Source organism: Mastigoproctus giganteus, chromosome 5, assembly GCF_048544385.1.
Source record: "Mastigoproctus giganteus isolate SK-2022 chromosome 5, ASM4854438v1, whole genome shotgun sequence".
NCBI lineage: Eukaryota > Metazoa > Arthropoda > Arachnida > Uropygi > Thelyphonidae > Mastigoproctus > Mastigoproctus giganteus.
This window is the reverse complement of record NC_143579.1, coordinates 77,875,594-78,452,309: the sequence shown is the minus strand read 5'-3', so window position 1 is coordinate 78,452,309 and position 576,716 is coordinate 77,875,594. Positions and strand designations below refer to the sequence as shown.

General features: G+C 36.3%; 2 protein-coding genes across 2 annotated transcripts; both read left to right on the top strand.

Annotated features, from left to right (window-relative positions):
• Positions 1 to 1,229: 1,229 nt before the first annotated feature.
• LOC150085512 (transforming growth factor-beta-induced protein ig-h3-like) lies at positions 1,230 to 72,433 on the top strand. The gene is made up of 12 exons (XM_090374085.1): positions 1,230 to 1,309; positions 4,342 to 4,473; positions 12,434 to 12,538; positions 17,123 to 17,187; positions 29,045 to 29,370; positions 36,327 to 36,618; positions 39,916 to 40,125; positions 42,532 to 42,669; positions 46,141 to 46,313; positions 52,818 to 52,954; positions 63,521 to 63,683; positions 72,036 to 72,433. Exons 2-12 carry the CDS (start codon positions 4,385 to 4,387, stop codon positions 72,255 to 72,257), a joined length of 1,920 nt encoding a protein of 639 aa, XP_090230211.1. The 5' UTR covers positions 1,230 to 1,309; positions 4,342 to 4,384; the 3' UTR covers positions 72,258 to 72,433.
• A 23,632-nt stretch (positions 72,434 to 96,065) lies between these two features.
• LOC150085511 (protein argonaute-2-like) lies at positions 96,066 to 540,853 on the top strand. Its single transcript, XM_090373305.1, has 19 exons — positions 96,066 to 96,185; positions 166,388 to 166,691; positions 211,911 to 212,028; positions 273,252 to 273,433; positions 281,846 to 281,982; positions 307,006 to 307,228; positions 333,287 to 333,370; positions 343,886 to 343,949; positions 348,921 to 348,992; positions 361,735 to 361,782; positions 367,788 to 367,910; positions 385,197 to 385,330; positions 403,348 to 403,532; positions 418,318 to 418,477; positions 424,573 to 424,663; positions 454,838 to 455,032; positions 466,514 to 466,750; positions 496,162 to 496,361; positions 540,482 to 540,853. The coding sequence occupies exons 1-19, from the start codon at positions 96,167 to 96,169 to the stop codon at positions 540,588 to 540,590; spliced, it is 2,685 nt and encodes an 894-aa protein (XP_090229431.1). The 5' UTR covers positions 96,066 to 96,166; the 3' UTR covers positions 540,591 to 540,853.
• Positions 540,854 to 576,716: the final 35,863 nt, after the last annotated feature.

Genomic DNA, 576,716 nt, shown 5'->3' with positions numbered 1-576,716 from the left:
ACGAAGTTTATTGTTCTCAAACATTTTCGGTAATTATATATGGCACGTGGGAAAATATGATTCCAACATTAAAAGAAATCACTAACATGTCATCAGAACTAACTGTGGGTAGACCAATTCGAATAGTTCGCATATTTTCGAATAGTCTAGACAAAAATTCAGATCACATCTCTCTTCGACATTCTCCGTAGACATTTTTGCAACACACAGTACAAGAATACCTCATCTCACTTAAAATATACAATATTTTAGAGACTCATAAGAACAGAATGAAAATATAAACGTGAGTATTCAAGATACTCATGTTTATATTCTCGTGAAATCTCGGCTTGCATTACTGTAAGCTGAGTTTTCACGAGAGAAAACTTTCAAGGATTTAGTGTAGACAGAATTCTAAATATCAACAAACACTCAACCACGCCATAAATAAATTTCAGTATACGGTAGAAACTACAAATATGATATATTTCAAAAGCTGGCAAGTCACTAAATGTCCTAAAAATAATAAAAGCACTTCAGGTTTGTGTTTTGACACCGAATATTGCTAAACGATTGCGGACCGAAGCTTTTTAACAACTGTAAATTAAATCTGCTTCAATATTAAAATATTTTTGTTCATGTTAAAAAAAGCGTGCAGCCATTGAAATTACAAAAAGAATTCAAATTTTCTTGGCAACCCCATTAAAGAAAGCCGCATTAATTAATTAATTAATTTTTTTATTAGTATTTCAGAAGACCTGCGGTAGAAATGGTTTTTTTCCCTTTTTTGGACCGATTTTATGCAATTACACCACTCACTCATTCTGAATTCTACCACACCTTCAATGTTAATAAAATCCATAATAGGAAAATATTCCGATAAACTTCATGACCATAAAAGGTGAGCAATGTTGAGAACCTCACAATTAAGTGTAGAGCACCAATACTAGATTTCTTCAAAATTCCTAATTAAGGATACAATCAGAGAAAAATCATTACAATTAAATACTTGACTATATATAAAATTACATCCAAACTTTACACTCGAAATTATCAAGAAAAAGGAAAGTTTATGTTTAAGTATGGCCGTAAAGTTCTCAAGAAAAATCTTCTATTCGAACCATTAACGTTAATTACTTTATTCAGTCCAAGGACGTTTTCGATGCATATTAGCATCAGAGTAAGTTCTAGCTGTCTGGAAGAAACAGTCAAAAACTGACCTAACCTTCACCCTGGAATTCCGCCCACATGATGACTGCTTAGCATCGGCGAAGTAAAATGACACGTGTGAGTTCAATTTGTCGCAGTCCTTCGGTTGACAAGCACTTCGGTGAGTATTAACTGTTTCGTTTTCCGATTCAAGACCATATTTTCGAAAGCGTATTCAACCAACCTTGGAGGAAATTCTAATTTGCACATTATATAAGCACAAATTAACAAATAGAACCATTTATATTAATGTCATTTTTGTGAAGTTTTGCACATTTCCTTGATTGTTTCGCCTTTAGAAACATAACCGGTAATTTATTTGGAATGCGAACTATAAGAGAAAGCATCACTTTGTAAATGTGCCTTACATTCATTTTTGAACTAAAGAAACTAAAAAAACCAGCAGAATTAATAGAAAAGTTGCTGCATGTACTTAACAGAACAGCATTCATTGGTGAAGTAAATAAATCAACAATTAAGATTCTTAATTTACATCCACGGCCTTGTTTGAAATGGAAACCTGGAGCGACCAAATCCAAGTGTATTTTCTCAGGAATGGCAAAATGAACTAGTTCGATCAAAGAGAAGAGGACAAAATTCATAGTATATTACTGGAACTATTTCATCTACTGAGGAGCAACATTTTCTTGTTTTCATCCAGGCACATAAAGGTCTTGGCATGGTTCCAGTTTACATCACACATTAAAAGAAGTTATTAGCATTAATACAGATCTTTCGACTCTCAGTCAGAATTTAAGTTAATTAAGATTATTGTCGAAGAGAGGAAAACTATAGTGACCATTCATGCTATTGTCCTCTTATATAAGTTTGAGTTTGGAATTATTTCTGCCGCTAGATGTGGTTAAGGGAAGAGAATGCAGCATCCTCAAAATGGAAAGGAATAAGAAAGAAAGGTTAGCCCCTCCATAAGCTCATTTCAATTAGTAGTTAGTGGCCAGAATTGATGTTAAGTTATTACGAGTACAGAATAAACAGACTATGCATATATTAAATTCAACGCAAATCAGTGGTTAATATTTAATGGCATTAGATGTTTTGTAAGGTAGAAGGATTTAAAGGCTTCTGGTTTTAGAGATTTTTAGGAATTTTGAGGATAACCGCCAGGTCTTTATGTTTGAGAACAGCATGAATTAATTGTGAGCTCTTTGAACTGAGTAGTATCCATTGAGTTCTTTTGTAAATGTTTCTAGACATATTTTTTGTTAATTAAATTAAACTTACTATGTTTAGATAAGTGGTACGCACATTTGGTATTAGTAGTGGCTAGTGATACAAGGAAGAAAGCTTGTATAGTATCAGCAAAAAAGGCAAAAAATACCCACGTCATCTCTCCATTTCCCTTTAATAATTTATCTAATTTTTCCTTAAATTTATTCAAACTACCCACTTCTACAACACCAGAAGTAAGTTTATTTCAACAACTAATTACTCTCTGACTGAAATCAAATTAGCATCTACCCTGTATGTGTATTGCTGAGAAAGAGCAAGGATGCCATCAGCATTTAGTTTACTCAATCCATTTAAAGCCTTAAACACTTCAATCATGTCTCCTGGCAGGTTCTAGATGCCTGCGAGGAGACCTGATTGCAAGGGATACTACAAGTATCATTTTCAGTTTAGAAACTTCCCTTGAACTTTTCTCTTCTATGTTTTCAAATAAAATATCATTTCTATATTTGCATGATGTGAAGGAATTTGGAAACACACACAAAGCTTCAAGACTTCTGGGTATTGTGCTGTTTTAATCACGTATTTTAAAGAATGGTTAGCAGCGTTAAGAAAATGGGTGGGAAAAACTAAGTAGTGACTTGTTTTAATTCTTCATTGAAATAAAAAAAAGAGAGACTGGTTTTGAAAAACCTGCGGTCGGGGCTGTGTTATCGTGGAAGCCACTGTATCCAAGAGGTGGCTCTCAAAGACAGAAAAATAGTTGTTTTTCACATCGCTTCTCGCATTTCGCTTTTCACATTGCTTCTCGGCCGTTTAGCTAAGATCAAAGTGTAGCGTACCCTTTTCATGAAAAGAGTCGGTATTTGCCTGTTACTGTCCAAGTAATGAGATGGCTGAACCTGGTTCTGCTTAAAGTGGCAAAACTAAAAGTACATAACGCCAGGTCCGATATCGAAGATGTCCAAGAATCTGGGGGCTCGATTGGTAGGTTCGATGTAGTTGTTAAAGAGCAAATAAAATGTTCGAGCCATTACGCCCTTATAGTTGTGAAATGCGTGACTTGCTTGCACCGTTTGTCACAAAGGAAAGACAGGTGTACAAACTTAAATTTTATACTCGAATCCATTTGCCAACCCACCGAATACACGAAGCTAGAATGTATTTATTCTGATCAATCAGGTGAATAAACTAAACTGAAACGAAACATCACAAAATCCAATAGAAATCAAATCTGGAAATAATTTTATATAGTGAAATGTCGTTTTTCGATATTTTGTAACAGTATAAGTTGCTTTTAAATTACACACAGGTAAAATAAACAGTAAATACTTCGTTTTCAAAATCACTTTTTCTAACAAGTTTCATTTTATTAAACAGTCCTTGAAGTGAATTATCAAAAGCAACTACCTACATTATGTAGGTAAATAAATAAAAAATAAAAAAAGTCATATAAACGTGTCCCGTTCTGAAAATTTGTGGAGTTAATGTACTTTTGTAATAAAAAGAAAGAACTAAGGAGTTTTAAACGGCAAAAAAAAAAAAAATAAAAAAAATAAAATAATAATAAATAAATAAAAATAAGCGTAGATGTCCCTAGCAAAACATGTATTTGCACTAGGTGCGTGTCTGCTTATACGTATTTATTTTTTAATTTTTTACCTGGAACCTTCCGTTTAACATGCGGAAGGTCCCAGGTTCGATCCCTGGCAGACACAGAACTTTTTTGGAATTCATATTTTACTTATATATATGACATCGCTTAATTAACATGAAATACATTGCGTTATATCCCTTAAATCAGAACTTTTTAAGGGAACTGGTTGTTAAGATTTTGGTAACTCATCACTTGGAAGATCAAAATAAATTCATAGGAGTATACTGTAAACTGCTCGGTCTACAATTTTTTTTTTCGATCTGTTGTTCAGATTATCTAATACTATTGCTTTGAACTGTACGTTACAGAAACTGAAAACTGGTCTCAAGAAAGAAGTCTTTAACGGAATCAATGAAGCACTTAGGAAGTAGTATTTTATTTGTCGCCTTCTTCCAGCTACTGGACTGCAAGTGGTGGCAGGAGCTATCCAGAAAACAAGGGTAAGTAGATTTTAAGTAAATTAACAATCTAAAATAACAATGATATTTCTAGTAAAAGCCTTAGCTGCAGTAATTTTGCACTGTCAAGATTTTAATTAACTTTTCAGACACTATTTATTCCAGATGTTTACTTTTTTTAATTGATGCCAAATCTGTCTTAACTCAACACCGCTTTACATAATTTTTAAAATCTCTTGAACTGTGAGACCCTCCTTTGCCCCTAGACTAGTTAGGGGGGCTGGCTAATTCAAGAGGAGCATGTTTAAAAAGTAAATGAATAGTTTGGTTATGTTTAAAAGTTTATTTATAGTTTGATGAGTTTAAAAAGGAATTGGATAACCACTTTTTTGGCGATGGAAAAAAGTTTTTGTTTTAGCAGATGTAGAAAAAGTCCTCTTCAATACATCATTTAGCCATTCTGCTACGTTTTCCACGGAATCTTTAAAACATATGTTCAGTGGAACATAAGTCGAAAACCCCTGCTTATCTTCGATGTTGTTATTCGTGGTGAAAATACCACTACGTTGCATGCTCCGTCACTCAAAATGGAACTAGCTGTGAGAAGTTAGTGAGCCCAATACATATTTGTTCAACTTAGTTAAATTTAAACAATATCAAAAAAATTTTTCGCCAGGTGGTGTTTATTTAGTATGCGTGTGTGTGGTAAGGGTGTTTAATGGCTCACAAGCTGCTGTAGCTATAGTGCACCTATTCATAGGAATGTTAAAAATAATAATTAATATGAATTCAGCTCAGAAACTATTTATATTCGATCATAAATTCTAATTTATTTCAAAAAACAGTGAAGTTCATTTTAATATTTGCCTCCACTCCAATGATATGATTCAATGTCATCGATTCTCGGAGATTAGCCAGAGAAAGAAATATTGAAGTTCGATGTTGTTGATAATGTCACAGTCAATCAAAATATGTTTGACTGTTAGATGTTCCGAGCAGTGTGAACATTGAGGAGGATCATCGCCTGCGAGTAGATGAAGATGAGTATGGCCTATTCTAATCCGTGCGAGTACCATTTTTTTCTCTCCGAACTGTCTGAATGCTTGAGTGCCAAAATTCTGGATCTTGTTTCAATAGGAAGAGTTTATTATTTGTTGGTTTATGCCATAGTTCTGTCCACTGTGCATGGTATGCTGTTTGAATTATGATATTATAAACAGAAGCTGGAATAAAGACAGAGGTTAAGTCTAAAGTTGATGGATTTTTAGCAGAAATATCAGCCAATTCATTCCCTTTAATGCCTGAATGTGCTGGAATCCACAAAAGTTCACTCGTGTGTTAATCCAGCAAAAGTTCCTCGTTGGTGGTTATGTTGCTCCAAGGAATAGCCGTTGTTATCAACCACAAACTACTGCATCGAACTACATACTTACGAGTACAACCCTTATGCTCCTAGTAACAGGCCATAAGGAAAACCTCTCTCACAACAATCAGGTGCAGAAGCGCCCAAGACCAGGACATAACTAGATATTTTCGCACCCAGGAAAAAATAATAAATATGCATCCCCTTCACAATCACAGAATACTTCTAGCTATAGTTTTGTATGGGCTGTTACGTTCCTGAGATAAACTTCCGTTTGCTTTACTCCTGATGTGGCACTGCCTAAGATCAACGTGATTAATCTAAGATAATTTCTTCAGTAGCGAATATTTGAAATTACTTTTAGATAATTCAAAAAAAAATTAAGGTGTATGAGTAAGTATTAAAACTCACCTCATGAATCCGTATGGTTTAATATAATGCAAGGCGAGAAATTGAAAAATAACGGGATTAAAAACGAAATTAAAAAGCAAAATTAGAAACCAACATCCCCCTTTCTAAAACAGGATGCCAGCTTTTCAGAAAGATGTTAGTTTTGGGAAGACTTGCTAATAGAACCTCGAAAATGATAGCCCTGGTGACCGGTACCATAGTGAAACCGAATTGAGTCAAAGTACTTCCGATACAATAGGCATTCACAACTTGGTAAATTGATAAATAAACATAATAAACTTCTTTATTGCTGCTAAGTACGGCACAAGTACTAGAAACAATAGTTCTCATCACGGCGACATGGCCAGGAGTTTTATATTAAGGAATGATACATGTAATTAAATCGGTAAAATTAAGTTACATGGGATATTATGAGTTACACAAAAATAAAACACGTAAATTGAAAATATAACAGGAACAGAACTGAACATCGTAACACAATTTGGAAGAATTTATCCCAGTTCAACAGATTCGACTCACTCGAGGAGAATGCGACAGAATTTGTAGTCGTTAACCATTTTCTGCAGGTTAATTCCAAGACTCGTTCCAGGCACTCCCCTGAATTTTTTAGAGTGCCTGGGCAGGTAGGAAACGATTACACAGTTTCAGCCAGTTGTATTTGAGGATTAGTGTGGGGTCTGACCTCAAGGATGGCAGAGGATTGTGCTATTGACAGATATCCCAGATGTTTGGGGCGTTTATCACTCCTGTGTACATTTTTACTGTAGTCATTAAACGCCTGCTGTCAATTAACTTAGGAAGCCTAAGTACATTTTTCTGCTCAGCCGTGTCAGTTGTTCTCAATTGAGGGGGTTGGGGATGCTTATTTGTGGCCCATTTGAGGGTCCAGTATTCACACGCGAACACCGGTTTTTGAAGTGAGGGCGACGAAGATGCCCAAATTTCAGCAGCGTATAAAATAACCGGATAAACAGTGGCTTGAAGATATCTGGTAGTGGTTGCGGCATCGTTGGAATGAAGTAAGTGTTGCTTCGCTCTCCAGCGTAGGGTATTCAGTCGCTTCCGGAGGTATTCTGTATGCACATCGAATCTCAGCTTCGGATCAAAATTGACACCGAGGTCCTTATAGCAGGTAACCACTGGGATGAGAGTGCCAGAAACTGATGGTTGAATAACCGTTGGTTGCTGTTTCAATGAGTAAATCATTATTGCAGATTTTGAAGGGTTAAGGTTTAACCCAAACATCTTCAAGTAAGTTGCAAGAGCGGTCAAGTTCTCAGTGATTGAAGACGTAATTGCCTTTGGGTTTGCAGATGGTGGGATTAAGGTAAGGAACTTTATATCATCAGCGTATATTAGAGCACCATCACGGGGACACATGAACGGAATTAGAATGGCTGAGAAAAGGAGGCCAGACAGGACGCCACCTCGTGGGACTCCTGCATTGGTTTTCCTTGTAAAGTGGGTCTTCTTCATTGTGAGGTGGACACTTTTATTCCTCAATAAAGCGGTGAAGAAAGCTAGTAGATCTCCATTTATCCTGAAGAAGAATTGCGGAAGGCTGAGAAGGGCTGTGATGATGTCTAAGCTGTCAAAAGCAGCTTCAATATCGGCGTACACAATAGCTAATTCGGATTTATTTTCGAAGGTCTGAAGAATTGATGTCTGTGCCGCCATGAGGATTGTTATGGTGGATCTATTTGCGACTGCAAAGTGGAACTGTTTCGGTTTCTGTGGCATCAGCTGTTTGTTTAATGCTGGAAGGAGTACCTTTTCAACGAGGTTGAGAAGGGTGGAAGAAGTTGAGATTGGTCTGATATCTTTTGGGCTTGTTGGCGCTTGAACCTTAGACAGTGGACTCAGAGTATTCATTCCACTGAGCAGGGAAAACTCGTGTGGAAAGAACCGAATTGTAGATTGAGAGCAATGCATCCAGGATGTAGGAGCGGGGCTAAGGCACTTAATTATGAAATGAGGTATTTTATCTCGGCCTGCTGTACTAGATGGAAGCAGGGAGTTTAGGCATTTATCAGTTGCTGTCTTGTGATGGAGATGATGGAGAGGTCATCAGTAGGAGCAAATTGATAGTATTGGAGAGGAATTTTTGCAGAAGCGGAATTGGCTTTGAATCTTGAAATGTAGTCCATCCAGTTATCTATATCAAGATTGGGATTAATGACACTGTGTCTGGATGAGTATGGCGCTTTTCCTTTAGACAAGGTGGCATCGGTGTATCTCTTTATGGCAGATGCCTTGAGTCGGTTGAAAACAGCTCTTGCTCTGGAATACAGGATCCGATCTTGGGTTGTGCCAGAGATTTTCCATTGCCTGTTAATGTATACTGCTTGTTGTGGAAACTGTGGGCTAAATCTTTGGTTCACCAAGCTCTACTCCTTGGAGAAGTACGTACGGTTTTGGCTGACGCATAGAGGGTGACTGCATTTATCCTTCTTGTGATTAAGTCAACTGCGAGGATTGGGTCACATCCATCAAGTACATGCCATGGAATACACTGTGCCTAAATCTCTTGATCCCAAAATGTGCCTCGAGGCACTTTTTGGGATCAAGAAAAATCGGAGAAAAAATGATTTTATTTTCCACCGTATTATGGCAATTGAAGCTGGGCATAGGCAGTACAAAAAGTAATGCAATTGGGTCGTGATCTGATTTGAAGGACGTTTCTGGTGGAATGTCGACTCTGCAAATGCCAGGACATAGAATCAGGTCGAGACGATTAGTGCCTCTCGTTGGCTCCTCATTGATAATCGTAAACTTTAATGGACAGAGTTTGTTCATTAGTCGTTGAAGGAGAGGGGCCAGATGCGGTGGAAGGTTAAAATCGTCACAGAGAATGTGAGTTGCAAAGGGGTTGCAAACTTACTCATTTGAGTTGCAAACTTACTCATTATCCAGCCAGTAGCATCGTCAATTGTTGCAATATCTGAAACTTGGGGGGGGGGGGATGTAGATTGCCGCTAAATCGATTAAACGGGCATTAAACTTCACAGTCACGAGTATTGCTTTATAAAATAAGGAGTTGCTAGATGAGACGTGCACAAATTTCAGGTTGGAATCTTTGACGAAGATGGCAACATCGCCGCCTCTGGATTGAGATCTTAATGTGAAAAACGATTAATATCCAGCGGCCGGAGCACAGGCTATTGACTCCTGGTCAGGTTCGACCCATGTTTCTGATAGACAAATTACATCCACGCTGTTGAAGATTTCAGAGACTCCGGACATTTTGGTAGAAAATTCTAAGGGTGAGTTGAAAGGGAATTTTTTGAAGTGCTGATCTTCATCGTTTGATACCCTATATACAAAGCAGTGCAAATGATAGTGTGCCGGAGGCGATACATCCGGTCCCAAACACAAAAGGGAGGCCCGAAAACGTTTATTAAATTATAATAAAAGAAAGGGGTCCCAAAAGTAACCATACACCCGAGCCCTCAGATACCGTTGCACGGTTCTGCTTGGATGCTAAAACGTAAACTATTGTATCTTAGTGTTTATTAAAAAATTAACCTAATTTATGCATGAAGATAAAGTTAATATGATATTGGTCACAAAAAAAAATGGTTTTAGATGACACTTTATCTTTTATAGAAATTAAATAGTTTAACTACTTAGCTTAAAAGGAGTGGTATGCATATTGAATTGCTGAATTGGTGGAAGCACAGACAGTATAGCATTTGATAATTCCTAATGTCGTTCGTGATGAGTTTTATTTCTTACTTCTTTTAAAATATATGGCAGATTTACTAATTTAATTTTATCTGCAGTAGTACGAACACACTGAATTTCATGAGCTACTTCTTTGCAACTTATTCAAGGTATAATAAAACTTAATTTAGACAATAAAAAAGTGTTGCTTTCAGGGTAACACCAATTATTTCTTTGACTAATTCATTAATTACGATTTGTGTTTTGTAACTTTAAATTTTCGAATATTCAAATCGATTTTAATTCATATAATTAAAAATCGAACTATGTTACTAAAAGTATTGGGACAAATAAGGTATAGTTTACAGAAAATGTTGACTAGGCAAACATTATAGACAGAGCGATAGCATAGAGATAAAAATAAAACTGCAGAAAGTCAGAATTCAGTGAATTTGAATGTGCGATGGATTTCAGTTTCCCAATATTCTTCCAAACACCTCCATCTGAAGTTTAAAGGCAAAAGTAATAAATTGCGCTGCACAGTTTTCAAACGTTAACAGTTAGGTTCAGATAGTATTTAAATAGCTATCTTAAAACATTGTAAGTGGAAAACAATTGTCCATACTAAAGCTGAATATCGATCAGAGAGGCAGCGTATTTTCTCCCAAAAAACAGGCAGCCCGACAGGTTATTGAGTTTATTCAGACAGGTTAAACAGGTTATTGAGTTTTCATGAGATGGGGCCCCATTTCATGAAACTGAATAACTCGGCCAAGTTGTGAAAAAAAGCTCATAAATGCTTCTTCCGTTGCGACAGGAAGTATTTTTTGGCTTCAGATAGAAGTAGCAGCAGCAGCAACGGATACAATGGTGTCCCCCTTGTAAGAGGAGGTGAAAAGAGCGGAAAATTTCGATACACGCTGTTTGCATCAGATGGAGGAGTTCGATGTGTTGTCCACTGCGATTTTGATCAAGTTAATGTTAACAGTCCGATGGTCTGGGTCGGTCTGCTTTTTGTGTCGTGGTGTAGGACAGCTTCAGAAGGAGCGCTAATATGACATCCTAATGCAAGTTTATAGCGCAGGAACTTACGTTTTTCAACAGGTCAATGCTCCATCAAAGTTCGAAGTGTCACAACTTTTGTGAAGAAAATATGACGATGGAATTATCCACTAAGCGCCATGGCCTGATCCCAGACCCGTCGAGAGGGGATGGGGTACCATACTCCATTTAGAACTCTATCAATTCTTAATTACTTAAATTAAATTAAATTCATTTTTAATAATTATTAAAAAATTATAGAAACTTAAAATGATAAAAAAATAAATGTTTTTATTTTATTACTTTTATCTTCTTGATTTATTGTATATTAGAATTGACTTGTTGCTTTTTAAGCCTGATATTTACATGTAGACATAAACTCACACACATATATATAAAATCAAGGAGGATTCATTATGCATTTTGCATCTGAATCAGCGTTATCTCTCAACGTCCCAGTTCGAAAATAAAATTACTGTGGAACGAAATGGAAAGATGCAAAAAAAGTCTGTTCATTTAAAACGGTTCTCTTGGAAGACGACAGAAATATTTCTGTATTGGAGGAAGACAGAAATATTTCTGTATTGGAGGAAGACAGAAATATTTCTGCTGACACTTGTCAAAAAGTGGGGGTGAGTGTTCCACGTGTGCTGTATTTCAGGCTAAAGACGTATAAAAAAGGCCATACCATACCATACGCTTTATTAAAATGTGATCTGTAAACTACTGTTACCTCTTGGTGTTTCAGTACGTTTGACAGTGTAGTGTAGCTCTCCTGTACAGATTTAACACATTCGTTTCGTCTAGTTTAATGTCATGATAAAGATAGGCCTGGAGTGACCTGCACAGCTCCTACTCTTCTAACGATAGCTTTGGTAGAGCCGGTTTCGCAATAATTTAACATAAACTACACCTGCATGAGCTATTTTACCTCCATCGGGGAAAGCGGGTACTGACTATTGCGTTTGCTGACTCGGTCTCTGCCTTATACTCCATTAACAATTACATGTTCCTATTTATTACACCACTGATTCAGGATGTGTTGGGCAACACCAATACATGTAAATTGTTATACGTAGTTTGCAAATGTGAACAGTTGGGGCTCAGATAATTGGCTATCTTAAAAAGGTTAAGGAAAACATTTTGTCCTCGGATTATCTAATCCGAGGACAATAATTAAGGAAAAAAACAATCTTGAAAAGCAGTACACAAATCCTAAATGCCTATCTATTTTCTAGTTACTTGCAAAAATTCACGAGCTAAATTTCAAATTCCGAGTTGGGGAAATATAAAAACCACTTGGTTTCCGGCACATGATTATACATCTTATCCGGTATCTGTTTTCCTATCGTGAAAGGTATGGCCACAATCAGGAAGCACTGTTCTAATTTAACTTGTTTGTTCAATTTCCTTTTCCAACACACACATACAAATTAACTTAAACTTGCACAATAAAACGAAATGAAAATAGAAATGAGTAGGTTTGAAGTTAAGTTTTTATTAATTATTTATTTCATGGACAAGCCCCAAAGTATGCGTTCAAGAACAAGTTGTAGGAAGAGGCGCTGGATCAGGAAATCGCTATTTTTCTACTCCATGGTCCGGAGGAAGTATTTGTGGAGAAGAAACGTAAGCTACAAATACAATATTACTTAATAATAATAATTAGAATATGCAAATTAATAATTAAGAATTTAATCCCGATATCTGCCTCGCTGTCTTATTATTCTTTTGTCTTACTGTTTTATTTTTGTATTTTATTTAAATTCATTTGTTATATACACAAGCAGAAATTAGGAATGATAGGTTGAAATTGGTATGAAAATGATTGGTTGCTGCGTTCATTGTATAGATTGCCAGCCTATAAGTAAAAGGAAAGAAAAATAATAAAATATGAAGTAGTTTGAAATCCCAAAGAAAGTAAAAATTTAAATCATATTATGGATAAAACACAGCAAATAAATTAACCATGAAGCAGGTTTCTTAAACCCAAGTGCTGGAAAAAATTAATAAAGTTAAGAAAATAATAAAAAATAATACTACTAATAATAATAAGGGATGGATTATCACAGTAAAAACCATCAGGAGAGCACACTGATAATTTAGTATGTACGAAAAGCTATCTCTCCGATGGGTTTTCATAGTTGTGGGTCCCTCACAATGTTTGCTGTGATAATCCATCCTTTATGGTTTGCCCTCGTGGATGACACAGTTGATATAATCACCGTTCCATCCACACGAGGCAGAAAAGTTCGAATCCCGTCAATGATGCGAGGAATTTTTTATGAGCTATTGCCACAACCTGTCTGTTAGTCGGTCTCAGGTAAAGGTTGCCTATTTTTTCTCACGGACACGCGGGTTTCGTCCAGCAAACAGGCAAATCGACCACAGAATACACGCAATTTACAGATACAATATACTGACGCCTTAACATCCCATTCAACTATTTATCTTCCTGGTTAATTTATTTGCTGTGTTTTATCCATAATATGATTTAGATTTTCGATCTCTTTGAGCTCTTCAACCACTTGATATTTCATTATTCTTCTTTCCTTTTACTTATAGGCTTGCAATTTGTATAATGACGCAGCAATCCACTATTTTCATATCTATTTTAGCTTGTCATTCCTAATTTGTATATTTTTCCAATGCTGCTTTGCGTTTGAAGATGTAGTCTCATAATCCAGTTCTACGTGCATCAAGATTTAATTGCATCTGTTACAACAGTTACTCCCTTTAAATTGGTTTCTTCTTATCATTCATTTTACATTTCTTAGTATACGTAATTTTTATTATTATTGTTTTCTTTATTTTTATTAATTTTTTTTCCAGCACTAGTTTTTCTTTGTAAAATTGTGTAGCCAAGATTCTTAATATCACCATACATAAAATGATGGTGGATTCTTTGGGATTCAATGCCATTGTCATTAACTCAAAATACCTTATTCTTCACAGTAACGTTCCTTACGGATTATTTTGGGGTAAATGCTATTTAAAATTTTCGTTAATAATACAGTATTACCACTGTTTATTCTGCTCCTCTCTCTCAATACGTTATCTTACTGTTTCTTGACGATGTTAAGATGTTCTCCAGCATCAGCTGGATGGCAATATTTAACTCATCCTTGATGACTAGTAAATGAAGGAATTATTATTCGCGGTCAACTAAGTGTGGGAGATTGACGTTGATGCTTATAATCCTATATCCACATACAGGTACCTACTATGACAACAAACAAACTGAAAGGTATCAATAATTACTCGAATGTAATGTTTCGTGGATTCCATGAGCGCCGCACTTTGTCTTCAGATCATATCTTGGATCATCCTTCATCAGTTACAACTAAATGTGCTAAAGACATCGGTTGCTCCATTAACCGAAAAATAAATACATGTATTGCTAAATCATCTTCACAAGAGACCTAGTACTCTTAAATAATTTATAAACTTTAAAAGTGATGAGACATATATTCAAGAATTGATTCATTAAAGGACAGGTATCAAGTTAGATAGCTGTTTCTCGACAGATATCAACCAGAACGTAACATAAGGTGTTACGTTCACCAGGAAAGGAAAATTTGACACATACGCTGTATTCACAAAGTCATCAACCAGCGATCTGAAACTCTCGGATTCATAAAACGTAATACAGCAGGCTCTTTAAAATCCAGCACCTCTTTAAAATTGAGAAGCACATTTCAATATATATTGAGCAAGAACGAGTGAACTTTTACATTTGTACATATTTAAAAGATAGTGTCGTCGTTAAAAGTGTAAATATCAGTTAAATTTCTTAAATGCAAACAAAGTCACAGCAAATGTTCTCGTGTACTGTCGTAATATATTATTATTTGTCAACTTTAAATGCATACCTAATACAGCATAAAAGCTTATATCAATGAATGTGCATCAGAGAAAAAAAAATACTTTCTCACTGGAGGATAATAAAAATGGCTATTTTTCTTAAGGAATAATTATAACGAGGTACAAGCAGTCTTATTACACTTGACATTTTGATTTTAATAAAATAAGTAGAGTAAGTCGCTGTGGAGAAGTAAGTCGCTGTTTATGGAAGAGATTATTTGTAGATGTAATCAAGCACACATTTTTCCAGCTGTACCCACAATGAGCATTTTCTATTTCGCTCTTGGCTGTTGTAGAATGACATCAAATTGGTTAGTAGTTTGCACAAGCGCTGGGAGACCAGCCATAAAGCTGTGATTTGCAAGAGCAGATCGCATTAAGTTATGAAGTTTACTGAATAAGCGATAGAACTAAAAGAGAGAAATATCACCAGAGTGTCTTAATATTTTCAGACTGTAAAATAACGATTTAAAAAAAATGGACTGGGTTTAAGGGGCTGGATTTTAATTAATTCCGAATTGTAAAGTATCGGAATTCACAGAATTTCCTCCGTATGCGTTCTCTTGTAGAACTTCACATTTAACCACGATGCTGACCCGCATTCTAGATGAACTGACTTAAGTCCATTTAGGTCAGTTTGTTGGCCATTACTAAATAAATCACAGATTCGTACATTGTTTTCGATATTTAATCAACCGTCAGCCTGCAGATTTATTTGTGATATGTTAATCTGTTAATTTTTCTCTTTCTCACTCTTCGAATTACAGTTCAACGTTTATTATATTCTCTCCATAAATATGAGATTTGTCACCCATGTCGATCGCCTGCGTCTCCAGCCCCTTAAACGAGATCTGAACATTTCATGAGAATGAAAGAGTCTGATTAAGCATGGGTAAGACATTTAGCCAAGAAATATCTTTTAGATTTCATAAGAATAGTTAGCAGTCGGTAATCTAAAATAAAAACAAACAAAAATAATAATAATACACTAAAATGTGCCTGGAAGAAGCAGGGTTGCCGGGTCTTCTGGTTTTAACCGGATATACAAAATTTTCAATTTTGATTTTACAAAAAAAATTTTAATTTTTTAATTTTTTTTAAATTTAAAAACATTAAACTCCTACTATTTAGGTAGAATTGTATTCATTAATTTTTATAATATTCTCAAAAAGCCAGAATAATAAACATTTCAAATGTTTCAATGAAATTCCAATTTATATGGACAATTGAACATAAGTTTCTGGGTTGAACCTGTAAGAAGTAACCCGGTTTTTTTTTGGTTTTTTTTATATATATATTTCGCAATTGATACGAAGGCATTTTCTGTAAAAAAATTTTTTTTAAAGTTACGCAATCAAATTTAAATTATTATAAGTTGTGGAATATTATTTTAAGTAACTCTTTAAGTAACTCTTCAGTTTAGTTTTAAATTAGTATCTCTTACTATAACTTACCACTTTCGGTGAGTTTTTATTATTATTTTATTTTATTATTATTTTTATTACTTTATTTTTTTTCTTGTTGTACTAAACATCCAACAAGTCTGTTTAGTTTGAAGTAATTAACGCGAATGGGCGAAACCGGAAGTTGCGGATAAACGAAACTGGATGCTGCGGATATGAGAAAACAATAGCTGTCCGGTGTTTCTGAGGTCACCAGGCAACCTAGATGGAGGAATTTTACATTTAGTTAAAGTTGTGCAATTATAAACTCCGTTTCCCAATGCAAAACGATGAGAGGCTTTTTGTACAAAATCCTCTCATATTTAAAATAATTTCTTTTCGTTATTATCGAATTTTGACTTTGTAATTATCAATCCTTCAACATTACTAATAATAGTCTGTCGAAGAATTTCTAGTAAGTAATAAAATATACAAACCATCAGGACTCGCTCACTGCACCTCCTTGTTTCCCAAGCTCTTAAAACGGCACAAAACTTATGAAATTAATTATAATATTTCATATTAAAAGTCTCATATAAATCTCACTTAGGGCTACTAAGTTTTTCATTTCTTACTCTGCACAAACTTTAGTTAAAAATAGCTGATACAGTCCGTCTTTCTCTTTTATCGCAACTTATACAAAAAACTACTCAGAGATAAGATTACGATGCATTGTACACGCTGGAAAGTACTTAAGATATGAAAAGACGCAAAAACCACATGTACACCGGTGTGTGTGTGTGTGGTATACTAGAAATAAAAAGGCATTCAGAATAGCAACATTATTGTTTATTTATTTTTTTTAAATAATTATTTAAAATTAATTCACCTGAACGGGGTGCAATTATGAAATTTCGAATAAAAATCACTGTTTTACTGAATATTTTTATCTTTTAATATTTTTCAGGATTGTGAGATTTGCATGTTGTGAAGGATACCAAAAGATTCGAGGGGAAGCAGGATGTCCTTTAGGTAAAATAGTTAAATATTACATCAATTCACTGCAGAGCAACCAAATAAGAAATAATTATGTATTTGAAAGACTGGTTTTTTTATTTATGTTTTTATTTTACTTATTTATTTTCCCCAATGAACGTTATTGCACAGTAGAGACAATCCTGCGAAACTAAATATGGATGAATGACAAAAAATGGAAGTGGGAGATATTTCACCTGCTAAATAATTATCACAAATGATACTTTCAAAGAAAGTCAAAATATGGAGTAAATCTTAGCTCGAAATGTAGAAGAGAATAATGAAGTAAACTAATTATTTCCTAAAAGAATATTACATACAATTTAATACAGTTAGATTAAAATGAAGTTGTTGAAGTAGGGTTTAAGGCGCATCAGCGACTTAGAGCATGTTATGGACAAAGAAATAACAACTGTCGGATTTTTGTTCATCTAATTTTATGAAATTTTGGAGGGCTCAACAAATCTTTCTGAAATATGAACATATAAAATTTCACTAAACTCCATCCACTGGGAGTCGAGTTATTACACGAGGATGGAAAAAAACAAACAATAATTGTCGGATTTCTATTAGTCAAATTTTAATGAGATTTGTAATGGCTCGATAAATCGTTTTGAAAGGCCAAAATATAAGTTTCATGAAAATACTTTAATGGTAATCAAATTATTACATGCAGACGGACAGACAGACGAACATGGTGAAGACAAAAGGTACATTATACATATGTTAATGTAGTTAAAAGCATTAAATTAGGACAGTGGTATACAAATTAAAGCAATTAAAATAATTTTTAACAATTAAATATAAAGAAGTAATTTTTTACGTTCCAAACACTCATTTTTAATCATTGTCTGTGTAAACTTCTTAGTAAAAAAAAAAAAAAAAAAGAAAGAAACTGATTGCACTGTTTAATCAAATAAATATCCACCAATATAAATACCCTAATACCGATAATGGCAGTAAACTCGAAGTAGGTTCGCAGCTCGAGATCAGGGTCAATGCGAATCGCGGTATATTTTTATAAAGGAGCCTCCGCCTTTTTTCTTAGTCTTGTTCCTTTATCAACTAACAAATGAAATACGTAATGCAAACCTTAGCCGTGACAATAAATATTATGGAAGGCCAAGTGCAGCTGCACCGGTTGCACATGACAACACCAGCTCTTGTCACATATATGAGCATTAATTTGGAAGTCGTAGCACGAAAGTTTGCGCACCATTGACTTGGTTATAGCAACTACTCAGTTATTTTATACTGTTTGAAAGCAACTGAAGGTGTCTGTCAACGAATGACATCGTGGCTGTTGCAATACTTTAATATTGTGTAAAACTTAAATTATCGAGTTTGAAAATAATTTTTTCTTTTTCTTTTTTTTGTCATCATCATCGCCAAGATATTTTCTAGAAAGTTATAAAGCGTTGGATCGGATGAATAGATTTATGCTTCTCAGTGAATGCGTAGATGAAGTCAGCAGGGGTCGGGGTTTTTATACTACGCATGCGCAGATAAAATTGGCCAGACAGCGGTACTGTTTCGTTCCAGCAGAGCGGACACCTTATCGCTACATCGGCACTGGGTTGTTGCCTACGATATTGCAGTTCAAAGGCGTTGATTTGCTATTTGATTCGAACCCCGCTGCAGAACAGGACCCTGTTCAAGAATTACTTGCGGGACCCTGGGATCCTGCGCAAAACTTATGCGGGGTGTTTTTGTAATAGTGATTTTTTTTATTTTTCAAATTTTATTGTAACTAAGAAATAATTTTATATAATACTGTACAAAATTTTTAAATACGAATAATATTTAATAAATTAATCAGAAATATTGTTTCGACCATTCGACAGAACCGGTTGAACATGCTCGTGCGGCACTGCCCCGCTGTGATTATGGAGTTTAGCAAATTCCTCTTCCGACAAGCTAATGAGTTTGGAGCTTTAAAAGTTTGCCGCTGCAAAAACTAAAATAAAAATGCGATTAAAAGTAAGCTTATTCCAAGCTTACAGTAGATATAATGGGCACTTTATCAAAACTTCTAGAATATATGTTTGTACACAACTAGTGATTGAGTTCTGCAACTACAAAGGTGTATCGTATATCATTCGAATGGATGTGAAAAGAAGTTGTTTATGATGCGGCCAAAATTAAATAAATTAATTTTTAATCGCGTAATTAAGCAATTGAACGTAATGTATGAATTTGACCCGCGGAAGCTGTGCAATCACCTAGAGTGCATGGGGAACAAGAGTTCGTTTGAACCATGGCCCAAGAACACGTGACTACCAAATATGGTTAATTATTGCATCCTTGACAAAATTACAAAATCCTTTGATTTATGCCGGGGTACTTTTTTTTTTTTTTTTTTTTTGGTAGTTGTTGGCGCATAGGCGTCTGTGGCCATAATGCACCTCCCAAGGTTTTTTTGCAGTACTTTGATCCAAGCCCGAGGCGGGAATCGAACTCGCGACCTTTGGGTTGCCAGGCAGGCATTTTACCCACCCGGCTAGCCCGGTCATGCCGGGGTACAAGCAGAACTTTTTTTTTGCCAGCTTTTTCTCATTTTAGCCACTTAACGCATTTTGGCATTACAGTAGTCAGTAGATCATAATGAGTCTTTTAACCAGTATATTGTCTGTAAATTGCGTGTGTTCTGTGGTCGATTTTCTATTTACTGGACGAAAAACCCGAGGGCTTGTTGTTGTTAAAATTACTGCCCAAATTTTAACCGATGCTTTGTTGACACAGCTAATTTACTGGGTCCTCAATATCTTAGTGAAATTCTAAAGTGCACAGTGGGTGCCAGAGGCGCTTTCACTGTATGAACAAGACTTATATAGCTACCCCTTAATCCCTTACAAACTGCATAAAAGTACAGGTTTAATTCCGCGAATATTGACCAAGTATTCCGCGAAATGTTCCGTCAAGATTGATACTTAATCCACATTTCGATATTTTGATGCACTCTAAATCAAAAAGAAAATATTCCCAAAAAGTGCACGCGCTTCGAGTGACCGTGGTTCAATCTCCATGACTACTAAATACGGCAGAATAGTCTTGTAGTCTCTCCATCTTGTGAACTGCTCTGGCCTTATGCAGTTGTAACGGAGTATAAATAGAAAATTGATCTATTTATATATGTATTTTATATTTATACTAAAAACAAATTATCGTGATGAAATTAATTTGAATTATTTTGTTTTTCTTCATGAAGACAAAGCTTTTTTCTTTTCTTTTCTTTTGGAGGAAGGGGCATTGAATGAGCAAAACAAAGTAGGTATTGATTTGCTTTTGTCTCCGCCAATTTCTTATCCATACCAGTATTCCATTACTCTTATTCAGCAATCGGCCATATTATGTACCTCTGTTGATTATAAAAGGGCAAGCACTCAACAAATAAATTGAATGCGAGGACAGAATTTCCTAGCTTTAACAATTTAAATGAATTTGTGTCAACAAAGGACATAATGAGGTTGTTCATAATGAATGAATTAAGTGTGAATAAGACTAATTAAAGAGTCTCCACCTTGTAAAGGTAAGAACAGAAGCAGAACCTATCCTGATTAGGCCTAAGTATATTTAAAACGTTTAATGTCCTTAGGCCTAATCAGAAACGTCGCCAATTAAATAGTTTTATTATTATTATTATTATCTGTTTATTTCCATAAGGAAACCACCCCGGGACGGCAAAGTGCCAGGAGGCTGCTAAGTACATATCAGGGTACGAGATACTACGTGCAGTGGGTTACCTATACTGAACACGTAGTCTCGTCCCGAAATATTATATACACATTTTATGTTTAATATATACAGTATTTACACATTAATCATTCTGTACAAACATTCTACAATTCATATATTTACAATTCACTAATAATTCCATATATAACTTACATATTTACATAACTGTTACAGAAGGTATATTTTTCCAGTCAACAAATTATTATTGTTCTTAAAGCAGAAAGTTTCTCTTTTACTCTAAATTCTTTGGTACTTTGCAGCCGATTCATATTTCGGTAAGTCTGTACGAATTCTGGAAGATCTCTTTCCGGTATGTTGCATCCTCACACAGTTTTTCGGCATCTATGTGTAATGAGTTAAATATTTTCGCTGCATTTGATGAGAAGAATCTTTGCAGGCTACTAAGATTGTTCAGGACTGAACGCAATGGATTATTTACTTCTCCGCAACGTCTAGCAGTGGCACGCGGTTTGACTAGAATATTATCCAGGACTGGAGCATCCACTCTGCCTGTGAGCATTTCTGCGAGAGTGTGTATGTTCCTGTTAATTGTCCGCTGCATCCAGGGTGTGATGGGTTTGAGTAGAGAATGGCCCTTGAGATAGTAAAAGGGTGGCCGGCAACTCTGTTAAGCCATCACAAGAACCAGTACTCGATCCCAAGGACGGACTTATAATGTGAATCTGGAGCTGAAGACCAGATTTGCGAGCCATACATTGCAATTGGCAGGACACACATTAAAATGTACTTGGTCGCTAGCTGAGGATCCCTAATTCCTACCAGTTCTTGTCTAGTAGCCCATAAAGCAGCGAATATTTTTGTCTTCATATGGGCGAAGTGTTGAGCAAAGGTGAGTCTGTCATCCCACTTAAGACCCAGGTCCAGGTGAGAGTGCACTTTTTCCACACTAGACCCGTTCACAGTGATCGAGATGTCATTTTTATTCTGCTTGTAAGTTATGGTCATTTGGGCAAACTTCTGTGCATTAATACGGAGCCCGATGCAATCAAGGTAGCTCTCAAATTCTCGGATTGTGCTATTTGCCATCTGGCAAATACCTTCTGCTGATTCATAGTCTTTGGAAGTGATGAAGAATTTTACATCGTCAGCATATGTTATAAAATTGTAGTACCGTGCAAGAAACGGCTCCAGGGCGGCCGCGAAGAAGGTAGCCGAAAGAACTCCCCCTTGTGGCACTCCTTGTGAGATGGTAAAGAAAGATTGTAGCTTTTGGTGCTTAACAGTAAGTTTTCTATGTTCTAGCAGGCTGGTTATTATAGTTAACAAATTTCCTCTTACATTAAAATAATTCCTTAAAAGCGCAATGAGCGCTGGAATTGAGACGTTGTCGTAGGCTGCGGAGATATCCAAAAAAAATAATATCAATTTGCTTTTTCTCATTTAGTGCTTTCTGCACGCGAAAAAGGGTTTCCAGTAAGTTTGTTATTGTTGATCTACCCGAAATAACTGAGTGCAAATGTGGTGGTCTATGGCTGAAGCAGTGTTGATTGATGGCGGAAAGCAGTGCTTTTTCGAATACTTTCTGTAGGGTGCAACTAACAGAAATTGGTCTGTAATCCTTAGCCAATTTTGGGTGTTTAATCTTTGGTATTGGGGTTACAATGTAATTTTTCCAAGCTTGCGGGAAAGCTCCTGACCTGATGATTTCCTGATAGATGTGCAGTAATAGATCTATTATAAATGGGCTACTTATTTTAAGGATGAACATTGGAAATTTGTCTGGTCCAACAGTGGCCTTATTGGGCAGATCGTTGATTGCTTTCATTACGCTCTCTTTGGTGATTTGTATTTCACTCAAAGGAGGTCTTGTTGGTTCCTCTCTTGCCGAATAGTTTCGCTTGTTTAAATCTTTCAGGAATTCCAAAATTTTGTTACCATTATCAGTGTTCTCAATTTGATTCAGTCCATGCAGGTTACTAAAAGTGTTATTAGCCCATTCCATGAAAATTCATTCGGTCATATTCTCTGTGCTATTTCTATTGCTAGTAATTATTTTTGCTCGTTTTAGTTTGTTATGAATAACACTGCAGTGTGCCTGTCCTTTTGCTTTGATAAAACGTGCTCTTTCCTTCTTATAACGAATGTGATCGAAGGGATGACCCGTTCTTTGCCATTTTCTATACAGTTTTTGCTTCCTCAGGAAACTTGCTTTCAGTTGTGGATTAAACCATTCTTTTGTTCTCTCAGATATTTTGATTTCTTTTGCTGCTCCTTCCAATGCTGTTTGGTATAGCTTTTTAGTGATCATTTCTAAAGCTTCGTCTACTGGCTTTTCTTGCAGGTCATTCCAGTTGTAACTAGTCAGGTGACTGAGAATGACCTCTGCATTAATATACTTCACGGAGAAAAGATACTTACTTTGCTTTTCCCAGTTCGTGTGGTTACCCTGCATGTATTTGTGTATCTTCAGTGCTGCTTCTATTTCAATAGGATTGTGGTCCGACTTAAATTTTATGCAGTTTTGCGCTAGCCTTATGTCTAAGGAACTATGATACAACAGGTCAAGTTGCTGTATTCCCCTTGTCACTGGTGTCGGAAGCTGCGTTAAGTGCAATGCACCTAATGTAGCATCCAGCTCTTTCTTGGCCTCCCTGTGTTTCGGAAGAGGCAAATTAAAATCTCCCGCTATTATTGTGTCGACTGATGGCTTTAGATTTGCAGCAAGCCAAGCATAGAGTTCGTTTCTTGTCTCCTTTGTGTGTGCTCAGGTGGTATATGATGCATAACTGTATTTTCACGTGCTCTTTTGAAAAGGTAACGCAAATACCTTCAAAATTATTTGAATTGGTTGTTCGTTCTCTTATAGGCTGGTATTTTGACAGCAAATTATAACTCCTCCTCCTCGCCTATCTGTTCTTCCGGTTCCCACACATTTGCAGTTTGCTGCCGCAGTTAGCCGATCTAACTGTTTTCCATTTCCCAACCAGGTTTCGATTAGGCAAATGAAATCCAGGTCCTCGTACATCATCGTTTGTAGGGTGTGGAGCTTATTTGAGATGCTCCTCACGTTTTGTGCAAACGGGTGGATGTGATGTTCTGCATCCCCAGCTGGGGGTAGTTTTTTTGATTGCTATTGAGCCCGATTCCTTGCATCATTTTTAACCAGTGGTCTGGCCCATCTGTCTCTGTAGGGCTTGACTAAGGTACCTACTGGCCAGGCGCTTACGTCTTGCAGGCGAGTTGCTTTATCTGGTGGACAAGAGATTATAAAGGAGGAGTAAGCTGGGTGTCGTGTTTTCCCTTGCTTTACTTCCACAGTTATCCCATGTTCGCCCTCACACATGGCTTTAATGTTTCTGGGCTGTGTTGTGGGCCCCAGCCTTGATACAAAAATTTGCTCTGTGGTTGCAACGGAAGTAATGTTGTAGATTTCAGAAAACCGTTTGTTTGTTTCAGATGTGTTACAGGAAGACACGTTAATACTTTCTCTGTGAACTGGATTACGTCGTCGGCCGTCCTCGGCGAGAGTAGGCATGAAATTTTGGGATGGGCGGGTTTTTCTACCCTCAAAAGTGTTATGCTTTTTAGGTAGCATAGTGATGTGCGCATAAGTGAGTGGGTTTGCAGGAACATGATCTGAAGGGGAAGATGTAACTCTGGCCTTCGTACTCTTGGAATACATGCATGCCCCAATCATTTCAGTTGATTCCTGTTGTCCTAATATTTCTGAGACTTCTTTATTTTGGTTTCGACTTTTCCTAGTGGAATGCGTGGAGCCATTTCCTTGTGCTGCCCCTAAAGTTTCACTGGGTTTGGTACTATTGCTTGCGAGGTCCTGCTGCAAACAGACAGTTCGCGGCTGGGCTTGAAATTCACATATTATTTGACTGTCTTGTAGTTTTGCAATTCGTTCTGATATGTTTTCCCCCGAATTCAATTCTTTTCTTGTCTTCTGTTTCTGATTTTCAATGCTTTCTGTCCTCCTGTACAATCCATGCATATCACTTCTACTTTTCTTTGGGTAGCTCTGCCTCGCGTAGCAAGTTTCGTCGGTTACGGGGGCCGCTGAGCCACCTTGTGCAACGAGGACTGATTCAAAGCATCCTAGCTTTTCCTCCAGTCGTTTAAGGGTGTGCAATATTCTACTGTTTTGTTCTTTGAGAAGAAAATTCTCTTCCTGCAGTTCCTGTAGCATTTTATGTACAGGGATGAAATTGCTCGCGAGGTTTTCAGCGTATTCCACAGCCTGCATCGAAAAGGGGCTGATGCAGTTGCAAGGATATCCTTTAATTCCGTACGCGAGACATATTCTTTATGGTTCTCTTCCTGCCTTTCATTCGGGCTATGATTGCTCCTCTGTCTAGCGAAACCCCCTTCAGAGTGCTCGCAATCTTCCGGGTAAATATCGCATCCCAGGGTTTCAAAAATTGATCCTTTAAGATGGCCCAAGGTGCCATCTCCAAGGTCAGTCTGCAAGAGGATTACTCTTGTTGCTTGTTCAAGGTCGTTAACCTGTTCTGCGCAAGAATCTTCACAAATGACATCATTAGATAATTCTTCATTATTTTTCCCTGTTTGTTGCCTACAAGCGTCACATTCAAACTTGCGTTTTCTAGTTTTGTTTAATCTCTTAATATCTACAGAAGTACAATCAGGCTTATTGCAATAGTTTTTGTGACAATTAACGCATTTAATTATGAAGTCATCATTCGTCAGACATATACAGCAAGTAAGCGGCACGGCTGATGTGCTGAAATCTGTCATTCTGAAATGCAAACGGGAGCCGGAATTTCAGTAATTTCGAGGCAGGTAGTCTTTAGTACAACAAGATAGGGCACTTCTACCGTTCGATGACTAGCCTATGAAATATGCAGGTGGAAGTGGGGGAGGTTTAATTCCTAACTTTGTCACCGCTTGACCTTGTTCAGAGCTTAAGTGCCGTATTGCCTTAAGCACAATATTGCTATGTTCCGCTGCACTGGATCACTATAAACCAACCGTTCCTTTCAACTATTACGCGAAGTATGAATGCTTAAAATCAAGATTAGACATATTACCTGTTCAGGATTCCATTAATAGACACTATATCCAGATTCCACTTCTCATAAGCTCTCTGTCAATATGCAGTTCATTTATGATCCTTTCAGGTTAACTATTTGAGTATTTGAGTATTTTTAGGAGCACATAATTCAGTAACTCACTGACCTTCGCCACCTAGCGACAGATTATCATGTGGCAATTTAACTTACTTTATGCAGTGGCGGTAATGGGGGCTATAGCCCCTGTGGTCAAAATGATGTGGTTTTTTTACTGCTATATGATGATTAAAGTTTACTGATTCCTTGAAACACTGCTTTAGTTCCCCTTCCCTTTATAAAATCCTGGGACTATCCTGACTTCATGCAAGTTAAAGTACTATACGATATATACTTTCGGGCTTGTAGAAAGTACCATTTTTTTATATTTATCTTTACTTTAAAATTACATTAATTTTTGTTCTGTTTTTAATAAGATCAAATTCATAAAACGCTTTCATAACGATATACTGTTGGAGAACGCTGCACATTTTAAGTTTTTACTTTTTATATTTTAATGTAGAATTAAGTATTGTAACTTTAAATATCTTCAGAATTTCTCGAAATGTTTTAATGTTTAAAATATTACAAAATTTAGGAAAATAATAATTCATGCTCAGTTTAAAATTTCATTCCAACTGGCCTTCACTAACCGAACCTTGAGTAAGTTCCTATAGTTCAGATATAACCTTTCAGATTGAAAGTCATTTTGTTACTATTTTATCTAAAATAGCTGTTATGAATGATGTGATGAAATATGATAACGATGCGTGTTCTGGCTAAATCAATTAGTACAGTTTTAACGCAAATTATATTTTAGCTGCTTGTATTACTGTCTTTGCTTCTTATGTAATACATTCGTTATGTACAGTATAGGCTGTAAAACCTGTTTAAAAATTACTCGTTGATGCAAATAGCAAATGTAAAAGTTAAATATAAGTTTTATTCTTAATCAATATCTTATCGAACACGATATGTCCACACGCGATTAAAACATCAAACTAATACGTCACCTATACTGAAGAGAACGTAAATACCACGTTGCAATGCTCATTGCAAAGGTCCTTTTATGGTTACTTTCAGCAATGGCTTGGCCATGATTTTGTAGTAGTAAATAGGGCATATATAATGGGATTAAAAAGTTATTTTCTTTACTGTTCGGCCCTGTCTACCTATATGGAATCAGTGTACTACGGGTAGTTATTTAATGACTTCTCCTATTCCTTGTTGACTAGACAAGTGGAGATTGCATGTAATGTATTATGTCTGTAAATTGCGTCCGTTTGTGGGCTGCTTTTATTATTTGCGGAATGGAAAATCCAGAATAAATCTGAGAGGGAAACATTCACTTCTGTCTGAGAACGACTAACTCTAACCAGTGAAAAACACTTCGCAAACTTCCTCCAGTCAACGACGGGAATGGAACACTAACCTTTTCAAACTTGTGGCAAGCAGAGAAGCCACTACTTCAAACTTGATTCTATCTTGTATTCATCACCATCAGCCATTATCAATACACTACAGGATGAAGGCCTCTCCAGCAACTTTCCAGTTACTTCTGTTTTGTGCAATGACCTTCCATTTACTACCCACAAACTCGTGAATTTCATCTGTCCTGGAAGACAACATCTCCGTTGTTGTCTTCCAGGTTTTCTTCTAGCTCCTCTTGGGTACCATTCTGTTATTCTCTTAGTCCATCTGTCATCATGTCTTCGAGCTATGTGTCCTGCCCAAGACCATTTTAGTTCTTTAGTTTTGATAAGAATGTCCTTTACCTGAGTTTGCTGCCTAATGCATGTGTTTCTCTTTTTGTCTAACAGTGTGATCTCCAATATAACTCGTTCTATTCTTCCGCTGTGTCGTTCTCAGCTTCTCTTCCATTCTTTTGGTGAGTGCCCAAGTTTCACTTCCATAAGTCATAGTGGGTAGTATACGTTGGTATTATTATGCTAAAAGAAAAGTTGGCAAATGGGTGACTTTTAAGCAAAGATCGCAAAAATTTATAATTTTCGATAAAAATATCTAGTTATTCCTTTAAAGAATAGTCACAGCATACAAATATGCCATTATAAATTACATAATAAAGCACTGAAATACATCAAATGAATAATATTTGGTATAATAAAATCAAGTTAAAAACCTCCATAAGAATTCTTAACAGGGTTTCTTGAAATTAAGATCATATTAAGTTGATTAATTTTTATGGATGTTCCATTCATAATGATTTAATAATACTGGAGAGAGAGAGAGAGAGAGAGAGAGAGAGAGAGAGAGAGAGAGAGAGAGAGAGAGAGAGAGAGAGAACTGAATCACAGAAGTATCAGTTTACAAATGCAGTGGACGCCGCTTATTGTGATCACTTTGGGACACAGCTTAATTGATAACAGTAGTAACTCATGAAACAAGAATGCTGCTGTTCAGCATTGCTCATTGATGCAGAACGGAAATATTTACATAAAATGGTGGAGTGGACAGAAAGAAAGCATGAAAATCGAGCAACATAAAAAATACTTTAATTTGACTGTCCACTGTTTCTTCGAGAAATTCATCAATAAAAATGAAACTGTCATAATGTTTCCGGAAATCCATATAAAACATTAAAAACAAATAAAGAAAATATTAAAATCAAGAATGAGAAAAGGGTTAATGTTCTTCTGTAAAACAGTCAGATCGGTAGGAGTGCACAATGGGTACCAGAGGCACTTTCCTCTGCTACCCAATGGCACTTTTCTCTGGTAACTTAAAGATACAATACTTTCTTTCACCGAGCAACAATACTGACAACCATACGAACTGTACGAAGCAACAGCTGTAACTAGACACGCAACTTTTCGGAGTTCAACATTGTAATAAGCGGTGTGCACTGTAATTGGTACGTTTTATGTCTGCCATTAAAATACTCTACAGTTGTCTTGCAGGTGTGACTTTTGAAACATTTTCTTAAGTGGGTTGAAAGTATACAGGAAATACATATAAAAAACCTTTTAGAACCAAAAGCGTTTTCTGTTTTATCCACTTCAATCTTATTCATGTTATATGCCGAAAATTCGCTAAACTAAAATTGCCTGCTTTTCATATTTCAGTGAAGCCGCTGGTTAACCTGGCTGAAACGATCGAAGCTGCTGGCGCCAAAGAGTTCGTAGCACAGGCAGAAAAATCCGGTTTACTTCCTCTACTTTCTGAACGTGGGGCCTTTACAGTGTTCGCCCCTCACGACCGAGCCTTCCAGGATTTGGCGTCTGACAGCTACCGACTGCTGAATACTACAACAACGTCGAGAGATCGCCCGCCGGTGCTGCTGTATACTGTTGCCGACAATCGAATGTACTCCGAAAACCTTTACGACAAACAGGAGTTGTCAACTCTCTTCCGGGATGCTTCTCTGCACGTTACTAAGTTCTCTCATGGGGTGAGTGTTCGAGAGTAAGAGTGAGCTAACCAATGAATATGTATTATATTAGTTGGTCGAAAAGCATTCGACACCCAGGATGAAAGATGTTTTCTCAGCATTAGACGCTATATTTTCTAAGTGTAGTAATGTTTTCTATCTATTCAATATACAACCTATGTGATGACTTCAAAAATAAGCCAAGAAAGGAGAATTTGATAAGAATTTTCGGGGGGGGGGAGGAAACTACTTCAAATCAGGTGTTTCTTTTTCTTGTTATTCTTCTGTTAAGATTAATAATATAGAAAACTAATAAGAACAGTATCTGCTGATAAAAATAAATAAATAAACACGTTGTTTCAAGAGTATCTGCAAAAAAAAGTGTCCTATTGCGAATGGGTACAGAACCATGTTGGTTTGAGTTTTAAAATTTGGCTATGTTTTGAATGGAATTCGGCTAGCCGAGGAATACGTTTCAAAGAACAGGGTACAAACGACTGCATAATCGCCAATATGGATTCGTCAGTGTCTATTAACCCCTCAAAATTCATAACATCTTGATGTATGTGTTTCATCTTTAGGCTAATTCAACATAAAACATCGGTGAAATCAGTTGCTGTTGAAACTTCCAAGGGTTCTGATCGTGTTTGGCATAAAAGTCTTCTAAACAAGACCTTCCATCTTACTTTCAATTTTTGGAGTTCGGTTACTAGGTTTTCCTCTGACTGCCATTGTGAGTGATAGTAGATTTATTTATTTAGATGGCTGTGTCTTCTAACTTCTCAACTAATGCTAGTGTTCTCCAAGGTTTTGTTTTTTCTACCGCACTCTTCCTCCTGTGTATTAATTATCCACTTATAAAAATCCTATCCATAGTTTTGCTGATGACAGCACACTGCATTCTACCTTCCACTTTGAGAAACCTTGCACTGAACAAACAGCTTCAACTTTCCGAATATCCACTGTCAATTCCTTAAATATCGATCTCCAGGCAATTCATAAATAAACTCAGCCCTCTGTTCCTCCCACCAAACGTTTGCTGCTCATCTTCAATAACATTCAGCTTTATAGACATGATCAAGACAAATACCTTTATCGGGATTACCCTGACTCCTAATATATCTTGGCATAAGCATGTCATAAATATTGCTTCCTTTGCATCCATCAAAACACAGGATTTTCTTTTTAAATTTTGGTGTTACTCTTCTTCTAAACTCTTAAACTACCTAGAAACCTTCCGTTTGATCAACGATCGCCAGTATGGATTCCGTCAGTGTCGATCCACTGGTGATATTCTGGCTTATGTTACCCATTTATGGACAAATTCAATGGAAAAGTTCAAGGAAACACAAGCAGTTGCTCTTGACATCTCAAAGGCTTTCGATTGTGTTTGGCATAAAGGTCTTCTAAACAAGCTTCCATCTTATGGTTTGCCAACTGTTTTTTGTAATTGGTTATCCAGTTGTCTCTCTGATCGCTCACTGAGGATGATGATAGATGGCTCTCTGTCTTCTAACATCTCCACTAATGCCGGTGTCCCCCAAGGTTCAGTTCTTTCCCCCACTCTTTTCCTCTTGTATATTAATGACCTTCTTCCATTGACTGGAAATCCTATCCATAGTTTTGCTGATGATAGCACATTGAATTCCACTTTCCATTTTGAGAAATCTTGTCCTGCTCAATCAGCTTAAACTTCTCGAAAATCTGCTACCAATTCCTTAAATGCCGATGTCCAGGTAATTCTTTAGAAGGTTAAAGACACCTCAGTTGATTTCAATCCTTCTAAAATTCAGTCTTGTCTTATATCTCGCAAAAAGGATTCTTCTGCTCCTATGCTTATCTTTGGTGACACTCCGATTTCTAGGCAAAATGATATATCTCTTTTGGGGATTACCCTGACTTCTAATCTCTCTTGGCACAAGCACATTACAAATATTGCTTCCTCTGTATCTAAAAAACTTGGTTTTCTCTTTCGCTCTCGGCGTTACTTTTCTTCCAAACAGCTGCTCACTCTGTATAAATCGCAAATCCGCCCTACCATGGAATATTGTTCCCACATCTGGGGCAGTGCCCCCAAAACCTCTCTCAGGCTTCTTGATTCAGTTCAGAAGAGGGCAGTTAGGTTAATTAATGATTCATCTCTAACAGAGTCTCTTCACTCGCTTTCTCATAAATACTCTGCTGCATGCCTTTTCTACAGATACTTCCATGGGCACTGTTCTTCTGAATTGGCTTCTATAATTCCGGCTCTCTCTTTCAAAACAGTCTGAACACATGCCGCCACCAGCCAACATCCATTTACTGTCCAACCTCAAACTCACAGAACCAACTTTTAATTTTCCTCGTTTATTCATTCAACTGCCGTTTTCTGGAACAACCCTCCTTCATACGTATTTCCTGAAAATTACAGTCTACAGAAGTTCAACTCCAATGTCAACAAATATCTTCTTTTGTCTTCTCAACCTCCAACCCAAGCACGGTACTAAGTACTATAGGTTCAATACCTCTCGTGTTTGAGGTTTACATAAAAAAAAAAAAAAAAAAACAACTACCCACGCTGTACAAATGTCAAATCTGTACTACCATAAAATACTGTTCGAACACCTGGGATGCTGCCCACAAAACTCCTCCATGCGCCTAGACTCGAATCAAAAGAGGACAGTCAAAGAATTAAGGACCAGTTCCTCCACTCTCTATCTTATATACATTTAGTTTCCCCTGAATGCCTTTTGTAAAGATGCTTCCATGGGCACTGTTCTTCTGAATTGGCATCGGTGATTCCTCCTTCTCTCTTCCAAACTAGTTTCAACGTACCGTAACCAGTCAACGTCCATTCATTGTCCAACTACAAACTCACAGAATTTTCTCTTCGTCATTTATACTTTCCACTTCTGATTTCTGGAACCACCTTCTTCCATTCCCTGAAAATTGAAATTTATAGAATTTGCCCTCGTGGGTAGCACAATTGGTATAATCACTGATCTCCCTACACCGGGTGGAAAAGACCTGAGTTCGAATCCCGTCATTAACGTTAGAAATTTTTATGGGTCTTTTTCACAACCTGGCTGAGTTGCATGCTTTCTTCTTCCGGAAGAAGAAGAAACCATGCAATTTACAGACATATTATATACGATGCAATATGGCCTAAGTTGCTGATGCGCCTACAAATCCTACAACAACCATCTACAGAAATTCAAGGCTAATGTCAACAAGTATCTTCTGTCTTCTCAGTCTTCAACCCATGCACAGTACTAAAAAAAAAAAAAAAAATTGACACCGACCATTTTGCACGTGAGAAATATAACTCAAGCCCCACCACGACAGAGAGAGATCTGCAGTGGTAACCACAAGCTTAACCAAAGCCACCCAAAATCGATTACATCAGTTATTAGCTTTTAAAGAGAAAAAACGTGTCCAGAACTACCAGACCACCGAGTATGAAGTACGTGAAGTAATAAATGTCATAAACTTTTAATGTATTACTTAATAAGTATATTTTAAGCAATTGATTCTACCAATATAAGTACAGAAAGGAAATCAGTGAAAACAATGCTAATATAATGCCAAAATTTTGCGACCTTTTGGGACATTACGCGTCATGCAATTTGAAGAACTACATTACAATAAGTTCTTATACCCTTCGTGGGTGGCACCTCCGTAGCCAAGAGCAGCAATGCGTAGCCCACGCTTCTTGATTAGACCGGGGTTCGAGCCCATAACCACCAAAAACAGAGGATGCAGAATGACCACCAAAAACAGAGGATGCAGAATGACCACCGCATATCCCCTGAGCAATATGGCCTTAGTTGCTAATGATCCTAAAAACCAAATAACAACAATCTTTCGTGCTTTTTTTTTTTTAATGGGGTTACTATTTAAAAAAAAAAACGTTATCGGGAACATAAAATGTCCAGCCAAATTATCTGACATATTTACATATCTAGGTCCATTCTTAAAACAGTTAGCAAGAATAAATAGAACATACAACACGTACTCTTTTACATATCCAGGCTATCTCTTTAGATTACATTGATGCCAAGGATGCTCTCTTTTGTCTACCATTTCTGTAGTAAGGAAATAAACAAAAAGGGACTCAAGGTCACCACTAGGCTTCTGTCTTCTCACTCACTTCATAGTATGAACAAAGAATGGATAGACTTAGTGAATGTCCCTTAGCCACCTACTGTTTTTCTCCTTACTGCACTGCAATTATAGCTGTAATAACGTTCTGTTACAACTGTAATAGTAGGAAGCAGGACTCCAGTAATGAGACATACTGTACATTCTGTTGCCATTTACAGGAAGTTCGCCGAAATTTGAGTAGTTGTACGGTAGCCGTTGTACCGTATTCAGAAAAACCAACGATTTTATAATTTATAAAAATAGCACCATTTCAGTGATAAGTCTGTTGTACAGTATTTTCGTACTACTCGCATACCATCAGCTAAAGATGACGTTGCCACAAAACCATAAGACAAAATCACCAATATAAAAAGTAGATAGTTACATGTAACTTAAGGCCACTTTGCAATTCCAGACAACATGTTAGAATTTGCAGCTATGTCAGCGTATTCTTGGACATACTGTACATTCTGTTGCCATTTACAGGAAGTTCGCCGAAATTTGAGTAGTTGTACGGTGGCGCTGCTATTCCGCGAATTAAATTATTAGTCTGTGTACTTAGCATTTTATGCTTTACGAACAACTTATCTCCTTATATCTTTACGAAGTGCTTATATTCTTATTTTTCAATCGGGATCAGGTCAAGTGTTATTGTTTTTTCGAACGATGAAGGAATATTGATTTATCGAATCATTACTTTGAATAACATGATTTAAATTCATAGCTACTGCAGTTTGAGTCTGGGAAGCTATTCAGACTACAGTCGCGGTTAATATAATAACTGAATAATTATATGATAACTGAATTATTATCCAGAAAATTGCATAAATATTATTGTCAATATTATCAATTTTATTCTTCAGGCCTAGAAAGGCTAATATTGTATTGTTAGCCAATATTATTATAATACTTTGCAAAAAATATTTTCGTTTGTTTTGATAGTAATTATGACATCCTACAGGTATGAAAATTCTATTACGATCTCGTTCTACGATAGTGTATTCAAAAATTAAAAGTTAGCGATTTCTGGAGTTAGTCCGTATTCTTAAGAGCCATTATATCAAAGTCGTTTATGCTAGAGTGCAGTTGAATGCTAAGGAATCTGTTTCTTCGTTCGAATAAGAGTTTAATATGCTGGATCGATTATTCAAGTCGTTTATAACTGTAATGACCATCTTTTTTGTTTAATTGTACGTATTATTATTTTCTTAGCCATTTAATGACTGCTTTTTTACTTTTTAATGAATATGCACTAAAAGATGAATAGCTAGGAAACCGTTTTTATCTTGTTCACAATACGTTCACTAATAAACTCTTGAAGGAAAGCTTCTTGAATAAGTGGAGTACCGGGATCTGGGTCAAAATGAATAACTAAACTGACTGCTGTCAGTTTAGAACAGAGGCATGCAACCTTTCCACAATGCAAGCCATAACAGGGAATACTGACATCATGGCGGGTCATGTTGAATTGATTATTTGGAGAATTTTCGCTCATCATCTACTCTGGTCATAGTGTGCCGCCATTGTGGATATACACTTTATTAGGACCATGAGCTAACAGCGTGTTGGACCACTGTTTGCTCGAATTACTGCTCCGATACGAAGTTGCATGAAGTCAACAAAGTGTTTATAAGTGACACAACAAATATTGGACTATTCATATAAAAAACACTGTTCTCAATCCCTAGAGGACAGAGCTGACGAACACGCCTCCCCAGTTCATCTCATAGATGCTCAGTTGGATTTAGATTTTAAGATTGGACTGGCCAGGGCAGATACTTGCAACCTTCCTCGTATTTCTCAAACCAAACTTTCACTGATTTGGCAGTGGATAGTTGCATTGTCATCTTGAAGGTATTTCTGATCATAAGATATTTTGTGAAACCACTGAATTCTAACTGCGATTCCTATTTGGTGTGATTTTTTTTTTTTTTTTTTTTTGGCTGATGCTGCATAAGCTCATACACATGCTTTCTTGCATCACATGCCACTACTACTACTACTTTCCTAGTGTATTTTTTGTAGGTTTTTCGTAGGGAAATACATATTACTTGTGATGTTCGGTTATTAAATACCGAGATTATTTGTTTCATCATCAGTCAACAATTATTGATAATCTTGATAATCCTTGATAATCCGCTCCAGTCGTCGACCACCTCGTTCCATCACGTTATATTTTCGGCCACAGTTGCGTGCATCTGTTTGATGTTTTTCCATTCGTTAAAGACTCAAAGGACACTAGTCTTTGAACACTCGACAAGCGTAGTCGCCCTCTTTGCTGTTGCATCTGCCTTAACTCGCACCGACAATTAACCTCTTTGGAAGTTCTCGAGATTCTGGTCGTTCCAGTTGCCGGTGAACTGATTTGGGCAATAGGCGACTCATATGGCTTTATAGCGCTTTCTTGAACACGTCACATTCCGTACGACCTGTTCGATTTGAATATTTTTGCATAGGTTTTTGCATACAGTCTAAGCCTTTACGGTCCTAATAAAGTGGAGAGGCAATGTATTAGTTGGTGTCGGGAAATCAATCCACGAAGTCATATTGAGTGTTTAATTATATTGTTATCATGCGCGGTTCCGTGAGTAATTCAAAATATTGAATACAATACAGTAGTATACAAATAAATGCGGTTAAATATTAAGGTGAATTTGAAAAGACAATATTAATCTGCTTCAAAAATTACTTGAAAAACAGTGAATGTTTTATTATTATTATGTAGAAATTTAATTCTATACATTCTAATTTAAATAAGTTGGTGTTTCCTCTAAAAAGTTTTGATATTCGTTTTAAAGTGAATCTATTTCTCAGAAATATTCGCTTTTTTTTCCCCTTTTTTTTTTAAATTCCAGCTGGTGACTATCAACTGCGTCCCTCTGGTGGCAATGGATTTAGAAGCTACTAATGGACTCGTACACATAACTGAATCAATTCTACTTCCGCCTCAGTATCCTACCATAACCGATATGCTTGTACGACAACCACTGCTCAGTACTCTGGCTACAGCTGTGGTAAGGGCCCAACTTACAGCTGAATTGAGGGATCGAGGTCCACTGACTGTATTTGCTCCAATAGATGAGGCATGGGAAGCTATACCCCAGCCCTTTATGGAGGCACTTATGGAGGACGTGAATTCTCTCAAAGGTAAGTTTAAAAAAATGTCATTCGTCGTAATAATTACTGCATGTTTTACTGTAAAAATTAATAGTATGAAGCGAAGTTGAACCACCTCTTTTCAGTAAATTCCGAAAGTGAAATCACTAACTGACAAAAGTTTCGTTTATTATAGGTCTTGAAATTCGGGAAGAGATTTTTTGCATATCTCTCAATCTTTTTTTTTTTTTTATCAATCTGTCAACATGCCAGATTGATAGGTTGACAAAAGGCATCCTGAAATGTCTAATTTTATTTCGTTTTTGCTTTATTTTATCGCCTCAAGAAATTTATGTAGTTTATATGTAAATATAGACATTTTCATTTTTACATTTATTTTTCCCTTATGTAATTAAAATGTAACTTTTAATTGATTAAATAGAATGACAAATTTTTATAGATATCTAATATTTCTAAGAATATTGAATAATCAACGTTGCAAATATTTTCAATCGTTAATAATAAAGAATGGACAGTTATTTTCAACGGGAATGCATTTAAAAGGGGAAAGATAAATAGGCACAACTTAGATTAAAAAGTTACTACTCTTTGAGAGTTAGCTGTATAAAAAGATCTTTCGCATACCGAATATTTTGAGAAATGCGATAATTAAAACTATATCTCAAAAGCTATGCAGTTTAATCAGAAATCAAAATATTTAATTTCGTTATATTTTTCAAGGCGCTTAATATATACCACGCTCAAGAAAGCATAAAAGAAAACAATAAAGAAATTATACAGGTATAACCCCCCTCTTCTATTATACTCCTTGAAACAGCCAATTTAAACGGAAAACAAAAAATCTACATCCTCATGGGAAATCCAAAAACAACAACAAAAACCTTGCTACTTTATATTAAACCAAAACATCGAAAGTTGACAGGCATCATTAGAGACTTCCTCCCCTGGTAAAAATACCACAATAGTAAGGAAATGCATGAAGTAAACTTGAAAAATCAGGAATGAGGAAGGCGGATACTTGCCTCTTCCATAAGTGGTGCCTATTTTTTGAGTCAAATATTCTACACGTTTATTTGGGTAGGTTCATCGAACCGCACCGGAAATAATATCATTATTAACGAAGGAGAGGCCGACTTGCTCTGGGAACCTAAATATTCAAAGGTTAGAATGTCCGCATTCGTGTGCTGATCAGAATAAGTGTCTCACTTTCTTTGCTGATTTTTGACAAGCCAATGTATTGTCTCTTCGCGCTGTTATTCGGTAACTGCTGATGAAGTCTACGATTTCGCCATGGTCCTAGAAAAGATCCTCAGCACGGTTGTTTCATCTTGGCCTAGATAAACTTTATATATATGCGTCTTCATCAGTAGCGTAGCTACCCTTTTTCGGGCCTGGAGGCAAAGAACATGTTCGGGCCCCTACTTAATTAATGAAAATTGCAAAAAGAGGAGACAGCCAAAGACGCCGGGCCTCTAAAGGGCCCGGAGGCAATTGCCTTGCCTGCCTACATGGTAGCTACACCACTGGTCTTCCCACTTCATATACACCATCTTTACTTACATCACAATCATTTCAATATTTTTATAAAACTTATCGCTTTTGATAGTATAAACTAGAGCTTTGGTGCTCAATACGTTCTACTTTGATTTCAATATTTGTAGAAGAATAAGAGAAAAATCTCTTATTCTTCTACAAAACTTATTGCTTTATAGCAGGAGAAGTGTCCTACCTCTTTCATATAAACTTCATTCTGTCCTATGGACCGAACTCAATAACATGAATGGGACACTGTGAAGACTGAAATGCAAAAATCGGAGGATTATACCCATACAAATGGCTAGTCCTTGCAATATGTGTAATCAGACCTGGCAGATTTAATTCCCATGAGCTGTGCAATTTGACCTATTGCTAAAAGGTACCTGAGAGTTTATCCTTCTTTCAAACTGGTTTTCTCGTACAACTCGGATGATCTGATTAATTCGGCCGAGTTGAGTCATTTAAGAAAATATTATTTAACTGAGTTTAAGATACAGGAGGTACTGCTAGGTAGACAATCAACGCAATCTCTAACAAATGCAAACATACCTGGTGACGATACAACAAATTCTGGAAAACCTTTAACATGACTTATAATTCGTCAGCAATTATTAAATTATTACTATTGAACCAGTTTGTCTCGGCATGGATTCCAGTAACTTCCTGTAAGGTTCTAGTGGTATACTGGTCCATGCACACTAGACAGCGTGTTCTCTTCATATAGAGCGAAGGGCAGCGATGAGCTGGAGCCGCTTCACGCGAACCGGTTGTTAAAAAAATTTATGCAAACAAATGTTATAGCATGATCTCAAAACCGAATAATCTTAATCTTATAAAATGGTGTACAAAAACTTCAAATGCAAAGGAACGCGAAATTTTAGTAGCTAAAGAGCCGTTCATATAACAGAAAAGTTATAAAGGTCAAAAGTTATGTTGCTAAGCGCGTGCGCTTCTTATTTGTCGCAGGCTGCGATAAGCCTTCAAGTTCGTCCTGACGCGAGACAAACTTTACTTTATTATTTTACAAAATGGAGTCGCCAATATTCTTTAAAATGTTGTTTATTGCATTGCGGTGGCGTATGCAGGTATCATTGGGATCATCAGGAAAATAATAGCCTAACTCAACCAGGGACATAACTGCAATACCCAATACATATTAAGCTTGATGCTTGCCGTTGTTCCCCGATTGTGCTGTGGAAGGTCTGTTGATTCATACAATATTGGCAACTCTTCGCTCTTTTCCAATATCAGTTGTTGGTTTTCGGCCACTGTAAAGTGCAACCATTATCAATCCACTGCAGGACGGAAGCCTCCTCAACAATTCATGCTGAGGGAAATGGGGCATAATCTGCCACGCTGGTCCAGTGCGGGTTGGCAGATCGACCGTATTCAGCAGTCAGGGGCTTGAACCCCGGCTTGGAATATATAGCCAGAGTCATGTTTCGTTGTCACATGACGTGTATCATCTATTTACTGAGACCTTGTGGCCTATCTAATAAAGTTAACAATGAGCGCATAATTTTGACTGTGCATGTGAATTTACAGTACAATATAATGACTCAACCATTTAATGTAATCCGTACAATCTAAAAGCCAAGTTCCATAAAAATATCCAAATATAGTATATCCTTTTTTTGGTAACTCCATCTGCCCAACCAAAATTTGGCCATCAACTAAACATATTATCTTCAGGTAATAATAGCAAATATCTCTAATTATTTAATGCTAATTATTACTATTTCCATAACAATAAAATTCTCTAATAAAAAAAAATTCTTTTCATTTCTGTAGCTTTGATCCAATATCATGTGATGGAAGGAGTGTGGTGCAGCTCAGCAACAGCCCAGAGTTCAAAATTAAGGACACTGGAGGGCAGCACTGTTAAGATTTCGTGCAATGCGTCATCAGCATTTCTAAACGACGCTCGGATACTGGAGGGTGATAAACCTACAGGAAACGGATTTGTACACTTGATTGACAAAGTGCTCGTTCCAAATCGAGGTAAGAGTGGAAATACTACAACGCCAGTGGGTCCAATGTTAGCATACTGTGTGTGTGAGTGGGTTTATGGATTTGTCCACATTTCAGCAAGGCTACTTTAACACCTTGCACTTAATTATTAATAAAAAAATAATAATAATAAATATAAATAAAGAATCCTTGCCTATCTCCATGACAAACTTTCCATCTGCGGACAATAATGGTAATAAAATAGTATTTGTTATCAAATTAAATTAAAAAACAGCAAAACTTTTAGTGCTATGATAAATTTCGATCACTTGTCTTAAGCAGTCCCATAGAGAATTATACTAAATTTAATATTTAATTTACAGTTTATATATTTATTTGTTGCTAAGTAGAACATGCAATTAGTTACTTCCCAGGCAACATTCAATCATAAATATGTATATTAGTTTCAAAATACATTAAAGTATCCATTCATATATACAGATTCGTTCTTAATTCATGTACACATTTAGTTGTATAAGAAAATGATTAGTAAAATACGAAATACATACATATAGCAACTTAAGAAGGGAAAAAAAGTAAATATATATAAAAATAAGTATACAATAAAATTGAGTATAGTACAAATTATTGTAGTATTAATACTGAGTTTTCAATTCGTTATTAAATATACCATTATATGCGGCAACATTAAAAGAAATAAAATCCATTAATCAAATAAAAAATTCGTGTATACTACTGTAGTTAGAATTGTCTTAGAGCACGTTGCGGATATATTATCCTGTTCGATTTGTATGTCACTGTAAACAGGCTCATTTAAACCCGTTTTGTACGTGTACTGTCTAATAAAATGAAATATTATTTCTACACAAATGAATTTTATTATGTTCTAATTCGCCAATGAATTCTCAATTTGCAATTTCATTCTACAACTCAAAATTTGAATTACGAATGTAAATTAACTTGAATTAACTGCAAATTTCGGCTAAAGTACATGAGGCAGTATACGAGTATTTTAACGACAGCATGATTTACCCAATTTGCAAAATAGAAACGAGAGATAGAGAAATGAAGGACACTTCCTTAAAATAATACATTTGTTTCTGATTACAATACTATCGTCACTGCACTAAGCATAAAATAGAAAGGAAGCTTTCAAACTCTCACATATCATATTGTTCGCTTATAATATGATCAGTATTGTCTTCTCTTAAAAAATCAGACTCCCATTAATATGTATTTATCGAGGAAAATTGAACAAATGTAATTATTTACAAATTTAATCTACGCGCTGATGTACCACAGACTATCAATAGCATGGCCTTTCAATTTAAACCACACTATCCTCTCAAGTGTATCGAAACACGCCACTTCTCCAAAGATAGTGAACTGTGCCAGACGGACATATGCAGATTATAAGTAGGTATAAGCAAACACTAGAGATACAGTATTAGTAGCGTCCAATATGAGTCGTAGTAAGGAGCTTACGGTGTTCAAAAGGGAAATGGCTGTTGGTTGCAATGTCAGTAATTTTTCGGTAGATGCTACAGTAGAGAACACTGAAACGTTGTGAAATAAAAAGACTGATGCTAATACAATAGTTAAACAACGGTTCCATTGGTCAAGAAATCTCCAAATGTCAACAAGACAGAAGTCAAAGTCGTTTTCACGGAAGTTACAGCTTTCTTCAAGTCCAATCGTTTAGAGTGATGCACTGTTTGTCATTCGTAGACTCTGGAACAATTTAAAGAGGTCCTACAAAACGAATAATTTCGTTGTACTTGTAAAATGGTCAGATCTGACAGTCGATTCTGTCTGAGTTTGGAGAATTAAAATTGTCAAAGAGACATTTGAATTCTCCAAACCCAGGAGAACGCTGTCGAATTGCAGTCACAACAACGAGGTTCGGAAGAGAAGGAGGGGTCATGGTCGTTTGGACTAGAACCGTTGGTTACAGTGCCAAAAACCCTCAATATGGCGTCCTATAATGACATTTTACATGACTTCGCTTACCTACACTCTGCCAGTTCTATGAAACTAGACTTTTCACGTTGCAGCATGATAATTCTTCATCCCATAAAGTCTGTTTGCACTGGTTTTGGAAAATGAAGTGCCACAGAGTTTAGTCGACCCGCAATCTTTATCTGAATCCTCAGAATATCATTAAGATTTGGGAAGGAGCGGTGCAGCTCATTTCGACTTTTGCGATGACAGCTACTTGAAAAGTGAATGTTGACAAATTCCAGCTGGCAGCTATTCTAAACTGGTAGAAGCATGCTAAGAAGGATCAGTCTTATATGTTATTATTAAAGTCATTATTAAAGTTATTATTAAATTTTATTCAACATTACTGGTATCAAAATACTTTTGAGAGGATAGCGTTTGTCAAAATGATTCTTTGCTAATCCTAATTGCATTATTTGTTTTATTCTGATTTAGTGAAGCCATTGTCAGAAGTTGCCGAAAGTCTTGGTCTCACAAATTTCCTTCAGATAGCTGCCACTGGTGGTCTACTTTCCAGCCTTGGCCGCCATGGATCCTATACTGTTTTTGCTCCTTCAGATGAAGCTTTTGATGGTTAGTACTTAATTCAAATCTATCTCATCACTTAATCGTCCGTATGCGTTGGTTGTAAACAACCAACGCATACGGACGAGTTTACTGGGTCATCACGAAACTGCTATTTTTTCATCTTTCATTGAGGGATCTGAACTAAATATTGATTTTCATAAACTTCTTTAGTTACTTCCCTAATACAGTTTAGAATTTATTCTCCTATTACCATTCACTTACCAAAAAAAAATTTATCTTTATTATTGCTCAACATAGATCTAGTTTCTTCAAACACTCGTATATCAGATTATAATACAGTTTTTTCGGAAAAGGATACTCCTATCTTAAAATTCCCTTTTGCACTTGAATAACATTTTCGAACTTAATAATAAGCACTCTTTCATCTGTCGTGTATGAAGAGGGTTGTGTTATTTATGTTATTTCAAAGGCAATCAAATCATAAGGTATTAGTGCAGGAGTTCTTAAACTTTACGAACCAACCTGCAACCCGCTAAAATCATAAATGAGTTAGTACAACCAACGTGAATAAAACTAATGATGTCAATTGGGTTAGAAAGGCAAGAAATAAATATAATGCATACTCTTAATAATTAAATTTTAACCTATATATCAAATAAAACTGTTTCATTGGAAATAAGCAATCAAATTTAAAACATGAAGAGCAATTTAAAAAAGGTTTTCTCTCAAAGGGCAGCTATTGTCCTTTAAGAGAAAAAAAATCTCGCAGAACCAATTCATAACAGGAAATAACCACCGAGCTTAACACATCTCATTAGCACTACTCTTGTATTGTTCACATGAGAGTTTGACGCCTACCAGTTATTTAGAACACCAGAAAACATGGCATTTATAGTGTCCTAGGAGTGATGACACTGATCGCACGCATTCAGTCAGCTCTGCATATGAAAATATGTATGTCCTAAAATACTACTAGATCATACTATTCGTAGCATCCTTGTGTATATTTATAAAAAAATTACCACTGATTTGACGTATGTGTGTTCACACAGACCATGCCATTGGCCTTAACTGAGAGTTCGAAATTTTGGCAACCATTAGAGTATCATTTTATGGTACAACTTCACGAAGGCCCTTAGCTCAAAAAAAAAAATAATAATAATTATAATAAATAAAAAAAAAAAAAAAAAAGAAATAAAGAAAAAAAAAAAGGTCGTATTAGAATTAACTGAAAACAACATTATCCACCCATTTATTTTATGTCATAAACTGCGTGCGTTCTCTGGTCGGTTTGTCTGTTTCTCCAGGACGAAAAACCCGAGTTTCCAGAACTACAAACCTTGCTATCCTCGCCTGAGGCTAAATCAGCTACAGAGTGAAAAAAGCCCATAAGAGTTCGTATCCATAAGATATGATTTTAACCGGGTCTTTTCCGTCCAGTGTTCAGAGGACGGTGATTATAACCACTGTGCTACCAGCGTGGAGAACAGCCCTTAGCTCATGGAGGCCTCAAGAGACAAATGAAAAGTTACATAAAAAAAATTAATTACATTGCAATGAGAACCGAGCTCGTAATGATAAGCCATATTGCAAACACCATTAATATTTTATTCCTGTCACTGGATGGTGCGACTATATTTCACAGTAACTGTTTTCTTAGCTTCTTCACTATAGTTTCAGTTTTTAATTGAAACTGTAGTGAAGAAGCTATGAAAGCAGTTGCTGCGAAATTAAATTTTGGGTGGCAATATTCACACAATGAAAAGAGAGTTGGCTCGTTTAGAATTTGCACTAAGACCATCAGACGTCAGTATAATTTCGTATTTTGTTGTCGGTTCGGTGATCAGCGCGATGAAAAACCCGACTTTACGCGAAAAAAGACCATCTTAATTAACAACAGATGCAGGATTGTCTGGGACCACTTCGCAACTGCTGCTCATCTTTTGCTCAGCGCCTCGCCGAATCCCTTCCACAGCCATACTTGAAGATGGGGAGAAAACGTTTTTGCATTCTGAGGTGAAGTCTCTCGCGGGACTTGGTTGGCCTGTGCACAGTGGTATCGTCACCGTCCTCGCCACATCGGGTGGAAAAGGACCTGCTTCGAATCCCATCGATGACGCGAGGAACTTTAATGGGCCTTTTTCATTTTGTGGCTGAGTTAGGCGTAGATAGCAAGTTCACCCCCCCCAGAAACTGGGGGTTTTTTTCGTCCAGCAAAACAGACAAATCGACCAGAGAACACATGCAATTTACAGATATATATAAGAAATTATGGGGGGCCCTAATTTAATTTAATAGTTTGAGGTACTTAGTCGGCAGCCGATCTCAGGAGAAGGAAACTGGATTTTTCCAGTGATTTATTCAGAATTTTTCAGCAAAATATGCAAACCGGCCTATGAACACACACACATACGATACGATGACAAATACACAAATATGAGCAACAAGCTTGGGTGCCATTAAAAAAAAAAATAAACTTAATAATAATAGTGAGATAATAAATGAAGTCTAACTTCAATTGGCAGTTTTGACTTCTTGCCCGGTATAGGCCTATAATATTTTTCAGGTGAATGAAATTTCATATGTTTATTATAAGCAATAATTAATAGATTACATCGCAAGTACCCTATTAGCAATAAAACTGTCCATTTGAATGAACCCTCCGTGGCAGCTTGGTCAGCACAATAAACTGTAGTCTGGCACTCTTGTGGAGAGATCCGGGTTTGAGTCCCATCGCAGACTGGAGGAATTCCTCAAATCCTCGTTAATTGAAGTTGTGGTTAAACGATCTCAGGCAGACAGAATAAGATTTTTCTCGTGAATTATTCTGGATTTTCAGCCCGCACGAAATGAAAATCAGCCTGTAAATACATACTTCCATAAGCAAAATGCACATATTCAGATACGAGTGACAAACTCCTATACCATTAAAATAATAATGTAAATTTTACCCTACTTAGTTTACTCTTATTTTATAAATATCATTACAGCAACTGCGTTGATGTGCTGTATTTCTTTCCTCTTACGTTTTCTTCAAATTGTTAATCGTGTTATTAATCACTTTGAAAGTCATCTCAATACGTTGATTTACCACTCGTTTTAGTTTATCATTCAACTCTTTTTCTTCTAATCTGATCTAATCCACGTAACTGTTCCAATATGGAAAGATATGTGGACGAAGTCTCACCAATGACTGCAGGAACTTATTTTTGGGGTTTCCCATCCCAGAAAGAAATAAAGAATTTTTAATCACGACAGATGATGTATAATGAACATGGTCGCCTCCGAGGTAAACAATTAAGATTATTTAAAGTTTATTTACCATTATTAAGGCTATTTTAAGGTCATTAGGACCTCAAAAAATAATAATGGTTGTCTTGGACCAAAACAATTAAGCATTCCTTTTTTTAGCCGGTTTTATTTGAATAAAACAATTTTTACATCAGTTTTTTTATTGGTTTTTCATAGCAAACTCATTCAACTGAAAAAGTAACTGTTTTCTTTCTCTTCTTATAGCATTATCAAATGAAACTTGGACCAATCTGATCACAGAGCCGGCATTGGCACGATCCACTGTAAGTCTCCACATGGTTTTGGGCAAACATATGACACCCAGTTTGATTGATGGACAGAAACTCACAGCTTTAAAAGGTCAGCAGTCGCTGTTGAGGATCAGATTTCATCGAAAGGTACTGTAACTGAAGAAGACTATATGCCAAGTTGTGGGAAATGTAATCCAATACCATAGTCTATTCATTGTTTCTATTTACATTACTGCCCCCTGCTCTAATCATATTTTCTGTCCCAGAATAGAAAGTAGTCTCCTTTCTACAGCCTCAAAAGTTAGCATTAGCATTCTGTATTAGCAGTTCAATCATTCGATATTAATTATAGTTTTCGATATTAATTACAGACAATAATTTCATTTATTCACTTTACGCTAAGAAAAATAATTTAATAAACTAATCATGTACACGTGTAAAGCAAACGTTAATAAAAGAAGACATCGTCTTCGATTATCAGTGAAACTAATTAATTCGTTGTGTGAAACTAGTTCATGAAAGTTCACGTTACGCGTGTTATTTATCATTATATATTTTTTTCTTGTCTTCTGGAAATCCGAGTTTTTCGTCTCTCAATAGAAAAATTAATTGTAGAACACAAGCAATTTACCGACACGACATGCTTACATCTCATGGTCTTATCTACCTTGGCGCAAATTCTAAATAACCCAACTCGCAATCTCGGTGGAGTGTGGGTCCCCAGCTGGAGTTTTTAACACTATCATTGTTCGTGGTAGCACAGTGGTATCGTCACCGTCCTCCCCACACCTGGTGGAAACGGCCCCGGTTCGAATCCCGTCGATGACGCGAGGAACTTTAATGGGCTTTTTTCACTCCGTGGCTGAGTTAGTCGGTCTCAGGCGTAGATAGCAAGGTTTTTCACACAGGAACTGGGTTTTTTTTCGTCCAGCAAAACAGACAAATCAACCAGAGAACACAAGCAATTTACAGACACAAATACGGGTTTATGTAATAAATTACGGGTAACCCAAATATAATAATTAAAAAAAAAAAATTCCCATGTAAGGGAAGAAGGGATGTGCTCCCATTTAGCGAGTCCAACAATAAGCAGTTTGTCTAAGTCAGTGGTTCCCAACCTTTTTCTCTTCTCGAATCCCCCTAAGTAATGTTTTCGCAATAAATCCCTTTCCATGGTTAATTTTTTAAACAAAAAAAAAAAAAAAAAAAAAAACTTTTTGAACGTGCTAAATTTATTAAAAACAAAACACCTGTAACGTATAACTAACAACTTCCTAACAAGAGCTGAACTACGATATTGTCATCAGTTTTTAGTTTAGTACAGAGTAGCATTCAATAATGATTCTTGAAATAATTTTAAACAAAAACATTTGCGTAAAACTAATAAGATTCGAAACCCTCTTGAAGAATACAGCCTAGGAGAAAATACAAAGTATAATTGAAGATTATAGACACTGAGATAGCTTTGTGTTAAGAACACCTATCCGGTACCTGGTTGCTCCAATTTTAGCACGCAGCACAACCTGAATACATTGGAGTATAGACTCGACGAGGTCCTAGAATGTGTCCATAGGTATGGCAAACCATGCTGATCACAGTACACTCATAGCTGCCGTACTGGATTCGAGCGAGGCCATGAAGAAGCCTAGAGACAATTGACATCAGATGCTGCTGACGTCATACAGTTTAGCGTTAGAACTAATTCCAAGTTATTGTTTGTGTTTGGGTCGCATGTTTAGTTTGCTTATGATTATTTTTTGGGTAGTAAATGGATGGCCAGTGCTCAAAACAGAAGGAACTGGAAAGGTGCTGGAGAGGCCTTCATCCTGCAGTGGATTGAAAATGGCTGATGATGATGATTATTATTATTTGTAGTCATAGTTACGGAATGTTCTTTTTTAACCGAAATGACCAGCGCCCGAAAACATCCATTGAAGTGTTTTAAGTATTCTATTCTAGTATTCTACTGATATATATAGTTGTTCTATTATTCGGCCTCTGTTTCCAAGAGCAGCACGGCAGTGCATAAAATATTTTTACTTGCAAAATTCATGCATAGTAGTGTTCTACCTTTTATACTTCTTACATCATGTTACCTGCGTGTAGAATATTGCTTTTCGACTTTTCTATTATGAATCAGGGAACGCAATATTGAATATAGAGAAATCCATTTGTAGATAATTCTAATAACCAATGTAAACTAGGGTCATATGAATAATTAATACACTCAACGTTAAGATTCGAAAGAAGATGTACAAATACCATTTTTTTTTTTAAACGCCCAAAGAAAGTTTTTGGTTCGGTTAACAAGGCTTTTAGATTGATAAAAATATTTAAAGCAAGACGGGGGGGAGACGAAGGGGATGAATTAACTAAATGTGTATTATCAGTGAAACCACAAGCAAAGTCTCAAATTAATATTTAGAGTGGCTATTAATGAGTTTGTCTAGCAACAGATTTTTTTTTTTTTTTTTTTTTGTAAATATTTTATTTTGGTTGGTAAATAAAATTGTTGTTTTAAATAAATGTGAAGTTCTTTGGAAACGTATATTTGAGAAAAAAAATTGTTCCAACAGACAAGCCGCACCTTAGAACCCAAGAGCATTTTTTGAAGCAATGAAGTTAGGTGGAATAGTAGTTCTCAGTGCTCAATGAGAGGACAGCTGTTAACCAGAAGAGTTAGTAGCATCCGCATCAGAACTTAAGTAGGTTATAAAAAGAATTATACGGGGTGTCTCAAAAATACACGGCATAACTTCAGGAATGAGTTCCTCATATGTAGACAATAAAAATATTTTATATCAACATAGTTCCGGAAATGCTTTGTTTCCGAGTTTTGAAGGTCTGTCTATGACACTTAACTGTTCACATCACCTTATAGTAATTGTTCAAAATGTCCACCTTCTGCCTGAATACAGGCCTCACATCGACGTCTCATGGACTCGCGAAGACGATGCCAAATTCCTGGCATGTTTCGTATTGTCTCACAACCTGCCACAATTCGATTGCGGAGAGTTTCCACATCAACTACCGGAGTCGAATACACCAATGACTTTAAATGGCCCCACGTAAATCTAGTGGGTTTAAATCAAGAGAGCGTGGAGGCCAGGCAGTTGGTCCACCTCTACCTATCCACCGACCAGGAAACCTTCGATTTAGCTAATTGCGGGCTAGGTGGCTGAAATGTGCGGGAGAGCCATCGTGCATGAAGTGTGCTTGTTGACGAATGATCAGTGGCGTGTCGTCCAAGAAATCAGGCATGTTGTTTTCCAGAAAGTGTGTATGCCTGCCCCGTGAGTTTGTTTGGAAGTATGTGGGGCCCAAATAACTTATCACCAAAAACACACGCCCAGATGTTGAGGCTGAACCGCTGTTGGTGATGTGATGGAAGAATTGCATGTGGGTTTTCCTCAGCCCAAATATGCTGATTATGAAAGTTTTGGATTCCGTCTCGTGTGAACTGCGCTTCATCTGTGAATATCACTAAGGCAGGAAAGTGAGGAGTTGTACCACACTGCTGCAAAACCAATGACAGAACATTACTCGCGCAGGGTAATCTGCTGGTGACAAGACCTGTACCCGTTGCAGATGGTAAGGATACAGTTGATATTCTCGCAACACTCTTCAAATAGTCGAACGTTGAACAGCCAGTTGCATTGCTATTCTGAGTGTGCTGATTCCAGGAGTAGCATGCACAGCATCCAAAATCTCCTCCTCTACTTCAGGAGTCGTAGATCTTGGTCGTCCTCTGTCGGCAGCATGAGGTGTAAAGGTCCCATGTTCACAAAGGCGGCGATGGATACCATCACGCGTTTTCCTGTCTGGACATCTTCATTCTGGGAATCTTTCGTGGTACAAACGACAAGCCTCCAGAGCATTGCCTTCTGCCAAACCGTACATAAAGTGCATATCCGCTTGCTCCTGATGTGAATACATGGTCGGAATGGAAAACCACCAGATTCTGTCAGTACCTTATGATGAAGGAAATCTCCTGCGGGAGATAAGACATTCCGGTTAATAACTCGGGAACCAAGCATTTCCGGAACTAAGTTGATATAAAATGTTTTTATTGTCTACATATGAGGAACTCATTCCTGAAGTTATGCCGTGTATTTTTGAGACACCCCGTATATGCTGTGATTGGCAACAGCAGAATAGCAATCCCAATTAATGAGCCGGCCAAGATTTATCTGCGAATTAGCATAAATTATATTTAAAATAGATATCCAAATAGAACAATTTTGTATAAATAATTATTAGATATTACTATCTAATTGTATTATCGTCAAGTAGAAGTTGTAAAAGGTTCATAATTCAGCTGATGAGCTACCCACACTAATTAACTGAATAAACTTATTCTAACTGAAATTCTAAATAGTAACCAAATAAAATTTATTTCATTATGCATCAAAGGAATCGTAAACGTCGCGATGTACAGCCAGTGGAGGGGTAAATGAAAATGAGAGTATGATTGAACAAAGTAGGGATTAGAAATAGTGCAGAGAGTTGCAACCAAGGGACAATTAAAGGCGAAGCTGGTGAAATGAAATCATTGAAAAGTTCATAACAAATAAGACTGATTAAGGTTCGGTAAGTTTAAATGATAAAGGTGATATAACCATAGCTGAATTTAAATTTGAGGGGCAGGTGATAAGTACAGACAGACTACAATTGCAAGATATGCTATTACACTGGGCGAATTGGCTGGGAAACTAAGAATTATTTGCAAAGAAAAACGATGTTTTAACTAGGGTGGATAAATTAGCTTGGTATATTGGAACAAATGAACAAAAGTCAACCGAAATTTAGCTGAGAATTAATTAACTCCTCTGTATATTATTAAATTAACAAGGGAACATCAAGAAGAATTTCTAAGCGCAAGGTGTCAAAGAAATTTGTTACTGATATCGAATATGTAGAATTATTGTATGGTGAGATTTTAGGATGTGAAGGTCACGAAGCATTGGAAAACTTTAAAATTAAGATTATGATTCTCGAAAACTTTGCACAAGATGTTTATTAATGTTTTGACAGAGTGTTCTTTTTGGCGACGAAATGACTGCAGAGGATTATCAGTCTGATGTCTAACATAGTAGAAAAATAATAATCGTTATCGGGATTCTGCAGAGTAGGGATGTCCACGCTTCGTAAACCTGAGAGTCACTGCAGATAATCTTCAAAGACTTGAGAGCCGCACAAAATAATCTCCAAAGTTAAGAGCCGCATTTTTTTAATCGATAAAGTATACGAATAAAATGAAAATATACTTTTAGATCCGTTCATTTCAAAATTACTATTAGCCTAATAGTTTCATTTCGTTTTAATTGTATTTATCATATTCAGTATAAAGTAAAGGCAACATACGAGAAATTATGAAAAAAATTCATAATAAGAATAATGGTGGCATAGTAGGTTTCTCAGTTCTCCTATCAAAACTAATTTTGCATTTAAATAGAGGTAAAGTGGGCAAATAGTGACCAACAAGCAGGCGCCGAGTGTTTGTTTAATTACAAATAATCCAAGGGGGAACCATATTCGTACGATTCGACCTTATTTCAGACTGCAAAATTTCTAAGCTCTGTCGTGAGTATAGGTATAAATATTGTGTGATTTTAGTATATTTAAGCCTGTAGCACTGTGGAATGCGTACACAAATTTCTTTCAAAAAATTCCAATGGGATTAAAATCATTTGGTTCAGTTGCTATGCGCAAACCTTCGCGGTAGTACAATGGCTACGACTTCTGTTCTTTCACACTTTGTTGTAGTAGTAGTAGGTAGGGTTTTAGGAGCTCTGATTTGCTGTCCCTCCTCAAAACAAAGTTTATATTTCAGCTGATGCAAGCAGGGCCATGAGGTACCAGTAAATTGCGTATGTTTTATGGTCGGTTTGACTGAGAAATGAAAAAACCTAATTTTACAAGGAAAAAAAATAGCCATGCAACCCATAACTGATTAACTGAGCTGCTCTGCGAATAAAAAATACATAAAAGATCCTCCAATCGAGATGAGATTCGAACCCAGCCTTTTTTTCCCCCTACACTTGATGGAAGAACGAATAAGACCACTGTATCACCGCAAGTGCCGTGCAAACAGGTAAAAATGATCACAGAACACAGAATACTTGGAGTTTAAAAACGCTGTTATGTTTATGGACCTGTAGCCGCCACATGGCTTTAACTACCTTGGTGCTTACTTATTGTAAACATCCCAATCCAGATGTTCGCGAGGATTCATTTAATTTCCTGAGGAATAAATTTTTTAAGCCCATATTTCTTTCTGTGCCGCACTTAAAGTTTCGAAAAGTCACATGTGCTCGCGAAAGAAAAAAAAATCCCCTCCTATCGAAAAATTAAAAATTTTAATTAAAAATTTTAATTTTTAAAATCAACAAGTGGAAAGAAATTTCCATTCACGTAAAGAAATCAGGATTTGCAGTATTTTATAAATAAATATATAAACAAAATATTTTGGCGAGCCTATAAATAACCACACCGAAATATTGTGACTAAGGAAAAAGAGACTTTATAATAGTCTCCTTATGGTTAGCGTAATATTCAGTTGTTTTTAATATCTCCTTTATTAAAAACATTATAAATAGAATTTATCAGGATTCTTTCCATAAAGATTTTTTAATTGTTCTTTCATTTTAGAGAATGACAGTGGAAACATCTGTGGTAACTTCATCAGACCACGAAGCAAGAAATGGAGTCCTGCATGAAATCGATAGGGTTATTCTTCCCGCTGCTGAAACTGTAGCTGAGCTCTTGGAGTCTGAAGGAAATTTTAGGTACGTAGTTTCTTATTGAACCTCAAGAGGAGAAGGAATATCATTAAAATGAATCGTAAAAGGTGAGCGAAAAAAAAACAGGGAGGGGAGGCAAGGTCATGATTTCCAGACATAGTTTGTAGAAGTCTCTCTAAAATTACTTTTTTTTTACCAAGGTAATTCGCACATTGAGGGTAACTTATTTATAGTTAAAATTTTGCCAATTGAATAAATGTGTTTCATTTTATTAATTAAACATCTGGAAACAGTATTTCTGTTCAATATTAAAATTTTCTATTGGGTGCGACTTTATAAAGATGGTTTTACTCTTACAAGACTGTTTTGAAATCAAAGAGCGCATGATAATTGCTTTTTAGAACCTGTATCATATAATAAACTGTATCATATAATTATTTTTAGAACCTGTATCATATAATATCAAATAGCTGACCAACGAACATGCACAATTTCTGGACACAATACACTTGGGTGCATGAGGTTATATTCGGGTAAACCGAATAAGATAGTTTTATTGTTTTTTCCTTTTTTTTAGCCAGTGACAAGTGGTGTCACGAAGGACACCACTTGTCACTCGCAAGATACACGAAAGAAATTTCACATCATAAGCACAAGTTTCATTCAAACAGAATTCCGAATGTCAATAAACACTTTTCCACCCCATTAAATAGAGCATAACAGTAAACTCCAGTATTTGGTACCACTTGTCGCCGCGTCGTGGGCGAAGAACGAAGTGATTGTATAGTCGAATTCTGTGATTGGGTGATTACTGTGAATGCGTAATTTTTCTCTGATTGTTTGATTGGATGTAAATTCCCTTCTAATTTTTTGGAGGGAAATGCGGAATTATCATTTGCACGTGTGTTATTCTTGTTTAGTCATCGCCATTGTGCTGGTACTGTTGGATATAGGTGTTATCTTTGAAATTGATGAGAGTAAGTTTGGTACAAGGAAGTACAATAGAGGTCGAAGAGTGAATGGGCAGTGGGTAATTTGTAGGGTTGAATGAGCTACTTCACGGTGTTTTTTCAGGTTATTGAAAATCGGAGTAAAGAAGTCCTCCTAGACATCGTTAAGATTTCCATTTTACCCGATACTACTATAGTATCAGATTGCTGGAAGTCTTACGATTGTCTGGGTGACGAAAGGTTTCAGGACATAGCTGTTAACCACTCGCTTCACTTCAGCGATCCTGAAACTGGTGCAAACGCGAATAGTAAGAGGGTTCGTGGAGTGCTATTGTATGGCAACTGCCATCAAGAAAAATCGACGGTCAGTTCGACCCCTACCTCGCACAGTTTACGTGGTGGCATAGGCATTCTGGCAGCAGTGATATGACGATAACTTTCATCAGTGGAATTTGTGAATTATACCGGCTGGCATGCCAGGATTGATGAGATGAGTTTTCTTTGTATTCAAGTAGTCATTTTTGTTTAGTGAAAAAAAAAAAAAAGGTTATGTTTTTTCCCGACTTCGGGAAGGATTCAAGCAAAAAACCTGTCGTTGGCCAGGACTCATGAGGTGAGTTTTCCTTGTATTGAAGTTATTTTTGTTCAGTGAAAAAAGGTTATGTTTTTACGAAACTTCGAGAGGGATTCAAGCAAAAAGTGCACTTTTGCATTTATATTCACCTTTTTCAATTCCGTATTGCTTTTTTTGTTTTTCTTTAAATAAAGACATCACACGGGAAAGTCACGTGACATCACAATACGTTGCAGCATAAATATGCTGCAACGTATTGTGATGTCACGTGACTTTCCCGTGTCACATGCGGGCGAGGAGGACAGGAGGAAGGGAAGCAGTGACTGGCACATGCCAACTGCCTTCGTCCTATCTTTTCGTCGAACTAGGGAGGTGTACCCAAAATCTGGTGTTTTACCAAAATTGCAATCAGTCTTACTGTTAAATATTTCAAAAACGGTTACGTTACTGATCTTTAAAGAAAACTGAATACACTTCTTACTCAGGTTGTGCCATTTAACGTAACTGCAACAGTGTTTGAGTTTAAAACACTGATCGCATTAACTAATTGCAATATATGTTATGAGAATAACCCCTTCATTATACGAAGAGCTAATCACAAATTGTGTAACTTCTCAACATCAGTTTTGAAATAATAATAACGATAATTATTAGTACGTAACGAAATGTTCCAATTCAAGTGACATTATTTATTTTATTACGATGAAATAACCCTATGAGCTCACACCTTGTGAGTTGTGAAAGGGCGGTTCTAAGAGTGAAGTGGGAAATTACCGGCTATTTAGGCCAACTTCAGTAGCAGGGAAAATCACGGAGATTATGTATGATCAAGGGTGAATTCACATAGATAGAAATGGAATTCTGAATTATACTCAGCATGGTTTTGTAAAGAGAAAATCATGCTTAACTAATCTGGTTAGCAATTTTGACAGGGTCACTCACGAGCTGGATTTAGGGAATAATTTCGACGTTGTTGATTTGGATTTCAGCAAAGCATTTGACTCAGTCCCACATGAGCGGTTACTTTATAAGCTGGAACAGGTTGGAATCACAGGGAAAATCCTTAGATGGATAGCAGGGTTGCTTCAGGGCAGGACGCAGAGGGTTATGATAAATGGTTATTCCTCAGATTTGGTTGATGTAAGAAGTGGAGTTCCCCAAGGATCAGTATTAGGACCATTGTTGTTTATGATTTTCATAAATGACATGGATGAAGGGACAGAGGGCGTGATGTCTAAATTTGCAGATGATGTAAAGATTGGTAGAGTAGTTAATGATTTCTGCCAAGCAGAGCTTCTTCAGAATGACCTAGATAGACTTCAGAGATGGTCCGAAAAATAGCAGCTATGCTTTAATCCGGCACAGTGTAAGGTATTGAACTGGCGAACAGTAACCCCAAAATAACTTATACACTTGGCAGAGTTGAACTAAAGCCGGTAGTGGAGGAAAGGGACTTGGATATTACGATACGGTCAGATATGTAGTTCTCCCAGCATTGTAGACTGGTTGCAAGAAGGGCCCATGGTGTCCTATCGATGATTTATCGAACAATCGCTAGTAGAGATAAAAGGTAAAAAAAAAGGTAAACTGGCCATTATCAACCCATTGCAGGATGGAAGCCTCCTCAACAATTCATGCTGAGGGAAGTAGTAGAGATAAGGACGTCATAGTCCCATTATATAAGGATATTGTTAGACCACACTTGGAATACTGTGTTCAAGTATGGAGACTGCACCTAAAGAAAGACATTGTTCTTCTTGAAGTGTCCAAAGACAGGTAACTCGCCTGGTGAGATCGGCAAAAGAGCGTCCATATGAGGAAAGACTTCGAATTGTGGGTTGCAGAGCTTGGAAACTAGGCACTTTAGAGGAGACTGGGTTGAGGTGTTTAAGACTCTGAGAGGCATAAGCAAAATGGATAAGGACGAAATTTTCACGGTTATAAATGATTCTAGAACTAGGGGCCCATAATTTCAAGTTACGGGGGGAGTTGTTTAGACTGGACTGCAGGAAATTTTATTTTAGCCGGCGAGTTATAAATTACTCGAATAAGTTACCTGCATGGGTAGTAGAGGCTGACAGTGTGAGGAAATTCAAAGGTCAGCTGGATAATTACCTCAGGGAGGAGGGAAATGCATAAGCTGTCCATTTCCTTTTCTCTTATTAATTTTTATTATTTTAATTTTCTTGTTATTATTAATTTGTTTTTATTCTTATTATTTTATGTATTTTTTGTTTTTTTATTTTATTATTATTTTTTTAATGTATTTATTTAATTTTTTGGCTGGTGCAGCATAAGCCATAGACTGCATAAGCAGCTGAGCCCGAAATGTTATTATTATCCTAAAGTAGACGTTTATAGATTATAAGTGAATCAAGTGGGCTGTTTGCTTAAAGATGGAATTTGTTAATTGATTATCGGTGTAAACAATCACTAGTTCTCGGTTTCAAAAGTTGTATTAAAAAGAAAAAGTTGAGCTAATAAATACCTTTTTTTTTTTTTTTTTTCCGCTTTTAGTATAATCATAATGTAGGCCTTCCAATGAAATGTAAACTGTGCCCGTTCCAGAACTACCAATATACGGATCTACCGCTAGAAACACTAACAACACTCTTTGCTAATGTCAAGAAATTAGCATACAGTACTCGTATAATCCTATCGGTACAAGCTCGAGTTGCTAAGACAATCTAAAGGTTAAGATAATATCTGAAACGTAATTGCAACAGTGTTTGAGTTTAAAACACTGATTGCATTAACTTATTGCAATTTATGTTATGAGATAACCCCTTTATTATACGAAGAGCTATTCATTCACAAATTACGTAACTTCTCAACAACAGTTTTGAAATAATTATTATTATTATTACGTAACGAAATACTCCAATTCAAGTGACATTATTTATTTTATTACGATGAAATAACCCTAGGGGCTCACATCTGGTGAGTATGGGCTTGGCACACCCAGGGTCCTGAGCTGGATATCATCATTCCTCTCTCTCTCGGGGTAACTCAGAAATATTTTTTGGCTGGTGCAGCATGTTACAAGGCCTGACGTAGCCCAGTGGTCAGGATCACGAGTGCAATAGCACATGCTCTTTGAGTGGACCGAGATTCAAGCCCGTGACTGCTAAATACGATTAAGTCGTGCCGGAGTATAAACAAGAACGTTTTTAATAACACATCGTAACATTTATTACACCCCCTCCGTCGTTGCATTACTCAAGTTGTGAATGGCCCCTTACTGATATAAGAAGCTGGCAAACGAAGAATAATGTATTTCTTTTTTTTTATTTTACTATTTTATTAAATAATTGCACATAGAAATAATTATCATAAACCAGCATAAATAACTGCTCTGTTTATTTTGCTTTACAGAAAAATCTTAAAAATGAACTAAATAATATTTATTTGAATAAATTTACTCAAACCTACCTTCCTGAACTCACCTTGATAAGTTTGTTTCCCCTTTTTTTCATAGCATTTCTATTTCCTTTGCATGCCATGTATGCCTACATGCACTTACACCATATAAAAGATAAGGCGAGAATAACGCACTACCGAAAGCAAGTCATAATGAGGAAATTAACGAGAAACAGGATGCCTCTATTCCTTTTATTAAACAGGAGGTCACTACCAAGGCTTTCAAAAGGAGCCCGTTTGAAGAAAGCAATAGCTTCCTGCAATCTGTGAGGCACTAGAATCTTTCATAGTGGCCTTTTGTCGAGTCGGAGTGGTTTTATACAGTGCGCTAACAGCTGTAGAATATATTATTCTAATATAACTGATCTCTTCTCAGTAGCTTTTTATTCTGAACCAATCGTATACGAGTAGGGGCTAATAATATCATTACAGGCGCCTCTTCACAGACGCCATGACAAACGTCAATTTTAACTTGTTGGTCATCCCATGCAGTGACCAACTCCCATGATTATATATGCATCGTACAATTCATGTTTTTTTCATATGAAGTATGTATAGTTTATGAATCATGATGACTCGTGATATTTTAGTGTATCATAAGAAGCATGTACACTGAAATTTCAGAACTTATTTAAAACAAAACAGTTAATTCCATTATAACATAATTAACTAAATTCCGAAATATATCGTCTAGAATACTCGATGCAATAATTGCCCGATAATAATACATTTATTGAATGACATCACTTACGACGAAAATAACTTGAATATTTGCATAGCGTTCCATACAAAGCTCATTCTATTATTTTTACGACAATACATTACTGTTATTGATTTTTGTGATTCGCTATGTTCCCGTAAGAGGAAACAAGTACTTTTACTACGAATTATATTTAAAATTTTGTTAGCATATTGTGAGATCATCTATACTTCTCGACAGCATCGTGAGTCAACTTAGCTTCTATGGGAGAGGTGGAGTTCAGCTTTGTTGCTACGTAAGACAGTATAGTTAAAAGAGCTTTTGTATATGTTGAGGTGATTTGGAATAAACAATACCACATTCATAAATATTTGATCGGGTAAAACCTTATATATACCAAATCATACGAAAAGTTTTTGTATACAGCATGAGTAAAAATTATAGAAATGATCGATGCTAATTTTTAACATGGTGACTAGCTAACAAAGTTCTTTGAATCGCAGTGTGTTCAAAGTTTTCACTAAAGGTGCTAAATTATCGCATCAATCGAAAGAAATTATCAGTAACGTTTATTTAAAACTTAGTGTCGATAATCCCACTGATTCTGTTCGTACACCATGCGATTTTTAATCTTGACGTTAAAATATAGATAAGTAGATTGCAGTATGAATGGAGAAATGCTGACTACATCAGATGTAGTAACGATGGAAAAAATGAAATAGGTACTTGTGAAATAAAATGAAATTAAATAAAACTAATAAATATAGTACTTAATGCTATAGATCCAATGATTTTAACTTCGTCATCAAGGGTCAGCAGCCAAAACCAAAGGAAATACAGGAAGAAGCACGGCCTCTGTTTCTGATATGAAATATACGTAGCAAGAGGTAAAAAAGTAGGCTGGTGTATGTGTATTTCATAGCCGACCCGACAGAGACCAAAACGGAAAGGAATAAAAACCAGATCAAATCTAAAATAAAAGTAAAAATTAAGATAAGATTAAATAAAATTAAATTAAATTAAAATAGCAAGCAACACGAGAGGATTTGAAACAAAAGTAATGTAAAATGAAGATGAAAGGATATTGAGAAAGGAGAATTTCTCCATTTATACTCTAATCTACTTATCTATATTCCATTATATTCGTTGAGTATTTCTGCTATTACTAGCAGTGCCTTGTCCATAAACCATCCCAATTTTTTAATTATCATTGTTTTCAAGCCGTTACTATTCATTACAACCACTTGTTATATATATAAATATATATATACTGTATTTATTCGAAAAATCCGATCAAAGAGGTCTGAACTGTCTTCTACCCTTCGCCGCGGAAATAGTCTAACGTGCACATTAATACATTTTGGAACTAGGTAGATAGGATGCTTCCGTAGACCCAACTGACTCAGAATGCTGTCGGGAAGTACCTATTCCTACATACCTATAGGCGTAGCATACGCTTCCTGATCAGACCGGGGTTCGAGCCCGTCACCACCAAATACGGAGGATGCGGAAAGGTCAGGGAATGACCACCGCATATTCCCGGAGCAATATGGCCTTAGTTGCTAATGCTCCTAAAAACCAAATAACAACAATAACATACCAACATACCTATAGGCACTAAGGTATACCTAGTGTATAGGTACTTCGCAACAGAAACGTATAAAAATCCATGCCTATGTACCTATAGGTATAGGTTTTAATACCTATTTTAGAAACTTGAACGAGGCGAGAGACCTCTAGTTTCAAAATTTAGCTCAAATTAGTTTATAACCGTTGTAAAATGAAGGCGAAGTAAATAATAATAATAAATAAATTAGTTAATAACAAATAAAAATAAAATTAATTAATAAAAGATGTAAACTGTCGAATTTTTTGTGGCCGACAAAGACTGGAGACCAAGAATTTGTAGTCTTACTTCTGCTGAAAATATCTAAAGGGTTTATGAGGAAACTGGGAAAAAGTTTCCTCATAAAAATACTTAATATAAAAAATCTTTTGTTGAAAAATTGTAGCATTTAAAATAAATAAATGTTATGTAAATATTTGTCAAATATTCATTGTTATTTCTGTTTTTTTACAGCTTGTGCGGATTTAAAGTTACAATTTTCACAAAGTTGTTCATAGCGAATCATAATGCCCTCTCACAGATTGACAAACGAAGTTCATTATACAAAAGACTAGCTTAGTCTGTGAGAAAATATTTCTTTCAGTTTTGAATCAATATAGGGTGAACGAGTTAATTTGAACTTCAATGATAATTAATACAATGCATAGCTTTGTATAGCAGATATATCTTGTACATGCTCCTCCCTCTTTCCCACATGTCTGGGTTGGGGGAATCAGGGATCAGAATGGACTGGAGTGCTTCGGAACGCCGATCTGGCTCGCTCGCCTACGCATCTGTAAATGTCATGTACATGCTTCATTATTAAAAATAGGATATTTTGTTAAGGGGAGTTTCGTTCCCTAAAATTTTCCGTTTCGAGTACTGGGGATAAAATCTCTCTCTCTCTCTCTCTCTCTCTCTCTCTCTCTCTCTCTCTCTCTTTGAAACTCTTGGTCACCTGAGTCGGTTCATCCACTCCCCTTCCTGAGCCCAAATCACTTCGATCACTTCACCTCCTCCACCACCACCTCACCTTCCATTGCTCCTCTTACTATTTATAGACCACAAGCATAAAACTTTTAATCGCCGTTAAGTGTGCAGTTAAAATAATTGACATTTGCCAGCAGTTTGGTGTGCATAATACGTTTATCACTGACACGCCACTGTTGGGACAAATACATAAAACAAATTATATGACCGATAAAAGTGTTATGCATACCAAATTGCTGGAAAATGACACCAGAAAGGCCGGACAGCTGCTCCAGGATCCCAAGGTCATCGGTTCCCCCCTCCGAAACATAGTGTTATTTATAATGCGGCTCTGGGGGTGTCCCCTAACTCCATGTTTAACTCTGTGATGAATACAAGCACTGTAAAGGCCAGATAGTGTAGGTTAGTGTGTGTGTTCGTGTAGTGTTATTGAGGGTTGTGTTGTTCTGTTGTTCATCCGGCCTCTCAGCCTAGGGGCTTGCGTTTGGACACAAAAACCTCTAGTTTACCGCTAGTGCCACAAGGAGGCGGGCCGGGCAGTAGGGAGTGTGAGCTCTGGCGAGACGAACCCTGAGGTAGCTGAAGCACCCAAAAAAAAAAAAAAGTAAAGTTTGAAAGGGAGTGGTGGGGAGATAGGGAGTGGGATAAAAGAGGTAGAGGAACAGAGGGGGGGCTGTAGTAGAGGCACTCGCCTGGTAGAAGGGGGGCAGTAAGGTACCCCCAGTACAAGATGCCCAATCCTGGTCTAGGGGATGGGAGTTAGGTTCCCCAAGAACATAGTGGCAGAGTGTTCGGGTTGGGGCACCACCGTGGTTCCCCACAACTTCGCCATCGTCTGTGGTGTATATAGAACTCTGCAAATGCCAGAAGTCCGTGTATTGTGCTGTTCTGTGTAAGTGAGTGTTGAGTTATGTTGTTTTTCTGGCTTTCGGCCGCAGGGCCCCTACTGGGACTCTACGTTGCCCTCCACCACCACCACTGGGAGGTAAGCCAGGCAGTCCCATAGTTCTCTGGCCGGTTTTTCCAGGGTCGCCTGAGCTTCCTCACAGAGACCAAAAAAAAGGAGAGTTGACGATAGTTCCCCCGAAAAACGTAATTCCTCTTCTCCAGGCATACTTTTTTGTCCCGGACCATGCTAACTGCGACCGATTTTTTGGATTTCTAAAATATAAGAAGAAGAACTCTTTATTGCATACACAAAATTATATACGTGTATGTATGTATTGCACATATGAATTGCATACGTATGTGCGCCAGGGCCCTAGACCACCTAAATGTGGCATTACACATAGCTTAATTTGCTTGTAATCTTAATGATTGGTATAGGTTTTACTCATACTGCCCTAAATCGTTATTACTCACCCCATCTTAATTTTTGGAACTAAAAAATTATGAAATAGCAGTAAATTTTAAATGGTAATAGTAATAGAGGCATCTGATGCAAGAAAGCAAGCGTATAAACGTATGTAGCATCAATATCATTGATAAATAAAAGAAAACAACAGTATGCCCAATACCGAACCCTGTGGGACTCCACTAATAACATTTGTCCACGAAGATCAGCGTCCATTGATTACCACTCTCTGTCTTCTCCCACTTCACTACCCTTTTATCCATTGTAGCAACTTACCCTTAATACCATTCTGCTCCAATTTGTATAATAGTCTTCCATGTGCAACAGTGTAAAGAGCTTTCCTGAAATCCAAATATATGATATCAAAATTATTTTTTTGCATCCAGTTCCTTTGTAACCACATCATAATATCCATTCAAATTTGTCAGACAAGACTTTCCCTTAACAAACCCATGCTGTGTCTGAATTATTGCTGCAGTCTTGTCTAGATGATCCTGCAATGCATCTTTAACCAGTGACTCCAATTTTACCCGGAACAGAAGTTAAACTAACTGGTCTGTAATTACTCGTGTCACCCTTCGATCCCCCGTTGTGAATCGGGGATACATTTGCACTTCTCTAGTCCGTGGGGACTTTCCCTGAGTTCAAGGATGCTCTCATAATTATGGCTAAGGGTTTGCTTAATTTCCCTTCCGCCTCCTTTAAATAAAGTGGTCTCTTTGAAAGGCTTTGTACCTGGGCCTGTTCAGTTATCGTCACCCACCTAGCAAGGACTGTCTTAACACAGAAGCAATGTAAATTGAGAGGGAGGGACAACATTTTATTTTTTTGCATGCAGACTTAAACTTGATGACACAGTCCTTCCAGCGCTGTTAACTCCTGGAAGGACTGTCTCTTTCATTTTCTTACATTAAGTATCGTAAAACATTAATTGATGATTTACTAGAAAGTAAATTAATGGGATGAAAGCCACAAAGTTTAACTTTTTTCCTTCTTTTTCATTTTATTCAACTAAAGCACGTTCGTAAATGTACTGAATCAGACGAAACCAAATCTTTTGCTCGAATTAGATAACCGAACTTCTAGCTTTACTGTTTTTGCACCTGATAACCAAGCTTTCGAAGGTCTTCCTCCAGGAATGTTGGAGCGGCTAATGGTGGATACCAATCTTATTAGTAAGGTAAGTAAAGAACTATTGTATGTTAAGTCTATAAACCATTAAAGTCATTTTCATAATATTCAGTGAAAATATCAATAATTATTGGAAAGATAAAAAAAAAATCTGATTTATATCAGTAAAAATGATAACTATATTTTTAAAATATACTTTCAATTGAAAAATTCCATCTAATTCACTCATCACGATAATAGATATCCATAATAAATAATAAACAAATTAAAAAAATAAATATATAAATGAATTAAAGTTTAGAATAAAATTCATTTTAAGTCGTTATTAATTGAAATTCGTCTTTTAAATGTTAGGTATTAAGAAAGTAGACACCTAAAAATATGTTTTTATTTCTACAATTGACATGATTTGTTTATTATCCCTGAACCCAACGTACGTTCATTCCTTCTGTGACATATTATTATTCATATTTATTGCAACTGCAGTGCAAATGCCGCATTTATTATATTTTATTCTTTTCTTTACTTTCTTTTTTTTTTTTTTTTTGTATTTTTATCGTTATCGGTTTAATCAGTCTTCAAACTTCAGAGCCTATATTTTTAATGAAAACGATATAATTTCTGAATTAAAATATTTGTTCAGATTTATCCTGTCAATGAATAGTAGATTAAAATTTCAACCCTACCTAACATAGTTTTATACTGGAGCGGGGAAAACAGCGAATTGTATTTCAAACACTGAGAATGATGTAGTGAATGTACTCACGTAACCCTAATAGCCAAACGGATATTACTACTGCATGCTTGCTGGAAACAAAGGTTGCCTTCCTCAGTGTCACTGACCTAATGCCTCAACTACAGGGAGCAGGGACCTTCTGAGCAAAGCGGTGCTACCAAACTACCACTTTCGAGTTATTTCGCTTTCAGTAGTGTACCTATAAAAGCAACCTGAGGCTAGTAAGAGCGTCGCAGCTGGATGAAGAAGACCTAGGTAACTCGTTAATAGATATGTCGGGATTATTTTACGTAAGAAGAGAGCCAACGTATAGCTAGATGCGAAAGACTCATTGGAGGCGTGCTGTGTTGCCACCTTTATAAATGTACTTTTCTTTTATATATATATATATATATATATATATATATTATTTTAAACAGCCACAATAATTAGAAAATCTCCTACAAAGGGGAAAAAAATGTCTGTCTTTGTCTACTTTAATCTCCTAGCAATCGAACTTGATTTCATCTTTCATCCAAAGTAAGGATGAGAACAGTGTTTGGATTCAAAATTTCTATCCTGTGGTGAGAAGGGGTCCATGAAATTCGATCAAAATAATTGTCAGATCACTTGCAGTCGGTATTAATCCGGCATTACTTTTGGACAAGTGGCCTCCTTTTTTGCACAGGAGAAAGTGGAGGCTATGTTTTGATAAAAAATTTTGACTCCCACGATATATTAGTAGATCAAAGATATCTAGTGATCTTTTGATCAGACATTTATCAATCCGTCAGGGCAGCGTTCTGGCCTGTACACCATTTTGGTTCGTTTAATGCATTGGTAATAAGCGTTAACATGTATAAGCGTTAACTGCCTTTTAAGGAAAGGGGTTAAAAGTATCCTGGGCGCCTTTAACCCTTCCCCTCCGGAGCTAGGTAGTGATCCAACGTTTTTTGACTGCGTTTTCATGAAATATGCTTCAAAACGATAAAGTAATTTACCAAAAAGTTCTCTTTTAATCTGAAAAAATGTAATTTTATTTTGAGCTTTTCTGAAAATGATTTATATTTAAAAAACGATGTGAAGGTGTAGGGTAATATATCTCAACCGGTGGGCCACGAACGAATTTAAGACGGGACCTAAAAGTTTTAGGATTGATTAAAATATGCTTAACCAATGATTTTTGTAAAGTAAATGCAAGCCTATAAGCATTTATTTATTTATTTCCATGTTCAAAAGCTGCTTGGTTTACCGCAGAACAGCAGGAACGTAACACGCAAAAGAACGGAAACTTTTTTTTTTTTTTTTTTTTTACATTCAAAATACATTTGTAAATTTTGAATACACTAGTGTGCAAAACTTAAGGACCAACACTATTTCTAAAGGTTACAACCACAAAATCTTTACTTAAGGTACTCTTTACTGATGAGAGTAGATTCAATCTCAGCAGCGATTCTGGACGTCAGCTTATCTGGCGAGAGGTTGGCACACTGTATCACCCCGAAAACATCATTGAAAGGGATCGATAAGTGGTCGAGGTGTTCTCATCTGTGGAGGCGTTATCTTGGATTGGCGTACACAACTCCATATACTGGAAGGCGGTACTCTAACCTGGTGCATGCTACTGTACTGAGGTAATCTTTCCCCATGTGCGTCTGTTCTGAGGTGCCATTGGCCCCGAGTTCGTGTTTATGGATGATAAGGCCACACCCCGAGTTTGTGTTTATGGATGATAACGCTTTTCCCATATCCAGGCCTGCAGCTGTTGATATACTTTTGGAAAGTAAGGACATTGTTCGTATGGATTGGCCTGCCCGTTCAACGATCTAAATCCCATCGAACACATATGGAACCCTCTGGGGAGACGCCTAGCGGCACATCCACATCCACCAGAAAATGTTCATCAGCTGAAGATGGCGCTGACAGAGGAATGGACGATGTTACCGCAAGAACTTATCAACAACATTGTTCTAAGTATGGATAGGCGGTGCAAAGCCTGTATCGACATTAGGGGTGACCATGTCATCTACTGAGGACCATCTCTTCCCTTTGTTCCATCTTTGGCAGTGATGCATCTGTATCATGGCAGCCAATGCTATGTTGCCATTTTTGAATAAAGTCCCTCTGTACCGTTTTGTTTCCGTTGTTATATCGGTGTTGTTCCCTTCATCATTTCTGCACCTCATGAGGTTCCTTTGGTATGCTTTTCCCATATCCAGGCCATTCCTATGAGAAGCTACAGGTGAAAACCTGACTAGTCTTTAAATTTTGCACACCAGTGTATTAACATATCAGAAAATAAAATAAAAAAAATTAAAACAAAGATTAACGTTAGTTCGTAATGATACACCAAAAAAATGGGAGGAAAGGAAAAGGATCGATAAACTGTAATAATGACTTTTGTTGATTTCCAAAAAAAAAAAAAAAAAAAAACTCAATCACTTTATCTGTGTACAGTCTTTTTCCAATCAAAGAGTCAATAACTGTCATTGAAAGTTGAAGAAGGAACTAGGACTATTTTCATTGCTCAGCAGAACTTTCAATTTGGTTAATTGCCAATGAATTATTCTTCAGGATCATTACAGGCTTTTCTGTGGAAATGAAGGTAAAGAATGTATCATTGAAAACACTACAGACATCAAGATGAAAAAAAAAAAAAAAAAGAAAGAAGCGTTTTACAGTTGCATCCACTGGTGTTGCACTACCTCCAGTGGATGCAGGATTTTAACGCACTACCAAGGCGCAGATAGTAGAACATGCCCGGCTGCACGTGCCTTGGAACGGGCATCAGTCAGCAGTTGCTCAGGTGTTGGCTGCTCACATTTTAGTTCCTGTTTACAGAGATTGTGTGTAGTCAACACAAAGACAATTTTCGGAGGTGGACCCAGGCCCTGGAGCCGCTACAAACAGACCACATACATATACATAAATGTCATTTAGTGTGCATACATGTATTTCTTTTACTTTTGAATCTTTGAGAGTTTTGTTGCGTTTTATAATTTTGTAAGAGAAGTTCCATTTTCTGCTGGAGTTTCTTACACAGGTTCAAATGATTGTAAATAGAGAGTGTTTATGTGTTTTTGTATATATGTAAATAAATTAAAAAAAAAAAAAAAGGTTGTTGTAGGGTTTTAGGCGCATCAACAACTTTTGCAATTTTGAGTCGTATATAGTGTGTCCATAAATTGCGTCTGTCCTGTGTTCGATTTGCTGTGTGCTGGACAAAAAAACCGAGTTTCCGGGAGGAAAAACCATGCTGCTCTCTCCTGAGACCGACTACCTTAGCGACATTATGAAAATGGGCCATAAAAATTCCTCATGTATTGACGGGATTCAAACTGAGATCTTTCCACCTGGTGCATGGAGGATGGTGATTATATCAACTGTGCTACCCACAAGGGCTACAATTTTAATACGTAGGGTTTTGGAAAATAAAACAGCACAGCCTTGCAGCAGACTTCCACGAATTTATGAAAAGTTTCGCCTCAAATATATCTGTATTCCTTCAATAAAAAAAAACTTTTTAACTGAATAAATGATATTGAATCTATGGATAAATTCTCAGAACGTTGGAAAGATGCCGTTATCGCGAATGTCGCATTATGTTTGCTTTTGCAAGGCACTATCCGCAAAAACAACGGTCCAATCCTACCATAGAATACAGTCCCAAACCATCACGATGATTCACATTTGGGACAGCGTAGTCCTCTTCAAAAGGTTCCCTGAGTTTATGCTTTCCAATTTCTTATGAAAACATCATATTTTGAGATTCGTCACTCTACAGAATCCGTTTCAACTCCCTCAGAGGTTATTTCCTCCAAGAAGTTTTGGGCAGAGCTTGTCTGTGGAACCTGTATTGAAGCAACATTTTCTGTGTAGGTGATGCACTTTCTTTGATGATGCATGGTGTTGCATGGCTTGTCGCGGGCAGCGGGTCGCAGGATGCAAGGCTTACAACATACTGTAAGAACAAAATTCTTACACTTATCCTAGCGAAGGTTATGTTATAAATATTATAACATAACAAGAAAAAAAATGTATATATTAAATAATATTATGTACATAGGATGATTTCAGCTTAGATTGCGATCGCTCCGTACCATACAGTCAAGTAGGGGAGGATTAACGTAACAACGGGGGGTATCAGGACGGTACACTAGACAATGGGAGCACTGGAACACTAGTACAAAGGGAGCACCGTAAGGCCAGTTCATGGTCGCATAAACAGAAAGTGAGCAGCTCTTTGGAAGAAAAGAACAAGGGAACCGACTCCCCCTTGTGGAGAGGAAGATTTTAAGAACTAAGAGGGTGAAGGAGATCCTGGATGTGGCATACACCTGTGGTAATGGCTAGCCACTATATGAAACAGACCGACTCTTGAGCACTTATTAATTTCCAAGGAGCGGTAGAGAAGAAACAGAGTGGACTAATGGCGGTAAGTGAATCGGGAATGATCACAAGGAAATATATAGAAATTTCTAGACGCCAATAGTTCATCGAAGTTGCTGAAGAAAAAACGTAAACAGGAAGTTACCCCAGGAGAGGGAAGGGCCAAGAAAAACGGAAGAAGTGGGAGAGAGCGAATGAGAATAATGAGATGATGGAGAACGAACGACGATTGGATCAAAATAGAATGAGCGGCTGAAACAAAAAGGAGATGCAAGACAGGAGTGAGGAGTTTTTTTTGGGAGAGTTGTGAGTTTTGGGAGTGTGGAAGTTTGGAGAGTCCCGTGGAGATGCCTGAGTGATGTGCGGCTGGAAAGAAATCCCGAGAAGTGCCGGGAGAATCCCCAGAAAGTAGCAGACAGAGTAATGAGTTGTGGGAGATGCTGTTTAAGAGTTGTTGAAATAGGAAGAAGAGAACCGTTGAAAGATGGAATCACCTATGCTGGAGCTGAGTAAAAAGGATCGAAAAGCCTCACCATAGAACAATAAGGAAGAGCTACATAGCCAGGCTTCCTGATAAAGCAGTAAGAAGAGTCCTGATAATCCTATTATGCTTCCCAGTTTCGTCGAACTGATCAGACGCCCAAAAAGCAGGCCGGAGCAACTTATTTAATAGCCGTAGGGAAAGAAGAGCGAGTTCCTGAACGTAGGAGAATCCCTGTAGATGAGCAGCAGTTACTTTGCCGATGAATAATTCCAGTTGGAGCCTGATGATGCCCTATGCTGTTGATGATGGTCGCCCCTGAACTGAGAAAAGGTAGTGTAAAGAGTGATTCCCTAAGTTAATATGTAAGTACGAGATAATAATTTTAAGCTAGATTTGAGGGGAAGGACTTTAGGAAAATGTCTATTTAGTTGATAGTAGATTTGGTATTGTTTAGTATAAAAGGAAGAAAAGGGTTCATAGATGTATGTACTTCATCTCAAGGATAAGTTAAAGCAAGGAAGATTTTGATACATGTACTTGAGACTGGTATGTTCTAAGTTAAGATGTAAAGGTGTTCTATGTACTTGAAACGTTACAAGATATTAAGATTGAATTATTTTGGAAGGGATAAATTAAAGAAAGATTATAGCGGGGATTTATAAATCTAGGACAATTTCCATAGAGGTGTTAAGCTCACTGCTGTAATTCCAGTAGGGAAGTTTAACTGTTAGAAAGTAAAGTAATATTATGAGATGTAACCTAAACCAGAAGGAGAAAAGGCAGAAAGACACGAAGAGACATAATATATCATTTGCGATTAATTTTACATCTTAACACACATATAATGCCAGTAATTAACATTATACCAATTGATGTTGTATGATACAATTCTTTAATGTATATACTGTGAAATAAACAAATTTGTATATGTTTATCATGTGTAGTATTGAGTCATTCTGAATACTCAGCCAGTCCAGAGGAGACATACACGAACTATTATCCCCCCAGAATAATTAATTCCAATAACCACCCCCCACAATACCACTAATTATGCATTTTTCGAAATAGAATCTAATTTCTGTATCTATTTGTATTTAATTTTTTTTAATATTTAATAATTACATACGAAAATACATCAGCTATTACATAACACCAATAACAATTCGTATTTATATGGTTATAATAATATTGGCAAGTTCTGAAGAAGACAGACAAAACATGAGAAAGCAATTTAGAAAAATCGAATATTATTAAACGGATATTTTGAAAAATTCAATGTGAAATTCTATATTTTGTGACACACTAGTTTTAAACTGAAGGAACACAAACGTAACAGGTTAGTGCATTAACATCATGTTTGCACGTAGTGAATTACCAAAAATGGTAAAATGCCATCGTTTTTATCATATCTCGTATCGTGAATACCTTCACAACGAATTGCCTGATATTGCACTACCTCGAAAAAAGTAACGCTATTGTTACTTATTCTCAGTGGATACCACTTTTCAAGGCTGTTTGGTCTCTCATCGGTGGGTGGGTGGGTAGGTGTTGCAGTAAGTGACAACCCACTTATTCGGCCTTTAGATTCAAGCCTCTCAAAGGCGTGAACCTAAAGACCGAATGCCTCATTTATAGAAATATAAATATTTGTTTACTTGTCATTTATTTTAAATAAAATTAATGATCATGTTTATTTCAAGATGGCGCTTGAGATCACGATACCAAAAAAAAAAAAAAAAATGTAAACTTCATACAAGCACAATAAATAACCTAAGAATTCAATTACAAATCTTGCCATAATAATACTTTTTTTATTATGACAAGTCGGAGCCGCCCTTTGTCAAAAGTTCCGTGTTCCATTTAATCTAATTATAAGATTTCAGTAAGGATCCAGAAACGTCACCTGCTAACATTGTAATGTGGACATTGAACTTGTATTTTATATTTCAATACAACATATTTTAAAAAAAAAGTGTCCTTAATTATATACATTTACTTATATGTATAAATATTTAGTTTATCTTACGGACAGAAACCACATAACGTCACTTTCAAACTTATTAAATCCTTTTAACCATCCTAATTAAAATATGCGAATCGAAAGGACAACTAACGGGATCCTTTAGTACATGCATGATTACATTATGTACCACTGAATCTCGCCATACTGATGAGGATTTGTTGTATTTTTTCGATAAATGATGGTGTGTGATGTAAGTCATAATAATGTCAACTTAACGAGAGATGACAATGTTTTGTCGATGTTGGGCTACTTCTGACAATTAGGGGTATATCAACATCATCTAATCTATCTAGTTTTATTTTGTATACATGCTACCTTCTGGTTTGTTTTTGTCTTCGTTCATTTTCATTAGTTGGCTTAATAGATCTCGCCTCTGAGTATGATTGGACATTGTTATGTTACTATTATATAGTATTTTGAATCCTTCAGACTTTACAGAACCACCATTTTGGAGATGACTATCTCCTCATCGGTGGGTGGGTAGGCAGGCACTGAAAGCTGTTAATGAGTGATGCTAAAGCACTAACTTATACGTTAGCTAGCTATATCTGTCGTAGTTTGAGGTTTATAATCCTGAAAATTATACGACTGTGTATATTTGAGCAAGAGAAGAAAAGGCTTATAATTGCATTGAGGAATGCACCGTAGAACCTTTTTTATATGCAATCGTCGAGTGGATTGGCCACGACCAGATAGTTGCCAGCTAAGGCTGGTGCAGTGATGTTTGTTTTTGCGCCAAAATAACTGGATTTTATTTCATTTATTAATTTTTATTTTATTATTTTTTTAGGCAGCCGAACAACATATTGTGGATGATTTTGTCCTGACGTCGGGTCTTGAACCTCGTTTGTTTTATCAATACCGAACGCGTGGTGATCATCCATTGACCCTCCGATTGGAAGACTCTGGCTCTGTAACAGTGGGAAAACTTGCCGCAATCGTCGAAGCCAATATTATTGCTAAGAATGGGGTAGTGCATCGAATCTCCAGATTTTTGCACATATTAAGTTAAAAAATCTCATCTGAAAATCATCTTATGCATCTTATTATTTAACTAAACAGAGATTCTGTAGACTTGGTTTACTTTACTTTTTAATGGAGTGATTCAAAAAAGGAAAAAGAACGCCTCTTCGTACAAGAAACCAAAAAGAAAAGAAATTTGAATCTAGTAAGTTTAATATAAAACAGCATGCCATATTCATAACTATTAAAAGTAATCTAGTAAACTTCATATAGATCTCACAATATATATGTGTATACGTCTTGTCATGTTATGTTAATTTTCTTCATCATGTGATAATTCATTTCGCTATACGAGTTTTTCTGTTTTCTTCGATGTTCGTTTTATTGTACTATGTAGTATTTCCGTGAAAAATTAAAAAAAAAAAACTTTAAGAAAATATATACTGTTTCTTTAAACCTGTATAGTTTTGTTTTTCTGAAAGTGTATTTTGATTAATGTGCATCAAGAAGTTGTATGGTCCGAAAAATATATATATATACATGGATAATTATAATTCATTCATTAATTCATTAGATAATCACACATTACCACTAATTAAATTTTATGCACGAAAACCACTGTGCAATTTCCTTAAAGGGCATTAAATACATTATAGAAAGACAAAAAATATAAGAAAAATGACATGAATTTTAATGTATTTCATGGGGAAAAAAGATGACAACTGCTCTACAACGTCATCAACTTTTTCCCCTGGCAGACATATCCTGGTCCTGTTCCACCTATCAGGAATAAGGGGGTGATTATTCCATTGTATAAGGCAATGGTCAGGCCACATCTCGAGTACTGTATACAGGCTTCACTTTATGAAGGATATAGATCTGCTGGAATAGGAACATTGAAGGACAACGAGACTGGTGAGGGAAACAGAGGGGTGTTCATACAAAAAAAAGGTTTCAGTTCTGTAAATTGCAGCGTCCGAAGGGAGACTAGGCACCTGTGAGGCGATCTGATTGAGATGTTTATACTTTAAATGGCTTGATTAAACTCAGCGCTGATGTGATTCTTCCTCTTGCTCAAATTATGCGCATGAGGGGACATAAATTCAAATTGAGGTTGCAAAACAGATGTATGGATATTTGCCTTCAAAAAACGGGTTGTTGATTGGTGAAATGGGATTTTTTTTTTTTATGTGAAAACACATAAAACACATTTTTTTTTGGTGGCACATACTATTTTTCGGACTGAAGTAAAATGATTGGTAACGGAAATGACGCAAATGACGTCATTTCCTAAATGACGCTTGACTTGGCACATTATGGCCTCAGCTGCCTGTGCACCATTAAAAACCAAACCAACCAACCTAAATGACGCTAATGATGCTAACACCGACTAACGTTGATTCGGTAGCATAAGTTGCGGGCGTGAGCATTAGATATTAAATAAATAAATAAATTTTCTGTTTATACTCCGGCACGACAACCAAGTCAGTAGAGTTTACAATAAATCGTCAATACAAATATTTATCGTATTTAGTAGTCACGGGCTTGAACTCCGGTCCTTAATTACATCGTTCATGACTTCATCTAGCTGTCCGATTTAAAAAAATTAAACGGTTTTCATATTCGTCAAAGATGTTTACACATGAAATAAAATATCTTTCGTGCGTACAGGGTACACACATGGCGTTTTTTTTTTTTTTTTTTTGGCTGATGCCATACGAGCTTGCTTTCTTGCATCATTTGCCATTAATGCCCACTATTAAAACTAATACAAATACTAATTTCACACTCTTTGTTCTATTTCTTTCTGCAAGAACACACATATTATTATTTTATGTGAGATTTGGATCTCACTCAGCAGCACTCACTAACCCAACTTCCAGGCACTTTAAAAATTCGAATCCCCGCTCTGCCCGCAGCAGTGGTGACATGGCGCTAAAGTGGTTTCGTCACTGTAGACAAGGATGATATTGGAATAATGTACAAATGCATATAATTAAAATTAAATTACCTATAACAATGGAGAAGGAGGAAGATAATAATATAACGAAATGCATTGATGGACGAAGCGTTTTGTATATGGATGGGCAACTTTTAAGTCAGCAGCGAACGTCTTTTCAGCAACATCTATAGATGTGCAAATATACCCCAATTCATAAAGGGGGATCAAAAGGCGACATGAGTAATTTCAGATCTGTTAGATTAACGTCTATTTTAGAAAATAAAGGAATCACTTGTTAAAGAAGTAATGTAGGACCATTTGAACAGGCATGCAATCACAGCATGGATTTGTCAAGAGGCGGTTTCGTCTAACCAGTCTGATAGGTTACATCATAGTATCCTGTACCAGTGACCAAGAAAGTGGATGTAAATAATAATTTTGACATGATATACTTGGATTTCAGGAAGGCTTTTGATACTGTTGCACATGAAACACTGCTATGCAAACTGGAGCAATGTGGCATTAAGCACAAGTTACTGCTATGGATAAAGGGATGGTTACGTAAAAGAAGACAGAGTGGTAATCAATGGGCACTGCTCTTTGTGGACTAATGTTATTAGTGGGGTTCCCCAGGGTTCAGTGCTGGGTCCATTGTTGTTTTCAATATTTATCACTGATGTCGATGGAGGTAAAGTAAAAAAAAAAAGTCAGGCTTAATGTCTAAGTTTGCAAATAATACAAAGGTTGGCAGGGTGGTTCACGACAATCATCAGGGTGAACTCTGCAATAAGTTTAGGAAAATTGGGTTGATGGGCTGAGAAATGGCAGTTGAAGTTTAACATTGGCAAATGCAAGGCACTGCACATGAGTAACGGTAACAACAGAGTAAATTATTAGTGCAGACATGCTGCCAGGACAGCTCATGGTGTTTTGTCAATGATATACAGAAACTTTGCTAGTAGGGATAAGGAGGTGATTATCTCATTGTATAAGGCCATGGTTAGGCCCCATCTTGAGTACTGTATACAGCTCTGGCGGCCTCACTTTAGAAAGGATGTAGAACTGCTGCAGAGAAGTGCAACCAGATTGGCGAAGGGAACAAAAGGGTGCTCTTACCTAAAAAGGCGTCTGCGCGGCTAGGACAGTGGTATTATCACCGTCCCCGCCCACACCGGGTGGAAAAGGCCCGGGTTTGAATCCCGGCAATTCAATGAAGCGAGGAACTTTAGTGGGCTTCTTTTACTCCGTGGCTGAGTTAGTCGGTCTCAGGCGTAGATAGCAAGGTTTCCCCCTCAAAAAATGGGCGTTTTCGTCCAGCAAACCAGACAAATCGACCATAGAACACACGCAATTAACAGACATAAGACACACACACACACAGCACTGCATATGAATTTAAATATAATAGTTTGGGTTTTTAGCTTGTTTTTTTTTTTACCTAAAAAGGCTTCAGTTCTGCAAATTGCAGCGTCTCGAGACGCCTGCGGGGAGATCTGATTGAGGTGTTTAAAGTATTGAGTGGATTGAGTAAGCTGAATGTTACTGGTGTTCTTCCACTTACTGAAGCTATCCACATGAGGGGTTATAAATTCAAGTGAGAAGGATGATTGCAGGATAGATGTAAGGAGGCTTGCTTTCAGTCAGCGGGTGGTTGATTGTTGGAATAGGCTTGCAGCTGTTGTTGTGGAAGTGGATGATTTGAATAAGCTCAAGGAAGAATTAGACAAATTCTTGCAGGGAATTGATGGATGAATTTTTTTGGCTGATGCTATATAAGCTTGCTTTCTTGCATCATTTACCGTTACTACTACTACTAACATATTTCCTAAATATAAATAATCAGTTAAAGTTGGTTTGGACAAAACTCCTTGATAGGAAACAACATGTGCCATCACAACTCCTGTAGTTCTACCTATCAAGGAGTTTTGGGAACAAAAACTGATTTTTGAAAAACTGAACCAAATTTAACTGATTATTTATATTTAGGAAATATGTTAGTAATAGTAGGATGATTTAACAGGATGATAAAGGAAAATGCAAGAAGCCAAATTAAAGATTCTCATGCCTTTAAGATTGTGAACGTGTTTTGTGCTTTTCGTAGGCCCGAAGCAGAGGCGAACTGGGTCAAAAATTCTTACAGGAGAAAACTTGTTGCGGTCTCAAACTAGAGTGTTTATGGCCATATTGTGAGGAAGTGTGTGTGTGTGGGAGGGATTACAAATAACTACAGTAATTATCTACTCTTATGATTTTTTTAATAATCTACTTTCTCATGATTTTTTCAATAATCTACTTTCTCATTATGATTTTTGTGCATTTAGTTTTCATATATTAGTCAACAAATAGATTATATCGGAGATTACAGTGTAATAAATAAAATCACATCGGTCTCCAGGGTTTCCCCGGTAAGTCTCATGGCCAGGTCATATTACTAGCCTTAAGCATTAGTAATACATTGTCTGTTAATATTAAAAATTATTGTGCCACAGAGCAAAACGGAAATAAAATCACAGGTTGCAGTTAAAAATACGTTTAATGTTACGTAAAAATACGTTGATGTTCACAAACAAAAAAGGCGCCTCCGTAGCCAGGTGGGAAGGAGCAGCAGTGTGTAGCACACGCTTCTTGATTAGACCGGGGTTCGAGCCCGTCACCACCAAATACGGAGGATGCGGAAAGGTTAAGGAATGACCACCGCATATCCTGGAGCAATATGGCCTTAGTTGCTAATGCACCTAAAAACCAAAAAACATAAGTTTTTGTTCGAAAAAAACACGAACAAAAAAACATAAGTAAAAATAATACAAGAAAGTAATTCATAGTTTTCGGACTGGAAGGCGTCCTTCATCAGCTGTGACCGTTAATCTAAAATATAGAAATATATAACTCTATGCGCGTGCCATGGCAGTCATATATGGTCACTGCGTGTAAGTAACAATTAGCTGTCAGAAGAGAAAGCTTTTAGTTGTAGCTGTAATGTATGGGAACGTTGTAAATGCCAACGTCTGTCAGTCAAGAGGATGGTCTTCTCAGTAATGGGATGGACACGATCCCCTGTTTCGGTTAAAGGAATCGCTACAGCACGAGATGCGCAGTGACTCCAACCAGGTGCGGCGACGGTAATGGCCGAACCGATCAATCATCATGACATCGCGGCGTGTGTCAATGTCGTGCTGGTTCGACCAGAAGTGCTCAGCCATGGCTCAGTGCTCCACGTCCGCTAAACGGATACTTTTTTCTTGTGCAGAAACACGACTGCTGAGCCTCCTGCCAGTTTCCCCAACGTAGCAGCCAGTGCAGTCACGGCAGGAAATACGGTAGACTAATCCACTCTGCAGCAAGGGGAAACCGATCCCTCCTCTCAAGAGTTAAAACATTGGTTCCCGCCTTGCTGCAGAGTGGATTAGTCTACCGTATTTCCTGCCGTGACTGCACTGTTACATTAACGTATTTTTATGTAACATTAAACGTATTTTTTAACTGCAACCTGTCATTTTCTTTCCGCCTTTGCTCTGTGGCACAATAATTTTTAATATTAATATGAATTCAGAGCACAAAGACCTTTTTGGTTATACATTGCCTGTAAATTGCATGTATTCTATGGTGAATTTTGCTCTAACTCAAATTTAAAATTATTTATTCATCTTTTTTTTCCTCCTTTCCTTTTGTATTGTCTACCATCATTTATATTTCACGCTCAGGGCCAACCCCAAAATTTGGGGTATCCTGTTCAAGAAATTATTGAATCATTTTATGTTATACTGAACAAAAATTTTAAATACGAGTAATATTTAATACATTAATGAACAATAAGGGGGCTACATAATATTATACATAATATGTAGAGGTATGACAGAGTAAGTCAAATCTTTTCTACATAAAAGACACACCTGTCGAAATCCACTTGGCACGCACAGCTCAGTCAATAACATCTTAGACACCATCTTCAAAACCTAGGTAATACCAGGTACCCAAAGGCAGACGCAACTACAAGAAGAAAACGAGACATATAACAACCAACAACTGGGACCACCCTTCATTTGGAGGAGCTCAACACCGCTGCCTCTAAAATCAGAACAAGGAAATCTCCAGACCTAGACCTTCTTGAACCTGAAATCATTAAGAAGACAATAGAATACAAACTAGAACCTGCACTGCGCCTGTTTAACCACTGCCAAGCATGCCAATTCCCGATGGACTGCAAAACAGCAAACGTCAGACTGATCCTCAAAAACCCGACCAAACCACAAGACCAGCCAAATTCCTACAGGCCTATCGCCCTCCTTACTGTGCTTAGCAAGCTATTGGAACACCTCATCCTTCAACGTATTGAAAGCCATTATAACTCAGCCAAACGTCAATCTCCAAACCGATATGGATTCCGCAAAGGCTGCTCCACAGTTGACGCTCTGCAAGCAATCATCACAGCCGCACAAAAAAAAGGATAAAAAAAATCCTTTTTAGTCATCTCCATTGACTTTGCTGGGGCATTTGACTCACTCTGGTGGTCAAGTGTCCTGAGCAGACTCCTCACCACCAACCTTCCAAAGAACCTTTATGACTGCATCCGAAGCTACCTTTCTCAGAGGAAAATCATAGCAAGAACTCCCTACAGCCAGGTCTCGCGACAGGTCCACAGGGGGTGTCCCCAACGCTCTGTCCTGGGGTGAGTATCAAGTCGCCCTAGATGAATTCCTAAACTACGATCTTCAAAACGTACAGTCACAGCCATATGCAGATGATTTGGTACTGACCCTCGCAGAGGACTCTTGACAACAACTAGAAACAATGGCCAACAAAGCCCTCACTACCCTGCGGAATGGGCAAACCATAACTTCCTTCACATCTCATCAAGAAAACTACCTCCTTACTGCTCAAAGGGAACCTAAATATTAGGTTCCCTTTGAGCAGTAAGGAGGTAGTTTACTACCTCCACAAATAAAAATACAGGGAACAACAATAAGAGAGAAAATGAAGCACCTGGGATTGTCCTGGACAGGAACTTGACATTCACTCCCCACTTAAAATACATCCAAACAAAGATCCGACATTACATGGCCATGGTCAATAGAATCGCCCGAAGAGACTGGGGTCTTAAATGCCGCACACTGTCCTTGCTCTATAAGGCTACCTTTATACCAATCATCAGCTATGCCTCCAGCATATGGTACCACAAAGCAATAACGGGACGAAGAGAAAGAAACTTGACACGATACAGCGCTCCATACTGCTGACTATATCCATGGGGTACTGCACGGTCAGCACCCACGCCCAACAAGTGCTGACCGGTGCCCTCCCCCTTTACCTCGAGATTGCCCGGACAGGCCTAATGTATAATCTCATAATAGGCAGAACGGTAACCTGCCTTGCCTATACCACGGACCCAAAAACACCCTCACGTTGGAGAAAAGATGACTTGATATTCACCTAATGCAGACATGGCAGGAGCTCTGGACCAATTCCACCAAGGGAAACATCACTAGGAAATTTATACCCGATGTCGAAAGGACACTGGTTTTTCCCAGGTCTACATGTTATCTTCCTGCTAACGAGACACCGACCCTGTAGGGAGAAACTCTCCTTTCTAGGCATCATTAACAACTCACTATGACGCTGTGGACTCCCTGAAAGCTGGGAGCACCTAATGTACAGATGCGAACTATACGAAGATTTCAGATGCCAACTAATAACAAAAATATATTACCTACCGTTAGACCAGGAAGATCATATCCTGAGTGATGAAAGTCACTATAATGCCTTCAGGATGCCAACGATGAAAGACACTACAAGGCCTACGATCTCTTCGAGAGACGAAACACTTTCCCACACAACTTAGACATAATTCTGACTTCGAATGTCTCTTCAGTAGCAACCGAGGTATACATCCACCCACGACTAAACCAAGCCTGGCAACAAAACTGATAGTACAACCTGGATGCGACCTGTGCACCAGGAACGATGTCTTCATCGGATACGACACTTACCTGATCAGGACTCTGCACCGACCTTGACAACCCGCAGCTCTGCTGCCAGCGCCATCTGGCGATCTGCATCACACTCCCTTGCGTGGTACCTGTAAACCCTCACCCCCCCCAGCCTCACTGACTGATTGGGGTCACCTTCCTTAACATCCCCACCATACTTCTGTCTTTTCCCCCCAATCGTCAGTCTATCTCCCACACATCTAAATTTAAACATGTCAAATTAACCAAGATCACCAGTTTTTTGGCTTTTCCAACTTCTGAGTGCCCCTATGTTTTTTTATTTATTATTTATTTTTTTTAGGCCCTAGCCACTGAAATCTCAGGAAATTAGGTGGCAGGGCCTTCCAGAGTAAAAATTTCAAATTATTGGGTCCCTGGTCTGTCTCCACAGGGCCAAATGTGGGCAACGTTGGTCCCCAGTAGGGGTCCAGCGGCTAAATGGCCAGATGAACAAAAATACACAACATGATACTTATAAAACTCCATACACTTTTAAATTTCTGGCCTTCCCAGCAAACAGGTACACCCAACAATGAAAGCAATGCGGAGATGGGGCAAACCCCTGGTGCCGTTAGACATTAAATACACTTTACACTTCACTTTACTGATCGATATCTAATCGGGAAATGACCTATGTAATTATTTACCTGTGCATTTGCAGTCCGCGGCATTCTCAAGGTCAAATAAATATCACTGTGTAATTATTTACCTGCGTTTACATAGGTCACTTAGGAAAAGACCTGCTTAAAAATTCAGATCTTGGGTACCACTCGTACTTCGACTAAAAGTCAGGAAGAAGGCAGTGATTGGCAAGTGCCACTCACTTTTGGCCCGAACCTTTCCTCCTAGCTTGACATGCCTAGGGCGTTTATCTCCCCACTTGCCATTGTTTTAAAATCGGGAACTCGTTTTCCGATTTTAAAACAGCGGAATGGGAGATACACATCCTACCTAAGCTAAGCATCACCCTCCTCGATGACACAAAACAACCCGCAACAAAACGCATTCAATTCACAACACACAATAACAGAACTCGACCGTACAATCACTCCGTTCTACGACCCTGCGCAGAGACAAGTGGTACCCAAATAATAGATTTTAGCCAAAGGCCTTTTGTTTGAGTTCCATAATGCATGAGGAATATTGTTGCATCTGAAAGAGCAGGACTAAAATATTTAACTGAAATATTTACAAACTACACAAATATTTAAAATATTTACAAAATACTAAACTATTTGCAAATATACTACAAACATACAAAAAACGTTAAAATGGAATAGCAAATGTTAGACAGTGAAGCACGTGCATGAGGTTGTGAACGTTATGAACGTTTTCAATAATTAATTGCATTTGTAGTAACGTAATTGCCTCGCCCTCTTCTCCCATTACCTAGAACAAATATCACTAGGAGGAAAACCTTTTTAAGATATAGATAGATATTGTTTAACAACCATAATCATCTCATAAAAATAGGAACATGAATAATATCGTGTCTAACGTCAGATCGTTTCAAACTAGAAGGGGCGTTTCTAACGGCGCATTGGCACTCACATTTTCTAGTCTCAGTTTCGAGATGGACGTTGTTGTTCAGTTGGATGTATTGCGCATTTATGTATATACAGCAGACTCTCGATTTACCGAGATCGGATTAACCGGGACAAGACAAATTTTGTTTCGTTTTTTATGTCATGGATGTCGAAATTTTTTTTTTTATAGTAAAGAATTTTATTTTTTGTTTAGAAATCGCGAAAATGATCGATAAATGCAAAAGTGTTGTGCTTTCAATTGAACACAAACTTGAAATTTTTCAAAAGTTGAAAACGGTGCATCCATTAAATCTTTAAGGAACCATTATAATGTTGGTAACCAAACCATACGCGACATCGTAAAAAATATAGGGAAGCTATTCGATTTAAAATCGACATCGTAAAGGAATCATCGCAAACGCGACTAGCGCGCGGTTTTTTCGTTTTTTTTTTTTTTTTTTATCTATTGCCATATTTTTTACCTAGGCTGCTGAACATTTTTCGATATTATATTTTTGGATTAACCGGAAAATCGATAATTCCGAATTTTTTTTTTTTTTTTTTTACCATCTGTCCTGGAAAATCGAGAGTCTACTGTAGTTGATTGCGAGTAGAAAGAGAAAACAACGACGGTGGATTCATCCAGCAAATTCAAATAAGTTAAAATCAGAACAGTTTTATATTATGTTTGAAGCACACAGGAAGTATCAACCACATTGATACACTAAAAGCATTTGAAATCAACCAAGCAGAATTGTTGAGCACAATCCACAGTATGAAAAAGGACCTCGCACGAGGCCCAGACGATATCCCTACTGTCTTATGGAAAAAATGTGGAACCACACTTGTAAAGCCATTACTTCACTTAATAAAATTGGTATTTGAGAGTGGAATCTATCCAGCTCAACTGAAAAAGGCCTTTGTTACCACTCTTTACGAAAAAGGAGACCCATCCTCACCCAACAATTACAGACCAGTTTGTCAACTGAATACACTCTCAAAGATAATTGAATCCATTGTAATGAAGCAGCTATTTAACTTTATGAAACTTAATTTGTCAGATTACTCTCACGGTTTTATCAAGGGTCGTTCCACCTGCACATATATGATTTCGTTTGTTTCGAATATATCCCAGGCGCTTGACGAAGGAAAACAAGTCGACTCCATCTTCCTTGATTTAAGCAAAGCCTTCAACAAGGTCGTCCATCAGAGACTAATCAAAAAACTGCATCACTATGGTCTCAGAGGACAGGCACTAAACTTGATTGAAAACTACTTGGAAGGTAGAGAAATGTCCGTGATATTTAAAGGTAAAACCCCATATCCTTTCAAGCCTGAAATTAGTGTCCCACAGGGTTCATCCTTAGGCCCGCTATTATTTCTTATCTACATCAACGACCTGCCAAGCACCCTTGGAGACTACCAAATCAAAATCAACATATTTGCAGACGACATAAAAATCTATAAAGCAATTCGCAGTACCAATGACTGCACCATCCTAAACGAAGCTCTTCAACGAGTTATTCAGTGGCTGAAGGAGAACAAAATGGCAGTCAATGAAAACAAGTGTAAGCTGATGAGCTTTGCTAATGCACACGAGAAAAACAAACTTAATTTTTCTTATTGTATCAACAACAAGGCAATCAAAAAAGTTAGTACAGCCAAAAATTTAGGTATCTTTATTAAAGAATCATTTTCCTTTGATGTCCATGTCTTTAACATTGTGAAGGCAGCTAGCAAAAAACTAGGTTTCCTGAAAAGAATTAACCGAGACTTCAATCAGTTGGCACTTTTCATCTTTCTTTACAAAATCTGTCAGGCCAGCCCTAGAATTTGCCTCACAGGTCTGGTCCCCACATGTTGCTTACCAAAAATTAGAAATTGAAAATATTCAAAAAAGAGCAATCTAGTACGTTTGCTTTAAAAGTGGCCTTGAATACAATGAGAAATCCTACCAAGAGTGGTGTGTATTCTTTGGACTCGAAACGCTGGAAAAAAGAAGAGATAAAGCCCACTTACTCCTTCTTAACCAGCTGTTAAATGGTACCCTGAATTGCCCTCATCTCGTCTCACAAATAAATTTCAACGCACCGACAAGATCGTTAAGAAACCATCCACTGCTGAAACCATCCTATGCGAGAAGAAATTATGGATACTACAACTTCTACAACAGGACTGCAAGATCAATGAACAAAGCAAATATGAAGATATTTGACACCCCCGGACACTTCAAGAGGCAACTGAAATTGCTAACCTCATCCGTTACCTGCCCTTAAAATGGACTCTTCTTGCAAGTTCTAAGACTCTGATTGTGTAATGTGTGTGAAGAAATACCAGTGCTCTGCCTTACTCCTACCTGTTCGCTTAAATAGGACGGATGAGTCCTACTTATTTAGTTTTATTTTATCTGTACATTTCAATTCACTAGTCTTCTTATGTACGTTTACGTTTCTCTTTACTTTGGAAATGTATACTCCAAGCTTCCGCTTTGAAGCTGTGTAATAATGCTTTGTAGCTGCACCCTCAGGCACGTTTGTTTGCTGTTTGTAGCTGTTAATAATAATAATAATAATAATAAGTTTCCCGAGTTTTTATTTTTATTTTACAGAATGTCGACACAGAGTCTTGATGAACTTCTAATAAAAAAATAGCAAAATTTGATACCGTGAATCGGAAATCAATACAAACTATTGTTTCACTGCATATACGTTGGTGCTTACGGACATGATGGTGATGCGAACATTATTATTATTATTATTATTATTATTATTATTAAATATAATGTGCAAGGAAGTCTGAGGCTTATGCTGCACCAGGCAAAAAAAAAAAATTCCCGAGTTACTCTGAGAGAGAGAGAGAGAGAGAGAGAGAGAGAGAGAGAGAGAGAGAGAGAGAGAGAGAGAGAGAGAGAGAGAGAGTCAAAAATAGAAGGGAATCACCAAGAAAGAGAGGAATGGTGATATCTAGCAGCTCAGGATCCTGGGTGTGCCAAGCCCATACTCATCAGATGTGAGCCCTTGGGGATAACATTTTTAAATATTCAAATTTTGGAAGAAGCTTGCTAATGAAACAATTTAATATGAAATTAAATAGAGCTCTTCCTGGTACAAATGAGCCGGTAATGCCATATATTTTTCGAAGTGACGAAGCATTTAGACTGACTCAAAATTTAATGCGACCAATCCCATCAAAAATTTTGAGCGGTGGGCAAAGAATTTTCAATTATAGATTACCTAGAGCAAGGCACTTGAGAATGCACGTTTCGAATACTGAGCAATAAGTTGCGCATTTTTCACTCTCGCATAATACAGAATCCCCATTCTGTATCGACGTAAATAAAAATTACACAACAAAAAATGTTGCATAATTTTGTGAGAAGAAGGGATAGATATTGACATTAGCATTGGAATTATTAGATCCACATTAATGCAAGACAGCATCAAATTTATACAGCATCATCCAAAAAAAAATCCTTCCCATTTCACACATCCACTCGCTCCAAACGTTTGTCCACTTCTTCCATGATTTTATTTAAGCTATCAACTTTCCACAGCGACACATGGAAGTTTGTACCAGTAATCGATTACCCATTGGTTAAAGGCAAATTGTATTCAACAATTCTCTTTCCTCAATTTCAGTTTATGCCCCCTCAGCTTTGTAATTTCCTCTAGGCAAGAGGAAGAATCCCATCAGCATTCAGCCTGCTCAGTCTGAACAGATTGAGCAGGCTGAATGCTGATTGGATTCTTCAAGACCTTATACACCTCAATCAGATCATCGTCTGGAGACTAGGCACCTGCAAGGCGCCTAGTCTCCGGACGATGCAATTTGCGGAACTTAAGCCTTTCTTCGTAAGGGCATCCTTTGTTCTCCTCACGAGGCTTGTTACCCTTCTCTGTACTCGTTCTAGCAACTCTACTTCCTTCCTAAAATGAAGCTTCTAGACCTGTACGCAGTATTCAACGTGTGGCCTGGCCATTACTTTATACAAGGGAGTACTGTAATCACCTACTTATCCCCGCTAGCAAAATTCCCTTATATCATTTACAAAGCACCGTGACCTGCTCGGCCAGCCTGTCTGTACTGCTCAATAAAATTCATATCTAACTGCACAATTACCCCCCCCCCGGTCTCTTTCATTCTCCACTACCCTGAGTGTAACACCACACAGTTGCTATATTTCTCTGGGGTTACATGTAAAGTACTGCATATGCTACCCATATGCAGTATTTTCACTTGTTAATTAAACTTCAGTTGCCACTTCTCAGTCCAACTTTTCTAGATCCTGGTGCAGTAGTATACTGCAATTAACAACCCTGCATACATTTGTGTCATCTGAAATCTTCGACATTAAGCTTGATATACCATCATGAATATCACTGATAAATATACAAAACAACAACAGGCCCAACACAGAACCTTGGAGGAGACCACTAATAACATTAGACCACGAAGAGCAGTGTCCATTGATTACCACTCTCTGTCTTCTTCCACTCAACCAGCCCTTTATCTATTGTAGTAACTTGCTCTTAGTGCCACACTGCTCCAATTTATACAGTAGTATTCCATGTGAAACAATAGCAAAAGCTTTCCAGAAATCCAAGTACAGTAGTATATCATATCAAAATTATTTTTTTGCATTCAGTTCCTTTGTGACCTCGTTATAGTATCCAAACAAATTGATTAGACAAAACTTTTCCTCAACAAACCCATACTGTATCTGAATTATTGCTGAAGTCTTGTCTGGATGATCCTGCAATGCATCTTTAACCAGTGACTCCATTATTTTACCCGGAACAGAAGTTAAACTAATTGGACTGTAATTACTCGCATCTCCCTCTGTGAATTGGGGATATATTTCACATCTCCAGTCCGTGGGGGACCTTCCCTGAGTCCAAGGATGCTCTTGTAATTATGACTAAGGGTTTGCTTAGTTCATTTGCCACCTCCTTTAATATAACTGGATAGAGCTCATCTACCCCAGGTGCCTTTTATAGGTTTAACTTCAACAATTCTTCTCCACTTTGCTGTCAGTTATTACAAAATCATTTAACTCACTGTTAGAGTTTGATAAACTTCTGGCATTCCCCTCCCCGAATAACTCCTCATATATGAATGTAGATGCAAAATACTCACTCAGTTTGGCAGCTATCTGAGGAGAATCATCTACAGCCAAACCATCGATATCAAGTGGACCAATCTGATTCTTCCTTTTAGCGTTTATATAAGTAAAGAAGTATTTGCTGTTTTTATTTGCATCCTTTTCCAAAGATTTCTCATAATCTGCCTTCACTTGTCTAACCTCCTTTGTGACTTGATTACAGACTAGCTTATATCTACCATAGGCTTCTGTATCACCTGATAATTTATGTGTATCCCTTTCATTTTTCTCCCCTGCTACGAGTCTGATTGGTTCATCTGACATCCATTTTTGCCTAAACTTAGAACAGTATTGCTTAGTTAGTATGAAAAGCCTACTAGCTTCCAAGGTTAATTCCTTGAAGGCTTCCCATTTAGAATTTGCTGTTGGTAACATGATCAGTTGGTTCCACTCTATAGAATTTAAAAAATCACTGAGACCACTGTAGTCACCTTTACGAAAACAAAATTCCTTTCGTTTACCCCTTATGGCAATTAAATCTATAAGGAAATCTCACATCAATACATTGTGTTCACTGCCACCTAGCAGTTCCTTTATGAGAAAATTCTTAATGCTTGAATAATCACTGCTGATAATCAGATCAAGAGTATTATTCCCTCTGGTTGACTCTCGAACGTGCTGCTGTAGAAAAGAATTATCCAATAAATCCCCAAAAGTCTTGCTAGTGACCAACCCACAAGTTCCAGTCACTAACTGGAAAGTTATAATCCCCAATTATAAAACATTCTGATTTGCTGGCGAATTCAAATTCTCTGTATAATTGTTCATTGTAGTCATCAGAGCCATTAAGGCCGTTACAAACTCCTACCCTCATTTTTGCTTTCCCAGTGCTTATGACACACCAAACTGATTCAACATTGCACTGTCCACCTATGTCAACTGGATGCACTTCCTTAGATTTTACGTATTTCTTAACAAACAGCACAACCTCTCCTTCCTTTCTATCCTTTCTGTACACATTGTACTCGCCATTTTCCAATTCTGAATTCTTTATATCTGTGTAATACCACGTCGTTGATATCCCAAAAATATTCGCCTTTGATATCTTGACCATTTCATTCCTTTATTAATTACACACAACATACAGTCTCAAGATTATGTACATCAAAGTATATACAAGATATATGTACATATAATTATGTGCTCTGTACATATCATTAAACACTCGTGTGTGTGTGTGTGTGTGTGTGTGTGTGTGTGTGTGTGTGTGTGTGTGTGTGTGTGTGTGTGTGTGTGTGTGTGTGTGTGTGTGTGTGTGTGTGTGTGTGTGTGTGTGTGTGTGTGTGTGTGTGTGTGTGTGTTCTTTAATCAGGATAGCTCTAAGCATAAGCCCAACTCTACCTTGAGAACTTGTTAATATATAGTCTTTACAAAGCAGTCCTGGAAAAGTATGTTGAATTATCTGGGTCTGATTTTACTGTAGCGAAATTTGCGCATGAAATCCTGCACCCACTGGAGGTAGTGCAATACCTGTGACTACCAGCAATCCCACTCCCCGGGTTGCCCATACTAGGGAGCCAGCAGTAAAAAAAAAAAAAAAAAAAAAAAAATATATATATATATATCTGATAATTAAAATAAATATGATATGGAAGGGTGGTTTGGTTCTTCGTTATTTCTGCCTTTGCGATGATTTGTATGACGATTGAAATGCAGCGATTCCATGACCATTATTGGCCTCGTGGTCCTCTGTCGATATGGGGCATGATGGCCAGTCTATCATTTTGATATTTTAGTTTTTTGGTAGTTTCTTTAACCCTTTTTTGGTGATATTTCACGTTTTTTGGAACTGGTACCTTCGAGGGGGGTACCGCTAAATTATTTATAATTGGCATTATTTTAAATTTATTTTTTATTAATTGGGTTTAATGACTTAATTGACTAAATTTTACAGGGGATTATCGACTACCTTTTTGTCCTATTATCTCTACTTTCCCTTCCCTGTTTGTTTATTTTATTTTATATTATTTTGCGTTTCGTTTCGCTCTGCATTATTGCCGTACTACTGGCTGATGTTTTTATTTTAAATATCATATTTATTTTAATTATCAGATATAATTAGGCATCATGTGGAGGATGTGCATTTGCTGCCTCTAATGATAGCTACATAGCCATATTTATTTATTTTTATTACTTTTGCCTAACTTTTACCTCACATAATATATATATATATATATATATATATATATATATATATATATATATATATATATATATATATATTTATATAATAAAACAACAATAATATTCAATAGTCTGGATGGCACAACGATAAACTTCAAAAAATCACAGTTCGACTGAATATTTCCTCATTTGCTGTTCTACATGCACTGGAACCTCCAAACCCAATAAAGGTACTGTCCAGCAAATCTCCAACTATACGCCATGGATAATAGAACCATTAGAGCATCAGACCCGACGCAATGAATCAGGTCCAGCACCCCAGAATCCAGAAGGGATATTCATGATCGCAGCACATAAGACAACTAACCAGAGCACCAGACCCAACACCGTGAATCAGGTCCAGCACTCCAGCTGCTAGCCAGAGGCAGAAACCAATAGTGAAACTCCATGAAGACAATCCAGTCACCAGGTTTGCCTCTGAAAGAAAGGCTCTGAGAACAGTTCTTCTTGCAAAAACAGCAGCTGAAAACTTCTGAAATGAATTAAAACAGTCACGATTTGCAATAATAAATGTACTGTATCAAACGATAAGCCAGGAATATGTGCTATCAAAGTCTGCCTTTGCTATTCATACTCCCGACATAAAAAAATTACATGCATCCAAGTCTCCTGTTCGCCACATGTACAGAAAGGATCTGTCTCCAATCCTCTCTCATATAATTTGGCCCTGAGTGAGCCATGTTCTGTTAACAAAAAAGAAGTATACACAGAAGGTGCAAACCAAGATGCAACGGATTTTGACAATGCATGGTTCACCTGGGGAATATATTTCCTCGTCACTGACCAGCACTTCGAATTCATACAATTTATCTACTATACTTCTAACATAAGTTTACATGCACCCTTAATTACCCTAACATCGCCGATACATTTACTTGTTTCGTGACTCTCAGAATTTCCTGAAATCTCCAGTAACTTGCTTTCTAGGCTAATGCTCATTACAATTGAAACAGTGCAAGAATCACTTCCACCTCTTCCAGCAGCTACTATTAATCTATTTGTACGTGAATCCCCCCAGGCTTCCAGTTTTCCGACCCATCTTACATTGCCTCAATAACATCAGCAAATATTCTTGCACCCTTTCTATTTAAGGGTATCCCGTCCCTGTAGAAGCAATTTCTCTTATTAACAAGCAGAGACCACGCTGCAAAAAATTCTACCCCATGAGCCTTGCACAATCTTTCCAGGGCCGAAGTGATTGACAAGGCTCTCATCATATACTTCCTCCTACTGCGTCTGGGCAAATTTGCAGACATTTGAAATTTAACCTAACTCGTGACTTTTTTTTAACATTGACCTGACTTGTTAAGTATATCTGTAGATCTTCTACACTTAATGTCATTAGTGCCAACGGGTACAACGATATAATCTCTTGTGCCCTTAAAAGATGAGATCTGCTCTTAACTTCATCAACTTTTGCCCCTGACAGACATACCCTGGTCTTATTCCACCTATTCTTTTTGCACAATATATTTCCCGGTTTGCTGTCAATTGAGTCTCCGACAATAACAGTGGGACCAACTGATGATGTTACCAACAGCAAACTCAAAATGGGAAGCATTCAAGGAACTAATCTTGGAGGCTACCAGGTTTTACATACCAACTAAGAAATATTGTTCAAGGTTTAGGCCTAAATGGTTGTCAGATGAACTAATGAGACATATGGCAGAGAAAAAAAATGCATTGGATACATACAAATTAATGGGTGACATGGAAGCCTATGATAGATATAAGTTGGTCTGTAACCAAGTCACAAAGGAGATTAGGCAGGCAAAGGCAGACTACGAAAAATCCTTGGCAAAGGATGCAAAGAAAAACAGAAAAGAGTTCTTTACCTATTTAAACTCAAGAAGGAAAGGGATGAATCAGATTGGTCCACTGGATATTGATGGTTCAACAGTTGAGGATCCTGCTCAGGTGGCTAACAATCTAAACGAGTATTTTGCATCTACATTCACGCATGAGGAGTTATACAGGAAGGAGAATGATGTAGGTAAAGTAAACATTGGCAGTGAGCTGGATGATTTTGTAATAACTGAGAGGAAAGTGGAGGAGAGATTGTTGAGGATAAACATAAAAAAGCACCTGGGGTGGATGGGATCTATCCAGTTATATTAAAGGAGGCAGCAAAGGAAGTAAGCAAACCCCTAGCCATAACTATGAGAGCTTCTTTGGACTCAGGGGAGGTACCCATAGACTGGAGATGTGCAAATGTAACCCAAATTCACAAAGGAGGATCAAAGGCTGACACAAGTAACTATAGACCTGTTAGTTTAACTTCTGTTCCAGGTAAATTAATGGAGGCACTGGTTAAAGAAGCACTGCAGGATCATCTAGACAAGAATTCAGTTATAGCTCAGACGCAGCATGGTTTTGTTAAGGGCAGGTCTTGCCTGACCAATTTGATTGGATACTATGATGTAGTCACAAAAGAACTGGATGCAGGGAATAACTTTGATATTATATATTTGGATCTTAGAAAGGCTTTTGATACTGTTGCACATGGAAGACTGCTGCACAAATTGGAGTAGTGTGGCATTGGAGGCAAATTGCTGCTATGGATAAGGGGATGGTTGAGTGGCAGAAGACAGAGAGTGGTAATCAATGGACACTGCTCAACGTGGACTAATGTTATTAGTGGAGTTCCTCAGGGTTCAGTGTTGGGTCCGTTGTTGTTTTCGGTGTTTATGAATGATATTGATGATGGGATATCAAGTTTAATGTCCAAGTTTGCAGATGATACAAAGGTTGGCAGGGTTGTTAAGGACACTACTGACGCTATGCTGCTGCAACAGGATCTGGAAAGGTTGAACAGATGGGCTGATAGGTGGCAAATGAAGTTTAACATTGACAAATGTAAAGTACTACATATGGGAAACAGTAACCCCAGAGCAACATATCAACTCTGCGGTACTACACTGACAGTGGTGGAGAATGAAAAGGACCTGGGGGTAATTGTGCAGGCAGATATGAAGTTCTCTGAGCAGTGCAGACGAGCTGCAAGAGTAGCTCGTGGTGTCTTGTCAATGATATACAGGAATTTTTCTAGCAGGGATAAGGATGTGATTATTCCCTTGTATAAGGCAATGGTTAGGCCACATCTTGAGTACTGTATACAGGTCTGGAGGCCTCATTTCAAGAAGGATGTCGAGCTGCTGGAACGGGTACAGAGAAGGGCAACAAGATTAGTGAATGGAACAAAGGGTTGCTCTTACGAAGAAAGGCTTAAGTTTTGCAAATTACAGAGTCTGGAGACTAGGCACCGGCGAGGTGATCTGATAGAGGTGTATAAGGCTTTGAATGGTTTGAGCATGCTCAATGCCAATGGGATTCTTCATCTTGCTCAAAATAATCACCTCAGAGGGCATAAATTCAAATTGAGGAAGGACGGATGTCGGATAGATGTGCGGAAATTTGCCTTTGGCCAGCGGGTGGTTGGTTGGTGGAACCGACCTCCGTCACTTGTTGTTGAAGTTGATAGCCTAAACAAATTTAAGGCTCAACTGGACAGGTATTTCGAACGAACGGAGGAGTGACATGGGAGTGGTGTGTGTGTTTTTTTTTTTTTTTTTTTTGGCTGATGCTGAATAATCTTGCTTTCTGTCATCATATGCCTCTACTAATGCTAATGCTAATGCTAACAACTAGATCCTGTGGGACCAGTGCATTCTGCCCCGAAGATTCCTACTTTGTTGCCTGGTGTACAGGAGTGAACTCTGGCGTTGACTTGGGCAGTTGAGAGCTGGATGGATCCCTCCGTTTTAATTCCTTTGGGGGGCATCTACCCGACTCTTCAAACTCTGATAGACGCCCATCAGAAAGCTGAGTTTCTTCACACTCTCTGCATTTAGCACACGCAACGACATCTTCCATGGCTAGATCATGTCCTGTTCCAGAAAGATCTCAAACTTTTCACATTTTTTTAGACTGTGATGCGTTGGGGAATCGCCTCTTCAGTTTTCCCTCGAATCACAGAGCTTCCGTTACTTTGTGTGCGTTCCTTTGTTGCTCTAGTCTGGGGCATGGTTTTCGTTTAAATACAATTTAATTAACAATGAAAAATAATTAGATTTATAAATTTAATTGATAATATTATACTAAGCTAACAGTTTCCTAATAAGTGCAGTTTTACATATTACGCTATCTAGTTTTTTATACCTTACGCTATCAAATTCGAGATATACGTTACACTGTTCCGTATCGATGTAATTTACTACAACGATGGCTGCAATTTTTTCGAACGGTACAAAGTTCTATCGATACTAAGTAATAACCTATAAAATCTCTATCTAAATTCAAAATAAACTTAAGTAGCGTAACTAGGAATATAGAGGTACTTCTAGAAAATAAATTAATATACCAAATACGCAATAAAAGAGCAAAATTTTAAGAAAAACTTCTGTGTTAGGAGGAGCCATAAAATCTTTGCCAGGACGGAGATACTGTCGTTTCCCTTATGTCTTATTGTTTTTGAAGACACATTAACTTGTGAGATTATTATTATTATTATTAGCTATATGGTGCAAGGAAGCCCGAGGCTTATGCTATAGTGGTCAAAAAAAATTTTTTTTCTCAATTTCCCTGAGAGAGAGAGAGAGAGAGAGAGAGAGAGAGAGAGAGAGAGAGAGAGAGAGAGAGAGAGAGAGAGAGAGAGAGAGAGAGAAGTAGGAGGGGAATCACCAAGAAAGAGAAGAATATGATGATATCCAACTCAGGACCCTGGGTGTGCCAAGCCCATACTCACCAGATATGAGTCCCTGGGGTTGGAAGTGGGAATGGAAACGACAGCTGTGGGAGGGCAGTCTTTGAATGCCTCCGACGTCGTCAGCAGGCGGTCAACGGCAGCTAATGCGGCGTTGGAAGCGTCCGTCTAGTTTGCATTCCTTTTCACTCTGCTTCCTGTAAAACCGGTCGTTCGAAGGCGTTTCCAACGCTGCGCTTTAAGCGTCCGTCTAATATCGCCCTAAGACGGCCGTAGGTTCGTTGTTAGAAATGGGATAAAGAGGTAGATCATATCATTATTTAGACCATTCGAGTGCAGGGCTCTGTTCGACAGAACAGTGGATCATGCGTCTGGCCGGCACTGTTCACGCTTTTTGTATATTAATTCCTCTGCTTCGAAAACAAATGTGGCCTTTGCCTGATGAGTTTTCGTAGTTTCCCCAGTTAAAGCAAATATGCAACGTTGTTTATCGTTGGATAATATACGTTGCAAGCTTTTCACAATTCTTCACTAACTTTCAATAGTAATCAGCATTAATCGTCCTTCTACTCCATCATAAAATCAATGAAGATAACACCCTCTGTATGATAGAAGGGTCTCAGAATTCACACATCCTAGTTCCTTGAGAATCTAATTGCTCAGAATCGAGGATATGTTGAGATTTTCACGATACATGCCACATTTCGTGATATTTATTGAATGTTTAATAACAGGCATTCACTTTTGAATATTGTTGCTGTAGGGTTTTAGGAGTATCAGCGTGTAAGGCCATATTGTCCTGTATATACTGTCTGCAAATTGCGTGTGTTCTTTGGTCGATTTTCTGTTTGTTGGGCGTAACCAGTTTTCGGGAGAAAAAACCAAACCATGCTGTCCTCTCCTGAGACGGACTAATTCAGCGATGTTGTGAAAAAGTCCAAAAAATCTCTCACGTCATCAACGGGACTCGAACTCAGGTCTTTTCTACATGTTGTGTGGAGGATAGCGATTCTACCAACTGCGCTATCCACGAGGGCTTTTGATTGTGAAAAACATTTATCGTCATACTGAGCTATAAGGCTGGAAAAATTTTGCTTGTTTATTGTTTTTGTTAAAAAAATTATTAAAACATGCTGCACAAAAGAACTTAGCTCTTTCCTTTCAGCCTTGATGCTACGTATTGATGAAACTAGCCTTGTCTTGCCTACCGGGGCTAATAGTAACCCTTCCTTTCGTCTCATCTTGTTTAGCTGATCATTAAAAAAAATGTAATAGCTGAACCATTAAACCTTTGTGCATAAGTAATTTATAGTACTAATGATAATTCAAGTCGGTAGCGTTTTTATGCAGAGCAGCATAAAGCGCCAGCTGCAATCCACCCATCAAAGGAATCCCCTCGGAATATTTCTGAGCAGTCTACCTTGGGACGATGCCGTATGAGGACTATCTATTAACGGTGTGCTTCTGATCTCAGACAGCCTAAATTTCATCAGATTGATGCATAAAACTTCAGGTCCTGGAACGACTAAATCCACTAAAGAATAGAATGGGAATAAGAATTTATTTTATTCCGCTTGTATATATCTATTCTAACGAAATAATTTATATAGTTAGTATGGAGTGAAATCGAGGGAGGTACTGATTAAATGAGCCTTGTCTTGCCCACCATGGCTAATGATAACCTCCCTCACACTTCGCGGGTTGCTGTATAGGCTGATAGTTTCCTCAAGTCTGGTGAGGTTCTTTGTTTATAGGCCAGCTCTGGCTCCCCATATCGCTGTTCGTATGCATGCATTTAATTAAAGAGTGTCGAACACTTTACTTCCCATTTTTCTTTGAACCAAGTCTTTCCAGTGAAATACCAAGGTGGAAAGATACATTTGAACAATACTTTAGGCGTATTCTTGTGTTGATTATTATTTGTAATATATTATGAAGTAAAATATACTCAGTAAGAAATACAGTTAGGCATTTGACTCAGTAAAAATACTTATTTTAATAAAGTTTGGAAGGTAATTTTTTCTTTATTGCCATGCACTAGGAAGAAGTAAAAAAAAAAAAAAAAAAAACACATTTATTCAGAAAAAGAATTTTCTTTGGATCGCTAGAATTATTGGTGGTCTTATTTGTCTATTTCAGTCGTTTGCGCTGGTAGACTTTAATTTTGTTTTTTTATATACGGTATAATTGATTAAAACACAAAACAGTCTTTATAGTCCATAATAAAATTGAAGTTAAAGTTATAATACTGGTCGTCTGTTGAGCTCTGTTTCATCCATTTGCTTCCCACGGATTTTATTCTCCGCTGTTATTCTTCCATGGAGTTGCACGTGAGTTTTGTTGCTGTTTTCGAGAGTACCACTAGCATCCAATAATGTACACTAACGCCATTTTGACTTTTGTTTGATTCCTGCTGTGGAAATTCCGGTTAAGATCAAGGTTTTGGAGGACCGATTATCATGTACCCAGCAGGCCAACGTATGTATTATTAGTTTCTGTATTTATTATTTCAAATAATTAATATTATTTTGGATGTGGCAGAGTTACTGTCGCCTACGCGATTCTAAATATGTGCGTTATACTGGTTATAGAATTATAATGATTTTAAACGATCCTTTTTTCAATTTACTTTTGCCTGGTTTTATACGTTATCTTTATTGTGCGAATTAATTATTTCAATCTGGTGTACTTCTTGAGTTTCTTAAATGTAAAGCTAACAAGAGTGACGTGCATATATTCGTTAGCTTCAAATGTTTAACTTGTTAAACATTGAAGAATTGTTTGGATCATTCTTAGCGAATCGGAAATTGCTTTTGAAAAAAATGTGGTGCTTCGTATTGTCAGATAACGCCGAATTTGTTTCCAAATTGTAAGTTAATCCAGGTACTCGTTAAGAGAAGCCGCTTAACATATTGTAGGTGGTGCAAAAAGGAAGCATCACATTTTTAAAAAGTAACCCAAATTTGGATAACGAGAATCTGATTTTATTTTTTTCCCTTTTGAAAACACTAGGTGAGAAAGCCAAATTGCCCTACTAATGACAATTTAAATGGCTGATTTTATATATGTACAAAAGTAAATGCATTAAATTGTGAACAGTGTTTGTCTGTACCCGATACTGAATCTCGACCGAATAAAATATTGCACTGACGACCCTAAATAAAATCAGGCATGTTGAGATGTGTATATTTTTTGTTTAAATTGTGTAAACCCCTTTGTAATTTCGAATGGACTCCAATTTTAAGCTTGAAACCTAACCTTCACTTAAATTATATAAATTCTAAATTTGCTATGAATACCCATGTACTGAGATGCTTTTATCAGTGTAAGGTGAAGAGGTGTGTAGTAATGGCCTGTTATGCATATGAAAATCTAAACTGGAGAAAAATGAAAAATAAGGAATATATAATATTAAGATATCCAGATAGTAATAGAGGCATGTGATGCAAGAAAGCAAGCATATATAAGCTTATGTAGCATCAGCAAAAGAAAAGAAAAACACCCAACAAGTTCACATAACCATTTCCTCTAAAAGTTTGTCCAGTTCCTCCTTGAATTTATTTAAGCTTTCAACTTCCACAACAACAGATGGAAGTTTGTTCCAGCAATTAACCACCTGCTGACTAAAGGTAAATTTCTGCTCATCTATTCTGTCTTTCCTCAGTTTGAATTTATGCCCCCTCAGCTATCATAGGTAGCTATATATATATATATATATATATATATATAAATGCTGTTCTTGTGCAAGTTCTGTTGCTTCTGGTAACATAGCAAAATTTAAGTGATAATAACAAAGACAAAAAAAAAAAAAAAAAGTTCTCTTATGTACTCTGGCATGATCAAAAGGTCAGGCAAGTTTACAATTATTTTGACAGTGAATACAATCATAGATCCAGCAGTAGTGTTGTTATCCCATTTTGTAACATGAGTGCTGGCCTACCAGGCTCCAGATTTTAATATCTGAAAAAAAAAGTACAGTAAACTCTTTAAAATCAACACCCTTGGAGGATTAAGAAGTGTTAGATTTTAGAGAGGTATACCTAGTGGTTGAGCAGTTTTGGACAAGAAAATTTATAAATATTATACACAAACTGAGCTTCTTTTCATCTGTAAGCATTTATAATGATTATCTTGTGTTTTCATCTGGTTTTGCAGCGAGCAGGCTTTAAACTACATGGATACTGCAATTGTCTTGATTTTCATAGCAGAATAAACTTTCCTTTGTAACAAATTGCATGGATATTGTGCTACTGTCATCAGATAGTTTTAGCTATATTACAACTTTGAAAACTGATTTAGCATACTACTCGAAACCCAACTCACATCTAACTTCTTTACAACAGTTAGAAAGACTAGAGAGTGTTGTTACTATACACCTGTCTAATCTGGTGTATAATGGCCTCAGCTGCCAATGCGCCATTAAAAACCAAATCATTATCATCCTACTGTCTAATGAGGGATCATTTAATCCTCAAACAGGCTTTCGGAAGTAGTCTGATCAACAAATGGCCAATTAAGCTTTTGGAAATGCCAACTATTTGAATATAGTGCACTGCCAAGGAATCTTGTTGCAAAGGCAAGTTTGCTCTGCTGTGAGAATTAAAACCATTGCATTATTTATCTATGCAAAATCCTGCAAGCATCTTAAAAAAAAAATGTCATGCTTTTTTGCATGAATTTTTAAAGGCAGATGTGATCACGATCATTGATTTAAGTGCTGGATTGCTTTCTTAATATTTCCAGATTTTAAAATGTTAATTTTTTTTTGTAAAATGTGCTGGATTTTGAAGAATTCTAGATTGTAAAGTTTTGGATTTTACTGAGTTTACTGTACAGTAAACCCTCGATTTAACAGACTAATAGTGAAGAGTTGTCCGTTAATGCCGAAAGTCTGTTAAATCGAATGTAACCGTGGAGGGGGGACATTTTTTATTGTTCTTAATGTAAAAAAAATGCTTTAATACAATATACAGTACTGTACAATATAAAATTATGTTGTAATTTGGCTTTTGATTTATGGATATCAGAAACAGTTTGTTTTTTCACACTGTAAATTTCAAAAGCACTTGTTACGAGATGCCTTGTTCTAATTTCTCAATTAGCTCTAATTTCTGTGCCACGTTTAAGTTCACATGCTTTCTTTTAACTCCTTTATCACTTGATGCCATTTTAAATTGTAAGGATTACAAAATTATTTAATAAAGTCACAATTCAGAAATCACAGAAACACTGGATACAACCTGACTGCACGATAGCTTGAGGCAGACTGAGACCGAAACAAAGCGATTCAGTAGACCTGCAGTTTAGTGTCCCAAATCGCATTCAGCTCGCAAGTCACCTCCTGTTCTTATCTGTAATCTGGGAAAACAGCTATTTGAACGCGTTTTCAGAAAGAATAAAAAACAATTTCCTGAATTTGATTATAAAAATAAAAGTAGGTAATTATCAAAACAATAATGGAAATAGGTAATTATTATTAATTTTAAATTAATAATAACACTGAAGTTTTGTATAACCTAAAAAAATAATATGATCGAGATTAATATGTACATTGCTGTATTATTTGTCTGGTCCGTTAAATTTGAGGGTTTACTATATTTGGTTTTCGAATTGTGTTTGGAGTGTACTAATGCCTGACCTTTTACCAGTAGATTATAATGCTTATTAATTTTTTTTCTTCAGTTTTTAATAATAATTGATAATATTAATAATTTTCAATTTTAATAATGTTGTGTTTTTTGACCATTAAAAATATTCATTAGTTTTAATGACAGAAGTTTATTTATGCTTACATTTTCAGAAAAGTGTTGCATGGGAGAGAGAGAGATCATAAAATATAAATATAAAGTGATAATCCGTCAAATTTAAGTTTGAAGGATTATCACTTTTGTGGAGGTATTAATTATACAAAACTTGGACATCACTCCAACACAATAAATTAAGCCAGTATTTATAAAAAGCACTTTGAAATTAATTCTGCCTGTATATTTAATGAATATTAAAAACATTAAATTATTTATATCCCTTCTTTTTTTTTTTTTTTCTTTCAAGTTTCTTATGACATTCACTACATAAAAATTAATTCCGACTGAACTACAAAAATAATTGCAATGTGTTGTTTCCTGTGCCCATACTTTTCTTAAAAATAGATTTTTTTCGTATTGCCACCTGCATTTGTATTGTTACCAAGAAATGTCACTTTCACATTGATGCTTTGAAAGTGACCTTGTTTGGAATCAAGGTCACTTTCATTGACCTTGTATCCAAACTGAAAAGTGTCCCAAATTGTAATGAAGGAGTGGATTCTTTCAATCCAGGCAGAACAGGAGGAGGGAAAGTAATGCTCTTGGTCAAGGTGTGCATGGAATCCCAAGGCAGTCCATTCAGATTATGCGCGTGGCCAGTGCAGTTGTTGAGTCAGTTTGGTGTGACATAAGCACTGGAAAAAGGAAAATGAGAGTAGGCATCACAAATGACTATGATGAGTATAATTAATGACTGCATAATAGAGCAGGCCAATAGATCATAATGTCTTATAATGAGGACTTTAATTTTCTAGATACTGACTGGAAATTGTGGGTTGGTCACTCACACAGTATCAGAAATTTTCTTGATTTATGGATGACTGTTTTCTACAACAGCATGTTAGAGGGGCAATAAGAGAAAGCAGTATCCTTATTCTCATTATCAGCAGTGACTCATCATTCAATAAGAACATTCAGATAAAGGAACCACTAGGTGTCAGTGATCATAATACAGCGGCATCTTGCTTAGTACGGGTTTCACTATAACATGGTTTTCAATTAAGTTCAAGTCAAATTTACTGTACATATTAAAACTCGTGCAATAACCTAGACACGTACTCTACATATATGCTGCATTGTCGTAGCCTAGGTACACATACATATATATGTTGTGGTGCCAATTCTTTTGTCTTACATGGAACACCTCAGGCAGTCAGTGGCAACGTGCATCAGTGTTCAGTATTCTTAATTCCATCCTGATGAGACGACGTGATAGCTTTTCAAACTTCATTTCACAAATTATTTTTTACCCCTTTAAATACAACCGAAAATATATTTGCATCTTGGCTAGAAATCACTGCCAACAACATGTGTTCTGTTTGGCAGCATGTTTTGCCCCATTTGGTAAATTATTTCACTGGTTTTGAATTGCAAGTTCAGACAATTGCTGAAGACATTGTGAAGATCAGAAAAGATTTGGGATTCGAAACTTTGGACACTGCCAATGTACATGATTGCACTGACTCAGATGCAAATGACTTAGATGATGCAACTCTCCTTGAGGCACCTCCGTAGCCAGGTGGGCAGGAGCAGCAGTGCATAGCACACGCTTCTTGATTAGACTGGGGTTCAAGCCCATGCCCACCAAATACAGTTTTTCGGAGGGTTGACATGGCCTGCAAGGCGATTATGAATAGAGATCTGAATGTTGAACGTGTCATCAAGATACGGCAAATTTTACAAGGTGGGATTCAATGCTACAAAGACTTGTACATTGAGAAAAGGAAGAGACAACTTCACCAGACTTCATTATTGAAATACCTAAATAAACAAAGTTTTTTTTTTTTTCTCATCTCTCACAATGTTACCTTTTCATTAATAAAATTTTTGCAATTTTTTTATTACAAATCCTTTTAATTGACTATCAAGTGCCAGTTGTTTATAGATTTATTATAATTTGTTTATAGACTGTTTCTCTGTTAGGCATTCAGTTAAAATCCATTATAATTATACTTCAATCAGCATGGTTTCACATAACATGGAACAGTTTCGGTACCATTTATCAGTGCTATGCTTGGTATTGCTGTATATTGATCTGATATATACTTAAGGATATACAAGCTACTGTCAAGGGTAAGGAGAAGGGATTTGCTTTCATAAAGGTGACTGCAGTGGTCTTAGACAGTTTTAAATAGGACCAACTAATGGTATTACTAAGTGCAAGTAAGTGGGAGGAATTCAGGAAAGTAATCATAAAAGCTACTAAGCTTTTTTTTTTAGCAACTAAGAGTTATAGTGCACAGTGTGGACTGAAGTGGATGTGAAATTAACTGGTGGGTAAGACTAGTGGCAAAGAAACAAAATGCATGGGATGATTATAAATTAGCAGGTTGCTGTTATTTGGTTTTTAAGAGCAGTAGCAGCTAAGGCCATATTGCTCCAGGGATATGCGGTGGTCATTCCCTGACCTTTCTGCATCCTCTGTATTTGGTGGTCACGTGCTTGAACCCCTGTCTAATCAAGAAGCGTGTGCTACGCACTGCTGCTCCTGCTGACCTGGCTATGGAGGTGCCTAAATTAGCAGGGTATGTGGAATCCTGTGGTAAGTACAAACTAGTATGCAGTCGGTCAGTTGTTGTTGTTTGGTTTTTAGGAGCATTAGCAACTAGGCCATATTGCTCCGGGATATGTGGTGGTCATTCCCTAACCTTTCCGCGTCCTCCATATTTGGTGGTGACGGGCTCGAACCCCAGTCAAATCAAGAAGCGTGTGCTACGCACTGCTGCTCCTTCCCACTTGGCTACGGAGGTGCCAGTCGGTCAGTAAGGGGATTAGACAAGCTAAGGCAGAAAATAAGAATCCTTGGCTAAGAATGCAACGAATTCTTATAGCATAAGAATTTGTTGCATTCTTAGCCAAGGATTCTTATTTCACTAGTAGGAAAGGGATGGGCAACATTGGCCCACTAGATATGAATGGCATAACTATTGATGATCCTCTTCAGGTTGCTGACAAACAATATATATTTTGCATCTGCATTCATGCACAAAGTGTTTAGGGCTGGGAACACCAGAAGTACACCAAGTTGCAACTGGGAACTAAATAATTATGTTATAACTTAGAAGAAAGTGGAAGAAAAATTGCTGAAGCTAAAAGTAGATAAGGCACCTATGGCCGTTGGGATCGATCCAGTTATATTAAAAGAAGCAACAAAAGAGGTAAGCAAACTCTTGGCATAATTATGAAAGCATCCTTGGATTCAGGGAAGGTTCCTATAGATTAGAGGTATATGCGAATGTCTCCTATTCACAAAGGGGATCAAAGAACCATGTGAACAGTTTATAAACCTATAAGCTTGATCTTAATTATATTCACAATTATATAATTGTAATAGTGGCTAATCAGATTATTCCTGTCTGATTAATCTGATTAGCTACTGTGATGCAGTAACAAAGGAACTGAATGCAAATAATAATTTTGACATACACTGAGTGATCACTGAATTATGACCACCTACCTACTACTTCGTAGGTCCATCTTTTGCCCTCAGTACAGCAGCTATCTGACGTGGCATTGATTCAACAAGTTGTTGGAAGCGTTCTGGAAGTATGGCCAACCAAGCTATGTGTAATGCAGTCAGCAATGTAGGTATGGAGGTGATTGGTGTATCCAGATGCCTGATATGCCTTTCCATAGTATCCCACAAGTGCTCTATGGGATTGATATCGGGAAAGTTCGGGGGCCAATCGATATGCCGGAAGTCGGAACTGTGTTCCTCAAACTATTCCTGCACAACAAGTGCCCAATGGCTCGGCGCATTGTCATCTTGGAAGACACCATTGCCATTCGGAAAAAAGTGTAACAGTGGGGTGTACACAGTCAGCAAGCAGTTGACGATAGCGGAGACCACTGATACGTTGTTCCGCATGCACCAGGAGTCCAAGTTCCTGCCTGTGAAACATGCTCCACACCATACAACTACCTCCATCGGCCTGCACTTTTGATACCATGTATGATGGATCAAGAGCCTCACGTTGTTGATGCCAAATCCGTACGCAACCAACACACCTTCCAGTCTTCTAACGTCCAACTTGCATGCTCTTTGTACCAGGCAAATCTTTTATGCCGATGAACCTTGGTTAGGAGAGGATTCTATAGGGGTCGTCTGCTGATATAGCCCATGCGTGCAATGCATAGTCATGCCAGATATTGTTCCTGGTTGGACCATGTTGTATTCGATAGTGAACTCTTCAACAGTGCTGCGCCTGTATTAGTCGTCGGACCCTGTGCTCACCTCTAACATCAACCTTTCACTGACCTTTGCAGTTTTGCTGTTGGGTCATTGTTTGACCATTTTGATGCCAGTCCTGGTACACTTTAACTATGGTGGCTCTCGAACACCCCACCAGTTCAGCCATTTGGGAAATCAAGGCACCAGCTCATCGAGCATTCACAATCTGCCCTTTATCAAGGTCCGATAAATCCTTCCTTTTATCCTTCACACTCGGAATTTTACTACCTACTGAACCACTGACACCTTATCTATGCTATATAGGTCGACTAACTGCGCACTCTCATACCTCACGTGTTCAATGGGTTGCATTCAGTTTTCATAGGGATGGTCATAATTCAGTGATCACTCAGTGTATATTTGAATTTCAGTAAAGCTTTTGACACTGTTCCACATAAAAGCCTGCTGTTGCAGCAGTATGGCATCGGGGGTAAGTTACTGCTATGGATAAAGGCATGGTTGAGTAGCAGAAGGCAGGGTGGTTATAAATAGGCACTGTTCTTCTGGGACTAATGTTATTAGTAGAATCACTCGGGATACAGTGCTCGACTCCTTTATTATCAAAAGCCCATATGAAACTGAATATTAACAGAATTGTACTATGCCATAGTTATTTTTAACTCATATATTATTATATTCTCTGTTTATTATTTTATAATTTGTCTGTTGACTGACATTTGACCCCTTTGCATGTATCCTCTTTTTCAAAATGATTGACCCTAGGGGTTAATATCAATTGTGAAACTGGTATAAATCAATCGGTAGGCCGCATCATAAGTACTGCATCCAAATCTGGAAGCCTTATTTTAAGAAAGATGTGAATCTCTTAGGATGAGTGCAGAGAAAAGCAACCACATTAGTAAAGAACACAAAGAATACTCCACAGACTACAAAAGGCTTCAGTTCTGTGAATTGCGCCATTGGAAGCTAGGTACTTGTTAGGAGAACCTGATTGAAGTGTTTAATGCTTTATAAATGGATTGAGTATGCTTAATGATGATGGTATTTTAACTCTTTCTGTGACGATGCATACAAGGAGACATAAACTTAAATTGAAAAAGGATGCTTGCGCGACGATGCATACAAGGAGACTTAAATTGAAAAAGGATGCTTGCAGGATAATGTGCAAAAAATTTGCTTTCATCCAGAGAGTAATTGATTGTTGGAACATGTTGCTATCTGTTATTTTCAATTGTGTAGTTTGAATAACTTTAAGGAAGTATTAGACATCATTTGAGGGGAGTGGACAGATGAGGTAGGATAGCTTTTTTTTTTTTTTTTTTTTTTGCTGATGCTATATAAGTTTGCTTCCTTGCATCATTTGTCAGAATACTAATAATGATGGCGAAGGTAAAGAAAGCCAATGAGAACGATGAAAAACGTTGGATAACTTACGCTGAAAATTAGTTTCCCGATACACGGTACTCTAGTGCTGCTCGCTTAGTAAACAGACGGTAGGTGTTATCAGTCTGGAGCAAAGTCGAGAATGATATATTGATTGACAGATAGGCGTGGCAAACGATGCGCTGATTGGTGCGCGAACACAATACACAATAACATCGGGTTAGTAGCACTCAGAGCACTAATGGTAACTTGCCCTAATGAATGCTTTCCATCAAGGTAAAAAAAGGTCAGGTTACCTCCACTTGAATCCCATGAGAGCTTGAACCCCTCCCGAAGTGGAGGGGGTAACCTAACCTTTTTTCTTTAGAATCACAGTCATATTTAGAAATACATTCATAAAAAAAATAAATTTTTTTATGACTATTTTTATTTTCTTGTTCAATAATATGCCCTAATGGTGAGAAAAGCTCAGGTTACCTCCACTTGAATCCCATGGGAGCTTGAACCCCTCCCGAAGTGGAGGGGGGGGTAACCTAACCTTTTTTTCTTTAGAATCACAGTCATAGAAATTTAGAATCACAGTCAAATACAGTCATAAAAAATTTTTTTTTTATGACTGTATTTGAGAATCATGTGGACTAGCGCATAAATTGTTTATTAACAAAATATTTTTTTTTATTACTGTACTTTTATTTTTAAAGACACTCGTGCGGACACGCGCGTATACATAACATCAATCAACACCTCAACAGCTATTCACTTTATATATATAGAATCTTTCTTTTCTTATATTATTTCCTAACCTACCATTTAAGGTCAGGTTACGAAATATAACAAAAAATAAAGGAACTTTTCCTTTTTTCGTAACTAAATCTAAATCAACAGTATAGCAAAAACACTCATGAACTCCAAAAATCTGCTTTTAATAATGAGAAAAAAACATAATGAAGAATGAACAGAATGATACTTCTATTAATTTAGTTTTCATCAAAAAATCAACTAATGTTTTATTTTCCTTACAAATTTCTTCTATCTTTAAAAGATTCATCGCTACTATTACCTGTTTACCGTTCATTATAAAACTATTATGCCCCATTCTTTACTCATAAATACACATTATAATGCCAACCAATGACTACATAGTAGTTTGTCCTTTGTCGTGCCCACTACCAATCATTTCATCGTTTGCCCCGCCTACCTGTCAATTTCTTGATTTCGGCTCCAGACACCTACCATCTGTTTACCGAGCGAGCAGTGCTAGAGTCCGGTGTCGGGAAACTAATTTTCCACTTTCCGAAATTTTCCGACGTTTCTCGTCGTTCTCGTGTTGGCTTTCTTTACCTTAGCCATAATGATTCTTGCCCTATGGCCTCCTGTATTCTAGGACGGACTCTGATTCCAATTCCAGGATAACAAAATATATGAAAATCAATAGTCTGTAGTTTTGAAAATAAAACTACAGATTGTGGTTTAAAAGTGAAATTCTAATCTTGAATTGAATTGAATTTTATTTGGTGTTCACACTTTCTTCGGAAGAAAAAGAACATAATTGCTGCAAGGCATTTAGTACTCAGCAAAAGTTGTACATTATATTCCAGCTGTTTTGTTACCCTTTCCCCTTCTGTATAAATCTTTTTTAGAACACTCATTATTGTTTGTTCAGATGATTAATTTTGTACATCATTGAGCAGTGGGTTGTTGCTAATACCTGTGCTCTATAAGAGACCGACAGCCAAAACTATTCAAGATGTCTGGAGACACTGCTTTGAAAGATTTGGCAAAGTGGATCCATGAAAAATGAGCATCTTGTGCAAGAAACAAACTGTTTTCAGTAAAGAGTATTTTGGACATTCTCAATCCCAGTGGAAGATCTTGTAGTAGGCATGAGAACAATGGTCACAAGGGGCAGTATCAGTTGTATAGCTTTCCAGAAAGTCATTCTGGGAATTATTATATTCAAAGAACATTGTACAGACACAAAGCTAGACCAGAAGATGAAAATAATTAGCCTATTTATATTAATGAACTTAGTGACAAAGATATGCAGAAAAAGAACGTGCAGCATACATAGGGTGTCCATACGTCCGGTTTTCTGGGATTCGTCCCAGTTTATGTGAAACTGTCCCGGTGTCCCAAAAAATTTTTTCAGGACACTTAAATGTCCCGGTTTCTTATCATAAACAATTTTGCACAACAAAAAAATTAGTAGCAGAGTTTGGAGCGTTGTCTTCAATCATGTCTTCAGTTACAGCCTGTATGTCGCCTGTTCACCGCCAGTTTGTGGCCACCTCACTATAAACTTTATAATAGTCAAAAAAACTTTAATCCATATAATCGAGGAGGTGGTGTCTAGCATTGATTGGCAGGCCTTCATTTCTCGTGTATGCACGTGCGATGTTACATGTTCAGTTTCATTTCACGTGACTTTTAGTTTAAATTCAGTGATTTGGATGTTTGGACGTGTGTTTTCTTCCTTTATTTTCAGTGTACATGGCTCGATCAGTTTATAGATAAAGATAAGCGAGTTTTGGTGTAAGTTTTTTAAATTAGTTTAAGCTGCATAATAAAAAAAAATGCCTAAACGTAAATGTGTTTTCAAAGAGCACTTCCAGAAAGAATGGTGTTTTATAAAAAAAAAAGGGAAGACACAAATGAGGCTGAATGCAGAATGTGCTCATGTTGTCATGGTGGGAAATGTGATATCAAAGATCATGTTAATTCGAAAAAACATGCAATGAAATTTCAAGCAACTGCATCATCATCATCTAAATTGGAACACTTTGTCAAAGAAAATTCAAATGAACATGATAAGGTTGCCATCGCTGAACTTACGATGGTGTATCATTTAATTAAACATCAGTCGTTTAGAAGTGCTGACCGTAAAGGCGCAAGCCTTTTCGGTCAACTTTTTGATGACTCAAAAATCGCACAAAATTTTTCTAGTGCACGAATGAAAACAATTGCACTAATAAAGAATATACCGGCTCCTTATTCACTTAACGAAGTTTTAAAAGATGTCAGTAGTACTGAATTCTTTGGAATTTCTGTCGATGCAAGCAACCATAAATCGGAGAAAGTATTTCCATTGTTATTGCATTATTTCAACGAGAAAAATGGTATACGAGTTAAGCTTCTTAAAATGAATTGATTATCTGATGAGACATCAGAAACTATTGCCAACTACATCCTTACTTCTCTGAAGGAAAATAATATCCCCAAAGATAAGTGTATTGTGTTCGGAGCTGATAATACGAATGTTAATTTTGGAGGGATCAACTGAAAAGGCCAATGCAACATATTTTCTCGACTCCAAAATTTAGTTAATTCCAATATCAAAGATGTCGGATGTATAGCGCACATATTTTATAATTCTGCTCAATCGGGAGCAGGAAGATTAGCCGTTGACATGGAATTGGTAGTTATAAAAATATTTTCTTACTTTCACACTTATACTGTTCGAACGGAACGTTTAAAGGAATTTTGTGCTACCGTTGATATAGAGTATAAAAAATTACTCTCTCACCCTAAAACTCGCTGGTTGTCATTATTTCCTGCATTGAACACATTTTAAAAATTTTCAAAGGTTTAAAATCTTTTTTTTATCCGAGGAAAACCCTCCCATTTTTATTGAGAAAATTTTCAATCATCCTTTGGGAGAAGCATATTTGTGGACTGCCCACAGTTTTCTCATTTTCTTCAATAAATAGATACTAAAAATTGAAAAAGCAAACAACTATTTTAGAGGTTAAAATAATTGTTGACGAAACGATAGAGATGTTAGATAATAGAATATCTGATCAATTTCTGCCATTTGAAGCTAGAAAAATTATTCAGTGTGATATAGAAAACCAAAAAGTTCATAAGTTTAAAAACGAAATCATAGATTTTTATTTGACAGCTAAAAATTATTTAGAAAATTGGTCGAAACCCCTAGAACAATTCCAGTTCTTAAACTGGATGCTAAAGAAAAACATTCTGAAATGGGAGGATATAGCAAATTCTCTGGAATCATTTGAAAAAATTGAAATTATGTTTGATGAAAATTTATTATATGATCAGTTTGGAGTTTTTAAAAAAATTGCCATAAACGAAATAGAAAATAATAAAGACTGGAATACATTGAAGTGTGTGTTGAAAAATAGAATACCTTGAACAAAAGAGCGAGTTTATTAGATTATGTTCATATTTATTTGCAATTCCGGGTCACAATGCCAGCTGCGAACGAATATATTTTTTAATGGAAATGCAATGGACTGATGAGTGTAATAATAGATTAGAGATAAGTACAGTTAATGCAATTATTACCTGTGTTTTTAATTTGAGGGACTTAAACTGCACAGATTTTAAGAATAAAATTAAAAATAACAAAGATCTGTTAAATGCCGTGAAGAGTTCTGCTAAACATTAATAAAAAATAGTTTTCATATTTATTGCATAAATTTTGTTGTTCAAATTTAAGAACTGTATTCTGTTTTTGTTAATTCTACATTTTGAAAATAAAAATGGGAAAAAAAAAAAAAAAGTCTTTTATTAAAAACAAAATTTCGCAAATTTTTATGGGGGGAGGAGGAATTACATCTTTAATTCCTCCTCCTGGGACACTTTAAAAGTGTCCCGGTTTTGTGTTCTTTCGAAATGGACACCCTAAGCATACACCACTTTTCTCAATACCTTTATGGCATTGCCAATACATGGTGATAATTTTTTCAGATAATTGTCTATTTATTACAGTTGAGTGCATTGAAATATTTATTTCTGTAACAAAACCAGATCCTCATTATGAAGAATTAGGGCATAACTCATTGCATGTCAGATTTTGGGCAACAATGTCAACTTTAGTCCATAGTTTCTTGAAGGATCATTCAAAAACACTGTGGACTAGACTTATGTGTTTGTGTTGATAAGCTTAATAGGACTATAAAATGATGATTTATCATTCAGTTTTAACAATTAAATCTTTTTGAGCAGGTGTAGTTTCAGTCTACTATGCTGCTGCTGCTGTTGTGTGTGTGTGTGTATATGTGTGTGTGTGCGCGCGTGTGTGTGTGCATGCATGCATGCGCCTTAATGAAGTGTTTCCAAATAGGGGATAGGAAGGGGACCAGTTCATGTACTCCCACTCTGGAATTATTCAAGTTGCCAAAAGTGTTAAACGATTGTAGAAAGATGTTGTTAAAAAATACTTTTTGAAATGTGAATAACTGAATGTTGTGTAACATCTCACCTAGAATGTTGTAGCACACTTGTAAAGAATATTAAACTGCTTGTATAGATAATCTGAACTATACTTAGTTACTTACTTCATGGCAGTACGATCCTTGTAGAACCTTGTCCTTCTGAACGGTTTTTCTCCAGCTGTCTCTTTCCCTGCCTATTTTTCTCCATTGTCTCACCCTAAGCTGTCGTAGGTCATTCTTTGTCATCCAGCCACCTCCTTTTCAATCTTCCTCTCATTCGCCCCCACACCCCCCCGGTTCCCATTCCATTTCTTTCCTTGGTCATCTGTTTTCCTCCTCCATATTACGTGGCTTGCCCATCTAAGTCTTGAGCTCTTAATCACTCCTACTATATCTGATTCTCCATACAGTTCCTTTAGCTCTTGGTTTGTCCTTATTTTCCGCTCTTCCCTGACTTTTACCAGCCCAAAGATTTTCCTTAATATCTTCCTTTCCCACACATTTAAAGATTATTTATCCTTTTTAAGCACCCATGTTTAACTAGCATAAGTCACAACAGGTCGTACCACTGTTTTGTGTAACACTAATTTCATTCTAGAGAGCAGCCTTGATCGAAAGTGTTGTTTCTGCAGAGAAAATAGCATCTATTACCTGAATTTCTGGGGTGTTACTACTATCATGTTGAATCATAACCCCCAGATATTTAAAGGATTCTGTTCTATTGAAACTATGCTTCGCTGTTTGTCAGATCTGTTGGGTACTTTGTCTCTCCTTCCTACTTGTAATTATAAACTTCATTTTATTTTCATTTACCTTCAATCCAACCCTTTCTGCTTCTTTCTCAGTTCTCAAACTCTTCAAAAGCTGTCCTCAGAATGTGTGGGTTTCTGGAAGTCATCATTACATCATCTGCATAGGCTAAGAGCTGGTAGAGTCTGTTATATATGATCCCATTGGAGGTGGCTGATACTTTCCTCATCACCCTCTCCAATACCAAGTTTAAAAGGACTGGCGATAGTCTTCCTGTCTCGGCCCTCTCCTCACTTCAAAAGACTCAGAGAGATTCCTTTGCACTTGCTTCCTTCCGGTGTGATTTTTGTCAGCCTTACAAGCTTTTTTGGTATGTCCAGGCTTCCCATTGTTTCCAACAGCTACACACTCATTTTTTTTTTTTTTTTTTTTTTTTCTTGTTAGTTGTTGGCGCATCAGCTTCTATGGCCATAATGCACCTCCCAAAGTTTTTGCATTTTACTGTGATCCAAGCTCGAGGTGGAAATCGAACCCACGACCTTTGGGTTGCCAGGCATGCACTTTACCTACCTGGCTAGCCCGGTCGGCACACTATCATATGCCATGCTGATCAATAAAGAGATGGTGCAGATATAAATTATATTCGAAACACTTCTCCAAGATCTGTCTGAAGGTGGAAATATGGTCAACAGTCGACCTCCCTGCACAGAACCCACTTTGATATTCACCAACTATTCCTTCTGCTGGTCTTATATTTTTCTAATCAGAATGAAGGATAAAATCTTATGTTGCACTAAGTATAGCAACCCCTCTGTAGTTTCCACAAATTAGTTTATCTCCCTTCTTGTGGATTGGGATGATTACTGCTGTCTTTCAGTCATTCGGCAGTTCTTCTCCTTCCCACACGTCTGATATAAGTTGATGTAATTTTTGGATCAGTTTCTCACTGCCTGCCTTTATGTGTTCTACTGGGATGTTATCTTCCCCAGGTGCTTTGTTATTTTTAGCCCTTTGGACTGCTTCCCATACCTCTTCTGTTGTTGGGCTCAAGATACTGTTAACGTTGTTTCTTCTTTCTCTTCTACAATTTCTTCTGGGCATACCTGTTCTTTATTAAGTAAGGAATTAAAATGCACCTTCCGAACTTCTGTGATTTGTGCTACTCCCCCCCCCCCCCCCCTGCGCACACACTATTTCTCCTTTTTTATTATAAGGTTAAGGCATGGCTGGAAACCTTGTTTTTTACTTTTCCTACTTCTGTATAGAATTTCCTGATCTGCCCTTTGTCGTATTCTTCTTGCATTTTTCTATTCTTTTATTTTCCCATTGTCTTTTCTTTTGTCTACATACTGACTTTGCTTCAGCTCTCTTCATCCTGTAATTCTCAGTATTTTTTCTAGTTCCTTAGGTGGGCGGGAGCAGCAGCAGCAATGCATAGCACATGCTTCTTGATTAGACCAGGGTTCGAGCCCGTGAGCCACCAAATATGGAGGATGCAGAAAGGTCAGGGAATGACCACCGCATATCCCCGGAGCAATATGGCCTTAGTTGCTAATGCCCCTAAAAACCAAACAACAACATCTAGTTCCTCTCTGTAACATTTTCTACCTGGCTTGGTTTTGTTCTTCCAGGATCATCTCACAGTTCTGATCGAAGCAGTCTTTTCTCACTCTTTTTTTTTTTTTTTTTTTTTTTTGTTCCACTACAAGTGCCTCTTCTGCTGCTATACTCAATGCTTTTTTATTGATTTACTCACCAACTTGTGATTGCTGTTTCTCCATTTGTTCCTCAACTTTCATTCTAAATCTTTCTCTAGTATCATATTTAAGCTTATCTTTTCTTTATTATCTCTCCTTTTCCTCTGTATACCTTTGAGAGCCTATTTTGCAGATGGCACCGTACCAAAAAACGACCCGAGTCACAATCTGCTCCCCTGTAACTCGTCACACCTATTACAACCGTAGCATGACGAGTATTAATGAGGATGTGATCTATCTAATTACATGTGACACCATCAGGTGATATCCAAGTTTCTTTGTGAATATTCTTGTGTGGGAAATTTGTGTTACTAATGCTTAAGCCTTTCCCCATTTTCATTACTGGTTTCATGTAAGCTATTTCTTCCTATAGTTGGTTATGTGCACTTCCTCTCTCCCTACTTTGGCATCAATCTCCAAGGATGTGTTTTAAATCGTGTCTAGGGGCCTCATCTAGTGTTCTCTTCAGTGCTTTGTAGAAGCACTGAAGAGAACACTAGAAGTAGACGGCATCCTTTGCTTCGCCCTCTGCATCTTCTGTTGGAGCACATACACTGATCATGAATGTGTTAAAAAGACCCCTCTAAGCCTTAATGTACATATTTTTTCAATAATTACACTGTAATTCATAATTCATGCTTTAATATCCTTAATTATAAAACCTGCCCCCAGAATGTTGTCTTTGCTTCCACTATTTATTAGGGTGTAGTTTCGGAGGTCTATAATTTCTAAGTTTCCCCATCTTATCTCTTGGAATGTTGCTACACTTATGTTATATCTCTTCAATTATTTCTCCAATTTTCTGGTTGGTACAAACTTCAGACATTCCATGTAGTTACAAAAATCTCTTTAATCCTTTTGGCATGCTTGGGTCGAATTACATTTAAGTGTCTGGCTATTTCCTTGAGGTTTTGTAACAACATTTATTTTCGGGGGTTGAGTTGTTATCCCTACGCCCAACCTGGAGGACCAGGGTATCTCTCTCTTAGTCTGAGTCATCATCTGTAACCTGTCTTGCGTGGTAGGCCCTACTCGTAGACTACAGGCAGTTCTCGCTTTACGAGTTTTTTTCCCCCAAGTATCAACAAAATCAAAAATATGAACGTTAATTGCAAAATTAACGTTAAACATTCGTAAATACCGCATTTCAAACCACGTGCGTAGCCATACAATGCAGTGTACCCTGCTTTATGATATTAATCAGTTCCAGAGATACTATCGTATGGTTCAAATATCGTAATGTGAACCCAATAACACATTGTTTTTTGGTAATTCGTTTCAAGATCTAGGAAGTTGAAATTTTTGCTGTATAATTAAGCAATTTATCTCTAAAATATCATTTTTAAGGTCACAAGTGACCTTAAGGCCATATAAAAGGTTGTGAGCGTGGTTTATAATTGTATTAGTTACCAATTCAAATCATTAAAATGCACTATACTTTCATCGTTATCATATGTTCTGTTATAAGAATAAATTACGCCTTTGTGATATTTTTCTAAAGCACATTTCTGGAGGTCACAACCATAAAACAATAAAAACAATTCGCACTTTTTGATTTATTGGGCTTTTCTGCTACTGCAAGCAATTATAAACGGGTAGTAAACTCTATTTTCTTGCATTTGCGAAAATACTGATAGCTGGAATTGTGTGGTTTTTTACGTTATTATGGTGAAATGTGTTTCCCCTTTACTGAAATCTTCAGTCATATAAAAAACAAAAATAAATTTTCAGAATGTTCTCTTCATTCCTTTTTTTTAAGCTTCATAAACTTGTTACTCTATGCGAATCTTGTTAGTTGCAATTTGTGTAGAAGGCATCCTTTGCTTCGTCCTCTGCATCTTCTGTCGGAGCATGTACATATTTTTTCATTAATTACACTAACTCATAATTCATGCTTTAATGTCCTTAATTATAAAACCTGTCTCCAAAATGTTGTCTTTACTTCCACAATTTATTAGGGTGTAGTCTCTGTCTATAATTGTTTTAACATTTATAGACCGAGAAATAAAACAAAATAAAACTAAAAATAATGTTTAAACAAATAAAACTTTGTTTAAACATAAACTAATTAGCTAACTAATTTCATTGTTGAGAACGTAACCCCTATTTTTAACCTTATGTCTATGGGAAATAAATTCCTGCTTTACGAGTGCGTGGTAGGAACAAATTAACTCAAAGTTGAGAACTACCTGTACTTTTAGCTCACAGGATCATTTGGCCACACAAGCCCCACCACTACGTCAAAGTGGAGATACCTTGGGGGGGGGGGATATGAACTATAGGAACCATTTTATTGATTAGTTTATTGTGTTTTCACACACACACCACCCATAAGTAATACCTTTTTGGCCATAAGACAACAGACACAAATTTTAAATTTATATAATTTATTTAAGCAGACACCGGAAAGCATGTATGCTGCTCTGCTTAATATCCAGACACCTGTATATCTGCAAATAACCTTTATTTACAGGAGTTGTTAGCCCTACGCCCAATCTGGAGGTGTGCTGAAACCACGGAATACACTCCACTAGTTTTTTTGTAAATGCTCTGATATTTTCCACCATTCAGATTTCGAACTAGCGACAAGTTCAGCCTTGTTTTTTGGACAGGCCATCCTCACACGCACACGATCCATTTCACCCGAGAAGGTTTCTGTGGGATGGCCAGTCGAGCTATTTGCTGCTTATACCTTCAGACTAATCCATCACTATGGGCCTTCCCCAACATGCTGGACAATAATACATTACCTACATTGTGCATTGCAATGTAGGTAATGCATTATTGTCCACCATGTCTAGACAGACCTCAGTATTCATGGTTTTGCCCAAAACAACTAATGATCCCAGTCAAAACTTTGAAAAACATCCCTAGACCATCATGCTGTTTCTGCCAAACTTCATTATTGGGATGATACAGTCTGGCAGATAGCCTTCTCTGGGCATGATCAGCAGACCAGTAGATCATATATCGTTATGCATCACTCCAAAGCACAGCTTTCCATTGGGCTATAGTCCAAAAATGGTGGGCATTACATTTAGCTAATGGTCATTTGGTAATAGTTGTGATGATTAGTGGCTTATGGACAGCTGCGCAACTGTGGTAACCCATATCATGCAGCATGCTGTGCACTATATTGGTACTGTCGTGTCCAGATCATCTTATTGAGGGCCTGTGTATTCTGAGTGACGATTCTTTTCAGGATTCTACTATTATGTTCTATCAGTTTCAGAGGTTTTCTGGGTCATTTTGTGACCTCCAGATATGAACCAACATAAGCATCTGTCGAGGTGTGGCATCTATGCCATGTAGAGAAATGCTGTCCCTCTAGGTAATAGAACTCTCATTGACTGGTGCAACACCACAGCTTTTTTGGAGGCATGAAGTGATGGAACCCATGTTCAGTTTCCACAGTTGCTTTTGAATCTCTCCTCCTTCAACTATTCCATTGTGCAGCATGATCAATGTCTTTTGAGGTTATGATGGGCATCATGGTGAAATCCAGTGTTCCTTACATTTAGAGATACAGCTTTAAAATAGTTTTTGCAGGCTGGCTGCTAGATAGTCCACTGGAACAAGCGAGACTTAACTTTTTAGGAGGCATTGCGATCAGCTAGTGTATAATCTTGCTGCCTCTACTTTGCCAGATAATGACCAGAGGGATTCTGAATAGTGTGTATGCTGGGGGGGGGGGCACATTGTCTGTCAAGGTCACACGTGAAGGAGCTGGGTATATTCTTGCTGTGTGTACACCATATATCTAGTGAGTATGGGCTCGGCATACCCAGTGTCTTGAGATGTATATCATTGTTCCCTTTCTTGGTGACTCCTTTCTACTTCTCTCTCCCTCAGAGTAACTCTAGAAATTTTTTTTCGCTGGTGCAGCATAAGCCTTAGACTTGCTTGCACTATATGGCTGCTCATTGTCTGTCAAGGTCACACGTGAAGGAGCTGGGTATATTCTTGCTGTGTGTACACCATATATCTAGTGAGTATGGGCTTGGCATACCCAGTGTCTTGAGATGTATATCATTGTTCCCTTTCTTGGTGACTCCTTTCTACTTCTCTCTCTCTCTCTCTCCCTCAGAGTAACTCTAGAAATTTTTTTTCGCTGGTGCAGCATAAGCCTTAGACTTGCTTGCACTATATGGCTGATGATAATAATAATAATATCCAAAATTTTTCATTACTTTCTATAACATGTCCTCCACCTTTTCTTTACTGTCAAATACATCATGAATAGTCACACTAATAGAATAAACTTGTGTGCGAAAAGATCTAACTCTCCCAAAAACTTCCTTGTTCATTTCACAAATATACTTGGTCTCAGTCCCAGTCTCAAAGATGTCCATTTCCACTTGCAGTCTGTCAGGCCCCACTTACTTTTTTCTTACAGAATTCCCATTAATCGGTTGGTTCAACTACTGGTCATCTCAGTTGGCCTACCTAACTATTTGTTGTACAAATCCTTTAGATTCAAAATTGGTGGTTGTGCATATGTCTGCTCTGATATTCCCTGTTAGAGACTTAGTAATTTGGAATCTCCTCTTTTCAATATTCTCTAGCTTAAACTCTTTCTATCCCTCTTTGTTAAATTCAAGCCTCTATCAATCTCCCAGCTCCACTAATCACATGGAACTCTTTGGCTTCTTCTTTTTGAAGATCCACTCTCTCCAGTTCAGCTTTCCTACATTGAGGTAATTTTCCTTGATCAATTTTAATGTGTACAGCTCCAGCTGGCTTCAATTTTCTAGTCATTACCCAGCTGGTTGAGATGCTGAGGTTTTTGCAATTATTAATGACTGCACAGATTGTTCATATACCTCCTGAGAATACCAGACAAATCTAACCACTTGCCAACACCCTTTATCTTTTTCTCATGAATAAACCTTCCAAGTACACAGTTAGTGCACTTCAGATCACAACTTGTTGATAGTTTGTTCTCCAGTGGAGCCTTTCTGTTGTAGCCCTGTGTTGTTTGGCATTATGAGAATGCAAAAATGGGATCTTCTTTTCTTTTCATCGATTACTGTTTTAAATCCATTTGCTCACATCATGTCAGTGAAATTATTTTTGTGGGGAGAAAATCCTTCATCCCACACTCAACCTTAAATTCTATTCTTTATCTTAAACTTTTTCCAATAAATGTGTTAAGGCTGTTCAAGAAAAGAATGTTGCATACCTTGCATCAGTATTTTTATCAAAATTATCCAGGTTCATTTTCTACCTATAATAAAGCTTGCAACAATTGTAAAGCAGTTATTAATCGCTCTAAACTAGATTTTGAACAGGCTGTGAGTAGAAAACTTATGTTTTGCTCAGATAGTAGTTGAGAATTCTGATCTCTTGTTAAGGCTATTGATGGAAAAATTTGCCCATCTGTACTCCTACCTCTTAAAACCTAATGGTTTTAATGCTACATCAGCTAAAGGTAAAGCCAACCTGCTAACATCCTATTTATCTTTTAACCCTTGTATTGATGATCTTGGTAAACCACATCCTACCATTCCCAGTACATTCCATTCATTGTCTCCTATGGTCTTCCGTTAAAAGGACATCAAAAGAATTTTAACATCCCTTTGAACAGGTGTAATCTCTTGAGATTACTCCTGTTCTGTCTCTCCTTTTTTATATTTTCTTATTGCTTTGGTGTTTTTCCTTCTGCTTGGAAATTTACTCATATCCGGTCACTTCCTAAAAAGGGTGACAAATCCTTTACATCCAATTATTTTCCCATTGCACTTACTTCTACTTTTTTTAAAGTAATGGAGAAATCTGTTAATTGCCAACTCCTAAACTATCTTGAAACCTTCCATCTGATTAATGATTGCCAATATAGATTCCATTAGTGTTGATACACTTGTGATATACTCATCTATGGACGAAAATACTGGAAAAGCTTGGTGAAACTCAAGCAGTTGCTCTTAACATTTCAAAGGCTTTTGATAGTGTTTGGTGTAATGGTCTTCTATATAAGCTTCCATCTTATGGATTGCTGGCTGTTTTGTTTTTTTTTTTGTAATTGGCTATCCAGGTTTCTCTGACTGCTCACTGCGGGTGATGATAGATTGCTCTCTATCTTTTAACTTCTCCAATAATGTTAATGTCCCCATAGGTTCAGTTCTTTATCTCACTCTTTTCCTCTTGTGTATTAATGACCTTTCATTGATTGTAAATCCTATTCATAGTTTTGCCGATGATACCACATTACATTCCACTTTCCAGTTTGAGAAACCTTGCCCTGCACAAACAGCCAGCTTTAACTTATTATTATTTGCACCTGCCAAAAAAAAAAAAAATTGCAAGAGAGAGAGAGAGAGAGAGAGAGCACCAAGAAAGAGAATGATGATGATATCCATCTTAGGGCCCTTGGTGTGCCAAGCCCATACTCACTAGATGTGAACTCCTGGGGTTCTCGAATATCTGCTACCAATTCCTTAATTACTGATGTCCTTGTAATTCTCCAACTGGAGAAAAGGTAACTTAGTTAATTTCAGTCCTTCTAAAACTCAGTCCTGTTTATATCTTGCAAAAAGGATTCTTCTGCTCCTCTTCTTATCTTTGTTGATACTGATGTCTAGACAATATCACATATCTCTATTAGGGATGTCTCTGACTTCTAATCTCTCTTGGCATAAGCACATCACAAATATTGCTTCCTCTGCATCTAAAAAACTGTCCATTTTCTTTTGCTCTCAGTGTTACCTTTCTTCTAAACAGATACTCACTCTGTAAAAATCTCAAATCTGCCCCATCATGGAATATTGTTTTCACATCTGGGGTTGTGACCCCATAACCTCTCTCAGGCTCTAGACTCCATTCAAAAGAGAGCAGTTGGGTTAATTAATGACCCATCTTTTACAAAGTCTCTGTCTCATAGACAGTTCCTGCTGCATTCGTTTTCTGTAGATCTTTCTTTGAGCACTGTTCTTCTGGTTTGGGTTCTATAATTCTCCCCTCCTTCCAAACTGAACATGTATCACAACTAGTAATCATCCTCTTACTGTCCAACTTCAGACTCACAGAATCAGCTTTTATTTTATTATTTTATGCCTTCAACTATCTTCCTTCAAGTATTTCCTGAAAATTAAAATTTGCAGAAATTCCAGTCTAATGTTAACAAGTATCTTTCATCTTCTCAGCCCTCACCTCTCATGTGGTACTAAGTCAGTGGTGCATTATTAAATATAAAATTGACGCAAACCCCGAGGTAGGATGACCAGATTTTTAGAGAAGAAAAATGGAATTTTATAAATTATGTACAGTGAAACTTCCCTTTAACGGACAGCCATGGGGAACAAAAATTTGTCTGTTAGAAAGAAGTGTCCGCTAACAAGAAGTCTGAGGGAGAAAAAAAAAGAAAGAAAGAAAAATCGTTAAAAGTTTAATGTAAAATTAAATGAAAATATATGCAGATTTTGCACAATATTTTTGTAAATAATATACATACAATTGTGCTATGCATATTATGACTTTATCTTAAGAAAAATACATACAGGAATCACTTATTTTCTTCTGCACCTTCTTCCGGCTGATAATTTTGTTTTCAACATTAGTTTGGAGTGAAGAAACCATCGAAAGTCCTTCAGTATCTTCTTTAGTGGCAAAAATCATTTTTAAATGATTGATTTGTATGAGCACTTCTTTTCATCGGTGTTTTGTCATTAATATGTTCTTCGACAGAATGACCTCCTTCCATTTCTTCATCCTCATGAGGAACTTCTTGAAAAATATCGATGATAATGTCGTTGATATCTAGAGCACCATCTTCTGTAGTGAGGTTCGAGTCTATATCCTTGTAGCCAGGGTCACTTGTAGCTGAAGTATCGTACATTATCAATAGATGTTGAAGTTCTTGTTCTTCTTGGTGCTCCACATTGCTGTTCACAACTTCAATTTTTGCATTTGAGAAGCCAGACTTTACAAAACAGTTCACGACAGTTTGTTTTCTAATTGCGTTTACTGAAGAGGAAATCCATTGAATCGCATCTAGGATGCTGATTTTCTTTGAAAGGTCACTCCTCGCACATGTTACATTGTTCATGTTTGCAATGAGATGTCTTAAAACACGTTTTCTGTAGTGAAGTTTAAAATTTTTTATTATCCCTTGATCCAAGGGCTGACACTCTGCAGATGTGTTCGGTGGCAGAAAAACGATTTGAATGTTGGACAATTCAATGTGCGGTGAGATGCAGCATTATCCATGAAAAGAATAATTTTTCTGTTTTGACGAATCATGTTTTGGTTAAAGTGACTTATCCATTCGCTCATGATATCTCATGTCATCCACGCTTTTTTATTAGACTTCCAGTAACATTCAAAAGATTCAACTTTATGCGCTTATGTGGTTTTCCTATAATAAGAGGTTGTTCAAAGTCTCCCAGCATATTTGTACACAATAGTACAGTCAAGCATTCCTTAGAAATTTTTCCGCCCTGGCACTTTTCGTTTTTTAGACTCATTGTTTTTTCAGGAAGAGCTTTAAAAAACAACCCTGTTTCGTCACAGTTGTAAATATCCTTAGCTTCAAAATCACGACATAAATCTTCCAATTTGATGGTCCACTCTGTTAAAACCCCAGTATCAACAGGCTCCACCTTCACCACTTATGGTTTTCCAAGAAATTTTATGCCGAGTTTTGAACTTGTCTAGCCATTCCTCAGAAGCTTTGAACTCATTTACTCCCATAGATTTTGCAACCTCCAAAGCCTTTCCCCTAATAATAGGCCCATTAATGGGAATTTTTTTAGCACATGTGCGACAAAACCACTCATACGTAACATTGTCAATTTGAAGTCCAACAGTTTTCGGGAATGATTTTTGAACCCGATCATTTCTGTGTTGCCAAAATTGTTTGAGCAGTTCATTTTTTTTCTTTAAGATGTCACTTACCTGCGTCTTCCCGATTTTGAATTTTGCAGCGAGATTGCGAACACTATTTTTTTTGCCGATCATATGCATTAATGAGTTCGACTTTATCTTTTAAAGTTAAATGTTTACGAGAAGACATTGTGCACTTCACACGACACTGAACAAAACTGAAAACTCAAACTCAAAAGACGAAAGGCCGACTAAATTCCCCCCCCCCACCTGCACACACTGAATTCATCAGAAGTTTTACACGTGCCTTAAAATTCTTGAAAAAGGGTTTAGAACCGCGACTTAAAACTTGATAAAATTCAGAGAATCGGAAATAGAAAATAAACACACGATTGAGGCAATATGTGGAAGAAAAGTTCCTAGAAAAAGGGCCGTGAGCTCTCCCGCAGTCTGTTATGGGGAGATCAAATTAAGTGCTAATCTAAACGAAACAGTGCAGATTTCCTGTCCGTGTCCGTTACAGAGAATGTCCGCTAGACAGAAGCTGAAAACACGTTAAAACCAATGGAGGTGAGTTGGGGAATTTGAAAATGTCCATTGTAGAGAGAGAGATGTCCGTTAAAGAGAGGTGTCCGTTAGAAGTTTCACTGTAGTAGAAAATTTTATTCGAGTACTAAGAAAGGCATAAAAAAAATTTTCCTTTTTAATTTATTCATTAAAATAATTGTTTATAATATTAATTGAATACAACAAATCAAATTCTTATTCTTCAATTAAGATTACAAAACAGTAAAAAATGAACAATGACAAAATAAAAAAAAACAATGAGAAGAATGAGTCCATATTGTGCCAAATATGGACTGATAATATTTGGTCCATATTTGGCACAATGTTTGAAATTGCTAATCTCATGTCATCTTCTGGATTAAGTCTGTTTTGTTTTTATAGCTGTTAATTTTGAGAAATCAACCTCATATAAATTGATAATGTTCTTGTTTATACTCTGGCACGACCACCAAGTCAGTGGAGTTTACAATAAATCAATCAATACAAACGTTAATCGTATTTAGCAGCCACGGGCTTGAACCCTGGTCCCCTCAAAGAGTGCATGCTACTGCACTCCCACTTCTGACCACTTGGCTATGTTAGGCTGACTACCGAAAGGTAGCAATACTTTTATCACCATTTTAAATAATTCTGGACACGCGTCTTTTTACCAAAATTTTTCACAAGTTGTAGTCTTGAAATGAACACATAATGCTTCGAATATATAATAATGTAGACTGAGAAAATGGATAAAATAAAACAGTTTGAAGTAAAATTTTTCTTTAATAATGTTTCTTTATAAACTTGGACATTAAAATAAAGTAAGATAACAGTAACAAATCACAGTAGCTCTCAGATAGAAGATGAAATTTTTCAGTTGTAAATGTTATTACAAAAATTGTTATTCCATTTACATGTAATGCTTTGTCAGATGATGGGTCGATAAGATCTTCCTTTTGATGAATGGTAATTTCGAGACATTAAGAAATTTCAAAAGCAAAGGGATCATGATTCCAATACAAGTTTTTTTTCTGGAGATTTAAATCATAAGTTTTTCAAATATATTAACAAGGTAACTAAGTTTTCCATGCCATTTTTGATTTGTGAACAATTAAGAAAGGTTCTGATTTTTATCCAATATAAACAATAAAACTTCATGTTTAAGGTCAAAAAGATGTCATAACACTATTACTGGACAACCACCTCACTTTTGTATGTAAAATAAGCAGATTCCATTTCATTACAAAGTATAGTGAAAAGTCTGCCATTTAAGCTTCTACTTTTAATAATTTGATCACACAACTTCATCTTTCAAAACTTTGTGCAGAGCACTTTACATTTCCTTCACTGCTAATGCTTCTTTGTGTATAATGCAATGATTTAAAACTATATTTGGAGCAATTTTCTTTACCTGATGTTGCCAAGTGGTCAGGAGTACGTGCATTAGCACACGCTCTTTGAATACACTGGGGTTCAAGCCTGTTACAGCTAAATACGATTAGCATTTGTATTGATTGATTTATTGTGAACTCCACTAACCTGGTGGTCATGCTGGAGTATAAACAAGAACATATTTAATGCAGCTGCACCATCAGTACAAAGCCGGATGGGTAAAGTGCCTGCTTGGCAACCAAAAGGTCGCAGGTTCGAATCCCACCTTGGGCTTGGATATTATGATGGTGTTGCACTATCCAGTTGGATCTCATGGCCACGATACACGAAGGAATCAGGAAAAAACTGCTTCCTTCGTGTATTGGTCACATCATACAATAAAAAAAATCAGTACAAATCGCAACATAATTGTTCCATGTTAGATTATTTGTTTGAAAGAAAATACAGGCAGTTCCCGGGTTTATGATTTTTTTTTTTTTTTTTTTTTTCAAAGTATCAAGTATCAACAAAATCGAAAATATGAGCAATAATTGCAAAAAAATGAATGTTAAATATTCACAAATACCGCATTTCAAACCACGTACGTAGCTATTCAATACAGTGTACACATCTTTATGATATTAATCTGTTACAGAGATGCTATTGTATCGTGAAAATATCGTAATGTCGAACCCAATAACACATTGTTTTTTGGTAATTCGTTCCACAACCTTGGAAGTTGAAATTTTTGCTATATGACTCTCTAAAAGGTCGTTTTTATAGTGCAAATTATATTAGTTATCATATCAAATCAATAAAATGCACTACGCTTTCATTGTTATCGTATGTTCTCCTATAAGAACTAATTTTGAACGCCTTTGTGACATTTTTCTAAAGCACATTTCTGGAGATCACGACCAAAAAGCAATAAAAACAATTTTCACTTTCCAGTTTATTGGGCTTTTCTGTTATTGCAAGAAATTATATACAGGTAGTAAACTTGATGTTATTGCATTTGCAAAAATACTGATAGCTGGAATTGTGTGGGTTTTTACGTTATTATGGTGAAATATGTTTGCCCTTTACTGAAATTTTCAATCGTATAAAAAACATAAATACATTTTCAGAATCTTTTATTCGTTCTTTTTTTTTTTTTTTTTTTTTTTAAGCTTCGTAAACTTGTTACTCTGCGCAAATCATGTTAGTTGCAATTTGTGCATTCCGTTAAAAAATGCTTATGCAATGCCAATGAAATTTATAAAGAAAATAGAAGATTATCTTGGAAACAAACTCCTCGAAGCATTTCTGAAGAAGACGACTCGTTGTGCAACAAACCAACAAGTGCCGAGCCAATAATAAGTGATCGAGCTTGCGTTTTGTTGATGATGAAGAAAACATTCTTTAAAATTTGTAATTCATAAATGATTTCTTTATTATTATAATTTGCTTGGTTTTACAGGCTACATTATAATTTCTCTGGATAAATCAATCATTGTTTAAACAAATTAATTAGCTAACTAATTTCATTGTTGAGAATGTAACTCCTATTTTTAACATTGTCTATGGGATTTAATTCCTGTTTCACGAGTTTTCGCTTTACAAGCACGCGCTAGGGATGAATTAACCCCGTAAAGTCGAGAACTACCTGTATTTATAAACATCAAAAATCTTCTTGCCCATCGTTCTTCCTTCCAAAGCTTTACAAAATAGAAAATCCCTAGGGTTCCGCCAATAACATTTGGGGGTTCTGCAGTAAAATTAGTTTTTGAGCCCTAATTAATAGTTTAAAATATCTATGAAAACTTTATTTAAATAAAGTTTCAAAAATTATTAATATTCCATAGGGAGAGGGGACCTGCACACAGACTCTGCGCCACTCTCATTTGTGAAAAATGAAATCCGGTCAGTCTAATGGTGGATGAGGATGAATGAATCGAATACTTGCATTCGATTCTCCCACCACTAGTTGAGTCATATCCCCCGACGAAATCATCTGTAGTGAGGTGGGGTACAACGTATGAGCGGGCATACATTCATAGATCGGTGGTGTTTTGCACTGCAATCAATTTGTGATATTTTATGTCCTTTTCAAAAAAAAATAAAGTGGGCATTGTATTAATTAGCATTAGTAGAGGCATATGATGCAAGAAAGCAAGCTTATGCAGCATCAGCCAACAAAAAAAAAAAAAAAAACACTTCCACTTCACCCCTCCATTCGTTCAAAATATCTGTCCAGCTGAGCATTAAATTTATTTAGGCTATCAACTTCCACGACAAGGGATGGAAGTCTGTTCCACCAACCAACTACCCGCTGGCTAAAGACAAATTTCTGCATGTCTATCCTATATCTGTCTTTCCTCAATTTGAATTTATGCCCTCTCAGGTGATTATTCTGAGCAAGAGGAATTTATAATATTATGATTGTGTCTACCCCAAATTAAAATATCATGAATCGTTGCTTGAGAGAAGGAGTTTTTAAAAAAAAGTGTAGCAAGCTGTTCACATGTTTCTAGTGACAAGGAGATTGGTAAAGCCGATACTGACGAAATTACAGATCAAGGCACTAGCATTACTCGTGTAGCAGATGAATCGAGGAAAAGGGAAGTGTTTGTCAATGCTAAACATCGCTATGTCATAAAAGACGTAAATACAGCTTGAGTTATTTATTACTCGGATTCACGACCACAGGAAATCCTGAGGCCCCTGATGTGTTATATATGTTATGCAATAAGATCTTATCAAATAGTTCATTAGCATCAGCTAAATTGTGCAGACATTTTTGAAACGAACCATTCAGAATATAAAAATAAAGATGTTAAATTTTTTTAAAGAAAACTTCTTGAAAAAACTAAACATTTTATGTCGAAAATGTTGTTGGATAACGAAAGGGCAACATGGCTTCCTACAAAGTAAGCTACCGTATAGTGCTTGCAGGTGAAGTGCATACAATTTCTGAAACTCATAAAACAATGCATCAAAGATGTTGTTCAATGTATGTTCGATGAGAAATCCTGTCAACATATTGATAAAATTTCTTTCTCAAATAATGCAGTTTCACGCAGAATTCATGATATGGCTTAGGATATGGAGCAGGAACTTATTTTAAGGTTTCAGTCATGTGATGAGTACTCTTTACAATTACATGAGACAACAGATGTTGAAAACCGATCAATTTTATTAGTTTTCGTCTGTCATTACTACAATAATTCTGGCACCTCCGTAGCCAGGTGGGAAGGAGCAGCAATGCGTAGCACACGCTTCTTGATTAGACCGGGATTCGAGCCCATCACCACCAAATACGAAGGATGCGGAAAGGTCAGGGAATGACCACCGCATATTCCGGAGCAATATGGCTTTAGTTGCTAATGCTCCTAAAAACCAAATAACAAACAACAATAATTCTATTGAAGAAGACATGTTGTGAAACATGTGAAGATGTGAAAATTTACAAACCAATACAACAGGAAAAATTATATTTAAATGTATCGACAATTTTATGTGCCTCCGTAGCCAGTTGGGCAGGAGTAGCAGTGCATAGCACAAGCCTCTTGATTAGACTTGGGTTTGAGCCCGTGACCACCAAATATGGAAGATGTGGAAAGGTCAGGGAATGACCACTGCATATCCCCGGAGCAATACGGCCTTAGTTGCTAATGCTCCTGAAAACCTAATATTAATAACAATATCGACAATTTTATGAAGACTCGTGGAATAAGTTGGGAGGAAATGTGTCGATGTATGTAGCGAGGGTGTGAAGTCAGTGATAGGACCTGTGAAAAGGGCAGTAACATGAATTAAAAATATTACTAAAACGTATGAGTAGTCACTGTGCCCTTCATAGACATGCACTGGTTGCTCAAAATATCCCTTCATCTTTAAAATGTATTTTAGATGAAGCAGGGAAAATTATTAGCTTTGTGAAAACACAACTGTTAAAAACAAGATTATTCCAAATTATATGTGAAGATATGGGCAGCCAACATATATCTTTGCTGGTACAGGCTTCCTTGCACCATATGGCTAATAATAAATTAGATGGCTGTCACTGGGACATAGTTCTTGTCAGATTGTTAGAATTACAGGAAGAGCTCGCCATATTCTTACACAATGACAAATTTCTATTAGCAGATTGCTTTAGAAACGTTTCGTCATTGAGTCAAATTGCTTATCTGGTGGATATATTCACAAAATTTAATGATGTTTCTCTCTCCCTTCAAGGAAAAAATGTAAATATTTTCAACACAAAAGATAAATTATGATCACTAGTATGAAAGTTACAATACTGGACTATGGCTGCTGTTGAAAAAAATAATATGAATCCATTTCCAACTTTAAATGACTTTTTACAGGAATCGAACTGTGAAATTGACAAGGAAATTCAAAAAGAAATTATTTCTCATCTAAAATCAATAACTATGGCATTAAATGAATACTTTCCTCTACTAAAAGATGACAATAACTATTGGGTTTTCGATCCTTTCAATATTAAAAAAAAAACTAGAGGAACTGTCTACTTCAGAATATGAAAATCTCATCGACCTGACATCAAACAGCCAAATGAAAGTTAAAATTAATGAAGTTTCATTAAACGAGTATTGGTGTGACTTAAAAGAAGAATATTCAAATTTATTGAAAAAGGTAATTCGTTGTTTGTTGCCGCTTAGCCACATGTTTGTTTGAAAGTGGATTTTCGCTCTACACTATGACAAAAACAAAATACAGAGGTAAGTTGGATGCCACTCCTAATATTAGAATTCAGCTAGCTGCCCACAATTAAACCAAATTTTGAAAGAATATTGAAAGAAAAGAAGACGTTTAATCCTTCATGTTAATTACCAGCTTGAATTAATAATATTTGCTTTTCCATTATTAATCTGTTTTTTTGTTTTTTTTTTGTATTCTCAATAAAAATTTTTTGATTTGTTGTTTTATTTATTATCAATAAAAATTGTCATGGTTCCAAAATTTTTTTATCAAGGTGAAAAGGGTTCCACGATTAAAATAAGTTGGGAATTTCTGATCTAACTGAATCCACAGATATTTGAAATCATTGAAATTGTGAAATCCAAGAAATCATATGTTTTTGAAGACTTTGCCATTTTATTGAATTAACTGTCATATTATATTGTACTCTAAGTAGCTTTATAGTCGTTATTTTATATTTTAATTTAGCTAGTGATTTTGTAGGTTACTACTTAATATATGTAGAATTGTTGTTTTGTTGGAATCTTGCTGCCATTGTTATAGTATAGAATGAGCAGCAGGAGAATTCAAATTTTTAATTGTGGTAAATAGGCAGCTTTAAAGATCAAATCAATTAGGTCAGTGTTAGTTGGATAATTTTTGTTATATATTATAATTAACTTAACTCCAAATCACTTGTTGGGCATATATCTTTGTGTTTAGCTAAGTATATAAATAATTTAAAATTGTGGTCGTTATGATATAGCATAATATATATTTGGAACTTATTAGCGCAGGGTATAATGTGAAACTAGATATCGTAATACATATTACTGCATTAGGAATATTAGATTAGTGTAGTATTGACAATTAATTAAATTTATTAATCTTATTAATTTTTATTATTAATCAATTGTATTCAAACAAATCATGCCCCAGACTGGAGCAGAAAAGCAATGGGCACAAAGTAGCAGAAGTGCTGTGGCTCAGGGGAGAGCCGAAGGGGAAGATTCTCCAACGCATCACAGCTTAAAAAAATGTGCATCTTGTGAAATGTTTGCGGATATTTCTGGAATAGAACATGATCTAGCCAACGAGGATCTTTGTGCGGTTGTGTGTGCTAATTAGGCACCAACTCTGCATTCTGATAGGTGTTTTTAGAGTTTGAAGAATTGGGTAATTGCCCTCGAAGTTATTCAAAGGGGGACCACCCATCAAGCTCTTAGCTCCCCAACTCAATGCCAGAGCTCACTCTTGTGCATCAGGCAACCCAGCGGCAATCTTCAAGGCAGAATGCACTGGTCTCAAAGGAGCTAGTTATTGTTGGTGACTCTGTTGTCAGAGAGATGGGTAATATATTATGCAAAAAGGATAGGTGGAATAGGATCAGGGTATGTCTGTCAGGGGCAAATGTTGATGATATCGTAGAGGAGATAGCATCTTTTAAGGGCATAAAGGGTGATATTGTTGTATACGTTTGCACTAATGACATTAAGAGTAGAGGATCTGCCAATTTACTTAACAAGTACAGGTCAATATTGAATAAAGGTCTCAAGTTAGAATTAAATTTGAAGGGGTCTGCAATTTTGCCCAGACACGATATGAGGGCATATATGATGAGAGCCCTGTCAATCAATTTGGCCCTGGGAGATTATGCAAGGCTCATGGAGTAGAATTTTTTCAGCGTGGTCTGTGCTTGTTAATTAACAGCAGAAACTGCTTCTACAGGGTTGGGATACACTTGAATAGAAAGGATACAGGAATATTTGCTGATGCTATTGATGCAGTGTTAGGTGGGTTGGAAAACTGCTAGGAGGGATTCACAAACTAAAAGTTGAACTGCAGCCGCAGGCAGATGTGAAAATGATTCTTGCCCTGCAATTAGATTGAGCAGCAGCCTGGAAAGCAAGGTGCTGGGGATTTCAGGGACTAGTGGGAGTTATCATGGAACAAGTAAATATATGGGCTGTGTTAGGGTAAGTAAGAGTAAGAACAGGTGCATGTACACCAGTACTAGCAGTATAGTAAATAAATTTGATGTGCTGGTCAAGACATTATTATTGGCGAATTGGGATATCAGAGACATGGTGTGACAGATATAAGCAGTGCAGAATTGGAATATGGGGAGTATAATGTGTACAGAAAGGATAGACATAATAGGAAGGGAGTAGAGGTTATGCTGTTAGTTAAGTAACACAAAATCTAGGGAAGTGCATCCAGTTGACAAAGATGGGCAGTGCAATGTTGAGTCAGTTTGGTGTGATATAAGCACTGGGACTGTGTTATAGGCCTAATGACTCTGATGAGTACAACAAACAATTGTACAGAGAAATAGTGGCCAATAAATCAATGTTTTATAATGGGGGATTTTAGCTTCCCAGAAATTGACTGGAACTTGTGGGTTTGTCACTTACACACCAGCAAGACCTTTGTGGATTTATTGGATGATTGGTTTTTTTTACAGTGGCACGTTCAAGAGACAACCAGAGGGAGTAATATTCTTGATCTGATTATCAGCAGTGATTATTTGTTCATTAAGAATTTGCAAATAAAGGAACCGCTAGGTGGTAGTGATCAGTGTACTGATGTGGGATTTACTTGAAGTAACTACCATCAGGGGTAAAGGGAAGGGTTTGCACTTTCATAAAGGTGACTACAGAGGTCTCAGACAGCTTATAAATTCTATACAATGAAACCAACTGATGTTACCAACAGCAAATTCTAAATGGGAAGCATTCAAGGATTTAATCTTGGAAGCTACTAGGCTTTTCATACCAACTATAAGAAATACTGTTCATGGTTTATGCCTAAATGGATGTCAGATGAACTGATGAGACTCGTGGCAGAGAAGAAAAATTCGTGGGATGCATATAAATTTTCAGGCGACACAGAAGCTTATGGTAGATATAAGCTAGTCTGTAATAAAGTCACAAAGGAGGTTAGGCAAGCGAAGGCAGATTATGAGAAGCCTTTGGTAAAGGATGTAAAGAAAAACAGCAAACTTCTTTACTTGTGAACTGTAGAAGGAAGGGGATGAATCAGATCGGTCCATTTGATAATGATGATTCGACTATTGATGATCCTGCTTGATCGCTGACAAGCTGTGTGAATATTTTGCATCTATATTCACAGATGAGGAATTCTGTAGGGAAATGGGGGACAGAAGCTTATTAAATTCTAACAGAAAGCGTAATGATTTTGTAATGACTAAGGGCAAAGTGGAGGAGATATTGTTGAAGTTAAATATAAAAAGGCACCTGGGGTAATGGGATCTATCCAGTTATATTAAAGGAGCGGCAAAGGAAGTAAGCAAACTCTTAGCAATGATTATGAAAGCTTATTGGACTCGGGTGAGATCCCTGTGAGCTGGAGATGTGCTAATGTGTCCCCAATTCACAAAAGGGGGGGGATCAAAGGGTGATACAAGTAATTACAGACCTGTTAGTTTAATTTCTGTTCCAGTGAAAATAATAGTCACTAGTTAAAGAACTGTAGGATCATCTAGACAAGACTGCAGTTATAGTTCAGACATTGCATGGGTTTATTCAGGGGAAATCTTGTCTGACAAATTTGATTGGATACTATGATGTGGTCATAAAGGAACTGAGTTCAAAAACTAATTTTGATATCATATTCTTGGATTTTTAGGAAAGCTTTTGATACTGTTGCACGTGGAAAACTACTGTACAAATTGGAGCAGTATGGCATTAAGGGCAAGTTGCTGCTATGGATAAAGGGGTGGTTGAGTGGGAGAAGACAGAGAGTGGTAATTAATGGACACTGCTTTTTGCAGACCGATGTTATTTGTGGAGTCCCCCAGGATTTGTGTTGGGCTCCTTGTTGTTTTCTTTATTTATCAATGATATTGATGAAGGTTGGCAGGGTTTTTAATAACATGACAGTACCTACTGTGCAACAGGATCTAGAAAAGTGGAGCAGATGGGCTGAGAGGTGGCAATTGAAGTTTAACGTTGACAAATCAAAATTCATATGCAGTAACTCAAAAAGTACTGCGTATGAATAACAGTAACCCCAGAATAATGTACCAACTGTGTCGTACTACACTCATGGTAGTGAAGAATGAAAAGGACCTGGGGGGTAATTGTGCAGTCGTATCTGAGCAGTGCAGACTGGTTGCCAGAGCAAGTCATGGGGTGTTGTCAATGATATAAAGGAATTTTGTTAGTAGAGAGAGAGAGAGAAGGAAGTGATTTTTCCTTTGTATAAGGCAATGGTAATGCCATGCCTTGAGTACTGTGTACCAGTCTGGAGGCCTCATATTAGGAAGGATGTAGAGTTGCTAGAATGAGTATAGAGAAGGGAAACAAGATTGGCGAGGGGAACGAAGGGGTGCTCTTACCAAGAAAGTCTTAAATTCCGCAAATTGCAGTTTAGAGACTAGGCACCTGCGAGATGAGCTGATTGAGGTGTATAAGTCCTTGAATGGGTTGACGAGTCTCAATGCTGATTCTTCCTCTTGCTTAGATTACGACCTGAGGGGGCATAAATTCAAATTGAGGAAGGATAGTTGTAGAATAGATGTTTGGTAATTTGCCTTTACCCAGTGGTTAATTGATTGCTGGAACAAACTTAAATCTGTTGTTGTGGAAGGTGATAGCTTAGCCCTCCTATTGTGTTCGAGTCAATATGACCCGATCGCCTTATTTTAATGCCCATAAATCCTATAATTATTTAAATATTTTGTTGCTGCTCAATGACGTTTACTAATTTACTCTAATAACCGTGTATACCTAGATTGACAAAAAAATTTTAGTTAAGTTTTTTTTATAAATGTAATTGTTACACTTATTGTGCTCTGGTCAATATGACCGGACGATCAGTTTTGTTAGAATTTAAGGAACGAGAAGAGAATTATCATAAATGATTGTATTTTATTGGTTTTGTTTTATTTTCATAGAAATGACTTACATTATCACGTTTCTTGAACAAGTTTCAACATGTGCGTGCAGTGAACAACAAGTTGATGCCTGTTGATGCTGGTGGGGGCCTGTTGGTGCCTTCATGCATATATCTGCCAGTGTGCACTTCTGTATCAGTTTCTTGGTAAACATCAAGCTTGGTGCTACTCTAAGAGTCAACAGTAGGAAGAAATTGTTGAAGATGTGTACTAAGAGATCATTGACGGACAGTGAAATTGAGAATCTTTTGTATGCTTCTGATGGTAATGATAGTACTTCTGAAGTAGAGGACCATTCGCCCGAAGCAGAGGTGCATAGTGAATCGGATGATGAAGAAGTGGAACCTACAATTTCATACGAAACTGTTGTGTGGAACTGCAACACACCTAATCAACAAGGAAGATTTTCGTCAAAAAATATTATTACGTTGAATCCTGGACCAACAAGGTACGCTACGTCTAGAATATATGATATAAAATCCTACTGCTTATTTTTTATGCCAAAAATTGTAAGCTTAATTTTGAAGATGTCGAATTTAGAAGGAAAAAGAATTTATGGTGACCAGTTCCAAGAACTAACAATAGTTGAATTAGAACTATATTTTGGCCTATTGCTTTTAGCTGGAGTGCATAAATCTCATGGGGAGGCAACCTCCAGCCTATGGGATGAAAATGTATGCTGTCCTATATTCAGGGCAACGATGTCCCTACAACGATTCCACATAATTTTGCAAATAATTTGCTTTGACGATAAAGGAACTTGATCACAACTTCACCGGACTGATAAATTAGCTGCCATGCAGGACTTATGGGATGATGGGTTGCAATTCTACCTACGGTCTATAATGCTAACGAAAATGTAAGTAGATGAGCAACTTGTACCTTTTAGAGGCCATTGCTCATTTAGGCAGTATATAGCCAACAAGCCAGCCAAATACGTAATCAAGATTTCGACTATATGCGATTCTCTAAACGCTTATGCATATAACATGCAAGTATACCTCGGGGAAAAAAGGCAAAACTCCAGAAAAGAGGCCAAGGTAAAAGAGTTGTGCTAGACCTTACTTATGGTCTTAAAAGGGCGAAACGTAACGTGGGATAATTTTTTTACATCTTATGAACTGGGGCAGATGCTATTGACGATAGTTTCTTATATTCCGAAACGGAATAAAAATGTGACACTCATGAGCACCTTCAACTACCATTCCGGTGTGTGTGATAAAGATCATAAAAAGTTGTTTATGATTTTAGATTACAATAAAACCATAGGTGCTGTAGATACTTTAGACAAGTTGGTTATAACATACACATGCAGACGACAAACTAAAAGATGGCCAATGTCTATCTTTTATAATATCATGGACGTTTCTGCTTACAATGCATAAGTTCTGTGGTGCGATGTAAATCCAACCTGAAATGCAGGCAAACTTACAAAACATCGACTATTTCTTGAAGAACTGGGTAATTCCTTGATCGTCCCTTACTGCAAGAAAGAAAACACCTTCCTAGAAGTATTCCTGCTGCTGAAATGGTAAGAAGGGTACGACCATCAACCAGCACTGCCAAAGCAAGGGAACAGCCACCACAAATAAGCATAAAAGATGTAATTTTTGTCGCTCTTCAAAGGACAACAAAATACGTATTTTGAGAAAATACAATATACTGTTGTAATTGCTCAAAATACGTATGTAAAGCTCATGTATATTACTACTGCCAAGACTAAAAAACTAAATGTATGATATAACTACTGTTTTTCAGATGTACATAACAATTGTTTATCCATTACTGCTGTTCATAAACAAACTTTTGGTCAATAAATGCTACATATATTCTTATTTCTTTTATTATTTAGTAAACACATTACTGCCATATTAATTTAACACCAATAAACAACACCCATAGACACTCGGGTCATATCGACCAGAATACAATAAGTGTAACCAAAATACGAATACAATAGGAGGGTTAAATGAATTCAAGGAAGAACTGGACAAAATTTTAGAGCGAATGGTTGTGTCAAAGTGGAGTTTTTTTTTTTGGCTGATGCTGCAGAAGCTTGCTTTCTTGCATCATATGCCTCTACTAATGCTAACTGTATTGCAGAAATTGGACTTTTTTTCTCTTGGTTGATTTAATAAATTGAATTTTATGTTGTCTGCGATACCTGTAATATGCTGCAAGGCAGTCTCTCTGGATAGGGGATTGGTTTTAACTAATTGCTGTACTTTTCTCCATGCATAATTGAAATTATTTTTATTGCAGCAGGGAGAAAAAGAGATTCAGCAATAGTAAATGTGAAACTTCTAATGATGTTCTTAAAGCTTTACAAGGGACTGCCGTATGTTTCTTCTTGAAAGCTTATCATAATGCATCCGTAATAAACTTTATATTATCTTTTATACATCAGAGCGTCAGTTATCCGGAATAATTTGAAATGCTGATCTTTCTTTTTTTTTTTTACTTTTATTAGTGCTGGTTATAGTGATCACGTTTGCAAATTGAATTTTGATTCTAATAAGCAAAAGATTGAGTTTACTACCTGTTTATAACAGATTGTACAAACAAAAAGCCCAATAAACCTAAAGCTGCAAATTGTTTTTATTGATTTATGGTTGTGACCTCTAGGATTCTATGTGACCTTCAGAAATATGCTTTAAAAAATATCACAGAAACTACTGGGTTTTCTCAGAAACTGTGAATGAATTTGATTAGTTTAGCTCCCAATTCGGTAAGATTTTCAATTTTTTACAGTAAAATATTAAAGAAATGAAAGTGTGTAGTTTTAACATTTTGGCAAAAACCAAAAATTTAGGAAATCTCTCCAAAGAGTTTAATGTGGGGAATTCAACAATTTGCGACATCAAGAAACATTCCAATTCTATAACAGAATTTTTGTTGATTATGGATAGTGAAGGAGGATCTAGCAGGAAAAAGACCTGAAGATGCTGCTTTAGACTGCACTTTATTTGTGGTTTCTTCAGAAGCAAAGTTTAGGTGAACCAGTGTCTGGCTCAAAGTTGTGTGAAAAAACATTGGATTTTAATCAAAAATTAAGAGGTAATGAAGATTTTAAGGCAAGTACAGGTTGACTGAAAAACTTTAAACTGAGACAGTATATGTGAACTAGATACAGTATTCAAGGCGAGAAATTTTCTGCAAATGAATCGCAGTGGTCTCGTTGTAAGTTTGCTTCAGTTATAGCAAATTACAAGAAAGAAAATGTTTATAATGTTGATGAGACAGGCTTATTATGGAAAACATTACTGAGAAAAACCCTGGCCACTAAAAGAGAAATGCCTGCACCAGGTTTTAAGATAAGAAAAGAGTGAGTTAATTGCTGTGTGCAAATGCTACTGGGAGACAAATTGTCTGTGCCTATTATCAGTAAGTCAAAAAAACCCAAGAGCATTTAAAATTTTTTCTGATTTCCCTGTTTTGTATAAAAACCACAAAAAATGCCTAGATGGATCTTTCAGTTTTCCAAAATTGGTTTATAAATTTTTTTATTTAATTAATCTTAATTATTTATTTTAATCGTAAGGTTGATTAAATTTATTTAATCTTACCTTACGTTCAATTATCTGGAAAATTGGGCTATCCGGAAGAGGTCTGACTTCACTTAAAGTGTGACATCAAATGTCATGCTAAGTGAAGCTGTACTTCCTAAATTCCTGTTGGTATTTTCTATTCTTTTTCATTCCTTGATTTGGAATACGATGGCTCTCTACCAGAAATTGGTGGGTGGGTTGCACCTTGGAATAAAATTAATGTCCAAATTTTCACATGGTATATTTATTACCTTATTAGCTCTGAAGTATCTCTAGCAATATTATTGTTGTAACTCCTTGGCAGTTTTGTTTCGATTACCAAGTTGTCCATGGTAAAATATTTTTTTTCTTCTTAAAACGATAATAACAATGAAAAGTGCAATATAAAAAATAGCAGAAGAATGAATAACATATCCAAGTTGACATGGATGTGTTATTACAAATTACAAAGCAGAATAAAGTGTGCGTGCAACAGATATATAACATATTTACTGCTACCGCATATTCACACCTTTGGCTTTCAGCCAATTTGAGAATTTGTGAATCTGTAGGAAGGATGAATTAAGGGCTAAAGGGATTACAAATTCAGCATTTGAGTAGTACATTTCAGTACTACTCGTCAATTGAGTAATACCAAGAAATTGCACTAGTCTTCCGCTTTCTGTGTCCCTAGCCAGTGAGCAAATTAAAGTGTATTCCTGATGCTGACAATAAGTAAGAATGCTTCCTGCATCGCACGTGTAACCACCTTAACAAAATAAAGAGTGGTAGTCGGGTTCGTTTTATCTCAGACTTTGAGTAGTAAGGGTCTCTACACAAAAAATTTTATTTAAAAATTGCCGCTACCCCTTTAATTTATCCCACAACCCCTCTGGGGTTCGCATCCCACAGTTTGCGCACCACTGTACTAAGTGCTATAGGTTGTAATACCTTCCTTGTTTGAGGTTTCCATAAAAAAAAAAAAATGGATATTAATGGTAGAGTATGAATATAGTATTCTATATGTTCATCTTGTTTATCAATACATTTTTGCCATTGTTCTTTCTGACTCACATATGCACTTTGGTAAAAGAAACGATTCTGCTGTTGAAGCCCGCCCTGTTACTGTCTTTTTCAGCTCCTTATCACCCAAATGCTTTCCATGAAGATATCTCTTCATATGTTCAAATAGAAAAAAAATGAGATGAGGCCAGGTCCATTTTATATGTAGGATGAGCAAAACTTCACCCTGATTCTATAATTTTTATCTGAGTGATATGGGGAAGTGTGTGGCCAGTGTTATCGTGGGTAACATCATTTGGTGTCCTTTTTGTTTTATAGTTCTGTTAAGCTTAAGTATTTGGTTTTTTCTTTTCCATCTTAGTCTGACCTTTCTCTAAAAAATCAACCAAAATTGGACTTCCTGTGTCGTGAAACGCTGTGGCCATAATTTTTTGTGATGCACTAGCTGTTCAAGGTTTTTTAGGTGCATTTGCATAGTTTGTCCCCGATATACATAAGAAAGGGAAATATGTTCCAGGACTTCTTACGTAAGTCAGGTTTTGCATTACTTGGGAATGACTAATAAAATATTGCTACTATATCCCTGATATGCTAAAATGACAAAAACCACATATCCTCAGAAGAATGAATAAAAATAGTTATATACTATAACAATTAAATTTTATATGGGAACAGCAGTGAAGTAGTAGTACATTTCACTTATTATCTTAGATGGCACCATGATAATGGTCAAAATGAAATTTTCTGTGAAGAACTCACAGGGCTAAGTTACAAGAGATGCTGTCACACCTTACGACATGTGAATGAAGCACGCACTACACAATGATAGTTTGACTTGAAGTCTTTGAAAATGGTAGGACAGTGTGAATTTAAACTTCACCACAATAGCCTGTATAACAAATATTACATACAAAATGCAAACAAAAGCTTCCACTTAGCTTTCTAACAAAACTGAACTGACTCTACAATTCAAAAAGAAAGGATGTAGAGATGAAAGGCTAGAGTGTAATTCTCCAAAGAAATAGCTGATGGGACACAGTCCATGTGACTTGAATGTTGTGGGGTTTCTCTGAAGTGCTTTGGTGTAGCTCACCCATCTCCAAGATGGCGAATATTTTTTCAGAATTTTAAAAGCAGAAAATGAAATGTTAACTCTAGTTATTTACATAGATTCTAGTTACGCAGCAGTTATTATTCAACATAGTTTATACGGGACGAAAATAAAAACTTATGCTTATTGTACCTTCATTTGACTTCACTCTTAAAAATTACACACAGAAAGTATCTTTACGATTTTACCAAAAAAATTGCGTAAGTTTGAAGTTATGTAAGTCATGGGCTAACTGTATATGAGTGTGTGTGTGTATGTATATGTATATGAGTGTGTGTGTGTGTGTATGTGTGTGTGTGTGTGTGTGTGTGTGTGTATGTATATATATGAATATGCACCTATTATCTTTGCTTTGTCTGTCTGTCTGTCCTCAGGTAACAGATATACTCCAAGTAGACAGATTTTCCTGGAATTTTTTATTTGGGTTTTTTTTAACCCGGCAGTTAAAACATGCACTTTTGTCATGAATTGCAATGTGGCCCTGACAGGTCCCAAAAATTTAAACCTTAAAAAACTATTTGAAAAGCTATTATTTTTATTTTATTATTTTTTTTGATTTGTACTTATATGAATGCCTGATCTTTTAGCAGTAGATTATAATGCTTACTGAGTTTTTTTTTTTTTTATATATATATATAATAATTTAATAGTTTTATATAATGCTCTACTTTTGGCTTCTAAATATTTTCAATTCATTTATGTTGAGAGTGAAATTAGGATTAATTTTCTGTGTAGCACATATACTGTGCTCAAAAATAAAGGTTAGTAACTCATCGGTCAGAAATTCTTCAAGAATGCTTGTAATGCTCTGATTTGTTAAATCTGCGTTGTGAGGTACTTTCATTTGTTACATTTTTTCCATTTAGGAATTGAGCTGGTGTCACTTTTTCTATACTTCTTTGAAGATGTTCAGATGCTGATTTCATTGTTGATCTACCTGCTTCACCATCTTCACTGTTATTTTTGTTAACAATCAACTCCAGCCTAACTGCAACATCTTTAAAAGTGCTTTCTTCAGGAAGTTCATCATTGATGGCTTCCTCATCTGGTCTTGGAGGAATAATTTCAGCCTCTACACATTCGTATGAATCCTCATCCCCATCATCACTCAAGTCCATTAGTGCTTTGGCAACTTCACTAATTGTCAGCAAAGAACATGTCTTAGTAGGGTTCTGCAAACAGAATAATAGCATGTGCTGTACAGGGTGATTCACTACCAGTGCGACAAACTTGCAGGAGGTGTAGGGGGCACAAAGACGAATCGGAATCACATAGCATTGCAGGGTCCGAAATGCCTTCGTCATGCGGTAGAGGACATTGAACGGGAGGTCGCGTGAACAGTGATCCCGCTGGAAGTCAGCATTTGTGAACCGTTTCTGTAGAAGAAACCAAGTAGCAAAAGTCCTCCGGAGTGGATAATCCGCAGGCTCCAATGATTGGACGCATTGTCGACAGTATCCTCCATACTGTGGATTGGGAAATACCCAATCGTTGGCCTATCGCTCGAGTACTCATACTCGGATTGCCTTCTGTAAGACGTAGGACATTCTCCTCATTGTCTGGCATCCTCATCGTTCGCTCTCAGTTCATGGTACCTCTCGTGAAACAACCATTCTCACATAACCTTCTGTGCACATGTGCAAAAATCGTATGATGAGGAGCACGCCTGTGCAGGAAACATTCCTGGTACAACGCAGAGCGGCGTGCCCGTTACAGTCCGCAGTCCATATGCGAACTGCATGTCGGCCAGTTCAACGTTTGAATACTTGTCCATCCTACTGCCTCGGGAACCAGTTCGCAAATGCTGACTTCCACCGGAATCGCTGTTCATGCGACCTCCCATTCAACGTCCTCTACCGCATGACGATGGCATTTCGGACCCTGCAATGCTATGATTCCGATTCGTTTTTGTGCCCCCTACACCTCCTGCAAGTTTGTCGCACTGGTAGTGAATTACCCTGTATATATAGCATAGGCATGAATATAAATTACAATAATCAAAGGGTACACTTTTAGATAAAATTATAACTATCTGGCCATTGTCCCAAAAATGGAAAACAGAATTTCAAACTGCATAATATTAAGGATGATCTCATAATTATGGCCAGAAGTTTGCTTGCCTCCTTTTCTGTCTCCCTTAATATAATTTGATAGATCCCATCCACCCCAGGTGACTTTATGTTTAACTCCAGTAATTTCTCTCCCACTTTCCTCAGTTATCACAAAATCATTTAGCACCCTGATAGAATTTGACAAACTTCTAGATCTCCTTCCCTAAAGAATTCCTCATGTGTGAATGTAGATGCAAAATACCCATTCAGTTTTTCAGCAGCTTGAGTAGGATCATCGACAGTAAACCATTGATATGTAGTGGACTATTGTGATTCATTCCTTTCTTTATAGTGTGTAAGTAAAGAAGTCTGTGCTGTTTTCTTTGCATTCTTTGCTGAAGGTTTCTCATAATCTCTGCCTTAGGTTGCTTAACCTCCTTTGTGACTTCATTGCAGACTAGTTTCTAGCTACTGTAGGCTTCTGTATCACTTAATTTTTAATCATCCAATGCATTTTTCTTGTCTTCCATGAGAATGATGAATTCATCTGGTCAATTTATGTCTAAACCTTGAACAGTATCTATTAATTGGTATAAAAGTGCAGTAGCTTCTACAGTTACTTCTCTGAATGCTTCCCATTTAGAATTTACTATTGGTAAATTAGTTGGTCCCTCTTTAAAGAATTTAAAAGCTGTCTGAGACCACTGTAGTCACATTTATGAAAGCAAAAGCCTTCCCTTTGCCTTTGATGGTATTTACATCTTTAAGTAAATCTTACATAATACACTGTGATAGCTGCTTTCTAGTGTTTCTTTTATCTGGAGATTCCTAATGTATTAAGCAGCACTGCTGATAATCATATCACAAGTATTGCTTTCTCTTGTTGCCGCTCTAATGATATGCCACTGCTGGAAAAAGCAGTCATCCAATAAATCTTCAAAATTCTTGCTTGAAAGGTGATGTCAGTTACAGCTGGGTAATATTCTTCAGAATATTCATTTAACTCTTACTGTTATTGCCTGATTGATGGCCTCTCAATTCTTGGTTTACCCTTTATGGATCCTATCAATTTTTTTTTTACTATCTCAGTAGAGCCCTAATTGGAGACAGTACACAATCTACTCACATAACACTGCTCTTTGTTAAAGTGGAAATGAGTGAAACCCCTGGTGCTGTCAGACAGCTAACACACTTTACACTTATAGATTACGCAAATGTTGGCACTTTTACCGGTCAGTGAAATTTCTCCCTGAATATGATTACATATGAGTGACCAGCCCACAAATTTCAATCAATATCTGATAAGTTAAAACTCCCATTATAAGACATTCTGATTTTCTGGCCCACTCTGTATGGATGTTTATTATCACAGTCATTAGGCCTATAATACCTTCCTACTCTCATTTTTGTTTTTCCTAGTGCTAATGTCATATCAAACTGACTCAACATTGCACTAGCCACCCATGTCAACTTGATGCTGTGACTTAGATTTCAAGTGCTTCCTAACTTCCTTTCCCCCACCCTCTTGTCTTGTGTATTCCTTTTGTACACATTGTTTTCCCCATATTCAAATTCTGTCCGAGTGACTCATGTCTGATATCCTCACAGTGCCCACCTTGGTTGATTTAACCAGTACTTCAGATTCATCAGATGTATTTACTATGTTCACAGTATTATCCTGTACACAAGTATACATGCATCTGTTTTTATTTTGGTCAAGCTAAACAAAACATTGACTTCTTGTAATTCATAATATGTTGAACAGAAAACATGACGTATTGTATAATCATTTAAAGAACATGGTGGGGAAAGATATATATATGTATATATAGGAGGATTTCATTTCCAAATTTATAGAAAAATAGAATTTGAAAGTGGTGTCTGTGAGATGCCACATTGGTGAAAAGCACAATTTTCATGTGTTAGTTCATGATGCAAAACTCACGTTCACAGTTCCTATACAATGAACCAATTATGGTGGATTAAATGTAGAGTCACTAGTCATGCCAAAACTCATAGAGGTATGGGGTCATTTTAACAAATTTAACAAAGATTTCTTGAATTTTAAATTGAAACCAATGAGGGGAAAAAAAATTATCTTGAAAGGTGATGTCGGCTACAGCCGGGTAATATTCTTCAGAATATTCATTTAACTCTTATTGTTGTTGTCTGATTGATGGTCTCTCAATTCTTGGTTCTTCATGGATCCTATCAAATTTTTTTTCCCATCTCAGTTGAACCCTATTTCGAGACAGTATACAATCTACTCACATAACACTGCTCTTTGTTAAAGTGGAGATGGGGAAACCCTTGGTGCTGTCAGACAACTAATACACTATACACTTATAGATTACGGGAACGTTGGCACTTTTACAGGTCAGTGAAATTTCTCCCTGAATCTAATGTGGATCTCACAAACATTGCTAATGGTTGGATGTGATCATTGGTTGCCTTTTGGATGTATGCCATCTGTCCCTAGGGTTTTATGATCTTTCAGTCTCAATTGCTTTTCAGAGCGACTTCCCCCATTGAAACTAGTGGTTTCAATGGTAAAGATTGTTGCAAACTATCTGTTCACCTCGGCTGCCATCTTGTCTAGGTTGTCGATTATACCTCCTATTCATCTTGCATGGGACATATCTAATTTATCCTATGCTTTCATATATTTGAGTAGAATTTCTCTTCTCAAGCTATTTTTCATGCATAGCTTTTGCAAGTCTTACTACGTCAGCGGTTTTCTTATGTATTTTCTTATATGTTTTTCTTAAGAAAAACAAGATGCATGATATTTCAGAGACTGCTGGGAGTCATTGCGGTACAAGTAAACACACGGGTTGTGTTAGGGTAGCTAAGAATAGAAATAGGTGCATGTATACTTGTGTGTACACCAATGCTAGGAGTTCAGTAAATAAATTTGATGAATTTGAGGTATTGCTAAAAACATCAAAGGCAGATATTGTTGGGATATCAGAGACATGGTGTCACACAGATATAAGGAATGCAGAACTGGAATTTGGGAAGTACAACGTCTACAGAAAGGATAGACTGGATAGGAAGGGAGGAGGGGTTATGCTATTAGTTAAGAAATACATAAAATCCAAGGAAGTGAAGCCAGTGGACATCACTGGACAGTGCAGTATCGAGTCAGTTTGGTATGACATAAGCATTGGGAGATCAAAATTGAGAGTAGGAGTGTGCTATAGGCCTAATGACTCTGTTGAGTACAATAAGAAACTGTACAGGGAAATAGTGGGCCAGTAAATCAGAGTGTCTTATAATGGGAGATTTTAATTTCCCAGATATTGACTGGAATTTGGGGGCTGGTCACTCACACAATAGCAAGGCTTTTGTGTGAGTGACCAGCAAATGCAAAATGGGAAGCATTCAAAGAACTTATCTTGGAAGCTACTAGGCTTTGCATACCAACTAAGAAATATTGTTCAAGGTTTAGGCCTAAATGTATGTCAGATGAACTGATGAGGCATATGGCAGAGAAGAAACATGCATGGGATACATACAAATTAACACGTGACACAGAAGCCTATGATAGATACAAGTTGATCTGTAACCAAGTTACAAAGGAGGTTAGGCAGGCAAAGGCAGATTACGAGAAATCTTTGGCAAGGGATGCAAAGAAAAACAGCAAAGAGTTCTTTACTTATGTAAACTCTAGAAGGAAGGGGATGAATCAGATTGGTCCACTTGATATCGATGGGTCAACTGTTGATGATCCTGCTCAGGTAGCTAACAAACTAAATGAATATTTTGCATCGACATTCACACATGAGGAGTTATTTAGCGAGGGGAAAGCCAGAGGTGTATTCAACTCTAGCAGTAAGCTAGAGAATCTTGTAATAACTGAGAGTAAAGTGGAGGAGAAATTGTTGAAGATAAACACAAGAAAGGCACCCGGGGTGGATGGGATCTATCCAGTTATATTAAAGAAGGCAGCACAGGAAGTAAGCAAACCCTTAGCCATAATTATGAGAGCTTCCTTGGACTCAGGGGAGGTATCCACAGACTGGAGATGTGCAAATGTGACCCCAATTCACAAAGGAGGATCAAGTAATTATAGACCTGTGAGTTTAACTTCTGTTCCAGGAAAATTAATGGAGGCACTAGTTAAAGAAGCACTGCAGGATCATTTAGACAAGACTTCAGTTATAGCTCGGACACAGCATGGTTTTGTTAAGGGGAAGTCTTGCCTGACCAATTTGATTGGATGCTATGATGCAGTCACAAAGGAACTGGATGCAGGGAATAACTTTGATATTATATACTTGGATCTTAGAAAGGCTTTTGATACTGTTGCACATGGAAGACTGCTGCACAAATTGGAGCAGTGTGACATTGGAGGCAAATTGCTGCTGTGGATAAAGGGGTGGCTGAGGGGGAGAAGACAGGGAGTGGTAATCAATGGACACTGCTCGTCGTGGACTAATGTTATTAGTGGAGTCCCTCAGGGCTCAGTGTTGGGTCCATTATTGTTTTCTGTATTCATAAATGATATTGATGATGGTATATCAAGCTTAATGTCGAAGTTTGCAGACGATATAAAGGTAGGCAAGGTTGTCAAGGACACTACTGACACTATGCTGCTGCAACAGGATCTGGAAAGGTTGAGCAGATGGGCTGAGAGGTGGCAAATAAAATTTAACATTGACAAATGTAAAGTACTACACATGGGAAACAGCAACCCCAGAGCAACGTATCAACTCTGTGGTACCACACTGACAGTGGTAGAGAATGAAAGGGACCTGGGGGTGGTTGTGCAGGCAGATATGAAGTTCTCTGAGCAGTGCAGACGGGCTGCAAGAGTAGCTCATGGTGTATTGTCAATGATATATAGGAATTTTTCTAGCAGGGATAAGGAGGTGATTATTCCCTTGTATAAGGCAATGGTCAGGCCACACCTAGAGTACTGTATAGAGGTCTGGAGGCCTCATTTCAAGAAGGATGTAGAGCTGCTGGAACGAGTACAGAGAAGGGCAACAAGATTAGTGAATGGAACAAAGGGGTGCTCTTACGAAGAAAGGCTTAAGTTTTGCAAATTACAGTGTCTGGAGACTAGGCACCAGCGAGGTGATCTGATAGAGGTGTATAAAGCCTTGAATGGTTTGAGCATGCTCAATGTTGATGGGATTCTTCCTCTCGCTCAGAATAATCACCTGCGAGGGCATAAATTCAAATTGAGGAAAGACAGATATAGGATAGACATGCAGAAATTTGCCTTTAGCCAGCGGGTGGTTGGTTGGTTGGTGGAACAGACTTCCATCCGTTGTCGTGGAAGTTGATAGCCTGAATAAGTTTAAGGCTCGGCTGGACAGGTATTTTGAACGAACAGAGGGGTGAAGTGGAAGTGGTTTTTTTTTTTTTTTTTTTTATGGCTGATGCTGCATAAGCTTGCTTTCTTGCATCAAATGCCTCTACTAATGCTAATGCTAATATGTAGTTATTGTATGAAGTAGTGTTAGGAGATACATTTTTCTTTTGCTTAATTAAATTCTTCAGCTGTCTTTTCATCCATTTTGGTATCTTTCTTTTGCAGTTCTTCTAGACTGGAGCAAATATATCTGTGGCCTCCAGTATAAATCCTTTAAAAGAATTCCCACATAGCAATAGTATCAAACTGCATTCCGTAGCCGTGTGGTCAGGAGCGGAAGTGCAGTAGCACACGCTCTTTGAGTAGACTGGGGTTCAAGCCCCTGACTGCTGAATACGGTCGATCTGCCAACCTGCACTGGACCACCGTGGCAGATTATGGTCCATTTCCCTCAGTATGAATTGTTTAGGAGGCTTCCATCCTGCAGTGGGTTGATAATGGCTGCACTTTTTTTTTTTTTTTTTTTTTTTCAGTTAATAGAGATCAGGATTACAGCAAGGGGGACTATCTGAACTAAAATATGATAATATTTGGAGCCTTAATGGGAATTAGGTCAAGGATATGGCCCCCCTTCTGCTTTCTGTAACATGTGGAATTAAATAGCAGCCATTTGTATATGCTCCCTAAGATAATGCAAGCTCTTTATTTATTTAACCCAATGGGTTTGTCCCCCTTTAACATGTGGATATTACGGCTTATATTCTCTTATGAATGGTAAAATTAGTTACAGCAAAAGGATTATGATATAGAACGGTGGTTCCCAAACTACTGAGATTTACGGACCCCTTTGAAAATCAAAACAAGTTTGCAGGGATCCCCTTCAAAAAGGAAAACCCAACATGAAGACTGGGTTTTCTGATAAGAAAATTCAAAGTTTAATGTGTGAAACAACTCAACTTTATTCTTATTTTTATACAGATACATAATAATAACTTTATTTATCATCAATTTGCTATACATAGAACAAATAATTTGAAATATGTATACAATTATATGCAATAATCTTATCGAAAATAAGTAATGTTCTGTGATGAATTTTGTTTTGATTCTATCAGTATATTTTTTAAGAAAATAAACACACATTACTTGATACCTTATGAACATTTCGCAGACCCCTGGAACTGGTCCCAGGGTTCCATGGATCCCAGTTTGGGAAAGGCTGGCATAGAATATATTTAATGCAGCTTCTTGTAAATAATTTGCTAATTGTTTGTCAATAGGAAAGCACTGAGTAATATGTGGACATCAGAACATCTTGCGTTACAAGTGCACTTGGTTGTGATGACTACATTCTGGCAATCACCACATGTGAAAATTGAATAGGCCTCTTGTTTCAGTATGATATGAACTGACATACTGCTCTCCTATGAGACATGAGAATGCTACACCATCAATAATCTTAGCTACATCCATATGTTCCATGTTGAATTGGGTTAGAATACTTTGATTCTGCGAGATATTTTGTATTTCCCACATGTTGAGGTTGGTAAAGTTGGTAAGAAAGGTGGATTTGGATATGGTGAAGGCTTCCTAGCAGTCCTGTTGCCCCATTTAATAGACTGGATTTGTAAAGGATTTAATGCAGGTAGAGGTGAAGTCCCGATGGCAGAGGAATAGGGGTTAGGCACTTTGGACATATTGTGCTGCACACCCTCTAGTTCCTTCCTGATGGCCCATATGGCAGCGCCTTGTCTTTGCTAAATAGAAAGAAATTTTTGAAATCATGAAAGCAGAGTAATTTTATATGAATAGATTATAATTCCCCCAGCATTTATTCCCTCTTTCTCTCTGACACTTTTCAGGCTCTGCTCAGTTGAATAATTGCTAGAAATCTGCAGAGATGTTTTTGCTATTTGTGGGTTTTCTTTAAAACCACGTACTAGCCTCTATTTGTTGATCATGTTTGATCTTGATCTGTATTGGTTGAAAATGGTTTGCGTACTAGAGTACACGTGAACAGGTGAAACTTTTACGGCTCCAGCTAATAGAGAAGTTTTTCTTAAATTTTTGACTTAAATTGGAATATTAATTTATTTTATAGAAGTGCTTTATATTCCTAGTAACGATACTTAGTTTAATTTGAACTTAGAGATTTTGTTGGTTATTACTTAGTATCGGTAAGGGTATCTAATCCAGGGGTTGGACAAGTTTGCTGAGCTGACAGGACAGGAGCTGCTAATGCTAAGATTTTAATTATATTTAGTCATTTTATTGACTTAATTGTTATATTAAATTATTTTCTATAAGTAGCTTATAGACCTAGTCAAGCTCCGTAGATTATTTTGAATTTAGAAAATAATCTAAATTCAAATTTAGATTATTTTCTAATTTTAGATTATTTTAGATTATTTCTATTTAGATTAGTGAATTTGAAAGTAATTAATACCTAGTGTCCATAGATTTACCGTTCGTAACTTGCCACCAATATTATACAATAAAATGTATGCCCCGAACTAGATAGTATAAGGTTTAACGGAAAACTAGATAGCGAGTATATTAGTATCAATTAATCAGTAAAATTTACTAATCTTATTATTAAATTTCATTGTCAATTAAATTGTACTTTTTATAACTAAATACATATAACAACCTAGTTATTACAAACGTAACATTATAAATTAATACATATAACTTGACAGAGATATAAGAAAGTCATGCAATGTAACTCGGAGATAATATTCGATACTGAAATACATATATATAGTGTTATAACTGCATTGGGATATAAGTTTAGGGTTATATTTTGTATTGGAATTTTATTTGAAATTGAATAGAAATCATGACTCAGACCAGAGCAGCAAAGCAAAATGCTCAAACTAATGGAAGTGTTATGGTTCAGGGGAAAACTGAGGGGGTAATTTTTCCCCTAAATCACAGCCTTTTGAAATGCACTGCTTGTTTGATGTTTGTGGAGTAATCAGGAATGGGACATGATATTGTCAAGGAGAATATCTTTGTGTGTGCACAATGTAAGTAGTGTGAGGAAATCAGGTGCCAACTCAGCGTTGTTATGGGCCTATATGAGAGCTTGAAGGACAGGGTAGATGCCCTCAAAGGATTTAAATTGAGGGGGCCCATCAAGCTCACAGTTGCCCACATCAATGCCAGAGCTTGCACTTGAACATCATGCAACACAGCAGCAACCCTCAAGGCAGAATGCACTGGTCCCAAAGAAACTAGTTGTTGTCAGTGACTCTATTGTCAGGGAAATGGGGAAGATATTGTGCAAAAAGGATAGGTGGAACAGGACCAGGGTATGTCTGCCAGGGGCAAAGGTTCGTGACGTTGTAGAGCAGATATTATCTTTTAAGGGCACAAAAGGTGATATTGTTGTACATGTTGGCACTAATGATGTTATGAGTAGGAGATCGGCAGAATTACTTAACAAGTACAGGGCAATGTTGAAAAAAGCCGTGAGTTAGGATTGAATTTAAAAGTGTCTGCAATTCTGCCCAGACACGATAGGAGGGAGTATATGATGAGAGAGCCTTGTCAATCAATTTGACCATGGAGAGATTGTGCAAGGCTCAAGGGGTAGAATTTTTCTGAGCCTGGTCTGTGCTTGTTAACAGGAGAGACTGCTTCTACAGGGATGGGATACACTTAAATAGAAAGGGTGCAAGAATATTTGCTGATGTTATCGAGATAGATTTAGGTGGATCGGAAAACTGCTAGCTTGGGGGATACACAGACTAATGGATTAAAGTAACCGCTGGCAGAGGTGAAAGTGATTCTTGCACTGCTTCTATTGGAATGAGCAGCAGCCTGGAAAACAAGATGCACAGTATTTCAGAGACTGCTGGGAGTCATTGCAATACAAGTAAACACATGGGCTGTGTTAGGGTAGCTAAGAATAGAAACAGGTTCACACACGTACACGCATGTATACTTGTGTGTACACCAATGCTAGGAGTTTGGTAAATAAATTTGATGATTCTGAGGTGTTGGTCAAAACTTCAAAGGCAGATATTGTCGGGATAACAGAGATGTGGTGTCACACAGATATACGGAATGCAGAACTGGAATTTGGGGAGTACAATGTGTACAGGGAGGAGGGGTTATACTATTGGTTAAGAAACATAACATCCAAGGAAGTACAGCCAGTCAACATGGCTGGACAGGCAGTGTTGAGTCAGTTTGGTGTGACATAAGCACTCGGAAAGCAAAATTGAGAGTAGGAGTGTGTTGTAGTCCTAATGACTGATGATTATAATAAACAGTTGTACAGAGAAAAGCGAGTGGGCCAGTAAATCAATGTCTTATAATGGGGGATTTTAATTTCCCAGATATTGACTGGAATTTGAGGGTTGGTAACTCATACTAAGCTAGCAAAGCTTTTGTGGATTTATTGGATGATTGTTTTCTACAGCAGCATGTTCGGGAGGCAGCTAGGGAGAATAATACTCTTGATCTGATTATCAGTAGTGATTCTTCATGAATTAAGAATCTGCAGATAAATGAACCTCTAGGTGGCAGTGATCACAGTGTGATGAAGTGGGATTTACTCAAAGAGGTAACTACCATTGGTGATAAAGGGAAGGGTTTTTGCTTTTGTAAAGGTAACTACAGTGGTCTGAGATGGTATTTAAATTCTATACGGTGGGACCAACTGATGATGTTACCCACAGCAAATTCAAAATGGGAAGCATTCAAAGAATTAATCTTGGAAGCTTACTAGGCTTTTCATACCAACTAAGAAATATTCAAGATTTAGGCCTAAATGGATGTCAGATGAACTAATTAGACATGTGGCAGAGAAGGAAAATGCATGGGATACATATAAATTAACAGGTGACACATAAGCGTGTGATAGATATAAGCTGGTCTGTAACCAAGTCACAAAGGAAGTTAGGCAGGCAAAGGCAGATTTAAGAGAAATCTTTGGCAATGGATGCAAAGAAAAACAGCAAAGAGTTCTTTACTTATGTAAACTCTAGAACAGTGCTCCTTAAAGTGGGTGATATCGCCCCCTGGGGGCGTTAGGCACGACAGGGGGCGATAGGCATTTAGTTGCAAAAAAACTTGGTGATCAACTGCACTATTCTCTACAAATTGTTATTACTGCTATAAACAAAATTAAAGCACATTCTTTGAATGATCGTATATTTCGAAAGCTTTGTGATCAAAACAGTGAAGATTTTGAATGATTGCTACTTCACTCTGAGGTTCGGTGGCTGTCAAAAGGCAACTGTCCCAACAGATTTTATGAACTCTTTGATACTGTTGCCGAGTTTTTTGAAGATAGGAACAATGACCTTAGTAATGACCTCAAGGAAATGAAAACTGATTTTGCTTATCTTGCAGATTTATTTACTAGATTCAACTCAATGAACTTACATTTACAAGGACAAAATGTAACTCTTATTAAGGCGAAAACTCAAATTTCAGCATTAATTTCAAAATTAAAGCTTTTTATGCGCAATGTAGGACGACGTGAATTGTATCAATTTCCAAATCTGTTGGAAATAGAGAAAAAAGAAAAAAATAGCTGATTAAACTCTACTAACGTTTTGTAATCATCTAGAAATGTTGCACAGAGATATACAGGAAAGGTTCGAAGATCTCCTTAATTTGAAAATTCCAGATTGGGTTATAAATCCTTTTTTAAATAATGACGATGGTGAACGTTTTGTAGAAGAAGAATTGATTGAGTTACAAAATGAAGTTCAACTGAAGCCAAAATTTAAAAATTCATATCAGGAATTTTGGTTACAAAAGAAAATCCTTGACCATTATCCTGCATTGTGGGGATTTTTGTAAAAAAATTACTTATTTCTTTTCCAACATCGTATCTAGTCGAAATCGGTCTCAGTAGCTGACAAAACAAAGAAATTGTCTGGATGTTGTTAACGTGGCGATTTACGACTTCTACTTGCAGATATTAAACATAATATTGATAAGCTAATAAATCTCCACCAAGCTCATCCATCGCATTAAATATTAAAATATGATTAACTATTTCCATTAATATCATGACTTATTTATGTAATTAACTTTAATTTTTATGACTTGATTTAAATCACTATAACTGATTGTATTTATGTAGTTGTAATTTTTTACGAAGAAGGAATAAAGTGCAGTAAATAGTTTTCTTTATAATTCACACACATACATGCAGGGCTGCATTTACGTTTTTGGAGGCAAACAGACAAATATTCATTTCAGTTATTTAGCTTCACTTTATATTGATGGGCTTAAAAAAAGCCCTGGCGAGGGTTTTTTTAAGGGAGGGCGGTGATCCAAAAAAAGTTTGAGAAGCACTGCTCTAGAAGGAAGGGGAAGAATCAAATTGGTCCACTTGATATCAATGGTTCAAATGTTGACGATCCTGCCTGTGTAGCTGACAAACTGAATGAGTATTTTGCATCTACATTCACACATGAGGAGTTATTCAGAGAGGGAAATGCCAGAGGTGTATTAAACTGTGGCAGTAAGCTAGATAATCTTGTAATACTGAGAGTAAAGTGGAGGAGAAATCGTTGAAGATAAACATAAGAAAGGTACCTGGGTTGAATGGAATCTATCCAGTTTTATTAAAGGAGGCAGCAAAGGAAGTAAGTGAACCATTAGCCATAATTATGAGAGCTTCCTTGGACTCAGGGGAGTTACTCGTGGACTGGAGATATGCAAATGTGACCCCAATCCACAAAGGAGGATCAAAGAGGGAGACAGGTAATTACAGACCTGTTAGTTTAATTTCTGTTCCAGGGAAATTAATGGAGGCACTGGTTAAAGTTCAGGTGGTAGATGACTTTCATCAACCGGTGAAATACCACCACTTTGCTTATTGGAGGCTTGAAGTGGTGAAACCCATGTTTAGTCTCTAGAGCAAAGTTTCCGGCATCCCCCTCCTCTCTCCCCATACTTCTCCTTCAACCCATGCACGGTACTAAGTACTATAGGTTTTGATACCTTTCGTGTTTGGGGTTCTCATAAAAAAAAAAAAAAAAAAAAGCATTGCAGAATCATCTACATAAGGCTTCAGTTATAGCTCGGACACAGCATGGGTTTATTATGGAGAAGTCTTGTCTGACCAATTTGATTGGATACTATGATGTGATCACAAAGGAATTGGTTGCAAAGAATAATTCTGATATCATATATTTGGATCTTGACAGTCTTTTGATACTATTGCACATGGAAGACTGCTGCACAAATTAGAGCAGTGTGGAATTGGAGGCGAATTGCTGCTATGGATAAGAGGAATGGTTGAGTGGGAGAAGTCAGAGAATGGCAATCAATGGACACTGCTCTTCATGGACTAATGTTATTAGTGGAGTCCCCTAGGTTTCAGCATTGTGTCCATTGTTATTTTCTGTATTTATTAATATTGATGATAGTATATCAGGCTTAATGTCCAAGTTTGCAGACAATACGAAGGTCAGCAGGGTTGTTAATGACACTGACAGTACTCTGATGCAACAGGATCTAGAAAAGTTGATCAGGTGAGCTGAGAGGTGGCAACTGAAGTTTAACATTGACAAATGTAAAGTACTGCATATGGGAAGCAGTGACCCAAGAGTAACGTATCAACAGTGGAGTACCACTGTCAGTGTGGTACTACACTGACAGTGGTCGAGAGTGAAAAGGACCTGGGGGTAATTGTGCAGGCAGATATGAAGTTTTCTGAGCAGTGCAGATGATCTATAAGAGCAGCTCATGGTGTCTTGTCAATGATGTACAGGCATTTTCTAGCAGAGATAAGGAGGCGATTATTTTTCATTTGCTTTCCATTGACAAGCTTCCATACTAGACAGACCAAAACTACATAGTTTCTCGTTAAAGAGATCCGTGCCTCGTTAAAAGGATGTATATAAGTCCAAACACTATATAATATCGGTGTAAATACACCATAGTTAGCTCGTAAAAATAAACTGCAATCGTATTGTAAAGGCATTGATTTAATTATATCTCATATTGTGACTACCTTCACAACGAGTTACCTTGTATTGCACTGCCTCAAATAAGTAACACTTCACTAATAGAAAAGACTATTGTTACTTATTCTCAGTGGGCAACACCACCCAAATGGCACTGTTTCAAGGCTTGTTGGCCTATCGTCAGTGGGTGGGCAGATACCCTGATGTTGCAATCATGCCAATCTAGTTGTGAAGTTAATTCCACAATATGAGAGATGCCAACAGGTGTACAGAATAATAATGTAAATGCACAAGGCATAATACGATATGAGCATGAAATAATCTATGGTATCGGTGTAAATACACCATAGTTAGCTCATAAAAATAAACTTCAATCGATTTAATTGTATCGATTGGCATTGTATCTCATGTTGTGTTACACTGATATTATATCGTTATTTCATGCTCTCTTGGCATCTGTCATATTGTGGAATTAACTTCACAACTGGGTTGGCATGACTGAAACACCAGGGTATCTGCCCACCCGCTGATGATAGACCAACAAGCCTTGAAATGGTGTCGTCTGGGTGGTGGAGCCCATTGAGAATAAATACCAATAGTCTTCTCTATTAGTGAGGGGTTGCTTATTCCAGGTAGTGCAATATATGGTAACTCATTGTGAATGTAGTCACAATATGAGATACAATTAAACGATGCCTGTAAAACTATGATTGTAGTTTATTTATTTATATTTTTTTTTTGGAGCTAACTATGGTGTATTTTACACAGATATATAGTTATTTCATGTTCATATCATTATGCCTTGTGCATTTACATTATTATTATAATAATAAGTCCAAAGAGAATGAAACAGGTTTCTGCTTTACAAAAAGGTTCTAGTAACAGATCTGACAGAATGAACCCCAGCGGGTCTGCCACAGGTTTCATTCCACAAACGACTACATCCTTAACATCTGAGTGAATATTCAGAGACAAATCCATAAATTCACACTTGATATTTGGTTTTTTAACCTATAACAAAGGCCTCTATAAGCTACATGAAATTCCAAAGGCAATACACCTGCAAGAACTTGCAGTGCAGAAGTTGAATCAGTACAACAAACTCTTAACATACATAATATTGTACGTTGCATAGAAGTCAACTTCAAACTAAATTTAACAGTTCTGTGAAACCTTGCACCTACAGCATAAGTGGCCATAGGAAGGAATGCGGCATTATAATAGATTCTCATGCTGTCTAGAATGACCCCAATCTGAACGAGAAATTTTTACAGTAGCACCAGTTAATTTTTTTTTTTTTATCTTTGTTTGTTATTTGGTTTTTAGGAGCATTAGCAACTAAGGCCATATTGCTCCGGGGATATGCAGTGGTCATTCCCTGACCTTTCCGCATCCTTCGTATTTGGTGGTCACAGGCTCGAACCCCGGTCTAATCAAGAAGCGTGTGCTACGCACTGCTGCTCCTGCCCACCTGGCTATGGAGGTGCCTTTTATCTTTGTTGTTACATTATTTAAATGAGAAAAAAATTAAGCTTTGAGTATTGTAATCCCAAGTAATTTATTTTCAGAGACAAGTGGAATCCTGTTATTATTAAATTTCACTGAAGAGGGACAGTTGTTGAGGGTTTGAATGTGATCCAACAAATATCATTTTAGTCTTAGATAAACTTATCAATTTATTATCCATAGTCCATTGAAATAAATTTTGTAAAACATCATTAGCACTACTTTCAGTAGCAGATCTAGATGAACCATGAATTAAGATGATAAGATCATAAGCATTGATTTTAGTACCACTGAAACAATGGGAAATCCAATCCTGTAACAGTGTATTCCATATAAGGGGCCTAAGGTAGACCTATGGGGACACCCGTCAGGAAACTTCTGCTAGACACCTGAAATTTAGACTTCACTAAGATATAAGGATTACTGAAATAGCTCATGAACAAGTGGTATAGTTGCTGAGAGCATCCAGCTGATCTAACCGTTCGAGGACACTGCCACCATAAAGAGTCAAAAGTGCCCTCAAAATCAACAAATATAACTAGCGTGTACTTTGATGTTGAATTCTCAATGCTGCAAACAAATTCAACAAATGCATCCTCACAGGACTTTCCTACAGAAACCATATTGATTAGAAGACACCATATTTTCCGACTGAAGAAGATCAGTAATACTTAGGGTTATTAGACACTCTAGTAACTTCCCAAGATTTGGCAAGTGTGATAGGACCTAAAAAATCAGTATTAAATCCTATAAGATCTAGGATTTAATGCTGGTGTTTTAATCAGTTTTAAAAGTGCAACTTTCCACATCAGTAAAGAGACCATCTCGGAGACATTTATTAAACAGCAAAAGCATAACTTGTGAGCACAATTTCAGTAATCACAAAATAAATATTTCCATCCAGGTCTAACCCTGAACATTTCTTAACATTAATCTTTTTAGCAACAGAGGTTAAGTTATCAATGGTAAATTCTTCTGTCTGGAAATTGGTAGTATAAAGCGAATTTGCAACTAGAATATTTGAATGTACAAAAGAAAGTAGTTAGATCATTTGCTGGGAATAGTCTGTCAAGAACGTTGTGGGTTTTAATGGGCTACATTAAAACCTACAATTATCAAAAGTATATGGTGTATACAGACTCTGAGTATATTATAGGCTTTATCAGGAAGCAGGTATGATCCTCATCTTCCTGACCAGTCCCGGACCCCGGTCCAGCAGACACTACATTCTATTTTTGAGTGTTCATTTGACATCCGTCTCTGCTGGATCCCAAGCTACATTGAGGTCAAGGGTAATGAACTGGCCGACGCTGCAGCCAGGTCATTGTAATCCAAGAACAACTGTTGCCTGGAGTCTGCTAGGTGGCAATGATCAGTTAGTTATTGAATTCTGTGCTCCGCTAAAATAACAAAGTTAACCTGAAAGGGATCATATACGAATTACATATTGACAGAGCTTATGATGACTGGAATCCAGATATAGAGTCCAAATTCCAGTCATCAGATTCTATATCCGGATGTAGAGATTATAGGTAATATGTTTGTTAATTTTTAGGCATGCATACTTTTTCAAGTTGTGCAGAAGAATGTAATATAGATATAACGATGACAAACTCTCACTTCGATTTCCGGCTTACCGACTGGTCTTTGTATACAGACTAGTTTACCAGTGACTATAGCGTCATCTATTATGTGCTTTTCCCTGATTCTGCTGTTCCATCTTCATACACTTTCTCACAGCCAGAATTAATGATTGAGTTTTCTGCCGAGTTTTCCATCAGAAACACTGACTGGAATGCTTTTGACTCTTCCATTCTTCTGGACCTTGACGAACAGAAACTTGCTTCTTTTGAAACCTCACGTATTTCTCATCAAGTGAACTATATTCAAAATATTATAATAAAAGCATCGTATAAGTCTTCTAGAAAAAAAGAGCGTTAATTAGAAGACTTGTTCTCTTGGTGGACACAGGAGTTATCCCAGTTAAGAAGGCAAGTTCATCGAGCCCGTAGGTATTACCAAAGGCATAGAGACTGGCCCAAGCCTTGGCTTCAGTCTATGCCTTTCAATCTTGTATAGAAGACCCCCAAGGGGTCTTCTATACGAGATTGTTAGAGGAAAGCCCTTTGATTCTAACATATTTGGCTCAATTGTGGTGGACTCCGTGGAAACACTGAGCTAGCATGATTCAGCAAATCCAACCTTAGATGCTGTTTTTCCATTGGACGATCCTACCTCAGACTGCTGTTCATTCTAAAATCTGATCAGACAATGAATCTTATGTGCCCTCAACAACCACCGTACCTTTTATGTTGGATGAACTGCAGGCTGTCTCTCATAAAGTTAATGTACAGAAGTGCCCAGGACTAGACCTTGTAGAAAACATATTTATTATCAGAGTGGTGAAATTAAAACCTTATGTTCTTCTAAGCTTATTCACCAAATGCCTTCAGGAAGAAACTTTTCTGGAAATTTGGAAGGTCTCTCTTTTTAAGTTGATTAGAAAGCTGGATAAGCCTTCTGGAACGGCTAGATCATACAGGCTGATCGCTCTGCTGGCTAATTTTGGTAAATTGCTAGAGCGACTAATGGCCATTATATTGAATAACCTACTGGTAGAACAGGATTTGCTTTCAAGGAATCACTATGGGTTCTGTCCTGGACATTCCTGGGAGGATGCTCTTGTGGACTTTTTGTCTCTTCGGTTCAAAACTCGGTACATAAATATACCCTGGCTGTGTTCATTGACTTTGAGGGTGCCTTCAACTCCCTTTGGTGGGAGAGCGTCTGCGATCGGCTAGGTGCTCCAACCACGTTTACTTTTAAATCCGTAATTACTTTGCCAATAGAACCATAATAGTCAAGGCTAACCATAGCCAAGTATCGAGATCAGTGGGAGATCTGGAGGGTGCCCTGTGGGCACCCTCCAGATCTCCCACTGATCAGGGCACCCTCCATATTGGGTCCTTTTAAATGGAACAGTGCTGCAGCAGTGGATCTCCAGATATTTTGATAATGTGAAAATAATAGCGTTCACGGACGATCTCACCATCTTGGTCAGTGGTAACTCTAGGGCCACTGTTGTAACTACTTCAAATTTTGTTCTCCAGGATCTCTATGATTGGACTGTTACCAGTAAACTTAAAATCAACTTGTCAAAAACAAAGATGGTCAAGATCAAAGATATTTGTCTCCCCATAGTTAAAGAGAACAAGCTTCTAGGAGTGGTAATTGATTCCAGTCTCAGTTTTATTTCTCACTTGACAAACATCTAAAATACGTAGATTTACTGGTGTAATTTTAGGGTGTCCCGTGTTAATAGGCTCTCTAGAAAATCTTTTAAGGATCTATTACAATGCAGTTTTCCTCCCTCTGGTCAAGTATGCTGCTGGCACGTGGTTTCACAGGGCATGGCTCAATCATTTCAAATCTAAACTCTGCTCCTTCAGAGAACCTTCTTGTGATTGTATAGTTAGGGCATGCAGGACAGTCTTGACGTAAGCTTTCAGGCTACTTATAGAGGATTTTTATACAGATTGGAAAAACAGATTGAGACTGAATTTCTGGAAATAACCATCAACCTTCAAGATGATACTAAAAGAGAAAGAAGGAGACTGTGGAATGAGTTAATTTATATCTGTCAGTCTCGATGGGATACAGCTCCTGTTGGTGCAACAACAAGAAAATTTATACCACACGTTTCATATCTCCTGGATAAATGTATTCGTTTGTGGTTCTGCATGGATATATTCATGTCTTACCTGTTGACAGGACATGAGAATTAATGAACAAGTGTTTGTTTTTTGTATGTCACCAGCTTTTTTTTTTTTTTTTTTTTTTGTATCAGTCACCAGCTTTTTTTTTTTTTTTTTTGTAGCAGCACCACTGCTTTCTTTCTTTTATTTAGTTATTATTTTTTTATTTGTTTTTATTAGCAGCACCACTACCTTTTTTATTTTTTTATTATTATTATTTTTTTAATTTTATTCTTATTATACAGATTTTATTTTCTTCTACTTTATTTATTATTTAATTTTTATTAATTTCTTTTCCATAACCAGCACCATGGGTGGTTTTTTATTTTTTCCCTTCTGGAATGGGCCCCCAAGAGGATCCTGACCTACCTTCTGGCGACACCAAGTGGTCAGAGTCTCTTTTGAGCCAGTACATGGACTGGCCCACATTCCCGTGGTGTGGGCAAGTACTGAGAATCATCTGTCCGTGTGACTGATGCTTCTCGGTAGCCAAGAGGCCAGAACGCACGCACTCACACTCTCTCTCTCTCTCTCTCTCTCTCTCTCTCTCTCTCTCTCTCTCTCTCTCTCTCTCTCTCTCCTGGCACACTATGGCCATAGATGCTGATGTGCCGAATAAATCTCCAATCAACCAACTTCTGGCCCTTTTATAGTGATACTATTCTTCATAGAGATATGAGGTGGAGTTGAACTGATGTTCTAGAAGCTGCCCTTTACATTTATACCTGTCCACATGTTAGTCCTCTATACAAACTATAGAAGCCGACCGGGCTAGCCGGGTGGGTAAAGTGCCTACCTAGCAACCCAAAGGTCGCGGGTTCGATTCCCGCCTCGGGCTTGGATCAAAGTACTGCAAAAACCTTGGGAGGTGCATTATGGCCAAAGAAGCCTATGCGCCAACAACTACCAAAAAAAAAAAAAAAAAAACACAAACTATAGGCATCTATTATGCAGCAGACTACTTTCCCCGGCGCATTATGGCCATGTTGCTTTTGCGCCGTAAAGCCCACACTCAAACAAACTACTTTGCCAGTGGTAACAATCTCCACGTGGGCAGGACACAAACAAGCTGTATCAGGTAAAGCCGGTAATCCCAGGGACTCACATCTGGTGAGTATGGCTTGGCACACCCAGGTTCCTGAACTGGATATCATTATTCTTCTCTTTCTTGGTGATTCCCTTCTCCTTCCGACTCTCTCTCAGAGTAATTCAGAAATTTTTTTTTTTTCTGGCTGGTGCAGCGTAAGCCTCAGGCTTCCTTGCACCATATAGCTAATGATAATAATAATGATCAAACACTGGTAGTCTAGTCTGCACAGGAACTGCAGAAAGGAATCTGCTCTTGCCAGCCTCTATAAAGGAAACTGTCTTGTGCATTCATTCCTGATTGAGGGCAGATGATTCCCCTAGGTGTAAGGAGCGTGACACCTATTTAATCATACGACATATCTTATCCTAGTGTCCACATTATAGTCATGAACGTGTCTTATATTTTGCTGCTTTTAGTTATCTGACTGATCCTTATACACTCAGTCAGATTTTATCCAACAGTAACCATATGTCAGTTGTTTTCACTTATCTAAAATTAAACCTTTTTACTCTTATTTAAAATTCATCTTTAAACCTTTTTTGCCTAAATTTTATTGTTTTATTTCTTGACATAGTGACCTAATTCATTAGGTCACTGAAATCATAACTGTTATCTTTTATGTAACCTGGTTTTGGCACATTATAGGTTTAGCTGCTGATGCACCAGTAAAACTGAAAACAACCAATTAATATTGTTAGTGTTAGACAGTCAGTGCATGCTTTGTGTGTATTGTTATGCAAGACTTGTGAATATAATGTCACTTGTGAAGGGATGCTTATATATGGAGAGAAAAGAGACTTAAAAATGGAATAATGTTGGAGGAGAGAAATAAATATTAAGTTGTTGTTTGTTTGTTATTTGGTTTTTAGGAGCATTAGCCTCTAAGGCCATATTGCTCTCGGGATATGCGGTGGTCATTCCCTGACCTTTTCGCCTCCTCCATATTTGGTGGAACCCCGGTCTAATCAAGAAACGTGTGCTACGCACTGCTGCTCCTGCCTATATTAAGTTGTAATTGAACTGAGCAGCTATCTTTAGGGAATGGAAACCTACAGTTTTATTGAACTTTCTTTAAAGTTATAATTTTTATAATATAATTTTATAGACATAATATAGACCTTGATACTGTATACCAGTCTGGAAGCCTCATTTTAAGAAGGATGTAGAGCTGTTGGAACAAGTACAGAGAAGGGCAACAAGATCAGTGAATGGAACAAACGGTTGCTCTTACGAAGAAAGGCTTAAGTTTTGCAAATTACAGTGTGTGTGTGTGTGGAGACTAGCCACCTGCGAGGTGATCTGATTGAGGTGTATAAAGCCTTGAATGGTTTGAGCATGCTCAATGCTGATGGGATTCTTCCTCTTGCTCAGAATAATCACCTGAGAGAGCATAGATTCAAACTAGGGTGAGACGGTTGTAGGATAGTGTGGAAGTTTACCTTTAGCCAGCGGGTGGTTGATTGCTGGAACAAACTTCCATCTGTCGTTGTAGAAGTTGATAGCTTAAACAGATTCAAGGCAGAACTGGATAAACATTTGGAGCGAGTGGATGGGTGAAATGAGAAGGTCTGGTTTTTTTTGGCTGATGCTATATAAGCTTGCTTTCTTGCATCATTTGCCCTTGCTAATGCTAATTAATTGATAAGGAGGTAAATATATTTACTTTTCATTTCTATTAATCACAGAAAATTTAAAAAAAAAACATTTAATTTAAGAAAAAAAATGAATGATCCTGAAACGTAATGTATTTTGTCCATTAACTAAAACATTTCATTGAACTCTAAATTAGTCTAATGTAATGTGCAAGGAACAATTTCTACCTTTTTTCAGAAAGAGGATAAACAATGTTTTTAGTGTTATATAATTTTTTTAGGCTCAAAAAATGTAAAATAACTGTTCCAAATATTTTATTGAGATTTGCCTGCTACGACTAGGTTACTCTGGTCTGGGGAATGAAAAAAAAAAAAAAAAAAAAAAAAAAATATATATATATATATATACTTTTTTTTTTTTTTTCCATTTCGTGTTAAAATCCATGGTGATTCTTGTAGATTTGATGTTGCTGAATTCAAATATGGCAACCATATTGTTGTAAAACTCACCAATTTTAAGGAAGAAGGGATAAAGTCAAACACTGAGTTTCTAGCAAAAAAGATTTCACATATTTTAAGAAAATGTTACATACAGTACTAAATATTGAACAATGGGTCTATTAACCGTATTCTATTTACAGAAATGTTTATCTGATACCAAAACACCTATGTCGTTTTTTGCCTTTTATAATCGTTCTTTGGTATCTCCCATATGAGATTCCAACAGTAGTGTGCCAACATATATTTGAACTCCATTTTCCATGGTATCTTTTTCCATTTGAGAAATATCTTTATGAAACCTTTCACTATGTTCATCAGAGACTGCTCCCAAGTTTTTGCAAAAAAAAGTCTAAATGGGAATGTAGGAAATGAAGCTTTAACGACATGTTGCATCCCAATCCCTGTATGCTAAAATTAGCTTATCCACAATTTCACTGTAATTTTGCTCAAAAATTACAGTGAAATTTTCCCATTGCTCAAAAAGTTCCTTCAAACATTTTCAGATGTCTTCCAGGCTCTTAATTCTCTAGCATTTAATTTTTTAGTGAATTCCTCATCTTGAAATAGTAGTTTGATTTGAGTACCCACAAAAATTCCCTCTTATCTTGGCCTCACTGATTTGGGGAAACTTTTGCCTCAAACAGGAAAATCCTTCTCCTTTTCTGTCCATCGCTTTCACAAATATTTTCTATCAAACCTAGCTTGATGTGCAATGGAGGTAAATAGATTTTTGACTTATCCACCAAACGAGAATGTGCTACATTTTTCTGGCCTAGTGTAGTTTCTGAATGTTCTGGCTATTTTTTTACCCTGTAGTGGCAATCCATTGCTCTGCTGTCCCACTTATATAAAAATCGGCAGTATTTAGTGTATCCACCTTGCATTTTTTTGCAAAAGAACCTATAGGCTCTTGTACATTTGCTTCATGTGAACTGCATAGGCCAATGGTATGGATACTTATTTCCATTATGGAGTAAAACTGCTTTCAAACTGACCTTGGATGAATCAGGGAAAAGCCTCTGCTGCTTGTGGATGTACTCCAGATATAACTCTTTCGTTAATTCCTGGACATTGTTACAATAAACCAAAGCACCATCCGTGGAGTAATAGGTCATTATGTTTGCTTGTCTCTTCCTATAAAAAGACATGTTTACACCCTTTTCAAGAAGATTCCACTGCTGAAGCCATGATCCTAGTAATTGAGATATGGTTTTGGAGAGGACCAAATGGTTCAATTCTGCCTGAGTGATTAGATGCGACTTTGTAGTATCAAGAGTTGAAAATCTGGATCTGTACTTGTTCCGGTTTGCATCTTTCTTTTACGATCCTGAATCCGAGTCAAGTCCATAAGTTTCTGGTGGCTTTGGCACTGGCATTGTATCAATGTGAGGAACCAACCTTAGAGCAGAAAGTATGTTGAGATACTCTGCTTTATGCTTGGATTTCCCAGAAATATTGGTCATACAAAAGTAACAATTGTTTATGTGGTCTCAAGGTTCCTGGCATTGATTTATGACTATCTCTGAGTCAGCCTGTTATTTTCCTTGAATATGAGCTATAGGAAATCTTTGGAGCCCATACTTTATCTCGATCTCCGACCTTACATCCAAAATAGTTCAGAGACTTTTCTGACAAGTTGTGACAGTGGTTTCTGCTGTGATTTTAATACCACATTCTTCCTCAAATGTAGCAACATCTATCGGGCTTATTTCGGCAAGAACACAACCTATTTCATGTATAGTCGAGGTATGCGCACATAAGAACACAATTAAGAAATTGCAGATTTTTATTTCTAATTTAAACGCAGTTCACGGTTTACATTTATGCACACAACACTTGTTTACAAACACTAATTCACCAAAACACTTAATTTACTTTGTTCACCACTCACTCTCTGAAACATATACATTTTTTGAAATACCCGATGTTTCTAGAGAACTCTGTCAAGTTCTGAAACCTTCCAGAAACATCCTGACCTTTTTCTTCTGCACATAACAATATTCTATAGTATGAATCAGAGCTGTAATACTCAGTACGTTCTACGTTGATATTAATATTTGTAAAATAATAAGAGGAGTTTACATCAATATAGTACGCAGAACACTTCAAGTGTTCTACGTACTATATTGAGGTAAACTCCTTATTATTTTACAAATAACAATATTCTAGAATGTTCCAGAACATTCTTTTGTAGGAAGCTCCCGAATGCTCTAGAAATCTCCTAAATGTTCTATAAAAAAAAAAAAAAAAACCAATTACAGGTCTTGATATTTGGTCATTGATGCTGACCAGTTTGTTATTTGTGTTAAGAGGTTTAATTTTACTAGAATCTGTCAAAATTATTTCAGGGATGAAAGTGATGCTGACCAGTGTTATTTGTGTTATGAGGTTGCATTTTACTATATTCTTCTATATTTAACATTAAAATAAAAACAATATAGAAAACACATGTAATAATATAAGAACTCTCAGAGCTGTTCAACAAAAAAATTAACATAATTTTTCATGAACAACCATAGTGCTTGCTATTCCTAGCTGAGCTGCAGAATTTAACACAAAACTGAGCGGCATCACACAGCAACTGTGCAGTTGAGTCGTGCACACAGTGACCTTGGTGGTCGGTCAAGTTTATGTCTGCTCAGTTTCTCCTATGTAACAATGAATGTGACATGCGTGGAACAGTATGCTGCTCTCAGATTTTGTTTCCCTCTCAAAAAATGTTAAAAGAGGCTAATGGTGAATCTGCTTCCATATAGCATAACTTGCAGGTGGTTTACACTGTTTAAAGATGAATGTGATTCAATCACAAAAATCGGTGGTCCTTGAGCCCCAGCCACTGCTATCACCACAGGAAACATAAACACTGCTTCTATAATCATGAGAGATCATCGTATAACAGTAAGGCAACTGGCAGAGATATTGAAAATATCGGTAGGGAGCATGCACAGTATTTTCCATGACCATTTGCATATGACACGTTTGTGCATGTTGAGTTCCAAGACTACTCACGCCTCAGCAGTAGCAAGTTCACATGGAGGTTTGTCAGGAGCATTCAGTGAATGGTTACTGAAGATGGTGGACTTCTGCACAAGGTGATAATGGTGGATGAGACATGGCTTCATCATATCAACCTAGAGAGTAAGCAACAAAGATGTTTAGAAATTGCATTATTGCTAACGCTGAAAAAAAGCAAAAGTTTTGGCTTCTGCAAAATAGGTTATTTATTTATTTTATTTTATTTTTTTCCTTGACATTCAAAGAATTATTTACCAGCCTGTTGTGCCACCTCATATCATTGTTATGGGACAGTTATTACAAAACTGTAATGCACACTTTTTGGGATCACAAACTGCACGAGGTGGGTGGATGCTGCTGCACAGCAATGTGAGACCTCATTGTTCATACTGTCATCGAATACTTAGTCAGCATTAATGTCAAATGCGTTCCTCATCTGTCCTGCAACCCTGACCTTGCATCCTGTGATTTTTTTTTATTTTATTTATTTCCAAAGTTGAAAGGAGTTGTAAGGAATGTTTCCATTCATCAGAAGTTCTAAAGATATCGGAGGCAATTCTCAAATGCACATCAGAAAATGGCTTCCACCATTTTTGAAGAATAGCAGAAACATTGGGGTAAGTGAATATCATCAAATGGGGACTACTTTGAAAAGGACCATCAAAAATATGGATGATTAATAAAGAATATCATGAAAAAAAAAAACTATGATCATTATTTATTGAACAGCTCTTGTATTTAATAACTAATACAATTCTTATGTCATTTTATGTTATTGATTAGATGTAAATTTATTATAGAAGTTAAATGCAAGTTAAAACACATTTGTAAATTTTATATTTTAGCTCCTGGACCTGTAGGTCCACCAGGTCCTCCAAGAGGTCCTCCTCCTCCCACCATGGCTCCACCTGGCCCTCCCGGTCCTCCACAAACACAACCAGGTCCATCATTAGCTGTAGTACCTCAGTCATCTCAGGCTCAATATCCAGATTTACCTCTATTTATGTGTCCAAGGAGGCCAAATGTGGGTTCTGAAGGAAGACCCATAACACTACGAGCTAATCACTTCGAAATCCGTGTACCTCGAGGCTACCTTCATCATTATGAAGTAACAATCACACCAGATAAATGTCCCAGGAAAGTTAATAGGTATTTATAAATGTTATATTTTGCATTTGATTTCAGATTATTTGTTTGCTGGATGGGTCTTCAACCATGAGTTTTTAAAAATATCTGAACTCTATATAAAATAGAAGAAAATTATGAAATATTAAAAATTTAATTAATTTTGTTACTGGCTGTACAAAAGCTTGAATGTGAATATTTTTAATTGTTATTCAAGTTAAAACAAAACTTTGTTTTATTAATATGTCATAAACATAGATAATTAAAATTCAAACATTCTGGAAATTTGTTAACAGTTCCCCAGTTCTCTAGAAAACTGTTGGCACTTCAGTTTAAAAATGTTATTTTCAGTGGAATTCTTCCATACATTCAGCAGAGATTGCTTCAATGTCACTAGATTTATTTTGATGTTGATGTTTATGTTGATGTTTATTTTGATGAACAACCTCTGTTGATGAACAACCTCTGTTGTTCATCAACAGAGGTTGTTCATCAAAGTAGTCCCCATTTGATGATATTCACTTACCCCAATGTTTCTGCTATTCTTCAAAAACGGTGGAAATTATCATCACACTACTGATTTGGATTCTCCAACTATGAGTTATTAAAAATATCTCAACTGTATATGAAATGGAAAGAAAATTGTGAAATATTAAAATTTTTTTAGTTAGTGGTTGTGATTCAGAAGTTTGAATGAGAATATTTTTAATCGTAATTCAGTACTGATTAAGGCAATTAAAACAACTTTATTTTATTAATATATTATAAACATAGATAACAATTAAAATTCAAATATTTCAGACATTCTGGGAATTTTTTAAAAATTTTTCCAGTTCTCTAGAAAACTGTTGTCACTTCAGTTGAAAAATGATATTTTCAGTGGAGTTCCATGCACTCAACAGAGATTGCTTCAAGGTTACTAAATTTCTGTGAGAAGCAGTGTAAGGCTTACTCTTCAGTATCTCTACACATGGTAGTCAATTGGATTAATATCTGGTGAATACAGAGGTCCTTCTTCAGTGTTGATGAATATTGGCTAATTGTCATCACACTGTTGTGTTGGTAGCCACTTTGAACAGTTGTAGTAATTCATCATTGATACACTTTCCTTTGAATTTCCTAAAAAATGTTTTCACTACATATTGTTTATTTTTTCCACTGAAGTGGTTTATACTGCAGCCTGAAAATATACACAGGGTGGTTATAATTAAAGTCCATCACTTAGGTACCTATAGTTGGCAACCATGAATCATTCGGAGATGAAATTTGATGTACAAATTAGACTGTGTAGAAATCAAAGGCAAAAAAAAAAAAAAAAATCTAATAACTATTGATAACACAGAAATACCTATTGTGATTTGGTTTTGGATGTTCCACATCTGGATCTGGCATGTGCAAAGAATAAAGTCCTGTTTCGGTGACTTCCCATAGTCTTAACCTTTAATTACCATTACTTCATTTTTGTCACAGTGAAGATGAGCAACAAGAATGTGTTTCCAAAAAGGTAGCATATGCTTTAAGAGGCCTGTCCGTTGTTAATTGCTACCCTCCTGACCCCCCATATAAAAATCTGCAAAAGAGAGTCTGTGAGGTGTGATCAAAAAGGAACTGACTACAGTGTTCTCCCCAGGACCTATCAAATGGGTGCACTACCTGGTGAATTTAATTGACTGCTCGGCTAAAATTTAAGCGATTCTTGCGGTACTGTATGGTACTGATCTTGATTAATATTAATTCGAACATACTATGATTGAGGTTAGTGCGATAGGAGCGGGCTCCAAGTCTGGCTGGAATTGTGATTAGACAGCAAAAGATCAGTAGAACTCAACTTTCCGGTATGTAACCTACCTACGTAGTTATAAGACCTCCCATTATTCGACCATCGTGCTGATGTCATGTAGCCATCTCGTAGTTTGACCCTGCGAATCCAGATTACCGAGAATATTGTTGTGTGTTTTGTTGAGCTATTAGATGCCAGTCGGTTGGCAGCGTCAGTATGTTGGTTGAATTCTACGATTCACTGAATCGACTCAGATTCACTTTTATTATTCAAATCTTTCGAACACTTTCTGAATCGACTGTGTATCAACTCGACCACTCTGTAGCCATCTCTACGGCAAGCTGAGTATTATAATTCCGCAAGATAGTACACCACGTTAAATTCTGCAAACTGTTATGTGTCGTTTGTCTTGGTCTCCGTACAGGTGCATAAATATAATAATATATATTGCAATAAAATAAAATAAAATAAGAACCCATAATGAGTAAGAAGTTAAATCAGAAAACAACACTCTTAAGTTTCTTTAAGAAAAATGAAATTGCGAAAACAACAGCAGAACTGGCAATTTCTGACAAGGACATTGCAGAGGCTGCTCTATCTTGTGAAACAGTTTGTTTCAAAATTTGATTATAAAAAAGCTGCAGACAACTGGGCCTCTAAGAAGAAGAAGAGTTAAAATTAAGAGAAGAGAATTAATCTAAAATTAAGAAGAGTTAATCTTGAGTTAAAATCACTATAAGGATTTAAATATTTTTCATTATTTTTTATATCGAATTCTAATAAAAATTTTTTTTTTTAATTTATTATTAAAACATTTTACTTTTTAAATAAAAAGTACCTTATTTGTTAAATTTAGTGTGTTTATGTATATGTGTTGGAATTTTCATTTTTCAGTTAAATATGGCACTAGTCATTAAATTTTTTTTCAAAGTTTGTTGCACAAATTATCATTAAATCAATATAATGTTAAATTATTCAATTGATTTTTGCTCTGGATTGCTTAAGTCAAATTTATAAATAACAGAAAATTTTATAATATTGCGAAGTATTACACTTCCCCACCTGGCTGGCAAAATTTTCTGGGGAGAACACTGGACTACGTATCTTTAAATTATGACATCGCAGCATAGTGACTTATCACGCATTTTGGTGATTATTATAATAATAATTATCATTATTAAAAATTATTATGATAATAATAATCACCAAATGCATCTAGTCAGTGGTGCAAGGGTTAACGATTTTATCTGCAGTCAGTCTGAATTGGTGTGCTGAATAGAAAGCATTTTTGTGTGTTTCATCACATTTTAACATGAGTGAGTTTACACTTGGATGGGATGAATTTGCATCAAATTTTGTTTCAAATTAGAGAAAAGTGCAACAAAAACCCATGAAATGTTAAAATCAGCTTTTGGAGAAGATGCTGGGTACTTAAAGATTTTTCAGTGGTTCACAAAGTTTTAATAGAACTTATCCATCGGAATCAGATGATCCCCATTCTGTTCAATCTTCTTCGAAAAGTGATTCATGTTCATTATATGATCTGGAGTGGTTTGATGTTTAACTATCCACAAAGTTGCTGGTGAGATTGGTATTTCTTGTGGGAAATGTTAATCAGTTTTAAAACACAAGATTTAGGAATGTAATGTGTTAGAGCCAAGTTTGTGCTTTGCATCCTCACTGATCACAGAGAGCGACAAGTTCTCTGTCTTGATTTTTGTCAAATTGCTGTGGCTGATGCACACTTTGTTTCTTCCTGGTGATGAATTGTGAATGTATCACTATTTATTAAATAGTGACTCTGGGTAATTTTTGATTCTGGGTTTTGTTCATGATGAATTTGTCCTGTATGATCAAACATTGAACCAGGATTACTACAAAACAGTTCTACAGCAATTGTGTGATACTGTTTAGAGTAAATAATTTTGAAAAAGAGGGCTTCAGGGAATTGGCATTTGAATTGTGACAGTGCTGTTGCACACTCAGTATTTTCCGTTCAAGAATTTCTTATGAAATTCTTCTAGCACTGTGGTCTCCCATCTGCCATACTTACCCAATTTGGTCCCTTGTATTTTTTTTTTTTTTTGTTCCCCAAGCTTAACGTTACCACGAAAGTTCACAGATTACAATAACTGAAGAATTTTTCAGAAGTTGCAGAAGCATCGGAATCTATGTATATAGTGTTAGAGAAATTTGAATGAAATCTATATGAATAGCTTGTAAGTTTCATCATTTCCCAAATATTATTTCAGTCCTTGAACTTTTTGATCACACCTTGTGTACATCATTATTTCAGATCAGAGTTCAATTTATTGTCTATGTTATATTATTTCAACAAGGCTGACACCTTTTAACTATCAGTTTTGTTTTGGACACAGTTCAACTAAGAGTATTATTAAAAATATTTTATGGTAGTGCTTTTGAACATCAGAGTAAGAATAATCAAATTGTTAGGGGAATCAAAGTGCAAAGAAGTTGTGATATCACATCAAATAATCAGCTTTGTAACTGGAGGTAAGAACTGGGTAAATTTTTAATGAAATATTTAAAAAATATATCATTCAGTGTACACACACACACACACACACACACACACACACACACACACTGTGCTGCCACTTTATTAGGTACACCTACCTAGTATTGTGTTGAGCCTCCTTTAGCCTTCAAAACAGCCTGAATTCATCTAGGCATGGATTGAACAAGATGCCGAAAACATTGTGCAGGAATGGAGTATCATGCAGACATGAGTGTGTCATGCAGTTCCTTGAGATTTGACGGAGGTGTAAGACTGCAGTGAACAGTCCTTCCCAGCTCATCCCAAAGATGTTCAATAGGATTGAGATCTGCAGACTGAGTAGGCCATTGCAGCAAAGAAAAGTAATTGTCATATTCCTGGAACCATTCCATAGTAATTTGGGCTTTGTGCACCGGCGCATTATCCTGCTGGAAGTAACCATCTGACTGAGGATAAACTGTCAACATGAACAGATGCACTTGGTCAGCAACGATGTTTAAGTATGATATGGCATTCAGACATTAATCTATGGGTATCAATAGACCCAACATTTGCCAAGAAAACATTCCCACACCATAACGCTGCCCCCACCACCTTGCACAGTAGTCGTCAGACATGATGGGTCCATGGATTCATGTTTTCGCCAAATTCTGAGCCTTCCGTTAACATGATGCACCAGGAACTTTGACTCGTCAGACCAAGCAACTGTTTTCCAATCCTTGATAGTCCTGTGCTGGTGTTGCTGTGTCCACAGGAGGAGTGCTCTCTTGTTCTTCATTGATAACAAAGGTACTCGATGTGGCCGTCGGCTATTGTAGCCCATTCGCGACAAAGTGCTTCTAGTAGTCCATTGTGATATTTTGTTCTGCGCACCATTGTTGTATTCTGACGTGATGTGCAGCACTGTGGCGACAATTGTAGCCATCCTCCTGACTTCTCATCAACAAGCGATTTTCTTCCACAGGAGTGCCATTGGGAGGATGTTTTCTGTTTGTTGCACCATTCTCGATACACCCTTGAAACAGTGGTGCTTGAAAATTTCAGAGATGCTTTGTCCAGCACGTCTTGCACCTACTACCATACCATGTTTGAAGTCCATTAGATCACTCCTTTTCCCCATTCTTGCTATGGTTTGTATGCTTAAATGATACTAGAAAGGTTGTTCTGCTGCATTTATATCCTCAACTGTGGTCATGTGGCTTATAACATTGTGGGACAAACCATTTATGCGCACAGCAGGGGGTACCCAATAAAGTGGCAGCACTGTGTGTTTAATAGAAATAATAGGTATGGGAGTTGTAATAAGAGGAATATATGAAATAGACCTGGGTAACTACTATGTAGATTAGAAGACACCCAACAACTATAAATAAATAAAAGATAGGAGGTTATGCTGCTGTTTTCTCTCCACACTAAAATGTGGAGAGAAAACAACAGGTTGTGTAATCAACCAAAGGGTTAGATAATATGGAAAGGCAGTCATAAAATAACACAATTCGAACCTGCAACACAAAAAAGTCAAAAATATTATAAGCACTTAGTGCCTCATTATTTACCTCAGATGATTTAAATGATGTTAACAAGGGCCAGCCATCAAAATGCAGCAAAAAGTAAGGCCTCTGTTTCTAATATGAAATATATGTAGCATGTGGTAAAAAAAATACCAGGTTTTTTGTTTATTGCATTCCGAAGCAAAGGTAATTGTAATGCTAACATATATATCATGGCTGACCCAACAGAGGTGGAGAAATGATAGATAATAAGAAATATAGGTAGTAAAAATATATAGATAATAAAAAATTACTAAAAATCATTGAAGGTTGAATTCATGAGATGGAGCAGATGGTCAGGAATCATACTTACTGATTTCATAAGCCGGAGAAGTAGGGATGGTCATTCGGTGTACTGCAGGGAAAGAAAGAGTGCTGCGAGCTTGTTTCAATGACTATATGGAATGTATAAGTGACCTCAGGCATTGGAATGCAGTAAGACATATGGGGTTAACGGAGGGATTAAACACAATGAGACCACTTGTCCCGGGATAGGGGAGAAGGTATAACTTACAAAATAGCATGAAAAAGATGCTGAATTTTGTATGAGGCGAAGTCAGTACGTATAGCAGTAAAATAGCATCTTGATATTGCTCTTGAAACCTAATCGCGCACAAGAAATAAAAGATATGGATTCAGAACAGTAAAAAGGAGTGTGAGGATGAGAAGAATTAGTAGTGCTCGGGTAGTCCGGGGTCGCTAGCCTGTTCCTTGAATGTAATTTCTGGGACTGTGCCTCATGTTTAAGTCAATAATGTTAATAATGGTGGAGGTAGACCATTATATTACCATTTAGGTTTTATTACCATTCGTGATGAAAATATAATGACAATAAAAATAGTGAAAAAATACTCCTATGATAACCAATCAGTAGGCACAGATTTTCCAGACCGTGAGACACCAAAAAGGTTAAAGGGTATTGTCTATTCATTATTTACACAGCCTGGATGTAGAGGATGTCATTATACTAATATATTTGTCATATCTAGGGGTTGGTTAATTATATTTTAAGATTTGGAATGCTTTGTTGAAGTGGTAGTGGATAGTGGCTGTCGGAAACTGATGTTGGACAGTGGCTGTCCAACAGTTTGTTATATAGGGTTATTATGTTATGCTCTATCAGCCAGTTACTGTTACATATGTTAACTATTTATCAGACACAGCATGGGTTTGTTAAGGGCAGGTCTTGTCTGACCAATTTGATTGGATACTATGATGTAGTCACAAAAGAACTGGATGCAGGGAATAACTTTGATATTATATATTTGGATCTTAGAAAGGCTTTTGATACTGTTGCGCATGGAAGACTGCTGCACAAATTGGAGAAGTGTGGCATTCGAGGCAAATTGCTGCTATGGATAAAGGGATGGTTGAGTGGCAGAAGACAGAGAGTGGTAATCAATGGACACTGCTCAACGTGGACTAATGTTATTAGTGGAGTTCCTCAGGGTTCAGTGTTGGGTCCATTGTTGTTTTCTGTATTTATAAATGATATTGATGATGGTGTATCAGGCTTAATGTCCAAGTTTGCAGACGATACAAAGGTTGGCAGGGTTGTTAAGGACACTACTGATACTATTCTGCTGCAACAGGATCTGGAAAGGTTGAGCAGATGGGCTGAGAGGTGGCAAATGAAGTTTAACATTGACAAATGTAAAGTACTACATATGGGAAACAGTAACCCCAGATCAACGTATCAACTCTGTGGTACTACGCTGACAGTGGTAGAGAATGAAAAGGACCTGGGGGTAATTGTGCAGGCAGATATGAAGTTCTCTGAGCAGTGCAGACGAGCTGCAAGAGTAGCTCATGGTGTCTTGTCAATGATATACAGGAATTTTTCTAGCAGGGACAGGGATGTGATTATTCCCTTGTATAAGGCATTGGTCAGGCCACACCTTGAGTACTGTATACAGGTCTGGAGGCCTCATTTCAAGAAGGATGTAGAGCTGCTGGAACGAGTACAGAGAAGGGCAACAAGATTAGTGAATGGAACAAAGGGTTGCTCTTACGAAGAAAGGCTTAAGTTTTGCAAATTACAGAGCCTGGAGACTAGGCATCGCCGAGGTGATCTGATAGAGGTGTACAAGGCTTTGAATGGCTTGAGCATGCTCAATGCCGATGGGATTCTTCCTCTTGCTCAGAATAATCACCTGAGAGGGCATAAATTCAAATTGAGGAAGGACGGATGTCGGATAGATGTGCGGAAATTCGCCTTTAGCCAGCGGGCAGTTGGTTTGTGGAATAGACTTACATCGCTTGTTGTTGAAGTTGATAGCCTAAACAAATTTAAGGCTCAGCTGGACAGGTATTTCGAACGAATTGAGGGGTGAAATGGGAGTAGTGGTTGTTTTTTTTTTTTTTTTTTTTTTTTTTTGGCTGATGCTGAATAAGCTTGCTTTCTTGCATCATATGCCTCTACTAATGCTAATGCTATTCTGATGCATTGTGAAAGAATAACATTTGCATGTACTTTTTTCGAGATATTAGAGTGCCAGTGCGTGAAATTGAAGGAGTCTCTTTTATTGTAGATGTTGATGGATGTTTGTGAGCTATTAATATTCAGATCTAGGTAATTTGCTGTATGGTTGTTGTCATTGGTTTTTTCCAGAGTCAGTTCTGGAGGGTAAATGTTGGCAAACTGTTGTATGAAGTTGGTACTGTTTATTTCCAGTAAGTCGTCAATGTATCTGAACATTGATAGTTCAGTTTGTAATGCAGTTTCAGCTAGTATAGATAAAGGTTAGCCAGGACACAGCTGGCTGGACTACCCATTGATGTACCTTTGGTTTGTAGGTAGATGGTTTTTCCATCAGTAATATAGTTGTTTGCAATGCTGAGGTTGATTAATTTGTTCCAAAATGTTGGTTTGCAGTTTATCATGTGAGTGTAATTGTTGTACAGTTTGTTGAGGACTATTTTTAAGTTTGGTAGGTCTATGCTGGTGAAGAGGTTGTAAAAATCATATGTTGATATGCTGGTGATGTTATTAGCTTTTAATGCTTCTGTTAAGAGCTGGTTGTTATAATTCTGCTATTTGGCAATGTGTTTAGGATGGGTTTCAGAAGTAGTTCTATAATCTTGCCTGGTTTCTGTGCATAGCTATGCTTACATGAGGTGATGAATCTAAATCCTAGAGGATTTTTGTGGAATTTGGGTATAAAATAGATGTATGGTAGGTTATAATTGTTAAAGTTAATTTTAAATTTCTTGCTGAAGTCAATAAGCTTCTTGGTGATACTGTTGTTGATTATAGGTTTGTATGTGTTACTCGAGTTCAGTTCTGTATTTAACGTATGATAATAAAAATGTTTGCAGATAAATGCAAAATTGTTAGGGGTGTTATATATGGTAATTATAAAGTGCTTATGCAGTTCAGCTAGGTGCCTTTTGATAGTGGAGAAATTGTATTTTTTACCTGTGGCAAGTGTGGCACCATGTACAGCTAGAGTTTGATAATTATTGCATAGGTCATTGAGGACTGAGTTTATCCGTATTTGGCAGGCTTATATGGGTGTATTATATTTGTACGATAACATAAAGTAAAAGTTGAGTAAATTGTTGATACAGTTGTTTTTTTTTACCTTAATTTGGTTGATGTGATCAACTTTTAAGGGCACAAAAGGTGATATAGTTGTACACGTTGGCACTAATGATATCAAGAGTAGGAGACCGGCAGAATTACTTAACAAGTACAGGTCACTGTTGAAAAACAGTGACCTGTACTCGTTATGGATCACTGTTTTTCAGTGATCAGTACAGACACGAAAGGAGGGAGTATATGATGAGAGCCTTGTTGATCAATTCGGCCATGGAAAGATTGTGCAAGGCTCAAGGGGTAGAAATTTTTTTAGCTTGGACTGTACTTGTTAACAGGAGAGACTGCTTCTACAGGGATGGGATACCCTTAAATAGAAAGGGTGCAAGAATCTACTGTATTGTGAAAAAAAAATGTATATTAATTAGCAGATTTTACTAATATTTTATTCTCTTTTAATTAGATGATTTCTTTATACAGTTGAGATATTAGTTTATTTTATTTATTATATTTTAGAGTTTGAACCTTTTTTGTATTTGGTGTTTGTGTATTCACTGATAAATCTTTTAACTGAATTAGCTTCAGTGACTGAACTTCCATTTTATAATCTATAAACTGTGCCTGTTATTGCCCATGTACTGTGTTTTGTTTCTTAAATAAAGTTTTTTACTTATTGTATGGTAAAACTGTTTTCTATCTTATTGAGATATTTATCTATAATTTGACTACCTGATTGTACTGCGCCATAGTTTAGTTTGCATAGTTCTGTAGTGTTTATTCCTTTTTTAGAAAATTGGGCACTTTTACTCTATTTAAATATATTATATATTATTATTTATTTCTCCAGATGACATCAACTCAGTTGTCAGTGAATTAATCTTGTAGAGATGAAATCCTTTATTTCACACTCCATCTTAAAATCTTGTCCTTTATCTAAACCTTGGTTTTCAAATAAATGTGCTAAGACTGTTCAAGGTAAGAAAGTTTCATATTGCAATTGGCTTGCATCCAAATTTCCAGGTTTATTTTCTGCCTACACCAAAGCTTGCGACAATTGTAAAGTAGTTATTAATCAGTCCAAACTAGATTTTGAACAGACTAAGAGTAAAAAACTTGCTTCTTGTCCAAACAATAGTCCAGCATTCTGGTCTCTTACCAAATCTATTGGCCAAACATTTGCCCATCTGTACTTACTCCCATCTATGTTAAAACCTGATGGTTTTGTTGTCATCTCAGCCAAAGATAAAGCTGACTTGTCAGCATCCTACCTACTTTTCTTCTAATTCTTGTATTGACAATCTATGTAAACCACCTCCTACCATTCCCAATACATCCACTTAATACTTCCTGTGGTCTTCCATCACAATTTTGTCAGAAGAATTTTATTTTGAACAATCTTGATGCCAAGAAAGCTCCAGGTGCTGGTGGTGTTTCCCCACTCATTCTCAAAACCTGTGATTCTGTGTTGCCTTGTTATACCTTCTTATTCCACTGGTGTATTTCCTTCTGCTTAGAAATTTGCTCATATTCAGCAGTTAGTGTGACAAATCCCTCCCATCCAGTTATTGTCTCATTATACTTCGTTGCTGTGGAGATGGGGAACCCTCCGGTCACTGTACTTTGTTGCTAAAGTAATGGAGATATCCATTAACTGCCAACTCCTAAACCATCTTGAAACCTTCCATTTGATTAATGACTGCCATTGTGGATTTTATCAGTGTCAGTGCATTTGTGATATACCCATCTATGGATGAATTCAATGGAAAAGTTTGAAACTCAAGCAGTTGCTCCTCTCGACATTTCAAAGGCTTTTGATCATGTTATAAAGGACTTCTATATAAGCTTTCATGTTATGGATTGCTGGTAGTTTTCTGTAATTGGACATCCAGTTTTCTCTGACCACTCATTGTAGATGATGGTAGATGGATCTGTTTTCTGATTTCTCAACTAATTCTAGTGTTCCACAATGTTCGGTTCTTTCTCCCACTCTTTTCCTCTTGTATATTAATGACCTTCTTTTATTGACTGGAAACGATGTCCATAATTTTTCTGACAACAGCACATTTCATTCCAGCATATTTTTATGTTTTTTTTTTTTTAAATAAATTTAAAACATTGTAATTAGTGACAAAAGTCACTAATCATGTAGGGAGGTGGTGTCAGAATTTGTAGTTTTGCTTCTGCATAATGGCTTACAATGGAAAACTTTTAACCATTAACCTGTCATGATATGCACAGGATCTGTCAGAAGCTTTGCAAGAAAAATTTTGCATGTTAATTGTTGGTTCAAGATTAATGACTGCCATTGTGGCTGAACTTTGTCTACATTTCTAAATATAATCTGGTTTTACTTGTTGTTTTTGAAGTAATATTTTTATTTTTCGGAGTAATAGCATGAGAGAATCTGATAGGTCCTGCACATAATTTTTGTAACTTTTTGTGCTGAGTAGGCACATGACATCTCACAGGTTCTGCTCATGTTTCATGTTTATATTTTCATTGTGCATCAAATGATTGCCATTATAGTTCAAGGTTACCTATCAGTTACCATCTCTGACTTACAAATATAGCATCATTTCAGTTTGGAATGATGTTTCAAAGCTTTCGAAAGGTAATTGCAGTCTGTCCCCGACATACATAAGAGATGCATTCCAGGACTTCTTACATAAGTCAACTCGGGAATGGCTAATAAAATATTGCTTCTATATCTCTGATATGCCAAAATTACAAAAACCACATAATATCCTCAGAAGAATGAAGAAAAATATTTATATATCACAATTAAAAATTATCTGGGGACAGCATTGAAGTAGTACTGCTTTCACTTATTCTCTTAGGTGACACTATGATAACAGTAAAAATGAAATTTTCTTTAAAGAACTTCACTGGGTTAAGTTACAAGAGATGCTGTCACACCTTATGACTTGTGAATGAAGCACACACTACACCAGCGTTTCTCAAACTGTTCTGCAGAACACTAGTGTTCTGTGAGATGAGAAAAGGTGTTCAGTGAAAAATTGTAATTAATAATTAAAAAAATAATAATTTCTGTGTATTTCTAGCGTACACCACTTTTGTATCATTATAATATTTAACATAATTTTTTTTCGGTTATTGATATCCTGGCATAGGCCGCAGAACACTTTATTTTGGCAGGCTTTGCATAGAGAATATGTGTAGAGTAATGTAATGACACCTATCAAAAGGTAGCAGTGTGGTGATCTAGTATGGCAAATAGGCCATTCATATGCAATTTAGCCTGGAGTACACTGGTCAAAGGAGAGGAGGAAGCGAACTGATATCATAAACTCACTTCCTTTTATAAATTTTTTTTGATAAATATTAGTATTTCGAAATATTATTATTAAAATAAATGACCATGGATTTGTGGTTGAAAAAAGGAACTTTAAAATGAGAAGCAAAGTACTTCTTCTAGTAGTGCAACTGTGTTTGAAGAAAATGAACATAATATTGCCACACTTCAAAGTGAGGACGAACAATTGCAGCGTTTTGTTCCCCATATATCTGAAGTGAAAAAACAGGAATCAACTAATAAAAGACCAAAATAAAAGTATAATGACAGTTATTTGAATTTCGGCTTTACATGTGTTGGAAATAAAGATGCTCCTGATGCACAGTGCACCATATGTAATAAAATATTAGCAATAGTTCTTTGGCTCTCGCTAAACTTGCGTTTCATGAATAGGTTGTGAGATGAAAAGTGTTCCATGACTAAAAAAGTTTGGGAAACGCTGCACTACATGATGATAGTTTGACGCAAAGTCATTGAAAATGGTAGGACAGTGTGAATTTCAGCTTCACCACAATAGCCTAACATGTATAACAAATATTACATACAAAATGCAAACAAAAGCTCCCACTTTGCTTTCTAACAAAACTGAACTGACTCTACAATCCAGAAAGAAAGGAAGGATGTATAGATGAACGGCTATAGTGTTAATTCTCCGAAGAAATAGCCGATGGGACACAGTTGATGTGACTTGAATGTTGTGGGGTTTCTCTGAAGTGCTTTAGTGTAGTTCACCCGTCTCCAAGATGTCGAATATTTTTTCAGAATTTTAAAAGCAGAAAATGAAATGTTAACTCTAGTTATTTACCTAGATTCTAGTTACGCTGCAGGTTATCCAACAGTCTGTATGGGAACGAAAATAAGAACTTATTGTTCCTTCATTTGACTTCACTCTTAAAAATTATACAGAAAGTACACCAATGAGTCAAAACAGGACCACCTACCTAATATGATGTTGGTCCTCCACGTGCACCAAAACAGCTCATACCCAGCAAGGCATGGATGCTACAAGATTTTTAAATGTGTCTTGTGGTATCTGGTACCAGCAGATCCTTTAACTCCTGTAAGGTCCATGGTTGAAATGCTGCAGACCGGAGTTGCTGTTCCAACACAAACCACAGATGCTCGATGGGATTGATGTCTGGGGAATTTGGAGGCTAGGGCAATACCTGGAAGTCTTCCTCATGTTCCACGAACCAGTCACGAACAATTTGTGTGGTGTGGCAGGGCACATCCTGCTGATAGATGGCACCACCAGAGAGGAAGGATGCCTCCGTAGCCAGGTAGGCAGGAGTGACAGTGAATAGCATACGATTCTTGATTAGACCGGGGTTTGAGCCCGTGACCACCAAATACGGAGGATGTGGAAAGGTCAGGGAACGACCACTGCATATCCCCGGAGCAATATGGCCTTAGTTGCCAATGCTCCTAAAAATCAAATAACAAACAAACAGAGGGGAAGACCGTTGCCACGAAATGGTGTACCTGGTCAGCAATTATGTTTATGTAGGTGGTAGATGTCAGAGTGCCCGGCAATGGATGACTGGACTCAGAGTATCCCAGCAGAACATTGCCCAAAGCACGACATCGCTGCCACTGGCTTTTTTTCGTCCCACGGTGCATTCAGGTGCCATCACTTCTCCAGGTAAACGATGCACATGTACCCGGCCATCCACATAGTGCAACAGGAAACATGATTCATTGCACTAGACAACCTTCTTCCAATCACTCAAGGTCCAGTTTCAATGCTTGTGTGCCAATTGTAGATGATGTTGCCAGTGAACCATGGTTAGCATGGGCACTCAGTGTGGCCTGCGGCTGCACAGCCCCATTTTCAGCAGGGTTCAATGTACTGTTTGTTGTGACACATTACTCCCATCACCGGAATTCCAATTACTGGCGAGTTGCACCACAGTTGCCCTTAAAGTTCACCAGGTGCAAACTAATATTTAGTTCAACTACCTCTGGCCCTGATGACAGCAGCACACCGTCGAGGCATTGACAAGATCAATTTCTGAAGATAATCAACCGATAATTCCTGGTTTCAAACAAGAATTATGGCTTCCTGAATGTTCCCGAAGTGTCTTTGGTTTATTTCTGGCAACTGCAGATTCCACACGATGCCAGCAGTTCTCTATAGGATTCAGGTCCGGCCAGGCTCTTTCCTGGCCAGCTAAGAGTTGTAATGGACCGTTCTTCCAATAATTTTTTCACCTGTAACAAATGTAAATACATTACTGTCGAACCTCTAATGCAGAAACGAAGCTAAAGTAACTACAGAAGTACCTACTTACACTTTTCGCCTGATGGCGAGGAGCAGAGTCATCCTGAAAGATGCTTACTTGGCTGATTGACATGGTCTCTAATGGTTGGCAGCAATTTGCCTTACAATATAGCCAGGTATCCATTGGCATTTACGGAACCTTTTATAAATTGCAGGTGGGTGACCTACTCCACAATACGAAATGCACCCCCACATCATTTGGCTGGTAGGGAATTTCACTGTAGACACCATACAGTCTGGATGTTATTGTTCACCCTGTCTGGCACCTCCGTAGCCAGGTGGGCAGGAGCAGCGGTGCATAGCACATGCTTCTTGATTAGACCGGGGTTAGAGCCTGTGACCACCAAACACGGAGGATGCAGAAAGGTCAGGAAATGACCACCGCATATCCCCGGAGCAATATGGCCCTAGTTGCTAATGATCCTAAAAACCAAATAACAACAACATCACCACGTCTACGGAGAATTGTTTGTCTCCCATCAGAGCCATGCAGGTTGGATTTCTTCTCATCCAAGAAAATAACTGACTTACACTGCTTGGGGGTCCATTTGACATGCTCCTTACACCAAATTAACCGGGCCTCTTTCATTTTGTGTGTGGAGGGGCTTCTTAGGAAGACGGGCTACATCTTCATTTTTGAAGAGGCAGTCTTCTGACTGTTACTGCACTTGCTACCACTCCTGTATATTCTTCCCATTCTCTTTTCAGCCCAGATGAAGAAGCTTTATGGTTTTTAAGGCATAAGGCTTCAAAATGTGGTCCTGTTTTCCGTAGAGACTCGTTTGCGTCCGGTTCCTTTTTTCCTATCAACAGAATCAGTATTTTTGGGTTTGGAAAGAAATCTACTCACTGTGACTGATTACAAGACACTATAAGCAATATGACGTGAAGAACATCCTCCCTCACGTAAAACAACAACAACAGCACTCTTTCTTTGTGGCGTCAAATGCAAATAACTCGCCATCCTGACACAAGCAAGGAATGACTACAACCCTTACAGAGCATGCTTATATAGCTGAAAGTAACAGCTGATGCAATATTAAATCATCACCTACGCTTGTCAATCTTATATGATGCAATCTGTAAGAAATATTGCCATATACTTACGTTATTCAGATGACAATTACAGTTTTAAGGGGTGATACTTTCTTTAAACCCTGTGTGTGTAAACAAAGATATGATGAGTGCATGTGTGATTTTGTACATGACAATTTTATCAACTTGAATGGAATTGTTTAATAGTGTTATGTTTATACTTATTATTACAGTTTTCTTTTTTATTTTCAACAGAATTAATAAACATTTCTGCATATTTATGCTTTTATACATAATGTATAACACAGAAATAAGGGTATGAAATTTAAAAATTAAATTTTGCACCCATATCAATTTGACAAAATGGAAATAACTAATACTTTCATGCTTATATTTTCTGTTTGAGGTTTTTTATTTTGAGCTAAACTAATAAAAGTTTTATTTCTTTGCAAATGATGTGTAAAAAAGTGTTTAATTTAAAAATTTTAATTAAAAAAAGTTAGATATAACAATTAATGCCATCTGTTCATGAAATTTCAAGCATTGGTATACTGCAAGCATAATTCTAAAAAACCAAGATGTTTTTCTAGAAATAAAAAACAAAGTTGGGGACCTGTTAGGTCCTGCACACAATTTTTTGTTACTATTCAGAACGTACCTACCGCTGGATTAATTCAAATTTTTTTTTGTTCTATGTTCTGTCCACAACTTTGAAACTGATAGTAAATGGTACTTCACAAATCACTTCCAAAATCAGATTTTTTAAAAAAGTTAGATATAATAATTGTGCCATCTGTTCATGAAATGTCAAGTATTGGTATGCTGCAAGCAGGATTTTAAAAAACCAAGATGTTTTTCTAGAAATAAAAAACAAGGTTGGGAACCTGTTAAGTCCCACACACCATGTTTTGTTACTGTTTGGAATGTGCCTACTGCTGGGTTAATCCAAATTTTTTTTGTTCTATGTTCTGTCCACAACTTAAACTGGTAGTAAAAAAAGGAGGTCATATTAAATAAGGAAGTGATACTTCACGAATCACTTCTGAAATCATAGATTTTTTTTTTAACATCCATAAGGCAGTAACATTTAAAAAAACGTGTTTCCTCTTTTGGTGTTTAAAATAATTTGCTATTGATATTCGAAGTTTATCCTAGGATAAACTTGAGGTAAAATTAGACTGGCATTATATAGCCAGTTGTGACTTTCAAAACGATTTGGCTGGAACTGCTGTGAAATGCATGGTTCAACAGTCCATTACATTGATGTTGGCTGGACAGCTCTTAAGCCAATTAGAAAGCAACTTTTGACTTAAATTATGAAGGGAAGTAAAAAAAAAAAAAAAAACTGAATTGGGCCAGTAGGCAGAAAAGCTGGTCTAAGGAAGATTGGAGAAAAGTTCTTTTCTAGTGAAAGCCATTTTGAGTTGCAGGAATGAGACTTATGCATGTAGTAGTAGTAGTGGCACTTGATGCAAGAAAGCAAGTGTAGGAGCTTATGCAGCATCAGCCAAAAAAAAAAAAAAAAAAAAAATCACACCATACCCTCCAATTGCCTGTCCAGTTCCTCCTTAAATTTATTTAACCTATCAACTTCCACAACGACAGATGGAAGTTTGTTCCAGCAATTAACCACCCGCTGGCTAAAGGAGATCAGATCGAAAAAGTTGATCTGCTAAGCATATGACAGGCTCAAAAAATGTACTGTACAACAAAAGAGAAGATGATTTGTACTGTGATAAAGGTGCGGTTCCATGAAACTGGCAAAAAACACTGATTGATTCTATGCAAAAACAAGTAAAAATGGTTGTAAAGGCCAAAGGAGGTCATTAAATAAGGAAGTGTATTTCTTTATTTTTTTTATTTATTTGAATTATGATATACAGCTAACCCTTGTATAACACGATAGTTTGGTTCCTACAAAATCTCGTGTAATGTGAAACCTTGTTATACTGGATTAAAAACCAGTACAAAAAGGGGAGTTACATTCCAGAAGCTAACAAAAACACACCCCTCTTTTTTTTCTTTTTTTTTTTTTTTTGTAACTATCGGAAACTTAATTTTTATAGTAATAACTTAATATTTTAACTTTATTTTTGTAATAGTAGTAACTTAAATAGTAATAACTGAACAAAAGTCATACCTTACAAACTGTGATACTTATATGTCAGATAATGTATGTTCATTTAATTTTCTTCCTCTTCATCGCTGCTATGCACAATCTCTCCTGCAGCATCTAGATTTCGTGTATCTTCTGCTCTTTAAAAGTCACAAACTGCACACTTCGAAATCACAATTTTTTATGGTCTCAAACAAGCACATGTTCAATCTCCCAACAAAATACAGTGGACCCCCACTTTAAAAGGTATAAAGCACAAATTTAACTTTGTCACCTTACTAATTAACAAAGTTAAATGATACCTGAAAATCGGAAGATTATTTTCAAGTTAGCAAAATAAAAATAAATTTATGCTTACATACATAGCTTAATTAATACATACCAAATAATTGATATATACACTTAAATTTTGCAACAAAAAAAAAAAAAAAAAAAAAACCAGTAAAAATGATAAGCAATTAATAACAAAGAACATGATACGCACAAGTGAGATATGGAGTAATGAGTTTCTGAAATTTTATTTGTTTTTTATATGATTGAATATTTCATGAAAGGGAAAACATTTCACCATAATAACGTGAGACCTGCAGAATTCCAGCTATCGGTACTATAGGAAATGCAAGAACAAGTTTGCTACCCATTTATAATTGATTTCACTAACAGAAAAGACCAGTAAACTGGAAACTGCAAATTGTTTTTATTGTTTTATAGTAGTGACCTCCAGAAATGTGCTTTAAAAAAATATCACGAAGGCGATAGCGACTAGCGAGTCAACAGCAGAGATTCACAAAAAGGAATGGAAATGTTGAAAATTACATCTAACATAATATTAGGGTTTTCTCAACAAAAAAGCTCAAAAATACAGTGTTATGTGTGATTTCCTGCAATTCTCAAACAGTGTTAGAGTGAAATCGTGTTATAAGTACCGTGTTGTGCAGAGATTTCTGCAATTTATCAATCGTGTTAGAGTGAAACCATGTTGTAGAAGTACTGTGTTATATGGGGGTTGCCTGTAAATGTATCTTGAAAAATGTGTTGGAGTAACTTACAAGGATTGGATGCCTATATCCAGACTACACTCATCATAAAAAAAAGGCTTGCTGAACAGGTGGCAAGCCAGATTTTATTAGTACAGACTGGTTCCATTGAAACCATGAGTCATGAATTCTGATTCACAGCCCTGTGGTGAATACTTAGATTGTATAGCTGATTCTTTGAGTAATTAATAATTACTGCAAAGGAATCTATCTCTAAAAGAACTAGGTTATCATATTTCCAAATATATTTGCTGTATATTTCAACTTATTATGAGTATAATCACACTGTTTACATAAAAAAATACACTAGTTATTTAATGCATTATTGATTAATATTTATGAATTACTTAGCTGATTTATTAGTAGCTACCTGTAGCCAGCATGGTATTTTGTCTGACAGTCCACCTTGGTATTTTTTCTGTCTGCTTGTCTTGTGTTTTCCACCTCACCAAAACTCATTGCCTATTTATGATTCTGTTTATTTTTATAATGTTTTCTCCATTTTTATTCTTTATTCGTAGTTACCTGTCAACATACCTAAATGTAAATATACTTGTGGAAGGAATATAAAAATATATTGAAAAATGCAGTGCTGTGACCAGCTGTAGCTGAAAGTACTGTGGTTAGCCCCATAGTATATAGAGCTAAAATAAAAGGTTAAATAAATTTAGAACATAATTGATATATACATTTAAGAATAGTAATCAAGGCATAAACCAATGGTACAGCTTATCTTTCCAAGAACCACAGAATAACAATGGCTTCTTTATTCCTGTAATTGAATCAAAAATATTTCTGAATCTGGCAGTCAAATTAAAAATTGCAGTTTAGCTGAAAATATGCATACAAATAAATGAAATTTTATTTATACTTGTAATTATTAATTTTTAATATTTTTACGTGCAGCCGAATTGAGTGGCAGTAGCTGTGATACTTATGGAATGAAGGAAGAAAGAAAGAAGGAAGAAACATAATTATCGAAAATCACTTGCTGTTCTGAGACAGGCCATGTGTGAGAAATGACAAGAACCAAAATTAATCATATATGAGAAAAGGGTTAAGAGCTTCCTCTAAAATTAATACCCCCTTCATTATTTTTTTTTAATAAGGTTTTGTTATTTCCCTTTTGTTGAGAGGTTTGAATTTTTTCCTACTTGTAACTACAGTAATACCCCGAAGTTACGCGATAGGTGGGTCCGACGAAAATCGCGTAAGTCGGGGTACAACTTTGCATATAAATACATATAAATTTTGCTTAATTGGGACCAAGGACTAACAAAAACACTAGTTTAGAAAAAAAATATTAATAAAATTGCAGTTCTTTATACATATTAATACAAAATATGTATTAAAAAAACAAATGACTTACGTTAAAAAGTTATTTCGATGTCGATGGCTTCATAAAATCTAACAAATTCGTCTGACGACACAGCGCGTTCTTTTTTTCACGCAGAATTTCTTCGTAGCAAGCTAATAATTTTTTTATTCCTTGCTTTGTAGCTATAACGCGTTCTTCGTTGGAGTCTATGTTTTCTAAAATTTTTAAGCCCTTTACAATTGAGCCCTTTTCAATTTTCAACCTGTCAAGTTTGCAATTGTCATGTGCTTTTCGCCGTTGCTTTATTTAGGCCTGTAGCACGTGCAATATCACATGGTCTTTCATTTCGCTCAAAGCGTTTCACAATTTCATATTTTTTTCCTCTATCGACAGAGGCGGACTGGCCATAAGCCTTACCGGGGAAACCCCGTGGGCCAGTGTGATCTTGGCCATAAACCATAGTATGAGGCCACTATAAATTTTCCCGGGTAAGAATTTTTGACCCAGTCCGCCTCTGTTTATCGATAATTGCTTTTCTTTTTCTCTCTGAATCTGCAGTGTCTTCACCAGGACGCTTCCTTTTCACACCTTTTAATTAAGTATTTTACTCATTTTTAGGGAATAAAGCACAATTACAAAACGAGGAGGCACGCTTGATACGCATAAACAAAGCTGCGCGCATGTAGCAACTGAATAAACAACACCATAAAGGCAGAGATACACTATTAACACCTCACATTTCTAGGGGTTACTACCATAAAACAATAAAAATCCAGTTGCGTTTCTGCTAGTGAAATCTGTTATAAACTGGTAGTAAACTCGATCTAATTGCATTTGCGATTATACCGATAGCTGGAATTGTGTTGGTTTTTACGTTATTATGGTGAAATGTGTTTCCCCTTCACTGATATAAAAAACATAAAAGCAACAAAGTTGAATTTTGTTCATCTTTCGCTCTCATTCTCCGCCGTCGCACCGTATATCGATAACATATGAAAAACGACCTTGAAGATAGTGGGCGGCAGCGTTGCCAAACGAAAAAATCAGGAACCGCGTAACTCCGAGTTCGCGTAAGTCGGGGTAGCGTAAGTCGGGGTATTACTGTATTTAGGTTTGTTAGTATATGCTGTGACTTGTCCTTCTGAAAATATGGTGCATTCCTTCATTTTTGTCTACATTATTTCATTCTGGATTTTTTTTTAAAAACTATTAATTGTGCATCATACTCATGGAAATATATGTTAACTTCAGTAATGATAATTGAAGTTTTTTTTTTTTGTTTTGTTAAATTCAAGTTTGGTTAGAGGACTGAGAATATTAATTGCATATGTCCAGCTTTGAGTTACACTAGAGAAAGTAAGCCTTCTACTGAGTGCTCAGTACTTATTTTAAGGTTTTTATACAAATTGTTATACATTATCATATGCAGTTGTTTAGGTTAAAAATCTGTGGTTGTAAATTTAGTGTACGGGGCTCTTGGATACCTGTATATAAATTATTACCAGATAGCCCCCCCCCCCCCATATTGGACTTTGGTGTTTTGTTAAAGCAAAAATTTTGATTGTATCTGGTTTATTTCTTTGTATTTGGCTCATTTTATATGTTATTAATAAATGTTTTCATTGTTATGTTGATTTTCGTTTTCATTTTTCTTTCTGGATACATTCACTATAGTTGTGATTGGTACATCTTCCAAAATTTTTTCTTTTTTTTTTTCTTTTTATCCCTTGGTTTGATAACTTCTTGTTTTATCGTACCTAATGCAATATGAAAAACAGCCAAACATTTAATTCATTTACTCTAACATTATAATTGTAGTGATTTACCAAATTAAAATTATTACAAGTTTATAGGATAAACCTGATATTTGTCCAGAATTAGCAAGCACTGTTTGTAGATATGGCATGGGCTGGAAGAAAAAGACACAGAAAACAACTCTGCATCCCTCTGCCACACAAATAGAACATAATAAATTATGTTCTATTTGTAGTGAATATTTGGTGGAGGGCTGCAGAGTAAGTAGATTCAAGAAAGCTTAAAAGTAACAAAAATTAATCTTCCAAAAAGTTGTAAATTGAAGAAAAATGTGGTAATTTGAATAGCAAATGTAAAGATAAAAAAATAAAATTAAATAGAGGAAATAAGTCATAGACATAGGATAAGAGTAGAATATGTAACCACACGACATGCAGTTATCATATGGGGGAAAGCCAAGAATTGTATATTACCTAGAGATATTAAATAGATATATTTATTTAATAAAGTTGCATTTGTAAGTCAGTTATTTATCACAATGGTTTGTCAATTGTGGAATTTGTAGCTGCAGTTTTTTTTTTCATCACAAATATATCTTTTACTCATCAACTTTAAACTGTTGAAAAAAAAAAAAAAAGGTTATTATTAAAAGTTGATTTTGCTAAGCACATTCAACAGAAAATGTTACAGTATATATTTTTGTAGATTCCTACTAGTTTTTAAAAATATGATTATAATAAAACATAGATTTCTTATGAAGCTGCATTTCAATTTTATTATGTGCAAACTGTGTCTTAACAAAACCAGTTTGTTATGAAGCAGCTCGATTGCTCCAGCCATTTAAGATACCACATAGATCTTTTTGTTTCCACAACTTAATATTAATAACTAGGGCTTGGATGTTGATCTAAAATTTAATGAAAATACTCAACGCTTTGTGGTTCGATGCTGCAGCAGCTGCGACTATCTCTGTTGTTGATAATGAAAATTTTTCTCATGGTGTTGGTGTAACTTGTAATTCCATCTGTTTGTACCTCATATAAACAATTTCAAAAACCAGAATGATATTTATATTCAATTGTTAACAGCGGCCTGCAGTTGTTTTTCTTTATTTTATAAGTCAGAGGTTATTTTATTATTTTTTTAAATGAAAAAACCCAAACACAAAACTGTTAGAACCTATATTATTTGGTACTGTGTATATCTTGTAGTTTGAGATGACAGAAGATATTGGTTGACATTAGACTTCAATTTCTGTAGGTCACAAGAAAACAGAAGTAGCAGGGATAAATGAGGAAGAGTTAGTACTGAGTTTGGAGTGAACAGTGAATGGATGTAGAGTGGTTGTGGCATGTATTCAGACTGGTTTGGAAGAGAGTGGGGAAGTTGAAGATGCCAATTCAGAAGAACAGTGCCATGGAAGTATCCATATAAATTGTGCAGCAGAAAAAATGAACATCTATGGCACAGAGTGGAGAGACATTGTATGAGATGGATCATTAATGTATTTGGCTGTCCTTTGAATGAAGTCTAGAAGCTTCAGAAAGGTTTTGGAAGTATCACCCCAGAGGTGGAAACAATACTCCATGGGTGGGTGGATTTTGAGATTTGTACAGAGCAAGTAGTTGTTTAAAAGAAAAGTAATGCTGAGAGTGAAAAAGAAAACCCAGTGTTTTGGATGCAGAGGAATCTGTGATATCCTTATGCTAAGAAAGATTAGAAGTTGGGTTAATTCCTAGTAGAGATATGTGATCTTGTTTAGAAATCTGAGTTTCATTGAAGATCAGTAGAGGAGTAGGAAACTCCTTTTTGTGAAAAATAAGACAGGACTCAATTCTAGAGGGATTAAAGTTGAGTCCCCCCCCGTACTGAAGAATTGCTTGGAGATTGGAATTTAAGGAATTTGCAGTGAATATTTGAGTTGAGATGTTAATGCAGGGCAGGATGTCTCAACCTAGAAAGTGGAATTTAGTGTGCTATATATCAGGGTTTCAGGTAAGTGGAAGGTCATTAATATAAGGAAGGAAAATAGTGGGAGAAAGAACTGATTCTTAGGAAATACCAGCATTAGTGGAGAAGTTAGAAGATGGGGAGCCATCTAACATCACTTGCAGTGAGTGTTCAGAGAGAAAACTGGAGATTCAGTTGCAAAAAGTGGTTCGAATTCATAAGATGGGAGATTTTTTAGAAAACCTTAATGTAAGCACAATCAAAAGCTGTAGAAATGTCAAGAGCAACTACTTGAGTTTTACCAAACTTTTCTGTCAGATTTGTCCAAAGATGAGTGACATGTCATTATATTCACCAATGGATTGATACTGACAGCATCCATATTGGCAATCATTAATCAGATGTAAGGTTTCAAGAGAGTTGGTAGTTGATGAATTTCTGTATTACTTTAAAAAGAGTGGAGGAAAGTTCAATAGGGCAATAATTGGATGGGAGAGGTTTCTCGCTGCTTTTTAAGGATTGGATGGATATGAGCAAATTTCCAGGCAAAAGGAAAAAGTGTAATAAGAAAGTGTGAAAAGGAGAAATGCCATCACCATCTGGAAATTTTCTTTGTATCAGCACTGTTCAGAATTCTAAGATCCTTCTGTAGGAAAGCCACAGGAGCTATTGAGTGGAGTTCACTAGGTATGGAGGAAGAGGTTTTCCCAGATCATCAGTACAAGAGTTAAAAGAAAAGTAGGATGCTAAGCATTTTAATAATGCTGAGTGTGAAAGAATGTTCAGCTAGGTTAAAAAATGACAGATTTAACTTGGACTCATAACTTTGTGAAGAGGGAAAAGTTTGCAACACTATCTCTTCATGCTGTCAAAATTAGTTTAGCAGAAATTTGAAGACAAAATCCTGAGTAAGGTGATGTTAGTTTGAAAGCATACTGTACTAGTAAACAATCCTGTGTCCTTGTATTTATATAGAATGTATACGTTTGGCAGTGAAATTTAATCTCTAGTGCAATAGGGACTTTAAAAATCCTCCTGCTGTTTCCAAAAAGGTTCTTGTTTTCTTCGGGTTTTTTTTTTTTTTTTTTTTGCAAAAAAAAATATTTTCCTCCTGCTTACAATTACCTGATTTCCAGCCTTTTGGAAGTTGGTCACTGTGATTTCACTTATGTTTGGAACAGTATCACCTAATCCCATTACAACTCATTATTTTAATGAGTTTGGCTTTTTTCAGACATTTCAAATCAATGAAAATCTGCATCATAAGCCTTATAAGTGAACATCAATGCTGAAAAACACATTTTGCTGCTGCTTAAGAACTGTAGGTTTAGCATTTTTAAGTCGTACACTACACACCAGGGGTGGCCAATAAGCCGATCGCGATCGACTGGTAGATCGCGGCTTTAATTTCAGTCGATCATGTCACGACGAATTTTAAATATACAAAAAAAGATTAGTCATAATCTAAATGTTATTATTATGTGCCCCACTGCATACGTTTTTACAAATCCGTTGAACCACGTGACTACTCTTGTTGCCTAGCAGCCACTAGGCTTCTCTTGTGAAAATTCACACAGTTACGCTGTGGAGAGAACAGTGTATGTGTCGAATTCTTATTTTAACTTAATATTAATAACTGGACAGTACTTATACGTTAATTTAATAATTAAACCCTTGATTAAAATGAATACTAAAAAAACAAGTAAAAAGTAATTTTCATCAAGAATGGAACTAGAATACTTTTTTGTAATAATAAAAGAAAAAATGTTTATTTGTAATGCTTCTTTGGCTATACTCAAAGAAGGAAATTTTGAAAGGCACTTCAATGCGCTCCATGGTAAATGCCAATCGAATTTTCCACCTAATAGTGACCTTAGAAAAAATTAAATCTAGATTATTCGCACAACTAAATTTCTTCATGATACCTAATTTATAATCTAAAGCAGTAATTGTAGCATCATTTAAAATGAGTAATTTCTTGCAAAAAAATGCAAACCATTTCTGATGTCAATTCATCAAAGACGCAATTTTAGAAATAATATTATTTTTTTGAAAATTAAGAAAAAAATGAAATTAAAAGTGCTCTTCAAGATTTGCAATTATCTCAAAATACTGTGATGCAACGCATCAAAAAATGAGTAAAAATGCGAGCGAACAATTGCATGCTCATATTGCTCATTGTATATCCTTTTCTTTACAACTGGATGAATCTACAGACATCAGTGATACAGCTAAGGTTGCTCGTATTTATTCGTATGGTTTTTGATGATCAAATCAACAAAAACTAGAGAATTTTTCTCTAGAGAAGAACTGCTGGGTACAGTTTAGTTAAAAGAAAGAACTAGAGGTCTTGATATATTAACGCATTCAAAAATTTTATTGAAAAAATTAAATACCACTAAGCTCGTATCAATAACAGATGGAGCTAAAGCTAATAACGGGGCATCTTAACAGATTCATTGCATTGTCCCAAAAGGATGATGAATTTCCAGATTTTTTCAGTTACCACTATCATCCACCAACAAGTGTTAGCAAGCAAAAGATTAAATACTAAAAGTGTTATGGACATAGCTTTTGAAATCCTGAATTCCATCAGAGGACATTATCTTCAAAGGAGACATTTCAAAATGCAACTCTATGAAAATGAAACATCTGATATTACACACAGATGTGAGGTTGCTGAGTCAGAGTTAAGTTTCTACAGAGATTTCGAAATTTACTGAATGAAATTTAAAAAAAAAATTGTTGATCAAAGGGGAGATGATTATCAGCAGCTACAATATACAAAGTGGTTGTGTGATCTGGCTTTTTTTGGAAGCGTTTACCAGTAGATTAAGTGATCTGAATTTGGAATTACAAGGAAAAAATAAAAATGTAGGTGACATGATTAGTAGTATTTCTGCATATAAATATCAGTTTTTGGCAATGGCTAAGGATCTCAAAGAAAAAAAAATCGATTCGATCATTTTGCAAATATGCAAGATCATTTGCAGAAATACTATTATTATTATTAGCCATATAGTGCAAGGAAGCCTGGGGAGCTTATGCTGCACCAGCCAAAAAAAATTTACCATGTATGTGTGTGTGTGTGTGAGAGAGAGGGGGAAGGAAATCACCAAGAAAGAGAAGAATGATGATATCCAGCTCAGGATCCTGGGTGTACCAAGCCAGATGTGATATCCTGTCTTTGAATTTAATAGTGAGAAATATGTTTCTGAAATTGAGAAAGTTGTGGATGATTTTGAAACCAGGTTCAGTGATTTTAAAACAATTGAAGAAACATTGTTCAATATATTTCTTATCCATTTAATGTCAACTTAGCTACGAAACAAATTGCAAAAAAAATCGCAGAGATTTTTCTCATGGAGAAAATATTACTTGAAAATGATATTATTACATTTCAAAATGATATCTTCCTAAAAGCCAGACCATCAGAAAAAGACTTTTGAAAATATGTTTGCCGAGAGTACCCCAATGTAAAAAAATGCTGTCAACTTTTGAAATTCTTGTTTTGGTTCCACATATCTATGCGAATCGGTCTTCTCATATTTGAAACAAACAAAGACGAAGAATTGCTGTACTCTTACTTGCATACAGAAGATTCTTTACTGTTGGCCTTATCACAGTATATCCCCGATTTTGAAAGCTTGGCAGATGACATGAAGACACAAACTTCACATAAATTAAAAATTTAAATATATGTTAATTTAAAATAAGAATTCTGAATTGTATTTAATTTTAAAATATATAAACAACAATTTTCAATATATGTTGATTAACTTTTTTAACCATGTGCAATGAAATTCTTGAGATGGTAGATTCTGGCACATTTTGAAGAAAAAAAGTAAATTGCATCACAAATTAAGTTGGCCACCCCTGCTCTATGCCATATCGCTTCCATCAAGACCGAATTTTTTGAAGTTATCATAGATATTGCTAGTTTTCTTATCAGCTAGCTACAGTAATGACACTTATCATTTGTAAATCATCAAATTGACTTTTGATTTAGAAGATTTTTCAGTCTTGGTTAAACCATACACACACATGCACGCACGTGTGTGGAGCCATATCTGGAGAACACAGGGTTGAAGGACTTTTGAGAATTTTTTTGGCCAAAACAGCTTTTTGGAGGATACCTTATTTGGCCAAAGAACTCTATACAAGCAGAGGAGGATTCCAAGTTGGTTGAGTTATGAAGTTTCCAGATTACTTGAGCAGAAAAAATGGCATGGAAAAGTTACACAGCAATAAAAAGTACTGAAGCTTATAACAGCTACAAGTTAATCTGTAATAGTGCCATAGAAAAGGTTAGTCTGGCAAAGATTGGGGATAAGGAATTCTTCACATGTGTAAATGCAAAGAGAAGAACAAACCAGATCAGACCCTTATGTAATGGACACGAGATAGTATTAGATACCCCATCTAATGTTGCAGATGAATTCAACAGTTAATTTGCATCAATATTTACAGAAGAAAAACCCTTTATTGTCAATGGGAAATTATGGGAGTGAAGTTGAAAGTATGTGATTTGATAATAATACTGAAATTTCACATGATTATTTAACGAAAAAAGTTTCAAGCCTTTGGGATTGATGGCATATTCCCTATAATTTTAAGGGAGGCGGCAAGTGATTGCATTGAATCATTAAGGCTAATTATGAGAGGACACCTGGACTCAGGAGAGATTCCGTTGGATTGGAAGAGTGCCAATATATTGCCACTTTTTCAGTCCGACATAGAGGGGGTTATAAGTATAATGGGAAATTACTGACTGGTCAGGCTAACTTCAGTAGTAGGGAATATCATGGAGGCAATTGGCAAATCATTGGTGGAATTTGGGATTATTTAGATAGAAATGGAATTCTTAAGAATACTCAGCATGGTTTTGTAAAGGGAAAATCATGTTTAAAAAATCTGGCTAGCTATTTTGACAGGGTCACTCATGAGCTGGACTTAGGTAATAATTTCAAAATTGTTTATTTAGATTTGAGCTCCCACATGAGCAGTTACTTTATAAGCTGGAACAGGTTGGAATTACAGGGAAAATCTTTAGATAGCAAGATGCCTTCAGGAAAGGAGGCAGAAGGTTGTGATAAATGGTTATTCTTCAGATTGGGTTAATGTAAGAAGTGGAGTTCCCCAAGGTTCAGCTTTGGGACCACTATTGTTTTTGATTTTCTTAAATGACATCGAGGATAGAGGGTAATATGTCTAAATTTGCAGATGATGCTGTAGTAGTAGTAATGGAGGCATGTGATGCAAGAAAGCAGACTTATGTAACATCAGCCAAAAAAAAAAAAAAAAAAAAAAAAAAACACCCCAATTTCACAAATCCATTCCCTCTAAAAATTTGTCCAGTTCCTCCATGAATTTATTTAAGCTATCAACTTTCACAACGACAAATGGAAGTTTGTTCCAGCAATTAATCACCCGCTGCTAAAGGCAAATTTCCCCACAACTATTCTACAACCGTCTTTCCTCAATTTAGCTTATGCCCCCCCTCAGTTTTGGGGGCATAAGCTAAAGGAAGAACCTTGTCAGAATTCAGGGTGCTCAAACCATTCAAGGCCTTATATACCTCAATCAGATCACCTCACAGATGCCTAGTCTCCAGTCGCTGCAATTTGTAGGACTTAAGCCTTTCTTGGTTAGAGGACCCCTTCATTCCCCTCACCAATCTTGTTTCTCTTCTCTGTACATGCTCAAGAAACTATATATTCTTCCTAAAATGAGGTCTCCAAACCTGTTCGCAGTACTCAAGGTGGTGTGGCTTGACTATTGCTTTATACAAAGGAATAATCACTTCCTTTTCCCTATTAGCAATATTTCTGTATATCACTGACAATACCCCACCACCTGCTCCAGCAGTCTGTCTGCATTGCTCAGAAAATTCCATATCTATCTGCACAATTACTCCTGGGTCTTTTTCATTTTCTACCACTCTAAGTGTAGTACCACACAGTTGTTACGTTCCTATGAGGTTACTTCTACCCATATATTGCATTTGTCAGTGTTAAACTTCAGTTGCCACTTCTCAGCCCATCTCCCAAATTTTCTAGATCCTGTTGTAGTAGCACACTACCATTACTGTCATTAACAACTCTGCCAACCTTTGTATCACCTGAAAACTTCAGCACTAAGCCTCACATACCTTCATCAGTATCATTGATAAATATACAAAACAACAGTGGGTCCAACACCAAACCCTGTGGGACTCCACTAATAACATTAGTCCACGAAGAGCAGTGTCCATTGATTACCACTCTGTCTTCTCACACTCAACCACCCTTTTATCCATTGTAGCAACTTGCCCCTAATACTTTGCATCTGCTGCAAAGTATCTGCATACTGCTGCAGTTTGTACAGTAATCTTCCATGTGCAACAGTCACATGGAAGATTACTGTACATTGTACTCAAAATACTGTACTCAAAAGCATTGCTGAAATCCAAATATATATGATATCAAATTATATTTTGCATCCAGTTTCTTTGTAACCACATAGTATCCAATAAAATTTGTCAGACAAGACTTTCCCTTAACAAACCCATGCTGTCTGAATTTTTACTGCAGTATTGTCTAGATGATCCTGCAATGCATCTTTAACCAGTGCCTCCATTGTTTTCCCTGCAACAGAAATTAAACTAACTGGTCTGTAATTACTCGTGTCACACTTAGATCCCCCTTTGCTAATTGGAGGATGCATTACCACATATCTCCAGTCCGTGGGGACTTCCTTTGCCGCCTCCTTTAATATAACTGGATAGATCCCATTCACCCCAGGTGCCTTTCTTATGTTTAACTTCAACAGTTTCTCTTCTACTTTGCTGTCAGTTATTACAGAATCATTAAGCACCCTGTTACAGTTTGATAAACTTCTGGCATTTTCCTCCCTTAACTCGTGTGAATGTAGATGCAAAATACTCATTCAGATTATCAGCTACCTGAGCAGGATCATTAACAGTCGAACCATCAATATCAAACTGACCAATCTGATTCATCTCCTTCCTTCTAGAGATTATATAATTAAAGTCCTTGCTGTTTTTCTTAGCATCCTTTGCTAAAGATTTCTTTAATCTGCCTTTGCTTGCCTAGCCTCCTATGTGACTTGATTACAGACTAGCTTATATCTGCCATAGGCTTCTGTGTCACCTTATAATTTATATGCATCCCATGCATTTTTCTTTTCTCTCATTAGTTCATATGACCTAGCACACACAAAGACACCCTCCTTGGCTAGATCATTTAATGTTCCAGAGAGTTCTGCAAATATTTCACAAGTTGCACATTTTTTTAGGCTGTGATGCGTTGGAAAATTGCCCTCCCCATCGGTCCCCCCCCCAAGTCACAGCACTCCTATTACTTTGTGCCTGTTGCTTTGCTGTTTTAGTCTGGGGCATGATATTGAAATTAACAATGAAATAATTAAGATTAATAAATTTAATTAATTATCATTACTACATTATCTAATAGATTCCTAAATGCAGTGATATGTATAATGCTATCTAGTGTTACGTTAGAGCTACCTATTTACCACAATTAAAAATTTGAATTCCCTACTACTCACTCTGTACGAAAATGATGGCTGCAAGATTCGAATGAAACAACGATTTTACGTATATTAAGTGGTAACCTACAAAAACTATCTAAAATAAAAATAACAAGCGTAACTAGAACTATAAAGCTACTTATAAAGTACTATATAATATGACAATTAAGTAAATAAAATAGCAAAACACTGTTCTTTTTTAGAGCTTGTAATTCACAGCTGGAACTTGTAAAGAGAGTCTGTGCCCTTTTCCATAATGTAAAGATTAGTAGCATAGTTAATGATCACTGCCAAGCAGAGCTTCTTCAGAGTGACCTAGATAGACTTCAGGGGAAAGTCAGAAAAGTGGTAGTTATGCTTTAATTCAGCAAAATGCAAGGTCTTGCACCTAGGGAACAGTAACCCCAAAATAACTTATACACTTGAGGGAGTTAAACTAAAGTCAGTAGTGGAAGAAAGGGATTTGGGAGTTAAGATATGCTCGTACATGAAGTGCTCCGAGCATTGTTGATAGGTTGCAAGGTAGGCCCATGGTGTTGTAACATTTTCTAGTAGAGATAAGAATGCCATAATCCCATTATATAAGGCCACACTTGGAATACTGTGTTCAAGTGTGGAGACCGCACCTAAGAAAAAGACATTGAGCTTCTTGTAAGGGTCCAAAGATGGGTAACTTGCCTGGTGAGATTGGCAAAAGGGCATCCATGTGAGGAACAACTTCAGATTTTTGTGTTGCACAGCTTGGAAACAAGGCACCTTAGAGGAAACTTTATTGAGGTGTTTAAGGCTCTGAGAAGCAAAAATAAAATAAATGAGAATGAAATTTTCATGGTTATAAATGATGCAGGAACAAGGGGCCATAAATTCAAGTTGTGTGGGGGGGGAGAAGATGTTTAGACTGGATTGCATGAAGTTTTATTTTAGTCTGTGAGTTATAAATTACTGGAATGAGTTATCTGCCTGGGTGATTGAGGCTGACAATTTAGGGAAATTCCAAGGTCAGCTGGATAGTTACCTGTGGGAGGACGGAGCATATGTTGTCTGTTTTCTTTTATTATTTACTCATCGTTATTTGCATGTTAAAAAATTGAAAGTAACATGCTGCAGTATTCTTGTTGTTTCTCTGTTAACAGCTGCACCATGAACTTTGCAGAACGATGCCTAATTTTTTTTTTTATGTGAACCCCAAACACGAGAGGTATTAGAACCTATAGTACTTAGTACCATGCTTGGGTTGGAGGTTGAGAAGACGAAAGAAGATATTTGTTGACATTGGACTTGAACTTCTGTAGATTGTAATTTTCAGAAAATACGTATGAAGGAAGGTTGTTCCAGAAAACGGCAGTTGAATGAATAAATGAGAAAGATGAAAAGTTGGTTCTGTGGGTTTGAAGTTGGACAGTAAATGGATGTTGGCTGGTAGCGGCACGTGTTTGGACTGTTTTGAAAGAGAGAGCGGGAATTATGGAAGCCAATTCAGAAGAACAGTGCCCATGGAAGTATCTGTAGAAGAGGCATGCAGCAGAAACAGTACATCTATGAGAATGCGAGTGGAAAGACTGTTAGAGATGAATCATTAATTAACCTAACTGCCCTCTTCTGAATGGAATCAAGAAGCCTGAGAGAGGTTTTGGGGGCACCACCCCAGATGTGGGAACAATATTCCATGGCAGGGTGGATTTGCGATTTATACAGAGTGAGCAGCTGTGTGGAAGAAAAGTAACGCCAAGAGCGAAAGAGAAAACCAAGTTTTTTAGATGCAGAGGAAGCAATATTTGTAACGTGCTTGTGCCAAGAGAGATTAGAAGTTAGGGTAATCCCCAAAAGAGATATATCATTTTGCCTAGAAATTGGAGTGTCACTAAAGATAAGCATAGGAACAGAAGAATCCTTTTTGCGAGATATAAGACAAGACTGAGTTTTAGAAGGGTTGAAATCAACTAAGTTGTCTTTGCCCCACTGGAGAATTACCTGAAGATTGGCATTTAAGAAATTGGTAGCAGATTTTCGAGAAGTTGAAGCTGATTGAGCAGGGCAAGGTTTCTCAAAATGGAAAGTGGAATGCAATGTGCTATCATCGGCAAAACTATGGATAGGATTTCCAGTCAATGGAAGAAAGTCATTAGTATACAAGAGGAAAAGAGTGGGGGAAAGAACTGAACCTTGGGGGACACCGGCATTAGTGGAGAAGTTAGAAGACACAAAGCCATCTACCATCACCCTCAGTGAGTGATCAGAGATCGCTCACTGAGGGTGATGTTCAACACTTTCATTGATACACTATTTCACCATAGTTTGCGCTTGATACACTATTTCATCATTTCTTGAAGTTGACTGTCTGAATTGTGGATCACTTTTTACAAGTTCCTTACTCCCTTTGAAATGATGGTGCTGGTTGAAAACTCATGTACTGTCCATTGCAAATGTTTGATTTGTGGTTTTTCTGATTTTAAAACAAAATTTCACACATGTGTGCACTCTTACATTTTGAAATATGATGAAGAGTGAAAACATATCTTTGTTATTGGCTGGCAATAATAGACTTCTGTAAGCCATGATGAGACATATCTAAGGAAGTTATGCAGTGTTACGGTGTGGTCTGTTATCTCAATATTGAAGAACAAGTATAATCTGGATATAGTTTTTGAACAGACGTATTACAGTATATATTAACCCTCCAGCAGGTATATTCCTAAAAGTCACACCCACATGTCTGAATACTCTGATAACATTGAAATGTTTGAATAAAGGCAACCATAATTTAAAATTGGGCACTTCTTAATATATTCATTATCTTGACAGTATAGTGAATGTAAGTAGAAATATATTTTCTAATTATTGATTTAATAAATTTTTTAAATGTTAACATAAAACGGGATTAAAAATATTCTCACAAAGCTAGTAGATGTTTTTATAAACATATAAATGCACACAGAAGTGTGTCTTGTGGAATATCTTTTAAGCATATGTGTATAAGGAAGAATTAGACAAATTATTAGAGGGAATGGACAGAGGTTGATAGTTTTTTCCTTTTTTTTTTTTTTTTTGCTTAACCTATGTAAGCTTGCTTCCTTATGTCATTTATCATCACTGATAATGATAATACCAAAATAACTGATTATATTTTGATTTGTGGGCTGAATCAAAGGTGTACAATGTGATGGCAAATATGCAGTGAAAACATTGGAAATTGACATAACTTTGCTGCTGCTGCTGAGGGATGAATTCTGCAGTTATCAAGTAGGAGCAAGATTTTTGCATCACCTGGTAGCCTGACATCCTTGGCATGTCAGGTTATCAGGTGACCTACCTATGCTACCTAACTAACCTACAGCACAAAGTGATGCGAATCACTAAATTTTATTGAGTGATCCATGCATGTTTCTTAGCTAAATAATTACAGCGAACATTTTAATACCATTGAGAGACTGGCTATTGTGCTATTTCCTGCATAAGAAAACAGGATGAAAAATTTATCAGAAAGCTAAAAGTAGATATTTTTAAAAGCATATAAATTCACATAGAGGTATCTCATGGAATATCTTTTATGAATCTGACAGCAAAAGTATGTCTACATGGTTAATAGATTTACCTGATTAAAAATTATATTAGTTACTTTAGGTTGACTACATGAACACTTGTAGTCATTTCTAAAAGAGCGTAAGTCTGAGCACTGTCACTAGAGACACCACAGCATCCCCTGGTGGTTGACTGCAAAAGTTAATGCAGAGAAGCATTATATTTAAGCTGTTTCAAATATTGAAATGGCTCCTTTTTATTAACTAAACTGTAATATTGGCTTCTTGCAGATTTTTTTTTTTTATAAGAGTTTAATATCCATATAACAAATTACCTTTCCAGTTGGAGGTTTCCTTCTGATCGAAATCTAAACCAGCTTAGCTGCTGGTTTAGATTTGATACATCTATTTGTTGCTTTAAAAATATTAAAACACTTAAACCCACATTATGTGAATTTAAGTGTTTAATATTTTTGTTTTTAAGTGTTTTATTTTTTAAACAAAATTATTTATTTATTTTTATTTTTTAATATTTTTAAATGTTTTATTTTTGCTTAAATTTCCCAGGTTGACTTGGGTGAATGGAAAGCATATTGCAGGCTATTAATTCAGTAGTGCTTCACAGTCATCTGAATATCAAACTGAATGTGATTGTGGTAGGATTTACCATCAATTGTTTTGTTTGGAATTTTGGATAAACAATCTTCAATTTTAACATTAATCCACCTCAGTTAATGCAAACTAAATTGGCAGATTCGCTCATATTTTTCATTCTATGTCACACAATAATTATATATAATAAAATGAATGCAAAGCAATAACTCTACAGTCTTTAAGTTTATCTGTCATGTATTGGGTAGTGAAAATGTATCATTTTAACATGCGATAAATTCACAAGGGACACAAAGTTGGGCATGATTATTGTGACATTTCATATTGCAAAATCCTTCATGAGCTGCCTAGTTATGTTCTTTGAATAAATAACATTTCCCCATTAGAGAAAACTGTTATTTATTCTTCTTCCCCATTAGAGAAGACTGTTATTTATTCTTCTTCCCCATTAGAGAAGACTGTTATTTATTTAAAGTGAAAGGTTGAAAAGATGTTGCATGTGTTTGGAGTGCTGCTAGTCTGACTGTACTGTTTCAGGAATTATTGCATCCTCTTTGATGGGCTTGTAGACAACCTAGAAGCAAAATATTTTCAAATATGAGAAATGTCAAAAGCTGTAAGAAATTAAGCATGTTCATGGCCTTTTAAGGCCTCATAATGCAATAATTTACAAACACTTGGTATCAGTAGTAGCATATGATGCAAAGCTTATAAAGCAACAGCCAAAAAAAAAAAAAAAAAATTCCTTCCCACATCACCTCTCCATACCCTCCAATAATTTGTCTAGTTCTTTCTTGAATTTATTCAAACTACCCACTTCCACAACAACAGATTGAAGTTTGTTCTAAAAATCAACCACCTGCTGGCTGAAGGCAAACCTCTGCACATATTGGGTGGTGCTAAAGCATTATTTTAATATGCAGTAAATCCATAAGGAACACAAAGTTCTCAAAATCCTGCTTCAGTTAATTTCTTACACCTTTTGGCATCTTCATGTTGTGAAATCCTAATGTTCCTTGTGAATTTACTGTGTATTAAAATGGTGCTTTTGCACTACCCAGTTGTGTTCAATAAAATTTTTAATAAAAATTTGTTTAGTAAATTCTTGCAATACAAGGCCTTAAAGGCTGTAAACTGCTTAATTTAACTGGTATAAAACACATAAAGACCACACTATTATAGTAGATACCAGCCTTTCTACAGTATAAGTTCATCAGAATTATAGAAAATTCCACACTGAAATCTTTCCAGAAACAAAGAATTCACAATTGTCAGAAGTTGATAGTAGCTTAGAATAATAATAATAAACAAAGTGACTGACACAATTTGTTTGTAACTGAAACAAACATGCATTAACCTTTCACAAGTGAGTTTTCTAAATGTGCATGTGGGCTCTGGGAAGTTAGTTTCTTAATGGAATTTGGAATATTTGTAAAAATTAAAATTTCATCCAAAAATTATTTTGAATGTTAATTTGTTCTTATTAAGCTGACAGGTGTAACCTCTACCAATTTTCTAAGCTATTTTCATGATGGCATCTATTATAAACCAATCACTTAGAAACACAGTTAAGTGATAGCAGCACTCACTGAAATATTTCAAGACAATTCATATATAAACTAACATGTCATTTGAAATATACTTGAAATGACCTTGAAAACTATGTAAGCATGGTGTTTCAGAGATGTTTTAACAAAATATCAAAAAGTAAATGGTAGAAAAGTTGCATGCGTTTATAGTCCACAGTATTGGAAGGATAAACCATTACTATCTACTACATTACTACAAACCTACCCTCTTGGCATATCAGTAGTGAAAAATGCAGCAATGTTGCCACTTTGACATGACAGCAGAGAGGGATGTGTTTCCACAATTGGGAGCAGCAGCACTGAATCAAAGACAAATAGTGAACAAAGCCATTGTGTTTTATTGTGCTTTTACAGAAATAATTTTCCTTTGTGGCTAGTGAAGTGTTAACCATACTTATGTGTATAGGGAACACTAACCGGGTTTAAACAGTACTTGTGTAGTGTTCTGTTCTGTATGCATGTGTGTTGTTTTGTTGGCCACAAACTGAAAGATTATTTCTGTAAAAGTTCAATAAAACAATGTGACTTGATTAACTATTTGTCTTTCTTTTAGTTTCTTCCCTGCTCTGGAAATGCATCCCTCTTTCACTGTCATTGGTGCCTCATCCTACTGACATGCCAAGAGGGTAGTATTATAATGGTTCATCCTAGGTCAGAGGTCGGTAAAGAGCCTCATGCGGCTTGCAAGCCACATGAGGCTCTTTGTACATGTAACTTTGGCTCTAACTTTTAGCCCATATGAGGCACAATTTGAAATGGAGTTAGAGGTTTTCAAAATCAAGGACATGTAGAATGCAAGACTAAAACTGAGGATTTGGAGAGGCAGAAAGCTGCCCTTGCCATTCTACACAAATGGACGGCGATAGATGACTTGAAAATGCAAGACCAATTTGTGTTCGATGCATGGAGGAGCTTACCGGACATGTACATAAATTTGAAAATATTTGCTTATGGACTTCTCTGAGTGTTTGGTTCGACTATTTCTGCAAGCAAATATTTTCGAACATCACTATTAAAAATAAATCAAAAAACCGTCTGAACAATGCAAGTCTCTCAGCATGTTTAAAGATGAAAATTACGGCATACTTGCCTGATGCTGAGAGACTCGCTCAAGAAGTTCAGCAGCAAAAGTCACATTTATTTGAACCTAATTGGACGTTTACGTTTTTTCAGTATCAAATCTTGCAAAAAGGATTCTTCTGCTCTTGTGCTTATTTTGATGACACGTGATTTTTAGGCAAGATCATATATCTCTATTGGGATTACCCTGACTTCTAATCTCTCTTGGCATAAGCACATTAGAAATATTGCTTCCTCTGCATCTCAAATGCAGTGGAAGCAATGTTACGTTTTTTCAGTATTAATAAATAATATTTGAAAATATTATATACAAAATATATATATTACAAATTATGTAATATCTTTTTTAATAAAGTACCTTCCCACACTTGCATTTCTCAAAAAACTACTCCCCTTTCCCCCCTCCTCGAGTTGAGGTGCGGCTTTTCGGATTCTCTCTCTTTTTTTTTTTAATTAGAACAAAAATGGCTCTACACTCAAAAGGTTACCGACCCCTGTCCTAGGTAATAAATTGCATTATTTCAAATTGGCAACTCATAATTTCAACAACTTTTCCTTTCACTCTTCAGTATTTTATCAAATAATCAACTTTAGGGTAAAGATAGTACATTTTTTATATTAATAATAGTGAATCAGGAAGTATGAAAATTATAGACAATATTTACCTTGGACTTTTAAATATGAACTTCTCAAAACAGTTTGGCAATGAAACAAACATGAAAGGTGCCCAGAAAGGAAAGAAATTTATAATATGTTAGTAACAACTGTTAAGTATAAAAAGGTAACTAACATTAGAGCTTATGAACAGAATGGAAAATAAAATGTCTGTTATATCAAGTTTTTTTTTTTTTTTTATGAAAACCCCAAACACGAGAGGTATTAGAACCTATAGTACTTAGTACCATGCTTGGGTTGGAGGTTGAGAAGATGAAAGAAAATATTTGTTGACATTATACTTGAAGTTCTGTATACTGTAATTTTCAGGAAATACGTATGAAGGAAGGTTGTTCCAGAAAACAGCAGTTGAATGAACAAACGAGGAAAATGAAAAGTTGGTTCTGTGAGTTTGAAGTTGAACAGTAAATGGATATTGGCTGATGGTGGCACGTGTTTGAACTGTTTTGAAAGAGAGGGCGGAAATTATAGAAGCCAATTCAGAAGAACAGTGCCCATGCCCATGGAAGTATCTGTAGAAAAGGCATGCAGCAGAAACAGTATGTCTATAAGACAGCGAGTGGAGAGACTCTGTTAGAGAGGAGTAATTAATTAACCTAAATGCCCTCTTCTGAATGGAATCTAGAAGCCTGAGAGAGGTTTTGGGGGCACCACCCCAGATGTGGGAACAATATTCTGTGGTAGGGCGGATTTGTGATTCGTACAGAGTGAACAGCTGTTTGGAAGAAAAGTAATGCCAAGTTTTCTAGATGCAGAGGAAGCAATATTTGCAATGTGCTTGTGCCAAGAGAGATTAGAAGTCAGGGTAATCCCCAAAAGAGATATATCATTTTGTCTAGAAATCGTAGTGTCACCAAAGATAAGCATAGGAGCAGAAGAATCCTTTTTGTGAGATATAAGACAAGACAGTTTTAGAAGGATTGAAATCAACTAAGTTGTCTTTGTCCTACTGGAGATCTGCATTTAAGGAATTGGTAGCAAATATTCAAGAAGTTGAAGCTGATTGAGCAGGGCAAGGTTTCTCAAAATGGAAAGTGGAATGCAATGTGCTATCATCAGCAAAACTATGGATAAGATTTCCAGTCGATGGAAGAAGGTTATTAATATACAAAAGGTAGTCTTGGGGAAAGAACTGAACTTTGGGGGACACCAGCATTAGTGGAGAAGTTAGAAAAAATTGAGCCATCTACCATCACCCACAGTGAGCGATCAGAGAGAAAACTGGATAAGCAATTACAAAAAACAGTTGGCAAACCATAAGATGGAAGCTTGTTTAGAAGACCATGCCAAACATGATTGAAAGCCTTTAAGATGTCTAGAGCAACTGCTTGTGTTCATGGGTAACATAAGCCAGAATATCACCAGCGGATCGACACTAACGGAATCCATACTGGCAATAGTTAACCAGACGGAAGGTTTTTAGGTAGTTTAAGAGTTGGCTGTTAATTTATTTCTCCGTTACTTTAGAAAGAGTAGAAGTAATTGCAATAGGACAATAATTGGATGGGAGGGATTTGTCACCCTTTTTAGGAACTGGTTGGATATGAGCATATTTCCAAGTAGAAGGAAAAACACCTTTGGAATAAGAAAGCGAAAAAAGGTGGCAAAGAACATGAGTAAGTTCAGGAGCACAGGTTTTGAGAACAAGTGATGAAATACCATCAGGACCTGGAGCTTTCTTTGCATCAAGATTCGTCAAAATCCTTCTGACATCCTTTTGACGCAAGACCACAGGAGGCATTGAATGGAGCGTGTTGGGAATGGTGAGAGGTGTTTTACCAATATCATTAATACATGAGTTTGGAATAAAAATGGGATGCTAGCAGGTCAGCTTTTATCCTTGGCTGAAATGACAACAGAACCATCTGGTTTTGACAGAGATAGGAGCAGAGATGAGCAAAAGTTGCAGGCCAATAGCTTTGGCAAGAGACCAGAATGCTTGGATACCATTAGGGCAAGAAGCAAGTTTTCTACTCTGTCTGTTCAAAATCAAGTTTGGATTGATTAATAACTGCTTTACAATTGTTGCGAGCTTTGGTGTAGGCAGAAAATGAAACTGAAGAATTGGAAACAAGCCAATTATGATATGCAATGTTCTTCTCTTGAACAGCTCTTAGTACATTTATTGGAAAACCAAGGTTTAAATAAAGGACAAGATTTTAAAGTGGATTGTGGAATAAAGGATTCCATTCCTACAAGAATAATTTCACTGACACGATCCAACCAAGGAAAAGAAGAAAAGAAATCTCGCAGGTCATCCCATTTTGCATTCTTGTAATGCCAAACAACACGAGGTTGGGAATAGCCATGAGATAAAGGCTCCATTGGAGAAGAGACAATCACCAAGTTGTGATCTGAAGTGCCTAAAGGATCACTCACTTCGACCGTGTACTTAGAAGGGTTATTTGATAAAAAAAAAAAGATCAAGCTTGTTGGCTGTATGTTAGGATTGCCCGATATCATTGTAGGTAAATGAACAATCTGTGCAAGGTCATTAGTAATTGCAAAAGCCTCAGCATCCCAACCAGCTGGGTCGGTGTGACTAGAAAATGGAAGCCAGTTGGAATTGTGAACATTAAAATCACCAAGGAAAATTACCTTACTGTTAGGAAAGTTGGATTGGAGAAAGTCAAGTTGCAGAGAGGAAGTCAAAGAGCTCCAAGTGATTAGTGGAGTTGGGAGAACGGTAGAGAAAACAGATGAATTTGACACAATGAGGTAGAGAGATTTTAAGCCAGAGAAGATTGAAAAGAGGAGATTCCAAATTACCAAGTCTCTGATAGGGAATATGGGAACGGACATATGCACAAGTACCACCATTGAGGAAAGGAATCATACAGTGAATAATTTGGGCAACTGAGATGAGCAGTATTTGAATCAACCGATAACTGAGATTCTGTCAGAATAAGTACATGAGATTTGGCAGACTGCAATTGGAAATGGACGTCATTGAGATTAGAATTGAGACCACATATTTGTGAAATGAACTAGGAAGTATTTGGGAGGTTTAGATCTTTTCCAGATAAGCTTGCTCTATTAGTTTGACAATTTATGGTGTATTAAATAGTAAGAAAAAGTGGGGGGGGGGTACGTGCTGGATGAAGTAATGAAATTTCTGAATATGGCATACACATGATAAGAATATACCCAGATCCTTGACATAATGTGGCCTCGACAATGCCGTCACCGCATACACACTACTCGGACTCCCTCCAGCCATTATCTGGCAGAGTAGAGCTGGCAAGATTATACACTAGTTGATCCAGAAGCCTCCTAAAGATTACCAATAGGTTCGGTCCAGTGTACTAACTAGCGGCCGGCCTGCGAACGCTGTTTTATAGCTGTACCCTCGAAATGTAAAGAAGATTGGATTTCGCCATGATGTTCATAACCTCAAAAGTCATCAATCATACTGCATGATGGAAGAGGGGGGAAAGGGTTGACCGGAACTTAGTTCTGGAGACTAAACATGGGTTCCACCACTTCAAGCCTCCAATAAGCAGTGGTGGTATTGCACCGGTTGATGAGAGTCATCTACCACGCCCCTCTGGTAACACAGAGGGGTGGCATTCCTCCATGTGGTGTGGGTGCCACACCTCGACCCCTGCTTACTTTGGTTCACAGCTGGGTGGTCACCCACAGTGTGCTTGTGCATGGAGGTTATACCCAGGATTACTAACAGTCCCACCATCAAGAAAGTGGAAGCAGAGGATCTGGCTGTCACAGACCGTCCGGACTTTGGTGATCTGGTGAAGTTGGGCCCAGTTGACTTGAATGTCACCTGAATATCGGTTCCATGAGCGTTTTAGACTCCCAGGTAGCAAGTACAGCTTGTCTGGCATATCTGAGAGAATGTCTGTGACAACCTCAAGGACCAAGTATCTCAGACCACCTCAAAATAAAGACTCGTCGGAACAGAAATTCAAAAAAAGTATGTTCGCCTTTTCATTTATCTTGCAGACCAACTGTATATCTTTATCAGCTGTGTTGTACTGAAGCAGAAATCAGTAAAAGAATGCAAAAGTAATTAAAAAAAAAAATTCACCGTAGAAAACATTGGGAAAAAAAATTAGACTCATTATTAAAAGCACACTTGCATGCCAACTTAGATTTTAAGTAACAGCAATGTAAAAAACTCCTTGGTTCATATAAAACATGAAACAGATGGTTCACCGTGAAATCTTTTACATTTGGTCACAGTATATTAGACCAAATGTAAACCCAGGGTTTCACATCTGGTGAGTATGGGCTTAGCACACCCAGGGTCCTAAGCTGGATATCATCATTCTTCTCTTTCTTGGTGATTCCCTTCTACTTTTGACTCTCGGGATAACTCGGGAATTTTTTTTTTTTTTTTTTTTTTGGCTGGTGCAGCATAATCCTTGGGCTTTCTTGCACCATAAAGCTACTACATAGTGCTACATTAAACCTTAAGCCATCACACCAGTGTTTTTTTGAGGATCACACACTCACTTGGAAAATTTACCCCATTTATAACCTTAAAAATCAGCAAAGAATAATTCAGAATTATTCACTTTTCTGTTGCCACGTTTATTTTCAATCTGATTTGACAAAGCTGTGAAAAATCCATTTTTATATGAAAAACATTTTTAATTTTTTTAAAAATAAAATCCCATCTACAACACCAGACTTTTTTAAAATCACTTTCCTTATTTGGTCATTATCTTCACCATTGAGTGAAATATAAATCAAAAGACATGCTTACCATAACAATTGTATATCAGTCAGACTCTTCAATAACACAAAACCAGAGAGTATAATAAATAACTGGAGATGCTGCCATAAAAATCTAAAGCCAGTGTGCTTCTATAATTGTATTCAAAAAGATGCCATTAATTTTAAATTCTTGTTTTTCAACGCATGCATATAATTACTAAGATTATGCTCAACATGATCCTGCATTTTTCCTGTTTTCACAATAACTAACGGATTTCTGAAAATTTCAGTGGAGAAATCAAAAAGCACTTGTTAAAAGGTATTGGAAGTTTTGGCTGTGAATCTAGAGGCAGAATTTTTCCTCACAATTTCAGAGTAAACCAATCTCTGAAATTGTGAAGTCTTGAATAGCCCTTGCATGGCTGTAGGTTAAGAGAAACTGATGACGTGTAACCTGAAAATAAACTTTAATAATATCAACGTGCATATTATCCATCCACTTTGACGTAATAGTTGAAACCCTGATTCTCGAGAATTTGGCCTCAAAGTGTAACATGTTATCATGAAATTCAAAAAAGTGCACAGACAAGTCGAAATTGCCATTTTATAATCCAGAATGAATATTGTGTATGTGCAAGCCATGAGCAATACAAAAAAAAAAAAAAAAAAATCACCTTTGAATAAGTAAATTGCCAGTTTAAAGAAAAGAGGAAGAGGAAGGATTAAAAAAAAAAAAAAGATGAGGACCATAAAAGGCAAGTAATTACTCTGAATAAAGTGGTAATTAATTAGTAAGAACATTCCCCCTTCATCCCTCCCTTACAAAATGCAGGATAATATCATCAGGTTGTGATGGCAGATGATGACAGAGGTTTGGATTAGGAGACTGGTGAAATTTATAAAGGAAATTATCCAAGAACTTCTTTGAAATTCAGATCCAGAAGTTGAAATTGAATCATATGAAAAATAAATAGATGTAGAAGGTATTAGTGTATTAAAAAAGCAATGACTTTTCTAATGATTTATTTTTTAATCCTGATTTTAATTTTTGATAGTAATTTCACTCAGATCTTGGGAATTTGGGTAAAATAAGAGTAGGTTAATATTTAAAAGCATTGATATATAAAGTTTTCATTTTTATAAAATATCAGAATTTCACAATGACATCTCCTCAGACAGCTCCATCTTCATTAACAAGGGTGGGCTGTCTCCAGTGGAAAGCATACCAGTTATTCCCACATTTTCTATAAATTCACCCTCTAAAGGTTAACTGGTAGCATTTAAATGTTACTTTTGAGTAACATTTAATAATTTTGAAAAATGTGAATGAAACCTGTTATTTTATTTCGTTAGGGAAATTATGGAAACCATGGTACAGTCTTATTCCAAAATCTTTGGGAGTTTAAAACCAGTGTTTGATGGCAGGAAAAATATGTATACAAGAGATGATTTACCAATTGGGAAGGACAAGGTAGGAGTTTTTAAGCTCTCTTTAACTCATTTTGTTTTTTAAATATTTTTTCTTTGTTTTTCCTGACTTTTAATATACAAAATTTAAGGCTTAAATGTTGTTCATAATGAATTTAATTAGTATAGTTTATTGCAATCATTAATCATTTGTGAACATTAAAAATTTTGCAGTTAGTTACTTCTAACTGTTCTTATTAATTTTTTTGGTCTATATGACTATTTGTTTCTTAAAACTACAGTCTTGCATTAAGTTTAATTGACTCTAACATCATAGAATAACATGAGCCTGTTACAGAATGGATAATTTTACAAATATTCTCAAAGTGATAGATAACAAGTATGCTTAGGTGGTAGTAGTAAAATGATACATAGAAGTTTATCTGTTTATCACACAGTGTTAGTAATACGAGGAATGATTATTGCTCTGAGGGATTACAGATTCCACAAGTTAAACCAACCACTGCTTTACAGTTCTAGACCTTGCCACCAGTGATTATTTTCTCTTCAGTAATCTGACAAAACACCTGCATGGGCATCATTTTTTCAAGTGACGACACTCTCCTGGAAGTTATAAATGACTTCAGAAACCAGAACAAAGATTTCTTTTTTTCATTTATTTCCTCTTGCCCTTAAAATGGTGGAAATATGTATTGAACTCAATGGGAATATTCAGGAAGGGGCGGGATGTGTTGTTTTGTTGATTTATTTATTACCAGGGTAGATAATTTTTTGGGTGACCCTAGTAGCTATCCCAACAGGACTGTATCCAAAACCCCACCCAAACATGACTGAATCAAAATGTTGATAACTGCATTTGCACAATTGATGAACTTATACTTTCTAGGGTTTTTCAAGTGTCAAAAACATACCGGAAAAAGTAATTGTATGTCTACCAAGCAAGTGGGACACTTCCTGCACACTCAGTGATGGTTTTAGTGAAAGTCTCTATTTGATTTAATAAACTTTTGGTTATATTACAAATTGTATTACATTTTAATTGGATAATCATGTTTATCATCAACTCAACAAAATCTGTATATTTGTAGCCCTCCCTCATTCATTTGTTTCATCTAAGTATTTATCCAGTTTCTCTGAATTTATGTAATCTGACCAACTCAACAGTTATTTCTCAAACCTTTTTAACCTGTATCCTGCTCTACTCAGACATTGCTGCTAATTGTCACATCCCACACTGACAGTTATACTAGTGTTATACGCATGAATTAATTGTTACCCAACACTTAACAAGTACTAATTTTCAAGTGTCATTATAGCAAAATGTTCTTTAGCAAACAAGTAAGGTGTAGTATTTAGTATTCAGAGCAACAGCCTGGGAGTTTTGGAAATGGTGGTACTCAATGCATTTGGAAATCTGTATTTCTTGTTTTCATATAACAGCTCAGAGAGAACTGTGTTTCAATTTCTCATAAGAATAAAAATATGTATTGCCATGCTAGTGCCTCATATGAAATGTGTATGGGTATCACAGTTTGAAAACCATGCTCTGTAACAGAGATGGGCAACTTTGTGGTCTATCTCAGCTGTTGTTGTGTTTTGGTTTTTAGGAGCATTAGCAACTAAGGCCATATCCGGTGGTCATTCCCTGACCTTTCCGCATCCTCTGTATTTGGTGGCTCACGGGCTCGACCCCCGGTCTAATCAAGAAGCATGTACTACGCACTGCTGCTCCTGCCCACCTGGCTGCAGAGGTGCCTTTATCTCAGCATTTCCCAAACTGTGTTCCATGAAAAATCATAATTAATAATTTAAAAAAAAATAAAATAAATTTTGCAAATTTGTAGAGTACACCACTTTTGTATCATTATAACTTAAAAATTTTTTTTTTCGTTTATTAATATACTGGCATAGACTAATAATTAAATAGACTGTGGAATATAGTCTATTTGATTTTTCATGCAAAAGTCTTGCAAAAAGATTCTTGTAAAAGTTGTGAGTTAGGGTTAAATTTGAAAGTGTCTGCAATTCTGCCCAGACACGATAGGAGGGAGTACATGATGAGAGCCTTGTCAATCAATTCGGCCCTGGAGGGAATGTGCAAGGCTCAAGGGATAGAATTTTTTTCAGCATGGTCTGTGCTCGTTAACAGGAGAGACTGCTTCTACAGGGATGGGATACACTTAAATAGAAAGGGTGCTGATTTGCTGATGCTATCGAGGCAGTGTTAGATGGGTGGGAAAACTGCTAGCTTGGGGGGGGGGGATTCACAGACTAAAAGGTTAAAAGTAGCTGCAGGCAAAGGTGAAGGTGATTCTTGTGCTACTTCTATTAGAATAAGCAGTGGCCTGGAGCGAGGGATACTGGGGGTTTCAGGGACAGATGGCAGCCATCGTGAAACAGTTGGGTATATGGGATGTGTTAGGGTAACTAAGAATAAGAATAGGTGCATGTATACCAATGCTAGAAGTATAGTAAATAAATTTGATGGATTTGAAGTGTTGGTCAAGACATCAAAGGCAGATATTGTTGGGATATCAGAGACGTGGTATCACACAGATATTAGGAATGCAGAATTGGAATGTAGGGAGTACAATGTATACAGAAAGGATAGACAGGATAGGAAGGGAGGTGTTATATTGTTAATTGAGAAAAACATAAAATCAAAAGAAGTGCATCCAGTTGATATAGATGAAAAGTGCTAGTTAGTTAGTTATTTTGGTTTTTTAGGAGCATTAGCAACTAAGGCCATATTGCTCCGGGAATATGCGGTGGTCATTCCCTGACCTTTCCGCATCCTCTGTATTTGGTGGTGACGGGCTCGAACCCCGGTCTAATCAAGAAGCGTGTGCTACACACTGCTGCTCCTTCCCACCTGGCTACGGAGGCACCGATGAAAAGTGCACTGTTGAGTCAGTTTGGTATGACATGAGTACTGCGAAAGCAAAAATAAGAGAAGTGTGTTATAGGCCTAATGACTCAAATGAGAACAATGAACAATTGTACAGAGAAATAGAGTGGATAATCTATTTTTTGTAAATCAGAATGTCTTATAATGGGGGATTTTAACTTCCCAGATATTGACTGGAACTTGTGGTTTGGTCACTCGCACACTAGTAAGACTTTTGTGAGGCGCCTCCGTAGCCAGGTGGAAAGGAGCAGCAGTGTGCAGCACACGCTTTTTGATTTGACCGGGGTTCGAGCCCATCACCACCAAATACGGAGGATGCGGAAAGGTCAGGGAATGACCACTGCATATCCCAGAGCAATATATGGCCTTAGTTGCTAATGCTCCTAAAAAAAAAAAAAAAACCCAAGACTTTTGTGGATTTATTGAATGATTGTTTTCTGCAGCAGCATGTTCGAAAGGCATCCAGAGAGGGTAATACTCTAGATCTGGTTATCAGCAGTGATTATTCGTGTATTAAGAATTTGCAGATAAAGGAACCACTACGTGGTAGTGATCACAGTGTACTGATGTGGGATTTACTTAAAGATATAATTACCATCAGGGGTAAAGGAAAGGGTTTTTGCTTCCGTAAAGGTGAGTACAGTGGTATCAGACAATTTTTAAATTCTGTACAGTGGGATCAATTGATGATGTTACCAACAGCAAATTCTAAGTGGGAAGCATTCAAGGAATTAATTGTGGAAGTTACTGAAAGTTTCATACCTATTAAGAAATATTGTTCAAGGTTTAGGCCTAAATGGTTATCAAATGAACTAATGACACTTGTGGGAGAGAAGAAAAATGCATGGGATGCATATAAATTATCAGACGATACAGAAGCCTATGGCAGATATAAGTTTGTCTGTAATCAAGTCACAAAGGAGGTTAGGCAGGCGAACGCAGATTACCAGAAATCTTTGGCAGAGGATGCTAAGAAAAACAGCAAGGATTTCTTTACTTATATAAACTCTAAAATGAAGGGGATGAATTTGATTGGTCCACTTGATATCAGTGGTTCGACTGTTGATGATCCTGCTCAGATAGCAAACAAGCTGAATGAGTATTTTGCATCTACATTCACACATGAGGAGTTATTAAGGTTTGAAAATGCCAGAAGGTTATCAAATAGTAGCAGGGTGCTTAATGATTTTGTAATAACTGAGAGCAAAGTGGAGGAGAAATTGTTGAAGTTAAACATAAGAAAGACACCCGTGGTGGATGGGATCCATCCAGTTATATTAAAGGAGGTGGCAAAGGAAGTAAGCAAACAGCCATAATTATGAGAGCATCCTTGGACTCAGGGAAGGTCCCCACGGACTGGAGATGTGCAAATGTATCCCCAATTCACAAAGGGGGATCAAGTAATTACAGACAGGTTAGTTTAACTTCTGTTCCGGGTAAAATAATGGTGTCACTGGTCAAAGGTGCATTGCATGATCATCTAGACAAGACTGCAGCAATAATTCAGACACAGCATGGGTTTGTTAAGGGAAAGTCTTCTGACAAATTTGATTGATTATTATGATGTGATTACAAAGGAACTGGATGCAAAAAATAATTTTGATATCATATACTTGGATTTCAGGAAAGCTTTTGACACTTCCGCATGGAAGACTACTGTACAAATTGCTACAATGGATAAAACGATGGTTGAGTGGGAGAAGACAGAGGGTGGTAATCAATGGGTGCTGCTCTTCGTGGACTAATGTTATTAGTGGAGTCCCACAGGGTTCGGTGTTGGGTCCACTGTTGTTTTGTATATTTATCAGTGATATTGATGAAGGTATGTGAGGCTTAGTGCCGAAGTTTGCAGATGATACAAAGGTTGGCAGGATTGTTAAGGACAGTAATGGCAGTGTGCTGCTGCAACAGGATCTAGAAAATTTGGTGAAATGGGCTGAGAAGTGGCAACTGATGTTTAACCTTGACAAATGCAAAGTACTGCATATTGGTAGAAGTAACCCCAGAGAAACGTACCAACTGTGTGGTACTACACTTAAGGTGGTAGAAAATGAAAAAGACCTGGGAGTAATTGTGCAGTTAGATATGAAGTTTTCTGAGCAATGCAGACAGGCTGCCAGGGCAGGTTATGGGGTTTTGTCAAGGAAATATAGGAATTTTGCTATCAGGGAAAAGGAGGTGATTGTCCCTTTGTATAAGGCAATGGTCAGGCCACGGCTTGAGTACTGCGTACAGGTCTGGAGGTCTTATTTTAGGAAGGATGTAGATTTGTCTGAGTGTGTACAGAGAAGGGCAACTAGATTGGTGAGGGGAATGAAGGGATCCTCTTACCAAGAGAGGTTTAAGTTCTGCAAATTGCAGTGGCTGGAGACTGGTCACCTGCTCAGTGATCTGATTGAGGTGTATAAGGCCTTGAATGGGGCCGAATTCGCTGAATTCTAATGGAAATTCTTCCCATCAGAATTCAGAGCACACTGAATTCTGATGGGATTCTTCCACTTGTTCAGATTATGAACATAAGGGGGCATAAATTCAAATTAAGGAAAGACATGTAGAATAGATGTGCGGAAAATTGCCTTTAGCCAGCAAGTGGTTAATTGCTGGAACAAACTTCCATCTGTTGTTGTGGAAGTTGATAGGTTAAATAAATTTAAGTAGGAACTGGACAAACATTTAGAGGGAATGGTTGCATGAAATTTTTTTTTTTTTTTTGGCTGATGCTGCATAAGCTCATACGCTTGTTTTCTTGCATCACATGCCACCACCACCACCACTACTACTACTACACATTTTGGTGGGCTTTTGCATAGAGAAGTATACGTAGATGTAATGACATCTATGCATACTTCTCTATGCGAAAGATCTAATATGCCATTCATATGAGATTTAGCCTGCAGTACGCAGGTTGAAGGAAAGAAGGATGCGAACTGATATAACTAAACTCACTTCCTTGTATATATATATATATATATATATATATATATTTTTTTTTTTTTTTTTTTGATAATTATTAGTATTTCGAAATATTATTATTAAAATTTGTGACCCTGGAGTTTTGAAAAAAGGAACTTTAAAATGAGAAGCAAAGTACTTCTAGTAGTAGTGCAACTGTGGTTGATGAAAACGAACACAATATTATCACACGTCGAAGTGAGGATGAACAATCACAGCCTTTTGTTCCCCAAAAATCTGGAGTTAAAAAACAGGAACCAACTAATAAAAAACCAAAACGAAAGTATGATGACAGTTATTTGAATTTCGGCTTTACATGTGTTGGAAATAAAGATGCTCTTGATGCACAGTGTGTCATATGTAATAAAATATTAACAAACAGTTCTTTGGCTCTCACTAAACTTGTGTTTCGTAAGTGTTCTGTGAATATGGTGTGAGATAAAGTTTTCCACGACTAAAAAAGGTTTAGGAAATTCTGGTCGATCTGGTGTAGCCCATGTGTGAATTCTACGGGGAAAAAAAAAAAAAAAAAACCATTAAACTGAAAAACACATTTCCAAAAAAAAAAGTTTAAAAAACAATATAACTTTCATTTTTGTTATTTTTTTTATTTTAATTTTTGTAAATGGAAAATTAAACTATGAAATACTTGAAATTAAAACACTTTACTTGTGTAAATTTTAGAACCCGTTTATTACTAATAGTCTAACAATCATTCATTTCACGGTTGAGTTTTCTCTGCTTCTTTGGTTATTGTGATCTTGCTGTTACATCATCACATATATGCTAAACTGACAACTGCATTAAATAATAATGGAAATTGAGCTGAATAAGGGATTACAAAACCTTCTGCATACAGTGTTGCCAAATTAAAAGTTCACGATCATCTCTCCTTAGCAGGGAGAGAATATCTCAGTGTTTACCTGAGCAGGATTCCTCAATATATATCTGGAAATACGTTGGATAGGAGGGTTAAATACCTTAAACTGTCATTGTGGTCTTTTGGTATTTTTATAATGGAGTAACAGCAAAATCACAGTCACTGAAGAAGGAAGCAGAGGAGAAAAAATTTGCAAAATTCATGATTGTTAGACTATTAGTAACGAAACAGGCCTACGCGCTCTGGATTCATTGAGGAATTTATTGTAGCTTAAACACAGAGCGTACAGATAAAGCAGAAATATATGAGCTTTCGGCTATATGGTAGCCTTCGTCAGAATTAAAATACATGAATGGCAGTTGGAATGAAGATGTGCACTGCCAGGTGCGTGAGACGCAAGGTTTAATTGTTTGTTGACGTCTGTGGCTGTGACGCATGATGACGTGGCCAGCGCTTGTCCAATGACAGAACTACTGACTCTGTGATCGGGTTGACTTGGTAACCACTGTTCCTGTTTAAGGATTTATCCGAAGATTTTATATTTAATGATTCCAACCAGGTACGCTTTAGGTAATGGTGGGATCTGTCTACCACCACGACATCGCGGTGTGGGTCGATGTCGTGGTGGGTTGTCCAGACATGTTCGGCGATAGCTGAGTGTTCTATATCCGCTAAACGGATCGCTCTTTTGTGCTCCGAGAGACGTTTCTCGAGTCGACGTCCAGTCTCTCCGAAGTAGCAGCTAGTGCAGTCACGGCAAGAGATGCGGTAGACTAAACCGCTCTGCAGAAGGGTGGGGACAGGTGTTTTCACGTTGGAGATGAAAGAACGCAGTTTCCTGCCTGGGAGCTGGATGCACTTTATTCCGTGCGTTCTCAGGATTCTGCCGATCTGTTGTGACAGGTTGGGGTAGTATGGGATGAATGCCCTTGTGGATGGCTCGTCACTGTTGGTGTTGTAGCTGGTCGTCACGATGTCACGTGTCTGTAGATCACACCTGTCGAGGACGTCAATGGGGTAGCCACACCTCGTAAGGTCTACTTTGACCCTAGTGACCTCTTTGCGTCTTTCATTAGCGGAGCTGGAGTGTGTCCAGGCGCGAGTAAGCAAGGTTCGGGCCGTGGAGAGGAGGTGGCCTCGCGCGTGTGCTGACCGGAAGTTGGTAAACTGGCCAGCACACATGGGCTTACGATAAACTGTAGTCCTCAGGTATGTGCCTTCACGTCGGACAAGTGTGTCTAAGTATGGTAAAGAGTTGTTCGACTCCAGCTCAATCGTGAATTTTATGAAGGGCGATAGTGAGTTGAGGTATGATAGAAGTCGCTGACCTGAGTCTCTAGGGATGACCACGAACACATCGTCAACATAGCGACACCAAAAGGCGATGTGATCAGGTGCGTGTGCAAACGCACGTCCCTCTAACTCCTCCATCACGATGTTTGCTGTGACTGAGCTGACCGGGGAACCCATGGCCGTGCCATGTATCTGCTGGTAGACTGAGTCATTAAATATGATCGCACCCCCTGTTAAGCACAGTCTGAGGGCGGTGGAAATGTCATCGGGTGTGAGACCAGTTCTTTCGTTGAGGGTTCTATCATTGTCCAAGAGTTGTTTTGCACAAGAAATGGCAAGTTCCACAGGGATGGAGGTAAAGAGCGATATGACGTCGAACGATGCCATAACTTGATTCTGCGAGATGGATACAGTGCGAATCCTCTTTATGAATTCAACACTGTTGGAAACGGTGTGGGTGGTCTTGCCAACCAGAGGAGAAAGAAGTCTCGAGACAAATTTAGACAGCTCGTAAGTCGGTGATCCACAGCAGGATACAATTGGTCTCAGTGGTGTGTCTTCTTTGTGCACTTTCGGTAGGCCGTAAAACCGTGGGATCTGACATCCGGAAGCACGGAGGTGATTACGGGTTGACTGTGTGATCTTCCCTTGTTTCAGCCAACTGTTGACGAGGATATTCACCTCTGATTCCCATCGTTCTAAAACTCTGTTGGGGTTGATGGTCAGGGGTTTGTATACAGTAGTATCCCGTAAAAGTAGTAGCGCTTTCGCCATGTAATCAGTGTGATCCATTACAACCGTACGGCGGCCTTTGTCTGCCGGTAGAATGACGATGGACGAATCCTGTTTCAATGCCTTGAGGGCAGAGAACTGTGTACGGTTGAGGTTAGAAGAGACGGGGCGAGCACGGTGTAGAACTGCTGCAGTCTTCAAGCGGATTGTGTTGGCTACATCTTCTGGGAGGCGTGATAAGCTGGCTTCCACACCTAAGGCGATGTCGGTGATCGGCGGGTGCTTAGGAAGAACGGCAAACGTCATGCCAAGAGTCAATAAGTTTACTTGGTCCGCAGATAACTGTTTGCTGCTTAGGTTCAATACGAAGTCCGTGGAATTAGTGAGAGGGGTATTACATTGGCTGCGCAATTGACGGGATTCATTAATCAAATTACAAAACTTACGTTTCTGTCGGGTACAATAAAGATCTGATTCTCTGATGGCCTGGTGACATAAAGTGTTGACCACATCGGTGTAAACGGGATCGGGAATCAGAGTCTTAAGGTCGGCTAGTAGGGTTGCCTTGCTCGCTGAAGCACGTTGTATGTCATGATGGAGGCAGCCGATCCATATACGTAGGGTTTTGAGGCCGAAGTTCCGACAGGCACGTCTCATGCGCTCATTAGAAAACGGTTGTTTGTAGCGAAACCCTTTCGGTATAATCTCGTTAGCTTTGCACCTATGCGCAAACCTCAGGTGTTGTCTACTACGGGCTATGAAGATAAAATCTTTCTGTAGTCTCACGACCATGTCGTATGCTGGTTGGCCAAGAATAGTACGAACATAACGAAACAGGCCTACGCGCTCTGGATTCATTGAGGAATTTATTGTAGCTTAAACACAGAGCGTACAGATAAAGCAGAAATATATGAGCTTTCGGCTATATGGTAGCCTTCGTCAGAATTAAAATACAACTGCCATTCATGTATTGAATGAGTTTTAATATGTAATTGGCTATTGAATGAGTTTTAATATGTACAGTAAATTTGACTTAAACTTAATTGAAAACCGTGTTATAGTGAAACCTGTGCTGTTTGAAGCCGTGCTAAGCGAGGTATTGCTGTATGTACATTTCAAGCTTAAATAAAATATAAGAAAATATTATTTCTTTCTTTCATTTCGTTTCTTTCTTTTTTTTTTATAAAAAGAAATAAAAGAAGAAAACCGACATCCCTTTTAAGAGAAATTTACAAAGGCAACTTTTTTTAGAAAACAGGCCTTGAGTGTCGGGCTGCATCACTATATAATTTCTAGTAATGCCTTACAAACTGGTTTAAGTTAAACGTTATTAAAATAAATTGGTATATACATAAATAAATGTTAAAAGCATTTAAAAAAAAATAATATAAATATATATATATATATATATATATATATATATATATATATATACAGGCAACCCCCGTATAACATGGTTAGCGAATTTTTGTAAACCTCGTATATCGGTATTTTCGAGCTTTTGTGCAGGGAAAACCATGCTCTCATGTTTGATGTAATTTTTCAACATTTCCACTCTTTGAATCCCTGCTGTTGACTCGCTAGTCAAAAAAAAAAAAAAAAAATTATTGAGAAACCCCTGTATTTTATTTTGTTGGGAAATCCCCATGTTACGTTCTGTGCTATTGAACTCGTTGTTGTTGAACTTGTGGAAAAATCTTATTTCAAAGTTTTGGATAGCACACAGGCCATTCAGAAGATTTAAGTCATCTTGATGTTGAAGTTACCACAGTTGTACTGTGTAAATACAACTTCTTTCATTCAGCCATTAGATCAGTATCATATCCACCTTTAAAATGCATTACATTATAAAATTGTTACAATGGATTTAGGAAAAAAATTGATTCCCAATCTATTGAAGTAATGGAGCCATGGAAACATTTCTCAGTTGTGGACTGTATCAGAATCATAGCCTTATTGCTGAAATAAGTAACCCCATCAACGTTAAATGTGCGTGGAAAAATGTATGGCCAGAGTCAGTTCATTCAGGGAATGTGGTCGAACCGGCAGAAAACAGAATTGGTACGAAAGTAGAACTTGCTATGTCAGTAGGAGGGGAAGGTTTTGATGATATGATTACTGAAGCCCTCATGGGTAGCACAGTTGATAGAATTGCTCTCCTTCCCACATCGGGTGGAAAAGACCTGAGTTCGAATCCAGTCGATGACAGGAGAAATTTTTATGGGTCTTTTTCACAATGTGGCTGAGTTAGTCGGGCAGTTAGTGGTTTTTTCTCGTCCAGAAAAACAGAAAATCGACTAAACAACACACGTAATTTATAGACAATATACACAGAGTAACTGGTCTTAGTCGCCGATGCTCCTAAAAAAATAAAAATAAATTATTACTAAAGACGGTCAAGAATTACTAGTAGAAAAAGAGGCTGGCAAAGTGGATTTGGTGGAAATGGCATCGGAGGTAAAACCAAATCAATTCAGAGGATTGAAGATGAAAATATTCTAAACTTACAAATTTTATACTAAAAAGCATACAGGAAGGAATAAAGTTAGTCGAGCAATTAGAATCTTATTTTTTGAATGCAGATTCTTGAATGAAAGGAGCCTAAAGTTCAAAAGGAAGCTTCAAAAATGCTTAGTTCTGTACAATGAAATTCACAAAGATTTATCAAGCAAAAGCAAACCTACCCAGATTACTGATTTTTTTAAAGAGAGCAGAAGATGCACAAAATCTAGTATGCACAAAAAAATACACAAAATGGTGTATTTTTGTTAGCTTTTGGAACATAACTACCCGTTTTGTACTTTTTCTTAATCACGTATAACACGGTTTCACACAACAAGACATTTTATAGGAACCCAACTACCGTGTTATACGAGGGTTACCTGTATATATAAAAACCAATAAAATAGAAGCTTTCGGGGTGAGGTGTCCCTTCATCAGCTGCTTGGTGTTGTTCAGTGTACTGAGTATATATTTGCTTAGGGCAAACAACAGAAGACGACTGGGAATGATCGCAGATCACTACTCTGGTGCCGGTAATGCTGTATTATGGAATAAGGAATAATGCTGTATTATGGAATAATGCTGTATTACATAATAAGGAATGCTAGCGCTCATCGCACTGTAATATGGCAGACTCCATAATGTGGTGCATATGCACTCCCCTGTTATGATTCATAGTACTATTACAGCTGACTATATGGAGTGCTTCAAGCCATGAGCACTGGCAGTAATCATGCGAATAGTTGATGGTTTCAATTTCATTTCAGGGATGAAGTTTATGCTGCTCGACCCGATAATGTTCAGCTACAGCAGAGCGTTCAGATTTAGCAGTGCGGAGAGCCACTTCATGCTCTGAAACAATTGGAATGCTCTGCTGTTGTTGAACATTATTGGGCTACATTATGCATCATCTTTGTTTATTACTGACTGCAATTAACATTCTTTGTAATTTAGTTTACTGTGAGGGTTACTTGTGCCATTCTTAACCCAAATACATCTGTGTGGGTAACTCTGATAGTCTTACCCAGAATATAATCCAGCCACATTACATTTGTTACGGTTGGGAAAATATATCAGGAAAGGGAACATGGCCTCTTTTATACTGCAGTAGGTGTTATGATGAGGGTGTATGTAGGTCTGCTTACACCTGCATTATAAATTGCGGAACACTGTGCTGTGTATTTCACAGAGGAAGCTGCACATATGAGAGGTACAGTAGTTCCATTGAATACTACTGATTCAATTACAGAATAATTATTTTGTAAATAGCAAGACTTATCCAAGATTATTTGTAGATTTGCTATTCATCACCTAGCAGAAATGCCAAATATACATATACAGTAAGCGCCAGTTATAGTGATCACGTTTGCAAATTGAATTTTGATTCTAATAATCAAAAATCAACAAATATTATCCAGAGGCTATAAAAATAGAAGATATAAAGCACAAATTTACGCTTTATTACCAAAGGTTTATTAGCAATTAAAAGATACATAAAAATCAGAATATTTTTCCGATTTTTACCTTCCGAACAAAATAAAAATAAATTTATACTTACGTACATAGCTTAATTAATATACATATTAATTAAACATAACACTTTGTAATATGCTTATAATTTAAAATAGTCACTTATTTTAGATTGCTTTAATTTATCACTACAAAGTCTATTTATAGATTTTTCAATATTGTATAACAGTCTATGTTCACGATTACTTGCACCAGTTTCTTCCAACGCTCTCCTCGGGACGGCTATAGCTTCACGAGTTTGCCATTTTGTAACTGGAATTCATTCGGGTTCATCTTTGTTTTCCTCCTCCTTGGCGAAATTATTAGTAACAGACGGCAGTTTCTTCATCTGTTAAAGCTGTAGTAACTTGTAGATCACCATCTATGTCCATCCAATCATTAAACTCCTGTTCACCCATGTCTTCATGCTTTTCAATGTGTTCAGTATCGTGACTTAGTTGCCCATCACAAATAATTAATCCACATTTTTTGAAACAGTTGCTAATGCAGATTTTAAAACTTCCTTCCGGACATTCATTGTCATATGAAGTGCATCTAGAACAGTTATCTGCTTTGCGTTATCAGATGATGTTCCCAAACCTTTATCTATAGACTGGATGATTCTTCGCCTCATATCTGATCTATAAAAGGTCAAAGGTTTTTATTATTCACTGGTTGAGAGGTTGAATCAGTGATGTGGTATTTGAAGGTAGAAAAACTAATTCAATGTTTTTGAAAGTCAACTTTGGATGAGCTGGGCAGTTGTCCAAAACCAATGCAATTGTTTTGTTTTTCTTATCCAATTTCAAATCCCATTTATGAAGATAATCTTCGGATAAAGAAGCTGTCATCCAAGCATTGGTATTATTGGCATAGTCAACAGGCAGCTGTTTTACTCCTTTAAAACAGCTAGGCGATTTACTCTTGCTGATAACTAATGGCTTCATCTTGATTGTTCCCGTCATATTGCATGTTAAAAGAACTGTAATCATGTTCTTGATCTTCTTTCCTGTAGATGCAGGGGAATTTTTAAAAATTATGCAGTGGTCTTGGGTAGCCCTGCAGTACAACCCTGTTTCATCTGTATTAAAAAAGTCTTCAGGATTATAAGTGCTTAACACAGTTTGCCAAGAGGTTTTGTTTTCAACCAGGTGTCAGCTGCAGAACTATCGGAATCCTGTTTTTCTCCGTGAAGTTTTTTGTAAACAATATCATGCCTCTCCGTCCATCTTGTCAGCCATCCGTCCATCGCCTTAAATTCTTCATGTAAGTTTTTCAGCAAAATCATTAGCTTTTTGAAGAAGAATGCTGTGATTGATTGGCACATTAAATGAGCTGGTCTCTTTGAACCAAACGAACAGAGCTTCATCTACTGTTTGGCATTTCCCTTCATGCTTCCTTTTTCTGGTTTCACTAATCATATCAGTGTTTAATGTGTGATGTGATTTTAACAATTTTGATAAAGATGACTGAGGCACTCCTAATTTTACTGCCTCTTCCCTTTGAGACATATTGCCTAAGTTTAATTTATCATACGTTTCTATAATTCGTACCTTATCTTTTACACTCAAATTCACTGTCTCTCTGTTCACTGACTTTTTTTTTTTTTTTTTTTTTTTGGTAGTGAAATTTAACACACAGTAAAAAAAGATAAGCGTCAATCAATAACAAAGTACATGGCACACACAAATTGGAACTAACACGACACATGCAATTGAGATGAAGTTTAGATATAGAAATGATGAGGGGATTTCAGCGAAGGGGAAACACATTTCACCATAATAATGTGAAAACACAGAATTGTCGCTATCAGTATTATCGCAAATGAATGAGTTTACTACCCATTTATTGCACTAACAGAAAAGTCCAGTAAACTAGAAACTGCAAATTGTTTTTATTGTTTTATGGTTGTGACCTTTATAAATGTAACCTCCAGGAATGTGCTTTAGAAAAATATCACTGGCATTCAAAATCGATTCTTATAACCGAAAATGTGATTCTATTAAACAGAAGTGTAGTGCATTTTATTGATTTGGATCAGTTCTTTGAAATTAGATTCTGTTGATTGGCTGATTCTAATAGCCAGTGATCACTATAACCAGCACATACTGTATATAAACCCCTCATTGAAACATTAAATTTTATGTGGAACACTCACAGAGTAAACATCCAACCTGTGAGAGGAAAAATCATCATGTGGATGTTTTAGTTTATTACTAGCTAATGTTAAGAGATTTTTGCACAGTGGCCTTGATAGTCTGATCAAGAACATAATCCAACCACATTACATTCATATTGTGATTTTAAATGTTTCTCACCAACCAATAATAAAATAAAACACGGAAATAATAAAATAAAACATGATCGGGCGCATAGGTTCTGGGACCGCAAGTGGCTCGAGAGTTTGCGGATAAATTCAACAGAGAACATTAATAGAGACAAAGGTTTGCGGATTCATCCCCTCTTTGAGGCTACGATCCTCAGAAGGGATGAACGATTCCGTATGACACGCTCCCAAGCCGCTTCTGGTTCCAGTACATAGGAGAACACGTGGCTATAAACACGTGATTTAGACCGTAAACCTGCTGGTACTTAAGATGCACCGCAGTATAAGGAAGCTACCGCTGAGGAAGAAGGCAGGAGCCTTCGAAAGCTACGGTCGGTTTTATCGCTTTTAACCCGGTATTTTAATGTATTTTATTCGATGTGTGTGTATATATATATATATATATATATTATGTATTTTATCCTTTTTAGTTGTCAAGTTATTTTAAATATATAGTAGTAAACGTAGTTTTCAAAATTCTAGTTTCCGTGTTTTATTTTATTATTGGTTGGTGAGAAACATTTAAAATCATAATATGAATTTACCCAACCCCAGAGGCCTGTTTGGAGAACATTACATTCATTACTGTAGGAAAATGATTTTTGAGATATGGGCTTTCGTGATTATTTCTAGGAATGCATTAGATTTTCCTTTACTTTACTTTTCTTTTCTTCCCCCCTTCTAATGGGGGGAAGAAAAGAAACTCATTGGAAGGGAGGAAAAATGCTTCTAATCTTTCTTTAAAGTCAAAACTTTTAATTATGACTTTATTTTACATAGCTTTTACATTCCTGTTTTGAAAGGGATTTCAGATAGTACCACTATTCAGCCTTTTCAATACTAATATATATAAATATATAATTCATTATATAAACATTATTAAATTATTTAATAATGTTTCTCCAACAGTACTCTATTCTTAATTTTGCATGTTAAATTCTTCCTCTACTGGTTTGCCACGCTACTGGTTTCCTTTCATTTACCTGCGGTTAACCACGGAAAAAAAATGAAGAAAACTTAACACATACTACTCGGTGTCCAATATGATGCTTCCCTTTATTTTTTACAATGTCGCGTATGGTTTGGTCGCCAACATTATAATGGTTCTTTAGAGATTTAATGGATGCACCATTTTCAAACTTTTGAATAATTTAAAGTTTTTGTTTAATTTGAAAGCAACCCACATTTTCGCGATTTCTAAAAAAAAATAAATAAAATAAATAATAATAATAATTACTATAAACAAATATTCCGACATCCCTGACATAAATAACGAAGCAAAATTTGTCCTTTTTCTGTGCGACACACTAAATCAAACTAAACATTTGGTCTCTCTTTTTTTTGTTTTGAGTAGTATGTGTGAAGACAGTGGGGGTTGCAAGATAATAGGTACACTAATCTCCCAATGACGATTTATAATGCCTATTCTTGTTGCTTATTTACAACTTGCAAAATATCTGTTTATACCTATTCCAGTTATTACTTGAATTTTGTGATTTCTGGTTGTTTTTTTTTTTTTTTTTTTTAAATTTGGAGTCTCAAAGTTTCCCAATTAATCCAATCCCGATAAATCGAGAGTCTGCTGTACTTTATTATTACTCTATTTAATGTTGGTAATGTCTTACTGTGTGTTTAATTTATCAATTAAACTTCATTATACGTGTATATATATATATATATATATAAATAAAGTATATTGTATGTAGAAATGTGAAGAAGATTTTAATTTAAACCTGTTGAATATACGGTATACACCGTGAGCTTGACTAAATAGATAAGGAATGTAGCGATATATGGTATGAAAAGAAGAAGAAATAGACAGGAAATTAAAAATAAAGATAAGAAGTGAAAAGGCGACCAAAATAAGATAACATTGTGGTGTCTTTCACAATCTGAGTGTCATCATCAGAGGTCATCCACCGAAATTATTAAAAAGACAGCAATGTTCTTGCTTCTGTTTCCGACATGTTCTATATGCTGTGGTGCACGCGAGCTGTTGCCATGTGTTGAGAACAAAATATTAAAATTATTTAAAATATTTGCGGTAAGAGTAAGGTCTAATAGATTGTGCCAATAAAAGTGGTTACCGCAAAAATTTTAAATAATTTTAATATTTCGTTCTCAATACGTGGCAACAGCTCACGTGCACTGCAGCATACAGAACATGTCGGAAACAAAAGCAAGAACATTGCTGTCTTTTTAATAATTTCGGTGGATGACCTCTGATGATGACACTCAGATTGTGAAAGACACCGCAATGTTATCTTATTTTGGTCGCCTTTTCACTTCTTATCTTTATTTTTAATTTCCTGTCTATTTCTTCTTCTTCTTCTTTTTCATACCATATATCGCTACTACATTCCTTATCCATTTAGTCGAGTTCACAGTGTGTACCGTATTCAATAGGTTTAAATCAAAATCGTCTTCACATTTCTACATACAATATACTTTATACAGTCGATTCCGGTTATTTGGGACACATCGGGACTAGTGCATTTTGGCCCAGTTAAGCGGCTGCCCCAATTATCTGAAGTTTCACGTAAATAGTTACACAATGTTACCCCCCCCCCCACTTTACAATTAGTTCACTGTACAATCAAATCACGTTATCACGAACTCACCATAGTAAAGTACCGTCCACTATACGATGTGTAGTAAGCGCCGGTCATTGTGATCACATTTGTGAATTGAATTTTAATTCTATTAAACAGCGATTCTAATTAGTGATAATAGGAGGAATATTATCCACAGGCTATAAAAGTAAAGATATATTAAGCACAAATTTACCCTTTATTACCTTACCAATTAAAAAATTAAATGATAAGTGAAATTCGGAAGAATATACGTGATAATCGGAATAATTAATACTTACTGTTATATGTACATACTAACTAAACTAGTTGACGTTTCTGTTCACTGACATTTGTGGATGGGGGTTAAAATTTAAAACAGTAAAAAGATAAGCAATCAATAACAAAAAACACAGCACACACAAATTGCAAGTAACACGATATGCGCAAGTGAAAACGGAGTAACAAATTACGAAGCTTTAAAAATTGGAATGAAGAGAAGATTCTGAAAATTTATATTTTTTATATGATTGAAGATTCCATGGAAGTGCAAACACATTTTACCATAATAACCCACAGAATTCCAGCTGTCGGTATTATCGCATATTCAATAAGATCGAGTTTACTATCCGTTTATGATAGATTGCACTAACAGAAAAGCCCAATAAACAGGTGACTGCTAATTGTTTTTATTGTTTTATGGTTGTGACCTCCAGAAATCCGCCCGAACTACGTGGTACGGTCGGAGACAATCGTAGGGTAATCTCCAGTGCTGCGGTCTTCTGCTCCGATTAAACGGCATTTTGTTCCAATTAAGCGAAGTAAACCCTGGTTATTTTCCAAATTGGGTTCCGTTTTTTAAGATTTGTCTCAAATAAACAGCTGCCCCGATTAACCGGTGGCCCAAATAACCAGAATCCACTGTATATATATTTATATATATATATATATACACATTATGGCTGTAGGGTACGTTTTACCAATGCAGCATCCCTGATCCATAAGCTATGTTATCTTCCTTTTCGTACAGTCACATTCCACCCCCGTGATTAATTAGCTTCTTAATACAATTATTCTTTACTATATATGTATAATACAATTTCTTTGCTGAAAGAATGCAGTCTTGAATGGTGATGCGGTTTATTTTTGTTGATCCCTGTTAGTTTACAGTATAAAGCAGAATTTGGATAGGGAAATAAGCTTTGTTTGTGTTTGGTTATGCCAAATGAAAACAACTTGCTAGAGTAGCATGTGTTAAAATATCGACTTTTGACTGTAGATTTAAACTGCAGCAGTTTTAACGGTATTGCTTAGTAAAATATAAAGAAAATAGTAAATGTAATGAAGTTATTGCTCCTTTATGAATTAATCAGGAAACCAAAGTCTATGTAGCCACTACCATGTGATATTGCCCTTATTGACGTTGTTTGTGTGTGAGGTTTTGATTATGTAGCAGAGCATTTCCTTGTTACTTATTTACATGCTATACTGTAGATTTCCTGTAAACAGAGAGTGATTTGTAAGTTTGAGATATGGATATTATAAGATATGGACAGTTTCAAAAATTTATTTTTTAAGTGTATGTAATTTTCCTTTTTAATATTTTCACATCAGCACAGAACAGTATGCTACAACATTTGAAAACCAGCAACCTCAGGACCCAGAGAGTGCTAGTTTTTGGATTTTTCATGATTTATAGGCAATAAAATTAACCAATCAGGAATTGTCAAAATAAATGTGAAAATCTGATAAACAGATAATACATTTTTTTACAATTTGGTCACTGATGTTTTCACCAATTTTTTTACAAGATTAACTTTTTTATTTTCTTAATTTTGTCAGCTGTATCATTTTATTTTCTAATCCTTTGTGCTGTCAGTCAAAATTTGGAAATGAGAAACCCAGGTAAAATGTTACTGAAGTGATTATAAAATTGTTTCTGTGATATTCCACTTAAAAATATATGAAGTAATGAGGAGAAAAAAAAATAAACAAATGCTATACAGGATATTTTCACCATCGCCCCAAGAGAAATTTCATTATTCCATTTGGGAATAAAAGTACAGTAAAGGCATTTATATTTTTATTTTCATGATTCATGCAGAACACTTTGGCAGCTATAGGAAAGTATTCCATGATCACTGAAACATTTTCTAATTGCATTAAAGTAGGAGAAACAGCCATTTTAGAGAAGAAAACACATTTTGATATGTTTTATTTGCACATGGGTCATAATCCCTTGCTTGGTGTTACAAGGTATTAAACAATTTATCCAGAAACTCTGGGATATTAATAGGTCGGTTTTCAGTTTTCTGAACATTATTTATATATATATATGCTGCATGTTCTGTTAGCTAACTATACTCTTGAGTATTGGTAGGAATTGGGTATGAAGCAAGCAGCAATTGGATATGCAGTTCTCTATAGCTCAGTTGCATTTAATACAATACACATTTGCCTATTTGATTACTGGAATATTAATCCTATACAGTGCATAATTACAGAGGCAGGAGTGAAGAGTATAGTCATACTAAACACATGAGAAATATTTGTAGTAATTAAAAAAAAAAAAAAAAAAAAAAAAAAATAGCAAACTTGGTTCTGCAGCAGATGATATGGCCCAGGGATGATATTCTCTTTTGATTGTAATAAAGATTAATAAAAATCATAAAGAATCGTAAATCGATATTAAAAACTGATATCAATTAAGGTTCAAAGAAAATAAATGTATGGGATGGCAACTTCTAACTCATGTTGCTTGTGGAGTTGGTTATCTAGAAGTAAAAGCCAAAACATTGCCCTCCTTTATCAGTAAATTAGTAAAGGTTGTCTTCTTTATCAATCACAATTATTAATGGCCAATGATAGAAGGTACAGAGATAATATGTCATAAACATCAAGAGATTGATGAATGATGAACAGATCAGTAGCATAATATTCATAGCAAACTTTATTATAAGTGGTTTTTACATACAGTAAAAATAAAGTGTTAGTGTAGTTTTGCCAATGTTGTACCATCACAGGTAATTTGTATGCCGATATGATTCAATGAAGTATTTCAACTTCAAATATTAATACATTTACAGCAGAAGCTTTATGATTTAATAAATAAATTTGGTAAAGTGTGAACTTAGTTTGGCAGCCAGTTGACTTTCTATTCTTATTTATTTTTATTTTTTTTTATTAGCAAGCGGCCCCTAGCCAGAAACTGGAAAGTCTATATATGCATAGTATTATACACCTTCATATGATATGCGACTTTCTATTGTCAGTTTCTAAGACCAATGAATTTTTCCTTATAGCCTGGGTCAGTACACATTTGCCTTCAGTGTTCATGGACAGCAAGTTGTCAGCTGTTTACAGAAATATTAAGTAAACTATTATTTAATTTTAACTTAAGTACAGTTGTATTCAGAGAGCCGATTTGTCATTCATATTGCTAATCAAAGAACAAGTTTTTTTTAACACCAGATTGAAAAGAATCACTTTTGCAGGAAGAAAGAGAGATGATTTTAAAAAAAGTCTTTTTGGATAATTCCAGTTTTCAAACAGTCAGATTTTGAAAGTTGTATCTGTATTATTTTTTAATAGTTATATACTAAAAAACACTGACATCGGTTATATAAAAAATACACTGAGTTGGTTTTTCATTAGCAATGCCCACTTGTGTGGGAATGAATCTGACTTCAAACGTGGAATGATTTTGGGGACAGGCAAGATGTGCAGGTGCCATTATCCCGACAACGGCCATTGTGGTTAAGTGCTCCTGTTCTATCTGCCATGAGTCTCCTGTGACTGGCTGTATAGCAGTTGAACAACATGCCAAAGGTCACATATGGGACAGCCAAATGTGTTCAATGTCTGTGGTGAGTATCACGTATCTTGTCTTGTAACACAGTAGCAATGCAGCACAGTGGCTCAGCTAACCAACCAGTACAGTGTAGGAACAGCAAGACCACATGGACTCTGCCCCAGACATTATAGGCTGTGACAGTTGAGGGCAGTCACAGCCTACAATGTTCACTGCTAGTTACAAGTAACTGCTTTGCATGAGCACATCACCAACATGTGGAATCTGTCTCCTGGTTTAATGAGTCATGTTTCCAACTCTATCCTGCTGATGGGTGTATCTGTATTTGGAAAAAGCGACATGAGGCCATTGCACCTGGATGCACTCTTGGTGTTCAGCAAGCTGCAGGTGGTGGTGGTGGTGTTGTGGTTTGGGGACTGTTTTCATGGCATGTCTTGGTTCCTCTGATCACCATTAATCAACAGTTCTTTGGGAATGCCTCTCTTTCTATCATTGCCAATCAGGTACACCATTTTGTGGTGTATCCAGACAACTCCGGCAGCTATTGACGTTGCGGTGCCGCAAGGCCTAGCAGGTTGCGAACTAGGTTTGGGAACATGACAATGAATTCTCTGTCCTCCCAACTCACCCAATTTCAACCATCCACTTGACATTGTGAAATGCATGGATAGCACTACCACAGGACACTTTACAACACCTGTGGAGTCTATATTAGGATGAATATGAGCTGTATTGCAGGCAAAAGGTGGCCACACAAGGTATTAGGTAGGTGGTGCTAATGCAAAGCTAACTTACTGTATAGATCCAGTTAATTTCTTACCAAATTATTTGATTATTTCAAAAAAGGATGCATAGAACATAAGTACACTGTAATAATGTATCAATAGGGGTACAGCACCTTTTTAATTTTTTTCTTTTACATTGTGTACGCATTAAAAAAATTAAAAGAAAATTTAATTTTGCTTTGTAATTCTGATGTTAAACCTGTCCGATGACACACATTATATTGAGGTTTCATTGTATAGTTCTTGCGTAACTCAGCTTTATTGATTTCAAATACAATTTTCACAATTAATTTTTATTAACGTTTAATTAAATACTGCTGATATGGACATGAATGCATTTACCATCTCTTTTGCTGCTCATAATGTAGAGGCTTTTAATTATACTGCACTATCGATTATCTACGATCAGGTGACAGCTTCCTCGTTGATACTGTAAACATTGCTTCTTATTATTCGACCGGTTTTAACTGGCGAGCTTTTAAATAAATTTTGTGTTTGTATTCCAGGACATCCACATGTGGTCAAGCATTTACCCATATTTTGTCGCAACATGCTGATTTGAACATGCAGTGTACATAGCTACTTGCAACTGTCTGCTCAGTGATGGTCACACTACCACTTAAAGGAAAACCATCCAGGTAAATTGCCTAATGAAATCATTGCTCTAGCTGCAGATTTAACAGGTGTTTTAACTTCCACTATTAAAAGAATGAAGGTTGATATACAGGAAAAGGGGATAGTCTTCAACCTCTGGGGAAAATTGGCCATCACGTTGAATTGCACATTTGGTAGCTGCTTCTGAGCTCTGCTAAGCAGACATTTTTATTACTTAAAATTTATTGGATTTTGACATCTTTTTTGTTTCCAGTTTGTAGTGAAGTGATTTGCATTTATCAGATTAAGTAAGTTAAAATTTTTTCTAACTTGGGCAAGGAATTAATGGAAAAACAGTAGTTGAAGTAGGAGAGAAATTCATTGCCACTGTTCTCATTATACCAATATAAGCACAATATAAAAGAATAGCTCTAGTATTATCTTATGTAATTCTATAGGCATTAAATCAATATATTAAGTTAATAAAATAAAGTCTCTAAATTATAAATTTTGAAACTAATGTGTAGCACAGCACAACTTTATAAAATAATACTTAGCATAGTTTTATAGTGTAATACCTACATACTGTTATAGTAACTGGGAATAGGGTTTGTTTGTATTATAGCTATTGTATTTATTCTATTGATAAAAGCGTAGTGTAGATTCCTTTAGTCTTGTTAGGCATGCACGTTTTTTAAACAGTCTTTGGGATTTGAGGAGTGTCTCATTCCCCAGTTTTAAATTCTTTTAGTGCAGCCATTACCAAACTCTATATTTCATATTTTTAACATGTTTTTTTTGGAAGACAATTTTTTGCCACAACTAAAAAGTAAATAACATGAAAATAACAAATATTCTCATTTAATTTTTTTTTTTTTTTTTTTTATTAGTAAAGAATAGTATAATCTTTGAGAATGATTAATATCACATTCTAATCTACGGTATTGATTTGAATATGATTTTATTAACATTGTTAAATACATAACTTTCAGAACAATTGTCTTTTTTTATTATTTTTTTGTAAAATCATCCCATTTTATTTTATAATGAAATTAATTAACACTCTTTCAAAAAAGAATGTATTGTGAAGGACAAGCTGTTAAAAGTTTTTCTTAAGTCGTTTATACAGGCTCGCTCGTTCTCCGTGAGAACACAAAAAGCAGGATAGATAACAGTCAGGTATCATGTAAAGTGGTAAGTGACAGATAGCCAAACCACTTTTAGGCATGGTTTGTCACAACTGGTGTGTTATTGGCTCCTGAAAAATTGCAGGAGTTACAAAATAATGGCTTCTTTCAATGCTACCATGATTAACCAAAACGATGTATTGAGTACCGTATTTCCCCATGTATAAGACGCACCCTTTTCCGAAAAATTTGGGGTCTAAAAACTGTGTGCATCTTATACAGTGGTTGTAGATTTTTTTACTTACATTTCCCACTTTTTTGCGCTCATTGTTTCGCACTTGTTACCGGTATATTAGGTTACGTTTTACCACGTTCTGCCCAGAAATGGCTCAGAAAAGATTTTCGCACAGTGCTGAATTCAAGTTAAAAGTGATCCAGTTTGCAAAAGTGAATGGAAATCGTGCTGCTGAACGTAAGTTTGGTCCTCCTCCAACTGAGAAAACAATCCGAGACTGGCTACGGGAAAAGAAACCCTACTGAAAACGCCACGGCAGAAGAAGGTCATGAGAGGCAAGTCAGCAAAATGGCCTGATTTAGAGAGGGAATTGAAGATATGGATTGAAGAGCAAAGGGCAATTGGAATTCCTGTGTCCACAAAGATGGTTCAATCATGAGGCAAGAAGAACTGCAGATGAAAAAGAAGTTACCGATTTCAAAGGAGGACACAATTGGTGCTTCAGGTTCATGAAACGGAATGGACTAAGCATGCGTACATGCACCAGACTTGCCCAAAAGATGCCTGAAAGCTATGAGCAGAAGGTCTTTGAATCATCGTTTTGTCATTCAACGTCAGAAGACACATCAGTTTGAGTTGGGACAGATTGCAAATATGGATGAAGTCCTCCTTCAATTTGATGTCCCAAGTAACAGAACTGTTGATAAGAAAGGGATGAAAACTGTAACTGTGAAGACAAGTGGACAAAAAGAGCCATTATACAGTTGTTCTAGCTTGTTGTGCCGACGGAACCAAGCTGCCTCCTATGCTGATTTTCAAACGCAAAACAGTGCCAAAAGAAGACATTCCTTGAGGAGTGATTGTCCACATTCATGACATGGGTTGGATGGATCGGGATGGGATGAAGATCTGGTTTGAGAAAGTTTGGAGCAGGAGACCAGGTGGGCTCTTACACGAACCTGCCCTATTGGTGCTTGATCAGTTCAGGGTACACATAACAAAAAACACAAAGAAGATTGCTGCAGAGCAAAAAACAAAACTTGCTGTCATACCTGGAGGCTTGACATCCCAGCACCAACCACTTGATGTCAGCATTAACAAACCCTTCAAAGCTGCCATGAGAGACGAATGGAACCAATGGATGAAGTCTTCTGGGGACAATTGGACACCAGCAGGAAGAGTGAAGAAACCAACTATAGGAGAAGTTTGTGCCTGGGTGAAAATATCCTGGGATAATATCAAGATTGAGATTGTTGTCAAGTCATTTAAGAAGTGTGGCATTTCAAATGTGGAACTGAGGACAAGGCAATATATGAAGATAGTGATTCGTCATCAGACACAGATGAGAACAAGCTAATGGATGGCAGTTTTGACAGTGATGAGGAGTTGTATGAATTTTATGATGAATAAAACTTGAGTTCAATAACTTTATGTAATACATTTTTTTTTTTTTTTTTTTTTTCAAATTTCGGGCCCCAAAATTAAGGTGGTGCGTCTTATACATGGGGAAATACGGTATTTTTGACTGCATAGTGACAGCAGATGGTATTATGTGCCAAAAAAAAAAATAACATAGATTTACTTGAAGGTAGTGAGTTTCTCAACAAATTAGGACTGTTCTGTATTCATTTTTAAACTCCTTATATATTATACTTTTAATCTCTAATTGCATTACTTTATGTGTAATGCAATTAGGGTAACAGTTTTATAGTGCGATACACTATGTACTGCAATAATGTAGTGTTATTATCATTTACATATCTCTTGGAATTACAATGATAGTATAGTTTTTAAATTTAAATAAAATCATGCTTCAAACTAGAGCAGCAAAGCAAAGTGCTCAGAGCATTGAGAATTCTTTGACTCTGGTGGGGGATCTGTTGGAACTACTGGTGTCATTTCCCCTACAGATCTTCTAGTTATAATTTGTATGCTTTAGTTTCAGAAAGTGGAATCATTAGGCAGTTTAATGAAAATTCGATGTTTTTGGGATGAGTATTAGCATTAGTAGAGGCATATGATGCAAGAAAGCAAGCTTATTCAGCATCAGCCAAAAAAAAAAAAAAAAAAAACACAACCACTACTCCCATTTCACCCCTCCGTCCGTTCGTTCGTTCGAAATACCTGTCCAGCTGAGCCTTAAATTTGTTTAGGCTATCAACTTCAACAACAAGTGATGGAAGTCTGTTCCACAAACCAACTGCCCGCTGGCTAAAGGCAAATTTCCGCACATCTATCCGACATCCGTCCTTCCTCAATTTGAATTTATGCCCTCTCAGGTGATTATTCTGAGCAAGAGGAAGAATCCCATCGGCATTGAGCATGCTCAAGCCATTCAAAGCCTTGTACACCTCTATCAGATCACCTCGCCGATGCCTAGTCTCCAGACTGTAATTTGCAAAACTTAAGCCTTTCTTCATAAGAGCAACCCTTTGTTCCATTCACTAATCTGGTTGCCCTTCTCTGTACTCGTTCCAGCAGCTGTACATCCTTCTTGAAATGAGGCTCCAGACCTGTATACAGTACTTAAGGTGTGGCCTGACCAATGCCTTATACAAGGGAATAATCACATCCCTATCCCTGCTAGAAAAATTCCTGTATATCATTGACAAGACACCATGAGCTACTCTTGCAACTCATCTGCACTGCTCAGAGAACTTCATATCTGCCTGCACAATTACCCCCAGGTCCTTTTCATTCTCTACCACTGTCAGCGTAGTACCACTGATACGTTGATCTGGGGTTACTGTTTCCCATATGTAGTACTTTACATTTGTCAATGTTAAACTTCATTTGCCACCTCTCAGCCCATCTGCTCAACCTTTCCAGATCCTGTTGTAGCAGCATAGCATCAGTAGTGTCCTTAACAACCCTGCCAACCTTTGTATCGTCTGCAAACTTGGACATTAAGCTTCATATACCATCATCAGTATCATTTATAAATACAGAAAACAACAATGGACCCAACACTGAACCCTGAGGAACTCCACTAATAACATTAGTCCACGTTGAGCAGTGTCCATTGATTACCACTCTCTGTCTTCTGCCACTCAATCATCCCTTTATCCATAGCAGCAATTTGCCTCCAATGCCGCACTGCTCCAATTTGTGCAGCAGTTTTCCATGCGCAACAGTATCAAAAGCCTTTCTAAGATCCAAATATATAATATCAAAGTTATTCCCTGCATCCAGTTCTTTTGTGACTACATCATAGTATCCAATCAAATTGGTCAGACAAGACCTGCCCTTAACAAAACCATGCTGTGTGTGAGCTATAACTGAATTCTTGTCCAGATGATCCTGCAGTGCTTCTTTTGGCGCCTCCATAGCCAGGTGGGAAGGAGCAGCAGTGCGTAGCACACGCTTCTTTATTAGACCCGGGTTCGAGCCCGTCACCACCAAATATGGAGGATGTGGAAAGGTCAGGGAATGACCACCGCATATCCCCGAGCAATATGGCCTTAGTTGCTAATGCCCCTACAAACAATAACAATATAATAGCAGTGCTTCTTTAACCAGTGCCTCTTTCCTGGAACCGAAGTTAAACTAACAGGCCTATAATTACTTGTGTCAGCCTTTGATCCTCCTTTGCGAATTGGGGTTACATTTGCACACATCCAGTCTATGGGTACCTCCCCTGAGTCCAAAGAAGCTCTCATAATTATGGCTAGCGGTTTGCATACTTCCTTTGCTGCCTCCTTTAATATAACTGGATAGATCCCATCCACCCCGGGTGCCTTTTTTATGTTTAACTTCAACAATTTCTCCTCCACTTTCCTCTCAGTTATTAGAAAATCATCTAGCTCACTGCCAATGTTTACTTCACCTACGACATTCCCCTTCCTGAATAACTCCTCATGTGTGAATGTAGATGCAAAATACTCGTTTAGATTGTTAGCCACCTGAGCAGGATCCTCAACTGTTGAACCATCAACATCCAGTGGACCAATCTGATTCATCTCTTTCCTTCTTGAGTTTAAATAGGTAAAGAACTCTTTTCAGTTTTTCTTTGCATCCTTTGCCAAGGATTTCTCATAATCTGCCTTTGCCTACCTAATCTCCTTTGTGACTTGGTTACAGACCAACTTATATTTATCATAGGCTTCCATGTCACCCATTAATTTGTATGTATCCCATGCATTTTTATTCTCTGCCATATGTCTCATTAGTTCATCTGACAACCATTTAGGCATGAACCTTGAACAATATTTCTTGGTTGGTATATAAAGCCTGGTAGCTTCCAAGATTAGTTCCTTGAATGCTTCCCATTTTGAATTTGCTGTTGGTAACATCATCAGTTGGTCCCACTGTATAGAATTTAAATACTGTCTGAGACCATCATAGTCGCCTTTACGAAAGCAAAAACTCTTCCCTTTACCTCTGATGGTAGTTACCTCCTTGAGTAAATCCCACTTCAGCATACTATGATCACTGCCACCTAGTGGTTCATTTATCTGCAGATTCTTAATGCATGAAGAATCGCTACTGATAATCAGATCAAGAATATTATTCTCTCTAGTTGCCTCCCGAACATGCTGGTGTAGAAAACAATCATCCAATAAATCCACAAAAGCCTTGCTAGTGTGTGAGTGACCAACCCACAAATTCCAATCAATATCTGGGAAATTAAAATCCCCCATTATAAGACTCTCTGATTTACTGGCCCATTCTATTTCCCTGTACAGTATCTTATTATACTCATCAGTCATTAGACCTATAGCATACTCCTACTCTCAATTTTGATTTACCTATGCTTATGTCACACCAAACTGACTCGACACTGCCCTGTCCATAGATGTCCACTGGCTTCACTTCCTTGGATTTTATGTGTTTCTTAACTAATAGCATAACCCCCCTCCCTTCCTATCCTGTCTATCCTTTCTGTAGACGTTGTACTCCCCAAATTCCAGTTCTGCATTCCTTATATCTGTGTGACACCACGTCTCTGATATCCCAATTTATTCATTTTTAAACTCCTTATATATTATACTTTTAATCTCTAATTGCAGTACTTTATGTGTAATGCAATTAGGGTAACAGTTTTATAGTGCGATACACTACGTACTGCAATAATGTAGTGTTATTATCATTTACATATCTCTTGGAATTACAATGATAGTATAGTTTTTAAATTTAAATAAAATCGTGCTTCAAACTAGAGCAGCAAAGCAAAGTGCTCAGAGCATTGAGAATTCTTTGGCTCTGGTGGGGGGATCTGTTGGAACTACTGGTGTCATTTCCCCTACAGATCTTCTAGTTATAATTTGTATGCTTTAGTTTCAGAAAGTGGAATCATTAGGCAGTTTAATGAAAATTTGTTGTTTTTAGGATGAGTACTTGAGAAAGAAGGCTGATGTTTGTAAAGAAATTAACACAGGGAATCTATTTAAGCACTCAGCTACCTAATCTTACAGGAAGTAGGTATTGTTAGGGAAATATATTTTACCCCTGGCAGATACCACGCTGAAAGTAATTCTTTTACTGCTTCTATTGGAATGAGCAGCAGGCTGGAAAGCAAGGTACCAGTGAGTTTGAGGACTGCTGGGAGTCAGGATGGTATAAGTAAATACATAGGCTGTGATAGGGTAACTAAGAGTAAGAACAGGTGCATATATATTTGCATGTATACCAATGCTAACAGCACAGTGAATAATTTTGATGAATTTGAAGTTCTGATCAGGATCAGATGCAGGCATCGTTGGAGATATCAGAGTCATAGTGTCACTCAGATATAAGGAATACAGAATTTGAATATGTGGAGTACAATGTGTTCAGAAAGGACAGACAGGATAGGAGGGGGGGGAAGGATTATTTTCTTAGTTAAGAAGCACATAAAATCTAAGGAAGTGCATCCAATTGACATGGGAGGCCAATGCAATGTTCAGTCAGTTTGGTATGGCATAAGCACCGGAAAAGCAAAAACGAAAGTAGGAGTGTGTTATAGGCCTAATGACTCTGATGAGTACAAAGAACAACTGTACCGAGAAATAGAGTGGACCAGCAAATCAGAATATCTTATAATGGGGATTTTAACTTTTCAGGTATTGACTGGAACTTGTGGGTTGGTCACTCACTTCCTAGCAAGACTATTGTGGATTTATTGGATGAATGTTTTCTGGAGCAGCATGTTCGAGAGGCAACCAGAGGGAGTAATACTCTTGATCTGATTATCAGCAGTGATTATTTATGCATTAAGAATCTGCAGATAAAAGAACCACTAGGTGGCAGTGATCACAGTGTATTGATGTAGCATTTAATTAAAGATGTAACTGCCATCAAGGGTTAAAGGGAAGGGTTTTGCTTTCATAAAGGTGACATAAAGGTGTGGTTTCATATAGTTTGTAAATTCTACACAGTGGGACCACTGATGATGTTACCATCAGCAAACTCTAAATGAGAATCATTCAAGGAATCAATCATAGGAGTTACTAGGCTTTTCATACCAACTGAGAAATACTATTCAGGGTTTAGACCTAATTGGATGTTACGTGAACTAATGAGACTCATGGCAGAGAAGAAAAATGCATGTAAATTATCAGGCAATACATGCATGTAAATTATCAGGCCTGTGGTAGATCTTAACTTTTTAGTGGCAAGTGGATGGATCACATTGATCCACTTGATATTGACAGTTTGGCTGTTGATGATCCTGCTCAGGTTGCTGACAAACTGAATGTGTTTTGCCTATACATTCACACATGAGGAATTCTTTAGGGAAGGGGTTGCCAGAAGCTTATCAAACTCTGACAGGGAACTAAATAATTCTGTAATAATTGAGTAAGGCGGAAGAGAAATGGTTGAAGTTAAACATAAATAAGGCCTCTGGGATGATGGGATCTATCCAGTTATATTAAGGGATGCAGTAAAAGAAATAAGCAAACCCCTAGCCATATTCGTGAGCACATCTTTGAATTCAGGGTAGCTCCCGCAGAGTGTAGATATGTGAATGTGTCTCCAATTCACAAAATGGGATTGAAGGGTGACATGAGTAATTACAGACCTGTTGGCTTAACTTGCTTTCTAGGGAAAGTAATGGAGTCACTGGTTAAAGAAGTAATGCAGGTCTATCTAAACAAGAGTGCAGTTATACTTCAGACAGTATGAGTTTGTTAAGTTTGTTAATCTTGTGTGACCAATTTGCTTGGATATTACAATGTGGTCACAAAGAAACAGGATTCAAAAAATTATTTTGATATCATATACTTGGATTTCAGGAAAGCTTTTGATGCTATTGCATATAAAAGACTGCTATACAAATTGGACCGGCATTAAGGGCAAGTTGGTGCTAAGGATAAAGAGATTGTTGAGTGGGAGAAGACAGAGCAGTAATCAGTAGACACTGCTCTTCATGGACTAATGTTATTAATGGCATTCCCCAGGGTTCGGTGCTGGGCCCTTTGCTGTTTTCTTTATTTATTAATGATACTGATGAAAGTATATCAGGCTGAATGTCCAAATTTGTAGATTGCAATTTGACTTCACAGTTACAATCCGACCCAGTTGTAATTGTGCATTCAGATATGAAATTCTCTGTGCAGTTCAGACAGTCTGCCAGAAGAGCAAGGGTTTTGTCAATGATAGGAATTTTGCTAGCAGGTTGAAGGAAGTGTTCATCTCATTGTACAAAGCAATGGTTGGGCTATATTTTGAGTACTGTATCTGGTGGCCTCATTTTAAGAGGGATGTAAAGCTTTTAGAATGAGTACAGAAGTGTAGTGAGATTGGTGAGGGGAACAATTTGGTGCTATTACCAAGAGAGGCTTCAGTTCTGCAAATTGCAGCATTTGGATACCAGGCACCTGTGAGATGATCTGATTGAGGTGTTTAAGGCTTGAATGGATTGAGCAAGCTCAGTGCTGATGGAATTCTTCCTCTTGCCCAACTACACACAATGTGGAGGCATAAATTCTAATTAAAAAGGATGGTTGCAGAATACATCTGAGGAAGTTTGCATTTTTGTCAGCAGGTTGTTGATGGCCGGAAAAAAACTTCCATCTGTTTGTGGAAGTTGATAGCTTAAATAAATTTAATGAAGTACTAGACAAACTATTTGTGAGATTGGATAGGTGAAATGGGAAAGTTTTTTTTTTTTTTTTGGCTGATGCTGTTATAAGCTTGCTTTCTTGCATCATTTCCCACTACTAAGCTGGAAAAAATGAAGAGTAATAGATTCATGTTTTTATGTTATGTATAAAATGTTTTTTTAAGTTTTCACCAGAATATGCTGCCAGTTTATTAGTTACACCTACCTAGTAGTGTGTTTAGCCTTCAAAACAGCCTGAATTTGTCTAGGCATGGATTGAACAAGATGCTGAAAACGTGCAGGAATCAAGTACCATGCAGACATGAGTGTGTTACACAGTTCCTTGAGATTTGAGGTGTAGACGGAGGTGTAGACCTGCAGCGGTCAGCCCTTTCCAGCTCATCCCAAAGATGTTCAATAGGATTGAGATCCATGGACTGAGCAGGCCACTGCAGCAAATAAAAGTCATTGTCTTGTTCCTGGAACCATTCCATAGTGATTCGGGCTTTGTGCACTGCACATTATCCTGCTGGAAGTAACCATCTGACTGAGGATAAACTGTCAACATGAACGGATGCACTTGGTCAGCAACGATGTTTAGGTACGATGTGGCATTCAGACGTGAATCTGCGGGTATCAATAGACCCAACGTGTGCCAAGAAAACATTCCCCACACCATAACACTGCCTCCACCATTTTGCACAGTAGTTGTCAGACATGACAGGTCCATGAATCCATGGACTTTGACAAAACGAAATGTATAAAGCCTCATCCAAATTTTCATTTTTTGCCTGCTTAATGATAGCTCTATTTCCTAAGCTGTCTTTGGCCACCATTTTTGCACAAAAGTTTTCGATTGCTTTCCCATTTTTTTTTTTTTTTTTTCCCCAGTCGGAAACAGTTTGCTTTGCCACCCCTATACCGAGAGTGATCTTTTTTAAACTTTCCTCCTTATCAATGTGAAAAAGCACATTCAGTTTTTGTTCCATCGACAAGGTAACACACTTTCTTTTTGATGCCATCTTCTGTTATCCCAAAACCACAAAAAAAAAAATAAAAGTAAAAACATGCTAAAGAACTGAGGTAAGGTGTATGCAGGGAGAGTGCTAGCTGCAGCTGTTAACTGAATAGACCAGCACTCGAGATTATCCTATGATTGTCTCCGACCTGGTCAGATTTCTAGAGGTCACAACCATAAAACAATAAAAACAATTAATAGTCCCCTGTTTATTAGGCTTTTCTGTTAGTGGAAGTGCAATTACACTTGCACTAACAGAAAACCCAAAACCACAAACTATAACATAATATAATAGCACACAAAAATGGATAGTAAACACAATCTTACTGAATTTGCGATAATACCAACAGCTGGAATTCTGTGGGTTTTCATGTTATTATGGTGAAATGTGCTTCCCCTTCCATGACATCTTCAATCATATCAAAAACTTAAATTAAGTTTCGTAACTTATTACTCTATTCTCACTTGCGTGTATTGTGTTAGTTTAAATTTGTGTATGCGATGTTCTTTGTTATTGATTTCTTATCTTTTTTACTGTTTTAAATTTTAAACCCCCTCCAAAATGTCAGTGAACAGAAATATATATTTTTTTTTTCGATAGAAGTTTAGAATTTTTCCCCTGACTGAAAATCCAGTCCGGATTAATGGGGTTCTACTGTATATATAGACAAATGTCAATTTTCAGTGTATTGGGTAGGGGTGCTGACCTGTCAATTGTAATTACCATGGAAAAAATTCAGAATGCTGGCAAGGTAAAAAAGATAACCTGAAATTAAATTAGATTAACATAAAAATAATAACAATGATAATGACTTTTCAACCAATTACTGAGACCTGGATATAAATATCAACAGCCTGCAAGTAAAAAAGATAACCTGAAATTAAATTAGATTAACATAAAAATAATAACAATGATAATGACTTTTCAACCAATTACTGAGACCTGGAGGCGCCTCCGTAGCCAGGTGGGAAGGAGCAGCAGTGCGTAGCACACACTTCTTGATTAGACCGGGGTTCGAGCCCGTCACCACCAAATACGGAGGATGCGGAAAGGTCATTCAGGGAATGACCACCGCATATCCCGGAGCAATATGGCCTTAGTTGCTAATGCTCCTAAAAACCAAATAACAACAACAACAACAACTGAGACCTGGATATAAATATCAACAGCCTCACACCACAATCAATGTATATAATAAAAGAGATGCTTTTAGCTTTAATGTAGTCAGTTTTACCCATTGGCACTGTAACATTTCTAAAAAAGTACATGCTAATATAATACTCTCCCAATGCATGAAAATTGCAACAATATGCAATAACAACAGTCTCTTTTCTGACAACATCAAACTATTCCATAATAAATTGCTATGCACTAATTTTCCTGCAGCTTTCCTCTACCATAATTTCAAATAAGCAATAAATATAAAATTCAAAAAATTTGTAAACTACGACTTGGATATAAACAACATATTTGCTGTTTGATTACATATTACTTTCAAGTCTGTACATAATGTATAGTTATACAAAGGGTACTAGGAAAGTTTTGCAATATGACGCAACAATGAATCACAGGAACCTGCTTGTTGCTGCATGTTGAGACATGTTCATACGTGCATAGTAGCCGCCGCGCCAAGTCGATGGGCTCAGTTATTCTTTAGTAGTGAGAGTGTAAAGTGCTTGCGATGGCATCGTGGTCACGAAATGAGATAAGGACAGTTTTGCGGTATAATTTCGTGCGTGGTTTAACTATAGACCAGTGCTTAGAAGAAATGACTCTTGCACTAGATGATGATTGTTCACATCGTACAACGATATTCAGGTGGTATAGAGAATTCCAAAGGGGAAATTTCACTCTGGAGGATTCTGAGAGGCCGGGAAGGCCACGAACGTCAGTTACGGAGGAAAACGTTACTGCTTTGAGGAAAATGCTTGAAGAAAACAGGCGAGTGACGTACCAACAGATAGAGGATACTTTGGGCCTAAATGGACCAGCAATTCGTTCGATTCTGCAAGATCATTTGCACGTGAAGAAACTTTGTTCTCTCTGGGTGCCGCATCAACTGACTGAAAAGCAGATGACACGACGTGTGACTTGGTGCCGGGAGTTGTTAAAAAAGTTTGATAAGGGACAATCTCGGTATGTGAACAACAATGTGACAGGTGACGAGACTTGGCTGTACTATTACAATCTGCCGACCAAGGCTCAAAACAAAGTTTGGGTCTTTGATGGTGACGACACACCCGTAATTGTCAGAAAATCCCGATCTGTAAAGAAGAAAATGATAGCTGTATTTTTCAAATCGAGTGGAATTGTGGAACGTGTCGTTTTGGACACGCAGAAGACAGTCACAGCTAAGTGGTATACTGAACAATGCCTGCCTAAAGTCATTGGATCTATGAAGAACCTGCGGCCAAAGTCAAGAATGGACGCCTGGTACCTCCATCACGATAATGCTCCAGCTCACCGCGCCAAAGCGTGCACCGAATATTTGACCACGCAAGGACTGAAACTTCTCGAGCACCCTCCCTACAGTCCAGACCTTGCTCCCTGCGACTTTGCACTGTTCCCGCATGTGAAAATGAAGCTAAAAGGGAGGCGGTTTTCCAGTGATGAGGACCTTCTACGGGCTTGGGACAACGAGTGTGCTTTACTCCCTAGTGAAACTTGGCAGAACTGGTTTAAAGATTGGTTTCGGAGGATGGAGAGGTGTATTGAACGTAGAGGAAATTACTTTGAAAAAATTAAATAAACAAAGCTGTATTGCAAAACTTTCCTAGTACCTTTTGTATATCCCCTAGCCTCTGTCGTGTCTCATGGTGTAGAAAGCTTGTGCCCACGGAATGGCTATCGGGGGTATTGTGTTTTGTTATGTCCGGCTAACTGTTTTGTTGGCATTATTTTTATTTCAGTTTTCCTTCCTTTTACATTTCCTCAATAACAATACCAGTACTGACTTAAACACATGAGGCATTTGTCCAGGGATCAACTATGGTATGGGTTTACCAACCCCTGAAAACCTGAGCACAACTATATTTCCCCCTTCTTCCAATTGTTTTTTACTGTCCTTAATTACTACAACTTATATCTTGTGCGCGATTAGGCTGGCCAAAAGCAATATCAAGATGCTATTCCTCTGCTATCGTTCCTTTTAATTTCTTAAACAAAGTTTAATGTCTTCTCTACACTACCTCGTTAGTCATTGATTCACCCTTTGCCTCATCTGTTGAATTGCTTACTTCCCCATCACATGGGTACGGTTCATTTTGACGATTTCACACCTTCTCCCCCCCCCACCCCCTCACTCGGGGTTACTTCAACTGATATAAATATGCTGCACAGAGAACTATTGGCTTTATGTAATTTGATTATTTTTCAATTTGTTCATATCTTTTTTGGTCATGGCAGATTTTTTCCCTCCCTGTATTTATTATTATTATTAATCTTTGGGGTTCCGATGTTTATCTGCAGTTACTTTGTTTAAATTTTATACTATATTTTGTCTTTTTGAATTCAAACTTTCAGTCATTTTTCCTTTAACAAGATTTAATTGGCATTATTTTAGCTTTTTAACTCTATTTTATATTTATATACTTAATTTTATTTATATTTGAATTTTATTCCTTTTGGTCTCTGTCGAGTTGGCTATGATGTATACATCATAACAGAAACAGAGACCCTGCTTATTGCGGTGGCTCGTGCGTTTTGGCTGCAGACCCTATGAAGAAGTAGTTAAAGCCCTAGAACCCACTACTTTAGGTACCATCATTATTATCATTATTATTTTATGTTAATCTAATTTAATTTCAGGTTATCTCTTTTACCTTGCCGGCATTCTCAATTTTTTTCATTGGTAATTACAATTGACAAGTCAGCACCCCTACCTAATACACTGAAAATAAACATTTGTCTATATTTCATTATAATTGCTGGGTATCTCTACTATAACTAGTAGTGCCCTTGATCCATAACCCAGTTTAATAATTTAATACTTTTTCTTGCTTGCTTGCTTAGTCGTTTAGTAATGTGATTATACCCTATTATTTTTATCAATATTATACACATATATATATATATATATATATATATAAGTAATGACATTAAAAAATAAAATAGATAAATAAGAAAATAAATAAACATGAATATATATATATACACACACACACACACACACACACACACACAGGCACTCCTCAACTTACATAAGGGTTGCGTTCTGTGGAATTCTTTGTAAGTTGAATTTTACAATAGTCACAATTTGCCTAAAGGCTTATGCAGCACTCGCAACTATGCTTGCTGAATTTGATTGAAGAAAAAAAAGAAATGCTAGATGAACGTGTAAATAGAATTATTTATTCAATTTGTTTTATCTCATGCTTAGGAAAAATTACAAGAGTGTGCAATTACGAAAATTACAAAAAGAGGTAGGGGACAGGCATAATGTCAGTAAGTTTTACCTTTTGAGCATTGTTGCCAGAATCAATGTTTCCAGCTGATAAGTATGCCGCTGCAGAGGTTGAGAGCTGTGGAAATTTAGAAGTTTTTTTTTTTTTTTTACCACATCACAAAATTTCTGTGCTGCCACAGAATTGGCACTGGCTACTTCACTGCATACTTGTGGAAACTTTGTGGAAACTAGTGCGAAGCTTGAACCTATTAAACCACATGTTGCTTGCCATGAACTTGGCTTTGGGTTTGCCGTACTTATCCTTAACATCTTCATAAATGCTTTTGCTTCAATAGTCATTGGACTCGGACCCTTGCTTCTGAATCTGATTTTCCATCCATATTATTAATAGCCTTTTCATCTTCGATATAGCACCTGAATGCTGTTTTGATCACTGTTGATCTTTTAACATGTTCTTTTAAAATAGTATTCACTGTTGAAGCAGAAAGACCTAATTCCTGTGCAATAGATTACAAACTTTGTCATGTTGCGTACTTAATCATTTTCATCTTTCTAAATCAATTTTGTTTCATTTCCTAGCACTGCCACCACTTGAATTTTCCATTGAGCGCCATCATTGTAATAATTAAATAGGAATGAAGAGAAGATTCTGAAAATTTATGTTTTTTATATGATTGAAGATTTCAGTGAAGGGGAACACATTTCACCATAATAACATAAAAACCCACACAATTCCACTTATTGGGATTATTGCAACTGCAATAAGGTTGAGTTTACTATCCATTTATAATAGATTGCACTAACAGAAAACCTCTATAAACCAGAAAGTGCAAATTGTTTTGATTGTTTTATGGTTGTGACCTCCAGAAATATTCTTTAGATAAGTATCAACAAAGGCTTTGTTGAAATTGATTCTTATAATGGAACATATGATAACGATGAAAGGGTAGTGCTCTATTATAAAAGTGGGCTTTTAGAGAGAGAACTTTTTTATTTAGCGAAAAAAATAACTTCCAAATAGAAAGTATTAAATAGAAAATTAACTTCCAATGTCTTGGAACGAATTACAAAAAAATAAATAAAGATCCAATGTGTTATTGGTTTCACAATACCTCCATTTATTCCTACGGGATGGAAAATATGTTTCCACAATTTTTTTAAATTTGCACCATCCAGCAAAAACTTGTGTAAAGTCGAATTTACGGAAGTCGAGTATTACATAAGTCAAGGAGTGCTTGTATATAAATTAAGATAAAACAAATAAAATGCATTTTTATTTTCTTTGTTCTTTTCTTTTTAAGATTTAATAGTTTTAAAAGTTAGTTTTAATTCTGTGAAATCCAAGAATTTTTTAAATAATTAATTTTTTTAATAAAAAAAGATGTATAAAATATGCACATTGAAATTTTATTTAAAAAAAATGAAATATTGGTATTCTCTAAGCAGAGTGCAGCAAAAAAAAAAAATAAATAAAAATACCCCAGAATGTTTTCCAGAAATTAAAAATAAAGTTGTTGTTGTTTGGTTTTAGGAGCATTAGCACTAAAGCCATATTGCTCCGGGGATATGTGGTAGTCATTCCCTGACCTTTCTGCATCCTCCGTATTTGGTGGTCACGGGCTCGAACCCCGGTCTAATCAAGAAGCATGTGCTACGCACTGTTGCACCTGGCCATGGAGGCACCAATAAAGTTGTTTGCCTGTCAGATGACCCATCACTGTTATTGCTGCATTTTGGTGCCATCACATTCTGTATTAAATAGAATGGGTTCAAGAATATTTGCTGATTCTATCAAGGCACTGTTGCATAAATTGGAAAAATTCTAGTGTGGTAAGATTCATAGACTAATAATTTAATGGCAGCTGCAAGCAGAGGTGGAATTAATCCTTGCAGTGCTTCTATTATGAAGCAATCTGGAATACAAGGTATGAGGGTTTTGTAAGAATTACTAAAAACATGGACAAGCACATGTTTATTTACTTGCATTTTACACTAATGCTGTTGTTATTTGGTTTTCAGGAGCATTAGCAACAAAGGCCATATTGCTCCGGGGATATGTGGTGGTCATTCCCTGATCCTCCATATTTGGTGGCTCACGAGCTCTAACCCCGGTCTAATCAAGAATCGTGTGCTACGCACTGTTGCTCCTGGCTACGTAGGTGCCAGACACTAATGCTAAGAGCACAGTAAATGAATTGTATGAATTTGAAGTATTGATTAAGTCATCAAATGGTGATGCCATAAGTATATCAAAAACATGTTGCCACTAACATAGGAGATGAAGAATATGAATATGGTGATACAATGTGTACAGACAGATAGGACAGGAGGAAGAGAAGCTATGCCCTTGGTTAAGAAGCCCATAGGTTCTAAGGCAGTACTCCCAAGAGACATGGGTTGCCACTGTTACTTTAAGTCAGTTTGGTGTGACATAAACATTGATAAAAACAAGATCAGGAGTACATTATGGGCCAAATGATTGTGATGAATATAATACAATACAGACAACAAGAGGAGATATAATCAGAATGTCTTATCATGGAGATTTTTTACTTTTCAAGTATTGACTTGAACTTCTGGGCAAGTCACTTGAACAGTAGCAAAACATTTCTTGATTTATTACACGCATGTTTTCTCTACCAGCATGTTAGAGAAGCAACAGGAGAAAACAAATTGCTCGATCTGATTATTAGCAGTAACTCTTCATGTTGAGTAACCACTAGTTGGCAGTTATTGTAGTGTATTGATGTGGGATTTATTTAAAAAGACAATTGTGTCAAGGGTAAAGAAAAAGGATTTTGGTTTTGTAACAGTGATTACAATGGTCTCAGACAATTTTTAATTAATTTTCTGTGAGATGAACTGATGTTAAATGAAAATGCTAATTGAGAATTGGTCAGGAAGTAATCATAGAAGTTACTCAGCTTTTTGTACCAGCTAAGAGATATTCAAGGTTTAGACGTAAAGTTTAGTGTCAGAGAAAAAGATGCGTGTTGATTATAAATTAAAGTACGAGAAGTCTAGCTAAGAATACAAAAAAAAAAAAAGAAAAGCAACAAATTCCTTGTTTATGTTAACACTTGAAGGAAAGGAATGAACCCCATTGATCCTGTATAAGGTGCTAACAAACTGAATAAACGTTTTGCACACATGGAGAAGCTTTTAGAAAGGAGATACCAAAAGTACACCCAGTTCTAACTGGAAGTTAAATGATATTACAATAACTGAAAAGAAGCTGAAAGGGAAATAGTTTAAACTAAAAGTAAGTAAGCCACGTGGGGCTGTTTGAATCTATCCAGTTATATTAAAAGCAGCAGCAAAATGTCTAAGAAAAAACGTTAGCCATAATTGAGTGCATCCTTGGATTCATGGGTGGTCTCTCTAGCCTGGAGATTGTGCAAATATCTCTCCCATTCGCAAAAGGAGTGCAGGGGGGGGGAGATCACAGGTTAAAGTGAGTCATTACGATCTTTTAAGTTAAATTATGTGCCAGGAAAAATAGTGGAATCAGTGGTTAAAGAAATAATGTAATTATATGACAATCACCTTGGAATTCTTAAGGTAAGCTCTTCTCTGACCAATCTGACAAGCCGCTGTGAGGTGGTCAATAAGGAACTAGATACAAAAAATAATTTTGACATATACAGGAACTTCCCGGCTTACGTAAGGGTTGCGTTCCACGGAATGCTACGTAAGTTGGATTTTATGTAAGTTCGGGAATTTCCCCCATGCTGCTTGTGCAGCACTCACAACTGTGCTCGCTGAATTGATTGAATCAAAAAAGAAATGTTCGATGAACGTGTAAATAGAATTATTTATTATATTTATTCAATTTTTTATCTCATGCAGGAAAAATTACAAAAGCATGCAATTTAAAAAAAAATTAAAAATTATAAAATTACAAAAAAAAAAAAAGAGTGAGGGGAGAGAGGCATAGTAAGTTTTACCTCTCGAGCATCATTGCCAGAATTGACGTCTTCAGCTGATAAGTACACTGCTGCAGAGGTTGAGGGCTGTGGAGATTTAGAAGGGGTCAGCCACTCAACCTTACGAAAAAACATATTAATGGATGACTGGACAGTGGCTTTTTTCTTTTCATCATAGATTTCTTTGTAGCAAGCTAGCATATCATTCACCCCTGTTAACTTTTAAGAATCATTCTCTGTCAGGATCCACTTCTCAAACCTCACCATTGCCGATGCAATTTCACGAAATGCCATTCCATCTGTGGTAATGAAGCATCTCGGCTCTTCATTTGGTTCATCTTGAGCTTCGTCAGCATTTTGTTCTTTCACTATTGCTGCCTGCAAGTCAATAAGTTCTTCGTTAGATAATTCCTTCTCTTCTTCCTCTATTAACTCAACATCTTTGGCATCGACCTCCAACTGAAGTAGCTCTGCAACCTTTACATATTTTCTGTGGGCATATTTTCTTCCATGCACCATTTAAACAACTTTTAGCAATTTCACCGAGGCCTTATTAATGTTTAAGATGGCGTGGTAAATATTGCAAGATTTCCAAAAGTCTCTTAACGTAATTTTCTCATCGTCTACTGCAGACAATGCCAGAGCAAATTTTATGCTTAAGTAGCATGCTTTTAAATTCGAAATAACACCCTGATCCGTAGGTTGGATGAGTGAAGTCATGTTAGGCAGTAGAAATATGGTTCACATTCAAATTGAAATCTAGATGCGTAGGATGTCCAGGAACATTATCTAATAGAAGCAAAATCTTGAAAGGAGCGTCGTGGTCTATGCAATATTTTTCAACCTCGTGAATGAAGCAGCATTTAAACCAATCCTCAAAGAGAGATATTGTTATCATGCTGTATGGTTCGATTGGAAATGCACGGGTAGGGTGGCTTTATCGATGCCCTTAAATGCACGAGGATTTCCAGAATGATACACAAGCAGTGGCATTAATCTGTAATCTCCCACTGCATTAGCCCCAAGCAAGAGTGTGGCCCTATCCTTTGATGTCTTGAAACCTGGCATTGTATTTTCCTCTTTGGCAATGTATGTTCGATCCGGCATTTTTTTTTCTGCAGCTGCAGAATTGGCACTAACGACTTCACCGCATACTTTAACGTTGTGGAAACCAGCACGATGCTTGAACCTATTAAACCACCTGTTGCTTGCCAAGAACTTGGGTTGGGGTTCGCTGTACTTATCCTTAATATCTTTTGAAATACTTGTTGCTTTTGCTTAAATGGTCATTAGACTCAGGGGCACTCGCTTCTGAATCTTATTTTCCATCCATATTATTAACAGCTGTTCCATCTTCGATATAGCACTGAACGCTGTTTTGTGATCACTATTGATCTTAAGTGTGTTGAACCTTTGCCATGTTCTTTTATACGTGCACCGTCCTTTAAAATAGTATTCACTGTTGAAGCAGCAAGACAATTCCTTTGCAATAGATGACAAAGTTTGTCCTCCTTTGTACTTCTTAATCTTTTTAATCAATTTTGTTTTGTTTCCTGGCACTACCACCACTTGCAGCACTTTTCGTTGGTCTCTTTCCCTTCATCATTGTAATACGTAAATAGGAATGAAGAGAAGTTTCTGAAATTCGTTTTTTATATGATTGAAGATTTCAGTGAAGGGGAACACATTTCCCCATAATAGCGTAAAAACCCACACAATTGCAGTTATCAGTATTATCACAAATGCAATAAGATCAAGTTTACTACCTAGATGCACTAACAGAAAAGTCCAATAAATCAGAAAGTGCAAATTGGTTTATGGTCGTGACCTCCAGAAAGTACTTTAGAAAAATATCACAAAGGTGTTCAAAATTGATTCTTATAATGAAACATATGATAATGATGAAAGGGTAGTACAATTTCTATTATAAAAATGACCTTAGAGATAAATAGCCTAGTAATATAGTGAATTTTTAAATTCCAAGGACTTGGAATGAATTACAAGTGGAAAAAGAGAAAAAAAAAAAGAACAATGTGTTATTGGGTTCTCATTATGATATTTTCACAATACTTCCATTTATTCCTGCGGGATGCAAAATACATTTCCACAATATTTTTAAACTTGCACTGGCCGGCAAAAACTTACGTAAAGTTGAATTTCCGTAAGCCGAGTATTATGTCAGTCTGGGAGTTCCCTTACGTAGATTTCAGTAAGCTGTTGATACTGTCCCATTATTATTATTGTTATTATTGGAAGCCTGGGGCTTATGCTGCACCAGCCAAAAAAAAAATTCCCGAGTTACCCTGAGAGAGAGAGAGAGAGAGAGAGAGAGAGAGAGAGAGAGAGAGAGAAGTAGAAAGGAATCACCAAGAAAGAGAAGAATGATGATATCCAGCTCAGGACCCTGGGTGTGCCAAGCCACCGGATGTGAGCCCCTGGGGTTAATGGGAAAGACTGCTGTTCAAATTGGAGCAATGTGGCATCAGGGACAAGTTACTAGTATGTATAAAGGAACAGTCGGGTGGCAGGAGACAGAGCAGTTATAAGAGAGTGATCAATAAGTATTGAAATTATAGGGATTTAAATCTTGGCTGGCAATTTCATCCTTTATATAGCTATTATATTTTCTGGAACTACACATTTTTTCTATCTATGGATAAGATCTTTCCGGTTTCTGCTAAAAGCAAGGAGTTCTACTCCTCGCTTTTAGTAGAAAAATCAGACTTCCAATTCATTAATTACCTTCTCATCACTCTGAAATCTGTGGCCCCATAATGGTTTCTTCATTTTAGGGAAGAGGAAGAAGTCTGAATCACTGAGAGGTCAGGAGAATAAGGTGGATGCTGCTGATTTTCAGAGACACATCTGATTGCAAAGTCTGCTGTGAAAGCAACCTTGTGAATAGGAGCATTGCTGGCTTGGAAGTGGACCCTTTGTCTTGATTCCTGCGTCTCTTCAAACATGATAGCATTTCATAACTTTCCCAGGCAGTTTCTATAGTAGTAGTAGTGGCATGTGATGCAAGAAAGGAAGTGTGAGCTTATGCAGCATCAGCCAAAAAAAAAAAATAATAAATAAATAAATCACGCCATTCCCTCCAAATGCCTGTCCAGTTCCTCCTTAAATTTATTTAACCTATTAACTTTCCCAACGACAGATGGAAGTTCCAGCAATTAACCACCCGCTGGTTAAAGGCAAATTTTCACACATCTATTCTACCTCTGTCTTTTCTTAATTTGAATTTATGCCCACTTAGGTTAGTAATCTGAACAAGTGGAAGGATCCCATCAGAATTTAGCGTGCTCAATCCATTCAAGGCCTTATACACCTCAATCGAGTCTCCAGCCATTGCAATTTGCAGAACTTACGCCTCTCTTGGTAAGAGGATCCCTTCATTCCTCTCACCAATCTTGTTGCCCTTCTCTATACATGCTCAAGCAAATCTACATCCTTCCTAAAATGAGGCCTCCAGACCTGTACACAGTACTCAAGGCATGGCCTGACCATTGCCTTATACAGAGGGACAATCACCTCCTTCCCTGCTAGCAAAATTCCTATATATCATTGACAAAACCCCATGACCTACCCTGGCAACCTGTCTGCATTGCTCAGAAAACCACATCTGACTGCACAATTACTCCCAGGTCTTTTTAATTTTCTACCACCTTAAGTGTAGTACCACACAGTTGGTACGTTTCTCTGGGATTACTTCTACCCATATGCAGTACTTTGCATTTGTCAAGTTTAAACTTCAGTTGCCACTTCTTAGCCCATCTGCCCAAATTATCTAGATCCTGTTGCAGTAGCACACTGCTGTTACTGTCATTAACAACCCTGCCAACCTTTGTATCATCTGCAAACTTCGACACTAAGCCTGATATACCTTCATCAATATCATTGATAAATATACAAAACAACAGAGGACCCAACACCGAACCCTGTGGGACTCCACTAATAACATTAGTCCACAAAGAGCAACACCCATTAATTACCTCCCTCTGTCTTCTCCCACTCAACTATCCTTTTATCCATTGTAGCAACTTACCCTTAATACCATTCTGCTCCAATTTGTACAATAGTCTTACATGCGCAACAGTGTCAAAAGCTTTCCTGAAATCCAAATATATGATATCAAAATTATTTTTAGCATCCAGTTCCTTTGTAACCACATCATCATAGTACTCCCCAGTGATACTATTGCCTTTTCAGCGATAAGCTGTAAGGACTCCCAGAAGACTGGCAACATGATTGATTGATTGGCAGACAGTTGAATCTTGGCTTTTGGGGGGGTGTGGAGATAAAGATGAATGTTCACTTCCGGGGGGTACTTTTGTTTCTGGGTTGTAACCAGCATTCATCCAATTTGATCAAAAATAAAATCTACTTTCACTTTATTAAGCTCCAACAATTATGCGGGACATGCTTTCCTGTAGAGCTCATGCATTATGGTACAAACAGACCCATGGAAAATGTTCACTTCATTTGCCATAAAATTTATAGTCACATGTCTATCTTCAAGGACTAGCTGTTCCACAGTGGCAAGGTCTATGACTGAGATGGGTCTTTCTTTCCTTTGGTCATCATGCATGCTGCTTTGCCCAAACTTGAATTGTCTTTTCCATATTTTCACAGTCTCGTATGATGGGTCAATCCTCCCCATACACAGCTTTCACCTGTTCATGGATTGGTGTTGTTTCTTTGCCTTGCAAATGAAGAAATTTTATAGTGGATTAGACTGGAACTTTCTCCAGCATGCCTTCTCTCATTATATTCATGGCTCTAGTTTAGTAACCAACGAATATAGAAAAACAAATAAATACACATTAATTCAGTAGTGCAAATCAGTATCATCATCATCATCATCAGCCATTGTTAATCCACTGCTAGATGAAGACCTCCATTTTTATCTGTTATTTTCTTAGGCCATCTGTCATCATGTCTCCAGCAACTTTTAAGTACCTTCTGTTTTGTGCAATGGCCCTCCATTTACTACCCACTACCTCTTGAATTTCATCTGTCCATCTCTGTTGTTGTCTTCCAGGTTTTCTTTTAGCTCCTCTTGGTACCAATCTGTTATTTTCTTAGGCCATCTGTCATCATGTCTTCAAGCTATGTATCCTGCCCAAGTCCATTTCAGTTCTTTAGTTTTGATAAGAATGTCCTTTACTTGTGTTTGCTGCCTAATACATGTGTTTCTCTTCTTATCCTTCCTACTATAATTCATTCCATTCTTTGCTGTGTAGTTTTCAGCTTCTCTTCCATTCTTTTGGTGAGCGTCCAAGTTTCACTTTCATAAGTGGGGAGTATATATTGGTTCATTATTTTACGATTGAGACAAATTTGGTAGTCCGAAATCCTTACTAACTTTGCATAACTTTTAAGGTTTTCCTCTAATTCTTTGGCATCATGGCTTATGATCACAATGTCATCTGCAAATTTTAAATGGTTTAGGTACTCTCCATTCACATTGATTCCTTTTTGCAGCCAGTCCAATCTTCTGAAAGTTTCCTCAAGGCCAGCAGTAAATTTGCTACTGTCTTTATATAGTCTAATAAAGGAATTAGCGTTCTCATATATTTACTTCAAAATCATAATGTATGGGGTGTCTATGCCTTGTCTTTCAAGTCCCCGAAACATTGCCTTATGCTGTATGGAGTCAAATGCCCTTTCATAATCCTCAAATGCCCTCTAAAAATCTACAAATACCAGGCATAATGGTGTTTTATATTCATTTGCTTTCTTCATTAGCTGTGATATTATGTGGTGATCCATAGTTCAGAATCCTGTCCTAAAACCAGTTAGCTCTTTTGGTTGATTCTCAACAAGTATTCTTTCTAATCTGTTAGTGATGACCATTGTGAACAACTTGTAGATGTGGACAGCAAGCTAATTGGTCTGTAATTTCGAATTTCTGATTTGTTTCCTTTCTTATGCAGCAAAATTATGATTGCATTATTCCACTCCTTAGGAGTAATGCCTTTCCTATTGTATTTTGTGAAAAGTTTTGCTAGTTTCCATGTCTTGTCATTTCCTCCCAATTTTAATAACTCCACGGTAACTTCATCTTTACCTGGGACTTTTTGATTCTTCATTTTCTTCAATGCAGTTTCTATCTCATCAGGAAGGAAATCGGGTATGTCATATGTGTTACTAACTTGTGATCCATCTTCCCCACTGCTGGCATCATTCCCTCGCTCCATGTATAATTCTCTGTAGTATTCTTCTGCTATTTGAATTATGTCTTCTCTGTCTTTATAAGTACACCATCGCTATTCTTCAGTTTCAGTATCATTTGTCTTTCTGTATTACTGCTCATTTAAGTCCTTTGTTTTCCTTAATGCTTTGTTCAACTTTTCTTGTGTTAAATCTTATGTCCTCTCTGAGTCTCTTTCTAATGGCTTTGCATAACTCAGTATACTCAATTTTCTCCTTGTCAGTGTTTATCTTGCTCTTCATTTGTCGTCTTTGGTTCATCATGACAAGTGTTTCTTGACTAATTTATTCTTCTTTGGATTTCTTTTTACCTATAGGTTTCTTGGGCTTTATCACTTTTAGAAAGTTGAATATTCCTCGTCAATATCTTAAGTTCCAGTACATACTGCTTGCTTTTTCTCGTCTTCTGTTATCTCAAAGACCATATTATTTACTCGAGTCAGTTTTTTCCTTTCTTTTCTTATATCTATGTCAAGTGCTAGGTGATCTAATTGAGGTGTATAAGGTCTTGAATGGTTTGAGCAAACTTAATGCTGTTGGGATTCTTCCTCTTGCTCAGATTACTCACCTGGGGGGGACATAAAATCATGTCCCCCCAGGTGAGTGCAGAAATTTACCTTTAGGTGGTTCATAGTTGGAACAAACTATGAATTAGATGAGCACAAATTTACCTTTAGGTGGTTCATAGTTGGAACAAACTTCCATCTGTTGTAGCGGAGGTCGAAAACTTAAATGAGTTCAAAGCAGAAGTAGACAAGCATTTGGAGTTATGGATGGGTGAAATGGGATTTTTTTTTTTTTTTTTTTTGGTGATGCTATATAAGCTTACTTTCTTGCATCATATGCCTATACTAATGCTAAGTGTGCATCTTACCATTCTGCGATTACTTCCACCATTTACCTTGTTCGGGATGGTAACAGTTCACAATATATCTTCTGTTAGTGAGGATGAAGTCAATTTCATTAGTTATTAATCCATTTGGGATTTTTCACGTCCACTTTCCATTGACCCTTTTCTTGAAAAAAGTATTCATTGCTGACATTCTTTGAGATTCTGCAAATTGCACAGGTCTTGCCTCTTTCATTTCTTTCACCAATTCCAAAATTCCCCATATTTTCCCTTTCTGTGCTATTTTGTCTCTTTTCAACCTTGAAGTCTCTAATGATGTTGTAATGAGTTTTCTGTTCATCTAGAAGTCTCAATTTTGGTGTATATTGCTTTAACCTCTTCATCATCATGGCTCGATGTGGTGCATATATCATTATAACCTTAATTTGTACCTCTTAGAAATCCTGAGTGGTAATTTTGACACCCTTCGTGATGTAATATACATAATATCAAATTCATAACTCATATTTCTAGGGGTGGGTAAATATTTATTGAGTTAGTACATCCCATCTAATATGTATTAATATATGTGATGGACTAATATTTGTGGAGTTCCTCAAGGCTTAATGCTGGGCTGCTTATTGCTTTTAGTATTTTTTAATGATATTGAAAAAGTAGGGTGGCTAATTAATCAGGGTGCAACTTCAACAAGACCTGGATAAATTATATATACAGGCTGAAAAGTGTAAATGAGGTTTAACATTGATAAATAAAAGATATACCATTTGTTGAGTGCACTGCATGTGAAGTTCTCTGTGCAGTACAGATGGGCTGCTGGGACAGCTCATGTGGTTCTGTCAGTAATATACAGCATTTTTGTCAGCAGGGACAAGGAGGGGGCTATCCTATAAGACAATGGCTAGGCTGTATCTTGAGTACTGAATACAGGTCTGGAAGCCTAATTTTTGAAATGGTGTAGAGAATAGCAACAAGATTAGCATTAATAGAGACATGATTCAAGAAAGCATGCTTATAGAGCATCAGTCAAAAAAAAAAAAAATTCCATTTCACACAACCATTCACTCTAAACATTTGTCTAGGTCTTCCTTGAATTTATTTAAGCTATCAACTTCCACAATGATAGATGGAAATTTGTTCCAGCAATCAACCACCTGCTGTCTAAAGCAAATTTCTGAACACCTATTCTACAACTCTCCTTCCTCAGTTTGAAATTATGCCCCCTCAGGTTCGCAATCTGAGCAAGAGGAAGAATCCGATCAGTAGTGAGCCTGCTCAACCCATTCAAGGCCTTGTACACCTCAGTCAGATCACCTTGCAGGTGCCTATTCTCCAGATGCTGCAATTTGCAGAATTTAAGCCTTTCTTGGTAAGAGCACCCTTCATTCCCCTCACCAATCTTGTTGCCCTTCTCTGTACTGATTATAGCAACTCTACATCCTTTCTAAAAAGGTTAATCGGGGATACAGAAGGGTACATTTACCAAGAAAGATTTCAATTCTGCAAATTGTAATGCCTGGAAACTAATCCCCTGCAAGGAGACTTGAAGTATTTAAAGCTTTAAATATATTGAGTAAAGTAAATGCTGATAGTATCCTTATTCTTTCTCAGATAAAGCACATTAGGGGACATAAATTTAAATGAAAAAAAAAAAAAAAAAGGATAGTTGCAGGGCAGATGTACAAAACATGCTTTCAACCAAAGAGTAATTCAAACTTCCATTTGGTGTTATGTAAAATGGGTAGTTTGAATAAATTTAAAGAAGGATTAGACAAATTATTACAGGGATTAACAAATTAACCTTATTTTATTACTTTTTTTTTTTGTCGATGCTGTATAAACTTGCTTTCTTGAATAATTTTGCTATTATTAATACTAATCAATGAATTCACATGTACATTTTGAAAGTCATAGCATGAACAAGTCTGTAGAACTTCAGATTAGGTTTGTGGCAAGCATGTGTCTCCATCCTTGAATCCCATTCAGCATGCACAGAGTTCTCTAGGGAAACATTCAAAGTTTTTAACTACCTTATAGAAGGATCTTATGTGGATTACAAACTGCTGTCATGGGAGTGTTCATTTTGGTATCGCCTGGACTCTTGATTACTCTCAATAACATTATTGCCTTTTGTGTGCATCTCTATCTGTAAATTCACATATAATTGTCTTCTTGTTATACAGCAGTGATTCCGTCATTGCTAAGTCCTTTCTTGCTAATTTTTGCCTGATGCTATGTAATTTTCGTCTGGTCGTAAGACTGGTCGCAGAAAGGAGTCAATGTGAACGGAGAGTATCTAAACCATTTACGATTTGCAGATGACATTGTGGTCATAAGCCACGATCCCAAAGAATTAGAGGAAAATCTTAATCAGTTATGCACAGTTAGTAAGGATTTTGGACTAAAGATGAATATGGCTAAAACAAAAGTAATGATGAACAAGTATGCCACGGAAAGGGAAATAATGATTGAAGGAGCAGTAATTGAAAAGGTGGAGTCATATACTTATCTGGGACAAGTTATTAGCTGTAATAATGATAAATGGCTGGAAGTCAAGAGAAGAATAAATTTTGGATGGATAGCATTCAGGAAATATAGTCACATACTGAAGAGCAATATCCCAGTTTGTCTGAAACGTAAAATAATGAATCAATGTATACTCCCCACCATGACTTATGGAAGTGAAACTTGGGCACTCACCAAAAGAATAGAAGAGAAGCTAAGAACTACACAGCGAAGAATGGAACGAATTATATTGGGAATTAGAATGTTAGATAAGAAGAGAAACACATGGATTAGGCAGCAAACTCAAGTAAAGGACATTCTTATCAAAACTAAAGAACTAAAATGGTCTTGGGCAGGACACATAGCTCGAAGACATGATGACAGATGGACTAAGAAAATAACAGAATGGTACCCAAGAGGAGCTAGAAGAAAACCTGGAAGGCAAAGGCGGAGATGGATAGATGAAATTCATGAGTTTTTGAGTAGTAAATGGATGGCCAGTGCTCAAAACAGAAGGAACTGGAAAGTTGCTGGAGAGGCCTTCATCCTGCAGTGGATTGAAAATGGCTGATGATGATGATGATGTAATTTTCTGCAGCTAGATCTTTGGTATTTGTAAAGGAACTTTTGTACAGCCTCTAAAACTTTGATTATTTCATCTTATGTTTTCTTGGTTATTCTTTTATATTTTGTAATAATAATAATTAGTAATTGCATACAGAATATTTTGGACTGGGATGTTGGAAATCAGCATTTGGGGCTGTGGTAAGGCACAAACACACTTTAACGTGTGAGTAGTGTACATGTGCTAATAAGCAATTTTCATATTGTGCTGTTGAAAAACTAAATAACTCAGTGGGAAAAAACCATACTACCTCTTCCTGAGATCAGTTAACTACAGCCTTGATTCAAGAGGCCTTTAGAAATTTTTTCACTCTGTGAAAGGACTTGGACACAGACCTCTCCAAATGAGTGAAAATGGAAAACCTACTGTACTGTAAATACTGTCTTGCAGGACAGTATTTTGTAATGCTTAATCTTGTCATATTTTGGATTTTGTGTGCCCATAGATATTAATTCTTTTTTTTTTTTTTTTAACCGTATGATGCCTGTTGTGGTAAACTGTTTTAATTTAATATACTGTATTTGTCGTCTTATGATGCTGCAGCATGGAAGATGCACCCTAATTTTGGAATGGTAATTTAAGGAAAAAAAAAAAAAACTTTTGAAAAAAAATTTATTATTAATATGGTGAAAATTTAAAATTCAATAAAAAATAAAAGCCAATAAAGAAAGGTATAGGATTATTACTCTTATTATTTTAGTATTATTCAACTTCAGATTCATCATTATCCTCAGCATCATCATCCTCTTCACTAGTATCACTGTCATTCTCATACAATAAATGATCTTTACTGCCATCCATTGCATTACTTATACCACAATTTCAGTCTTAAAATCATGCCATGACTTCAGCATCCATTCACACACTTATGCTATTGATGGACGTTTCATCCTACCCATAGGCATCGTCGTATCGTGGTTCCCCCTCTATTATCCATTTATTCCATTGCTCCCACATGTTATTCTTGAATGGCATATCGATGCTGACATCCAACTGCTGTAACTGGGAAGTTAAACCACTTGGAATTACCCCCTATTCTGTGTTCATCATTTCGGCCAGTTGTTTGATGTTTTCAGTCCTATTTGTTCTAAACTGATCCCATACTAGTAGTGAACCTGCCATTGATTAGAGCTTAAATGTATAACTGGAATTCACTCGTTACTCCAACAACAGCCTTGCAATTACTGAAAAGTGTACTGACGTATTGTAGTTAACTATCCATTAACTACTATAATATGTTAACTCTTGGTTTTGCACATGTGCTGTATTGCCACTTTCAGCTTCTAAGATGTATGCCGATATTTTCAAGGTATTTATAAGGAAAAAAGTGTCTTATAAACTGACAAATATGGTAATTCCTTTTAGTTTTTCAGGCCAAGTTTTGGAAGAATTTAGTAATTTGTAATTCTTGTAATATGCTCAATAAAATGAAATATCATTAATTGGTTTATTATTGGTTCTAGTTTTTTATAATAAACATCATTATTAGAAATAGTTATTTTTCGTTTGAGGAATGCATCTTTATTTCTTAAACTAAAATTAATTTACATGTGTAATATATAGAATCTTATGTTAGAATATATTCCATAATTTCAGGGATGCTGTGTGGGAGATAACAATATTTAGGTGTTGCATAATACAATGAAATGTATAATGATAGTATAATAATTTCATGTGGGCAAACAAAATATATTCACTATAATGAAATTTTGTTACAGTGAAGCGTAGTAAAAAACATTAAAATTATAAGTTACATATTGCAAAATAAGTATAAGAAACTTATTAAAGCAGTATATCTTTTAATGAAAAATTCAAAAATTAAATTAAAATTTTTTTTTTTTTGCTTCTTATTTTGATTATAACAAAACTTTTATGAATTGAACATGAAATTGCAGTTTTTCCATTTTCAAATTTATAAAACCATAATAAGCATAACTATCAAATGATATGCTGTAAACAATCATACTTCTTCAAAAGATAATGTGTAAGCATAATTCAGTGCTGGCTTTCCATCTACCAGCATGTTTAACTTTATATGTTAATATACACAAACAGCAACTGTCATTTCCAAAATATTCAAGTAAGTTTTAGGAAGGTAGACAGATCAAAAGTCAATAATCTAACAGGCAATTAATGCACAGTTCGTAAATCATTGCAGCAGTGCCAGATGCTGAAAACCAAAGATCAAAAGTGTATGTCAAATTGTTTAAGGAATTTCTTTTTACAAATTTTATTTTTCAGGGTGGGTCTCGATAAATAGTACTATAACAACTGGCAACCTTGCAGATAGGAAAGTGTAGTGGCACCACCTGTCTTGCTCAACCGGAACACACAAATATGCCATTTAGTTTTCTATGAGTCATTGCCTGGTGCAAGTGTGTATTCAGGCTGTGGAGGCCTATATGTGTAAGAAGAGTGTTCTAGCCATGCAGTGTGAGTTGTGCCATGGAAACGACTGCCATTTCCATGTTCCCAACAGAAGGACGATATCAAGGTGGGTGAAACAGTGGCGACAAATGGGTTCAGTCACCAATAAGAAGCATGAGGGGCCCCAAAAGACAGTGCGTATGCCCGGTAATGTCCAACGAGTCTGTAAGACTCTGCAGCCAAGTCCCCAGCGATCGGTTCGCCACCATGCAAGGACACTGCACATGTGTCGCAGTTTCCTGTGTCGGATTGTGAAATTTGATTTAAAATTCCAACTGTATAAATTGCAAGTTGTTCAAGGCCGGTAGATAAAGTGAGCAGGCTTTACATTGGTTTAAATGTACTTCATTTGGGTAATCTCAAGCTCTTCCCTTTACCTCAAGGGTAAAGGTCACTACAATGGGTGGTATCAGACAGTTTTTAAATTCTATGCAGTGGGACAAAGCGATGATGTTACCAACAGCAAATTCTAAATGGGAAGCATTCAGGGAATTAATTGCAGAAGTTACTAGGCTTTTCATACCAACTAAGAAATACTGTTGAAGGCTTTGACCTAAAAGTATCTCAGATAAACTAATGAGACTTGTAGCAGAGAAATAAAATGCATGGGATTTGTATAAATAATCAGGTTCTAATTCCTCTCGTGATTTTATATGAACAGAAGCTTATGGTATATATAAACTAGTCTTCAATCAAGTCACAAAGGAGGTTAGGCAAACTAAGGCAGATTATGAGAATTAAAGAAAGGCAAGGGATGCAACGAAAAACAGCAAAAACTTATAGACTTATATTAACAGCAGAAGGAAGGGATTGAATCACATTGGGCCACTTGATGTTAGTGATAGAACTGTTGGTGACCCTGCTCAAGTGATTGACAAACTGAATAGGTATTTTGCATCTATAATCACACATGAGGAATTCTTTAGGGAAGAGAATGCCAAAAGTTTATCAAACTCTAATGGAGAGTTAATGATTTTGTGATAACTGAGAGGAATGTGGAAGAGAAATTGTTAAAGCTAAACATAAAAAGGCACCTTGGGTGGATGGGATCTATCCAATTATATTAAGGAGGTAAGCAAACTCTTAGCCATAATTACGAGAGCATGATAAAGGTATGGTTGAGTGCAGTGGTGGGCTCGCGAGAGCCCATTGTTATTATTATTATTTTTAATTTGCGAGCCCGTTGTTGAGACGATCATTTATATTTCAAATGAAATTCTAAATGCGCAATTATTGAGTATCCAGAGCCAAAACTATGGTTGGGCGAGCGGGGCCCCCATTTCCAGCATTTTAATAGTGCAGTCGATCGATTATGTATTTTAAAATTGCTTCGTTTTTGATATAATTACAGTCGGACCTCTGTTTAACCAACTTCTTTATAGCGAATTTTTTTTTTTATTCCCCCTTGGTAATTACGTTTATATAGTTTCTGGTGAACGAAGAAAATTTCCATCTAACAAACGGATTAGAAAAGACAATTGTGTATGAATTGTTCTCACCTCTGGCCTTCAGGCAATTTAGGTAATTAGAAAATGAGAATTAAGGGTGAAAGAGATTACCATTTCACAATTTTAGTGGCGTCCGTAAAACCTCTGCAGTCACATACCGAGAAGTCGCACTAATCAATATGCTTTCCATAGCCAGTCAGAGGATTAAGAAGATTCTCTACATGGATTATAGCCTCTGGTCAACCTGTGTTGTGGTTCCCCTTTACTCTGGCAAACGAGCGTATGTTTTTCAGAGAAGTGAGTGATCTTTGCCTTCCACTAAATTTCATCTGTCTATGATTACATGGTCACAGTAGCTGAATATCCGTGTGATTCCAACATTTTTCACTGTAGTCAAAGAACTAGTGAGAGTAGCAACGTAGAGGGGGTAGGATTGAGGCAACTAAGATATTATATAAACTTTACGAAGATGAAATGTACGAAAGATTTTGAAACTTTGTCGAGCATTTTTTAGAACATTTTAAAAAAAGTTCTAAAATATAATGGCATACAGGCAATAATTTAAAAAAAGAAACTATCACCAATCTCCAAAAAACTAGCGCAAATTAAGGATGATTGCTAAAGAACTTGATGTGGAACGAGCAGCTTGTAGCTTGCGGACGGCAATTGTGGGTCGGAGGAATTCCCGCTTTGTGCAAACATTTTGAATCAGAAGTTAAATAATCCAGGATTATTATATGGACTTTTAAATTTTGAATTTCTTAACCATTTAGCACTAATGATCGACATCCTGCAGGGGCTCTCTTACCTTTCAGAAGCTTTGCAGAATCACTATGGTAAAAGCAGATAAGTTAATTATTCAAACTATCAATGCTATTGCTAATTTGAAAAATTCTGAAGGAAATTATGAAGCTAAAATTGAGAGCATGTTGAAGTTGAACGAATTTGAAGGAATCAAAACCAAAAGTAAAAAAAAATTACCTCGTGACACATTATTAGATGCATTGTTTTATAGGATAAGTTATTAATACAACAGGATGATTTTAAATTAAATAAAGAAAATAACGATACTGAAAGAAATTTTAAACATATGCTACCCAAAATCGTGGAATGTGAAAGAACTTTCGTCTCGGTTACAAGACGGTAAAAACCAAATAAGAAATTTAAAAATTTTTCTAATAAAATAGGAAATAAAAATAAATGATTTTAAAGATTTTGTCGAAGACAGTTTTTCTTTAAAATCGAGGGAAATTTCCTTTTCAATTAAAAAAGCCAGAAATATCGTTAAAACCATTGCGATTAGCAGTGCTGAAGCTGAAGCTGAGTGAGCTTTCGGCGTAATGAATAATATTGAGTGAATGAATGAATGAATAAATAATGTTGACAATTAAACACGTTGCAGATTATGATGACCACACATCTAAATGGAAAACCATTGCTTCAATTTGATCCGGATCGTTACGTCAAATCGCTCAGCTATTGAGCAAAGCAGATCGACAACAGATATTATAAAAGAAGTAAATTGTATATGGCAATTTTTAGAATAAATTTTTCTTGAATATTTTTGTGTAATAATTTTTTATGTAAAATTTGTGAAAAAATATTGTGAAATGTTTTGTAATAGTTTTATATTATTTGTGATATGGGAAATATTTCGTGTTATTTTTTATTCGTGATATTAAAATTCTATCATAAAAAAATGTATCCATTATATTTTCCGAGTTGTTAATAAAACAACGAATAAAAAAGTTGTGCATGTGCCGAGCAGGCGCGGTAGATGGTTTATGTGAAACATCCTTTGCATTTCTTTTAGGTATATATTGATTATGAAATAAAAGAGCTTTTGTAATGTAAATATTTTATTGAACATTCGGAAATTTTCATAATTTCTGGAAGACAAGATACGTTGGATTTATAATGACTAAAGTAAGAGATGTATACTTGCAACATATCTAAATATCTCTGGAAAACAGCATAGATTGAAGTACCGATTTGAAGCGACATATGCAGCTGTTAGGGAAATCTAACAATGGAATGTAACGAAAATGGGAGACGAAAAAAGAAATTGTTTACAAATATTTGTATTGTTACTGTCATATGACAAATACTTGTATTGTTACAGTCATATGATAAACAGTTGTATTCTCGCAGTCATATGACAAATACTTTATTGTTGCAATCATACTTACTGCAGTAGTAACTTCAGGAAGTATGATTGTGATGTCATACTATTCAAAAATTCTAAAAAGAACTCCAGACACTATCGTATTGAGGTATCATTGCAAAGGGAGGCGTGACGGCGAGGTTTTTACGTTTTTTTTTTTTTTTTTTTTTTTTTTTTTTTAGTAGACCTTATATACATGCACTTATTTGCATGGTTAAGGGGGATAACAGGCCCATCTGTTCACCCTCCCCTGAACTGCTCCTGACTCGAGATATCATACTGATCAGTCACGAAAAATGCGTCACACGCACTAATTACACTACTAGTAGTGGGAGCGTGGGAAACGTGTCTGGTGGAAACAGCGGATGATGTCACTTCTGTGACCGATCAAAAAAGTTAGCCCATTGTTAAAATATTCACAGCTCACCAGTGGTTGAGTGGGAGAAGACAGAGTGGTCATTAATGGGCTAAAGGATGTAATGGATTAATTATTTTCAATCTATATTCATACATGAGGACTAACGGATTAATTTATGGATTTATTAATTATTAATGGATTAATAAGTAGTCATTAATGCTCTAGGCATCTGCAAGGTGGTCTGATTGAGATGTTTAAGGCTTTGGATGGATTGAGGAAGTTCAATGCTGGTGCCATTCTTTGTGTTGCTCAGACTATAAAGGGGGTGGGGGGCATAAATTCAAATTGAGGAAGATCTGAAGAAAATTTGAGTGGTAGGACAAACTTTCATCTGTTGTTGTGGAAGTGGGTACTTTCAGTAAATTCAAGGAAGAACTAGCAAACTATTGGAGTGGATGGGCAGGTGATGTGAGAAGAGTTTTTTTTTTTTTTTTTTGCTTATTCTGTATAAGCTTGCTTTCTTGCATTATTTTTCTCTACTAAATAATTGTAATAATACTGGTCTGGTTATCCTCTGCGTTGAATTTCTTAGTTTCTCTGTTGTCTCATCAGGTAAGTTCCATGAGTTTTGAATTCATTCAGTTGAACAAAATCTTGAGTTTTTCAGTGATTGTTATAGAACCTAGGAAAACCACCAGTATATTCAGAGCATAATTTCAAGCAGTGTTCATACAGTAGAAGTTTGGTACAGATGATTGCAGTGTTGTCTGCTGTATTCTTGACATTGAAGTATTTCAAAAGTTCCTTTAAAGTGGATTTTTTTCTTCAATCTGTGGTCTCCAAGCATTTATTAAATGTGAGAATGTGATAGTATTGATGGAAATTGCTAAAGTAGATTATGAGAAGGCTTTGGCATATATTATCAGCACATACAGTATATTAACACATATAGTAATAACTGTTGATGATCCTGCTCAGGTTGCTGACAAACTGAATAGTTATTCTGAGTTTACATTCATACATGAGGAATTCTTTAAGGAGAGGGAATGCCAGAAGTTTATCAAACTCTAACAGAGAGCCAAATGATTTTGTGAGAACCGAAAGGAAAGTGGAAGAGAAATTGTTGAAGTTAAACATAAAAAAGGCTCTCTCTCTCTCTCATCATATCGACATCCTTTTGCTGTTCTCACCAGATGAGTCATCCATCTTTGGATCTTTTAAGAAGCTTAATGTCTTTTTTTTTTTTTTTAGATGCAGTCTCCAGACCTGAACACAATATTATGAATGCAGTCTCACCATTCCTTAATTTAAATTTATTGAACCACTTACTCGCAGAAAATTCTACTTTCAGTTTTTTTTATCCACCTTGAGATTGTCAAAAAAACTCTTAGCCTTCTGCTTTATCAAAATGGAATTTTCATTAACTCCCCTAACTTACTGGTCAGAAATTTTAATCATTAAAAATTTCTCCATTTTCAGCAGATCATTTTCTCTGGTTCTCAAATATTTAAATGTATCAGGTATTGGTAATTTTGAAATTTTATATTTTTGTTTATCAGATACTGTTTTTTTTTTTTTTTTTTTTTTTTTTTTTTTTTCACTTTTTTAGGCAGTATTTCGTGTTTAATATCAGCTGCTCAGCTTCAAAAAGTAGTCATTTTTAATTTCATTAGCAAAATGGGACTTGTCTTGACTTTTTAGCTTTCTAATTTGTTTCAGACAGAAGCACCAAGTTTATTGTAGCTGAGCAATTGGAAGTTACATACATGACATGTGATACAGGTGGCATTGTGACAACGGATAAGTGACACATATGAGAATAGGGTGTTAAATAATAAACAAAAGATAGGGAAGTCAATGGGTGTTTTGGACCCACTGTAAATATAAAGCAGTATTTCTATTTCTCTCTTTCATCTTATGAGAAGCAATTGTACATTATAGAATAACAATCCATTATTTTAGCAGGCTGGTTATAATTTTGATTCTGAATTCTGATATAATGTGCATCATTTTTTTGTCATAACCATCACATACCATCATTAAGTATAATAATCCCTCACAGGCAGCACAGTGTTTATGATTGCTGGGTTTGAATTCCATACTGTGGCCATGGAATTCTGTTTTGGTTGAGGTTTGAAGTTTATACCCCTCCCCCCAATGAAAACAGGTTTTTATCCAGCAAAACAGGCAAAATAACTAGAATTCATACAATTTATGGATATGATGCACTGATGCCTTATAGCCTTTGACACACGAGTACAAAAACAAATTAGTAACATTAGCGGCGAAGGTAAAGAAAGCCTGCACGAGAAGCATGCAAAAGTTTGATGAAATTTACCTGTAAAAGTACTTTGCCATAACGGTATTTGTATTGTTGCTTGCTCTGTGAACAGGCTCTGGGTGTTATCGATCAGGAGAAGAAATTGAATCCCATGGGAGATTGAAACCCTCCCGAAGTGGAGGGGTAACCTGACCTTTTTTCTTTAGAATCACTGGTGGACTAGTGGATAAATTGTTTATTAAGGGAAAAAAAAAAAAGGGCAAAGGAAGCTCATACAAGAAGCACAGCAAACGTCAAAAAAGTTTACCAGTGAATCTACGTTACAAACATTTTTTACAACTCCAGAACTTCCAATATGACTCTGTTCATGATTCAATTAGTGATTCTAAAGGAAAAAAGGTCAGGTTATCCCCCTCCACTTCGGGGGGGGTTTCAAGCTCCCGTGGGATTCAACTTCTACTCCAGACCGATAACACCTACCGTCTGTTTACTGAGCGAGCAACAATACAAATACCGTTACGGCAAAGTACTTTTACCGGTAAATTTCATCAAACTTTTGCATGCATCTCTTGCAGGCTTTCTTTACCTTAGCCACATTAGCTATAAGCATATGTTTGTCATTTCCCTATTTAGGACTAACAACAACATTTAGCATAAACTTGAAACATAGCCTTATGTATTTTAAGCACTTTATAATAGTGTTATGGTATAATGGTGTTCCTTCAGCTTAATTTATTTGTATTGAATAACCATGCAATGTCCCTAAAATAATAACTTGACTCTTGCTGTATTTTTGATAAGGTTGAATTGGAAGTAACTCTGCCTGGTGAAGGTAAGGATCGAGTATTCCGAGTGGCCATTAAGTGGATAGCCAAAGTCAGTTTATATGCTTTAGAGGATGCTTTGGAAGGGAAATCACGTATAATTCCTGTGGATGTCATACAAGCCCTTGATGTTGTTATGAGACATCTTCCTAGCATGACGTAAGATTGACTTTTTTTTTTTTTTTTTTTTTTGATTAATTCAATTGAAAGTTCATAATTTTAAAAATATTCAAATTCTGACAATCAAGCTTTATTTAAAATAAATTAGTTATTTGTTGTGTATTTTTATTGAAATATTAGAATTAAGTACCAGTTCTTGTGGCATTCCATTTTGGATAAATTTTGATTTTCTGGAAAATAGTGCCTTATTTAGATTTCATCTATTAAAATTTAACAAAATTTTAAGGAGAGAAAAAGATAATTATATAATGTCACTCAGCTGGGTAAGTTTCCTTTCCGGCATAAATTAATTCTAAATAAATTATATAACTGACTAGAAGAGAATTTTCAGAGGTGAAGAGCTTCAGAGGTTGTGTGACCAATATAAAGAATTCTTTTTCCAGATCTTTCTCCCTACCCATCCATTCGGTTAGTGACTACTAGAGTATTATATGTAACTTTTCCAAACTCACAAAGAGCTTTTATATTTTAATTTTGTCATGTTAATTCCAAGTGTAGACATAAAATTTCACAGTACCTCACAGTTTTGAAGAAGGGAAAAAAATTCAGTAAATGATGTTCATAACATTAGAAAAATACATAATCATTAGATGGAGAGGAGCAGATGACTCATAATTATGGGTAATCTTATATAAGACCTATGCACATTTTAAGATGGTATACCTTTGTGTTTCATTTCAGAGAATATAGGCTTAGAGCCTAAGCCTATATTCTCTGAAATCGTATAATAGTACTGAATTTTTATTATAAAATATTTCATTTCCAGTACCACGTGTTTAGAAGCGATATTGCGTAATAATGTAAAATTATTAAGTACAGTCAGTCCTCGCATAACACGTGTTTACATTACACGAATTCGATCATACACGATTTATAAATAGGGGAACGATATCTTATATAACACGAACCGAATTCGCTTATGCACGATTTGCCTTTGTGTTTACAAGAAATGGCAGTCGAACACGGAATCACCCCAACTGAACGCAACACGGTAGGAATGAAGAGAAGATTCTGAAAATGTATTTGTTTTTTTATATCAGTGAAGGGGAAACACATTTCTCCCGCCATAAGAACGTAAAAACCAACACAATTCCAACTATCGGTATAATCGCAAATGCAATTAGATCGAGTTTACTACCAGTTTATAACAGATTCCACTAGCAGAAACACAACTGGAAATTGTTTTTATTGTTTTATGGTAGTAACCCCTAGAAATGTGCTTTAGTAAAATGTGAGGCGTTAATAGTGTATCTCTGCCTTTATGGTGTTGTTTATTCAGTTGCTACACGTGCACAGCTTTGTTTATGTGTATCAAGCGTGCCTCCTTGTTTTGTAATTGTGCTTTATTCCCTAAAAATGAGTAAAATACTTAAAAGGTGTGAAAAGGAAGCATCCTGGTGAAGAAAAGCAAAAGCGGACTGGGGCAAAAATTCTTACCCGGGAAAATTTACAGTGGCCTCATGATATGGTTTATGGCCAAAATCACACCAGCCCACCAGTGTTTCCCCTGGTAAGGCTTATGGCCAGTCCGCTTCTGTCGATAGAGAAAAAATATGAAATTGTGAAACGCTTTGAGCAAAATGAAAGACTATGTGATATTGCATGTGCTACAGACCTAAATGAGGCAACGCCGAGAATTACAAAGAATGCAGAGAAAATAAAAACAACTTTCATAGCAGGAACAACTCAAAGTGTAATTAAAATCCATTAGATTAACACACAAAGAATTGGAAGAGATGGAACAGCTGTCATCTGTTTGGATAGAAAATCAAACAAAAAAGTTTGCTTACAATAGAAGCAAAAGCAGTAGCAATATTTTATTACGTAATAGTCGTAATAAAATACGTATTACTTAAAATACTTAAGTAATTAAAATGCAGATTCACAGAGATTGCGTATTACGTATTTTATTACGCATAATAATAAATAATCGTAATAAAATACTTACGTATTTTATTACGATTATCTATTGTGTTTGGTAATGTTTTGGTTACAAATGTGTGTTCAATCTCGGGTGATCGGCACCTAACCCTATTTTTCCCATAGGGCCTGTTGTTTATATTGCACGATTTTGCATTGCACGAGGGTTTCTAGGAACACAACTATCGTGCTATACGAGGACTGACTGTACCTGTATGTAACAATGGTCTTTGAGAATGAAAAAAAGTTTAGTATGGAAAACGTATTTATTTAACACCATATACAGCACTGTAAGATAGTAAACTAATTATATAGAATTATGGGAGATATGGTTTCTTTCGTTGGCAATGCTTTACTTCATATTTAATTTAATTTTACTTTATTCTATCTTTGTTTATTATTAGTTATAATGTTTTATAACCCTTTTACCACAGTCCACAAGCTATCTGACTGCTTTGTACGATCGGAAGGTCCATGATATTTGGGTAAAAAATGTCATTTACTACTTTTTTTTTTTTTTTTTTTTGGGGAAAATGTGTATATCAATAGCTTATGAGCAATTATGAGGACACCAATAATGATCAACAAAACATTTATTATTAGCACAAAATTTTACACATTTTTACAAATGAATAAGCATTTCACCTCATTCAAAAAATTTACAAGGTTTCTCTCCTTTTCAAACGAAACACTCTTAATTTAATACTAAAATTGTCCAATCACCACAAAGTTAAATACAGTCACTTTTGATTCAATTCTTTGTCACAATAAATTTCTAAAATTTCAGCAAATGGTGGTAAATACATCTTAAGATCAGTAATTCCTGTTTCATATATTGCTCCTTTCTAACATAATGTCTTAAACATTCTCTTATATTATTTTAAGCTGCAGTGTATCTACGATTCATCATTCTAATAATCTTTATCGCTAATAATAATTTTAATCAACTTAATAATTAAGTTAATGCCCTCCTTTGTACTATTAATTTCTTAACGTAGTTCAACATAAAATTATTCTGAAAAGACATTAGTAGAACTTACATTAATTCTTTTAAGAAGGTCCATTCCTAAATCTACATTCTTCCTTTCCATAAGTTCTTCGTTTTACTCTCAATATGACTCCTACAAATGGTGCTGAAGGACCTGAATTAAGATCACTTTAGCCATGATGATAGGAAATGTTACCTTCATAATGGTTAATTGTTATATTCAATTTTACAATGCATCGGGTGGCTCCTGTAGCACTGCCAGATTCTATAGCTCCAATTTTTACTTTCTATTATCTCACTCATTAAAAAACTTGACTATATTGCACAAAGTAATATAAGAAACTTATGGCCAATAATGACTTGGCACTATATATTTCTGAAGCTTTCTTACTGGGCTCAACTCCCCGTTAGCAGCTGGACTCTTTTGATCCTTTTACGCTCTCCTTTCTCACACACCACTCTCTTTTTCGTGCCAACATTCCATATAATATTCCATGAACCATTTCTCCCTTTCTACATGTCACAATCTGGCCAATCAAATCCCTCTCTATTTCACCTCATTCCTCCTTGCTTCATTTAATTTTTTACATTTATACAGATTTATTTGTCAGCTCCTCGAGCTAAGTATTTCCATTTCTCACTGGAAACACTTCCCAATGCTTTCAACTGCTATTCTTTATGATTCTTTCCGGTTAAGGGTACTCCTTTCTCTGGTGTTTACCTTCTTGACATAGTAGCCAGTTTATAGGCTACCAAATTTTTTGCATCAGCTTTAATTTTGATGGTGCATTGTGGCCTTAGTTGCCAATGCACCATTAAACACCCAACCAACCAACCAACCAACTCCTTTCTCTGGGAAATATAGATCTAAAATTATATCTGGTACTCATTAAGCTACTTATTTTCCACTATCTAAAGTCTGTTCTTATTCTACAATTTGCCCTAATTATTCTGCCATTTTCATTTCAAAAGCTTGTTTCTACGATCTTAATTGTTCCTTAACTGGTTTATCTGAATCTCACTCTCTTAGTCTTTAATAATCTCATTCGTTACAATTTTGACATTGAATAGACGTTGTTCTTTTTGAATTCTGAGAAATGTTTCCTGAAGTCTAGCTAAACTTGTATTACATTCCTTTTCATGTAGATAATCAACTAATCTTATTTTTACCTACAAGATCTTTCCTTTATTTCACTGATAGCAAGTTTCAACTTCTGTAAGACTATGTGTCTCACAAAATGTATGTAATAAAATCCTTAAACATAATATTAATGTGTAGTTATAAATCATAAATTTAATGTGATTTTTGGGCTTGTTTTTTTTGCTGAACTAAGTGTAGCAATATTTGGTTCGACCGAAGACAGACAGAGCCACAAATTTGGTTCTGCATCAAGTTCGTTCCAGTATTACAACTTGAACGAGGTATAAATTGCAAAAGCTGACAGCAGAATTTTCACTAAGAGATGGATATTCTGTTTTTAATCCAAGCCAAAAGGTTATAAGATTTTCAGTCTTGAATAAGTTTTGAAGTTCAAATGCTGTTGATATATCAAAAAGGTTTTCTTTTTCAGTCAGTTTTAGGTGACTCGTCAAATGGATTAGAATCCAGTTCAGATTTTTTGATGTTTGTGGAAAATACTCTCTAAAAGTGACCTGTAGGAAGTTGAGATGCTCTTTAATATATATTTCTTAACAACTTTGTCCAAAGTCAGCTCATTTTCCTTTAAAAAATTGTGTCAAGTGCTAAAACACTCGGTACTGTTATCAATAAGGTCATCCCAAAATTTTAATTTCTTTTATTATGCTTTCCACTTTGTCTTGAACAGTGAAAATTGTTGTATTTTTGCCTTGTAATGATAAATTGAGTTGATTTATCTTTGAATAAACATCTGACAAATAAGCTGAATTTTGAAGCCATATTTGGCATGTTGTGCACCCACTGAGATGAAAAGGATAATCCACAAAAAAGAAGAATTACTTCTTGTCTTAATTCAAATAAACTTTTAATTACTTTGCCATGTGAAAGCTATCTAATATATGTGTGTGTTAAAAGGGTTACATGTTCACTGCCCATTTCTTTACATAAAGAACTGAATAGTCTGGAATTTGTTGGTCTCGATTTTATAAAGTTAACTATTTTGACAGAAACGTCAAACACTTAAGTTGTTGAGACATTCGTCTCAGCGCTAGAGCCATGCTGCAGTGTGTCTACGAGATATCAGCACGTATATTTTTGATGCGAGTAATAAGGCCAGCAGCTTTTCCTGCCATTGATTTTGCTCTATCTGTACAAATTCCACAAAGACCAATTTGTTTTTCTTCAAAATAAGAATTAATTAAATTAAAAATGTCCTCACCTCTTGTACGCTCTGTTAAAGTACGACAAAACAGCATACTTCCTCCACTTTACCTTCATTCAAGTAGCATGCAAATATGATTAAATGGCCAGATTGGAAACATGAGTGGTCTCATATAATTGAAAAGCATAAAATGTACTTTTTTTTACCCTTTCTATAATAATGGATTCAACATCTTCAGTCATATCATGTATTCAGCGAGACACTGTTATTGGAACAGTGTATCATATCCAATTTCATCACTAAATTGTTACCAAATGTACACCTGACAATAGCTTTTGCACATGGGAAAATCAAATTTTTTGCAATAGTATGGGCTTGCCCAGCCTTTGCAATTTCATAGCTTACCAAGTACGATGCCTAAAGTGCTTTTTCACTGTCTTGATTTCCAAATAATATATGCGAATCAATATTAGATGTTTTGATTTCTTGCAATTTTCGCTTAAAAAAAAATTGACTGGCTTTTCTGCATAATTTTCATCTTTTGTTTCTAAATGACGAGACAAGAGGGAAGTTTTCAAACTACTATTGGCAAGCACTTCTTGCAAATGACACATTGCGGGCATGGATAGTCCTTATGTCCAAGAAATGAAAAACCGAATTTAATATAATCTTCACTATATTTCCTCTTTTTACTATTCCTTTTCATATGGATTTTTTGAAGGTCATCTTGGGATGAATTTGAGGGATGATTTTGATTTTCATGATTCTCATTAATTTGTATTTCAACTTCGTGCTTCCAGTCTTCAACCAACAGTCCATAATGAATTTAAAGTTTAAAAATACTATGAATAAACAATATAATACTGCACAACATTCAAATCCAACACTATGTGGTGTGGCGCAGCGACTAGCAGTGTTTACCGGAGTTTGTCGACACACTTGACTGAACGGTGCGATACATATCACACCCAATCCTCCCCCCCCCCCCACACACTGGCTGTCTAATAGAAACCTTTGAAATTAAAGATTCTATATTCATGTTGAAATCAATGCCTAGCATCGACAACCATTGGGCTTAAATTAAAATTCATTTAAGCAAGCAGGGGGATTAACACAATCAGCGCTAACCAATTCCAATATGTTTTTTTTTTTTACGGACACTATTGTCTATTTGTGACTTAGTGGAGGGAGGGGGTTGGGGAGGCACATCACTTTTTCTGTTAATAATGTGTTAATTATGGATGATAATCAGTGATTTTTTTTACGTTTAGCTTAGTAATAGAAATACAGTGTATGATTTCTATTATTTAATTAAATACAATGTGTAGTTTTCAAAATACAGTAGAGCATCAGTTGTCCAGAATAATTGTTAGACCTATTCCAGATAGCCAAATTTTCCAAGTAATCGAATGTACAGTAAAATTAAACAACTTTTGTTGTAATGTATTAAGGTAAAAGAAAAGGACTTTAAATAGCGTGAAAAAAACTAATTTATTTAATTAAAAATATAATAATAATAACTTAAATTTGCACATTTACATATGTATATTCGAATAGGTATTTTACTGCAAATTTTATGTGGAAAACAATTTAAAGTAATTTTTAAATAAGATGTTCAATCGTTTTGTTTTGTTTTGTTTGTTGTGACCATCTTTTTTTGCTGCTAAATATCTCATGTTCCTTAACAATATCAATTTGGTTTTATCACATTCTTCCTGGTTTTCTGCCCATTTCAGTGCCGTTTCTAATGCCATAATAACTTCACTACTTGTTGGCCAGCCCTGAGTGCCAAGCGAATTCGAGGTTAAGCATTCCTATTGCGAATTAAATAGTGATCCTCTCAGAGATAAAAGTTTTTAAGTTACACTGTTCAACAAAAAAATTCTTTGAATTTGTTTTCTTACTTAAAATAGGCAAACTTTACTAATTTTGGGTCGAGAAAAACGAATTTAGAAATTTTTTATTAGCTCTAGTTTTTGAGATACAGTACTTTTGCTATTGGCTAAAAATATAGTAATTTCAGTAGTAGTAAGAGTGAAAAGTAATATTAAAACATAAAAAAACAAGAACACAAGAAAACTGCACAGGAACCGAAGGTACTTTCTCAAAATATGAAGAGGAAAACCACAATTGAATCATAACGATAAAAGTTATGTTGAAACAGAGGAGAAGGATATTTTACATATATATGGAGAAAATAGTTTAATGATTTGCTAAACAAAGAAGCAGATTATCAAATATTTATTATTATTATTCTTGGAAAGAATCAATAATTTCGATATTACTGGGATTAGTATGGTTACTTGTCAACCCACTTTAAAAGTCCCAGAGGTAGTCGTGGCAGCAAATTCTGTCATGTAGTCTGGATTTTGTTTCACCATCATATTGTCTACAATTTTTTACCAACATTAATCTCTACCACTGCACAAAATATCATAATAATGTGAACAGGAGTGTTCACATTATTATGATATTTTGGTAGGAGAAAGCTCAAACTTTAAACATGGTATCTGGATTGCTACATTTTGTTAAGGTCAGCCTCAATTCTGTTCATATTTTTCCTTGTCACCTCATTACTACAGTATAACCATGATCTCTGAAATAGTGACCCGGCTGAGCTGGTCATCTGAACACTGGTATATGTTGCATTATGAACAACTAACTTTCAATGTCTAGCCATAGAGCAGCATTACCAGTAGGAGCTGCCATTGTTCATAAAGACTTATGTTGTCATCATGCAAAGTGTAATGCAGACACCAGATGTGAGTTGGATTTGTTGTTCATTCTGTGTATGGAAGAGGTATAGAGTGTCTCCTACTTCATGTTATTCTGAGTTTTTCATTTTATAAGCATGCAAACTGCCGTGTGAACATGTTTCTCCCTATATGATTACACCTAGACACTATTTACAGTGGGGACTGGATTTGATGCTTGGTTTTCTTCACCCCATGTAACTATGGGTATAAATTAAAATAATAAACCTGAAATGAATTTAATTTGAAGTCTTATATCCAGCTTTGCTGCAACTGAACATGATGGACATATGATCTCTATATTTCGTGAGAATTATTTATCCAAAATCTTTTAATTAAAATCTGATTTGATATCATATTAACATTTCTTAATGTTTTCTTGTTATCACAAGCTCAGATTTTGCTTCTAGCATAAATGATTTTATTTCAGATATACCCCGGTGGGAAGATCATTCTTTTCTTCTCCTGATGGCTATAATCATCCTTTAGGAGGGGGTAGAGAAGTATGGTTTGGATTTCACCAAAGTGTTCGTCCGAGTCAGTGGAAGATGATGTTAAATATTGATGGTGAGTATGTAAAGATTAGAATAGCAACACAGTTTCTTAGACATATTTTGTACTCAACTTTTTGAATAACAGGAGGACAAACATGATTATCAGCAATATACAACTAAATTGTAAGAGTTGGTACTTATGCATATATAAGTTAAAACATATAGGGAATAGTCTGTCCTCCATTTACAGTAGGCTTTTAGAATAATGGCTCCTTCGGGGATTCACAGTGCTGTTATTTAAATTTTTCTGTTATCTAGAATTAAGAATGCAATTTTATTAACTGCACATAAAAAACATAAATATACTGACGACCCAGTGTTGTATTCTTCCATTAATACACTCCTGCTTACACCCATTCCATTTTCTGTTATAATATCAAGTTTGTCACTAAGCTTTATTGTTGTGATGTTGTTCTTCTTTTCTTCTCTGTATGAAGTTTATTAACTTTAGGAGCCATAATGAGAGGTTTTTAATTTAAAATAAATGTAAAACAGTGTTATAATCCATGATATCAGTATAGAATTCACTTTCAAAATGGCAAATTTAACAAATAAAGCAATCATGTGACTTGCCGCTTTTTTTTTTTTTTTTTTTTAACTCAAAGACATCTGTGCTGTATGTAAACATCCGGTCTCGTTGTGCCATTATTTTTACAGTCTACTGTATATCCTTGTTAATTGAATATTGAATTATTTGAAATGCAGTATATTTCAAAGTCACTACCATTCCCTGATGCACTCACAATATAGGGTTATATATTTTTTATTACAGGTAATTTGAAATATATTTGCATTGAAATTCAAAGTCTTTGACTTATGAATAACTTGTCTAATTCAAAAAGACTGCCAAAACCAATTACAGTCAAACATCGTAATGAAGTTGAATGACACTATAACAAAAATTCACTACCATATTCATTTGCAGAATTACTGTGACAGGCGCAGTTTGGCCTTAGTTGCCCTTGTGCCAATAAACTTCCATTTAAACCAACCAACCACTACCATATAGTGTATGTGTTTGTCTCCTTTAAGTTTACATTTCGGTCCACTTCCTCAAGAATTGCATGCAAAATATTAGGACTTTATAAACCATTAAGTTGTGCTATTGGGGTGTACATAAGCCATTTTGTCTACACCCGTTGAAACCAAAATATGCAATTACTAATGATATAAAATACGTGATTTTGTAATGTAGATGCTGTACACCTTGTGGCAATGGGAAAAATTTAACCCAGAAGGGCAGAAATGTTGACGAGAACTTTGGTATATCATTCTACTTATTGAGTGCTTAACTGTAACAAAAATAATATCTAGGTGTAGTCAGATCATATGTTGCTACTAATCATGTAAATACAAATTTTGTAGTCAATTTCGTGTTAAGAGACATGTTGTTAATTGGTTTTTTTTAAGGAGCATTAGCACCTAAGGCCATATTGCTCCGGAGATATGCGGTGGTCATTCCCTGACCTTTCCGCATCCTCCGTATTTGGTGGTCGAGACATGCTGTACTATATAGTCTAAGATGCAAGTTTTGCTTTAACCTCAGTTTGTAGATTATACCCTCCTAGCCTAAGGCTGTCCAGGAGTAGCAATAAACAGATAATAATAATAATAATCTCCCACATTTGCACTGTTAGGTTTCCAAAATTTTTGTTCTCCACTTTCAAAATTTAACTTGCACCATTCTCTTCCCACTCTCATAACATTTGTTTTCTCAATATTTATTCTTATGCATTCTCAGTATTTATTCTTATTGCAAACCTATCACAAGTTTCCTTTAGCCCGTTAGCCATTTTCTGTAATTCTTTCTTAGAATTTGCTACCAGTGGCATATAATCTGTAAATCTGACATTCCCATTAACCTTCTTCACCCCATGCAATTCTCCCTCATCCATATTTCCTCTACCAAATACAGGCAACCCCCATATAACACAGTACTTCTACAACACGGTTTCGTTCTAACACGATTAATAAATTGCTTCAATTCTCGCACAGCACGATACTTGATAACGTGGTTAGAGAATTGCAACAAACCTCACATAACATTGTATTTCCGAGCTTTTGTTTTGTGAATCTCTGCTGTTGGCTCACTAGTCGTTATGCAAAAAAAAAAAAAAAAAAGGGGGAAATCCCCATATTTTATTTTATTGGGAAATCCCCATGTTATGTTCTATGCTACTGAACTTGTGCTTGTTTGAAACCATAAAAATTTTTTGGCAAAGATAAAGAAAGCCTGCACAAGAAGCACACAAAAGTTCGATGAAATTTACCGGTAAAAGTACTTTGCTGTAAAGGCATTTGTATTGTTGCTCGTTCAGTAAACATACAGTGGGTGTTATTGGTCAGGAGTAGAAGTTGAATCCCACCGGAGCTTGAAACCCTCCCGAAGTGGAGAGGGATAACCTGACCTTTTTTCTTTAGAATCACTGGTGGACGAGTGGATAAATTGTTTATTAAGAAAAAGAAAGGGAAAAAAAAAAAAGGCAAAGGAAGCCCACACGAGAAGCATGGCAAACTTCCAAAAGGTTTACCGGTGAAACTACGTTACGAACATTTTTTACGATGCCAGAACTTCCAATATGACTCTGTTCGTGATTCTAAAGAAAAAAGGTCAGGTTACCCCCTCCACTTCGAGAGGGTTTCAAGCTCCCATAGGATTCAACTTCTACTCTAGACCGATAACACCCACCGCCTGTTTACCGAGCGAGCAATAATACAAATGCCGTTACGGCAAAGTACTTTTACCGGTAAATTTCATCGAACTTTTACGTGTATCTCTTGCAGGCTTTCTTTACCTTAGCCAAAATTTTGACTTCGAATCGTGCAGTTCATGACTTTTAAAGTTTTTTTAAGGTTCTCAAGCGTTTAGGGCATAAGCCTCAAGCTATGAAGGAGTCTAGACTATGTATAAATATAGTGCAAATGCATCAGAAATACATAGCTATATCTGAATAAATCAGAATATTGGTAAAACGGCATCGTTTTAAGTTATATCTCATATTGTGAATACCTTCACAACGAGTTGCCATGATATTGCACTACTTCGAATAAGTAACGCTTCACCTAAGGAGAAGACTAATGTTACTTATTCTCAGATGGATACCACCACCCAGACGGCACCGTTTCAGAGCTATTTGGCTCTTCTTCGGTGGGTGGGTAGGTACCCGAGTGATGCAACGATGGCAAAACAGTTATGAAGTATAACTCCACAATATGAGAGATGCTTGATGGTGTATCATGTATTTAGACTCAAGCGTTTAGGGCATAAGCCTCAAGCTATGAAGGAGTCTAGACTATGTATAAATATAGTGCAAATGCATCAGAAATACATAGCTATATCTGAATAAATCAGAATATTGGTAAAACGGCATCGTTTTAAGTTATATCTCATATTGATTTCAGATATAGCTATGTATTTCTGATGCATTTGCACTATATTTATACATAGTTTTTTTAAGGTTATTTTGGTTTTTATTTGATTGTTTATAAATTTTTCTGAGTATGTATTACTAACCTTTGTTCTTAAGAACCGTATTGGAATAATTTCTTTGTTGTGAATTAAATTCCAGCCATAAATTATGCTTAAGGAACTTTGACTTAATTTGAGTAACCGCTGATTTATTAAAAGGATGGTTTCTAAATTGTTTTGTGCCAGCTATGGAAAACTATTTAAAGTGGAAAAATCTAGATTTCAAAGTTTTATTACTATTGGATAATGTGCCAGGCCATCCAAAAGATTTAAGTCATCCAAAATATTGAAGTAATGTTCCTACCACCTAATACAACATCTTTAATTCAGCCATTAGATCAAGGCATTATATCTAACCTTTAAAACTCATAACAATGGATTTTGGAAAACATTGATTCCGAATCTATTGAAGTGAAGGAGGCATGGAAACATTTTTCAATTGTTGACTGTGACAGAATAGCTTTGTTGCTCAAAGAAGTAAATCTGCCAGCATTAAATGCATGTTGGAAAAATGTATAGTCAGAGTGAGTTAATTCAGGAAATATGATCGAACCGGCAGAAAACAGTATTGGTTCAATAGTAGAATTGCTAAGTCGGTAGGAGGAGAAGGTTTTGATGATATGATTACTGAAGACGTTCAAGAATTACTGGTAGAAAAAGAGACCGACAAAGCGGATTTGGTGAAAATAGAAAGGTAAACCAAATCAATTCAGAGGATGATCGCGCAGATGAAATTTCTGTAGTTCCAAATTTTACACTAAAAAGCATATGGGAAGACACAAACTTAGCCGAGCAATGAGAATCTTATTTTTTGAATGCAGATCCTTCAACTGAAAGGGACACAAAGTTCAAAAGGGAGCTTCAAAAATGTTTAGCTCCATACCATGCAATTTACAAATCAAGCAGAGTTTCTGATAGTTATAAAAAAAATTTATTTTTGTTAGCTTTTGGAACGTAACACTCCTTTTTGTACTAGTTCTTAGTCTCATATAACACGGTTTAATAGTACACAAGATTTTGTAGGCACCTAACTACCATGTTATACGAGGGTTACCTGTATATACATACACTATTCTCTTTCTCACATTTTGAGCTGCCCTAAACATTTAGTTGAAATTACTGTGCATGAATTTTTTTTAAAGCAATACCTGATAGTGAGCAATTGTTTTATAACAAATATATCAAGCTTTGAAATGTAAAAGTTAATGAAAATAATTTGAAATATTCATACAAGAATTTCAATTTAAAATGGTAAATCATTTGTAATTTAGAGGCAAAAATGGGAGTCTTTATCTTTTATCTACCACAGTAATGAAGTTAGACATATTTTTTTTAGTCATCATGCAGCAGGCTTTCCAGTTATTGCCCTGAAGCTTTTTTTTTTTGCATCATGTTAAGCTCTCATTATTATTACCCTAATGACAAATTTCTTCACGATTTCACTGTGAAAAAATAGTTGCCAGGTGGCCAGGGGTTTATACAGATGACCCCCGCTTAACACTGATAATTTGTTCCGGAAAAACAGAACGCTAAGTGAATCCGTGCTAAGCAAGCGCCGCGTTCCCATAAGGTAACATATGCATTTGTGAGTTGTGGTAGGTGCTGTAGGATATTTCCTAATCAATAATAAATTGTAGTGAAAAGATGCACAAATATCGGTCAAAATATTTAATATTCAAATATTTGTACATATAAAATATGCTGCATTACATACATATATAATTATGTGGTAACTTCTTATGAATCAAAATTAAACTTAAAATTCCAATTAAAATCATGAATTTAATCATGAAAAATTTGTCAATTTTGGGTTATACTTTGTCCCTCTTCTTGGTGAACTAAAAGGGGTTTGTTTTAATTTTAAATCCTGTGCAGCATTAACCACCCAACAATAAAGTCAACCGATCCTTCGCCACTTTGAAATCTGGCATGTTTTTTTTTTTCTTCTTTCAATATGAAACTTCTTTTAGGCATTAGTTTCCAAAAAAGTCCTGCTTCATCTATGTTAAAAACTTATTGAAAAGTATAACACATAATTACCCCTCTTCAATAATTTTAACAAGTTCTGTTTTGAAAGTTTCTGCTTCTTGATCTTCACTTTTGTCTCTCTCTGGATTTTAAATCTATTCAACCAGCCCTTAATAGTTTTAAATGGTTCCACATTTTTTTTTTTTTTTATGTGAGTTTAGTTCAGACATAGGCTAATCTCTCTCTTTTTATATATATGTATATTTATTTAACTAAACTGAATTCGACATTGAATATTATTTTCAATAAAATTAGTTAGTCTCTCCATTTCAATTCAATAGCCAGCCTAGCCCTAGTTGCTTGCAGTGGAACAGCTGTTTTTCCAGCTGCTAAAATTAATTCTTTATTTTTTATAATTGTTCTTACGGTTAAACTTGCCAGTCCTAAATTATGGCACACATCCGTTTGTCGTTGACTGGAATCGATTCGCTCCAAAACGTCCAATTTAATCTTCAAATTCAGTCTTTTTCTTACATTTGTAGTCTTCATATTGCATCCAGATTTTGTTGCTTTTTCATTCTTATCCGCCATTATTAACTCTTCGAAAATGTAACTGCATTGGTTGCATTGTGATTCAATGTTCGAGTAAATCGTCTATTACACACGATGTCTAGTGCTATACTGAGTGATGACTAGACTTCGGATAAATGCGTGTAATGCAAATATTACAAGTGATATACTTGATCATTTTTTAAAGTGTTGATCTCGGAAATATGTAACAAGTCACTGTATTGCAATTAAATTAGCGTGCGAGAAAATTTCATTGAGCGTGGTAAAATTTCTCAAGTCAGCATGGGAAACATTTAAATGCTGTTTTGCTATTCATTTTCAAGATGTCGACTCCATCAAATGAAACGATTTTGTTAAATATGCCAAAAATGCAGTCTGTAAAAGAGCGTTATTGTGATTTGTGACGGCGTTATAGTCAGATACGGATTATAATATAAGAACAGCATTATAGCGAATCAGCGTAAAGCGAACCATGTTATAACGAGGGCCTGCTGTATTTAAAAGGAGAGCCGACTGGGCTACCCGGGTGGGTAAAGTGCCTGCCTGGTAACCCAAAAGTTACGGGTTCGAATCCTGCCTCAGGCTTGGATCAGAGTAAAAGCAAAGACTTTGGGAGGTGCATTATGGCCACAGAAGCCAATGCACCAACAACTAACAAAAAATAAATAAATAAAAAAAAATAAAAATAAATAAAAGGAGGCAGGATGGGGGAAAAAAGTCAGTTGGGGCAGCCATTGCAGAAACTCTCTTGAAATTGTGATGAGTTGAAAACACTTGAGTTTGCCTTGCTTGTGTGTTAATTTCATATAAAGCAGACTTTCCAAACCGGTTAATATTATAATTGCCTCATTTATGACCATCATTTGTGCAAAACTACACAAGATAAACAATATAATTTTTTTGTAGGTAAACAATCTTCCATTTTTTTTATTTTTCCCTGATCAAATACAAATGAATAAAGTTTTCTGTATTGATGTTGCTTACAAACTGGGAAAACAAAATGCTGTTAGCCTAATGCTTCATCTGAGAAAAACTTCAGTTCTCCCATTACTAATTATTTGTGAGTACAGTAAACCCCCGCTATTCGTGGGGGCTACGTTCCTGAGAAATGCCACGAATACCGAAAACGCGAATACTGAGTTATGGCTCCCATAGTAATAAAGGGGTTCCGTTCCAAAGTATGAAATATATAAGAAAAACTAGTCTAAAACTTGGTCCATGTATGTATTAAAAAGTGCCTTCATAATACGACTGTACGTAGACAGTACATAGTGAAATGCAAGCATATGGCATCGAAATGAAAATAAGAAACAATTTAATATTAAATGTAATATTTATTAGAAATTTCAAACAAATCTTTCAAACCAGCACGTTTGCTAGCTAAAAAACTTATCCCGCCAGTGCTATCACCAGTTTCGCTAAAGTGTTGATAAAGGAGTTTTGCCTTTTCACGAATGATGAGTGAACTTAACGGAATTTTATTTTGAGTTCGGTCTTCTATCCACAGATTTAAAGCCTTTCCCATTTTTTCTAATTTAACTTCGAGTTACAGAGCAAATTTTTGAAGCAATTAGCGCGTTTTCACGGACACTACTAAGGCGTATTGTTTCTTCCGATTTTTTGATTGATCGTACCGTTGACTCATTGATTTTATAATATTTTGCCACTGAGGAGACACTTTCACCATTAGAAATTTTGTCTAAAAACTCAATTTTATTCTCTAATGTTATCACCTTCTTTGATCTTTCCACATTTCCCTTGTTATTCGAAGCCATATTTTTGTACGGGTTAGAAAGAACGTGTCCAAATAAAATCACTTTCTTCCATTAACACACTCGAAAAAGTCTGTTTTACACTGCAAAACGGTAGATTTATCACTTTTGTAAGCATATCAATTTATAAATTGATAAATTTATTCAATTTATAAGCATATAAATTAAAAGCAAACGACGAAACCTTCCATGACAAGCGCATAACACATACTGAACAAGGATCAAGGATTAGCGAGAAACATCCACGCTCGCGATTTTTTTCACCCCTCTCCCCCCATCCACTGAGCTCTGTTTTGAACAGGAAAGAATTTTAGCCACGCTCGTGTTTTTTTATGGCGGAAAATGTACACGCCGCCTTAAAATTCACATTTTGTTAGGTTTTATTTTATGTTAAATCAGCGACCGCGAATAGCAGGGGTTTACTGTATATAATTTTGCTCACAGATATCAAGAAACACTCCTATGACCTTTTAACAGATTCCACTGTCATGAATTAATTACAAAACAAAAATATACTTGTCTTAAGTATAAAATAACTGTATTGTTGTATCTTACTGTGTACACATCTGAGTTCACACTTGGTAAGAATTTTATTATTCTCTGGTGAAATCTCCATTCTAAATATCAACATCCAAGTTGGGGATGTGCAGCTTTGCTGGAGAGACAAAATTATTGGACTTATACACTGAGTGATTACTGAATTATGACCAACCCTATGAAAACTGAATGCGACCCGTTGACCACGTGAGTTACGAAAGTGCGGAGTTAGTCGATCTACGTAGTCTAGATAAGGTGTCAGTGGTTCAGTAGGTAGTAAAATTCCAAGCATGATGAGTAAAAGGAAGGATTTATCGGAATTTGATAAAGGACAGATTGTGGGTGCTCAACGAGCTGGTGCCTTGATTTCCCAAACGGTTGAATTGGTGGGGTGTTCAAGAGCCACCATATTTAAAGTGTACTAGGACTGGCATCAAAATGGTCAAACGACCCGGTGGCAAAACTGAAAAGGTCAGCGAAAGGTTGGTTAGAAGTGAGGCCTCAATCCGATGACTCGTACAGGCGAATGGGTGCAGCACTGTTGAAGAGTTGACTACCCAATAACAACATGTGCCAACCCAGAACAATATCTAGCATGACCATGCGTCGTACGTATGGACTATACCAGCAGACGACTGGTATAGCCCATGGTATAGTCCAACTTGCATGCAAGACGGTAGAAGACTGGAAGAAGGTTTGCTGGTTGGATGAGTCACGTTTACTCCACACCGTGGATGGTCGTGTACGGATTTGGCGTCAACAACATGAGGCTCTTGATCCATCAAGCATGGTATCAAAAGTGAAGGCCAGTGGAGGCGGTTGTATGGTGTGGGGCCTGTTTCACTGGCAGGAACTTGGACCCTGGTCCACGTGGAACAACATATCAGTGGTCTCCGCTGTCATCAACTGCTTGCTGAACATGTACACTCCGCTATGTTACACTTTTTACCGAATGGCGATGGTGTCTTCCAAGATGACAATGCACCGAGCCATCGGGCACTTGTTGTGCAGGAATGATTTGAGGAACACAGTTCTGACTTGCATCATATCGATTGGCCTCTGAACTCTATGGGATTGATTTTGGAGGATATCAATCCCATAGAGCGCTTGTGGAACATTATGGAAAGGCATATCAAGTTTCTGGATACACCAATTACCTGCATTGCTGACCGCGTTACACACAGCTTGGTTGACCATACCTCCCGAACGCTTCCAACATCTTGTTGAATCAATGCCACATTGGATAGCTGCTGTACTGAGGGCAAAAGGAGGACCTACGAAGTAGTAGGTAGGTGGTCATAATTCAGTGATCACTCAGTGTATAGCCTTGGTATCGTGGAATCTTATGACTGTCTAGATGGGCCTACATTACCACACTAGAATGCAATTATACTGCAATCGCAGCATGGATTTGTTAAGGTACAGTCATCTTGTCTAACCAATCACTGGATACTATGATGCAGCGACCAAGGAACTGAATGCAAAAAATAATTTGAATATCATACACTTGGATTTCAGGAAGGCTTTTGATACTGTTACACATAAAAATCTATTATACAGACTAGAGCAATGTGGCATTAAGGTGAAGTTATCACTATGAATAATAGGATGATTGAGTGAAAGAAGACAGAGAGTGATTATCAATGGGCACTGCTCTTTGTGGTCTAATGTTATTATTGGAGTCCTCCAGGGTTCAGTGCTGGGCCCATTGTAGTTCTCAATATTTATTGATGATCAGGCTAAATTTGCAGATGATACAAAGATTGGCAGGGTGGTTAATGACAATAATCAGGGTGAGCTACTGCAAAAAGATGTAAGAAAATTAGATCGATGGGGTGAGAAATGGCAATTGAAGTTTAACATTGACAGAAGCAAGGTACTGCATATGAATAGCAGTAACCCCAGAGTAAATTATAAACTCTGTGGTACTACACTCAGGGTAGTTGAAAATGAAAAATACCTAGAGGTAATTGTGCAGTCAGATATGAAATTCTCTGATCAGTGCAGACAGGCTGCCAGGACAGCTCATGGGATTTTGTGAATAATATACAGAAACTTTGCTAGCAGAGATAAGGAAATGATTATCCCTTTGTACAAGACCATGGTTAGGCCACATGTTGAGTACTGTATACAGGTGTGAAGAACTCACTTTAGGAAAGATGTAGATTTGCTGGAATGAAAGCAGGAAGGGCAATCAGATTGATGAAGGGACCAAAAGAGTACTCTTATGTTCTAGGAAATTAAATCGATGGGTTGAGAAATGGCAGTTGAGCTTTAACATTGACAAATGCTGGGTTCTGCAAATGGGTAGCAGTAATATCAGAGTAAATTATAAACTGCATAGTACTACACTTAGCGTAGTGGGAAATGAAAAATACCTAGAGGTAATGGGGCAGTCAGATATGAAATTCTCTGGACAGTGCAGACAGGCTGCCAGAACAGCTCATGGGATTTTGTCAATGATATACAGAAACTTTGCTAGCAGAGATAAGGAAGTGATTATCCATTTGTACAAGGCTGGCTAAGCTGCATGGCACATTCTTCTTGATTAGACCAGGGTTCGATCCCGTGACCACCAAATACGGAGGATGCGGAAAGGTCAGGGAATGACCACCGCATATCCCCGGAGCAATATGGCCTTAGTTGCTAATGCTCCTAAAAAACCAAATAACAAACAAACAAGCTAGGCTGCATATTGAGTACTGTATACAGGCGTGGAGGCCTCACTTTAGGAAGGATTTAGATCTGCTGAAATGAATTGAGGAATTGAGCAAACAAATTGCAGGGAAGAAATGGGTGCTCTTACCATGAAAGGCTTCAGTTCTGCAAATTGCAGCATCTGCAGGATGATCTAATTGAGTTGTTTAAGGCTTTGAATGGATTGAATAAACTCAATGCTGAGGATATTTTTCCTCTTGCCGAGGCTACACACATAAGGGGAGCATAAATTCAAGTTGAGGAAGGATGGTTGCAGGATAGATATGCAGCAGTTTGCTTTCAACCAGTTGGTGGTTGATTATTGGAATAGACTTCCAACTATCAAACTACCTTAAAACCAACTGTTAAACCACTTTCCAACCACCCACTTCCACAACTGTGGAAGTGGGATCACATATGGTGAGTATGGGCTTGGCACACCCAGGGTCCTGAGCTGGATATCGCCATTCTTCTCTTTCTTGGTGATTCCCATCTCTCTCTCTCAGGGGTGGCGCCTCGGTGTGTAGTGTGTAGCATACACACTACACACCTGCTATGTGTATGCTACACACATAGCAGTGTGTAGCATACGCTTCTTGATTAGACTGGGGTTCGAGCCCGTGACCACCAAATACTGAGGATGTGGAAAGGTTAGGGAATGACCACCGCATATCATCCCTGGAGCAATATGTCCTTAGTTGCTAATGCTCCAAAAAACAACAACAACAACAACTCTCAGGGGTAACTGAGAAAATTTTTTTTTTTTGACTGGTGCAGCAAAAGCCTCAGGCTTCCTTACACCATATGGTTAATTATAATAATAATAAGCTTGCTTTCTTGCATAATTTGCTACTACTAATACTACTTCTACTGGATTTAAAATCTTTAACCTATGCTGTTATGTAATGTGGCTTAGTTGAAATTTTCCTTCTCTGGATGAAATTGCTGACCACTTCCAGTGTTATTAGCTATTTGTTTTATTTAGTAATCCTAACTTTGAAATGCAGTAAAAGCGCCATATTAACTACAGGATGAATCCTAAAATTGAAACAATTTCCTCATGAAGAAATGTAAGTTATTTTACTGTCTCCAGTTTCAAATTCTGTCCTTAGTTACAGAATTATTCATAAACAGTACTACTGCACATTTTAAAATACTGAACAGAAATAATTTTTCACATTACAAAAGTCTTTCGTCTTTGATTTAGTATTAAAATCGGCCTGCATTGCGGAAAATTAAATATTAAGTGGTGGGAGTGTCAAACAAACTTGTAGTCACTTTTGAATCTTTAGTTATGACCACCAAAGTTAGCAGTTGTCTACTGTGACTTCATTTTCTGAACTAATTATATGCATTTAAAAACAGTACAGACAACCCCCATATAACACTGTATTTCTACACACAATTTCACTCTAACACAGTTGATAAATTGTGGAAATCCTCACACAACACGGTACTTATATAACACGCTTTCACTCTAACATGGTTAGAGAATTGCGGCAAACCTCGCATAGAACAAAATTTTGAGCTTTTGTGAAGGTAAAACCCTGCTATTATGTCGAATGTAATTTTTCAACATTTCTGTTCTTTTTTTGTGAATCCCTGCTGTTGACTCACTAGTCGTTATGTAAAAAAATAAAAATATGGGGAAATCTCAGTATTTTATTTTGTTGGGAAATCCCAGTGTTAGGTACTGTGCTGTTGAACTTGTGCTTGTTTGAGACCATAAAAAATTGTGACTTTGAAGTGTGCAGTTTGACTTTTAAGGTTTTTGTAGGGTTATTTTGGTTTTTATTTGATTGTTAATAGATTTTTCTGGGTATGTATTACTAAACTTGATAACCGTATTGGAATAATTTCTTTGTTGTGAATTAAATTCCAGCCCTAAAGTATGCCTAAGTAAAGTAAAAAGGCACTGCTGAAAATAAACTACAGTGAAACTTCTCCTAACGGACATCTCTCTACAACGGACATTTTCAAATTCCCCAACTCACCTCCATTGGTTTTAACGTGTTTGCAGCTTCTGTCTACGTCACCACCAAATACGGAGGATGCGGAAAGGTCATTCAGGGAATGACCACCGCATATCCCGGAGCAATATGGCCTTAGTTGCTAATGCTCCTAAAAACCAAATAACAACAACAGCTTCTGTCTAGCGGACATTCTCGTAACGGACGCGGACAGGCAATCTGCACTGTTTCGTTTAGATTAGCACTTAATTTGATCTCCCCATCACGGACAGCGGGCGAGCTCACTGCCCTTTTTCTAGGAACGTTTCTTCCCCGTATTGGCTCAATCGTGTGTTTATTTTCTATTTCCGATTCTCTGAATTTTGTCAAGGTATACGTCGTGGTTCTAAATCCTTTTTCAAGAATTTTAAGGCACGTGTAAAACTTCTGATGAATTTGGTGTGTGCAGGGAGGGGGGAAATATCGTCGGCCTTTCGTCTTTTCAGTTTCAGTTTTCAGTTTTGTTCAGTGTTGTGTGAAGTGCACAATGTCTTCTTGTAAACATTTAACTTTAAAAGATAGTCGAACTTATTAATGCGTATGATCGGCAAAAAAATAGTGTCTGCAATCTCGCTGTAAAATTCAAAATCAGGAAGACGCTGGTAAGCGACATCCTAAAGGAAAAAAATGATCAGGTTCAAAAATCATTCCCGAAAACTGTTGGACTTCAAATTTGTCGCGCACATGCTAAACAAATTCCCATTAATGGGCCTATTATTAGGGTAAAGGCTTTGGAGGTTGCAAAATCTATGGGAAAAATGAGTTCAAAGCTTCTGTGGGATGGCTAGACAAGTTCAAAACTCTGCATAAAATTTCTTGGAAAACCGTAAGTGGTGAAGGTGGATCTGTTGATACTGGGGTTGTAACAGAGTGGACCGTCAAATTGGAAGATTTATGTCGTGATTTTGAAGCTAAGGATATTTACAACTGTGACGAAACAGGGTTGTTTTTTTAAAGCTCTTCCTGAAAAAACAATGAGTCTAAAAAACGAAAAGTGCCAGAGCGGAAAAATTTCTAAGGAATGCTTGACTGTACTATTATGTACAAATATGCTGGGAGACTTTGAACAACCTCTTGTTATAGGAAACCCACAAAATCCTCATTGTTTCAAGGGCATAAAGTTGTATCTTTTGGATGTTGACTGGAAGTCTAATAAAAAAGCGTGGATGACACGAGATATCACGAGCAAATGGATAAGTCACTTTAACCAAAACATGATTTGTCAAAACAGAAAAATTATTCTTTTCATGGATAATGCTGCATCTCACCCGCACATTGAATTGTCCAACATTCAAATCGTTTTTCTGCCACCAAACACATCTGCAGAGTGTGTCAGCCCTTGGATCAAGGGATAATAAAAAATGTTAAACTTCACTACAGAAAACGTGTTTTAAGACATCTCATTGCAAACATGAACAATGTAACATGTGCGAGTGACCTTGCAAAGAAAATCAGCATCCTAGATATGATTCAGTGGATTTCCTCTTCAGTAAACGCAATTAGAAAACAAACTGTCGTGAACTGTTTTGTAAAGTCTGGCTTCTCAAACACAAAAATTGAAGTTGTGAACAGCAATGTGGAGCACCAAGAAGAACAAGAACTTCAACATCTATTGATAATGTACGATACTTCCACTACAAGTGACCCTGGCTACAAAGATATGGACTCAAACCTCACTACAGAAGATGGTGTTCTAGATATCAACGACATTATCATCAATATTTTTCAAGAAGTTCCTCATGAGGATGAAGAAATGGAAGGAGGTCATTCTGTCGAAAACATTAACGACGAACCACCGATGAAAATAGAAGAAACACTCATACAAATCAATCGTTTAAAAATGTTTTTCGCCGCTGAAGAAGATACTGAAGGGCTTTCGATGGTTTCTTCACTCCAAATAAATGTTGAAAACAAAATTATCAGCCGGAAGAAGGTGCAGAAGAAAATAAGTGATTACTGTATGTATTTTTCTTAAGATAAAGTCATAATGTGCATAGCACAATTGTATGTATATTATTTACAAAAATATTGTGCAAAATCTGTATATAATTTAATTTAATTTTACATTAAACGTTTAATGTTTTTTGTTTCTTTCTTTTTTTTTTTTTCTCCCTCAGACTTCTTGTTAGCGGACACTTCTCTCTAACGGACACATTTTCGTTCCCCATGGCTGTCCGTTAAAGGGAAGTTTCACTGTATTTCTCTAGGATTAAAATTACAAATTTTGGATCGTCTTTAAAAATGAGGAGAGGGTATCATTCAGTGCAAAAAGTTTAAATTTAAATGAAGCAATAATCCTGACCATAAAGAAAAAAAAATTAACAGAAAATTAGAACCGCTGTTGCTGCAGGATCTTTCAATTCCGCAATATGACAGCTTGTGCCCGAAAACCAATAATTGAGAAAATGGAAAAAGCATTCAGTATTTGGATTGATATCAGTAAAAAACTGATCCCATTAGACATCAGTGTAATTAAACAAGAGGCACTAAAAATTTATAACCATTTAAAAGAAAATGTAGAATCTGTTAACCAGGAGTTTGTTGCCAGTAACGGTTGGTGTGAGTGATTTAAAAACTTCTTCTCGTTACATAACAAGAATTCAAGGGGAAAGTGCATCAGCTGATAATGAAGCTGCCAAGAAGCATGCAGAGGAATTTCAAAAAATTATTGAAGAGCATGAATACACACCACATCGAGTTTTTAGTGCCGATGAAAATGCCCAACAGAACATTTATTTCAAAAAGCTGCACCAGGTTTTAAGGCATCAAAAGATCATGTAACGTTATTTATGTGCAGTAATGCATCAGAAGATTACATGATAAAACCTGTGCTAGTTTATAGATCCCTAATCTTCATGCAGTGAAAGATGTAAATAAAAACGTGGTACTGGTATATTGGAAAGCAAATAAAAAAGCTTGGGTAACTGCTGATTTATTTAAAGAATGGTTTCTAAATTGTTTTGTGCTAGCTTTGGAAAACTGTTTGAAGCAGAAAACATCTAGATTTCAAAGTTTTATTACTATTGGTAATGTGCCAGGCCACCCAAAAGATTTAATTCATCCAAATGAAGTAATGTTCCTAGCACCTAATGCAACGTCTTTAATTCATCCATTAGATCAAGGCATTGTATCTACATTTAAAACTCATTACATCAGAAAATCGTTATAATGGATTTTGGGAAAAAATGTATTCCGAATCTACTGAAGTGATAGAAATATTTTTCAATTGTGGATTGTATTGGAATCGCAGCTTTATCGCACAAAGAATTGCCCAACATAAAATGTGCATTGAAAAAATGTATGGGCAGAGTCAGTTCATTCAGGAAACGTGGTCACCGGCAGAAAATGGAATCGGGCAATAGTAGAACTTGCTAAGTCTGTAGGAGAGAAAGGTTTTGATGACACGCTACTGACAATGTTCAAGAATCACTGGTAGAAAAAGAGGCTGGCGAAGTGGATTTTGGTGGGAGGGGGGGTTGAACTCTTGGCATAAGAAACTAAACCAAAAGAACTGCAACGAATTGTGTTTTAAAAACAAAAAGATCGATTCTTCAATTTTTTTTTTTTTTATTTTTTTTTTTGCATCTACTTACACAAAATCGAGGAAATTCATGTGTTGCCTGTCACACTGGAAACAGGAAAAACCAGTGTAAAATATTTCTATTGATAGCTGTGTTATAAACTTCAAAAAGTTGTGTTGAAGGAACTTCGCATGAGCTTTTGTAAAATCAAATAGTTGTAATCCTTTATTGCACGGAAAGTAATCCATTACATTAATGGAGAATGTTTTCTGCTTCAAATGGATGGAAAGTACTTGTCAGTGCTATCTGGAAGTAATATCAACTGGTGTGAAGAAAGTAACAATAGGTGTTTTTTTTCTGAAAAGTCCCTTGCAGTAAAATCAAACAGGAAGTTACCCTTTATGTTACCAAAAGTGATTCTGTAAGGCACAGTCTTATAAATACCTTAATCTCTGAATAAGAATAGCAGGTAGAAATAGAGTAATTTTACAAACTAAGAAAACAACTTTTCAGAAACAGGAAGTGCAGACTTCATAACAGCATTTACATTGGATTGGTGAATTTTTTTGGCTTGTGTGCTAAACCCTTGAAACTTTATGATAACATCAACTGCACACCAAGGAAATATTGAAATATTTTATAACAATACAAATAACATTTTGTGAACAATCCATTAGTCATAGTATTCTTTTGTATTATCAGAAAATATTGTATTTTTTGTAAAAAAATGTTTCAAAAATTATTTATTATTGAAAAAATTACCCCAGAGAACTAACAAAGGGTTTTAATGAAATTTATTCTATGTGAGGGAAAGTATTAAATAATCTTTTGATTGCCACATACATTTAATTCAAATTTGTTGTACACAGTTTCTTATTTTTCAGAATTTTAATTTTCTACTAAATACTAATATTTATTTTAAAAAAGGATAAATTTTATTGTAATTATATTATATTACTTTGCCATGAAAGGGGTCACATACAGTTGAAATATGTAGAAAAAGTATCCCTTATTGATGCACCTGAAGATCGCCCTCCAATTGCTGTCATTTCCATCCCCTCTTCCATCTCACAAAATTATAGCAGAAGAATCCTTTTTGCGAGATATAAGACAAGATTCAGTTTTAGAAGGGTTGAAATCAACTAAGTTGTCTTTGCCCCACTGGAGAATTACCTGAAGATCGGCATTTAAGGAATTGGCAGCAGATTTTCGAGAACTTGAAGCTGATTGAGCTGGACAAGGTTTCTCAAAATGGAAAGTTGAATGCAATGTGCTATCATCGGCAAAACTATGGATAGGATTTTCAGTCAATGGAAGAAGGTCATTGATATACAAGAGGAAAAGAGTGGGGGAAAGAACTGAACCTTGGGGGACACCAGCATTAGTGGAGAAGTTAGAAGACAGAGAGCCATCTACTATCACCCTCAGCGAGCGATCAGAGAGAAAACTGGATAACCAATTACTAAAAACAGTTGGCAAACCATAAGATGGAAGCTTGTTTAGAAGACCTTTATGCCAAACACGATCAAAAGCCTTTGAGATGTCAAGAGCAACTACAGTAATACCCCGAAGTTACGCGATAGGTGGGTCCGACGAAAATCGCGTAAGTCGAATTCGCGTAAGTCGGGGTACAACTTTGCATATAAATACATATAAATTTTGCTTAATTGGGACCAAGGACTAACAAAAACACTAGTTTAGAAGAAAAATATTAATAAAATTGCAGTTCTTTATACATATTAATACAAAATATGTATTAAAAAACAAATGACTTACGTTAAAAAGTTATTTCGATGTCGATGGCTTAATAAAATCTAACAAATTCGTCTGACGACACAGAGACTTCTTTTTTTCACGCAGAATTTCTTCGTAGCAAGATAATAATTTTTTTATTCCTTGCTTTGTAGCTATAACGCGTTCTTCGTTGGAGTCTATGTTTTCTAAAATTTTTAAGCCCTTTTCAATTGAGCCCTTTTCAATTTTCAACCTGTCAAGTTTGCAATTGTCATGTGCTTTTCGCCGTTGCTTCGTTTAGGCCTGTAGCACGTGCAGTATCACATGGTCTTTCATTTCGCTCAAAGCGTTTCACAATTTTATATTTTTTCTCTATCGACAGAGGCGGACTGGCCATAAGCCTTGCCGGCGAAATCCCAGTGGGCCAGTGTGATTTTGGCCATAAACCATAGTATGAGGCCACTATAAATTTTCCCGGGTAAGAATTTTTGACCCAGTCCGCCTCTGTTTATCGATAATTGCTTTTCTTTTTCTCTCTGAATCTGCAGTGTCTTCACCAGGACGCTTCCTTTTCACACCTTTTAATTAAGCATTTTACTCATTTTTAGGGAATAAAGCACAATTACAAAACGAGGAGGCACGCTTGATACGCATAAACAAAGCTGCGTGCATGTAGCAACTGAATAAACAACACCATAAAGGCAGAGATACACTATTAACCCCTCACATTTCTAGGGGTTACTACCATAAAACAATAAAAATCCAGTTGCGTTTCTGCTAGTGAAATCTGTTATAAACTGGTAGTAAACTCGGTCTAATTGCATTTGCGATTTTACCGATAGCTGGAATTGTGTTGGTTTTTACGTTATTATGGTGAAATGTGTTTCTCCTTCACTGATATAAAAAACATAAAAGCAGCAAAGTTGAATTTTGTTCATCTTTCGCTCTCATTCTCCGCCGTCGCACCGGATATCGATAACACATGAAAAACGACCTTGAAGATAGTGGGCGGCAGCGTTGCCAAACGAAAAAATCAAGAACCGCGTAACTCCGAGTTCGCGTAAGTCGGGGTATTACTGTACTTGTGTTTCACCGAACCTTTCCATTGAATTAGTCCATAAATGGGTAACATAAGCCAGAATATCACCAGTGGATCGACACTGACGGAATCCATACTGGCGATCATTGATCAGACGGAAGGTTTCTAGGTAGTTTAAGAGTTGGCAGTTAATTGATTTCTCCATTACTTTAGAAAGAGTAGAAGTAATTGCAATGGGACGATAATTGGATGGGAGGGATTTGTCACCCTTTTTAGGAACTGGCTGGATATGAGCAAATTTCCAAACAGAAGGAAAAACACCTTTGGAATAAGAAAGTGAAAAAAGGCGGCAAAGAATAGGAGTAAGTTCAGGAGCACAGGTTTTGAGAACAAGTGGAGAAATACCATCGGGACCTGGAGCTTTCGTAGCATCAAGATTCGTCAAAATCCTTCTGATATCCTTTTGACGGAAGACTACAGGAGGCATTGAATGGAGCGTGTTAGGAATGGTGGCAAGTGTTTTACCAAGATCATTAATACATGAGCTCGAAGAAAAATGGGATGCTAGCAGGTCAGCTTTATCCTTGGGTGAAGTGACAACAGAACCATCTTGTTTGGACAGAGGTGGGAGCAGAGATGGGCAAAAGTTGCGGCCAATAGCTTTGGCAAGAGACCAGAATGCTCGGCTACCATTATGGCAAGAAGCAACTTTCCTACTCTTAGCCTGTTCAAGCTCTAGTTTGGACTGATTAATAACTGCTTTACAATTGTTGCGAGCTTTGGTGTAGGCAGAAAATGAAACTGAAGAATTAGAAACAAGCCAATTACGATATGCAACATTCTTCTCTTGGACAGCCTTAGCACATTTATTGGAAAACCAAGGTTTAGATAAAGGACGAGATTTTAAAGTGGAGTGTGGGATAAAGGATTCCATTCCTGCAAGAATAATTTCACTGACACGATCTGAGCAAATGTTGATATCAAAGTTTTGAAACAGTAATCAGACCAAGGAAAAGAAGAAAAGAAGTCTCGCAGGTCATCCCATTTTGCATTTTTGTAATGCCAAACAATACGAGGTTGGGAATAGCCATGAGATAAAGGTTCCATTGGAGAAGAGACAATCACCAAGTTGTGATCTGAAGTGCCTAAAGGACCTCTCACTTCAACCTTGTACTTAGAAGGGTTGTTTGTGAGAAAAAGATCAAGCGTATTGGCTGTATGATTAGGATTGTCCGGTATTCGTGTAGGTAAATGAACAATCTGTGCTAGGTCATTAGTAATTGAAAAAGCCTCAGCATCTCGACCTGCTGGGTCGGTGTGACTAGAAAACGGAAGCCAGCTGGAGTTGTGAACGTTAAAATCACCAAGGAAAATTACCTCACTGTTAGGAAAGTTGGACTGGAGAAAGTCAAGTTGCAAAGAGAGGAAGTCAAAGAGCTCCAAGTGATTAGTGGAGTTGGGAGAACGGTAGAGACAACAGATGAATTTTACACAATGAGGTAGAGAGATTTTAAGCCAGAGAAGATCAAAGAGAGGAGATTCCAAATTGCCAAGTCTCTGACAGGGAATATCAGAACGTACTTGTGCATATGTCCGTTCTGACAGGGAATATCAGAACGGACATATGCACAAGTACCACCTTTGAGGCGAAAGGAATCATACAGCAAATAATTTGGACATCTAAGATGAGCAGTAGTTGAATCAACTGATAACTGAGATTCAGTCAGAAAAAGTACATGGGGTTTGGAAGACTGCAAGTGGAAATGGACATCGTTGAGATTTGAACTGAGACCACGTATATTTGTGAAATGAATTAGGAAGTCCTTGGGAGGTTTAGATCTTTTTGTAGATAAGCTTGCTCTATTATTTTGACAATTCATGGTGTATTCAATAGTAAGAAAAAGTGGGTGGGACATGCTGTATGAAGTAATGAAATTTTTGGATATGGCGTACATGTGGTAAGAATATACCCAGATCCTTGACATAACGTGGCCTCGACAATGCTCCCCACATACACACTACTCGGACTCCCTCCAGTCACTATCTGGCAGAGTAGAGGTAGCAAGATTATACACTAGCTGATCCGGAAGCCTCTTAGAGAGTTACCAATAGGTTTGGTCCGGTGTACTATCTAGCTGCCGGCCTGCGAACACCGTTTTAGAGCTGTACCCTCGAAATGTAAGGAATATTGGATCTCGCCACGATGTTCATCATAACCTCAAAAGTCATCAATCATACTGCATGATGGAAGAGATAGGGAAGGCTTGGCTGGAACTTAGCTCTAGAGACTAAACATGGGTTCCACCACTTCAAGCCTCCAATAAGCAAAGTGGTGGTATTTCACCGGTTGATGAGAGTCATCTACCACCTAGTACTGCCTGGTAACATAGAGGGGCGGCGTTCCTCCATGTGGTGTGGGTGCCACACCTCGACCCCTGCTTACGTTGGTTCACACCTGGGTGGTCACCCACCATGTACTTGTGCATGAAGGTTATACCCAGGGTTACTAACAGTCCCACCATCGTGAAGGTGCAAGCAGAGGATTTGGCTGTCATAGACCGTCCGGACTTCGCCGAAATTGGGTCCACTTGACTTGAGTGTCACCCGAATATCAGTTCCATGAGCGTTTTAGACTCCCAGGTAGCAAGAACAGCTTGTCTGGCATATCTGAGAGAATGTCTGTGACAACCTCAAGGACCATTTATGCACTAAAGCCTCAATTATGCAATATGCAACAGTTTTTTATTACGTTAATAGTTGAATGGGGATTCAGTAATATTTTAGAGGGAAAAATGCACAACGTATTACTCAGTATTCCAAACGTGCATTCTACAAGTTGCCTTGCTTGAGTTAAAATATATGGGAAAATTGTTTGCTCACTGCTTAAATTTTTTGATGGGTATGGTAGTGTTAAATTTTCAGTCAGTCCAAATACTTCGTTCCTTACAAAAACAAAAGGCATTGCCTGCTCATTTTCCGTTAAACAGAGCTCTTCTCTGTTTAACAGAAAATTAAGTTGTTTCATTAGCAATCTTCTTCCAAAATTTGAATTTTTAAAAATGTTGAAATCACTATCGTGTCCATAAGCACCAACGTTTATTGCAGTGAAACAGTTGGTATTGATTTTTGCATCACAGTATCAAATTTTGCGATCTTTTTTCACTAATTAACATTAGAAGTTTATCAAAACTCTGTATTAACATTCTGTAAAATAAACTCTTTGGGAAACTTCCTGTGTGTTTCAAACATAATATAAAACTGTCCTGTTGTTAACCTATTCGAATTAGCTGGATGAATCCACCATTGTCGTTTTCCCTTTCTACTCGCAATCAGCTGTATACATAAATGGGCAATACATCCAACCTGAACAACATCCATCTTGAAACTGAGAATAGAAAAGGTGAGTCACTGGTGGTATCTAATGAAATGTTAGAAACACCTAGTTTGAAACAATCTGACATCAGAAATGCTATGTGTAGTTTGCTGTTTTTTAGGTGTTTACAATGGCAGCTGAAGCCCCCACTTTAAATGCATGTCTAGTTTAGCCCTAAAAAGCATATGGAAGGGAATCAACTTAGCCGAGCAAATTATAACCTTATTTTTTTAATGCAAATCCTTTGACTGAAAGGAGCACAAAGTTCAAAGGGAGCTTCAAAAATGCTCAGCTCCATACCATAAAATTCACAAATATCCATCAAGCAAAAAGAAACAAACCCAGATTACTGATTTTTTGAAGAGAGCAGAAAATGCACAAAATCTAGATGCTGCAACTACCATGTTATACGAGGGTTACCCTTATATAAAAATAACTATTGATACTGTTTGACACATTTTATATGATTAAATATCTTTAATTGTTTATCATTTGGGTGTTCAATCCTGTATATTGGTTAGGTTCTTCCATGTATCTTCCCTGTTCTCTGTTATTTCTTATTGGAAATAGCTCTTAATTTATTTGGTGTTTTTAGGAATATGTAAATCTAAATTAAAAAAAAAAAAAAAAAAAAAATGAGTTTCTTTTTATTTGTATGAATGCATGTATGACATAAGTTTTTAAACTTTTTGTGTTCGAATATTATTTTATGTATATTTGAATTATACAGTTTGTTTTGTTAATTTCGGTGTTTCCCCACTTTATGATATAATCCGTTCCAGAGACACCATTGTATCGTGAAAATATGAACCCAACAACAACACATTGTTTTTTGGTAATTCGTTCCAAGACGTCAGAAGTTGAAAATTTCGCTATATAACTAAGCTGTTTATGTCTCTAAAAGGGAATTTTTATAATGGAAATTGTACATATTGATTAAAACTAATATATTAATTAAAGCACATCACAAAAAAACACTTCAACTAAAGGATGCAAAAACAGAACACGCAGCCAACACTTGTACAAAAGCTGCTATTGGCTGAGAGAAGGACCACATGGTCTTTTCGGAGACAATCGTAAGCCAAGCCCATCATAAAGTAAAATTAGTTAGTTGCCTTTTAACATGGTAACTGGTCAGTATAATCAGCCCCTTTACTAGAATCAAATTTCAGAAAACCAATTCAAATCATTAAAATACACTACACTTTCATCGTTATCATATGTTCGGTTATAATAATCAATTTTGAACACCTTTGTGATACTTTTCTGAAGCATATTTCTGGAAGTCACTACCATAAAACAATAAAAACAATTTGCTTAACAATAAACAATAAACGGGTAGCAAACTTGATCTTATTGCATTTTCAATTATACCTATAGCTGGAATTCTGTTGATGGGTATGGTAGTTTATGAAGCCTAAAAAATATAAAATATTTTTTAGGCTTCATAAACTTGTTACTCTGTATCTCACTTGTGCATATTGTGTTAGTTGCAATTTGTGCATGCCCTGTTCTTTTTTATTGATTGCTCATCTTTTTTACTGTTTTACATATTACAAAAGTAATTAAGCTATGTACGTAAGTGTATTTTTATTTTGCTAACCTGTTAAATATTCTTCCAATTTTCACGTATCATTTAATTTTTGTTAATTGGCAAGGTAATAAAGCATAAATTTGTACTTTATATCTTTACCTTTATAGCCTGTGAATAATATTCCTCTCTTTTTATTTACCAGAATCACAGTTTAATAGAATTAAAATTCAATTTGCAAACGTGATCATGATGACCAGTGCTTACCACACATCGTATAGTGAACCAATCATAAAGCAGGGGGTCCACTGTATTACTTTATATTAATATTAGATAAAGTATATTTCAAGTTTTGCAGAATAGCTTAAGTTTTATACACAACTTATGTTTTTATTCTTATATTTTGATTTCATTCTTATACCCTGTAATAATCTTAAAAATCATTTTTTGTATAAAAATTAAAGAGTACATGTAGTGACCTCTTTCTTGAAGTGACCATTTTTGAGTGGTTATAGAAATAAATCACTTTAGGCAGGTTTAACTAGATGCACAGACATGCATGCTGAATTAATTATTTTATTATTTTTTCCATTTAATTAATAAAATGTTGCATTTCGTTAATAAAAAATATTACATTTGGCATAGTCCATAGTCAAATATTTTCTTGCCACTGAAATTTAAATTGAATTGAGTGTAAGAATAATTTACTTGTGTGTATCAAGAATACATAATTGTGTTTTGGTTTTTTTTTTTTTTTTTTGTAGCTGTCATGCAAGTATATTTTAATATAACTAGTATCTGTTTGGTATATTACAGTATCAGCAACTGCATTTTATAAAGCACAACCGGTAACAGATTTTATGTGTGAAGTGCTTGACATACGTGATATAAGTGAACAAAGGAAGCCCTTAACCGACTCTCAGAGAGTAAAATTTACCAAAGAAATCAAAGGATTAAAAGTTGAGATAACGCATTGTGGTACAATGAGGCGAAAGTATAGAGTATGTAATGTTACTAGGCGGCCAGCACAACTGCAGTCGTGAGTATTTTAGTTAGAAATACTTTCATTAATATATATATATTTAATAATAAGTGGTATATACAAGGTAGGAATCTTTTTCTGAAAGTTCTATAATTGCATTTGCCTTAGCTGCCATAACTTTTGCTTCACCAGAAAATTGGCATCCATTTTGTGCTGGTTTAAGGTCAGGTGAATAAGGGGATGTTGTAAGGCAGTTACGTTATTTAGAAAGGTATCCATAAATTATTATTGTATGATGAGCATGCAGATGTGTTGTAATGAAATGCTTTTCCAAATTTTCATTGCTCATGGACGGTCTCTTTCTTCTCACTGCATCTCTCAAGGTGTTAATGATTTCTAAGTACCTAACAGTAGGACTTCTTTTATAAATTATACTGAATCATGGCTTTACTGTGAAAAATTCTAGCAGAGCTACCATCAGACCTGTTAATCTGAATTTCTTTCATTGTGGGATGTATAGGTAAATTATGTTCTGAGGATTGATGCTCTGTGTGATCTGTAAAGATAACAACAGATTTCATCTCTTTTCACTATTGTTTTTAAAATCTTGAATCAGGTTAAATTTGACAATTTAATTCTCATTTGCATCTGATCTACTCTTAAAATACGGTAATAAAAAACTTACATGATCTTTTCATGTTTAAAATATGATGGCTTCGCAACTATTATATGGCATCCTGCTTGAAGGATGTCATTTTTGACCATCTTCATTTCTTATTTGATGATTGACCAAATAATACTTCTTATGCAGGAGACAAGTTCACCAAGTGATGAACTTGTCTCCATAAAGTGATATTACATCCATCTTTGAAGTGCTTATACCATGTAAATAACTTGCCTCTTGATAAAACCTTTCACAGTGTGCTTTTATAATCATTTCTGCAATCTTCAGAGAGATTTAAAAAAAAAAAAAAAAAACACAAAATGACTTTCCATCACCAAGAGATAAAAATAGGCCTTTACACATGTGCTGCAAAAATAGCACCCACTGTAAAACACTCTAGATATTCTAGGTTAGAAAATAAGATTAAAATGTTCAGATATTTTTAACAAAATTGATATGCACGTTTTTGATCCTACCTTGTATTTCATATTTTTAGCACAATATTATAAAATCAAAAAAATAAATAAATAAAAATTGCTGTTTAGTTTTAAGCTTTTCTTCCTCATAATGATAATATTGTTACTGAACATTTAATTTATAAGAGCAACATAGCTGCCACTCTCCAGATTTACACTGCAGAATCAGTGTTTTTGAATTTATTTTGACCCCATAACATCGATTTTCTCAGTCCTCTTTTGTAGAAACACAGTAAAATTACATTAAAATATAAAATTTCTTAAATGAGCAGAAATTCTGCAAATTTTTCTTTTTTTGTTAACAAATTGACCATCAGGTGTGCTAATACGCATTGCACGAAACAGATGGAGGTTGTTGGAAAGTAGGAAACAGCATTGTTACATGTGAGGTGTATGCAAAAAGTTTCTAGACTGGCACATGGAGTGCTAACCTCAGGATTCTGTATGTAACCACGTTTGGCTGGATCAGTTTAAAAACCGCCATAACATCGTTAATGCAAAAATTATGAAGAATTTCGATTGGCAGATCCAATAATGGCAAATGAACGGATTGACCGTGTTTGGGCAGAAATCAGGAAAGATTTCAGTGGCGAAGACATCTACAATGCAACGAAACAGGACTGTTTCATAATTTGACAACTGGCAGTACATTTAAATTCAAAGGGGGAAAATGTGTGGTTGGGAAAAAAAATCAAAGGCTCGCTTGACAGTACTCGTATGCACAAATGACAGGAACTGATAAAAAAAAAAAAACTGTTTGTTATCAGAAAATTGTTAAAACCTTAGTGTTTCAAAAACGTTAGGAAACTTCCTATGGATTACACTGCGAACAAAAAAGCTTGGATGACTTCGGATATTTTTCGGCAATACGTGAATGATTGGAATAAGGGGCTGTTCAAAAAGAAGAAAAATATTTTATTGTTAGTTGAGTCCTGCACATCCCCAGATTCAAAATTTGTCCAACATTAAGCTAGTGTTTCTGTCTCCCAATGCGATATCAATTTTACAACCAATGGACATAGGTGTAATCAATAGTTTGAAAGGATTTTATAAAAGATTTCTAGTTCTACATCTGATAAATCAAAGGGAACAAAAACTTACAGAGTCAATATTGATATTGGATGCTATAAATTTATTGAATAGTGCGTGGAATAACTTTACTTTGACAACCATATCGAATTGCTTCAAGAAATTGAAATTAAATTCAAATGAAATTTAAATTGTAGATGAAGATGATGGAAACGAAGAAAATAAACATATAACCAATCTTTAATAATCTAACTTAAATTTACCTACATGTAAATTCTTCTAAATTTAACTAGTTATGTCTATCAGTTATTCACTACTTTTTTGCCAATACCAATACATGTAATCTAATATAAAATACTATATATATGAGGTGTGGTAATAAAGTTCCCAAAGTAGTGCAATAAAAAGGACAAAAAGTGAAGGAACTCACAAATAGTTTCATTTTTATTCAAAGTAATTACCACCTGATTGAATACACTTATTACACTTCTAAAAGTTTATGAAAACGACTCAGCGAAGGAGTCCAAAGAGATGATGTTCAGTTTGGTGGTTATGATTTTCTTTATGTTCTCAATATCCCGAAATCTCTTTCCTTTGAAGGCAGTTTTCACCTTGGGAAATAGGGGAAAAAGTCTGCTGGTGCTCGATCTGGAGAGTAGGGTGGATGGTTGAGCAATACCATGTTTCATCAAAAATATCTTCACAACAAGTGTGGAATGGGTGGGGTTCATCATCAGCCATTTTCGATCCATTGCAGGATGAAGGCCTCTCCAGCAACTTTCCAGTTCCTTCTGTTTTGAGCACTGGCCATCCATTTACTACCCACAATCTCATGAATTTCATCTATCCATCTCCACCTTTGTCTTCCAGGTTTTCTTCTAAGCTCCTCTTGGGTACCATTCTGTTATTTTCTTAGTCCATCTGTCATCATGTCTCCGAGCTATGTGTCCTGCCCAAGACCATTTTAGTTCTTTAGTTTTTAGACTAAGGCGCATTTAGGGCTAGAGCCTCAAGCTGCGAACAAATTTAGACTATGTATATAAAGTGCTTAGCATCATAATACACAGCCATTTCTGAATAAACAGAAAATTTTTAAGGTGGCATCGTTTTAGGTTATATCTCATATTGTGAATGCCTTCACAACGAGTTGCCATGATATTGCACTACTTCGAATAAGTAACGCTTCACCTAAGAAGACTAGTGTTACTTATTCTCAGATAGGTACCACCACCCAGACAGCACTGTTTCAGGGCTATTTGGCCCTTCGTCAGTGAGTGGGTAGGTACCCAAGTGATGCAATGATGGCAAAAACTATACTTCATAACTGTTTTTGCCATCATTGCATCACTTGGGTACCTACCCACTCACTGACGAAGGGCCAAATAGCCCTGAAACAGTGCTGTCTGGGTGGTGGTACCTATCTGAGAATAAGTAACACTAGTCTTCTCCTTAGGTGAAGCGTTACTTATTCGAAGTAGTGCAATATCATGGCAACTCGTTGTGAAGGCATTCACAATATGAGATATAACCTAAAACGATGCCACCTTAAAAATTTTCTGTTTATTCAGAAATGGCTGTGTATTATGATGCTAAGCACTTTATATACATAGTCTAAATTTGTTCGCAGCTTGAGGCTCTAGCCCTAAATGCGCCTTAGTCTAAATACATCATACACCATCAGGCATCTCTCATATTGTGGAGTTATACTTCATAACTGTTTTTGCCATCATTGCATCACTTGGGTACCTACCCACTCACTGACGAAGGGCCAAATAGCCCTGAAACAGTGCTGTCTGGGTGGTGGTACCTATCTGAGAATAAGTAACACTAGTCTTCTCCTTAGGTGAAGCGTTACTTATTCGAAGTAGTGCAATATCATGGCAACTCGTTGTGAAGGCATTCACAATATGAGATATAACCTAAAACGATGCCACCTTAAAAATTTTCTGTTTATTCAGAAATGGCTGTGTATTATGATGCTAAGCACTTTATATACATAGTTCTTTAGTTTTTATAAGAATGTCCTTTACTTGAGTTTGCTGCCTAATCCATGTGTTTCTCTTCTTATCTAACAGTCTGATTCCCAGTATAATTCGTTCCATTCTTCGCTGTGTAGTTCTCAGCTTCTCTTCCATTCTTTTGGTGAGTGCCCAAGTTTCACTTCCATAACTCATGGTGGGGAGTATACATTGGTTCATTATTTTACATTTCAGACAAACTGGGATATTGCTCTTCAGTATTTGACTATATTTCCTGAATGCTATCCATCCAAAATTTATTCTTCTCTTGACTTCCAGCCATTTATCATTATTACAGCTAATAACTTGTCCCAGATAAGTATATGACTCCACTTTTTCAATTACTGCTCCTTCAGTCATAATTTTCCTTACTGTGTCATACTTGTTCATCATTACTTTTGTTTTAGCCATATTCATCTTTAGTCCAAAATCCTTACTAACTACTCGGCATAACTGATTAAGATTTTCCTCTAATTCTTTGGGATCGTGGCTTATGACCACAATGTCATCTGCAAATCGTAAATGGTTTAGGTACTCTCCGTTCACATTGACTCCTTTCCGCGACCAGTCTAATCTTCTGAAAGCTTCCTCAAGGGCAGCAGTAAACAGCTTCGGAGATATTGTGTCTCCTTGTTGAACTCCTTTCTCGATTTTAAATTTCCTACTGTCTTTGTCTAATCTAATAAAGGAGGTAGCACTCTCATATATTTTCTTCAAAATCATATGTGGCGTATCTATGCCTTGTCTTTCTAGTGCCCGAAACATTGCCTTATGCTGTATGGAGTCAAATGCCTTTTCATAATCTACAAATGCCAGGCATAATGGTGTTTTATATTCATTTGCTTTCTCCATTAGCTGTGATATTACGGGAAGGCGATCCATAGTTGAGAATCCTGTCCTAAAGCCAGCTTGCTCTTTCAGTTGATTCTCATCAAGTATTCTTTCTAATCTGTTAGTAATAACCCTTGTGAACAACTTGTAGATGTGGGATAACAAGCTAACTGGTCTATAATTTCAAATTTCTGATTTATCTCCTTTCTTATGCAGCAAAACTATGATTGCATTATTCCACTGCTTAGGTGTCCAACCTTTTCTAATGCACTTTGTGAAGAGTCTTGCCAGTTTTTGTGTTATGTGTCTTTCTCCCAATTTTAACAACTCTACAGTAACTTCATCTTCCCCCGGAGCTTTCTGATTCTTCATTTTCTTCAATGCATGTTCTACCTCATCAGGAAGAATATCGGGTATGTCGTATGCATTGCTACTTTGCAATCCATCTTCCCCACTGCTGGCATCATTCCCTTGCTCCTTGTATAATTCTCTATAGTAGTCTTCTGCTATTTGAATTATGCTTTCTCTGCTGTTTCTAAGTACACCATCACTATTCTTCAGTTTCAGTATCATTTGTCTTTCTGTATTACTGCTCATGGCTGCTGATTTAAATCCTTTGTTTTCCCTTAATGCTTGTTCTAATTTTCTTGTGTTAAATCTTCTTATGTCCTCTCTGAGTCTCTTTCTAATGGCTTTGCATAACTCAGTATACTCAATTTTTTCCTTGCTAGTATTTATCTTGCTCTTCATTTTTCGCCTTCGGTTCATCATATCAAGTGTTTCTTGACTAATTTTTTCTTCTTTGGATTTCTTTTTCCCTATAGGTTTCTTGGGCTTTATCACTTTCAGAAAGTTGTAATATTCCTCGTCGATATCTTGGTCCTGAGCAGTCTGCAGAAGCTCAAACTTGTTCTTAAGTTCCAGTACATATGCTTTTTCTCCTCTTCTGTTATCTCAAAGACCTGTGTATTATTTACTCGAGTCAATTTTTTCCTTTCCTTTCCTACATCTATATCAAGTGTACATGTTACCATTTTGTGATCACTTCCAACATTTACCTTATTCAGGACGGTAACATCATTCACAATACATGGGTGGGGTTATTGTTGTGCAAAGAGAACCAGCTGCCTTTCTCACAAAATTGCAGTCTCACCCAGTAAATGCACTTCAACCTGTATGTAGAAGTCTTTGAAGCACCTGTATGTAGAATGCAGCACTAATTCTCTCCCCTTCAGATAAAAATTCCTTGTGAATATGTCATTTTTCAAAAAACATTGATCATCATTGTCTTGTTCCTGTACTTCTGTAAAAGAAATGTTTTGGGCCTTGGTGATGATTTCGAAAGTCCACTGCAAGCTCTGACACTTCATCTCTGGGTTGTAACGAAACCTCCAACACTATTCTCCAGTTACAGTACAGTCAAGGAAATTAGGATTGTCTTGAAAAGCCTGGTCGAAGTCTTCCCATGATGACACACTTTATTACTTCTGTTACAGTTCTGTGGTACTACACTCAGGGAGGTGGAAGGGAAAATGGACCTGGGGGTAATTGTGCAGTCAAATATGAAGTTCGCTGAGCAGTGCAGACAGGCTGCCAGGGCAGGTCGTGGAGTCTTGTCAATGATATATAGGAATTTTGCTATCAGGGACAGGGAGGTGATTATCCCGTTATACAAGGCAGTGGTCAGGCCGCGCCTAGAATACTGTGTACAGGTCTGGAGTTACTAGAACGAGAACAAAGAAGGGCAACAAGATTGGTGAGGGGAACAAAGGGGTGCTCTTACCAAGAAAGGCTTAAGTTCTGCAAATTGCAGTGCCTGGAGAGGTGTTTGAGGTGTATAAGGCCTTGAATGAGTTGAGTAGGCTGAATGCTGATGGGATTCTGCCTCCTGCTCAGACTAAGAACCTGAGGGGGGGCACAGTTTCAAATTGAGGAAAGATAGTTGTAGAATAGATGTGTGGAAATTTGCCTTTAGCCAGCGGATAGTTGATGGGTGGAACAGGCTTCCATCTTTTGTTGTGGAAGCTAATAGCCTAAATAAATTTAAGGCTGAGCTGGACAGGCATTTTAAATGATTGGAGAGGAGAAATGGGAGCGGGGTTTTTTTTTTTTTTTTTTTTGGCTAATGCTGCATAAGCTTCTTTCTTGCATTGCATGCCTCTACTAATGCTAATGCAATGCTTTTGCTCATCTATGAGCAAAATAATACTTTTGCTCATCTATGAGGTTGTGTAGCACCAATTTTGCACAGACCTTCCTTTCCCTGAATCTTCAGCAGATTATGGCAAACCATCTCCTTACTTCTTATACATATCGAGCTCATCAGCCTTCTTTTTTTTTTTTTTTTTTTGTTAGTTGTTGGCGCATCGGCTTCTGTGGCCATAATGCACCTCCCAAAGTTTTTGCATTTACTCTGATCCAAGCCCTAGGGGGGGGATTCGAACCCACGACCTATGAGATGCCAAGCAGGCACTTTACCCACCCTGCTAGCCCGGCCGGCCCATCAGCCATCATTCTAAGGATCAAAGGATAATTTCTTGCCACAATTTCCAAAACTTTTGCAACTCTGTCCACATTTCGAGAGGTTGATGGCACGTACTTCTTGTATCATCATGAGCACCCTCACACCTATCTTTAAACCACTATACCATTCAAGTACACTGGTACAACTTAATGTTTCATCACCATAAACAGTTTTAACATTACATATGTTTCTGTTTCAGATATTATCAGGTTAGAGCAAAACCTGATAATTGTTCATTGCTCCATTGCAAAATTGGGACATGAAATGTTAATGCTACTAACAAAACTGGTTGTTACTTGCAACGTGTCAACCTACTAATCAATTTTTGTAACACAATCTGCTGGAGGAAGGTTGAACTACAACATTCCACTTCTTTCAAACTGATGAAACTTAACCCCAACAGCATCACTCCGGGAACTTTATTTTCACTCCTTGTGTGTGTGGCCTCTGCAGCCGGGTGGTCAGGAGCGGAAGTGCAACAGCACATGCTCTTTGAGTAGACTGGGGTTGAAACCTCTGACTGCTAAATACAGTCAAACCACACTACGCGAGCGAGGCAGATTATGGTCCATTCCCTCAACATATGACTTGTTGAGGAGGCCCCCATCCTTTTTTTATGTGAACCCCAAACACGTGAGGTATTAGAACCTATAGTACTTAGTATCATGCTTGGGTTGGAGGTTGAGAAGACAAAAGAAGATATTTGTTGACATTGGACTTGAACTTCTGTAGTTTGTAATTTTCAGGAAATACGTATGAAGGAAGGTTGTTCCAGAAAACGGCAGTTGAATGAATAATCGAGGAAGATGAAAAGTTGGTTCGGTGATTTTGAAGTTGGATAGTAAATGGATGTTGGCTGGTGACAGCACGTGTTCAGACTGTTTTGAAAGAGAGAGCGGGAATTATAGAAGTCAATTCAGAAGAACAGTGCCCATGGAAGTATCTGTAGAAGAGACATGCAGCAGAAACAGTACGTCTATGATAAAGCGAGTGGAGAGACTCTGTTAGAGATGAATCATTAATTAACCTAACTGCCCTCTTCTGAATGGAATTAAAGCCTGAGAGAGGTTTTGAGGGCACCACCCCAGATGTGGGAACAATATTCCATGGCAGGGCAGATTTGCGATTTATACAGAGTGAGCAGCTGTTTGGAAGAAAAGTAACGCCGAGAGCGAAAGAGAAAACCAAGTTTTTTAGATGCAGAGAAAGCAGTATATGTAATGTGCTTGTGTCAAGAGAGATTATAAGTCAGGGTAATCCCCAAAATATCATTTTGCCAGAAATTGGAGTGTCACTAAAGATAAGCATAGGAGCAGAATAATCCTTTTTGTGAGATATAAGACAAGACTGAGTTTTAGAAGGATTGAAATCAACTAAGTTCTCTTTGTTCCACTGGAGAATTACCTGAAGATTGGCATTTAAGGAATTGGAAGCAGATTTTCGAGAAGTTGAAGCTGATTGAGCAGGACAAGGTTTCTCAAAATGGAAAGTGGAATGCAATGTGCTATCATCGGCAAAACTATGGATAAGGTTTCCAGTCAATGGAAGAAGGTCATTAATATACAAGAGGAAAAGAGTGGGAGAAAGAACTGAACCTTTGGGAACACAGGCATTAGTGGAGAATTTAGAAGACAGAGAGCCATCTACCATCACCCTCAGTGAGCGATCAGAGAGAAAACTGGATAACCAATTACTAAAAACAGTTGGCAAACCATAAGATGGAAGCTTGTTTAGAAGACCTTTATGCCAAACACAATCAAAAGCCTTTGAGATGTCAAGAGCAACTACTTGTGTTTCACCGAACGTTTCCATTGAATTAATCCATAAATGGGTAACATAAGCCAGAACATCACCAGTGGATCGACACTGACGGAATCCATACTGGCGATCGTTGATCAGACGTAAGGTTTCTACGTAGTTTAAGAGTTGGCGGTTAATTGATTTCTCCATTACTTTAGAAAGAGTAGAAGTAATTGCAATGGGACGATAATTGGATGGGAGGGTTTTGTCACCCTTTTTAGGAAGTGGCTGGATATGAGCAAATTTCCAAGCAGAAGGAAAAACACCTTTGGAATAAGAAAGTGAAAAAAGGCGGCAAAGAATATATGCACAGGTTTTGAGAACAAGTGGAGAAATAGCATCAAGATTCATCAAAATCCTTCTGATATGCTTTTGACGGAAGACCACAGGAGCCAATGAATGCAGCGTGTTGGGAATGGTGGGAGGTGTTTTACCAAGATCATTAATACATGAGCTGGAAGAAAAATGGGATGCTAGCAGGTCAGCTTTATCCTTGGCTGAAGTGACAACAGCGCCATCTTATTTGGACAGAGGTGGGAGCAGAGATGGGCAAAAGTTGCGGCCAATAGCTTTGGCAAGAGACCAGAATGCTTGGCTACCATTAGGGCAAGAAGCAAGTTTTCTACTCTTAGCCTGTTCAAACTTTAGTTTGGACTGATTAATAACTGCTTTACAATTGTTGCGAGCTTTGGTGTAGGCAGAAAATGAAACTGAAAAATTAGAAACAAGCCAATTACAATATGCAACAGTCTTCTCTTGAACAGCCTTAGCACATTTATTGGAAAACCAAGGTTTAGATAAAGGACGAGATTTTAAAGTGTAGTGTGGAACAAAGGATTCCTTTTGTGTAGGCAGAAAATGAAACTGAAGAATTAGAAACAAGCCAATTACAATATGCAACAGTCTTCTCTTGAACAGCCTTAGCACATTTATTGGAAAACCAAGGTTTAGATAAAGGACGAGATTTTAAAGTGTAGTGTGGAACAAAGGATTCCATTCATGCAAGAATAATTTCACTGACACGATCTGAGCAGTAATTGCAATGGGAAGTAATCCGACCAAGGAAAAGAAGAAAAGAAGTCTCACAGGTCATCCCATTTTGCATTCTTGTAATGCCAAATAACATGAGGTTGGGAATAGCCATGAGATAATGGTTCCATTGGAGAAGAGACAATCACCAAGTTGTGATCTGAAGTGCCTGAAGGACCTCTCGCTTCGACCGTGTACTTAGAAGGGTTGTTAATCCTGCAGTGAATTGACCATGGCTGCAGATTTATTCAATTTAAATACATATTTAAATACCCTATATATATATATATATATATATATATATATATATATATATATATATATATATATACAGCAATACCCTGCATAGCACTGATAATTGCTACTGAAACTGTTCCGTGTTATGTGAAACCCTGCTGATTGAGGTATAATTATAATGGGTTTTAATTGAATGCGTTTTAATTGAAGTCTATAAACAAGTTATAAAAAATCTATAAACAATTTGTGGTTTATAGCCAATTAAAAGGATTTGAAATTAAAAATATTGCAAAAATTTTATTAATGAAAGGTAACATCATTAGAGATAAAAAAAAAAAAAAAAAAGAAAGAAAGAAAGAAGCTTTATGGTTTATTTAGGTATTTCAATAGAGTCCAGTGAAGTCGTCTCTTCTTTTTATCGGCATACAAGTCTTTGGATCATCAAAACCCATCTTGTAAAACTTGCCGTATCTTGATATATGCGTATCGTAAGTTTCTTGCATTAATCGTGTATTCTGGTTAATTTTCCCTTTGTCAAAAGTATAATGGGATTCAATGTCTGGATCTCCATTCATAATCACCTCGCAGGCCATGTCAACCCCCCCCGGAAAACTTTCTCCAACTCATATGTTGAAAAATTCTTTTGGTGCCACCACAGTGTTATCCACTTCAGATTCATTTTCCTCTTCTTCATATGCAGTTTGCTTGTCAATTTCAAGGAGAGTTGCATGATCTAAGTCGTTTGCATGTGAGTCAATGCAGTCACGTACATTGTCAGTGTCAAAGTTTCAAATCCCAAGTCTTTTCCAATCTTCACAATGTCTTTGGCAATTTTCTGAATTCGTGATTCAAAACCAGTGAAATAATTTGCCAACTGGGAGAGAATATGCTGCCAAACAGAATGCATGATGTTGGCAGTGATTGCTAGCCAAGATGCAAATATATTTTCGATCACATTTAAAGGGGTAAAACATAAATTGTGAAATGAAAAGCTATCATCTTGTCTTGTCAGGATGGAATTAAAAATACTGAACACTGTTCCACGTTGCTTGTGACAGCCTGAGGGGGAGCTATTGGCACATGTGCATGTGAGACAATAGAGTTGGCATTGCAGCATATATGTACTCTTTCCTAAGCTACAACAATGCAGCATATACAGCTAGGCCTCGCATAACGCGAGTTCGATTAATGCAATATTCAGTTAACGCTATCTGAAAAATGATACCACTTTTCACTTTACACGATGCAAATTTCCAGTTAACGTGATCGTTTTTTTTTTTTATGCGATAGTTGAAAAAGATTTGAATTGCGCGTTAAGCTTACTGGGAGTCGTACGGTCAATAAACAAACGTTTGTTGACCGTACGACTTCTTCCGATGGTTGATGGTTGTTCCATCAACCATCGGAAGAAGACGTGTTTGTCTCTTGCTAATAAAGTCAATGCAGACTTGCATTTAAAAATTCAAATTTTTAAATGAGCCAGATGAAAATGTTACCGCGAAGGAGATAACGGTAAAAGAATTAGATGAAATCTTTCGTATCGCATAGAACCTCAAACAAAAGGTTTGATGTTCTCTGCGATATTTATTTCGCAAGGGCCCGGAGAAGATTGTTGTCGGCTATCAGAAATTTATTGATGAAAAGAGAAAGTCAACACTGTTCAAATATTTCCGCAACAGTAATTTCTTCATTGTGTATTTTATGTCAGAGGTTCCCAAAGTTTCTCGGTTCACGGCGCCTTTAATGTCTCAGTAATTTTTTCAAGGCGCACCCAGACCAAAAGAAATACCTAACAGTTTCGTTTAGTAGTTAGGTCCAAACAAATTAATAAGAAATACTAAAACTGTGAACTACCTCGAGCTAGTAGTTTGCGCGGTGTCCGACAGATGTCGAGTATCGCTGTGTTTCCCTCGGAAATTTAAAATATTCCGCGGCGCACAGTTTAAGAACCGCTGTTTTATGCAATAAACATTTAATTCCATAATTATTTTCATTATCTTTTACATTATATACAGTTAAAAAGTTATTTAAAAGGTGTTTTTAACATTTTTTATGGACATTCCCGAAGGTCAAGGACCAATTATAATTTTTCCTATTGGTTATTATATTCGATTAACGCGTTTCCGTTTTGCGCGATGCGCTCGCGGGACGAATTAATCGCGTTAATCGAGGCCCACCTGTATGTAGAGTAAGTGTCTAGGCTATTGAATGAGTTTTAATATGTACAGTAAATTTTCGACTTAAACTTAATTGAAAACCGTGTTATAGTGAAACCCGTGCTGTGTGAAGCCGTGCTAAGCGAGGTTTTGCTGTGTGTGTGTATGTATATATATATATATATATATATATATATATATATATATATATATATATACACACACACACACACACAGTGGAACTTCTCTATTACGAACTTCTATTTAACGAATTTCTCTATATTACGAATTTTTTTGCAAAACATTGCACCTTGAAATGAAATTACATGTAAAATTAACCCCACATAGCAAAGTGTTAGTCTCTCCATAATGAATTTTTAAAAAATTTAGTAAAGGCATTTTTGAAGATTAAGTATTTACTGCCAAACAGTCACTCAAATATACGGCTCCCTTCCCCCCGAATTGCACATTAGCATCTGGAATTGATCATCCTTTTAGTGAATACTTGTGGCCATTGATGCCCATAGTACGGTCTCTGTTTCATTTTTGTTGCAGTTATAAAACCAAACGGGTTTCTTAAAAGTGGTCATAAACTTTACAATAAATAGGGTAGATTTGTAAATTGATGTTGGCTCATGGGGAAAACGAAATTTGCTGTGGTAAACCTTTAGTGTGCTGCGGCGCCAATACATAGAATACTACCGTAGTTAGATTTTAGTAACACTTACTGAGTGACATTCGCTTCTCACCTCAACCGTACCATGTGACCTTCCTGTCAATCATTATATGATATGTCCGTTCTCATCTAACTGGATTTCCAGTAGATGGTGTTCGTATATATATTTTTTTTCTTTCTTTCTTAATTTCGTTCTTTTAGAACAATTTGTCATCAATCACATAGACTATATTCTCTTGTATCCCCCCCCCCCGAAAAGTAACATACAGCATACATTAACTATAAATTTTATTTCATCTATATATATGAATGAAAGCAGAATAAAAGAAATTCACGAAGTCGTATATTTCTTCAAAGTGATTGATCACATGAAGGTCTCATGATACTGTTGAATTGGCAAGTGAGCGTCATTGAGTAGGCGGAACTAACAATTCACTATATGGTCAGCGCAGCAAAGTTTGCGGTGTGTGTATCGGCAAGAGCTGCAGTCGTAATTTTTACAGTTGTGGAAACAATGTCGAAGAGAAAGCGTTTTAAGTATTAATGATAAAGTAAAGATTCTTCATAATATTGACCAGGGTTTTAAGAAAAAAGATGTTGCGGAGAAATATGGCATAAAGGTTGGCAGGGTTGTTAAGGACACTACTGACGCTATGCTGCTGCAACAGGATCTGGAAAGGTTGAGCAGATGGGCTGAGAGGTGGCAAATGAAGTTTAACATTGACAAATGTAAAATACTACATATGGGAAACAGAAACCCCAGAGCAACGTATCAACTCTGTGGTACTACAGTGACAGTGGTAGAGAATGAAAAGGACTTGGGGGTAATTGTGCAGGCAGATACGAAGTTCTCTGAGCAGTGCAGAGGGGCTGCAAGAGTAGCTCATGGTGTCTTGTCAATGATATACAGGAATTTTTCTAGCAGGGATGAGGAGGTAATTATTCCCTCATATAAGGCGATGGTCAGGCCACACCTTGAGTACTGTATACAGGTCTGGAGGCCTCATTTCAAGAAGGATGTAGAGCTGTTGGAACGAGTACAGAGAAGAGCAACAAGATTAGTGAATGGAACAAGGGGTTGCTCTTACGAAGAAAGGCTTAAGTTTTGCAAATTACAGTGTCTGGAGACTAGGCACAGGCGAGGTGATCTGATAGAGGTGTATAAAGCGTTGAATGGTTTGAGCATGCTCAATGTTGATTGGATTCTTCCTCTTGCTCAGAATAATCACCTGAGAGGGCATAAATTCAAATTGAGGAAAGACAGATGTAGGATAGATGTGCGGAAATTTGCCTTTAGCCAGCAGGTAGTTGGTTGGTGGAACAGACTTCCATCCCTTGTTGTGGAAGTTGATAGCCTAAGTAAATTTAAGGTTCAGCTGGACAGGTATTTTGAATGAACGGAGGGGTGAAGTGGAAGTGTGTTTTTTTTTTTTTTTTTTTTTTTTTTGGCTGATGCTGCATAAGCTTGCTTTCTTGCATCATATGCCTATGCTAATGCTTAAATGCTTCTTGCTTCTTTCTTGCACTACTGCAAGTGTCGGCTGTCTGCCCTTCATAATTTTCAAGTCTAGGGATATGGTAGAAACGTCAGGAGTTTATAGACATCCTATGCTGGCAGAGCCTGTCCCCACATCTTTTATTTGCACCTGTCCAATGAGCATTGCTAGCTGGAAGCGTCACGACCATCAGCAGACCAGTGCAGATCCACATCTCAATCGACAGGGTGATGTCAGCAGGTAGTATTCATTAGTTAGATCCATGGCCTGGGTGGATATTTAGAGATCTTCTACACCAGAGTCCCTGGAGCAGAGATGTCATGAATCCCACAGCTGTCCAGGGCAGGTATCAGCAGGGTCTGGATTTGGCAAGGAGTTTTAAGATATCCTCTGTGGTCACTTATCCCACACCCGTAGCAGCAGGTGTCAGCAGTAGTCATCATAGCCAAGTCGATGTTAATCAGGGGCGGTCAGTTACCAGCCCACTAGATCTCATGAAATTTAGGTTAGACTGGAGTTAAATAGGCAGGGAAGGCTCTCATGTCTTGGACCTATGTTTGTGCAATATTGCAATGCACAAACATAGACAGAGGTGTTCATCACCTTTGGGAAAATGTCTAATTCTGGTAATTAGGTGACTTCTGTGGTTATCATAGATGGGACAGTCATGTAAGACAGGCACCCAAGTTTCATTTAGACCATCGCTGTATGTTGGGCCATCACCAAGACCAAGACTAGTTTCTTGTCTTTAAAAGATCCATGTCCATTGAAAGAATGTCACTAGAGGGGTAATATTGTGGTGGTGCTTTTTGGGTAGGAGATTGAAAGCTGTAGTATGAATCATTTAGTTATTTTGCTCCTAGCAGGTCTGCTAATGTCCATGGAGTTTTTTCATTATGCACTTCCTCAAGTTTTGCATCTGATGCAATGTCAAACTCAATTCCCAGTGTTAATTGGGATACTAAACTTTTATCTGGTGCCGAATCACCTCCAGGTTCAGGAGCAGGGTCTCTGAAAACACCTGGAGAGTGGGAGTATTGACCATGCAGCAAGCTCGTGTGACACCGAGGAGTATGGTGTTGAGCTTTGATTTGCAATAAATTCTCACTAATCCGGATCGAAATATGAAAATTCTTTTCACAGTTGAGTACTTTCAAAGACACGCTTGATTTAGGAAGGCAGATGAGTGACTCTCACTGCCCGCCAATTGACAGCGCAGAGAGAGAGAGAGAGAGAGAAACACACACATTACATTGTCTTGCATGCTGTTCAATATCGTTGTTGACTCTGAGTCAGACGGATGTTATTGCTTATACATGTATTGCTTCATTTGCGTACTTCTTTATATGTATATACATATGTACATTTTAACATTTTATAGAATTATTGGTTCTAAACAATTAAAAAGTGAAATAAAAAGAAAACCCTTTAGTTTAACTATCATTAACAAGCTCAAAGTGATAAAACAACTTTTTAAAACAACTGGAAAAAAAAATTGTTGAAGAATTTGATATTGGCCAACAGGCTGTATCAGATATTAAACAACAAAAAGAATCTATAAAGACATTTCCTTTAAAATTCGATGTGAAGAGTGATAAAAGCAGTGTATCAAATAGACAGACATTAAAAAAGCCAAAAGAAGTGTTGCTGGAAGAAGCTGTATTTAAGTGGTATTCACAGCAAAAATCAAGTGGTGCTGGTGTGTGATGCCATTGCCACCTGATAAATGTATAAAAAGATAAAAGGACAATACATTTATCCATCTATCGTTGGATAAATGTATTGTCTTTTTAGTTTTTAAATAAAGGCTCTATGGCAAGGGTTGGCAACCTTTTTTATGTGACGAGCCATTTTTGATGATCTTATTAAAGAGAGAGAGAGAGAGAGAGAGAGAGTCTAAAGAGCTGCACCTCTACTCAAGATTGGGGGTGGGGTTAAGAAATTGAATAGAGTGGGAAGATGTTTTATTAAAAAATAATATTATTTATTAATACTGAAAAAATGTAACAAACATCCAATTAGTGCGAATTAATGTGACTTTTGCTGCTGAACTTCTTGAGCGAGTCTCTCAACATTAGGCGAGTGTGCCGTGATTTTCATCTGTAAACATGTGAAGAGACCCGCATTGTTCAGACGGTTTCTTGATTTATTTTTAATATAGTTGAGGTTCGAAAATATTTGCTTGCAGAAACTCTTTGAATTAAAAACTGAGAGAAGTCGAAACGCAAATATTTTCAGATTTATATACTTGTCCGATTAGCTACTCCATGCATCGAACACAATTTGATCTTGCTTTTTTCAACCCATCTATTGCCGTCCATTTGTGTAGAATTGCAAGGGCAACCTTTTGCCTTTCCAAATCTCAATTTCAGTTTTTAGGCATTTTAGTCTTGCACTACACATGTCGTTGATTTTTAAGTCCTCTAACTCTATTTCGAATTGTTCTTCATGTGGGCTAAAAGTTAGAGCTACAGTTACATGTTCAAAGAGCCACAGGTTGCCGACTGCTACTCTACAGTGATATATTTTTTTTTTATTTTCATCAGCATTACCTATATCATTAAATCTTCCATTTATTTGTGTTCTAATTTTTTTTGTATTTTGGGGCTATCTTTTTCTTCACTAATCTGGATGACACCCCCCCCCCCCCAATTACTCCATATTAGTGAGGGTTTACTGTATTTGCTTTTATTGTTACTTGGGTGTACCGCTTGTCTGACCCATATACCAGAAAGAAAAAACAGCTTTCTGAATGAGGTCCAGAATCCTTCTTTTCAGAGCCCATCAGATCTGGTGATTCTGACAATTATAGCATAATTTCTGACTTTTTTCATGAAATAAACTAGGTGATGGAGAAAGCTCAGCTTTGAATCAAAGATAACACCATGATATTTTAACTCTATTACCAGACTGTCTGTTGTCCCATCAATCCTAATAAGAGGAGATTTGTGTATGTTTAGTGCCCCTTTGAGAAGTATGCTTTTAGTTTTCTCTCCAGATATAATCAGTTTATATACATATGCCCAAGTTTTAACCTCAGAATGCTTCATTTGCCTGTGTCTCAAGCCCAGCTAGAGTTTCAACTTTAACAATGAGATCAAGATCATCCGTGCCAGCAGTGATGTCCAAGGTCAAAAGATAGGAACTTGTCTGTGATGATATTGCAACAAATAGTCCAAGAACAGAGCCGTAGGGACATCCTGGAAATTTTCTGGGAGACTTACTGAAACTCGTGTTCTAACATGGCATATCTGTCATTGAGATAGTTGTCAACATGTCTGTACGGGTTTGATGATATTTAACATGGCAATAGGCACCTCTTGATACTTGGCCGTTACAGGGCATCAAAGGCCCCAAAGCCAACCAGGCTAGCGGGGTAGGTAAAGCGCCTGCCTGGCAACCCAAAGGTCGTGGGTTCAATTCCCGCCCCGGGCTGGATATCACGACGGTGCCGAACCATCGTGAATCCAGGTTGGTTGGATATCCCGGCCACGATACACAAAGGAAGCAAGAAAAAACTGGTTCCGTTGTGTATTGATCACATCATACGAAATAAATAAAGGCCCCAAAAAATCTACAGGTATGGCGAGTACATATTTCTGCTCAGCAGAAGTTGCCATAATAGTAAAATATGTCACAGTGTCCTCTGTATAGGGGCCAGCCTTAAAACCAAACTACTTGTCAGATGCTGAGTTAGAGGATTCATAATAAGTGGCTAATCTGTACAATAATAGTCATTCCTGGAATTTGCCCAACACTTGTAGAAGAAGAGCTATGGACCTGTACAACCTTGGCTCAGTAGGAGGATTTTCTGGATTCTTTAAAAAGAGTTTTAGACACTCACTTCCAGGTTGCTGGAAACTCACTGTAATGAATAAATGCTTGCTGTAGACAAGCATATATTGATTAGAGTGCCTGTAATAAGTTTAGGGTATGTTTTCCTGAGATTTTCATATATTACCCTGAAGTATATGAAAGCACCCTCTTCCTAATGTCGTCCAGTTCATTGCACCACCATGGCACATCATTGGCCTTGGGGACTTTCATTGGGGCATCATATGCTTTGATACTACTCTTTGTTGTCTATGTGTTGGTTAGGGGGTAATAGTAGTCAGGTTCTCGGGGGCACTGCCCTGGTAAACAGATCCCATTTGTAATTTTTCATGGCATATCAAGTGATATGGTACTTTGGGGACCTCATCCACTTGACACACCAGGGCAAAACTGATTGCCTGTGACCAGAGGTGGTCCAAGTTTTGTTTACATTCCAGCATGAGAACTTGTGTACTGCTGATCAGGTGGTCATGGTGATGTCAGTTGTGCTCATATGTGTGGTCCAGTTAGAAGTTGGTAATTCATTGGGTTAGTTCAAAACCATGCAGGTGTTTGTTACTGTGTAATACTCCAATTGTTGTCCATTGTAGTTCGATGTGTGGGAGTCAGTGTGGTTATGCCACAGCTGGGACTTAGTTACTGTCCATGAAAACTAGTATCCTACATGTAGGTATTAGCATGGTAGCAGCTTGTAGATACTGGCTTTAGGAAACTACATCTTTGCCTGGGCTACAACCCAGGGATATGACATGTTGCGAACTAAGTACTAGTTATGTATGCATATACACCGATGAGCCAAAACATTGACCACCTACCTAATATGATGTTGGTCCTCTACTTGCAGCCAAAACAGCTCATACCCGGTGAGGCATGGACACTACAAGATTTCTAAATGTGTCTTGTGGTATCTGGTACCAACACGTAACCAGCAGATCTTTTAACTCCTGTAAGGTCTGTGATTGAGATGCTGCAGATCAGAGTTGCTGTTCCAACACAAACCACAGATGCTTGATGGGATTGATGTCTGGGGAATTTCAAGGCCAGGGCAATACCTGGAAGTCTTCCTCATGTTCCGCGAACCAGTCACAAACAATCCAGGCGGTATGGCATGGCACATTATCCTGCTGAAAGACGGCACCGCCAGAGGTGAAGACTGTTGCCATGAAAGGGTGTACCTGGTCAGCAATGATGTTTAGGAGTGTAAAGTGTGTTTAGGGTATAACGGCACCAGGGATTTCCCCCATCTCCGCGTAGTCTACATTGTCGTGTGTTACAGAACACTGTAAAGGCCAGAGATTTAAAAGTGTATGGATGTTGTTGGGTGTAGTGTCGTGTACCATTGTTCATCTGGCCATTTAGCCGCTAGACCTGTCCTGAGGCCCAACGTTGACCACACAGCCCCGTGAAGGCAAGGCAGATACACCAGTATTTTTAAATAAGTACTCTGGCAGGTCATGCCACCTAATTTCTTGGGATTTCACTGGTTAGGACCTCAAAAAAAAAAAAAAAGGCGGGGTGTGCTAGAGGTTGGGTCAAGCCAAAGGAGTTTTGTTACACAGTGTGGAATTAGAATTTTGGGTGTAGGGCTAGGATAATTTTGACATGGGATGAATGCTAGTTGGAAAGCTAGAGGGGGGGAGAAACTGAAGGCTGGTGGGGCTGAGAGACAGAAGTATGGGGTTTATAGAGTAGATGATCCCAAAATCAGTGAGGCAGGCCCATGCCCCACCAGAAGGAAAGAGGGGGAGAAGGAGGAGACAAGGGGACCATCATCTTTCCCCCCCTGCCAGGGGAGAAACCGGGCCATGCAAGGGAGCACGGGTTCAGGATCACCACGTGACATTGGCTGCAATGCTGCATGGTCATAGTTGGTAGGGTCTAGTCCGAGAAGTTCAAATTCAAGTAGTGTCAATCCTGGGACAGACAGGTCCCATCCAGGTGGTGAAGTCATTTCAGTAGTGAGCGGCATGAAGATATATTTGATAGAGTCAATCCGAGACGGTCAAATCCGGGTAGTGTTAATCCTGGGACAGACAAGTCCCGTCCAGGTAGTGGAGTCAACTTGGTGGGGGCGAAACTGGAGTGGCAGTCATGGTAGATCGAGGTTATATTGAGGCCCATTGTAAAGGCACAATTTTTGTGCGGGTTGAAAGTCTTCACGAGGGGATTTCTGTACGCTGAAGCAAGTAGTAGTGGTCTTGACACATGGCTGATTAGGCTGTATCATTGTCTGGTTGGGTCTGAGGTTGTGGTAGGGTTTTCCACCTCGTGAAGAGGCCCTGAGCAAAGGTAGAAAAGGCTGTATAGGTATGGTGGTCTTCCAGGAGATGTTGCTCCTGGTCTCTTGGGATGAAATGGATTTGTGTGATGAGAGAAGATCTAAGGTCATCATATGGTAGGCAGTCATGCATCAAGTGGTCCCAGGTCTCCTGGGCACTACAGGTGCAAAGGGAGCTGTCGGAAAGTTCAAGAAGGTTCAGTTTGCTGCGAAAGGCACCATGCTCTGTTAGGAGGTATGTGGTTAGAAGGCCCGGGGAGAACCAGGATGGTGATTTGGGATATACTTTGCATATGTCCGGTATAAATTTGTGGGTGATGGCCCCTTTGGTGGATTCAGACCATCTAGCTTGCCAGGTCTGTTGTAAGTAGGTTAGGAGTCTGCTGTTTTTTTCACTGGAATAGGTGTTAGTAGGATCCGTGGTAAAATCAATAAAGGTTATAGACTTTCCTCTGCTGAGCTGATACAGCATCCCCACATAAGCCACCTCAAGGTCCAGGGGCAGTACACCGGCGAGGACCTGTAGAGCGTGCTTGCTGGAGGTGCAGCATGCTCCTCCAGCAAGGATGATGTTTAGGTAGGTAGTAGACGTCAGAATGTCCGGCAGTTGGATGACTGACCCAGGGTATCCCAGCAGAACATCGCCCAAAGCATGATACTGCCGCCCCCCGGCTTGTTTTCTTCTCGTCGTGCATCCAGGCGCTATCACTTATGGTATATGATGCACTTGTACCAGGCCGTCCACATGGCACAACAGGAAACGTAATTCATTAGACCAGAGTACCTTCTTCCAATCACTCAAGGTTCAGTTTCATGCTCGCATGCTCATTGTAGGTACTGTTGCCAGTGAGCCATGGTTAGCATGGGCACTCAGAGTGGCCTGCGGCCATGCAGCCCTATTTTCAGCAGGGTTCAATGTACTGTGTGTGTGTGTGTTGTGACACATTACTTCCATCACCAGCATTCCAATTACCGGCGAGTTGCACCACAGTTGCCCTTCCGTTGCCACGTACCATCCAGGAGAGCCTTCACTCACCTCGAGCATCGATGAGCCGTGGTTGTCCAACATCTCGCCAGCGGTTCATGGGTTTTCCCTCCTTGTACCACTTTCAGTAGGTGCTAACCACGGCTGACTGTGCGCACCCCACCAGCCATGCTGTTTCGGATATGCTCTGACTCAGTCGTCTGCTCATTACAATTTGGCCTTTGTCAAACTCACTTAAGTCTGCTGCCTTTCCCATCTGAAGACCAAGAGTAACACTCATTAACGGAGCTCAGTATCGGTGTTTTTTTATACCATGTCCTGACCAGTGCATGCGCTGTAGTTCATCTGCAGTTGCTTCAATTTACCTAAGGACTTGCTGGTCATAATGTTTTGCCCATCGGTGTATATAACTAGTCACTTATACACTCCACATAAGGGGTGTACAAGGCAGTGTTTCCCAAACTGGTTTGCGGAACACTAGTATTCCGTGAGATGTATTGTTCTGTGACAAATCACAATTAATAATTTTAAAAAATAATAAATAAAATAAATAAATTTCGTATGTTTGTAGCGTACATCCCTTTTGTATCATTATAATTTTTAACATAATTTTTTTTTTTTTTTTTTTTTTCGGTTATTAATATACTGACATAGACTAATAATCAAATTGACTCTGGAACACTATTTTGGCAGGATTTTGAATAGAGAAATATGCATAGAGGTAATGACATCTATGAAAAAATAGCAATGTAGTGATCTAATATGGCATTCGTATGCGATTTAGACGCTGGAGTACACGAGTTGAGGGAGAACAGGAAGCGAACCGATATCGTGCATCATTCAGTTGGATGAAACAAAGTAGCCTTCTGCTGACACGTTCTTGCATGTTTACACAGTGCTGGTGGTGCGGTGCAGACTGTCTTCCCAATTAGCTCTGTAGTAGTGCAGAAAACTAGTAAGCATTACTAAACTCACTTCCTTGTATAAATATTTTGATAATTATCAATATTTCAAAATATTATTATTAAAAAAAAAATGACCATGGATTTGTGGTTGATAAAGGGAACTTTAAAATGTGAAGCAATTGCTTCTAGTAGTGCAACTGTGGTTTATGATAACGAATACCATATTATCACACTTCAAAGGTGAGGATGAACAGTCTCATCCTTTTGACCCCCAAAAATCCAAATTAAAAAAACAGGAACCAACTAATACAAGACCAAAACGAAAGTGTGATGACGCTTATTTCGGCTTTACATGTGTTAGAAATAAAGATGCTCCTGATGCACGGTGCGTCGTATGTAGTAAGATATTAGCAAACAGTTCTTTGGCTCCCTGTAAACTTGTGTGTATAGTGCCTCTGTAGCCAGGTGGGCAGGAGCATCAGTGCGTAGCACACGCTTCTTGATTAGACCGGGGTTCGAGCCTGTGACCACCAAATACGGAGGATGCTGAAAGGTCAGGGAATGACCCCTGCATATCCCCGGAGCAATATGGTCTTAGTTGCTAATGCTCCTAAAAACCAAATAACAACAACAGCTAAACTTGTGTTCCATAAATATATTGTGAGATGAACAAGTGTTCCGTGACTAAAAAAATTTGGGAAATGCTGGTATAAGGCATGGAGTTTAGTTAAGTTGAGTGCAGGATTTCTCACTGTGATTGCTATCCAGGAGGTATATGAAGAGGACTGTATAATTCTGTATGAAACATAGTAGCCTTGCACCATGCTCATATGTGTGTAGGACCTTTTGGAGGAGCAAAACTTCAATGCTCTCCTTTTTGGCCTTAAGCCTGAGCTGGTCCACCACACCTCAGACTCCTTTGCATATTTATTATTATTACAATTAGCCATATGGTGCAAGGAAGCCTGAGGCTTTTGCTGCATCAGCCAAAAAAACTGAGTTACCCTGAGAGGGAGGGAGGGAGGGAGGGAGGGAGGGAGGAGAGAGAGAGAGAGAGAGAGAGAGAGAGAGAGAGAGAGAGAGAGAGAGAGAGAGAGAGAGAAGAATGATGATATTCTGCTCAGGACCCTGGATGTGCCAAGCCCATACTCACCAGATGTGAGCTCCTGAGTATATTTATTTTGAAGGAATTTAAGGGCTTGTTGGCCATGCGTAATATCTGAAGGAGAATTGAAGTAGATTGGAGATTAATAAAAAAAGGAAGGAATGAAAATTTGGACTTTTGAGTTAGAATAGATGCACCTAATTCTCTAGATTTAGGTGTAGTAGATGGGCACCACAATTTCACCATGTAGAATGACGATATTGTGGTGGCCATGTAAAAAGTCCATTGCAGACACCAAAATAACTCCTGCATTATATTTCTATCTTTCTGTTTGAGAACACTACAGAATTGCTAACTTTATGTTGACTCATAGGTAATGATGTCTTTTCTAAAGTGGGCATAAGCCCAAATCTTGTCTCTCTCAATGGTGGGAACACAGAATTCTGGGACAAAAAAGACAGAAATACTTCATCACACAAAGTAGCATCCTTTTCTTTATGTTATTTTGATGTCTGCTTCGAAACAAAACCCTACACTTTTGCACCCATAAATGTTAATTGCCCGATTTCTTTCCACACGCATGCACATTTAGACAGCATTATTCACTATTTTGCATAAAGTTGCTAACTAATTGAGGTCAACTGATGTGGGCCCTGAAGCAAGTCTGTCATAGGTGGCTCTTAAAATTTTTAAATCAATAGCAAATTTTCTTCTTTTGTTGATGCTATTCAATTAAAAATGAAATTAGTAATTTTAAGCCTAAACTTTGTGTTGTTGCTGTTCCCCAAACTCAAAGACAGAAATATAATGCAAAGTAGTATTTCCTTTTCTTACCACATGTATCACAGATTAATATACTCATTGGACAAGTTGTCTGGACAAAAAACGATTTTAAACTGTATATTTAGTTTCAGCAAGAGGATTTACATCATGTATATATATATTTTAAATAAGTTTGACAGAAAAACTTAAGAATATAAAAATTGTAGATAATGGCAAGCATATAAAAATATAGTTAAACAGTAGTTGTGCATTTAAGATCATAAATGTGCACTCTGTTTTTTTTATATCTGTCCAAAGATTGGGAAATATTGCTGAATGCAGTTAAAGTTGGATAGCTACTATGACAACATTCTTTACTTCTGAATTATGAAATTTGGTTAAAATTTTCTTAACCAACAGTATTTAAATTTCTGGTGCAAATTCTCTTTGTTTGAATAAAATTCGGTTACTTTAACTCTTACTGAGTTGGAACATTGAAGTACAGTATCATTCCGTTATTGCATATGTAGATGTGCTGTTCACTGTATTGTTTGAATGTTTATTTGCACTAAATAAAAGTGGATTTGTTGCCCCCTCCCCCAAGATCCAAGCGTCCTTTTTCTTTCCACATGCACGTAACGTAACACTGATGTACATGAAATAAACAGAGAAGCTCATGAATAAGCCCACAACTAACCAAATAAGTTCCAAGTTTTCAGCATCCCTAAGTTCTCTCTTTTTATTCCGTTCAACATCAGTTGTTCAAGTGAATATACGTGAATATACAATTGCATTACTTTTGCTGTATATTATGCGAGCATGTACATTACGAAACAAAAACTAAACCATTGGACAAGAGCTACACATTGTATACATTTGAATTATATGGTTATTTATAAAAAAGGAATCATTATTATAACAGACTTAGTTCAGCAGAACATATTTTGTTATATTTCATAACAGGTGAGGCACATTCTTAAATATAATAATGTATCGATTAATACAATAACATTATATTAATTTACTCTTATTGTCCACATGGCTATAATGGCTACGTGTGAACTTTTATATTACATTTGCAGAATATATATAAGATCTGGTGGAAATTTAGAGATTAATTCAAATTTTTATTAACATTGAAATTTAAATAACCTGAAATTTCCATTGTATGTTATATGTTACTGTAATCAGCATTTTTTTTTTTTTTTTTTTTGTTTTGTTAGTGCATTGTTAATTCTGCAGTCTTGCATTTTAATCTGATAAGTTTTTTCTGTTAATTGTTCATCATTTTTTTTCCCCTCCCTGTTTAGATTTCCTTTACAGTTGGAGAATGGGCAAACTGTAGAATGTACAGTAGCCAAATATTTTTTAGACAAGTACAAAATGAAACTGAGGTAAGATTGCCTATGTAAATAGCTGATTTCTTTTATGACTTGTTTTATAGAGAATATTGTTTTTTAATTGAGTCTTTATGAATATGTCTTGTCATGAAATGATATTTGAATGTAGAGAAAGAGATAAATCAAATTTCCTAAGTGTTTTTTGCATTATGATGCTTATGACACAATGTCTTATTGATGTCTTTCCATTCACACATACAGTTATCATTATTATGCTTACTGGTCCAAAGAAATGTAATCAGTACATGTTCAAGACTTTTGAAATGACTGAACGTGTACTGATTTTTTTTTTTTTAATTCACTACATGTTCATTTTTGAAATACCCACCAATAACTAATTTATTTATTTATTTTTAATTAATACTCTTAAATAAGATTTCCAGAGTATTGTCACTAAGCAAATACATAATTGTGGGGTGAACATTTAACACTGCACTGGTGCAATTTTGAGCACAAATACAGAAATACCAATAACATATAAGGTTTGATCAAAAACTTCAGTGAATAATATAATTATTATAATTCTTGAACCCATATTGGTAGCTAAAATTGGATCATCGACATCGTTTGAACATGAGCACCAATCTAATGTAGCAAAAACTGCTTTGGGTGAACACTTGTTTTTCTCATTTGTCATCTGTATTAAAAACTAAATAATTAGAATAAAGTACCAACATTAAATCTTGCTGTAAACTTGGAAAGGCAGCCACAGAAATTCATGAACTGCTTGTTGCAGTTTACAGATGGTGCTGTGATGAAAAAATGGAAAAACATCATCAGCTGGACAAAAAAAAAAAAAAAAAAAAAGCTCAGCAGTCAAAATCACGTGTGAAGCTCATGATTACATTTTTGACAATTAAACAAACTGCAAAATGGCAAAGTAGTTGGACCCATTTGTTCACCTGAATTGGCACCATGTTGTGTTGGGTTATTGTACAAATTAGAAGGACACGAAAGATAGATGGTTTGAGTCAATTGAAGAAATCTGTCTAATCAAACACAAGACTCGGTATTCACAAAAGACTTCCAAAAATGTTCAAGCTCTGTAGCCCACATATTCAAAGTCTTTCCTCTTATGGGTGCCCTTTGCAGATCTCACCAAGTGAGTTGCCTGTCGATGAACCCTTCAGGAAGCTTAATATATCTCTTTAGGTGTGAACTCCATACGTGGACACATTTCAAGGGCAATCTTACGGTTGCCTTGTACAGTGGAATTGTGACATCTCCATCTCTACAAGCAAATATTTAATAAATTTTTAACAGGACACAATGGGCCTTAATTGCTTCCTGTCTGCACTGCTTGGAGAACTTCATGTTCCACCATATCATAACTCACAAATCCCTTTCTTTCTCTGCTGTTTTTATTCAACCCCAACAAGTGCAAAAGTTATGTTAGGGTTTCTGTTTTCTTGTATTTTGCAGCATCAAAATTTAGCTTCCACTTTTCTGACCATCCTCGAAGTCTGAGTTATCCTAAAGAAGTGCTGCATGCCACTTATTAAGAGATCGTTAACTCTACTAATCTTTACATAGTCTGCAAATCTTGTCATTGCTCTGTATCCCTTTGTGTATTTCATTTAAGAAAGTACTGATCCTTGGGTACCCCTACTTCTTACATTGGCCCAGTCTACAAAGTAACCATTAATCACAGTCCTTTGCTGCTTACCTGCAGCCACCATGTAATCCATCTAAGGATTTTCCCTCTGATTCCTACATGTTTCAGCTTATAAAGTAATCTATTATGCAGAACTGGGTCAAATGCCTTGATGATGATGATGGGGTCTAGAATATTCTATAAATACCAAAATTATTTCCTACATTCAGGTTTTTTAACATAATTTTCCCTTTACAAAACCACATTGTGATTAATACAGAAATTATCAATGGCCATTTCTGTTTGATTTGTGATATCTTTGGATGAAGTATTCAATATGGATCTTTTCACAACCATTATTAAGGTTAGAATTATTCTAGAAAATATTCTAAAATTTAAATTTACAGACTTTAAATCAGCTAAAATCTATTCGGAATTAATATAATTATAGTAATTAAGCAGTTATTAGAACTTTATCTACCGTGAACTTATATAAAGTTAAGCTTACAAGATATTGAATAATAATAAGGAAAAATAAAAATTTGTCTGTTAATCTCTTAATCCTATCTTGAGTCTTGAATATAATCCCTTCAGAGCTTTGAGCAAATCTGGTTTCTCTGACTGCCCAATTTTTTGCAAGTGCCACTAAACTTTTTGACCAAACCTTGCATGTGTCTGTCGTAGAAGATCATAAGATTAGCAACTGAATTATTCCAAGAATTATTCTGTGCTTCTTGCATGAATTTGAATGCATCCTGAAAGTCCTTCTTCGTCATAGTGTTCAGCACCGCTGTGATTCGGCTTGGATATCCTCTATGCTGTCAAATCTTGGACCCTTCAGCTTGATTTACATTTTTGGGAAGAGGAAGAAGTTGTAGGGGGTCTAAGTCTGGTGAATAAGAGGGGTAATGTTGTTGGATGCCAAAAACTGTGCCACAGTGAGAGCTGTGTGGACCGGCACATTGTCATGATGAAGGACCCAGTTCTTTGTGCACCACTTCTATGGACATTCCTCCTGACAGCTTCCCTTAACTGCCTTAGGATGTCGCAGTAGAACTTTGTGTTGATGGTCTGGTCAGGAGGGACGAATTCCTTATGGATAACTCTTGTTACCAGTGACGACCTTAGAAAGGAAGTTTTGTTCACTACTGGCCCGTTCTTGAAGATCTCTGCTAACTTCCATGCAATGCTGTTTTTGGTCTTCACTCAGTAACCATGGCCCGAACTTGGCCACAATCCTTCTCATGTTCAACTTGTCTGACAAAATCCGCTGACACGTGCCTTATGATAGTCCTACAATGCCATAAATGTCGTGGATGATCACCACCCGAACTTTTGCGTCATTTTCCAGGACGGTGTTTGATGATGGATGCCCAGAGCGATCGTCATCATCAACCAACGTTTGACTGTTTTTAAAATGGTTAAACCAGTAGTAGGTCTGTGTCTGGCCTAAAGCATTGTCACCAAAAGCTTGTTTCAACTTCTTATGGGTTTCTTCTGCTGTATTGTTAAGAAGGAAACATGTTATTCTTCATATTGCTCTCTTACATCAGTCATCGCAAATTACACGAAACATGCTGCCAAAGAACTGCGCATAAATATAAATATTCAATGACTCTATCCAGTCCGACACCACGTGGCACACTGATTCACAAAGAATAGGAGGCATGCAGTGTTATCTAGTGCCACAAGTCCATACTAGATGTAGTTCTGCGCAACGTTCAGATTTCAGGAACATTTGGGTAACACCTCATATATGCCTCTATTAATGCTAATGTGAATGAGGAAAGATTGATAAGATCAGTCACTGTGCAGTCATCCAATATTTTGGGGGAAGAACTAACACCATGAGGATATGGTTATAACATTGGTGGAGGATGCTGCTTCCTATTCCTTGGTTAAAAAGTGTGCAGTAGAATTTAAATGAGGGAAGAAGACAGTGCCTGGAAGCTGACCCACTCCGTGGAAGATATGCAGTTTGTCACTCCAGAAATTGATATCGTGCGTGATCAGTGATTGACAAATGACAGTTCAGTACATTGCCAGCATCTTGGGCATCTCATCTGAACGTTCGTATCACATAATAACAGAGGTTCTCTCTACGAAGAAAGGGATCAGTACGATACTCCCCAAAGTTGTTGAACAGCAGATCAGCAAACTTCCTTGCAAAGATTGTGACCATGGATGAGATATGGGCCCATCACTTTCAGCCAGAGACAGAGGAGCAGTCCAAACAGTGGAAGCACAGCTATGTGCCTCCATAGCCAGGTGGGTAGGAGCAGCAGTGCATAGCACACGCTTCTTGATTAGACCGGGGTTCAAGCCCGTGACCACCAAATACGGAGGATGCAAAAAGGTCGGGGAATGACCACCGCATATCTCGGAGCAATATGGCCTTAGCTGCTAATGCTCCTAAAAAAAACCAAATAACAATAATAATAACCTCCAGCAAAGAAAGTTAAGTCAATTCCTTTTACTGGCAAGGTGATGGCATCGGTTTTTCAGATGATGATGAACTGTTGCTAGTGGATCTTCAGAAAGGCTAGACAGGCACATGGGCATATTAAGCAGACAATGTGAAGCATTTGCATGAAAACACCAAAGATGAATGCCAATCAAAACTTAGCAAATGAGTCTTGTTCCACGAGAATAATGTGCCTTCTCACAAGTCTGTCACTGCCATGACTGCACTTCATGAGTTGGGCTTTGAAATCTTGGACCATCCTCTACATTCACTAGCTCTAACATCATTGGACTTTCACCTATTTCCTAATTTGAAAAAATTCATGGCTGTCATCCATTTTCCTAATTACAGTAATGGCATTGCTGCAGTGGATGCATTCCTGGAATGGCTAGAGAAAATTTTCTTCACAGTTGGAATCAACAAATTGCAGCATTGATGCAATGTGTTGAAAAGTAATATGTTACCAGACTCCTCTAATAAATCTTTCGTATTCTTGCCACTAATCTTTAAAATGCCCCTTTTAAGCACACAAGCAGTTTCACACATCTTTTTATAATGTATACAGTTGTACTTATTTGTTAAAATTTCCATTTTTATAATGTTTCATTCAGTGCACAGGCCATGCCAATCTGCTGTAGACTGATTCAAAAAAATTTCTGTACCAATTGCCATGCACATCTTTTGACTGTAACTGCTGTCCTTTCTTCGCTGCATTAGTTCATAATATATTGATTATCTTTAATTAATTGATCATTTTGAAAGGGAACATTAATGAGTGAAATTTGTTCCAGAAGTCCCCATCAGCTTAGATTTCACTTATTTGCATTTAGTTTAGTCTTGCTTAAGAAATAGCATACTTATGTGTATATATGTCCACTTGATTGTCTATTGTTCATTTGGCAGGTAAGAAAAAGAGATTTCCTCTTTTTGAGAATACAGGAAATCTCTTTTTCAGCCTTCCTAATTATTCTCTGTCTAGACTAGATGTTCTTAACTAAAGAGACTCATCTTCAGTTCCACTTATCTCATACGTACCACTGGTTCAACATTATATTTTCGCTGAATACACTGAAGTTTCACTTACTACACTGCGTGTATATTTTCCTTTGCTACTAATGGCACACATGAGAAAATATACGGTACATATATCCAGTCATAAGTAGTTTGTACAGTAAAAGCTTGCTTTAATAGACTATATGTGGCTAAGGCCAGCCTGCTAAGTCCAATTGTGAAATAGAAGAGTTTGAAATTTTGCTCTGTCACAGTGGCAGTGGAAACTCTGACTAAAGCTTGCTGAAGAGCTATAGAGTGCTTGCACAGAGGTTCAGATCAACATCAAGATTTACATCAAGCCCATTAAACATGTTGTAACATGTTTAATGGGCTTGATGGATGGTGAGGAAAGTCCTATTTCCCAGCACTGTGGTTATTGTGAAAATATTTTAACTGAAGGTAAATACCATTAGTCTGAGGCAATACTAGGGCCTATGCAGATTAAAGTCTGATTTGGTGGATGCTGTCCTTTATTTCCAAAATCTGCTAAATTGAAATCCATAAAGGGAGGGTTTACTATATAGGCACTCCTCGACTTACGTACTTAATTGGTTTTTTTTTCATGTACTTAAGTCCAACTTCGGTCTTGTAGATACAAAATACATGTATAGTACAATATAACGCACTGAGATTATAACCCCCAACAAACTTCATCATGTGCATAATGTACAGCATTTTACGATTTTTAACCGAGTTAAATGAGGCTAAAAAAACATAAAATTAATAATAATATATAGTACAGTATTTATTCAAAACTAATTTAATCTAAATGCGATGCATAATTTAATTTAATCTACGATCAAATTGCTTTTACAGTGGACTCTCCCAAGTAAAATACCATTCACATATATGATATGTAATGAGCAGTGGTCATTGTGATCACCTTTGCAAACTGCATTTTAATTATATTAAACAGCTATTCTAATAAGCAAAAATAGGAAATATATTATCCCCAGGCTATAAAAGTTAAGTATAGAGCACAAATTTACACTTTACTTCCTCCAATTAACAAAATAAAAATACATTTATGCTTATGTACATGCCTTAATTAATAGTGTAACTAATTAATATTTCTGTTCACTGACTTTTTTTTTGTTGTTGTAAAATTAAAAACAGTAAGAAAATAAGCAATCAATAACAAAGAACACGAAATGCACAAATTGCAATTACCACGATACATGAAAGTGAGATATGGAGTAACAACTTTACGAATCTCAAAAAATAGGAATGAAGAGAAGATTCTGAAAATTTATTTGTTTTTTATATGTTTGAAGATTTCAGTGAGATGGAAGCCCATTTCACCATAATAACGTAAAAACCCACAGAATACCAGGTATCAGTATCATCGCAAATGCAATAAGATCAAGTTCACTACCCGTTTATAATTACATTGCACTAACAGAAAAGCCCAATAAACCGGAAACTGCTAATTGTTTTATGGTAGGGACCTTCAGAAATCTGCTTCAGAAAAAATATGACGAAGGTGTTCAAAATTGATTAGCAACAGCTTTGGGCTTTGTACGTATCTGCGAGTTGTACGTAAGTCGTTTGTACGTAAGTAGAGGAGTGCCCGAAAAAAAAAAAAAATATATATATATATATATATATTATTTGAAGGCAGATTTGTTTTATAAGCGATCAGCCACATCTAGCAGTGAAAACCATAAGTATAATTGTGTGCAAAATTATGAGGCAGCTAAGTTCTTATTAGAAACTTTCTGCTTACCTTTTTATAAATCAATAAAGATTTTATTGAAGTCAGTTTTTTCTTGTGGCACATGAAAATTGTTTTATACTATCTCATTTTGACATCAAATTTGAAAAACTCAACTAAAAAATCCTGACTAGTAACCAGTATTTTAAAGGCTAATTGAAATGAAAGTTAGTATTGGAATTAAAATGGCTAACTCATGCAAGGAATTAGACCTTTTCTGCAGCTATCAAAAAAATAAAAATAAAAATAAAAAAATCACAATCACTCTTACTTAGAAAATGTAGCCTTTACTGATCATTCCAAATGAAGGCAGCAGCCCTCAGTATTTAAAACCATCATGTCAGGTGAACAGGGATGAGAAGTTGTTTATACCCTGGAACAGCCATTGAAACAACAAAGAGTATAAAGGAGTGAATGGATAACCCCCAACAAAGCTACTTAGGTAGATTGATGTGGAGAATGTGATATTAGTATATTTGATATTATCCTTCATTTAGTTGAAATGATTTGTAAACACAATATGTTCACTTTTAGCATGCATCGTTTTTCATCAACAAAATCAGTAGCTTCATAGCTACTTGTTTACATTTGCCCTGAAGAATGTGTAGTTAAAATTTTCACTGTCTGATGCACATAAGTGTTAAACAGTGCTACAGTGCCGTATTACATATAAGCACTCAAAAAACCACCTGAGTGCTGTACTGTAAAATGTATAAGTGGTCAATACAAATGGTGTAAAAGTAAAGGCAAACAAAATTAAGTGCTCAACCCTGTCAGCACACTGATTGACTGAGCTATTAGCTTAGCAATTAACTGAGCTATTAGCAGTAATGCTTTGTTTTTGTTTAAAGCTTAGTACACATTGTTATTTGTGTTTTGCTTGTGTTGAGATTAGTTAATGTACACAGAATAAACTTTTGATACAATTTTTGAGTTTTGTTCCGATTTACAGCTCAGCCCAAAAATAAGTGTTCACTTTTAGCTATGAATTCCAGACTTTTACGTTTTAACTATTATTTATGAATGCTCTCCCTCATGGGTGTCAGCAAACATGTTAATATAAACAGCATATTAGACAAAAGTTTTTAATAGAACAGAAAAAAAAGTCAGATAGTTAATGTATGATAATAATAAGTTCTTAATCAATACCTACACATCGGTTGTTAAAATTGATCAAAAACAGTAAAATCAAAGAATAATTTTACAGTTTATAAAAGATAAAAATCATCTACAATACAAATTCAACTTATATAAATACACGTTCAGAACTTTTGTTTTAAACTCCAGCAAATAATTATTGTTATAATGCAATTTTTATGCATTCTCTGAAATAATACAAGGAACCCAGTATTAAATGAAAAACTATTAAATGCGAAGATAAAAAAATTATTAAATTCGAAGATAATAATAAAAAATAAAATAAAATTACAAAATTTGTTTGTAATTTTGTATAGTTATAAAATTTTCTAGTAATTTTTCTTGAAAATATTTTGCAATACAGGAAGTATCTCAATTCACTTTTTGTCAGCACAGATTTCAAGCTATTTTTATTTATTTTCATTGTCTCAGTGTTTCACTGGACACAGTGAAACACAAAAACCAGCAGTTCCTGACTACCCTTGTAGGTCAGATTCACCCAATGACCTGCTGTTTTCCAACCCTGCTACCCTAGATGATGACAAACTAGACATTGTCCGTATGAAATGGGTGAAACAGGAATCCTTGTTCATTAACAGAAATTGCTTTTTATCAGTTTTATTGAGTAGTTGCTATCAGAAAGGTCTGTCATCTGATGTCCTAAAGATATTCTTACAATGTTGTTTCTCATTGTTGCTAGCAGAGATTGATTGAGGAAAGGTGAAGTGCTTATTTTGCCAGATTTTTTCTGAACCCCCCCAAAGAGATTTGAAAATTTTTGAATTTTTTATTTCTTTGCAGGCTATTACCAATTTAATTCTTTGTGGAAATGGTGGTCCACCATTTCCACGAAGAATTAAAGCTATTTTTATTTATGCAAAGCTTTATTACATTTTCAGGACCCAGGCATTTGGTTGTAAATGTAATAAAGTTATACAATGTTAGCTCGTTCAGAAATGCCAGGACTGTGAATGAAAAAAGTTTGCATTCCACTTGCATAAAAATTTTTGATAACTTTGAAAATAGTAGATATTCTCTTCTCCCATTAACTATTGAAGGATGTTTGATATGAGTGATATATTCTATTAATGTGCATTTCTATTTGAAACAGATTTAGAACAAAGCTGTTTCAAACAGAAATGTAGATGGCGAGCATAAAGTCTTCCACTAATTTCAAACATTTATTACACAAGAACTATGCTGGGTACAAACATTCAGCTTTTTGCAAATTTTACCCCAGCTTGAAATTTTTTTTTTTTAACCTCTTCAGTACACTTCTACATGCACTCCGTTTGTTGACTGGAGAACGTCTAGTTGATACTCGATTTCTCTCCATGTTTTTTCCAACATCTCCTTAGTAACTGTAGCAAAAGTATCCATTATCCTCGCCTTTAATATTTCAGTATTACGAACTGGAGTCGTAGTAACCTATACCCCATAAAAAAAAAAGTCGAGAGGGATAATGTCCAGTGAATGGGCTGGCCATGGTGTTGGACCATCCCTCTCAATCCATTGGTTAGAAAATGTAGCATCCAGGAACTCACAAACAACTAAACTTCAGTGTGGTGGTCCATCTTGTTGGAAAATTACCCATGGCTGAAACTCTTCTAACTGAGGTGCACCGTATTGCTCCAACATGTTCAAGTAAACATATGCTGAAATAGTGGGCTCAGGGAGAAAAAAAAAAAAAAAAAAGGTCCGATAACCTTGTTGTGCATTAGGCCGCACCAGACATTCACTTTAGGGCTGTCCCTCTCTAACCTCAAAATCCTGTCCTCTGAGATATGCCAAGTTCCCTTGATGCACGACGAGTTGACTTCCGAGGACTGCGTTCAAAAGCATCACACACAGCATCAACAGTCTCTTCGTTCACACTAGGCCTACCGGTTATTTTAAGGTCCTCAACACTGCCAGTCTCTTTAAACTTTACATATCAACCTCTGGTGTTTTTAACATCTGGAGGATCTTGCCCATACTCTCTTCTAAAGTTTAACTGAACTGTAACTGACGATTTTGTTTTATGAAACCACAAAACACACTGAGCTTTCTCCTTCATCGACGCCAATGTGATACTGGCGATTGCAGCAATTGCAGTGCTACCTAGATCATCCCCAGATTGTGCAGATGTACAACGCAAAAAACTGTAAGCATTGGCCTTTGTTATGACATAAGGTGCAAGTTTCTATCTAGAATAGTTTTTAAGTTATTTTATTTTATTATTTATTTTTTTTTTTAATCAGGGAAAGACTTTATGCTCACCCTGTATATATATATCTATATAGGTGCCTCCATAGCCAGGTGGGAAGGAGCAGCAGCGCGTAGCACACACTTCTTGATTAGACTGGGGTTCGATCCCGTCACCACCAAATACGGAGGATGCGGAAAGGTCAGGGAATGACCACTGCATATTCCCGGAGCAATATGGCCTTAGTTGCTAATGCTCCTAAAAACCAAATAACAAACAACAAACAAACATCACCCTGTATAATAATGGATTATGCTTTTTATTTTATATATTCTTATTGTGGACTTTTTCTTTTAATTTAGGTTTCCTCATCTGCCTTGCCTTCAAGTTGGTCAGGAGCACAAACATACATATTTACCTCTTGAAGTACGTATTTCAAAAGTTTTGTACATGAAATGAAACTGGCCATTGTTTTAAGAAAACTGAAATTTTCAGAATACTTAATATAATATAATAAACGAAACATTCACCAAATGTAATTTAATTCACTTTTAAAGAAGATAAACAACCATACATGAATTCATGAGTGAAAATGTTTAATTCTCTTGTTTAATGTTTATTCACAGTTTAATAACTGTGAATAAACTGATCTGCTGGAACATGGTCACAGGTAATTCCAAATATGCTAAACCTCACAATTCAGATTGCCTTCTTTTTGATTTACTGTATTTCTTCAACTCTAAGACGCACGTTTTTTTCACCCATAAAAACGGGGTGCGTCTTAGAATCAATCGGTGTCTTACAATCGCAGTTTTTTGTTATTTTTTTTTAATTTTCCCGTGCATTGTACAACACCACACATTTTGTTTTTATGTGGAATTTGACCGTTATCGCATTCTTCAATTATATTGGAGAATAAAGTGGCTTGGGTGATTTCACGTGCTTTCGAAATGTGAAGCCACCGTTATTTCATTATAGTGGAGCTCACTCAGCAAAAACTAGGAAGTTTTGTTTGTATCTTCAAAAGTATGTAAGAAGTGGAGTTACTGTATTTCGTTAATTTTGATCCCTTATTGCATGATAAAATGTCAAAGATTGCACTACGAAGCCGCATTGAAACGAAAAGTTATTGTGTATGCAAATGAACATGGAAATAGAGCTGCAGGTCGATATTTTGACATTAGTGAAGTAAATATTTGTCGTTGGAGAAATGATCGCAATTCCATATTTTCGTGCAAATTATGAACCAAGTGCTTTATAAGGCCTAAGAATGGAAGAATTCCACAAGTCGATGAAGCTGTGATACGTTTTGATACAGAGACATGCGCAAAAGGATTACCCATCGCTCGACAAGCCATGTAATTGAAAGCCAAAGAAATTGCCAAGTCCCTCGGAATAGAGAAATTAATTTTAAAGGCAGTCACGTCTGGTGCAACAGACCCATGCGTCGTAGTGGATTATCGTTAAGGCGCTCAACATCTGCAGACTTTCAACAGAAGCTGATTAACTTTCAGCGTCAGGTGATGCAATTAAGGAAAAAAATAAACTACGAGTTTAGTCAAATTGGAAATGCTGATGAAACCCCAGTCTTCTTCGATATGCCTCAAAATTACACAGTCAGCACTAAAGGTGCTAAAGAAATTAAGATTATAAGCACGGGCTACGAAAAACAGCGTATCACTGTGATGCTATGCATCACCGCTGACGGTCAAAAGTTGCCATCATATTTAATTTTAAATAAAAAAACCATACCGAAAAATGAAATTCCCCCCAAAGATGTTATTATGCATGCACAAAAAAATGGATGGATGTCGGCGGAGCTTATGGAAGACTGGCTAAATACTGTGTGGAATAGACGTCTTGGAAGTCTTCGTATCCCACCTACATGCTAGTACTTAATGCATTTCGTGGACATTTGTCCAAACGTGTCAAAAATAAAATCGTGCAAAAACGTGGTGACTTGGTTGTGATTCCTGGTGGCACGACTAGCAAACTGCAGCCACTCAACGTTTCAGTCAATAAACCATTTAAGGATTACTTGAGAAAGGAATATGAATCCTGGCTGTTGACCAACAACCTTCTGGAAAAATTAAAGCGCTGGCATCAAGATTGGCAGAATGGGTATCAACAGCTTGGAAGCTGATTCCATAAAGAATAGTAAAGCACTCATTTAAAAAATGTTGCATCACCAACACTCTTGATAGCTCAGAAGATGATATATTGTGGAATAATGAAGATAATGACGTCTCAGAAGAATCTGACCCTGAATGTGAAGTAGACTCTGATATTGATTGAGATGCAGATATCAACGGCTCAGAAGATTCAGAAGGAAGTAATGAATAACATACCTACTGATAAATACCAGTACTATTGTTGATAGTAAATTGAATTCTATTGTAATAAAAATATTTGTTAGATTTATTTTAGTGTTTTATTTTAATTATTTATTTTTTCTTAGAATCAAAGCTTTTTTTTTTTCCTTCTGAAATTAAGGTGCATCTTACAATCGATGGCATCTTAGAATCAAAGAAATACAGTATGTAGAATGGAGATTATTTTCCTAAATGAGAATTTAACAATACAATTCCTTTTTCAGCTGTTTTCACAATCACTTTGAAAAGAAATAAAATAGAAATAAATTGTAAATGAAGTATTACAGCATTTTTATTGTTAAGTAATGTACCTGTCCATCCTTCTGCTGAAATTTTATCAAATGGCAATAGCAGTATCAAGTTCCTTTTCGTACGCACAACAGCACAGCCCTCAAAAAACCATTGGATTCTAGAGTCATACTCAGTTGTAAAGGTTTATATTAAAGGAAACATTTGAACAGATGTTTTTAGTATTGTTGTTGTTATTATTCTGACGGTGAGTAGGGCACAAGATTTGAAAAGACAATAGCCAGTAGTAAAACTTATAAAACAAGTGCTACTTACAACTGGGATACAAGCTGGAATGAAGTAAAGCTGAGAATTATAGTAAGTGCATAGAAAAAGTTATTAAAATGATGACGATGATGACATTTTTATTGATTTAAAGATGGGAAGTCAAAATGTGTTGCCCAATAGTGGCAAAAGAGGAATTAATTTGGAGAGGAGTGAAGTAAGAAACATGGCTAAAGGAAGCTTGGTATTGTATGGTGGCAGAAGAAGAAATAGCAACAGCATTTCAAAGGAGACAAGAGGAAAAATCTGTAGAAGGGATAAATGAAGAAAAAGGTAAATATGCCTGAGTAGTCATATTAAATCTGGTGATTTTAATGACAAATTCCAAAAATATTCTTGTACTCGAGGGAATGATATTATGGAATGGCGACACAATAGGACCTTTACCTAAGAAGGCTCCTGTTTTCTTTAAAAAAGATAGCATAGGTGGAAGTGACTGTCTACATCAGATTAAATTTATAGATATTAAATTAATACAAAAATTTTATTATTATTTATTGTTTCAAAACTCTTTATATTCATGTTTGTTTGGTTATCTTAACTGAATTGTTAATAAATTTCAGTAAACTGAATAATTTCTTGATGGGAAAAAGATAGTCCAAATTATATTTTAAAATTTGGTTTACCCCTTTCCCATCATGAACACTTTATGCTTGCTGAAATGGTTTTGTTTTTCAGCCAGCTAAGTGCAGTCAAAATATGCTTAACCTTTTATAAAGATATATGGTAGTATGAATCAGAGCTGTAATACTCAATATATTCTACGTTGATAATAATATTAGTAAAATAATAAGAGGAGTATACTTCAATATAGTACGTAGAACACTTCCATATGATACCTTCCAGAAATTAAAACGGAAAAAACTAAAAAATTGACAACTTATCGGTACATTAGAGTAAAATATAAATAATTAAATAATCAATTTAACACAATTCAAATCAATTTAAAACAATTAAAAATCAAATTAACGCAATTAAAAGAATCTAACGAAAATATTCAAAACGGTTTTCCTTCCTGAAGCTGACAACGCTTTTCGACCGTATGTCATGATCACAGGAATCAAAATTACCGAATCGGGTTAAACCTGAAACTTAAATAGTGAATTGAATCAAATACAATTTAGCATCTATCGAAAACCCACAAACACCGGTATGCTTCTACATTATAATAGCTATCACCCGTTCACCTACAAAAGATCAATTATCTTTAATCAATTTCTAAATGCCTATAAATATTCAACGACGGAATCTGCTTTGGACTCAGAAATACAAATATTAACTAGCAGATTCTTAAACAGGGGTTATTCCATTACCACAATAAACTGAATTAGGGCACAGGCTAAGGATAGAATACAAAATACTACACCAATCAACAATAGTTATATCAAAAAATACTTTATTTCTGTCTGATATGTTGAACAGTGCCACAAACACGATTAACAGATTCTTTAAAGATACCGAATTTAAAATTGTAGCTAGGCCAATACGGAAGTTACACACTATACTGAACAATCGCTCGGTTCTCTCCGCATTCGCAACACAAATTAATGATCTGGTATACAACATTTCTTGGGGTGATTGCGACTCGTCTTACCAAGGTTCGACGCGATTTTCTCTTAATATTCGTGTAAATCAACATGAAGCCTCAGTTTGTGCTTCTCGTTCAACAGCATCAGAATTAGCCTTTCATGCCATTAACGAAAAACATACTTTTTTATTTAACGAGGCCAAAATACTTAGCGTTCAATGTAATTATACGCAACTATTAATTACAGAAACTGTTGAAATTAAATTACACGAGAATTCTGTTAATGTTCGGCGGCCATATTTGATCTCCGATGTGTGGACCTTTACGTGTATGCGCGAAGACAAATAATCACTATTTAAGTTTCAGGTTTAATCCGATTCGGTAATTTTCATTCCTGTGATCACGACATTCGGTCGAAAAGCGTTGACAGCTTCAGGAAGGAAAATCGTTTTGAATATTTTCGTTAGATTCTTTTAATTGCGTTAATTTGATTTTAAATTGATTTGAATTGTGTTAAATTGATTATTTAATCATTTAAATTTTACTCTAACTTACCGGTAAGTTGTTGGTTTTTTTTTTTTTTTTTGTTTTTTCCGTTTTAATTTCTGGAGGGTATCATATGGAAGTGTTCTACGTACTATATTGAGGTATACTCCTCTTATTATTTTACTAATACTAAAGATAAATGGTGTACAAAGAGGTTTACAAGTATTGTTGAATATAACCTTGGAGAGTAGTGAAACTACACCAGGGCCTGACTCCTGGGAATAAAAAAAAAAGGGAAAAAAAGGCCAATAAAGTAATGCTGCATTATGCCCAAGCTTAAGATGATATACTACCAACTGTGAGTGTGTGTGCGTGTTGGGGGGGGGGAGAAAAACATTGTATAATAACTGCTTAATTTAATTTCATTTTCTTTCTTAGGTTTGTAATATAGTTGCAGGACAACGATGTATAAAGAAGCTTACTGATATGCAGACTTCCACTATGATTAAGGTAAGTTTTTTTTATTTTTGACTTTAAAAAAAGTATATGATACTTATTTTTTTGAGTAATATATAAGCCCAGAAGTGAATAAATTCATTTATATGAGACTGAAATTTTGTGCTACTTTGCACAAACATCACAGTCATAGTAAAGTGAATATTGTATTTATATTGAAATTCAAAATAAGAAAGCAGACACTTTCCCTAAAAAGAATAATTTATACTAACTATTACAAAAATAGTTATGTATATATATAGTGAAGGAAACATGCAGTGGCAGATTCAGGGTAGGGGCACCGGGACATGTGCCACCCTGTCATTTTTTGGAAAAAATGCACCAATCGTTTAAATTCCCTTTAGCTACAAAAAGTCTCCCCCCCCCCTTCCTCTCTCATTGTTAACATAGGATTTTATCTATTTTTGAATTGTGGCTCAGCTATTTTCAACTCACTGCAGTTGGCAACACTGATGCCAATGTGATCGCCATTCTAGTGCACAAAATGGTGTTCCTCCTGTCACTTTTTTCTGGATCTGTCACTGGAAACATGGTTACTAGACAATGGTTGTTTTATATGAGAGTATGTGGAGAAGTCCATGATGAAGTTGTATAGCAGGGGTGGCCAACAAGTCGATCGCGGCTTTAATTTCGGTCGATCATGTCATGACGAATTTTAAATATATATAAAAAATAGATTAGTCAAAATCTAAATGTTATTATTATGCGCCCCACTGCATACTCTTCTTACAAATCCATTGAACCACATGACTACTCTTGTCAACGTGCAGCCTCTAGGCTTGTCTAGTGAAAATTCACGCAGTTACATTGTGGAGAGCAGTGTATGTGTTGAATTCTTATTTAGCTTACTTGATATTAATAACTGGACAGTTCTTATACGTAAAATGAATACTACGAAAAGAGTAAAACGTATCATTTTCATCAAGAGTGGGAACTAGAATAGTTTTTCGTAATGATAAAAGAAAAATTTTGTTTGATTTGCAATTCTTAAAAGTGCTCTTCAAGATCTGCAATTATCTTGAAATACTGTAATGCAATGCATCGAAAAAATGAGTAAAAATGTGAGCGAACAATTGCATGCTCAATTGGCTAATTGTGTGTCCTTTTCTTTACAACCAGATGAATCTACAGATGTAAGTGATACAGCTCAGTTGCTCATTTTTATTTGTATGGTTTTCGATGATTCTGCCACTAGAGAAGAACTGCTCAATATGGTTTCGTTAAAAGAAAGAACCAGAGGTCTTGATATATTTAACGCATTCAAAAATTTATTGAAAAAATTAAATTACCACTATTTAAGCTTATGTTAATAACAACAGATGGAGCTAAAGCAATGACGGGGAATCTTAACGGATTCATCGCATTGTTGCCAAAAGGATGACGAATTCCCAGATTTTTAGAGTTACCACTGTATCATCCACCAATGAGTGTTGGCCAGAAAAAGATCAAATACTAAAAATGTTATGGTCATAGCTTTCAAAATTGTGAATTCCATCAAAGGACTCTTCAAAGAAAACATTTCAAAATGCAACTCGATAAAAATGAACCAGATCTGATATTACACACAGATGTGAAGTGGCTGAGTCAGAAAAAGTTTCTACAGAGATTTCGAAATTTGCTTAATGAAATTAAAAAAAAAATTGCTGATAAAAGAGGGAGATGATTATCAGCAGCTACAAGATATGGAGTGGTTTTGTGATCTGGCTTTTTTGTCAGGTTTTACCGGAAAATTAAAGTAATCTGAATTTGGAAAAAATAAAAATATGGGTGACATGATTAGTAGTATTTCTGCATATAAATATCAATTTTTGGCAATGGCTAAGGATCTCAAAGAAAACAAATTCCAGCATTTTGCAAGTATGCAAGATCATTTACAAAAATGTTATTTCTTCTTATTATTATTATTAGCCATATGGTGGTGCAAGGAAGCCTGAGGTTTATGCCAAAAACCAGCCAAAAATATTTCTCTGAGTTACCCTGAGAGAGAGAGAGAAGTAGAAGGAAATCACCAAGAAAGAGAAGAATGATGATATCGAGCTCAGGACCTTGGGTGTGCCAAGCAAATACTTACCAGATGTGAAATCGTTTTTGAATTTAATAGTGAGAAATATGTTTCTGAAATTGAGAAAGTTGTGAATGATTTTGAAACCAGATTCGGTTATTTTAAAGCAATTGAAGACATTGTTCAATACATTTTTATCCATTTAATTTCGACTTAGATACGAAAAAAATTGCACTAAAATTCGCTGAGATTTTTAACATGGAGAAAATATCGCTCGAAAATGAAATCATTACATTGTGAAACAATATCTTCCTAAAAGCCAGATCATCAGAAAAACACTTGGAATTATATGTTTGCCGAGAGAAGTACCCAAATGTAAAAAAAAATGCAATGAACTTTTAAATTCCTGTTTTGGTTCCACATATCTATGTGAATCAGCCTTTTCGTGTTTGAAACAAACAAAGACAAAGAATCACTCTAATCTTATGGACTTGCATACAGAAGATTCTTTACTATCGACCTTATCACAGTATATCCCCGATTTTGAAAGCTTGGCAGATGACATGAAGACACAAACTTCACATAAATTAAAAATTTAAATATATGTTGATTTAAAATAAGAATTCTGAATTGTATTTAATTTTAAAATTTATAAACAACAATTTTCAGTATGTGTTGATTAACTCTTTTAACCATGTGCAATGAAATTCTTGAGATGGTAAATTGCAGCACATTTTGAATTAAAAAAAAGTAGATCGCATGACAAATTAAGTTAGCCACCCCTTTTGTATAGCATAAGTGCTGAATGTACTACATTTTGTGGGTGTTGAGAAAATTTGGTAAATAGGTTGTTTAGAAGTTTTTATTCCCTTGTTCAGAAGTCACCAAGAAAATAGTGAAGCATATCAAAGTTTTAATCCTTGATGAGATTCTAGAGAAATGGAAGAGAGAAGTCCCACTGAAGCAAATTTATTTTGAAAATAAATTTGCAAATCTCTGTAATTTTAATTATTTATTTATGTCAAAATTGTTAAAGGAGAACATCGAGCTTGCTGTTTGAAACTTTCCAATATGATATGAGAAATTTTTTATTTATATGGTATTGAAAGTGTGTCTGAATTTTTTCTAATTTATAGATATCCAGTGTGGTGCAAGCAGTAGTAGGTAGTAGTGGCATGTGATGCAAGAAAGCAAGTGTATGAGCTTAGGCAGCATCAGCCAAAAAAAATCACACCATTCCCTCCAAATGCCTGTCCAGTTCCTCCTTAAATTTATTCAAATTTCTTAATTTGAATTTATGCCCCCTTAGGTTCATAATCTGAACAAGTGGAAGGATCCCATCAGAATTCAGCGAGCTCAACCCATTCAAGGCCTTATAGACCTCAATCAGATCGCCGCGCAGGTGCCTAGTCTCCAGCCACTGCAACTTGCAGAACTTAAGCCTCTCTTGGTAAGAGGATCCCTTCATTCCCCTCACCAACTTGTTGCCCTTCTCTGTACACACTCAGGTAAATCTACACCCTTCCTAAAATGAGGCCTCCAGACCTGTACTCTGTACTCAAAGCTTGGCCTGATCATTACCTTATACAGAGGGACAATTACCTCCTTCTCCCTGCTAGCAAAATTCCTATATATCATTGACAAAACCCCATGACCTGCCCTGGCAGCCTGTCTGCATTGCTCAGAAAATTTCATATCTGACTGCACAATTACTCCCAGGTCTTTTTCATTTTCTATCACCTTAAGTGTAGTACAACACGGTGCATTTCTCTGGGGTTACTTCTATCCATAGGCAGTACTTTGCATTTGTCAAGGTTAAACTTCAGTTGCCACTTCTTAGCCCATCTGCCCAAATAATCTAGATCCTGTTGAAGTAGCACACTGCCATTACTGTCATTAACAACCCTGCCAACCTTTGTATCATCTGCAAACTTCAACATTAAGCCTGATATACCTTCATCAATATCATTGATAAATATACAAAAGAACAGAGGACCTAACACCGAACCCTGTGGACTCTACTAATAACATTAGTCCACGAAGAGCAGCACCCATTGATTACCACCCTCTGTCTTCTCCCACTTAACCATCCTTTTATCCATTGTAGCAACTTTCCCTTAATACCATTCTTCTCCAATTTGTATAATAATCTTCCATGTGCAACAGTGTCAAAAGCTTTCCTGAAATCCAAATATATGATTTCACAATTATTTTTTGCATCCAGTTCCTTTGTAACCACATCATAATATCCTATCAAATTTGTCAGACAAGACTTTCCCTTAACAAACCCATGCTGTGTCTGAATTATTGCTGCAGTCTTGTCTAGATGATCCTGCAGTGCATCTTTAACCAGTGACTCCATTATTTTACCCAGAACAGAAGTTAAACTAAGTGGTCTGTAATTACTTGTGTCACCCTTCGATCCCCCTTTGTGAATTGGGGATACATTTGCACATCTCCAGTCCGTGGGAACCTCCGCTGAGTCCAAGGATGCTCTAATAATTATGGCTAAGGGTTTGCTTAGTTGCTTTGCCGCCTCCTTTAATATAACTGGATAGATCCCATCCACCCCAGGTACTTTTCTTATGTTTAACTTCAACAATTTCTCCTCCACTTTGTTTTCACTTATTACAAAATCATTAAGTATCCTGCTACAATTTGATAACCTTCTGCCATTTTTAAACCTTAATAATTCCTCATGTGTGAATATAGATGCAAAATACTCATTCAGCTTGTTTGCTATCTGAGCAGGATCATCGATACTCGAACCATCAATGTCAAGTGGACCAATCAGATTCATCCCCTTCCTTTTAGAGTTTATATAAGTAAAGAAATCCTTGCTGTTTTTCTTAGCATCTTTTTCCAAGGATTTCTCGTAATCTGCCATAGGCATCTGAGTCACTTGAAATTATGAAATGGTTATTAGATAACCATTTAGGCCTAAACCTTGAACAATATTTCTTAATAGGTATGAAACTTTTAGTAGCATCCACGATTAATTCCTTGAATGCTTCCCACTTAGAATTTACTGTTGGTAACATCGTCAGTTTATCCCACTATACAGAATTTAAAAACTTTCTGAGACCACTGTGCTCAGCTTTACGGAAGCAAAAACCCTTCCCTTTACCCCTAATGGTAGTTATCTCTTTAAATAAATCCCACATCAGTACACTGTGATCACTGCCACCTAGTGGCTCCTTTATGTGCAAATTCTTAATACACGAATGATCACTGCTGATAACCAGATCAAGAGTATTACTTTCTCTGATTGCCTTTCGAACATGCTGCTGCAGAAAAGAATCATCCAATAAATCCACAAAAGTCTGACTAGTGTGTGAGTGCCCAACCCACAAGTTCCAGTCAATATCTGGGAAGTTAAAAAGGACTGCTATCCCAACAATATCTGCCTTTGATGTCTTGACCAACACTTCAAATTCATCAAATTTATTTACTATACTTCTAGCATTGGTATACATGCAAGCATACATGCTCCTACTCCTATTCCTAGTTACTCTAACACATCCCATATACCCACCTATTTCATGATGACTGCCATCCGTCCCTGAAACCCCAACACCCCATGCTCCAGGTCGCTACTTATTCTAATAGAAATTGTTCAAGAATCACCTTCACCTCTGCCTATGGCTACTGTTAAACTACTAGTCCTTGTATCCCCCCCCCAAGCTATCAGTTTTCCGACCCACCTAACACTGCCTCGATAGCATCAGCGAATATTCTTGCACCCTTTCTATTTAAGTGTATCCCATCCCTATAGAAGCAGTCTCTCCTGTTCACAAGTACAGTCCAGGCTGAAAAAAAATTCTACCTCTTGAGCCTTACACATTCTTTCCAGGGCCGAATTGATTGACAAGGCTCTCATCATATACTCCCTTCTATCGTGTCTGGGCAGAATTGCAGACACTTTCAAATTCAACCCTAATTCCTGGCTTTTGTTCAACAGTGACCTGTACTTGTTAAGTAATTCTGCCGATCTCCTACTCCTAATATCATTAGTGCCAACGTGTACAACTATATCACCTTTTGTGCCCTTAAAAGATGATATCCGTTCTACGACGTCATCAACCATTGCCCCTGGCAGACATACTCTGGTCCTGTTCCACCTATCCTTTTTACAAAGCATGTTACCCGTTTCCCTGACAATGGAGTCACCAACAACTACTAGTTCCTATGGGACCAGCGCATTATGCCTTGGGGGTTGCCGCTGTGTTGCGTGATGACCAAGTGCAAGCTCTGGCATTGATGTGTGCAGCTGAGAGCCTGATGGGCCCCTCAATTTAGATCTTTCGACGGCATCCACCCTTTCCTTCAAACTCTCATATAGCCCCATAACAACACTGAGTTGTCGCCTGATTTCCTTACATCGCGCACACACAAAGACATCCTCCATGGCAATATCATGTTCCGTTCCAGAGAGTTCGAGAAACATTTCACAAGTCGCACATTTTTTTAGGCTCTGATGCGTTGGAGAATTGCCCCACCCCCCTCAGTTCTCCCCCGAGTCACAGCACTCCTGCCACTTTGTGCCCGTTGCTTTGCTGCTCTATTTTGGGGCATGTTACTTTAAATTAATAAGATCAAAAAATTTAATTAATTAAATGTCAGTACTATTCTATCTAATAGAAACAGTGAAGCGTATTACTCTATAAATTATATATTAGAGCTGCCTCGCTACCTTAATTAAAAATATGAATTCCCTACCACTATACACAAAAACAATGACTGCAAGATTCGAACGAAATAACGGTTTTACGTATATTAAGTATCACGTATATCTACAAAAACTGTTTAGCTAAATTAAAATAAAAATAACCAGCATAACTATAACTATAAGACTACGTATTAAGTACAATATAAAATAACAATTATGTAAATAAAAAGGCAAACACTTATCGTTTTTTCGGACCCTGCAACTCACAACTGTAATTTTTAAAGAGAGTCAGCGCCCTCCATAAGTAGTTAATATTGCTGATGAACGTGTTCTTAAAAATAAAAAATATTGATAATGAACCTGTATTATTAATAATTATTTATTGGCAATGCCCTTGATAACCCTTTTTGGCTAGGAAGGTGCTCTTACAGGTTTATAGCAACATAATGTTTAAAAATTGAATTGTGTAGCACTGATCAGGAGAAAGCAAATTTGTTCAAGATCTTGGCACCAGGATTAAAGTGAAAAATTGCAATTATATTATTATATTTCTTTTAAAAAAATTCTATATCCACAGTGCTGATCAAAAACCAGAATTGTACTGAAGAAATACAGCCAGGCTGCGAGTTTGATTAACGCGTTTTTCAGTTACTGCAATTTGAAAAAAATTATACCACTTTTTACTTTACGCAATGCAAATTTCCAGTTAATGCGATCTTTTTTATGTGATAGTTTAAAAATATTCGAATCTACCGCTAACCGTCTGATGGCCAATATACCAGCATTTGCCTGCTGCCCACTTCAGTGTGTTCTGTCAACCATCGGAAGTAGATGTGTTACTTGTTTGTCTCCTAATAAAGTCAGTGCAGACGTGTTTAAAAATTCTAATTTTCTATCCCTGTTAATTATGGATAAAAGAAAGAGTGAAAAACAATGTGATTGTAATTTAAAAAAAAAAACGAAAAGTTATTACATTAGCTGAAAACTTGCGGAAATAAACTTCTAAAAAAGTTCTTGAGTGTAATTAAGTAGCTTAGATTTTATTACAGTGTTTCCAGAAGTTATTAAAAAACATGAAAGTGATGCAAACCATGCAAAAATCCTAAGAGATCTAGGATGCAGTGAGTCTACTGTACGAACTATCCTGAGCCATAAGGGCGAATATAAAGAGAAAGGTAAAATTTCATCAACTTCATTTGGTTTACAAAATACCAGAAACAGAATTCCAATAATGATTGAAATGGAAAGTATTTTATCAATTTGGATAGAAGATTGCAATCAAAAAAGAATTCCATTATCTAAGGACATTATTCAGAGCAAAGTTATTAGTATTTTTAGTAAGCTCAAAGAAATGAAATACCAAGGGGAGACTGAAACGTTTGTTGCTAGTTCGGGGTGGTTTGAATGTTTCAAAAATCGAGCAGGACTGCATAATGTTAAAGTAACAGGGGAAGCTGCTGGTGCAGATGAAGATGCTGCAGCCACATTTCGTGCAAAATTGCAAAACATCATTCAGGATAGTGAATACGACAATTGGCAAATATTTAATGTAGAAAAAATGGGCCTATTTTGGAAAGGGATGCCAACTAAAACTTATTTGGCTGCAAATAAGTTAACACTGAAGATGATTTTAAATTGAAGCTTATGCTTGTGTACCATACACAGAATCCTAGGTCTTTCTTCTTCTTCTTCTTTGGTCCTTAGCTGGCAGCTGGGGGAGGCGGTTGGCCACGCAACCAGTATGCTGCTGTAGGTGCCGCAGGGTTTCGGACTTGCTCTGTGATGTTCTTCCATACCTTACGATCCGTGGCGTCAGTCCTGGCCTGGTTAAGGTCGAGACGGCGGCTCTTCAAGTCATTTTCCACTTGCTTGGCCCACGTTTTCCTAGGCGCGGTCCGTTGGATGCTCCATTGGGTGGGTCGTTGTCTCCAGAGGAGTGTGGATGGTATTCTGTTCTGATGGTATCCTATAAAATCTCTACCTAAATTCGAATTAAACTAAAGTATTGTTACTCGGAATATAAAGGAACTCTAAAAAATAAATTAATATGCCAATTTAAGTCAATAAAAAAGCAAAACTTCTCTATTTGCTGGAGCCAGTAAAATCTTCACCTGTTCACGTATACTCTTGTACCTACAAATGATGGCCTAACGCAAGAGTTGTGCTTTCAAATTAAACAAAAAACTTGAAATTATTCAAAAGTTTGCATCCGTTAAATGTTTAACATTGTAAAAAAATAAAGGGAAGCATCGTATTGAACATGCAAGTAGTACGTGTTAAATTTTTCGTTTTTTTTTTTCATGGGGAACCGCGGGTAACCGAATCAGTGGATAGGGGGGGGGGGGGCATGACTGTGGATAATCATATATATAAACATATGTGGAATTATGTAGAAAAATATGGAATTTGAGAAATAGAACAAGATTATCAGAACAGATTAATGCTATCAAAATAATGATTGAACATTACATTAGTCTGTAAAACATATATTATATTATTTATTAAACTGAATACTAAGGGAATTATACAACTGGTGAAATTTAATAAAAATTTGGAATATGAGTATTAGGGGTGAAAAAATATACCTGTGAGGCCATAGGGCCAAGTATTTTGGGAACCAAATTCAGACTTCATTGTTTTACCCTCTAAATAAACACATAAAGTATAATAAAATAAAAATAAAAATGATGTAGCAAATTATTGATTAATGGATACATTGAATGTAGCGTTAACTAGGGCTAGCTCTACTCAATACATCCTATCTAGATAACATTTCATTCAATGTATCCAGTAATCAATAATTTGCCACATCATTTTATTTTTATTAGTTAAGTAATAGTGGCATGTGATTCAAGAAAGCACGCATATGAGCTCATGTAACATCAGCAAAAAAAAATTTCACACAACCATTCCCTCTAAATGTTTGTCCAGTTCCTTCTTGAATTTATTTAACCTATCAAATTTTTGTTCTAGCAATTAATCACCTGCTGACTAAAGGCAAATTTCCTCACATCTATTCTACAGCCATCTTTCCTCAATTTAGTTTATGCCCCTCAGGTTCGTAATCTGAGCAAACAGAAGAATCCCAACAGAATTCAGCATGCTCAACCCATTCAAGGCCTTATACACCTCAGTCAGATCACCTCGCAGGTCTCCAGCCGCTGCAATTTGTAGAACTTAAGCCTTTCTTGGTTAGAGGATCCTCTTCGTTCCCCTCACCAATCTTGTTGCTCTTCTCTGTCCATGCTCAAGGAACTATATCCTTCCTAAAATGAGGTCTCCAAACCTGTTCGCAGTACTCAAGGTGTGACCTGACCATTGCCTTATATAAAGAGATAATTACTTCCTTTTCCCTACTAGTAATATTTGTGTATATCACTGATAATACCCCACGACCTGCTCTGGCGCCTATCTGCATTGCTCAGAAAACTTCATATCTAACTGCACAATTACTCCCAGGTCTTTTTCATTTTCTACCACCCTAAGTGTAGTGTCACATAGTTGGTACATTCCTCTGGGGTTACTTCTACCCATATGCAGTACTTTACATTTGTCAAACTTCAGTTGCCACTTCTCAGCCCATCTGCCCACATTCTTGATACTGTTGCAGTAGCACACTGCCATTACTGTCATTTACAACCCTGCCAACCTTTGTATAAGTTTCTCCATTTGGAGAAAAAATTTTTTGTCACTCACTTGTCTAGCTAACTTTTGATCTCAACTGCTTTTGATGCCATCTACTGGGAGGCTTGACAGAATCTTTGCTGGCATGCAAGGTGCTTTTTTTACATCATACTATCTATTCTTTGCAACACATGGGTGGAAAATACCTGAGTTTGAGTCCCATGGGTGATGTGAGGAATTTTTATGGGCCTTTTTCACGATGTGGCTGTGTTAGTCGGTCTCAGGCAAGAGTAGCATTGTTTTTTTTTTTTTCTCCCGGCAATTCTAATTTTTTGTCCAGTAGACAGAAAATCATGGAATACATGCAATTTACAGATAATATATGTGAAGCAGTATGTCCTTAGTTGCTGATGCTCCTAAAACCTAACAACAACATACTTTTACTAAGGCAGTTTTATCACCTCTTTTCCTAAATCAGGATCTTGCTAAGTTCCTGTTCCCCTCTTTTCTTTTTCTCTCCTAGTCTGTCTTCAGATTCCTGTTCCCCTACTACACTTGGTTTTGGCTGGCTCAGTTTTATTTCTTGTGCAAAAATGTTTAAGCAGTGGTTTTTCTGTACTCCTGATTCAGTACTCCTATTGGTAGCCTTGCCAGATGGTGTCTCCATTTCTTTAAGATTTTTGTTCACCTGTCCATCCTATCTATATATTTTTTTTCTATTTATGGCCACTCATTACTAGGCTGTAGTTTATCTTTTTCCTAATTTCCTTATTTTAACTATATTTAACTGTCTTGTAATGTTTATTTGTGATTTTCCTTAATGTTTTCATTCGTATAGTTTCATTTATTTGCTTTATTTTTGCTGTTGTCTTAGCTGCATCTGTTATAGGTTTTACTATAGTAAGACCTATAATGGGTTTTACTAGTTGCTAGTAGTAATATCAGCCTCCTCAATCCATTCTGTATATCTAAACAGCTTATTGATGACTTGCTAGGTTATATCGATCCAATCCTTTCATCTTGTCAACCCTTTGAAGACCTAATACAGTAATGTAGGATTACCTACCATTTGCTCTGTCCAAAACCTCTTCTTTTCTGCATGTCACAATCCATTCTAAAGTAATTTTCCCTGTAAATTATTAAATATTTAGGTGGATAACCAGATTCTAAACTTCTCTTCTTGATCAATTGCACAAAGCTTTGCCCAGCCATCTTCACATCCTTTTAGTTTTATGAAATGCAACTCTTGTTCATTCATAATCTAAATGCTATCTAGAAATACCTTGCCATCTGTGTTCTGTCTCACCAATCTGGTCTTTCATCTCAAAATTCACTCTTTGGCCTGTATGTCAGCTGAATATTTTCTATTCAGGTGATTAGATGAACATCGTAAACTTAGGTTTGTTGTGTCATCTCAACATAAAATTTGCCATCAAACTGAAAATTTTACCCATTACTGTTCACTAACAATACAAAGCTGTCCAGTACATTGTATAGCTGATTGTCAGCCAGTGACTTTCTCAACATTCTCCTTCAATGCAAATTCCACTTGTTTACCAGTACCACTCCCCTTCCCCCTTCAAGATGAGACATAGCACATTCAATTTGTTCACCCGTTTTGACCACAAACCTGGCATCTGGCTCCATGTTTTATTCAAATGATAAAAAAAATGTTCTTGATTCAAGATAAACTCCTCTAACCTATGTAGTCATATTTCACCATGACCACATTAGGTTAGAGGAGTTTATCTTGATCCATATTTAGTGGATACGTGAGTTTGAACCCAAATGTGTGTTTAAGTATTAATGTGCTTTTAATTTGTCTTAATTTTCTTTAGATTATTGTTGTCCTGGAAATTAAATTAGTGTTTTGAACTTAGCATTGGTGGCAAATTCACCCCCCCCCCCATTTTTTTTTTCATTATTATTATTATTTTTTATTAATAAAATACATAGAATTTCAGTTGTTTGACTTTTATGTTAGATTGTGAAAATTGTGGATTTTGAATTTTAAATGTCTGAATTATGAATTTATGAAAATTCAAATCAAACAATAACCTTACTAAGAAAAATTTGATTCAGTTTCCCAGAAACTGACCCAAGTTCAAAATATTAAGTAGTATTAATTTTTGACCTGGCAGGATTTTATTCTGATTCTATACCAACTTCAAGTAGCATTTCTTTTTTACTTTGTATAAAAATATGACTGTCATCATTCAGCAGTAGAAAATCTTTTACATAGGTTTGTTTTCACATAGGTATATTTTTCATAGGTTTTGTTAAATACTATTTGTTTCTCTTTATCTAATATTATATATCAAGATTGTTGTATGGAATAAGTCATGTCTTCACTCGCCTCCCATTTCTGTGTAGAATATAAGTTATATAACGTTATAGTGATCATTAGAATACTTACAAAATTTGTAACTCTTCTCGTTTAGGCAACAGCACGATCTGCTCCGGACCGGGAACGAGAAATAAACAATTTGGTGTGCAGTGCTGGACTCACATCTTCACCTAATCAGGTAATTTTTTATTTATTTATTTTTTATAATTTAGAGTCAAACAAAACCAACAGACAACATATACTCTGCTAGATGTGGAATTGTAACAAATATCCTTGCTACAAATTTTATTAGCATCGTCATTATCATTAGTAGAGGCATATGATGTAAGAAAGCAAGCTTATATAGCATCAATTAAAAAAAAAAAAAAAAAACCCTTCCCATTTCACCCATCCATTCACTCCAAATGGTTGTCTAGTTCTGCTTTGAACTTATTTAAGTTGTCAACTACATAAGATGGAAGTTTGTTCCAACTATCAACCACCTGTTGGCAAAAGACAAATTTCCACACATCTATTCAACAATTGTCCTTCCTCGATTTGAATTTATGCCCCCTCAGGTGAGTAATCTGAGCAAGAGGAAGAATTCCATTAGCATTGAACTTGCTCAAACCATTCACGGCCATATACACCTCAATCAGATCACCTTGCATGTACCATGACACCGGGGACTAGGCACCTGCAAGGAGATTGCAATTTGCAGAACTTAAGCCTTTCTTGGTGAGAGCGCCCCTTTGTTGCTCTCACTAATCTTGTTGCCTTTCTCTGTACTTGTGCTAGCAACTCTACATCCTTCCTAAAATGAGGCCCCCAGACCTGTATGCAGTACTCAATGTGCGGTGTGGTCCCCTTATAAAAGGGGACAATCACCTCCTTATCCCTGCTAGCAAAATTCCTGTATATCATTGCAAAAGTAGCTCATGGTAATCTTGATTACCATGAGCTACTTTTGCATCCTGTCTGCACTGCTTAGAAAACTTCATATCTGACTGCACATTTACCCCCAAGTCTTTTCTTCACTTCACTACCCTGAGTCTAATACCACACAGTTGGTACCTTACTCTGCTGTTATTGTTATTCATATGCAATATTTTACATTTGTAAATATTAAACTTCAGTTGCCACCTCTCAGCCCATCTGCTCAACTTTTCTAGATCCTGTGCATAGGTACTGTCATTAACAACCCTGCTAACCTTCCTATTGTCTGCAAATTTGGACTTTAACCCTAATATACCTTAATCAGTATCATTGATAAATACAGAAAACAAGGTGCTCAACACCGAACCCTGTGGGACTCCACTAATAAGATCAGTCTGCAAAGAACGGTGTCCTTTGATTACCACTCTCTGTCTTCTCCCACTCATCCACCTCTTTATCCCTAGCAGCAACTTGCCCTAAATGCCATCATGCTCCAATTTGTACAGTAGTTTTCCATATGAAACAGTATCAAAGGCTTTCCTGAGATCCAAGTATATGATATCAAAATTTTGCATTCAGTTTTAACTAGTGAATATTATTTTCCTTGGAACAGAAGTTAAACTAACAGGTCTGTAATTTTCACCCTTTGATCCCTTTGTGAATTGGGGACACGTTTGTACATCTCCAGTCCATATGGATCTCATCCGAGTTCAAGGAAGCTTTCATAATTATGGTTAAGTGTTTGCTTACTTCCTTTGCTGCCTCCTTTAATATAACTGGATAGATCCCACCGACCCCAAGTGCCTTTCTTATGTTCAACTTTCAGCAATTTCTCCTCTTCTTTGCTCTCAGTTATTACAAAATCATTTAGATCCCTGCTAGAGTTTGATAAACTTCTGGCCTCCACTTACCTACAGATTTCCTCATGTGTGAATGTAGATGCAAAATACTCGTGCAGTTTGTGGGCTACCTGAGCAGGATCATCAACAATCAAACCATTGATATCAAGTGGACTAATCTGATTCATCCCTTTCCTTCTAGAGTTTACATAAGTAAAGAAGTCTTTGCTGTTTTTCTTTGCATCCTTTGCCAAAGATTTCTCACAATCTCTCTCTTCACTTGCTAACCTCCTTTGTGACTTGATTACAGACTAGTTTATATCCACCATAGTTTTTTGATAGTTATATGTATCCTGTGTATTTTTCTTCTCTGCCACAAGTCTCATTAGTTCATATGCCATCTATTTAGGCCTAAACCTTGAACAGTATTTCTTAGTTGGGACAAAAAGCTTAGTAGCTTCCAAGATTACTTCCTTGAATGCTTCCCATTTAGAATTTGCTGTTGGTAACATTATCAGTTATGAATAGAATTTAAAAACTGTCTGAAACCATTGTAGTCAACAAAATCAACAGACAACATACACTCTATGGAATGTGGAATTGTAACAAATCTCCTAGCTATTATGATTCGAAAGGCATTCAATATCAGGAATCAAGTGCACTTCATTAATTTTAATGTTTCATCAGCATTTAGCTCACTTCATAGTAAAACTTTGTTACAGCATCACATTGAGGAGATTGATATTCTTAACATTATTTTTAGTTAGTAGAGAAGTTACAGCGTAATGGTGTTTTGTTCTTACTGAAGAAAAACATTCTGGGGAAGTATTTGTTTGGTCAATCAAAGAAAATTATATGAATGTTTGTAGCAGATTAGTAGAGCTCTATCCTGAGAAGTGAGTTTGTGCAATTGCTGAATTAATGGCCAAGTTTAGTGGCATTTCAAATACTTTAGTGTGCATCAGAAAAGAACTATGAAAAATTGTTAATACCACTGAACATGAGGCCAAACCAAATTGCTATTACCGATTGGCTAACAGAATATAATATTTTTAATAGGACTCTCTCCAGAATAAATATTTGATCCTTTCACCTGCTTTGATCTTGACCTTGATGTCTGGATTCTTTACAAGGTTCACAGAAAAAGTATTTAGATTTACTTATATCAAACTTGACTCTTGATTTTTAAGGAGTCCTTATGTGCTGTAATGTAATAACTAGATTGTATGTATAGCTTAGCTTAATTTTACAAGTGAGGTGAGTGCTGAAAATTAAGCTAAGCTATGCGTACGATCTAGTTATATCAAACTTTTAATTTTGCAAACTTGTCATCTCCAGTTTCATTGAGCTTGCCACATTTTTATTTAATTTTATTCCTTTGTTGTTAAAGCATAATTCACCTATTTTGTGTTTTATTATTACCACTAATTATGTAAACTCCTCTACCTAGTTGTACTGAGGTATTGCCCTTATTTTATTGGATGGCAATAAATGATTTTATAATATAGTATAATGCATGTGATGAATAAAATATGAATGTTCAGGCAAAACACCATAAATCCTTATTTTTGCATTTTGGGGGGGGGGCAATTTTTATATAGATAAACATAAGATGAATAAAATTTGTATGTTGTGGCAACATGTCATGTCCCTTTTTTTTTAGGGAAAAATATCCTGTGTTTGCTTTAAGTGCTTTTCCTGTCTTATTTTGCCAACCCCCCCTTACTTGAATTAGCATATGGATTTCCAGTGAAACCTTAAAGGAGTAATAGAAATAGCAAATTTAGACATGATGAACAAATATGCATATTTGTTCAGATGTTATTGATTGAATTGTTATATTTGTTGAGATTTGATATGGTGTTCTTGAATAAATTGAAAGAGCTTTCTTCCCAATTTTGTTTTTGAGTTTTTGGTAGTTTTTTAATACTGCAAATAATTCATGTGGAAAGTTGAAAAGTTTTCTTTATAAATGCATGGAAAATATCAGATTAAACTTTGCATTTCATACAGTTTGGGGGGGCATGTGCCCCGAATCCGCTACTCTATACAGTGGACTTTACGATTGGTTCACTGTACGATATGCAGTAAACTCCATTCATTGTGATCGTGTGTTTGCGAATTGAATTTTAATTCTGTTAATGGCGATTCTAATAAGTGAAAATAGGAGGAATATTATTCACAAGTTATAAAAGTATAAAGCACAAATTTGCATTTTATTACCTTACAAATTAACAAAAATTAAATGATATGTGAAAATCAGAAGAATTATTTTCCATGGGTTAGCAAAATAAAAATAAAATTGTGCTTGTTTACATGGCTTTATTAATACTGTAATGTACATACTAACTATTGATATTTCTATTCACTGACTTTTTTTTTTTTTTTTTTTTGTAAAACTTAAAACAGTAAAAAAGATAAGCAATCAATATCAAAGAACACAGCATGCACAAATCTCAACTGACACAATACACACAAGTGAGATACGGAGTAACAGGTTTAGGAAGCTTAAAAAATGGGAATGAAGAGAAGATTCTGAAAATTTATTTATGTTTTGTATATGATTGAAGTTTTCATGGAGGGGGAAACATATTTCACCACGATAACATAAAAAGTGACAGGATTCCGGCTATTGGTATTATAGAAAATGCAGTAAGATTGCGTTTACCACCCGTTTATAATAGATTGCACAAACAGAAAAGCCCAGTAAACCGGAAACTGCAAATTGTTTTATAGTAGTGACCTCCAGAAATGTGCCTTAGAAAAATATATCACAGAGGCATTCAAAATTGATTCTTATAACTGAACATATGATAACGAATTGGTTTTTTGAAATTTGGTCCTTTCTGTCAGCCAATAGCAATGTTTATAAATGTGTTGGCTGTATTCTGTATAAAACTAATACAATTTCCATTATAAAAATCACCTTTTAGAGAGATAAACAGCTTAGTTATATAGCAAAAATTTCAACTTTCAAGGTCTTGGAATGAAATATCAAAAAAAACAATCTGTTATTGGGTTCACATTATGATATTTTCACAATACGATGTCTCTGGAATGGAATAATATCGTAAAGTGGGGTCCACTGTATATATGTATTATGTATATACAAAATCAAAATAAAATAATAATAATATATTGTGCTGGATTATGGATCCAGAACACTGCTAGTAATAGCAGAAATACCCAGCAACCATAATGAAATATAGATAAATAGATTTGATAAGTGTATGAGTAGGGGTGCTGACCTGTCAGGTGTAGTTACAAAAGAAAAATTAAAAAAGTGCCTGAAAAATCAGTGCTTGCCGGGATCTTAGTGCTTGCCATGCATGATGGGTCCATGGACTCGTGTTACTTGTTTGCCATGCACCAAGGCATCCTTTGGCATGTTATGCAAGGTATCTGGACTCGTCCGACCAGTCCTCCAGTCATTTCCAGTTCTCCGGTGTCCAATCAGCGAGTTGTAGATGCAACAGCATTCACTGTTGACAGTGATCAGTAGTGAGGAGAAAGTCTCTTGAGTCATCTGCTGTGAACCCGATATGTCTGAGTGTGTAATGCATTGTCATTTGGAATATTGTTCTTGCATTCCCCATATTGAATTGCATTGTCAGCTATTGTACAGTAACCTACTGTTGAGCCTGTACGATGCACTGCACTCTTCGCTTGTTACGAACATCCACCTTGCTTAACCTTTCACAGTTCTCTCTGTGGTTCAAACCGTTTGACACCATTCTTTGTACACCTTGACCACAGTGAGCAACCGACAAGATGTATCGTTTCCAATATGGCAGCACCCAATGAACAAGCTCCTACAATCATGCAATTTTGAAATTTTGTGATATCTTTACCACATCCTAAACCACTTTATCACTTTGACTTCCATGACCAGATGCAGATTACTGCTGCTATAGCATAGTAAGCTGTTTGGCTTTTTGTACTTTGAGCTATATAGCATAGTCCATTACAGATGTGGTGGTCATAATTCAGTGATCACTAATAGTATATTAGTTTATTTTATATAACTTAAAGTCTAATAAACCAAATTTAATGTAGAGAGAAGTGAATTGAGGTATCTGTTTTTTTTTTTTTTTTTTTTTTTTTTGAGGAAATTCACTTGGAAATTAAATTGGACATTTGGCAGCGACCTACCGCATTAATGCAGTAGGCCACTGATCTTTGCAATAGTAATTGGGAAAAGTTAAAACCTAGGGTGTTTTATGAATTGTTATTGATATTTGACTCCATTATTTTATTTATTTTATTTGTGTTAAATCTGTTTTATTTATTTTTGTTATACCTATAATGATTTTTGGTTTTATACTGTTAGTGAAATATAAGAAATTAAACCTGTAATCCAAATTTTTGCTTATCTGAATGATATATATTCTAGGTTAGGAAAGCAGATTTCAACAATGATCCATATGTTCAGGAGTTTGGCTTAACGATAAGCAACACAATGATGGAAGTTCGGGGTCGTATTTTGCCTCCGCCTAAGCTACAGTATGGTGGAAGGGTAAGTTAAATTGTGATTTTTATTCTAAAAAGACATTTGAACTTCATTATTGATGTTTTTGAGGTAAAATTCTATTTGTTAAATTTTGTAGAGGATTTAACATTGAGATCGTACTGACATGAAACCATGATTGGGAAATATTTTGATATATTAATCTCATATAACTCCTGGACCTTGTACATTATTTTTTAATCTAGCATCAAGCAAACGGAAAATCATGCAATTAATTTTTTAGAGAGATTTACAGAACATTCCTATTTTCCCACTCACTTGATCACCAGTGGTGCTGCACCGCCTTCAATTTGCAAGATCAGAAACCTGAAGGAAAAATCCTCACTTGCAGGAATAAATGGAGCAGACTCAGACTATTTCAACCACTCCAACTCTTTGGCCCGAGAACTGATCTCACTCTGCTAGAAAACAAAATAATCAGAGCCTTGCTGCACTTTCTTTCCAAGGAAAGTAGTGCCTGTTGGTCTACACAGCAGATCCAGTCGCCTGTTTCAGCCGAGGCACTGATCGGGTGGCATTCTGGATTCAAATTTTCATTTATTGAGTTTGTTGCCTATGCGACCGAGCTCCGAGATTTCATCCACACCACGAGTTGGAGAGTGGAGCAGGGGTCGAGGCGAACACTTGGCCATACTTTCTCCTCTTACACAGACTAACTTACTGACTAGCTAATTATCAGATTTTCTCCATTTTTAATCCAGAAATGCCTAGAAAATGCTGTTAGTCCAGTCACTGAAATCAGAGAATCTACTTGTTGAAACAATACATCAAGTTCTCTGAACTATTTTGTACAACTTCATTTGGTAATTTAAAAATTACCAAATTTAATTTCACAAGTCTCCCCTTATTGCCCTTTAAACACCTCTAATGGAATCAATACAGAGTATCACTACTGAAAAAAATTGCATAAGAACTATTAAATCAGAGAGATGCAAATCACAGAGAAGCACTGGCTAAGAGAGCAAAGCATGGAGATGAGGAGTTTTTCATGTATGTGAATGCAAAGAAGAAAACGAATCAGATTGGACCCTTTTTTACAGAGTGTGGAAAAGTCTTAATGACCAAGGTAATATTTCTGATGAATTGAATAAGTACTCTGCATCAATCTTTACTGATGAAAAACCATTTGTGCTGAGGAGAGGTTGTGCTATTGAATCTGGAAAGCATGAAATTTACTATATTGAAATTTCAGAAGGTTACTTATTACAAAACCTTTTGAGCCTAAATGCATGTGCCCAGTAATTGGGGGTGGGGCAGCTAGAAAGTGCATTGAACTGCTGAAGTTAATTATCAGGGCGTCATTTGATCTTAGAACAGACTTCTTTGGATTGGAGAAGTGCCAACGTATTACCAATACATAAAAGATAGATGATTATAAGAATGAAGTCGGTAACTACAAACCAGTTAGTCTGACTTCGCTGTTAGTGAAAACCTTGGAGGCAGTAATTAAGAGTTCAGTCCAGGGACATTAAGGTAGAAATGGAAATTCTGAAGAACCTGCAATGTGGTTTTGTTAATGGAAAATCACGGTTTAACTGACCTTGTAAGCTATTTTGACACAGTTACTCATGAACTGGATCTAGGGAACAATTTTAACATAATTTATTTGGATTTTAGTATGACATTTGACTCAGTCTCTCATGAGAGGTTGCAATATCAGCTGGAACATTTTGGAATTACTGAAAAGGTTCTAAGATATAAAACAAGTTAGTTGCAGGGCAGAAGGCAGAGAGTTGTTATTGGTGGATTTTCTTCAGATTGGTGTAATGTAAGAAGTGAGGTCCACCAAGGATTGGTTCTTGGACCACTTCTTTCCCATTTTCATAAATAACATCGACAAAGGGATAAAGAGTGGGATTTCGATATTTGTAGATAATGTAAAGATTGGGAGAGACATAACTGATCAGTGCCGAGCAGTGCTTCTTTAGGCAGCACCGGCATGAGCACTGGAAAGTCGCCTGGGGTGCTGAATTTTCGGTGTGCCATATGACTGTTTGATTTGTAGTCTAAAAATTAACCCACGAGTGGGTGTCCCCTGTAATAGAGTACACCAGGTGCAGTACTTCTCGAAAATCTCCGAAATGTGGCCGTGTCTTATCATACGAGGTTTAGTATTCCTTTTGGAAAGTCTATCGTATTGTTGCTTCGTTGAAGGTCGGTGCAGGCTGGCATACTGTGTCACGGCCACCCTCTTGTGTAAGTAATCCTAGAAGCAATATTTTTCTGACACCTCTGTAGCCAGGTGGCCAGGAGCAGCAGTGCGTAGCACACGCTTCTTGATTAGACCGGGGTTCGGCCCATGACCACCAAATACGGAGGATGCGGAAAGGTCATGGAATGACCACCGCATATCCCCGGAGCAATGTGGTCTTAGTTTTTGCTAATGCTCCTAAAAAACCAAATAACAAACAAACAAAAGCAATATTTTTCAAGAATCTTTTGCTAATAAATCCCTTGTTAATAATGGGGGTTTTGATACCATGGTAACATTGACCAATAATAAATCTGAGCCTCCTGGGTGCTTGCCATTCAGACAAAAGGAAATGTGCTATCACTGCAGACTATGGCTATGTGAATGATGTATATTAGAAAATTCGCTAGAACATAATAAATTTGCTGCCTGGCACTAAGTAGTGCAAAAAAGGATTCAAAAGATGAATTTTGAATCTTCCTAAGGTTACTTGATTTGTCTCTCATTGACTGTATATGTGATACTTGTTATTTTGTCATAAAGTTCCTTACATAAGTGTACTTTGTGCATTGCACCAGCTCGTAAAAGTTTTTGCCGCTCCTGCTGAGGAGTTAATGGATAATTTTTTGTTTGAATTCCCAGAGGTGTGAAGAGTGTTCACAGGACCAGGGGCTTATTCATTATTTTTAAATAATTACTTTAGTAAATAAGAAATTACTCAGAACTGTTCAAATAATTCTATTTTTACACAGCCCATATGGAAACCAAGAAATTATCGGGAGCACAAAATCGTAAAAGAAGACTGAAGAAGATATTAGAAATCCAAAAGCAACCTAAGTTATCATAGTATATTAACACGTTGACTGCCAAATACAAATTAACTAGTATTTGGCGATCTGGCACAGGACACCGCAATGTGAGTTAACTCGGACTGGTATGACTTGTCTTTCAGGCGCAGCTACGAGTATATTTGTAGCAAATACATACAGTTTATGGATAGTGGGCTTCTGGGATAAGAATGAAAAATCAACCACAGCATCAGAAAACAGAAAATTTATTCACAAAAAGAAATATTTTATTCACAAATACATAAAGAAAAGTATATTATTAAAACTCACGAAAATAATATTGTTTATTTGTGATATTTCTTGAAACATTCTTCTACACAAAGAGCTGGCTTCTCTTGGTACTCTGGACAATAATGGCATGTTTCTCGGCATTTTTTTTATTTCTTGTACATACTCAACATGGCTTAGTCATGCATGTTTTTTTTTTTTTTTTCTTCAGTTGGTGGTATAGCCTCCAAATCAGGGTTTCTTAACCAGGGGTCCACGGAAGGATTTCAGGGGGTCTGTGAGCTTGGATGGGAAAAAAATCAACTCATTAATTTCCTTCACTTATGAATGTATGTAATAAATTACAATTGTATTAGCTGTTATCTGTAGTCACCAATAGAAATAACAGATATTTTCATATCATATTATAGTTATTGCATATCTCGAAAAATCGGCGCCTCCGTAGCCAGGTGGGAAGGAGCAGCAGTGCGTAGCACACGCTTCTTGATTAGACCGGGGTTTGCACCCATCACCACCAAATACGGAGGATGCGGAAAGGTCAGGGAATGACCACCGCATATCCCGGAGCAATATGGCCTCAGTTGCTAATGCTCCTAAAAACCAAATAACAAACAAACTCGAAAAATTGCTTACGCACAAACTCGAAAAATTGCTTACTTTGAAATTACGACAGTTATTAGACATGCCACTAGATTGCACTTGATTGCAGTCCTGCTGTGGACAGACTATAGTGCGACATAGTTGGCAAACTATCTGGCAAATCAGCGCCTAGTAGGCCACTTTTAACATGAACAGACACGCTGGCTACAAGTGTAAACCAGGTATGTTCAAACACGTCTTACGGTTTAGATAACAGTTGAAGTGTGTAATTTAACCTTTTCACTGCTATGTGCATGTATACCGGTCCAACGGTGGAGGCCCCTGTAGTGCTACAGGTATGTATGCATACAGTCTGTCGTGTCTGTCGATGCATACAGTCTTCGTGTAAGTCTTTCTTAGTTGCTAATATTGCATTAATTATTTAACATTTGTTGTTACAGACCAAATTTAAGTTAAAATGTCGAAGAAAAGGAAGTATGATGAAAACTATGTATTATTTGGTTTCACTTGCATTAATGAACTTGACGGGACTCAATTACTGCAGTTTTTTTGTGCGGAAAAATTCTTGCAAACGGAAGTATGAAGCCAGCAAAACTGAAAGACCATCTCAAGTCTGTCTGTACTGAAAATGCATCTAAAGATGCTGGTTTTTTTTCGTGCGAAAAAATCTCAATTCGAAAAAGCAGGGACACTTCCAAAACTCGGATTTGCCATTTCACGAAAACCTTTTCTTGAAGCATCCTATAAAGTTGCTTACCGGATTGCCAAGAAAAAGAAGCCCCACACTATTGGAGAGACTTCAGTAAAGCCATGTGCACTGGACATGGTCGAACTGGTCTGTGGACTGGAACAGAGAAAAAAACTGGAAGCTGTTCCCTTGTCAAATGATGTAATACATTCTAGAATAGTTGATATGTCTTTTAATATTTTGAAGCAGGTCATCGAGGAAATGGCAGCATCGCCATTCCCCTTCAGTATGCAATTGGATGAAACTACAGACATTTCTCAATGTAGCCAGCTCCTTGTTTTTGTTCGCTATGTGCATGCTGACGATATCAAAGAAGAATTCTTATTTTGTGAGTCTCTTTCGGAAACTACAAAGGCCGTCGACGATTTCGAAATGGTAAAATTTTTTTTTTTTACAAACGAAACTTTGAATGGAAAGGAAAACTTCATTCTCTTTGCACTGATGAAGCTCCTGCGATGCTTGGTAATACATCTGGATTTGCTACTTTAGTGAAAAAGAAGCTCCTCAAGTCGTTACTCATTGCTTTTTTACACAGACATGCACTGGCAACAAAGACTCTTCCAACAACCCCAAAAGAAGTATTGTCAACAGCCATAAAAGTTATCAAAAGAAGTTCTCTGGATCATCGTATTTTTAAAGATTTTGTCAAGAAATGGGAGCAGAATATGAAGTGCTTCTCTACCACACAGAAGTGCGCTGGCTTTCAAGAGGACAAGTCTTGAAGCACTTGTTCGAACTAAGGGTAGAAGTTTCACTTTTTCTGGAAGAAAGAGAAAACCCACTCTTGGAACATTTTGAAAGGAAGGATTTTTATCCATGGATTGGCTTACCTGGCAGATATTTTTCACCATATGAATGAGATAAATCTTTCCATTCAAGGTCATGAAGTCACCCTTATGGATGCAACTGAAATATTACAAGCTTTCTTGGCTAAGATACCAATATGGAAGAAGAGAGTAGAGACCGACGTTCTTGCAAACTTTCCACTGTTGCAGGAAGTGCTTTACCAAGATGTAGTTGAAATGCAAACCTCTCAATTTTTTTGAAAAGAGATTATCTGCAAACACTTGGAAACATTACAGAAGTCTTTTAAAAGTTATTTCTACCTTGATGGCACGAAAATTGAACCATGGATCCGAAATCCTTTTCTTTCTGATATAAACTGTATCGAAGATGTTGACTTAACCAAAGATGAACTCATTGATCTTAGGTCAAGAAACTTACTACGATTAGAGTTTACCTCAGAAAGCCTTGGAGAATTCTGGTGTTCCCTGAGAGAAGCCTATCCTCGTCTTGTAAAGTGAGCTGTGGAAGCTTTGATACCATTTGCAACAATATATCTGTGCGAATCGGGATTTTCAGCACTTGTAACAATGAAAACAAAAAATCAAAATCGATTAGAAGTCCAACATGACATGCGTGTTGCCTTGTCAAATACCACACCACAGTTTAATGTTCTTATTCAAGATAAACAACAACAGTCTTCACACTGATATGTCCTTAAAAAAATAAAATTTAACTTCAACTTTACTATATTTTAAATGTATTGTATTATTATTCAGTGTGTTAAGAAAGAAACACATATATTACTGTATAATATATTTTTTTAATTTTGGTAACTATTTCATTAAATTGTTTTTTTGTAATTTTATTTTATGCATTTAAAAACATTCTGTGAAGGGGTCCGTGGCATTCGCCTGGCAAAGGGGTCCGTGGAACTGAGAAAGTGAAGAACCCCTGCTCTAAATAATGAATTTCACATTTAGACCTAATCTGCTTTGGAATGTTTAGAATTTTTTCTCCAATCAAAGATTCGATGGACGTTTCTCTGAATTTCAGACATTTTATGGTGGAACCCGTAACTTGGCGGAAAAGGATGTATGCGGAAAAGGATATATCCAGAGTCCCGTCACAATATTATGACCCCCCCCCCCCAAATGCAGACATCACACATGCCCAGTGAATCATACAGCACACGTGTCAGCACCGCAAGCATAAAAGACTTGATGTTCGGCATCTGTGAACACAGTAACAACCTCTGTCGTGGACAAAGCACGCGACATATTGGACCTGGAAAAAAGCATGATCATCAGCTTTCGGGCCAATGGTGCCGGCATATCCAAAACAGCGGACTTTGTGAAATTCTCTCATGCTGCAGTGGTGAAAGTGTATTAAGACTGGACGGATACAACAGTTTTTACAACCCGACATGCCAAGTGTATAGCCCCGTGCACCATTGATCCTAGAGGTGAACGTTAGCTAAAACGGTTGGTCAGGACTGATCAACGTGCTACTGTTGCTTAACTCGCCATCCAAATAAACCGTGTGGGCCACCAGAAATGTCTCCAACATGACAGTGCAGAGAACGGTATTGCGCATTGGGTTCCTGAGCAGACGCTTGGTGACAGCACCATGCTCACGGCTGTTTGTCGCAAACAATGGCATCAGTTTGCACATCAATACCGACACTGGACCCCAGCCAAATGGCAACGGGTGGCCTTCTCCGATGAGTCATGTTTTCTGCTCCATCGAGCGGATGGACAGTGGCATATTAGGTGTGAAACCTCCGAGAACAGATACCCGAACACGATTGTTGGCAGAAGGCAGGCTGGTGGTGGTGGTGGCAGCGTTATGGTTTTATGGCATGGCTTTGGTCCACTGATACCTCTGGAGGGCACCCCGAACACAAATGGTTACCTATCAGTCGTCACCGATCAGGTACACCCGTGCATGTTTCCTGTTGTCAATGGTATCTATCAGCTAGACAATGTGCCATGCCATGTCGCCAGAATTGTCCGTGAGTGGTTTAAGGAGCACAACGAAGACTTCAAGCTACTCCCTTGGCCACCGAATTCCCCAGATCTTAACTAAATTGAAAATCTATGGGACCACTTCGATCGACACATCAGAAGGATGGATCCGCCACCAAGGAACCTACAAAAACTTCGGGGTGCACTGCAGTCTGCATGGTTAGAGATACCGTAGCAACCTTCCACGAACTTATTGAGTCCCTCCTACGGCAGCTGGCTACGGTAGGAGGGACTCAGTATGCACCTCTCGCAGCATGCACTACATGCTGCGAGAGGTGCATATTCTGGGTACTAGGTAGTTGGTCATAATAATATGACTGGACTCTGTATATTTCTATAATATGTAATGTAATTTTTTTCAGCCATCTGATGGTTTTTCTTAGCACTGAATAATATGAGAGCATTTGATCCGATCGATATACTGCAGACATTCCGCTATTGTAATCTTGAATCATGTTTGGTTTTATATAAAAATTTTTCCATTCCGGTTGCATACATTTCAACAATGACTATTTCTACAATGTGTTTGTTAGAAACAGTGACAACTTCTCTTTTATCCCTCCACTTACATACTAAAAAAATTTTGTTGCCATGCAACTTCACCTTTCTTCAATTTTTGCATCACCAAATCTTTTGGATTTTCTTTTCTGTTGGTGCGTAATGTTCCACATACATAACTTTTTCAAGCAGACAACAATTTCGTCAGAGCAACGAAATTATAAAAATTGTCCATATACAATACGTATTCCTTGTCCAAGTAGTCCTCAAGCAAGTATAGCACAACTTCAGCAGTATGACCTGTGTTTTGTTCAGTTCCTTCTGATTTACTGGAGTAAATTTTTACTTCATAACAAGGCCGTTGGAATCGCCAATTTTGTAAAGTTTGAATCCCTGTTTGTGGTTTTTTTTTTTTTTTTTTTTATTTATTATTTTTTTTTTGTTCAGTCTCCCACGCCATAACATCATCGATACTGATGTTTTTATTCAGTGCATAATTATAGATAAATAATCTTTATTGGTCCTGCCATACCAAATAAAGTGTTACAATGGTGAATGACAAATTCCTTCGCGGCAGTAAATGCCAAGATATTTACATAAAAAACAATATAAACAAATAGAAAATATAGATTCATGATAGATTCATTAAATTTACACTGCATTTCTGTCCTGACAGTTAAAGTTGTGAAAGTTTTTCGGTATGACAAAATAGACACTTGTTCACATAAGCACACCATTCAGTACACACACACTTCAAAAACACACACAACTGTTGGGTGACAGTAGCCGTAGCGAACCACATCGCTGTTTTTTTTTTTTTTTTTTTTTTCTGTACTTCGGATCTTCTGTTAGCATTTCCAGGGCAATTCCAATTTGAGATAAGCGGCAGATTGATTCCAATGCCCTGGCTGGTACAAACCTGTCAGCCATCTTCAGTCTGTTTGCTTTCATCCTCAGGAGTTTGGTGCCTCTTAAGGCAGATGACGGGATGTGTCACTCACAAATCTGCCAGAATCACGATGAGGATACCATGCCTGTCATCTTTATTGTAGTTATGAGTTGTTTCTGGGCAGTGATGTTGGGCAAACGCTACAGTTTCAGTAGTTCTGCAAGGTGTGTGATCCTTAACTGATGGGGGAGGTGGTGCTTGTTGTTGGCCCACTTCAGCAGCCAGAATTCAGCCCCATATATTCAAGACTTTTTTCAACATTGACCTATACTTTTTAAGTAAATCTGCAGATCTCGTACTCTTAATGCCATTAGTGCCAATATGTACAACAACCTTCTGTGCCCTTAAAAGATGATATCTGCTCTACAACATCATCAGCTTTTGTCCCTATCAGACATATCCCATTCCTATCCCACCTGTCATTTTTGCATATATTTCCCGTCTCCCTGACAATAGAGTTACCAACAATATACGCTTCTTGTGTGACCAGCACATTCTGCTTTGAAGATTGCCGCTGTGTTGGCTGATGCACTAGATTGGACTCTGCTATTGAGTTTGGCAGCTTAAGAGCTTGAGCCTCTCATTTTAATTCCTTCCAGGGCATTTACCCTACTCTTCAAACTCATAGACCCCCATTAGAATGCTGAGGTGGCACCTAATTTTTTTGTACTCTGAGTGTTGAGTCTTCTAAATGTGTGCCGTAAAAAGTAAAATGGTGTTGTAGGTGCTGGAAACTGTAATGGTAAAGAAGGCAAAAAATAGAATAGGCAAATATTACTAAAATATATACAAGTAGACGGAGAGCGGTATACAGTCAGTCCTCGTATAACACGTGTTTACACTACACGAATTTGATCATACACGATTTATAATTAGGGGAACGATGTCGCATATAACACGAACGTAATTCGCTTATGCACGATTTGCCTTTGTGTTTACAAGAAATGGTAGTCGACTGCAGTGTAATCACCCCAACTGAACAGAACACAGTAGGAATGAAGAGAAGATTCTGAAAATTGATTTGTTTTTATGAGTTTGTGGAAGGGGAAACACATTTCAAATTTTCAAATAATAATGTAAAATCCCACAGAAACTCCACTAGCAGGAACCCCCAATAAACCAGAAAATGCAAATTGTTTTTATTGTTTTATGTTAGTGACCTCCAGAAATGTGCTTTAGTAAAATGCAAGCATGTAATATGTGTGAATAGTTTGTTTCCGTCTTTACTGCATTGTTTATTCAGTTTCTACACAGGCACTGTGTCGTTTATTCAGTTGCTACTTGTTCGCTGTCCATTTATGTATATCAAGCTTGCCTCCTCATTTTTGTTCTTTTTATATTTGTGCTCTATTCTCAAAAAAATGAGTAAAATACTTGAAAAAAGTGTGAAAAGGAAGTGTTCTGGTGAAAATACTTCAGACCTCAGAAATATAGCTGAAATGCCTCCCTTTACTGCCAGTAGTGGCTGGTTCAATAATTTCAGGAAACGTCATGCTTTGCATAATGTGAAATTATCAGGTGAAGCTGTGAGTGCAGATGAAGCAGCAGCAAAGACATTTCCGCTGATACTGAAAAACCTAATTGGGGAAGAGGGCCTATACACTGGACCAAATTTTCAACTTTGATGAAACCAGACTTTATTGGGAAAAAATGCAATCACACACACATATATATCAAGAGAGGAAACACGAGCTTCAGGCTTCAAGGCTGCTAAGGATAGACTGACCATTATGTTAGGAGCAAATTCAAGTGGCGACTTGAAACTGAAGCCTGTTGTCGTTTATCATGCAGCCAATCCACGAGCATTAAAGGGGATCATAAGGACTACCCTGGGTGTTTACTTTAGGAACATCAAAAGAGGGTGGATGACAGGGCAGATCTTCACTGACCTTCTACTACATGTGTTTCGAAGCTACTGCAAAAAGAAAAATTTGGATTTTAAGATTTTAATTATTTTGGGCAATGCACCAAGTTCCCCTCCAACCCTTGCTGAACTGTCACCAAACTTCAAAATCCTGTTTTTACCGCCGAACATATCTCTTATCCAGCCACTTGACCAAGGAGTAATTGCTGCTTTTAAGCACTGTTACACAAGATGCACATTTAAGATGCTGATTGCAGAAACAGAGGGAAAAAATGCACCAACTTCTGGAAACGATTCATCATAAAGAATGCTTACATGGTGTTTGGTGGCCACTTTTACCAGATTTTATTCGTAATTTTAAAGGCTTTGATCCTGTAAATGAGCTTCCTAAATTAAAAGCACATTGTGTTGCCCTCGCAAAGAAGGTTGGCTTTGAGGAATTGGAGGAAGAAGATTTAGAATAGTTGCTTCAGCCTCATTAGCATTAGTAGAGGCATTTGATGCAAGAAAGCAAGCTTATGCAGTATCAGCCAAAAAAAAAAAAAAAAAAAACCCACTTCACCCCTCTGTTCGTTCAAAATACATGTCCAGCTGAGCCTTAAACTTATTTAGGCTATCAACCGCCACTACAAGGGATGGAAGTCTGTTCCACCAACCAACCACCCGCTGGCTAAAGGCAAATTTCCGCACGTCTATCCTACATCTGTCTTTCCTCAATTTGAATTTATGCCCTCTCAGGTGATTATTCTGAGCTAGAGGAAGAATCCCATCAGCATTGAGCATGCTCAAACCATTCAAGGCTTTATACACCTCTATCAGATCACCTCACTGGTGCCTAGTCTCCAGACACTGTAATTTGCAAAACTTAAGCCTTTCTTCGTAAGATCACCCCTTTGTTCTGTTCACTAATCTTGTTGCGCTTCTCTGTACTCGTTCCAGCAGCTCTACATCCTTCTTGAAATGAGGCCTCCAGACCTGTATACAGTACTCTAGGTGTGGCCTGACCATTGCCTTATACAAGGGAATAATCACCTCCTTATCCCTGCTAGAAAAATTCCTGTATATCATTGACAATACTCCATGAGCTACTCTTGCAGCCCTTCTGCACTGTCCAGAGAACTTCATATCTGCCTGCACAACCACCCCCAAGTCCCTTTCATTCTCTACCACTGTCAGTGTAGTACCACAGAGTTGATACATTGCTCTGGGGTTGCTGTTTCCCATGTGTAGTACTTTACATTTGTCAATGGTAAACTTCATTTGCCACCTCTCAGCCCATCTGCTCAACCTTTCCAGATCCTGTTGCAGCAGCATAGCGTCAGTAGTGTCCTTGACAACCCTGCCAACCTTTGTATCGTCTGCAAACTTGGACATTAAGCTTGATATACCATCATCAATATCATTTATAAATACAGAAAACAATAATGGACCCAACACCGAGCCCTGAGGGACTCCACTAATAACATTAGTCCATGATGAGCAGTGTCCATTGATTACCACTCTCTGTCTTCTCCCCCTCAACCACCCCTTTATCCATAGCAGCAATTTGCCTCCAATGTCACACTGCTCCAATTTGTGTAGCAGTCTTCCATGTGCAACAATATCAAAAGCCTTTCTAAGATCCAAGTATATAATATCAAAGCTATTCCCTGCATCCAGTTCTTTTGTGACTGCATCATAGTATCCAATCAAATTGGTCATGCAAGACTTCCCCTTAACAAAGCCATGCTGTGTCCGAGCTATAACTGAAGTCTTGTCTAAATGATCCTGCAGTGCTTCTTTAACCAGTGCCTCCATTAATTTTCCTGGAACAGAAGTTAAGCTCACAGGTCTATAATTACTTGTGTCAGCCTTTGATCCTCCTTTGTGAATTGGGGTCACATTTGCACATTTCCAGTCTATGGGTACCTCCCCTGAGTCCAAGGAAGCTCTCATAATTATGGCTAAGGGTTTGCTTACTTCCTTTGCTGCCTCCTTTAATATAACTGGATAGATCCCTCCACCCCGGGTGCCTTTCTTGTGTTTATCTTCAACAGTTTCTCCCAGTTATTTCAAGATTCTGTAGCTTACTGCTAGAGTTGAATACACCTCTGGCATTCCCCTCGCTGAATAACTCCTCATGTGTGAATGTCGATGCAAAATATTCATTTAGTTTGTTAGCTACCTGAGCAGGGTCATCAACAGTTGACCCATCAATATCAAGTGGACCAATCTGATTCATCCCCTTCCTTCTAGAGTTTACATAAGTAAAGAACTCTTTGCTGTTTTTCTTTGCATCCCTTGCCAAGGATTTCTCGTAATCTGCCTTCGCCTGCCTAACCTCCTTTGTAACTTGGTTGCATATCAACTTGTATCTATCATAGGCTTCTGTGTCATGTGTTAATTTGTAAGTATCCCATGCATTTTTCTTCTCTGCCATATGCCTCATTAGTTCATCTGACATCCATTGTGGCCTAAACCTTGAACAATATTTCTTAGTTGGTATGTAAAGCCTAGTAGCTTCCAAGATAAGTTCTTTGAATGCTTCCCATTTTGAATTTGCTGTTGGTAACATCATCAGTTGGTCCCACTGTATAGAATTTAAATACTGTCTCAGTCCATCGTAGTCACCTTTACGGAAGCAATAACCCTTCCCTTTACCCCTAATGGTAGTTACCTCTTTGAGTAAATTCCACTTCAGCACACTGTGATCACTGCCACCTAGTGGTTCATTTATCTGCAGATTCTTAATGCATGAAGAATCGCTACTGATAATCAAATCAAGAGTATTACTCCCTCTAGTTGCCTCCCGAACATGCTGATGTAGAAAACAATCATCCAATAAATCCACAAAAGCCCTGCTAGTGTGTGAATGACCAGCTCCCAAATTCCAGTCAATATCTGGGAAATTAAAATCTCCCATTATAAGACTCTCTGATTTACTGGCCCACTCTATTTCCCTGTACAGTTTCTTATTATACTCATCAGAGTCATTAGGCCTATAGCACACTCCTACTCTCAATTTTGATCTCCCAATGCTTATGTCACACCAAACTGACTCAACACTGCACTGTCCAGCGATGTCGACTGGCTTCACTTCCTTGGTTTTTATGTGTTTCTTAACTAATAGCATAACCCCTCCCCCCTTCCTATCCTGTCTATCCTTTCTGTAGACGTTGTACTCCCCAAATTGCAGTTCTGCATCCCTTATATCTGTGTGACACCACGTCTCTGATATCCCAACAATATCTGCCTTTGATGTTTTGAGCAATACCTCAAATTCATCAAATTTATTTACCAAACTCCTAGCATTGGTGTACACGCAAGTATACCTGCACCTGTTTCTATTCTTAGCTACCCTAACACAACCCATGTGTTTACTTGTACCGCAATGGCTCCAAGCAGTCTCTGAAATATCATGCATCTTGTTTTTCAGGCTTCTGTTCATTCTAATAGAAGCAGTGCAAGAATCTCTTTCACCTCTGCCAGTGGCTACTGTCAATCTATTGGTCTTTGTCTCCCCCCAAGCTAGCAGTTTTCCGACCCACCTAACACTGCCTCGATAGCATCAGCAAATATTCTTGCACCCTTTCTATTTAAGTGTATCCCATCCCTGTAGAAGCAATCTCTCCTGTTAACAAGTACAGTCCAGGCTGAAAAGAATTCTACCCCTTGAGCCTTGCACAGTCTTTCCAGGGCCGAATTGATCGACAAGGCTCTCATCATATGCTCCCTCCTATCGTGTCTGGGCAGAATTGCAGACACTTTCAAATTCAACCCTAATTCTCGGCTTTTGTTCAACACTGACCTGTACTTGTTAAGTAATTCTGCTGGTCTCCTATTCTTAATATCATTAGTGCCAACGTGTACAACTATATCACCTTTTGTGCCCTTAAAAGATGATATTCGCTCTACAACGTCATCAACCTTTGCCCCTGGCAGACATACCCTGGTCCTGTTCCACCTATCCTTTTTACAAAGCATGGTCCCCGTTTCCCTGACAATAGAGTCACCAACAACTACTGGTTCCTTCTGGACCAGCGCATTCTGCCTTGGGGGTTGCCTCTGTGTCACGTGATGCCGAAGTGCAAGCTCTGGTGTTGATGTGGGCAGCTGAGAGCTTGATGGGCCCCTCAATTTAGTTTCTTTGAGGGCATCCACCCTGTCCTTCAAGCTCTCATATAGGCCCACAAGAACGCTGAGTTGTTGCCTGATATCGATACACTCCTTGCATCGCGCACAGACAAAGACATCCCCCATGGCAGTATCATGTCCCGTACCCGATTGCTCTGCAAACATCAAGCAAACAGTGCATTTTATAAGGCTGTGAGTCAGAGGACGACTGCCCCCTCAGTTCTGTTCTGAGCCACAGCACTTCCATTAGCTTGAGCCTTTTGCTTTGCTGCTCTGGTCTGAGTCATGATTCTATTAATTTATTAATTAATTATGTTAAATATAATTAATTATATTACGTTTGTAATCTAAGTTGTTATATGTATTTATTTAAAAGTACAATTTAACTGCTAACGAAGTTCAACTAACGCTATCTAGTATGGTATATAAATATTGTATCACAAAGGCGGGAAAGTTACAAATGGTAAATTTACGGACACTTAAGTATTAATTAACTTTCAAATCTCGCTGTCTCAATTCAGAATAAACTAACGATCCTTACTGGGTCTATAAGCTACTAACAGAAATAATTCGATGTAAGAAATATTCAATCAAGCGGCTAAATATGGCTAAAGAACTTCTCGTTCAGCGGAGTTGCAAACACGTGGATACCCTTACCGATACCTTTATGCAATTACAAGGCCGAGTAAAGAATAAATACACCAAAATAATCAGAAAATCACAAAATAATGTTATACTACTAAATTTAAATCAAAAGTTTTAGAAAAACAGTAATTTCAAATCAATAAATAAGAAAAATCCACTTAGCGGCTTTGAACACGACCGTCTCCTAGTAGCCTCGTCAGCAGCACGTAGAAGAAGCACTTCATGAAGAAGAACTGCAACAACTTGTTGCTGAAGGGCAAGTGGAAGATGAGGAAGACGACGAAGTTGAATGCCTGAACACCACCACCATAAAACAGCTTTCTACTTCAGAGTTATCTTCAGTTTTAAATCTATTTGAGAAAACTATGCAATAGCTAGAAGATAATAACTATTATAATGCAGAAAGAAGCAGAAGAGCACTTCCTACAATTCAATCTGCTTTGGAGCCACATAAGCAGCTGCTTTGTGAAAGAAGGAAGATTGCAAAACAATAGAAACTAGATGTCTCTTTTATGAAAACACCCAAGAAAGAGACAGAAAATGAGCCACAGTCCTAGTTCTGGCATGACCACATTTCATCCAAGGTCCTCATCTGCATCTTCTCCACCTCTCAGTTCCGATAATGATGTCAAATTATCGGAACTGGAAGGTGGAGAAGATGCCACTTTCCCCATAATTCCGCTGCTTCAACCCTTTCTCAAGCCCTTTCCCTCAAGCTCTCTTCATTTATTTTTAAAGTAAGAATCTAAATTTAAATGATTAAATTATTAATCTTACATTTTTCAACTGTGTGAGTGTTTTATTATGATTATTTATTGTGTTTGGTAATGTTTTGGTTACAAATGTGTGTCCAATCTTGGGTGGTAGGCACCTAACCCTATTTCCCCCACAGAGCCTGTTTATATTGCAGGAGGGTTTCTAGGAACACAACTATCGTGTTATACAAGGACTGACTGTACTTACAAAAAAAAATATCCAGGCATGCACTTCTAAATAGAGGACCTGGGCATGGGTGAATTTTAGTAGAAAAGGTAGTAAAAGTGTCCAAAATTGTATGCATGTGGTATAGGATAAGAAGAAAGAAGGTGTGGGGGGGGATATTCTGTACCCATTTTATATACATTTTTGTCTTCATTACCAGTATTGACTGTAATCTCCAGAAGAATGGAGAGCTATTTTAAAGCACATTGACAGTTTTGATCTCTGTTATTTGAGTGATGACTGTATTGGATTTTTGGAGGTGATAAATACCGAAATGTGACAGATTTAAAAAAAAACAGTCAATTTTTAAATCAGAGAAAGATTGTCATCTAGTAATGAAAGAGAAACGTTATATGAAATATGGCAAGATCAACTGATTAATTTTGTTAAACTGTTATCCCAGACAAAATACTTATAAAATACATAAAATATTCAACATAAGTTTAATGTGAACAGTTATTTTTAAAAAATATTGTATATAAAAAAATGATCTATAATAATAATAATATTTAAAAACATACATTTTCAACACAGCATTCTTACCATAATTTCGCTATTGATTTCAGTAACCAGAATTTTATTCATGGGCCATTTTACTTCTTTCATGCCATCTTCTATAAGTTTTGATGCTATTAAAATATATATATATATATATATATATATATATATATATATATGTTATAATAAATCCACAAATAGTAAGCAAGTGTTAATAAATTTTGCTGAAAAATTAGTTTCATAAAAATTTCCATTCTGTCTTTTTTTTTTTTTTTTTTTTTTAACTTATCTATATGTATAGACCAAACAGCAAGCAATTCCAAATCAAGGAGTATGGGATATGCGAGGGAAGCAGTTTCATACCGGTGTAGAAATTCGTGTTTGGGCCATAGCTTGCTTTGCTCCTCAGCGCACTTGTCGAGAGGATGCTCTCAGGTAAACTTTTTTTCTGTATTTCATTAATTTTTGGTTCATTGAATCTTTGCTATTACTTTTAATAGATATCTGAACAGATTTTTTCAGAATGGTATTTGAAAACTTGGAAATGATTTTTGTAACTTATTTGTTACTTTTGTTTAAAAAAAAATATTGAGACATCATTAAAAATGCATAAATCAAATATGAATTGCTGGACCATTTAACTTATTATGCGGTTTTTTTTTTGAAAAAATGTGCTTTATTTAACAGAGTTGCAATTGTCTGATAGAACACGGTTCTTTTTTGTAGGATAAGTTATGTAAAGTACTACGATCATCCTATTTATTTTTTTGACTATATAACTACACTATATAACCATGGCCTACACCGGTCATGGTTATATAGTGTACAGTAAACCCCCGCTATTTGCAGGGGTTACGTTCCTGAGAAACGTCGCGAATACCGAAAACGCGAATACTGAGTTATGGCTCCCATAGTAATAAAGGGGTTCTGTTCCAAAGTATGAAATATAAGAAAAACTAGTCTAAAATTTTGTCTATGTATGTATTATATGTACCTTCATAATATGACTATGTACATAGTGAAATGCAAGCATATGGCATCGAAATGAAAATAAGAAACAATTTAATATTAAATGTAACATTTATTAGAAATTTCAAACAAATCTTTCAAACCAGCGCCTTTGCTTGCTAGCAAAAAAAAAAACATCACGGCAGTGCTATCACTAGTTTCGCTAAAGTGTTGATAAAGGAGTTTTGCCTTTTCGCGAATTATGAGTGAACTTAACGGAATTTTATTTTGAGTTCAGTCTTCTATCCACAGATTTAAAGCCCTTTCCATTTTTTTAAATTTAACATCACGAGTTACAGAGCAAATTTTTTTAAGCAATTACACTTTCTTCCGTTAATACACTCGAAAAAGTCTGTTTTACACTGCAAAACGGTAGATATATCAATTTATAAATTGATAAATTTATTCAATTTATAAACATAAATTAAAAGCAAACGACGAAACCTTCCATGACAAACGCATAACACATACTGAACAAGGATTAGCGAGAAACATCCACGCTCGCGTTTTTGTTAACCCTCTCCCCCCCACCTACTGAGCGCTGTTCTGACCGGGAAAGATAATTTTAGCCACGCCCATGTTTTTTATGGCGGAAAATATTCACAGTGCTTTAAAATTCACATTTTTTTAGGTTTCATTTTATATTAAATCGGCGATCGCGAAACCGCGAATAGCGGGGGTTTACTGTACTTTAGTTTCACTCCATTAGCATAGTTGCCAGCTCTCCTAATTCACAGTGAAGACCATATGGTTTTTTGTTTTTTTTTATGTGCGGGATTCTTCTCCTGTTCACCGTCTTAACAGTTTTCCCTCTTTCTTTGAAAAAAGCAGCAAAACTAAGGCATTGCTGTTAAATTAGAATTTTTAAATCAATTGTGTAAATTTATGTTTGATATGTCATTATTCATCAATGAACTGGCAGTTGGGAATGCTGTTTGACAGTATCCTTTGGTAAGGTGTAAAAGATATAAGATGTAGCATTTTAGAACATGCATATGCAAGATTCTGTTTGAATACTAATTTTTGTGGGGCGGATGCCAACGTTATCAACCATTCTTTATCTCAAGGACAGACAATACAATGTAAAAAAATCTTAAAAGGGTAATGTGTGCTTTGCATGTGTATCTCCATGATTTTCAGTTTCAAGTAGTAGGAAATGTGATATAATTAGATATTTGTAAACAAATAAGTGCAAGAACAATGCATAGAAAGAAATGCAAAAATAACTATAGCATTCCAAAGTGAAGATGGTAATGTGCACTGCTGTTTTTTCTGCGAAAATACATTGCAGAACTCCTAAAAAAACAGTTTGTTGGAGGGAAATTATTTTCCCTCTAAGAAAATGTTCATTTAAAATTAAATATTCACTATTCATTTAAGATTCTGTTTGAATACTAATTTTTGTGGGATGGATGTCAATATTATCAATCATTCTTGATCTCAAGGACAGCAATACAAGGATGTCAGGTATTCAGAACACAAAATTTGTACAGTACATGGTGTGAAGTGGAGTCAAACGAATTAATTCTGTGAGGGCTTCAGACTATATAATTGTAAAATATGTAAAATGATTTTCTAAAAATAACATGATTGACTCAATACATTTTTATTCCATTACTCTCTTTTTTGTCAGAGACAACTATATAAGCTTTAAAAAGGTTTAGATATATTTTTTTTTTCAAATTTTGGTATTTGTGTAAATAAATAATTGTAATAAAAAAACTTAGTCAGAACAAAATGGAAATATGCCCTCATTTTCAACTAATGCGAGTTCTTCAGGAGAACTTGCTTGAGGTTGTGAGTGTACTAAATGATATTCAAAATACAAATACAGTAAACCCCCGCTATTCGCGGTATCAGTATTCGCGATCGCCGATTTAATATAAAATGAAACCTAAAAAATGTGAAATTTAAAGTGCCGTGAATATTTTCCGCCATAAAAAAACATGGGCGTGGCTAAAATTTCTTTCCCGGTCAAAACAGGGCTCAGTGGGTGGGGGAAAGGGGTGACAAAATCGCGAGCGTGAATGTTTCTCGCTAATCCTTGTTCAATATGTGTTAAGCGCTTGTTATGGAAGGTTTCGTCGTTTGCTTTTAATTTATATGCTTATAAATTGAATAAATTTATAAATTGATATGTTTACAAAAGTGATAAATCTACCGTTCTGCAGTGTAAAACAGACTTTTTCGAGTGTGTTAACAGAAGAAGGTGACTTTATTGTGGACAAGTTCTTTCTAACCCCTACAAAAATATGACTACGAATAACAAGAGAAATGTGAAAATATCAAAGAAGGTGATGACATTAGCGAATAAAATTGAGTTATTAGATAAAATTTCTAATGGTGAAAGTGTCTCCTCAGTGGCAAAACATTATAAAATCAATGAGTCAACGGTACGATCAATCAAAAAATCGGAAGAAAAAATCCGCCGTAGTGTTCGTGAAAACGCGCTAATTGCTTCAAAAATTTGCTCTGTAACTCGTGATGTTAAATTATAAAAAATGGAAAAGGCTTTAAATCTGTGGATAGAAGACCGAACTCAAAATAAAATTCCGTTAAATTCACTCATCATTCGCGAAAAGGCAAAACTCCTTAGCAACACTTTAGCGAAACTGGTGATAGCACTGGCGGGATAGGTTTTTTTTATCTAGCAAAGACGCTGGTTTGAAAGATTTGTTTGAAATTTCTAATAAATATTACATTTAATATTAAATTGTTTCTTATTTTCATTTCGATGCCATATGCTTGCATTTCACTATGTACTGTCTATGTACATAGTCATATTATGAAGGTACATATAATATACAGTATATATAGACAAAATTTTAGACTAGTTTTTCTTATACATTTCATACTTTGGAACGGAACCCCTTTATTGCTATGGGAGCCATAACTCAGTATTCGCGTTTACGGTATTCGCAGCATTTCTCAGGAACGTAACCCCGCGAATAGCGGGGGTTTACTGTACATATTTGATATTGCATGGTTGGGGGCTGCAGTATTTAAAAGACATGAAATGAAAATCCAAAGATTATTATAACTAGATTTAATACAGCAAAGTACATAGGTTGTATGCAAGAAGTGCAGTAACTGCATATAAAGAATACCAGCAGCAACTTCCTAATCAAACACACTTATGCTAATCTACATAGTGTGCACAGAAATTACAGAATATGGAACAGTCCTTCAATGCAGTATTGCTGGCAGCTATGAAATTACCCAATTCCACAACAACAAGTGGAAGCATGTTCCAACAATCACTCTCTGTTTGAAAGAAAATTTTCATGTATCCATCCTGTAAGTATTCTTTTTAAAAATAGAAAGATGCCATCAGCATTTAGCTTACCCAAATGCCTTAACATTTCAGTTGTCTCCTTGCACATACCTAGTTTTCAGGTGCAAAAATTTATGCAACTGAACTCTCTCTTGGTAAGAGTACCCTTTTATGTCTCTGACTAATCATATTGCCCTTCTCTAGATGTGTTGCAGTGGATTCCGTTTATTTGGGCCCCCAGTTAATCAGAGAAGCCGTTTATTTGGGACAGATCTTAAAGGACAGAACATAATTGAGAAAATAACCAGGGTTTTTTCCACTTAATTGGGACAACATGCCATTTAATCGGGGCAGGAGACTGCAGCACCTGGTTATTGATTAAACCGACAATGGCTATAAACTGTAGAGTGGTATGCAGTCCACAGTGGTTAGCGGCACTTCAGCAGTAAGTTGGTGACACAGACAATTCAGCCGGGGCATGCTTATTTCACCACCATTTGTGTTTCCCCCCCATTACATAGCAGCGTAGGGATTATCTCTGCTAGCAAAACACCCGCTTAATTTTTCCTGGGCCGCTTCTTCTTAAGGTAATGACATTCCCATTCTCAACCTCTGTTGAAGATTTTGCGTTTTTAGAATTGTCACGAACCTCATAAGGTCATTATCCTAAGAAGAAGCTGCCCGTGCAAATTTAAGGGGATGTTTAGTGATACAGTACTGTAATGGGATTCATTTATACTTTGGGGGGGAGGGGATTATAATTCTCACAAAGGGAGAAACTGTGGCGTAGTTTCCAAAGAGGGTGGGGGTGTTAACTAAGAATGAGCCGGTTGTTAAAAATTTACCAGCACACTACAGCCCTTCTAGGTGCACGTGAATGAATCATCTCACTCTTGCTTTGCCTTCTCAGAGCCAGTCTTTAATTAGCATCAGTTGTATGCACTTGTGTTATCATTGATACTGAACCAATGCCGAATTGGGAAGTGTAGTGTAGAGATTTTTCAGTTCTGTGATTTTTGATAATTTTTTTATTTTAATTTTATAAAATTTTGGACCCTTAACAAGATGTCACATAAAGATTTGTCACTAGCCGAAAAATTTGCCTTACTGGACCAAATAAAAGCCATCTGCCCATTATCAGTCATTGTCGTTTGACGGGGATAACTACAGTACTGAAATCTACAATTGCATGCGTGATACACAAGCAAGATAAACTTCGAGAAGAATAGACACACGATGAAAAACAGGGAGCATCCCAAAAACATAAACATCAAACTAAGTATCCTGACATTGAGGATGTTCTAAATCGATGGTTCTCCATTGTGACTGGACGAGCAGTGTGCGACAGTGGTCCGACGTTGAAAAATAAGTCAGAGGAACTAGCTAAGAAGCTGAGTCATAATGAATTTAAAGCAACAGATGGTTGGTTATCTCGATGGAAATATAGGCAAGAGATTAAATTTAAGAAAGCACAAGGTAAAAAAGATAGGGCTGATGTTGTAAGTGTAGAAGAATGGAAATCCAAGAAACTACCCATCCTCAGATATTTTTTGCAGTTTAATATCTACAGTGCAGTTTAATGTCAGAAGAAACAGGCCTGTTTTATTGTGTCACGCCAGATGGTTCTCTGTGCTACAGTCGTGTAACACTGTCAGGTTCAAAAAAAGCGATGGATTGCATAGCTGTGTTGTGTTGTTCAAACTTGTCAGGAATTGATAAAAAGAAGCTGTTGGTTAGTGGGAAACGTGCTGATCCTCGATGCTTTAAGGGGCTAAGAATGGACAATTTACTGATCGAGTAAACCGTCAATTGAGAAAATTAAGGAATGGTTAACAAGGTGATTAATGGAATTGCAGCGGAAATCAAGAAAGGTTCTGATTCTTGACAAATGTGCAGCATACCCCAAGTATTCGGAATGTTTGAAAAACATCCAGCTGGAATTTCTGCCTGCCAACACAACATCTTTGGTGCGGGCAATGGATATGGGAATCATAAAAAAATTTTAAAGTGTTTTACTTCGGAAAGTTAGTGAACTACATCCTAGAAGTGATTGAAGAAAATCTACTGACATCTTCCACAGCCAAGGAAGTGAGTGCAAAGTTAACCCTATCCAGGTGGTAAAGTTTGTTACTGATAGTTGGCGACAAATAAGCAGTAAGACAATTCAAAACTGTTTTTCTCACTTCAATTTTAAGCTTTCAGGCCTGGAGATGCTAGAAACAGCTAAAAGTGAATATGAAGCCGTTTCAGAACTGCAAAAAGTTAGGAACTTTTGAAGGTATCGACAACAATATTGAATGTTACAACAAAAATGAAGATGTGAGGATGCAATTGTTGAAAGCATTCTATCAAAATGCCAAGTTGAGGAAAGTAAGGGTGACACATCTGAACTTGAACTAGTGACCACACAGGATCCCAGGAAATTCATTGAAGGGTTACAACAATACTTCTTACAGGAAGTCGACGAAGGCAGTCCATTATCTGCACTTAGATATCTGTGCTGGTTTTGTTCGCTCAGTCAATCAAAAAAACAGTGCAGGGTACACTTGGATAAATTCCTCCATCAGAGACAATTAGGAACTAAAATCTGAAGAGCAAGTGAATGCGCAAGTTTGTTACATAAATTAAAATTTTAAAAATCAAAATTTTTTTCTCTGATTTGTTGCGTATTTTGCTTTAATAGGATTAGATAAAAGGACTAAGGACAACATATATGTCCTCGAACAGGTCATTAATGATGTTGATATTGACGATGAGCGAAAATGGAAAGTTCTGCATGTAGAATATTTAAATATTAAATATTTGGCTCTAATTTATTTGAATAAATAATTTTTTGCTTGGTGAAAGTGTTTGGTAGTTTGCCTTTTTTATATCTTTATAACTATTTACGTGAAACTTCACATAATTGGGGCAGCCTCTTAATCAGGCCAAAGTGTACTAGTCCTAATGTCCCAATTTACCGGAATCCACTGTATAGCAATACTTGAGATGCCGCCTAACCATTGCATTATACAGTGGGATTATCACCTTGTCCCTAGCAGCATCTCTATAATGCTTAGAGATTGGGCTTTGCATTGGGCTTTTTTGTTCCCCATCAACTTGAGTGTGGTACCTAAATGGTATGTTATTATGGGATAACAGAAACCCATGTGCAGTACCATGCATTTATCAATGTTAAACTCAGGTTGTCACTCAGCCCTTCTTCCTAATTTCTCTAAGTCATGTTACAGTAATAGTATGCCTCAAATCATAACTGCCCAACACTGAACTGGTGAGACTCTGCCAATAACATTAGTCCAAGAAGAGCAGTGTCCATTAATAACCACCCTCTGTCCTTTGTCACTAAACCATCCTTTTATTCATAACAGTAACTTGTCCCTAATGCCACATTGCTTCAGTTTGTACAGCAGTCTTTCATGTGGAATAGTGCCAAAAGCTTTACTGAAATCTAACTGTTGTGTCAAAATTATTATTTACCTCTAGCTCCTTTGTTATTTCATCGTAGTTGCTAATCATATTAGTCACACAAGAACTCCCCTTGACAAATCCATGCTGCAGTCCATATAACTACATTCTTGTCAAGATGACTGCATTACTTCTTTATCCTCTGACTTCTTTTATTTCCGTGGTACAGAAAACAAGCTTATATGTGTGTAATTACTCACTTTGCCCTTTGACACTCCTTTGTGAATGTTAATTTGTATATCCCCAATCTGTAGGGACCTTCCCTGAACCCAAGGATTCTCTGATAATTAATGCAAAATTCTGTCAACCATACCGTATTTACTTTTAGCTTCCATAAAATCTCTTCAACTTTCTTCTCAGTTATCATGAAATAATTTGTCTTCCAGTTGTAACTTGGTGTACTTCTGGTATCCCCATCCCTAAAAACTTCACAGCTGATGGATGCAGAATATTTATTCAGTTTGTCAGACACCTGAATGGGATTTGGCCACGTGATTTCCTTCCCCTGATTTCCTTTCCTTCTAGTGTTACCATAAGAAAAGAATTCTTTCTTTTGGTAATCTTTCGCATTCTTAGCCAAAGACTTTTCACAAATCTGACTCGTCTTGCCTAATCCCTTTATATGACGTAGTTGCAGACTAGTTTGTACTTAATGTAAGTTTCTGTATCCCTTGATATTTATAATTATTTTGTGCATTTTTCTTCTCTGCTACTAGTCTTATCAGTTTGTGTGACATCTACTTTGGTAACCCAGCAGAGGCAGAAAGCAAAAAGGAAAGTTAAAATCAAGTGTAACTCAGCGACTCTGGCAACCAAACAGCCATAAAAACATGTGAAACCATGTGAATGTATATATAAGCTGTATACCACAATAACCCCATGTGTAAAAAGTTGCAGACAGTAATTATAAAAATGTGTGTTAATTAAATTAAAGATAAGATGAATTAAATATAGGAAGTAGAACTGCCCAGGATAGAAAAGAAAAATAATAGTTTTACAAAGTAGTGGTTACTAGTCACTAAACTTAGTGGAGGCAAGAAAAGTGTGTTACTGAAACATGAAAATGTTAAATTTTTCAGGCATCTCGATAAAAATAGTAACTCGAGGCAAGAAAAATTTTTCTACTGTTATATACTTTTCTTGCCTCCACAAAGTTTAGGGACTAGTAACCACTGCTTTGTAAGACTATTATTTTTCTTTTCTATCCTGGACAGTTCTACTTCATGTATTTAATTCCGACTTTTCAACACACATTTTCGTAATTTACTGTCTACAACTTTGGACACACACACAGGGTACAGTAAGTATCCCATGTGTCGTGAAAGTATACAGTTTGTATATACTTTCATGTGGCTTCACATGGTCTTTTGGCTTCTCACTTCATCAGATTCAGAAAGTTTCCTTTGGCTGCAAACCTCGTTGGAGTCTGAGATATATTTCAGTTTACCTTTCATTTTAACTTTATTTTTGGTTTCTGCCTCTGTTGGGTCAGCCATGAAATATACATTCACTATTCCCATGCTTATCTTGTCCTTTAGGACTGACTTCCTTTACTGCTAAATTCAAATTTCAAAACTCCCTTAGTACTACCTCTGTATGTAAGCATATATTTCATGTGTTAGAAACAGAAGCCCACTTCTTGCTGTCTTTCCTGTGATTTCAATGGTTGACCACTGAAGATGTTGAAATCATGAGTTATTCAGCAGTAAGTACCTTCTTATTATTTCCCCTTAATTTTCCGTGTTTTCCATAGTTCTGATCGCCGTTTGTAGCTTATTTACTATTCCAATCCTCTCAATTAACTTATATATATATATATATATATATATATACACACGAGGGGTTTCCGAAAAGTAAGGTAACGCCTTTTTTCTCTCAATGATGTTTAATAATAATAAGTTGAAATTACACACCGAGAAATAAGTGAACATGCACTACTTCTCCACAGTCTCCAGTTTTATTGATGCACTTGTCCCAACGATGGATCAGTTTATCAGTGCCAGTACTGAAGAAGTCCATGCCTATATGCAGTAACCAACATTGCACTGCCTGATGAACTTCCTCATCCATGGTGAAATGCTTTCCTCAAAGGTGTTTTTTCAGAGGGCGAAACAAATGGAAGTCTGAAAGCACTAAGTCTGGGCTGTAATTGGGATGTGACAGAGTTTCCCAACGATTACGGTGCAACCACTCATGATTGGTGTGGGCAGTGTGTGGAGTTGCGTTGTCGTGCAACAAAATCAAGCCGCTTACCAGGAGTCCTGGTCATTTGCATCAAATGTTCAGTTTTTCTAACATTGCACAGTATAGCTGTACATCCTTTGGCAAGAAATCCACTAACAAGAACGCCTTGGCAATCCCAGAACACTGTGGCCATGACTTTTTTGGACACTGGAAACAGTTTTGAATTTTTTGCACACAGGAGATTGTAGATGTTTCCAGGTCATGGAGTCTTGTTTGTTCATCACTCGGTAAAGTGATGAACCCACATTTATTTGATATGCCTGCTGTGACTATGCGAGCAAGAAAATCCTTTCCGTTGCTGTATCGCAAGAGGTTCTCCAGACATGTCCCCATGCGTTTTGCTTTGTCCTCCTCTGACAATTGTCGGGGCACTCAATGGCAGCATACCTTTCAAAATCCAAGGACATTGTGAACAGTTGACTTACTCACGTTCACTATTTGTGCAATTTCACGCAGTTTCGCTCGCCTGTTTCCAAGAACGATGCGCGAAATGTCTTCTGTCTTGCTCGATGAAGGTCTGCCTGCCCACCCAATGTCAATCTTCAATGTCAGCATGGCCCGCTTTAAATTCATTGCACCATAAACATCAACCGATTCATGGTGAATGTCCCTTGGTGAAGACCTTTTTGCTTGCAAAAAAGCGAATAACTTCACGAACACCTGTTTTGGACCACACTCGCACGATAGCTGCCATTTTGCAGCTGGAATCTGCTGTGAGGCAACAGTACTGCACTGGCAGTCATTTTGAATTTTATTAATGGGTCTATTTGTACACCTCATTTCATCTCATTCCCTTTCACCATTATTATGAAAAAAAAAGTGTTACCTTACTTTTCCGAAACTCCTCGTATATATATTCATTTTGATTTATTTGATGTCTAAATATTTATGTGAAGTAATCACAGACAGTTTTATGTTATTTTTTGCTAATGAAATTGGGCGAGACATTTGGACACTCTGCCCTTGGTAACCCAAATAGCCAACACGTTGAAATAAATAGAAGGAAAGTGAAAAGTATATGAATGAAGACTATAAAGTTTGTACTTGGGTTATCTGGAAGAATAGTTTCTTGTACTTATGTACAATTGTACTTCAGTACGAGAGGAACCGCAGGTTCGGACACTTGGTACATGTGCTTGGTCGAGTGACCAGTGGTGCGAAGCTGTTGATTACAAAATGGCTGCATGTATTTTTAAACTACGATATGTTGGTCATCGTGGCATTTTTGCTAACAGGAGGTAAAATTAGGATAGAAATTACAATGTCGCATATGATTTGGTCACAAACATAATGTTTCTTTAGAGATTTAATGGATGCACCATTTTCAAACTTTTGAATAATTTCAAGTTTTTGTTTAATTTGAAAGCAGAACTTTTGATTTTGCCCGCCATTTTCGCGATTTCTAAGCAACAAAAGAAATTACTTTTATAAAAAAAAATCTGACATCCCTGACATAAATAATGAAACAAAATTTGTCCTCTTGTAGTGCGATGGCACACAACAATCGAACGATGCACTAAATCAAACTAAATATTTGGTCTCTTTTTTTTTTTTTTTTTTTTTTTTTGAGCAGTAGGTGTGAAGACAAGCGGGGGTTGCAAGATAATAGGTACACTAATCTCCCAATAATGACTTGTTCTTGTCACTTATTTACAACTTGAAAAATATCTGTTTATGCCTATTCTACTTATTACTTGAAGTTTGTGATTTCTGGTTGATTTCTTTTTATTTTATTATTTTTTTTATTTATTTATTTGCTATCTTGAAGTGTCCCAGTTAATCCAGTCCCTGTAAATCGAGAGTCTGCTGTACTTTATTATTACCATATTTAATGTTGGTAATGTCTTACTGTTCAATTTATCAATTAAACTTTATTATACGTATGTATGTACAAGAAAATAACTTTATATATGGGGTCAGCAGGTGTTCACTTATATCCACGGTTTCAGCCTATCTACGATAGGTCTTGGAACATATCCCCTGCGGATACAGGGGTCTTACTGTATAATGTCTGTCATTAAGGTGAATTATTTATTAAATTAAATTATAGTGTGATATTGCATCATCAAAACACACACACAAAAAGTAAAAAATGTATAACATCGAACGGGTGTTATGTTTAATTGGAATATGAATGTTGTAGATTTGTGCTTTGTATACAAATCAGCTTGAAAGGTATTTTTAGTATACACTATTTACTTCTGAAATTGAAATGAGAAATATTAATTTCTTAGAGCCATTATTTTACTAATGAGATGAAATTTCATGGTGTGACTGAGGTTTTTGCCTTTTCAGAAGGTTCTGTAATATACAGATGCTTCAAAAATGTTTTTTTTTTGTTTTTCTATGGCCAGTGTTAATAGCCTCTTTTCAAGACGCCAATTATCCGCATCAGTACATAAAATTAGTGTTTTGTGAAGTCCTTTTTTAATTCTTTGATACCACTGTATTTATACTTTTGTTGAAAGCATCCACCTGCTGCTATCTGTCTTCACTTCCTATTTAGAAGCTCTGCAGCATACACTCAGTTAACTCCAAGGAGGAAAATGGTAATTATTGCTCGTGATAGGAGGGCTTTTCTAGTTGACATATAGTTACAAACGTTGGCTGAACCAGTTTACTGTGTCAAGGTTACTTAAAAAGAAATGTGTGACTGGAGATGTCAAAAAAAAAAAAAGAACTGGAACTGGACAGAAGTACTGCTGCACAACAACAGAAAAGTACTGCAGTGCAGTGCAGTGTTTTGAAGCAGGTATGCCTCCATGATCATAGTGCAAGCCCCACAGATCTTAAATGCAAATGATAGAACTGTACAAGGAAGACTTGTGATGCGTGGTCTGAAAGCACACTGACCTTGCAAGAAACCCTTATTGACAAAATCCACAAGGGAAAAATATAGAGTTTTCATTAATATTTTATTCCCACCGATTCTAACCACTTGTGATGTTATTATATTCCTCTGCATCATAAAGAGTATATTTGAATCCGGTTAGTAATGATAAATTACTTCAAAGTTGAAATCTTCTCTTTTTTTTTTTTTTTTTTTTTTTAGTAGAGGCATTTGATGCAAGAAAGTAAGCTTATGCAGCATCAGCCAAAAAAAAAAAAAAAAAAAAAACCCACTTCCATTTCACCCCTCTGTTCGTTCAAAATACCTGTCCAGCTGAGCCTTAAACTTATTTAGGCTATCAACCTCCACCACAAGGGATGGCAGTCTGATCCACCAACCAACCACCCGCTTGCTAAAGGCAAATTTCCGCACGTCTATCCTACATCTGTCTTTCCTCAATTTGAATTTATGCCCTCTCAGGTGATTTTTCTGAGCTAGAGGAAGAATCCCATCAGCATTGAGCATGCTTAAACCATTCAAGGCTTTATACACCTCTATCAGATCACCTCGCTGGTGCCTAGTCTCCAGACACTGTAATTTGCAAAACTTAAGCCTTTCTTCGTAAGAGCACCCCTTTGTTCCATTCACTAATCTTGTTGCCCTTCTCTGTACTCGTTCCAGCAGCTCTACATCCTTCTTCAAATGAGGCCTCCAGACCTGTATACAGTACTCTAGGTGTGGCCTGACCATTGCCTTATACAATGGAATAATCACCTCCTTATCCCTGCTGGAAAAATTCCTGTATATCATTGACAATACTCCATGAGCTACTCTTGCAGCCCGTCTGCAGTGCTCAGAGAACTTCATATCTGCCTGCACAATCACCCCCAAGTCCCTTTCATTCTCTACCACTGTCAGTGTAGTACCACAGAGTTGATCTGGGGTTGCTGTTTCCCATGACATGTGTAGTACTTTACATTTGTCAATGTTAAACTTCATTTGCTACCTCTCAGCCCATCTGCTCAACCTTTCCAGATCCTGTCGCAGCAGCATAGTGTCAGTAGTGTCCTTGACAACCCTGCCAACCTTTGTATCATCTGCAAACTTGGACATTAAGCTTGATATACCATCATCAATATCATTTATAAATACAGAAAACAATAATGGACCCAACACTGAGCCCTGAGGGACTCCACTAATAACATTAGTCCACGATGAGCAGTGTCCATTGATTACCACTCTCTGTCTTCTCCCACTCAACCACCCCTTTATCCATAGCAGCAATTTGCCTCCAATGTCACACTGCTCCAATTTGTGTAGCAGTCTTCCATGTGCAACAGTATCAAAAGCCTTTCTAAGATCCAAGTATATAATATCAAAGTTATTCCCTGCATCCAGTTCTTTTGTGACTGCATCATAGTATCCAATCAAGTTGGTCAGGCAAGACTTCCCCTTAACAAAACCATGCTGTGTCTGAGCTATAACTGAAGTCTTGTCTAAATGATCCTGCAGTGCTTCTTTAACCAGTGCCTCCATTAATTTTCCTGGAACAGAAGTTAAGCTCACAGGTCTATAATTACTTGTGTCAGCCTTTGATCCTCCTTTGTGAATTGGGGTCACATTTGCACATTTCCAGTCTATGGGTACCTCCCCTGAGTCCAAGGAAGCTCTCATAATTATGGCTAAGGGTTTTCTTACTTCTTTTGCTGCCTCCTTTAATATAACTGGATAGATCCCATCCACCCCGGGTGCCTTTCTTGTGTTTATCTTCAACAGTTTCTCCTCCACTTTACTCTCAGTTATTTCAAGATTCTGTAGCTTACTGCTAGAGTTGAATACACCTCTGGCATTCCCCTTGCTGAATAACTCCTCATGTGTGAATGTCGATGCAAAATATTCATTTAGTTTGTTAGCTACCTGAGCAGGATCATCAACAGTTGACCCATCAATATCAAGTGGACCAATCTGATTCATCCCCTTCCTTCTAGAGTTTACATAAGTAAAGAACTCTTTGCTGTTTTTCTTTGCATCCCTTGCCAAGGATTTCTCGTAATCTGCCTTCGCCTGCCTAACCTCCTTTGTAACTTGGTTGCATATCAACCTGTATCTATCATAGGCTTCTGTGTCATGTGTTAATTTGTAAGTATCCCATGCATTTTTCTTCTCTGCCATATGCCTCATTAGTTCATCTGACATCCATTTTGGCCTAAACCTTGAACAATATTTCTTAGTTGGTATGTAAAGCCTAGTAGCTTCCAAGATAAGTTCTTTGAATGCTTCCCATTTTGAATTTGCTGTTGGTAACATCATCAGTTGGTCCCACTGTATAGAATTTAAATACTGTCTCAGTCCATCGTAGTCGCCTTTACGGAAGCAATAACCCTTCCCTTTACCCCTAATGGTAGTTACCTCTTTCAGTAAATCCCACTTCAGCACACTGTGATCACTGCCACCTAGTGGTTCATTTATCTGCAGATTCTTAATGCATGAAGAATCACTGCTGATAATCAAATCAAGAGTATTACTCCCTCTAGTTGCCTCCTGAACATGCTGATGTAGAAAACAATCATCCAATAAATCCACAAAAGCCCTGCTAGTGTGTGAGTAACCAGCCCCCAAATTCCAGTCAATATCTGGGAAATTAAAATCTCCCATTATAAGACTCTCTGATTTACTGGCCCACTCTATTTGCCTGTACAGTTCCTTATTATACTCATCAGAGTCATTAGGCCTATAGCACACTCCTACTCTCAATTTTGATCTCCCAATGCTTATGTCACACCAAACTGACTCAACACTGCACTGTCCAGCGATGTCGACTGGCTTCACTTCCTTAGTTTTTATGTGTTTCTTAACTAATAGCATAACCCCTCCCCCCTTCCTATCCTGTCTATCCTTTCTGTAGACGTTGTACTCCCCAAATTGCAGTTCTGCATCTCTTATATCTGTGTGACACCACGTCTCTGATATCCCAACAATATCTGCCTTTGATGTTTTGAGCAATACCTCAAATTCATCAAATTTATTTACTAAACTCCTAGCATTGGTGTACACGCAAGTATACCTGCACCTGTTTCTATTCTTAGCTATCCTAACACAACCCATGTGTTTATTTGTACCGCAATGGCTCCCAGCAGTCTCTGAAATACCATGCATCTTGTTTTTCAGGCTTCTGCTCATTCTAATAGAAGCAGTGCAAGAATCTCTTTCACCTCTGCCAGTGGCTACTGTCAATCTATTGGTCTTTGTCTCCCCCCAAGCTAGCAGTTTTCCGACCCACCTAACACTGCCTCGATAGCATCAGCAAATATTCTTGCACCCTTTCTATTTAAGTGTATCCCATCCCTGTAGAAGCAATCTCTCCTGTTAACAAGTACAGTCCAGGCTGAAAAAAATTCTACCCCTTGAGCCTTGCACAATCTTTCCAGGGCCGAATTGATCGACAAGGCTCTCATCATTTTGTTATATATATCCAATTTCAATGTAATCATTCTCCTTAATTTTTTTTTTTTATTAGTTTAAAATTGTTAGGGAGATATTATGTTTAATTTCTTCTACATTACTATTGAAACAAATCAAGTTTTCAATACATCTATGTACTTTTATATTTGATTTTTGTTCTTTTCTGTGATAATTCAGAAAAATGGATTTCTAGCTAAAATGGATATTTTTGATCCCCATAAGCACCCTATTGCTTGTCTGTAACTGTATTTGTCTTCATAAATATAATTATTAAATAGGCAGAAGTCTGTACATGGTTTTAATCTATTTGCAAATTATGCACATTATGTTCAAAATGAGAGTCAAACACTTTTTAAGTTTATCAAGCATGTTAAGAGGCAAACAATTATTATGGGTTTCTATACCTACAGTGCTAGGATTGTCTGTCTCAGAACTTGATAATTATTGCTATTGATTCTTGTGTTTTAAGTCATTATATATTCATTTAATATCTTTTCGAAGTTAATGCCAATTACATTAGCACAACTATTTCTACCACTGATTATATATTTCGTGAAAATATTGTGATAATTGTACTATTATGCATTTAACATGACAGCTATTTACTTAATATTCACAAATTGATTTTGAACTTTGTATTTTTTAATAATGAAGCAGTGTTCAGTTGTTAACGATATACCATTTTGTAAAAGACTTTTAAGAAACAATAATTACCACACAAGTTAATTGTACAATTAGGATTATTCTTTGCATGATTTTATTTTGCTACCTGAAAACATGATCTCTCTCTCTCTCTCTATACATTAAAAAAGTTTTCCTCCTAGTGATATTTATTTGAGACAATGGGAGAAGAGGGCAGGGCAATTATGTCACTACAAATGCATGGGTAAATAATTACAGTACATTGTTCTCTTCCATTGAAATACAACTGCCTTCATAACATGACCACGCGTGGCATCATTTGTTGTTCCATTGTAATGTCAGCTGATGAAGGGACCCAATATAGTTTGTATATTTTAAATATTTGTATAGTTGTAAATATTTTAGTCCTGCTCTTTCGGAAGCAACAATATTCCTCATGCATTGTGGAACCCAAAGCAAAAAGCCTTTTCCTAAGTGACCCTTGTAAACGCAAGTAAATAATTTCATAGTGATATTTTTTCCACCTTGAGGATGCCGCGTGGTGGGATAGCCATGGGAGAAGAGGGATGCATGTCGTGTGGTACAAGTGGGCAGGGCAATTATATCACTACAAATGCACAGCTAAATAATTGCATGGGTCATTTCCTGATTAGGTATCAATCATAGTGGCATAATGTTTGGGTAAGGCGCCACATGTGGTTTCACGTACTCTTGTGATGAATACAGAACCTCTGTAAAAGCAAGAAAAGTGTTAGGTGTTGCATGTGTAATTTAGTGTTGAGCTCTGTTGTTTGTGCTGACTTCTTGGCTGCAGGGTCCATAGTGGGACTCCACGTTGCCCACCACCACTGCCACCACTGGGAGGTGAGCCAGGCTGTCCACAGCAGTCTGGCTGCTCTCCATCAAGGGTTGCCTGAGCTTCCTGAGAGAACAAAAGGAGGGTGGAAGCATGAGTGAGGGAGATAGCTGAAGGATGGCTGTAAAAGCCGGGAAGAACGACAGGTGTCTTTTGTGTAGAAAAGCATGTGTGAGGGTTGGAGAGCAGGGGGTGAAACCTCTTAGTTTAATATTAAAATAATATGAGAGGTGGTACTTGTGAGTTCCCTGACTCTGGTTAATTTTATTTGGCAGTGGCACTCATTTTTTATTATGTATCTCCTTGGGCAGGGGGTGGAGATACACTACTCAGGTGAGTGTCAATTTGTCTTTCTTATTTTAATATTGGGGTGTCTTAATATTATTCAGGTAGCAATATAGCACTTTGCCAAGAATAACACTAATTGTAGCATTAAATTATGTTGTGGTAATTGTTTTTTTTTTTTTTTTTTTTTAACTTGAATACAGAATTTCAGCCTTCAGATCATAGAAATGTCTTGTTAATGAGTAAGGATAAACAGTTTTTTATCCTTACTCATTAACATAAATTTTACCCATAAATTTTTACCCATAAATTTTTTAGTTACTACTAAATATTAACTGACTGCAGCATATGTTAAAATCAACTGAAGATTTCATTTGCATCATTAGGAACTTTACACAGCAGCTTCAAAAGATAAGTAATGATGCAGGAATGCCCATAATTGGCCAGCCATGTTTCTGTAAATATGCTAATGGAGCTGAGCAAGTTGAACCAATGTTTCGCTACCTCAAATCAACATTCCAGGGTCTGCAGCTAGTCGTAGTTGTTCTTCCTGGCAAGACACCTGTGTATGGTAAGACGTATTATATTGTATGACATTTTTATTTTAATATTTCAAGAAATTATCTTTTCCGGCAATAGCCAACAAACTGAGTTATATAAGGTATTTCGAAAAAAAACTTGAGGAAATAAGGACAAAAATAAAAAAATTAAATAAATCTCTTAAGAAATAACAGATTTTTAATGAAGAATATCATACATATATACCATGATAAAGAAACCCAGAGTCTGCAGAATGAAGTGCAGGCATTCCTCCCACTGTGCTATATTTGGGATAATCCCTTGATCAATTTCTGTTGACTAATCGATTAATATGGTTGTCTAGATAAAGGAAAATGTTCTAAGGAATGTTTAGGTAGATATGTATAGAGGATCAGATCTCTGGTTTTACTTTTAATGATTTAATTATGGTTCGTGATGTATTAATTGTAATATTAGCAGTAGTAACGGCAAATGATGCAAGAAAGCAAACTTATATAGCATCAGCCAGAAAAAAAAACTGTTCACCCATCTGTACTCCCTAAGAATTTGCTCAGCAAGTGGAAGAAAATACTATTAACATTCAGGTTACTTCATTCAAGGTTTTAAACACCTCAATCAGATCTCCACACAGGTGCCTGGTCTTGAGACACTGCAATTTACAGAACTGAAGCCTTTCTAGGTAAGATCACCCTTTTGTTCCTTTCACCAATCTGGTTGCACTGCTCTGAGAATTTCACGTATGGTTGCACAATTACCCCCAGGTCTTTTACATTCTAAACTACCTTGAGTGTAATTCCACACAGTTGATAAGCTACTCTGGGGTTACTGCTACTCATGTGCAGTACCTTGCATTTGTTAATTTTGAATTCTTCAACTGCCATTTCTCAGCCCATTGACCCAATTTTCTTAGACCTTTCTGCAGTACCTCACCCTGATGACTGTCATTAACCACCCTGCCAACCTTTGTATCCTCTGCAAACTTAAACATTAAGCCTGATATGCCTTCATCAATATTATTGATAAATATTGAAAACAAGCACCGAACCCTGGGGAACTCCACTAATAACATTGGTTCATGAAGAACAGTGCTCATTGATAAATATTCTTTTTACTTCTTCTGCTTAACCATCCCTTTATCTATAGCAGACTTATACTTAATGCCACATTGCTCCACATTGTACAACAGTCTTACGTGCAACAGTATCAAAAGCCTTCCTGAAATCCAAGTATATGATATAAAAAATTTTTTGCATTCAGTTCCTGGGTCACTGCATCATAATAACGTATCAGATTGGTTAGACAAGATCACTTCTTGACAAATCCATGCTTAATTGCATACCTTTCCTAATGGTTTTTTGTTACTTCTTTAACCAGTGATTCTGTTATTTTCCCCTGGAACAGGCATTAAGCTAACTCAGTGGTTTTCAACCGGGGTGCCATGTAATTTCGGTTTAAGTTACTTAAAGTTATTATTATTATTAAAATTTATACATTTATTTCATTATAAAAAGGTGTACGGTGTCCATTGTACCATATCTTTTTAATTTTGCGGTGATCTATATTTGATCTTTATTTAGTACCTCTATATAAAGAATAAAATTATAATGTAGGTATATATTAAAAGGTCGAAAACCACCGTGTTAGGTATTTCTTTTGGCCTGGGGGTGCCGTGAAAAATTTACTAGGACACTAATGGCCCTGTGAACTGAGAAAGTTTGGGAACCTCTGAGCTAACTGATCTGTAATTACTCATGATGCCTTCTGACACCCCTTTATGAATTGGAGATATATTTGCACTGCTCCAGTCCATGAGGATCTCTCTTGAATCCAAGGATGCTCTTATAATTATGGCTGAGGGTTTGCTAACCTGCTTTGCTGCCTTCCTTAATTTAATTAGATAGATTCCTCCTGCCCCTGTGCCTTTTTTTTAATGCCCATCATGAACAATTTCTCCACTCTCCTTTCAGTTGTCACAAAGTCATTTAGCTCCTCGTTAGACTTTTGGCATCCCCTTCACTAAAGAATTCCTCAACTGTAATTACTCGTGTTACCTTTTGACACCCCTTTATTAATTTGAGATATATTCACACTGCTTCAGTGCGAATATATTTTTTATGCCTCATATGTGAATGTAGATGCAAAATACCTATTGAGTTTTACTGCAACCTGAGCAGGGTCATCATAAGTTAACACATAGACATCAAGTGGCTCAATGTGATTCAGCCCCTTCCTTCTATTGTTAATATAAGCATAGAAGTTTTTACTGTTTTCTTTGCCAGACACTTCTCATAATCTGCCTGAGCTTGCCTAACCTCCTTTGTGACTTGATTACCGACTAATTTACGTCTACAATAGGCTTCTTTATCACCTGATAATGTATGGCAAGCCTTTCTTTTTTGCCACATGTCTCAAAAGTTCACCTGTCATCCATTAAGGTTTAAGCCTTTCCCTTTACCCTTTAACATTGTTTAATATCACTAAACAATGTTATTTAAAAAATAAATTCAAAAGGAAATCAAAAGACCAATAAAAAGGTCTTTTTATTGGCGTAGGATAATCTCAACCACAAAATTTGCCTTTTTATATTCTTCATTATGATCCAAATCTGTTATATCCAGTGGATTTATAAATCACTTTGAGAGTAAAGATAAATTCTTCTAGACTACCAACCCTCCATTCGCTGTTTTTACTGCATTATATTCTATTTTTATTAAAGTTAGCCCATAGACATCAAGTGGCTCAATGTGATTCAGCCTCTTCTTTCTACTGCTAATATAAGCATAGACGTTTATGCTGTTTTTTTTTTTTTTCATTCTTTACCAGCGACTTCTCAACTGTGTGTGTGTGTGTGTGTGTGTGTGTGTGTGTGTGTGTGTGTGTGTGTGTGTGTGTGTGTGTGTGTGTGTGTGTGTGTGTGTGTGTGTGTTACTTCTTTAACCAGTTATTGCAGTGCTTCTATTGGGACACACAGTAGCCTGGAAAACAAGGTGTATGGGAATTACAGGTCCTGGTGGTTCAGGCAAAACTACTAATATATGGCCTTTGATATTAAGAGTAAAAACACTCACATATATACTTGTTTGTACACTAATGCTAAGAGCATGGTAAGTAAATTTATTTGACAAATTTTAAGTATTAGTTAAGTTATCAGATGTGGACATTACAGCAATATCAGAAATATGGTGTCACTCACACAGAGGAGATGCAGAATTTGAACAGGTTGAGCAGAATATGTAAAGAAGGGATAGGCAGAACATAAGGGTGGGAGGAATCATGCTTTTGGTTAAGAAGCACAGTATGAGGCACCACACCTTACACCAGCATTTCTCAAACTGTGTTCTGTGGAACACTAGTGTTCCATGAGATGTGAACAAGTGTTCAATGAAAAATTGTAATTAATAATTTAAAAAATAAAATAAATAATCTTGCATATTTGTAGCATACACCACTTTTGTATCATTATAATATATATCATAATTTTTTCAGGTTATTAATATACTGGCATAGACTGATAATCAAAAAGGCCGCGGAACACTATTTTTGTGGGCTTTTGCATAGAGCAGTGTGCACAGAGGTAATGACATACAAAAAAGTAGCAATATAATGATCTAATATGCCATTTTGTATGTGATTTAGCCTGGAGTACATGGGTTTGGGGGGGGGGGGAGCGAACCAATATCATAACTAAACTCACTTCCTTCTATAAATTTTTTTTGATAATTATTAGTATTTTGAATTATTATTGTTAAAATATGTGACCCTGGATTTGTGGTCGAAAAAAGGAACTTTAAAACGAGAAGCAAATACTTTTAGTATTGCAACTGTGGTCAATGAAAACGAACACAATATTGTCACATTTCGAAGGGAAAAAATAGGAACCAACTAAAAAAAGACCAAAATGAAAGTGTAATGACAGTTATTTGAATTTCGGCTTTACATGTGTTGGAAATAAAGATGCTCCTGATGCACAGTGCATCATATGTAATAAAATATCGGCAAACAGTTCTTTGGCTCCCGCTAAACTTGTGTTTTGTAAATGTTCCGTGAATATTTTGTGAGATGAAAAGTGTTCTGTGAATACGTTGTGAAATGGAAAGTGTACCGTGACTAAAAAAGTTTGGAAAACACTGCCTTACATGTTAAAATGATTTTGTCATATGTTGAGTCAGTTTGGTGCGACATTAAACACTGCGAAAACAAAAATGAGAGTAGGCAAAATCATTTGGCAACATTTTTTTGCCAAATGATTTTGACTGGAACTTGTAGGCTGGTTACTCACATAGTAGCACTTTTCTGTTTATTAGATGACTGCTTTCTACATTAGCATGTAACCATTAGGTGGCAGTGTGATTACTGTCAAGTGTCAAATGAAGGGATTTTCTTTTTTCAAAGGTGACTTAGACACTTTTAAATTCTTTTCAGCAGGTCCAACTGGTGTTGCTAGCAACTGCAAACTCTGGATGAAAAGTGTTAGGGAATAAACGTGGAAGCTAGTAAGAATTTCATAAACCATGAATATCAAAGAAATGTTCTGATTCAGACCTGAATGGATTGATGAACTGATGGGGCTTAGTGGCAGAGAAGAAAAATACATGGGATGATTATAAATTATCAGGGGACACCTTGCCCTGGTGGTCATGTGGTTTATTGTATACTGGGTAAACCTCTTTTACAAAACTAAAAGGTTATTGTGTGAATAGGGTATGTGATGTAAACTTTAAACCACTTCCAGATGATAGAGGATAAATTCAAGTTTTTATTCACCAACTGGAAAATGTGCTTGCTGATGCAGTAGATGGCAGCATAATTGCAAGACTGTAATTATGACATAATTTGCTAACACTCAAGAGTGTGTATGGGTAGTTCCCAACTTTATGAGTTAATTCGTTCCTAGCGCATGCTCTTAAAACAAAAACTCGTAAAGAGGGAACTATTTCCCATAGACATAATGTTAAAAATAGGCGTTACGTTATCAACAATGAAATTGGTTAGCTAATTAGTTTGTTTAAACAATGATTGATTTATCCAAAGAAATGAAAACATAGCTTGTAAAATCAAGCAAATTATAATAATAGATAAATAATTTATGACTTGCAAATGTTAAAGAATGTTTATTCTTCACCATCATCATCGACCAAATGCACACTCGTTAATCACTCATTATTGGCTCACAAGGAGTCATCTTCTTCAGAAATGCTTCAAGAGGCATTTATTTCCAAGATAATCTTCTCTTTTCCTTATAAATTTCAATAGTATGCATAAGCATTTTTTAACGGAACACACAAATTGCAACTAATGCGATTTGCACGGAGTAACAAGTTTACGAAGCTTAAAAAAAAAAAGGAATGAAGAGAAGATTCTGAAAATTTATTTGTTTTTTATGCGATTGAAGATTTCATTAAAGAGGAAACACATTTCATCCTAATAATGTAAAAAACCATACAATTCCAGCTATCGGTATTTTCACAAATGCAATAACATAGAGTTTACTACTCATTTATAATTGCTTACAGTAACAGCAAAGCCCAATAATTTGGAAAGTGCAAATTGTTTTTATTGTTTTATGGTCGTGACCTCCAGAAATGTGCTTTAGAAAAATATCACAAAGCTGTTCCAAATTGGTTCTTATAACAGAACATATGATAAAGATGAAAGTGAAGTGCATTTTAATGATTTGAATTGGTAACTAATACAATTTACACTATAAAAACGACCTTTTAGAGAGTTATGTAGCGAAAATTTCAGCTTCTGAAGTCATGGAACGAATTACCAAAAAACAATGTGTTATTGGGTTCACATTATGATATTTTCATGATACGGTGGTGTCTCTGGAATGGATTAATATTGTAAAGCGAGGTACACTATTGTATAGCCACGCATGTGGTTTGAAATGCAATATTTATGAAGTTTAATGTTCATATTTTCGATTTTTTTGATACTTGATACTTGAAAAAAAAAAACATGTAAACCCGGGAACTTGTAAAGTGGGTACTGCCTGTACTTTGATTCATTGAGCTGCATTCTGCCACCACTGCTATGCTATAAATTTCACATATAGTTTTAAAAAAAAGCCAAAAAATACACCTACAGTTCTGTATTGGAACAGAAAATTCATAAAGGATGCCTGTTTATGCAAGGTGGTGGCCAAACAAAAGTCAGGGAGGACACAGCGGAGCCGATTCAATGAAGTTTTATGTGAAGTCCAGAGAAATCCACGTGGTGTGCCAGTAATAGAATCTTAACGTGGCAAGGTGAACAGTGTGTAAAGTGTTGTACCACCATCTGAGAATGAAACTGTTCAAGTTACAGCTGTACAGAAGCTGCAATCGGTGATACCAAGAGGATGGAAATTTTTTTTGAAAATTCTGCCATTGCTGTTTTGTGATTATGCTGGTTGCCCTCTACTACATCTCACACATTTTAAAGATAGTGAATAAAAACTATTACGTGGATGTGGTTTTAGGTTTGTATCATGTACTCTATTCACACAGTGATATTTTAGTTTTATAAAGGTGGTTTGTAAACACCCTGTATTATGTCAGTTCAAATGTCTTCACAGGTTAATTTGCATATTGTGAGGGCTGAAAGTCAGTAAATATAACCTAGGCTACGATCAAGTCAATGGAGAGGGAATTAGGCAAGCTAATGCAGATAATGTGATGTTTTCGGCTAATGCAAGGAAAAGTTGTAAATAATTCTTTGCTTATGTTAGCATTCGAAGGAAAGAAATAAACCATTGCTCCATACCAGCTGAACAAATATTTTGCATCTACATTCATACATGATATAGTTTTATAGATGGGAACATCAAAGGAAAACCTAATTCTAATCGTGAGCTAAATAATTTTGTGATGGACGAGAAGAAAGTGGAAGAAACTATTGAAGCTAAAAGTAAGTAAGGTACCTGGGGTTGATGGAATCTATCCAGTTATAATGAAAGAAGCAGCAAGGGAAGTAATCAGACCATTGGCCATAATTATGAGAGCATCTTTGGATTTGGGAGAATTCCATACAGATATGAAATGTGCAAATGTCTCTCCTTTTGCAAAGGTGATGGACTCAAATATCCATTTAACAACTTTACACACTATATAGTACTGGTAAACCTTTACTGAAATGTGTGACAAAATAAAATGCAACTTTTAAGACAATCTTCACTTGCCAATGCAATAATATAACATAATTATATTACAGTAATCCTTCACTAAAAAACACCTAAAACTCTATTTGGTTTATTTATTCTTTTTTTTTTTTTTTTTTTTTTTACAAGTTGAAACAGGCTGTCATAGCAGTGTTTCATCTTTTAAATAAATGTTAGTTAACCTTTTAGCAATACCACTTATTTGAAAGTATTGCGATAACACCCATTGTGTTAACTAGGAAGTTTAAATCCTGTTTGACCACAAAAATGCATGAAAGGACAAGGTGGTCCCAGCTTATAATTTCACAATGGCCAAATTGCATTATCTATGTTATAATTCTGAAGTTCTATCTACTAGCTGTATACAGTTAATTTTTGTATGCTTAAAATATCGGTGTAAATACAGCATAACGAACTCATAATGAAAAACTACATAAGTAGTGTAAAGGCATTGATTTAATTGTATCTCATATTGTGACTAACTTATTACCATGTATTGCACTACCCCGAATAAGTAAAGCTTCGCTAATAGAGAAGACTATTGTTACTTATTCTCAGTGGGCACCACCACCCAGACGGCACCGTTTCAAGGCTTAATTGGCATATCTTCGTTGGGTGGGTGGGTACCCTGGTGTTGCAATCAAGCTAACCCAGTTGTGAGGTTATTTCCACAATATGAGAATGGAAATAACTTCACAACTGGGTTGGCATGAATGCAACACCAGGGTACCTAGTCCCCAACAAGGATATGCCTTAAAATAGTGCCTCCTGGGTGATGGTGCCAACTGAGAATAAGTAACAATAGTCTTCTTTTTACTTATTCGAGGTAGTGCAATACATGGTAATAAGTTAGTCACAATATGAGATACAGTTAAATCGATGTCTTTACACTACTTATGTAGTTTTTCATTATGAGTTCGCTATGGTGTATTTACACCGATAAATTTATTTAATTTTAAAATCTAAAAAGAGTTACCTCAACCTTTTCTTTATAGGATGTTGTTATTTGGTTTTTAGGAGCATTAGCAACTAAGGCCATATTGCTCCGGGGATATGCAGTGGTCATTCTCTAACCTTTCCGCATCCTCCGTATTTGGTGATCACGGGCTCGAACCCCGGTCTAATCAAGAAGCGTGTGCTACGCACTGCTGCTCCTGCCACCTGGCTACGGAGTCGCCTTTCTTTATAGGACAACTCTACACAATGCATATAGAACTCTCTACACAACTCTCCAAACCAGACTTATTTCAGACATGATTTTTAAAAAGATTTAAAATTACATAAACTTCATTAAAATACTATTAAATGTGTTCAATCCTCTTAGTCCCAACCTGACCCCAGACCCATTCACTCCACCACACAACCTCGAGTGACTGAAGACATGTAAAAAATTAAAGATAAAAATAAACATCGCTAAAATTATCTTGGAATATACTAAAAACTACAATGATGAAAATAAATAAGTTACAATGAAAACAATTTCCTAAAAAACTTTCTTCCTTCCCTAAGAGAACCAAACTTTTTGACATACCTTCATGTTTACAGGAAAGAATCCAAATGCATGATGTGAGTATTTCCTAGGCTATTTATTAATGGGAGATTACTTGTAACTACGCATGCGCGTAAATTAAATTAAGTTAAATGATACGTGAAAATCAAAAGAATATTTTCCAGTTAGCAAAATAAAAATAAATTTACGCTTACGTACTAACTTAATTAATGCATACCATACTATGTACTTACTAATTGATATTTCTATTCACTGACTTTTTTTTTTGTTGTTGTAAAATTTAAAACAGTAAAAATTATAAGCAATTAATAACACCTAAGCAATATAATTAATAACAATTATAAGCAATTAATAACACCTGGGGTTGATGGAATCTATCCAGTTATAATGAAAGAAGCAGCAAGGGAAGTAATCAGACCATTGGCCATAATTATGAGAGCATCTTTGGATTTGGGAGAATTCCATGCAGATATGAAATGTGCAAATGTGCAAAAACAAAGAACACAGCACACACAAATTGCAACAAACACGATACGGAGTAATGAGTTCTGAAAATTTATTTGTTTTTTTATATGATTGAATATTTCATGAAAGGGGAAACGCATTTCACCATAATAACGTGAAAACCCACAGAATTCCAGCTATCAGTACTATAGCAAATGCAAGAAGATCAAGTTTACTACCTGTTTATAATTGATTACACCAACAGAAAAGACTAATAAGCCGGAAAGTGCAAACTGTTTTATTGTTTTATGGTAGTGGCCTCCAGAAATGTGATTTAGAAAAATGCCATAAAAGTGATAACGACTAGCAAGTCATCAGCAGGGATTCACAAAAAGGAATGAAAATGTTGAAAATTACATCTAACTTAATAGCAGGGTTTTCCCAGCACAAAAGCTCAAAATTACTGTGTTATGCAAGATTTCCTGTAATTCTCGTTCTTTTTCCTGCAAGTCTCAGTTCTGCAGTGAAAACCGTGTTATCTAAGTACCGTATTATGCAAGGATTGCCACAATTTCTCAATCATGTTAGAGTGAAACCATGTTGCAGAAGTACTGTGTTATACAGGGGTTTCCTATATTCGCATTTCTAAGGTTTCTGCAATTTAAAGCTTTGTGTAATTGTGTTGAACACTCAAAACCTTAGCAGCATCAAACAGGAAAACATGATCCTCGTTTACAGCATGGAATGAAAGTTCTGATGTCGTGGTTCTTATTGCCCTAACCAATGCTGCATGTTGTTTAAGACGTGTGTCCAAAAGACACCTTGTCGATCCCACGTACGAGGAATCACAATTTCCACATGGAATATTATATACCACATCATGCATATCTATGTGGGGGGGTGGGGGTACCGAATGAATTTTGAATATGGAATGAAGTTTCTGTCTTGGTTTCACTAAAACCCTGAATTCAGTGTCTTTGTACCATTGCTGAATGTACGGAATTGTAATAAAATGTTTTTTTCCTAATTGTGTTGCTATTTCCTGTGTTACCTAACCTTTCTTTGGCCTGTAGCTTAATATTGTTAATGGTATAAAGCAAATATCCCCTATTTAAAAACCTGTATGTGAGTTCATCAATTCCATTATCTAATGCGGTCCAAGTTGAATATTTATATGTAGTTCTAATTAGGTTAAACATAACGTTGAATTTGAACATTTGTAGGTGAAAGGATGATATCTAGTATAGCATGAAAACATCCCTGTATTTTGTAGGCGTATGGCAAATTTTGAATTGTGATTTGTCTTTCTCTCTTATTAACGTGAAATTTTAAAAATTGTCTTTGTCTGTATATCTTCACTCTCCATTGTGAATTTTAACCATGTATATGTACGTTGTTGAGAGTCCATAAAACATTATTAGTGGTCTGCTCATCCGATATGATGAGAATGTCATCTGAATATCTCTTGTAAAAAGTAATCTTGGGTAAAAATGGTGATAAATATATCAGTTTAGTTTTATTAAAATATATTTCAGCAATAAGACCACACTATGGGACTAAGTCTGAGTGGTCTTATTGCTGAAATATATTTAAATAAAATTGAACTAATAAATTCAAATTGAGGAAAGTCAATTGTAGAGTAATGTGCAGAAATTTGCCTTTAGCCATCGGGTGGTTAATTGCTGCAACAAACTTCCATCTGTCATTGTGGAAGTTGATAGCTTGGGACTGGACAAATGTTTAGAGGGAATGGGTGTATGAAATTGTTTTTTTTTTTTTTTTTTGGCTGATGCTACATGAGCTCATGCACTTGCTTTCTTGCATCACATGCCTCCGTTACTACTACTACATTTGCATGTACTAAGAACATGTACAGGGTGTCTAGAAATAATTTGCCTGATTATGAAGCTTAATTAAACTTCTATTGTAATAGTTATCTTAAAATTGTATCAAAGCAACTCTGATTTTTTTTCTCATACAGTTAACAGCCTTGATCCCAGCCAGCATTGTGACAGTACATTTTATCTAGAAAAAATCTAGATATAATGCATACCATTTAAATTATTTATAAATAAAACAAATAGTATTGCATTACATTTGCTACAATTGTTAACATTAATGATTTCTTATCGTTTTGTACATTAACTTTTTTTTTATTTGTGACCTTTTAAAATTATTTGTGATTTTAGATATAATGCCTTCCATGTAAATGATTATAAGTAAAAAAAATTATTAAATTTATATATTTAATATTTTTTTCTGGGGTGTACTACAAAAAAAGTTTGGAGACCACTGGTCTAGTGTATCTGAAGATAAAGTTTCGGAAATTCAGGATGTGTTTACCCAAAGTCCTACAAAATCTATCCACTAGGCAAGCCTGCAGGTGCAAATACTGTGAGGAACATTGCACAGGGTGGTTTGCAAGGGATTGAAACTTTATGGTTTTAAAATGCTAACCATCCAGGAAATTAAGCCTCATGACAAACCACAGTGAGAGGAATTCACTGTTCACATTCTGAACCTAATAGGTGAAGATGAACAATTTCTGGAAAACATTGTTTTCAGTGATGACATTCCACCTGTTTGGTAAAGTTAACAAACACAATTATCACATATGGGGATCTGAAAATCCCCAGTCAGTTCATGAACACAAGTGTGATAGTCCTAGGATAAGTGCATGGTACACGGTAAACTTCAGCCAGGTGATTGGGCCATTTTTTCCCCATGAAAACACTGTGAACTCAGCAAAAAACCTAGACATGCTGAAATTGTATGCTGCACCTCAGCAGACACTGGTGTTCCAGCAGCATGATAGGGCACCACCACATTGAAGCTTGCATGTGTGCAATTTCCTGAAAATATTTCCTAACCAATGGATTGGTCAGAATGGTTCCATTCCAATAACCTCTTTATTCTTTGGATATCACACCTATTCTTTGTATGAGGCTAGGTAAAGGACAAGATGTATGTATGCATAAAAAGTTAACATCACAGAGTTAGACCGGATTGAACAGGTAGTGACTTCCATTTCTCAAGCAATGCTTCAAAACTCTTGGAATGAAATTGACTACCATCTTGACATTCTATGTGCTACCAAAGGTGCCCATATAGAGGTTTACTGAAGTGTGGTTGTGTAATAACATATTCTTTGAGTTGCTTTATTAAGTGTAGCAAACCATTTACAATATCTGTTATAATAAAATTTTAATCATGCTTCATAATCAGATGAATAATTTAGACACTCTGTACTATTCATTATATACCTTGAAGTTCTTTATTGAATTTTCACTTTAATTGCACATTGCAATCTTCAATACAACAGTGAAACTGCTACACCACCGAGTTTATCACTACACAAAATCCAAAGAGTAAAGCATCTGGTAATTGTTTTTTATTGTAATTAAAGTGGGATGTGTGGGGTGGGATTTGAAGTTCCATTGCTGTGTCAACAGTATTAAAAATACAATTGTGCATAAAATAACTGATTTTTGACACCAGTTTTATAATGTAAGTTCCAGTTGAAGTTTTTCTTGAAATTTTGTTACACAATTGAATAAGCATCCTGGAAGTTTAGTACACAGCTGTAATAGATTTTTCTTGTGTGCTGAAGTGGGATTTACTCAGAGGTAGTAACTACCATCAGGGGTAAAGAGAAGGGTTTTTGCTTTTGTATGAAATTTCAAGAAAAATTCTGTTAGCAGCTGTGTTCTTGAAATTTCATTAAAATTTCACAAAAAATTCTATTAGCAGCTGCGTTCTGAACTTCCTGTATGTTTTGTTACAAGATTAAATACACATCCAGGAAAAGTACTTTAGCAGTATTGTTTTTGAAAAACAATTGTGTGTGGGTAATGGTACTTTTTTTTTTTTTTTTTTAAATCAGTGTGCAATGTATTGTTTTCAGTTTGACACCAGATGAATTGCCATTATCAGAACTGGCATTATCAGAAAACAATTCAGTTTGAGTAACATGAACCTTTTTTTTTTATAATGCAGCAACCAACAGATGATTCTACTTGAAATTTTGTTAGTAGATGCACAATGTACTGAAGAAGAAGAATATATATTCATTTTCTTTATGCATTTTAAGGTGCTGTCACTTTTTTCTTTGTATACAATGAAACAGCTATAGTCTAATTATATATAATCTAATCATATTATATAGTCTATTTTTTATGTAAACAAGTTGGAGCATGCAGCTGCCTTAGTTGAGTGAACCAGCTATCTACCACATCTTTAACAGTGCCTATCTTCAGCACTAGAATAATCCAGAATGTGAGGTATTTCAGTTCAGAAATGAGAGCACATGCCACTTGTTTACATCAGCAATAAATTGAATTCAAAAGGCTTTAAAGCATTTCACCATTTGACTTGCATTTTTCATGTTTGTGCAAGAGCTAACAGAGATTTAACTCTGTTAGCTCTTGCACAAACATGAAATAAGAGGAATCAAAGAAAATCTTTTTTTTTTTTTTTTGGAAGTTATTGGTAGTTTCAGTTGTGCAAATGGAGTAGATGAAAAGCCCAAAATCACTAAAATTTGTATGAGGTCTTGGCAACCCCACATACGTCTGCTGAGTGTGACAGGATATTCAGCCAGGTGAAAATGAAAAGAAATGAGTTCAGAGCCATAGAAAAGTTCACTAAAGAAATATTCAAATTCTGGTAGATATCAAGGGTAACATTACTAAGAATGTTGTGACATTCCACAGAAAATGCTGCAGCAGTAATTGGAAGTGCAGTCCTGTGCTTCAATATATTGTTGTCATTAATGGCTGCTACATTTATATAGTATAGTGCTTTGATCTGAATAAACTATTGCAATTATGACGAGAATAAATTTGTTTAGAAATTCATAACTGCAATAAATACACCAGTAACAGTTTAATAAAATTAAAAAAAATAAACTAGATAAAAAAAAAAGTAAAGTGCAGCCATTATCAACCCACTGCAGGGTGGAAGCCTCCTCAACAATTCATGCTGAGGGAAAATGGACCATAATCTGCCACGCTGGTCCAGTGCGGGTTGGCAGATCGACCGTATTCAGCAGGCAGGGGCTTGAACCCCGGTCTACTCAAAGAGCGTGTGCTACTGCACTCCCGCTCCTGCCCACTCGGCTACGGAGGCCGTTAAACTAGATACAAGATATTAAAGATAAGATAAAACTATATTTAATATAAAATAAAAAATTTATAAAGTTATGATGATAAAAGCAATAAATATATAAATATTGTAAAGTCAAAAGTAATAAGAACAACACTGGTGCTTTTAAAGGCTACTCCCTCTTTTGTCAGCAGTGGATCTACTAACCTAATCTACTGCTAACAAAAGAAGATGATTGCTTTTGTAAGCTTTGGAATTTTTTTCATCACTTTTCATTTTATTGGTGTATTTTTTTTTATTTTTTTTATTAAAGATTGTGTCCTATTGGATGGTGTATTTATTGCTGTTATGAGTGATTATTTTTCCCAACCTTGGATGTCCATTTCAAGAATCTGTTGTGTAACAGTGATGATCTGAATAAATTTATTGTATAGTAGTTATGATCTGAATAAACTCATATAACACAGTTTGGTATTACATTTAATGTTTTCCATCTAATGGCCTCCATATTAACACTAATTACAACCAGCCTTTATATAGTATTAATTATATTATTTTGATATCATTCTGTGTGTTAAAATATGTAACTAATATAATTAATTATAATTTTTCCTCTAGCGGAAGTGAAGCGAGTTGGAGATACTGTACTGGGAATGGCCACACAATGTGTTCAAGCAAAAAATGTTAACAAAACATCTCCTCAGACATTATCTAATCTCTGTTTGAAAATAAATGTCAAATTAGGAGGAATAAATAGTATCTTGGTTCCCAGTATCAGGTAAGATTATTAAGTGATTTTGGTAATAATGAATACAAGTGGCAGCTTTTCATACTGCACCCATTTCTAAAAATAATGTCCATAGTTTTAATGCTAGCAGCCTTTGCATTTATATACAATAAATGTTTACATCAATAGTTGCCGGGAGCAACTATTGATGATGTCACCAACAGACTGTCAGATTTTAAAGGGGGTAAAGAAAATATTATTATTCATGTGGGGACAAACGATATTAAACGTACACGATCTGACGATTTGTTGGAAAAATACAGGACCATGCTGAGGAAATGTCGCGAGCTAGGCCATAATGTCTATGTGTCTGCAATTCTGCCCAGACACGATAGGAGGGATTATATGTTAAGAGCCTTGTGGATTAACTCAAGACTTGAAGGAATCTGCAAGGCTTTAGGGGGTAAATTTCTATCAGCATGGCCCACACTTGTAGGTAGAAGGAATTTGTTTTGTAGAGACGGGATACACTTAAACAAAGGTGGTGCAAAAGTTTTTGCCAGTATTATTGAGGATACCTTAAAGGCTCAGGGAAACTGCTAGTTAGGGGGGATGTGGGTAATACTGACACGCGTTTATCTGATAATATTGGTCAATGTAACTCTTGCACATACCTTAAGAGTTCTTATCTGTTACCCCAACTGGACGTATTATCTAGATGTTCTGGGGGCAAAGACGTTTCACGTGAGCAGGTAGCTAATATCAGGGAAGAGAGCCTAAAAAACTTCAAGGGTTGTGTTACGGTTGTTAAATATACAAGAACAGTAAATCTTAATTGTTTATACAGTAACGTTAGAAGTGTCGTCAATAAAATGAGCGAATTCGAACTGCTGGTTAAAACAAGTAACGCGGACATAATAGGGCTTACGGAGACGTGGTGCCACCCGGAAATTGGGGATGATGAGTTTCAGTACGGCTTGTATAATGTATTTAGGAAGGATAGAGTAGATAGAAGGGGTGGTGGGGTAATGCTTCTTATCAGAAGCAGCCTGAGTGCGACGATATCTTTCCCAGATTCAGACATTTCACATGCTAGTATAGAGTCTGTATGGTGTGAGATAGTTGGAAACAAAGGTACAATGCGAGTAGGCGTAATCTACAGACCAGGTGATTGTGAAGACTATGACAAAAGCCTCTACATGCAAATGGAATGGGCAAGTAAGCGTCAATGCCTTATTATGGGTGATTTCAATTTGCCTCTAATTGATTGGAGTAAATGGGAAGGAAACTCGACATGGGGAACAAAATTTTTAAATCAACTAGATGACTGTTATTTGTATCAACATGTCAGGGAAAGTACTAGAGAAAAGAATATCCTAGACCTCATCATCACACATGAATCAGATGACATAACAGGGCTGACAGTAGAGGAACCAGTAGTAGGAAGTGATCACGGAGTTCTACGGTGGATGATGACGAGAGAGGTAGCAGAAGTAAAAGGCAAAGGAATGGGTTTTAATTTCAGAAAAGGAAATTACGATGCCTTAAGGTACTACATGGCCTCTATTAACTGGGTAGATATCGCGCAGAGAATGAATACATTTGAACTGTGGTGCGCTTTTAAAACATTAATCACCGATGCCTTGAATGCGTATATACCATTAAAAAAATACTCCACGAGAAGGGTTCCAAGTTGGATGAATAGTGAAGTTGCCACATTACTTGAGCAGAAAAAGGTGGCATGGAAACGTTACAGAGCAATAAAAAGTACTGAAGCCTATAACAGCTACAAGGTGATGTGTAATAGAGCCACAGAAAAGGTTCAATAGGCAAAGGCAGTTTATGAGAAATCACTAGCAAACAGAGCAAAGAGGGGGGATAAAGAATTCTTCACATATATAAATGCCAAGAAGAGCAGGACAAACCAGATCGGACCTTTACGTAAGGGAAAGGGGATAGTAATAAATACACCAGCTGCCGTTGCAGATGAACTCAACAGTTATTTTGCATCGATATTTACAAATGAAAAGCCTTTTGTGGCAATGGGAAATTGTGGGAACGAAGTTAAAAAATATGTAATTAATGATATTGAAATTTCGCAAGATTATTTAATGAAAAAACTTTCAAGCCTACAGACTAGTAAGACTCCTGGAGTTGATGGAATATACCCTATAATCTTGAGAGAGGCGGTAAGCGAGTGCATTGAACCACTGAGGCTGGTTATGCGAGCATCACTAGACTCTGGGGAGATTCCCTTGGATTGGAAAAGTGCAAATGTATCTCCCATACATAAGGGTGGCTCTAAAAGTGAAGTGGGAAATTATCGACCTGTCAGTCTGACTTCAGTAGTAGGGAAAATCATGGAGGCATTGATCAAGGGTGGAATTCAGGATCATTTGGATCGAATTGAAATTCTCAAGGATACTCAGCATGGTTTTGTAAAGGGAAAATCATGTTTAACAAATCTGGTTCGCTATTTCGAAAGGGTCACTCACGAGCTGGATTTAGGGAATAATTTCGACATTGTTTATTTAGATTTCAGCAAAGCTTTTGATTCAGTCCCACATGAGCGGTTGCTTTATAAGCTGGAACAGGTTGGAATCACTGGAAAAATTCTTAGATGGATAGAAGGATGGCTTCAGGGCAGGAGGCAGAGGGTTGTGATAAATGGCTATTCCTCAGATTGGGTTGATGTAAGAAGTGGGGTTCCCCAAGGATCAGTATTAGGACCACTGTTGTTTTTAATTTTCATAAACGACATTGATGAAGGGATAGAGGGCGTGATGTCTAAATTTGCAGATGATGTTAAAATTGGTAGAGTAGTTAATGATCACTGTCAAGCTGAGCTTCTTCAGAGAGACCTAGATAGACTTCAAGAATGGTCAGAAAAATGGCAGCTGTGCTTTAATCCAACAAAGTGTAAGGTATTACACCTGGGAAACAGTAATCCCAAAATAACTTATTCACTTGGTGGAGTTCAACTAAACCCAGTACTGGAGGAAAGGGACTTGGGTGTTATGATACGGTCAGACATGAAATTCTCTGAGCATTGTAAACAGGTTGCAAGGAAGGCCCATGGTGTCCTATCGATGATCTATCGAACTTTTGCAAGTAGAGATAGGGACGTGATAATCCCATTATATAAGGCCTATGTTAGACCACACTTGGAATACTGTGTTCAAGTATGGAGACCGCACCTAAAGAAAGACATCGAGCTTCTTGAAAGGGTGCGAAGAAGGGTAACTCGCCTGGTGAGATCGGCAAAAGGGCGTCCGTATGAAGAAAGACTTCGAATATGTGGGTTGCAGAGTTTGGAAACTAGACACCTTAGGGGAGATTTGATTGAGGTGTTTAAGGCTCTGAGAGGCATCAGTAAAATGAATGAGGACAAAATTTTCAAGATTATAAATGATGCTAGAACTAGGGGACATAAATTCAAGTTACGGGGGGAAATGTTTAGATTGGACTGCAGGAAGTTTTATTTTAGCCAGCGAGTTATAAATTACTGGAATAAGTTGCCTTCATGGGTGGTAGAGGCCGACAGTTTGGGGAAATTCAAAGGTCATCTGGATAGTACTTTCGGGTAAGGGAAGCGCATAGGTTGATAGGATTAATTTCCTTTTTATTTAATTTTTAATTTCATTTTATTATTTTTATTTATATATTAATTATTATTATTTATTTATTTATTTAATTTTTGTTTTTATCATTGTTTTGTTCGGATTTTTTTTTTTTTTTTTTTTTTTTTTTGGCTGGTGCAGCATAAGCCATAGGCTTTCTTGCACCATACGGCCGTTACTAATACTAATACTAATACTAATAAACTATTGAAATACTTTTCTGTAGGATGCATGCCTACACAGACCTAGAACTTCACCAAAAAATCAGGTAATCCATGTAGTACCCAGTATCTGCTTCTTAGGCATAGTATATGAAAAAAATCATCATTCTCTCTCTCTCTCTCTCTCTCTCTCTCTCTCTCTCTCTCTCTCTCTCTCTCTCTCTCTCTCTCTCTGCTGTTTGTGGGTTGAAGGCTGAGAAGACAAGATACTTGTTGACATTATACTTGAATTTCCATAGATAGTAATTTTAAGGAAATAAATATGAAGGAAAATTGTACCAGAGAACAGAAATATAAAGGGTAATGAAGAAGTGGAAACGTTGGATATATGAGTTTGGAGTTGGACAGAAAATGGCGGTTGACTGATTGAGATGTGTTTGGACTGGTTTGGAGGGGGGGGTGGGGAATTACAGATGTCAGTTCAAAAGAACAGTGCCCATAGAAGTATCTATAGAAAAGGCATGCAGCAGGGACTGAATGTCTGAGACAGAGTGGAGAGACTTTGTAAGAGAGGTCATTAATTAGTGTCACTGTCCTCTTTTGAATGGACTCTAGAAGTTTCACAATATATTTATACATAGTCTAGACTCCTCCATAGCTTGAGGCTTATGCCCTAAACGCTTGAGTCTAAATACATGATACACCATCGGGCATCTTTCATATTGCGGAGTTATACTTCATAACTGTTTTGCCATCATTGCATCACTCAGGTACCCACCCACCCACCGAAGAAGGACGAAATATCCCTGAAACTGAGCCGTCTGGGTGGTGGTATCCATCTAAGAATAAGTAACATTAGTCTTCTCCTTAGGTGAAGCGTTATTTATTCGAAGTAGTGCAATATCATGGCAACTCATGAAGGTATTCACAATATGAGATATAACTTAAAACGATGCCATTTTACTAATATTCTGATTTATTCAGATATAGCTATGTATTTCTGATGCACTTGCACTATATTTATACATGGGCTAACCGAATCAGTATTGGCAAAGCAGTGCTCCATGTCACATAGTGAAAATAATTCATGACCCATGCTATTTTTTCAAGATCCTTGTCTGCAGACCAAGGGTTCAGGTTTAGGATGTCAAAATGTTGGACTGGCCAGCTCAGATCCAGGAATCGGTTTCATAACGCCTGTGGAATGAACTTTATTGCAAAATTAGGCTTGGACCCAAACGACTTTCTTTCAAATTGGCTCTGGCAGCTGCTTTGAAGAAGTTATGGAGGTGATTTCCAACTATCACTCACCAGAAGCTGATAGGAAGTATACTCAGATGGTTGAGGCCGTAATATGGGTCAAAGTGGCACTCTTACTGTATTAGGTGTTTGAATTAAAACCCTTTTTTGCCACTTTTGTATGTGTCTAAATACTTTTTGCCATATAGTGTTTTTGTGTGAGAGGCAAGGAATTGAATAGCATAGCATAGTGGCAAATAACTAAATGCAACACAATTTACAGTAGTGGGGGATTACAATATGTTGAATCAACAGAATCACATTTTGGGTGTGTGGATTCAATAAACAAGGATAGCAGTTTACAACTCTGACAGATGTCTTAGTTTATTCTTGTAAATTTGGTACGTAACTCTGCATTCTAGGCCTAAACTGATGTATTGTAAAATTTAGAACTTTAAAAATTGCATTACAAAAACCTGCATAACTTAGATATTGTAAGCTCCTTTACTTCTTCTTTGAAGGCAAAAATAAAATAAACCAAGCTAGAAACTTTAACTGCAATTAAATACTAGAGTTGAAATATGCCAAACACTAACTACATACTCACTGTTATGTTACCATTATGTTGCCTCTTGCTTTACCTGGAGGAGAGTAATACTCACCTCCTATTCTTACTTGAATTTTTTTGTTGGACAACATTAATGGTAGGTACATCTTCCTCTCTTGCTCGAACAGTTAATTAGTGTGTAATTTTCAGTTAAAATCTCTAATCATAAAAAGAAAAGATTCCCCCCCCCCCCCCCAAACCACATGTTGGAAGCAAACTTTATTTTATTAAGAATTTTTCACAAAGATTAATTTTTTTGCTATTTTTTTTGAACAGATAAATTGCTAAACTTGTGTATTGGATGCTTTGTGCTTTAATGTAAAAATCTATTTTTGAGTGAAAGCATGGTTTTAGTTTTGCCTTAAGTTTTGTTTTCAGTTGTGTATTTTTCTTTTCACCTTTAATTAGAGATTGAGCAAATTAGTTTCACAGTTTATCACAGTGACTCTCCATAATTATTCTTTTTCAAAATGGTGAGATTGTTTTAAATATCTAAATATATGTACATATTTGTTGCAGACCAAAAGTGTTCAGTGAACCTGTGATATTTCTCGGCGCTGATGTAACTCATCCTCCTGCTGGGGACAACAAAAAGCCTTCCATTGCAGCTGTAAGTACAGTTTAATTTTTTACTGCAACCTCTTTTAAGTAAGATTTGCATTCTACATATATGGTACATTTCATACACTCATATAAACATTAACGCTTTTATGCAATTCACAAAAACTTCAAACTGTTGGATGAGTGAGTGCATAATATATCTCAATTCAAATTATAATGTAAAGTAGGATCAAGGGAAATGTGTTTAAGGGCACTTGCATACAAATCTGTTTAGGCTGCCTCACACAAAAGTCATTTTTAGCATTAAGTTATGTAACCTATTGTTTTGCCAAGCAAAAATGAAACAGTGGAATTTGGCTGTTGATGAATCAAATTAGAGACAGCCAGCTGCACATGAGCATCCAAATAAAATTAGCATTCGTTCAATCCCTTTTTCAAATAGCCAAAGATATGGAATTCAAAAGATGTGGATTCATCTGTAATGGATTATTTAGACAATTCCCTTTTTATGCAACTAGAGGCACTGCGATGCATGCAATGCCACTTGCATCAAACCTGTATTGCATGGCTAGGCTCAAGTAGGCACACAGGTTTCCCAGTGTCCTTGCAACATATTGTGCAGCACTAGTCTTCATGTTAACAAGTGAATAATTTTGAGGACCATGTCATTTGTTCTATCTAGGAATTGTGGTATCATGGAGCAGAGTGCAGAACAAACGGTAAATTTTGTGGAAGACTACAGAAAATTCCCTGTTCTTTGGTACCCTGCTGATAAAAATAGGGAAATGAGATGAAGTGCTCTCCAGCAGTTAGGATCTAAGTACTCTATGGATTTAAAATTGGTTCTAAATAAAATTAAAAGCTTATAGTCTTATTTTTACTGAGAACATATGATACTTACAAATCCAGCTGGTTTGTTTATAAATGTTTTCTGTTTGTAGTGGAGGGAGCTGAGCTAAGGGCCAGAAATGAAACAGTGTGGTAAAGCACACCCTTCATTTCACATAAAATAATTCATGAAATTATTTCAAATCATTTTAGAATCATTACTAGATGTTCTCTGGAGATTTTTTTATCCTGTTGTCATTCTCAGTAGCCTTCTTCCAAGCACTTCTATCAATGAGTCCTCATCTGTGTTTTCCTGGTGGGCAGTACAGTTGTCTCGAGGCCACGTTTCTTCTTAAAAAGTTGTGTAGAAATTGTAAGCAAGCACAATATCTTTGGCTGTAGAAATTTTAACTGCTAATGGCTTACAAAATATTTTGAACACTGATGCCAACAAACGAAATGCATTTTCCACAATACAGCATGTTGTTGACAACTGATAATTATTTACTCTTCTTGGAGATCCTTTGGAAGATCTGTAGAAAATGGTTTCATGATGTGAGTTGTAAGCAGAAATGTGTCATCAGCCACTAGTACATATGGAGTAAACAAATCAGTGCCTCGCAGCTCAGTCGGCTCTGGCAACTGCAATTCCCCATTGTTAAGCAAATTTAAAAAATAAAAGTAATTTACATCTACAACCGTAAGCAAAATAATACCGTATGTCCCCTTAAAAGTTATAATAAGAGCTAACACTATTTTCCAGGGATTGCATGTTTCCCATGAAGCGTCCCCAGGCAATGAGGGAAATTCCATTTGTCGAGAACTGAAATAATAATAAAAATAATAAAAAATATTAGTGTTTACTATGTATAAAACTCCCATTTAGGAACTCTGAAATAGTAGTTATGATTTTTCACTTTTCAGATGACTGAAGATGATACCAAAGATATTACTCTCAAAACTGACACTGAGAAACAACTGAATATTTGAAAATACCTCTCATTCATGGAACCATAGCCTGCACAACAGGATAGGCCAAAATGGAAAAATGACCTGCACATTGAAGAAGCTTGTGATTTATTAAAAACAGTAAAAATAAGATTAAAAAAAGTGATCATTTTCTAGACTATACCAGAAGAGTAGCAAGAAAAGTAACATGCCTTGTATGAACAGCAAAAGGCATGCAACCCTAAACATATGCTTCTTGCACCTTAATAAGTGAAAGAATTAACATATGTTGTTGCAGCAGCAACATAAGTGAAAGAATTAACATATGTTGCTGCTGTTATTGTTGTTATTTTGGTTTTTAAGAGCATTAGCAACTAAGGCCATATTGCTCCGGGGATATGTGGTGGTCATTCCCTGACCTCTCCGCATCCTCCGTATTTGGTGGTCACAGGCTTGAACCCCGGTCTAATCAAGAAGCGTGTGCTACGCACTGTTGCTCCTGCCCATCTAGCTACAGAGGTGCCCATATGTTGCTGCATGCAACAACACATGTGACATTGCATGAACAAAAGGCACTTTGTAAATGTAGCTTAAGAGAATTATCCAACCTCTTCCATCAAATTGTGCATGATATAGTCTTGACTAGGTTTGCTATCTATGGATTAGCACCTGCCTAAATCTTGTGAATCCCTTCTTCCTTTACAGTTTTCTGCACTTATAACACATCATATTTATAATTTGATTAGAAATATAAGATGTGTTATAAGTATAATAATCTTGATAAGTATAATTTGATTGCCCACAGCATGTCTGTTCTTAAACACTAACTGACAGTGGTCTGTTCTGTCAATATTTTGGACATAAGCAATATCCTTGAAATTTGAGTCCAAATAGGTTTCCATCAAACCTGCCTAGTATAATTGAATTTCTGCACTACTGAAAAGGATACCCCATCATATGTTATGATCTCCTCTACAGATTAACTCGGGAAAAAAAAAAAAAAAGTCAAAAACAACATTAAAAAATACAATTCACATATTGCTTGCAATTATTTTGTTCTTTATCTTTGTTCAGAAAGAGAATAAGGACTGTAAGCAGCATGCAAGTTGTGTTTGTCAGCAGTTGATGTCAAGAGGAAATCATAACATATGGCCAAGTCCTCTCTACATTTAATTAAAAATTCTTAATGAATATTTATGTACACAGAAAGACATTAATTTTTTTCTGTTACATATCTTATCAAATGTATATATCATGAGTATGAAAACTTATAAATAGGATCAGAAACCAAGAAATATTGTTCAAGGTTTAGGCCTAAATGGATGTCAGATGAACTAATGAGGCATGTGGCAGAGAAGAAAAATGCATGGGATACATACAAATTAACATGTGACACAGAAGCCTATGATAGATAACCAAGTTACAAAGGAGGTTAGGCAGGCGAAGGCAGATTACGAGAGATCCTTGGCAAGGGATGCGAAGAAAAACAGCAAAGAGTTCTTTACTTATGTAAACTCTAGAAGGAAGGGGATGAATCAGATTGGTCCACTTGATATTGATGGGTCAACTATTGATGACCCTGCTCAGGTAGCTAACAAACTAAATGAATATTTTGCATCGACATTCACACATGAGGAGTTATTCAGCGAGGGGAATGCCAGAGGTGTATTCAACTCTAGCAGTAAGCTAGAGAATCTTGTAATAACTGAGAGTAAAGTGGAGGAGAAATTGTTGAAGATAAACACAAGAAAGGCACCTGGGGTGGATGGGATCTATCCAGTTATATTAAAGGAGGCAGGAAAGGAAGTAAGCAAACCCTTAGCCATAATTATGAGAGCTTCCTTGGACTCAGGGGAGGTACCCATGGACTGGAGATGTGCAAATGTGACCCCAATTCACAAGGGAGGATCAAAGTCTGACACAAGTAATTATAGACCTGTGAGTTTAACTTCTGTTCCCGGAAAATTAATGAGGCACTGGTTAAAGAAGCACTGCAGGATCATCTAGACAAGACTTCAGTTATAGCTCGGACACAGCATGGTTTTGTTAAGGGGAAGTCTTGCCTGACTAATTTGATTGGATACTATGATGCAGTCACAAAAGAACTGGATGCAGGGAATAACTTTGATATTATATACTTGGATCTTAGAAAGGCTTTTGATACTGTTGCACATAGAAGACTGCTGCACAAATTGGAGCAGTGTGGCATTGGAGGCAAATTGCTGCTATGGATAAAGAGGTGGTTGAGGGGGAGAAGACAGAAAGTGGTAATCAATGGACTAATGTTATTAGTGGAGTCCCTCGGGGTTCAGTATTGGGTCCTTGATTGTTTTCTGTATTTATAAATGATATTGATGATGGTACATCAAGCTTAATGTCCAAGTTTGCAGACGATACGAAGGTTGGCAGGGTTGTCAAGGACACTACTGACACTATGCTGCTGCAACAGGATCTGGAAAGGTTGAGCAGATGGGCTGAGAGGTGGCAAATGAAGTTTAACATTGACAAATGTAAAGTACTACATATGGGAAACAGCAACCCCAGAGCAACGTATGAACTCTGTGGTACTACACTGACAGTGGTAGAGAATGAAAGGGACCTGGGGGTGGTTGTGCAGACAGGCTGCAAGAATAGCTCATGGTGTATTGTCAATGATATATAGGAATTTTTCTAGCAGGGATAAGGAGGTGATTATTCCCTTGTATAAGGCAATGGTCAGGCCACACCTAGAGTACTGTATATAGGCCTGGAGGCCTCATTTCAAGAAGGATGTAGAGCTGCTGGAATGAGTACAGAGAAGGGCAACAAGATTAGTGAATGGAACAAAGGGGTGCTCTTACGAAGAAAGGCTTAAGTTTTGCGAATTACAGTGTCTGGAGACTAGGCACCAGCGAGGCGATCTGATAGAGGTGTACAAATCCTTGAATGGTTTGAGCATGCTCAATGCTGATGGGATTCTTCCTCTTGCTCAGAATAATCACCTGAGAGGGCATAAATTCAAATTGAGGAAAGACAGATGTAGGATAGATGTGCAGAAATTTGCCTTTAGCCAGCGGGTAGTTGGTAGGTGGAATAGACTTCCATCCCTGGTGAAGTGGAAGTGGGGTTTTTTTTTTTTTTTTTTTTTTTGGCTGATGCTGCATAAGCTTGCTTTCTTGCATCAAATGCCTCTACTAATGCTATTCTTAGATTTGCAAAATAAGGAACTGATATAATGAAAGGAAATAATGATAACTTTATTTTCTTACATAAAACTCACTTATAACCTAATACAACATACTCTAAGTAGTCATGCAGTTTATGTTAAATTTCCCTACTGAGGCTGTACCACTTTTTCATGAAACATATTAAAGAAAGCATTTGCCTTCTGAATAAACCCAGTTAATGACCCATTCCATAATAATCTCAGGTCTTCTGCAGCCACCCAAGTTGAAAGATGTTTAAAGCCATTTGCATGTGATTCATATGCACTTGAATATGAATTTTTTTAATGTGTGGCTAAGCATCAGAAAACAAAAATAATGTTGATAATTAATAGTGTTAGTTATATATATTGATAGCTAACTTTTTCTTAATGAACAATTCACAAGTACAGGTCAATGTTGGAAAAAAAAAGTTGTGAGCCTTATCAATCAATTTGGCCCTGGATTGATTGTGCAAGGCTTATGGGGTAGAATTTTTTTCAGCGTGGTCTGTGCTTGTTAACAGAAGAGACTGCTTCTATAGGGATGGGATACCCTTAAATAGAAAGGGTGCAAGAATATTTGCTGATGCTATTGAGGTAGTGTTAGGTGGGTTGGAAAACTGCTATCTTGTGGGGATTCACAGAGGTTAAGGTGATTCTTGCACTGCTTCTATTAGAATAAGCAGTGGCATGGAGCAAGGGGTGCTAGGGGTTTCGGGGACTGATGGCAGTCATCATGAAACAAATAAATATATGGAATGTGTTAGGGTAACTAAGAATACGAATAGGTGCGTGTATACCAATGCTGGAAGTATAGTAAATAAATTTGATGAATTTGAAGTGTTGGTCAAGACATCAAAGGCAGATATTGTTGGGATATCAGAGACATGGTGTCACACAGATATCAGGAATGCAGAATTGGAATTTGAGGAGTACATTGTGTACAGAAAGGATAGACAGGATAGGAAGGGAGGAGGGGTTATGCTGTTAATTAGGAAAAAACATAAAATCAAAAGAAGTGCATCCAGTTGACATAGATGGACAGTACACTGTTGAGTCAGTTTGGTGTGACATAAGCACTGGAAAATCAAAAATAAGTGGAGTGTGTTATAGGCCTAATGACTTAAATGAGTACAACAAACAATTGTACAGAGAAATAGTGGGCTAGTAAATCAGAATGTCTTATAATGGGGGATTTTAACTTCCCAGATATTGACTGGAATTTGTGGGTTGGTCACTCACACACTAGGAAGACTTTTGTGGATTTATTGGATGATTGTTTTCTGCAGCAGCATGTTCAAGAGGCAACCAGAGAGGATAATACCCTTGATCTGGTTATCAGCAGTAATCATTCGTGTATTGAGAATTTGCAGATAAAGGAACCACTAGGTGGCAGTGATCACAGTGAACTGTTGGGGTAATTTACTTAAAGATATAATTACCATCATGGGTTAAAGGAAAGGGTTTTTGTTTCCGTAAAGGCGAGTACAGTGGTCTCCGACAGTTTTTAAATTCTGTACAGTGGGATCAACTGACGATGTTACCAACAGTAAATTCTAAGTGGGAAGCATTCAAGGAATTAATCATGGAAGCTACTAAAAGTTTCATACCTATTAAGAAATATTGTTCAAGGTTTAGGCCTAAATGGTTGGCAAATGAACTAATGAGACTCGTAGCAGAGAAGAAAAACGCATGGGATGCATATAAATTATCAGGCAACATAGAAGCCTATGGCAGATATAAGCTAGTCTGTAATCAAGACACAAAGGAGATTAGGCAAGCAAAGGCAAATTACGAGAAATCTTTTGCAAAGAATGCTAAGAAAAACAGCAAGGATTTCTTTACTTATATAAACTCTAAAAGGAAGGAGGTGAATCAGATTGGTCAACTTTATATCGATGGTTCGATTGTTAATGATCCTTCTCAGATAGCAACTGAATGAGTATTTTGCATCTACATTCACACATGAGTTATTTAGGAACGAAAATACCAAAAAGTTATCAAATTGTAGCAGGGTGCTTAATGATTTTGTAATAACTGAGAACAAAGTGGAGGAGAAATCGTTGAAGTTAAACATAAGAAAGGCACCTGTGGTGTATGGGATCTGTCCAGTTATATATATGTGTATATATATATATATATATATATTTTTTTTTTTTTTTTTTTTTTGATTTGGTAGTTGTTGGCGCATCGGCTTCTGTGGCCATATTGCACCTCCCAAGGTTTTTGCAGTACTTTGATCCAAGCCCGAGGCGGGAATCGAACCCGCGACCTTTGGGTTGCCGGGCAGGTACTTTACCCACTCGGCTAGCCCGGTTGGCCCCAGTTATATTAAAGGAGGTGGCAAATGAACTAAGCAAACCCTTGGCCATAATTATGAGAGCATCCTTGGACTCAGGGGAGGTCCCCATGGACTGTAGATGTGTAGATGTATCCCCAATTCACAAAGGGTGATCGAAGGTGACACGAGTAATTACAGACAGGTTAGTTTAATTTCTGTTCCAGGTGAAATAGAGTCACTGGTTAAAGATGCATTGCAGATGGATCATCTAGACAAGACTGCAGCAATAATTCAGATACAGCATGAGTTTGTTAAGGGAAAATCTTGTCTGACAAATTTGATTGGATACTATAATGTGGTTACAGAGGAAGTGGATGCAAAAAAACAATTTTGATATCATATGCAGGCAGTTCTTGCTTTACGAGTTCCCGGGGCTTACAAGGTTTTTTTTTTTTTTTTTTTCCCCCCTTCTTCAAGTATCAACAAAATCGAAAATATGAACATTAATTGCAAAAAAATGAATGTTAAACTTTCATAAATACCGCATTTCAAACCACGCACATAGCTGTACAATACAGTGTGCCCCGCTTTACGATATTAATCCGTGACCATTGTAATTTGAACCCAATAACACATTGTTTTTTTTTTTTTTTTTTTTGGTAATTCATTCCGCAACCTCGGAAGTTCAAATTTTTGCTGTATAACTCCCTAAAAGGTCATTTTTATAGTGTAAATTGTATTAGTTACCAATTCAAATCATTAAATGCACTACACTTTCATCGTTATCATATGTTATAAGAACCAATTTTGAACAGCTTTATGTGTGATATTTTTCTAAAGCACATTTCTGGAAGTCACGACCAAACAATAAAAACAATTTGCACTTTCCGGTTTATTGGGCTTCTCTGTTACTGCAAGCAATTATAAATGGGTAGTAAACTCAATGTTACTGCATTTGTGAAAATGCCGATAGCTGGAATTGTGTGGATTTTTTTCGTTATTATGATGAAATGTGTTTATCTTTTACTGAAATTTTCAATCGTATAAAAACAAATTTTCAGAATCTTCTCTTCATTTTTTTTTTTAAACTTTGTAAACTTGATACTCCACACAAATCATGTTAGTTGCAAATTGTGCATTCTGTTAAAAAATGCTTATGCATGCTATTGAAATTTATAAAGAAAAGAGATTATCTTGGAAATAAATGCCTCTTGAAGCATTTCTGAAGACGACTCCTTGGGCAACAAACAGAGTGCCGAGCCAATAATGAGTGATCAACGAGTGTGCATTTAGTCATTGATGATGAAGAATAAACATTCTTTAACTTTTGTAAGTTATAAATCATTTCTCTGTTGTTATAATTTGCTTGATTGTACAGGCTATGTTTTCATTTCTTTGGAAAATCAATCATTGTTTAAACATAAACTAATTAGCTAACTAATTTCATTGTTGATAATGTAACCCTTATTTTTAACATTATGTATAGTGGAAATAAATTCTCCCTTTCCGAGCATGCGCTAGGAACGAATAACTCGTAACGTTGAGACTTACCTGTACTTGTATTTCAGAAAAGCTCTTGACACTGTTACGCATGGAAGACTACTGTACAAATTGGAGCAGAATGGTGTTAAGGGTAAGTTGCTGCAATGGATAAAAGGGTGGGTGAATGGGAGAAGACAGAGGATGGTAATCAATGTACGCTGCTCTTCGTGGACTAATGTTATTAGTGGAGTCCCACAGGGTTTGGTGTAGGGCCCACTGTTGTTTTGTATATTTATGAATGATATTGATGAAGGTATATCAGACTTAGTGTCGAAGTTTGTAGATGATACAAAGGTTGGCAGGGTTGTTAATGACACTAATGGCAGTGTGCTACTGCAACAGGATCTAGAAAATTTGGGCAGATGGGGTGAGAAGTGCCAACTGAAGTTTAACATTGAAACATGCAAAGTACTGCATATGGGTAGAAGTAGCCCCAGAGAAACATACCAACCGTGTGGTACGTTTTATTATTCCTTTTATTATTATTCTTTTAAAGTTGTACGACTTGTTATACAAATTTATAACAAGTAATATAATGAAAATATCACAATTTGCAAGTTTTTTTTTTTTTAAATATAAACATTAAAATAAATTTTTTTAAACATACAAAATCCAAAATGTATAGGCTATACTAGGCTACTAACCCTTAAGTTGCTAACTACAGTAAACCCCCACTATTCGCGGGGGTTACGTTCCTGAGAAATGCCGTTAATACCGAAAACGCGAATACTGAGTTATGGCTCCCATGGTAATAAAGGGATTCCGTTCCAAAGTACGAAATATATAAGAAAAACTAGTCTAAAATTTTGTCTATGTATGTATTATATGTACCTTCATAATATGACTATGTAATATACAGTACATAGTGAAATGCAAGCATATGGCATCGAAATGAAAATAAGAAACAATTAATATTAAATGTAATATTTATTAGAAATTTCAAACAAATTTTTCAAACTAGCGCCTTTCTAGATAAAAAACTTATCCAGCCAGTGCTATCAACAGTTTTGCTAAAGAGTTGATAAAGGAGTTTTGCCTTTTCACAAATGATGAGTGAACTTGACGGAATTTTTTATTTTGAGTTCGGTCTTCTATCCACAGATTTAAAGCCTTTTCCATTTTTTTCTAATTTAACATCACGATTTAGAGCAAATTTTTGAAGCAATTAGTGTGTTTTCACAGCCACTACGGCAGATTTTTTTCCCCGATTTCTTGATTGATCGTACCGTTGACTCATTGATTTTATAATGTTTTGCCACTGAGGAGACACTTTCACCATTAGAAATTTTTCAAATAACTCAATTTTATTCGCTAATGTCATCATCATCTTCTTTGATCTTTTCACATTTCCCTTGTTATTCGTAGCCATATTTTTGTACGGGTTAGAAAGAACTTGTCCACAATAAAGTCACTTTCTTCCATTAACACACTCAAAAAAGTGTTTTACACTGCAAAACAGTAGATTTATCACTTGTGTAAGCATATCAGTTTATAAATTGATAAATTTATAAGCATATAAATTAAAAGCAAATTTTAATTCAGTATGTGTTATGCATGACAAGCGCATAAAACATACTGAATAAGAATTAGCGAGAAACATCCACGCTCGCAATTTTGTTACCCCTCTCCCCCCACCCACTGAGCACTGTTTTGCCCGTAAAAGATAATTTTAGCCACACCCATGTTTTTTTATGGCGGAAAATGTTCACGGCACTTTAAAATTCACATTTTTTCATTTTATATTAAATCAGCAACCGCGAATAGCGGGGGTTTACTGTTCTTTCCATCACATTGCGATGCCTGTATCCACTCCAAATGTTTTGGAGTTAATCTCCTTCTGTCATCTGCTAATATTCACTTGTAAGCAGAGAAGGACCTCTCAACATTACAAGATGTGATCGGGGCAAAATTAAATGCCTTAATGACATCGGAAGCTAGAGGAAGTCCTACAAAGGCCGTATCCTCTAAAACTTGGGAAATTTTGCATATGGTAGGATAAGCCGGGTTTCTAGCTTTTTCTCTGGTTTCCCCCAGAACTTGTTTCAAACGATTAAGAGCTGTACTCTTGAGGGCACCTTAATTAAGGAAGACCTTTTTAGTCAGTGATATCGGCTGGTCAACATCTTTATATTCCAAACGTACTTGTTCTGCTACACGGTGAAGACCATGGGCTAAACAAATAAGATGTATCGTGCTCGGAAAAAATACCTCCAGTGCTTTCCCGGCTTTGAGCATGCAGGCTGCTGAATCCATTATTAAAAGAAGAAAATGATCACTTTTTACACTTTCAAGCGATGAAATACCTGAAACAAATAAGTAATTTTATATTAATTTAATTTATCATTTTATGGATTACACATTTACAGTTTTAAATAATAAGTTTAATTTTAACCGCGTAGGCTCCCATTCCAATGTAGCAACAATTACATGATTAGTTTTATCCAGAACCTCTGATGCAAGGAGATACGATTTAGACAGTTCATCTGAATCAAGCTTTCCGACTGATTTTATCAGTCGGAAAGCTTGATTCAATTTCTCACTGATTTTATTAAATAATAAATTATTTAATAAAATCAGTGAGAGCATACCGATTTATAGCAGTCCTCAAGGTAATTTTTCTGTAACGTTGATTCGTCAGGAATTTTTTGGGAGCAGTTTCCAAGAAGCTTTTGAAGACTTTGTTCCAAGGAATGTTTGCGGCAACCATTGCTTGGCATAAATTGGCAAAGAATGGATCTGGTGTTTTATAGTTTTCTGCAGTAAGCAGCTGCTGTGTAGTACACACCCCTGAAATTCTCCTTCTCCTTACATTAGCTTCATACAAAGCAGTACCGTTATGCTGTTGTAATTGGGATACTTTCACGCACAGAACCTTAAAACTGTATTTACATGTTTATTTAAGATTATTTATAATGAAAAATTATTATTATTTTCTGATTTATATGAAAAATTGTATGAAAAAACTAAATATGCATGAGCATTAAATTTGGAATGTCCATATATCCAAGCATCCAAAAATAAAAATTATGATAGATCTATTACCAGGTAATTAATTAATTTACTTAATAGTAGTGCGAATCAGTTCGTCTCTATCTTGTAGTGTGCTCTTCCTTCAAGACGAGTTGCCCATGTATTGTACTACTCGAATAAGTAACGCTTCACTAATAGAGAAGACTATCGTTACTTGTCTTACCACCGCCCACCAATGAAAAGCCAACTAGCTTTGAAACAGTGCCGTCTGGGTGGTGGTACTCACTGAGAATAAGTAACAATAGTCTTCTCTATTAATGAAGTGTTACTTATTCAAGTAGTACAATACATGGACAACTCGTTGTGAAGGAAGAGCACAATTTGAGATACAGACGAAATGATGCCCTTCACACTACTATCGTAATTGTTCTTTAAGAGTTATCAATGGTGTATCTACACAAATATATATATATATATATATTACTTAATTTACATACCTCTTTATTGCACGCATTGCATTATATTATTTGTTCCATCCTTTTGGTGTGTCTTTAGACTCTTTTAATCACAGAAGAAATCCATTTTCTAAAAAGCTCAATTTTGGCTTCATTTTGCCAACAGCTGAAGTTTCTACTGTATAAAATAAGTTGAACGAATAATTCATTGAACTCAGTATAAGGCAAAACTGCTGTAACGTTTTAAATTATAGCTAAAATGATACTACTGCGTCGTTGTGAGTGGCTAAAGAGCCAATGAAAATAACTTTGGGATTTAGCCGCTCGTGCCTGCCCACGCTGGAATGTGAAATGATTAAATGTAGATTCCCATGGTTTTTTAGAAATATATTTTAAATCAATTTTATAAATAATTTGTCGGTTATCGTAAGACAAAATATGAAAATTTTATGTCAAAGTATATAAGATGCTATTAAATATGATTTTTTTGAAATTATGACCTAATGTGTAAAATATGATAAAATATGAAATTACAAACACCCCTTTTTAGGATCCTCAGACCATGTTGCATGGACATGCAACATGGTCTAAGTTTCATGCCTTTTTGTAAAAGAAAAATGAATATGATAATACATAAAAATCCAAACCCTAATAATAACTGTATGACAGAAGGTATATTCCCAAAAATATGGAAAAAATCTGTATTAAGATTAATTCTCAAAAATCCCGAGAAAAACCCCCTACCGATCTCAAATCATATAGACCAATAGTCCTACTCCCTGTACTAGGGAAAATATACAAAAAGACTAATATATAACAGATTAGCCCAATACTACACAGAAGCAGGTTTACATTCCAAACTAGCCGGGTGGAAGGAGCAGCAGTGCTTCTTGATTAGACTGGGGTTCGAGCCCATCACCACCAAATTCGGAGGATGCGGAAAGGTCAGGGAATGACCACCGCACATTCCCAGAGCAATATGGCCTTAGTTGCTAATGCTCCTAAATAACAAACAAACAAAACATTCCAACAATCAATATGGTTTTTGATTGTTGGATTTCATCAAGGGGATGCATAGGCTGGTCACTGAGTGAAAGAGTGAATTTGGAATTATGGTAAAAGGGATTAAATTTCAGTTTTGGTGAAAGAAAGATGGACCTATCACGAGGGAAAGAGAGTAAATGAGTATTATGGTGAATGGGAATGAATGGAAGAGCAAATGTAATTGGCTGAAAGAATACAGTTAATAATAACTTACATCACTTTATATATACTAACAAACATTTACTAATGACACAAACACTATCACTACATTCTCCCCAGGCCTGCAAAAAACTTGCAGCTAGGCCAGCACCACAACTGAAGAATAACAGTAAGTTTAGGTGCCCAGAGAGTGCAGTGCAGAAAGCAAAAGACAAACAAATGAAATGAAAGCCAGAAGAATGAATGAGGATGTAAGTGTGTGAGAAAAAGAACACAAACCATAAATGTTATTATTAAGTTCACACTAACCCTAGTTTTAATCTTTTGTATTCTTTCTCATTTAGCTTAATTATTAAGCATTAGTATTTAAATTACATTACATACCATTGCATTCGCCCATGCTGTGGGAGAAAGAGATGAATAATTGAGTCGGGGGGGGGGGGGGATATATATATTCTAAACTATAAAAAAAAAAGTATAAAAATAGAATGCAAGTAGAGTGAAAATGCAAATTATGAATGAAGTAGATGTGTATCCCTCCTCCTGGTAGGTTCCCCACTGCCAGCTAACATATCCCACCCCCAGGGGAGGATGGGCAGTTTGACCTTTTTTCTTTTCTTTCCCCACTCCTCTTTTTTTTTTTTTTATATATATATATATATAATATATATATATATATATATATATATATATATATATAGGTTTTTCCACTGAAATCCTTGGAAATTAGGTGGTGGAGCCTGCCTGAGTACTTAAATAATCTACTGGGTGCTTGACCCGCCTCCTCGTGGCATAGTGTGGGTAACAGTGTGTCCTCCCAACAGCTAAATGGTCAGAGAAACAAGAGAACATAACACTACACAACAAGCCACTCCCTACACACTTTTTAAATCTCTGACCTCCACAGAGTTTGAATACAACGTGGAGATGGGGGAAACCTCTGGTGTCATCAGACAACTAATACATTTTACACTGTATAAGGCAATGGTCAGGCCACGCCTTGAGTACTGCATACAGATCTGGAGGCCTAATTTTAGGAAGGATGTAGATTTGCTTGAGTGTGTACAGAGAGGGGCAACAAGATTAGTGAGGGGAATGAAGGGGGTCCTCTTACCAAGAGAGGCTTAAGTTCTGCAAATTGCACCTGCGAGGTGATCTGATTGAGATGTATAGTACCTTGAATGGGTTGAGCATGCTGAATTCTGATAGGATTCTTCCGCTTGCTCAGATTAAGAACCTAAGGGGGCATAAATTCAAATTGAGGAGAGACAGCTATAGATTAGATTTGCCTTTAGCCAGTGGGTGGTTAATTGCTGGAACAAACATCACATGCCACTATTACTATTTTGGCAGTACATTTTAAGATTTTTTGAAATAAACCTAAATAATAATTTTTTAATGATACTATAAAAATTGTTTTTAGTGCACATCAGTTTTCACTCTTCTATTTCTCTCCTAAAATAATAACTTTCAAATGACTAGGACATACACAACCTCCTCTAATAAAAACAAAAGTGAAAATAAACTTTTGTAGTTTAGGAGAACTTCACTCCTGCAAGTGGTGGCGCTCACCCACTTGCAGAAGTGAAGTGAAGAAACTGCTGCACCCAGCCTGCTTCCTGCACAAATGCAGAAATGTACTAAGCCTGATTTGCTAATATTGAAAATGAAGATATGGGGTAATAAACTACATAGAGCACTTTCATCATGTCCCTGTTCATGGTTGCTGAACAGAAATGGAGTTTAGTGCTACTGGGCATGTCCTTGAAAAGTTTAAACCTGGGTGCAAAGCTTTTCACCCAGGATTAAACTTTTTTAACAAAAAAAAAAATTTACTTGCTAAACAGGAATTGTAATTATATATAATCAAGTTTTATTTATTTATTCATTTTTTTGTAATGTAAGAAAGAATTAATAGAATTAATTTTTTGCAAAAAAGTTTGTGTAGAATAATCTATGTTGTATAAATGTTAGCATAGTTTATAAGAATGTGAATTGACCTTTTCAAGGCTGTGTGATTAATTATAAGCATTGGGTGAGAGTTAAAAACTAAAAATACTTAAAACACTCCGCCCCAAATTGAGAAAGGGTATGCTCTCGCAAAATTATCTGGTTCTTTCAGATAAAATTTTAAAAAAATAATCAAAATGCTAAAAACTAACAGCTTCAGTATGTAAGGGGTATTTGAAAAGCTTCTGTACCATATTTCATTATTCGAAAATAAAATATGCACAATAAATAATATTAAATTACAAAACATTTATATGCATGTAACTCAATTTCCAGAGTAATATTGCAAATATTTTTATTCATTTTAAATTATTATTAGACAAACGTTTGGTGCTAAAAGCCTCAGACTATCGGGCTATGGAAAAACTCACAGCCATATAAGTTAGTGGAAATGTATCATCTATACATAGTAAGTTAACCAAACTTAATTTTAATGGCATCATTTCGTTACATCTCGTATTGTGAATGCCTTCACAATGAGTTTCCTCTTCAATTATAAGTAACGCTTTCCCCATGGACAAGGCTATTGTTAACTATTCTCAGTCTTCCAGATGACTCTTTCAGGGCTACCTGGCCCTTAATTGGCAGGTGGATAGGTATCCAGTGGTATAATGGCTAACAACCCAGTTATGAAACTTACTCGACAATATGAGAGATACCAAAGGATGTTTAGTAGTTAAAGACTTAATAAAAGTTCGGGGGTAAATGCCGCAGACTGCTGAAAAACTTACAAGCATAGAAGTTAATCATAATGGCATTGTTTCATTACATCTCATATTGTGAATGCCTTCAAAACAGGTTGCCTTTTTGGTTATACTTCAATTAAGTAACATTTCTCCAGTAGAGAACACTATTATTGCTATTGGCCCTTCACCGTAATAGTCTTCTCTAGTGGGGAAGCGTTACTTATTCAAAGTATAATCAGAGAGGCAACTTATTGTGAAGGCATTCACGATGTGAGGTGTAATGAAACGATACCATTATAATTAACGTTGGTTAACCTACTGTAGGCGCCTCCGTAGCCAGGTGGGAAGGAGCAGCAGTGCGTAGCACACGCTTCTTGATTAGACCGGGGTTCGAGCCCGTCACCACCAAATATGGAGGATGCGGAAAGGTCAGGGAATGACCACCGCATATCCCGGAGCAATATGGCCTTAGTTGCTAATGCTCCTAAAAACCAAACAACAAACAAACAAACTTAACCTACTGTGTGTAGTCAAGGTGCATTTGTACTAACTTATGTCTTAAGTTTTTCTTTAGTCTAAAGCTCTTAGCCCTGAACTTTTTATTAAGTCTTTAACTACTAACCACCATTTGGCATCTCTCGTATTGTGGAATTATTCTCACAACTGGGTTGTCAACTGTTATAACACTTGGTACCTACCCACCGACCAGTGAAGGCCAAATAGCCCTGAAACAATGGTTTGGGTGGTTGGGGACGCATTACTTATTCGAAGTATAACTGAAAAGGCATTCGCAACATGAGATGTAGTAGTAGTAGTAGTGGCATGTGATGCAAGAAAGCAAATGTATGAGCTTATGCAGCATCAGCCAACAAAAAAAAAAAAAAAAAAAAAATCACACCATTCCCTCCAAATGCCTGTCCAGTTCCTCCTTAAATTTATTTAACCTATCAACTTCCACAACGACAGATGGAAGTTTGTTCCAGCAATTAACCACCCGCTGGCTAAAGGCAAATTTCCGCACATCTATTCTACATCTATCTTTTCTTAATTTGAATTTATGCCCCCTTATATTCGTAATCTGAACAAGTGGAAGGATCCCATCAGAATTCAGCGTGCTGAACCCATTCAAGGCCTTATATACCTCAATCAGATCACTGCGCAGGTGCCTAGTCTCCAGCCACTGCAATTTGCAGAACTTAAGCCTCTCTTGGTAAGAGGATCCCTTCATTCTCCTCACCAATCTTGTTGCCCTTTTCTGTACACGCTCAAGTAAATCTACATCCTTCCTAAAATGAGGCCTCCAGACCTGTACGCAGTACTCAAGGCGTGGCCTGACCATTGCCTTATACAGAGGGATAATCACCTCCTTTTCCCTGCTAGCAAAATTCCTATATATCATTGACAAAACCCCATGACCTGCCCTGGCAGCCTGTCTGCATTGCTCAGAAAACTTCATATCTGCCTGCACAATTACTCCCAGGTCTTTTTCATTTTCTACCACCTTAAGTGTAGTACCACACGGTTGGTACGTTTCTCTGGGGTTACTTCTACCCATATGCAGTACTTTGCATTTGTCAAGGTTAAACTTCAGTTGCCACTTCTTAGCCCATCTGCCCAAATTATCTAGATCCTGTTGCAGTAGCACACTGCCATTACTGTCATTAACAACCCTGCCAACCTTTGTATCATCTGCAAACTTCAACATTAAGCCTGATATACCTTCATCAATATCATTGATAAATATACAAAAGAACAGAGGACCTAACACCGAACCCTGTGGGACTCCACTAATAACATTAGTCCAAGAAGAGCAGCACCCATTGATTACCACCCTCTGTCTTCTCGCACTTAACCATCCTTTTATCCATTGTAGCAACTTACCCTTAATACCATTCTGCTCCAATTTGTACAATAGTCTTCCATGCGCAACAGTGTCAAAAGCTTTCCTGAAATCCAAATATATGATATCAAAATTATTTTTTGCATCCAGTTCCTTTGTAACCACATCATAATATCCTATCAAATTTGTCAGACAAGACTTTCCCTTAACAAACCCATGCGTGTCTGAATTATTGCTACAGTCTTGTCTAGATGATCCTGCAATGCATCTTTAACCAGTGACTCCATTATTTTACCCGGAACAGAAGTTAAACTAACTGGTCTGTAATTAGTCGTGTCACCCTTCGATCCCCCTTTGTGAATTGGGGATACATTTGCACATCTCCAGTCCGTGGGGACCTCCCCTGAGTCCAAGGATGCTCTCATAATTATGGCTAAGGGTTTGCTTAGTTGCTTTGCTGCCTCCTTTAATATAACTGCATAGATCCCATCCGCCCCAGGTGCTTTTCTTACGTTTAACTTCAACAATTTCTCTTCCACTTTGCTCTCAGTTATTACAAAATCATTAAGTATCTTGCTACAATTTGATAACCTTCTGCCATTTTCACACCTTAATAATTCCTCACATGTGAATGTAGATGCAAAATACTCATTCAGTTTGTTTGCTATCTGAGCAGGACCATCAACAGTTGAACCATCGATGTCAAGGGGACCAATCAGATTCATCCCCTTCCTTTTAGAGTTTATATAAGTAAAGAAATCCTTGCTGTTTTTCTTAGCATCTTTTGCCAAGGATTTCTCGTAATCTGCCTTCGCCTGCCGAACCTCCTTTGTGACCTGATTACAGATTAACTTATATCTGCCATAGGATTCTGAGTCGCTTGATAATTTATATGCATCCCATGCATTTTTCTTCTCTGTTACGAGTCTCATTAGTTCATTTGACAACCATTTAGGCCTAAACCTTGAACAATAAATTTTTAATAGGTATGAAACTTTTAGTAGCTTCCACGATTAATTCCTTGAATGCTTCCCACTTAGAATTTACTGTTGGTAACATCGTCAGTTGATCCCATTGTACAGAATTTAAAAACTGTCGGAGACCAATGTACTCGCCTTTACGGAAGCAAAAACCCTTTCCTTTACCCCTGATGGTAATTAAATCTTTAAGTAAATCCCACGTCAGTACACTGTGATCACTGCCACCTAGTGGTTCTTTTATCTGCAAATTCCTAATACATGAATGATCACTGCTGATAACCAGATCAAGAGTATTACTTTCTCTGGTTGCCTCTCGAACATGCTGCTGCAGAAAACAATCATCCAATAAATCCACAAAAGTCTGACTAGTGTGTGAGTGCCCAACCCACAAGTTCCAGTCAATATCTGGGAGGTTAAAATCCCCCATTATAAGACATTCCGATTTATTTGCCCACTCTGTTTCTCTGTACAATTGTTCAATTTAGTCATTCAAGTCATTAGGCCTATAACACACTCCTACTCTTATTTTTGCTTTCACAGTGCTTATGTCACACCAAACTGACTCAACAGTGCACTGTTCATCTATATCAACTGGATGCACTTCTTTTGATTTTATGTTTTTATTTATTAACAGCATAACGCCTCCTCCCTTCCTATCCTGTCTATCCTTTCTGTACACATTGTGCTCCCCAAATTCCAGTTCGGCATTCCTTAGATCTACGTGACACCACGTCTCTGATATCCCAACAATATCCGCCTTTGATGTCTTGACCAACACTTCAAATTCATCAAATTTATTTACTATACTTCTAGCATTGGTATACATGCAAGTATACATGCACCTATTCTTATTCTTAGTTATTCTAACACATCCCATATACCCACCTGTTTCACGATGACTGCCATCCGTCCCTGAAACCCCCAACACCCCTCGCTCCAGGTCGCTACTTATTCTAATAGAAAATGTGCAAGAATCACCTTCACCTCTGCTTACGGCTACTGTTAACCTATTGTGATCACTGTCCTTGTATCCCCCCAAGCTATCAGTTTTCCGACCCACCTAACACTGCCTCGATAGCATCAGCAAATATTCTTGCACCCTTTTTGTTTAAGTGTATCCCATCCCTGTAGAAGCAGTGTCTCTCCTGTTAACAAGTACAGTCCAGGCTGAAAAAAATTCTATCCCTTGAGCCTTGCACAATCTTTCCAGGGCCGAATTGATCGACAAGGCTCTCATCGTATACTCCCTCCTATCGTGTCTGGGCAGAATTGCAGACACTTTCAAATTCAACCCTAATTCACGGCTTTTTTTCATCAGTGACCTGTACTTGTTAAGTAATTCATTATAATGTAATGAAACTATTCCATTATAATTATCTTTGGTTAAGTTATATGTGTGATTATTATTTAAGGATTAAAAAAAGTGTCTGCGAAAACCAGTAATTTCACTAAAAAAAAAAAAGAGAGCCATACAGTAATGAAATAATTTTTTTAAAGGGGCACTTTAAAGGAGGCAAACTTGCCTGGTATAATACAGTGATTGGCTATCATGTGGTACTCTGAAGAACTGAGCTTAATTCAAAGGTGACATAGTGTCACTAAAGGTGAAATCAAGTGTAAACGACCTGTGGCTGTCAACCACAGAAAATAATAATACTATTCATAATGTGATATTGAAACTTATCTCACTGGATTGCAATATGTAAAAAAGACACTAAGCATATCCTCCGAGAGATGTCATCATATTTTCCCCAAAGAATTGATTATGAACAAAAAAAAGTTTAGTGAAATGGGTACCAAGAGATTTGAATGAGACCAGAAGAGTGAGAGGGTGTGCAAATAGAATTTCTTATGAAATTTACTTAAGATTAAAACCAGTTTTTCAGCCTTCTATAAAAAGGGAGCTATACAGTAATAAAATAATTTTTTTAAAAAAAAGGCTGTCTCGGGAGGTAAACTTGCCTGGTATAATGTGATGACTGGCCATCATATGGTACCAATTCAAGAATTGGTGACTATGGATGAAACTTGGGTTCGTTACTATGATTTGCAGACCAAACAAAAGTCCTTGGAGTGCCATCATGAAGAACCTCCTCACCGCAAGAAGTTATGAAGGAACCAAGGTGATAGATCTATTATGAATGAATATTATTCTTCCTTGTTGCTAAAATTTCATTCGCCTATCAACACTCTCAGTCACGACAGATAACCATGGAGGCAATCAGCAATTTAGGTATGAATTATCACGCACATCCTGTTTTCCAGATAGGTTTCCTGCAGTGGGGGGGGGTCGAGTCTAATGCCTGTAAACTACCACCTTTTTTGAGAATGTGTGTTATAAGGAAATTGTAGGATATATGTAAGTATCAGAAATTATTTGTTCTGAAATAAAATTTAAATGTTTTAAGCATTTAGATTTCCTATCTTTCCCTTGCCTGTAGTATTAAAATAATGTTCTATAATTGAAAATAATAAAACTCAAACTACTTAAAAATGTTTAAGCTTATATTTGGTCGGTGCCTCCGTAGCCAGGTGGGAAGGAGCAGCAGTGCGTAGCACACGCTTCTTGATTAGACCGTGGTTCGAGCCTATCAACACCAAATACAAAGGATGCGGAAAGGTCAGGGAATGACCACTGCATATCCCGGAGCAATATGGCTTTAGTTGCTAATGCTCTTGAAAACCAAATAACTAACAAACAACAAGCTTATATTTGGTCAGTATTTATTTATTTAACTTATTTTATTTAATAAAGCAGTGGACAAAAGTTAAAACCATCCTCTGACATTTTTAAAAATGTATAAAAGGTCCCTAAAAGGTTGGAGAGCACTGCCCCACAGATTACCTCTTTTTTGAACTGGAGAAGGGGGAGACAGCTATTAAAGGCTGATGCTTTGGAACAACTAATATTCATGCAGTTGAGCAGTTGTTAGAGGACTGAAACCTGGTTCTATGTAAAGGACCTAAAGAATATGAGGGACTGTTGCATCAATCATGTAACTATTACTTATTTAATGAATTAGTTAAATGAAAGTTAACTGACTTCTAAATTGCTTCATTTTTTTCTGTAGGCCAGAGATATCTGTTGTAATGGCTTTAATGTCATGTTCAGCTGGAAATGAACAGAATCTTAAGGTGTCATAGGAGAAAAGGAAACACCATAGTGCCCATAATACAGCTATTAATTTTATTACTGGGGGGATTATGGGGTGAAAGATGGTGGGGAGGCAAAATGAGATATAATGAAGTTTAATTTTATATGAATTCCATATTGGTGAAAGAATCAGTACCACTCGTAGGTTGCTAATTTATAAGATTTTTCTTACTAAAATTTGGGCAAAGTTGCATTTTAACAACTCCCTAAAATTCTCTGTGCACAAATATAGAGTTGTGTCAATGGTGTGAAAGGTGTCTGTGATGAAGTACTATTAAATTTCATTGGTGGTAATGGGCTCTTTATGTCGACTAGATCTAGTGCATAACAGAAAGCCCTGTTGATATGAAATCGGATAAAAGATTATAATTCCAGTGTATAAGTAGTATTTTTATTTGTGTCTTGTATTTTATAATTTTGCTATCTGTATAATTATTAAGCAGGAATACTGAATCCTAATTTCAGTTCTTCAAAAAAAAAAAAAAAAACTTGAGCCAACTACTAACCAGCAGTTATATGGTAAAATGACCTTCAAGTTATAAGTAAGGAGCTATGATTTTAGTGTTAATTCTATTACTGGGGGGTTGTGGAAAAGTGTTGTGTCTGTTATGCAGTGTGCCAGTTATAGTTTAAAATCACTGGCATATTGTCTGCATATGAGATGCCAAACTTGAAGCTCGAGGGCATAGCATTTCAAATGATTTTTGCTGAGATTAAAATAGATTTAAGCAAGGGTAAAGGAGGGATAAATTCCTGATAACATGCAGATTTTTTGCTGTTTAAAATATTTGATAGTCAGTAATACCATTAGGTGTGAGTTTGGTTGTGGAACTTAAGAGTGTGATCATGAATTAATAATTTACATAACCAATCAATATAATTGAATATCCCAAATCCAGCAGTCCAGAATCTGGCAAAACCTGAAAATCAGAACATCTAGTTAGTATTAGTGTATTATTGGTGGCAAATGATTTAAGAAAGCAACCTTACAGCATCAGCCAAAAAAAAAAAAAAACCCTTCCCACATCACCTGTCCATTCCCTATAATAGTTTTATATTGATTGTACATATTGGTACTAATGATATTAAGAATAGGTGATCTGAGGAGTTGCTTAACAGAGCAGTGCGGGTTGGAAAACTGTTAATTTGAAGGGATACATAAACTAATAATTTAACAGATCGACAAGCAAAACAGAAATTAATTCTAATGCTCCTTCTAATGGGTCATGCAGCAACCTGTAAAACAAAGTGTGGGGGATTACAATGCCTGCTGGAGAGGCCCTAATGGGAGAAATATGGTCTGTGTTAGTATTATTAAGGCCAAACATGGGTGCAGCTGCAGATTAATGCATACACTCATCAACTACTTTTCCTTATCCTTAGTTAAGACACATAAAATTGATGTTAGCCTTCATTTACCCATATCCATGATCTCGCTTGGGCCCCCTCCCTTCAACTTTTCCCTCTGTTTTGACTTCTGAGTATTTCATTCAAACATCTCTCTCACCCGCCCTTCTCAAAACCTCTTTCTCTTCATTTCTCACTTTATCTGTTGATCCCATTTTCCATCCTCCTCCGTATCTTTTGTTTTTCAATATCCATTTCTCTGCTCAATATAGTATCTCACTCCATACTAGACATCATACTAATTATTTCCTTAAACCAAATCCTTGTCTTCCACATAATATTCTTCATTTTTTGAAAGCTTTTTTAACTCTTACTCCTCTTACTGCCTTATTCTTCTTCCACTGTTACACTTTCCAAAAATATCTATACTTGCTCACCTCTTCTATTCCCTCACCTCCTATTTCATTTCAGTGTTTAAATTGCACCTTTCTCTTCCTACTCTCATAAATGTCTTCTTAATATTTATTCTTATCAAGTTTCCTGTAGCCTGTTAATCAAAATTCTAGTATTATAATAAGTAAATTCGATGAATTTGAAGTACTGGTTAAGATATAGAATGTAGTTGTTGTTGGAATATCATAAAAATGGTAATGTGTATAGAAAGGACAAACAAGACAGGAGGGAAGGAGTTATGCTTTCGGTTAAGAAGCACAGAGAATCAAGGAGCTACTCAATTCACCTGGGTAGTCAGTGTAATGTTGGGCCAGTTTGGCATGACAAGTTCTGGGAAAACAAAAATGAAAGTGGCCATCTATTAATCAGCCAGAAAAAAAACAGCATCAGCCAGAAAAAAAAAATAAATAAATAAAATAACTAATAGGCCAAATAATTGCAATAAGTATAACGAACAACTACAAAGAGACAAAAATAATGGGCCAGTAAATCAGAATGTCTTATAAAGGAAGATTTTGACTTTACAGATGGTGATCGAAACTTTGTGGGGCAGTCACTCACATAGTAGCAGAACTTTTCTGAATTTATTGCATGACTGCTGTCTACACTAGCATGTCAGAGAGGCAACTTTCTGTCAAAGAGAAAGGAGTAGTCTTCATCTGATTGTCAGCATTGGCTCTTCATGCATTAAAAATCTCCAGATAATAGGGGGCAGTGATAATAATCTGTTGATGTGAGATATACTTAAAGCTCTAACTATTGTTGTGGGTAAAGGGGAGGAATGTTGCTTTTGTAAAAGTGACTACAATGGTTTTAGACAGTTTTTAGATTATTTTCAGTGGAGCGAACTAGTGATGTTACCAACTGCAAATTCTAAATGGGAGTGTAATTCTGAGCTATATCCCATTATGGTGATCTTTTGTGATTTAAAAAAAAAAAAAAAAAAAAAAATCATCCAATTGAAAGCAGCATTGTGATGTAACTCTGTAGGGTACAACATTAAGCATCTCCTTCTGAACAACCTGAAAACAGTGTGGGATGCCTTTAAAAAACTGCCTGATACTTAGTGTTGATAATGCACCTGTTATGGTAGGCCTAAAAAGTGCAGTATCAAGGCTATTAAAAGAAGAGATTAAGCATTTGATGGCTGTCCTTATCTAATTAATTTTTTTACTGAAAAAGGAGCTGTATGCATTCCTGTGAAAGTGCGTAAATATTTATTGAAATTTACTAGAAAGAAGTACTAAAAGGAAAGATAGAGTTAAACAATTTTAACTGATGCATGCTACTAAGATAAAAAAGATTTTGAAGCATGTGTGTGTATGTGTTGACTGTCTTTGGTTAAATGTTTATACTGATAGAACAGTGGCTCCTTTTAACAAAAAAACTATTTAAAACACTTTTCAGAGTTACAAAATTGAAGTTCAACAAGCAATCACCAGTGAGCAGTACTGATTCATGATCCAAAAGTTTTGAAAGAAGATTAATTGGTAAAGCAATCCTAAACAAGCCAAGTAATGTGTTAATTCTAGGCATGTTATCCTTCTACCTAATTGTACCTCTCATCTATGTACTGATGTCAGTACTCCCAGATATGTTGAAGGATTTTTAGTAGTAGTAATAGTAAGAAATGATGCAAGAAAGCTTGCTTATACACCATTGGCAAAAGAAAAAAAAAGAAAAAGCAACAACAATATACTACACTCTTCCACAACACCAGATGATAATATATTCCATCAATCAGTTATTCTCTGGGTAAAAGCAAATTTTTGCACATCTATCCTGTAGCCATCCATTTTCAATTTGAATTTATGACCCCTTTTGTGCATTCTCATAAAGAGTGAGAATACGATCATAATTAAGTTTACTTAATCCATTTAAAGCCGTAAACACTTCAGTCAGGTCTACTACAGTTGCCTAGTTTTCAAGCAGTGCAGTTTGAAGAAATAATGTCTTTTGTGGTAGGAGAAACCTTTGTGTTCTTGACTAATCTGGTTGCTCTTCTCTATACAATTTTCTTAAATCATCTTGAGTGCCATACAAGTCTTCCAGACTAGTTTGTATCTACTATAGGCATCTGTGTCGCCTGACAATTTATGTGCATCCCGTGCATTTTTCTTCTCTGCCACGAGTCTCATTAGTTCATCTACATCCATTTGGGCCTAAACCTAGAGCGGTATTTCTTAGTTGGAACAAAAAGCCTAGTAACTTCCAAATTTACTTCCTTAAATGCTTCCCAGTTAGAATTTGCTGTTGGTACATCATCAGTTGGTCCCACTGTATAGAACCTAAAAAATCTCTGAGTCCACTGTAGTTGCCTTTATGAAAGCAAAAACCCCTCCCTTTACCCCTGATGGTAGTTACATCTTTAAGTAAATTCCACATCAGTACGCTGTGATTCCTTTATCTGTAAATTCTTAATGTGTGAATAATCACTGCTGATAATCAGATCAAGAATTTTACTCCCTCTTGTTGCCTCTAACATGCTGCTGTAGAAAACAATCATCCAGTAAATTCACAAAAGCTTTGCTAGTGCGAGTGACCGATCCACAAGTTCCAGTCTGTATCTGGGAAGTTAAAATTTCCCATTATAAGACACTCTGATTTACTGGCCCACTCTATTTCTCTGTATAATTGTTTATTGTACTCATCAGAGTCATTAACCTATAACAAAATCCTACCCTCCTTTTGCTTTCCCAGTGCTTATGTCACACCAAACTGACTCAACATTGAACTGTCCATCTATGTCAACTGGATGCACTTATTTAGATTTTATGTGTCTTAACTAACAGCATAACCCCTCCTCCCTTCATATCCTGTCCATCCTATCTGTACACATTGTACTCCTCAAATTCCAATTCTCCATCCCTTATATCTGAGTGACACCATGTCTCTGTTATCCCAACAATATCCACCTTGGATGTCTTAACCAGCGCTTCAAATTTATGAAATTTATTTACTATACTCCTAGCATTGGTGTACATGCAAGTATACATGCACCTGTTCTTACTCTCAATTACTGTAAAAAAAACCCGTGTATTTACTTGTTTCATGACCCCCCCCCCCCTCATCTGGATTTCCGGGCTGCTGCCATTCCAATAGAAGCAGTGCAAGAATCCTTTCCACCATTTACTTAACAAGTACAGTTCAACGTTGGAAGGGGGGAAAAAGTCGCAAGTTTGGGTTAAATTTGAAAGTGTCTGCAGTTCTTCCCAGACACAATAGGAGGGAGTATATGATGAGAGCCTTGTCAATCATCTTGGCCCTGGAGGGATTGTGCAACGCTAATGGGGTAGGATTTTTTTCAACGTGGACTGTGCTTGCTAGCAGGAGAGAGTGCTTCTGCAGGGATGGGATACACTTAAATAGAATGGTTGCAAGAATATTTGCTGATGCTATCAGGGCAGTGATAAGTGGGTTGGAAAACTGCTAGCTTGGGTGGGGGGGGGATTCACAGACATAAAAATTAACAGTAGTCACAGGCAAAGGCAAAAGTGATTCTTGCACTGCTTCTATTGTACTGAGCAGCAGCTTAGGGAGCAAGTTGCTGGGGATTTCAAGAGCTGCTGAGAGTCATCATGTAACAAGTAAATACATGGGCTGTGTTAGGGTAACTAAGAGTAAGAACAGATGCATGTATACTTGCATGTACACCAATGCTAGAAGAACAGTAAATAAATTTGAAGTGCTGATCAAGACATCAAAGGCAGATATTCTTGGGATATCAGAGACATGGTGCCACACAGATATAGGTAGTGCAGAAGTGGAATTTGAGGGATACAATGTGAACAGAAAGGACAGACAGGGTAGGAAGGGAGGAGGTGTTATGTTGTTAGGTAAGAAACACATAAAAACTAAGGAACTAAGCAGTGTTCAGTCAGTTTGGTGTGGCATAAACACTGGGAAAGGGAAAATGAGAGTAGGAGTGTGTTGTAGGCCTGACTCTGATGAGTACAATTAACACTTGTGCAGAGAAATAGAGTGGGCCAGTAAATCAGAATGTCTTCTAATGGGGGATTTTAACTTTCCTGATATTGACTGGAACTTGTGGGTTGGACACTCGCACACCAGCAAGACTTTTGTGGATTTATTGGAGGATTGTTTTCAACAGCAACATGTTCGAGGGGCAACCAGAGGGAGTAATACTCTTGATCTGGTTATCAACAGTGATTATTCATGCATTAAGAATTTGCAGATAAGGAACCACTAGGTGACAGTGATCACAGTGCACTAAAGTTGGATTTACTTAAAGATGTCACTACCATCAAGTGTAAAGGGAGGGGATTTTGTTTTCGTAAAGGTGACCAGAGTAGTCTAAGAAAGTTTTTAAATTCTAAATGGGAAACATTCAGGGAATTAATCTTGGAAGCTACTATGCTTTTCATATCAACTAAGAAATACTGCTCAAGATTTAGACCTAAATGGATGTCAGATGAATTAATGAGGCTCGTGGCAGAGAAGAAAAATGAGTGAGATGCACATAAATTATCAGGCGACACAGAAGCCTATGGCAGATATAAGCTAGTCTGTAATTGAGTTACAAAGGAGATTAGGCAAGTGAAGGCTGATTATGAGAAATCTTTGGCAAAGGATGCAAAGAAAACAGCAGTCTTCTTATGTAAACTCTAGAGGGAAGTGGATGAATCAGATTGGTCCACTTGATTGATCGTGGTTAGACTATTGATGATCCTGCTTAGATAGATGAGAAACTGAATGAGTATTTTGCATCTACATTCACACATGAGGAATTCTATAAGGAAGGTAAGGGCAGAAGTTAACTAAACTCTAATAGGGAGCTAAACGATTTTGTAATAATGGAGTGTAAAGTGGAGGAGAAATTGTTGAAGTTAAACTTAAAAATGGCTCCTGGGGTAGATAAAATCTATCCAGGCATATTGAAGGAAGTAGCAAGCTTAGTAACTTAGTAAAAAGCTTAGTAACTTTATGATTGCTATCTTGAGTGCCTCCTCTTTAGGATTTGCAGCTGGTAACATCATCTGTTGGTTCCACTGAAAGGAATTTAAAAATTAAGAGTATTGTAGTTGCCATCATGAAAGCAAAACCCTCCTCCCTTATCCTTTATCCTTAAGTAACTCACACATCAATATATTGTGATCATTGCCACCTAGTAAGTTTCTTTAGCTGGATATTCTTAATGATGAGGCTGCCAATGCACCATTAAAAACCAAACCAACCAACCAATCTTAATGATGAGGAGTCATTACTGATAATCAGATCAAGTGTATTGCTTTCTCTTGTTGCCTCTCTAACATTCTGTTGCTGTGTGATTGACCAACCCCCAAGTTCCCATCAGTATCTGAAAAGTTAAAATCCTCTTGTATAAGACAGTCTTGATCTATTGGCCAATCTGTTTGTCTCTACAGTTGTTCATTATATTCATCACATTCATTATGTCTATAACACACTCCTCTCATTATAGCGTTCTCAGTGCTGTCACACCAAACTCACTCAGCATTGCACTGTCCACACACATCATCTGGGTACGCTGCCTTAGGATCTATGTGCTTCATAAGTGAAAATTTATTATGTTGACAATAATGTACTGTTTGTAGTGGTTAAAATCAAATTATTTATCTTTTATGAACCTGAATTTAGTTTGTTACTCCAAATATTTCTCTTTGATTCTTTCTTGATTTCTGCAATGATTCAAAATGAACTGACTTTTCAAAAGCAACCAGTAACCTTTTTCTGCTAGTACCGCAATCCCCAGGGAGTGAAAGAGAAACATAAAGTAAGGAAAGGATCAGTGTGACTACTTTGTCATATTCTCTCTCTCTCTCTCTCTCTCTCTCTAAGGCCAAATAAAGATGTAAAGAGTAATTTGTCAATGATTCTTGGCTTGGTCTTTTTTAACTTCCATGCATATTTCATGGGGATTTTGCACATTTTATATGGAGCTTTTTGGTCTAATCCATGATGCTTATTAATCTTGGATACAAGTGCTGTTAACTGGATGTAGAGATTTGCATTATACTCTCCCTTCTTCAAATGCATGAAGGCGGAAAGGGAAAAAAAATAATGTCCTGACCTCATGATTTCCAACCCAGAGAGCTTGTTTTTTTTTTTTTTTTTTTTTACAGGATTTTGTACATAGATATGTGGATTAACTTATAAAATGTAAATCATTATTTAACTATAGTGACCCACATGGATGAATATGCACTTCTAAATAAGCCTTATGCCCTTAGTTAATAATCACAGATACATATTTTTTGTTGTCAGAAAAAATAAATAAAGATGGATGGACTAAGTATATTTTTTCTATGTTAAAAATTTATTTGTTAAACTTACATAAAGCATAATTTCAAAATTCATTTTTAGGTGGTAGGCAGTATGGATGCTCATCCTAGCAGATATGCAGCTACAGTTAGGGTCCAGCAGCACAGACAGGAAATAATTCAAGACCTCTCTTCTATGGTTAAAGAGTTGTTGATACAGTTTTATAAATCAACACGATTCAAACCAAATAGGATAATTTTCTATAGAGATGGTGTTTCAGAGGGCCAGTTTCACCAGGTGGTAATGCAGCACAAGGCTTTTCTTCTTTACATACTGTATATTTCTTCCTGTTGATGACAGGCTGAAGTTAAATTATGTTTAATATCTAAATAAATTACTTTATTTTCTGCATGTTTGTGGATAAAAAATTGCAATATTTCAAAACTGATTTTCTTCAAAGTTATATTCTCTATTCAAATAAACACTGAAATATACAGCATTTTCAAATGAAAATTTTAATATAAAAATTAATTTGACTATTAATGTTCAAGACTACATTCTTCTTTCCCATTTTTGCAAAACTGGTGGTTTTGAAGATAAGCATACCAACTTCTTCCACCATCAGTTTGTTAAAAAAAAAAAAAAAAAAAAAATCAGAAACTTGATGTTTTAATTTTTAAAAACATAAATATATATGTCTGATGCAATATGTTTTTTTTTTTTTTTTTTTTTTTTTTGATATTCCCCATCTTGAAATATATGTTTTTAATTCTTTGACTTCAGACCTTTCTACACCTGACAGCTTTGGCAGATCACCTTACAGGATCCTCTCAAAAATAATGCTCCAAAGTTCCTTAACTGATGATTAAAAATCTGAAAATTTTTTCAAGCTTCCTAAATATAGACAAACTTTTTACTCGAATATTTTTGAAACAATTTTTAACAGTTTTTGAAGTATTAAAAATCACAAGAATCTGTTGGTGGGTCATCTGACATGTTCAAATAGATGCCTCTTTGCTTGAAGAGTAGCATTGGACCAGACAGATACCGATGCTGTTATGAAATTTTAACAATGAGAACCACCATATTTTCTCAAGATACCTGCTACTCTATAGATAGCTAGCTACATATGAAGTTTTGAATCACAACATTTGTTTATATGTCAAGATTATTTGCTTTCCCGCTAATTCTATAAATATCTAGACTTAGATGGGTTGTTTTTGAAAGATTTCTTATTGTTTTGGCATAAGGAAGATGAGAACATGAAACATGATAATCACTCAAGTAAGTCAGCATCTTGATATATCAACTACTTGGAAGGTATGAGCATATGTAATTTTCAAATATTCCATATTTTGTGCGTGTGGTGTTTATAAAATATATATATATATATATATATATTTCTGCTTATTATATATATATACATAATGAGCAGAAATATGTACACATTTGAAATTTTACATACTCCATTGAACATAATGCTGAACTTTTACACTATGTATGTCTGCCTGTAAATTTTAAACTGTTCTTTTATGAAAATACTTACTTTTACTACCGATGTGTAATGCATGTGCATTAAGGCTTGTTTTTTAAGTTGTTTTCTTTTTTGAGCATACTTAATCTGAATTTACTGATATCTGGATATTAATTTCATCCTCACTTGCAGTCTGTTTCTTCATCAAGTAAGGATTCCTCTTCACTCACTCCTAATTGTATAATAAAATTTTCTATCAGTAAGAGGCTGTTGATCCATATACAGTCAGACCTCTATATAATGAAATCGATTGTTTGCTTGAAAAAATTCATTAAACAGAAATTTTGTTATAAAGAAATGTGACCTTTTTGACAGTGAAAATTATTGTAGTATTTTTCATTGATGAAAAGGTCATATTGTTCAACATTCAGAAATATAGTAAAAGCTTGGGAAATAAATCAATAAGGAAATTAATAAATTTTCTAACATTTTAAAACAATTAATTTATTAATGCATGACTACTTACATGATGTGCACAATACATTAGTACACTTTTAAGAATTATTTCATAAAATATTTGGTTATTTTTTGTTGTACACTGGATTTTACTGTATGACGTTTCAAAGGAGTAAGTTATTAGAGTTTTACTACAACAAAAAATCTTGAATGACAAGTGAAATTTTTTAACAGTGGATTTTAAATTTCAATAGAAAGATGATGAAAGAAGACAGAAAAATAGTGTTATTCATAAAAATATTTGCATTTGTTTAAACAAGCAAATATATTTTCTGGTACATTTTCTTCATACTGAAGGCCTCAATGCAGAGTTTCAAATACTGCCACCATTTCATATTTGGAAGGTTTAATGTTGTCTCATTGCCTTTCTTCCCCTCGTTTTCATCCAACTCATCATCGATTTCTTTAAATACTCTCCAAAATGTTGGAATCACTTGGAATTCGGCTATTATGACATCATTATCAACTGCTAAAAATTCGTTGATTTCTCTACTGATCAAACCTTGGAATTCTTCCCAAGATTGCTCAAAATCATGTAGTAGTTCATCACTGTTAATTGGCATTTTAGCAAAACCTGCTTTTGCAAAAAATTCTTAATTGTTGTTTCCATCACATCTTGACTCCGTGCTTTTGCCACCTCTGATATGCACATCAAATTCATAACAGAATCTAGAAGTTGCTTGTTTCTATTCTCAGTATAATTTTTTTCAGTATGCGCTTTCGGTAGTGCATTTTCAAATTCTTGATGCTTTGGTCCATTGGCTGCAGTTTAGATGAGGTATTCAAAGGTAAGAAAAAAAGCTTCACACTTGTAAGTTTCGAAATTACTGAGTTGTCGACAATTAACACGATTTTTCTGTTTTCTTTCGTCATCTTTCTATCAAAATTTAAAATCCACTGTTCAGAAATTTCACTTGTCATCCAAGATGGAATAATTCAATTTGTACAAAAATATAGTCCCCTAAGCTAAGAGGCTGGATGAACAACACAACCCCACACTAATACTACACAAACATTCACTAACCTACATAAATCTGGCCTTTACAGAGTTTTGTATTCATCACACTGCCTGACATGGAGTTGGGGGAAACCCATGGAGCCACTTTACAATTAACACTATACACTATATTGTCATCCAAGATTTTTTGTTGTAGTCCAACGCTAACGACTTTACTACTTTGAAACATGGGGGTTCTTTACTTTTGCCTATTGCCCAAAAGCTTCAGTTTTTTCATTACCAGCCATATTTGCACCAACCAAAACTGTAATTCTCTCCTTACTATCTTTACCACCTAAACATTTTATCACCTTTAAAGGTCAGTGTTTTGTTCCACAAATATTTAAAAATAGAGAGATGTTTCATCAACGTTGAATGTCTTTGAGCTCGTAGTCCTCTATAATTTTTTTAAAAATTGTTTCCTTCCAATGGGTACAGCATTCTTCGATTACAACTCCACTTTCACCAGAAATAACTTTTCGAGTACGACATGGTGCTTTTTAAATCTGTCCAGCCAACCAGAACTAGCTTGGAATACTTAATGCCCCAGAAAAGATGTGTACTCCGTAGCCTTTTCTTTAATGAACCTGATATTGGCATGTTTTAGTCTTGAATCAACTTTCACCCACTTAAAAACCATTTCATCTACATCTTCATACAGGCATAATTTAGCACACTTCCGACTGGGTCCCATTTCCTCAAACAGTTTGAAAATCAAAACATGGTTTTTCAGAATGGTTGACACACCACTGGCAGGGATACCAAATTTTAAAGCAATTTCTTTTTTTTAATGCCCCAATCTACGCTATTAAGCATTTCCACTACACACAAGGACTTCCTCTTAGACCCTAAAACTTATTTATGGACCACTTGTACCTACCATCTAAATAAAGACAGGTGAAATTTGGTGAGAGTGTGGATCACTCATTTCTGCGAAACGACAGATGAAATTCCGGGATAAAGGAATATCACTTTCTCTTAATTCCCTAATAGGTTTCTAACAGTAGGAAACAGGCTAACCAGAGCCAATGTCCTCCTTGGGAATATGCCTTAATCTTTGCCAGTGACTGTTTCCAGCTGTTGAACAAACAGATAGCTGTTGACCACCTCAACTTCTTGGTCCAGTAGAGGCGGTTGAAAAAGTTTTTTGGGCACCACTAAATTGTGGAATGTTTTAGCTCTTAATCCTTAATCCTTTTAGATCTTAATTCATGCTTTCTACAGCATCAGCTCTATATCCTAAAGGCCAGAGATGGGAACAATGCATACCCAAGTGTCTCAAAATCAGTTCGTTATATGGAAACTATTTTCAATGTAATGACCAGGGGGAAATCAAAAATTCTCTATATGGAAGTTTTTTAAAGAGAGGTCTGAATGTATGTCTTTTCAATCTCAATAACATGTGTTGTGCAGCTCTCTTGTCATTTCAAAATGCTAATTTCAGCCTTTTTTGTTGAAATAATGATTTAATATTATATAATTTAAAAGACACGTTATGAAATGTAATACTGCTTAATCTGTCCCCAAATGAACTCATTTGGGTCCAGGCCTGCATGGTAAGGAGGTGAACAAAGTACAAACATGTCGCATATCTTTCTAATATTTTATCAAGTTTATATATTTTAGTGGTAGTTTCTGTTGTTTAATTAGGTTGTATAGTTCATCTTTCAGTATATTTTGATTATATGGTTCCCTATTTTTTTTTTTTTTTGCAACCTTTCTTGCAATACCACATTTTTACTGCAAGACATTGTAATCTTTTCTACCAAAACAATGTGATACTAAGTATAATCTGACTAATACACTTTTTTGGCCGATCATTTGGGATTAATTTTCCTTCTATATAATATTCAAAATTCAGCCAATTCATTTTGTTGTGATAATCTTCCATGTTCTGTTGAAATTTAAATATAAGTAAAGTATTAGGGAAAGAACTGTTATTCCCTCTGTCATTGAGCAGTAATTGGGCAAGACCCTTTATTTTCTGTAACTAAAACTTTCTCACTGTTTCTTTTGGGTTCCATCTTACATTTTGTTGCCGAGGTTTTGCAACTGTATGAGAGCTATGCAGCCATATTTTGTCCATATATATTATAGGCTGTCCTTCTCTAAAATGTTTTTTTTTTTTTTTTTTTTTAATATGAAATTTGCAATTTAACAATATCACACTTCTTTTAGAAGGATTCTATTTATTTTGCATTTCTTCCATTGAATCTTAAAATTTAATTATTCATCTTAAAGTTCATTCACTGCATTCAAGTCCTATAGCTTCATTTAGTTTTCTGAGAATTTTCTTTATCATTGTAAATTTATTTTTTAGAGCATAAAACTCATTGATGACTTGTTATTTTGCAATTTTTCCAAAATTGTCAATGACTTCTGAAATGATGATGGAAATGATTATTTAGTGATTTATTAAATACTTACTTTCTAATTTCTTCTTCTCCTTTATAATTCATAAACTGTTCACTCTGACACATCAGTTAATGTTGTTATTCTTTCGACTGATTTTGTCATTTGAGATAATTCAACCCCCCCTTCCCCCTATTTTCCTCACGTTTACAGTATTTGGCTACAGTAAACACTTTCTCTTGTGCAAAATTCTGTTTTTTAATGAAGACTAACTATTTGAAACAAAGTATTATTTAAAGTTCACTTTCACTGCTTACAAAATCTGAAGGGGGAAAGAACAGCCCTTTTACCACCTGTACCTTGTTTTGAATTGATCTAACAGTATAGCTGTGACTGTTGGTGACTACACATATATTCTGTCCTGCTAGGCATGCTGCTCCTTGTGGGCAGCATGTATCACCACAATTTATTTTACCAGCAATTTCCAAATCTTCCACTGCCATTTTGGACATTGATTACCTTATATCAAACTAAACCAGAAGGTTCATTCTGAATTGGTCATAGATTACTGACTTAGTCATAGGGATTTCTTTTGCAACGATCATGGAGAGTCTAAAACAAGAGAATTTTGTTATTTTATTCATTGAGGAAGTACTTTATTACTTCATGATTCACATAATTCCTATTGAAAAATGACATTCTTATAAATTCCAAAGTATCACAAATTCATCATCTGACAATGCATCATTTTCAAATTTGACGTTTCTTGTGGACAGGTTTCCAGTACTTGTTAGTATTACTAAAGGTAAAGAAATAGATGAAGCAGTAGAAAGTTTTGCAACAGCTGTTCTGTAAATTTCAGTGTGAGAACCTTCTTGTAACTATTAAAGAAAAAGAAAGAACTAATATACTATGGTTTGGGAAATTACAAGTGCACAAGGAAGCTTGAAATGTAACAAATTATTCAAAGTCATGCTTGATATTTTTATAAACACTTGTTATTATTATAAACAAAACTTTGATTCAACATTTCTGAATCAAAATGTCACAATGATTCTTTGTCTAACAGACAATCCAAACAAAAATTGACGGACAGAGAGAAATCCTGTGTAAGCTAATTTTGATAAGCTTACACAGGATTTCTTTCTAAAATAAGTCCAAAATTTTATATTAAAATTTGACAAAGGACTGGTAAACATTCCTATGTATTTTAATATAAAATGTGTATAATTGTCAATGAAATTTAATTTCTTGTGCAGTGTGGACTTTAAAAAAAAAAAACCCTGCTTTTTTCTGAAACGTCCCCTGAATTCCTTCTGCTTGTGCTATTACTCGCTCTCCAGCTTTTTGAAAGTCAGAAGTTGGCAAATCTGATAACAGATTCTGTTAGTGACTTGTTGGTAACTGGCGGTGAAAGGTTTCTCATCTTTGCAGTCCTTACTTGTAACAGTAAGCTAATCCAGTGAATATGTTTTAGATTGCTGAATATGTTTTTTCCTGGTACATCCATTTGTACCAGGGGGGAAAAAAAAAATCAAAAATTGTTTTTAATAAAATAATATTTTATTGCATCCTTGTTTGCATGTACTGTACCAATGTTCATCACTCAGACAGTAGTTGCATTTCCGTTACATAACAAAGAGAAATTTGATTCCACAAAGTCTCATTATGTAAGTACAGTCAATCCTCGTATAGCACGATAGTTGTGTTCCTAGAAAAAATCGTGCAATATAAACTACAGGCCCTATGGGAAAAATAGGGTTAGGTGCCGACCACCCAAGATTGAACACACAGTTGTAACCAAAACCTTACCAAAAACAATATTGTAATAAAATTATCGTAATAAAATACGTATTTTTATCATAATAAAATACTTACGTGTTTTATTACAACTATTACATAATAAAATATTGCTTATGCTTTTGCTTCCGTCGTAAGCAAACTTGCTTTTTGTTTGATTTTCTATCCAAACAGATGACAACTGTTCCATCTCTTCTAATTCTTTGTGTCTTAATCTAATGATTTCAATTACACTTTGGGTTGTTCCTGCTATGAAAGTTGTTTTTATTTTCTCTGCATTCTTTGTAATTCTCGGCATTGCCTCATTTAGGCCTGTAGCACGTGCAATATCACATGGTCTTTCATTTCGCTCAAATCGTTTCACAATTTCATATTCTTTCTCTATCGACAGAGGCAGACTGGCCATAAGCCTTACCGGGGAAACCCCAGTGGGCCGATGTGATTTTGGCCATAAACACTAGTATGAGGCCACTATAAATTTTCTTGGGTAAGAATTTTTGACCCACTCCGCCTCTGTTTATCAATATTGCTTTTCTTTTTCTCTCTGAATCTGTAGTGTCTTCACCAGGGTGGTTCCTTTTCACACCTTTTTAAGTATTTTACTCATTTTTAGGGAATAAAGCACAATTACAAAATGAGGAGGCACGCTTGATACACAAACAAAGCTGCGCACATGTAGCAACTGAATAAACAATACCGTAAAGGCAGAGACACACTATGAACACCTCACTGGCTCACATTTTACTAAAGCACATTTCTGGGGGTTACTACCATAAAACAATAAAAACAATTTCCAGTTGCATTCCTGCTAGTAGAATATGTTATAAACTTGGTAGTAAACTCGATTTAATTGCATTTGCGATAATACCGATAGCTGGAATTGTGTGAGGTTTTACGTTATTATGGTGAAATGTGTTTCCCTTCACTGATATAAAAAATATAAATACATTTTCAGAATCTTCACTTCATTCCTATCGTTCGGTTAGGGTGATTTCGCGTTCGACTGCCATTTCTTGTAAACGCAAAGGTGAATCGTGCATATTCGACGTAAGCGAATTCGATTTGTGTTATGTACGATATTGTTCCCCTATTTATAAATCGTGTCTAATCGAATTCATGTGGTGTAAACACGTGTTATACGAGGACTGACTGTATAAGGTTGTGTGTAGCTGCACCGGTTGCATATGCTTCCCAGCACTGACTGTGCTGGGACATAAGCAAAAGCACTTGATATTGCCATCATCACTTGATATAATGTTGTAATAAGTAAGGATAGGCATTTGTAATTATGTAACAGTAAAAATATATTAATGCTTGTTCAGTTGCATTTAATTTTCTGTTTTGAGTTCTTTTACTTCTCTTACGAAGTGGTTATTAAATCATTCTGAAAAATTCCAGATTTTTGTCGTTAAATTCTTTAGGAAAAAATATTGTGATCCCTAAATCTTTTTCATTCTGAATCAAATTGAGTATACTCCCTTTCCCTCACATCTGTAAATTACTCCTGGGTTTCTGCTTCTCAAATGCAGGGTATAGAAGCATTAATGTTTAGTTACCAGTTTTCCAACTATATTTGTAACTAGTCAAAATCCTTTTGAAACAACATAGCATGGTTCTGGTAATTAACCACTCTCAACCTTCATATTTTTAGCAAACTCTAAAACTGCTGAACTTCCTCATCACTGTCATTAAGAAAGATTAAAAAGAAGTCAGGATAAGATGATCCTTGAGTGACTCCACTATGAAGAATGCTCATTTAGTATTTGTATTAATATTAGCCATGTAGTAAAGGAAGCTAGAAGCTTTATTAGATTCCCTTTCAGGCACCTAGTTTAAATTGGGGGGGGGGGGGGGCATTTGAAAATTTTGTGGCCTAAATATGAAGGGTTTATTTAAGGAGTCTGGTATCATGTTACTTTTCAGTATATTCCCTTTTAGAGTCAATACACTTTTTCTGCTGACACTGCTATGCGTTGATTTCAACTGCAAGTGCAACTGGAATCACCTCTCAACTAATCAACTGGAATCATCTACCTACCATGCAGTGCAGCCATGGCAATGACAGACTTGTGAGCAGGCACTTTGTCCTGGTGAACGAGACTCCTTTGCTGGGTTTTTATCAGCATTTGTCTTTGATGTTTTCACACGAATGCCTCACAAGGTCTGCATAATATGCCCCTGTGACTGTCTCAACTTGCTAATCCACTAGCAAAAAACTGATGCTGCTACCTTACCAACAGAAAGAATTGACATGGCCTTCTTTGGAGGGGAGAAGAGTTTGTTTACAGTTTGGATTGCCCCTTTGTCTCTGGCTGAAAGTGATGAATCCACATCTCATCCATGGTCACAAACCTTGCTAGGAAATTTACTGGATCTGCTTGAAAATGATGCACATGATCATTTGACAACTTTGAAACCGATCATTGGGCCCCCTTTTTCATAGTGAGAACCTCTGCTACTATGTGGTACACAAGTTCAGATGAGATACTCAAGATGCTGGCAATGTAATAAATGTTACAGGTCTTGTACAGCATTGGTCGTCTTCCCGCCTTTCCCCCCCCCCTCGTTTAAATTCTGCCATCCACTTCTTATAAAATGTGATCTGCTCACATTTTATAAGAAGTGGATGACACTTCCTTGTCCATGGAATAGGAAAGGTCATCCTCGTCGATGTTTTAATCATATCCTCACAAATTGCCTTTGATATTAATGCCTTTTTTTCACTAATATTGGATGATAGATGAATTCTGTATAATCCAGGAAAGTTTTAATAATAAATGACATGAAACGTTCAGGGTTAAATGGGCCCCATTCACCAGCAAATTCTAACAGGATAAAGACGTTAGAGACAAAATTTAACATATACAGTTGTCCACGCAATGATATGTGCATGGACACGTGATTAAACATTCAACTACTATATTCCTGCTCATTGTTGTTGCACGGACGTGCGTGTGTCATCAGTATTGGATGACTGAACTGTGACTGATTTTGTTTATCTTTCCTCATTCACACAATGTGTGAATGAGGAAAGATAAACAGAAATTTTTAACACTGTATCACAACCCTTTCGTTCTCAGGCCACAAACTTTTCAATTGCTCCTCTTTGGAATACTCTGCCCAGTATTGGAGATTACACATAAAGAAAGACATCAAGCCTCTTGAAAAGGTTCAAAGATGAGCAATATACCTGTAAGATTGATCAAGTCTTTCCCCATATGGGTATCCTTCAGCTAATCCCACGGGCAGATAGTCTAATTTTTGGACCTTTTCAATAAGTTTGTCTTTCTTTGCATGTGGTCTCCGTAACTAGACAAAGTATTCCAAATACAGTCTTATATGGTAGAATTATAACTTGTGCTACCTTCTGTAACTCATCTCTCCCAGTGTCTAAGTTATTTCCCTGGTTGAGTGTAAACCTTTCATTTTGAAGCATTAAAACATAGTTGCCATTTATCAAAAAATCCTGGATCAGTCCTGTTTAATGCTGTTCATTAACTGCCCTCCCGTTCTCTACATCACCTGCAAATTTTGATGTCATGCCTCGTTCCCTTTGTTAGTGTCGTTTTAAGAAAATCAGAAACAGAAGTGGCCCTTTTCTGCCTTTTAATTTTTTGACCAAATTTTGTTATCCAGTCCATTAAATCTGAAATCTTTCATGCTTTGCTGTTTGCTTTCCAATCCATTCTAAGATGATTGGAGTTGAAACACTCCTAATTTAGATTCTATCATATTGGCACAGAGTATTACCATTATATGTTGTTATGTGCAATTTTCTGTGTCCTGGTTGCTGTAGAAGGAATAGTGGAAACTGATTTGCTGGTGATTTTCAGTAAACCATAAAAGTGTGGAAGAAATGAGAAGGTTGATATTATCTATTCATTTTTTTCATACAACCTTTGTTCATTATGGGAATGATAGAAATTGTGGTCCCTAATTATTAATTGACAGTATGCAAGCAAACACTTCATTATGGGGTGCCTCCTTAGCCAGGTGGGCAGGAGCAGCAGTGCGTAGCACACGATCTTGGTTAGACCAGGGTTCAAGGCCGTGACCACCAAATACGGAGGGTGTGGAAAGGTCAGGGAATGACCACCGCATATCCCAGGAGCAATATATGGCCTTAGTTGCTAATGCTCCTAAAAACCAAATAACAAACAAAAACTTTATTATGGATTTTACATTTTCTAAAATTAAATAAAAAAGTACACATTTTCTGTGTTCCAAAATGTGTAAACTTCTTTTATTTTAGAAAATATAAAATCTAGAAATTTTATCTGCTTTGATTTTTCTTTGAAATGGTTAGACTGTTACTGAGTTTTCAGAATCATTTCACAAAAGATTAAGAGCTTGCTGTTGTCATTAGGCCTGTGTGTTCTAGAGCATGTTGCTGATCTTCAGTAATGATAGCTTAAGTGAATATCTACAGATATAAGTTGCTCTGCAGGCTATAGTGTTAAAAATTTTGGAAAATGAATAATATTTATGATTATACAGCATTGGCTAAATTAAGTTCAGATATAAAACAACAATATTAAACAATTAATATAAATGTTTTTGAATAGATCTATCATTAACACTGTTTTTGTTGCCTTTTAAAGTCATAAATGTTTCAAATTACTGGTGTATCTTTTGTTAGGTTCTAGCACATGAGCTTCTGGCTGTTCGTGAAGCTTGCATGAAGCTTGAAACTGACTATAAGCCTGGAATCACCTTTATTGTTGTACAGAAGCGTCATCATACCAGATTATTTTGTGCTGACAAAAAGGAACAAATTGGCAAGAGTGGTAATATTCCTGCAGGAACAACAGTTGATGTTGGTATTACACATCCAACAGAATTTGATTTTTATCTGTGTAGTCATGCAGGAATACAGGTAATTTAAAAAAATATATATATATATATATATATCCAATAATTCAAAATAAAACAAAACAAAATTGAACATAATCATTTATTTTGAATTACAGGTGACCCCCCGCTTAACGCTGATCATTCGTTCCGGAAAAACAGAGCGCTAAGTGAATCCACGCTAAGCGAGCGCCGCTTTCCCATAAGGTAACATATGTATTTGTGAGCTGCGGTCGGTGCCATAGGATATTTCCTAATCAATAATAAACGGTAATGAAAAGATGCACAAATGTCGGTCAAAATATTTAATATTCAAATATTTGCACATATAAAATATTTTGCATTACATACGTATAATTATGTGGTAACTACTTGCGTATCAAAAGTAAACTTAAAATTCCAATTAAAATAATGAATTTAATTGATTTAATTTAATGGATGAATTTAATCATGAAAAATGTGTGGATTTTGTGTTGAACTTTGGCCCTCTTCCAAATAAACTAAAAGGGGCATTAATTTTAAATCCCACGCAGCATTACCACCCACCAATAAAGTCAACCGATCCTTCGCCTCTTTGAAACCTGGCATGTTTTTTTCTTCTTTCAATATGAAACTTCTTTTAGGCATTCGTTTCCACAAAAGTCCTGCTTCATCTATGTTATAAACTTGTTGAGAAGTATAACACACAATACTCCTCTTCAATAATTTTAACAAGTTCTTTTTTGAAAGTTTCGGCTCCTTAATCTGCACTAGCGGCTTCTCCTGGGATTTTAAATCTATTCTACCAGTTTTAAATGGTTCCACTTTTATTTTTTTAGGCGAGTTTTCTTCAGATCATCATATTGGCTAATCTCTTTCTCTCTCTCTCTCTCTTTTTTTTTTTTTTTTTAATATTTAACTTAACTGAATTCTGCATTGGAATATTATCTTCAATAAAATTAGTCTTTCCATTTCAATCCTAATAGCCGGCCTAGCCCTAGTTGCTTGCAGTGGAACAGCTATCTTTCCCGCTGCTAAAATTAATTATTTATTTTTTTATAATTGTTCTTACAGTTAAATTTGCGAGTCCTAAATTATGGCACACATCCGCTTGTCGTTGACTGGAATCGATTCGCTTCAAAACGTCTAATTTAATTTCCAAATTCACTCTTTTTCTTACATTTATAGTCTTCATACTGCGCCCAGACGTTGTTGCATTTTCATTCCTGTCGGTCATTATTAGCTCTTCAAAAATGTAACTCCATTGGTTACGATACAATGTTCAAGTAAACTGTCCGTTACGCACGATGTCTAATACTGTACTGAGTGATGACTAGACTTCGGATAAATGCATATAACTCAAATATTACAAGCAATATACTTGATCATTTTTTTAAAATGTTGATCTCGGAACTACGTAACAAGTGACTGTACTGCAATTAAATTAGCGTGCGAGAAAATTTCACTGAGCGTGGGAAAATTGCTCAAGTTGGCGTGGAAACGTTTTAATGCTGTTTTGCTATTCATTTTCAAGCTATCGACTCCATCAAATGAAACGATTTCGTTAAATATGTCAAAAATCTAATCTGTAAAAGAGCGTTATAGTGATCTGTGACAGTGTTATAGTCAGATACGGGTTATAATATAAGAACAGCGTTATAGCGAATCAGCGTAAAGCGAACCACGTTATAACAGGGGCCTGCTGTATTGGATATATCTGTGCTTCATGTGGAGGATGTGCATTTTGCTGCCTCTAATGATAGCTTAATATTTATTTATTTTCTTATTTTATGTAAACTTTTAAGCCATTATTTAACTATAATTATATATAGGGTGATTCACTACCAGTGCAACAAACTTGCAGGAGGTGTAGGGGGCACAAGGACGAATCGGAATCACATATCATTGCAGGGTCCGAAATGCCTTCGTCATGCGGTAGGGGACATTTGAACAGGAGGTCGCGTGAACAGCGATCCCACTGGAAGTCATCATTTGCGAACCGGTTCCCGAGGCAGTAGGATGGACGAGTATTCAAACGTTGAACTGGCCAACATGCACCTCGTGTATGGAGCTGCGGACTGTAACAGGCACGCTGCTCTGCGCTTGTACCAGGAACATTTCCCGCACAGGCGTGCTCCTCATCATACAGTTTTCGAAGGTTACGTGAGACTGGTTGTTTCACAAGAGGTACCATGAACCGAGAGCGAACGACGAGGACGCCAGACAATGAGGAGAATGTCCTACTTCTTGCAGAAGCCAATCCGAGTACGAGTACTTGAGCGATCGGCCAACGATTGGGTATTTCCCTCCACTGTATGGAGGATACTGTCAACAAACCAAATGAGTTTATACCATCCGCAGCGCGTCCAATCATTGGAGCCTACGGATTATCCACTCCGGAGGACTTTGCTACTTGGTTTCTTCAACAGAGTGCGGCAGACAGCGCATTTGCTGCGTCCGTATTTTTCACGGATGAGGCAAGTTTCACAAGAGAGGGAACCTTCAATCAACATAACGCCCATTTGTGGGCTTTGGAGAACTCCCATGGTACTCGAACACGTGCAACTCACCGCCGTTTCTCTGTCAATGTTTTGGCCGGCATTGTTGGAGACCACCTCATTGGACTGTACCTTCTGTCCCCTTGTCTGGACAGTAGGACGGTAGTAGGGCAACTCGACCTCCCATTCAATGTCCTCTACCACATGACGAAGGCATTTCGGACCCTGCAATGCTATGTGATTCCGATTCGTCTTTGTGTCCCCTATACCTCCTGCAAGTTTGTCGCACTGGTAGTGAATCACCCTGTGTGTGTGTGTGTGTGTGTGTGTGTGTGTGTGTGTGTGTGTGTGTGTGTGTGTGTGTGTGTGTGTGTGTGTGTGTGTGTGTGTGTGTGTGTTTAAATCCTTAATTTTTTGTTTATTTGCATGATAGAAAATGTAAGTTTGATTTTATTGTGAAAATATACTTTTGTAACATTAGCATTAGTAGTGGCATATGATGCAAGAGAACAAGCTTGTACGGCATCATCCAAAAAATAAATAAATAAATTTCCCATTTCACATATTCAGTCACTCCAAAACTTTGTCCACTTCTTCCTTGAATCTATATAAACTATCATCTTCCAAAACGACAGATGGAAGTTTGTTCCAGCAATCAACCACTCGCTGGCTCAGCAGTGAGCTTGCTCAAACCATTCAAAGCCTTATACACCGCAATCAGATCACCTTGCAGGTGCCTAGTCTCCAAACGTTGCAATTTGCAGGACTTAAGCCTTTCTTGGTAAGAGCATCCTTTTGTTCCTCTTGCCCTTCTCTGTACTCAGGGTGTGGCCAGACCACTGCCTTATAGAGAGGGTTATTCCTGCTAGTAAAGTTCCTGTATATCATTGACAAAACCCCATCAGCTGCTCTGGCAGTATGTCTGCACTGCTCTGAAAACTTCATAGCTAATTGCACAATTATTCTTGCTTAGGGAATGCAGAAATTTAATACTAGTAGGATAGTTAAAAATGAATGCTTACTTTCAGTATATAGACAAAGTATTCCTGACTTGGTCCTTTGACCAAGTCAGCAATACTGTTGCTGACTGCTCAGATGCATTGTTAGTGTTTAGTACTACAATGAAAATTATTAATTTATCATTAAGTTAATACATGTTATAAATAGTCATCTTTTGCATTTGCAGGAATAGCATTGATGTAACAACCATGCAACATAATAATGGCTATGCAAATAGTTAGACAAGTAGCATGGAGAATATATGTGAACGTTGAAACAGGCAAGTCTGTGCATGAAATTTCCAATGAAATCTGCCAGTCTTTTCAAGAGGTTTGCTTACATACTCCTGATTGAATTGTGCAAGGTGACAGACTGGCTCAAAGGAATTGCATGTTTTGCATGAGCTACAGCTTATACCATTTTTATATAAATGCAAAGAAGAGAAGGACAAGCCAAATCAGACCTTATGTAATGGATGTGGGATAGTATTAGATACCCCAGCTGAAGTTGCTGATGAAGTCAACAGTTACTTTGCATTGATATTTACAGGAAGAAAAGCCCTTTATGTCTAAGAGAAATGATGGGAGTGAAGTCAAATAATATCTAATTAATGATATTGAGATTTCACATGATTACTTAATGAAAAACTTTTGAGCCAACAAGCCAGTAAGGCTCCTGAGGTTGATGGCACATATCCTATAACGTTAAGGGAGGCAGCAAGTGAGTGCATTGAACCATTGAGGCTAATTATGAGAGCATCACTGGATTCGGGCATAATTCCGTTGGATTGGAAAATTGCCAATGTATCTCCCATACATAGGGGCAGTTCTAAGAGTGAAGGGGGAAATTTCCAACCGGTTAAGTCTAACTTCAGTAGTAGGGAAAATTATGGAGATTATGTATGCTCAAGGGTGGAATTCAAGATCACTTAAATAGAAATGGAATTCTGAATTATACTCAGCATGATTTTGTGAAGGGAAAATCATGTTTAACTAATCTGGTTAGCTATTTTGACAGGATCACTCAAGAATTGGACTTAGAGAATAATTTCGGCATTGTTTATTTGGATTTCAGCAAAGCATTTAATTCAATTCCACATGAACGGTTATTTTATAAGCTGTTGCAGATTGGAATCACAAGGAAAATTCATAGCAGGGTGGTTTCAGGGCAGGAGGGAGACAAAGACCAATAGATTGACAGTAGCCACTGGCAGAGGTGAAAGAGATTCTTGCACTGCTTCTATTAGAATGAGCAGAAGCCTGAAAAACAAGATGCATGGTATTTCAGAGACTGCTGGGAGCCATTGCGGTACAAGTAAACACATGGGTTGTGTTAGGGTAGCTAAGAATAGAAACAGGTGCAGGTATACTTGCGTGTACACCAATGCTAGGAGTTTAGTAAATAAATTTGATGAATTTGAGGTATTGCTCAAAACATCAAAGGCAGATATTGTTGGATTATCAGAGACGTGGTGTCACACAGATATAAGGGATGCAGAAATGCAATTTGGGGAGTACAACGTCTACAGAAAGAATAGACAGGATAGGAAGGGGGGAGGGATTATGCTATTAGTTAAAAAACACATAAAAACCAAGGAAGTGAAGCCAGTCGACATCGCTGGACAGTGCAGTGTTGAGTCAGTTTGGTGTGACATAAGCATTGGGAGATCAAAATTGAGAGTAGGAGTGTGCTATAGGCCTAATGACTCTGATGAGTATAATAAGGAACTGTACAGGGAAATAGAGTGGGCCAGTAAATCAGAGAGTCTTATAATGGGAGATTTTAATTTCCCAGATATTGACTGGAATTTGGGGGCTGGTTACTCACACACTAGCAGGGCTTTTGTGGATTTATTGGATGATTGTTTTCTACATCAGCATGTTCGGGAGGCAACTAGAGGGAGTAATACTCTTGATTTGATTATCAGCAGTGATTCTTCATGCATTAAGAATCTGCAGATAAATGAACCACTAGGTGGCAGTGATCACAGTGTGCTGAAGTGGGATTTACTGAAAGAGGTAACTACCATTAGGGGTAAAGGGAAGGGTTATTGCTTCCGTAAAGGCGACTACGATGGACTGAGACAGTATTTAAATTCTATACAGTGGGACCAACTGATGATGTTACCAACAGCAAATTCAAAATGGGAAGCATTCAAAGAACTTATCTTGGAAGCTACTAGGCTTTACATACCAACTAAGAAATATTGTTCAAGGCTTAGGCCAAAATGGATGTCAGATGAACTAATGAGGCATATGGCAGAGAAGAAAAATGCATGGGATACTTACAAATTAACACATGACACAGAAGCCTATGATAGATACAAGTTGATATGCAACCAAGTTACAAAGGAGGTTAGGCAGGCGAAGGCAGATTACGAGAAATCCTTGGCAAGGGATGCAAAGAAAAACAGCAAAGAGTTCTTTACTTATGTAAACTCTAGAAGGAAGGGGATGAATCAGATTGGTCCACTTGATATTGATGGGTCAACTGTTGATGATCCTGCTCAGGTAGCTAACAAACTAAATGAATATTTTGCATCGACATTCACACATGAGGAGTTATTCAGCAAGGGGAATGCCAGAGGTGTATTCAACTCTAGCAGTAAGCTACAGAATCTTGAAATAACTGAGAGTAAAGTGGAGGAGAAACTGTTGAAGATAAACACAAGAAAGGCACCCGGGGTGGATGGGATCTATCCAGTTATATTAAAGGAGGCAGCAAAAGAAGTAAGAAAACCCTTAGCCATAATTATGAGAGCTTCCTTGGACTCAGGGGAGGTACCCATAGACTGGAAATGTGCAAATGTGACCCCAATTCACAAAGGAGGATCAAAGGCTGACACAAGTAATTATAGACCTGTGAGCTTAACTTCTGTTCCAGGAAAATTAATGGAGGCACTGGTTAAAGAAGCACTGCAGGATCATTTAGACAAGACTTCAGTTATAGCTCAGACACAGCATGGCTTTGTTAAGGGGAAGTCTTGCATGACCAATTTGATTGGATACTATGATGCAGTCACAAAAGAACTGGATGCAGGGAATAGCTTTGATATTATATACTTGGATCTTAGAAAGGCTTTTGATACTGTTGCACATGGAAGACTGCTACACAAATTGGAGCAGTGTGACATTGGAGGCAAATTGCTGCTATGGATAAAGGGGTGGTTGAGGGGGAGAAGACAAAGAGTGGTAATCAATGGACACTGCTCATCGTGGACTAATGTTATTAGTGGAGTCCCTCAGGGCTCAGTGTTGGGTCCATTATTGTTTTCTGTATTTATAAATGATATTGATGATGGTATATCAAGCTTAATGTCCAAGTTTGCAGATGATACAAAGGTTGGCAGGGTTGTCAAGGACACTACTGACACTATGCTGCTGCAACAGGATCTGGAAAGGTTGAGCAGATGGGCTGAGAGGTGGCAAATGAAGTTTAACATTGACAAATGTAAAGTACTACATATGGGAAAAAGCAACCCCAGAGCAACGTATCAACTCTGTGGTACTACACTGACAGTGGTAGAGAATGAAAGGGACTTGGGGGTGATTGTGCAGGCAGATATGAAGTTCTCTGAGCAGTGCAGACGGGCTGCAAGAGTAGCTCATGGAGTATTGTCAATGATATACAGGAATTTTTCCAGCAGGGATAAGGAGGTGATTATTCCATTGTATAAGGCAATGGTCAGGCCACACCTAGAGTACTGTATACAGGTCTGGAGGCCTCATTTCAAGAAGGATGTAGAGCTGCTGGAACGAGTACAGAGAAGGGCAACAAGATTAGTGAATGGAACAAAGGGGTGCTCTTACGAAGAAAGGCTTAAGTTTTGCAAATTATAGTGTCTGGAGACTAGGCACCAGCGAGGTGATCTGATAGAGGTGTATAAAGCCTTGAATGGTTTAAGCATGCTCAATGCTGATGGGATTCTTCCTCTAGCTCAGAAAAATCAGCTGAGAGGGCATAAATTCAAATTGAGGAAAGACAGATGTAGGATAGACGTGCGGAAATTTGCCTTTAGCCAGCGGGTGGTTGGTTGGTGGAACAGACTGCCATCTCTTGTGGCGGAGGTTGATAGCCTAAATAAGTTTAAGGCTCAGCTGGACAGGTATTTTGAACGAACAGAGGGGTGAAGTGGAAGTGGGTTTTTTTTTTTTTTTTTGGCTGATGCTGCATAAGCTTGCTTTCTTGCATCAAATGCCTCTACTAATGCTAATGCTAATAAGTGGTTATTCCTCAGATTGGGTTGATGTAAGAAGTGGGGTTCCCCAAGGATCAGTATTAGGGTCATTGTTGTTTTTGATTTTCATAAATGACATCAATGAAGCAATAGAGGGTGTGATGTCTAAATTTGCAGATGATGTCAAGGTTGGTTAGAGTAGTTAATGATTGCTGCCAAGCATAGCTATCTTCAGAATCATGTAGATAGACTTTAGAGATGGTCAGAAAAATGGTAGCTACGTTTAATCCAGCAAAGTGTAAGATATTGCACCTGCTGTACAGTAACCTCAAAATAACTCGTACACTTGGCTGAGTCAAACTAAAGCTGGTAGTGGAGGAAAGGGACTTGTATGATATATGATATTATGATACGGTCAGATATTAAGTTCCTCGGGCATTGTAGACTGGTTACAAGGAGGGCCCATGGTGTCCTATCAATGATTTATCGAGCAATCACTTGTAGAGATAAGTACGTTATAATCCCATTATATAAGGCTATTGTTAGACCACATTTGGAATACTGTGTCCAAGTATGGAGACCGCACCTAAAGAAAGATGTGCTTCTTGAAAGCGCCTAAAGACGGGTAACTCGCAAGTTACAAGGGGAAGTTTTATTTTAGCCAGCAAGTTATAAATTACTGGAATAAGTTATTGTTTTTGTTCTTATTTTATTTTAAGCCCTAGGCTTCTTTGCACTATATAGCCATTACTAATACATCAAGGTTGTATACTTCCTTCCAAATACAATGGCTTTGATTCATTCAATGGATCAAGGAGTTATCCGAGCATTCAAAGTGTATTACATACGGACAACATTTTCTGAGGCTGTAAATGCAACAGAGAAGGGGATGATGGATCTGCAGAAATTTTGGAAGACATTTAACATCTTTGATGGAATACGCAGCATTTCAAGAGCCTGGAATAATGTGACAATAACTTGTATGAGCGGAGTTTGGAAAAAGCTTCTAAAACATTCCAAGCTTAACAACAAAGGCTTCATCAAAGATGAGCTGGCGTCTTATGTTACCAGAGAAATTGTAAACTTAGCCAGGAGTTGCAGCTGATCCTGGAGGACAAAGATGTAGACTATCTTGTGGATGAACGAGGTGAAGATTTAACAGCAGAAGACCTGTCCCAGTTGAACATGCAAAGAGTTGAGGAGCAAGGGAGAACTGAATCCGTTGAGGAATCGGGAAGGTCTCTCTCTGTTTGAATGGATGAAAACAGTGAATGTTTTTTGAAAATTGAAAGGAAAGTTCAAGGTTGATTATCAGCTTACCGCAAAATTTATGAAAAGAAAAAAGCATTCGAAACAGCTGAAAATTGAAAAGTTCGTATCACGTACTACTTCCCTCGTCTCTACTTGGTTTACAACACACACTGTGATTAATGTGTCTTATTAATACTTCAGGGTTCATTTTAAGTTACCTTCAATTCATCACTTGAAGTGTACAGGCTTTATTCATTGAGTGCTTTGGATTCCCTTATAGCCCTTATAAAGTCTACATGGCATACGATATACATATCAGTTTTTATAGTACAATAACATGCAATTTTTCTTCCTCCTATGGCTACTTCACTGCTGTCCCCAGATAAACTTTTTATGGAATCGTTGTTATGGAATATTGAAATCGACTTAAGTAAGAAGTCCTGGAACACATCTCTTGTGTATGTCAGGGAGAGACTACTTTTGGAGCAAAAATCACAGAAGCCATGAATGCATACCGCTAAGAAAATATTGCAGAAGAAGGATGCCAAAATGGATGACTATGGAGCTGGCTGGTCAAACAGATAAAAAATTGCACAGGACAGTTATAGAGCAGTGGAAAGTACAGTAGTCTACAACAGGTGCAAGTTGATCTGTAATAAGTACCACAAATAAGGTCAGAGAGGCAAATGTTGCATATGAGAAGGCATTGGCTAAGAGAGCAAAGAATGGGGACAAGGAATTTTTCATGTATGTGAATACAAGAAGAAAGCACCTCCGTAGCCAGGTGGCAAGGAGCAACAGTGTGTAGCACACGCTTCTTGATTAAACCGGGGTTCGAGCCCGTCACCACCAAATACGTAGGATTCGGAAAGGTCAGGGATTGACAACCGCATATCCCGGAGCAATATGACCTTAGTTGCTAATGCTCCTAAAACCAAAAACAACAACAAGAAGAAGAAAAAAGGTAAATCAATTGGACCCTTGTGCACTGGGCATGGGAAAGTCTTTCAAATACTGTGTTCAAATATGAACACAGTATTCGAAACGACATCTGATAAAAGATGTCAAGCTTCTTGAAAGGGTCCAGTGGTGAGATCAGCAGAAGGATGACTGCATGAGGAAAGACTTCGATTCTGTTGGCAACTGGGCACCTTGGAGTGACCTGATCGAGGTTTATAAGGCTGTTGAGAGGGATTAATAAAATGAATAAAGGTAATTCTCATTTTTCTGAATAATTAAAGGGAATAAATGGCAGTTTGGGTGGAACAAAGAGTGACCTAGCATGAGGGAAAGAGAGAGTTAATGGGAATGAGTGGAAGAGCAAACGTGGTTGGCCGAGGGAATACGAGTTGGGAATAACTTACATTACTTTATATATATACTAACAAACATTTACTAACAACACAAGCACTGCATTCTCCCCTGACCCGCAGGGGACTTGCGGCTGGGCCTGCAACACGACTGAGGAATTGCAGTGGGTTGGGGGTGCCCCGGGGAGTGCAGTACAGGGGGCAAGAGTTGAATAAATGAAACGAAAGCCAGAAGAATGAATGAAAGTGTAAGAGTGAGAAAAAGAACACAAACCATAAATGCTACAGTTATCATCATCAGCCATTTTCAATCCACTGCAGGATGAAGGCCTCTCCAGCAACTTTCTAGTTCCTTCTGTTTTGAGCACTGGCCATCCATTTACTACCCACAAGCTCATGAATTTCATCTATCCATCTCCGCCTTTGTCTTCCAGGTTTTCTTCTAGCTCCTCTTGGGTACCACTCTGTTATTTTCTTAGTCCATCTGTCATCATGTCTTCGAGCTTTGTATCCTGCCCAAGACCATTTTAGTTCCTTAGTTTTGATAAGAATGTCCTTTACTTGAGTTTGCTGCCTAATCCATGTGTTTCTCTTCTTATCTAGCAGTCTGATTCACAATATAGTTCGTTCTATTCTTCGCTGTGTAGTTCTCAGCTTCTCTTCCATTCTTTTGGTGAGTACCCAAGTTTCACTTCCATAAGTCCAAACTCGACATGGGGAACAAAATTTTTAAATCAACTAGATGACTGTTATTTGTATCAACGTGTCAGGGAAAGTACTAGAGAAAAGAATATCCTAGACCTCATAATCACACATGAATCAGATGACATAACAGGGCTGACAGTAGAGGAACCAGTAGCAGGAAGTGATCACGGAGTTCTACGGTGGATGATGACGAGAGAGGTAGCAGAAGTAAAAGGCAAAGGAATGGGTTTTAATTTCAGAAAAGGAAATTACGATGCCTTAAGGTACTACATGGCCTCTATTAACTGGGTAGATATCGCGCAGAGAATGAATACAATTGAACTGTGGTACGCTTTTAAAACATTAATCACAGATGCCTTGAATGCGTATATACCATTAAAAAAATACTCCACGAGAAGGGTTCCAAGTTGGATGAATAGTGAAGTTGCCACATTATATTGAGCAGAAAAAGGTGGCATGGAAACGTTACCGAGCAATAAAAAGTACTGAAGCCTATAAAAGCTACAAGGTGATGTGTAATAGAGCCACAGAAAAGGTTCGACAGGCAAAGGCAGTTTATGAGAAATCACTAGCAAACAGAGCAAAGAGGGGGGATAAAGAATTCTTCACATATATAAATGCCAAGAAGAGTAGGACAAACCAGATCGGACCTTTACGTAAGGGAAAGGGGATAGTAATAAATACACCAGCTGCCGTTGCAGATGAACTCAACAGTTATTTTGCATCGATATTTACAAATGAAAAGCCTTTTGTGGCAATGGGAAATTGTGGGAGCGAAGTTGAAAAATATGTAATTAATGATATTGAAATTTCGCAAGATTATTTAATGAAAAAACTTTCAAGCCTACAGACTAGTAAGGCTCCTGGAGTTGATGGAATATACCCTATAATCTTGAGAGAGGCGGCAAGCGAGTGCATTGAACCACTGAGGCTGGTTATGCGAGCATCACTAGACTCTGGGGAGATTCCCTTGGATTGGAAAAGTGCAAATGTATCTCCCATACATAAGGGTGGCTCTAAAAGTGAAGTGGGAAATTATCGACCTGTCAGTCTGACTTCAGTAGTAGGGAAAATCATGGAGGCATTGATCAAGGGTGGAATTCAGGATCATTTGGATCGAATTGAAATTCTCAAGGATACTCAGCATGGTTTTGTAAAGGGAAAATCATGTTTAACAAATCTGGTTCGCTATTTCGAAAGGGTCACTCACGAGCTGGATTTAGGGAATAATTTCGACATTGTTTATTTAGATTTCAGCAAAGCTTTTGACTCAGTCCCACATGAGCGGTTGCTTTATAAGCTGGAACAGGTTGGAATCACTGGGAAAATCCTTAGATGGATAGAAGGATGGCTTCAGGGCAGGAGGCAGAGGGTTGTGATAAATGGCTATTCCTCAGATTGGGTTGATGTAAGAAGTGGGGTTCCCCAAGGATCAGTATTAGGACCACTGTTGTTTTTAATTTTCATAAACGACATTGATGAAGGGATAGAGGGTGTGATGTCTAAATTTGCAGATGATGTTAAAATTGGTAGAGTAGTTAATGATCACTGTCAAGCTGAGCTTCTTCAGAGAGACCTAGATAGACTTCAAGAATGGTCAGAAAAATGGCAGCTGTGCTTTAATCCAACAAAGTGTAAGGTATTACACCTGGGAAACAGTAATCCCAAAATAACTTATTCACTTGGTGGAGTTCAACTAAACCCAGTACTGGAGGAAAGGGACTTGGGTGTTACGATACGGTCAGATGAAATTCTCTGAGCATTGTAAACAGGTTGCAAGGAAGGCCCATGGTGTCCTATCGATGATCTATCGAACTTTTCCAAGTAGAGATAGGGACGTGATAATCCCATTATATAAGGCCTATGTTAGACCACACTTGGAATACTGTGTTCAAGTATGGAGACCGCACCTAAAGAAAGACATCGAGCTTCTTGAAAGGGTGCAAAGAAGGGCAACTCGCCTGGTGAGATCGGCAAAAGGGCGTCCGTATGAAGAAAGACTTCGAATATGTGGGTTGCAGAGTTTGGAAACTAGACACCTTAGAGGAGATTTGATTGAGGTGTTTAAGGCTCTCAGAGGCATCAGTAAAATGAATGAGGACAAAATTTTCAAGATTATAAATGATGCTAGAACTAGGGGACATAAATTCAAGTTACGCGGGGAAATGTTTAGATTGGACTGCAGGAAGTTTTATTTTAGCCAGCGAGTTATAAATTACTGGAATAAGTTGCCTTCATGGGTGGTAGAGGCCGACAGTTTGGGGAAATTCAAAGGTCATCTGGATAGTACTTTCGGGTAAGGGAAGCGCATAGGATGATAGGATTAATTTCCTTTTTATTTAATTTTTAATTTCATTTTATTATTTTTATTTATTTATTAATTATTATTATTTATTTATTTAATTTTTGTTTTTATCATTGTTTTGTTCGGATTTTTTTTTTTTTTTTTTGGCTGGTGCAGCATAAGCCATAGGCTTTCTTGCACCATACGGCCGTTACTAATACTAATACTAAGTCATGGTGGGGAGTATAAATTGGTTCATTATTTTACGTTTCAGACAAACTGGGATATTGCTCTTCAGTATGTGACTATATTTCCTGAATGCTATCCATCCAAAATTTATTCTTCTCTTGACTTCCAGCCATTTATCATTATTACAGCTAATAACCAGATAAGTATATGACTCCACCTTTTCAATTACTGTTCCTTCAATCATTATTTCCCTTTCTGTGGCTTACTTGTTCATCATTACTTTTGTTTTAGCAATATTCATCTTTAGTCCAAAATCCTTACTAACTCTTACTAACTAAATAAATAAAAAAAAGTCTGCATAACTGATTAAGATTTTTCTCTAATTTTTGGAATCGTGGCTTATGACCACAGTGTCATCTGCAAATCATAAATGGTTTAGGTACTCTCCGTTCACATTGACTCCTTTCTGCAACCAGTCTAATCTTCTGAAAGCTTCAAGTGCAGCAGTAAACAGCTTCAGAGATATTGTGTCTCCTTGTCGAACTCCTTTCTCGATTTTAAATTTCCTACTGTCTTTGTCTAGTCTCATAAAGGAGGTAGCGTTCTCATATATTTTTTTCAAAATCATAATATATGGGGGTATCTATACTGTCTTTCCAGTGCCTGAAACATTCCTTATGCTGTATGGAGTCAGATGCCTTTTCATAATCCACAAATGCCAGGCATAATGGTGTTTTATATTCATTTGCTTTCTCCATTAGATGTGATATTACTTGAAGTTGATCCATAGTTGAGAATCCTATCCTAAAGCCAGCTTGCTCTTTCGGTTGATTCTCATCAAGTATTCTTTCTAATCTGTTAATAATAACCCTTGTGAACAACTTGTAGATGTCGGATAACAAGCTAATTGGTCTATAATTTCCAATTTCTGATTTATCTCCTTTCTTATGCAGCAAAACTATGATTGCATTATTCCACTGCTTAGGCGTCACACCTTTTCTAATGCACCTTGTGAAGAGCCTTTCTTGTTATCCCACTTGTAAATGTGGGATAACAAGTTAATTGGTCTATAATTTCCAGTTTGTGATTTATCTCCTTTCTTATGCAGCAAAACTATGATTGCATTATTCCACTGCTTAGGCATCACACCTTTTCTAATGCATTTTGTGAAGAGCCTTACCAGTTTTTGTGTTATGTCTCTTTCTCCCAATTTTAACAACTCTATAGTAATTTCATCTTCCCCGGGGCTTTCCGGTTCTTCATTTTTTTCAATGCATGTTCTACCTCATCAGGAAGAATATTGGGTATGTCATGTGTGTTGCTAATTTGCAATCCATCTCTCCACTGCTGGCATCATTCCCTCGCTCCTTGTATAATTCTCTATAGTAGTCTTCTGCTATTTGAATTATGCTTTCTCTGCTGTTTATAAGTACACCATCGCTATTTCTTCAGTTTCAGTATCATTTGTCTTTCTGTATTACTGCTAATGGCTGCTGATTTAAATCCTTTGTTTTCCCTTAATGCTTGTTCTACTTTTCTTGTGTTAAATCTTCTTATGTCCTCTCTGAGTCTCTTTCTAATGGCTTTGCATAACTCAGTATACTCAATTTTTTCCTTGTTAGTATTTATCTTGCTCTTCATTTTTCGCCTTCGCTTCATCGTAACAAGTGTTTCTTGACTAATTTTTTCTTCCTTGGATTTTTTTTCCCTATAGGTTTCTTGGGCTTTATCACTTTCAGAAAGTTGTAATATTCCTCGTCGATATCTTGGTCCTGAGCAGTCTGCAGAAGCTCGAACTTGTTCTTAAGTTCCAGTACATACTGCTTTTTCTCCTCTTCTGCTATCTCAAAGACCTTTGTATTACTTACTTGAGTCAGTTTTTTCCTTTCCTACATCTATATCAAGTGTACATCTTACCATTCTGTCACCACTTCCAACATTTACCTTATTCAGGATGGTAACATCATTCACAATATATCTTCTGTTAGTGAGGATGAAGTTAATTTCATTAGTTGTTAATCCATTTGGACTCTTCCATGTCCACTTTCTGTTCACCCTTTTCTTGAAAAAAGGTGTTCGTTACTGACCATCCTTGAGATTCTGCAAATTCCACAAGTCTTTCGCCTCTTTCATTTCTTTCAACAATTCCAAAATTTTCTATAGTTCCCCTTTCTGCACTGTTTTGTCTTTTTCCAACCTTAGTATTGAAGTCCCCCATAATAATAGTGTAGTGTAGTTTTTTGCTCATCTAAAAGACTCTCCATTTCGGTGTACATTTCTTCAACCTCTTCATCATCATGGCTCAATGTTGGTGCATAAATCATTATAACCTTTAGCTTGTAACTCTTAGAAATCTTGAGTATTAGTCTCGACACCCATGGTGATGTACTTTTGAATTCCAAAATGTGAAACTCCACCTTCACTCCTTTCACTGTTTCCATTGGTGTACAGCAGATTTCCACTTGATAAACTTATAAGTGATTCATTTCTTCTTCTTCTTTCAGCCAAACCGATGATATTCCAATTCACACTTTCTAATTTCTTTTCCAGCTCTAATATCCTGTCTTCACCGATGAGCGATCTAACATTGTAACAGGCCAAGTTCAGTTTCCGTGCATGGCAGCCTGGTCGTACCCAGAGATTCTTAGCACCCTCTGCTTCCACTCTGATCCTCTCGCTGCAGTAAGAGGGGGAGTGAAAGCAGCTGGGGACTGAGGGCCATTTGTTTCGTCATGCTGTCATATGCTGGAGGGTTTGGTCTTTTCCTCTTCACGCTGACCAGGCATCTTGAAGAACCACTCTAAACATTCGTTGCCACCTAAGTGACGTAACAGGGCTTACCATCGAGAAGGTGTGCATGGGTGGATTTTAGGGAGGCAGACCAACCGGACTTCTAAATCTTCTGTAATAGAAAGATATTGGATCCATCACTGTTTTAGACTGAGTGTCTGATAACAGTCCCCAGTTAAGTACACACTAACCTAGCTACAGTTAAGTATACACTAACCCTAGGCTTACTTAGTATTTAAATTTGCACTACATATCATTGTATCCCCCCCCCCCCCCCGGCGTGTGAGAAGGAGATGAATGAGTGTGAGTGAAAAGAAAAGAAAAAAATATATATATATTTATGCAGCAGACTCTCGATTTACCGGGATCGGTTTAACCGGGACACTTCAAGACTCCAAATAAAAATAAAAAATCAACCAGAAATCATAAAATTCAAGTAATAACTAGAATAGGTATAAACTGATGTTTTATAAGTCGTAAATAAACGACAAGCAGGGCTTTTTTAAAGTCGTCATTGGAAGATTTTTTACAATGACACGTGGCGCCTTCTTAGCCAGGTGGGAAGGAGCAGCAGTGCGTAGCATGTGCTTCTTGATTAGACCGGGGTTCGATACCCGTCACCACCAAATACCGAGGATGTGGAAACGTCAGGAATGACCATCGCATATTCACGGAGCAATATGGCCTTAGTTACTAATGCTCCTAAAAACCGTATACCAAATAACAAACAAACAAACAACATGTATGGTTTGGTCACCAACATTATAATGGAGGCACTGTCTTCACACTCGACGCTAAAAAAAAAAAGAGAGAGAGAAGAAATGTTAAGTTTGATTTCGTGTGTCGCTTTGATTATTCTGTTTCATCGCACCGCAAAGAGAAAAATTTTGTTTCATTATTTATGTCAGGGATAACAAAAAAAAAATTTTTTTTTTTTTTTTTTGTTCAGAAATTGCAAAAATGATAGGTAAACGCAAACGAGTTGTGCTTTCAATTAAACAAAAACTTGAAATTATTCAAAAGTTTGAAAATGGTGCTTCCGTTAAATCTCTAATGAACCATTATAAAGTTGGTGACCAAACCATATGCGACATTGTAAAAAATAAAAGAAACTATAAGATTTAAAATCGACATAAAAAAAAATAAAAGGAAGCATCGTATTGGACATGCAAGTAGTGCGTGGTAAGCTTTTTATCTATCACCATATTTTTTACGTAGGTTGCTGAACATTATTTGATATACTGTACTGTAGTAAGTCCCCGGCTTGTATAACTTTGAACTTATATTAATTTTTTTGACTCAATTTTTTTTTCTTTTTTAGGATTGTGAAATTTAAAACATAATAATAATAATAATAAGCAATCAACTAAAGATGATCACGGCACGCACAAATTGCACAAGCGGGATATGAAGTCCAAAGCTTAAAAATAGGAATGAAGAGAAGATTTTTAAAATTTATTTAGGTTTTTTTTTTGTATGGCTGAAGATTTCAGTGAAGGGAACATGCACTTCACCATAATAACGTAAAATCCCACAGAATTCCAGCTATCGGTATTATCGCAAATGTAATACGATGAAATTTACTACCCGTTTATGATGAATCGCAGTAACAGAAAAGCACAGTAACCCGGAGTGTGAAATTGTTTTTATTGTTTTATGGTAGTGACCTCCAGAAAGGTGTTTTTGTAAAATGTGAGCTCGCGTGGTGTAATAATAGTGAGTTTTCGCCTTAACTCTGTGAAATACTTTATATAAAATTTCATTTTGACCATTGTCATGGTGCCGACTAAGAGAATAAGTGACAGCGGTACAAATAAAGCTATCAAAAAAAAAAAATGGAAAGCGATCGATTCGGTTGTTATTGTTTGTTATTTGATTTTTGAGTGCATTAGCAACTAAGGCCATATTGTTCCGGGATATGCGGTAGTCATTCCGTGACCTTTCCGCCTCCTCCGTATTTGGTGGTGTCGGGCTCGAAACCCGGTCTAATCAAGAAGCATGTGCTACGCACTGCTGCTCCTTCCCACCTGGCTACGGAGGCGCCTGATCGATTCAGATCAGAAAATTAAAATAAGGATGTTTGAAAATGGTCAAACATGAACAGGTAATGCGTGGAATTTAGATTTATGTGTCTTTAGATCTGTCATATTCTGTCTTTTTCCTTTATTATTGTGTTCAACAGTGAACACAATAATAAAAGAAAAAGACAGAATATGAGAAGCGGTGAAGGGATCGGCACCAATGAAGTCAACTATGATAACCAAAGCTGTGAAATACATATCAATTTTTACTGTACAATTTCTTCCTTTAATGTTTTCCTTTCGTATGTGCCACTCCAACAACTTCACCGCTGTTCCCAGATAAAGTTTTTAATTGAACGAATTAAAAATATATAACTATTTTTATATATATATATATATATATATAACTGTTTTTCTTCATTGTTCTGAGGATATTATGTGGTTTTGTAATTTTGGCATATCGCGGATATAGGAGCAATATTTTATTAGTTATTCCCTAGTTACGTAAAACTCGAGTTACGTAAGCAGTCCTGGAACGAATGTCGGGGACTTACTGTATTTTTGGATTAACCAGGAAATCGATTATCCAGGATTTTTATTTTACCATCTATCCCGGAAAATCGAGTCTACTGCGTATGTATGTGTGTGTGTGTGTGTGTATGTATGTATGTATGTGTATATATATGTATAAAACTGGGGGGGGGGCAGAATTATAAAATATAAGAAAAAAAGTATAAAAAAAAAATAATGAGAATGCGGATTGTGAACGGAGTAAATGTGTCTCCCCCACCCATTCGCTTGGTGGATTCTCCACTGCTGGTTAACATGTCCCACCCCAAAGCGGGATGGGCAGTTTGACCTTCCTACCGGATACATGGATCTGGCAACCATCACCGACGAAGACATACTGCAGCTTTGCTGCCGACATACCATTTGGCGATCTGAACTGGGTACTCTAACCTGGTTTCCTTTTAAAACCCAGGCAGGGGAGGGAAGAGACTAGTCTCTGTCTCCTCCCTTCCCTGCCTCCTCCTATACTTCGCCTGGTGGGGCTCGTCTCCACTGACCTCTTTGGCGATGCCTGCTATGTTGTTCCTATTCTTCTGTCTGTTTTCTCTCCAGTCTTCAGGCACCTCCATAGCCAGATGGGCAGGAGCAGCAGTGCATAGCACACACTTCTTGATTAGACTAGGGTTCGAGCCCGTGACCACCAAATACGGAGGATGCAGAAAGATCTGCATATCCCCAGAGCAATATGGCCTTAGTTGCTAATGCTCCTAAAAAACAAATAACAACAACAACCCCAGTCTTCAGTCTCCCCCTCTCTCACTAGACTGACCGATTACACCCCTTAACAGTGCCACCAAATTCTAATCAACATTTAAATTCTGCTGCTTTCTTGTAAATCTCTTTCAGCCAAATTTTAGTGTACACCTTTTTTTCTTTTCTTTTCTTTTTTTTTTTTTTTTTACCCCTGCTTGCCACTGAAATCTTTGGAAATTAGGTGGTGGAGCCTGCCAGATTACTTAAATAATCTACTGGGTGCCTGACCGGCCTCCTCGTGGCAAAGTGTGGGCAACGGTGGGTACCAATAGGGGCCCAGCAGCTAAATGGTCAGACAACATAACTCTACACAACAGACCACTTCCCACACACTTTTTAAATCTCTGGCCTCCACAGAGTTTTGTGTCGCTTACAAAGAATACAATGCAGAGATGGAGGAAACCCCTGGTGCCATCAGACAACTAACACACTTTACACTTGTTCTGAAGAATTCCGGAGCTGGGGGTCATAAATCCAAATTACACGGCTTGGGGTTTAGATTGGATTGTAGGAAGTTTTCTTTTAGCCTCCGAGTCATTAATAGCTGGAAGAAGTTGCTCTTGCAGGTAGTTGAGGCTGACAGTTTCAATAAATTCAGAGGTGAACTGATACTTACCTGTGTGAAGAGAAAGGCATATAATTTGCATTTTCTTATCTACTTGGTGGTGGATTTTTTTTTTCCAGTGCAGCCATATAGTGCAAGGAACCACAGACTTCCATTACTAAATGCCACTAGATGGTTTATTCCAACAATTAGTTACTCTTTGGCTGAATGCAAATTTCTATACATCTGTTATGTAATCATCCATTTTCGATTGATATTTATGTCTCTCTCTCTCTCTCTCTCTCTCTCTCTCTCTCTCTCTCTCTCTCTCTCTCTCTCTGTGCGTGCGTGCGCGCGCATGTCATTTGAGAAAGAGTAATGATGCATCAACATTTAGTGTACTTAACTGATTTAAAGACTTGCATATGTCAACAAAGTCACCAAGCAGGTGCCTTGTTTACAATTTACAGAACTGCAAGTCTTTTTTGGTAGAAATATATTTTTTGTGTCCACAACTAATCGTATTGCTCTTCTCTGCACCTTTTCCAACAGATTTATATCCTTCATAAAATGAGATTTCCAAAATTGTATGTAGTATTCCAGATGTGGTCTAACCATAATATGCAGTGGAATAATCACTTTTTCATCCCTGCTAGCTATATCGTTTACAGAACTGCCACAGGCTCTTCCAGTAGCCTCTCTGTATTACTCAGAAAATTTCATTTCAGATTATACAATTACTCTACAGGTCTTTATTATCTTGTCAGCTACCTTGAGTTTGGTGCTACCAAAATGGTATATTATTGTGTAATTACTGGAACCCAAATGCATTTATCAATAATAAACCCTAGGTGCCACATTTCAGCTCATCTGCTTAATGTTTGATTAAGTTTCATAGATAGTTGGAGAAATGGCTGTTACTTTGTTATGCTGCCAAATTTACCATTCTACATTTGTGAAATAGTAACCCATGAGTAACATACACTAAGTGGAGTAGAGCTGAATGGTATGAATGAAGAAAGATATTTGGCATTTTGATACAGTCAGGGAACTAGGCACAGTGCTTGATTTACCATACCTTTGTATCTGTGGAAAAGGAAGTTATTGTTCTGTTTTACAAGTTCATATATCAGGAACTGTGTTTCTAAACTTGTTCACAACAGTGGAAGAGTAAAATTAGCACATTCTCTTACGTTTGCATTGGGACTACTTATCCATACTGTGTAAGAGAATGTGCTAATTTTACTCTTCCGCTGTTGTAAAAATGCAGTTCCTGATACATGATCAGGTGTAGTCCCTTGATGAAATTCCTGACCATGTATCAACAACTACTTCAGCTTACATCAGATTTTGATTTTTTGCTATCCCTGTTTTCAACCTATTACTAAATTTGCCCACCCATATCTGATACACCTTTTATTTTTTATTTTCTAAATTTTTATTTTATTTGTTTAATCATTTTACTTTACAGTTCCCTCACCTCTAATTGACGTTGCAATTCAGCCCATAATTGTCTTAATTCATCATAACTTTTAGGATATTAACATTCTTTCACCTTTTACAAACCTACAGTACTTCTTTTTTCTGCTATTCTTACCCTTCTAGTCCTTGGCACTTTGTGTACTTTTCACCTCCATCTGTGCAAACTTTATCAGACTTATCTATTCTTAAACACTTACATATACTTTTGCATCCTTTACTGCTGTTTTGCACATTTTGGTGTATCTGTCATACCTTTCTTATTTATTTTTATTTTTATCCATCAGCCGACACTGATTTTATTACATTTTATATATATATACAGCCACTCCCCAGCTTATGTAAAGGTTGTGTTCTGTGGAACTCTATGTAAGTTGGAATTTTCCTAAATGCTTATGCAGCACTTGCAAATTTGATTGAAGCAAAAAAGAAATGTTAGATGAACATTAAATAGAATTATTTATCCAATTTTTTTATCTCATGCCCAGGATAAATTACAAAAGTGTACAAAATTACAAAGAGAGAGAGGAGACAGGCATAATCGTCAGCAAGTTTTACCTTTTGAGCATTGTTGCCAGAATTAACTCTCCAGCTGATAAGCACACTACTGTGGAAGTTAAGGGCTGTGGAGATTTAGAAGGGTTTTTTCCCCAACACATCACTAAATTTTTTTGCAGCTGCAGAATCGGCACTGGTGGCTTCACCGCATACGTTAATGTTTTGGAAACCAGCACGATGCTTGAACCTATTAAACCACCCATTGCTTGCCACAAACTTGGCTTGGGGTTCGCTGTACGTATCCTTAATCTTTTCATAAATACTTCTTGCTTTTGCTTGAATGGCCATCTGAATCTGATTTTCCATTCATATTATTAATAGCCTTTCCATCTTCGATATAGCACCTGAATGCTGTTTTGTGACCACTGTTGATCTTAAATGTATTGATCCTTTAACATGTTCTTTTATACGTGTACTGTCCCTTAAAATAGTATTCACTGTTGAAGCAGCAAGACCAAATTCTGTGCAATAGATGACAAACTTTGTCCTGATTTGTACTTCTTAATTAATCATCATTTCTAAATCAGTTTTGTTTCGTTTCCTAGCACTGCCAGCACTTGCACTTTCCTTTGGTCCATTTCCCTTCACCATTGTAATAAGTAAATAGGAATGAATAGAGAAGATTTATTTATGTTTTTTATATGATTAAAGATTTCAGTGAAGGGGAACTTATTTCACCATAATACCGTAATGTAAAAACCCACGGAATTCCAGTTATCAGTATTATTGCAAATGCAATAAGATCAAGTTTACTACCCATTTATGATAGATTGCGCTAACAGAAAAACCCAATAAACTGGAAAGTGCAAATTGTTTTTATTGTTTTATGTGGTAGTGACCTCCAGAAATGTGTTTTAGAAAAATATCAAAGGCATTCAAAATTGATTCTTATAACGGAACATATGATAACAATGAAAGTGTAGTGCAATTTCCATTATAAAAATGATCTTGTAGATAGATAAATAGCTTAGTTATATAGCGAAAATTTCAACTTCCGAGGTCTTGGAATGAATTATAAAAAAAAAAAAAAAAGAAAAAAAAAAAAAGATGTGTGATTATATTGGGTTCACATTATGATATTTTCACGATACCACCATTTATTTGTACAGAATGCAAAATACTTTTCTACGATGTTTTTAAGTTTGCACCAGCCAGCAAAAACTTACATAAAGTCGAGTATTGCATAAGCCAAGGAGTGGCTGTATATATGTATATATACACACACTACTGTAAGAGCTCAAAGTGAGTCTACAGGCCCAAAAGAGATGTATTTTATTTTTACCTTGTTTATACCGGGATAAAGTGGTAAGCTTCAAATCCTATTTGTTTTAATCGGTTCCTTTTGATTGACTATTTCAGGTATGTTGGTTTACAATTTTATTAATATATCAGATAGGTTGAATTATTATAATATACTTACAATTAGTAATTTTTTCATTTTTCATTACTGTTTTCTTTCAATATTTCTTTAATATAAATTCTACAATTTGTATGTTTCTATGTTCTATTTTTCTTTATCATAATCCAGTTTCAGTGTATTTTTTCATTTTTCGTTACTGTTTTCTTTCAATATTTCTTTAATATAAATTCTACAATTTGTATGTTTCTATGTTCTATGTTTCTTTATCATAATCCAGTTTCAGTGTATTTTTTCATTACTGTTTTCTTTCAATATTTCTTTAATATAAATTCTACAATTTGTATGTTTCTATGTTCTATGTTTCTTTATCATAATCCAGTTTCAGTGTATTACATACCATCCTTTAACTTCTTACTGTACTACATGGATCCTTTACTAAACAGCCAGGCAGTTATGCTTCCGGAATATCCAAAGCACCTTTATTAGAAGCTGTTTTCTTTGCTTTTCACTTTTCGCTTTCTAACTCTAAAATTTTTTATACCTCGAGATCTATTAGAGCAATTTGGGGGAAATTGAGGTGCTATGGCTTTTCCTTATTCTTATCTCCTTTCCCTTTATGTCAGCATAAGCTTTCTTTTGCACATGAATATAATAAATACACCACAACTCAAATAATATTTATTGGTGGCTCTTATTTTCTGTATTATTTGTTTCAAAGCTATCTGTTGGGCTAACTGTTATTTTGCCTGTATGCTGTTAAATTTAAATATAGATTGCCTTAATGCCTATAATCTTAATAATTTGGACCTAGTAAAACAGGCAGATAACAAACAGAAACAGATAGCCTTGCTAATTATTGATTGGATATATTGAATGGTGCTAAAACCCTCGAAAACGTACCATTCAAGGTATCCTATTGATAATAGAATACCTTGAATGAATTTAAATGAGGGAGGGAAAGGCGGGAAGATGACCAATGCTGTACAGGACCTGTAACATTCATTACATTGCCAACATCTTGAGTATCTCATCTGAACTTGTGTACCACACAGTAGCAGAGGTTCTCACTATGAAAAAGGCGAGCCCAATGATTGCTTCATCAGGGAAACTGGCAGAAGACTCAGCAGATGTGTTTTAGTAAGAAAATATAAGAATAATGAATCCAGATCATGTAGGCCTTATCAATTATGGGTGTAAGAACAGTAAAAAGTAATTGGAAGGGGAATCCGGGGGTACACCTTAGTGGGTAGGACCCTGGACATAGGCAGGAGTATGCTTCATGTGTTTAAGTCAGTAGTGTTATAATATAATCATAAATATATGCCAAATAACCTTCAAAATATAATACCCCACATAATAAGCCAATTGGCGGGCACAAGTGTTCTAGACTGTGAGACACCAAGGAGGCTGAGGGTAGACTGTGAAACACCAAGGAGGCTGAGGGTATTGTCTGTACATTATATACAAGCCTGAATGTAAAAAGAATATCAACTGCTGTTATACTGTTAATATTGGTATGGTTGTCAGTCAGCTTTTTATATTTAATAATATTAAGTGCTTTTTTTTTTAATTATGGCAAAGGAAGGCTGAAGGGAAATTATTGCCAAGAAGTTTATTACAGAGATTTTTGATATTCTCTAAGAACAGACTGTTGTTGTTACATATTTACATATAGTGGCTATCCTGATGCATTGAGAGAGTATTATATTTGAATGTACTTTTTTTGATATGTTGGAATGCCAATGTTTGAAGCTGACCACATTAAAGTTAAAGGCATCTCTTTTGTTATATATGTTAATAGCAGTATGTGAGTTTTTGGTGCTAATGTCCAAGTCTAAGTAATTGGCAGAAAGGTTGTTGTTATTATTTCTTTCCAGAGTGAGTTGTGGAGGATAAATACTAGCAAAGTCCTGTAGAAACGTGGAGTAGTTAATAACCAAGAGGTTATCTATGTACCTGTACATTCTTATATCTGAGGGTAGGGTGGGTTCAGAACAGTATAGATATATGATTAGCTATGACACAGTTTGCAGGACTGCCCATAGGAGTACCTTTGGTTTGCAGGTATGTAGTGTTGCCATCAAATATGTAGTTATTGGAAATTCAGAGGTTGATTAGATTGTTCCAGTATCCAGGATTGCAATTTAAAATATGTTTATAATTATTGTATATTTTATTCAAGTTGATTAGATCTATGCTTATAAAAGTACTATTAAAGACAAATATTTGAATGTGTGAAATATTGCCATTATTCAGTGCATTTATTACAGGTATATTGTTATTTATAATTCTGCTGTCTGGCAGGATATCCAAAATAGGTTTGAGTAGGCTTTGCCAGACTTATTACTATTGTTATTTTTGGTTTTTAGGAGCATTAGCAACTAAGGCCATATTGCTCCGGGATATGCGGTGGTCATTCCCTGACCTTTCAGCATCCTCCATATTTGGTGGTGACGGGCTCAAACCCTGGTCTAATCAAGAAGTGTGTGTGTGTGCTACGCACTGCTGCTTCTTCCCACCTGGCTATGGAGGCGCCGCCAGACTTATGGGCAGAACTGTACTTACAAGAAGTGATAAACCTGAAACCAGTGGGGTTTGTGTAAAACTTAGGTATGAAGTAAATCTAGGGAAAGCTATAGTTGTTGATGTTAATTTTTAATTTCTTAGTGATTATACTGCTGTTATTGGTGACAGATTTATAGATATTCCAGACTTTAAATAAATGCAGAAATTAATAGCTTTCAGCAAGAAGTTAAAAATGAACATCAACAACTATAGATTTCCCTATATTTACTTCATACCTAAGTTTTACACAAACCCCACTGGTTTCAGGTTCATCACTTCTTGTAAGTACAGTTATGCACGTAAGCCTGGCAAAGCTTTAGAACACACTTTGGAAAGGACTTAGACATTAGCACCAGTGAGCCAAAATATTGTGACCAGTAAGTCGTTATGCAAATCGAAGCAACTGCGGGTGAATTATGGCACTGCTCGGGACACGGTATAAAAAAACATCTGATGCTGAGCTCGGTTAATCAGTGTTACTCTTGTTCTTCAGATGGGAAAGGCAGTGGACTTAAGTGAGTTTGACAAAGGCCAAATTGTAATGGCCAGACTGGGTCAGAGCATATCCAAAACGGCACAGCTGGTGGGATATCCACAGTCAGCAATGGTTAGTACCTAGCAAAAGTGGTCCGAGGAGGGGAAACCACCCGTGAGGTATTGGACGACCACAGCTCATCGATGCTCGAGGTGTGTGAAGGCTCTCCTAGGTGGTACATGGCAACAGAAGGGTGACCGTGGTGCAACTCATCAGTAATTGGAATGCTGGTGACGGGAGTAATGTGTCACAACACAATACATAGAATCCTGCTGAAAGTGGGGCTGCATAGGCGCAGGCTGCTCCAAGTGCCCGTGCTAACCACGGTTCACCGGCAACAGCCCCTACAATGAGCACGCGAGCATCAAAAAGAAAGCACTTAATATTATTAAATATAAAAGGCTGATTGACAACCATACCGATATTAACAATATAACAGCAAGTTGATATTCATTTTATGTTCAAGCTTGTATATAATGTACAGACAATACCCTCTAGCCTCCTTGGTATCTCGGCATTTTGGGATATCTTGGTATCTTGGTATTCCAGCAAAATAAGGTCATAAAACAAGACCAAATTATAATGTAATTGAATGAGATAGGTTCCAAAATTCCCAAAATTTTCCCAGATATGTACTAATATTTCTGTTTATAAATAATTAAATATTTTAAACATTTAATGCACATGTTTTATTTATACTTATAATTAATAAAATAAAATTTTAATTTACTTTGGTCCTGTTGAGTCATCACTTAAGTACGTATTTACTTCACTGGTATTTTATATGACAATGGCATAATGGGGCGACATTAATGGGAGGTTCCTGGTTTGAGGGTCATTGGGTTCCTTTCCCTTCTTTGTCAAGAACTGTAGTATTGACATCTGGCATGACTTCCTACTTCTTTCTTCCAAAATGTTATAGTAGGGCTTCAACATCGTGTTGACACCTCTTTGGATGCCGTGGCTACGTTCCCAATCAGAATGATTATCACAGAGTTCATCAAATGCACTACGAATTTTGACAAGAGCACTCTGATTATGTTTTGTTTTTAATGTTCTGATTGGCCCCAACTCTTCCACTCCCTCTGGTGTGTCAGCCTCATGTTATTGAAGTCGCACAGTCAGTTCCTCCCTCGAAAGTGGCTCAGCATGACTCTCCAGCAACACATCTATATCATCGGGATCAACGTTGTCAATGCCAAAAGTTGTATTGGGAGGCAAATGCACATCCTCAACTTCCAGGTGGTCATCGTGGATTTTTTGGAGGTTGGCTGGGCGTCCTGGGGCATTGTCCAGCACCAACATGACTTTGGGAGTCAACCATTTGCTGCACAAAACTGAGCAACTTGTGGACAAAAGTATGGGGTGTACCATTCACTAAAAATTGTCCGAGTCACCCATGCCTTTTTTGTTAGAGCACCAAAACACAGGAAGTCATGTCTTCGTCATGCCCTTCATTACACGAGGCGTCTCTGAATGGTACATCAACATCGGTTTGAGTTTAAATGTTCCCGATACATTGCCACCCAGAAGCAATGTCAACTGATCTTTTACAACCTTGAAACCAGGAGAAGACCTCTCCTCACAGGCGATGTACGTCCTACTTGGCAATTTTTTCCAATAAAGCCTCGTTTCGTCCACATTAAAAACTAAATCAGGGTGGTAGTTGCCTTCGTCTATTAAACATTCAAATTTGGAAGAATACTCTGCCACTGCAATGTCAGCACTAGCAGCCTCACCAGACACTTTCACATTGTGAATTTTAGAATGGTTTTTAAACCGGTGAAACCACCCTTTGCTGCCAGTGCTACCAGACTCCTCACATATTTCATCAAATAATGACTTTGCCTTGTCCAGAATTACTGCCTATGTAACAGGAACGTTATTTTGATTCATATCGTCAACCTACAGTGCTAACAATTTCCCCAATTTTTCCATTGTCTCCCTCATGAATAAGTTGTTCTGCAGGATGACACGCTTGTTATCTCTGTCTGTGTACACTTTATTTTATCAACATTGTTCATAAATGTTGATACAGTAGAAGGCTTACACCTTACGCACATCCAACCAACGCCCACCAGACTACATGCGACGAATCACATCCATTTTCTCCTTAATTATTAGTGTTTCGCGCTCTTTTTTGTCCCCCCCCCACACACACACACTGCCTTACGGTTAGAGCTCATGGTTACACAAAAATGATTATTATTATTATTAATGAGAAATAGCACTATAATAACACTGTGTAACCCGCTAACAATTGAGGGAAAATTCACAACGAAACCAAACATGGCGCACTGAATGTAAACAGCTCTAGGTGTTGCTATCATTCCATCCACAATGCACCACGAAAAACAAAAGAAATGCCTAGTGTGTGTGTTTAGACTCACAGGAGTTGCTGCAATGTGTTACTGAGTTGAGATTTTTTTTGTTATGATTATATTATAGCACTACTTACTTAAACACATGAAGCATACTCCCAGGCCTATGTCTAGGGTCCTACATACTACAGGTGCGGGTTTTTCACCCCTTAACTGCCCGAGCAACACTGTATTCCTCTTCTTTCAATTACTTTTTACTGTTCTTACCTTTTATTTTTTATTTCTTGTGAGCAATTAGGTTAACCGAAAGCAATATTTGAGATGCTATTTTTCTATTATCTCTCGCTTTTTTAATTTCAAACAAAGTGTAGTGTCTTTTTTATCCTACTTTGTCAGTTTGATATTCTTCCCCTATACTGGGTTGTTTATGCTTCATTTAACCATTGCAAAAAATAATAATTTCAGTACAGATAGCAATGAAGTGTTCTTTCTTATATAGCTAATACATTTGCACTTATGTATTTTATTTTTAATTTTCTATATTTTAGGGTACTAGTCGACCATCTCATTATCATGTACTGTGGGATGATAACCAGTTTTCTGCAGATGAACTTCAGTGCCTAACCTATCAGCTATGTCATACATATGTGCGTTGCACCCGTTCAGTTTCCATTCCAGCTCCAGCATATTATGCCCATTTAGTAGCTTTTAGGGCAAGATATCATCTAGTTGAAAAAGATCATGACAGGTATGCAGTGACTGTACAAAGAGTAATATTTTTGCATCTAAACAATACAGAATATTTAATTCTGTGTGAATGAAAACGTTAAAATCATGAGGTAAAATCATGAAATATAAGGCTAAGTAAGAAATGTTCCGCGATATTCTTGAACTTAAGTACCAGTGCCATTTCAAATCCCTGTATAAGAAAATACATTTCGGAGGAATAGTATGTTGTTATTGGTAGGAAGTTATGTCAATAAATATGTGACAGAATATTGTAAAATAAAGGGATCTATGGTTTTAGCGTATTTAAAAAAAATTAGTGATGATACAATTAATCGTTGTCTTAACCTGGTGCTGGTCATGCCTGTTTCTTGAAATATGGGGATTGTGGGCATCTGACAGGTGACAAACTTTGCTTTTTATTTTTGGAAAATGTTTTTTTTTTTTTTTTAATTCACTTTCATCACTACTTAATAGATTTCATTACTTTTTTGTATCTAACTTTTATTTTTTATTTAAAAAATTAAATGTTTAAAAATTGCTATGCTTTCTACACATGCAATTAAAAAAAAAATACAGCTAAAAAATATAACCATGAAACTAATAGCCACTTTAAAATAAGTCAGTAAGTAATGTAGTTACTTTACCATTGCAGAAAATTTTCTATTACAATTAAGAGCACAAAATTTCAAAGTTGCACATGTGCATTATTTTTGCTTATATGTTACATATGTAAGCAGAGATATACAGAAACTTTTATTAATTCTACTAAAAATGAGGGGGAATCCATTACAGTCATAAAATATAAACATGAAACTATTAGTCACTTTGGTTTTCAAGTTGATAAAATCAGGTGGAAAATTTCAAAATTGCACATACACGCATATCTCTACTTATATATACTAGAGTTATCCCAAAAGTAATTCACAAACATGGTTAATTTGAAACGAATTTCTTTTGAAACATAATTTACATTAAACTCTTCATTGTAGTTTCCTTCACACTTTATGTCTGTTTCCCAATGTTTGGGTAATTTTTGAATGCCACTTAACTGTCTGCTGAAGTTAAGCTGGCTAATGTGCATCATGGCTGCCCTCATTGCTTCTAAAGACAAAAATCTTTGTCCACTCAGTGGTTCCTTGAGCTTCAGGAATAGATTGTAATCGCAGGAACTCATATCAGGACTATAAGGGGGGTAGTGTTCCACTTGTAATCAGTGAGAACATGCTGTACAGGCTGAGGCTTTGTATTACAATGCAGTACAAGCACACCAGCTTCCAATGCCTATGGCCACTTCTGGTAAATTTTCAGGCATAGTTTCTGACAAAGAAATGTTATATAGTAGTTTCCAGTTACTGATCTTCCAAGTGGCACATGATCCGCAGCAATCATACCCTCATAATAGTAGGCCACAATGTTTATTTGTTTCACTTTTAATTGTTGCTGGTGACATTGAGAGGGGCATGGCTAAGGTGGCTGTTTCCATTGAGCTGATTTTGGCTTCAGTTAAGGTTCAAAGTTTTGTGTCCATGTCTCATCAGTGGCATTAATACATTTTAAAACCTCTTTGCTTTCTTGTTGGCAGTGTGCAAGTAATTGCGTTGCAATTTCTTCATGCTCTGCTCATTGTTCATCTAATAGAAAATGTGGGATCCATTAGGCAGCAACCTTACATTTTTGTAACATCTCAGTTAAAATTCAGTGAACAGATGGTTTTGGTATTCCAGATTTATTGGCTTCACAGGTCATACATCTGTCTTCCTCCAAAATGGTGGTAATGACTGATAATGACTGCCAATGTGTTATCTGTGTATGTTCTTGGTCTACCTGAGTATTGCTTATCTTCAATGCTGGTCTGACATTGACAAAACCTTTTACACCAATGTGAAATCATGCTACAATCTACTGTTGACTCACCACACACTCGGCATTCAGCCACTTAAACTTTCAGTTTTGATAAAAGATCTTTGACCTGAAACTGTAATCTGAACCAAAGCAATGTCACCATCCATTTTTAAAAGTACACAAACATTCAATGTGGGAACTCTGTTTCAACTCCAAATATTTATTCTGATAAATGTCAGCTGTGCAGGCATATGGGATGAGGAGCACGTGTGCAGCATGCATTACTTTTGTGATTACCCTTGTGCTTTTATTTTTACATATATATGTATGCTGCGTAAGTCGGGTTTTACGTGAGTTGGAATTTCCCCCATGCTTGTGCAGCACTCACAACTGTGCACGCTCAATTGATTGAATCAAAAAAGAAATGTTCACAAACATGTAAAGGAAGTTATTTATTGCATTTATTCAATTTTTTATCTCATGTGCAGGAAAAATTACAAAAGCGTGCAATTAAAAAAAAATTCAAAATTATAATTTTATAATTTTGAAATAAAAAAATAAATAATCAAAAAAAGAGACGAGACAGTCATAACGTCAGTAAGTTTTACCTCTCAAGCATCATTGCCAGAATCGACATCTTCAGCTGATAAGTATACCACTGCGAGGTCGAGAGCTGTGGAGATATAGAAGGGGTCAGCCGCTCAACCTTACGAAAGAACATATTAGTGGATGACTGGATGGTGGCTTTTTTCTATTCATCGTAGATTTGTTTCTAGCAAGCATATCATTCACCCCTCTGTTAACTTTTAAGAATCGTTCGCTGTCAGGCTCCATCTTCTCAAACCTCACCATTGCCAATGCAATTTCACGAAATGCCATTGCCATCTCTCTTGCGATGAAGTGTCTCGGCTCCTCATTTGGTTCATCTTGAGCTTCATCAGCATTTTCTTCTTTCACTATCGCTGCCTGTAAGTCAATAAGTTCTTTGTTAGATAATTCCTTCTCTACTTCCTCTATTAACTCTTCCACTTCTTTGGCATCGACCTCCAACTGAAGTAGCTCTGCAACCTTTACAGTCTTATCTGTAACCTCTTCATATGATTCGTCTTTTTCCAATCCTTTGAAGCCTTTTACATGCCTTGGGCATATTTTCTTCCATGTGCCATTTAAACAACTTTTAGTAATTTCTGCCCAGGCTTTATTAATGTTTAAGATGGCGTGGTAAATATTGTACGATTTCCGAAAGTCTCTTAACATAAAATTTTTCTCATCGTCTACTGCAGACAATTACTGAGCAAATGTTGTACGTAAAGAGTATGCTTTTAAATTTGAAATACACCCTGATCCATAGGTTGGATGAGTGAAGTCGTGTTTGGCAGTAGAAATATTCAAAATATGATTTCGAATTGAAATCATCTAGATGTGTAGGATGTCCAGGGGTATTATCTAATAGAAGCAAAATCTTGAAAGTAACATCATTGTCTTTACAGTATTTTTCAACCTCGGGAATGAATCAGCATTTAAACCAATCCTCAAAGAGAGAAATTATTATCCATGCTCTCTGGTTCGGTCAGAAATGCACGGGTAGGGTGGCTTTATTGATGCTCAAGGATTTCCAGAATGGTACATAAGCAGTGATTTTAATCTGTAATCTCCCACTGCATTAGCCCCAAGCAAGAGGTTCTATCTTTTGATACGAAACCTGGCATTGTATTTTCGTCTTTGGCAATGTATGTTCTTTCCGGCATTTTTTTCCAATACAGAGTAGTCTCGTCAGCGTTAAAAATTTGCTGCCTTCATCAATATTTTTTTCCCACACATCACAATATTTCTCTGCAGCTGCATAATTGGCACTAGCGACTTCACTGCATACTTTAACGTTGTGGAAACCAGCGCGATGTTTGAACTCATTAAACCACCCGTTGCTTGCCACAAACTTGTGTTGGGTTCACCGTACTTATCCTTAATATCTTTATAAATACTGGTTGCTTTTGCTAAATGGTCATTAGACTCAGGGGCACTCGCTTCTGAATCTGATTTTCCATCCATATTATTAACAGCTGTTCCATCTTTGATATAGCATCTGAACGCTGTTTTGTGATTTTCATCTTCGTTTCTAAATCAGTTCTGTTTTGTTTCCTGGCACTACCACCACTTGGCCGTTTTGTTGGTTGCTTTCCCTTCAACATTGTAATATGTAAATAGGAATGAAGAGACGATTCTGAAAATTTATTTTTTCGTTTATTTATTTATGTTTTATTATTATTTATTTATAAATTATATTTATGATTTTTATATGATTGAAGATTTCAGTGAAGGGAGCTCATTTCACCATAATACCGTAACCTAAAAACCCACAGAATTCCAGTTATCGGTATTATCGCAAATGCAATGAGATCGAGTTTACTACCCATTTATAATTAGATGCAATAACAGAAAAGCCCAGTACACTGGAAAGTGCAAATTGTTTTTATTGTTTTTTTGGTCTTGACCTTCAGAAACATGCTTTAGAAAAATATCACAAAGGCATTCGAAATTTATTCTTATAACGGGAACATATGATAACAATGAAAGGATAGTGGTATTGCCATTTTAAATGTCCTTTTAGAGAGATAAATAGCTTAGTAATACAGCTAGGCCTCACATAACGCGAGTTTGATTAACGCGATATTCAGTTAACGCTATTTGAAAAATGATGCCACTTTTCAGTTTACACGATGTAAATTTTCAGTTAACGCGATCTTTTTTTTTTTTTTTTTTTATGCGATAGTTGAAAAAGATTTGAATTGCGCATTAAGCTTACTGCGAGTCGTACGGTCAATAAACAAACGTTTGCCTGCCTCAGTGTGTTCCATCAACCATCGGAAGAAGACATATTTGTCTCCTGCTAATAAAGTCAATGCAGACTTGCATTTAAAAATTCAAATTTTTAAATGAGCCAGGTGAAAATGTTACTGTGAAGGAGATAACGGTAAAAGAATTAGATGAAATCTTTCGTATCGCATAGAACCTCAAACAAAAGGTCTGATGTTCTCTGTGATATTTATTTCGCCAGGGCCCAGAGAAGATTGTTGTCGGCTATCGGAAATTGATTGATGAAAAGAGAAAGTCAACACTGTTCAAATATTTCCGCAACAGTCATTTCTTCATTGTGTATTTTATGTCAGAGGTTCCCAAAGTTTCTCGGTTCACGACGCCTTTAATGTCTCAGTAATTTTTTCAAGGCGCACCCAGACCAAAAGAAATACCTAACAGTTTCGTTTAGTAGTTAGGTCCAAACAACTTAATAAGAAATGCTGAAACTGTGAACTACCTCGAGCTTGTAGTTCGCGTGGTATCCGACAGATGTTGAGTATCGCTGTGTTTCCCTCGAAAATTTAAAACATTCCGCGGTGCACAGTTTAAGAATTGCTGTTTTATGCAATAAACATTCAATTCCATAATTATTTTCATTATCTTTTACATTATATACAATTAAAAAGTTATTTAAAAGGTATTTTTAAAATTCTTTATGGACATTCCAGAAGGTCAAGGACCAATTATAATTTTTCCTATTGGTTATGATATTCGATTAACGCATTTCCGTTTTGCACAATGCGCTCGCGGGACGAATTAATCGCGTTAATCGAGTAATATATAGCGAAATTTTCAACTTCCAAGGACTTGGAACAAATTACCAAAAAAAAAAAGATGTGTTATATATTGGGTTCACATTACGGTATTTTCACAATATTTATTCCTACAGAATGCATTTCCACGATTTTTTTTTTTAAGTTTGCACCGGCCGGCATTAACTTACGTAAAGTCGAATTTCTGTAAGTCAGGGTGTGGGTGTGTGGGTGGATAGGACCATTTAACCAGTAACCTGAGGGTTGCCAGATACGGGGTTTTTCTGGAATTCAGGTAGCCAGGCCTAAAATGCAAGAAAATAAAATATGAATATTTATTAAGCTGAGTTGATTCATATCAATTACATGGCATCATCAGAAGAAATATCTTGACAGTTTTGGGAAGATATAGTTGATGGGAGAGACCACCAGAAGTTGAAGGCTGGGATTCATGCATAGATCCTGTACACGCCTGTAGAATTTACCTTGGAAGCCAGTTTCTGAAATATATCCTTTAAACTAAGTTGTTTTAGATATTTTGGTCTTTCTTTTATAAGCAATTCTTGAATTTTATAAAGAGACATTATGCGATGTTCTATAGCAAAGCTCCTCCATTCCATTCCGCGAATCATTTCTTCTGTAAGGCTTATAATTCTTTCAATGCCAATTTTTTCTTCAACGGTATCATCATCCTCGTCACCACTCTCGTTACCTTCATTTTCATTCATTACCATGTCACAGATTTCACTGTTTGTTGGTCTGAGGGTAACTGGAGCAGCAGCAGCAGCATCATCATCATTATGGAGGCACTCTTCCACTGCATCAAAATCCAACAGCTGGGCCTCAGGACATTAGCATTAACAGAAGCCCATGATGCAAAAAAGCAAACTTATACAGCATCAGCCAAAAAAAAAAAAAAAAAAACCCTTCTCATTTCACTGATCCATTCATTCCAGATGTTTGTCTAGTTCTGCCTTGAATTTATTTAAGCTATCAACTACTCGCTGGTTAAAGGCAACTTTCCGCACATCTCTTCTACAACTGGCTTTTCTCAGTTTGAATCTATGCCCCTTCGAGTTTATAATCTGAACAAGAGGAAGAATCCCATTAGCGTTGGGCCTACTCAACCATTCAAGGCCTTATCAGATTGCCTTGCGGGTGCCTAGTCTCCAGAAGCTGCAATTTGCAGAACTAAAGCCTTTCTTCTTAAGAGCACCCCTTTGTTCCATTCACCAGCCTTGTTGCCCTCCTCTGTACTCGTTCTAGCAACTCTACATCCTTCCTAAAATGAGGCTTCTTCCAGACCTGTACACAGTACTCAAGGTGTGGCCTGACCATTGCCTTATACAAGGGGATAATCACCTCCTTATCCCTGCTCGCAATATTCCTGTATATCATTGACAAGATCCCATGACCTACTCTGGCAACCTGTCTGTACTTCTCAGAAAACTTTATATCCGATTGCACAATTACCCTCAGGTCTCTTTCATTCTCCAATACCCTGAGGGTAACACCACTCAGTTGGTACATTTCTCTGGGGTTACTGCTACCCATATGCAGTACTTTATATTTGTCAATGGCCCCGGGTGCCAAGCAATTGTGACTGAGCGAATTCTTTCTGCTTAAAGAGTGATTTTCCAAAAGTGATATTATAGTTCTTTTACGTTCCTGTCCTTAAAGCAATTCAGTAAGAGCTCTTGTTAAAAAAGTACTTTACAGAGTAGGAACAATCAGCAGGAAACATTCGGAGCATCTACTAAAAGTTACAAAGTTTGCTGGAATTTCAGTAAAAGTTTCTCCCCATGGTACCCTAAACACATCTAAGGGTGTTATATCCAGCTGGGACCTACTGAATGTCTCGAATGAGGAGATATGTCAAGAACTTCAGGAACAAAATGTAATTGCAGTAAAAAGAATCATGATTAAAAAGGACAACACACTGGCACCTACAAGGAATATTATACTCATTTTTAATACCCCAAACCTACCTTCTTCCATAAAAGCAAGTTATCTTCTTTGCCGCATTAGACCCTACATTCCTAATCCATTGAGATGCTATAAGTGCCAAAAGTATGGCCACTCTCAAATGGCATGTAGAGGAAACCCAGTCTGTCCCAACTGTGGGTCCACCAATCATACTCAAAATGACTGTTCAGCAACAGAAATGAGCTGTCCTAACTGTAAAGGCAACCATCCCGCCTATTCTCGGACATGCGACAGGTGGAAAACTGAAAAGAAAATTGTGAAGTATAAAATTGAAAATAAAGTAAGCTTTCAAGAAACGAGAAAATTAATTGCTCCCAGTATTACAAAACGTACATATGCCAGTGTCGCACAAAAATATCAATCAGTGGCCACCCAGACTGATGTTACAGTCCCTTCAAACAACTCAATCTCTGACTGGGCATGAACTGTTCTCTCCCAGCAACAGTCCAATATCCCGAAACAGTTGAACCAGGCAAGCAATACTGCCCTTACAGTACCAGCGAAATCTCCTTCTCCTACTCCTCCAACGAATGCTGCTGCTGCATCAAATAATCGAGGTTCAAACATTAAAATGAATATTCAAGACTCATCCAGACAGGAAGACCCAGTCTTAGAAATACATGTGGAAGAATATATGGACATCGGTCGGCCATTTTTCAAAAAGGACAAACCGAAACCTGAACGCCATAAAACAGTCACATCAAAAAAAACAGTCAGATACAGCTTATTTTACTAAACACCAATAATGTCTTATATTCTTCAATGGAATTGTAGGGGATTTTGTAGCAATTTTAACGATATTCAAAACTTAATTAACCGCTACTCTCCAGTTGGTTTCTGTATACAAGAAACCTATTTAACTTCCCAAGTTTCTGCCAACATAAAGAACTATTCTATCTACCGACAAGATCGCAATACTTCAAATTCCGCTCATGGGGGTGTGGCCATCTTGGTTTTGACTTGGTGCATTATAGCCTTAGATGCTAATGCGCCATAAAACTCTAAAACAAACAAACAAACAAACCATCTTGGTCAGTTCAAAGACCCCAATCAAGCAAATTGTTTTGAAAACTGAAATTGAAGTCATTGCTGTACGTTTGGTAACACAAATTGAGTTAACATTAGTATCAATTTATCTCCCACCAAGTCATTCCTTCTCTTACCAAGATCTTGAAAACCTGTTAATACAGCTACCTTCCCCTATCTGTCTCCTGGGGGATTTCAATGGCCACCACCCCTTATGGGGATCTACTAAATTGGACAGGCATGGCCGACTGATTGAAACCTTCATAGATAAGCAAAACCTTACCATTCTTAATACCAATGCACCTACCCACATACAATTACCAACTGGACAAACTTCTGCAATCGATCTCTCGATATGCTCCCCTATTCTGTATCCAATCATGGAATGGTCTGTTATGGACGATCCCATGGGCAGTGATCATTTTCCGATTATTTGTGATTTGCTCACTGCACCACCGCCAGTAGCCAAACCCTGCAAGAAATGGAAGTTCTCTCGAGCCAACTGGGCAAAATTTCAGTCAGCTGTCAATCTGGATGAGAAATTTATGAGAACACAGCCGATAGATGAAGCCACAGATTATATTACTTCACAACTACTATCTGCAGCTAACTGTTCAATTCCACTGTCGAATACCCAGTTCCGACGGCACATTAACTATTGGTGGAATGAAGAATGCACAAAAGCAAAGAAGTTAAAAAATAAAGCATGGAATTTATTTTGTAAATCCCCAACCACAGCTAACCTTATCAACTACAAGAAATTAAGGGCAAAAGCACATCTCATTCAGAGGCAAGCCAAGAAGAATTCTTGGATCCGGTTTACATCTATCATAAATAGAAATACTAACTCCAGGTTAATATGGAAGAAAATTAGACAGATTTCTGGCAAATTTCCAACCACCCCTTCACCAATTCTTTCGTGGAATGGGCAAGAACTCACTGCTCCTGAAGACATAGCAAATGCCTTGGCTGAAACTTTTGCCGAAGTTTCTGCGGCATCAAATTATTCTCCGGATTTCCAGAAAATAGAGACCACGACTGAACAACGTGCCATCAACTTTCGAACTTCAGTTTCCCTTCCGTATAACCAGCCTCTTCAATATTCTGAACTTCTACACACCATTAAAACAACACGCAACAGTGCCGCTGGGCCAGATGGAATGTTTTATATCATGTTACAAAACCTTGGTGACAAAAACTTAGAAATACTGCTGATCTATTATAACCGAATATTTCTGGAAAACATTTATCCCAGCTCTTGGCATCATGCAGCAGTTCTTGCCTTTTTGAAACCTGGAAGAGATCCTACCAGTCCGTACAGTTACAGACCAATTTCCCTCTCCAGTTGCCTTGGTAAATTACTTGAAAAAATTATCCATAATCGACTTATTTGGATCATCGAAACAGAACACCTAATGAGTAATCACCAACATGGGTTTCGTAAGAACAGGTCCTCCTTAGATCTCATGATCAAAGCTGAGTCTGCAATTCGTAATGCCTTTGTAAAAAATGAACATCTTGTTATGGTTTCCATAGAAATAGAGAAGGCATTTGATACTACCTGGCGTCGTGGCATTCTCAGTGACCTTTATGCTCTTGGTTTACGAGGCAACCTGCCCATATTCATTAGGAACTTTCTTCAGAATCGTTCATTCCAAGTTTGATATCACAACTCACTTTCTGTGACATTTTCACAGGAAGAAGGAGTGCCACAAGGGTCTGTACTGAGTGCAACCCTTTTCGCCCTTAGAATCGATTCCATCACAAAAGAACTTCCAAATGCTGTTCAGACCTACCTTTACGCTGATGATCTCTCTATTTCTTGCCTTTCCCAGAACATGAGATCCATTGAACGGCAACTGCAGATATCCCTGAATAAAGTCCAAAGGTGGGCAAGGTTAAATGGCTATTGTCTATCACAGCAGAAGACTGTTGCCATCCATTTTTGTAATCAACGAAAAATGCATACAGATCCTAAACTTTATATATCAAACTTTACCATTCCAGTGACTAACAACATCATATTCTTAGGATTAATCCTTGACAGGAAACTAAATTTCCTTGAGCACATTAAATTTGTACGTACTTCCTGCCTCAAAAAACTAAACATACTAAGAGCTTTATCTGCCTTGTCTTGAGGAGCAGACCGTACATCTTTTCTGCTGTTATATAGATCACTGATCAGATCCTGATTGGATTATGGTGCTCCACTCTATGATTCTGCTCGTAAGAGTATACTATGATGGCTAGATCCTATACAGCTTAGTGCATTGCAGATTGCACTTGGGGCGTTCAGGACCTCTCCTATTCATAGTTTATATATTGAAGCTACTGAGCCACCTCTTTACCTCTGCAGAAAAACGCTGCTTCTTAAGTATGCAGCCCGAATACAAAGTTGCTGGCAGCATCCTGTTGAGCCATACCTTTTTAATCCACCACTGCAAAATCTCTATAGAAACAAACCCACTAAAATAAGACCAGCAGGCTTACGCCTAATTGAAATAACACAGTTGGAATGTTCCAATTTTCAACAGACAACAAGTAATGAATTACTCTCAACCACCTTGGAGTCTGCCTCTACAATTAACCTGCGATACTTATCTTCACGAATGGGGAAAGAATCGCCTACCAATAATCAATGTGAAACAACTCCATGCAAGCCATATTCAAAAATATGCTGATTTTTTACCGTTCTATACTGATGGCTCCAAATCACATTCAGTGGTAGGAGCAGCAGCAGTATTTCCTACTTTAATCATTTCGGCTGCTCTTCCAGCTCAGTATAGCAGCTTCTCAGCAGAACTCCATGCAATCAAATTAGCCTTAGAAAATCTGATTCACTACCCATCTGTAAAATACATAGTATACACGGACCTGTTCAGCTCAATTACAGCAATGCAACATCCCTCCTACAAGGTTCACCCTGTGTTAGATCAAATCAGAAGTCTCCTATTGCAAATAGAAGAATGTCATCAATCAGTGACCTTTTGCTGGATCCCAGCACATTCAGGGATAAAGGGGAACGAACTCGCTGACAAAACTGCTACAAATCCATCAACTTTTGATTTAACCTCCGTCCATGTTCCAGCCTCTGACTACAATCGCATCATACAAACAGCATGTCTCGCACAGTGGAAAGATCTATGGCACTCCCAAACCAATAATAAACTCTATCAGTTGAAACAGCACCCGAAGCTTTGGTACACTAGTACCAAAAGCTTTGGCACACTAGTACCACTTGCAAGGGCACAAATAGGACATACGTATCTCACTCACCTCCATCTACTCACAGGAGAGGATCCTCCTCAATGTCCACACTGTTTAACACAGTTATCAGTGAAACATATTCTAATTGACTGCCCACAGTATCAACAAGACAGAACACCCGTCCTGTCTTCCCTGAGAAATCTGCGAGAACCGATGACACTAAATGACATTATTGGCGAGGAAGCAAATATCAATGAATTTTTCTCTTTCCTGAAAAAAATTGGACTATATCATAAATTCTGAAAGATCACTGTAACAAAAATCAAATTATTACAACAAAAATTTGTTTTTAGCAGTTTCCTATGAATAGGCACACTATAGCCTCAGCGGCTTATGCGCCATTAAACCTCCATAACACACAGACACACATTTGTCAATGTTAAACTTCAGTTGCCACTTCTCAGCCCATCTACCCAACTTTTCCAGATCCTGTTTGCAGCAGCATACTGTCATTACTGCTATTAGCAACCCTGCCAACCTTTGTATCATCTGCAAACTTGAACGTTAAACCTAATATAGCTTCATCAATATCATTGATAAATATACAAAACAACAGTGGGCCCAACGCCAAACCCTGAGGGACACCACTAATAACATTATTCCACGTAAAGCAGTACCCATTGATTACCCTTCTGTCTTCTCCCGCTCAACCATCCTTTTATCCATTGTAGCAACTTACCCTTAATGCCCTACTGCTCCAATTTGTATAGTAGCCTTCCATGTGCAACAGTATCAAAAGCTTTTCTGAAATCCAAGTATATTATATCAGAATTATTTTTTACATCTAGTTCCTTTGTTACCACATCATAGTATCCAATCAGATTGGTCAGACTCCCCCTTGACAAACCCATGCTGTGTCTGAATTATTACTGCTGTCTTGTCTAGATGATCCTGCGGTGCTTCTTTAACCAGTGACTATTATTTTCCCTGGAATGGAAGTCAAACTGACAGGTCTGTAATTACTCATGTCACCCTTTGATCCCCTTTGTGAATTGGAGAGACATTTGCACATCTCCAGTTTGTGGGGACTTCCCCTGCGTCCAAGGATGCTCTCATAATTATGGCTAAGGGTTTGCTTACTCCTTTTGCCACCACCTTTAATATAACTGGATAGATCCCATCTACCCCATGTGCCTTTCTTATGTTTAACTTCAACAATTTCTCCTCCACTGTGCTCTCAGTTATTACAAAATCATTTAACTCCCTGTTACAGTTTGATAAACATCTGGCCCTCTCCTACTTGAATAACTGCTCATGTGTGAATGTAGATGCAAAATACTCATTTAGTTAGTTTGGCAGCTATCTGAGAATGATCATCTACAGTGAAACCACTGATATATCAAGTGGACCAATCTGATTCATCCTCTTCCATTTAGAGTTTATATCAGTAAAGAAATCTTTGCTGTTTTTCTTTGCATCCTTTGCAAAAGTTTTTTCATAATCTTCCTTTGCTTGCCTAACCTCCTTTGTGACTTGATTGTATCTACCATAGGCTTCTGTGTTGCCTGACAATTAACTTCAAACATCTAGCAAAAGTCATCAAGTCATTGACAATTTTCTTCTCTCTTGACACCCTAAGTCCAGTGAAATTATGTTCTTGTTCATGGTCATCATCAAAGACTGATTCTTTCCATAAATTATGCCAACCATGTTTTAAAGTGTCTTCATCAACCTTGTCCCAGGCTTTTGCAGCAACCCAGATTGCATCCTTGATATTAAAATTCTTTTGAAATGTCTTTATTCCAACACCCTTGTTGCATTCTATGCATAAATTCATTCTTATAGATTGCCTTGATTGACCTCAGTATCCCTTGATCCATTGGCTGGATCAAGAATGTACAGTTAGGTGGCAGATATATAGCAAACACATTATCTTTGGTTAAAGAAACTGTGCATCAGGATATGCCGCACAATTATCAAGACTTAACTTTATCTTGCTCTCACAAGGTAACCCTGCAGATGTTACAAGGTGCTTTAGCCTCCAGTACAAAATGGTTTTCAAACCAATCAAGGAAGATTCGTTTGGTAATCCATGCTCATTTGTTTGCCATGTGAATAACTGAAAAGACACTTGCTAGCCCTTGAAAGCTCTTGGATTTTTGCTTTTACCAATAACAAGCAGTTTCATTTTATGTGACCCCACAGCATTTGCACAACCTAAAACTGTTATCCTTTCATTTGAGTCTTTAAACCCACTGGGTGCTGATTCCTTGGGTGCAACAACAGTTTTTCTAGGAATATACCTCCAATACAAAGGAGTTTCATCAGCATTATTCACCTGCACTGCAGTAAACTTGTTATCATCGATTAATTTTGCAAACTCACCCCAATTATGCCTCTGCAGCATCATAATCAGTTGATGCTTTTTCAACACACACACTGCCAAGATGCGAAGACCGTTATATTTCTTAAATTTTGCATACCAGCCTGATGTATACTCACACTGCTCATGGAAAAGTTTTGCCTGGGTCATGCTAATAGAAAGATTGAGAGGGTATTTTTAGCTTCGGCACTGTCGGATCCATTCCATTAACTCTTTGTCTGGTGTAATGTTTTCCTGAGTTCCATTAACTTGGGTAGATCACTATCACCATAAAATTTTAACAGCATTTTTTAAAAATAACTTTTATATTAATATTCTTAGGACTTTTAAAGCAGTTTCTTTTTCTTTCAGTCGTGTTCAATATTGCCGGTGCATATATTGTCAGTCAGTGTTTCCTAATAGAAGCTGAACATTTTTAGTTTGTATTAAATGGGAAGCAATTACAAATTCTCAGGCTCTCAACTTCACAGACAACAAATTTTCTTTCAGTTATCTATAAAATAGTGTATAATAAAATTTCTATTTAGCACCCCTTTACAAGGTTGTGCCCCGGTTGCCCTGCCCTCACTGGCTCTGTATATACAGTATATGTATACATGACTAAGTTAATATATAAGTTATTAAAAACACTAAGATTGTGAGAAAAAATACCGATAATATAAGCTTTTTGAATATTTCACTTTATTGGTTTCCGGTTTTCAGAACTTCCGGATACTGGGTAGCTGGATAAATGGTCCCACACTGTATATATACAGCGGATTCCGGTTATTTGGGCCACCAGTTAATCGGGGCAGCTGTTTATTTGGGGAAAATTTTAAAAACCAGAACCCAATCGAGAAAATAGCCAGGGTTTACTTCGCTTAATTGGGACAAAACGCCGTTTAATCGGGGCAGGAGACCGCAGCACTGGAGATTACCCTATGATTGTCTTCGACCGTACCACGTAGTTCGGTCAGATTTCTGGAGGTCACAACCATAAAACAATTAGCAGTCACCTGTTTATTGGGCTTTTCTGTTAGTGCAATCTGTCATAAACGATCTTATTGAATTTGCGATAATGCTGACAGCTGGAATTCTGTGGGTTATTATGGTAAAATGTGTTTACACTTCCATGGAATCTTCAATCATATAAAAAAAAATAATTTTCAGAATCTTCTCTTCATTCCTATTTTTAAAGCTTTGTAACTCGTTACTCCATTCCCACTTGCCCATATTGTGTTACTTGCAATTTGTGCATGCCGTGTTTTTTGTTATTGATTGCTTATCTTTTTACTGTTTTAAATTTTAACCCCCACCCACAAATGTCAATGAACAGAAATGTCAACTAGTTTAGTTAGTATGTACATATTACAGCACGTATTAATTATTCCGATTATCACGTATATTCTTCCGAATTTCATGTATCATTTAATTAATTTTTTAATTGGTAAGTAATAAAGGGTAAATTTGTGCTTAATATATCTTTACTTTTATAGCCTGTGAATAATATTCCTCCTATTTTCACTAATTAGAATCACTATTTAATAGAATTAAAATTCAATTCACAAACGTGATCACAATGACTGGCACTTACTGCACATTGTATAGTGAACAGTACTTTACTATGGTGAGTTCGTCGTAACGTGATTTGATTGTACAGTGAACTAATTGTAAAGGGGGGTACATTGTATTTTTAACTATTTACATGAAACTTCGGATAATTGAGGCAGCCGCTTAATTGGGCCAAAATGCACTAGTCCCGATGTGTCCCAAATAACCGGAATCGACTGTATCACAATTAGAATCTAATTTTACCATGTTGAAAAACTGGGTGACTTATTATTTATTCACAAATGCAGTGGTATGAGGTCAAGGGGATGGAACAGCCCTTTAGAGAGTTCTCACATTTTTTTCCAGTCATTTTTTGTTTTTAATCCATATAGTTTTATTTGTTGTTACTTCTAGGAAATGGGTGAACTAGAATGGCAATCCCTCAATGCATCAAAAATTCAGAGCATCACCTGTGAGGTTCCATGTGCCTAAGAAAGCTGAAAGTTGATAAAAGGGATTGAACTGCATCTCTCTGGTTATTTCATGCAATTACTTTGTAGAAACCATAAAATATTGCTTGAAAAACAACTTCAATAAAACTGGATTTACCTTTAGGAAGATGGAGAAAATTTCAGTTATATCTTCAACCAACAAAAAAAAATTTATTTTTATGTCATAGAGCATAAGGTGCTTTTTTACAGTAGTCCAGCATGCTTTCAGATACTGTTCATAAATAAAGAACATCTTTGAGACGAAATACATATATTTGCTTACTTGCTCACTCACTAATTCACTTATTCTTAGAACCTTATAGTATAGACCTCACTGATGTCTATAAGGAAAGATTTTGAATATGCACGTTACAGAGCTTGGTAACTAGATATTCAGAATCATTTCATAAGGACTTCCCTTGCAGATCTCAACAAAATAGCTATCCCTCTTTTGACCCTTTTAGGAATCGTAATTTTGATATAAATAGTAAAGTGTGTGTGTGTGTGTGTGTGTGTGTGTGTGTGTGTGTGTGTGTGTGTGTGTGTGTGTGTGTGTGTGTGTGTGTGTTGACATAAATACACTTTACTTAGTAAATAAATACTTTTATATTTACTAATGTTTTATGAGTATGCAGACTAAAAGGCATAAAGCATTAAAGGTTTTATCATTTCACTTACATCTTGTGCAGTCTTACAGTTGCATCTTACATCTTGACCATACTGAAATAGTCATGTGATTTAGTTTGCCAGAACTGATGCCAGACCGTTTTTTCAGTACATAATTCTTAATAGCAGTCAGATGCATTAAATGAAGATGTTCATTATCGCTGTGATGTTCTAACCATGCCATCTCCTCATTAATGTTTTCAAGCACTTTGTTCATTTCTGGCTTTTTCCTTACACGAGTTATCCACATTATCTTCTGAGTCACTCCCTACATCACTGTCCTGTTTGTTGATTATCTTCTCGCTGTTCATGGAGGCTGCGATTTCTTCCTCACTTAGGTAATGTGCAGCTGAAGCTTCCGCAGCCAGGTCATTTGCTCCAAGACCACTAAGTATATAGAAGCAGCCTTGCTTCTTGTTCTAAAAATGCTGCTAATTCAAGATTATTATTAGTGATCTCATCTTTTCCAATATATTTTTTCCAGCACTTTTCAGTTGCTGTTTAGCTTACTTTCTCCTATGCTAATCCAATATTTTATGCAACATCTTTAGGTGTTAATTTTCAGAAATTCTAGAACTTGAATTTCTGAGTTCACAACACCAGCAAGTAGTTCACTATGATAGTAGGCTTTGAAGGCTCAAATAATGCCCTGATCCATGGGCTTAATTAGTGCAGTTGTTTTCCTTGGCAGAAAACAACTGCACTAATTTTGCCATCTTTCGATTTCAAGACATTGGTTGAAGGATGAGTTGGGCAGCAAGCCAATTGTAACAGATCCTTTTCTTCAAGCTTTTTGGAAAGTAAGTGTATCTTGTTGATGGTACAAACTCGCATTCAAACAGTGAAGCCAAAATATCACTTGTCATCCAAGTGTTCTAGCTATTTTTATAAATCACAGAGATTTTATGTTGACATGCTTAAAACACTGGGGACTTCGACTTTTACCGATGTGCAATGGCTTTATCTTGTGATTTTCAACCTTGTGTTTGCAATCAGTAACACAGCAATTCTCTCTTTGTTAGTTTTCATGCCAGCTTTGTTGGGTACCTTTTTAATATCCAGTCACTTGTTGGGGAGAAGTTTATAGTACAGTGCTATTCATTGCCTTTTTTGGAACGGTATGCAACGGTACAGTGTACCGGCACCTTATTAACAGTGACATTTGGATGTAATGAACTTCGAAATTTTTAATATTCCGTAAATTTTTTTCACATATTTACCTACTGTTCAAATAAATTTAAGATTATTTACCTAAATTTGCATTTTTCACTGCCTATTTTTAAGATATTTTCTATATAAAACTGTATAACTATTTTTATAATTCTAAATTACTCAGTCGGACCTCTGTTTAACGAAGTGCTTTTATAGCGAATTATTTTGAATTCCCCTTCAAAGTTACATTTAAAATTCTTTCCGTTGAGCAAAGAAAATTTTCTGTTAGAAACGGATTAGGAGAGAATTAACTCAGTACGCACTTCATATTTCTAGCCTTCAGGCAATTAGTGCTGCTGCTCCTTGAATTAAGAGAGCTAAAGGGAGTACCAATCAACAACTTATTGGTACCTGGTAAAACCTATCCGACCACCTGTCTCACATACGGAGAAGTCGCGCTGGTCAAGAGTGAGCAGATCAGGGGGTATTCCCAATGGGCTCTGGTCCACCTTCTACTGCAGTGGTGTCCAAATTTTTCTAGTACAGGGGCCATATTCAAAAAAAATTCAAAGTTAGATTTGTTTAGTGAATTACATTTTTCATATGTTGTTGCTTGTAAAAGTAAAGTTGAAAATATTCAAAAATTTTATTAAGTACAATACACAATTACATTTATTGAACAAAACATTTAATGAGAAGTTTTTTGATAATTAACAAAATTTAAAATGCTCTTTTAGTTCACTCTCCGGGAGGGGCCGTAGGTTGGACACCGCTGTGAATCAACTGTAAGTGCCCCATTCAAGAATTAGGAGAGAATAATTTTCTTTTACCCTGACTTTTTTCCCTATCTGTGTTTACATGGTCTGAATATCTGAATGACACTGACATTTTGGACAGTTTCAAAAAAAAAAAGAAAGAAAAGAAAAATATCAAATTTAAGAACTAATGACAATACCGATGACGAGAGAAGGAAAACGAGGACAACGAAGGTATTAATCCCTCTAAACATTAATTGTTGGCATTTGGTGAAAATAAAGTTAGGAAATTTCAGTTAAATGAAAGAGATGCAATTCGTGGATTTCGGGAATATACCTAATTGAAAAGATGGTTTTGGAAGAATTGAAGTATTTGATGGACGCTCTGAATAGGATACAAATTTCATTGAGTGAATGTGAATGAGGATTTTCACAAATGAATCTGATCGCCAGCCCAACCAGCACTTTGTTGATGACAAAAACAATTTCTTCACTACTGTTTCTTAAAATTATAGGCCCACCGCTGACCCGCTTCGATCCAGCAAAATATGTCGATTCGTGGCCACTTCGGAAATGTCATTCAGCAACCAGCATACAAAGAGGAAGAAAAGAAGTCAGCATAGGGTGTTGTCGGATGAAAACTTAATAAAAATTTGGAATATTCTACAAAAACTTTATTATAGAATTATTTTTACTTGTTATTTATTTATACTTATTATTTTTAGGGTCCGTAGTCTAACGAAGGATCCTTATAATGTCACTTGGTTGTCTGTCCATCTGTCCATCCGTCTGTCACAGCATTTTATCTCTGGAACCACTCAACCTATTGACTTGAAATTTTGCATGGGTTTGTACATCATGTGGGCCAACATAATGCCATATTGATCGTTGTTGACAAAAATTTGTCTGAAAAATGGGAGCAAAATGTCAACAACTTAATAGCTTATTACACACTGTTGGAAAGAGCTCAACTAGTAGGGTTAAAATATAATTTTAAAATATTTTTAAAGATAAAGATGGTGGTGCCAGACAGGAAAATTTGAGTAATTTTCGTGTCCCCCACCTTCTATTTCCGTCGCTAATGGAGCTAAAAATTTAAAAATCATATGAGCTATGCATTATTTGATGCTTATCAAGGGAAAATTATTCCGATTGAAATCTGTCATTTACTTTTTGTGTTAAAATTAAAAAAGCAATTTTTTATTGCACTTCGATTCTTTGTACTAAGTAACTCTCCTTCTGGTGACAAAAAGGTTGCTAAATAGTTAGTTAATAATTCTATAAAGGTCATTTATAAATTTTGCGACGAGAAGTATTTTTTAACAATTTTCAAAGCTCGAGTTGTCCCAGCAAGGAGGTACTCAGAGAGCCAGTGTTAAGGCAGCAGTGGTGGGGAGGCACCTGTGCAGAGTCTTGCATAGCCCTCACCTGCCAGTCGCTTTTTCCCCAAGACTTTAATCGCTTCTCCAGGAAGAAGTCAGGGTCGCTACTCCCACCCTTGTCATTCACAACAACTGGAAAGACTCAAATAGACAATGTTTTCGTTAGTTCTCATTTTTAAACCAAGTCAGGGTACTAGAAACTTTTTTTTTTTTTTCAGTTACCATAAAGCTCTCTATTTGAGATACTACACTAACGACCATTCATGACTACGGATCCTTCATCCTGAGTGCCCAGCACTCAGTAGTTGACCGATTTATTTACTTATTTTACTTATTATTTTATATACTAAATTTGTTGTTCTTATTCTAAAAACATCACTACTAAAGTAACAATATCAGGGGAAAAAAATTTTAGAGTACTTTTCATATCCTTTTAATTTTCAATTTTTCCTGATAGCAAAGAATGCGTACTGGCACCTATTTTTTTTTTTTTTTACAAAAAAAACACTGGTGCTATTTCATCACAGTTGTACAACTTTTCATCTGTGAATTCACCATCTTGAATCAAATTACACAGAAATTCAGGAAACACTTTTGCTGCTGTAATGTCACCAAATGCAGATTCTCCTATAAGACTAATGTAGGATATCTCATGATGAGCCTTCCATCTCCAAAGCCACCCTTCAGAAACTTTAAATTTGTCATCTCCACCAAGTAGCTTATGAAATTTTAACTGCCATCTAATCATCTTACTCATGAACTCAACATGTTCCTCTTATACAAGATTGAGTCAGATGCTCAAAATCCAAATAAACAATGTTGAAATCATTTCTTGCATGGGACACATTTTTATAGTAACTGATTTCCTAATGGGTTACTGTCAAAATAGCTAACTAGGTTAGTTAATCATGATTTTCTTGTGACAAAACCGTATTGTACATCCATCAGAATTCCATTTCTATTTAAATATCCCCTATTGTACTTTTGATCATTGTCTGTGATTTTCTGCATCTTTTTATCTGTGAAGAGTATTTGTCAGTGCTTACTATTTAAGTTAGACTTAAGTTAGATTACAGATATGAAGTGTTCTGACAGTGTAAACAGGCAGCCAGGAAAGCCCTTATCGATGATGTATTGAACGTTATCTTCTAAAAATGGGGGAGGTCATAATCCCACTGTATAAGGCAATTGTAAGACCACATTTGGAATTCTGTGTTCAGGTTTGGAAACCTCATTTGGTGGGGGGGGGATTGAGCTTGGAAGGGTTCAAAGACAAGCAACTCGAATGGTGAGATTGTAAAAGGATGATCCTATAAGGAAAGACTCAGAGTATGTAGGCAACAGAGCTTGGCAACCAGACACCACAGAGGTGACCTGATTGAGGTTTATATGGCTCTGGGAAGGAGTAAAATGAATGAAGGTGGAATTTTCACTGTTATAACGAATTCCAGAACTAGGGGCTCATAAATTCAAATTACAGGGGTTCAAGTTTAGATTAAATTGTAGGGAGTTTTCTTTTAGCCTGCAAGTCGTTGATTGCTGGAACAAGTTACCCTCACAGGTAATTGAGGCTGACAGTTTCAGTAACTTCGAAGATCAACTGGATATTTACTTGTGTGAGGAGATAATTTGTATTTTCTAATCTACTTTTTTTTTGTTTTGGAAGCCACAGAAAAGCCTGTGGCTTCCTTGCACCATATAGCAAATACTGTTACTAGATAAGAAGTAAAACATAACTGCATATTTTGTAACAAATTTATTCTACATTATACTCTTGAGTTCAAAAGAGATAAAAAAAAATCTGTCTATCTCAGAGACAGATAGGGGGTAATAAATGTAACATGGCACCAATTTTGTATCATTGCTATAGTTCTAATTTATTTCAATGTAATGTTGCTGAGTAATGGTTATTATGTTAGTTGCCACTAAGGAAAGGGTTGAAATAAATAATGCATGTTTTTATAATTTTAATGTATATAGTTTCCTAAATCCCCATAAATTGTTTTTGCCTATTATGTAATGAAGTGTGATTAATACACTATATGATTTTTGCCATAAAAGGTTTTGTGTTAGTTTTTTTTTCCTTATCCTCCCTAAAAACTTGAATATATAGAGAATTACATTACATATTTTAAATGGTTAGCAATTTGAATAATACTCTCTTTAAATTTATGATTCACATTTTGATCATCATTTCAACTTTATTTTATTTTATTATTACTATTTTTTTTTTTTTTTACTTTTGTTTTGTTTTACATAGGCAAGATTTGGGTGGAGGAAGCCAGAGTTTAAAGTAAGTGTTATGCTTCTTATTTTTCCTTTGCTTTACATTATGTATTTTCACGACTTGTCGAACCACACTTAAGTGGTTAACTAGTGAGTATTAAGTATTAATCTTTGTTTGGGGACTCTGACAGCACATTTTGAATTTCACAGGTAGAGAGCCAAAAATCAAGTGCTGACTGCTGAAATGTATTTATCTATTTCAGAATGTTGGGAAAACATAATCAGAATTTATATTGACATGTTATGGCTTCTTTTGAAGGTGTCATTATTTCCCTATATTGGCAACTAAATTACTTAAAAATCTGTCAAAAGTCACTCCATTCAGTGTTTGATATTGTAACAGGCCTGCTTTATATGAAGCATGCTGATACAGCCTTGTGAATGCAACTTATTGTACGCTTCTTGATTAGACTGAGGTTCGAGCCCGCCACCACCAAATGTGGAGGATGCGGAAAGGTCAGGGAATGACCACTTCATATCCCGGAGCAATATGGCCTTAGTTGCTAATGCTCCTAAAAACAAAATAACAAACAAACAAGCAACTTATTGTGATAGCTTGTTGAAGCCTAAAGCACCAATAAAGAAACTTGATGTCAGTGATGCACAACCTTTGTCTATTGACGGGCTGTTCTGAGAGCACATGGGCCACATTAAGAAAAATTGAATAAAAATAAAAAATTACTTTGTAATACTATTGATTTGATGGTATGTTAACATTGTAAATAAATTTGACTTGTGCATTTGAATTTATTATCACATTGGAACATATACAGTAACTAAGAAGAAGATATAACAAAATAACAAAAGTATGTTTTTTATTTTTTCAGTGCAAAAAAAAAAATTTTTTTAAATTGGTAGACAAGCTGATCTTTATTATATGTTTTAGTTCTCCATTCATGCTAGCGGGATTTTTGAGCCTGAATTACTTTTGCTAAACATTTCATGTCTAGTGTGATGTTGATAGTGTCCTTAATATTTAATTTAAATACAGGTAGTTGTCGACTTATGACCATGTTAGGTTCCGACCAACCGGTTGTAAAGCGATCTGGACTAAGTCGGACCAATTTAGGTAAATCAGACACGGTGTACAACACAATTGGTTTACTATTTACAAAAATAAAAAATATTATGAAAAAGATATCAAATACTGCATAAAACCTAAAAAATATTTTATCTTAAAGAACTAAACAAAACATGTAGGAAATAGATAAGAAATATTTTACTGACAACTTGTGCTTGGCTGCGGGTCATCAGTGCTGCCACTTGATGTAGTGTAAGTTGTTTTTCTCATAAACATGTTGATTTTGTCTGAATTGTTTGTTTCCTTTTCTGCTCGTAAATTTCACTATATGGCCGAAAAGCATCTTGTACCATTCGTTCAATGCCTGCAAATCGTTCGATGTTTGGGTCGATTTCCTCAAAATGTGTAAGAAGTTTATTTAGTAGAGAAAAACCTTCAGATAACCCTCTAGTGGTGAATTTTCTTTCCGGTTCTTCCTCATCTTCATTTTTTTTTTTTTTTCTCTCTCTTCTTCATTCGTAAGTTCTCCAGATTCTTGCTCTAGCAGCTCCTCAACATCTTCCACTTCAATCTCTAAAGAAAGTCCATTTGCCAGTGTTACAATATTTTCTGTAACCATTTCAACTTCATGTTCACTATCAAATTCATCAATAGTATTAACAAAACGCTGGACACAGTTTTTCCAGATTCTATTCATGCATTTCTTTGTCACAGCCTCCTACACGGCCCCAATATTTTTGATGCATTTATAAATATCATACTGTTTCCAAAACTCTCACAAAGATAGTTCTGGGTCGTCATCCATTGTGGCTATAGCTTGGGCGAAAGTGGTTCAAAGATAGTGCACCTTAAATGTGGCAATCGCCCCTTGGTCCATAGGCTGAATGAGTGGAGTTGTATTTGGTGACAAATAAACAACTTTTACATCTGGATTGGAGGTGGTCTAGGTGAGGTGGTTGGCTAGGTGCATTATCTAAGATTAATACAATTTTGAAAGGAATTTCTTTCTCAAAGCAATATTCACGAACTTGAGGTACAAAACAATTTAGAAACCGGTCTTCAAACAATGTTTGAGTCATCCAGGCTTTTCAGTTTGAACGGAAGTATACAGGCAGGGTGTGCTTGTTTACATTCTTGAACGCACAGGGATTTTCAGAATGGTAAATTAAAAAATGCTTCGGTTTAAAACCTGCAACATTCCCCCAAGGAGCAAAGTCAGCCTATCTTTAAGTGCCTTAAAACCAGACATGCTTTTGGCTTCTTAGTGAATGTAAGTGCATTCTGGCATCCTTTTCCACAACAATCCAGTGTGATCCACATTGAAAAGCTGCTCTGGTTGATACCCTCCTTCCGTAATTATTTCATCCGGACTTTTAACAAACTCTTGAGCTCCTTCCACATCTGCACTGGCTGATTCTCCAGTGACTCGAACCCTATGAAGGTTGAATCTTCTTTTGAACCATCCTGTACTTGCTATAAATGTCTGAGTGTAATCTTTTCTGGTGTGTTTCTTCAGTGTCTGAAAGAGACTTCTAGCCTTCGACTGCATTGTAAGAAGGCTTAAGGGTTTTCGCTTCTGTATCTGATCTTCCATTTTCCAATTTTTCCATTTCATCGATGGGCCCTGTACGTTGTTTCGTTATCACTGTTGCTCGCATGGGTGCTGAACCTTTAACAACTTCACTAGTCCTTTCTTTGTCTTTCAAAATCATCAACACTGTAGAATGAGATAACTTAAAATCACGTGTAATCGCGTTCACCTTCTTTCCTTCTTCATGCTGCTTGATCACTTTCAATTTTGTGTCTAAATCAATGGCCTTTCTTTCTTTCTTTCTTGACAGGTCTAGGAGTAGACAAAGGCACTTTCCTCTTTGTTGACACGTTTAGGGGTTTTAAAAAAATGCTAATTGTAACACAAATATAACTGAATCAAAAATAGTGAACGTTATGTATGCAAACAGAGATCGAGACGCATGAATCACGACATACATACATACATCGGTAAGATGTTTTGTTCGACTGTGATGGCAAAGCTGACTAAACAGATTAAGACTAGCTTATTCATGCCAAGCACATGCTACTGGGTGGTGGGCTGACGCTACACACAACCGTTCCCATTAGGCAACAGGGACCACACGGATAGGGTGTGTGAGTGTAGCAGAAAAATCTGAGAGCACTGCATTAAGAGAGGGGGTTGACGTGCATATAGCATTCTTCCTAGCAACAATCTTGTATGTATGCTCAGTTCAGACTGAAACACGGTGCAAGATGCAGTAGCAATCATAAGTCGATTAGTTGTAAAGCGCATAGGCCATAAGTTGACAACTACCTGTAGTCTTAAATATTTAATATTAAATTATAATATTTAAATATTAATACTTAATGTTTAATTTTTAATCAACATTCAGTACTGCGTACAATCTCCCTTTCACAATGTCAGAATTACAACAGAATCTATACGATCTAGGATTACACTGATACTACCATAGCCTTAAACTCCACTAAGCTCAGTGCAGCAGGGCCAGATGGAATACATTACATCATGATAGCAAAACTTACTGAACCCGCACTCAAGACACTATTACTGCTCTACAACAGAATATTCAAAGAAAACATTTTCCCTGACAAATTGGCAGTATGCTTATGTTTTGGCATTTCCAAAACCTGGAAAAGCTCCTACAAATCCACAGCATTATCGACTTATTGCACTCACCAGCTGTATGTGAAAGGTCGTGGAAAAAATGATCAAAGCCCGTCTATCCTGGTTTCTAGCTCGAAATAACCTTATGAATCCAGTGCAGTGTGGCTTTCGTGAAGGCAGATCCACTCTTGACCTTTTGATTAAGCCAGAAATAAACATCTATGATGCATTCATACGCAAAGAACATCTTGCGATGGTCCTATTTGACATCGAAAAAGCATTTGACACTGCTTGAAGATATAGTATAGTGAGAAATCTATACGATCTGAGATTATGCAGATACCTACCACAGTTTATAAGAAATTTCCTACAACACCGCTCATTTCAAGTTCGATTTCACAACCACTTATTTTCAAAGTTCATACAGGAAGAAGGGGTATCACAAGGATTAGTGCTAAGTGCTACCTTCTTTAATATAAAAATGAATTCAGTAACACAGGACCTGCCACAAACAATATCCACTACCCTGTATGCCGATGACTTTAGTATCGCCTGCCATTCTCCTAATATACGAATGGTAGAGAGACAGCTGCAATGTGCCATCAATAAAATAGCAAAATGGGCCCAAAACAACGGTTTTTGCTTCTCAACCGAAAAGGCTGTCGGTATACACTTTTGCAGGAAGCATAACCTACATCCACACCCAGAACTTTGACTAGAAAATCAAATCATACCAGTGGTCTCTAGTGTCCGCTTTCTTGGTGTGATATTTGACCAAAAACTCACATTCCTGAAACATATAAAAACACTCAGGATTACCTGTCTTAAAAAGCTAAACATCTTAAGAGTTCTCTCAGGCACAACATGGGGAGCTGACCGATACACACTACTACAGTTGTACCATGCGCCAATATGGTCATGTCTAGACTATGGTTCTGTTGTTTATAGCTCTGCTAGACCAGGCGCTTTATGCTGGTTTGATCCTGTGCACCACGGTGCTCTTCGTCTTGCACTGGGGGCATTCCATACATCACCTGTTCACAGCCTATATGCTGAAACACATGAAACCTCCTTGCAGCTACACAGGCAAACGCTTTTATTACACTATATAGCAAAACTCAAAGGGCATCCAAACCATCCCACTTGGAACGGACCTTTCTCTCCTAAATGGGAAAACCTATACTGAACCTATCGATCAATAAATCCACCAACCAGGATACGTCTTTGCTCATTGCAGGCCGATTGGCAATTTGACCTTAGTAAGAGACAGCCCACAGCCTCTCATACAGTCCCACCTTGTACATTCTATAACACCGTGCGACTTTTCATTGACAGCCTGGAGAAAACACGCCTTATTCCAACAGAACATGCTACAAATGTACGCTGCACTTGGAACCCACCATGGCCAGTACACACCAATTTACACAGACGGGTCTAAAACTGACAATCATGTTGGTGCAGCAGCAGTATTTCCCAACACAACTATATCCAAGAAACTCCCTACTGAATGTAGCAGCACTACACTGAAAACCATATTACAAGGTGTTATATATACAGACTCCATTAGTGCTATTCAAACTATACAACAGAACCCAAAGAATGATAACTCCCTACTTAGACAGATCTGGAATACTCTGACTTAGTTAATAACAAATTATTTGGCATTAAAAAATATCTCAGATCATGGAAGTCTAGTATTCATGAGAACCGACATGAAGAATTTGTATTAGTGATTACAGATAGGTCACACACACACTTGACACGTCTCTATCTACTTACAGCCGCTGATCCACCACGTTCCACAAACTGCAACGCCCAACTTACAGTCCATCATATACTCATTGACTGCCCGATTTACAACAGTGAGCGTCAAACTCTATTTGCCTCTTTTTCAGCACAACAAATACTCTGAGTATCACCCATCTTTTAGCAGATACGCCACATGTAGACAAAATCTTCACTTTCCTTAAAGAGATAAAACTGTATAACACTCTAAACTTTACCAAAATTAGGCATATTATGGCCGTGTTGCTCTTGCACCATAAAGCCCACACTCAAACAAACAGCATCTTTGGAATTCCCTTTGCTGAATAAGAACTGTGGCAGATTTGGCAAGCCTCTTATTAGCTTAAACAAGCTATGCAAAGTATGTAAGAGTAAATGGAACATTTTTAATAAAGGTGTGCAGGTAGGGCCATGTTAAGGGTTTTGTGGGCTCTAAGTACTACTATTCATAGCATAGCTGTTGTGTGTACATAAAAATACAAGGTACACAGTACTGCCATGAATACTGTCACATGTGTTACTGCATGTAGCCACAAAATAAAAAGATACAGGAACTCAAAACTCTGGATTTATTCTTGAACACCCAACAAATGAAGCACCACAACACTCATTCAAAATGCCCCCCCCCCTTGTTTTTTACACAAGACCTCAAACATTCCGGCCATTCATTAATAGAAGTACGCACGACATCCAGCAGGAAATTGGCTACAGCATGCTCCAGTGATCTCTTCATGCTCTCCAATGTGGCATGCCTTTTACCACAGACCATCAAAAAAACAAACAGTAATCAAGTGGATAAAGATCTGGGCTTGCAGGAGGCCATTCATCATGATTAATGAACTCTGGCACATTCTCAGTCAGCCATTTTTGGGTGATCTTTGCCTTGTGGGCAGGCACTCAGTCTTGTTGGAAGATCCAGTGCGGATCATTGAAGAGAGTCTGATTTGAGGGTCTCACATGTGGCTTCAGAATATCATTCAGGTAGACCCTTGCACTGGTTTTCACCCCTGAACACAAAAATGCATCTTTGTTACACCTTCATAGGAGACTCTCCACCAAACCATCACTGATGCTGGATGATGACCCCTTTTAACAGTATGACATGCCTCTACAGAGCTATGAGCATACAATACCTTGTCATTTTGACGGTTGTAACTCTCCTCAATAGTAAAAATCTTTTCATCTGTGAAGAGTATCTGTCGATGCTTACCATTTGCATACCGATGCTGCAGTGCCTCTGATCTTTTGCTCCTCCATTCCATCAGAGCTGGAGTTAGGAACTGTCTTGTTCTCCTGCAATTTGTTTGTTATTTGGTTTTTAGGAGCATTAGCAACTAAGGCCATATTGCTCCGAGGATATGCGGTGGTCATTCCCTGACCTTTCCGCATCCTCCGTATTTGGTAGTCACGGGCTTGAACCCCAGTCTAATCAAGAAGCGTGTGCTACACACTGCTGCTGCTGTCCACCTGGCTATGGAGGCACCGCTCTCCTGCAGTAGGCACTCATCCCTGGATCACTTTTGATTATGCGTGACAGCGATGTTGGTGATATTTCTCTGGACATGATTTTCTGTTTTCATAGAGGAGATTCCTATGAATTCTGTTCTCCACCACCTTGATATCTGAAGGGGTCCTCACAGTTCTTGGGTGGCCGGACCAAGGCCTGTCATCAATTCTCTGTTGTTCATTGTACCTCTCAATTGCCCTGTAGATAAATCTTTGGCTTATTCCAAGTGGTTTCAGAAGTTTGAAAATTGTAGGTGCATCATGTCCTGCCTTGTGAAGAGCTATGACAGTAGTTCTGTTTTCTTTATCTCCACATTCCAGTTTCACTGGCTTCCTTTACTAGCTGTTGATACCTGTTGAAGAACACTATACATTAGTACTACACATGATGCAAAACACACAGCTCTGTGATATCATTTTCTATTTTATGGGAGTCTTACTTTTGTAGCAGTATTATGGCAGTACTGTTTATATCACAAAATTAATGAGACTGATTTTATAAAATGCAACATGACAGCACTGCTTATGCATGCTACATATCAGTGTGTAGGTTGGTCCCCATCCACACAATGAAAGTAATTGAGTTTCATTGCTTTCAGTTAATGCCAAGTTATCACGAAATAAGTAATCACGTGTTTGTTAACTGTATCTCAAAAAATGGAGCACAGGAATATTGAGAAATGTTTTGCCATCAAATTTTTTTTCCCAAACTGAACAACAAAAGCACAATAGAAATTTTATCCCAAGCCCAAGTTTTCCGATGGCACAAGGCCTTTTTGGAAGGATGTAAAACCATTGAAGATGGACTACATGCAGGGAGACCTATCTCAGTAACAACAGAAGAGAATGTGGAAGGAGGGGAAGAGGAAAAAATAGTGTTAACAGTATGCTTTATTAGGTAAATTATAGAATTCTTAAAGTACCATGTTGTTGGACTAAGTTTCAATAGCTAACGCTTAATATACGGTACTTACCTTAGACGATCTGCAATTGTTATTTGGGTGAATTGATGACTAAAATTTTTTGGGGGTTTGGGTAATTTAAAAATTGGTAAGTTTACAGGATGATAATAAATTAATTTAAAACGGAATTAAAATGTGCGCAAGGAAACAGAAGTGCACAACTCCGTCCCTGGTTGTCATGAAGAATAAATTAATTAAAAACTCTGTTTAGAGTTTTTAATTAATTTATTCTTCATGACAACCAGGGACGGAGTTGTGCACTTCTGTTTCCTTGCGCACATTTTAATTCCGTTTTAAATTAATTTATTATCATCCTGTAAACTTACCAATTTTTAAATTACCCAAACCCCCAAAAAATTTTAGTCATCAATTCACCCAAATAACAATTGCAGATCGTCTAAGGTGAGTACCGTATATTAAGCTTCAGCTATTGAAACTCAGTTTGCTTTATATATCTCTGATTATGTCTGACCTACAGCTGACCGTGAAATTGACAGCTGGTGGGCCGAATGTTGATTTCTGAGCTGTCCGTGACAGTTTAAGAGATCATTTTGGCATGTGTGAAAATGGCACCAAAAATTTTTCACTGAAGAACCAAAGCAAAATCGGAAGCCTTGGCCTTCTCGATCATGTTGAAATTGATCCAGAGTTCCTTCAAGTGATAACAAGTGATGAAACATGGATTTTTGAGTATAATCCAGAAACAAAAAGAGCGAAAATTGGTACACTGCAAATTCGCCATGCCTGAAGAAAGTAGGAATGGTCAAATACAGAATCAAATCACTGTTAATCTGTTTTTTTTTTTTTTTTTATCAGTGTGGAGTGGTACACAAATCGTTCATGCCTTGAGGTGAAACTGTCAACAAGATTTTCTACTAAGAAGACCTTGAATGACCACAGAAATGGGTCTGTGCATTCCACCTGAGAAGGCCAAAACATTTTGCATCATGACAATGCACCCTGTCACTGTGTGATGTCTGTTACCAATTTTTTGACTTCCAAAAACATTCATGTGTTCCTACAGCCACCATATTCATCAGATCTATTATCATGTGACTTTTTTATTTATTTATTTTTTTTAAAGATCAAGAATCTCCTGAAATGTCATTTTGGGGTGATCAACAACACCCATCCAACAAGTTACTGATGCACTGAAGGACCTCACAGAAGAAGACCTCCAGCATCGCTTCCAGAGATAGGAGGAGCACTGGAGATGATGCAAAGGAAAGAACCTTTAGTTGTGGAAAATTTTACAGTCATTTTTTTTATAAAATCAGTCTCATTAATTTTGTGATGGACCTTGTATATAGGATACAGTGCTTACTTGAAGAAACATGTCAGCTACCACTTCAGAATGAGTGCTGTGCCATTATACTTCTTTCAAATAACTAAGATTAATGTGTGTAAATTTTTCTGTATCCAAACCTTTTTAGTTTTTACTGCACATATGCATCTTATGCATGTTGTGTCAATGTATTATATCTGTACAGGTATGTGTTCACAGACCAATTTGAATATTGTGAGGGCTAGAAAACCAAGGTCACTGATATCACTCAGAAAAAAAAAAAGTATGGTTGTATGGTGAATCTTACCTGATTGCATTCACTTGCTTAATGATTTCTAAGTACATAGTTTTGTTAGTGGTATTGGTGTAAATTCGTAATGAAAATAATGCCTTTATAGTTGAAAAATTTATTCTGGCATTACCTGTACTTTACCTGTCAATCGGATTTTTTTATTATTTTATTTATTTTTTTTATTATTATTTTTTTTTTTATTATTTTTTTTTCATTCTTCTTTCCTGGGAGACTTCCATTCAGCGGACTGTCTGTCAATATTGTTTTCAGAAACCTGGATCACAATTGCAAGTTCAACCAGTTGTTTTTGAAAATTGAACTGTAGTTTCCACCTTATCTTCTGTTAAAGGCTTAGAAAGAAGTGTGCAGGGCTCTATACCCTGCATCATACTCACTGATATCACATCTGTCTTTGAATCACATGTACAATTCAGATATCCTGAGTCTTGATAAAGCTCTTTCACCATATGCTTCCACGGTTAGTTTTAAAGTCTCTGACATTGATTTATTTTTAAAAAATGGGGGATCTGTATATGAATTATTGGTCAAAAGGTGATAGTTGAAAAAAAAATATGACATGCAGAATTACCATCAATAAATTGAAGTGATAAAAATAGGACTTTGTGCATGTGCAACCAAAATACAACCTTCTATAAAGATATTTTAGATATTATTTGACGTTCAGATATTTTTAATAAATTCAGTCCTGGAAACTTTTGTTCCTACCATGCAAATAGTACTGCAGTGGAAAAAAAGTAACATAGAGTTATTTGGACGAGTATTATGGTGCATTAGTGCAGCAAAAATAAAATAAAATGTAACTTTTTTTTTTTTTTTTTTTTAAAGATAGAATCTCCTGAAATGATGTCATTTTGGGATGATCAACAACATCCATCCAACAAGTTATTGATGCATTGATTTTCAACCCTTCAAAAATATACCATACACACTTCATGGAGCAATGCCAAAAGTTTTATACAGTCCCTAACAAAAGTCTCAGTGTAGTTTCTTTAACAGCACAACCTGTTCCACAATACATGACTTTTGTTTGCATTTTTAAAGCATTACAGTCTTTTTGATCACTTTCTTTTTATTTTAGTAAGGCAAATACATTCGAGCGTATAGCTACTTCCCAACTACCAATATCCACCTATGTCATAATTCCAAAACAACTGTATTGTACATTACAGTGTCTCCCTGAAAATATTCATTACAACAAAACAGTTTTATGTTCTTATGCTGCTAAGCTTTATACTGGAACTGGACAGTTTCTGCCAACTACATGCACATCTTGTACATATAATAATGGTGTTTTTATGCTTTGTGCTCCCTTCAAAATGGTGGGAGCAGAGTAAAAACTTTTATGGAATCTGAGGTAAAATCTCCATCCAGAACTGATGCACTACTTGAGCAAAGGCCATCCTGAGAACTAAATTTGTTGATTCTCAGATGGTTTGCTATATCTGGAAGGTTCAACTGTATATTATAAAGGGAAAGGACCTCATTACAATAATTCAGTGGTTTTCAACCGTGGTGCTGCAACAACATTCCAGGGGTGCCACGTAATTTGGGTTTAAGTTATTAAGCTTTTTTTTTTTAAAAAAAATTTATATGTTTATTTCTTTATAAAAAGGTGTACGGTATCTTTTTAACTTTGTGGTGATCTATAATTGATGTTTATTTTTTTATATATTTTGGAGTTGTGTCTGAAGTCTTAATAAACAAAATTATTAAGTAGTGTTAATGGAGTTATTATGTGTTACGTTAATGCTATTGTATAGGGACAATTAGCCATTATACATGCATAGTTTTTATATAATTAGACTCGAAAGAGCAATGAAGCCCAATATGTCTTTATTATTAATCTTAAATTGTAAGAGGAAACCTCATACCTTTTGAGTAGGACTGTAATTCTCTCGACACTCAATCCGGATGAATGTATTATTATATGAACCATATAATATGGTTCATTATTATTATATGAATTATGTTAAATAAATCAAATTAAAATCATTATGTATTCAATTCTCATATCACACCTAGCGCATCGAGAAGAGCCATGAAAGTCGGTGGCCACCAACCCCTAAAAACCAATCAATATCGCATTGGAAATAAATATAATTGGTTTGTACACGAAATGTAATCAAATAGAATATTTCATTCCTAGATAAATTTAGCATATTTAAACTAATTGCGTGATCATTGAAAAGATCCCATATTGCATCTAGGGAATATTCTACATGTACATTGGTGTACAGGGAAACATCTAAATAGAATAATTCAGTCCCCATTTAGCGTTTTTCCTTTTAATTGGTTAAATAACATATCCGAATTCTTTAAACTGAACTTTGTTGAATGTATAGGTTTAATAATGCTATATAAATACATCGCGAGCGATGCAAAAGCTGTATTTCTGTAAGAGACAATGGGTCTAATTTGATATCCTGTTTTATGTAGTTTAACTTGTCTGAAAATTCTTCAGAGAGACCTAGATAGACTTCAGAGAGACCTGTTCTTCAGAGAGACCTAGATAGACTTCAGGAATGGTCAGAAAAATGGCAGCTGTGCTTTAATCCAACAAAGTGTAAGGTATTACACCTGGGAAACAGTAATCCCAAAATAACTTATTCACTTGGTGGAGTTCAACTAAAGCCAGTACTGGAGGAAAGGGACTTGGGTATTACGATACGGTCAGACATGAAATTCTCTGAGCATTGTAAACAGGTTGCAAGGAAGGCCCATGGTGTCCTATCAATGATCTATCGAACTTTTGCAAGTAGAGATAGGGACGTGATAATCCCATTATATAAGGCTTATGTTAGACCACACTTGGAATACTGTGTTCAAGTATGGAGACCGCACCTGAAGAAAGACATCGAGCTTCTTGAAAGGGTGCAAAGAAGGGTAACTCGCCTGGTGAGATCGGCAAAAGGGCGTCCTTATGAAGAAAGACTTCGAATATGTGGGTTGCAGAGTTTGGAAACTAGACACCTTAGAGGAGATTTGATTGAGGTGTTTAAGGCTCTGAGAGGCATCAGTAAAATGAATGAGGACAAAATTTTCAAGATTACAAATGATGCTAGAACTAGGGGACATAAATTCAAGTTACGGGGGGGAAATGTTTAGATTGGATTGCAGGAAGTTCTATTTTAGCCAGCGAGTTATAAATTACTGGAATAAGTTGCCTTCATGGGTGGTAGAGGCCGACAGTTTGGGGAAATTCAAAGGTCATCTGGATAGTACTTTCGGGTAAGGGAAGCACATAGGATGATAGGTTTAATTTCCTTTTTATTTATTTTTTATTTTATTAATTATTATTATTTATTTATTATTTATTTTTTTTTGTTTTTTATCATTGTTTTGTTCGGATTTATATTTTTTTTTATTATTTTTTATTTTTATTTTTATTTTTTTTTTTTTTTTGGCTGGTGCAGCATAAGCCATAGGCTTTCTTGCACCATGCGGCCGTTACTAATACTAATACTAATACTAAAATAGTTGGTACCGCATTAGTCTTTTTTTCTGTACTCAGTTAACTTGCTATTAAATTGTTTAATTAGGTTGTCAAACATCACTTTCTCTACAACCTGGTAGGTAGAACGATCGGATATGATATTACTAAGTTTGTCTATATAATAAATTTTATTAAAGACCACAACCGTATCCCCCTTGTCAGCTTTCTGTATGATAATATTGCTGTTCTGTCGTAATTTCTGGAGACCAATGCTCTCTTACGGGTCCCTATTCTGATTAATAATTCCATTAATCTGCTGTATAAATCCTTCCCTATTTTTTGCGTTCCTTAATTGAAATTCGAATTCAATAACTATTTGCTATCTTAACTGTTTGCTATCAATTTACTTTCTTATGAATTGTCTGTTCCACAAATTAATCTTTTAAGTAAGAGTCTCAATTATAATTTACCTCCCAGACTTCTCCCTAAAAAGCAAGCAGTTACTGAATTCGGATTTGGGTTAAGGAACGCAAAAAATAGGGAAGGATTTATACGGCAGATTAATGGAATTATTAATCAGAATAGGGACCCGTATATACCTAGATTATTAAAAGAAGAGAGCATTGGTCTCCAGAAATTACGGCAGAACAGCAATATTATCATACAGAAAGCTGACAAGAGTGATACAGTTGTGGTCTTAAATAAAATTGATTATATAGACCAGTGATGGGCAAACTACGGCCCGTGGGCCAGATGCGGCCTGCCTAGAGGTTCTATCCGATCCGCTGCAGATTTTAAAACAATAGTATAGAAATTTTCAATTTCAATGTTTTAAAAAAATTCATTTAAGGGTGTGTTCCATTTTTTGCATGTGCAAAAAATGGAACCCGCCCTAATAAATACGTATAAAATTATTAAAATATACTTATTTGCTTTTATATTTAAATTTAAAAAAAATAGAAACAAGATTTTGAAAGAAGAATTTTGATATACCGCTTACAAGTTTATATTAACTACAACAGAGGTGCTGATATTTGTCCACATGACCACATCAAATAACATTAGTCGGTTTGGAAATGTACGTGGAAGTGGGAACCTACCGTTGAATGGAAAGATGGCGGACAGGCCGACGCATTCCAACTTCATAAAATGTTGAATGTTAGTGTCATGATGGTGAAATTATTAAAAATAGTATTGTTGTTGGTGCTTGTGAGTTTTATTGTGGATATTAGTAAAATATTTCAACCCCAAAATGTCTACTAAAAAACGTAAAATTGATCAGGTGCCGTGTTTTCAAAGATGAATGGTTCTGGAAGTACTTAGGCGCCTCCGTAGCCAGGTGGGAAGGAGCAGCAGTGCGCAGCACACGCTTCTTGATTAGACCGGGGTTCGAGCCCGTCACCACCAAATAGGGGGGGATGCGGGGAGGTCAGGGAATGACCACCGCATATCCCGGAGCAATATGGCCTTAGTTGCTAATGCTCCTAAAATCCAAATAACAACAACAACAACAACTGGAAGTACTTTTTCACAGTTGTAAAGGATAAACCACTGTCTCATCTGTAATGAAACCGTAGCAGTCATCAAAGAATAAATTTCCCACCACTTCACTTCTAAACAAAAAAATTCCAATTACGAAGCAATGTCCAAATATGAAAGGAAACGAAAATCTTCGCAAAAAAATTATCAAGTTACCAAAATTTTTTTAAGAAAAAAATAGTTCTCAGAAAGCAGCTACACATGCAGGTTATATTGTAGCATACAATATTGCTAAAAGTAATAAAGCTCTCTCTGATGGGGAGTTTGTTAAACACTGTATACTCCAAGTTTGTGATGTTTTATGTCCTGACAAGAAAAAAGATTTTGAAACTGTAAGCTTATCCCAAAAAACTGTGACTTCTAGAGTCTAAGCCATAAATAAAAATCTGACATCACAGTTGGAGTCAAAGATTGGTCAGTTTAAATTCTGCTCCATTACTATGGATGAAAGCACTGATATAAATGATACTGCTCAGCTAGTATTATTTATAAGAGGTGTTGATGAAAACTTTTCTATTACTGAGGAATTGGCATGCATGCAGTTGTTAAAAGGAACAACAGGGTCTGATATTTTTCATGAATTTCAGGCAGGGCTTTCAACATTGAAAGTACCCATAACAAACATATGTAATATTACGACCAATGGAGCACAAAGTATAACAGGTAAAATATCTGGATTTGTTGGAATCTTTAATCAAAATTACCCCGGGAATAATGTTGTCTTTCTACATTGCGTTGTACATCAAGATGCCCTGTGTAAATCTGCCTTGAATATGAAACCTGTGCTTGATGTAATCGTGAAGCTTGTAAATACTATTCGATCTTGTGGGCTTACTCACGGACAGTTTTGCGATTTTCTCGAGTCCATGCAATCTGAATACTCTGATGTGCTGTATTACACGAAAGTTAGGGGGCTGAGTGCAGGACGTGTCTTCGAGCGAGTTCGGCAGCTGAAAGACGAGATAGTGTAATTCTTCCATGAGAAACAGTGGTGAAGTGTGAAATATTGGAAGATACAGCATGGCTTTGTATTTTTCACAGATTATCTCTGTCACACGAACATGTTGAATGTCAAAATGAAAGGAAAAAATCAATTTATCGACAGGGGCCATCTCAGAGGTTTTAAACTACAACTTATTCTGTTTGCTAATCAGATAGCTAAGAATGACTTGTCTCACTTCCCGAGATTAAATTCAATAGCCACAGCAAATAAAGACAAGCTTAAGAGCTACGAAGATGGCCTGAGAAAACTTCATCTTGAATTTGAACGAAGATTTTAAGACTTCAATGCCATTGAAAAAGACTTGGATATTTTCAGCATGCCTTTTAATGTGGACTGTGAAGTAGTGAGACCGGACTTGCAGCTGGAATTAATTGAATTGCAATCTAACAATCACCTCAACCAGTTGTTTCTCAATGTCCCAAAATTAGAGTTCTACAAGTCATTGTCGAAATCAAGTTTCCCAAATCTGATTTCTCACACCCAGAAAGTTAGTGCTATGTTTGCTTCATCCTATATATGTGAACAGGTGTTTTCTACAATGAAACTTCGAAAGAGTTGTATTAGAAACATACTGACAGATAAGCATTTAACTTCACTTCGCAGAATCAGTACATCCCAGTTCGAGCCAGATTATGAGGAACTTTTAGAAATGCAGTCACAACTTCATTCATTGCATTAGTATTAAAGAATTTTTAATATATACTATTTTTTTGAGTCTTTATTGCATTTTATAATAAATTACATTGACCTGCCAAGTTCTACCTACCAGGTTATAGAGAAAGTGGTGTTTGACAACCTAATTAAACAATTTAATAGCAAGTTAACAGCAGGACTATATTTTGATGGCCATTTCAAAAACTCTTAAAGCTAGGACTAATGTGATACCAACTCTTTTCGGATGAGTTAAACTACATAAAATATGATATCCAATTAGACCCATTGTCTCTTATAGAAACACAGCTTTTGCATCGCTTGCGACGTATCTATATAGCATTATTAAACCTTTGCATTCAACATTATTAAAGTTAAGTTTAAAGAATTCAGATATATTATATAACCAATTAAAAGGAAAAGCGCTAAATGGAGACGATGAATTATTCTCTTTAGATGTTGTTTCCCTGTACACCAATGTACATGTAGAATATGCCCTAGATGCAATATGGGACCTTATCAATGATCAGGCAATTAGTTTAAATATGTTAAATTTACCTATTTAGGAATGAAATTTTCTATTTGATTAAATTTCTTGTACAAACCAATTATATTTATTTCTAAGCTAAAATATATAAGCATATATTCGCTTTACCGATGGGGCTTAGCTTGAGTGGATTGGTTGCTGAAATTTATCTGAATAAGATCGAACACGTATATTTAACGCCGCGTCTCCCAAATATAATTCTTTACAGTAGATATCTTAATAATTACTATTAAACATATAGTACAGAATGTCCTGGATACATTTAATAACATACATACCAGACTTAAGTTCACTTTAGAAAGGGAAATCCCACAGAATAGATCCATAAATTTTCTAAATTTTACTTTAACCAGAGTTAGTGAAAACATACATTTTAAAATTTATAGAAAGCCGACGAATACCAGAAAATTTTTGCACTGTTCGAGCTATCATCCTTTCACATAAACGGAGCATTGTTTTTAATCAGTTTCACAATACATATAGATACAGCTCCACTCAGGATTCCTTATTGGATGAGCTTATGGAACTTACAAAAAGATTTTTAAATAGGGTTATTCATTAGGTACCATCATGAAAATTAGTCAACAGGAAGATATAAATTGGAGACAGGTACAACAAATGATAGAGCAGATCAGAAACATTTTATTAAAGTTCCATATTTACAGCGTTGGTATAGACGATTCATTAACGTTTTTAAGAACACTGAATTTAAGATTATTGCACAACCCATGAGGAAACTCCATGCTGTCTTGAAACATAGAGCAATTCATGTAGTTCCAATCATGGAGGCTCACAACATTGTTTACAGTATTCCTTGTGGTGGGTGCAATTCCACTTATATTGGCTCGGCCCAACATTCACTTTCGATAAGGATACAGTAGCATGCGACATCGGTTAGGGCAGGAGGACAGGTGCCTCAGAGCTTGAGTTTCATGTGATCAATGATGGGCATGTGTTCCTTTTTAATGAATCGAAAGTCCTTAATACACAGCAGGAATATTTTAAATTATTAATTGTTGAAACATTAGAAATGAGATTAAATGTAGACTATTAATATACGCAGACCTTATAATATTTCGGACTCGTGGACTCTAATGTGCATGTATGAACAGTGATTCATACATTGGTCTATATAAATAATCTCGTGGCAGGTTTCGATAAGTTTATATAAAACAGGAGATATCATTCGCAAATGGCTTTTTACTTCTTATGAACATGGAAACGATCCAAATAAGTTGGTCACTTAAAAGAAGTTTTAGACAATTTTAAAGTTTAAATTATTTGTGAATTGATGTATATTTATTTCGTGTTTTTAAGATTTTTTGTGACAGTTGTTTTTCAATTCTCATGATAGCATGTGATATTGATTGGTTTTTGGGGGGTTGGTGGCCACCGACTTTCCATGGCCCTTCTCGATGCGCTAGTTGTGATATGAGAATTGAATACATGATGATTTTAATTATATAGCTATTTTTACTTTGTTTTATTTAATACTGTTGGTTCATATAATAATACATTCATTTGAGATTGAGTGTCGAGGGATTTGCAGTCCTACTAAAAAGGTATGAGGTTTCCTCTTACAATTTAAGATAGTTTTTATATGTACTAAACTTATATTTCTTATAAGTTTAGTACATATAAACTAAACCAACTCACTAGTTATATATAAGCTAGCCCTGGAATGGAGAGCCTAATGTACAATAGATACATATTCGCAAATATGTATCTATTGTAAATTATTACAATAGATACATATTTAATAAACTATTGTAAATTATATATTAAAGAATATTAATATATAATTATAAAACATCGAAATTAATGTAAATTGGAGTGATTTGAAGAAATTCGAGAAATTTAAAGAAAATTGACGAAACGAAAATTAACATTCTCCCTCTTGGCCATGCATCTGTTACTTCCTCAGGGGCTTTGAGCAGACACATAGCCAAACTAGAAGAATGTTTCATACATACCCGTTTCTGTAATCTCTATACTAGCTTTGTGCAGTAACGTGTCCGTGAATTTAAAGTTACAACTGTTAGTCATAGGAAAATCTGCTAAACCCTATGCTCTTAAAAATGTGAACATAAATGCCTTCCCAGCGAAATACACATCACAAAATTAACTTTGATGAGCCCAGCTCTTTTTAAAGATTGGTTTTTCATCTCGTTTGTTTCTTTAATAAAAAAATATTTAAGGGATCAAGGACTGGAAGAAAAAGCAGTTTTATTCATTGATAATGCTCAACCCACCCAGCAGAAGAACAACTGTGATCTGGCAACATCTTTGTAAAATTTTTTGCCGCCCAGCGTTACTGCACTATTACAGCCTATGGATTACGGAGTTATAGAGGCTGTGAAGCGACGGTACAGAAAGATGTTGATAATCTTACTGTTAGAACAACAAGAGGTGCTTGAAGAAAAATCAAACTTTATGGACCTTCTTAAAAATGTCAACATAAAGACAGTCATTTATTTTTCTGCTGCAGTTTGGGATGAAACTGACAAGACTACCCTTATCAAATGCTGTAAAAATCTTTGGCCTGATGTTCCAATGGAAAGATCTGAGGTGGAAATGAATATTTCTTCGGATCCTGATGATGACAAGATGATAATGATTTTGTTCAGTTATTTAAATGTCTGGGTAGTTGTTCAGACATAAAAAATGAAGACATTGCCCCTTGGATAATGTGTAATAATGATCTAGGACATCAGATCCTCACTGAGAAAGATATCCTGCAAGCATGCTTATCATCATCATCATTGCAAGCTAATGAAGACGACAAGTCCGATGATGAAGTGTGTGAGGAAACAACTGTCGTGAGTCACACTGAAGCAACTGGAATGTTGGAGAACCTACTGATTTATTTCGAGAGACAGGATGACACATCAGCTGGTGAACTTCTGACCTTGAAGCGGTTGCGAGATCGTGCGGCCCGAAAGAGAGTTTCAAAATTGACATTGAGCGCTATTAGCATTAGTAGAGGCATATAATGCAAGAAAGCAAGCTTATGCAGCGTCAGCCAAAAAAAAAAAACTTCCACTTCACCCCTCCATTCGTTCAAAATACCTGTCCAGCTGAGCCTTAAATTTATTTAGGCTATCAACTTCCACAACAAGGGATGGAAGTCTGTTCCACCAACAATTTCAAGTATACTTCTCGAAAATATTTTTGTTTTGTGTTGTAATAATTTTGTGTAATATATTGTTCTACATTAGAACTTTATTGCTTTGTACAGTATTTTGTTTACTTATCATATTCTTTTACTTTTTATAATTTTTATTTTAAAACATTGTTTTATTAATTTAATATAAAAACCAATTTAGTTAAAATTTTGTTATTTAGTAACTTTAAATAAAAACTGGTACGTGAAAAGATAGCTTCCGGTTAATCCAGACCGAGTGTGGTCCCGTCAAGTCCAGATTAACGGGGGTGCTACTGTGTGTGTGTGTGCACGCACGCGCACACACACACACACACACACACACACACACACACAGAGAATCGGATCTAACCGGCAGAAAATTGAGTAGGGGTTCCACAAAATAAAATAAATTACTTAAGCGTGCCCGTTATTAAAAAAGGTCAAAAACCACTCCAATAAGTGGTACGGTAAAGCGTCAAATATCCGAACGAGCCATAAAATAATTGCAGTAAGGAGGAATATTATCTACGGGCTATAAAAATGAAGATATAAGGCACAAATTTATACTTTAGTAGGCGCCTCCATAGCCAGGTGGGAAGGAGCAGCTGTGCATAGCACACGCTTCTTGATTAGACCGGGGTTCGAGCTCGTCACCACCAAATACAGAAGATGCGGAAAGGTCAGGGAATGACCATCGCATATCCCAGTGCAATGTGGCCTTAGTTGCTAATGCTCCTAAAAAAAACCAAATAACAATATACTTTCATTTTACCTTACCACTTAACAAAATTAAATGATACATGAAAATCAGAAGAATATTATCCACAGATTAGTTAGCAAAATAAAAATAAATTTGCATGTATGTACGTAGCTTAATTAATATACATGAATATAACACTTTGTAATCTGATATTTCTGTTCAGTGCCTTTTTTTTTTTTTTTTTGTTCTAAAATATAAAACAGTAAAAAAAGATGAGCATCAATCAATAACAAAGAACACGGCGTGCAGAAATTGCAACTAACACGATGCATGCAAGTGAGATATGGAGTAAAATGTTTACAGAGTTTTATTTTACTGTAATGAAGTTATGGTCATCTTCTTTGTTGTTTAAAAGGAAGCAGAAATTTTTAACAATTAAATTGAAGATTGAGATTTTTATGAGATTGGAAACCATAACAGAAATTAAAAATAATAAGGAAAAAATTTTATAGAATTTACTTGGTTCAGATGATGGTGCAAAAAAAAGAAAGAAAGAAAACTACGAGAACAGCTAATGACCCATTTCTCGAAGATGTTGTAGTTGGGTTCTGGGAGCATCAGCAACTAAGGCCATATTGCTCCTTGTGTACTGTCTGTAAATTGCGTGTTCTGTGGTAGATTTTCTGTTTGCTGGATGAAAAATCCAAGTTTCGGGGCGGGGGGAGAACCCATGCTGCCTTTGCCTTCTGCTTCTAACTCAGCCATGTTGTGAAAAAGGCCCATAAAAATTCCTCTCATCGTTGACAGGACTCGAACCCATATCTTTTACACCCAGGGTGGGGAGGACGGTGATTCTACCAGCTGTGCTACCCACGAGGGCTAGGTACAAGCAACAGATTGAATACTGTCCAACTCAACTACTCTTGCTGAAAAGAGTGAGAGTTCTGGCAGCAGAAACAAAGTTTGAAAATGGTGAAGCAAAAAAATAAGTAATTATTTTCGTTAAAGGCCTATACATAAGTGTTATTGTGACTGAAATTTTCATTTGTATTTTTGATAAGTTCAAAAATCCGAACTACCCCAGTCCCAGTTGGTTTGGATTATCGACGCTCTACTGTATACTTGTATTTTCCAGTTTGAACTCTTTTAGCTGTAACTTTTGTAGATGGTGATATGTATTTAGATATGTCTTAAATTGATATATACATTTGCATATACTGAGTTCCCAGTACTCACATTTACTTTTCCTTTTTTTCCTCCTCTTTTTTTTTTTTTTATATATATATATATATAGTGGTGATGGCAGTCTGCAGTCGGCAAATGGAGATGACCGCAATCCGTTAGCTATGGCCCGTGCTGTAACAGTACATAGTGATACTAATAAAGTTATGTATTTTGCTTGACGACAAGTTGGTTTAAACATCTTAGCCAAAATACTTATAGTAGTTCCCTGTTCAAGTGCTTATGTGATTTTGGTGCTCATCAGCTGGATGAAACCTGGAAGTCTCCGTGTGTCATTATCGTATGAGGATTTACCTTTTATTTAGTGTTTTTATTAGGACTGGGAGCTGAGGGAGCGTTCATGCATTTTCATTGACAGTTAATAGTGCCATGACACACAGGCAACTTTCCTTGCTTGAGACTTGGTGTGCATACCTGCATATTGCCTCACTTATTATCACTTGTGCTCCCTATAGTGTTGCCTGAAAATATTCATTAGAACAAAACAGTTTTATGTTCTAATGCTGCTAAGCTTTGTACAGAAGAGAAGGTTCAGATTGTTTAAAGTGGTTGGATATATATATATAGAAGTCTTTCATACTTGAACTGGGTACTTCCTGCCCACTATGTGCACATCTTGTACATATGATAATGGTGTTTTTATCTCTGTGTGCATGCGCATATGCGTTTTTTGTGTATGTACACAAGTGGTGTTTGTGCACATTTTTTAGGAAAGACATTATCATTGGTATATAAATGGGGAATAATTGGTACTAAAATTGTGGTGAGTAATCGAGTGAATCAATGCTACATTCCTCACATTCTTGTCATGTGTTGCTTTTAGTGTCATTTACCTCATGTTTGTAATTGCTGTTATTTATGGAATGTGCTGTAACTCCCATTTTTCCTTGTTTTACCTGAAAAGATCTCCTACATGTGTGGTCCATTCCGTCTTCCTCTCAGAAGCATTGAGCAGCTAGCGTGCTGTAGCAGAGCATAGTTGGAAATACTTATAATGACTTTGGTAGAATAATACATATCTAGGTAATAATGGCTTGATATGATTTATAGACTATGCAGTTTTAATATGATCATGGCACATTCACTGAGATTTTTGTTTTTAAACTTTTTCTCTCTTAAGTTATTAAAATGTACAGTTATTAAAGTAAGTTATTAAATTTATCTATGAATATCAGTTTTATCCAAAAAAATTGGAATTTAAAAATATGAATTTGGTCTTTAATTTATAGCACTCTTTAAAAATAAACTGTATTGTGAGAATGGTCAGATATGAATCTGAAATGCAAGGACATTCCATGATTTGTTAAATATATTATTGTAAAACAAAATGATGTTAAAGAAAAATGCATGGTATTTGGATTAGTTTTGCATATTTCAATCTCTGAAGTGTGGACCACACACATGTACACCCACGCATTCACACACACAATTCAGATTCCTGCCATGTAGTGCAATAATGTATTCAGTCTATGGCTCTGTTTGTTAATTGTGATATCATTTTTTATATGATCCACAGTACATAATACCTTGGTGTTTAATTTAGTCAGAATTATAACCTTGGCATGTAGACTGATTTAGAAGGTAGCTCAACTGGTGATTATAAGTTATTAATTTATCAATTTGTAAACTGGCTGATTAAGAGCAGGATTCTAATGTGCCATTCTTATAAACTGGAAATAATGTGTCAACAAAATATTTTAATGTGCATTGAACTTATCAAGGCAGATCATTTAAGGCTAAGTGATTTTTTTTTTTTTTTTTTTTTTAACCATTTAAATCATGCCTCTGATTTCTGTTAATTATATCATTCAATAACTGTGATATGTTGACGCCACAGAAAGGTGTGAACAATGTGAGATTAGTATATTCAGATATATATATAGATATATAAAGCATATTGTTAACAGGTTTTTTTTTTTTTTTTCTTTCTCTCTCTCTCTCTCTCTCTCTCTCTCTCTCTCTCTCTCTCTTTTTCCCCCCTCCCCATCACTACATTCTCCCATGAATATTTGTTGCTTGAAAATTTGATGTAAAAATCAAAAATTTATGCTGGTAGTTACTGGTTTAAAATAGGAATATTCATTAATGAAACTTCTGGCACTGTTATAACAATATTCCATTGAGGTTATTTTTTTTTTATTTATTTTTTTTTTTTTTTGTAACAAGTATATTTGCACACAGTGTTATGAATTTTTTTGCACAATATTTGTTAATCTTGACAGTATAAAATAGCTCTCAGGTTTGAAAGTTTTTTAAAATGTTCAATAAAGTTAGTCAAATGCATATAAGTGTATAAAACAAACTTTATTTGAATTAAAATTAACTACCTTTTAGAGACAGCTAGTATCACTTTTATGTATTTAAATAGTTCTAAAATATTTTCACTAGCTTCCATTAATTCTGTTCGCTTAAAATTTTTAAAGAAATATCATATGAAGGTTTAGTATTGCTTGTTTCATTTTATGGAGGATATCTTTTTAGAACAAATTTCTAAATATCATTAAAATATATTGTATTACGTGAAAATATGAAGGGTACTTGAGAAGTAATAATGGATTCTTTTGCAAGATGTATGACTCTGACCAGAAATCCTTGCCCTCCTTCCTTTATAACAAAAAATAGACAAAACAAATGTGACTAAGTAAAATTTGTAATAACAGTATTTGTGGTAGTAATAATAGCAGTAATAGTATTATTTATTGGTCTCAAACTAAATTTTAAACTTGCATATGAATAGAAAAAACGAATGCATGGGGGGTATCAAAAAGTTCGTACCCTTACGTAGAAATAATAGCCCTAGAAAGGTGAAACTTCACAGGAACTTTAATCCTTTTCTATGTACTCATTTCTCCCATCTATGGATCAGTTGTTTAATGTCTTGATCATATAATTCTGCACTTTTTGCCTGAAACCATGATTCCACTTCATTGAATAGTGGGGAGGAGGTTGCTTCCACTGCTTTGACATGTCTTTAGTCTCCGGATCATTCTGGTACACCCAGCATTCGTCATTTGTCACCATCCGATCAGAAAAGTTCTCACATCTGCATTACACAAATCCAACAGTTGGTAAGAACATTGCATTCGATGCTTCTGCAAAGGCGTCAGCAATCTTGGAATCCACAGCAGACACCTTAGACATGTGCAAATGATCATGTAAAATGCTGTGGGCAGACCCATAACTAATTCCCACTGCATTTGTGATGAAATGAATTGTCACATGGCTGTCACTCAGCACCAGCTGCTCAACTTTTGCAACTGACTCACTCTCTGTGGATATTGATGGCCTTCCTTCTGTTGGCTCATCAAAGACACTTGTATGACTGCACTTCAACTCCGGTTTCCACTTTTTTACATTGTCATAGGACGGACAATTCTGCATATACGCAGCTTTTATTTCTTTGTCAATTTCCTGAGCTTTCTTGCCCTTCAAATGCAGGAATTTTATCACTGCTTGATACTCTTTATCAACCATAGCATCCTTCCTCAGACTCCAGGCTGCGCCTCTGGTGTATGATCACCTACGGGAATGAAATTTCACATGTTAGTTATTGAATATGTAGGCAACTTATATTAAAAACGGCATCTTCCTACTGATGTTTTATCTAGGCCAGGGTACGAACTTTTTGATACCCCCCCCCTCATACTTGAACAAACCTTGGATAGAATTAGAAGTATACTGGAGATTTTCAAAGATAAATTTATTTTTTTGTTTTTAAACTTCAAGAGAAATATTTGAAACCTGTCGGTAAGAATATTTATGCTGATTTTTTGAAAATTTTGTGTATTTATGTTGGTTATTCAGAAATGAAAAATATTAACACTGCTGACTAAGTCATTGTGAGGGATCTACAAGGGGTGGTCAAAAAATTCTGAGAACAGGGTATATAAAATGTATGATAAATTATAGAATAAGTATTCGATAGCTTAATGTCATAAAATAACGTGAAAAAAATTGTATATCAGTGTCATAACAGTTTTGAAATTAATTTTTTACGTTGGCAGGCAAAAGAAGAAGGAATATCCAGCAAATTGGTCATCATTCAGTAATCAAATTTTTAACAAAAGAGGGTAGAAATGCCCTCTAAGAAATCTGTGAAAGAATGACTAGAGTGAGTGTTTGGCGAAGTATCACCCAGTTATGCTACTGTTGCAAGATGGTCACCCATCTAAAGCAATTGATTCTGAAACAGTTGCCATTGTTGAGGGGAGAAAAAATTTAGAAAGCAGAAGAATTAAAGTGTCTGAACTTGAAAAAAGTACTTAACATTTCCCATGGAAGCATTTTAATGAAAAATCTGGGATAAACATGTAATACATGAGCATTTGGGAATGTCCAAAGTTTATGCAAGATGGGTTTTCAAAAACATTTACATTCATGACAAACATCAGAGATGGAGTCATAAAAAGAGAATTTAAAAGTAATTCTTGTTAATCCAGATAGATTTTTATCCCATTTGGTGACTGCTGATGAAACTTGGCTACATTTTTATAATTGTAAATCCAAATTAGCAAGCATGCAGTGGAAGTACAAGGGATTTCCAGTCCCAGAAAAATTTCACACCCAATTATCAGCTGGAAAAATTTGGCTGTTGGCCTAAATTTTCTGGGACAGAAAAGGATCGTTGTTAGTGATTACCTCGACCTAAAACCACAATAATAGGGAAATATTATGCCATCCTTATGCCAAAGTTAAAAGCTGCAATTTAAGGTGGGGGGGAGATGAGGAAAATTGGGTCGTCAGGTTTTGCTTTCCTTGATAATACACCCATATACAAAGCCAGGGTTGCACAAGCTAAAATTCATGATTTTGGATTTCAACAACTAAACCCCTCGTCCATGCAGTTCAGATCTTGCCCCAAGTAACTAATATTTGTTCAGAAACCTCAAGTGTCGTGTTCATGAAACTCATTTTAAAGATGACAAAGAGCTAAAAGCAGCTTGTGGGAGCCCTAAGCTGGAGGTGGTTTTTTTTTTTTTTTTTTGAAGGATTAAGCTCTTTGCAGATTAAATACAAATAAGTATACGTATACAGAACTTTGGGATGTGGATACACTGGGAAGGGGAAAAACACACATAAAATTTTGTACCTGTGTCTTTTACACTCCAATCTCAGAACTTTTATCTCACCCCACATACTGGTTTGTCTGAGTATAAAAATTTTTGGTAAGATGGTAATTATGCTGTGATGCAATTTATATTATAGCAAGCAGATAACATAATATATTGTGCATGTGGCATTTTCTTTTTAATAAGGGCATTATAATATTTTATTTATTATTATTATTTATTTATTATTTTTTTTATTTATTATTATTTTTTATTTTTTTTTTTTGCTGTAGTTTGACAATATTATACGCTGTTTTGAGGTATATTTTTTACAAATATAAATCTGGAAATTACCTTTGAAAATCCATGAATATAATATATGGACCGATATCTGTCTTTTTGTCCATTTTTTTGTAAAGAGTAACCAAAGATTTCTTCTGCAAAGTATACTTAACACATTAATTGCAAAGGGACACAGAGTTTATATCTCATTTTTTAAGCATTAGGCTGCATGATGCATGATTACAGTGAACTGTGACACTGTAACAGTTCACTGTAACATAAACAGTGAACTGTGACATAAACATTACATCATGCTCAGACATGTTTACTGTTGAAATTATGATTACAAGTACGTAAAGAGCAATGAAGAGTTTTCTCCTGTTTGATATGCAAAATACAATACAAAAAATTCAATTGCATTTTGGCGCTATAGGATAACTTTCTTGTTATCTGCTATGGATAGTCATAATGAAGCTTATGCAGAATTATTGGAATATGTATTTCATTATCTTATTTTTCTCTCATAAATATTATAAAAAGTATTAACATCATAAAGTGTATTCTTTTATTGCAAAAAAAAAAAAAATCCTAATATTAAAATAAAATTAGCCAAAAGGAATTTTAGTTATTCTAAAGAAATGAATTTTTGATTAAATGTGCTTTTAATTACTGAATTTTTTATTTTTGAGCTCATTGGGTTTTTTTTTTTTTTTTTTTATTATTCCTAGTAGTTGTAGGATAAGATTAAAATCCAGTTGTGAAAACATTGAGATTTTTGTGAATAAAATCCAAAAAGTTTAATAGGAGCCAAGTAACACTAATGTAATTAATAATAATAATGCAATTGTAAGTGGAGAGTAAACAGGACTTTCAGGTTGACTTAGTCTACTGCAGAGAGGAATAGGCATTGGCACCCCATTGTTGAATCAAAAATAGGAAATTTTTACACATGCTCAACTATTCTTGGTTAATTTCAATTGTATATCAATTATTTGAATATGATAAAAAAAAGAATAACACAAAAATCTTATTTTGATAGTTGTTTATTCTATTAATTATAATTTATTTTAGTAAGTCAATGACCAGATATATTTGAATTCAAAAAAGAATTGATTTTAAATGGCCAATGGTAAGTTACGGCTGCATCACTGTTTGCTGCATGGTTTTCTGGATTTATATACTAGTTTTTGCAACAACCTGTGCATTTATTATTCCAGCATTGTTTGATCAAGGAAAGGCAATGTCTTTGCATCTTGTACCAGTGTTAGTTTCTCTGTGTTGCATATGTGATATAGTCCAGCATATGTAAAAAAAAAAAAAAAAAGAAGAATTACTGTGGTTAGAAAGAATCAAACTAGATTTTGGCACAGAAATGAAAGGATACAGTATTATATGTGCTGAGTGCATGTTGACATCATTGCTCAAGAACATGATTTTTCCTTGAGCTTCACTCAGGATTTGGGAATTTTTCTAAATACTGAACCAACATAATTAATGTTTGCTAATCCAGTGCTTAGTAATTAAATACAGAAAAAAAGAAGAGTGTAATATCATTAAGCCCTGGATAATTTTCCATCTGTATAAATAGAATTGATTATGCAAGAGATCATAAATTATTTCTCTCTGATAATCAAACTCTTAACAGCTAAATATAAGCAGCAAGATCATTACTTTTAGCAAAACTTGGGATCTATATTTCTGATGGACATTAAATCTGTAACAGTTCTCAAGGGATTAAAAATCTCTAGTATCACTCGGTAGATGATGCCAGTATAATAAATACCGCTAAGCATTCTTACAGTTGAGATTTAATGCTTAGATGATAAAACAGCTTTTTTTTTTTTTTTTTTACTATACTGAAATGTAAAAAACGTTTTCACTAACAAATTGTAGTTGAATAAATCACTAGTGTTAAAATTAGCTTCAAGGCCAGATTCATAATCTCCACTTTTTTCTATTGAAACTGGTTTGTTTTGCTAGCCCGTTTCAATAGAAACCTGTTTAACCCATTTTGTTGCATGTCTTTTCTACAGAAAAGACATGCAACAAAATACATGTCTTTTCTACAGAAAAGACATGCAGCAAAAACAATATCTGAGTGATAGAAAGTGAAGTGAGTTTGTAAGAGAGGAATTGAAGTTAACCAAGTTCCTCCCCCCCCCCCCCCCCCCCAAAAAAAAAAAAGAATTTCCTTTAGGTAAGCATTTAAGGAAATGGTGGTGGGTATTTGCTGATTATGCAAAATATAATTTGTTAAACTGGAAAGTGGAATCAAAGACAGGTTAAAATAGACTGCCTTATAGAAAATTTATTACTTACTTACAACAGGCAATTTTATTGCATGAGGTTGTAAGAAAATTTAACAGTTTGAAAATAATTGCTGTGTTTCATGCTTGAGAATGCCATATCATTGTTGTTAAGCAATATCTGGTAACAAACTCAAATAATGCAGAAAAGGGGCATTTGGATAAATAAGATCAGTGACAAAACTGTTTTTGAAATAAAATTGTCTTTTTAAATTTTACTGTAGTTATGCTGCTAACTTCCAGTAGATGCCATTGGAGCATTGCAATCTAAGCGCAAACAGTTCACGGACATCTTCCAACATACACCCATCATCTACATGGGTAGTGTGGCAGATTTTTGATAATTCACCCTGGGTAGTGACTGTATAAGAGTCACTACCTCCATATATACATAAGAATTAGCTTTTCCCTTAAAATAAATCGACTAATCATGTCTTTCCTTGCGACTACCTGTGATACAAAATGAGTGTGCCTACTGCCGAATTATTGGTGCATTCATTATCTAACAGACACTGGGGTTTCCACCATCTCCGCCTTCAATGGACAGTGGTTTGATCATTAATAGAAAAAAAAATCATATTTTGCCCTTATTTCTAAAGAAATGACTGAAAAGTGATAAAAGATCCATAACCATATGAGGATACTATACCATTTCACTAATACAACTTGTTTCTAATGTCATAAACATAAACGATTTTTAAAAATGATAACTACTTTATGTACCTCTAAAACAGAGCACTTTTTTATATGGTGAGTGTCATGGTTTTCTGCATTCTGAGAATTTTAGACTTTTGGGAGGGAATCTTGAATAAATCTGTTTATAAATGTGCCTTTGGTTTTTGTTGTGAATAGAGTATTATCTTTAACCACTATTGGTAAAATCCTTCAGAGTTCATTCCAAAATTCATTTCAAGTAAGTGAAGATATTATTGCAATTTTTTTTAAGTTCTTGTCTTACTTAAAAAGCTATATGTTGTTTGATATGAATTAAAATGAGTATCCTTCAAAGGGTAACAGAAATGATACCATTCCACTGAATTCGTCTAGGTTTTTTTTTGGACAGTTCCCTAATGTTAAAATCGGGCAAAGGAAAAAAAAAAAAAAAAATATATATATATACACACACACACACACACACACACACACACACACACACACACACACACACACACAGTGGATTCCAGTTATTTGGGCCACCAGTTAATTGGGGCAAATCTTAAAAAACAGAATCAGCAAAGAATCAGAAATTATTCCTTGAATTCATTCTGCATATACTCTTTAACCCTCCAGCAGGTGTGTCCATTTATTGTTTTTCCACACATGAGCACCCCGAAAAATAACCTCATTTTATAACATTAAAAATCAGCAAGAAATAATTCAAAATTGTTTGAACACAACTTTAGACATATTTTTTGACATCCATAGTTGGTATTACCAGTGATGAGTTAGAGCCGGCTCGCACCAGTTCATGCAAACTGGTCGTTAAAAATTTTCATGCAAACAAGTGTGATAACATGTTTTCAAAACAGAATAATTTTAACTCTATAAAATGGTGTAGGAAATAATACAGTTTACAAAATAAACTTCAAATGCAAAGCAATGCAAATTTCTAATAGTTAGAGCCATTTCTGTAACAAATAGGTCAGGAGTGCTATGCACATGTGCTTCTTATTTGTCACAGGCTGTGATATGCATTCAAGTTCTTCTTGATGTAAGACAAACATCTATTTTATTATTTTACTAACAGGAATCGCTGATATTCTTTGAAATATTGTTTATTGCATTATATACTTCAACATGATTATATTACAATTTTTATTTTTAATAACCTAAAGAGCCGACATGTAATATTTCATAAGACAAGAATGATAGGCATTTCTATCTTAAATATTAGTATGGTTTGCTTACTCATCTCTTCTTTGTTTCAAATGTGCATATTTTAAATTTGTTTAATTAAGCAATACTTTTTCCTGTTGTAATAAACATGTAAGAATGTTTTTTAATATTATTATTGTTAAGTATGATTCTGGATGGCTCAATGCATTGCCACTTCTTATGGGGAAAAGTACAAAAAATACATACTATGTTATATCCCTTAAATCAGAACTTTTTATAGGGAACTGGTTTTAAGATTTTGGAAGCTTATTACTGGATATTACCTTCACTGTTGGTGAGCAAAACTTAAAATAAACAAATATCAAAAAACTCGCATCTTTAAGCAATTGTGCTTCAAATTATTTTGGTTTGGAGCAAGCATTAGCATTTGGGATGCTGTGGTCAAGATGCTAGACGTGACAGACACTGTTAATTTTAAAAACTGGACGTGACTGATGCCACTAATTTTAAATTCGCGTTTTTTGATACTTGATGATTATATGCAAGAATAGGTTTTACAAAGCTTAAAAAACATTTTCTTTTATTTTTTATGGCCAAACTTCTTCAATAACAAAGCAATTAATGATACAAATTGAAAATCAAACCAGTAACAAAAGAAAAATTCACATTAATGTCACTTTAATGGATATTTCAATTTTTAAATTTAAGTCATTTAATTTGTTGGTATACAATTAAGGGTTCTGTTTACATCACTTATTTTCAGCAGAAGTTTAGTAAATGTATGTTAGACATAAAATAATGAAAAATAAATTAGGCTGTTTTATCTCTTGATCTGTATTTTATTTTTTGGGAAGTTCTCACAGAATGCTAATTTCAATTTCGTTAGAATGAAATAGGTTTAAATATACATTTTTTGAATACATTTTTATAGTTGCTTTGGGTAGTATGTAAATGCATTGTAATAGCATTTTAAGTAAAGAATTTGACCCGACAATAAACAAAGTTGATACAGTTGTCAATACAATAATATAATATAATAACTTGAGGATACCCTCTTACCAGCCATCTGGAAGTGATAGAAGATATCAAAACTGTAACATGGCACTATTTTCCAATGCCAGTAAATTTGCACAGACCTTCCTTCTTTGGAGAAGCTGCTGTCAGGCACTTTGTGTTTGGACATGTTAAAGAATTTCTTTATGTCCCAGCCGTGGGATAACAATGATGGCAACTTGATTTTTCAACAAAATGGATCTCCACCAATTACCGCAAAGAAATAAAGAAATTCATACAAACCTGAACATAGCGTTTCCTGTGAAGTGGACTAGAAGAGAAGGACTAATTTTGCGAGCCCATGATCTGACTCCTTTAGATTTTACTGACTGGGGATTTGTGAAAGCAGAAACAGCACTTGCGTTTGGGGCACCTGAAGCAAAACCTTGTCACAGCACATAATTCATAACATATCTTAACATGCATATGTATTCAGTATTGCATCTAGTAGTGCCTATTTTAGGTGGCACCTGTAGCAGGTGCCTCACTTGCACACCCCTAGCACCAGGCCTGTGTGAAAGACTAGGTGTTTGGTCTACCTATGTCAGGAACCATTTTGGAACTTAAGCATTTCTGAAGCAATAAACTGCTTTGGCAGGGATATGTTGTACCAAATATGAAAGAAATTAGATTATAGGCAGGAGATCTGCAGAGTAACTGAAGGTGTCTATGTCAAACACCACTAATTAAAACTTAAAAGATATCCCTGTCACATGGATGTGGCTTCAAGTTTGTATCATGTATCATATTTACACAATAACATTTTTATTTTTGTAAAGGAGGTTTGTGGACTCCCTGTAATTTGAATTTTAATCATTATGGTCTCATTCCATAGGATACTAGTTTACTGTTTACTGATACTAGTTTACATAGGATACTGTCAATGCCAGAAATATTACATATTTCTGGCATTGACATATTTGTTATATTTGTGGTGGTGGCATGTATATTTTGAACATTTGACTTGTAGAATTCTTGTATCAGCATATTAATTCAGATCAGCATGAAATAAATTTATGGTTTTTACTCACCAGCAGTCATGAGCCACTAGACTTACTGATACTAGTTTACATAGGATACTGTCAATGCCAGAAATATTACATATTTCTGGCATTGACATATTTGTTATATTTGTGGTGGTGGCATGTATATTTTGAACATTTGACTTGTAGAATTCTTGTATCAGCATATTAATTCAGATCAGCATGAAATAAATTTATGGTTTTTACTCACCAGCAGTCATGAGTCAGAGGGGTTTAAACTGCAGTAATTTACAGCTACTAGCATACAGTGGACTGTAAATTTTGTAACATCAAAAAGTGTTTAAATGATAACTTATGCATGTTTTTAGTTTTTCTGAGGATGGGACCATATTCTGTCAGGTTGGAATTGTGTGCAGCTGAGAGCCACATATTTGATGCTCAGATTTTTTTCTTGGTCATTTTCAGTCAACTCCGCACAGACCATAATTTTGCAGTTTTCCTCCAAGGTTGCTGAAGAATTGTTATATTCAATATGCAATATTTAGACAAGACAACTAAACAAAGACTTGTAGCGAACTGGTGCATTATACTAGTTCACTAATGCAATGCCCTAAAGCCCCAGCCAAAGGAGACCCCTAAATGCCCTTGACATTATTATATTGAACTGATGAAAGAGAACAGACATGCACATGTCCATGTTGCTGCAAGCAGTTTTCTTGACATATTGCTGGCCTTGTTCCCTATAAGCACATTCCAAGAAATTCATTGTGGCCTTTTCCTAATTGAAAAAGATGCTTTTCTTTTAGACATCTCAAAGAAGAGCAACAGTTTACCTTGGCAGCCTAACAGAAGATAAGATCCAGGATCCCACAAGAGTATGCTATGCTGCAGTCACACCATGTTATTGTTGGTTTCGTACCACATCAGCACCTTAGGCCCTATTGTGCCAATTTCAAGTGATAAGGATTTCACATTGCTAAGTGAGCAAGAATGTGATTTATCAACATTCAGTTTTAAAAGTGGCATTGATAAGCCATCAGAGTATACAGTTTTTCTGGATAATTATTTTGTTTCAAATTCTGGAAGAAAAAGAAACTAAGATGTGGTGTCCATGCAGTAAACCAAACCAGAGCAATTTATGGAGAATTCCATTGTCTTTACCAGCAGTTACGCAGTCACCCAGATATATTTTTTCCTAGGAAATGTGAGAAAGTTATTGGGAACACATGACTTTCTACTGCAACAAATCGGCTCTAGATAAGGCTTGATACCCTGATAAGACTTGCACTATAACAAAATGTGCTTATCTTTTATACAGTGTTATAAGAAATAAGGATGTAAGCAGTGATTTGGATTACTGTACTATACAGTGCAACTCAGTGAAAATGCACAAGATAACACTGAATCAGTTACTTATGTTGGAAGATCCAGTACCAGGGTGAGGGAAATTAGGGACTTATTTTATGATTAATTTTTTTTACAACCAAAATGCATAAGTTTTTGTCTGAAATACAGAGTTCATTGTGTTGATATTTGCTTTGTACCAATCTGGACGCTTTATTGATTACCTGTGTCGTACATGATACATGATTAAATAAATAAGAATTATATTGGACTTAATGATTGTTGTATACTGTTATATGTGTGTAATAATAATGCCATTATATTTGTAATCCTAACCTTAGCTTTAGATTTACATTAATTGCTTTATGGGAAAAAACATAAATAGGACTATGCAGAGAAATGCACACATACACATGGTACATAGCACCTTATGTACCTATTTAGATGAAACAGTAAATTCATCTTACCACTTTCCAGTCTACAACCAAATGCCACTTCAATCCAAAACTTGTCTGTGACATCTTTTCTCCTGTAATTTACATCATCTTATCTCCGAAATACAGGATGAAACTGCACCTTGCTCATTAATATCTCTTTGTTGAATTTGGGCATATTTGATGAGAGCAACCTGTTTATCAGTTACACAAGGCAGGGAGGAGAAGTCTAGTGTGCATGTGCAAAATGTTTCTTGCTCAAAAATTGCTTATATTTTAAAACTGGATTGGCTTAAAAACAACATTGCTCTGTTGCTCACTAATGGGAAGGTGCAGGCTGAAAAACCCAATAAGTGAGAAGGAGGGCTACTCCCCTCTGCCTGAGATAAACTAATTCAAGTCTAACTTGAAGAGGCCTTTAAGAATTCAGATGATTTTCGAACTCAGACCTCTCAAAGTGAGCATCAAGTGGTGAAACCACCATGCTGTCAAGAAGGATCACAACTATATACATAATGTAAGGAGGTCATGGACGTGGCTTACCCATGCATAAAGCTCCCTTCAGTTGAGACTTGATCAACTATTTGATCTCATGCACAGGGTAGTAGACCTCCCTCAGAATTTTGTTTTAATTTTACATCCTGTATTCATTTTTTACTTATGGATGCTTGTTTTTGATGAGCTGTCTAGTGCTATTTTTCCAGTAAAACTGAGCAGTTATTAAATTATTAATTACAGCGTTGAAGGTGGGTATCACCTAAAACATTTAAAAATGTTTATTTTAAAAGTTCCTGAGTAGTTCTGTGACAGTTATAATGAAAATTTTGCTTTAATAAAAATTCTTTTGGGTCTATGATACTTCCCTTTGTTAATAGTACTTTCTAAGCCTTGTTTGAATAACATTAATTAATATTACAAAGTGCTTGTTCTCAAAGAAATAAAAACTTAAAATCAGCAATGGCTGGTGCAGGGATGAATAAACAGGTGGTTTGGGTTCATCAATTTGCCAGCTTGTTACCTAACCCAAAATGTGTTGTGTTATGTAATAGCTAATGAACAACTTGACTGAGTTAAGATTACCATGATAATCCTGCACTGAATTGGATTGCCAATGCATTTGTCATATTTAATAGATAATAAATACATTAAAATACCTTATATTTCAAAGCTCTTTGGCTCCTTTTCTATGGTAAACACTTAATAACTATCTCAAAATCTTCTATCACTTTGTTGTACAAAGTTTATTGCCAATATGGATTCCATCGGTGTTGATCCAATGTGTGCAATATACTGGTTTATTCAGTGGAAGAATTTGGCAAAACTTAAGTGGTTGCCCTTGATATTTCTAAAGCTTTTGATTGTATTTGGCATGATGGTATTCTAAACAAGCTCTCATCTTATGGCCTGCTTCTGTTTTTAGCAATTAGGTATTCAATTTTCTCTCTGCAGGTGATAGCACTCTGTCTTTTGATTTCCCTGCTAATGTTAGAATTCTCTAAGGTTTAATTCTCTCTCTCACCCTTATATATTAAAAGTTTAATTCTTTCTTTCACTCTTGTATGTTACTCTTTCTCCTGCTCTTATATATCTTTCTTGAATCTTCTTCCCACTTCATATATTAATAACCTTCTTCCACTGGTTGGAAATCCTATCCATTGTTTTACTGATGACGGCACACTACATTCCATCTTCAACCTCAACTTCTCAAATAACCACCACCAATTCCTTAAATGCTGGTCTCTGGGTAAATTTCCCATGGGGCAAAGAAAACCTAGTTACCTTCAATCCTTCTGAAGCCCAGCCCTGTCTTATTTCTTGCAAAAAAAAAAGTCTATTGCCCCTATGTTCATCTTCAGTGACACTTAGATTTCTAGAAAATTCACATTTCTTTGTTAAGGACTACCCCAAACTTCTAATTTCTCTTGACATAAGCACATTACAAATATTGCTTCCACTGCATCAGAAAGTCTGGGTTTTCTTTTCACTCTGTGTTATTTTTCTTGTAAACAGTTTTACCCACTTTGTTGTACAAATTGTATATCTGCCCTATCATTAAATATTGCACCCACATCTGGGGTGGTATCCCCAAAACCTCTTTCAAGCTTCTTGACTCCCTTAGAAGAGGGCAGTCATGTTAATTAATGACCCATACCTTACAAAGTCTCTGTCTCATAGATGTTCATTGTTTGCTGCACACCTTTAGTTCCAATCCTGAATTGGCATCTTAATTCCACAGATCCAACCTTTTTATTTTCCTCATTTATCCATTCAATTTTAGCACTCTGGAACAATTTTTCTTCACATGTATTTCCAAAAATTATAATCTACTGAAATTCAAGCCTAATGTCAGCAAGTACCTTCTGTCTTCTCAGCATTGAACCATGCATGCATGGTACTAAATGCTGTGGGTTCTAATAGCTTTCATGTTTTGGGATTTCATTTAAAAAATAATAATAACAAAAAATGAATTTACAAATTAATGCCATTACATTATGGAATCCTGTTAGGAATACAAGTGAAACAGTGAACTATGCCATGGGAGCTTCCCTAGCTCTGTCAGGTTACATGGTTGGATCATCTGGTGACGGTAACCTTTTAACCACTAGGCATTGGAGATGAGGCACTATGGGTACTCATTACAGCTCTATCTTGCCAATTTGGTAGTGCCAGTTTTCTGATATTGTTATTGAGTGTTTGCTACCTTTTTTGTTAGGGTAATTTCTCCTAGTGTTAGAGATGCCAGGATGGTTTTCTGGAGGTGCACCTGGACACACAATACCTGAGTCTTGATAGACCTATTTCAAGGTCCACTTGGACACATGTATTTTACATTAAGGTGTGCCTTGAAATAGGATTATGCCTGGGAGAGTATTTTTCATTGTGCTTAGATTTTGGGTACTTTGTACATATATACAAAAATCTTCTGTGAAAGCTCTTTTGTTGGTGAGTTATATTGAATAGGTTGGGATTCCTAGTCATAAAAATCTGTTTTTTTGATATAGCATGGTAGACTACATTGCTTTGGGCCAAGCTGCCCCTTTCTTTTATGATGTATGTTTGTTTATTCTTGTTTTAAAGCTTCCAAAATGTGTGCATAAAACTTGTCCGGCTTTTTCTTTTTAAATATCTCTTTTTTTATGGGTGGGGGTTGGAAGTCAGTAGAGTTCAACAGTTGCTTCAGAAGGTTCCTGATTTCAGTAAAGTGGATATACTTGTGCTGTTTGGCAGTATCATCCAGGAATAGAATGCTAGGACTTGGGGTATGTAGTTGTGTTTATCTGTTGGGGGAGGGGTAGTATATTCTGTATTTTTCATAATTTTATGAGCAAGGTTCCCATGAGTTTTTTTTAAATGATTTTTATGTCAAGTTCTTGTTGTAGGGTATCTTTTGAGCAAATCCTCAGGGCTCGGTATGCATTATACTCTTGATTACATCCAGCATAGCTAGCTATATTAGATAGATGTCAACAATATTTACATTGGCATCAAGGAATGGGAGGCTTTTGTTTCCTATTTCTGTAGGGAATATATTATGGTCATGGACATTTATGTAGTAGTTGTAGAAACAGAGAGTAGCTTACCTTCTCCTTGACCAGACCACAAAAATTATCATTCTAAGAAAAGAATCAAGGTCAAATTCCTTACTGATACTCCTTTTCTGGATTGCCTAAACTCTCATTTTTGCATTAATGTACAAAAAAGCTTGGGAACAACCTTCCCTCTGATTTTTCAATACAGTAGTCTCACAGGTTGATATGTCCTTGAAATTATATTTATACAGGTACTTTTCCCATTTTTTCAAAAGTTATACAGCCATTTATTTCACAAGGACCATGCTCATTTCCAATACTGCTGAATAGAAATTTTTCTATTTCCATTAAGTCCAGTGTAAAACATGTCTTCTCTCTCATAACCAACTTAAACTTCTGATGTACTATAGATTCCAGTAACCTTTCATATTTGGGAGTTTTAAAAAGAAAAAAAAAACATGGACTTTTTGTGGTTCTAAAATGAAATCTTTCAATTTCATCATTTTTTAAGTGTTGATGGTGCAGTTAGTGTAATATGTGAAATTAAGAATAGTAAAATGATTATTGTTTACTGTGCATTTTGTTTGTTTGTTTACCTCAGAAGTCGGTGCCTCCATAGCCAGGTGGGCAGGAGCAGCAGTGTGTAGCACATGCTTCTTGATTAGACCGGGGTTCGAGCCCATGTCCACCAAATACGGAGGATGCGGAAAGGTCGGGGAATGACCACCGCATATCTCCCGAGCAATATGGCCTTAGTTGCTAATGCTCCTAAAAACCAAATAACAACAGCAACAACCTCAGAAGTCCATAGCATTTGAGGAACATGCAGATTAGTGGGAGTATCCTTGCTTGAGTTACAGATATTCCATTATATTATCAGAAATTACATTTGTCACACATCTTAATTGATAATGCTTGTATTATATAATACAGTGTAAAATTCTCTGAGTCATAAAATAATAATTCTGCAGCTGCCAGCTTTTCTGGTGAAGATTACCATAATTTGCAAGTTTATTATTATTATTAGCCATATGGTGCAAGGAAGCCTGAGGCTTATGCTGCACAAGCCAAAAAAAAAAAATTTTTTTCTGAATTACCCTGAGAGAGGGGAGGGGGGGGAAACAAGAGTCAGAAGCAGAAGGGAATCACCAAGAAAGAGAAGAATGGTGATAATCAGCTCAGGACCCAGGGTGTGCCAAGCCCATACTCACCAGATGTGAGCCATTGGGGTTAATTTGTGGACAGTAATTTCAAAAATGAACAGAAACTTGCAGTGTATGAATATTGTTAATGATATTGATATATATATATATATATATATTATAACTTAAAGTAATCATTAGTACTTCATGCAGCAATCATAGCATGCTGGAAATCTCTCTTTGATATAAGAGAGAAACAATTCATCACCAACCATGTGCACATATCTGAGCATTTAAATGAGTCATGAAATAATGACAATTCTGTAGCTACCAGCTTTTCTGGTGAAGATTTCTGTAATTTGTGGAAAGCAATTTTTTTTTTTTTTTGTATTTCAGTAAAATTTGTTTTTCAAATATGACCCTACTAAGCTTCCCAATACGGACTTCAAAGCTTCCATTAGCTGGCTCTGCTTGTCTTTAGCATGGGATACAGTATATTCCAATACATGTCAAATGATTATTATATGATTTTGGCTTTGTTTTAGTATATCATACAGTGGCAGCATCTCAATGTTTTATGTAATGTGTGCCCATGTATACACTTGTCTAATTTTTCTAAAATGTTTTTTGTTAGTTCTCTTAAATTATTTGCTCTTGAAAAGGAATTGGGAATGTACAACTTACATGATGATTTATTTTCTGAATATTGTTTTCTCCACATATATCTGGTGTCAGAGACTTTCCAAAAAAAAAAAAAAAAAATTCCATTTCAACTCTTCAGGTTAACAAAATTTTAGTAAAAAAAATATCTTCTATACCAGTATTTCAGCTATTACTGCATTAGAAGATAGTTTTGAGAAAATATGGGCAAGATTAGCCAGTGTTTGTGAAGCAGCTGGAATGTTGAATTATGATAGCATATCAAAAATTGTTTTGTGTTTTCAGTCTTGTCAAAATGAACAGAACATTTAGACTTATCATTCTGAATTTTTTTCTTTTGGGAGGGGAATGGCATGAGAAACTTTAATTCAGAAATGTTGATGTTGTGTGCAGATCATAAAGATGAACACCACATTTCATTCATTCATAGGTTCCCCCGTAGCCAGGTGGGAAGGAGCAGCAGTGCGTAGCACACGCTTCTTGATTAGACCGGGGTTCGAGCCCATCACCACCAAATACGGAGGATGCAGAAAGGTCAGGGAATGACCACTGCATATCCTGGAGCAATATGGCCTTAGTTGCTAATGCTCCTAAAAACCAAATAACGAACAAACAAACCACATTTCATCTTCTGTCACTCACTATTGTTTTCAGAAATACTGTACTGGATCACAAATTTCAATCATTTCTTTTGGAAGTTCAACTCTTGCTGCATAATCTGTTCATGTTTAAAATATCATGTACATGGCGACTTGACAACTAAAATATGATATTCCAACTCAAGAGGCTATTTCTTAAAATCTTATTTGACAGTTGGTCCAAAAGATGCATCTTACTGTAGGTGAAATATCCCACCTCTTGATAAAGCATTTTCATTGTATACTTCAATAATTTCTATTGCTGAGACTAATTTCTTCATTCAAAAACAAACATTTTTAAACAATTAAGAAGATTACTGTTCAAAAAGCAACAGATAAAAATAAATCTGTGCACATGTGCAACCAAAACTCCACCCACCTTCAAAAAAATTCTAGATATTCTAGAATGCAAAATAAAATTCTACTTTGTATATATTAAATTGTTGTCACTTGTTTTAAACCAAATTTATTGGGTTGATAATTTCCATATTTGTGTCGAAAATTAACAGGCAAAATCAAAAGTGAACAGAAATTTGTAGTGTATGAATATTACTAATGATATAGATTATATATTTTATAACTTAAAAAAATAATCATTAAATACTTCATGCAGTGATCATAGCATGTTGGAAATCTCTCTTTGATATAAGAGAGAAACAATTCATCACCAACCATGTGCTGGGCATTTAAATGTCGACTTAAATATTAGGAATCAAAAATGCAAATGATGCTACAAAACCTGGATATAAGGTCTACATTTTTTTTTTTTTTTTTTTGCTCCTTTTCTAGAGAGAGAGAGAGTGTATGATGCTTTGGTAAAAACATCCTGCACTCTCTAGAAATGTATCCCCCTATACTGTTTGTTATATAGGTACTTCATTATTAACTAAAGATAAAATCAGATGAAATTTCTCATCTTTTTGCTCCCTAATATACTGTGTACCATGGAGACACCTCATAAACTCATCTGAAAATAAAATGCCATCTCACTGATTGCTAGAGATCAGCTGAGATTTTGGTAAAAGTACCTTTATTGGTCAGTAATAGAGGCATTAATTCTTATGCATAATGACCAACTATAAAATATCTTTATTTTAAAATTCGGGATAATGTAAAATGATTGAATTTAAAAATATACATATATACATTTAAAATAATACAGCAATAAATAAAATAAACCCAGATAAATTAACAGAAAATATGTACTACTTGAGCATAAAGGCTGCATTATTCTGAAGTCAGATATCTTCATGCATTGACAGGAGCCATTCACATTAATGTAAATAGCTCTTACCCTGCCAAGCAGTGCTTCTGTGTGTATATGAGGAAATTCGCTTATACATGTTTTACCATGTGATAAAGATGGCATTCCAATATTGAAACCTACTGTATGCATTTTTTGTTTTATCTAAGCTATATATTTTTATTGTATTATACTTTAAATGCATATACATTTTATGTCTTTATATATATATATATTCTTTTTTAATTCAGTGATTTTATATTAACTTAATATTTTAAATAGTTGGTTAGTATGAACAAGGATTAATGTAACTTGTGTTCTATGGACCATTTCAGTCAAAAGCAATCACCCATGCTTTTTTTTCTTGGGTGATAGGTAATGCTACATAATGATCTGAAAACTGTTTGCCATTTGCAGATAACTTGCTAGCACTTTTCTCCCTTCATTTTGGAGCAAGGTTGGGTTGCTGTACAGTTTTTAGTCTGAAAATAACAATCCTGATTGCCTCTTTTTCTGACACTGTTGAATTTCCTTGATCCAATACCTATTCCTTGAAATTTGGTTGTACAATGGTGATGTAATTTAATCTTAAGAATAACCTTCAATGTAAAGAGAAATCACCGTTTTTTTTTTTTTAACGTGGTGTTAGTTTAAGACTAAAAGTGCACATAATTTATCCATCACTAGAAAATAAACTGAGCCAGATTTGTAAGTCTGACTTTAAATATAAAAGGAAGAAATGGTGATGTATAATAACAACTAAAGCTGGTATAAGCTTGTGACATCATTCAAATTAATGTTGCAGAATGTACAGATTTGCATAATACTGTAAGAGAATTATTTGATTACTTTAGTGATTACTTAAATTTTGTTGGGGTTCTTTATGTATTGCATTTTTTTGTCAATTATTGTGTTGCTAATTATGCTCTGCATAATATACATTTAACATAATGCATTAAATTATATTTATGTTGCAGAAAGATCTTATATCCTTTTGCTTGATGTTTAATTCAAGGTCAAGATAGTTGAATATATTATTCCAGTCTTTGTAATTTTTGTTTTGTTACTATAGTCTCTTGAATGACATTTATTAGTATATTATAAGAAATACTGAGATCATAATTTATATAGCAAAGAGAATAACTAAACTGTTTTGGTAATGCTATGCAGCTTAGTTCATAAAACAGTTCAGTAACTTTTATAAAGAATGTTCTTTTTTTTTTTTTTTTTTTTTACTAAAATTCTATATTTTATTGCATATTGAAAAATATTTTCATGAAGTAGCACAAATACATCTATTATATTAGCATTATTCTTCTCAATTAAATTTACCAAACATAATAAAAGTTATTTCTATGGTCAATTTTGAGGTGTACTGTCAGAAACCGAATGTAGCATTTTTTATTATATAAGTTAACTTATCACATTAGTTTTTCATACTATTTAGTTGCCTCTTAATGTGATGGTTCCCAATGTTAGTTTTGTGTGTGTGCTCTCTCTCTCTTTATAATGTAAGCACTTAAATACAACATTGAATGACACTTTCTAAAAAATGAAAATAAATTTGGATATTACCTATGAAAAATTTCCCATATTCATCTTCATATAGAAATTAATCCAAGAAGTAATAACTTTTGTATACTACTAAGCATATGGTCAAGAGAAATTAAAAAAATATATATATATATTTTACTCTTGTTACTGCTCCAAGGAGTTTTTATTTTTATTATAAATTTTTTTAGCAGCCATTATACTAGATCCATAGTTAATAGTGGGGTGTTCATTGTTTGTGATAGTATACATACAGGCCAATAACATATGTGTACTAGTGATCACATATGTTACTTCAGAACTTATAATCCTTTATATGCACATTATCAGTTCTTCATTCTTTACAACTGGTTAATCAGAGGTATGTGACTTATGAGCTATCAGGTGTGTTTTTATTGTATTTTACTTTTCACAAGAAAAGCTGTTTTCTTGTGAAGTCAGTAGTTTTGGAACTTTTAACTTTCAAATCTTCTTATGGATGTGGTGCAATGGAATGGGCTCGGTTTGTAAGATGACTAATTGCAGATTTGGCCTCTGTTGAATTAAAATCACAATTCAAAACAGTTATTAGGAAAACTTGAAAAAACTATCATAGTTAAAAGATCAGTGCTGTAAAAGTAAATCGATTTATGAAATCAGATTTTTTGATATACCATGCCTCACCTTTTCTAATAAAAAAATTAAACTTCTTTTTTATTATAAAAAATTAACCTAGAAAATAATAGCGCTAATGACAATGTTATGTTTTATTGAATGAATAACATTTTCCATCAGTGCTGTTTTGGAAGATCACAAGTAAGAATAAAGTCTCCAAGTACTAAGTCAGAAAACTGAAACAGAAATTTCACTTTGAAAGCAATTTTTATCATTAATACAAAATATTTTATTGCATCAAGAATTGAAAATGCCTGACACAGCCAAGTTGATAGTGCAGAGTGCAGTAAAATACACATTTAAGTTGACCGTGGTTTGAGCTCACATGGCTACTAAATATAGTGATGATTGTATTCATTATCAAAAACATTGAGTTGTAAACTCATGTAATTTCTAGAGTATAAACAACTATATACCAGTGGTGCTAAATGAAATTACCAAATTTGAAAGTTTTTCAGAAAGTTTAACATTTCCAGCTACTAAACTGACTGATATGGTCGCTATGAATGCAGTTTGTTTAATATATATTATGGTATAATTCTGCAAATGATTAATGTACTTAAACTTTAGTTCTCAGTATAAAAGCTTTAAATAAGTTTTATTCTATGATATAACAGCTACATTAGGGTTAATTCAGAACCATGTTTTGTATACATTAGTTTAATCTGTGTAATTATTTTGATTAGATGTTTTTTTTTCTAAATATTTATTATATTAGGTTGGCAATGTCATTCAATATAATACTTTTAAAAGCTATGGTTTATATACAGGGTGAGCATAAAGTCTTTCCCTGATTTCAAACATTTATTACACAAGAACTATGCTGGGTACAAACATACAGCTTTTTGCAAATTTTACCTCTTCAGTACATTTCTATATGTACTCCATTTGTTCCTTGGAGAACATCTAGCGGATACTCGATTTCTCTCCATGCTTTCTCCAACATCTCTTCAGTAACCATTGAAAAAGCATCCGTTATCCTCCCCTTTAAAATTTCAGTATTACAAACTGGAGTTGTACTAACATATACCCCCATAAAAAAAAAAAAAAAAAGTTGAGGGGTAATGTCCAGTGAACAGACTGGCCATGGTATTGGACCATCCCTCCCAATCCATTGGTTAGGAAACGTAGCATTCAGGAACTCACAAACAACTAAACTCCAGTGTGGCGGTGCACCATCTTGTTGGAAAATTACCCATGGCTGGAACACTTCTGAGGTGCAACGTATTGCTCCAACATGTCCAAGTAAATGTTTGCTGAAATGGTTGGGCTCAGCAAAAAAAAATGGTCTAATAACCTTATTGTGCATTGGACTACACCAAACATTCACTTTAGGACTGTCCCTCCCTTTTTCAAAAACAACATGTGGGTTCTCTGATCCCCAAATACGGATGTTGTGTTAATTTTCCTTCCCCGAGGTGTGGAAGGTAGCCTCATCAGAAAAACAAACATGCTTAAGGTGATCATTGTTTTCATCAACTCGCTGCAGAAACTCTGTAGCAAAAGCAGCACATCGGGGATATGATCGTCTTGCTCCAAGGCTTGAACAGTTTGCACTTTATGTGCATACAAACAAAGCCGTTTGTGCAAAATTTTAACCACTGTCCTCTGAGATATGCCAAGTTCAGTTGATGCACAACAAGTTGGCTTTCGAGGACTGCGTTCAAAAGCATCACACACAGCATCAAGCCTCTTCACTCACACTAGGCCTACCAGTGCTTTTAAGGTCCCCAACACTGCGTCTCTAAACTTTGCATACCAATCTCTGATGTTTTTAACATCTGGCAGATCTCGCCCATATTCTCTTCTAAAGTTTCGTTGAACTGTAATAACTGGCAATTTTGTTTCATGAAACTACAAAACACACTGAGCTTTCTCCTTCATCGATGCCATTTTGATATTAGCAATTGCAGCGACGTATCCATTGTAGCACTACCTAAATCATCCACAATTTGTGCAACTGTACAGTGCAAAAAACTCTTAAGCATTGGCCTTTGTTATGACACAAGGTGAAAGTTTCTATCTAGCATAGTTTTTAAGTTATAATTTTTCTTAATCAGGGAAAGACTTTATGCTCACCCTATAATATAAACCATAGTTTATATATAGCAGCTTCAAAAATATTGGATGTTTTCTTTTTAAATCATGTAATATATTCTACAGAATTGATTCGTTTTCCGTATCTGCACCATAAAGGGTTTGATTTTGTGTAATCAATAGCTTGCTAATTTCTGTAATGAGACTGTAGTTACATAATGGAATCATAGTTTATTCCACCAGTTATCAAGGTTCTGGTGATTCCTTACCTATTTTGCTGATGAACATTCCACATATCACTGGTTGTCACTGCTAGCTACTCTCGCATATAGCTGAAAAGTAAGTTGGAAAAGACAATTTGTTCTTGAATTTAAATAGATTTAATTTGCACAGAATTAACAGAGGTTATCCTTTTTCTGACTAGCAATGAGGCCAAAATACAAGCAGTTAGAAAAAGGAATAAAAGGTAGTAAGGGAAGTGGGTTTTGTGATTTTTATACAATGTAACAGTTGTGGTTTTTTTTTTTTTTTTTTAATGTGTTTTGAACTGTTTAGGGCATGAGAAATTCCTTGCAAAATCAGTTAAAATTAAGGTGAAATGAAGAATAAGCTGCATTAAACTGAAATTGAGTTCTTTTTTTTTTTTATTTCATAAATTATACCATGACACATAACAGGCAGTAAAAACAACACCATTTTCAAAATTACTTTGTCACTAGGTGTTGAGAAAAGATGAAAGAAAAAGATAGAGAAGTGAATAAAAAAATATTCAAAAAATAAAAGATAACATAGAGCCATTGTTTGCAAAAACTATACAGCTGGGGACTGAGTTTTTCAGTCCTTTTTTTTTTTTTACCAGCCCCAAAATTTTAAATGCATATCAAAACAATAAAAAATAAATAAACATTCACTCTTTATTTCACAGGTCATTTATTATTTTGCTTTATAGCTTTTAAATAATTGGGAAGAGACCCCCCCCCCCCAATGTTGTTTAACATCATATAGCAGCTTTATGTCAGGAGTAAAAAGAGAGTTAAGAATTTTATTCTTAACTCTGGTTCAACATTCAGTCTAATTCTGTAGTAGGTTTTGAAGAAAAAAAAAACAGACAAAAAACTAGTTTCAAATTTATGTGCTGTGACTTTCTGCTTTCGTGAATATTGCATGGTATTAATAGGATCGTGCAATTATTTGTTTATTTTCTATTGGTTGGAATTTGACCACTGCCACAGACTGGTCTGAGTCAAGGACCACACTTTGGGAAACACTGATGTAGAGGTTCGTCTGACCTCTTGGAGATGGAGACTGGTCATATTCTCTTTATTCTGTTTCTTGTTGAATTTTACTTTAAAATAAATCAACAAAATCAATAACTAAGTCAGATTTAATTTAGTAGAGTAACTCAGTTGGGCAGTTTGGCTGTTAATGAAAGGTTTCATACATATTAATTAGTTAATCAGTTCAAATGCTAAATTCAGTTTTATTTTTCATGTTTTAAATGTGTTTATAGGGGAGAAAAAAGTCTTCTGTATCAGGCACAGCTGCTCATGGTCATTGTTACCTCTCACAGTTGTTATTTCACTTCTGATCACTAGACAACACAAATCATTGCACACACCTCATTTAGTGAGAAAGATTTGGCGGGGGGTACTTGTTCGGTAGTTTGAATAAATCCATAAGACTCTTATAATAGCATTCCTTTGCAGAACATTTATGTATGCTGAAGCAGTTTTATAATTAAATGTGGTGGTAATAAGTTTATTACCTGAATTAATGTATTAAATATATTAAGCCCTAAAATGATATTGCCCATCTTGTGTGATAAATAACCATTATAAATAAGAAGTAGGGTTGAAGAGACTTTCCACCACAATTTAAAATCTATAAACATGATATTTAAAAATATCGTGTTCTTTTATCACTTGTAACACTCAACCATTTCCAAAACCTCTGTTAAATTCTGGTTTCTCTTGGAGGTACTGTTTAGGAGTATTATATGTGATCAAGAAACTCGGGGAGATGTTCTTCATAACTTATGCACAGAATAGTGTTATAATGATATATGGTTATAGGGATAATTCAATGCAAAAGTTAAAATCCAGCAAATTTAGGATGCATTGTTAAGGTCTTAAGTGTCGAGTTCTTGGCATCAATCTTTTGAAGGAGCAGAATGTTCCCTGTTATCGTTTATTTGTTGAGAATAATTTTAAATTTAATTTTTCATTGTGGTTGAAAGCATCTTTAACTTTCTTATTTATAATACAGTATTAATGTTTTACCAAACTTTTTCATCTGATTATCTGGTGAGTATGAATATTACCTATTTTTCATCATGCTAATTAGCAAATTCTGTGTTGGTATATAGTATTTAAGTTGGAGATAATAGCATACCATAGTGTTTAAACTGATTTGTACTTTGTTTTTAGAGTGAAAAAATCTTCACGGCACATAAATATGTACAATGAAGTATGTTGAAAAATCTGTAATGTTTATTATACTCACCAGAGTAATTTTGCTCATGTCTTTTCAACTTTTTTTTTTAAGAAAAGTCTAATTTTGGTAATTTGTTTTCAAAATCCTTATTAGAACAAAATATTTTTAGAAGTACTTTCATCCTGCCTGCATGAAGTAAAACCTGAATAATACAGTTAGTTATATGGTAAATAATTATTGCAGAATGCATGCATTAATGAAAAACTAATACATATTTTTTAATATAATAGTAATTGATTTATTCCTGATTGAAAACATTAATTACCTTTATGACAAGTAGATGCTTTTCAGAGTGTATAATTAGACTCCAGGAGGTTAGCATATTTTAGGGGTACTTTCCCAAACAGGCATGTTTATTTACAATTTTGCCATTTGGTGTTTTTTTTGGGAAGGGAGAAGGCTATAAATAGTTTATAATTAAGCACTTTGCAGTCCATCCATATAAAGTTGGTCATAAGGGGGAAAAAATGATAGGAGTGAGCACATTACACACACACACCAATAATGAGATGTGGTGTTTTTTGCATCCATACTTCTCAAATTTTAATACAGTAAATGATGATGCAGTTCATTGATAAAATTAAAATTATAGAATACTAATATACTAAAAGTCATATAGGTATCACCTCACCAGGTTTTTTTTTTGGTCAGTGTGCTGCTGGACAGTTAATTTTAATGATGAATCAAAAGTAATAGCATATATTTTCAAGCAGGACATAGACCAAGTTGTTAACCTATTAATAATCATAAGTTTTTTTTTTTAACACTAAACTACTCTGCCCATTCAGTTAACTTACAGTACTGTTTATAAATATGGCCCAATTTCTTTATTAAAAATTTAAAATCTCCTCATTGTGCAGCTGTAGCCTACAAGCATGATGAAAATGGGTTAATAAAATGACTGTATCTGTATAGTAATTTTATTTTAGAATAGTGGTAGACTGTAAAATTTGTTTTTGTGCATGAAACTTGCAATCTATGATTGTGCCAAATAGAAATCTTAAAACTGGGTTTGAATCTCCCCACCCCCCATAGTTTCAGTTTAATGTAATCTTGATCTTGTGTTCATGACAATTGAGTTTGCTAGTCTTCGGCTGCATTTTTTCATAGACTACTTAAAATATATATATATATATATATATATATACACAGTAATACCCTGTATAGCACTGATAATTGGTACCAAAATTATTCCGTGTTATGTGAAACCATGCTGATTGAGGTATAATTATAATGGGTTTTAATTGAATGCCTACCAGAGAAACAGTCTACAAACAAATTATAATAAATCTATAAACAATTTGCACTTGATAGCCAATTAAAAGGATTTAAAATTTAAAAAAAAATTGCAAAAATGTTATTAATGAAAAGGTAACATCATGAGGGATGAGAAAAAAGCGGTTGTTTATTTAGGTATTTCAATAATGAAGTATGGTGAAGCTGTCTCTTCTTTTTCTCGGCGTACAAGTCTTTGTAGCATCGAATCCCATCTTGTAAAATTTGCCATATCTTGATGCTACGTTCAACATTCGGATCTTCATTCTTAATCAACTCGCAGGCCATGTCAACCCCCAAAAAACTTTCTCCAGTTCTTCTGTTGAAAATTGTTTTCCTCTTCTGCATATGCAGTTTACTCGTCAATTTCAAGGAGAGTTGCATCATCTAAGTCATTTGCATGTGAGTCAATGCAGTCACGAACATTGGCAGTGTCCAAAGTTTCGAATCCCAAGTCTTTTCCAACCTTCACAATGTCTTCGGAAATTATCTGAACTTGCGATTCTAAACCAGTGAAAACATTTACCAAATGGGACAAAACATGCTGCCAAACAGAACGCATGTTATTGGCAGTGATTTCTATCCAAGATGCAGATATAGTTTCGATCGTATTTAAAGGGGTAAAAAATAAATTTTGAAATGAAAAGTTTGAAAAACTATCATGTTGTCTCATCAGGATGGAATTAAGAATATTGAACACTGTTGCACGTTGCAGCCTGAAGGGTGCTATTGTCACATGTGCATGGTAGACAATAGAGTTGGCACCGAAGCTTATATGTATAGTACCTGTCTAGGCTACTGAATGAGTTTTACGTATGTACAGTAAATTTTCGACTTAATTGAAAACCGTGTTATAGTGAAACCCGTGCTGTTTGAAGCCGTGCTAAGCAAGGTATTGCTGTATGTATATATATATATATATACACACACACACACACACACATCTACTGTACAATAGCCTTATTTTAAATGGGCATATTCCTTTTATTTCAAAAAAAAGGGGGGTTGGGGGGGCGGTTGTTTTTTCTCCTCCTGTAGGTTACCAGTCCAACCAGGCTTTGAATTTCTCCAAGTTGTTAGCCTCAACTACCCATGGGGCAACTTATTCCAGTGATTAACAAGTTTCTAGCTAAAGAAAAATTTCCTGTAAGCTGCACTATAACTCCTTCCCTTATTTTAATATAAGATCCTTGGTTTGAGGCCTCTCCTCATATAGGCATTGGCATCTTTTAAATTATTTTTTAAATTTTAAGATGGTATTGGGATTGGTGACCCTTGGTTCTTGTATTATTTGCATCTTTTGAAGATTCAAGGATTACAAGAACTCTGCTCTTTATGTTTAATACTGCTTGATGTATATGTTAATTCATACATAATGTGAAAATCCAGTTCTGCATCTTTTCCACAGAGACATTGAAATATTTTTCCAAGTATGTAAGCTTTAAAATTTGCTTTTTTAAAATTTCTTTGGAAAATTTTCTCTTTTTTTGAATAATTTAAATTACTGCAAATACTGCTATACGATTTTTATCAAGCTTAATCAATTTAAGTAGTTACCCGGTGAATAAAGAAATCACATGAATATTCCATGCAGGCGGACACTTGCTCATGCTTTTAAAGTCTCAATGCAGTGATTTTAGGTGTAGGGTTAAGAATCTGTGATCTGTAGTCTGTAATAAATTTACAGGCTATCATTTTTCATTGTTAGCTCATGAACCCCTAAAATAAAGATGGTCCTCCTGTTGAGAAACTATCATAAGGGAAGCCTATAATTCTTTGTTGCTATCTACTATGCAACAAGACATGGCATGCTTAAATAATGCATTAGTAATGTTCTGGAATAAATAGAATGCTCTGTATGAAAGGGTTTGTTGATTACTCCAGCCAAATTAATTGGATTATTTGGAAAACCAATGCTTTCCAAATGAGGAACAATTCAAAATTTTAAGAACTAAAAATTGAGAGAAGGTGTGTCAATGTAAAATGGTTTGTGTTTACCAAAGTTCTTTGTATGTGCAGTTGTAGGAAACTTAGCTTAAAGAAATATGAAATGTAAAAACTGAATAGAAATAATTATGAATGTGCCTTGCACACAATGTTTGCATTTTGGTATGCACAGTAAGACATTAGAATATACTTAAATGTCATTACAATAAATCATATATAAAGAAATAGATTACAACTGAAATTGGACTTAAAGGATGAGCAAGAGCCTTGTAATAAAGAAGGTGGCACTTTATCCTCTGTATAATAGATATGAGATTCCTGCTGCAAAGGAGACTGTATATAGCACTTGGCTGTGGTCATAGTATTCTGGCCATCAGGGTAAATTTTAAAATTTAATACATTTATTAGAATTATCAATATTTGGCTGCCTTGCGCTATCATACTGCACAGCTGTTCAGATGCTTTTCATTAGATATTTAAAAATGGAACTCGGTTTCCTGTGAGAAATTTTATATCATCATTAAATGTGAAATAAGACACATTTTGTAATTGTGAGCTAATTAATAATGATTAAAAAAAATTTAATGAGTAGGCATATGGTTCAATTCAGCAGTTTTTGAGTGATAACTCTTTTTAATAGCAACTCTTACGAAAAGTTATTCATATTCCAAAATGGCAGTGTACTGCTCTTTAGCCTTTCTAGTGTGTTATATAGTTGTACAGAATTATATTCTGAAAGGTCGTGAAATTTCTGTGATAAACATTATTACTTACATTTTCATAACATGTACAGACTTGTTTTCAGGAGGTATTCCTTTAAACTTTGATATTTCTAATTATTATTATTTATTGTACATTTCTACAAATATATTTCTTGTGTATTCTGAATGGGGAAGAACATGTGTGATTAGTCTATATAAAAAGTTAGTAAACTACAGACTGCACTTTTTCGACATCAGCAAATTGCATATCTCATTTTGAAATTTTGAAATTTATTTTGTAACTATTTGATGTGAAGACATCATTATTACATTTAATTACTGCTAAGTGACAAGTGCTTATTATACATATACATTTTAATGTCAGCATGTTTTTTTTTTTTTTTTTAGTTTTCCAAACTATTGATACAACATAAACTTTAAATTGAGGGGGGGGGGTGTATTGAATTTGTTTAAATAGATTTTGTTTTTTAATGTTGGAATGATTGAAGCATTTCACTTTTTAAAAAAAAAAAAAATGTGGGGCATGTATCTGTTTGTCCTTGCCTCTTCACTGAGGTCTAAAGAAATTGATTGACTACAGTATAAATAAGCGATGGCCAACCATTTCTTGTAGCATGCCATATAGAGTGGCTCCAGTGCCCTACATGCTCATACATGGTGAGCCAAAAATAATTTGACATCCCCACCCAGAATTTTGTAATTATTCAACACCCCACCTTTTTTATGTCTATTTTTAAATTTATGGTAAATGCAGCATTCTTGTTTTGGGCCAAAAAATGTAAATGAGTGTGGGGGTTGGGGGGGGCAGATGTTTGTTACTAAGCAAGCTTAACTGAGGCTATTTGAAATCAACTAGGTCAGTTATTCATTTCAAAGAGAAAGAATGCATCCATTGCTCACAGACCTCCGAGCATGAAGTAGATAAAGAAATGTCATGATTTTTTTTTATACAATTAATAAATAATTGTATTTTAAGCAATCAATTATATCAATATATACAGTGGAACAAAATCAGGGTGAAAACAGTACTGATATGAAACCAAAATTTGGTGACACCCTTTGGGACATGATGCAACACCCACTTTGGAAAGCTCTATGTATTTAGCTTCATTTCTGATTTTTCGTATTAGTTTCATATTAGATGTGGCACATTTCTGTGGGTTGGCTACCCCTGATGTAATTCATATTTGTTTTAAGCATTAATTTCTGTACTTGTTTGTAATAAAAGGGGTTTTTTTTTTTTTTTTTTATTCCAATAAGATACAAAAAAAGGAATGGTTTCTGATAATAATGTCAATAATAATGAGTATAGATATTTTTAAAATTTTATTAACTTCCTGTGATATATAAATACAGTATGTATTTAGCAGGTTAATGAGAATGCCTTCATCCTTCTCTAAAGTAGGCAGTATCAATCTGGGGGGGGGGGTAGAATAGTAATATACTACCATTCAGTGATGTTAACTAGAAACTGCATTCTTTAACTGCAATAAGAAAAACTGCCAAAAATATGAGCTAATGTGTAGAGAATAAATTTGGCTATTCTGTTCATAATTAATCTTAGTATTTCTTTGTTGATAAAAGTAAAATGCACAATAAAACAAGAGCACTTGCATTTTTGCAGTTAATGCAAATAATACGTAGTTGGATTTTGCATCATGAAATTTTCCGTTTCATTTTTAACTAGCTTTACTATACTTCATTATATGTTGCATTAAATGTTTGAATAGATTCCAAGATTTCTCTATGTATATCATCATTAGGTAGTGGTAAATAGGCAAGCAGTAGAGAATAAAGCTTTTCTCCCCTTCCCCTCATATTTCTTGGTTGTTCATAGTGAACATTGCACACGATATTTCAATCCAGAAGATCCATTCTTGTGCTTTATGAGAGATAACCGTTCAGTGTTATATGGATATTTCATTATTAATTTATTTTTTTCCCTAATATAGTACAAATATCAGTCATCATTACATTTCTGTTTTTCATTGTATTTAGTCCAGATAGAATTGATCCCTGTGGCTTTGAATTTTGCAAGCAAGATATTATTTAACTTGTAAATATTAACAATTATGCCAGTCACTTAACCGTACTGTATGATTTTAGGTATTTGCAGTTTCAAAAAGTTGTTTATTGATTTTATTTTCAGTGTTTTTCAATTGTGTTGGGAAATATTACTATAAGAGCCACTGTAGCTGAGGGAACTTTGTTAAAACTCTGAGGGAGGGAGGGAGAAAGCATGTACAAGCAAATAAAAATTGGTTGATGTATAAATCATAAAGAAAGGTATTATTGTACTTGCAACTTTTGCTGTTAGTGTATTTTGGAAACAGTTAGCTAACCTCAGACAGCATCTGTATTTCTGTATGAATGAAACAGAAACCGTTTTGACCGGTGTTAAAATTTCATGTTATTGCTGATGGTCATGCTGTGTGCCTTGATTAGTTAGAACAAGTCTTGGTATATTTAAGCATTGTAGAAAGAGATCTATATAAGATCGTTTGCAAAAATTGTGCTGTTGCTTGTTTGATGTTCTCATGCTCAAAATCTGTGATTGTATGCAGTGTTATATTGAGTATATGTCAGTTAAAGAAATGTTTTAAACACTTACTGCCAGCCTCCATATATTGTAACTGGTCATTATAATATGGTGTTAAAATAGTGAAGCTTTAGTCATATTGTACATGAAACCGAAATCAAGTTAAAGTAACTCTTTGTGATACTGATTGTGCTTCAACTTCTAGTTTTTTACCCTGTGTTCCAATGAATACCTCTAAATACTCTGCCTTTGATCAATTATGCAGTTGATGCTAGTCAGACACATCACTGCAAAATGTGCCATTTCTGTTACATTTAAGTACATTTAGTATTATTTAATGTTATTTACAAGCTATCAAAGATTGCAAACTTTCAAATGAATAAAATTTAGTAAAAAGATAAATTTAGTTATCATCAATAAAAAGAATTTTTGGTAGGTTAATCATTAAGTTGCATTGACTCTTCCAAGAAAGAAAGAAAAGGCTGTAAATCAAGCTGTTTGTAAATTTAATTTATAAAAATTTGGTCTCCACTTCTGTATTTATTCATTCTCATTTCTGTGCAAATATCACTATCTATTAATTAATTTTCTTTCTTTCTTTTTTTTTTTTTTTTTTTTGTTATTCTTGATGTTTGATGATCAATTTGTTACAGATATAAGAATAATTGTTTGTATACTGTGAACCAGTCTAATGTGTTTTGGTACTTTCAGAAACAATGCTTTAAAATTAGCATTGAAGAAACAAAAGGATTTGTCATTCCTTTTCTGTGTGAGCACAATATTTTATAGAATAATTTTTTTACTGATCTCCAAGGTATATAACAGTTGTTGGATGCCACTGAGTGATTTAAAGTTAAGTTACGATTACTGTTTAGTGGAGTGCTGTGGTTGTAAATCATCTATGCACTTGTAATGTACTATCAAATGTCAAGAAATTTTACACATTTGCATAGAAAGGCAGTGAAATAACTATGTGACATTGAAATATATGTCACTACATATCAGTTTATTTCTATCGTGTGATCTAAAAACTTGAGTCGCAATCTTGTTTTGTGATCAGAATCCAAAATAAGACTGCAGTGGATTTTGATGTGTTTCATTTCAGAAATTGCATTTATAAGGAAATAAATGTTTTAAATTCCCTTTATGTGAACTTATTCTTAATGTTTGTTATATAAAATGGTCTATTTCAAAATTGAGAAGAAAAACAGTGTAAAAATGTACACAAAATAAAATATAAAGACATGACAGTTTGATGCTTATTGATGAAACAGTAATATATTATACTAAAAGTCTTAATTTCCACCATGGTTAGACTTCAGTAACCATGCTCTAATCCCAAATTTTAAAAGTAGTTCATTACCAAATAAAGTTGGTTTTAAACAGTTTAGTAGTACTTATAAAATTCTTTAAGTAACTTTTTACATAGTTAATCATCAGCTGTTTATGTCTCGGGGGTCTTATTCTATGGGGGGGGAATTAAATGTTAATTTTTTTATAAAAAAACTTTTTCCTTCATGTCAATTTAATTAACATAAATTAAATAAAAAAAGAAGCGAGAAGTTTAATGTGGAAACACAGTTCCTTCTCAACAAAAAATATGATTTCTTGACAGGGAAATTAATTTCATCTCTCCCAATGTATCTTACTGGTAAGGACATTCAAAAAAAAAAAATTAAGTGCATCAGTTTCATGGATTAATCTTATCATCTTTTAAACCTCAGCTTATACCCAGAAAAATTGAATAATTTAATATTCATAAAATAAATATTTCTAAATACTAAAGGAAACAAAATTAAATACAGCAGACTCTCGATTAACCAAGACACTTCAAGACTGCAAATTAAAAAAAAAAAAATCAACTAGAAATAAAAAAAAAAAAATTCAAGTAATAACTAGAATAGGTATAAACAGATATTTTCCAAGTCGTAAATAAGTGACAAGCGGCATTATAAGTCGTCATTGGGAGATTGATGTATCTATTATCTTGCAGTCCCTGCTGTCTTCACATCCGCCCCTCAAAAAAAATAGAGACCAAATGTTTAGTTTGTTTTAGTGCATCGCGTTGATTGTTGTGTTCAGTTGCCGTGCAAAAAACAAATTTTGTTTCGTTATTTATGTCAGGGATGTCCAGAATTTTTTTTATAGTAATTTTTTTTTTGTGTGTGTGTTTAGAAATCGCGAAAATGATGGGTAAATGCAAAAGTTGCATTTTCAGTTAAACAAAAACTTGAAATTATTCAAAAGTTTGAAAACGGTGCATCTGTTAAATCTCTAAGGAATCATTATAATAAGGATGTATCAAAATGGCCAAACATTAACAAGTATCGCACGGAATTCAAATTTGTCAGTAATAATATAGTAGCAATATGTTATTAGTCATTCCCGAGTTACGTAAAACTTGACAAAGTAAGAAGTCCTGGAACGTATGTCGGGGACTTTTGTATTTTCGGATTAACCGGGAAATCGGTTATCCGGGATTTGTTTTTTTTTTACCATCTATCTCGGAAAATCGAGAGTTTACTGTATTACTCTACACATTCAAGTCTAAATGATTTTCAGTGTTATGT

Excerpts from the sequence above, each read along its gene's own strand:
- LOC150085512 (XM_090374085.1), top strand. The coding sequence starts at position 4,385 with ATGAAGCACTTAGGAAGTAGTATTTTATTTGTCGCCTTCTTCCAGCTA. Across the intron at positions 36,619-39,915 it reads GGACGTGAATTCTCTCAAAG|CTTTGATCCAATATCATGTG; the intron begins GTAAGTTTAAAA and ends TCATTTCTGTAG. Across the intron at positions 40,126-42,531 it reads AGTGCTCGTTCCAAATCGAG|TGAAGCCATTGTCAGAAGTT; the intron begins GTAAGAGTGGAA and ends ATTCTGATTTAG.
- LOC150085511 (XM_090373305.1), top strand. Across the intron at positions 166,692-211,910 it reads TGTCCCAGGAAAGTTAATAG|GGAAATTATGGAAACCATGG; the intron begins GTATTTATAAAT and ends TTATTTCGTTAG. Across the intron at positions 273,434-281,845 it reads AGACATCTTCCTAGCATGAC|ATATACCCCGGTGGGAAGAT; the intron begins GTAAGATTGACT and ends ATTTTATTTCAG.